Genomic DNA, 521165 nt, shown 5'->3' on the forward strand with positions numbered 1-521165 from the left:
ACAAATTAACAAGACTTTTTAGAAAGTACTTTCAATGTGAATGAACAATAAATAAGTTGCTATGAATAAACTGTGAGTCCTTTTCCTATGTCCAAATCATTAATTGGTTACAGTGTCTTTCCTTTCTTTCTCTTTAGGGATGAAAATTACTTCTTGAGCCTATGAAATTTTTAAAGTTGTAACAATATGATGGTCTTCCTTTTTCCTTCTCATTCTGGAAACCATTGTGGTTGTAACAATGTCCCCAATGCTTGAGATAACTTTCAAGATAGCAAGATAATCTAAAATTACCTTTCATGTTGAAAACTTTGAAACTGCTTAAGAATCCAGTAATATTTAATATATAGTATAAGTGGAACCTAATCAACAAAACAAACAAGTGAGCAAAATAGAACTAGAGACATGGAAATGAAGAACAAATTGACAGTGGCCAGAGGGGAGGGGGGAGGGGATACTTTGGGAAAGAAGGGGAAGGGTCAAGTCAAGGAACATGTATAAAGCACCCATGGACATGGACAACAACGGGTGGGGGGTGAGGAGGATTGAATGGGGGGGTGAGCAGGGCAGGGGAGAGTAATGGGGAAAAAAGAGGACAACTGTAATTGGATAACAATAAACAAATTAAAAAATAAAATATCGTATAAAATAATTGCTACCCCCAAAGAAGTATGAATATCTTCTGAGTTAAAGTATAAAAATCAAAATATAATAAAACTTTAATAAGTTAAATTAAGAACCAGAAAGTCACCTTAGGGTGAGATGATGGCTGCTGTACTACCATGACTTGATTGTAACTAACTGAATGTATGAGCAATGTCTCAATACATGAATTGATCAATAAGTGGAGAGCTTGGCTGCCAATGAAGACAAGCAGAAAGAAACAAAGTTTGCTATTTCAAAAGCGGTCTGTAGCCAAGCTAATCACTTAAGGAGTGTGTGGTATGATAGCAAATATATATTTGATTTTTGTCCTGATTCCTGGAACAGAGCTTCAAATACCCATGGAATTCTTTGAGGGATAGGAGCATCTTTAGTTATTCATAACAAACCCTTTCCAACCATACCTGAGTTTATGCTAATGAAGTGAGTCTTGATGACTCCTAGATAACTTCAGGGTGAAGGCTGGTTGCCAGAAGGACCAAAGCATGACCAAAAGGTTGGGCTGGAACTTTCAGTCCTGCACCTGCTCCCCTCCCTGACCTCTGGGTCAGGCAGAGGAGCTGAGGGTTGAGTTCAATTACCAGTGGCTGATGATTTAATCAGTTGTCCTATATAATGAAACGTTCATTAAAAACCTCTTAAACAGTGAGGTTTAGAAGTTTCTGAGTTAGAGAACACATCAGGTTACTGGGAGGATGGAAAGCTCAGAGGGGACATAGAGGCTCTGTGGCTTGCCCCTTCATGCCCAGGTCTTGCCCTGTGCAACTCTTCTATTTGGCTGTTCTGAGTTGTAGCCTTATATTTAACCAATAAATGTAAGTAAGTGTTTTCCTGAGTTTTGCGAGTAATTCTAACAAACTGTTGAAGCTGTAGAGGGGGTGATAAGAACCTCCAAACCTGTAGCCATGTCAGACAACAGTTCAGGGATTCTTGGGACCCGGAAACTTGAAACTAGCACCTGAAGGGAGGGGAGTTGTGGAATTGGTCTCCTTACAGTGTCTGCATTAACTTTGGGTAGTGTGTACATTAGTCTATCTGGGCTGGCATAACAACATATCATGGACTGGGTGACTTAAACAATATAAATTTATCTTCTAGTCTGAGGAATGAAGGCATGAGAGATTCCCCTTGTCTCTCCCCTTGAAGTAGCAACACACTGAACAGCTATAATTTAACAAATTTATAATTTCCTGCTCAACACAAAAACGCATCTGAGAGATCCACACATTGGAACAGCTGAAGGTGGACAAGTCCAAGCGAGTGGGGTAGGAGGGAAGAGAGAAGATTTGAGATGAGTGCCACAGGCACAGCCCAGAGATCACAGCACGTCTTGGGAGAGAAGAGGATCAACTTGCCACCTGCACTCTCTGCAGCCTGGAATAGCGGAGAGATTAAGTGAGCATTCCTGTCTGAGTGGTCAGTATACTTTGTGGCTGAGCCCAGGGATCAGGTGGAGGCAGAGCACAGGGCTATGGCTGTGACTGGCAGCTGCCATTGCCAAGCAGAAAGCCATGGAGCTTGGCTGCCTTCCCTCACCCTCCCAGAGCTATCAAGAGACCCCCCAAAGAAGCTGTAGCAGTGAGTGTGGGGCTACAGAACACATTGCAGCCCTGAGAACTGGAGAGGCAAAAACATTTTTCTCTGAGTGTCAGACACACGCTGCAGCTAATCCCAGTAACAGGGTTGAAGATACAGAGGCAAGGTGGCTGAGGTCTAGCAGTTGCCATACAGGGAAGAGAACAAAGCCACAAACACACCACCCAGCCTCTCCCAGCTCCCCCTCACCCCACCCATTGCAGCTGAGCCCAGCCAGGGCATGTGGCACACCTCTGGCAGTGAAGGCAGCATCTGGTTGCAAAGGACAGAAATGGGGTTTCACCTGTAGGAATGTCATTACCCACCACATTCCCCCATGGGGGTGGTGCCCTGAAACAGAAGCGACCTTGTCACAGAGGGGATGCCACCTCCTCAGGGAATACACTGCATTTTCCACTCACTTGAAGAGATCCAAGCCAGAGCAGTGCAAGAGAAACTAGAAAACTGCACTTCAGCACCACCTACTGGAAAATAAAAGAAAGACTTCTTATCAACCTACTAAACAAAGTACGCCTCCTAAATAAAAAGCAGATTTCATTCCCACGGATGCCTAGGCAGAGAAGTAATTCATCAGATAACAACGACTAACCAAGGTAACAAGGCAGCTGAGGAAAAAGATGAAAAATCTCCAGAAAAATATATATGTGATTTAAATGACAGAGAATTCATTTGCATGAGTATAATGGTAACCACATCCCCTAAAAAAACCTGAGACATTTAAAAAAAAAAGAGGAAACGGGAAGAAATCATAGAATACCAGACAGATATACAAGAGAGAAACAAAAAACAACGGAGACATAGGGATACCAGAAAACAAAAATAAAAGAACCATAGAAAATCCTCATAAATCAATAATCACCTTAAATGTAAATTAACCAAACTTACCAATAAAATAGCACAGAGGAGCAGATTGGTTCAAAAATAAAGCCCAACCATACACTACTTTTAGGAAACACATCTCAGTTGCAAAGACAAATATAGACTCAAAGTGGAAGGGTGGAAAGTGATTTTTCCAAGCAAATGGCATCCAGAGAAAAGCAAGTGTAGCCATATTTATATCTGACAAAATAGATTTCAAGATAAAAACAGCAATGAGAGACAGAGATGGTCATTTTGTAATGATAAAGGGGACAATGTATCAAGAAGAGAACACTTCTTAATATATATGCACCCAATCAGGGAGCACCAAAACACTCTTTTTTTTTTTTTTTTTTAATCATACTCATCTCCAATGACATTTCAAAATTTCTCTATTTTCCTCCAATCTATAATTCCACTGAAACATCCCCTCCCCAAACAAAGACTAAAGCTTCCACTTAACAAAAAAAGTTGAAGTCATCATTTAGAATATTCTTCAACTTCCAACCTATCACCCTACCTGTGTTTAAAAACACCCACTTTCTTTCTTTCTCTTTGTTTTAGGGATGCCCCTCCTTCTCTCTAAAGTTGATCCCTGCAGCAGTGGACTGCTTCTCAGGGACTCAAACTTACCAATTTTTTTTTAATCTATTATAATCATCTACGTATATCAACTCTTATGTTTAAACTCCTGTAACTACATCACATGAATAATAAACAAAAACCTTTCCTATCATGCGTCTTTATTTAAACCCTGATCTTTTACTTTTCTGTTTCATAGAAAACTTCTAGAATGCCTTGTCCCTAGCTCCATTCCTTTGTGTTCCATGTTCTAGACTCTCAAGTCTCTAATCTGACTGTGGTTTCCATGTTCCACATGGAAAAGCCTCCCAGACCTTTATATTTCTCCAAAGATCTCCCCCCCACCCCGCCGGTTTTTATTTTATATGAATGAGAATCATCTGCATGTGAACTAGATTCTTCCTGAAACACCTCTGTCTACCACTTTACAAGGCACCCCAGTCTCCTCATCCTCCTTTCTAGGCACACCCTCCTCTTCATAGCCACAAAATGCTGGAATTTCTCACAGCTTGTGTTTAGGCCCTCTACTCTTTTCATTTTGTACTTTCTTTCTAGATAATCACATCCACCCTCAGCTACATTTCAACCTAAATATTGCGTATATAATTATGGCTCAGTTCTCTCTTCTGAGCTCCAGTCGGCATATTCACCACTACCAACAATTCAACCTGGGTATCTCAAAGGCACCTAAAACTGAACATGCCCCAGACTGGCTCACAACTTCAAACTCCAGTCCTGCTCTCCCTCTAGGATTTCGTATTCCAATTTATGATACTTCCATCTTTGCTGATGTGCAATCATAAGCCTAAGGTCCATGTTTGTGGCTTTTTCCTCTTTAACTCATATCCAATCTATTAACAGTTCCTATTGATATTTTCCCCTTAATGACTCTCAAATCCTTTCTCTTCTATCCTCTTTAGTTGATAGTTGTTGTAAAATTTATCATCTCTTGATTGGGCTGTGTTTTTGTTCAGACTCTTGTCCACCTCCAATTCATTCTACATACCACAACCAGAGTCACTCTTTATTCAAAACTTAAAACTTAAATGTTTTGCTGCCTGGGTGGCTTCCAAGGATGGGTCACCATTCACCACTTAGCCAGAAATACGAGAAGGCCTGGGACTAACCCTTTAGGGTCGCAGACTGTGGAATATCAAGGGGCAAATCTGACCTTTCCTGGGCCAGCACAGGGCACCCAGGAAGGGGACAAGAGCCCAAACTTTGTGCCTGTTTGTCAGCTTAGTTGTGTTTGGAGAAGTATTCCTTGCTGTCATCCATGCTGGGTTTGATTGTGGCCACGCTGTCACTGCCTGGCTTAGCCAGCAGGACAGACTTCCCCATGCTCATCTGCGCACTGAAAGGCCTGAACCAGCCGAAGAGCTCCAACCACCGAGCGCCCCACAGGCAAATTGTTGACAGTGATCTGGAGAAGGATTCCCTTGCCATCGATGATAAAAAAAGCCCCAGTATGCAATCCCCTCATCATCCTTCAGCAGGCCTTAATCATGGGAAAAGCTTCTGGTTACATCCGCAGGGGGACGTTCAGAGGGGCCCCACCTCCCACCTTCCGGGAGGTGTTAATCCAAGCCCGGTGGGTGAACTGAGAGTCTACAGAGACCCCTAGCATCTTGCTGCTCAGCTTGCGGAAGTCCTCGGCGTGCTCCCTGAAAGTAATGATCTTTGTGGAACACACAAAAGTGAAGTCCAAAGGGTGGAAAAAGAGTACCACACATAGTCCTCTGTAGTCCAAAAGCTTTTTCTCCTTCAAGGCGCCATTCGCTACACGGGTGGCCTGGAAGTCCGGGGCAGGGCTGGGGGTGAGAGGCTTTCCGATGTGTTTCCGGAGGCCATGACTGAAAGCTGTGTAGGGAGGGGTGGGACACCCAGACCAGCAGACTAGCTGACCGGTGTTCTCAGAGACCTAAATGTAAGTCTTAGCAATCCTCTAAGTTCCTACATGGTCTTGCCTCTCTCCCCAGTCTCACTGTATCCTCTCACACCTTCTCCTCGACACTGTTTCACTTTGTAATTATATATTCGTTTGTGTATTTTTAAATTAGTATTTGAGAAAATGAACTATGTTTGAGAAAATGGACTGTATTTATTTTTGTATCCCAAGACCTATCACAGTTTGGCACATAGTAGACATTTAATAAACACTTTCTAGAAATAATAGTATAATCATATAAAAGGGAGCTGTAATTTTTTCTTCCTTAATCCTCACCCAAGGACTTCTTTATTGATTCTAGAGAGAAGAGAAAAGAGAGAGAGAGAGAGTGAGAGAGAAAGAGACATTGATGCGAGAGAGAAACATCAATCCATTGCCTCAATGTATGTGCCCCAGGAAATGAATCAAACACACAACCTTTTGGTGTATGGGAAAATGTTCCAATCAGCTGAGCTACCTGGCCAGGGTGGGGCTATAATTTTTTAAAGGAATTTTACCATTGTTTTTTCATGTAGGCTAGAGAAGGTAGTTTGGGAATTTGGGAGCTGAAAAGGGCAAGAGGGGAGATCGATAATTAGATTAAGATAGAAGATTCAACACCACGGTGGTGGAGAAATTGCCACTTAGGGATGATCTATAATGGGCCATGGTAGTAATCTTTGGGAGCAGTTGCCAGTTGACCTTTTTCTTTTTTTTGTCCTTTTGAAATTTCTGTATGATACAGATTTCCAGCAAATTAGTTAAACAGTCAAGTGTTCCTTATTTTCTCGCAAATAAAGATAAGAAAATATATATGTGTGGGGACTAATTAGAGCAACAAGAGTAAAACAACATATTAAGAGAGTAGTTAGATGGCAAGATGTGATTAGGGAGGAGATCCTAGTAGGAGTAGTCTGGAGTGAGAGATAATAAATGACAACTTGGAGAATAAATTCTCAGAAATATTTGAGAAATGACTGAATGTTTTATAGTCATACCATATATGAGTCCTAAAATAGTTTATTTGAATATTAAAAGAAAGGTATGATCCAAGGAGATTTTAAAAAAAACAGGATAATCAGCTTACACAAAGAGAAAGAATAGCCCAAGATTCAAACATTGATGGAATTGTTTGCTTAGGCAGTAGATTCAAGAATGTCATTTCACTGGCCAAATAATCACACTATGAAGATAAATGCATCAAACTACTTTAGTCTGATGCCATTAAATATTCAAATCACTTACTGATTTTCCCTTGATCTGAGTCCATGCTCACCCAGCAAACTTCTGATTTTATCTGGCTTCTCACATAAGACTAGCCAAGAGACATCACCCATCAGTATTTATGACAGTTCATTTCTCACGGTGAATTAATAAATAAATGTTCTGATTTTATCCATCGACCTCATGCATGTGTTTATTTTAAAAATGAAACCACTTTCCATTTGCTGTTGGAGTCAGTTTTGAAAGTTAACAGGTTAAGCGCTAGCCTCTGGAATGTGAAATCCTACCAAAGAAGGTCATCCTTTGGGGTCCTGTCTGAGTGGGTTCCTTTTCCAAATGATTTTCCTCTTTTTTACTTGAGCATTTTCTCTGCTAATCCACCTTACATATAAGGATATGGGTTAAAAACAGTCATTATAAAAATAAGTATAACCCGGGTCCCTTATTTTGAGAATTTATAGCCTATTTAGGAAAAAGAAACATCTTTACATATACCTTCATGTATTCAAAATATTCATTGATTGAATAGTTCTATATGTTAATGATATAGAAAATAAGTACCAGAATAAAAGTATTTTAAAAACAAAGTAAAATAACTGCATTTAAATTTTAAAAAATTGTCAACCTCAGCTGGAGAAATTAAGGAAAAACTACATGGAGGAGATTAATATTGAGTTGGAGTTGAAGGATGAGAGAGATTTCAACAAGAAGAGATTTTAGGACAGCAGAAAGAACAAGAGTAGAGGAGAACAGGGTGTGTTCAAATGCTGCAAGAAAAACAATACCACTTGATATGAGTTGACTTGTCCCCCTTCCTTTCTCCCCCAGTTCATATTTCAAAGTCCTAACTTCGGTATCTTAATATGTGAACTTATTCAGAAAGAGTGTTGTTGAAAATATACATACTTAAGATGAGATTAGTAGGGTGAGTTCTAATCCAGTATAACTGGTGTTCTTATAAAAAAAGGAGACATTTGGACACAGAGACACACACAGGAGAATGCCACATGAACATGAAGACAGCCCTCCACAAACCACAGCCAGAGGACTGGAACAGACCTCATCTTTACAGCTATTAGAAAAAACTAGCAGACACCTGAATCTGGGACATCTGGCCTCCAGAACTGTGAGACAACAAAATTCTGTTGTTTAAGCCCCCTCAGATTGTGGTACTTTGCCCTGGCAGCCTTAGCAAACTATCATGCCATTGTTGTAATAGGAGTTCCAGACATGAAAGTCCTAGGAAATAAGAGTAGATAAGTACTTGAAAGGTTTTTATTATTTTTTTTTAGAGACAAAAACATCAAGCAAATAATTCAGTGTTTTATATTTTAAAAGGGTGGAAAGAGACAGGAAAATAATTATTTGCCAATCCCCAACTAGTTAACAAGTATCATGAAACAACTTTATCTCATTTATTTCTCACAGGAAACGCTGGGGGATGTGCTATTAATATAGCTATAAACTAGACACGAGTTATCAGAATTAATCTACCCAGGCACTCGGTAAATGTGTTGAGTGAATGAATAAGTAATGGAACTGTCTTGTTTGCACTCAACCACTCAGAAGTCTTAGCACAGTGTTTTCTGCTTGGTAGGTTTTTTATAATATTTCTTGAGTAGGTTACCAAATGTCCTGACTCTCTCCAGAGTTCCTATTAGATGTAAAACATAATACATTTTCTCGCTATTTTAAGAGTTAGTATCTCAGAGAGGAAGAGCCATTTTCTCCTATCTAGCAGTAAGGTCATATACATTTTCATGTTAAAATATTGTCTTGTTTCATATGACCTTGCTATTAAGGAGAAAATAACTCCATATGTGCACTGCCTACGTACCTTATTCTCTACTTAAAGAAAATTACTTCTTTGGTTTCTAATTCATATTCTTCACTAGGACATGGAGAATAGGCCAGCATGGCTAGTCTAGGGAAATTCTTGTCTTTGGTACCTTCTCCCTATTTCTATGTATTCTGTAATGCTTTCCTCCTCCAAGCATTTGTGACCAGATTGAGTAAAAATTAGAAGGGTCTAGAAACACTCTTTTTCCCATAAAATCATCTTTTCTAAGACTCCTTTATTGTTCTTAAGCCTCATCAACTAGAGAGAGTGATAATGTAGAAGTGCCCAGATCATTATATTGAAGCAGATTCTGCTGTAATGAGACAAGAAGAGAAAGTCCTCATGCCCAGAAAAGAAAAACTACTGATTTTGCTATCCCTTTTCAAGAAGCATTATAAAATGTTGTGGCCCAGTCCACATGGCTCACCCATGTAATGTGCATTTCTGAATATTGTTGGGGTAAGAGGTATTTAAGACTAATTAATATGTAAATTCCCTTAAATAAAAAAAAAAGATTTGAACTCAAGCTGAGTTCCTTCTCAAACTGAGACCTATCTGTACCTGTGGAAGACTGGGAGGGAGACCACCACATGAGAAACTGAGAGCCTCATGGAAAAAAAAGAAACAAAATCACCTCAAGGGTGTAGAAAGTTGATGTTCTTCAAGCTAATGATTATAGAGAGTGAAGGATGATGTTAACCCAGGCATGCTGCCTATTGCTCAGGTTGACTCCAATTGTGGTCACTAAATGTTCTGAGTCCTAGGGAAAGAATACTGCCATACCATAATGAAAGAAGAGCTTTTATATAATCACCCTGGTACTGGCATAAGCAATGACTGTGGCAGCCCCAGTGAGGCTGAGAGCAGACTGAGAGCCTGTGGGCAGGAGGTAGAGCCACAGAGGAAACAGTGGGAGTCGCAGGGAGGTGTCTCTAAAGCCAGAGTGTAGGTCTTGACCAAGCAGTGCTTCCCTGTTACTCTGCAGGGGCTGTGGCACTTGAGCTGGTCATTGATGAGCATAAGTGCCTCACTGGGTTTCTGCCCCAGGGGCAGTGAGCTGGAGCTCTCAAGAATGAAGGAAAACAATACACTTTGCTGGTAGGCATGTGCTCTTTCTTTTAGCTTCCAGGGGACTTGGCTTCCTGGGGTCCCTGAGACCAGTTTGAGGGTGCTTGAAGATGGGAGTGCCTCTGAAGAGTGCGCAGTTGATAGATTAGACAAGCACATGTTTGACCTTGCCTGGCACTCTCTGCACTCCTGTCACACTGAACGTCTATTCAATCCTGAAATATGGCAGGGTTGTTCTCTCTGAAGCGCCTCAAACGTCTGCCCTCCTCTGAAAACCCTTTCTCCACGTGGCTAGACTTCCCCTCTTTCAAGTCTCAACTCAAGTGTCAGCCTTTCAGAGCAGCCCTTCCTGGGTTCTCCATCAGTCAAGATGCACCATTAATGAAACCAGTCCTGGCATGTGAAGCCTATCTGGCTTAGTAGTTTTCACATCACATAAATATGGCATTTAAAAATGAATGTCTACTATATAAGTACTATTGTTATTTATTATTGTATTTTATCATGTGTTTCCCTCAGTGAACTTAAGTTCTGAGAAGACAAGCACCCTATCTTGATTTTTCCTTTTCCATCTTTAGTGTCTAAAGAACTTGTTAATTGTATGAGTCTTAACCATACAATAAGTATACAGGAAAAGCTTGGGATACAAATGCAAGGGAATAACCTAATTTTAACCACATCTTATAAAGTGAGCATCTATAGTAAACTTGGGACTCAAGATGAATAGAATTTTTTAAGATCAAGGCATCATTATTGGGGCTCAGAGAGTGGCCTGGATTCAGGTGAGGAGCCTGAAGCACAGAGGCTTATTTGTCTCCATCCTTCTCACGGGTGATAGTGGCGCTCGGATGGCCCACCTTCCTCTTTTGCAAGGGTGCAAGAGCAGCCAGGCATGCAACCTTGGCCAGGCAGTATCTTTAATCTCACTCGAGTGGCACTAAGTAAGTACCTCCTCAAAGCATGTATGAGCCTCCCTTGCTAACATTTCTTTGTTCAGCAGTTGCCATGGCACCGACCCGCCTGGTTGACGTCTAAATATAGTGATAAAAGATTTCATCTGCTCTCAAACAACTAAAAGACAAATTGGAGGAGAAAGAAAAATAAATGTTCCTGTACCATTATTTTTTTGAGGGGGAGGATACATTTTAATCTATTATTTTTCAGATATAAGTAAGAAATTTATAGCTTTATTTATATTTAAGAAGTTATTTGTTGCATTTTCATAGTGATGTTGTATTAAAGTTTGATTTTTTAAAGCTTATAAGCTTTTTAGGAGGTAGGGTGGTGATTAACAAATAACTATGTTTTAGAATGACTATTTTAGTAATTCTCAGGTAGGTATTACATACATGAAAATAACCCAGAAGAAACATCCTGTAATAGTGGAAAACAATTAGGCTGAGGGGAGAAAATATATTATGAGACAAAAGGTGGGTATAATTTTTCTATCAAAAACCATCAGCCAACGAGAAATGAGACACTGCAGTGCTTCGTGACCATATACCATAGGACACTTCAGTTTAAAACCAGTGAAGATGACAATCAATTACAATGGTCATATTTATTAAAAGGCTAATATAAGAATTTGTTCTTTCCTCTTTCCAGAATACTGAGCAACAACTTGAACTTTGAGAGAACTCACAAAATGGGAAGCACTCAGACAGAAAAAGGAGTGGATTAAATCTTCTGAGCCCTCACCTTTGCTCAATCTGTGGACCACTGCACAGGTATGATGTGGTATAAGATGTACACAATTCCCAGAATCTTATTAACTATCTTCCTTTGACTATCTCACTCAAGGTGTGGCACCCTCGTGGGAAATTTTCATTGTTAACTTGAGCCATTACCTTTGCCATTTCCTCATTTAAACCACATCACCCCACCAGTTTTATTATATCTGCTCAGGCGTAGTTCCACCCAAAACCTTTTCCAAAAACTCCACTTTAGATCACTCATTTTCTTTAACTGCCATGTTTATAGTTTTGTCTCTCCCCAACCATACCAGTGTCCTTGATCAGTGGTTATTTCTTCATTTAAGAAGCACACATCTTAAATTGTTCATCACCCTGATCAAGTGGAAAAAAAGTATTGAAAAAAACATACATGTAAATATGATTTTAAATTGAGGCAGGTGAGAAAAAAGAACCAAATATGAAAAAGAAAACATTCACTGAAGCTTAGTGATAGAGGAGGAAATTGACTGAAGGTGATGTAGCACAATTTGTCAGGAGAGCATTCATGGAAGTTCTCAGAAATTACTATTGAAAGACTAAGATGTTATTCTGAAGACAAGGGAATCTCATGAAAGAATTTAAGCAAGAGAGTGACATAATCTGTTATATGTTCCATCACATTTCTATGAGGCAACCAGCCCAACTTTAAATATACAGTAAAGTTTATTATTCAGTCCATGTGAAGAACAGAGAGTAATAAGAATTGAACTGAGTTAGCACAGAAATACCTTTAGATAGACATGCTCAGTAGTTACCCTCTACTATTAATAAGGGAACAAACTCTAGAAAAGGCTATACAATTGCTGTGTTACATTCTTTATTCCCTCTGTTGGAAATTTTATCAACTTAAATAATTTGGTCATTTTACATGGATGGCTAGAGTTGCCAAATTTAGAGCTCAGTCACTGTTCCTAAACAAATTTTATTTTGAAGAGAAATTTTACTCAAGAAGTAATTTTTAACATGTATTTGTCTTTAAGGAGTTGAAGCAACTATGTCTCTTTCAGTTGAGGAAAAAACAACATATAAAAAGTGTATTATCTTCTTCATATGCTCTTCAAGAGTTAGCTTAGCTAAAACGATGTGATATAGTTCATCAATACCTTGAAGTTTCTCTCTAGACCTATTCAAAAACACAGATCAGCTGTGATGACTAATTTCCTTCCTTTAACCAACAAATACGTATGAAGCACCTATGTGATGTATAAGGACCTATTGTAAATGTTCTTGGAGTAAAATGCTGGGAACGGACATTATTATAGAAATGCATTAGTCTGTTATCTCTTTGCCTTATTTACCTGGACTCTTTGTGGATCTGGAATTTGATTGCCATTGTTACTGTCTTTGACTATAAAACTGAATGTTAAATTTAATTTCCATTGACCCTACAGCTGGTGTTTGGCTCACAGGGGAAGAGTCTATCATTTTCGAAATGAGTTTTTAGGTCATGGCAAATGTATTTCAATATTGATGTTTTCCATTCTCCTTTGTATCTTGCCAATCTTTAGGGTGCAACAGACCTACTATTTGTGTTCTCAGTAGCTGGGTTGTTATATAACTAACTTAATATTTTGACAGCACTTTATTTCAATGGTTAAATATAGATGCTCTTCACTAGCATCTTGAGGTAAAATCAAGTCTTACAAAAAAAAGAGTATTTTATAAGAATGACAATGAAACTTTATTTTTTTCTTTTTTAAATTATATTTTGTTAATTACTCTATTATAGCTGTCCCAGCTTCCCTCCTTTGCCCCTCTCCACCCAGCACACCCCATTCCCTCAGGCAATGAAGACCTCATTCAGCTTCAGAAGGTGAAGGAAATGTAAATTGATGCAGCTTAAGCACTCAAAATCGCTCCTGGTGGATAGTAATTATCTGCTTTATTTTTCAAATAGGGAAAACAAGGCAGCAGACTTAAAGGGTTCTGTGTTAAGTGTTCAGGATTGTGTCTGTCTCCTATACTGAACACAAATGCGACCAAAAACAGTGATAATGACAACCAACTCAGCTAAGTGCTGGGCAATGCTGGACACTGTCCTAAGTGTGTTACAGGGTGCACTTTAACAGAAGCCCTAGGAGATTGGTGCTATTTTCATCTGTTTTATAAATGAAAAAGAAATGTAACACAGAGTGGTTTAGTGTGGCAGAGCTAGGAGTGGGACTAAAGTAACCTCTGTGAAGTCTGCGTTCCTAAGCACTGCTACTGCCTCAAACCAAGAGGTGGAATTACAATGACTAGTCCTTAACTGAGCAGGGAAGAAAAGGAAAGAGGATGAGAAAGCCATCAGGAGACAGCATATAAATCAGAGGGTGCCATGGCTGGTGTGGCTCAGTGGGTTGAGTACCAGCCTGCAAACCCAAAGGTCACAGGTTGGATACCTGGTCAGGGTACATGCCTAGGTTGCAGCCCAGGTTCCAAGTTGGGGGCATGTGAGAAGCAACTGATCGGTTTCTCTCTTTCTCCCTCCCTTTCCCTCTCTAAAAATAAAATCTAAAAAAAAGACAGAGGGCAAGAGGAAGAATGATACTTTTAGCCAGGAAAAATAAAGGAGCACACAGAGAGCGAGTTGAAAGAGGCAAGGCCTAGAAACAGCACTGTCCATCTGAGGCTAGATGCACAGTTGACTTTACCAAATTACAGCCATCAAATAACATAAAGTATGTACTGAAAAAATTACTAATCACAAAAAAATGATCTGGTTCCTTGAAGAAATAAGTTGCCTAAGATACTACATTTAAATATCCATACAAAAAAATAGACTAGAATTCAGAAGAAAGGATTTCAGGAGATCTGAACAAGGACCACCCACTTTCCTCTTGCTGAGGCTCTTTCTCCCTGTGTCTGTTGAGGACCCTGGCATGTACCAGATGTGTCTGCCAATGGCCCATCCTGGGGTGGCCTGTAATGAGGGAAGGAAAGGTTTCTTTCCATGAGGAAGGAAGCAGTAGTTATTATAAGGTAGAAATGCTGTTGATTGATACATACCTAAACTGAGTTTCATGTAACCCTTTGACCTGGTTTACTTCCATTTTAAGTGAGACTAAGCTACAGCAAACCAGGGCCTTTATGTCATCATCACTTTTGCCATATGATCTGATGACACAGAAAGTTCTTTGTCCACAGCTTTGGGGTTAAATCTTACTGAAGATTAAAGCACCCACATTAGCTGTAAGATTAAAATGGGAATTATTTATGTTGTAAAGAAGTCATTGTCCCTGTTTCCAACTGCATACCTGGAGTTGATGCCTCCACAAGCATCCCTAGCCATGTGTCTAGGCGTGCAACTACTGTAGGTGATAAGTGTGGAACGGTAATAGGTTTGCACGAGGGAAACATATATGGTTAAAGAAGGTAAAGAAATAATAGTCTTTTTGAGTAGAGCAAGGGTGGTCAATAAAATCTGAGAAGGAAAATCTGGGTCATTTACAATAAAAAGCAAACTTTTTTTCTTCACAATGGTAACCTTTCCATGGGTCTTACTAAAGCAGCTTTCTAGTATTTACTTTGCACTTCTATAAAAAGAGTACACCTAAGAGTGTTTGAGCTGAGAGTCCCCACTTTGCTGTAAAAGTCTTGGGTTCTCTTTCTCTCCACACCACTCATTACCTGGCTGGCCCTATGTAAGTTATTTAAAATCTGTCCGCCTCAGTTACCTTATAGATAAGAAAGAAGTAATCGTAATGTCTCTCACAGTGTCTTTGTCAGGAAGATGACAGAAAATGCACGCAAAATGCTGACAAACCCTAGCACATAGTTCAGATGTTCACAATGATCTTGTAATTATTTACACCATCTGAGATTTCTGGCTCAACCCAGAGTACTTTAAAGAGAATTGTAAGTTTAGCATCACCAACTGCATTTAAGATCTTTTAAAAAAACGCTTAATTTTATTAAGATAAATTTTTTTTGTTGAAACATAATCCTACTTCCTGAAAAACCCTGAGCTCTTTTTTACGCTTGTCATAAATGTCAGCCGTTTGTTCTGATCTTTCTTAGCTTTTCAGTCACTGCGAAACTTTCAAAGAGTAAAATGACTCCATTAGACAATAAATTAGGGTATACATGCATCCAAACTATAGTCTTAAAACACTAGGAATTTGAGAATTACATATGAAATATTAAAAATTGAAGCCCACTTATAAAAAGATGAGAAATCTGAGATCCACAAAAGATAGACAATTGCCCATGATCCCATCACCCTGTTGACTGTGACCTATCCCAAGGTTTGGCTCCCGTAGCTCACTTCTTGAACAGACCTACATCATTCATGTTCAGGAGACAAGTGTTCACTAAATGTCCCATTTTGAGTGTTCTAAAATTAGAAACAAATCAATGAAGAGCATTGTTCAAGATTTTCAGACAGATAAAACAATTTCTTAAGGCTCACTTTCCTTATTTTAATGAAAATATATTTAGCAAGTTAAAACCTGCCTTCCAGTTCACTACATCTCAGCCAGTGGCAGATCCAGTGTAGCCCTGAGAATGACATAGTGCCTGCTGACCTTACTTAGAGAGTGTATCTATAAATGATCAGCAAGTAAGACAACTTAAATGATTGCTGTCTTTACTAGAGTAATTTTTGGATATTGTGATGTCAATTGTACAATTTTAGAATTGAAAAGAAAAGCAGACACCATTTCTCCAGTTCATTCCTTTTACAGATTAGGAAACAGAGCTTTAGAAAGGCCTAATGCTCTACAATAAAGACTTTGCATTTTATGTTTAAGTAAAAGTACTGAAAGTAGTAATGGTAATAGTACATTCCTAAACAAGAGCTCAGTCGGTGAGTCTATTAAAGTAATTTAAAATGTCATCATCTTCAAACATTGGCATTTTGGTATTTTGTCTCAAAAGTATGCTAAATGTGATTGGGAGAAATAATTGGCCTTAAGAACGGCAGCCTTGGGTACTGTGCCTCCTTCTCCTTCTGTGAAGAGTTTAAGAAAAGGGAATCCTCGACTCCTTGCCTTGCCCTGTGCTGAAGTTTCATTTGAGTAGACCAGGTGGAAAACAGTTTCCATCATAAGTAGTTATACTGGTCACGTACTACCCTAAGTAGCAAGTGGTTACATGCTACTCAAATATGGTTTTATTTTAATATTAAAGCCAGAACCAATTGAAAAAAAATTTCTCAGATTGACAAGGCACCTAAGGATTTTCTCCCCCACTGAGATTTTAGGAATAAAACCCCACTCCATGGAGAAGTCATTCTATGGTCCAAAGGGAATAGAACATCTTGCTCTGGGCTCAATCTGACTTCGCAACATCACTTTTTTTTTTTTTTTGTAATAACCCTTTCCATGGCTCACTTTTTACTCTAAATAACAGCCCTCATAACCAATGGGGAAAATAATTTTTTAAGAGTCTTTGGAGCACTGGGAAACACGATAGGAGAATTTGCTGAATTGATAATCGTGGCTCTTTTTTTCCACATTAATTCTACAAGCCTAACAAAAATTTCAGGGAAGAATGCATCATAACTGGAGCAGCAGGACATGCTAAGTGAGCAATCGCAGAGAGGAGTAGTAAAGCTAGTACATCTGGCTTAAAAATGTTTTTCCTATAAGAAGGAGCTCCTACCCTTTGTGACAGCATGAATGGATCTGGAGAGCATTATGCCAAGTGAAATAAACCAGGCGGTAAAAGATGGATACTATGTGATCTCACCTACAAGTGGAACCTAACCAACAAAACAGATAAGCATGCAAAATATAACCAGCAACATTGAAAGAAAGAACAAACTGACAGCAACCAGAGGGGAAGGCGGGGGGGAATAATGTGGGAAAGAAGGAGGGGAGTCCTCAAGAAACATGTATAAAAGACACATGTACAAAGCCAAAGGGGGTTGGGATCAAGGGGGGGAGGTGGGGATGGACGGGGAGGAGGGAAGTGGTGGGGGGGACATGGAGACAACTGTACTTGAACTACAATAAAAAAATATTTCTCCTATAAATATAAATGTATAGAATACACATCTTTTTAAAAAAATATTTTATACACACTGATGCACATATCAAAGACTATGGAATCTCTCCTGTATGTTATTTTATTTTACTTTATTCTATTCTATTTTTGGTTTTAAGCAGTGGTTATCCACTCTTTCTCATTTACTGTCCACATGTACATATAATATTCTTCTGGTTAAGAGGGCAGAAAATACATTATCTCTTAACTCAAAGCATTTGATTTTGCTTTTGCCCTTAATTAATTGACTAGCATATATGTCAACTTTAGTATAATCACCATCATCTGGCTGCTCACATACCTTGAAAGCCATTTCACCGATGTGCCCAGTCTGCTGGTCAAAGAAACAATTGGGTTCCTTTGTAAGAAAACAACCAGAATGACAGGCCTCAATGACAGACCTCATTTGATCTAATCAAAAGAAAACCTAAATCCATTCAGACTTTCTTCAAAGAATGACAACCTAATGAAACCTAGATCAGATTTTTTAAAAGGATATCTGAATAACCCTGGCTGGGTGGCTGGGTTGGAGTGCCATCCTGCACACCAAAAGGTTGTGGGTTTGATTGTAGGTCAGGGCCTATGCTTTGGTTGCAGGTTCAGTCTCTTGTGGTTGGAGCATGTATGGGAGGCAACCGATCAATGTTTCTCTCTGCTTCTACCTTCCTCTCTCTCTAAAATCAATTAACATATCCTTGGGTGAGGATTAAAAATAAAAGTATGTAAATAATGCTGCAATGAACTTAGGGTGCTTATGTTCTTTCAAATTAGTTTTTTGAGTTTCTTCAGATAAATTCCCAGCAGTGGGATCACTGGGTCAAAAGGCAGATCCACTTTTAAGTTTTTGAGGTATCTCCATATTGTTTTCCACAGTGGCTGCATCAGTCTGCATCTCCACCAGTAGCGCAGGTGGGTTCCCCTTTCTCCACATCCTGGCCAGCACTTGTTGTTTGTTGATTTACTGATGATAGCCTTTCTGACAGGTGTGAGATGGTATATCATTGTGGTTTTAATTTGCATTTTGCTGAGACTTAATGATGTTAAGCATCACGGTAAGTGAAATAAGCCAGTCAGAGAAGGACAAGTACCATATGCTTTCACTCATATGTGGAATCTAATGAACAAACTGAACTAAAAAGCAAAATAGAGACTGACTCATAGATAGAGAGCAGGATGACAGCTAAGGGTAGGGGGAGGTTAGGGGGTGGAGGGATTGAGCAAAAAGGTAAAAGGACACATGGACACGGACAACAGTGTGGTAATTGCTGGGGGAGAGGTTTATAAGGGGACTACATGGTAATGAAAAAATACAATTGAAATTATTTTTGAAAAGAAAAGAAAAAATAAAATAACAAAAAAATTAAAGGATGTCTGAATTTAAAACGAAGGCATAATCAAGTAAGTAAGTAAGTCATTCACACGGAAATGCCACTTTCCTGTAGACTGCCTGTCGCCCTTGTATGGATGATACTCTCCTCCCTTTCCTGTCTTATCCTGGCCTCCAATCCTCCAAGCCTTCCCCTTCCTTATGTTTTTAGCTGGTTTAGATTTTGTTAATGCTTTTTTGTTTGTTTTAGTTTAGTTTAACAGACATTTATTTCTTTACTTCACCATCTTCTACACACAAAGTAGATGGTTTAAGATTTTTGAGTGGAAATAAATTTAGATTGTAAGAGGTTTTATGAGTCTGATACATGTTTTCTGGAAATCATTTGACTGAGCCTTTTAAGACCACTGATGGCTCCAGACAGACGAAAGGCTTAGTAATGCTTTTTAAACCTAACTCAATTATCATTTATTTTTGATAGCTTTCCCTGTTCACACCCAAATTTACCTCTCAGCCCTATTAATTCTTCTTAGTGCTGTAATTCCCAGCTGCCTTTGCATACCTCTGTCAGAGCTCTTCCTCAGGATATCACAATTATGTTTTAGTATGGCTTACTAACTCACTAGAGTTGTAAGTCTCAGTGCGTGGTTCATAAATGAGTGCATCGTAATCAATTATCCTCAGGTGTGATAGGATCTGAGCTAGGTCATAGTCTAGATATAATAAAACATATCTTATTTATATGTGATCTACCAGTATTCATTTTCAAATAAGTTTCCAGGAAGATATTTATTTGCATTAAACTTTGAGAATAATGTGGAAACAACGCACTCCATGAAGGCAAAAAATATTTATTTATATTCCCAGGATCTTAGTATAGTGACTGGCATACACACACACACACACACACACACACACACACACTCACATATGTATATGTATATGTATATATACACACACATGCACACACAGAGGTCTGGCACAAATAATGCCCCTTTTTATTATGAAATCTTTTATTACAAAATTATAAGCATGCAATTCTGTAACATAACAATATCACACTTAAGCATACAGCCTTGAGGATGATGCTGCCATTTCAGTAAACTTGGGGATCAGAGCACTAAACCAAAGAGAATTATTCTTGAGCTTTAAAATCTAACAAGATTTGCCTTGCTAGATTTTGGAATTTCTTGGGGCCTATCACTCTTTTCTTTCTTCCAATATCTCTCTATGAATTTCCCACCATGGCATTTTGGAAATACATAATTTGTATGGTTTCACAGATTCACAGCAGGAGAGGAACTTTGTCTCAGGATGAATCATACCATGAATCTCACCAATATCTGATTTATAAAACATTTAGGTTAGACTTTGGATTTTAGACTTTAGAGTTGATGTTGAAATGAATTAGGACTTTGGAGGTCATTGGAATAGAATGAATGTATTTTGCATGGGAGAAGGTCATAAATTATAAGGTGTAGGGTGAAATGTTTTAAACTGAGTGTTTATGTCTCCTTAACATTCATACATTTAAGCTCTAATCACCAGTGTGGTTGCATTTGGAGATGGGACCTCTAGGAAGTAATTAAGGTTAAATGATGTCATAAGGGTGGGGCCTTGATCCAATTGGTTAGTGTCCTTGCAAGAGGAGATATCAGAGAACTTGCTCTCTCTCTTTGCCTGCTCAGTGAGTGAGAAAGGCCCAGGTGAGCAGACAGGTAGAAGGTGATCATCTATAAGCCAGAAAGAGAGGTCTCACCAGGACTCAATTCAGCTATTACCTCAACTTCGGACTTTTAGCATTTAGAACTGTGAGAAAATAAATTTCTGCTATTTAATCTACCCAGTCTGTGGTATTTTATTACAATAACCTGAACAGACTAATGCACCAAATAAAAAAGACACTCAAATTACAAAAATCAAGACTAAAAAAGAAATGATTCCATAGAAACTAAAATAATTATAAGGAATTACTAAGAAAAACTGCATGTCAACAAATCTGATAACTTTGATGAAATAGACAAATTTCTAGAGAAACAAAAAGTATCAAGAAAAAGTGGAAAATCTGGACAGATCTATAATAGAGATTGAATTAGCAATTAAAAAAAGCTACTTATAGGTCCAGATGGCTTCACTAATGAGTTCTACCAAACATTTAAAGAAACACTAATGCTTATATTTCATAAACTCTTCCGAGACATTAGAAGAAAAGGCAACACTTCACAGCCCATTCTATAAGCCAGTGCTACCCTGATACCAAAACCAAAAAAAGATACCTTAAGAAAATAAAACAACACAATAATTTTCCTTAAAGAGATAAATACAAAATTGTCAACAATATACTAGCAAATCAATTCAAGCAATATATCAATAGAACAATACACCATGACCAAGGAGAATTTACCACAAGAATGCAAATGTTTAATGTTTGAAAATCAATTAATATAATACACCATTTTGATAGAATAAAGGACAAAAATGACATGATCAACTCAATATATGTAGAAAAGGCATTTGACAAAATTCAACACCTTTCCTTGATTAAAAAAAGAATTCAACAAACTAGGAATAAAAATAAACATTCTCAACCTGGTAAAGGACATCTATGAAAAACTATAGCAAGCATCATACCTAATAACGAGACAGAAAGCTTTCCCCTAACATAAAGAAGAAAACAAGGATGTCTGTTCTCACAAGTTCTGCTAAATAACTGTGGTGACTACTTATCCAAGACTATTTGGCAAGAGAAAAAAAATGGCATTCAGATTGGAAAAGAAGAAGTAAAATATATCTATTTGCATAAGATATAACTTTATATATAAAATTATAAGGAATCCAATTTAAAGAACTACTAGAGGAATAATGTCAGGAAAAATGTTAGAATAGGTAGCTAAAGGGCCCATCTCTCCACACACATATAAAATCATGAAACAAAGGCTGTCTGAATCAACTTTGTCATAACTTTGGAAAATAGTCAAAGGTTTACAGTAACCAAGTAAATAATGAATCAAGAAAAAGATAATTTTGGCCCTGGATGAGTAGCTCAGTTTGTTGGAGTGTTGTCCTGATGCACCAATGTCACGGGTTCAATTCCTTGTAAGGGCATATACAAAAATCAACCAATAAATGCCTAAATAAGTGGAACAACAGGTTGATGTCTCTCTCTTTTTCCCTCCCTTCTTCTCCCTTTCTAAAATCAATAGATTATAAAAAGTAAAAAGATAATTTAAATGCAGTGAGAAAGATTTGTAGTATTTTTACTTGACCTTGGCACACCCCTTCCTTGGTGAGCACACAATGTATAAAACTAAAATATGCCACAATAACATCATGAGAGGGTAGAGCTATATAGAAGCAAAGTTTTTATGACATTCAAGCTAAATTAGTATCCATTCAAGCTATATTATTATAAATTAGGATGTTAATTGTAATTCCCAAAGTAACTAACTACTAAGCAATAACTAAAAAATAAAGTGAAGAGATTAAATCGCTAATTAAAATCTCCTAACAACAATGAAAAAAAGTCCGAGGCCAGATGGCTTCACTGATAAATTTTATCAACCATTTAAAGAATAATTAACACAAATCCTTCAAAGATTCTTCAAAAAGAAAAAGTGGAAAAGGAGGGAACAGCTCCTAACTCATTCTACAAGATCAGTATTACCATGATACCAAAGTCAGATAAAGACACTGCAAGAAAACTGCAAGTCAACATGCCTTATGAGTATAGGTGCAAAAATCCTCAGGAAAATACTATGAACTGAATTCAACATGATAGTAAAATGGTGATATGCCATCACCAAGAGGGATTTACCCAAATTTAAGGGTGGTTCAATATAAGAAAATCTATGTAATATACATTATTAATAAAATGAAGAAAAAAATGATTATTAAAACTGATACAGGTTACTTTGGATATATTCCTGAAAGTGAGGTCACTGGGTCAAATGGCAGATCTATTTTTAATTTTTTGAGGTATCTCCATACTGCTTTCCACAATGGCTGCATTAGTCTACATTCCCACCAACAGTGCAATAGGGTTCCCCTTTCTCCAAATCCTTGCCAACATTTTGTTTGTTGATTTGTTGATGATAATCATTCCAACAGGTGTGAGATGGTACCTCATCGTGGTTTTAATTTGCATTTCTCTGATGACTGGTGACATTGAGCATCTTTTCATATGTCTATTGGGCACCTGAATGTCCCCTTTAAAGAAGTGTCTATCCAGGTCCTTTGCCCATTTTTTAATTGGATTGTTTGTTTTCTTGGTGTTGAGTTTCATAAGTACTTTGTAAATTTTGGATATTAATTCCATACCAGATGTATTGGTGAGTGTGTTCTCCCATTCTGTCAGGTTGTCTTTGTATTTTATTGATGATTTCCTTTGCTGTGCAAAAATATTTTAATTTCATGTAGTCCTATTTGTTTATTTTTTCTTTTGTTTCCTTTGCATGGGGAGATATATCTGGTAAAAAGTTTCTATGAGCAATGTCTGATATTTAGGTGACTATGTTTTCTTCTAGGATTTTTATGGTTTTGGGTCTAACATTTAAGTCTTTGATCCATTTTGAATTTATTCTTGTGTGTGGTATAACAAAGTGGTCTAGTTTCATTTTTCTACATGTATCTGTCCAATTTTCCCAGCACCATTTATTGAATAAACTATCTTTAGCCCATTGTGTGTGCTGATTTCTTTTTTGAATATTAATTGATTATAAAGGTATGTGTTTATTTCTAGGCTCTCTATTCTCTTCCACTGCATTTCTATATACTAATAAAGAATAGTCTGAAAAAGAAATTAAGAAAATGGTTGCATTAAAATAGCATTAAAGAATAAAATACTTAAAAGTAAACTTAACAAAGAAGGTAAAAAATTTGTACACTTAAAACTACAATACTTTCCTAAAAAAACTGAAAGTTCTAAACAAATGGAAAGACATCCTATGTCCATGAACCAGAACACTTAATATTATTAAGACAGCAAATAACAATACTGTCTTTAATCTCTATCAAAATTCCAGTGAATTTTTTTTTTTGTAGAAATAGGAAAGCTGATCTTCAAATCTATATGGAATTATAAGGGGCCCAAATAACCAACACAGTCTTGGCAAGGTAGACAACACATTTTCTGTTTTAAAACTACAAAGATTCAATAATCAAAACAATATATAGTTCTGGGATAAGGATTGACAGAGAATCAAAATAAAATTGAAAGTCTAGAAATAAACCCATGTATGACTAGCTAATTGATTGGATTTACATGAAATATCTAGAAGAGGCAAATCCATAGGGACAGAAAGCTGACTGGAAGTTACCAGTTGTTGTGGGTAGATGGGAATAAAGAGTGATTGCTTTTAAGACTCAGGGCTCTATTTGCCATGAACTAAAATATTTTGGAACTAGACAGAGGGGGTGGTTACACAACAATGTGAATGTACTAAAAGCTATTGAACTGTACATTTTAAACTGATTAATCTTATGTACATTTCATCTTAATTTAAAAAAAAACTGTTAGAACTAATAAATAAATAGCAAGGTTGCAGGACCCAAGGTCAAAATAAAAACATCAGTTTTATTTTAAATGTTATTTCAATATGTTTTTAATGAACAATCCAAAAAATGAAACTAAAAAAAATCTAATTATAATAGTATCAACATTTATAAAATACTTAGGAGTAAATTTTCCAAAAGAAGTGCAAAATTTATACTTTGAAAAGTATCAAATGTTGAAAAAAATGAAAAGAGATTTAAGTAAATGGAAGAACAACCAGTTATGAATTAGAAGGCCTAATATTGTTAAGGTGGCAACACTTCCCAGAATGTCCTAAAAACGTAACACAATCAATATCAAAATCCCAGCTGGATTCTTTGCAGAAGTTGCCAAGTAACCTTAAAATTCCTATAGAAATTTAAGGGACTCTGAATAGCCAAATTAATCTTGAAGAAGAACAGTTAGAGAACTCAGACTTTCCAAATTCCAAACTTACTATAAGGTTACAGTAGTTGAAGCAGAGCAGTACTGGAATAAGAAAAAAACACAAATATCAACAAAATAGAATGAAGAGTCTGAAAATAAACCTTTACATTTGTAGTCAGTTGATAGTCAACAAGGCAAGACAATTCAATGAAAAAAGTCTTTTCAATAAATTATATCAGGTCAATGTATATCAATCAACATGTAAAACAATTAAGTTGGACTTCTACCTCATACCATATATAAAATTAGCATGAAATGGATCAAAGACCTAAATATAAAACTACAAAAGCTCTTAGAGGCAAACAAAAGATATACAGCTCCATGACTTTGAATCAGGCAATTGTTTTCTAAATATGTCATCAAAAGCACAAGATACAAAAGCAAAAATTAATAAATTAGATACAATTTAAAATAAAAACTTTTGTTCTGTAAGTGAAACCATCCAGAAAGTAAAATGATGACCAACAGAACAGGAAAGAATATTTATACATCATATATATATGTGTGTGTGTGTGTGTGTGTGTGTGTATATATAAAGGGACTTATATCTAGAATATATAAAGACCTCTTACAAGTCAATTAAAAAAAAAGAATAACCCAAATAAAGAATGGATAAAGAGGTTGAATACACATTTCTCCAAAGAAGATACATAGTCAATATGCACATGAAAAAAATATTCAATATCATTAACCATCAACATAACTCAAAACTACAATGGCGTACCACCTTACAGTGACTAGGATGGGTAAATAAAAAAGGCAGATAATCACAAGTGTTGGAGAGGATGTGGAGAAATTAGAACTCTTGTACACTTACAAAGAATGTAAAACAGTGCAATTACTGTGGAAAACAGTCTGGTCATTTCTTAGAAGGTTAGATACAAAGTGACCCCTTGACCTGGGAGGTCTACATCTAGGTATATACCTAAAAGAATTGAAAACATAGGTCTCACGCAACAAATTTTACATGAATAATTCACTGCAGCATTATTCATCAAAACCCAGAGGTGGAAACAACCCAGATGTCAATCAACTGATGAATAAAACGAAGTATGTCCATACAATGGAAATGAAGTATTTATACAGTACTACCACTACAGTTGGAGTTGCTACAATATGGATGAACCTTGAAAATATGCTAAGTAATAAAAGCCAGTCACAAAGGTTTATCATGTAGTTGTCATTGTGATGATAGTTGAGTAGCTTCTTTAAGCAGCTCCAGTGTCCCAGATTCTGAGTTGTACATACTGGAATGCAGACAGAGTAATAAACCACTTAACATGCAGTTAAATAAGTCTATAACATTAATCAAATATGTGATTGCAAAATATTTCAAAGAGCCCATAGATTATGTTTTGGTTTGTAGAATGAAAAAAATAAAAAAAGCTATGCATTCTTATGTTGGAGACTAAAGATGAATTTTGGCTTTGCCCATAATATTGAAATGCTTGTGAAATTCAGGCAAAAACTACCTCAACTTCAGGCGACTGAAACATTTGTCCTTCTAAATGCACCAAAGATTTTTTACTGAAAAGAATCAAATTGTTGAAAACATTTTTTTCTTGTATTCTGTACCAAAAACTGAGACTTTCCTAAAAAATGAAAAACAATTTTATCAGTCTGTATCATTAGATAATGAGTCCTTCTTTTATGTGCCAAATTTGGACCCTTTCAGAAGGTAGTCTTTTCCCCCTAGCTGGTCCTATAATTCCTGGATTTGAGATAATAGAAATTGGTAGTAGCATATTTATACCTGTTGGTTCATGTAATCCTACAACATTCTTATAAAATCAACATTATATTATAACTCTAATTTACAGATGTGGAAATTGATGATCTGGGAGATTAAGCATCTTGCGCAAAACTAATGAGTGCAGATCTCAAACCCAGCCCATAGATTGCAAAGACTTTGCTCTCTAAATAGTAGCTATATGACCCGGAGTTGTGGAGCCCATGGCCAGAGTCTCAGTTGTACTTTCAGCATCACTTCATCACCCTCGGATAGTTACTACCCATACTCTGTGAGACCAAGACCCTATAGACCAGAGGGTGAAAAATTCTCTAAATATCTAGCATTCAAGTTATAAATCAAGGGCTGGATTAAAAATAATAAAACACTGTTTTATTTCATTTTTCTTCTGAAAAAGGACAGGGCTGAAACAGACAATAGAATTGCTAAATGGCTAAGATATAAATTGCCTTTTTGAGTGTCCAAGTGGTAAGACTGGAAGCATTGGACTGCCTCTGGCAAGAATCCTGTGGCTTTATTATTATTCTGTGCTTGTTCCTTTGCTCTTCATAACATCGGGAGTTCCCAGACGTGCATATTCTATTTTGGAGGCAATGAAATGTGATGGCCGAAGCAATGCTGAACATATCCTCCATTCTAGAATGCCAATGGAGCAACACAAACCATTAGGATATGGTCCCCAAAGAGGTTGCAAGTCAATATTGGGTCAGGTCACAACAGGCTTCTGGGCATTCAGGGTTTAACAATTTCCTCTTTGTGGACACACTGATACAACCCTCAGTGTTCTTGTTTCATTTCCACTGTGACCCTGTTGCAGTGTGTGATACACAGTAGACTGGGAGACAGGAAATCCCATGCAAGTCCCCTGCACAGCTTCCCAGCCATGTTGAGCAAATGCCCGCACCTTTGCAGGGCCCATCTAGATTATTTTCCTGTGGTTTTTTTTGTAATGTCAGAGGAAGAGCAAATCAGCAAGTACATATTTAAGAAATAAAACTGCTAAAAATTGTGATTTTATTTTAAATTACAATATTAATAATGCTGCTTTGAAGACAGAAGACCCTTGTGTAAATTAGTTGAGGAGAAAAATACCTGAAAAAAAAAAAAAAACTTTTGTGAGTGTGAAGAAACAAACACATACTTTAATACATATGCATAAATCTCTATTATTTTATGCCCAGTATTATTAAGCTGATATTGAATATCCTTGACATTGCATTACATTGAAGCCTGTATGTTGAAATTCTGAGCTTATTATGTTGCAAAGGGCTTTCTGGATAATTAGCTAATAGCTCCTATGGGGCAGGCACAGAACCCAAACAGTGTGATTATCCGTAAGCTGTGCAGCGAGATTCTCCCTCTGTGTTTGTCATGAGAAGCTCCAGCATACTTAATAGCTCAAGGGACCAGCAATGCCAGACTGACACTCCAGTTGTGTGAACCCTCGGGGTTGAATTATTATTATTACTCCAGCTCTCTTTTAGCGTGATTTGGAATCATCACTGGCTTTCAATGAGGGTCTTGCGCCAGCAGTTAATCAAGAAGTTCTATCCCCGAGTCTGTGGCTGCCATTGAGACCCAGCAGCCAGGGAGTGCATTCTTTAAAATTACTTTCTAATTTACCAACGGGCCCGCCACGAGCATCTTTCACAGGAGGATGAAGGTTAAATTGGCAGGTGGGCCTGCAGATTAATGTTTGCTGTTTGTTTCACCATCCTACCAGTTTTAACACTTAACAAATGATAAAGAGGCTTTCTTTCTATTCTTACAAAGCAAAACAAGAAGATATTCTTCAGTGCAGGCTTGTAAACCTCCCAAGGAGATTTTTTTCCTTGCTCTTTTTCTTTGTTGCAAGAACAAATGGATCAGGATCAATCCGCTTACAACTGAGGTTCTTGCACAGAGATTTTGTTGTGATTACAGAGGATTATCTTCAGCAGTTCCGACACTTAAACTATTCATTTCATTTTTGTCATGTCAACCAAACTGGCAGATACTTTTGTCAAAAAGCATTTCCAAAAACTCAGCTTATTACCTTTTGGGGATTCTATGTCCAGCACATATAACAACCAATTTCAAACTATGGTAATAATCTCTTACATGCTCACAAAAGTGAAAATGGGTTGAAATGGGAAGACTCTGAGGTTTGATTTCCATAGGCAACCACCTTCTGCCCTCTTCCCGCTGAATCAATTTTGCAGTTTACAGGTCAACTAAAAAGACAAAATCACAAGAGGTATGTTTTCCGATACATACAAAATCTTTTAACACTGAGGCTTAGCAGCTAAATTTTTTTTTTTTTAAATAAGAACCTTGTGTGGTAGCACATGTCATTAACATATTGGAAGAAGAACTAGCCAAATCATGCTGAGCTTTATCATTGAAAAGGATCTGTCAAATTTCTGCCTGTATAGAACCTGATGCTGGGCCCATGTTTAGCTTCCATCATCAAAGAATAGATGGAAAAGGCAAAACACAAACACAAGAGAATGAAAATGATTTCATTTTTTACTTGATGGTAGTCTCAGCTTTATCTATGTGCAATATCTGAGATGTACAGACCCACTTTGTTCATGGCTGGCTCCTTTATTCCCACTTACTTGCATTGCTGTCTCATAGACTTGCGCTCTCTTAAGAGAGGCTTTAGGGACCAGCACGAGAGCACAAAGACTCTGATCAGAGCCAGCTACAAAGGTCAGCTCCAGGCTCAAGCTTTGGTAGGAATATCATTATTTTCCACAGTGACTTCCCCACTTTCTGCTTTTTTTAAAAGCACAAACACAAAAAGATAGTTATACTCATGACCTATGATATATCCTGCATTTGCTCCAGGAATTATAAAGATAAACATAACCTCTACAATCAAGTAGTTTTAATCATTCTTCAGAAAGTACCTAAAAAGAAAATAATGGTACTGAGTTGCTGCTTCTGTTTCTAATATTGGTATAGAATGATCTAGAACAATGCCTTTTAACCAAAATGGTATGTGTGTCACAAAGGCAGTCTTTCATTTTCTAGTAGCTTCATTAAAAAGGTAAAAACAAAGTGAAATTAATTCTAAAATATTTTTTGCAACACTATTCTAAAATAACATTCATCTTGCAATCAATATAAAAATTAATGATTTTACTTTTTTGTACTAGGTGTTTGAAATTTGTGGTGTATTTTATACTTAGAGCATATCTCAGCCTGGACTAGCCACATTTCAAGTGTTTGTCACTAGGGCCTATTATATTATATAGTGCATGCCTAGGTTGCAAACTGTAAATTTTGGACGTCTGTTGATATAGGTGATGAATATCATCACATGTTTTTTATGCATTATTCACCCCGATGTTACTATTCTTATTTTTGACTAAATTTGTTAAAGATTTTGCTTCCTCGTGGTTTATTTTTTAGGTTGCAATGTTATCAAGTGGTGTTTTCTTCACAAGAGGTGATGTACTCTAATTGAAATAGACCTTATTAAGTAAAGGCTGTGACTTTTCTTAAGGATACCTGAAGATACTGTTTGCTTGAAAACATAAATCAAAAGCTTGATTGAGAATTAAGTCTGAAACAAAAATATACAGTTCATCACAAAGCTCTAATGCAAGTCCTGCAGAATATAGTCCTAGATCCCTACTGTGAATTTCTCTGCCTTTCATCCACTGAACTCCGCCCTCTGTTAGAGCTTCCTTGCTCTCTCGTCCCCTAAACCCACCCCATGAACTAGTTCTACTGAATTATTTACAGTTCACCTAACATAATCATATACAAGTCTAAAAAGCAGGTACTTTTACCACTCTCTCACAGGCAAAGAATTCAATGGGATTCAATGACTTGCCCAGGCTAACACATGCACTAAGTAGAAAAGCTGGGAAATGTATCTTTGACACCTGTATTGAGCACAGCCCTCTCCATAGGAGGCAAGTAGACTTAGGCTCTGCAGTCCCTTGGAGAAGGGTGTCTTTTGCTGCTCAAATGATACAGCCCAAGTAGCCAGACCAAGCTTCATGATTGTTCATTTGTAACTTGCCGTTCTACATGAGACAAACTAAATATTTTATTGCAAGATTTTGACTTGTATTTTGCAGTAGAATACTATATACATTCGCCAAATACAAAAAGACAAAAAATTATGGTTTTATTTCAATTTCAAATCATACGAAGTATTTAATTTCTGTTATTTCAAAGGCAGATTGGTGTAAGAACTTGACAAGGTAATTTGAGGGAACATTACAATTGATGCCTTTGAAACTACTGTTGTGGCTTTGGGTTTTTCTCCTATTGTGTCTAAAAACAGTGTTTTCTGTGGATGAATAAAAGTTGTTTTTGCTTAGGACATTGTTGGTATTAAAGGAATGAGTTTGTTGGTTAACAAATATTTTAAAGAGAAAGCCCACTACTGCTGCCACTATGCTCACTTTGTATCCAGGACTGTTGACCAAAGGAGAGCTAGAGAGAGAGTCTGGGTGCACTCTCACCTTAGGTGTGAAGATTTTCACATTCTAAGGAAATTCCTAAAGTCGCCTCTGTATACCTCTCCTTCAGACCACCTTGTCAACAACTATCCAGTCTTGTTTCTCTTAAGTTTATGTCCAGCCTTCCAGAGCATTAATCATTGCTCACAAATCTGTGTAGATGTGTCCTTGAAGCTATCTTGCATTTCACACAAAGTTTTTGATCAGAGGCTGTAACCACTGAGAAGCTCTCCCGTCATGACTGCCTTCGGGCCACCCCAGGGCAAGACAGAAGTGCGGCAGCCTTGTGCGTCTACCTGATGCAGATACACAAATAAACCAGGTCTGCACTTTTTCTTCCTCAGTTAATTGTTCTTAGAGAATTCCTATAGGGCTATAGAACTGAAATGAAAGGCAGATGGCAAATCATTTGGAACAAGTATCTTGGCAGTCTGAGTTACTTGCCAGTACTAGTTACTTATGCCATTTTATAAAGAAATGGTTGGAATATGTGTACTTATATGGACAGGTAGATTGTATAACACCCAGTGTATGACAGTCAGCCCCTTGATATACCACAGCTATGCATGCATTCAGTACCATGGGCAGTAGCTGTCTATGAGATACTTTTCAAAAGAAGAATAGTTTCCAATAGAAAAGAGAATTTACTCTGAGGTCCAAGAGACACACACTATGATTCTCTTGGGACTTGCAACAGACCTTCCAAAATCATTTGGCCTGTTGGGGCATAAAGTCCATGAGGCAAAGCCTGCAGAACTTGTTGTTGAGCCTTTTGTAAATTCTGACCCGAGGATATGTTTTTATTGATTTTACAGAGAGAGAAAAGGAAAGAGAGAAAGAGAGAAAAACTTCAATGTGAAAGAGAAACATCAATCAGGTGCCTCCCTTATGCTCTCCAACCAGGGAGTGAACCCACAACTTAGCTATGTCTCCTGACTGGAGATCAAACCTGCAACCTTTTGGTGCATGGGAGGACACTCCAACCCACTGAGCCACCTGTCCAGGGCTTGTTGCTGAGACTTTTTTGAATTTTCTTATTGCTTAGTTTGTTGCTGGTCTCTACTTAAGTTATCTGTCTTATTGGTTACTGCATGCCCAAATATAGAACAAGTCAAATAAATCAAAACAGCATGCTCATATATAGAACATATTGCCTCCAAACTGCAAACAGGGCTACCAAGCATTATAGTTTTTTTTTTTTTTTAATATATGGTGGTCAATGCAAGATGCAGTAATGCATCTCTCACTCTACTTTGTTTTAAAAAATTTTTTTTTAAATATTGTGTTTATTTTTAGACAGAGGGGAAGGGAAGGAGAAAGAGAGGGAGAAAAACATCAATGTGTGGTTGCCTCTCATGTGCCCCCTACTGTGGACTTGGCCTGCAATCCTGGCACGTGCCCTGACTGGGAACTAGTGACCCTTGGTTCGCATGCCAGCACTCAATCCACTGAGCCATACCAGCCAGGATTCATCTCTCACTTTAGACAAGATATCACGGCATACCAAATAGTCCTGGAGCCCCAGAATCTTCCCTATGTGGCAAGACCCTGAATCATTTAACCCTTGACATCTATGAAACTAACTAAGGTGTTTGGGATGTGCCCAACTTCCTTTATACTGGGTCCAGTTATTTTAATTTCATCAACTAATGGACCTCTGTGATGTTCTGTTGGTTATCAATACAACTCAGTCTCTTCTAGACCAACTTTGTCTACTATATACACAATGTAAAAAGTACTTGCAAGCCACATTTGCCACTTTAAATTTTCTAGTACCATTTTAAAGAGTAAAAATAAATAAGGGAAATTAATAATATATTTTATTTAGCTTAATGCATTGAAAATATTAACATTTAAATATGTAATCCATATATTAGTAACCCATTTTAGGTTTTTATACTAAGACTTAAAAACTTAGTGTATACTTTATTCTCACAACACATCTCTATTTGTGCCAGCTGTTTTACTGGTGGTCAATAGCCGTATGTGGCTAAAGGCTATCAAACTCACCAGTGCAACTTTAGGCTGTATTATAACAAAGGGCAGAGGAGTTGATGAGACCTTACTTTTATCTTTCTTATGTGATGTTTCTGATTATCTATGCTAATGTCAGTAGGGAAAACACTGTTTGATAATAAATAGCTGTCAAGGTCTTTGCCTATTTCTGCAATAAGGATTTAATATCTTTAACTACAGATGTGATTGCATCATCACCTGATAAGTTTTGTAGTAACATACAATAAAATCTGTCCACACAATCCATATGACTTTGCATTGTTTAAAAAAAAAACAACCAAATAGCGATATAATAGGAATAACTACTCTTGCACCTCCAAATTTTTTGATGGTTGCAAAAATTATGTAGTTTCCTTAGGAATATGGTATTGTCTTTGGTTTACTACCTTGTCAATTATTCTGTTACTAAGTGTGTCTGTTCCCACTATGCACTTGGAGATTGGGGAAGTAATCACAGGATGGGTCCTTCCATACTCTTACTGGGCTCTCTCTGAGATAAACCCATGCCAACATCCCATCTATCATTCAACTTCTATAGACCCCCTTTTTGGCCAGTGTACTACAGGGGGATTTCTAGTCTCTAAATATTAGCAACAATTTAAATCCAGTAATAATAATACGTAGAAAATCTAGGTACATACTTTCTTTTTCCTAAGGTGATCACTCTGATAAATGGCCAAGTTCCCTCTAAAGAAGGCTTGAATGAAGAATAACCATATGCAGAGTCCTATCTCAATTGGACCTTCCATTAAAAGGCTTCCTATCTAAGAAGAGATCTGAGGACTAAGTAAATTCTCTTAAATCCCCACAGCCAATTCTACAAGAGGGGAGCCACATTGGATTAGGTTATTTCCCAGTGTATTTTCTAAGTATTCTTTACCTTTAATTTGTTTTTCTTATTGTTTTTCTCTTTCCCCCTTTTTTTTTTTAAAAAAGTGTATTTTGGTTCATTTTATTCAGAGTAGAAGAATTTTGAACAGGAAAGCTCTTCCTGAACCAGTAATAGCAGGGTTTCCATGAGGAAAGAGCCAGAGATTTCAAGGCTTTTAATTTTAGGGTTCTCAAGAATTCTACCTGGTACACAGTAAAGGTCCTTATGACACAGACCTGTGATAGTGGATGAGGTATCGAGGCCACCAAGAGCGGCAGTGGCATAGCTGCTCCCCATGTGGAGCCTTTCTCTCCTGTGCCTCAACAACAGGCTGATTTTCCTGCAAATACGGTGTTTCTATCTCATTTCTTTCTTTTCTTTTTTTAAATGCTCACCTGAGGACATGCTTATTGATTTTAGAGACAGAGGAAGGGAGGGAGAGAGAGAAGGAGAGAAACATTGATGCAAGAGAGAAACATCCATCGATTACATCTCTTATCAAATCCACAACCTAGGCATATGCCCTGACCAGGAATTGAACCCTGGTCAATTTCCAGGTTTACAGGATGGCACACCAACAAACTCAACCGTACTGGCTAGGGCTCTACCTCATTTTTTCTTCAGTCCTCTTTACCAAAATGAGTCCCAAAATGTTTCCAAGTTTCTATTGCTCAAATAATGAATAGTTTTTTTGTTTTTGTTTTTTTTCCCTTAGAATATGACACTCACTTTGGAAAACTGAATGGAGAACTGTGTTCAGAGAATTTTGTCTGAAATTTTCAGCCTTGGGCATCTTCTCTCTCAGTCTCTGTTGGCCTCCTTTTATATTTATAGTCTTCTTTCCTCAAATATTGCAGTTTGAGTTCACAAATATTTTCCATTTTAGTGGAGTATGAAGGTTTTACTTTGTTGTTATTAGTGATTTATAAAGTTAAAAAGAGGTAGTAGCATCTGTATGTGTTCATTTTAGTATTGGAACTCTAGACTAGGAAATCCTGATTGCTCTGACTGGAAGGAGAATATACAGTGCAGACACTGAAATTTCAGAATATGGAGAGTGAGAACCCAATGGGGCCAATTTCTGGAGAAGGCAGAAAGGAAAAGGGTCTAGGACAGGTTTAGGGCAACCTTCCCACAGAGCTTGCCAGAGTTTGTACAACATATTGGAACAAATGTACAAAGCTGCTCACACTTAAAGAGCTCCAGCCTACGGGCTCTGGCCCCATGCTGCTTTGTAACTGAGCAGATCAATATCTCAATTCCCTGTGACCATTTTCAGCACAACAATTTGCACTAGTGAGGAGGCACTAGAATAGCAGAAGATTAGATTTGATGAGAATGGTGATGTAGGCACTTCTTATTTGGGACATAAGATTAACAAAATAATAAAATATATGGATTTTAAGGCAGAGAGGAGATATGAGATGCTAAATGACAATTACAGGATTGGTTGAACCTGATTCATCAAATCCCACAAATATTGTGAAAAGCCTGATTATAATTGTTATGTGGTAATTATAAAATGACACAGAGAAATAACCTATTACTTTTAGATTTATTCTGTCATGGGCATGTCAACATAATTTTCAATTTTGAAAGAAATTTATATTATTTCTTTATCATGCCATTTTTCCAATTTTCCAACTAAAACTGGATATTTTAGTTGTTGTATTTTTAGCTAATTCATTCAGATAATCACTCTGTCCAGCTCCTTGCACATGTGTAGGTGGACACATGGGTGAATGTGTGGGTGACAAAAGAGACCAGGGAGAAGGAAGAAGCTGGAGGTCAGCACTTTATTGATTACCATTACCCCATTTGGAGAGTGCCAAAGACCAGAGGAAAAATGATAGATGTGTTGTCTAGTCCAATTTCTCTTTACTCACCCTGATCTGCTATCCAGTATGATGGTGAGAGTCACAGAGCACATAGAAAGAGGAAACATGGAATGGGAAGAGGAAAATTTTTTTTAACCATAATTGATTCCTGTGTGTATAACTTCAGCTTTTCCAAGTGAGCTTCAAGGAGAGAGCTAATAAGTAGAATAGTTTAACTTCATTTTTTTACCAAAGCTATTTTCCTTAGAAAAATCTAGCTTATGTGAATTCTATTCACAGTTTTTCATACAACAATTTAAATGGGAGACTATAATTAGCCTCAGATTATGGTATAATAATTCCTACTCATTAGACACCAGTGGACATAATCAGTTATTGTTTTGAGTGAATTCTCATCGTATGTTGCATTATACTATTATTATTAAAGCAATACTTTATACATCATGCCTACCTTCATTCTTTTCAGTTTGAGCATTTAGTTTGCAAATTAAACAGTAACCAATGTAATGTTTTTACCTTGAGAGTTAATCTAAATATTTTATTAAACATATTTAGTGAGCCAAAGAAGGGAAAAAAAAGAAAAGGTGATGTAACTGGCAACTTCAGTTAAAAGCAGTCTGAAGCATGGAGCCTGGTGGGAACCATAGCGAGGCAGGCAACAAGGCTCAAGCATTGGCAACGTGCACCGTATTTGGGGGAGTGAGGGCGGTGAGCTGGCTCCAGGGCCGTGAAGCCTCTGGAAGGAGCCTCAAGCGATCTTTTCAGAAGTCCAGAAGAAAATGTCCCTTCAAACCAACACAACCAGATGGCACCGAATATTTTTGGACCAACTGAAGAACCTCAGAACATTCCTAAGGGAACCAACTGCCTGGGGTGGGGCAGAGGGGATGGCAAAAGGAAGTGGTATCTTTGAGGAATCAACGCCTGTGCACACTCAACAGCAGCTGAACCCACCTGGTGGGAAGACGACTGACACTTTTGGATCGCCAGTAACAGCTACTTTACCCTTGCCATACCCAGACAAACCCAAAGACTGCGTGCTCTTGTGCGAAGAAGGCCCAGAATTGGACCTTCAAGCTGCAATGAGCACCTTGCCCAGAGAAGGGCCTGGTGAGAAAGGTGGCCCGAGAGAAGCAGACCATGCTCGGGAGCCCCAGCCCACACCCAGAGTTGACAGCCATGAGCCCATATTGGGCTCACGGCCTCTGCTTGGATTTCACAACAAAGTCCTGAATCCACTTGGAGGCAAATCCAGCATCTCCTTTGACTAGAGAAGCTATTGCTTTCCTTGTAGCAAGATAAGACACTTGAAAGGTAGGATTTCAATTACAGTTTCCTTTAGCCCAAAGGAACCGAGGTGGGGCGAGGGTCTGTTGTGTATCAAAAGTCACAGCTCAGGTTCTGTGGCCACCAGGAGAGCTGCAGAGGACCTCGCCTTGCAGACTGTGGAAAAACATACCTTTTGTGGGCGTAGGGGGTGGGGAGATGTGACTCCTTGGTGAACACTCATTTGTAATTTTGGATGTGAGAGGAACTCTCAGATGGGTGGGGTGGGAGCTGATGCAAGGCTACGGGAGCCTGATGAAGTTGTATCCCTGTCTTTGTTGTATCGCCAATCTGCCAGCCGATTGGGTATCTAGAAATCACTTAACATAGTAGCAAAGTTTAAAGCTTTAGAAAGAAATCCAAAAACAATGCTGGACATAAGCCAAAATATTAGTCTCTGCTCTTGGGACCACTGCTGCTCAGCCCCAAGGCCTCCTTTGCACTCAGGCACAGTGTATTCTGCAGGCTTTTCCTGAAACTTCTTGATTGCTTTTCCTTGGCCACTGTCAACAAAAGCCAAACAATTGCTCTAAGTCTTATGCTTTATGGAGAGATTTGTACCCTGATCCTATGTGGTGATCTGACAGAAATCTCTGCCTTTCACCCAGGAGGGACTGGTCTTGATCTATTTTTTTTAATTAATTAATTTATTTTTTCAAATACATTTGTCTCTGCCTTCCCCCCACCAATTTCCCTTGCCCCCTCCCCTGCTCCCTCCCTCAATCCTTCCCCTTTGGTTTTGCCCATGAGTCCTTGCTATATGTTCCTTGACTTGATCTATTGACAGACTGGTTTTGCTTGTGAATTGTTTCTTTTTTTGCCTCTTATCCCTAAGTTTTGCCTTTGCTCTTTACCAATGTTGTGGGCAGTTCCTTTATCTGCAAAGCCCACAGACTTCTGCAAGACTAAAACTATCCAGATATGTCCAGGTAATTGGGTCACTTAAATCCTTCACGTGTCTTACTTTATTCCTGTTGCCATTGGGTAGAAGAGATGTTGAGAACCTTAGTTTCTTAGGTTTGAATTGTTTAATAATACTTAAAGAACTATTCTTAAACAGCAGCTTTACATAAGTGACTATTGATTGGTCTATTTCTGACCCTTTCCAGAAAAAAGTTTCTCAGGTACATCAAAGAAGAAGAAAAGTTAGCTTAGGTCACCCTTTATGAATCTCTGCAGAACCTCAGGACTGTATTCCTTTTCCAGAAGAGACTTGGAGACCTTAGTCTAGGAGATTAACTGGTTTGCTCAACTGGCCAGTAGAGTTGCTTTACTCTGTCAGACAGAAGTTTCTCTCATTCAGCCTCTTAAGGGGTATAGTTTCCATTCACCCATGCTGGACCAATAGTTAACAGAAGAGAGGGTTTGTGTGGCCTTTATTATAAGTGCCTACAGAGCAAATTCCAGGTAATAGAAATGTCTTCATCATTATTAAAATTGAAGAAAGAAACAGCTGTGTTTAATTAAAATCACAGTGGCTGAGACACTTGGTGCCTGCGGGAGCTGCCTGCCAAACCCCACTTCTTAACACCCAGCACATTGAGGGGACCTGCATGTGGCTTTGCCAACCAAAGAGTTTCCCTCCTTTCAGTTGTACTGCTGACTTTGGAACCAAGATATACTCATTCCATGTGACTTTATCAAATACTTTGTGTCTTCTCCATGCTTCAAATGGTCATTTTGAAGAAAGTTGTTTGGAATTCAGGGCATTTTTTTCCCTGTTAAAAAATGCCCGAGTGTTGGTTAGCTTTTAAGCCCAAATACACTAACTTGTTTAACTTACAATGACATGTTCTAATGGTGAAAATGAGCTGCCATTTAAACTACATTTTATTTTTTCATATACAAGAAAATGATTCATGAATTCCAAATTGGGTTGCTAGGAAGAACCCTGACATTGTACTACCGGCCCTTGTGGCTCCCCCAGCACTGTCCGGTGAATGAGAACTCTCTAGTTCTGTCCACTGGCAGGGATTTCTGGGGTGGAGACGGGAAACCGAAGAGGGGAAGAGAGGCCTGGGGGGATGAGGAAAGCATGAGGTGTACCAAGAGCCGCTGGCCCAGCCTTACTTTTCTCATGTTTCCACATTTTCCTCCCTGGGGCTAGAGAAGCACATTTCGAGTGCCTGGGAGAAGAAAAAGAGGAGTTTCTCCTCCTGTGATCCCAATGCGGGGTGGTTGTCTGTATTTGGAAAACACTCTATACATTAGGGCTGTCAGTATCTGGAAGACTGATTAACTATTAGCATCCCGTTCTCAGCTTCTAAGCTTCACTAAGGAATTACTAGTCTGTATTTTTATTAAGCATTAAATCTTTATGGACATTTGGTGCCAAATTTTTCTAGAGCTGTAGCAAAAACAGCAAACATGTATTTACATCACAATGTAATGTTGATAAGAACAGTGTTATTTTCACAAGACAGAATTGGGTATAACAGTTGAATTAAACTTAATAACAAAAAAATTGTATGATTTAATCATTCTTAAATTTTTCTAAAACTGAATTACTATGACAGGAATGAGAAATACATTTGAAAATAAGTGTTTTCACACCCATTTTAATAGATCTATTAATGCTCATAGATTCTAGTTTAAATCTAATTCCATTATTTTAATTTCTTATTAAAACAAATAATGTTCTATTTATTCTTTAATTTTTCTCAGTATTCAGGAATTCATTTCTATAGTATAATTATTGATAATATAAGATGTTTATATTGGAATAGTCTTAATATAACTTAGAGGAAACATTTTAAAGTAAACATTGGAACTCTCATTCCTAGTAATCTAAGAAAGTAGGCTGAAGATAAAAATAATATCTTAAACACAGTAAAAATATGAAAGTCTGCAATTTCTGAAATTAACCATTAAACCAGAATGAATTACTCATTGTTTTAATTGAACATTATTTTGAGAGTTAGGAGGGGTGGGCTGTAATTTCTGAAAGAGGTAGCTATTAGGAAAGCCCAAAGGATATAGTTTACCCTATTTCTTACCGGTCATAAAAGTTATAATTAAACTTATTTTTACTATTAAATTATAGATACCAAACTGATGTTAACCAATATTATATTTTTGTGGTAATTCCTATCAGTAATAATTTGCATACTATTTTAACCAATATTAAGTGAGTCAATATATATTCCTCTTATATATTGTGACAAAATGGCTTCCAACTTTTTTTAATGACTGACAAAATTTTGCATGTTTTATAGCAGAAATAGGAAATAGTCATTTGGTCAGACAATGAAAAGTCTCTTGTGTCCCTATATTTACAGGAACAAACATTTACCTACCAGATGCCATGAGAAGGGCTTAATATAACCATCATATTTTACAATCTCCATGACACTATGATAGGTACTGTACTATCATTTCCATTTCTATTGCTGAAAAAATTGAGACTTAGAAAAGTTTCAGATCTTGTCCAAGGTCAGAGAACAAGGATTCAAATCAAGTTTTTTTCTATTACAAAATCATACTTTTCATCAATCCTTGTTTTAATAATTGACATGGCAGCCATAAAAATGTGCCACTCGTATCTGCAGAGAGCTGTGTATTTGTCTGCTGGCCCTGCTACTTCCCCTCTGAAATCCATCCCTTGTTCAGTAGGATCTTTTCCAAGTGGCAATACTGGGGCTCAAGGGCTTTCTATCAGCCTGACTGAAGATTTCTGAGAACTGTGCAGCTGTTCAAGATGATCCCTACTTAATCCCCTTTTTTTCTTCTCTACTTCCATAGGTGCTATGCTTGTTGCATGGTCCGAGAAGCAATCTCACTTTTTCCTGCTCCTTTCAGTAAATTTCTTGTATGAACAATCCTGTTTTGTACGTATTTTCTGAAAGACACAAACTAACAGAAGATATATTAAGAGTGGTCCAACAAAATAGTAAATAAGATGAGGATTTGAAATAAGGTAATTAACTTCCTCAAAGTTTCTGTATATAGTCTAAGTCAGCCAGGTGTTCAGCATGGAACACATGGAAACTCATGTCTACCTTGGCACTATAGCATCCAGAATCCATCTCTGATAAACATGTATTCCTGTCCAAGGGTACAGATGTGTGGGGAGCACCTTGCTTAGGTCAATGATGGGACTTTACCTTGTCTTGAAAACAGATGATGACCTAAATATCATACTGAATAGGATTATGTAGGGACAGGATGCTGGGGGTCCTTATTTCCCTCCAGAACAGTGGTATTTCGAGCTTGAGACAATCAATTCCCTGAGATAATCTCATGTGGCCCTAACCTGCCTGTGCACTTCTAAGTGAAAAACACATCCTCATGCTTTATGCTTGGTTTAGTGATTCATATCCCCTAATAGTAGGGCATATTTGGGATCATTTTTAAGCTATTTTTCTCTCTCTGGGTCTTCCAGTGAGACATTCTGTCATGGGTTACACCATTGTATTAATGATCTGAGGTGAGTGGATTTCTTTGATCATAGATATATGCCAAATAGAACATTGATTAAGTAATGAGTCCTGCCCCAAAACAATATGTTTTACTCACTTACAGAACCTAATTATGAATATGGAGTTTATTTCTCTGTCAGTGCTATGGGATATGTTCTTTTGGAAATAGAAATATTTTTGTTATACCTAAAATTGATCTGATTATAAAATGAGGATGTTTTTTCTTTACCTCGCACTTTGCAAAACATCTGCCTCATAGTCCATACACATTGTGCCATTCATACTGAGTATGATATATACTCATACTGAGTATATATATACTGAGAGGCCAGGGTATATGCCAGGATTGGATTTTGGAGACTACTTGGTGAAGAAGGCTGAAATTAAATAAGCAAGAATTTATTGAGGCAAAAACACATTTTTGGAAATGAGACTTAATATCTTAGCAAGGACCAAGGGAATGGGAGACTCACTGCTGTAGTGGTCCTAGAAGACTGGAGAAGATGACAGCCAACGCTAAGCAAAAAGAAAGGCCTGAAGTGCCTTGTTAAATGGTGGAGGAAAAAATGAAAAACCTTACAGAGGTGGGTAAGCTGGAATGAATATTTTATGTGCAATCAGAAGACCTACCAGGGGATTATGTTCCATAAGAGGGTCCAAAGGATACATCATTCACCAAAGCCATGAGGAATGTGTTAATGGGAGGGGCACCAGAGTCTCTAAGGAGCTCAGTGGTGGCTTCTCTGCACTAGGGCTGATGATAAGAGAGGTAGACCCAGACTGGGCTCATTATATCATTATATTCTCCAAAGTTGTAAAGGCCTAATGGTAGCACTTGACTACTAGAAACCAGGAGACCACAATTACTATGACTAGTATGGTCAGAGGGGGATCCAGTGGGGTTTGGCCCATAAGGAGTTATAGATCTTCTTCATAGAGAATGACAACCCTGGAGGTAAAATAGGAGAGCTGTTAAGGATGCTACTTGGCACCTATAGCCAAAAAAACAAGGCTGAAGACAGTTGTTCCCAGTAAAAAGTTACAATCCCCTCTTTATTTTAAGACCCGAACATATTTTCAGGTTTGGAATCATTGACTAAAGAAATGTCCAGGTTCCTAGGAAGAAGGACCCTACAGGACCACAAAATTATATACTCTAATGATTCTCCCAGTCTTTCCCAAGAAGACTTATGGCCATTTATTTGGGTGATATATACAGAGGAAAAGTGAATATCCAAATATTTTGAGGAGTACAACTTGACTAAGGGTATTAATTAATGTTACAACTAGAGATTCAATGTGTCATGATCCTCTTTAAAGTGGGGACTTAGGAGGGAAGTTAGGAAATAAAGTCCTGATGGCAGTTTTCAATAAAGTCCAGCCCACAGAGTCGCAATTGTCTTTTCCCCAGATCCCAAACATATGATGAAAATCGATGTAATTAGCAGTTGGAACTTGAAATATCCTCACATTGGTTCCTTGGCCTTGGAGAAAGACCAGGTAGAATCCTGAAACTGACCACTTGAACTTTTAGCCAAGATAGAAAAGTTAATATGGTGTCCTACAGGGAATGACAGGGATTAGTGCCTTCCTTCAGGACATAAAGCGCACAGGAGTGGTGGTATAGTGGGTTGAATGCTTTACCACCCCTCCCAAAATGTGTTGATCCAAATCCTTGGACTCTGTAAATGTAACCTTATTTGGAAAAAGGTCTTCGTAGATATAATTAAGTTAAATATCTTGAGATGAGATCATCTTAGATTATCTAGGTGGAACCTATGGCAAACGTCCTTATACGAGGCAGAAGTGGTAAAAACCCAAAGAAGAGAAAGCAATGTGAAGACAACAGAGAGATGTGGCCACACATCTTACAAGGAAGCCAGCAACCACCAAAAGCCAGAAGAGACAAGAACAAGTTGAATTCTCCACGAGCCTCTTTGGAGGGAGTACAGCCTGCCATCACCTTGATTTTGACCTCTGGCATTCAGATACATGAGAAAACACATTTTTATTGTTTTAAGCCACTAAGATTATGGTAATTTGTTATAGTGGCCTCAGGAAACTAATTTTTCAGTCTGGTCCCTGAAGAAATCTGAGGGATTTAAGAGGGTGAATGTTGACTACCACAAGTTCAACCAGATGGTAGTCCCGATCACAGTTGCTGTACTGGACCTGGAGTGCTTACTGGATCAGACTAACAAGGCCTCAGGTGTATGGTGCCTGCCACTGCTTTGGCATATACATTTGTTTTTCCAGTCCAACTAGAAAAGAAGGTCAGAAATTGTTCACCTTCACATGGATTCAGCAAAAATATTCATTTACAGATTACCTCTGGGTTTTACTAACTTTTCTGCCCTCTGTTATGATATACTCTAATATGCTAATGGCCTTGATAAGACTGTGTACTCTAGACGGGAGGCGATAAACCCCATAAAGATTCAGGGACCTGCCAACTCTTTCAGCATCCAGAGCTTGTGCCATAGTGTAACATCTTACCCTACGTAAAAGACAAACTGCTGCGTCCTGCATCTCCCACCACAGAAAAGGAAGCCAATGTCTGCTTGGCCTCTGAGAGTTCTGGATAGCACACTCCCTACCTGAGAATACTTTCCCAGCCCATAAACAGGTGACACAGAATGCTGCTAGCTTTGACTGGCACTCAGAGTGAGAAAGGGCTCTGCTCTAAGTCCAGGCTGCTCTCAAAGCAGACTATGAATTGGTCCATGTTGGTGGTAGAAGAAGATGCAACACAAAGTTAATGGCCAGCTCCAATGTGAGAATCCTCATGTCGGCCCCTGGGGACTTGGGGCAAGTCCAGGCCATCTTAAGCAGAGAATAATACAGTGTTTGAGAAATGAGTATATATAAATATCCTAGTAGAGATGGAACACTTGACCATGAAACATCAAATGACCATAGTACAAAACTGACCAATATTAGACTTCTGAGAGAGCCAGCATGTCTGAAAGCTATGTATGCTCAACAGGGTTCCATTGTAATGCAGATTTTGTATATTTGGAGTTGAGTCTGAGTAGGTAGGACAAAAGGGCATGAGTAAGCCACTTGAGCAGGTAGCCCCTGTCACCCATGTTACCGATTATGGATTCATCACTGCCTTCTCCCAGCTCCTACCAATGGCCATACAGGGGGTGAGGGACCCCAGATGGTCCTCAACTAGTATAATAAACACGTAAACCTGGTGGCCCTGGTGGCAGGGATGGCGGCTGGTATAGACCCAATTGCAAGGACAACCATGTACCTAGGCTGATCTAGCCACTGCTGCCTCTGAACATCCAACTGTCAGGAGAGAGCAATGCTGAGCCCTTGATAAAGACATAATAGTCACAGAGAACAACTTGCTACTTGGGCAAGTCACTTACATTATGCTTTTTCTGTTCTAGAAGCATAATAATTCAAACTTACTTAGAGACAGACCAATTCAGGGTATGAGTTTGCTTTCCTGCCTGCTTATCCTCAGCCAACACCGTATCTGAGACTGATTTGAGATCTGCCCCGGAAGCACAGAGGCCCACACAATTTACCATTCATCCAAGGGATCCCTTCACAGCAAAAGAGGTGAGCATGGGCATGTGACCAAAGGACCACTGTTCATATCACAATGCTACATGAGCAGGAAGCAGTGTACCTCACAGAGCACTGGGACAGGTGTCAAAAAGATAGTTAAGTGCCAGCTCAAAGGCGACACTTTAAAGTCTAGAGAGCCATTCTTTAGAGTGTGATATGCATTAATTCAGAAATATCTATATATTTGTTTCCCAGTAGAAAGAATATGTCAATTTTCACTTCTTTTAAGAACTCACTGGGGATTTTGTGCTTTCCATTCCCATAATTCTGTGCTAGAGATTCTGGTCCCCAGAGGAGACACTCTCTGTCCAGGTACACAGTGAGGATCTTGCTGAGTGCTCTTCGCTATGACAAGGCATAGTGGGGTAGTAAGGCAGTTTTATCTGCTAAGGTGTGGAAAAATACCAAGAGGTAACTAACTTGAAGATTCCATATTGGCCTGGTTGAATCTTTCTCAGAACTCTGCAGCAATTTGTCTCTTTCTATTCTCCCTCCTTCCTGCACTATAGTCTACAGACTTTCCTCTAGCCTGCTCCCTTAAAAATTCTCCTGTACTTCTGATCCAGTCTTGGGATCTGCTTTTTAAGAGAATCCAAACTAAAGCACTAGAAATAAAATGTTATCTGTTTTAATGTTTTTTCTCCCAGTTGTTTCCTTCTATACGCTAATGTTATACTTAATGACCATATGAAAAGTATATATCAAATGTAATTATTCATAAGTGATCATTTGGGTAGGATTGAGCTATAGATGTTCTTTTGGTTTGTCAGAGAACAAAAAGATAGTAGATTTCCAACAGATTTTGGGGGAAGGACACTCAGGGGATTGTCAATACACTCTATGTTGGTCAGGGCTTGTTTCTGTTTTTATTTTTTAAATATAGATTTCAGTTGCTTTAAATTAATTAATTGAAATGACTATTTGTTTAAAGCTGAACATTGGGAACAATATCAACTTTCATCAATAATATTTTAACCTATGATTTTCCAAAAATTATCTTTAAGATACAGAAGATCCTTAAATAACATCATTTCCTTCAATGTCTTTTTGTCATAATGTTGAAGAGACAAATAAATGATTCTCAGTGGGGCCACTGTCTGTGTGGAGTTTGCCCAATCTCCCCACATCTGTGTGGGTTTTCTCCAGGGACTCTCGTTCCCTCCACATCTCACAAATGTGCATGTGGGTGAATGGGATTGTTGACATTGTCCCAGTGTGAGTGTGGGTGTATGTGATGTGCCCTACAATGGAAAGGCATCCCGTCCAGTGTGGGTCCCACCTGGCGTCCTGAGCTTCCAGGACAGGCTTCTGCCTCCTGGATCTTGAACTGGGATAAGTGGGTTGGAAAAGAATCATCTTACTTGTTTTTATTCATCTTTTTAAAATGTATGTATAACTCACATCTATTTCAATGTTTAATATAAGAAATGTTTTGGGTCTTCATTTTGATGTTTGGAGGTCTTTTGTGACCAGTTATATGCTGTAGGAACTTCACTCTAATTTATTTCAATTAGCCTAGGGTCAAATTGGTTTCATTATGTGTCTTTTTGCTACAAGTCCTAGTTCCCAAGAACCTATCAACAATAGGAAGTGATGTGTCTTATCCCTAACTGCTGCAGAAGATCTGTAAATAATTTCTGAAAAACTCCTTGTACTCTGATATCAATTAGTATCTCTAACTTCTTTCCCCCTGAAAAGTAGAAACTGAATAGAAAAGTGAGATAGGTGTTCCCAAAGGAAGAGTCCTCAGTCTAAAAGAAAAAAAAAATGTTGACAGCAGTTCTATTAGATCAGGAGGAAAGTAATTCAGAGCTGGGAGGGTAAATTTTACAGTAATTTTTAAATGGTAACCAAAATTTTTTCCTTATACTCTCTTCCTATTATTAACATGTATTTTCATATGAAGTTCTATTTAACTCTCATTTTTTCCTACATGTGCTTTTTAAAGAATTTTGGGTTTTATTTTTATATCAGAGGCACTTTATGTAGTTAGTAATTTTCAAGATCTGACATTTCAGTAAAGCAACGTGTACTTTGTAGGTTTACTACAACATCAGTCCAAATATTAATAGTGTTTAGGAACCATCAAAAAAGGAATAAAAAAATTACCTATTTTTTAAATCTTCATTTAAAATGTTAACAAAAATATGTTAAGGACTTATTTTTAAAAAATAAAAATAAAAAAATCACTCTTATGAACATATTAAAATATGGTTTCAAGTAAATTGTTTGCATTTCCTTTGTTTAAAAAAATTACACACTGAGTAGGCTGGAATATGAGAATTTACATTCACAATAACTGCCTTCTGGGGTATGTACCAGCCTTTCCTGTTCCAAAATGCACTTTTATGCTGCAAAACTTGAGTTTTGTTTTACAGGAGTGATCGTTCTGCTCAAATCGGTGGGGAATATGTCTTTGTCCCAGACGCTGACTGCAGCCCTGTATGGGCACCATGAAAGCACCTGTGTCGCAAAAGAACTCAGTGGGACAAACTGAATGAGAAACAATCTCAAGGTTACTACTAATGTAAATACTAAGAAAGAAGCCTTATTAACAGGTATGTGTTATTTGCTGGGTCCAGAATTAGTACTGGAAAGTATTTTGTTAAGGTTACTTTTCCTTGGCATAGGACAATTCAATCTTTTTTGTTTCCCCCAAAACTTCTACACAAAATGTTTATTGAGAGGATTTATGGACTGTTACTCTATCAAAGGTTCTTTTTATGACTTTACATAGTGTAATTTTTCTGAATCTTCCCAGAACACAAATGGGAATATTAATATTCTAATTCATGCTTCTGTTTAAAGCATAAAACAACCCTTCAGTTTGGTGAGTTATAGTTTACTTAACTGCTGTAGAACTTTATGAATGAAAAGAGAAAACTTCACCATTTAGAATGTCTACTCTTTTTCCCAAATAAGAAGCATTTAGAATGGATGATCAGGGAGACAATCACTGTCACCTCCAATAATTTGGTCTGAGAAAGGGGTTCAACCTTTCCAATCACAGTGCATTAGCATTTTCATGCAGAACAGTAATAATCATTTAGCATGTTTTCAAGAGGACAACATGTAAATAACTCATGTTCCTTAAGCAGCCTGTCAGAGATATTTTAAAAGGATTTTATATAAACTCAATGTAGAATTAACTGTCAGGAAGCTCCTCCTTATCCAATTTCACCAGCGTCATGGCTCTGAGGCACATTGGCCAGCCAGCTCTGAGTAGTATAATTGATCAGTATTTTCACAAATGGACATACCAAAACCAGATTCTCCATGGGCCTTGAAGATTCCTTTATGTCTACAATGTACAAACAAATATGTACACATATTTTACATCTGAAGTGCTGCAAAATTATGTGGTCAAAATGTTCTCTGTTTTTTCTTAAAATTTCTTTTTAGGGAATTAATTTAAAAATAATCATTAAATAGTAGACATTTATGGTGAAAAAATTTATTTTTTAAAAGTATGTTTAATAAAAATGCTATTGGTCTAAAATAGTAAACAGAGTAATTAAATTTAAACCCCTAATCTCCAAAATAGAAATACGACAAAGTACTCTTGAAAGGTCCTACATAGCCTTCTGCAAGCCTGGCTTGCTTAACCAGTGACTTAGATGACGTAAGCAAGAACTGGGGAGAGACTTGGTTGGCCAGACAGCCGGCCACAGTTGCCCATGTGCTGTCATCACACTGACGACAATAAAGGCTGTCTCTTTCTTCACATTCATGTCTTTGAGCCAAAGCTAAAAGAAAAAAAAATGGAGGGGGTCTAGGCAAACTTGTTTTTAATTAACTAAAAATTAAATCAAATGAAATGAAAATTGGATGACTCATTTACTATTGTTTTTAGTGATTACAAATAATTCTTTTTCTATCAACACTAGATGTGCATCTAGAATTTTTTTAGGTAGTCTGGCTTCATGTAGCATTCACTACTTGCTTCTGGGAAGCTTCCTTTAGCCATCAGTACAAAAATAAGAAGTCACTTTTGACTCACAGGCTGTTTGCTGAAGGTCAAGATATGGGGCACCATAGAAATACTATTTTAGTTATATTTTGTTCACTTTCATATATATTTTATAGAGATCAATATTTTATATTGTACAAAAGCAATGTTTATCCCTTCTCTTTCTGTTTCCACTGGTTGGATACAGATGATGCAAAACCTTCGGGGTTGGTGGAGGCATGTGGCATGGGAAGCCTGGGCTCCTTAAATCACAGAATGGAGAAGGCCACCTGCTAACCCAGACTTCTGTGCTGGGAGAATACATGAGAAATAAAGCTCTACATTGTTAATGCTATAACATTTTTGATCTTTTTGAAACTGCAACTAGAATTATTCTAATATACTTAGTTCAACACTTTCAATAGTTATTTTTATATGATTTTGAAGTGCTGGTTTTCCTGTGGATTTATTTTGATACTTGGATTTCATGGCCAGCATCACTGAGAAAGATACTCCACAAAATTATACATAAATCCAAAAACAGGAAGTGCATCATTATTTGTACTTACTGGATTTCAATACTGATTTTTCAATGCCATTAATCTGCTGCAAAGGGTTTTTGCTGTTCTTGCTGTTGAAATTCAGCTAGTATTTATGTCAATCAGTTGTTCTTGAAAAGTAACAGGGAAGGTGTTAAAATGTCTATTTTAGCAAACAGAATGAATATTTATTGAAACTATTCATCTGGAGTTTTTGTAGTGGTTAGAAAACTCTGTTTTCATTTTTTAACTCTATATTCAAAAATATTTTTTATAGGTAGCACAGACAGTCACAATGGTTCAACTTAACAACTTTTTGAATTTACAGTGATGCAAAAGTGATATGCATTTAGTAGAAACAATACTTCACATTTTGAATTTTGATCTTTTCACAGGCTAGTGATATGTAGTACATACTCTTGTGATCATGGGGCCAGTAGTGAGAGGCAGCTACCAGTCAGGCACAAGGGTGAACGATGGACACTCCACGGTGTACTGTGTTGCCAGCATTTCTTGGATGTTGTGCTCTGAACACATTTAAGGTAGGCTAAGATAAACTCTGATCTTCTGTAGGTTAGGGGTATCAAATGCATTTTCAACTTACAATATTTTCAACTCATGATGGGTTTAATGTAAACTCATTGTCAGTTGAGAAGAATCTGTATATTGTTTTTAGTAACTAATATAATAATAGGGATATATTTCTAGATATCCATTTTAAAATTTTCATTTCTATGGCATGAATTTCTTTTGAAAAGTAGTGACATTTTATACATTTTTAAAAGTCACTATACTCTTCAGAGAGTGATTAAATGCATTAATTTTTAAAAAAATATTTGTGTTTGGTAGCATAACTTCTAATAGTATCAATAACTTAGAAAATATCTACAAATTTTGAATACCATGTTTTTATAAAATAAAAAAATAATGCTTTTAAACTGAATAAGTCTTTTAAGTGCTTTGTCATGAAATGTGATTTATGTTAAAAATATTTAATGATCACTCCCTGTTTCATTAAAAAATGTTATAAACAGTCTACAATGTTTTAAAGATCATATTTTATAATTTAACTATATATATATAGATATAGATGTCATACTGTAGAACTTTGTGCATTCCTGGTTTCAGCTTCTTTGCTACAAGGAATAATTCTGTGAACAAATATTATGAGAGTTTCTAGCTTTGTACCTAATCCTGATGTCTTTTTTTTAAATTCTAGTCAAAGCAACTGCTTCATTAGGATTACACTTATACATCTTTTCCACAAAATATAATTTTTATTACAAAGATGATTCACTTTGCATATCTTCTTGGGTACCTCTTTCCTTTAGTTCCCCCCCAAAATGGTTTTTCTTGCATTTCTTAATTGCTTCATAGGCTATTGAATATCACAACTATAAGACATTAGAAACCTTTGTATACGTCCATCTAACTGTATAGTTAGCATTTGTTCAAAACTGCATAATTTATTTTAATATGTGCTTTTTCCATTTGAAGCAATATTTTGATGTGTATTCCAGTAATATGAGTATTTGCTCACAAAGGAATGCATATTAGTGTGTCTTCATGTTCTTGTTCATTTGTTGCTTTAGTTACTTTTGGTTACTATAAGAGGTAAAACAAATGATTCTCTAACACTATGTGGTTTTTTTGTCTTCTGCTATTAGTAAAAAAAACCAAACAAAAAACAAAAACAAAAAAAAACCATTAAGCCTTTAGCATATAGTTTGCTGAAGTTTTATAGAATATGGATTTTATGTTAAATAGTTTAAACTTGGTAAAAATATGTAGACATTTGTATTTTTAATAAACTATTTGTTATTTTTTAAATACCTTGCATGTTTTCGTACTATGGCTGCCTGCTACTTTTTGCTACTATCTGAAGGTCCAATATATACTTTAAGAAAAGTTTTATTGTTAAAGGTAGTGAGTGCACATCTCTAGTCTGAACGGTTTTCTTGATAACTTAGTGGGTTTTTTGTTTTTGTTTTGTTTTGTTTTGCATGACTTCTTATCAAATTTCCATTAGTTTTTAACTATAACATGGTCAGGAAACATCAGGTATAGGAGGACTGTTAATGCCACAAGCTCTCACTGCGCCTGACATTCTTATCTTTAGTCTTTGGTTTCTTGGCAGGATTCTTTTCTAGGGTCCTGTCCATTTTGAGAAACTTGATTTAGTTGAGAGAGCATAATAAAATGCCTAATTTCTCCTGAGAAATAAATAAATACATCATAATCATTATTATTAGTAGTAGCATGATAGTAATATTCCTAACTTTCTAATAAAAATAATAGATGGGTTGCCCTGTCTGGATGGCTCAGTTGGCTGGAGCATCCTCCCAGCACGAGAATGTTGTACATTTAATCCCTGGTCGGGGAACATACTTAGGTTGTAGTTTGATCTCTGGTTGGAGCATATACAGGAGGCAACCGATCAGTGTTTCTCACATCGATATTTCTCTCTCTCTCTCTCCCCTTTTCTCTCTCTCTAAAATTAATAAACAATACCAAAAACATATCTTTGGGTAAGGATTTAAAAATTGGTAATTATGGGGAGAAACAGAAAACAGTATGAATAATTTAGGATTAGAAGGAATACAGGAGAAGACAGAAATGCCAGTGCAAATTCTGATTCTAATACCCTGAGCCAGGCCCTTCCAGGTACTAGTCACAGAATTGCCCCATCCGTAGAGTCATCAGAATCCATTCAGACTCTACCCCTGTTCAATTTTTACCACTACTCTTAGAATGCCATGTAGCCCCACCTACCCTCCTTAAACTTACAATAATCTTGTAAAATGTATAAACAGATCCATTTTAGCAATGAGGAAAGTTAAGTCTCCAAAACACTAAGTTAGTGCCTATAGAAGTGGTAGAAATGGTACACAATTTGGAGTTTTACAATTTTAAAATTCATCATCCTTTCATCCTTATCTTTCTGGAACAAACATGAGCCAGTCAGGCTGAGAAATAGTAGCTGTGGCATGAATCATAATTTCTCCTGACACAGAAGCCCTGTTTTCCTAAATTCCAAAATAGTCTATGATAGTTATCCTGCAAGAAGCATACCAGGGTGCAGCTGCAAATCCAGTCTCCTGAAGAGCTCAGAAAGGCTTCTAATTAAAGAAGGCAAGAGAGGGACTAGGGCACTCATGTGGGTTAAGTGAGTGGTCAGCTGGCACAGACCCCAAGTTGGAATCACAAAGCTTCCTTGCCAGGCAGGAATCTGCTACAGTATCCTGCCCCTCAACGTTTATTCCCTTGCCATCTCAGGGCCATCGTGGCTCTGTACCTTCCTTGGTTTTCAGCAGTCTTACCAGTCAGGTTGTGTTTGCAAGTTCTCTGCTTTCTTTCTGGTGTTCAGGCTGAGTCCTCAGTTTATAGGTCAGCTTCAGTCGTTACCTCCATAAGACTTTTAAAGCTCATGTCTTTTCTACAGGTTTTAGTTTCTATTAAATTCAGCCTTTCCTCTAAATTATATGTTTTGAAGTAGTAAAATCTATTGACATATTGATATCTTATATTGACCTGATTTGTTAGCAGTTTTGCAAATCTATATATGTCTAATTAGTATATATAATTAGTGGAGTTATAGATTAGTTTTAATTAGCAGAGTTATTCTGAGATTTTTACCTCACAGGAGATGAGAGACAGAAGGACAGATCATCTCTATGGTGATTTATTTGTCCGATTTCTTATATGCACATGTGACTAATCTCTCAGTGTACCACTCATGGTGGGACTCCTACTCTGTCATACTATTGACCAGCAGTGGTCATTTGTTCTTTTAATTCCGAGAAAAATCCCTTCTTTTTCTAGAACTATTTATCTTACTCAAAATTTCCAATGTCTTGCCATCTCTTCTTACAGAGAAAGCAAATTGCATAGGAATACTTTATAAACAGATATACATTTGATAGAAAAAAATTGAATACTCAAATGGATCAATACTCATACAGTTATTTATTAAAATAAATATCCTCTATGATACTTCCTTTAATTTTATTAAAAGTAGCTCTTATATTCTTTATTTTTAGATTTTTTTCTCTTTGATTATGAATCCACAGCTTTTAATAGACACACACTTAACTTATAATTAATAATAATTTTTCTTATTGATGCTCAAATATTTATATCTTCACTACTAGTAGCAGCTTTAAAATGACTCTGTCTTTTCAATAGTACCCGAGACATTTTCTTCAAGTATATTTGTTTACTGGCAACAGTAAAAGATTCTTGGACTTTCTGGATTCTTTTATATTCCTCAAAATGCAATCAGCTACTCTCAAAAGAGTCTGCATTCCTTTATCTGAAAAATAATTCTAGTGAAAGTTGTATAATGATGGTTTCCCAACCAAGTTTATATGACATTCCCAAATTAACTCTGACATTACTAAATCATCCTTTAAAAGATTGTTCCAATATAGAAGTTATAATTTGTTATGTTTAGATTTTTAACTTCTAACTTACAAAATCATGAGTTTCATTTACATGGAGATTTAATACATTGAGTAGAGAAATTAAGTTCATTTCATTGTCCATAAGAAATGCTATAAAAGAGGGAAATGCACAGTGTTACTCAAAGACTGTGATCTATTAGTTATATGATACATGTATTCATTCGAGTATAAAAAATTAATATGCGATTCTGAACAGTACGTTGTGTAGCTTCATTCCTTTCTTCAAACATAGGCCAGGTGATAAAAAAGAAACTTTAATTATTGCACTATGCCTTCAATATGCAACTATAAAATAACAAAAACAAATTGAATAGAAAGGCATTATAAATAAGAATCTTTCTATAATAGAATTCAAAGCATATTTGGTTGTTGACATTTTTCTAAAATAGAATGTATCTGAGCAGTTTTGCTTCCTGTCAACACTGTTGCATGTAACATCACAAAGCCTAGTTTTTGGAAAATGATGTGAAACAGCTAGACTGAGTTATCAAGAAGTCTGCCAAGATCCTCTGGCATTTGGGATTTGGCAGAATATTGCAAAATAATTTTTTTAGACAATTCTGGTTTTTGCTACATACCCAAATGTCTGAGAAGTAATTCCAAATGTTCCTCCGACCACAAGTTTTCCTTCACATCTCTTGGTTTTGCTACTTTTTCATCTGCTTGGAATAAAACAGCAAGTCACACCAGCTTGGGAAGAGATCTAATGGCACACTTTTTTATTGTTTCAGCTAAACCTTTCAAATTCCCTTTAAAAAGCTAATGTGATTAAAATTAAAAGTTTTAAAGGTAAACATACCAAATGTGGGTCATTATTTTAAAGACCTAATTTTTTATAGCAGTTTTAGGTTCATAGCAAAAAGAGTGGAAGGTGCAGAGATTTCCCAAATACTCCCTACCTCCACACATTTACAGCCCTTCCCGCTATCAACATCTCCCACCAGGTGGTACATTTGTTACAATTGATGAACCTTCTTTGACCTATCACTCAAAGTTCATAGTTTACATTAGTGTTAACTCTTGGTGTTCTGCATTCTGTGGATTTAGACAAATGTATAATGGCATGTATTCAGCAATGTAGTATATTACAGAGTAATTTCATTGCTTTAAAAATCCTCTGTGCTCTGTTTATCCTTTCTTCTTCCTTAATGCCTGGCAATCGCTGATCTTTTCACTGTCTTCATAGTTTTACCTTACTTGAAATGTCATATAATTGGTATCATATAGTATGGAGCCTTTCATATTAATAATATGAGTTATCAATTAATAATAAGGCTTTCACTTGGTAACATACATTTAAGTTTCCTTTGTCTTTTTATGGTTTGATATTTCTCTTTTTTTAGTGCTAAATAATATTCTGTTGTCTCGATGTAAGAGTTTATTTATTAATTCACCTATTGAAGGACATCTTGGTTGCTTCCAAATTTTGATAATCACAAATAAAGCTGCTATTAATATCCATGTGCATATTTTTGTATGGATGTAAATTTTCAACTCCTTTGGTTAAATATTAGAGGTGCGATCGCTGGATTGCGTGGTAAGAGTAAGTTTAGTCTTTTTATTTTTAAATGTTTTTTTCCCCTCCAATTGTATTTATTTTATTTTTAGAGAGGGGAAGAGAGGGAGAAAGGGAGAGAAACATCAATGTGTGGTTGCATTTCGCATACCTCCTGCTGAGGACCTGGCCTGCAACCCAGGCATATACCCTACACTGGGAATCAAACTGACGACCCTTTGGTTCTCAGACTGGTGCTCAATTCACCGAGCCACACCAGCTAAGGCAAAGTATGTTTAATTTTATAGACACTGCCAACTGCCTTCCAAAGTGGCTGTTCCATTTCGCTTTCCCACCAGCAATGAATGGGAGCTCTGCATCACCTCCAGCATCTGGTTTTGTCAGTGTTTTGGAATTTGTTCATTCAATTAGGTGTGTAGTGCTATCTCTGCTGCTTTAATTTGCACTTCCCTGACTACATATGACTTGGGGCATCTTTTCATGCGCTTATTTGCTATCCATGTCTCCTGTACTGAGGTGTCTATTAAAGTCTTTGGCCCATTTTTTAATCTGGTGAACATCACAAGCATTCCTCAGTTGTTTTCTCATCCCATTTAGGTGGGACAGGATGGCTAGAGCTGGCTGGAGCTGGTCATTTCCCTCCTGTCAGATCAGTTTGACTCCAAAAAACCCCCAACAGGTAAGCTCTGTTTTAACAGTTCCTCTGAGGGTTGACTTTGTTAAAAACAGTGTGCTCCAGCATATCTCAAAATGGTTCCTTTCCTTTTCCCTAAGTGAAGCATGAAGGGATTTCCTTCCCCACCAATATCAACTATGAGAACTTGATGGAACTTCTAGGGGTAAAACTGACAAAAGTGTGGGACCCCTAATGACTGGGTCCCCTTGGAGTTTTTAATTCCCAAACTTGTTCTCTCTGAGCCTCTGGCAATTCAATTACAGTTTAGCTCTTCCTACCCTGGCATTGGGTTCAGTTCATGTGAAGATTTCAGCTCCTCACTTTTTGCTCTAATACATTGCATTTCTCTGTTTTTGCTTCCTTGGTCTCTAATTTTGGGGGTAGACCTTTGGCTGGTGACCTCACTTCTCTTACAGATCTAAGAAGTATTATTTAATTTGCAGTGTGTTCAATAACTTTTTATTTGTTCTTAGGACACAGTGGTGACATCCAAGCTCCTTACATGTGGAACTAGAAACTGGAATTCCCTAGGTCATTTCTGAAGTATTAAATATTCTATGCAGCAGATTTTCCTCTCATGCCAACACAGTCACACCACTAAGGGACCCATTACTTGGTAGAAGGATGTGTGGACCCCTCTTTCTGTTTCCTCTTCTGTTACCAAAGCAGAACAACTATTTCCTCCTAATCTTTGAAATAATCATTATTCACATGTGTGAATAATGTTATGGTAGGCAAAGCAGAGAAACTTATTTTGTGGGAAAGGTTTTTCTCCTCTATATTATATCATATGATACTTCCTGGGTTCAAAACACTTTGCAACTGGGACAAAGTTTAAGTGTCAAAATAAGTGTTAAAGACATTTTGTATTAGGAGAGTTTAGAGAAGGGTAAAATGGGCAAGGGACACAGGGAAGGGTTTTGGAAGGAGTGCGGCTTGCAAATGCCCTGAGAGATGAATACATTCTGGAGACAGAAGAATGGGTACTAAGAGATGGAGACTAGAGCTGACAATGAGCATGGCCTACTATGGCGGTGAGGAGACGTTGGCTGTGTCGGAGTGTAGAGATGTGCGGGGAAGGAAGCATGGGTGGGGTCACAGACATGGGGCAGATTGTGGAGGGCTACCAAGGACAAATAAGAGAGTTAATGACACTAAGTACTTTCTATGTGTCAGGCCCTGTGCAGACCATGCTAGATTTCAATTCCTCCCACGCCTCACTGTGAGGGAGGCATGATAGATAAGAAAACTGAAGCATCATATGGTTCACTTATTTTTACTCTTTTTTGCTTCATTCCCTGAAACAATTCTAAAAAAAATATTATTTCACACATGAAAAATTGTGTTTCATTTGCGTATCAATACGTTTTTTTCATTAGGAGCTAGAAAATATTAAATCTTTTATAAGATAAAGTCTTTACAATAAAAATAATTACTTTATAAAATTTGATGAAATAGATTTAAACTAACTTGTGTGAATATTGAACACATTGATTTAGAAAGGAATCACATAAAAAATCTTATGGATAAGCTTTATGTAATATACCTTGAAAGCTTTATGTAGTCCCGTACAGTTAGGTAAGTTTGAGCTATAATTGGAAATTTGTTTTTGTAATTTTTTTCTTGCTAAATTCAAGAAATATTGAGATCTAAGTAATAAGGCTAATGTTACTTGCTGTGGAATTACAACTTCAGGGAAATCTTTGAGTTGCTGATTTAGTTATAAGTAAATATATGAGAGAAGGTAGAGGCTTGTCCTTTATTCATAACAAACAGTCTCATCAGGAACCAATTATCTGGTTGAAATGCAAGGAGAGTGTGTTCACTTCTGGGAAACATAATGCTTTGTCACAAAATACACCTTTAAGATTCTAATCAAAATAACAAGTCAAATAAGTTACAAAAAGAATAGAAACAAATGAAAAACAAACTAACCCTTCAACAAGTACAGGCAGTTTAATTTGGTGAAACTATCAGAAATTTTGGTCTCTATAACCTGCAATTGTGATATTTCAATTTGCTGCTATGACATCCTGTGCACATAACAAGGGTGTGTACCTCATTATTGCTAATTGGAAGGTATCAAGGGTCCAGACTGAAGTGTATGCCTAGATGCATGTTGGCTTATTTTCATTTGACACTTAACAGTAATTCCTTTGTCAATGAGAAGGATGTTATATGGCTGCAGTTTAGTTATCATCACCTTCTAGTTACTTAGATCTTTTTTATTTGAACTATCTTTTGATAGCTGAAGATGCATCCAATGATATACTCTATTGATTGCTAATTCTAAGTTTATTTAGTGTTTCTGGATGTGTCAAAGACTGCTAGTTGCCTAATATAATTCTTTTTAAGTTCCTGCTTTTGCTTATGGCAGCAATGTACCCAGCTAAATATTTTACATTCACTGGCCTGCTCTGCAATATGGGGATTGTCATAGTTCTGAATAGAGACGAAGCCATGAGGGGAGGGAGGGTGTGGCTTTCAGGTAAGCTTTTTAACAGGAGCAGATTAGCTGGCATAAACTGGATTTTTCCTTTTCTTTTCCTTTTGCCTTATGCCTGTTTGAAACAGGAGATGGCCCAGCACCAGTATCTTTCTTCGGATCATGAAACTGTGGTGCTCACCCTAAAGGTGGTGGAGCTAAAACTAGACAAAGGTTGACACCTCTTTCCAATAACACCATGGAGCCACCACAGATGCCTTGGATCACCCAACTCAAGTCTTACTCAACTCAAGTCAAGTGAAAAATAATCTCTTTTAGTTAAGTCAAAATCAATTCTGAACAGCAACAGAAAATGTAGCAAATAGGAAAACTAAAAACTAAAACCGTTACTTAAAAGCTTTTCCATTTTTTAAATATAAGACGGTATTATATCATAAATATATGCATCATAACAAATTTGAAAGAAGCCAGACAAAAGAAACACAAGTTATAAAAGTGAAAACATGTAGGAAGCCAGATTTTATGTAGCTCTACTTAAAATTCTATGACATTTACCATTAAGTCAGGTGGCAGTCAGTGTCTATCACTGTCCCCATTTGATGGAAATCCTAATAGGGAAAGTGATTCTTTAATTTAGATAGTAAACAACTGAGTCTTTGATTTTCAAAATATGCATGGTCAGAAAAAAGGAAAGATCTCTTCGTTTGATAGAAAATAACATTATCTGCCAAAATCCTGAAGGTGAATGCCAAGAATCAGATGAGTCAAAAATTTGCTGGTAAAAATAAATGCATACATTCAAAATTAATCACATTTCTGAAAAATGCTTGTGATGTATTTTTACTGTTTGTGATCCCTAGGAGAAAGACTATGTTACTGAAGCCAAATGTTACACAGTGCACCTGAAACATAAAGCTGGATTCTAAAGGGAGGGAAGCATACTCATCTCACTGTTTCAGCCTGGATTCACAGTGGTACAAGTTGCTCACCTGGGATATCACCCTCTCTAGGTAACCACTGTATACAAACAGACTTTACTGTTGACTGGTTAACTGGCAAGAAATCACATTCTCAGGAGACAGAAATGGACCTCAATTCTCTGATGTGGATAAACAGCTTAAAATGTGCACTTGGATTATAGTAGAAGCCTGACTTGCCAAGCTCTACCCACATACCACTTTCCTCTTCTATGTTCTTGGACCAGTGCATTAATACAATAATGTCTCAAAATTCTTTTAACTATGAAATCTATCTTTTGTCTAAATGCCTTTGCATTAACATCCAATATGCAAACCAGAATAAAGCAGAGGAACCCTGACCTGAACATACAGAGTTACAAAAGAGGGGAAACAACTTCCTGTGTCATATCCACAAAAAAGTCCTAGGTAGTACTTATTTGGCCTTTATATGTGAGGTGCTGCAAAAGTCATTCTCTGGGAAAAGAGATTCTCCTTCCCCTGTATTCCCCCGCTTTGGATGCATATTTATTTGCACTATGAAGGAGTAGGTGAAGGTTCATTCATACAACCAACTTTTAGACTGCCAGAATCAAGACATTATAGGAGCATAGAGTAGTTTTTTACTAATGGTTTGTTCCAATTACTGTTGGATTTTTTTAAGATTGTCATTTAATTATATTTTGACTTTAAGATTCTAATTAATTAGCTAATTCAAATATCATGTCTATCCATTTTAGAATTAAACATTTAAAAAAATAACTTGGAATATCAACTCAATGTTTCAGTTTTCTATTTTTTCAAACATTATTTAATTCACTGTTGGATTTTGTTTATAGGTAAATTGGATTTTACTAAATACTATTGTATTAAGTAGGCCCCAAAAGTATTTTTATTCATATTTTATAATAGTCAAGCAAAGTATGCATCTTGAAACCATGCAAAATGAATGTCTTGAAGCCGTGGTATACATTGAGGTGATAAACCAGTCTACATCTGGACTCAAATCTTACCAATCTGCGCCACTTATAAATCAAAATAAAAATAAGTACATGGAAATAATGTTGTCTTCTGTATCTTGAAATTTAAAATGCAGGCAGACTCAAGTACAAGACTCTGGACAGTATAACAAGTACTTTGAAAATTGCAGCCATTTTCTCTATTTCTCTCCCTGATTTGTTACTCAAAATGAACTCAATAAATGCCTATTGTTCTTTCTTCATTGAACACTGCTCCTCTCTGATATGAAAGCCCACTGAGAATTCCCATGTTTGAAATATCTATCATCAACTAAGAGTGTAACACAAACCTCCTAAATTACATGGTTTCTGAAATCTATGTACTCTTGGGACTGTATTCTCCCACAATCTTTTTTTTTTTTGAGAAACAAAGGAGTATTGTAATAAACTTAAATTATACTACATAAAACCCTACCAGTAAACTTAGTATTTTTGATTTCTCAAAGTGGAGGAGCGGGGCAGGGGGGACTTCTTTTTAAATTTATAAGTAGAAGAATTAAATGCAGATTAAATTTTAGCAATTAATGTAGTTATATTTTAATATGTTGTTTTCGTTTCATTACTTTAGAGAGAAAATTAAATTCTGCTTTGAAAATCATCTCATATGCTATTACTTAAGAACAATATGGAATTAATCTAAAATAATAAAGGAAGTTAAAGTAGTAACTCCTCATTAAATGTCTCTAATATATTTAACATATCACAAAGTGGTATGGTTAGCCTAGAGGTAATTATTTTAGATGCCAAATACTGTACTTTTTCCAACCTCTTCGGATTTAACATAACCTGCTAAAGCCTGCCAAATGCACTTACTCCATTCTAATTAAAGAGCAAGTGCCTTGAGATCGCTGGGGAAAGACGAAACATCAGAGGGCACCAAATGACTTAATGTCTTTCATTCCTCTTTATGGCCGCTTCTGAGTATTTTTGTGTGCATTTAACTTGTGTTGATTTCCTTAACTTCTTAAAAACACAACATCAACACAGTTCAAATAATCTTATTGTATTTGAATCCTTTAAGAATCTTTTATAGATGAAAAAACTAAAGTGCAATGATTCTGGGTTGCCCAAGGGTAGAGCTGTTTGGGGCAAGCTAGAATCGGAACTCGGGCACCCTGAGTCTCGGTCAGGTACTCTAAACTCCACTAGTTGAGAGCTAACTAGGAATTTTAAGTACTGCCACTGTCAATGAAATGCAGTGTTTTCAGTAGCGTCCCTGCTCTGTTTAAAGTTCCACTAAGAATATCACTGCTTGTTAGCTGTTGGTACTTACATAACTAAGTAAGATGACATGTGATTGCTGTACAGGAAGACAGGCAGTATATCTTAAAGGAGAACTAGAAGCCCCATCAATTATTACAGCCTCTAAATACTTGTCATTCCACCAACATGAGCTCATAGGACCACACAGAATGATTTAGAATTGATTTTAAGTCTCAAAGCTGAGAACAAGCATGCAGAGGTTATGGAGGGAAACCAAAACTTGAATAACTGCTTAATTTTATCATGCACAGCATATGTGAGAATCAAAGAAAAGTAACATTTTCTTGGAGGTATTTTTCTTCAGAAGCAACAGATGTAAAACAAACAATCATACAAACACATACACACCAAAAATCCCAGGGGATTATTTGTTAGTAATCCAGCAGTTTATAGAGGATGAAGAGAAAATGGGTGAAGATTCACTAATCTTAGGGTAAGAGCTACTGAATTACTACCAATATCCTATAAACAAGCTGATATTTTTACATTTTTTCCATTCCTGCAGGAAATAGAATCCTAATTTGTCTCAATTCAATTTCTTAGTTGTATTAACTTAGAGGTCAATATACAAGGGCAAATCTACTGGTTAAGTTCCATCTTCAAAAGAAAAAAAAGATTTTACATTCACATGTTACTAATATTAATAATGGTATTAGTTCATGGGTTTTTATATTTACCAGGCTAATTGAACTGTTTTGGATTAAATAAGAGGACAAAATTTTAAGCACTACTTTCTTTATACCAAACCTGTCTCCCATTCTAGTAATTTCAGTTTTCAGTGGATCCATCCACAACCCCTTGACGTTCTCTAGTGCAGTGCTCTTCATTACCCTCCACTTATTGCTGGCTTTATGGACTAACTCTGGGCTTAGTCATGGTCAGAGTTCTCAATCCTTTGAAATCTTCAATGGTAAGAGTTCTTCTCCCTTTACAGACCAAACGCAGCCAGTTGCTTATTTCATCCTACTACATCTGTTTCCTCACACCACTAATCTTCTTAACACTTTTTTTTCCTTCAGTTAACTATTAACCAGTTCTGATGGTCTCACTTTATCCCTAACTAATTTCATAATGACAGGTAGGTGAATACTTCTTTTCCATGACTTCATTTTCCTTTCTCATTTTTCTTTTTGCTCCACCTGTTTTACCAATTCCCTATTAAAATTAAAACAAAACTTCTCCATGCCTGCTTTTGGCTTTTCTTATTTTGTGAATTATTGGTTTATACTCTTTAACTATTTATCTGTCAGGGGTTTGTCTCTCTTATTTGCATGCTAATATCTTGTTATATGAATTGTATAAGTTTAGTTTTCATATTAATATTTTATTTGCAGAAATTGCAATTATGTTCTCTCAGGGCTTATATTTTAATTCACATATGATGTATTTTAATTTACAGAAATTTTAAATTTTTATATGGTTGAATTTTTAAACATTTGTGTCTTGATCAAATATTGTTCCTTCTGGTAAAATAAAAGTATTTACTTATATTTTCTTCTAATATTTCTAAAATTTTATTTTTCACATTTTAGCATTTTGAATCACATGACAATGTACCTAATTCATGGTACTACATCTCCTTCCAGGATGTCTTGGGTTAATTAAGACCACAAAGTTATTTTTAATTAACCCTGTCCAAACAAAGGTTTAAAACAAAACAAGTTTTAAATTGGATAGGTGCAAAATCTATGAGAGAATGGTGGCTGACTAGATTTAGTCTGATTGGGGAAGTTAGTAAATTGAGGAGGGGGAGAAACTAAGAAAAAAACAAGATGCCTTATGTTATTTTGATTCACAGGTGATAGGAAAAATGTCTTTAAAATATTTATTTTTAAATGTCTTCTTACAATTCTCTTCATAAGCTTTTCATATTGAATAATATAATAAAAGGACTCAACTCCAAATATTATGACATTTTATGCATTCACTATTTAAAACACTTCTAAAATGCCAAAAGAGCATAATGGTAATGAGAAAAAGTCAATTTTGCATAGTCTTGACAAATTAGAATAAAAAGATAATCCCTATTGGGAGAGGAAGTTAAAGCTAGAATAATACACCTAATGAAGACATATAGTACGTGGAAGGATATAGATCCATTAGTGAAAATAATGTCCTAATTTTCTATGAATTTGTAAGGTGAAAAAAAACCCATAAAAGAGAAAACAAATTTCTAGTGTAACTAGAAAACTTCATATTCCTAGCTTTTGTACAAGAGTAGATGTAAATGTTAAATATGCTATTAGTTAAATTTATGAACATAATATTTAAAAACACCAATCCATACATTTTTAGAGCTATTGTCAACAATTAGAGGTACTTAAATAGATCTTCTGAGTAGAGGATTACAGTTACCCCCTTCATAAATATGATACATAGCTCTAGAATTTAGTTAAATAAATTTGTCCCTTAGGTTATTTAGTTTTTTTTTCCCCTGGTATTTGTCAGTTTCAATATCTTGTGTGACTCACAATCTGACATACAGAAAAAGCAATAGCAGTCAGCATGGCAAGTGTAGTCAATTGTGTTCAGGACTTCAGGTCCTTATATAACAAATTTTCTAGAGCTGTAAGCTTTGCTGAAGGGATTCATCTATCTGTGAACTCTAGAAATACCACCATGAGTGCCAGTGGGGGAGAACTTGATGTCTCATTCTTGGTTGCCTTAAGAAGGATCTTGTTCAATATATGAGATTTCCCTTTTGGGATAAATATAACTTAAAATTTATATGTGCTTGAAAAACTTTTTTTTTCCAGAACTAACAGGCAAAGCACTAGGAGTTGATAGAAATGAAGTCATTTGGATTTGAAAGGAGGAAAATGACTGGCAAATCAGAAATGGTCTTTTTCCAATGCATTCATCATGATGTAGGTCAGAGAGATTGGTAAGGGAGCTAAGGAAATGAGCCTCTGTGTCAAGTAATGGGGTCATTATGAGCACATCTAAAACAATAATCTTAGCAATTATGAAGCATACCTTTCCACCAACCTCATCTTATTGTTATTATCAGAGGCGACCCAAACTTGCTTCTATCTGAAACTTTCAAATGACTCTGAAGACCAAAGCTGGGGCTACAGTTGAAAGAAGGACCCCTGTCCTCACAAAGTGCAGAACTCAGAGGATGTGATATGTCAAAAGAGAGATGGATTATGATCTGCCTGGGAAAATCGAACAAAGAATGTGATCCTCCTCACTGATTCATGCACCAATTTTATGCACTGATTCTTGGGTGTCCAAACTTTTGATATCTCTGGGCTACACTGGAAGAAGAAGGGTTGTCTTGGGCCACATATTAAATACACAAACACTAACAAAAACTGATGAACCAAAAAAAGGTTTTAAGTAAATTTATGATTTCATGTTGGGCCTCATTCTAGCCATCCTGGGCTATGTGCGGCCCAAGGGCTGTGGATGGGACACCCCTGGTATAGCATGCCAGTACAGCCACACAGTCACAGTAACAATGCCATGTGGTTAGGTGAAAAGGTACAGATGCATGTAGGTAGATTTGGGAAGCCACTTGAGGCTTATCCAGTCCCAGGTGGAAGAATAGTCAGTGACAGCTTTGTAAATAGGAGATGCTTGACGCTTAGTACAAAAATTGTGGCATCAGGTGGGGAAGGAAAGACAGAAATGAGTTTATACAGAAAGCACATTTGAAGCAGAGCCATGAAGAGAAGAAATAGACTTTGAGAGTAGTGATGAAAAGATTAGGAGGTGGGGGGCTTAGGTGATTAAAGGCACATAAATGAGAAAATGTAAATCAATTGAATGAATACTAAATGAGAAGTTCAATGTGTTGAGGCAGAGGATGAAAGTGTGTGGCAGGTGTGTGTGCCCTCATGGTGAGATGACAGAGTAGTGAGAAGCTTGAAAGTCACATGAAGAGGTTGGTCTTGTTTTCTACCTAAGGGTGACCCCATGACCAGGAATGCTATTGAGAATGGGATCTTACAACAAAGTGAAGGATGATAGGAAAGGGAACAAGTTGAGTACAGCATTACTAGGTGGGAGCTAGTAAAATATTCAGGCAGTTTGGGTGAGTGGCAGGGCTAGTCTGTTCCAAGGTGGCAGTAAGGGGGTGGGATACTTGAAAGATTTTGTAGATGCAGAATAACTGCAGATTGTATATGACAAAAGGGAGATGTAAAAAGAGGCTGGAGTTTCTAGCTAGTTTGTTTGACACACTGAAGTAGAGAAGAGTGGTGTTCTATAGGTAAAGATTATGAGTCTGGTTGTACATGTAAAACATTCTCCATCTAAGATGCCAAAGGGTAGTCAGACCTGAAGATGAGAGCTTTCTGTGCACAGATGGACTGAAGTCATGGGAATGAATGAGTTTGCCATGGAAAAACCTCTCCTCAGTCTTTTCCTTTCCTAAATCTTTCTCTGCAGCTTCTCTTTATCCTAGATATATATCTCTCCTTATCCAATCATTTTCTGAATTCTACCAATACTAACTGGTCAATTATTGAACTATTTTAACATTTTTCCTTACTGCTGTGCTGTCTAATTCTAGACATATGTGGATATTGAACACTTGAAATGTGTTAGTCTGAATTAAGATGTAGTGTAATACAAAAGCTTGTACTTTTGAACATTTCAATACTATTTAATGATCACATGTTGAAATAATTTGTATGCATTTAATTAAATAAAATACATTATTAAATTAATTTACTTATTTTATTTTATGTACTATACAATGTTAATTTACATATGTGGTTTGTGTTATTGCTGTTCTAGAGTATTAATTTAACACTATGTTATGATATAACTTGAAACTAAGATACAAACTCTTAAGATAACTTATGAACTAGAACATTTATAACCCCTGCTTTTTTGAGCAGTCTGACTCCTACCTTCTTCCTATAATCTATGTCACTCCAACCAGCTCCAGAGTAGGGTTATCAACTGTCTGGGTCTATTCTTTATAGTAAGTGCTTGAAACAAAGTCAGGCAGTGGCTTGTTATCATACTAGTTACCAAAAGATAAAAGAGCCCATATCTGGGAATTTTTTCATGGTACACATGCTTCTACCATCACCAGTTTCAAGCTACCAATAGTTTATCAACTGGATTTCAGAGTTCCTGGGTATTTACCAATGGTCTACAGTAAGCCAGTTTGAGCAGGCTCTCACTTTTCAAGATCTCTCAAATGCCAAGGCATTTTTTTGAGCTAAAGATTCAGTCTGACTCTCAACCACTGTAGCCTAATAGAACTCTCTGCAACAATAGATTGGTTCTGTATATGAGCTTGGTGGCTACTGAGCACTTGAACTGTGGCCAGAGTGATGAAGCAATGAATTTTTAATATAATTTTATTTTTATTAATTTAAATGTAAACTGGCCACATGTGACTAGTGGCAGCTATAGTGAACACATCAAGTATGGAAATATACAAAGCAGACAGAAAGCTCTTTTTTTTTTTTTTATGTGAACAATATCCCATTTGTAAGAAGAAAAAAAGAGAAAGACAGAGTCATAGAACAGAGAGTGAGAGCATGCACTAATGTTCAAATCTCAACACCTACAAGTCCCAAAATAATGTCATCATGATGGCAGAATAGTTTTCTACCATCTTCCTTCAAAAGAACACCAATTTTGACAATCACTCACAGAAAAGAGTAGCTTTGCAGGGGTCAGGGATCCAGCCAGTTTCTGTAACATCACTGAAGCCAAAAAAAAAAAAAAAAAAAAAAAAAAGATTAGATGCAAAAGAGAGAAAGGGGAACAGAGTCACTTTGCCCGCATCACTCCTTCCCCCTCAGTAGGACAGCTCATTGTCAAGAGAGACCCCCTTAGCCTTCAGTTTTGCCCATGGGGGAAAGTGAGAGCATGTGAGTGAGCACCCAGTTTCCCCAGCTGTGCAGGATGTTGTTAAAGAGGACCACTTCTTTCTTACCACATCCAGAATACTGAGGTTGTCTATACAACTGAAGGGTGTGGAGAGGCGGAGAGCACAGCATCCAGGGCTCAGAGTTCATCAAACACACTCCATTTCCACTAATTGCTTTACTGACTGCAACAGGAAGCTCACCAAAGAGCCACTCCAGATGGCTCACCTGCAAAACTCCCCAAGTGGACCATGGCATCCCATACTCCATGCAGCTCCCCCACCCCCATCCCCACACACTCTTACCAAACTCCCTGAACACATTCCTGCAGGTGTTGAGTGCAAGGCTCTGCAGATGGCTAGTGAGTGTGGGTAGAAAGCTTACCTGACTATGTAGGACTGGGGGAAAGCACTCAAAGTTAAGCACCCAGTGTTCTCCGGAGTGGGGAAACAAGAGGCTGTCAGCACACATCCTGGCTTGACAGAATCCAGAGAAGGCACACAATCTTAGGAATCATCCCCCACCCCATCACCAAGAGGGAACAAGAAATTCAGGGAAAGCCTCAGAATCCCAAGCAGGGCTGACAGGTGAAGGGATTTGTCTCCTGAGACCAGAGGAAAGTGACTACTTCTTTGAATGGGAAGACAGCAATGCTAGGCTTTAAGGGACATTAAAAAAATAAAGGTAACATGACACAGCCAAAAGGACATGGTAATTTTTAGTAACTGATGCCAAAAAAATGGAGATCTATGATTTGCTTCATGAAAAATTTAAAACAATCGACTTAAGGAAGTTCAGAGGGTTACAAGAAAACACAGAGAGACAATTTGATAAAATAAAGAAAAAACAATATTTGAACAAAATGAAAAATTTAAAGGAGAAAGAAATAGAAAAGAAACAAATTCTGGAGTTAAATAATTTAATGCATATATAAAAATGCAGTAGAAAGCATCAATAACACACTTGATCAAAGAGAAGATTCTATAATCTTACTTTTTTCAATAATTTTTAAAATTAAATGTATTAGGGTAGCATTGGTTAATAAGACTACATAGGTTTCAAGTGTACAATTCTATGATACATCATCTGTACATAGCATTGTGGGCCCACTACCCAAAGCCAAATCTTCCTCCATCATCATATATTTGACCCCCTTTACTCTTTACTACTTACTTCTCACCCTCCTTCCCTCTGGTAGTCACCATATTGTTTTCTGTGTCTTTTAGTTTTTGTTTGTTAGTTTTTCTTCTTTGTTTATTTGTTACTTTCAGTTTTATGTACCAGGTGAATGATATTATATTGTTCTTAACTTTTTCTGTATGGCATTTCATTTAGCATGACATTCTCAAGATCCATGTATGTTGTCACAAATGGCAGTATCTTGTGTTTTCTTATGACTGAGAAGTATTCTATTGTATGTATGTACCACATCATCAAAAACTCAGATATGTGAAGATTAAACAACATGCTACTAAAAAATAACTTGGTCAAAGAAGAAATAAAAAGTGAATAAATCAAAAGATATATAGAGACAAATGAGAATGACAATACAACATATCAAAACTTTGGATGCATCAAAATCAATAATAATGGGACAGTTATATTATTACAGGCCTACATCAATAAGCAAGGAAAATTCCAAGTAAACAACCTAAGGTTACATCTTAAAGAACGAGAAAGAGAACAAAAGCAGTCCAAAGTCAGCAGAAGTAGGGGAATAATAAAAATTAAAGCAGAATTGAATGAAATAGCGATGGAAAAAACTATACAAAATATTAATGCAACAAAGAGCTGGTTATTTGAAAAGATTAACAAAATTGGCAAACCACTGGGTGGTCTCACTAAGAAAAAAAGAGAAAAGACTCAAAAAAATCAGAAATGAAAGAGAAGTTACCACAGTTACCACAGAAATATGAAGCATCATACTAGAATATTATGAAAGATTGTATGCCACAAATTCAATAACTTAAGAAGAAATGAATGAGTTCTTAAAACTCTATAATTTCAAAGATGGGTCATTGAAATTATTCTGTTACAGAACAAAAACAAAATAATAAAAAAGAGTGAAGAAAACCTACATAGATTATGAAATACCAAAAAAAAAAAAAAATATGAATTTTGGAGTCCCGGGAGAATGGAAGGAAAAAGGAACAAAAGTCTTATTTAAAGGAATAATGGATGAGAAATCCCAAAATCTGGAGAGAAATATGGACTATTAAGTTCATGAAGCTTGTAGATTTCCAGATTCAGCTCAAACAGAACTTTTCCAAGACACATTTTAACTTGTTTTTCTAGGCCAGCAATACTGTGATACAAAAACCAGAAAAAGATACTATGAGAAAAGAAAATTGCAGACCAATACTCTTGATGAACATAGATGCAAAAATTATAAAAAAATACTAGCAAAACAAATTCAATAACACATTAAAAGAAAGGATCATCCATTATGATCAAGTGGGATTTATGACAGGGATGTAAGGATGGTTCAACATATGCAAGTCAATAAATACGATATGTCACATTAACAAAATAAAGGATAAAAATCATATAATCATGCCAATGGATTCAGAGAAATCACTTGACAAAATCTAGTATTCTTTTATGATATAGACTCCCAACAAATTAGTACAGAAAGAATGTAACTCAACATAATAAGGGTCATATCTGAAAAGACTACAACTAACATTATATTCAAAGGTGAAAAGCTGGATATGTTCCCTCTAAGATCAAGAATAAGAAAAAGATGCAGAAAAAGCATTCTTCTAGTCAACATAGTATTGGAATTCCTACCCAGAGTAATTAGACAAGAGAAAGAATTAAAAGCCATCTAAATCAGAAAGAAGGAAGTAAAATTATCTTTGTTTACAGATGACATATTATATGTAGAAAATCCTAAAGACTCTACCAAAATATGTTAAAACTAATAAATGAATTTAGTAAAGTTGCAGGATACAAAATCAGTATAAAAAATCAGTTAGGTTTTTATGTACGTATTTGAAAAATAATATAAGAAACTAATCATAGTCTATTTTATAATAGTATCAAATTACTTAAGAATTCCTACCCTTTGTGACAGCATGGGTGGAACTGGAGAGCATTATGCTAAGTGAAATAAGCCAGGTGGTGAAAGACAGATACCATATGATCTCACTTGTAAGTGGGACATAATCAACAAAACAAACAAGTGAGAAAATTAGAACTAGAGATATGGAAATAAAGAACTAAATGACAGTGACCAAAGAGGAGGGAAAAAGGAGATATAGGGGGAATGAACGGGAAAGGTCAAGTCAAGGAAAATGTATAAAGGACCCATGGCCAAAGACAATGAGGGGAGTGGATTGAATGTGAGAGTTGGGGGGTGGGTAAGGCAGGGAAAAGTAATGGGGGGGATATGGGGACAACTGTAATTGAAAAACAATTAAAAATTGCTATTAAAAAATGAATAAATTTAGCCAAGGAAATGAAAGATGTGTATGCTGAAAATTATAAAACATTATAAAAGAAGTTGAAGAAGACAAAAATAAATAAAAATATATCTTACATACATGGATTAAAAGAATTCATATTTTTAAAAATGTCTATACTACAGATTTAGTGCAATTCCTTCCAAAATTCTAAGGTCATTTTTTCTCAAAGGTATAAAAACAACTCTAAAATGTTTATGGGATCAGATAAAGCTTACATAGCTAAAGCAATCTTGATAAAGAACAAAGCTATATTATAAAGATATAGTTACCAAACAGTGTAGTACTGATTTAAAAAGAGACACACAGACCAGTGGAACAAGATAGAGAGCCTAGAAATAAACTGACATAAGTCATCTGATTTTTGAAACAAGGGCCAAGAACGCTCAATGAAAAAATATCTCTACAATAAATGGTGTTTGGAAAACAGCTATCCACAAGCAAAATAATAAAATTGAACCCCTATTCTACAGCACTCACAAAAATTAACTCTAAATGGATTAAAGACTTAATAAGTAAGACCTGAAACTATAAAACTCCTAGAAAAAAAAATGTTAAGAAATGCCCTGCCCAGTTTTAGGGACTGTAACGTCGCCGACAGGCAAGAGGACCCCAAGGCAGGAGCTAATCAAGGAGGCCTTGGAAAAACAAGCCACTAAGGAGACAAAACCTGTCCCCCTGGCAGGGACACAACCCCTGATCCCCTCATATTCCCCTGTTTGGCCCAGTGATGGTCAGTGATCCATGACAGGTAAGTTCTCTCACGAGGAGGGACAACCTAAGCCAGACGTCAGCCAGTATGGACAGAGGGACAAGGACTTGGGGGGACACAGAGAAAGGACAAAAAGGCCTGCACCCTTCAGCTCAGCTTGGACATTGCTGGAGTCTTCATTCTATCTGAAAGTAGTCTCCTTATCTCTTGGTGGCTCTGCCCCACCTGCCTGGCTCAGGCTTGAAGCAATACTACAGGCAGGTACAGCCCTAAACTGGATCTGGTGATTCCCTGGGATGATCAGGCCTAGAAGTGAATTCCTCTAAGCATGCTTTGTTCTTCCCTCAAAGCGAGGATAATGGGCTCATACTGGGAAGGAGGTTTACTATTATTCATAGACCCTGACCTGAGGCAGATCTCTTGTGTTCCTCCAATCGTTATCCGTGATCTCTGTTTTCTGTAAACATAGCCTTTTGACATTGATTGATGAGCTTTGCTGTATAACCCTGTGCATAGGGTTCTCAATAAAAGCCTTTGGGCTTCAGGGTCTTCCCCACTAGAGGGACGTGCCATGTCCCCTCCCCTGGTAAACAGAGAAGTGTTTGTGAGGACTCGTGTTTATTCCCCCACTCTGTGACACTCCCGGGAGGGGCCCTGCGGGATTCAGAGCCCCGCTCCTTCCTCAGCTGGCTCTGGACAGTAACCCTCAGATCTATGAGCCCCGCGCTCCACTGCAGTGCTTCCTGCAACGCATCGCTCCCTGCAACACATCTCTCCCTGCAACACATCACTCCCTGCAACACATCTCTCCCTGAAGCAAAAAAACATGCAAATAACCTCCCTGACATTGGTCTTGGCGATAATTTTTTAGTATGAGACTAAAAGTATAAGCAACAAGACAAAAATAGGCAAATGAGACTACATCAAAGTAAAAAGCTTCTGCATAGCAAAAGAAACCATCAACAAAATGAAAAAAGCAGTGTATGGAATGGAAGGAAATATTTGTAAACCATATATCTGATATGAGGTTAATATCCAAAGTACAGGGTCTGGCACAAATAATGCCCCTTTTTATTATAAAATCTTTTATTACAAAATCACAAGCATGTAATTCTGTAACATAACAATATCATACTCAAGCATGCCATATGACATTTTAGGTAGAATGTTCAAATTAAAACTATAAATTGTTATACCCATATTCCACCCACACTCAATCAGGCATTACTTCTGCTGGACTCTGTATATAAAAAACTCATACAACTCAATAATAAAAAATGAAACAAAACAAAACAAATACTGTGATTAAAATACAGGCAAAAGACCTGAATAGGCATTTTTCCAAAGAAGACAAACATGAGCAACAGGTACATGAAAAACACTCAACATCACTATTCGCCAGAGAAATGCAAATCAAAACCAAATTGAGATAAAAACTCACATATGTTAGACTGGTTATTACCAAAAATATAAAGATAAATGTGGACAAATATGTGGAGAAAAGGGAAATTTTGTACCATTAGTGTAAATATATGTTGGAACAACCATTATGAAAAATAGAACAGTATGGAGGTTCCTCAAAAAATTAAAAATGGAAACTATCATTTGATCCAGCAATCCCACTTTTGGGTGCATATCTGATGGAAATAAAATCAGCATCTCAATGAGTGGTATGCTCTTCCCTGTTAATTTCAGTATTATGCGCAGTAGTGATGACATGGAAACAACCTAGGTTTCCTTCAGTGGGTGAGTGAATAAAGAAAATGTGAAAATATATAATTCAACCATGAGAAAGAAAGAAATTAACATGCATAAACCTGGATGACATTATATTAATTAATCCAAATAAAAGAAAAAAAAACACCTAAAGGAAGAAGAAGGAGAAGGAGAGCAGAAGGAGAAGAAGAGGAGGAAGAGGAAGGAGAAGAACTACTACCACAAAGAAACAGAGAGTAGAATGGTGGTTACCAGAGGCTGGGTGTGGGAGAAATGGGGAAGTGCTGGTCAAACGATACAAGCCTTAGTAATAAGTTGAATAAACTTTAGGGACCTAGTGTATAGTACAGTGACCATAGTTAATAATACTGTATTGTATACTTGAAATTTGCTAAGAGAATAGATTGTAAGTGTTCTTATTACAAAAAAGAAGTATGTGAGGTGATGGATGTGTTAATTAACCTGATATTGGTAATTATTTCGCAATGTGTACATATATCAAATTATCATGTTGTACACTTTAAATATAAACAAATTTATTTCTCAATTATACTTCACCAACATTAGGGGGAAAATAACCTATACAAGTCCAGTTCTTAACTTGGGTAAACAGGGTTAGGGTATGGAGTGTGCTGCTTCCTAAAGCATACTGTTCTCTCCTCCTGGGAGAAAGAAGAAAACATAAATTTCTCTCAGTATTTCAAGAATTGCTGTAATTTTTTTTTCATTTATCTCCAGTGAACTTTTTCTGAATTCTAATTAATATAGCTTAAATTCATTAATATAATCCCTGTAACCTCTATTCCCACATCACACACACCTCAAGTTTTAAAGCAAATTTTAAGCTTCTTAAGAGCTAGTAAGGCTTCTATAGGGAGGACTATCCCTGTCTTGGCTGTTAAACAGATGTGCATTCCATGGTCACTTACAGAGTTCTCTGAACACCAGGAGAGAACTGTTATTACATAATAATCATCTTGGTTCTTCAGAAAGTGTTAAACTAGTGATATAGGCCCAATGACAAGAACTATGTGGAACTTCCTGCTCTATATTCAGGATAAGAATCTTTACCCAACAACAGGAAATGAGGTTCAGAAGCAATACAAAAAAATCTCATGCTTAATTAAAAGACCTATTTGACAATAACTGGAGGCATATTATGTTTGTCTTAATGACATAAGATTTATCAATCTTATTTTCATTATTCCAGATTCTGAATGTACTCACTACCTGGTCAATGTATTCAAAAGTCATTGATCAATGAAACCAGAATTTAGACAGCTGACTGTGATCAATTCTGATTCTTGAAGAGTATTTCACTGAACTCAAGAAACCTGAGACTTAATGATTGACCCTATTAAAAACAATATAGTAATTTCTTAATGGTTTCATTAATTCTCAATTGATAAAAATATATATTAATTGATCAGCAGAACTTTGAATTAAATTAACAATACTGAATGTGTATAAACTTAATGAAGATTTAAAAAACAATTGCTATATTATAATTATATTATGAACAACATTATTTACAAAAACAAATGAACTCCTCAGATTTAAACATGAGAACTTCTGGTTATTGTTGCTTTAGAATTGTCAGGTAGCACAGGAGCACAAAGTCAGAACAGACACTACCAATTTAAACTCTATTTCAAAAGAAAAGCCCAGTAGTTTCAAGAAAAAGTGTGCACAAGAATTGCATTTGTATAAAAAAATGCAGATTCTAGGATACATGGCCAGGTAATCTATATTTTAACACGTACCCCAAGTAATTCTTATTCAGTCTACTTGATGAAAACCTTGGAAAGTCAAAGAATTGTATAAACTACTGTAAGTATCACTGATAGCTTTCTGCTTACCCACAAAATTGGCAAAGAGTACACTTATACATTCAACTACTTAAATTCTAAACTTGAGTACTGTTCCATAAAGACTACTTAATAGACTTCACAGTTCAGGCAATGCTGGACACAATACTTAGTAACATAAAATAAATTCCAGTTCTCAATGTCTAGAACACACAGGAATTTTTTCACCTGAAGAAAAAAATCAATGATCTGTGAAGAACTCTAATTGCTGGTCAATACAGGAAGTGCACAACAAGTTATATATCCAATGATTACAGACATACCTCAGAGGTGTTGTGGGTTTAGTTCCAGACTACTACAATAATGTATCTTACCAAAGCAATCACACAGATTTTTTTTGGTTTTCCAGGGCTTATAAAAGTTATGTTTACACTATTCTTTTTAAGTGTGCAATAGCATTGTGTCTAAAAAAAAAATCAATGTATATGCCTTAATTTAAAATATTTTATTGCTAAAAACACTTTAAAAAAGGCTCATCATCTGAGCCTTCAGCAAGTCATAATCTTTTTATCAATGGAGCGTCTTACCTTAATGTTCTTGGCTGCTAATTGATAAGGGTGGTGGTGGTTGAAGGTTGAGGAAGCTGTGGTAATTTCTTAAAATAGGACAATAGTTTGCCACACCGATTGACTTTTCCTTTTATGAACAATTTCTCTGTAGCATGCAATACTGTTTAATAGCATTTTACACACAGTTGAAACTTCTTTCAAAATCAGAGTCAACCCTCTCAAATCCTGATGTTGCTTTATCAACTAAGTTTATATGATATTCTAAATCCTTTGCTGTCGTTTCAACAATCTTTAAGCTATATTCACCAGGAGTAGATTTGATCTCAAGAAACCACGTTTTTGCTCATTCATAAGAAGTGCCTCCTCATCCGTTAAAGTTTTGTTATGAGACTGTAGCAATTTAGTGACATGTTCAGGTTCTATTTCTAATTCTAGTTCTCTTGTTATTCCACCATCTCTGTGGTTACTTCCTTCACTGAAGTCTTGAATTCCTCAAAGTCATCCATGAGGGTAGGAATCAACTTCTTTTAAAATCTTGTTAATGTTGATATTTTGACCTTTACCTATAAATCACAAATGTTCTTAATGGCATCTAGAATGGTGAATCCTTTCCAAAAGATTTTCGCTTGACTATATCCAGATCCATCAGAGGAATCACATCTATGTCAACCATAGCCTTCTGAAATGTATTTCTTAAACAATAAGTCAATTGCTCTTTGACCCATGGGTTGCAGAATGGAGGTTGAGGTAGCAGGCAGGAGAAAAACATTACTCTTGCACCTCTCCATCACAGGTCTTGGGTGACTTCATACATTGTCAATGTGTAGTATTTTTTTTGAAAGAAATGTTTTTTTTTTTCTAATCAGTAGGTTTCCACAATGGGCTTACAATATGCAGTAAACCATGTTGTAAACATGTGCTGTCATCCAGGCTTTGTTTTTTCATTTGTAGAGCATAGGCAGGATAGACTTGGCAAAATTGTTAAGAGTCCTAGGATATTCAGTATTGCCAATAAGCATTGGCTTCAACTTAAGTCACCAACTACATTAGCCCTTAACAAGAGTTAACACATCCTTTGAAGCTTTGAAGCCAGGCATGGAATTCCCTCTATCTATGAAACTCTTAGATGGCATCTTTTTCCAACATAAGGATGTTTAATCTACTTTAAAAATCTCTTGTTTCACCTTAGCTGGTGTGGCTTGGTTGGAGAGTCCTCCCCAGACTGAGAGGTCAGTTTCAATTCCTGGTCAGGGCCCACACCCAGGTTGCAGGTTTGATCTTTGGTCAGCGTGTGTGTGAGAAAGCACCCAATCACTGTTTCTCACATCAATGTTTCTCTCGCTCTCTCTCTCTCTAAAAGCAATAGGAAAAACTGTCCTCAGGTGAGGATATAAAAGTTAAAAACCTGTTAAAGGTAACCATTTCATTAGCTGTCTTAGCTAGATTTTCTGGATATCTTGCTGCAGCTTTACATCAGCACTTGTTGCTTCACCTTGCAATTTATGTTATAGAGATGGCTTCTTTCCTTACGCCTCATGAACCAATCTCTGCCAGCTTTAGACTTTTCCTTTGTAATGTTGTCACCTTTCTCAGTTTTCATAGAATTAGAGTAAGTTAGGGTTTTGCTTTGGACTAGGCTTTATCTTAGGGAATGTTGTGGCTGATTTGATATTCTATCCAGACCACTAAAACTTCCTCCTTATCAGCTATAATAAGGCTGTTTCATTTTCTTATCGTTCATATGTTCACTGGAGTAGCACTTTTAATTTCCCATAAGAATCTTCCCTTTGCATTCACAACTTGACTAACTTTTCAAAACTTTATCAAGTTTTGATAATTGTGAATAAAACTTCTGTAAACATCTATGTGAGAGCTTATTTGTGGACATAAGTTTTCAGTTCATGTGGGTAACTACAGAAGACTGCAACTGTTGGAGCACATAGAAAGAATGTTTGATTTTGTGAGAAACCACCAAACTGCCTTCCAAATTGGCTGAACCATCTGAATTCCCACTATCAGTGAATGAGAATTCCTATTGTTCTAAATCTTCACCAATGTTTGTCATTGTTAGAGTTTTAGATTTTGGCTATTCTAATTTATCTATAATGGCATCTCATTTTTTGTTTTAATTTTAAATTCCCTAATGACGTATGATGCTAACCATTTTTTCATATTCTTACTTGCTATTTGCATGTTTTCTTTTATGAAGTGTCTGTTAAAGTCTTTAGTCTATTTTTTAATCAGGTTGTTTGTTTTCTTGTAAAATTTTAAGGGTTCTTTGAATAGTTGGATAATAGTTTTTTTTTTTTATCAGATATGTCTTTTGTAAATATTTTATCCCAGCATATAGCTTTTTCTTTTCATTATCTTCACATTGTCTTGCACAGAGCAGAAATTTTAAAAATAATTTTAACTGAAGTCTAATTTATCAATTATTTCTTTCATGGATCTCAACTTTCTTATTGTTCTTAACATGTCCTTGCCCTATCCACAGTAGTCTACATTTTCTTCTCACTTATCTTCTAGGAATTTTACAGTTTTGCATTTTATATTTAAGACTACGTTTTACTGTGAGTTAGTTTTTATGAAGGGTATAAATTGTGTGTCTAGATTCATTTCTTTTTTTTTTGTATGTGGATGTCTAGTTGTTCCAGCACCATTTGTTATGGAGACTTGGCTCCATTGTATTGCCTTAACTCTATTATCAAAGATTATTTGATTGTATGTGGGTTTATATTCTGTTCCATTTATTTATCTATTTTTCTACTGACACCACATTGTCTTGATTACTGTAGCTTTATAGTAAGTCTTGAAGTTGCATAATGTCTGTTCTACAACATTGTTCTTCTCCTTCAATACTATGCAGGCTATTCTGAGTCTGTCTCTCCATATAAGCTTTAGAATCAGATTGTCAGTATCTTCAAAGTAACTTGCTGGGATTATCATTAGAATTACATTGAATCTGTACAAAGAAAGAAAGAACTGACATCTTGAAAATATTGAATCTTCCTATTTATGAGCATAGAATATCTCTCCATTGATTTAATTCTTCTTTTGCAGTTTTTTATATAGATCTTATACATATTTTGTTGGAGGTATATCTATAGTATTTCATTTGGGGAGGTGCTAGTCTCAATGGTAATGTATTTTTAATTTCAAATTCCATTTGTTCATTTCTGGTATGTAAAAAGGTGTTTAACTTTTTTATATTAACCTTGTAGAAGGATGGTAATACAAATATATTTTACAAGGATTTGTAGAAAATGGGAGATGATGTCCCTTCTGTTTATTTAACAACACATATATGATCCTTACTATTGTGCTATGAACTCTTTTAAGTATTTTGCAAATTTTAAGTCATTGAATTCATCTTCATAAGCATCATTATTATCCCAAATTTTTGGATAAATAAACTGAGTCATTGAGCAGTCAAGCACTTGTTCTGGCTCTTAGAGAAGAGCCAGGATTCACACTTTTGTGGTGTTGCTCCAGAATCCATTCTTTTAACCACTATTTTACACTGACTCTGTGAAAAAAGAATCAGCATAGGTAAGTCCTGTTTATTGTCTCATATCTTAGGGAAAAGTGTAATTAGAAGAACTGGAAATTTGGTGGGAAGAGATCTTAATATCAGAAGATGTTTTTTGTTAATTTCCAATCAATGAAAGATAAAAATGCTTAAACAGAAAATTCTCTACTGATAATTAAGAAGCTATAATTTTGGTCTCAGCCCAAACTTTTACAGACTCTTGAAATTATGTAAAAATTAAACTTTGACCTCTTGTCCCCATTGGAAACTGCCATATTTCAAAGCGATTATGAAAACACCACATAATCAGATATCAAGAAGAGGGAAAAATAATAAAATGTAATGCTCCGTTGATGTGTTTTTAAAGCTTAGTTGATACTGTTTCTGTTTTTACCATTATTTTTACTTGATAAAATGTTTTGTTTCTTTCTCTCTACAGAGAATTCTTTGACCAGTTCCCTTTCTCTCTAAGAGAGAGCCTGCAACTGCAGTTGAAGTTCACCTCATGTTTTCCATATTCTTTGTCTATATAAAAAACTTCAAGAGTTAGTGAAGCCTCACAACTGAATCAAATTTTGTATGTGTCACCCATATGCAGGATGCAATCTACAATAGAGTATGTAATAGATACTTAATTGTTTTAAAAATGTCAATTATTGGAATTACGTTGCCATACTCTGTGACAGAAATTTCATAAATAGTTATAACTAGGACTCATTTGATCCTTGCAATCACCTTGCAAACAAGGAATTATTAAGCTCATCTTCCAGATGATGAAATTGAAACTTAACAATAAAAAGGAGAATTAATATTTATATTCTGATCAGCCTGACACTGCTAGCCTACTAACAGTCAAATGTATGTCCATTTCAGCCTTTATGAAGTTACAGTTCACATCGATAGTTGATTATATATGATTAGAATTATTTTAACATAATTATGTTAGTGATTGGCTAGTCTTCAAAAACATGTGTTAGACTAGCAAGACGAGAACAGAGCAGATCTAGAGATTACTATGTTTTTCTGTGAGCAGAATGCTCTGAAGACATGCAATTTGCAATTGGGTATAGTATTAAATATTTGTGGTTAAGACTGATTAGCTGACAAGTACTATTAACTGCTATTAGAAAACTGCTATTAGTTGTCAAACTAGAAAACTTAGTTTGGTTAATGTTGTGAAGTTGATTATAACTAAATATTATTTTAAGCCCTTTGAATGAAATTAAATTCTACTAAAAACTTTTCATAGATTTGGGACACTATAAAATGTGACTCATCAAAAAATGTCACCTGTCCCAGGACACAAAAAATAAAAAAATTAAAAAAAGGAGGATAAAGTGGAAGAGAAGATTGGGTATCCATTTTCCATGGAGTCAAACACCAGGAGCTTGACCTGAGGCCTTTGCCTGCATAATGCTGACAAAACATGTCTCTTTAGTCTTTTTTTTTTTGTACTTGTGCCATTAACCATTATTGATTTATGTGACACTTTAAAAGAAGTTAAGGAGACTGGTAGTTTCCTTTTGTGGGGCTATTATTGTTGTTCTTGTTGATGTTGCTTATAGACAGATTGTAGAAACTTGTTGAAAAGATATATTTAACTATTTTATCCAATTAAGGACTTCTTTTTTAAGTTAAAAGCTCTGAGAAAGCCAATTTATTAGACATTAAGTGGTTCATAAGATTTAAGATTCTTATGAATGCAGCAAGCCATCTGGACATTTTGAATCTCATGCTGCAGGAAAGAAACCAAGGCAAAACTGAATTATTACTAAAGGCAGACCAGATCACAGACTGACAGCTGTCAGAGGTGAGGGAGGACGGGGGGATGGATGAAAGATAGTGAAGGGATTAGCCAAAGAATATATATGCATACTCTATAGACACAAAGTGTGGTGATGGACAGAGGAAAGGTGGGCAGAGGCTGGGTGAAGGTGAACAAAAGGCAGGGGATGGGGGCATCTGTAATAGTGTCAATAATAAAAATAAAGTAAAAAATAATGACAGTCCAAGTCCTCAGACATAAAGTAGACACATGTGTTGAGCAGAAAGCCACCATAAACTGCTTTTGTTTCTCCTTTGCAGGAATGCTCTGATATAACCATGGACTGAAAAACTGCAGAGCTGGTTAACAGAAATGACTCCACAACTTCCAGGAAGATTCACAGATTTTTGTACGTGGTTCAATTGCTGTTTCTTTCTTGAATATAGGACTCCAAGTGTCTCTGAACTATCATTATTCACCCTACCTGTGGCTCCATGTCAACATGTCTACCTGGAAGAGAAAAGGTCTCCAGGATAGTAGCAAAGGGTTCATTAATTCCAGATGTCTCCTAAATAATCTGGCAATGAGGAAAATGTCTGGACAATTTTTAGTAGCAATTAGCTCCAAGGTAAAATATTCTCTCTTTAATAAATCTTTGGTGGTATACATTTGTGGTCATAAACGAAATATACTCTAAAACCATTCCTAACCCTTGCTGTTTCAAGACCAGAAATTCTAATTGTGTCACTGATGTTTCAATGACTACTTGTAGGATTTTACTGCTTGCTTTTGTTTAAAATGTTATCAAACCCTTTAGAGTCCACTGTTTTAATTTTGCCAGTAATCAGTATATTGAATAATTGACAGACTACTATTGATTATAGGTTTATGAAAAAATTAAGCATTTATATGTATTATATACAGTTTAATCTTTCCTTTTTAGCTCATTATTTAAAAAAAATAAATAAATAAAAGCTTGAGCATCTCCAGGATACAGGGAGCTTCATCTTACTCTATCTTGCCCATGGTGACTCCATTGTGCTTATAATGTAATAGTGGTCATAAGTCTTTAGAAAATATGTTCTCAGAATTCTCATCCTCAATAAACCAGTTTAATTTAGGCTACCCAGTATGCATCCCTGCACTTTGATGTTACAAAAGTGCTCATGATCAAGAGTACACCTGAAAGTAAAACAAATGTTAACCATCTGCACTCAAAGGGGAACAATTTTTGAAACCTCTGATTGTCAGCCAGTCGTGTCATTAGCTAACCTCAGAGAGAGATGCACCTGTTCTCATGACCAGATCAAGAATTCAAATTTGAACTACATTATGGCTACTGTAATTGTCATTATTTTTTCATATATAAGAACAATTTTACATGCATTTTCTCAGAGAGGCAAACAGTGTTATTCACATTTTATAGAGGGAAACATCAGACTTGGAGAGAGAATATGATTTACCACGGTCACTTGTCAACAAGTTATAGAGCTGACATCAGAATATCATTCTTCGTACCACCATCATGGCTAGTTTTAGGAAGAAAGAAAAACTTCCTAAAAAGAATAAGGTAGGTGTTGCTCACTGCTTCACTCTGCCATGCCACACTGCCTTGTGATGGAGAGGGCTGGACCAGCACACACTGAGAGGGTTTCTGGAGCTTACGCAGTGTAGGGTGAATTCTAACTATAGACCTGAACGCTTTTCTCTGATTAGAGATTATATGTTTTGTTAATAAGAGTTCCATCACTCTAAAACCTCAAAAGTGTTTTAGAAATTTAAGGAGAAAACATAAAAAATAACAAAGTAGATTTATAAGACTGCAAATAGGAAAATTGACTTTGCAAACATGTTCATGAATATATAATGCAGAGTAATGCAGACTGGGAAGATTTTCAGAGTGGATGTCCTACATTCTCTCCCATGAATCTGATTTTTACTTAAAGGCAAACATGGCCTCAGGGGAAACACACATTCGTCCTACTTAATTAGCATGGCTTTGACAGAACCATTAAAGTCCATGTTTTCCACAGCATTAAACTCAGCTCTTAACTTGTGTCTCACTGTTAACACTTTTCAGAATCTTTCAGGAAAAAAATGCATTTGAAATATCTTGGTTTAAGAAGTTAATGAATCTTTTAAATCAACTTGCCCATGGTAGAGAATATCTTGTACCCCAACAATCATCTCCTGGTTTCTGGTTCTTATTTATAAAGGGGATTTTGAAGAGCCTGTCTTTATAGATATATTTACCCCTCTTTCACAAAAGGACCTAGTCACATGCATTACATACAAACATTGAAAATTACCTTGAAACCATTTAAAAGAATATTTTGTTGCAGTGAATGGCTTTGATTGCTGTCAAAATGACTTAAAAAACTTGGCTTCTGCAAATCATGGTTTTAACTTAGTAATTTTCCCTGTATACATGCACAAAAGAGATACATTTGCCACCAAACTTCCCTCCTACTCACTAATTTTAAGATCTTCTTAGATAAACTGATTTTTAATGCTTTATTATTTTAAATTTCTTAAAGTTTGATCTCTAGCTAGCTAGTTGTTAATTGTTTCATTATTTTTCTATATTTTTTCCTTACCACTCAGAATACATTAAAATTTAATTTCATAATGGAGTTTTCAAAAATTTTATTCAATGTATCCTTCTAGTATCTACTGTCTTAGGGTTATATTTATTTTATCACGCTAGCACTTATTCTCCATACGAGTTAAAACTGTTTTATTCATAGTGGCTTCATTATCATCCCTCAAGAAAAAAAAAAACATGATATGAGGGGTAGTCTGAGTTTTCTTCAATAATGAATGTTCTAATTCCCATAACATCTTCATTGATAAAGACAGCAAAAAAGACTAGCACCAATGTAGCATATATAGTCAATTCTTTATAACTAGGATGTTTTTCATGAAACAACTTCTTAATGTTGCACTCTGTTGTTCTGACTACAGTGTAGTATTTAAAAATTAATAAAACATTGTAAGTCATTAAGGGAGCAAAACTTCAAGTGAAAAAGAAAAGATCACTTCAAGATACTAATGTTTTGGCAAGATCATGTATAAGTGAGGATGAAATATATCTCTTCTTCTTATAGATCTTGACAAGTGAGAAGTGTGGGATTATATTTCTAAGTGGCCCATGAGTTACTGATCAAATGTGAAGTACAAACAATACCATGAAGCCAAAAGTAAATTAAATGATCACAATGTGCTGAACTATGTCCCCCTGAAAGGGGGTTCAAGGGTGCAGAACGAAGTAAACATTTGTGGCAAGAGAGATGTGAGGATGGGGAAATCTAACCATGTTTTCTGTCCATTCTATTTCATAGAATTCTTGAGGCTCCATACTTCTTATATGACAAAGAGACCATGAAATAACCAAAGTCATTTATGAGAGTTTCAGCACCAAGGGAAGACCTCATCCTACTCCCATTCCTCTCGGGTCTGAATGGGCATGACAGTGGGCCATAACTGAGAAAGCATGTTTCACAGTGCCAGCTGAACAAGAGAAGCTTCTATCCGAGACATCATCCTGGGCCAAGGCCACCTTCATGGAGTGGTTCTCCACTGGGTACTGTGTATATTCACCTCAGAAGAGGAAATCCTTTTCAGGCCACAGAAGAAGAGATCAAAGTTGTGTATGCAGTGAAGGTTCTGTCATTTAGACTTGGTCTTTTGTCTCAGCAAGGACATGTGTTCAGCAGTGGCAGGCACAGAATGGCAGAGGCTTCAGGATGAATGAGGATCCTACCACTGTTTGCTACTTTATGCATTTATCCAAGAGAAGATTTAGCCTCATTTTTCCCCTAAAATACAATATTAGACTCAGTTTAAAGATATCCGTCATTTATTTATTTATTTATTTTTACAATAAGCAGAAAAAGAAAATTTGCTTTATTTTTTTAAAATTTATTTATTTATTTTTTCAAATACAGAGATATCCATCATTTAAAGATAAAGATATTCTGGTTGCAAAAGGGACAACTGTCTGGTCTGATTAGTCTTTACTGCTGGTCACCTCTTATTCAGTCCTTTATCACATGTTTATGGTATCCTACTGTGTTCCACACACTAGTGTGGGCCCTGAGGATTCTTTGGAAAACAGAACAATATCACTGTTCTTCTGGAGTCTATGTCACAGTGTCCGAGAGAGCCAATAAATAAATAAACCAGTGAATATTTCCTATCTTAAAGGATGTTATATTTTACAAAGACTATATGGAAAGGTAATGGGAAAAGAAGTGAACTTGAGAGGACAATGGAGGAACAGGGCAAGTGAAAGTAGCTAGAAAAACCCTTTGTGTGCCTTTGATATAGAGCTGATATCTAGTAAGTGAGGAGATAGCAACCATGGAAGATCCTCAGATATAGTTTCAACTGGATGATGCAAAAATCCTGAAGCAGAGCCAAATGAATGTTACAGTGTTGACCATCTGCCCTATAAAAGAGCCATCAAATGTGTTATCAAGTTAAAACACACGTGCACACACACATTCCTGTTAAGTTTTAATGTGAAAATCCACAGAGGACACAGAAACTGCCTCAGTCCAAAATACACCAAATCCCTTTTTGCCAATGGTCTATTTCTACTGGATTTCCACAATTTAATATATGAAGAACAGCTCTTAGTGACTCTCGAGGAATTCTCTGGTAAATCTAGGTATAACACCTTGTCTTAGGCTGACTGGAAAGATGGGGAAGTTATGGCTTCTTGCTCGTAAACCATGAACAATTGGTGTTCTCTTACAATCTTAAGCTTCTACAGAGTCTTCAACTATTTAATTCATATAATCCATCTCTGCTTGGCAGGTATAAATGTTGTTGAATGTCAGCATCACAGGTTTCCAGGCATGATGGCTTATCATCCTTTTAGTTTAAAAGGGCTTACAAACTTGAAAAAATTTTGAAGGTGAGACATATCACATCAAAAATTTAAATGAACTCCAAGTTAACTTTCCAAGTTAAAAATGTAATTTAAAATTTTTTTAAGTATTTAATTAGAAAGATTTTGAATTTCTAATTGTGGAGAATCATTCAAAACTCAGCTTTTTGAAAAGCATGCATAAATACAGCACCTACAATGAGCTAGCTCTTGCATACTAAACAGAAAAGGGCAGCTTTTATAAGACCTTAGAATTTAATGGTGGTAATGTTTGTGAACATGAACCTGTATCACTGGTAAACCATTCTGGATAAAATTATCCCTACACTCAATAGTTTTGGTTGCTTTTTTAAAAGAAGTAGCATAGACTAAGCATGAAAAGGTGAAAGTTTGAATAAAATCTATTTTTACTTAAAGTCAGAGAAAAGGAAAGTGACACAAATAAAGAAAAATGCTCTAAGGAAACTGTGTAATATAGATTTTTCCCCCTTTTCTCATATGAGTATATTTCAATTCTCAAGGGCAGGCACATAAACATAAAAGCTCTGATGCCGTCATATCTTGCACACGGTTAAGTACTTGGTAAATATTTACAGAGTTAGTGGAAGGGAGGAAATAAGAAAGACACTCCATAAAAAGTACATGAATTTGAAACTAAGTATTGAGATCATTGAGATTCAGTAACACACTTTACTCCAGTAGGTTTCCACTAAATTGAGAAGAGAGGTATCAGATGAGTATTAACGTATGAACTTCATGCTTGATGAGGCTGAATGTAGAATATGCCTTAGCTTTGTTGCCAGATACAAACCTGGGTCTCACCCATGGGCCAGTGTTCCTAAGTACAGATCTTCCTCAGCTAATTCATGGATAATCAGACACTGTCTCTCATGGCTGACCTAGGAGAGTAGGAATTTACAGAGGTAAGGCTAGAGTTGTTTCTAAAGGGCAGACTCTAGCCAGATCCCTATTTTTCACCCACATGGAAGGTAGCAAAAGAATTTAGCCAATGTGTGGTCCAGAAAGGGAAGAAAGACCTGCCTAACAGGGAGCAGGGAATGTCATTCTCTTACCATATTATCCACCAGTTGGGTGTATTCGCTGAACGCACGTGGGAAAGACTAAGTAAAAAATGAAGATTCCAAAAGTGGCCTCCTGGCACATTAAGACCAGGGATGTGGTTGCTCATGGTACCAACTACATTAAGGAACACTTTTCCTCTTACCTTGATAAAAAAAAAAAAAAAAAAAAGATAAGGGTGGAAGGAGGAAGGCTATTTCTCATTTTAAACTCACAAGAATCTCTGGGAGAAATGAGTGTCATGTTCTTGATTAACTTTGGGATAATGAGGGAAGCTATTTTAAATGACTTAACCTAATGAACAAATGGAAATATTTGAACAGACACACTACCAAAGAAGATATATAAATGAGGGAAAAAAGCACCTGAAAAGGAGTTTAGTATAATTAATCATTAGAGAAATGCAAATGAAACCCTGAATAGGCAGTACTATATGCACTAGAATGGCTAAAATTTAAAAACTGACAGTAAGTACCAAGTGTTAGTGAGAAGGTGTATTCTGAACTTTTATCCCTTAATTTTAATTGTCCTATTTTTAATATAGATTTGTTTATTAATTCACACTTTAGTTTCTTATTTATCATTCTCTATGCATACTTTTTATATTCATTCAAAATTCTCTAGTCCTTCTGTAAATATGCAACAGCTTATTGTCAGAGTCTGTGTGGTTTGATGAATCTATCCCAGGTTGTCACGAAATGCAGGTTCTTGTCATTAGAATTCATTTGTAGTGTAAAGTATAGAAACCTCATTTGTGTGAAAGGGCAACCTTTGAAGAGAAATGACTGCAGGAATGTGATTAAAGGTATTTCCCCATTTCATTCTTGGCATTCAATTAATTTAATGTCATTCTAATTAAATCAATTTAACAAAACTTGGAAACTTTGTATAATTTGGAATGTTTAAGAAGAGAAGGGTGTAATTTGGTTGCTGGTCTCCCATATGGATGACTTACAGAAAATATTCGTTTATTCTCACAAGCCTTACACTGTTCACTGAGATTCCTGCCCAGTGGAAAAATGCTAACAAATGGGCCAGAATCAATATCATGAATGGATGATTTTCATTGTGTTGTTTCCAGATAAATAAAGCAGTGAGTGGTTACACATTTTGGGAAACCTGGGGGCAAAACAGGTTAGATGAAGCTCAGAAAATTAAGAAGGAATTAGAAACAATGTGTGTGTTTACACTTGACATTAGATTGTTTCCAGCTGTTTTAAAGGGAAAGAATGATGAATTGGCAGGAGATGTTTCGTTGCAGCCTGGCTCAGTGACACGCCTGGTCTCAGACACTGGAGCAAGTTCATGGCAGGACCAGCATGAGGTCCACTCAGAGACTTTTTTGGCTCTTTCCTGTATCACAGTGTTTCCTTACTACTTTTTAAATTACTCTTCTTAAGAGCATTTTAAATCAAAATAACATACTTGTTTTTAAGTTGTTTTAGAAACTTCAAAACAGAGATCAGTAAGTTTTTCTCTGCAAAAGACCAAAAAGCAAAATCATGTAGACTTTGCCAGTCAGATGTGGTCTCTGTTACATAATTTTCAATTGTTTTTCTTTGGTTTGTTTTACCACACATTAAAAATCTAAAAACAATTCTTAACTTTTAGGCCACACAAAACAGACTATGGGCCATACTTTAAACTATGCCAAGCCCTGCTTTAATCATTATTATTTTAATAACAGTGTAACTTAGAGCATCTCATTGAATGCATTTGCAGAGATCTTGTACATTTTGGGGACAGTGACACCCTAGTGGTTTGGAGTTGTGGTTCTTTTGTGTCATCAGTATAGTCATGGGACTTTCTGTCTGGACAAGGGAAGCACATTTTTAGAGCCCCTGAAACCAGTGGTAACAGTAAAGTGAAGTGAGGAAAAGCAACATGATGCAAATAGAATAGCACTGGATTGCTGCTTCTAACTTTATTTAGCCCCATATACTCGCAGTATTTGTTTGGAATTTATTTCCTGATGAATGAACTTCTATCTGTAATGTTAGAGAGCCTGGATCAAGAGAGGGGACTGAGCACATTTCCCAGCTGCTCCAAATCCCCCTAAATAAATGAAGTACACGAATCTACTCAATTATTGCCATCTTGAGGAACAGAAGTTGCTGAAGTGAGGCTCACTGTGATCTTGTATAAGACACAAGCCTATGGAATAATGAAACAGTAAATGCTGAAGAAAACTAAAGAAAAATTAATATTTTCAGGTAATTGTACTTCAACAATTGTCCAAGTCACTGTAATAGAGAAAAATTATCCAATGAGAAAAAAGGACTCCAGGCAAGCATATAAGTATATAGTTATGTTAGTTATTATTTATTGAGTCCTTATTATATGACAGTCTACACCAGCAATTTTCACTTTTTGCATCTCATGGCACACAGAAACTAATTACTAAAATTCTGCAGAACACCAAAACGTATACTTTTTGCTGAACTCACCACAAATAGCTATAATTTTGATTTATTCATACCAGACAGCAATTGTATTGGCTGTTGTCATTTTTTTATTTGACAGTCTAAGGGAAAAGAGGTCAATGCCCCTGAACAAATAGTTAGGTATAGTATGTTTTAAAAATTGTTGTGGTACATCAGTGTGCCACAGCACATCCATTGAAAATTGCTATTGTACACAACCATTGTGATTATTATCTCCACTCTCCAGATGAGGAAATTGAGGAAGAAAGACAACTGGCCTGTGTCATCCAAAAGATAAGTGGTCAGGTTGGCATTCAAGCCCTAACCATTGCTATTTACCCACAAATGCCATGTGGCTGAACATGGAGCAGGGTTTTGAGTCTTAGACAGATACATCTTTAATTTAAAATGTCAACAAAATGAACAAAATGAACTAACAAGCAAAAGAGAGACAGATTCACATAGAGAACAGGATGACAACTATGGGGGGAAAGGGTGTGGAGGGATCAAGCAAAAGGCAAAAGGACTCATGGACATGGACAATAGCGCGGTGATTGAGGGGGACAAATTAAGGGAACTAAATGGTAATGGAAAAAATACAATAAAAAATAAAATAAAATGTCAACAATGTGGTTAGTAACTTGGCCTTAATTTAATTTATTCAAATAATTTATTAGGAAAAAGATATATACTAGATGGTTTTTTACCCATAAAACTCAAGATAACTTTCTCAATTAATAGTAGCTATAAAATATCTTAAGAGTAGCTTTTAAAATAACAAACCTAAATCAATCAGATTTGTTAAAATAAATGAAATATAAGCAACAGAAGTAGGCATATAGGCATTTTAACCCTTTAGTACTTAAGAGCATGAAATAATCAAATTGCAAAATCAGGCTAAAATATTAAAGAAATTTAAAATCCTGAGAGAACCACCACCTTAAACAGTGCAGTGATCTTAGAGGATATTAACAAAGATGACTTTAAAAAATATACCATTTCTATCTGTGGCAACACTTAATATTGTTACACTGAGAGTTTTAGGTAGTTCAGGTGTTTTTTTAGAAATGTCAATTAAGTCAATATGTCAAATGTCAATATGCTAACATGCACTGGTGATAAAAATCATATTCCTTAAAACATCTTACACTAATCATGACATCACAGTAGAGTGCAATTTGAAATAGCTAAAATTACTTTTCTTAAACATTTGATAGAGATTATTCTTTTTAATTCTAGGTGACGATGTTGTCAGAGGAAAAGGAGTTCTTTCATGGTGTCGTGAGAGAAATATTCCTGGAGACCTACATATGGGAAGAGTTGTGGTAAGATTTATCAAAGCTGAAGTAAGCACAAAGGGCTGTCCTGGATTTAGCTCCATGCCACTATGGAAAACGTTCAATCTTGTCTTCATCAGGCCCAGAAATGGGCCAGTGTCCAGACCTTTTGTGCTAATGGCTCAATCCATGTCTGGCCTCATCTACCGAGCCTAGTCTGTGTTCCTGGCTGTGCTCCAATTGGCTGTGCCCAGGCCCATGCTTGGGGTCTGTGTGGCTGCTGGACCACAGACAGCTGCTAGGGCCACATGGTTACTGTGGAGAGAGAATGCACTAGCAATGGGGCTAGCATATGTTACTGGGCAAGAGCGAGAGCCTCTTTGTTAAGCCTGTGTAATATTACCTTGGACTTGGGAAGGAGGAGGCACCGTTTAACTAATCAATTAACCTGCTAAATTTTTGTGGGCTGGCACTGCAGCCTCCCTCTAACCAATTAATTTCCTAGATCTTCCAGGGTTCTGTGTCCCTTATCCAATCAGATCCTTTGCCCAGGTTAGACTGACAGAGCCCTGTGGTCACCATTGGGGCTTCTACCATGCTTCACCCAGAAGAGAAATTTCTCCTTTATTGTCCTATCCTTCCACCTAGCAATCTGCTGTGAATGGACTAGTGGTTCCCTGGAGAGTCTAGTGAAGCAGACAGGGTTCATTGTCTGGTTGAGCTCCCCAGTTTATTAGACTTCTTAATGCCTGATTTCCTTTGTTTCCTTCCTATATTATATCTAGCTACCTATGCTAACAACAGTCTTTTATTTGTGTCAGGTTAATGGAAAATGTATCTATGTTTCTACAATCACCTTATTTTATAAAATATGATTTATTCAAAGATTTACAGGAAAAATAAAAAGCGAGTATTTTATTTTATTTTTTTTCGAGTATTGTCTTTTTTATATTCTTTTTTTTTTTAATACATTTGTCTCTGCTTCCCCCACCCACCACTTTCCCTTGCCCCCACCCTCCTTCCCTCCCTCAGCTCTTCCCCTTTAGTTTTATCCATGAGTCCTTGCTATATGTTCCTTGACTTTCCCCTTCCCTTCCCTTTCCCTGCCTCCCCCTCCTTCCCTCTTGTCTCTGTTGATTTCTTTTCCTTTCAGTGTTGCTGGTCATATTTTCCTTGCATCTTTGTATTGTTGGTTAGGTTCCACTTATAGGTGAGATCATATGGTATTTGTCTTTTGCCCCCTGACTTATTTTGCTTAGCATAATACTCTCCAGTTCCATCCATGCTGTCACGAAGTTTAGTAGTTCTTCTTTTCTTTCTGCTGCATAGTATTCCATTGTGTATATGTACCATCATTTTTTGATCCAATCATCTACTGATGGGTATTTAGGTTGCTTCCAACACTTGGCTACTGTAAATTGTGCTGCTATGAACATTGGGGTACATAGGTTCTTTTGTATTGGCGTTTTGGTGTTCTTAGGGTATAGTCCCAGCAGGGGAAACACTGGATCAAAAGGCAGTTCCATTTTCAGCTTTTTGAGGAAATTCCACACTGCTTTCCACTGTGGCTGCACCAGTCTGCATTCCCACCAACAGTGGACTAGGGTTCCCTTTTCTCCACAGCCTCGCCAGCACCTGTTGTTTGTTGATCTGTTTATGATGGCCATTCTGACCTGTGTGAGGTGGTACCTCATTGTGGTTTTGATCTGCATTTCTCTGATGGCTAGTGATGCTGAGCATCCTTTCAAATGCCACTGGGCCCTCTGTATCTCCTCCTTGGAAAAGCATCTGCCCAAGTCCTTTGCCCATTTTTTGACTGGATCGTTTGCTTCTTGGAGTGGAGTCGAGTGAGTTCTTTATATATCTTGGAGATCAAACCTCTATCTGATGTAGCACTAGTCAATATATTTTCCCATAGGGTTGGCTCCCTTTTCATTTTGCTCATGTTTTCTTTTGCCGTGCAGAAGCTTCTTATTTTGATGGGATTCCACTTGTTTATTCTTTCCTTTATGTCCCTTGCTTTAGGAGACATATCAGTGAAAAAATTGCTGCGTCGGATATCTGAGAGTTTCCTGCCAATGTTCTCCTCTAGGACTTTTATGGTGTTGCAACTTACATTTAAGTCTTTTATCCATCTTGAGTTTATTTTTGTGTAAGGTGTCAGCTGATGATCCAATTTCAATTTTTTGCATGTAGCCGTCCAGCTCGCCCAACACCATTTGTTGAAGAGGCTATTATTGCTCCATTTTATGCTTCTGCCCCCTTTGTCAAATATTAGATGCCCATATAGACCTGGGCTTATTTCTGGGCTTTCTATTCTGTTCCACTAGTCTATGGGTCTGTTCTTGTGCCAGTACCAGATTGTTTTGAGTATGGTGGCTTTGTAGTAGAGTTTGATGTCCGGTATTGTGATCCCTCCTATTTGTGTTTCTTTCTCAAAATTGCTGCGGCTATTCGGGGTCATTTATGGTTCCATATAAATTTTTGAAATGTCTGTTCTATTTCTGTGAAATACGTCATTGGTATCGTAATAGGGATTGTGTTGAACCTATAAATTGCTTTGGGTAGTATGGACATTTTGATGATATTAATTCCTCCAATCCATGAGCACGGTATATGCTTCCATTTATTTGTGTCTTCCTTAATTTCTTTTTTCAATATTGTATAGTTTTCAGCATACAGGTCTTTTACATCTTTCGTTAAATTTATGCCTAGGTACTTTATTTTTCTTCTTGCTATATCGAATGGTATTTTTTCTCTGATTTCTTCTTCTTCTATTGCATTGCTGGTGTACAAAAGTGCCTTTGATTTCTGAATGTTGACTTTGTATCCTGCTGTTTTGCCAAATTCACTTCTTAGGTTGAGGAGTTTTTTGGCAGAGTCTACAGGGCTCTCTATGTACACTATCATGTCATCTGCAAACAATGATAGCTTTACTTCCTCCTTTCCTATTTGGATGCCTTTTATCTCTTTCTTTTGTCTGACCGCTGTGGCTAGGGCTTCCAATACAATGTTGAAAAGAAGCGGTGAGAGCGGACATCCTTGTCGTGTTCCCGATCTTAGGGGGAAAGCTTTCAGTTTTTGCCCGTTGAGTATGATATTGGGAAAAGCCAGTATTTTAAATGCTAAAGATATTTTCAGGAACATTGGACCTGTTGGATGGTTCACATAAAACACTATTAAGACTGAAAGTCAGATTTAAAAAGACAGGTGTAATTTGAAATTATAGAGTTTAAAGATGAAAGAGGGAATTACACATACAGAGTAGAGTAATGTACTCAGAAAGGAAGAGAAAGGAATGAGAAAGGAAGGACACACCCTCAGAAGAGTTGAGGTCAGTTTGGTTTCAAGATAAAATGTGTAAGAAGTTAATTTGAGGTCACTCAAGAGGGAGACAGAGCAAGATTGTGGAGTGCCTCAAATAAAAGATTAAGCTATTGGGTCTGGGTCCTATGGGAAACAGTGTACCTCTGCGCAGTGGACTGGTCAGGAGCTGAAGCAGTTGAAGCAAACAGCCTGATTTGAATCTCTGGTCTCAGACAGCCATGAGAGTTCTTATTGTCACGGTGCTTCAGTGTCCTCATCTTTACTACAGGCACCAGTATATGCTTCTAGCCAGTAAATTTGATAATTTATGCAAATGTTTTAGAAAAGGACCTGGCGTATAGTAACATAATTATCAATAACTTCTTGAGTCTATGTTTTTTTAAAGATTTTATTCATTTATTTTTTAGAGAGAGGGGAAGGGAGGGAGAAAGAGAGGGAGAGAAACATCAATGTGTGGTTGCCTCTCGTGCATCTCCCACCAGGGGCCCAGCCTGCAACCCAGGCACGTGCCCTGACTGGGAATCGAACTGGTGACCCTTTGGTTCACAGGCCAGCACTCAATCCACTGGGCCACACCAGCCAAGGCCTGCCTGAGTCTATTTTAACTCATAAAGAACATGTAACCATTTTCACACTCTGTTATTTGAGTCTATGGTTAGCAAAAGGCCCTGGCAGCACACATCAGAGCCCAGGGTGATGAAGCATGTGATTGAGGAGCCTGGCCCCTTCTAGGGAGGCCTCCTCATCCCCAGGTCATTTGTGATAACAGGTCCAGGCCCAGGCCAGGTCCGTTCAATCAAAGCCTCTGCATACCAGAATGTGGCCTCTGTCGACACAAGAACATCCAAATCTATCAGAAAAATTTTGTAAGAATTTACTTGAGCCAAATTTTGAGGACATTCCCAGAAGCAAGATCTCAGCAGACCAAGAAAATGCTCCTGAGAATAGCAGTTTTGCAGTTCATTTTGTAATTTAGAGTCAAAGGGGAAAACTTAAGGAAGGTACATGAAGTCCGTTGGTGGTAGATTAAGGAGGCAGGAGAAAGCAAAGTGGGAAAATCTCTAGGACTGGATAAAAAGCAAAAAGGAGAAACAATACTTCTGCCACATTGGTGGGTATGGGGTGGTTAACACTTAATGTTTACAGCATGCAGAGATGGTCACAGGCAACAAGATAACAATTGGGAGTTTCATGGTTATGCTCTGGTGGTCTTGTGCTCTGGTGCCAGAAGTTGTACCTCTGAGCATGTCTGGAAAAGAAACACGCTAACATTTCAAAGGTATTTTATCCTAGATGCATAAGAGCAATGGGCAGTGCTCACTTAAAGTGACGAATGATCTTTGCTATGGAAGTTATACGCCCAGGACCTGCCCATGCCCTTCCCAGTAAGGAATTTGTGATGAGTAACCACCATCCTGTGTGGTTACTTTTGGCTATTTCCCCTCTGAGCTCGTCAGGTCTATTATGTGACCCCTGTTTAATTCACGCAGACCGTCATATCATGTGTACCATGGTGCCAGGGTGTGCCCCAGTGCCGTGCTACATCTGAGCTCCCTGACACAAGACCAGGCCTCACTCGTGGGTCTGGATCTAGCTCGGGAGCAAGCTCTTGAGACATATTTGCGGTGTTTATTGAATAAATGAATAATAAGTGAATACATGAAGCTACCCCAAAGGAGTGTCCTTGGCTGACACCTTCCCTCAGGGACAACTGTCTGAGCTTTAGGATGTTGTAAGGTCACCATGTCTATCCTGGGAAGACTTAAGACATTTCCAGGGACCTGCGAGAGTCAGAGAGGCTGCAGCAGAGCTGACACCCAGGGGTGCTGTGTTTCTTTATTGATGGGAAGCCTTTGGCAGGTTCAGATGATCCGAAAGTAGAAGCGATGGGGTAAACCCCCACTTGGGACAGTCTCTGTTTGGCTACATTTTATTCTACTCTGTGCGCGTGGAGCTGTGTCAGGAATATCAAGAAAGGAGTTCTAACTAACATTCAGCTAAGAACAACTCTGGAAGAAGCTGGTGACACTGTCTGACACAGGATGAAGCTTTCTGTCTCTTTGTATTGCCAGGCTTTAAAGACTTTATGGAAAAAGCTATTTTAGGCATTCTGGTTAAAATGATAGAGTGACTCCTTTCATTAAATTAACTGTGAAATGCTGCATATGCTTAAGCTTTTGCAAGGCACTCTTTCTCAAACTTTGTAACATTGTTCTTCACATTTGCCCTCGGTCCAAGAAATTTAACAAGGTGTTTAAGGCAATAGGTAACACAGTCTGACTGGCGTCGCCCCCTTAACCTGCCCCTACTTCCACGTGGAGCGCCGATGTTATAACAGTGGTAAATTAGAAAACCCTCAGGCTGCACAAATTTTAAACCTCAAGAAACAAAACTGTAAATGTGGGCGTTCTGTCAAAGGCAACACTTGTATAAAAGGATAAATGATGTAATATGTAGCTGTGGAATTCCTCATTCAATGGTGGCCAAATAGGTGCCAGCCCGAGGACCAGCACCTGCGAGATGGCTTAAGAATCACCCTGGGTGCTTCTGCACACAAACAAGTGAACCAGCAGAATAGCCGTGGCCTCCGCGCCTGACAGGCTGGTGCGTGAAATCTGCCGTGGGCCCAGGGTCTGCATTTTAAACACCTCTCCCAGCCTGTTCTGATGTTTGGGAGTAATATCTTGATCAGAATCACACAGGGAAGACCACTCTTACCTTGGCATTCTAATAGACTCTTTTACTTTTTTAATTTTATTTTTCAATTATTGTTTACATTCCCTATTATTTTGTATTAGTTCGAGGTGTATAGACACTTTTAAAAATGTATTCAGAAGGAGAAAAAAAGAGTTTCAAAAAGAATTCAAAATTTCCTGACTGTCTGCATTTAGAAACTACAAAGAGAAACTAGAAGATAAACTTTATGGATTAAAACAAGAGAAAAAAATACCATGAAATTAGAAACTAAGAGTCCTAAATGTCAACATGTGGCTTTGGGGAATAGAAAAATAATTTCTTAGCTTTGTCTTTTCTTTACATTGGAATGGAAATAAAAGCTTGGGGAATAAAGCACCGAAAAAGTGCCTTAAATATAACTAAAATCTAAACCATGAATTCCAGTGTTAAATTGGGAGACTGAATAAACAAGCAGACAACAGACAGATTCTGTATGATGATAGAATTCTGACCCACAACCTCTGCAGCAACCAGCCCCGGAGCCAAACCACAGCTTCAATAGAAATGGCCCCTAATGACCAAGACTTGATCAATAACTGCCAGCTTCTCTAATTTTGTCCCTTCTTGCAAATTAAAATCAACTAGAAAAAGCCAAATGCATACCCTAACCAGTCCATAGAATGCTGGCTTCTAGCTGGCCCGCCTACCTTTCCTCAGGCCAACAGCCTCCAGTCAGGGCACAGCTGGAGCTTCCCTTTTTCCTACCATAGAGCTTTGCCCTCCTCTGCTGACCTTGAGTTTCTGCCAAAGGCAAGTAATGGTAGATGACTCCCCTGCTACAGCAAGCTCTGAATAAATAACCTTTGTTTTTCTCGTTTGGATGGCCTTTATGTCCACATAATCCTCAAACAAATACTATAAAATAACAAGCAAAAAAAATTACTCCCATTGTTTAAGGGCTTCCATTCTAAAACAATGTCTATGCCAGCATGCACATTAAAGGCTGAAGTTAAAGGGGCGGAGGGTGAGAGGCTGGGGTGGAAGGGGATGTCAGCGGCTGGAGATTTGTGTGAGAGGAGCTCCAGTGCAGAAAAGATCTCAAGGAGCATTTATAATTCTTCAGTAACGTCACTAAATTCTGTCCCCAACAACAAAAAAAAATTGTGTTAAGCAATCTGCTGAAATTTTAAATGTATGTGAAACATTCAAATTATTGTGGCATGCTTAAATTTGACGTCTCTTCTAAAACCACCAATTTATTGTTAAATTTTAAGAGGATGAAGAGGGTAAAAGGGGTCGAATATTTGATGAGGGAAAGACTAGACTTTGGGTGGTGAGCACATCATAGAGTACAGATCTCATATTATAAAGTTGTATACTTATTATTTGAATGTTATTAACTAATTTACCCCAATAAATTTAAAAATAAAAATAAAGAAGCCAGTATTCATCAATTCTGACAGGAAGATTACCAATCAAATAAATGACATTCATGAAACTTATGCCAATGAGGAAGTAGGTGGTAAAATAACCTAAGAGAGCCAGAAGGTTTACAAAAATGGATACTTCATGAGTTCACTTCTAGCTTTTTCTTGATCTGGTAATAGGTGTAATATTACTAATATGTACATAATTTCAAGGAGTTATATTGCACTTTCATAGATTCTGTGAGCCAAATGCCTATGGAATGATGTTACATTAAACTTCACCAAGCAATGCTAAGTTTCTGAGCATTTTGAGGAAATCCTTGAGTGACCTCAGTGCACTGTGACCCATGTCTTCTGGGATTGCCACTTCGCAGTCCATTTTTAACCTTCTAAGTCTTTCTGAGGAGCCTGTCCCTTTCCATAGCCATTGACAGGGACATTTAGATAAGTAAGAGACTTCTCAAATCTCTGTTCTAAGAATATCTTACTGGTTTAAATTAGAATCACAAAAACTGTTGAACAAAAGAAAACAAGATGAATTTCCTAAAATTGTCCATTTTCAGCTTTCCTATTAATACCCGTTATTACTATATATATTTAATTTCTAATAGGAAAAGATTTATTTTTGTGTGCCTGTATTCATCAGGTACCATACTTGTGGGTACAAAGATGAATAAAATGAAAATTCCTACTCTCAAGAAACTTTTTGAAAGGTGGGATAAATAGACTGTTATAACACAAAACTTCCGAGCTATTAATTCCTGATTCCTTTTGTTGGCCCCTTCTCCCTTTTTGCCTTTTAAGTAAGGTAGGTTCATCTCTGCCCACAATTTTGGTAGGGAGAAAGATTGAGGTTCCCCAACAACCTATCCCTTATGCATGTTAGTTGTTAAGAGTCTCTCCATTTATTTTAAATCATTAATTAAACTACCCATTTTTTTAAAATAGGTGATAAACAATCAAATTTTATTTAAAATAAACCAACTTATTTCTACCTCATCCTCCATCCTCCCCACTCACATCTCTGACCTGCCACAGAAAGTAGATTAGATGTCACCAAGAGCTGGAAGGAAGGAGGACTGGGGAGACGTTATTTCATGTTTGTTTGGGAAGATGTTGGAAAAGTTCTAAAAATGGATAGTGATGTCAGCTGCACAACACTGTGAATATATTTAATGCTTCTGAATTCTTCACCTAAAAATGATTAACATAGTAACTTTTATCACAAAAATATGATGGTATAAAGAGTAATTATAAAATCAACATTCATGTAAGCATATTGAAAAGGCCATAAAAAACACTGCCTGTTCCTTGGAAGCTCCTTCTGAACTGAGCCTCTGCTCTCAGAGTTCACTCTTGTCCTAACTTTTTTGGTAATCATCTCCAGACTTATTTTTTTTTTAATTCTCACCTGAAGATATGTTTACTGATTTTAGACAGAGAGAGAGAAACACCAATGTGAGAGAGAAACATCGATCAGTTGCCTCTTGTACTCGCCCCACTGGAGCACAGAGTCCACAACCTAGATATTTGCCCTGACCTGGAATCGAATCTGCAAACTTTTGGTGTATGAAATGACACTCCAACCATTAAGCCACCCTACCAGGGCATCATTTCCAGACTTTCAAAAAAACAGTTCAACATATAATGTTTTGTTTGTTTTGAAAATTACATAATTGGCATTACATTTTTATATTTGTGCTTCTTTGCATATTATATTTATGAAATTCATCCATGCTATTGATGTATCTGTAGTTCATTCAGTTTTATTGCTATAGTTTGGCCTAACATATGCCTGATATTTATGTTTTATGTATACCTGAAAAGAGTGTGGTGTTGGCATTTGCTGGATGCAGTGTATACTTAACTATTAGATCCTTTGTTAATCGTCTTGTTGAAATCTTCTAGAGCCTTAATTTTTTTCAACTTAATTCTTTTAATTACCAAAAGACGTATATTTTAAAATCTCCTGTTATTATATAGCTGCCTAATTTTACCTGTGCTTATGTTTATTTTTGCTTCATTTAATTTGAGACTATATTATTAGTGACATATTATTTTAAAATTATAGTATCTTCCTGGTGGATTAATCTTTTTAATGTTACTCACACTTGTTTGGATATTTTATTCTGTTTTTTGTTTCTTCAGAGTTACATTAAAAACTTAAACTCATGTAACTTGAGTACCTTTACTGTCCTTCTAGCTAACACAAGAGCTTTATAATACAGTGCCCCACTTTCCTTCCCAACTCAGAGACTTACATGTTATCTGTTGCTTCCTATTTTTATTCAATCTCATTTTATTTTTAACCCAATATTATTCTATATGACAGTCAGTGTTATTTTAGATTTGCCTACATATTTGCTACTTTCTGTCGTCATTCTTTTGTGCATCTCAGTTCTTCCATCTGCTATCATTTTCCTTCTGTCTGAAGTTCCTGCTGTAGACTTTGCTTTAGTGAGAACTAGTGGAGGACTCTCAGAATTTGTGTGTGTGTGTGTTTTGTATTTGAAATGTTTTCATTTGGCCTTATTCTTAAAATAAAATTTCCCTGGCTGCAGAATTCTGGATCATCATTACAATTTTTTCAGCATTCTAAAGATATCGACTTTATTCTCTGGTTTGCTTTGTAGCCCCTGAGACACCATCTGCAAGATTAAATTTTGTTCTTTTTTGAAGGTACTAGCTTTTTTCTCAGACTGCTTCTTAAATATTCTGTATGTTTTTGGTATTAGACAGTTTTTACTCTATTGGTTCAAAGATGTAGATTTTTTTTAAAGTATCCTGTTTAAGATTTATTGGTCTCCTGGAAATCGAGTTATCTGGAAAATTCTCAACCACAATCTTTTCAAATATTGCTTCTCTACCATTCTTTGGGTTCTCTCTAGAAATTTGTTTAAGCATATTAGAACTTGCAATTAGTTCTCAAACTCTCTTAACCTGTCATTCATATATATTATCTATTTCTTTTTCTCTGAAACATCCTAGAAAATTCCTTCTGACCTGTACTCCAGTTAGCAAATTCTCTTTTTAATTGAGCCTGATTTATTAAACCCACACACCTAGATTTAAGTTTTGTATTTTAAAATTTCTACAAGTTCTATTTGGTTGTTTTTAATTTAATATGCTAGATTAATTTTTAATTTTTCACTGGAGAAGACATTTTCAAATCTGTAGCTTATTTCTAAATATAGTATTATAGATGTTTATGTAATCTATGTTGACATTTCCAGTATCCAAAGGCTCTGTAGCTCTATGTCTACTACATATTATTTTTGCTGAGACTTATTAGTGACTTTACTTTTATTTAGGGCTTAGTTTTGATTTTATCATGCACTGTTCATTGTCCTTGGCAAACTGTGAGGATGCTTTGAGGCTTAACAAAAAGACATTACCTATTCAGCCTTCTTCTGCATAGCTTCTGCCTGATCTCAGCCCTCACCTTTATCTGCTATGCTCCATATAGGTGCCTGCTTCAGCTAAGATAAATAACAAGTATAGCATTTGTACTTTCTAGTGGGTTATGCACCCTTTGGAAGTCAATTGCTGTTAGCACTTTCTAAGATCAGCCCCTGCTTGACCCTTCTGTTGCAAGTGCTTTTAGCAGACCATAGGTATATGGAGTCTTCAGACTTTCATTGCCTCATGCTTTCCCTGAAATTGGAGGTTATACATTTCATTCTCTTTGTGAATTTGCATAAGAACAGAGGGGACAGATTCTTTTCTCTACTGTCATCATGCATATTGGGAACAAAGTCCTGTCTTTTATGAAAGCCAAAATGTACAAAAGAGCTTATGTTGGTTGTGCTAATGTAGGAGGAGAGAGGAAGAAGGTTTTTGAGAAGCCACGAGGTAAAGAGACGAGGTTTTTCTTTACCAGAAAACAGTCCTTGGGCTCCAGAGGAGTGGTATCCCTATAAGAGTTGAAACTTTCATGTAAAAAGAGACATCTAGGAGGTGTAAACTTCCCAGGACCAGGCTGAACAGCAACCTAGAAAGAAGGGACACAACACACTTTGCTTTTCCACTTTGCTAAAAATTCCAGCAGTTCATGAGTGGCTTGGAAGCAGAGAGAAGGCATATTTCAGCAGGGGCAATGATAGCCTGGAGAAGAGCAGCATTCTCTTCCCTTTCCAAAGAGAGGATAAGCCTGAAGGATTCTGTTCCTCCTTGGGAAGGAGAACATGCCACTGCTATTGTTGAGAGGGAATTTTCCACCAGTGTGTGCGCTGAAAACTTGGAGGCAGACATTAAGAAAATAAAAAGAGTAATATTTGTCTACTTCTGAATTTGTAGACTAAGACACATGCCCACTATAGAAATGATTATTACAATTAGAGAGGAAGGACAGATGATAGGGAAACAAAGAAGATGAGGTGACCTAACTGGGACTGATGCTAAGAACTTCAAGCTCGGTCTTGCAAAATGAACAGGAGTTTTCTAGGCAAGGAGGGAAGGACCTTCCAAGCAAACAAATATGGATAAGAACTAGAGAATGACGTCTTTGCAATGTTTTAATCAATTGATATGGCTAAGTCTGCAAATATTAATGTTCACCTTATAATCATGTTTTTGTATATTTATAAACTTAGTTTAATTGGAACTCTCCAGTTGCTGTCACAGAAGCATAGAAACAGCCCAAGGAAGCTGTGGTAGAGAATCAAGATTATTTCTGATCCTGAGGGTTTTCGCTTAGTATACTCCCTTCCACTACCCAAAAGAATTAAAACAAACTTTTATTTAAAAAAAATCAGCATGAAGGAGGGTCTATTTTGCAGTGTTTCTTTGCCTTTAAAAGTAACTTAAAATGTAATTATTCTAAAGTACTATCAATTCTGATAGCTGTAGGATAAACATAACTCTAGTGGGCTTTCTGGAGTGCTTTTCTGCCTATTAAAGAACAATTAATTTAGGTCCTGACCAATATGGCTCATTTGATTAGGTGTCATTGAACAAAGCAAAAGGTTGTTGGTTCAATTCCCAGTCAGGGCATATGAGAGGATTGCAGGTTTGGTCCCCAGTCTAGACACATATGGGAGGCAACCAAAGTTTCTCACATCAATGTTTCCCTTTCTTTCTCCCTCCCCTCCCCTCTCACTCAAAAATAAATAAATAAAATAAAAAAAAACAAAACCAAAACAACTTTGCTCTCCAAGATACTGTATTACCTACAGCTACAAAAGAGCTGCATCAGGCTTTGATGTAACAATTAGCATCATTTAAATATTTACCTAGGTCTGCTTGAGGGGTTTATATGACAGCATATTAGAATATGAAGGTCGTCTCTATCATCACTGCGCTGATACTATAATTTGCTGGATAAATAAAAAATTTATTCCATCAGATAGAAATTTTACTCCCTTTTGACCTTATTCAAGATACACACACAAGAAGACACCAGAATTGTGAGGGCTGTCGTGCTCCATGAAATGACCCACATTCTGTTTTAGCCGTGTTTTTGCGCTTGTCTACCATTCCCCAGAATTTCCAAGGGATATATGTGGCATTAGAAATTTATGTTGTTCTTTCCATCAGAAAAAGGCACTTCTTTTCACCCAAATTTACTTGTCTTTTTGAATTCTGTACTCTGTTAATCATATTTTATTTTTACCTTCTCAGAAAACCCAGAAATATATATGGCTTCTGAGTCTTTTTTCCCTAGTTTTCAGAGTATAGACTTTATATAAAAGGTTTAGACTGAGATAGTCGCATAATCTGACCTTTGTCTAAGAAAATAAGTGTTATGATAACAAAATAAATAAGAATCAACAGAAAATGGATAAAGTCAGTATTGACGCCACCTCTCCTTTCAGGAGAAGGATTATAAATATGCTTCTGGATAGAAACTGGAAACATCCAACTTCGATCTTTGTGGTGGGGGGACAAGAGCAGGACTATGTTCAGAATTGAAATGTAGTGTTATAGTAAAGTTTATAAAAATAGAAACATTGAGTTTAATTATTTGTGAGTACTTATACCATACAAATATGAGCTGAACCATGTATGATTTAATATTCTAACCATGTAAGAGATGTATTATTTTATAAGGCAGGATGATTCATGCATTTAATAGACATGGAACACTTATTATGAGTCAGACAGTGTGCCAAGAACTAAATACCCAAGGAGGAGCCTAAAATGATCTCTACCTCCAAAAGGCTTGCAGTTTAGTAGCAAGTGGTTCTGATTTGTGTTCATTTGTGTTACTGAGTCCCCACTAGGACAGAAGCCCCTCTAAAGGCAGGAAAATAACTGTGCTATTTGCCCCATTATCCCCCACACCAGACTCTGTGTCTGACACAGAGATGATGCTTAAGGAGCTTCTGCTGAATCAGTGGGTATGTTTATTCAGTATCTGCTCTGTGCCAGGCACCATGCAATAAGCGTAATCACAGTCTGGAGGTGGTTCCCCAAGCTTTTCGCACAGCCTTATGTGATTTATCAATTACTCTTAGCCTTGATGTGGTCTGTTGGTCACTTTAGAAAACTTTTTAATTTCAGATTTTTGAAGCTTTATTCTTGACATATTTTCAAACTCAGATATAAACTGTACTACTTCTAAGAACTGAACTAGGTCTTAGTGATGAATTGGGTAAAATGTAAACCATCATAGCAACAGCTTCTATTTATTGAAATATTATTTACTCATCAGTATGTGTCAGGCCCACTGGACATTTGTGCGGTAATTTTAGGTAGATGAAACCTAAAATTTTTTCTTAGATGTTAAACTCATTTTAATGTGTTTCAGGAAGAAAGTAATGACGTAATAAATCAGTGATTTATTGGATATTATGAATATGGCTTGGAATAAGGTTAAAATTCTTCCACACATAAATAACCTGATTTAAAGATAATTAAAGAAAAAAAAACTTACGTATATAATGGTATAGGTGGTACCTGTATATAACAAAAACTACAAAGGTGGTGTGCAAAATTTGACTATTTGGGACCATCTATGTGATTTCATAGGTTACCTAAAACATGTGGAAGAAGGCAGTACATGTGTAAAGAGTCACCCTGTGTGTGCATACAGCATCCAAAGTCAAACTGTTGGGTTAAATGCCTCACAGTGGCTGGATCAAGATTCAAAGACACACATGCATTCTCCCAGGCTGGCAAGTGGGTTTTATCTAATTTTATCCAATTTAAAGGATTGGAAGAGGCCACCTGTGGCACCAAGTTGACAAGCATTTGAGGCTAATTGAAGAAAATGTGTAATGGATAGAAGACATCTGTCTCAATCCATGTTCCCTCTGCTGCTGTCCACTGCCACTTCAGTGCCCAGCTCCCAAAAGACCGAGTTGATGAGTACCAGCATGAAGTGTAGTAGGAATGCAATTGAATCAAATTGATTGTTTTCTATTTATCTTTTCTTTGTGATATTACCACCAATACTAAATGAGACGTATCCTTATCTAAAATGAGACTTCCACTTTAAAATTAAACTTTGTTGTATAAAAGTATTTTACCATAATCAAATATTATGTACCTCTTCACTTACTCTCAACTAAGGATGCCTAAACATGTCAGTACACTTATTAGGTGTCAGAATCTCTTAAAGAAGGAAGAAGAAGGAAGAGAACATGGAGGGAGAGGAGGAGGGAAAAAAAAGGTAGAAAAGGAAGAAGAGAAAGAGGAGGAGAAGGAGGAAAAGAAGAAAAAAGAGGAGGAGGAGGAGGAGAACAAATATGAAGAAACAATATATGCACTCCAGACAGGCTGGTCTTGATCAGTTGTTGTCTGGTGCTTCTCCCAACTTTTGAAGTTCTTCAATGCAATAATGGTGTCTAGCACAGAGTGACCCTCCACAAGGGTTTGCTCCAGTACAAGGGTAGGGCAAACACACTGTCACAATCAGATCAATACTTTTTTGAAGCCAAAATATAGCATCAGTCCCAAGTGGGGCCTTTCACAAGGCCATAGATCTAGTCTCTTCTAATGAACTATGGCTACTTTCTGCAAGCAGTTCCCGTTCGGTCTTGCCGTCGTCTTGGTACTCATCTAGCCATCTGCCAAGGAAAGAGTGAAGACAATATGAGAGATTATTTAAAGAAGAAACATTATTTTAAACAAAAAATAAAATATAGAAAAGATTTAAAGGGCCCTTTAGGGAGGAGCTCAGGAATTTGAAGATCAGTTAAGATTTCAAGCTATATCAAATGATTGTTAAGAATGCAACTTCAGCAAACTTTTTTCCTATGCTCAAGCTACATCGATTCATCCTAAAATGTCAGTGTTTTTAGAAACATCTTATTACAACATTAAAAATATTCTAATGTATCTTGGAATTAGTAAAAATTTATCATTTGGACTTTCTTTAGTGAAAGTCTATTTCTCTCCTTTCACGTGACTGGTAGGTATATTTGGTTGCCAAGAAAAACTCTAGAATAGCAATCTTCCAGAGAACTATTACACAAAGCACATATATAAAAAAAGTAAATGGGGAAAAGGTTAACTTAAATATTTTTATTTTAATAAATTAAAAAATGACTATTCCTGAGATATATTACTGCAATGGTCTTAATATTTGTGGCCCTTTCTCCCCAAATCCATATGTTGAAATCCATTGAAAGGTGCTTAAGTCATGAAAATAGAGCCTTCATGAATAGAATTAGTGCCTTTATTTAAAAAAAGATTCCAGAGAGATCTTTTGTCCCTTCTGCCATGGAGGAGGACATAGTGAGATGTTGTCAGTCTGCAACTCGGACAAGGGCCACCACCAAAAGACAACCAACTACTGTGGCACCTTACTTGTAGACTCCCAGCATCTTGAACAGTGGGAAATATTTCTGTTTATAAGCTACCTAGTCTATGGTATTTTATTATAGCAGCGTGAACGAACCAAGACAACAGCATTTTTTTATTCTATATTTTGGAAATCTGGTATGTACCTTACACCTGCAACACATCTCAATTTGGAATAGGTCTATTCAAGAGTCCAAGAGATATATGGCTAGTAGGACAGCATAGTTCTAGAGTTAGAACCCCCTTGATATGAATCCTGAATATATAAAGCATACCAAGGTAAGGAACTTAAGCTATGTGTGCCTCAGTTTCTTCATATATGAAATAGAAGTATCACAGAACCCATCTTAGAGGTCTGCGGTGAGAATCAAATGAGTTCAGATATGAAGATAAGGCTTCACCATGGAGCCCATTCCATGGTAAGAGTGCAAACAGTGCCAGCTTGGGACATTCCTCTAAAATCTCCTCAGCCATACAGAAGACAGGTGTGTAAATCTTAGAAGATCCCACAACATAATAGAACCCTCTCAGTTGTTTTTTTAAATTCCACAGTAAAGTCATAAACAATTTCTTTTTCAGAGACCTCTTGTCATAAATTAGAAGGGGACTTGATTTTAAATGGCTGATAAGTTATGCTGGGGAAACTAGTAAAACTGTGCCTTCTAAATTCTCCATAATCTCAGTAGAATTTTCTGACAAGTCAGTTTCATAGCAAACTCAGTAATTTGTGCAGATATTTCTTCCTTAGAGGATAATTCACAAAATTATTGTCATAGAATGGAAATAACAAGTTGATAGACACTAAATTAAAATTCCCCAGAATGCCATCGGACCAAGAGACCCTGCTCCATGGCTGTCTCATTTATGGTTTGCGCATGTCATCTAATCTCTTTTGGTGTCAGTTTCCTCACCTCTCAAATGAAGCATGAGACTAAGTGCTATCTATGGTTTCTTCCACCAGCAATGGGAGCAAGAAAATTTTCCTCTTTTATTACTATGTAACCCTAGGCCCTGAGAGATAATGAACAAAGGAGACTCTATTAATATTGTTATAATTCAGTGAATAATCATTATTAGGTGTAGTGTTTAATATGATGTAGTATAATATAGCAAGACATTTAAATATTTTAATTTGTATCATTTTGTCCCTTAAATATCCAAATTCCAAGGTTTGTAATTATTCTAAAATGTTGGCAGGCCCTAGAGAAGTGTTACCTTCATCTTGCTTTTTACTCTCTTGCATTGCCAGTTAAATTAATTTTAGCTCTGAAGAAATATGACTATTATCCTCTGCTCTGGATGCTTCTTGATTTTTTAAATGTGACACATTTATAAAAATACTAATCTTTTATTTACTCCTTATGTTTTCCCATAATTATAATAATCAGAACAATAAAACTTTGTCATATAATATTAAACATAGCTTCATATGATACCAAATATCTAGATGTAATATACAACCAAATGTCATATATGTGCTGGCCAATATAGTCACCACTAACCATCTGTGGTTATTGAGTACTTAAAGTGTAGCTAGTTCAACCCAGGACCTGAATTTTTTATTTGATTTGATGTTAATTAATTTAAATTTGTTAGCCATATGTAGCTAGTGGGTACTATGCTGGATGGTGTTGTGCAGACCTAGGTTTTTAAAAATAAAAGTTGGTCAATATTTTGGAGAGTTCTAAATATTTGAAATATGGCCTAGAAAAAAAAGGGAATTTTGCTACTTCATTTGTGTGTATGACATTGTATCTAAACATTTCTTTAAAATTGCTTCTATTATAATAACATTTATCATCATGGAGCTTCTTGTAATTGTAAGGCATGTTTGCAAGTACTTTATGGACATTGTGTAAAATCCTCAGACAACCCTGCAAAATAGATGTCATTATTTCCATTTTACAAAGGAATAAACTGAGGCTCCTAGAACTAGTCAATGGAGGTTTTGTAATTCAAATCCAGTTCTGAAAAACTTTAATCTTTGCTCTTTTCACTCCCTATTAATAAATAAAAATATTTCCTGCAAAGAAATAAAGATATAAACTCTTCTCAGAGCTTGACTGTTATAAAATGGCAATAAATACCATGACACCCATACATTTTAAATGGTTGTGTATTAACAAAACAAAGAGCTGATCAGAGAAACGTTACTCATTTTGTTCACACTTATTCGCAACTACTTATTAAGTTTCAAAAGAATGGATATTTCCAAGAATCAAAATTATTGTAAGTGAAATCCACTCAGTCTACCAATGTGCTTCTCTATGCATCTGAAAGAGTGTACAACACGTGACCAGACAGTGATGCCAAACACCTGCTAACCCCAGCGCACACAAGCTCTCAGCTTCATTTAATATCACATCCTTTCCCCCTTAACACCACGTGGGAGTTCCTTGAAGACAAGGGCACTTCCCTTTTTATCTCTATATGCAGGACTTGGTATAGCGCCTGACACCTTGGACGCATGTGATGTTTCTGCATGAATAAATGGATGGACAAAGGAATAAATGTAATTCATGAGTTCTTTAGAATCAAGGAACTTGCAGTCACACAGATAGTCACCTTGGCACCTGAGCCCTCACATAGGTCTCTATCATAGCCCGTAAACATTAATGTCTGTTTTTCAGTGAGTGTTCACTGAGTCTGTGCAGGCAGGGACTGACTGCCTTATTGCTGGATCTCCTTGACTACTCCACTTTTTGATGGGGTAGGTGTTCAATTACTACTTGACTGAATGAATGAATCAATGTATTCTATAGATTATTTCATAATTGGGAAAATTAGTTTTATAATTTCTATATATTGTGCATTTTATTTTAATATGTATTTGATATTCAATTTATAACAGCTCTATAAAGGAAGATCATCTGATTTAATTATTCTCATAAAATTTTGAAAACTAAAGATCAGAGGTTTTAAGTGATTCAATCATAAATGGCCAGTGAATTACAGAGCTGCCCTTGAAACTTGATTTTCCTCATTTATGTCTACACTATGTTAGAATAATGCTTATAGTTTACAGTTCATACACATCACTTTGTTTGATTTTAATTCAAATGAACTAAGAAAAATGGATATTATTCCCATTTTACTTACATATGAGGAAATTGAACCTCAAAGAAATTGAGTGGGGTACCCACAATTGAGAAACAGAATCAAGAAACTGTTTTCTAAGTCCTAATTTAGTTTTCTTTCCATTTTAGCACACTATTGCAGGAGCAAAAAATATTAAATATTACAAATAAAGAGAAAGTTATTAGTGCTGATACAGAATAGCTTCCTGAGGAGAGAAGGCCTTCAATTCTGGTTTGAAAGGAGGGAATGATGCAGCAATGAATGGCAGGAGGCATGCTGATGACACAGCTGGAATGAACTGGACAAAAGGGAGCATAATTTTGCATAATGAGGTATTAAGTTATCACACACCTGTTGCATGGAAACAGCACCTTTTGATCACGATCTTCCTCTTCAGATTTAACAACAATACTCTCAAGGAACCACCCATTACCTGTGTAAATTGACAGAGGAGACCCACTTTGACTCTCCAGCATAAAACATCCTAGTACTGTGATTTTTTTCATAGACTTTCCAAATGTTCTTTAAGTACACTTGTCAGGTAATTTGAAAACAAAAATATTTACATCCAAATTATACCAGTAGAAAACTGAAAGCATAAGTGACAACCTAATTACTCATAGTAGTAGAAGCAGAGGAAAAAACAAGATTCACTATTAGGGACACAAGCTATTAAATTCCGGAAAGAAAAGGATTTAAAAGGAAAGAATAAAGAAAAAAGTAAATTCACATGAAAGTGTTTCCATACATTATTTATAGAAAACTGATATATTTAAACAATAATATAAAGTCACAATCAATCATTATTCTCAATGGTGAAAATTTAGAAGTTACCACTGGTCAATGTAATTAAATAAAGAAATAAAAGAAAGGAAAGAAGAGAATGAAAAGTAATGTACTGAAAAAGAGAAAACAGAACTATCATTAGTCACATATAATGTGACTTTTTAAATTAAAAACCAAAAGAAATTTCAGAAAATAGTAGACTTAAAAGAGGTGAACAAATTTTAGATATGTACTGTAATAAATATATAAAAATCAATTACATTTCTGTTGACCAGAAAAGAACAGTTAGGAAACATAATTCAATGAATATTACAGTATTGCATTGCTATAAAAACTTAAGAATGTATTGTTCAATCTAAAAATAGATGTAGTGTAATTCATAGAAAAAATATTTAAATTTAAGGAATGGTAGTAAAGAAGATAAACAGAAAGCTAGCTCATATTTGCAAGTATGAACTTCCAGAGATATCAGTTTCTCTCAAACTAATCTAAAGCTTCACTATAATTACATCAAATTAACCACAGAGTTTTGTCAGAAAATTGATGAGCAGATGATAAAATGTAACGTGGATGAGTAAAGCCCAAAAATATCAGAGGGACTCCTGATTAGAGTAAGGTAGGTGAATCATCCTGACAGTTATCCAAATGTATTATAAATGCATACTAATGGCAACAGTACAGAATTGGCACGGCACAGATAAATTGACTGAAGTAACACAAAAAAGGATTCAGAATTGACCTGTGTAGTTACACAAATGTGGCACAGGCTGTCCCCTGCTTTGTACAGTAGTACAGAACCACATAAAGGACTGCATGCTGAAACCTGCCAAACAATCTTAATAACCAATGGGGAAAACTATGATTGTTCTTTGTGAAACATTTTTGCCGAAACATCAAAAATTTTCTTAGTGCTAGTTAAAAATGTATAAGAAAATAACAATATTAGTACTAATATTTAGTACACTAATTTAAGACAGAACCATTGAGAATTAAAAGGTATGTTTCTTTGTAAATAAAAGTCTATCAAGACTATTTTGAATGGTGCTTGCCTTCTTTGTCTTGCCTTCTTTATAACTTAAAGAACAAGTATCTTTTCTATGCTAAATTGTGAAACCACTTTCTTAATTTCAATCAGCTTTCAACATTTTTATCCTCTGTGCTTTTAATGTCATACAATACCTCTGAGAGTGTATTTTATGTAAAGTTTTTACCAACATCACTTCCTCTGTGACATGTTCATCCTTTCTGTCACAACCACTTATCTCATTTATGGCCACAAGTTCCCTTCACAAAGTTTCTCTGCTGCTTATCTGAAGTCTCTCAAATGTGGCAGTGTCAACATTCCCACTGTCACATTTTTCGTCTGTCATTCCACTTTCGTTTGATTTGAACTTCACTTCCAGAATTGTCACTTTTTATTTCTTTGTCATGCTTTCATCTTTAAGTATGCATTTGTTGTAAAATGTCACATGAGTTTATCACCAGGAGACAAGGAGTCCATACAATGACATGCTTTGCTGTCTGTGCATGAACTTGTGCATGGGCAGTAACACATACCAACAGACTTTGAAAGAAGCAAAGTGATTTGCTGCTGCTCAGAATGCGCATCTGTTATTTATGTAGAGATTTGTGGACTGAAGAACTAATAGAGAAGTTTTTACTCTATGCAACAACAGTTAATAGATCATGTTACCTGACATGTGAACCATGTTGTCAGGGGATTCATGTTATTTAACTAAATAATTGTAATGGAAATTGTGCCTACAAAAATCATGCAAAACTAGGACTATCTGGATCTGATAAAGACGATGTTGTGGAGCACTCAGGAAAAGATGGAGAAGGTGATAAATTGTAGTACAACTGATAACCCACATAGAAAAAAATGAAAGCAGATTCCATTTTCATATCATATACAAATATTAACTACAGATGCAGTAAATACCTAAATCTTAAAGTTAAGACTAAATATTTGTATATATGTGCATATGTATAAACATATATGAACATTTATAGAACACCCTAGGAGTACAGTAAACTTGATACAAAATATGCTGATCATGAGAAAAAAATACCAAATTCTTAAATTTAACTACATTAAAGTTAAGAATTTAAGTTCATTAAAATATATCACAAACTGGACAAAATATTGCAGTAGTAACTGCTTGTTGTTCTCCCCTTTTTCAATCACTGCAATGCTAAAGCCCACATTCCCAGGTATCATTGCAACTGTACATAACTATATGATTAATTTCTTAGCAATGAAACACGATGAGAAGTAGTGTGTGCAGTTTCTACCTCACTTGCTTTAAAATGATCTTTGTCTCAAGAGTGGGAAAACGGCGCTGGCTGGTGTGCCTCAGCGGATTGAGTGCCAGCCTGTGAACCTCAGTAGATTGACTGCGAATCACGAGTTTGGTTCCTAGTCAGGGTACATGCCTGGGTTGCGGGCCAGGTCCTTGGTTGGTGGCATGCGAGAAGCAACTGATCGATGTATCTCTCACACATTGCTGTTTCTTTCCCTCTCTTTCTCCCATCCTTCCCATCTCTCTAAAAGTAAATTAAAAAAATCTTAAAAAAAGAAAGAGTGCAAAAATTGGGGACATCTATAATAGTGTCAAGAATTAAACAATGACCTTTGCTTTCACACTAAATATTATAGACAAGAACATGTACTTCCACAAAAAAGGAACTTCAATAGACAATTTAAAAAAATACAAGAATGCTCACTCTTCTTAGAAATCAGGAAAATGCAAATTAAGACCACAATGGGATACCATTTTATACCCATTTAGAGAAGGCAAAAATCAAGCATACCAGGTATTTGTGAGAATATGGTACAATATGAATTCTTATATACTATAGATGAGAATAAAACAGTACAGTCACTTCTGAAATAAAGTACTTTATCTTATAAAGCTGAATATAATTATATTCATTGATCCAGCAATTTAATTTTTTTCATTTACTGTGATGCGAGTTTTTGAAGGCTCAGTATCTTTGACATTTGGCTTAACAATTCTTTAACATGAAGACTGTCCTGTGCATTACAGAATGCTTAGCAGCAACCCAGGCCCTCTACCCACTAGCTATTAGCAGCTCCCCAAACCTAATGTGATACCAAAAAAAAAAAAATTCTTCAGGCATTTGCCAGATGTCCCTGTGGAGGCAAAAATCACTTCCACTTGGGAACCAACACCCTAGAGGAATTTGTGATCCTATACACTGGGAGGCACGCACAGGAATGTTCATTTCAGTCTGCAACTCTTGAACTGAAAAGAATGTAACTATTTATTAAGAAAATATAGAATATTAATTATGTGACATTATGTAAAAGAATATTCCATAGACATGGAAATAAATTGCCTATAGCATCACACAAGAAACTGAATGAATCATAGAAGCATGATCTTGAGTGGAAAAACAAATCAAGTCACAAAAGACTTCATATAGCACATTTCAATTTTTACAAAACAAAAAGGGCTATCAAAAATATTCTCAAGGATACATGCATAATTAGTAAAGCCTTTTTCTTTTTTAAAGCAAGGATAAAAAAGTCAAAAAATGATGAACCCCAAATTCAAGATGGCTGCTTAGGGGAGAGCATAGGGGCAGCAAATAACAGGTAGAGGCACAGCTATTGGTAACGTTCTAGGCTCAAAGTGGGTGGTAGGTTACCAGACTTAATATAAACAAATTTTGAAAAAGAGAGCCTAGTTGTTCTGAATACTAGGCTAATTTTTTTTCTGTTAATGAAAAATATGCAGAATGTAGCAAGGATAGCTTAGTTAAGGAATTTAAAAACTATGCAGTAATAGTTACTTTCCACTTTCCATAGAGAAGCCCATCAATATTCCCAAATATTCTGCCAAAACTTGGCCCTCACCACTAGCATGCCTATTATATTTTCATTATGTTTCCTGTTCTTCAGGACTAGGCTACGTCCCCTTGCCATGTGGTTCGATATCACTCTGTGTCACTTTTCCACTATGTGTCATACTTTATTATACTTACTTATTTCCTATGTGTCTGCCCCCACTAGGTTCTGCCTTGTTGACATTTGAGTGCCCAGACTCTGGCAAAGGTCCTCAACAAAGAACTCTTATATCAGAGAGCGGTGCTTTTCAACAAGGACCTGAGGACCACATGAATCAGAATCCACTCAGGTACTGAGGAGGGGGTGAAATGATACATTTCTGATGACTCAATACCTACTGAATTCGAATTTCTGAGTGTGGGCCCAGGAGTTTATGTTGTTTGTTTTCAGATATTCATATTTGAGGCATTACAAAATTTGCTGTAAGTTTAGGGTTGTGTTAAAGTTTTCTATTTATTTGAGGTTCAATACCCACAGATACAGCTTTGTTCAAGTAATAAAAGAATGTATTTTCTCTCTTTAAAAATGGGAAGCAAAACAAAAGGCTTGCAAGTTTAGGTGAAGGCTTTCCTTTCCTGCACAAATTTTATTAATTAGTGTTTCACCGAACAAAAATAATGAATAAGCCAGTATTTAGAAGTTTATTGCTTTTAGCTCCTTAAACTTTTAAAATCACATTTTTTCCTTTTTTCTTGTCATTTTTAATTTTTATATAAATCAACCTTATCCTTTATTTGTTTTTTATTTTTTATCATATCATCTTGTTTTATTTATTTTTTAAAATTAATTAATTTATTTTTTCAAATACATTTGTCTCTGTCTATCCCCCACCACTTTCCCTTGCCCCCTCCCTCAACTCTTCCCCTTTGGTTTTGTCCATGAGTCCTTGCTATATGTTCCTTGACTTTCCCCTTCCCTTCCTTTTCACCGCCCACCCTCCCTCCTTCCCTCTTGTCTCTGTTGGTTTCTTTTCCTTTCAGTGTTGCTGGTCTTATTTTCCGTGCATCTTTGCATTGTTGGTTAGGTTCCACTTATACGTAAGGTCATACAGTATTTGTCTTTCACACCCTGGCTTATTTTGCTTAGCATAATGCTCTTGAGTTCCATCCATGCTGTCGTGAAGTTTAGTAGTTCTTCTTTTCTTTTGCTGCATACTATTACATTGTGTAAATGTACCATAATTTTTTGATCCAATCATTTACTGATGGGCATTTAGGTTGCTTCCAACACTTGGCTATTGTAAATTGTGCTGCTATGAACATTGGGGTACATAGGTTCTTTTGTATTGTTTTGTATTGGCAGGGGAATCACTGGATCCAAAGGCAGTTCCATTTTCAGCTTTTTGAGGAAATTCCACACTGCTTTCCACTGTGGCTGCACCAGTCTGCATTCCCACCAACAGTGGACTAGGGTTCCCTTTTCTCCACAGCCTCGCTAGCACCTGTTGTTTGTTGATCTGTTTATGATGGCCCTTCTGACTGGTGTGAGGTGGTATCTCATTGTGGTTTTGATCTGCATTTCTCTGATGGCTAGTGATGCTGAGCATCCTTTCAAATGCCTCTGGGCCCTCTGTATCTCCTCCTTGGAAAAGCGTCTGCCCAGGTCCTTTGCCCATTTTTTGATTGGATCATTTGTCTTCTTGGAGTGGATTTGAGTGAGTTCTTTATATATCTTGGAGATCAAACCTCTATCTGATGTATCACTAGTGAATATATTAGTGAAAAACTGCCATGAGCATTTGAAAACAGTTTGTATTTTTCTTTTTGGGGATGTAAGGTTCTATATATGTCAGTTAAGTCTATTTGATTCCATGCATCATTCAGCTTCCCAATATCCTTATTGATGTTTTGTTTGGAAGCTCTGTCCTTTTTTGACAGTGGGGTGTTAAAATCCCCTACTATCAGTGTGTTGCTGTCTATATCTTTTTTGAAGTCCTCCAACAATTTCCTTATATACTTGGGGACTCCTATATTGGGAGCATGTAAGTTTATAATGTTTATGTCTTCTTGATAGATTCTTCCTTTAAGTATTATAAAGTGCCCCTCTGGGTCTCTCTTTATGGCCTTTGCTTTGAAATCTACTTTGTCTGATACAAGCATGGCAACCCCGGCCTTTTTCTCTTGCCCATTTGCTTGGAATATTTTTTTCCATCCATTTACTTTAAATCTGTGTAGGTCTTTTGCTCTGAGGTGGGTCTCTTGTAGGCAGCATGTGTGGGTCATGTTTTCTTATCCATTCAGCTACCCTGGGTCTTTTGATTGGAGCATTTAGTCCCTTTACATTGAGAGTTATTACTGATAGAAATTATTCATTTTTTCTCTTTGTACCTGTGTTTTTCTCTTTCTCACTCTTTTCCTTCATCTTCTTAAACCAGTCCCCTTAGCATATCTTGGAGTGCTGGTTTGGTAGAGATGTATTCTTTTAGCCTTCTTTTGTCTGGGAAACTCCTTATTTCCCCTTCTTTTTTAATTGAGAGCCTTGCTGGGTAGAGCAGCCTTGGTTGTAGGCCCTTGCTTTTCATGAGTTGGAATATTTGTTGCCATTCCCTTCTGGCTTGTAGTGTTTCTGTTGAGAAGTCAGCTCCTAGACGTATCGGGGCCCCCTTGTATGTTACTTTCTCCTTCTCCCTTGCTGCCTTGAGGATTCTCTCTTTGTCTTTGACATTTGCCATTTTAATGATGATGTGTCTTGGAGTGGACCTCCTTGGGTCCCTCTTGAGTGGGGTCCTCTGTGCCTCCTGGACTCATCAGACCCTTTCTCTCCTCCAATTAGGGAAATTTTCCATCATTACTTTTTCGAAGAGGTTCTCTATCCCTTGCTCCTCTTCTTCTCCTTCTGGTATCCCTATTATACGGATATTATTGTGTTTCAGGTTGTCCTGCATTTCCCTAAATGTCTCTTCATTCTTTTTGAGTCTTTTTTCCATTTCTTGTTCTTTCTGGAAGCTTCTTTCTACCTTATCCTCCATCTCATTGATTCGATCCTCGGCTTCATCCAGCCTGCTTTGGATTCCTTCTACTGTGTTCTTATATTCAGAAATGGTATTCTTCATATCCTCTTGTGTCTTCTTGATTGTGTCTATGTCTTTCCAGGTTGATATAGTTTGCTGTAAGATCCTGATAGCTTCTCTGCAGTTTCTCAGTTATCTTTGTGTTGGCTGAGCTCATTGAGCTTCCTTAGAACCATTGTTTTGAATTCAGTATCTGATAGTTCCCTTGCCTCTATTTCATTGAGCTCTCTCTGTGGGGAGTCCTCTTTTCCACTCGTTTGGGGAAAACTTCTTTTTCTTCCCATTTTTGTGAGAGTCTGTTAAGTTATTTATTTATGTATTTATTTATTTTTGGTACTGCTTCTATTCGGCCGTCTAGATATCCTGACTTTGTGGATTAAACTTCTATGGTAGTAGGCGGGTCTTTATATTTATTTATTTATTTATTTCCTTTACTTTTCTTCTGGGCCTGCCTCTGATGATGTCAGTTGTTGACCCTATATGACCTTGTGTCGCTTGTTTGCGCCTTCCAGGAGTCTACTGTCTGTGTCTGACTCCTGCTTGGAGCAGCTCTGTGACCCCTTCCGCCAGGGATCCACTATGTCTGTGGATCGCTCTGTACTCTCACGCCGGCTCCTTGATTGCGCTCCTCTGCCCGGCAGGATCCCTTGCCTGCCTGGGCTCACGCGTGCTTGCCCCAACCCAGGGGGCTTTCGCAACCTCGCGTTTGGTCTGGGTCCCCAGGCTAGCGGGCACCCCAGCACTGGTCAGTCTAGGGTCTTCTATTGTGTGCTTTCCCCGCTTTTGGCTCTTTGGATATGTTGCCTGCCTTCACCAATGGAGACTATGGAAATGGGAGAAAGTCAGCTCCAGGACTCTCCCGTTAATCCTGTCTCCATTCTCTCCTCTAGGGACTCTGGGCAGCTCTGTGACCCCTTCGGCCGGGGATCCACTATTTCTGCGGACTGCTCTGCACTCGCGGACCCCTGCGGGTCGATTTATACCTGCCCTCGCCCATCTGCACACTCCCTCGCAGGCCCGATCAGTGTCAACCTGTGGGAGGCCTTGCCAGCCGGTGCAAGCACTCACCAGCCCGCGTGGGTCACACACACACTCGCCAACCCTGGCTGGCCACTCCGTTCAAGTTTGCACGCCTGCACTGGGTGGTTTTGGGCTCTCTATTGTGTGCTTTTTGGCTTTTGGCTCTTTGAGGGTGAGGCCTCTTCCCACACAATGGAGACTAGGGAAAGGAGAAGGAGTCGTGACTCCCCGTTTCCTCCCCCGGTTCTTTCCCCAACACCTCTGTCTCCAGTCCCTCCCCAGGGGTCTCTGGGTAGTTCTGTGACCCCTTCGGCCAAGGATCCACTACCTGTGCGGACAGCATTGCAATCGTGGGCAGTCTGGTTCGTGGCATCCTGCTTCTCCCTCTTTGGGGGCGCCCTGCCTGCCCAGAATGGAGACTACAGAATGGGGAGGAAGTCGGGACTCCCCGGTTCCTCCTCCCGTTCTTTGCCCAACGCCTCCGTATCCAGTCTCTCCTCAAGGCTCTCCCAGCCAGTCTGCACTCAGCCCCCCAGCTCACACGCACACAAGCTGTGTGCGGAGCGCACAAAAGGCAGGTTAATTGATTCCCTTATGCCTGAGCGAGATGGTAGCTGCAGAGTGGGAGGTGCATTATCACCGGGGCTCCACGGGCCACCCTCTCAGTTCTCTTCACAAAGTTTTCCTCACCAGCCTTTTCCCAGGCACCAGCCCACCCCGCTGCCGCCTCTACCCAGAGATCAAGGAGGGCGGCTGCCACTGCAATTTTTGCACTGGCCCTTTAAATGTCTCTTTGCATCCCCAGCCACCTGTCTCTGGCAGAGAGCGCCCCTAAGCTTTTTGGGGTTGCCTTTTGTCTGTATTTTCCTAGTTTTAGCTGCTGTAGTTTAGGGGTCCCTGTTTATGGCTCAGACCCCGTTCTTCTCGGGGGGAGCTAACTGGCCATTTCAATATCCGTCTGGTGCTAGTGCCCGTGGGCACACAGCTCACCCTCTTGGGCCTCCACCACACTTCTCACCCGTTGGGATGAGTGAGAGTTGAATTCACTGTCTGTCCGCGGCTCCAAGGCTCCTCTCCCACTATTGTTCCATTATTTTCCAGGTGATTACTCCACTATTTAGTCGCAATTCCAGTTTGGTCTTGGGAGGAGGTCAGCGTGACTCCCAATCACTCCTCCGCCATCTTTTCCTTCCAACCTTACCCTTTAAATGTCCATCCTGCTACTTCAAATAAACCCCTAACTTGTTCACCTTTGACCTGAAGTGTAAGATCTCCTAACACTGGTTCCTTGTCTCACAACCAAGAGGAGTATCAAAATGATTTTAAAAAACTAGAGGCCAATTAAGCCAGCGATTTCTATTAGCTGCTCTGTTCTGATCCGTACCAAAGTCTGCAGTCTGGATTCTCATCGCTATTCTGCAAATCCACATACTGTTTCTAGGGGAGACTTGGGATAAAAACTAAATCTCAACATTATTTTCCATCTTTCATGAAAAGAATGCAAAAGTACCACTCATACCACTCTACAGTGACACCTAATATAGAAGACAGTATATTACATCTTTCTTTCCTCTGTTCAGTGTCTTATTTCTGCCTCTTTCTAATAAGTTCATCTATGTGGTCCTCAACTTATTTTAACATGTGTCTATTTTCTTTCTATACATTTCTATCTTCTCTTTTCATCTTCCTTTCTCTTTGGTTTGTATCTAAAATACACATGATTCTTTCTTGCAAAGGCCACTTTTAAACTCTCCACATTTCTTTTAAAGAGCTTTACTGAAAATAATTTCACTGATTTAAGTCCATTCATCCAATAAGTGGTAATTAATTAAATTCTATTTTACTAGGCATTGGGAGAATAAAGTTGAATAATATGTAATGCCAGACTTCAAAAAATTCAAAATCCAGCAGAAAGGAATAAAAAGGTATATAAATAAATGTAATAAATATTTTATTTTAGGTGCTATGATATAAATTAAAATATTTAGTTGCATTTTAGCAGCTAAAAAAACAAACTTATATTTGAATTTTTTAAAATATATTTTATTGATTATGCTATCACAGCTGTCTCATTTTTTTCTCCCCTTTATTTCTCTCCACTTTGTGCCTGCCCCTCCCACCAGCATTCTCCACCCCCATAGTTCATCCATGGGTTGTACATGTAAGTTCTTCAGCTTCTCCATTTCCTACACTATTTTTAACCTTTCCCTGTCTATTTTGTACCTACTATTTATGCTTCTTATTCCCTATACCTTTTCCCCCATTCTCTCCTATCGCCCTCTCCTCTGATCTCCTTTTTTTTTTTTTTTTTGTGGTCAAAGGAAAATGATAAAGGAGATATTAATGAATTAGAATTGACTGGATTTATTTAACAGGTGTGGGAGGGATAGAAGATAAGAAGAGAAAGGAAGAATCCAGGATGATTTCCAAGTTACTGGTTTTATAAAGAATGTGGGGTAGGGAACCTAGGAGAAACACATAGATAGGGAAACATGATAGATGCAATTTTGAATACACACACACATATATACTAAAGCTTTTGTATTTCTAGGAAATTTTCTTCATAATAACGTAGCAGTGATCTTTTAAAGTCATACACTAAACCTAATGTGACAAAACTTCATTTAACTGTAATTTCTTAAAAGGAAATTATTTTCTCATCCCAATTTTACATGACCTGCACATTAATCTTCTGTTTCACCTGCGAGTTATGCTACTTTTAATAAATTTTCAGAACAAACCTCTTACTAAGTAAACAAACCTTACCCGGACCTGTGCCATCATGACTAATCAGAATTTTCTTTAATTTTCCAAGAGACACTGCCTCAATGGAAAAAATATCAACCTGTACAATAAAAAAAGCAAACAAACTGAGTGACTTACTAGGACATTCTATTTCTCTAGGGAAAAAAAGCATTGCTATTAGTGCATTATTAGTAATTCTAGTAATATATTACTACATTACTATATTATTTATCTTACTACTGTATCATTATTACTACGACTATAAAAAGTCACCATTTACTATTTCATGCACCAAATCCTACACTATGCTTTATGGAAAATATGCAAACATACAACATAATTCTTGCACTCCTCAATCATACAGTCTAGTAAAAAATACATTTAAATTTAGTTATAGCACTTACTTTAAGTCTACTCCTACTAATTTTTTACTTATTTTCCTACTTTATAGTTGAAGAGTCCAAGACATACAGAAGTAAATTACTTGCCCAAGGTCAACATCTAATGAATGACCAAGTCCGCACTGAGCCCATCTGACTCCAGAAGGTGTGCTTTCCACCACTGTTGTTCACCTCTCATTAGCTTTTCTTTCTAAATAATGCATTTGAATATGTATATGTACATATACATACAAAATTTTTAAACAAACTCAATATAAAGTGCACAAATTACAAATGCACAATATACTCAATGCACACACCACACCAATAAAACATTAACAGGTTCCCAAGACTCCTCCTTCACACACCCCAGTCATTATTTCCCTCCGTGGTAATCACTATCCTGAATTTTGACACTTTTAATTATTTCTTCCAGGTCTAGGACCACTGACAGAATAACACAGTGTGCTCTCTTTCTGCCAGGCTTATTTCACTCAATGTTTGTGAAATTCACCCATATTGCTTTGTTTAAAAGCACTTTGTTGATTTTCATTACAGAATATTATTCCAAATTACTTATCTACTGCTTGTGGATAATAGTAGTTTCTGGGTTTTGACTGTTACAGATGATACTGCTTAGATATTCTTCCAAGTGTCTTTTTGTGTATATTTGTGTACATTTCTGTTAAGGGATTGCTTGGTTATAAAGATTTAGTAAATAGTCTCAACTTTTCTAAATGCTTAACACAATATAATGCTCTCTGAATGATCAGTGATGAGAGTTCAAGGGGTACCACAGACTAATCAGTACATGGCATTGTGATTCTTTTTAAGCTTAAGCCATTTGATTGTGCACAGTGACACTTCATCATAGTTTTTATTGTATTTTCATGATACAGTTGGATATATTTTTCATGTTTATTGGCTATTTAGATATCCTTTTTAAAAAAAGTATATATTCAAATATAATGCTCATATTTTAAACTGGGTTATCTGCCTTTTCCTTGTTGATTTGGGAGCATTGTGTGTATCACCTGGAAACAAGTCCTGTGCCAGTATATATTTTACAATACTTTCTCTCCCTTTGTGACTTGTTTTTTTAAGACTTCATTACTCTCTTAATGATGTCTTAAAGAATGTGACTTTTCAATATTTATACTGTGTAATTTATATATTTTTTTCCTTTTTGCTTAGTGTTTTCTTTGTTTTCTCTTTAAAATCTTAGTCTATATGTGTACACACATTATTCACAATAGCCAAAATGCGGAAGCAACCCAAATTGCATTAATCCATTGATTGATGCAATTAATAGATGAATGCAATTAATCCACTGATGTATGAATGAATAAACAAAATGTAATATATGCATATAATGAATATTATTCAGCCTTTAAAAAAGGATATTCTGACACACGCTGCAATACAGGTGAAACTTGAAGACCTTGTGCTAAGAGAAATAGCCATTCACAGAAAGACTAATACTGTATAATTCCATTTAGATGAGGAACCTAAGAGAGACTGAAAATAAAATGGTGGTTGCTAGGGGCAAGGATGGGATAAAAGGGGGAAAAGGAAATACTGTTTAATGGGCATAGAGTTTCAGTTCCACAGGATAAGAAGTTTTCTGAAAATGGTTGGTGGTGATGGTTGCACAACAGTGTGAATGTATTCAATGTCACTGAACTGTACACTTAAAATCATTAAGGCAGTAAATTTCATGTCATATGTATTTTGCTACAACTTTTAAAAATCGTAGTCTACCCCTAAGGTCATGATAAGTTCCTTGTTATTTTCTAGATATTTAGACCTAAATTTGCATGGAGTTGATTTTTGGGTTTAGTATAAATAAGGCCCAGAATTTCTTTTTTTCTATAATAATATTCAATTTACTCTCAGGATTTATTGAAAGGACCATCCTTTCTTTGATGCTGCATATCAGGATATGGAAATCTTTCCTGACTCTCTTCTGTTTTTTTGTTCTATTTGTCTTGCCTTCTATCAATTAATGGTATATTGATTACTTCAATAAGAAATAAATCCTTATATCTGATATAAACCTTACAATTTTGTTTTTCTCAAAACTGATGATCTTCAAGATTCTTTTGAGTATAATTGACTCTGAATTTCCGCATAACTTTTATAATTAGATTGATAGTTTCCATAAAAGTATGTCTGGCATTTTGATTGGCATTTCAATAAAACTGCAGATAATTAGGAGAAAAGTAAGAACTTTATAATATTGAGTATTTGAATCCAAGAACAGAGTATATCTTATTAATTTATGTCTTTTTCAATTTTTTACATAATATTTTGGAATATTCTATATAGAAGTCTTGCCTTGTCCACCCAAGTGCTTGTTATGTAATGGGCCCATGGATGGAAGAAGCATGATTGTAAGGGTGGAGGCATGCATGGCCCTAGGACATGGGCTCCCTTCTCTGAAGGCTGCTTTAGTTATCCCTCCTATGTTGACAGTCTATTAGCTGAGGTCCAAGGGATCCAGTCCCTGCTGCAAACACCAGTAACCTCTAGAATGCACATCTGTACCATATTGACTCCATCTCTTTCCATCTCTCCTTTCCTACATTTCTTCTTTGTCCTAGGACCACCATCCTTGCAGGATCTGCCCTAGGCTCTGCTTTGGAATAATTCACATGAAGGTCCCACATTTCAAGTGGGAGTTAATAAGGCCTGTCTTTACTGCTGGGCCCATATCGAATCCCAGCCTGATGAAACCTCTTGAGTCCCTCTGCCCAGCATCTCAGGTTCTTCACTGTCATTTTCTGACTGGCTTCTTGCTTCTAAGCTTCCACTTGCAAATGGAAGACAGTTATGTTGAATATCAGGTTCTCCTTTACCACTTTTTTCTCTCCAGAATCTTGGACCTTCAAGCCCTAACTACCTTGACAGCTAGCTCTCCATTGCCTTTAAGCCAAATTTAAAAGATGCTTATCAAACATTTCTAGTCCTCAGCAGGATGGTCATTTTTTTACAAGTTAGACTGACCTAGCTGGAAGTGGAATCTTGATTGTTTTTAGTTTTTTCAATTATTTTTAATAGAAGAAGAAACTTAGACTTACTATGGTTGCATGGTTTGATTGAGTTCCACCTCAACTCAACCCCAGAACAATAGGATGCACCCCAAGAAGTGACCACACCTTTCTGTATTTCCTATTTGAAGCCAAATGACCATCTCAGGAATTTTTTGTTTGTGTTGCTTTTTAGCTAAAGAAATTAAATGAAGGATGGTGGGTAACAATTTATAAGGATCTTTCTATTACCTGTCCACGCTGAAACTTAACTTTGTTATTTTTGGATTGATGGAGCCTTCGATTCCCTGAATCTCCTCTGGAGCCGATGAGTTGATAAATACATTGGATTCTGTCTCAGCACCTGGTGTCCTGCCAGTGTATATGTAGATCTCATAAACCACCACTGAAATGCCAGAAATTTGATATTATTTTTCTCATTTTTTATTTTCTCTTTGAATTTATTAGACACTCTGGAAAAGAATTAGAATGTTCTTTAATCTGGTTGACATGAGTGTCTCTGTGGTACTTGGCACCACTCTTTCTCCTGTGTGTACCCCTATTCAAACACACTCTCAGCCATTTTATGTTTACCTCATTCATACAGACTACCAGCTATTCCCAGAACTACTGTTTCAAAATAATTATTGTTAGTAATTATACACTTCCATTAACCACTACACTTTCACAGTTATTATGAGTTGTATTAAAAAAAAAAAAAAACCTTCTCCTCTTAATTAGAGGAAAGTGGCAACTTTCCCCCCCTGAAGTTTGGTTGTTCTAATCACAGCTGGTCACTCATGCCACTCCTTCATGGAGATTAATATTTTAATAATGGAAATTTTTAATAGCCTTCTTGAGTGAAAAGAAATACCAAGATCTTAGAAAGATGCAAATTTAAATACAATTTTTAAGAAATAGCTCAGTGAGATATGAGCAAATTATAACCCGCTATATTTGACCTTCAAATAAGGTAATTTCTGAGACTCTGGTAAAAGTCACTAATTAGAAAAGAGACTGTTCTTGCTGATGCTACTAATATGAATAATATCACGGATACAATGAGTACTTGTTATTCCAAGTTCTAGAATTCTTTATAAATCATACTCTGTGCAATTGAACAGTTACATTTATAGAAATCTACATTAACATTTTCCAAAGAACTCAGACATAAAAATCCAACAAGTAAGAAAACAAGGTAAGTGAGAAACATTGTCTGTTTCCATCATGCCTGACCTTTAAAAAGACAAATGTGGTATATTGGGAAATGGTGTAAGCAGAGAAGATAAATCAGTTTCTTTGTGCAGTCTTACATATTATAAAATACCCCAGAGTGACACCCAGTGGAGTTTAAGAAGAAAATTAGAACACTTCTCATGAATTTAAGACAACCAAAGAAATCTTTTAAAATACCTGTGAAGATGATCTGGTCTTATAACCTGTGCAACTGCCTAAACTGAATTAAGCCAAAACTTACACTGGAATTCTTCATGAAAACAAATATGTGGACAAGCATGATTGGATGTCTTTATAGGGAAACCATGGTTTTGTTTCCTGAGAATTTTTTTCCATTTCAGATGAGTGAACTTGCTTACAACTTTGAAAAAATAAGGGCATTTAGAATATTAAAACATATATAAAGTTAAAAATAAATTAATAGTTCAAGGTTTCAAAAGTACACATCAAAAATTATTTAGAACAGACATCATATATTCATAACACAAAATACAGCGCTCGGCCCTCACTCAACCGTTGTGATCAAATCACGCCCTTTCCCTGCTACCTGCCCGCACCTCAAAAACTTCTCAACACTGTCTTCCCAGAAGCTGATTGCCATAACTTAAGCTTAACACATATAAGCCAAAAAAGTAATTGCCTTCTAAAATACAAAGAAAAATAAATGTACCAGAAATTTAGAACAAAGAGGCTGTCATAGTTGAGCACTAAATTTTATTCTCAAACCACATCAAAAAGAGTCACATAGATTGAATTGGAAGTTAAAGAAAACATGACCCCAACCAGAGAAACAAACATTTTGCTGGAATCCTTAGCACTGAGTTTACTTTAATTCTATTAGATAACATAATTCACCAAACATTTGCTATAGTTCTGCAACAAAAGCATGTAGATTCTTTTTTTAAAGTTAAATTCATAACAATATATTCTAACTCCAAACATTTCATGATCCTTAATGCAATATGTAATTCTTCCCCCTCTAACTTAATGAGAAGGGAGAATTTGAAGAATGCTTGGTTGACATGTTGTTTGGATGCATTCTAAAACATTATGTGCTCTAAATGAGACTTATCAAGTGAAGATTGCAGGAAATCCTTTGTTCAGTCCAACTCCTTGGGCATGAAAGTCAGGGCTCAATGTTAATTTAAAGCAGGACCATATGTCCTAGGCAACAGCCATGCATTCTGTTGTTAAACTGCAGAAGGCTAACAAATTATCTTTACTTTACGAGAGGCACAGCTCACACACAAGGAAGTGACCTACTTCCCAACAGTAAGGAACTGTTGAAGGAACCCAACAATAAGTATAATCTGTGAGTTAAAAAATAACTTATGGTTAGTTTGATTACTTGAAAAATACAAGGCTAGGTTTTGAGAAATCAATGTTGTTCAGAATGGTAGAGATTATTTTACTTGAACATATTCAAAGACAAGTATTATGAAGCAACACTTCAGAATACAAACAATCATTCTTACAGAAGCAATTAAAAAATTTTTATTGTTCAATTACATTTTTCCCTTTTTCTCCCATTACTCTCTCCTGCCCTATCGACCCCTTATCTGCCACATTCAATCCTCCCCTCTTTGTCTTTGTCCATTGGTCCTTTGTACATGTTCCCCTTCTTTCCCCATTACACCCTTTTCCACTCCCCTCTGGTTACTGTCAGTTTGTTCTTTATTTCCATGTTTCTGGTTCTATTTTGCTCATTTGTTTGTTTTGTTGGTGAGGTCCCACTTATAAGTGAGATCATACGGTATTTGTCTTTCACTGCCTGGCTTATTTCACTTAGCATAATCCTCTCCAGTTCTATCCATGTTTTTGGAAAGGGTAGGAACTCCTTCTTGCTTTCTGCTCTGTAGTACTCCACTGCATAAATGTACCAGTTATTGATCCACCCATTTACTGATGCAGCTTTTAAGTTAATTATTAATATATCTGTGCTTTGATTTAACTAAAATTATCTGAAAATGTTAACTTGGTTTAAGTTATCCATACATATTGTGCATTTTTGCCAAATTTTTAAAATTTTTTTACCATAGTTGATGCTAAATTTTTCTTTTTGAGATTAGTAGCTTCAGCAGCTTATTAAAGTTTTGCTCACTCTGACAAAGTCCACCATAAGTTCAGAATAAAATGCTGGTCTTCCTATTTGCCACAATTATCACCGAGTTCATTTGATAGCTAAACTATATAGTTTCACCATTTGGAAGACATTTTCTTCCACTTGTGTTCTCCGTGTCATCATCTTCAACACTCTCATTCTTACATTTACCTATATTTATTGTCATTTCAACAATTTCCCTCTCTCTCAAGCAATACACAGCACATGCCTTGTCAAAGCTTAGAATTTTTTGGGCCCATAAACCTGTGACCTACATAATAAGATTCAACATCATCTCATTAGTGACACAAAAATCTACCAAACTTTCACCTGCAGGTTTTTTGATGTAGGAGGTGGAGGGGGTAGGGCGGAGGAGAGTAATGGTGGGGGGGAGGGAGAGGAATGGGTATACCTGTAATTGAACAACAATAAAAAAATTAATCCTTAAATAAAAGCAAACATCATTTTAGGCTAGAGTCTGTGTCAAGTATTGGTTAATGATGAATTATCAGCATCAACCCCAATCATTAAACATTAACACCTCCATAAAATGGATTCTTTAGTCATAAGGATATATTAAAAAGGTCACATGGCTCAGGAAGAGGTCAAAATAAATTCCTCCAATATGGTTTTTCACTAAAAGTTTTGGAGAGGGAAACTGACATCATGGAAGGACATGTGTTTCCTTTAGCAGAGGTTCAAAGGGAGGGGGCAACTCCTAAAGATGAAGTAGAATGAGACCCATCAGGGATGAACAAAGACCACAGAAGATGCTCTTACACCAGGCTCCTCTCCACTTCTAAGGGTGATCCACATGGAGTAGGAACAAGGAATCCACATGGAGTAGGAAATGGAGCAGAATGAGAAATCTTTGACCAGTTTTTGACCAATGGAAACTTAGCTTCATGTTGGAAGTGACTGAATTTATTTTGAGTTCAATGATCAAAATTTCTATCATCAGTAAAAAATTGGTTTGGATTATTTTTAATTCAAATTTGTAGAAATACAATTTTTATGTAGCAAAATCCACTCTTCTAAGGTGTATAGTTTGATAGTTTTGACAAACATTTACAAGTGTTGTAACTACCACCACAATTAAATTAGAGAATACTTCCATCACTCCAAAAAATTTTGTCAGGAGGGATATGATTTTAATCAGTTATAGAGAATGAAAAAAAGTTATATTTTTGCAGCCCTCAAAATTATGATTGTGAAGATTCAGATTGATCATATGATTATACAAACTACAGTTTAGTAATAACCTGGCTGATACTTAGAAAGATTCTCAAACTTAATACCTGCCTGATTTTTTAATAAACATGTAAAGGTAGTGAATCCAATTCACTGTTTATAAAATGTGTTCAGTACAGTTCTGTAACTTTATTTTTAACTATATTTTATTGATTATACTATTATTACAGTTGTCTTGATTTTTCCCCTTTTTCCCCCCTCCACACAGCAACCCCTCTCTCTCAGGCAATCCATATCTTTGTTCATGTCCATGGGTCATATGTATAAGTTCTTTGGCTACTCCATTTCCTATACTGTACTTTACATCCCCCTGGATGTTCTGTAACTACCTATTTTTACTTCTTAATCCCCTGACCTCTTTACTCATTCTCCCACACATCCCCCCCATCTGGCAACCATAGAAACACTCTCCATATCCATGATTCCATCTCTGTTCTTCTTGTTTACTTAGTTTGTATTTTAGATTCAATTGATAGATATGCATTTTGCCATTTTATTGTTCATAGTTTTGATCTTCTTCTTTTTCTTAAATAAATCTCTTTAACATTTCATATAATAGTGGTTTGGTGATGATGAACTCCTTTAGTTTTTTCTTGTATGGGAAGCTCTTTATCTGCCCTACAATTCCAAATGATAGCTTTGATTGGTAGGGCAATCTTGGCTGTAGGTCCCTGCTTCTCATCACTGCATATTTCTTGCCAGTCCGTTCTAGTCTGCAAAGTTTCTTTTGAGAAATCAGCTGACAGTCTTGTGGGAATCACTCCTGTAGGTAACTAACTTCTTTTCTCTTGCTGCTTTTAAGATTCTCTCTTTATCTTCAACCTTTGGCACTGTAATTATCATGAGTCTTGGAGTGGGCCTCTGCATCCATCTTACTTGGGACTCTCTGTGCTTCCTGGACTTGCATGTTTATTTCTTTAACCAAATTAGGGAAGTTTTCTTTCATTATTTTTTCAAATAGTTTTCCAATTTCTTGCTCTTTCTCTTTTCCTTCTGGCACTGCTAAGATGCAAATGTTGCAGAGGGACAACTATCCTAATTTTGCTTATACTATCCTAACTTTTCTTTTTTTGGATTCTTTTTTATTCTTGTCGTTCTGATTGGTTGTTTTTTGCTTCCTTATGTTCCAAATCAATGATTTGATTCTCAGCTTCCTCCACTCTACTATTATTTCCCTGTAAATTGTTCTTTATTTTAATTACTGTATCCTTTGCTTCTGACTGGATCTTTTTTATGCTGCTCAGGTTCTTACTAAGTTCCTTAAGTATCCTTATAAGCAGTGTTTTGAATTCTGCATCTGATAAATGGCTTATCTCCATTTCCTTTAGCTCTTTTTCTAGAGTTTTGATCTCTTCTTTCTTTTGGGCCATGTTTCTTTGTCTCCTCATTTTGGCAGCTCCCCTGTGTTTGTTTGTATGTATTAGGTAGAGCTGCTTTGAATCCACGTGGCCTAATATAGCAGATGTCCTGTATGGTCCAGTGGCACAGCCACCCCTGTAACCCAAGCTGGGTACTTTAGGTGAGCCCTTTGTGTGGACTGAGTATACCCTCCTCTTGTAGTTGAGCCTTGGTTGCTGCTGGAAGATCAGTGGGAGGGATTTACCCAGGCCAGCCAGCTGCAATAATTTGCTGTTACTAGCGACTGCCACACTACAGCCTCCATGGAGGATCAGCTTGCAGGAGCATGGTGGTGGTGCTCTGACCTGGTCAGTAGCTGCCCACTGGGTGTGCTGGCCCTGGGGTTTCTTGTCTGATGCAGGCCAAAGTCAGCCCCCTACCTGTTTTGCCCAGGGCCACCCCGACTGATCTATAAAGCTATCTGAGATAGTTGCTACTTGTGCTGGGCTTGGAGATTTCCACGTGAAACCAAGCTGTGAATCTAGGCTGGCTGCTGCTAGTGCCAGGCCTGGGGCTTACTGAGGCCAGCTGTTGCTTGTTTTAGAGGGTTTAGGAAGTTGTGCAGCATGAGCCAAGACCAGCCATTCATGAGATAAAACAGCTTGGGTGGGCCAGTAAGCTAGGCAGGCTGGAGTCTCTGAGGATCTCCAAGGCAAACCAAACAGTGTTAGCCAGGTTTATGGAGTCTCAGATATAGCACCAGCTTTCCAGGCTGTGGCTGTGTGGGGTAAGTGTTTAGAAAAAGGACAACGGCCTCTGCTCATCTTGATGCCAGACAATTCAGTTTCTCCCAGTTGCCACTGGTGCCTTTCAAGCTGCTACCCCAGAGCTGGAAATCAGAGGGAGAGAGCCTGAGTAGGTGAGTCTGTGTGTGAGTTCTTTAAGAGGAACTGCTTGGGGCTCTAGCATTTTCTTCCACTGACTCAATCCCTGCTGGTTTTTGCAGCCAGAGGTTGTAGGGACTTATCTTCATGGCACTGGAACCCTGGGCTGCAGGAACTGGTGTGAAGATGGGACTCCTCGCTCCTGAGATATCCCTTCCAAATTTTTATTTACTACATGTGGGTGTGGGACCAGTCTGTTCTATGTCGGTGCCCCTCCTACCTGCCTGGCTGGATGTGGTTTCTTTAATTATGTAGTTGCCAGACTTCCATTGATTTGTTGATTCAACTTGATTTCTGATAGTTCTGAGTGATGGTTGTTTTATATTTTTAGTTGTATTTTGATGTGGTTTTGTGAAGAGTTGAAGCCATGTCTGCATATGCTGCCGTCTTGACCAGAAGTTCAGTTCTGTAATTTTAATCTGAATTCCACTTAAAAGATCACCTCCTAATAGCCTACCATGCCAGGAGTTTCTGATTCCCTTGGTAGCCCATTTCTTGATTACACTGAGGTATCAGATACATGATGATGACAGCAGCCTTTTCACAAAGCTAGCTGTAATGGAGTGTTTTAAACATTTAGACACCAGGCAACAGAGTTGAGTCTGTCACCATAAGGAGAAGGGATCATCACCAACCCAGCCTAAGAAGTTAAAACTAAACTTAAAAAGTACTGATGGCCAAATAAAGTCAGCACAGAAGTGAACATGGAAAGGAACAGGAGTCTAATCCCAGTATGCCTATTGTCAGTATTGGAATGTCATAATAAATTAGCTGAACCAGAACATTTTCCTCCTAGATTTAGAGAGTTATTGCCAGAGAAATGTCCTAAAGGGAAGCAATCTTCACAATTTAGGATGACTTTGAATAAATCATGAAAGAATATTTAGTAATTGTTATTAGTGTCACCTGAATTGTCAATAATATGTCAAAGGCAGTGAAGCCTTTGTTAGCAGGATTGTCTGTCATCCAAGACACTGTCCACCCTCATGCTGAGCAAGAATTTCAGGGTTGCACATATCTGTGTATTGAGTGTCTTGGTCTCCCTGTCCTAAGCCTCATGAGCCATGGGGGGCTCATGTCTTTTTCAGTTTTGAGCCCCTAGCTCCTGTAACATGTTAAGTTTATGGAATAATACTGAATAAAGGAATGTCTAATACTCCATCCATCTATAAAAAGTGTTGTGTACTGCTCTCTGCTGGTAGCCCAAAGAACTGCTCAAGCATGAATAATCTAAAGTACTCTGGCTACTTTTTACCCAGACTGTGCTTTAAACCAACCTTGCCTTCCCAGGCTCTTTTTGCTCTCATTCCCTAGTTTATCTCAGGCTCCAGATGACCTCTGGCCCTTTGGCTTTGTCTTCTAGCCTTGGATCTATATATTCTAGTAGGAATGAACAACAGAATTTGGCTTTCTAGGCTAACTCTCTCTAAAGACCACCATTCAAACTTGTCCTAGGAGTGACTGAAGAAGGCAAGGGGTGGGCAGGGAACTACCATTGTTAAGTCCTTTGCGTCAGACATGTGCTAGAAGCTTCTCTTAAGTGAGTATATTTAAAATGCTTGTTTCTCTACTTTATAGAGTGTACCCCAGTGGTGTTATTCTATTTCAGTTCAAACCATCAAAGAATTCTCAATCTGCTGCCAAAAGAAGTTGTCTATTTTTCAAATAAACAATAGAGTCACATAAAATAATATCCTTCCAGCTTTATTACTAATGTTGCAGACTTTCATTCTCCTATGGTAATTGTTGACATTTTTATTAGAAAGTGACCTATGGGACTTACCCTAGAAAGATATGCCCATGTGCAAATGTTTGCAGGTGGATACACACACGCACTCTCAGCCCTGAGTTGGAGGCAAACACATTAATACTCTAATGAAACTCATGGGACCTTAAATCTTAAGTTGGGCCCTAACTGAGCCTTCCAAATTTAGCACCCCCAATTCAGAGATGGTGGTACCAAAGCACCTCTGGGCCAGCCAGAATCCCAGTTCTCTCCAGCTGGCAAATGACCATGGGGCCCTGACCTCTCAGTGCCCTTACTTCCATCTTGGGAGATGAACTCTCAAGATGTTTCAATTCCTACTAACCTGGGTGACATAAACAAATAATCACTGTGTCTAAGGGCTGGAAGATCATGAACTTTGCACTCTTGTCCCCATCCTTGTCAAAGGGCACAATAATAGTTTTTGTGAATGTAAGATTTCTTTTTCCTGATCAGAAAACGATGTAATTGTTTACGTTTGGAGAACTTCCCTAGTACCATGTTTTTGTCATGATGTTCAAATGTTCCTGGGTAATGCTCAATGACTGCCCTGCTGAGTTCTTATGCGGCACACCCCATGAGAGCCAGCTCCTCTCTGCACGTGGGCACCTGCCATGCTGCTCCACCTCAGGAGCATAAGCATCAACGCCAAAACCTGGGGAACTCTACAGGCAGCACAACTGAACTTCCCCAAAACAAACCCCTAAGCTGAATCTTTAATTTGATTTAATTAATGGACTGTTTTAGTGCTTTCCCTTAAGTCATCAAGAAATTAAGCTTTCTCAGCACTCATCGTGGTGTGATTCGGTTGATACAAACTGCCCAAAGAAATCAGATCTCAGAAACAGATGGTGAATGAAATTCAGTGTTAAACATGTGCTGACACTTTAGTCTGAAGTGAAGACTTGTGGTCTAAGACTGTATATACATTTGTGATTTGGGGCTGAATCTGCATGTGCCTCTTAGTTGAAAATATTTATCTTATCTTTGAGCTGTAGAAAGAAGTGCCAGGATGGGGATGGAACTCGAATTTCTTGCTATTTTCTAGCCAGGAAGGCCTAGTGAGGAGCTCCCTTGGGTCAGAGGCCTGACCAAAGTAAGAGTGGCCGTGCAGAAGCTGCAAGGCTTAGGACAGCAGATGGAATGGAAGAGTGGAGGCCCAGGGGCTAAAGAGACAGCTTGCCTGGTGCCATCAGTGAGAATTGAGGCTGGAGTTGAGGGCAGGGTGAGTAGGCCTCATGGGAGGTTATAAAGATTCTGGCTTTTGCTCTTAGTAAGTTGGAAAACCTTTGGAGGGTTAAGTAAAGGAGTGACATGACCTGACTGGTATTTTCAGAAGGTCCTTCTGGCCATAGGGTTGAGAATAGCCTGTCCTAATAATGCCAAGATGTTCTTTGTATTGGCCCTCCCATCATGATACCAGCTAAGTGCTATGAAGAAAGCAGGAGAGGAAGACAAGTCAAAGGGAGAATGCAAGGGAATTAATTAAGTGTCTGATAAGTGTCTGCTATGTGACAAGTACTTTATTCACACCCTTTCACACACTCCTGATGGAAACGTCCTGGGGGACCATATTTCTGGTTTGCCTAGAATAGTCCCCATTGATACCTGTTGTTCTCACACACTTATTAACAAAGCCTTTCTTTTCTCTCAAAAATGTCCTGGTTTGAATAGTGAATTATACGGTGATGTTCCTAATAATAAGTATTATATACTCCATTTCATAGGCAAACTAACTGAGCCTGAGAAAACGTGTGCAACTTACCCTAATTCACAAAGCCAAGGATTGAGATCAAGATTTGAAACCAGACTCTGCTTCTTTGAGCTTCAGCTGTTTCATCAATGAAAACATCCATCTCCTTCTGAAGCCCACATTTTCTGTCTGAACATGGTTATTGTGGTAAAGTCTAAAGCATTAAAAAAAGCCTGCTTGTTTTTTTAAACTGAACTCATTTATTATCATGCACAACTTGCTGTAAGTTGTCAGGAAGTGTTTCAAAACATATTTTCTCACTACTTAAAGTCTGATAAATACAAATATTTTAAAGAAGACGCATTTCTATTATGATGATACTTTTTTTACTGTCAAAGAGACTTATTTTTTGACTTCAAAGTAAATCACAAAGCACACCTGTGCACTTGCCAAAACCTAGCATCAAGCACTTCATCCACAGATGTGACCCAAGACTTCACCTTGTATTATCATCTGTGTCTCCTGATGAGAAAGCCTGGAGCTACAACTTGTAAAATAAGCTTAGTTGGCATTCTTTTCTGCTCTCAGCCATTCCCACTGGCCATTAACCGTATATTCTTAAGCACAACCAACCAAGGGAGAGCAGCAGCTCCTGGTGCCTGTCTCCATGAATACGGCAGGCAATGAGCAATTTGGAACTGGTGCGGATGAGCTCAGCTTGGCAGTGTTAGTGTCCAGGAGGAGATCACTCTGATCCCATTAGCAATCTAGCTCAGCCCCCAAAGAGTGATGATTTATAGATGAGTAGTCTCAAAAACCCTCTTCTTTTGAAAACATTCCAGCTACCGTTTGAAAAGACGAGGCGAAGTCACAAAACTAATTAGCTCAGAGTGTAAGTGCCAACTATATAGGAAAACCACATTTTTTTTTTTTTGCTACCAAATTAAAAAATCAACAAAACCCTCAAGTGTGTCACTAGAACTCTATCCAGCCTTGGAAAGACTAAGCAATAATTGTTTGATTTAAAAAAAAAAAGTTCCCCTACATCATCCATCACTCTGTGTTCTTCCCTGAGCTGCTCCAGAATGTTTTGACAGATGGAGAGACAATCCCAAAATATTGAAGGTCAACCTCTCCTTACTCCTCCTTTCAAACCCAGACCAAAGAAGTGTCAATTCAATCATTTGATTCTGCTCTGTCTTCCCTTGATGTCACAGAAACAGTGAATGAAGTTGTCAGTGGCACCAAGAATGACTTTTCAAAAGCAATACTAAACAGGACCAGGCTGCCCCTTGCTCACCAGTAGGTGTTAATTCCTGAACATTGATGTGTCATTATTTTTTAATTTTTTTTTTATTTTAATGATTTTCCCCTAAATGAGCAAATATTCAGTCTGGGAAAAGGACAGCTAGATTGTTTTGTCAGAACTAGAATAAAATGAGAAGACTGGATCAGATGAGCTCTAGGTATCATGTATTACATTATATTACTTTGTAGGAGAAATTGCTGTTAAGAAATGGTTGGTGTGCTTCAGCTAAGAAATTACCCCCTTAAAAGGGAGATGCTAATGGATAAAGTTTCATTAGCTAGTTTAGGAAAAGAATGAACAGAAAGATGCAAAGGAGACATGCTGAGCTTTTATTGCTGCTCATGTTAAATGAACCCCCAAAATCAATAGTTCTTTTAAAGGACCATGAATTTCTTCTGTATCTTGAATTTTTTTTAAATGTATACAACTGCTTTCCACATTTTTTTGCATATGACAAATTGTGCATATGTCAAATAGGAAGCAATGGGAAGAAATACAAAATAGCTGTGCAATTGAATTTAAGTTCATTTTAAAATAATGCAACTTTTAAAAACACTATAAACTGAGAAATAACAAATATATCTGGCCAGTAAGATTTCTTCTGTTTCTTATTGGCACCATGGATTTAAAAATTCTTCTGTACACCATTTTTATTTATTTATTTATTTATTTATTTTTCTTTAATTTATTTACTTTTAAAATACATTTGTCTCTGCCTCCCCCCCACCTCTTTCCCTTGCCCCCTCCCACCTTCCCTCCCTCAGCTCTTCCCCTTTGGTTTTGTCCATGAGTCCTTGCTATATGTCCCTTGACTTTCCCCTTCCCTTCCCTTTCCCTGCCCCCTCCTTCCCTCTTGTCTCTGTTGATTTCTTTTCCTTTCAGTGTTGCTGGTCATATTTTCCTTGCTTCTTTGCATTGTTGGTTAGGTTCCGCTTATAGGTGAGATCATATGGTATTTGTCTTTCGCCCCCTGGCTTATTTCCCTTAGCATGATGCTCTCCAGTTCCATCCATGCTGTCGCAAAGTTTAGTACTTCTTTTTTTCTTTCTGCTGCTTAGTATTCCATTGTGTATATGTACCATAATTTTTTGATCCAATCATCTACTAATGGGCATTTAGGTTGCTTCCAAGACTTGGCTATTGTAAATTGTGCTGCTATGAACATTGGGGTGCATAGGTTCTTTTGAATTGGCGTTTTGGTGTTCTCAGAGTATAGTCCCAGCAGTGGAATCGCTGGATCAAAAGGCAGTTCCATTTTCAGCTTTCTGAGGAAATTCCACACTGCTTTCCATAGTGGCTGCACCAGTCTGCATTCCCACCAACAGTGGACTAGGGTTCCCTTTTCTCCACAGCCTCGCCAGCACCTGTTGTTTGTTGATCTGTTGATGATGGCCATTCTGACCTGTGTGAGGTGATACCTCATGGTGGTTTTGATCTGCATTTCTCTGATGGCTAGTGATGCTGAGCATCCTTTCAAATGCCTTTGGGCCCTCTGTATCTCCTCCTTAGAAAAGCATCTGCCCAGGTCCTTTGCCCATTTTTTGATTGGATCGTTTGTCTTCTTGGAATAGAGTCAAGTGAGTTCTTTATATATCTTGGAGATAAAACCTCTATCTGATGTAACATTAGCAAATATATTTTCCCATACAGTTGGCTCCCTTTTCATTTTGCTGATGTTTTCTTTAGCCATGCAGAAGCTTCTTATTTTGATGAGGTCCCACTTGTTTATTCTTTCCTTTATGTCCCTTGCTTTAGGAGATATATCCGTGAAAAAATTGCTGCGTCGGATATCTGAAAGTTTCCTGCCAATGTTCTCCTCGAGGACTTTGATGGTGTTGCGACTTATATTTAAGTCTTTTATCCATCTTGAGTTTATTTTTGTGTATGGTGTCAGCTGATGATCCAATTTCAATTTTTTGCATGTAGCCGTCCAGCTCGCCCAACACCATTTGTTGAAGAGGCTGTTATTGCTCCATTTTATGCTTCTGCCCCCTTTGTCGAATATTAGATGTCCATAGAGACCTGGGCTTATTTCTGGGCTTTCTATTCTGTTCCACTGGTCTATGGGTCTGTTCTTGTGCCAGTACCAGATTGTTTTGAGTATGGTGGCTTTGTAGTAGAGTTTGATGTCCGGTATTGTGATCCCTCCTACTTTGTGTTTCTTTCTCAAAATTGCTGCGGCTATTCGGGGTCGTTTATGGTTCCATATAAATTTTTGAAATGTCTGTTCTATTTCTGTGAAATACGTCATTGGTATCTTAATAGGGATTGCATTGAATCTATAAATTGCTTTGGGTAGTATGGACATTTTGAGGATATTAATTCTTCCAATCCATGAGCACGGTATATGCTTCCATTTATTTGTGTCTTCCTTAATTTCTTTTTTCAATGTTGTATAGTTTTCTGCATACAGGTCTTTTGTGTCATTGGTTAAATTTATCCCTAGGTACTTTATCTTTTTTCATGCTATATCGAATGGTATATTTTTTCTGATTTCTTCTTCTTCTATTGCATTGCTGGTGTACAAAAACGCCTTTGATTTCTGAATGTTGACTTTGTATCCTGCTGTTTTGCCAATTTCACTTATTAGGTTGAGGAGTTTTTTGGTAGAGTCTACAGGGTTCTCTATGTACACTATCATGTCATCTGCAAACAATGATAGTTTTACTTCCTCCTTTCCTATTTGGATGCCTTTTATCTCTTTTTCTTGTCTGACCGCTGTGGCTAGGGCTTCCAATACGATGTTGAAAAGAAGTGGTGAGAGCGGACATCCTTGTCGTGTTCCCGATCTTAGTGGGAAAGCTTTCAGTTTTTGCCCATTGAGTATGATATTAGCTGTAGGTTTTTCATATATGGCCTTTATTACGTTGAGGAATGCCCCATTTATTCCCATTTTGCTGAGTGTTTTGATCATAAATGGGTGCTGTACCTTGTCAAATGCTTTTTCTGCATCTAGTGAGATGATCATGTGGTTTTTGTCTTTTCTTTTGTTTATGTGGTGTATCATGTTTATTGATTTGCGTATATTGAACCATCCCTGCATCCCTGGGATGAATCCCATTTGATCGTGATGGATAATCTTTTGAATGTATTGCTGGATGCGGTTTGCCAATATTTTGTTGAGGATTTTAGCATCTATGTTCATCAGCGAAATTGGCCTGTAGTTTTCTTTCTTTGTAGGGTCTTTATCTGGTTTTGGGATTAGGGTGATGCTGGCCTCATAGAAGGAGTCTGGGAGTCTTCCCTCCCCTTGGATTTTTTGGAATAGTCTGAGAAGGACAGGGGTTAGCTCTTCCTTAAATGTTTTGTAAAATTCTCCTGTGAAACCGTCCAGCCCTGGGCTTTTGTGTGCTGGGAGTTTCTTGATTACTGCTTCAATTTCCCCAGCTGTTATCAGTCTGTTCAAGCTTTCTGTTTCTTCCTCCTTCAGTGTTGGAAGATTATACTTTTCTAAAAATGTGTCCATTTCATCAAGATTTTCAAATTTCTTGGCATATAATTGTCCATAGTAGTTTCTGATGATCATTTGTATTTCTATGGTATCAGTTGTTATTTCTCCTCTTTCGTTTCTGATATGATTAATTTGGGTCCTCTCCCTTTTTGTCTTGATGAGTCTGCTTAATGGCTTGTCAATTTTATTAATCTTTTCAAAGAACCAGCTTCTGGATTGGTTGATCCTCTGAATTGTTCTTTTTGTCTCTCTGTCATTCAGTTCTGCTCTAATCTTGACTATTTCCTTCCTTTCACTTGCTCTGGGATTTATTTGTTGTTTCTCCAGTTCTTGAAGTTGTAGTGTTAGGTCTTTTATTTGAAATGTTTCTATCTTTTTAAGGTAAGCCTGTATTGCTATGAACTTCCCTCTCAGGACCGCCTTTGCTGTGTCCCATAGGTTTTGGACAGTTGTCTGTTCATTTTCATTTGTTTCCAGAAATTTTTTGATTTCTTCTCTTATCTCATTATTGATCGATTCATTGTTTAATAGTGTACTGTTCAGTCTCCATGAGTTTGCAAGTTTTCGAAGTTTCTCTTTGAGGTTGATTTCCAGGTTCAAACCCTTGTGGTCTGAGAAAAAGTTTGGTATTATTTCAATTTTCCTTAATTTGCTGAGGCTTGCTTTGTGTCCTATCATGTGGTCTATCTTTGAAAAACTGCCATGAGCATTTGAAAAGAATGTGTATTTTTCTTCTTTGGGATGTAAGGTTCTATATATGTCAGTTAAGTCTCTTTGATTCAGTGTTTCATTCAGCGCCACGATATGTTTATTAATGTCTTGTTTGGAAGATCTGTCCATTTTTGACAGTGGGGTGTTGAAATCCCCTACTATCAGTGTGTTGCTGTCTATATCTTTTTTGAAGTCATCCAACAATTTCCTTATAAACTTCGGGGCTCCTATATTGGGAGCATATAAGTTTACAATGTTGATGTCTTCTTGATAGATTCTTCCTTTAAGTATGATAAAGTGCCTCTCTGGGTCTCTCTTTATGGCCTTTGCTTTGAAATCTACTTTGTCTGATACAAGTATGGCAACGCCAGCCTTTTTCTCATGTCCATTTGCTTGGAATATTATTTTCCATCCCTTTACTTTAAGTCTGTGTAGGTCTTTTGCTCTGAGGTGGGTCTCTTGCAGGCAGCATATGTGTGGGTCATGTTTTCTTATCCATTCAGATACCCTGTGTCTTTTGATTGGGGCATTGAGTCCATTCACATTGAGAGATATTACTGATAGAAACTTACTCATCTTTTCTCTTTGTACTTGTGTTCCTCTCTGTCTCATTCTTTTCCTTCATCTGCTTAAACCAGTCCCCTTAGCATATCTTGGAGTGCTGGTTTGGTAGAGATGTATTCTTTTAGCTTTCTTTTGTCAGGGAAACTGCGTATTTCTCCTTCTATTTTAATGGAGAGCCTTGCTGGGTAGAGCAGCCTTGGCTGTAGGCCCTTGCTTTTCATGGCTTGGAATATTTGTTGCCATTCCCGTCTGGCTTGTAGTGTTTCTGTTGAGAAGTCAGCTCCTAGGCATATCGGGGCCCCCTTGTATGTTACTTTCTCCTTCTCCCTTGCTGCCTTGAGGATTCTCTCTTTGTCTTTGACATTTGCCATTTTAATGATGATGTGTCTTGGAGTGGACCTCCTTGGGTCCCTCTTGAGTGGGGTCCTCTGTGCCTCCTGGACTCATCAGACCCTTTCTCTCCTCTAATTAGGGAAATTGTCCATCATTACTTTTTCGAGGAGGTTCTCTATTCCTTGCTCCTCTTCTTCTCCTTCTGGTACCCCTATTACACGGATATTATTGCGTTTCAGGTTGTCCTGCATTTCCCTAAATGCTTCTTCATTCTTTTTGAGCCGTTTTTCCATTTCTTGTTCTTTCTGGGAGCTTTTTTCTACCTTGTCCTCCATCTCACTGATTCGATCCTCGGCTTCATCCAGCCTGCTTTGGATTCCTTCTACTGTGTTCTTCAATTCAGAAATGGTATTCTTCATATCCTCTTGTGTCTTCTTGATTGTGTCTATGTCCCTTTCCAGGATGATATAGTTTTGCTGTAAGATCCTGATAGCTTCTCTGCAGTTTCTCATAGTTATCTTTGAGTTGGCTGAGCTCATTGAGCTTCCTTAGAACCATTGTTTTGAATTCAGTATCTGATAGTTCCCTTGCCTCCATTTCATTTAGCTCTCTCTGTGGGGAGTCCCCTTTTCCACTCATTTGGGGGGAACTTCTTTTTCTTCCCATTTTTGTGAGAGTCTGTTAAGTATTTTTGTCCTTTACTTTTCTTTCTGGGCTTGCCTCTGATGATGTCAGTTGTTGACCCTATAGGATCCTGGGTTGTTTGTTTGAGTCTTTCAGGAGTCTAATGCCTGTGTCTGACTCCTGCTTGGAGCAGCTCTGTGACCCCTTTGGTCAGAGCTGAGCTATTTTTTGGGATGTCTCTGCGCTCTCCCGCGGGCTCCTTGAGCGCATTCCCAGCGCAGCAGGGTCCCCCGCCTGCCTGGGCTCGCATGTGCTTGCCCCAGATCAGGGGGCTTATTCGCAACCTCCCGTACTCATCTGGCCTCCCTGGCACGTGAGCTTCACGGCACTGGTCAGTTTAGGGTCTTCTATTGTGTGTTTTCCCTGCTTTTGGCTCTTTGGGTGCGTTGCTTGCCCTCGCCAAATGGGGACTACGGAAATGGGAGGAAATCAGCTCTAGGACTCTCCGGTTAATCCTGTTTCTGGTCTCTCCTCCAGGGACTCTGGGCAGCTCTACTTATTTTGTGGGCCACTCCGCAATCGCGGTGGGTAGGTCAATTTACTCCTGCCCTTGCCCCTCTGTGCAATCCCTCGCAGGCCGTATGGGTGCCAGTCTGTGTGAGGCCTTGCTGGCAGGTGCAAGCGTTCGCCAGCCCGCGTGGGTCACACACACGCTTGCCAACCCTCGCCGGTCACTCGGCGCAAGTGTTATAGTGCTCTGGGTGTTTTGGGGGTGTCTATGTTTGCTTTTCAGCTTTTGGCTCTTTGGGGGTGTGGCCTCTTCCCGCACAATGGAGACTACAGCAAGGAGAGGGAGTCGGGACTCCCGGGTTCCTCCTCCCGTTCTTTTCCCAATGTCTCTGTTTCTAGTCTCCCCTCAGGGGCCTCTGGGCAGTTCTGTGACCCCTTCGGTCAGGGATCCAACCCCTGTGCGGACTGCGTTTCAATTGCAGGCAGTCTGGTTCATGCGCACCCCGCTTCTGCCTCTTTGGGGTCGCGCCTTTCCAGTCCACAATGGAGACTACCGAACGGGGAGGGAGTCGGGACTCCCCGGTTCCTCCTCCCGTTCTTTCCCCAACGCCTCTGTCTCCAGTCTCTCCTCAAGGCTCTCCCAGCCAGTCTGCACTCAGCCTCGTAGCTCACAGGCGTACAAGCTGTGTGCGGAGCACACAAAGGGCAGGTTTATTGATTCCCTTATGCCTGAGCGAGATGGTAGCTGCAGAGTGGGAAGTGCGTTGTCACCCGGGCTCCACCGGCTGCCGAGTCAGTTCTCTTCACAAAGTTTTCCTCACCAGTCTTTTCCCAGGCACCAGCCCACCCTGCTGCCGCCTCTACCCAGAGATCAAGGAGGGCGGCTGCCACTGCAACTTTTGCGTTTGCCCTTTAAATGTCTTTTTGCATCCCCAGCCACCTGTCTCTGGCAGAGAGCACCCCTAAGCTTTTTGGGGTTGCGTTTTGTCTGTATTTTCTCGGCTTTAGCTGCTGTAGTTTAGGGGTTCCTGTTTATGATTCAGACCCCGTTCTTCTCGGGGGGACGCTAACTGGCCGTTTCAATGTCCCTCTGGTGCCAGTGCCCGTGCGCACCCAGCCCACCCTCTCGAGCCTCCACCGCAATTCTCACCCGTTGGGATGTGTGAGAGCAGAATCCACTGTCCGCGGCACCAAGGCTCCTCTCCCACTATTGCTCCACTGCTTTCCAGGTGATTACTCCATTATTTAGTTGCAATTCCAGTTTGGTTTTGGGAGGAGGTCAGCGTGACTCCCTTTCACTCCTCCGCCATCTTTCCAATCTCAAAAATTCTGTACACCATTTTTTAGAAAGAATGGATATTCTTGACAGATGTTAGCAAGTTGGTGAATAGTATAGGTAGATCTTAGAATTCTAAATTTCTTTTTAACAGCTGGATATTAGCTTTATTTTTCCCATATATATGCTCTGTAATTTCTAAAATGCCTATATCAGTTAAGAATGGTTCATGTAACAGAGCATGTAATTTAAAAAATTTTATTCGATTTATTTAATTAACAACAACAGAACAGTTCCCCCAACCCCCTCCACTTGCAACCACCAATCTGTTCTCTGTATCTCTGAGCTTGTTGTTGTTTTTGTTTTTTTTAAGATTTAACATGTAAGAGAGATCATATGGGATTTGTCTTTCTCTGTCTGGTTTATTTCATAGTATAATGCCCTAAACATCCATGCATGTTATGCAGATGGCAAGATTTCACTCTTTTACAGTTGAATAATATTCTATTGTGTGTATGTACCACAATTTCTTTATCCATTCACTTATTAATGGACACTTAGAATGTTTCTATATCTTGGCTATTGTAAATAATGCTGCAATGAACATGGTAGTGCATATATCTTTTTGAATTAGTGTTCTCTTTTTCTTTAGATAAACACCCAGAAGTGGAACTGCTGGATCACAAGGTAATTTTACTTTTACTTTTTAAAAAAAATTCCATACTGTTTTTCATACTGATTTTACCAGTTACATGTCTACCAATAGTGATTCCCTTCTATCCATATCCTCAGTTTTGGGTGGAGGGGTTCAAAACACCAGTGAACTGTGAAGTCTTCAGAAGAAAGCTGAAGAGAAGAAATTGATGAACGGGCAGGAAGAGGGAAGATGATAGACTGAAAGTGATAACTGAAGCCATGAATAGTAAACAATATCTGGGGAACAGGGGCCTTGTCTGAATCATCTTTATGTCCTCTGGTTCTCATTACACCAGGCAGCTAGTACCCGTTCCTATACATGTACTTACCTGTATTTATGTGGAGTGGTTGATCATTCCATGAACAGGTATTAAAGGTGATGAGATGGTGAATTGCCTAATGGAATACTGGGACTCTGAGCAAGGAAGAGGACAGGGCTGAAGATGGAGTGATTCCTCTTTGCAGAGTTAACAACAGAAGTTAGGGAGAAGCTCAAAAAAGCAGTGATGAATCAAGCATTTAAGCCCACATGTTCAAGGAAGAGGACCAAGTAGAGGTAGTGATAGAAAAACAAATAAACCAACAAAAATGTGGAGGAAACAGTGAAGAAGTAGGTTGGTATTATGTGATGGAGGTCAGAATTATAGAGATATTTAATAACAATGATGGTAATAGCTAGTGTTTATTGCATGATGACTAGATATCAGGAACAAGCTACTGTAACTGTATTACCCTAAAGACTAAGTGCATCATCCTCTGTACTCAAAACAATTCTGTGACATAGGCATTACTTTCACCTTCATATTATAGATGAATTATCTTTGGCTAAGGCAGGCTAAATAGTTGCTCAGGGTAACACAATTAAATATATCACCAAGCCAGGACTAAACCAGTATGTCTAGTTCCAGAACCTGTAGAGATTTCTGCCTCTTCAAATGAGAAGTAAACAGCATAAAATACAGTAGAGAATCCTAGGACACAGAGAAAATGCACACATATGCACACACACACACATTTAATTTGGGACAAAATGGCTGTCAGTATTCACTGAGATAATATTTTCAACACAGTGGTGAAAGCAAAAAACAAGGTAATTATCAGAGATACATGGAATGTGTAGAGGAAAAATTAAGGTAGAGTGTGAGTTCACTTTTAGACAAAACAAAACAAAAAAATTAGTAAGTGAATTTAGATGTTCCTAAATTCATGATTGCTAACATTTGTGAACATAGTATAGCCAAAGAGAAAGCCACATTTAAATGCCAGCAAACCATTTACTGAAAGATGACTTGATCACACACACACATATATCCTAGTATATACATTTTTACCTCTGAACAACCATATAAGATTATTTCTAAAACCTAATGTTCTAAATGAGGAGTAGGAAAACTGGCCTGTAAGCCAAATCTGCCAGCACAGGTTTTTGTATGGTCCAGGAGCTAAGAATGTTTTTTATTTTTTTTCTCTTTTTAAAATTCTCAACCAAGGACATTTTTTTTAAATTTTTTTCAGAGAAAGAGAGAGGAAGGGAAAGAGAGAGAAACATTGATGCAAAAGAAAAACACCGACCAGTTGTCTTCTCACACATACCCCTATTGGGTATTGAATCTGCAGCAGGGTCATGTGCCCTGATCAGGAATTGAACCTACAACCCTTAGGTCCATAGGATAACACTCCAACTAACTGAGCCACACTGGCCAGTGCACTTTTTGTTTTTCTTAATGGTTAAAAAAATTAAAAGCAAAATATTATTCTTTGATAAATGAAAATGCATATGAAATTCCAATTTCAGTGTCCACAAAGAAAGTTTTTTGGAATGCAACCACACTACTAGTTCACCTATTTTCTTTAGCAGCTGTCTCACAACTGGGGAAGTTGAGAACGTTTCAAGAGACTTTATGGCTAACAAAGAATAGATATTTAGCATCTGGCTCTTTACTCAAAAATGTTTCTATTTTTTGTTTTAAATCATCAAAATTATTTTCATTTTTAATATAAATCACAAAAGAAGTGAAATTAAATACCTGGCAAAGATGCTTTATTAGTTCTCAGAATGGGTATTTCTTTCCATCTATCACCATTGTTTTCATCCTCAGCTATCCAGGAATCAACAGTTAGACAAAACAGCTCACATGTGTCTATGTTTTCAAGTCTAATTTCTTCAAGATACCACCTAGGGTCATTTCCACTGTTGTCATGTCCAATATGTATTTTAGAGATTTCACCAATACCTTTGAGATTAATCTGCAACACAAAAGAGAAAAGGGAAATAAAATTTACTACATCTCTGAGTTGATTTGTTGAATTAAAATTCATGTTCTATTTTTGAACTAAATATCTACTTTTCCATCTGACATATTCCTTATTAATTTCCCTTAAAACTAGTTACTTGTCACACCATGAAAAGCTGTTACTTAGGGCAAAGCAGAAATCTATCAACCATGGACAAACTAATAGGTTAAATCCACCTAATATTCACTATATCTTTTTTTTTAAGTAACTCACTTATACTATTAAAAATAAATATTTTGTTGTAATTATTGATATACACTGTTTATTCAGTGTTTAGACCTAAAGAAGATAATTTAATCTTCTGGACCAATGTCTATAATAGATTGGATTTGCCTATTAAAGTGGTATTCTGAGGAAAAGAAACCATATACATGTGTACTTCTAAATTTGAATTAGGGCTAACCAAATAACCCATAAACAGAGTGAATTTATATTGGGAGGACTGTGACTTTTATTCCAGTTTTACTGAGGAATAATTGACATATGATCACTGTATAAGTTTAAGGCACATGGCATGATGGTTTGATTTACAATAGTCCAGCTAACATCCATCTCCACATATAGGTGGAATAAAAGAAAAAAAGAGAAATATTTTCCTGTTGTGACAAGAATGCAGAGGATTTATTTGCTATAGTCATCATGTCGTACATTACTTCCTTAGTACTTATTTATATTATAATGGGAAGTTTGTACCTTATGTCTATCACCTACCAATTTTCTCTCCACTCACCCTCCACTTCTGGCAACTACAAATATGGCCTGTTGTCTATGAGTACAGCTTTCATTTTCAAGTTGTTGTTGTTGTTGTTTTTATATTCCACACATAGGAAAGATCATACAGTAATTGTCTTTCTTTTGCTTTCTTTGTTCATTCAACATAATGCCTTCAGGTTCTATTCATGTTATCACAAATGGTAAGATTTTCTCATTTTTCATGCCTGAATAATATTCTGTTATACCACAATTTCTTTATCCGTTCTTCCATTTATGGCCAGTTAGGTTACTTCCGTGTCTTGGCTATTACTAATAATGCTGCTATGAACATGGAAGTGTAGATATCTTTTTAAGTTAGTATTTTCATTTCTTTTATATATATTGCCAGAAGTAGAATTGCTAAATCACATGGTTCATTTAGTCCCATATAGCCAATTTTGTTCATCTTGAGTATTTGCCAGTATTTCCATGAATCTATTTATTCCTTAGAGTTCTATAAATCTTCATTTACTTCAAAGATATGACCTGCTTAGATACCTATAACTTAGAGTCAGAATCCTTTTCATAAACCTATCCAAAGATACATTTGCAAATGTATTAGAGTGAAACAGTGACTGTTTATAAATGACCAAATTTAAAATGACATGGTTTAGATTTGATTATGGTGTAATTGATAAACAATTTTAGTTTTCTGTAAGATATAACATTCCAAGATAATAATTTCTTTGTATATAATAATTACTATGAAATGACATAAAACAGTACAAAGCCCTTATTTTTAGACTCAACATACAATTGCAATATATATAAAGACCAAACACTATCAAAGCTTTAAAATGCTGTACAGGACTTAGCAGAAGTGTGCATTGAGCATTGGAAACAATTCACAAATTCTGAAGGGTGCATTACAAACACCTGGAGTACCACTTCTCAATGTCCCCATAAGGAACCAGTGCTCTTGGCTTGTCAAGTTAACTGACAGGACACCTGCCATCTCTGATGTTACCACTGAGAGTTTCCTGTTTAAACTTGATTCTGAATCTTTGCAAGTTTCTCCATGGGGCACGTTGAAATTTTTAGGAAATCTATTTTGATAAAGATATATACATACATACAAACAGAATAGTTGTTATTATTCTGTTTGGTATTCTTCCCATGTAATTTTGAGCATATAAATAGGCCTGATTAGTTCAAAAACTGCTCTTTTATAAGGAGAGAGAATAAATACGTGAGATATTCCAGGGCCCAAAAGAATAACTCAAAGTCATTTCTCACTTTTTAAAATTTATATTTTGGGAAGATTGTCAAATATACTTAGCCAAAATATCATAACATAAACTTCTTGTAAAGAAAACAAATTGGAGGGTAATAACCCTGAAATACATTAGTCAAACTTAAAACTGGATTTAATATCAAATATTTTGTCCAGAACATAGGGTCCTCCTTAATATATATAAATATTTAATATCTTTAGGCCAATAAAATATTACACTTTAGTTATTCCATGCAGAGGCGGAAAATGTATCACATATACTACACAAACACATATCACATAAAGACCATACACATGAAGACTGAACATCTAAAGACCACACACAAAATTTTTGCAGAGAAAGAACAAGATTATTGGTTTTATAGGACTAAATTATCTAAAGATAACTGTTATTCTTATGACTTTGTTCAAAATATTGCTAATTTTAAATCTTTTTCTTTTCCAGATATAAGAACACTTGATTTTTTTTTCTTTAGAACAATTTGTAAATTATACCCTCAAAAGCAATACTGAAACATTTACATTTTTCTCCCTACCGAATCCCTCCAGGATTCAGCAACTGTTAGTGTGAGAGGGTTATTTTCATGGCAATATTTTTGTTTGCATAAACTCACTATGAATCTGTTCTCTTTATATTAGCACCAGTTTCCAAATGTGGTTTTATTAACCAAGCTTTTGTCTGGAATATCAAAAGAGTCATACCAGGACTCTAGAAATATCACCAGAAAGCCTTAAAAATTAAGGTTAACTTTCTGAGCAAATAAGAGTTCCTTGGAGAAATGGTCTTGTACCTTGCTTGGTCCCATGGTTCACGGCAGTCTTTCCAGGTAAGGAAAAAAGGTTGCTTTCCTGAAAGATGGCAAGGAAGAGCCTGAAGACATTTCAGGCACCTCAAGAACTTGAGGAATCCTTCCTAGAAAATACAATCTTCCAAATATAAATCGGGAAGAATCAGAGAATCAGAATAGACAGATTATACCTAATGAAATTGAAGCAATAATAAAAAAACTCCCAACAAATAAAAGCCCAGACCACATGGCTTCACAGGTGAATTTTTCCAAATGTTCCAAGAAGAACTAACACCTCTCCTTCTCAAACTGTTTCACAAAATTCCAGAGGAGGGAAGGCTCCCAAACTCATTTTACAAGGCCAGCATTATCCTAATTCCAGAACCAGACACTACAAAGAAAGAAAATTATAGGCCAGTATCTCTGATGAACATAGATGCTAAAATCCTCAACAAAATATTAGCAAACCATGTATAGCAATGCATCGAAAATCATACACCATGATCACATGAGTTTTATTCTGGAATGTAAGGATGGTATAATATTCACAAATCAATAAATGTGATTCATCACATAAACAAAATGAAGGAAAAAACTACATGATCATATCAACAGATGCAGAAAAAAGATTTGATAAGATCCAGCACCCATTTATGATAAAAACTCAGCGAAGTGGGAATAAAGTAAACGTACCTAAATGCAATAAAGGCCATATATGACATACCCACTGCCGGCATCATACTCAATGGGCAAAATCTACAAGCGTTCCCCTTAAGACCAGGAATGAAGGGATGTCTGCTTTCACCTCTCTTATTCAACAGAGTACTGAGAGTCCTAACCACAGAAATCAGACAAGAGGAGATATAAGTCATCCAAATTGGAAAGGAAGTAGTAGAATTGCCTTTATTTGAAGATGACATGGAGAGAGAGCCCGAAAGTTTCCACCAGGAAACTACTAGAACTGTTAAGTGAATTCAGTGAAGTATTAGGATAAAAATTAATATTCAGAAATCAGTTGCATTTTTATATGGCAATAACAAACTAACAGAAAGGGTAATACAGAAAACAACCCTATCCACCATTGCTTCAAAAAGAATAGAAGTCCTAGGAATAAACCTAACCAAGTATGTAAAAGAGTTGTACATGGAAAATTACAAGAAATTGAAGAAAGAAGTTGAAGAAGATACAAATAATGGAAGCATGCACTGTGTTCATGGATACGAAAAATTAACATCATTAAAATGTCCATACACCCAAAGCAATCTATAGATCCAATGCAATTCCTATCAAGATTCTAACGATGTATTTCACAGAACTAGAACAAGTATTTCAAAAATTTATATGGAACCCCAAAAGGCCCCACATAGCAACAGTGATCCTGAGAAGGATAAACAAAGTTGGAGGAATCACACTACCTAATATCAAACAATACTACAAGGTCATAGTAATCAAAACAGCCTGGTAATGGCATAAAAACAGACACAAAGATCAATGGAACAGAACAAACCCCAGAAACAAACCAACATCTTTGTAGTCAATTAATATCTGACAGAGGGATCAAACATACACAATAGGTTAAAGATAGTGTATTCAATAAGTGACATTGGGAAAATTGGGCAGATACATGCAGAAAAATGAAACTAGACCACCTTCTTATACCTCATGCAAAAATAAATTGAGAATGAGTCAAAGACAAATGTGAGACCTGAAACTACAATAATCCTAGAAGAAAACATAGGCAGAAAAATATTGGATATATTTCATAGAAATTTTTTATTGGATCTATCTCCCCAGACAAGAGAAACTAAAGAAAAAATAAACAAATGGGACTTCATCGAACTAAAGATTTTTTGCACAGCAAAGAAAATGATCAACAAAATAAAAAGACAATCACAGAATGGGAGAAAATATTTGCTGATACATTTGATAAGGGGTTAATATCTAAAATATATAAAGTACTTACAAAACTCAACACCAAAAAAAAAAATAATAATAAAAATGACCCAATTAAAAAATGGGCAAAGGACCTGAATAGACACTTCTCAAAAGAGGACATACAGATGGCCAATAGACATATGAAAAGATGTTCAACATCGTTAATCATCAGAGAAATTAAAATTAAAACCACAATGAGATACCATCTCACCTATCAGAATGGCTATCATCAATTAATCAACACACAAGTGCTGGCAAAGATGTGGAGAAAGGGAACTCCTTTGCCCTGTTGGAAATGCAGACTGGTGCATCCACTGTGGAAAGCAATATGGGGATACCTCAAAAAATTAAAAATGTATCTGTCTTTTGACCCAATGATCCCACTTCTGGGAATATATTCGAAGGAACCCAAAACACTAATTTGAAAGAACATAAGCACCTTTATGTTCATTGCAGTGTTGTTTACGATTGCCAAGATATGGAAGAAGCCCAAGTGTCCATCAATAGATGAATGGATAAAACAATTATGGGATATTTACACAATGGAATACTTTTTGGCCATAAAAAAAAGAAAATGTTACCCTTTGCGACAGTATGGATAGACCTGGAGAACATTGTGCTAAGTGAAATAAGCCAGTTAGAGAATACAAATACCTATGTGGAATCTAATGAACAAACTGAACAAAGCAAATGGGGACAGACTCATAGATGGAGAGCAGGATGACAGCTCTTTGGGGCTGGGACAGCTAGTGGGGAAGTTAGATTTCACTCATATGTGGAATCTAATCAGCAAACTGAACTAACAAGGAAATGGAGACAGACTCATAGATGGAGAGCAGAATGACAGCAAGTGGGGACTGGGAGCAAGTGAGCAGAAAGGGAAGAGGGCTCGTGGACATGAACAACAGTGTGGTTATTGCTGGGGGGAGGGAATATAAGGAGACTAAAGGGTAAGGGGAAAAAATACAATAAAGGTTAAATTAAAAAAATAAAAACAACTTATTGAAATTGGTGAATTTTTGTGTAGCCACTTTATTTTTTTCTGTTCACTTTTTTAATTGTTTTATATTTTTATCTTTTATGTAGCCACTTTAATATTAAAGATGGAAGAAAATATGCAATATTTTTGGCATATTAGGCTATATATTTCAAGAAAGGTAAAAACTCAAATGAAATTTAAAAAAAAAGATTTGTGCAGTGTATGGAGAAGGTGCTGTGTCGGTTCAAAAGTGGTTTGTAAAGTTTGAGATTTCTTGCTGGATAATGCTCCATGGTTGGGTAGACCAACTGAAGTTGATAGCAATTAAATCATGAATTGACATGAATTGAGAACAATAAACATTATACCATGAAGAGATAGCTGACATACTCAAAATGTCCAAATCAATAATGTTATTGGTGAAAATCAAAAAGGTGTCTTTTATTTTATGAAAAAACCATGTGGACTTTTTAGCTAACACAATATTAGCAGTTCCTGTTATACCCATCAGAGAGAGTTGTGTACTAATTAGGAAATGCCTGAATGTATCTTATTTAAATTATGACTAGTCTAAAAATAGAGTACAGCACTCACAGAAGGAAATTAAAACTAGTATTTGGCCATCATAAGTGAACCTGAAATTAAAAATGTATAAGCCCTATCTCTAACTCTGCTGGTAAAAATAGATATTTGTAAACAATACTAAATGGAGTCAAGGTACATAAACTAAATCATTACTACTACACCATTCATGCATGGATTTGCCAATTAAAGTCAAAACCAAAATGACTCTACCATCGTCTAGTTAGTGCTAGAGATTGCTCCCAATGACTTCTAATGTGCTAGTCAAACTAATCTGGAACCTTTAGTTCTGGTTTAATATAGTCAACCTGGGCCACCTCAGCTTCAATCAAATGCAACATGCTAAAAAATTATTCTTGCATATAACTGTTTTTAAGGTCTTTTTTTTTTTTGCATTTAGCTCCTACATTTGAAAACACAAAACACAAACAAACAAAACCGTGATTCCACATTGTAAGATGATGGTTTTTCATCATACAGATGGACTATAAAAATAAAAATAACTTATCAAACTTATAGATGGATTACAGCATTTCTCAATTATTCTTTAGAAAGAGACTAATACTTAAAGTAGCACATAATCACAGTGTAAATGAAATTACTTTCAACATGAAGATCAAAGGAACATATGGATTGACAAGTATAGCATTAGAAAAAGAAAGGCAAAAGAAGTGTGGAAATATAGTCTATTGCCATTGCTCTAATGTCACATGTGAAAAATTGTAAAAATATCTGTAAACTCATGTTACTCAACCAGAACATGAAGATTTTAAAGATGCTGAGAATGACTCATTTGAATACTTAAAATTACTAACAAAATGATTAAGTCTACAACTGAATTTAAGAAAGTGAATAAAGCAGTTTGTATATCCACATATTTAGATGATTCTACCTTTTATATATATCACTCCAAGAATAATTTAAATATGTACTAAGTAAATTGAACCACTTAAACTTTTAACAAATTTTTAATACATATAAACACTGCTCTAAGCAAGCACATCAACTAGGGAAAAACAGCCCTTACAATTCAGTATGTGAGGGCAGATATGGGAACCACCAATTCAACACATTCAAAGCGAGAAATAAGTAAAGCAGAGATACAAGAAAAGTATGAGATGATTTAGTACAAGTAGAGCAGGTAGTGAAGACATTAGACTTTGAGGAATAAGCAGCATATCCATGAGGTAGAAGATAAGAATGGCATGAGCAAAACCAAGAAGAGGAAATGTGTTTCTTGAATCTGAGTTCATTGTTTCTGAAAATTTAAAATTCTAAATTTTACTTTCTCTGAACAGAATCTAGTATACTTTCAGGTATGAAGAAGTACTTAACAATACAGATGCTGCTGGCAAGAAATGGATGTGGAACAACTGCTTGAAAGAGGGATGTCTAGCATAACACATAAGAGTGCGGGTTTTACAGCAAAGGGGTCCGCTGCAAACCCAGGCACTGGGATATTGAGCAAGTAATATCTATACTGTAAACTTCAGTTGCTTTATTTACAAAATAGGGTAGTTAGGAATCATTTTACTAGGAGGTTTTAATGATAAGTGACACATTAATTAGTAAAAATTGGACAAATAAGTACACACAGGTATATCTCAGAGATATTGTGGGTTTGGTTCTAAACCACTGCAACAAAGTGAGTATCACAATAAAATAAGTCATAATCTTTTTGCTGGTGGAGAGTTTTACCTTCAACTTGTAAAAAACACAGTATCTGTGAGGCAGAATAAAGCAAAACACAATAAAACAAGGTGTACCTACATCGTGTCCTTAATAAATAGTGGCGATATTAGTAATTATATTATTACTAAAAGGGGATCCAAAGGGAGTAGGTGATGAATACAATGCGGAGAAGGAAACAAAATACCATTTACTTTAATCCTACAGATATTTTTTTCTATGCTTTTGACCTTTCAGCACTGATCTGGGTGTTCAGATGGGAGGAGGAGATAAACCAAGAGAGATCAGACAGTCCATGACTGTTTCAGGAGAGAGAGCAGGGTAGAGAGGCATAGAGAGGCTTCTAAAGAAGAGCCAGAAGAACTTATGCTGTATTTTGTGTTCAGATCACCATGATGCTTTTCTTGGAGCTCACTAGATTGAAATAGTTGGGAAAATCAGGTAGTTATTTGAGGATTATTCAAGAAAGAATTTGAAAATTATCACAAGGAAGGACACTTTAATTTGTTAATGAAAATGGAAACATTTATGCAAAACTTAGCAGAAAAGATTCTCAAAGTTTAAAAATAAGCAAGTAATATACATTCAGTTTTCAAATTCCACAATAAAATGCATATCCTATTCTTTCAAAGATGGAGAACTTTTTACACTAAAAGTTATATAGCATATTAGAGAATGTTCAGATACAGAACTGCAAAGGAATAACCCATATTTTCAAGGAAAACAACATGGCTATTGGATCTGTGAATATTCATTCAAAATGTTTATGGAAAAAATATGCTCTCGTCTGGTACCTACTTTTTGATGTAGCTGTTATTCCAGACATTTTTGCAATTATTACCCAGTTAGGTTGTTCTAATTTGGAGAGCCTAAATCACCTCATGTAAATCTTCAGTATTTTCTCATAAATGTTATGAGAAAACATAACATCTTACCAATGTTATCTTTTAACTTAAATTCTATATTAGAAGCAAATTTCATGTTGTGCAAAGTCTGTATTCTCAGTTTGGAAGTGTTTTCACAGTTTGGAAAGACACACTGAAACACAAATTATCATTGTGATCACTGATATCCCATCTGGGGCATTTCATCTTAACTCAACAGCTCATTTCATACAGGATAGATTATTTTATATACTTCTTGCCCTTCAAAAAAGAGTATTGTAACTTAAAAGCACAGGAAGGAATCTGGAAGTATAGACTGGAAACTTGACTCTAGTATGTTAAAAATACTGAAAACTATCAAGGTAAATTTTAAGGGGAGGTAAGTGACACCACCAAAAAAGCAAACAAACACAAGTATAGACAATTTATTATATAGTGCAATACAAAAATCAAAATAAGGTATTTTTTTCCTACACATGTTCTAGGTAAAAATTATTGATGTTAATCAGCCCCAGTGTACAGGAAGTAAGACACTACCACAATTTTTCATAGGCTACCATTAATGAGCACTTTTCCAGGGAACCTGCCCTCTGGCCTATTCGATATACCAACCATGTCATTCCTCTTGAAAGAACTGGAAAAGAATCTTTCTTGGATTAATGCATAAATGATATTTAGATTTTTTTTAAAGGTGGTACTTCTATGTCCTAGAATGTTCAGACTTCCTTCTGAAACTAGATACACATTCCTGAATTGAAGAATGCCTTCAGTTGGTACCAGTCACAAGTTAAGTTCAGAAGCCCTTTTAGCACCAGTCTTTAAAGGCTTAAAGAACCTAGTGATCTCAGCTTCTACTAGGTCTTCCCCCTGCTCAAAAAAAATGTGTTTTCTCATCCCCCAGTCCCAGTCCCTGACTGTGATCTTAACTTTCAGAGTGAGAGCCTCACACACCTGATTACTCAGAGTTACGTCTCTAAAGATTTGATAGCTACTAGCTCTAAATGAATTCTGGGTACATTACACACCATAGTATCACTTTCTTGAGAAAACTTAATAAACTTCAGTCTTTGATCTTTCTTGATTGCTGATTTAGTTAACTATTTTCTTTGCTGGACTCTTAACCCTTTGAGGACTTGGGCTCTGTCTTCTTTTCTGTATACTTAGTATTTACACAGCATTTGTCATGTAATAGATGGATATAACATTTGTTGAATAAATAATTTAATTGTTGAGTTCTTCTTTTTTATTTTAATGTTTCCTTCATACTCTTTTCCTTCTATCAAAATCTTGATGGGTAATAATTCTGATGGCAATTTGAAAATTGTGATAATTTGTAACAGCACATTCCCGGTAGATATCTGAGCCTTTGTAACTAGAAAAATTTTTGTCATACTTTGACCCATTTTTGCTTTTAAAAATAATTCAGTAATAATTTGTAAACCTATCAATGGTGTCCAAATGAATTTAAAATGGGCTTTTACCTTATTATGTCATCTATATTTTTGATGGTGAATTAATTTTTTAGAGAAACAAATCCTGGTATTTTTATAAAAGAGTTGTGTGGTTAATGTTAAAATTAATGACCCATAGCATATATTTTTGACTTATTCCAACATAGCAGAAATATTTTTTCTGGATTTTCTCAGAAATCTTGATACATGTTTAAAAAAATATAAGCAGATTGTGATCAATTCTGAATTTAAGCTATATTTTCATTAATGGCAGCCTATATTAATCTAATTATACAGCAATAACAATAATAAATCTGGATGGAATATAAAGAACTGTGTGACAACACTAGAAAATAAGCAAAGCAGGCAGATAAAGAGGAAATTTGACCTTGAAATAATAAGTCAAAAAAGATATTATCCTTGAAGATGGGAAAAATCTTTATTTCATGGCTTTTGCCCTTGGGGACATTCCCAATACTACAAGGCACAGAAAGGGTAGAACTGAAGCAGAAAGCAACTGTATAATCTATCGAAAAGGAGCAATGGAGCTGAAAATCGGGAGGGGGAATCCTAGAATGGAGGAAACAAAAATAAGCGAGCACTAAATTGTGCTTACAAATGCCAGCCAGATCCTAGACCAACCACTGCACTATGTAGATGCATAGTAAGACTTCAAGGCACTTGGAGACATAACAACAGCCAGAAAGCTTTTGGAACAGTGGCGATTTCAGCTGCTGCTTATCACAGGTAAGAGACTATAGTCTGAGTCCCACCGAGTTATTAAGAGCATGGTAAATACCTGGCACTCTCTACTGAATCTCTAGAAGTGTCAGGCATTAGAAATGAAGATTACATCTCTTTCCCCTCAAAGATAAAGATACAACTACTGGTAAATATACCTGCCATAACTCAGCATAAAAACAAACCTCCACAACTTCAAGGTGATCCATCAATAATTTAACAAAACACAACATTCTTAACAAGTATATAACAGAATCCAGAGTATTTAAACTATTATTCACAAGGTCTAGTATACAATAAAATATCACTAGACATTATGAAAAAAACTAGGTGTGACCCATAGGCAACAGAAAAATCGGTTAATAAAAGTTGACTAACAAACAATTAAAATGTTGAAATTAGTAGACAAGGACTTTACAAGGGCTACAATAAATGTGGCAAAGAATCTACAGAAAAATATGGGTGAAATGGATCGAGATGGGAATTGTCAGGAGCAACCTGGAAACTGGAAAAAAAATGGAAATCCCAGATCTAAAACGTATAATAACTGAAATAAAAATTCATTGAATGGGATTAATAATAGATTCAATACAGAATAATAAAGAATCAGTATACTGGAAGATAGATTAATAGAAATTATCCATACTGAAGTACACATTCGAAAAAAATGAATAAAAATATCTAACAGAGCCTCAGTGTCCTGTGACACATTATCAAGTAAATTAATAGATATGTAATTAAGGTCCTAGAAGAAAAAGAGAGAATGGAAGCATAAATATTTAAAGAAATATTTATCAAATTTTTCTAAGCTTGATAAAAAGATGATAACCCTTAAATTCAGAAATCATGGTGTACCCCAAGCAAAATCTGTATAAAACATTAATACATTGACAAATCATAGTCCTACTGATAAAAAAGAAAGAAAAATTCTTAGAAGCCTCCAAAGAAAAAAGAGATTATATATGCAAATGAAAATAGAAGTGGTGGCTAACTTCTCTTCAGAAATAACACAAACCGGAATATAATGGAACAAACGTTTATAAAGTGCTAAGTAAAATAAAAAGCAGTGAACCTAGATTTTTTTTATTTAGCAAAAAAATTCTTTAAAAGTAAAGGCAAATGCATATTTTTATTCAAACAAAAGCCAAGAAAATTCATAACCAGCCACTTGTACTACAAGAAATGCAAAGAAGTGTTCTTCAGGCTTCAGAGTAATAGTATCAGATTTACAATAAGATAGGAAGAGCATGAAAATAGTAAATGTGTGGGGATATATAAAATATACTTTTATCTTATTAAATGTTGTACAAAGAAATTGACTGTTTAGAGTAAATATAACAATGTTTGATGGGGCTAAAATATATGTAGAAATAAAATATATGACAATTATCAAAAAAGAGATGGTGTGGAATAAGTGGAACAGTACTTTTTAAAGTTTATTATCTTAATACAATATGTTAAGAATGCATTTTGTAATGCATACATAAACCAGTAAAAAAATACAAAGAGACAGTAGGCACAGGTAAAAAGTCAAAAAAAGAGCTAGAATTTAATAGTAAAAAAATTGCTTAATCCCAAAGAAGGTAGAGAAGGAACAAGTATGCTAGTAAATTAGGTATCTGACAAGACTGTAGTATCTAGAATACACAAAGAACTGTTAAAACGATAGGGTTCAGCCACTGTAGAAAATGATCTGGCAGTTTCTCATGAATTACAAAGGCCATTTAGAGGACTTATCTCTTAGGAAAGATTTTGTCTGCATAATTCTCTCCTCTAAGCATCTGGCTAATTTACCATTTTGGAGGCACAGGAGCCTCCTCTTTACTTGGCTGTTGTGCATGGCCATGGGGCAGAGGCTGTTGTTCCTTCCTCACTTTCGAGTCATACTTACTTCTTTCTGGACTACTTGAATTACAATACTCTGTACTTTTTCCTTCCTTCCCACACAGATGGAAATAAATACATTTTTGTACTTTTAAACAGATACGTAATTAAAATAACAAACAAAATACATATTCATGGTATACATATAAAATAAATTTGCAGTTTTTAAGTTTAATACATTTACATCTATAGAAGATATAGACAACTTGCAAAATATGGAAGATATAGAATTTACTCATCATTTAAATTAAATTGTTAATGATTCATTTTTCTAATTTCTTTCTTTTATATTCCAGGCAATAAAAACTATGCTGTGCTGAAGGACATAATTATCTAAAATCATGGTGGATACATTGAAAACTAACATTCCAACAATCAAATATGCTACCCTCTGGGTAAATTTTGTCACAATTTGCAGATTGTTAACGTTCTTTATAGAAGTTAATTTATTAAAATTTCAAATGTCATAGAGCTTTACAGGAATCCCACTTATTAAAATCAATATATAATTAAACATACTATTATATATACCCTTTTTTGTATTACAACTACATTTTCTATATTTTCTATTCACTTTTCTCTTTTGAATATAATTACTAATTCATGGCTTTTCACAGTTTGCACCTGTTTCAATTAACGATTATGATTATTATCACTATTCTGAAGATGGTACTTCCAGCTTAGCCGGTGAAAGCCCCTTTATATTCGTTCTTCAGTCTGTCAGCACCGTCCTTGACGTTTTTGAAGCTATCATTGATTCCAGATAACAGAAGGATACTTCAGAACAATTCTGTTTTCTTTTATTTTTTTCTTGCTGGAAGACATGGAATCAATATATCCTGGTTCTTTTTAGCAGTATGAATTATTTGAGACAAAATATGGGCACCAGGAGACAAGTGAGAGTTGTGGGTGGGCGGAAATGTAGCAGCTATCAGGACGGTTAGTAGTGGCAGATAAGAAAATCCATTTCCAGTTTCCCCCTTCATCTTGGTGTTTCTTCTCAGAATATGCTCTCCTCATGGATCTTCTTGTGGATTCCTGAAGACCATGACTTCTTCTTTCCCTGCTCAGACATCAATCTCGTAACCGTGTTCTGGGCCCTGCAGTTATGCTTGTCACCTTTCCCCGATGCTCCCACACACCTGCCCTGCCCTTCTCTGTCACGCGTGGTGCAATAAGAATTGATCACTCCTGAAATCTCTCTGCCCCATCTCCAGCTCTTCACTTCTAGACTGCACCTCTCATATTGCACTCTCTCAGGCCCACTTCCTCCTACGTTTGGCCCTATGGATCCTGGGATTTGCAGTATCTGCTTCATTCTGAGACAATGGCAAATGGCTCCTCTCAGATGTCCTGCATTGCAGTTCCATTGTTACTCTTTAGTTTCCATGTTGAAATTTCTCACTGTTACTGAATCTTAATATATTGTGAGATGGACATTATTCTGAACAAAAAGTCTCAGGCTAAATAAATTTCATGGATTTTTATAAAAAAGCATTTCTTGGAGTTGATAGAAGTGAGAAGATAGGCAATCTCCTGTTAGAACAGGACATTATTAGCATAAGGCATATTTCAGCTACAGTTCGCATTTTTGCAAATACGCTGTTTATTGAATCCGTCTCACAGTTGAGGATACTGAACTAAAGTACTGGTCCAAGTTTGCATAGGAAGCATGCAAATTAAGAATGCAGACCTCCAGCGAATGTTTAGTTCAAAACTCAATCAAGCCCATCCCAGTGGCTCAGTTGGTTAGAACAGGCGTCCCCAACCCCTGGGCTGGAAATGAACTGGTCCGAGACCTGAGCTCCATGTGCTGTCCCCTCCACCCCAGTTAGAGTGTTGGCCAGATAAGCCAAGGTGGTTCGAGTTCCGGTCAGTGCACATACCAGAAGCAACCAATGAATGCATAAATAAGTGGAACAACAAATGGATGTCTGTCTCTCTCTAAAAAAACAATAAAAATAAAACATTTCAAAAACTTTCAATGGAAGTCTTTCCTAATCATGGCAGCTTAAAATGACCTAACATGAGAAAAGGACATAAACAATTGTTGTTAGCATACTGCATTTTTACAATGTTAAAAATGACTGAGAGTTTTATTGTATGTATTTTTCTTCTAGAAAAACTCTGTGAGCATGTTGGTCAAGCTTTATGATAGAAAATACAGCTCTATAAGGAATGGTCACATTTCCCAATTTTGAAATGGCTTTTCTGAAAGTAAAATGAAATAAGCCATATATTAATTATGACTTTCTCTGTAAGTGGAATTTTGTAATACTTTAACTCAAGTCTAATAAATTAAAATAAAGAGTGCATATTATTTTTAGAAAAAAATTATTTTATGTCTGCATGAACATCAATAGAATTAACAGATGAAATAATGAGGTATTCTAGAGTCATGTAACAAAAAAAATTCTATATATATACATGAGGAAATTATTTAGAAAATTAACTGTGACATAATTCCCTTTGTATTAAACATAGTTTTATTTCGCACATACACACAAAGACATTTCACTTTCTCAAAGACAACCTTTTCTGTGTAGTTTTCGTTTAGTGCTTCCTTTAGTCTCATTTCCCACCACTCTCTGCTATGCAAAACTTTCTCAAGGTTAACTCATTCCTTATCAGCTCCCAATATCTTTGGGCCTTCCCCATCAATATCTTCCCCCATACCAATTTCCTGGCCTGCAGTGTGTGCCCAGGTCTCTTCTACACCTTTCCATGCCTTAGGAAAAGTCCCAGCCTAATCCCGTGTCTTTCAAAAGCATCCTCAAGGCACCTTCTCTAACCTGCATTGATCTCCCTTGTCTTTAAATTCCCCGAAACTCTTAATCATTTATTCATTCATTTATTCAAGTCATGAAATAACTTTTATTGAAAAGCTATCATACCAGACACTTCTCCAGGCACTGGGGAGGGACAGCAATGAATAAAATAGACAGGGTACTTTCTCTTATGAAGCATACCCTCTAATGGGGTAAAAGAGACAATAAACATAAATGAGAAAAAAGGTAATGATGCACTAAGTCCTCTACAGAGACTGAATGGGGGCCATTCTAGAGAGGATATCCCAGGAAGGCATCAGGCTGAGATCTTAATACACAAAAGATATTCAGCTGGTTGCTATTAGGAGAGAAGGCATTGCAAGCAGAAGAAAGAGCTACCGTAATTTTTCAAAAGCCTGAAAGTGGAAATGAGTTTGGATTGTTCCAGTTTAGAGCATAAAGTGATTCCCTGACCTATTGTGGCCAGGAGTAACACAGAATGGGCGAAGGACAAAGAAGTAGACAGGTACCATTTATTAGAGGTGAGATTGTAAGCATCAGATAACATGATCTGGTTTACATTTTTAAAAGATTTCTCTGAATGCTCTGCAAAAGAAGGATTCCAAGAACGTAAAGGTGAAAGCAAAGGGACTGTTTAAGAGACTAGTATGTTAATCTGGATGATAAAACACAGTGACCCGGACCAAAGTGCTGGAAATGGAAATGGAGGGAAAAAGAAGGATTCTGATATATTTGGAGGTATGTTCTGTGACACATATTTTATCGGACTACATCCTCAACTTCTTGGGCTGGAATTTCACTTTATTTGCCTTTATATTTCCAGGTTAAAGATTATTTTCTTTGAAGTCCAACCAGAGCTCAGGGGTTCTACTCTTTTTTTCTTGATTTTATTCATGTTATCCATTTGAAAACTCCTGGTATTTGCTTTTGTGTTCTTAATTTTGCCCCTTTTAAACATTTTAGAATACAGCTTTCAAAATTTTAGTTCATCAAAAAAATAAATAAATAAACTTTGTGTAGTCACAGTACCTTTTTTAAATGCTTTCCCCTTTTAATGATTTTCCCCTTTCATTGAGATTGTTTATAATTGAAGAGTCAGGTTTAATTTTTAGGAATCTACCTTTCACCCCAGCTAGTGTGGTTCAGTGGATTCAGCGCTGACCTGCAAAACAAAGTGTTGCCAGTTTGATTCCCAGTTGGGCACATACTGGGTCGCGGGCCAGGTCCCCTATAGGGGGCATGTGGGAGGCCACCACACATGGATGTTTCTCTCCCTTCCTTTCTCCCTTCCTTCCCTCTCTCTAAAAATAAATGAAATCCTTAAAAAAAAGAAAAAGAATCTACCTTCCCTTGTAAGCCAAATCCCTCTAGGTTTCAGAGTCACACCTGTGAAATACAGAGTTAAGATTCAGAAGTCATTCATGAAGCTAGTAGACAAGACATCTGTAACATGCAGACAGTATCATGGTCAAATTGGGATCTGTAAGTATGCTATTGGTTCATATTTATGTTGTGTTAACATTTCTGAAGTAATAATGCTACTGAAAACAAAGACAAAATGTTCATGCCCAGACATAGATTAATTTCCATTATAATAATTAGCTACAAATAAGCCAAATATGAGATATCATTCTGAAAAATATTAACATTAGCAAGCACAATTTCAAGGCAGTCATCTAATTTTAAAATTTAAAATAAAGGGTGGGGCAAAAGTAGGTTTACAGTTGTTCACATGGACAATAATATAATTAATAAATAATAATACAAGAATAAATTTCATGTTTGTGTACTCACAATTATAGACCCACTTTTACTCCACTTTGAATTAGAATTAGTAATTGTCATTTTTATCTCTCTCTCACACACACACACACACACACACACATACACACATGCACAGACACAAATACTTGTAAGAATGCTTAAAGAATTAAAGGGCTCAAATGCAGCTTGTAATGCTATCTCTTCCATTTGTTTGCCATTAAGGGGTCTACAAATGAACCATCCCAGACCATAAATAAAATTTCAGACTTCCTTTGTAATCTACTCCAAATGTTAGGAATATTGTTATCAAACTACATTGTCTGGAATATGATAAATCAATATTGAATATACTCCTAGACTAGAATATTAAAAGTGAACACTTTCCTTGAGTTGGTACAAATATTAAGTAATGGTTAATAGGCTATTTATTCATTTCATATATTAAAATTATAAGAAAAGAGGTTCTAATTATACTTAATGGCTCTTGCAAATATGAGTGATATACAAAAAGCTATACATATTTAATGTACACAGTTTGATGAGCGGACACATGCATAAACCCAATCATAGTACAAAAGTGAACACGCATATCATCTCAAAGAATTTCTCTTGGCCTTTTGGAGAGTTTTAAGTTTGATTTTGACTTGAGAACTAGACAAGCTTTTCTAAGATTAGAGCCGTTTTGAAAATAGTTCTTTAAACCACCTGACTTATAAAAAGAAGGATTCAGTTACAAGGGCTAGAAATCTGTGGTGGGTGGAGTCAGAGAAGCTGTGTGTCTCTGTCAGATTACCCAAACCACAAAAGAAATGCCAGACCATGTGCTTAGGTTCTTTTTTCAGGCAGAATTTCCACTCTTTTCAGTGGGTCTTTGGGCACTATCATTTTGTGATCAACAGCAAACCTCTCCAAAGAGAGGGAAAAAAATAGCTGAAGAAATTTGAGCAGCATCAAATGTCAGTTTAACAAAGTTAAAATTCTACAACAGAAAGAGTGTTAAGTAACAAGTACACCTGGGAGCTTTGAAAACACAATAATCAGGGTCCTTGCTTCATAGGGCAAATTTGGAAACTAAATTCTACGCCTAGTGCCTCCCACCGACATACCAGGTCCCATTACAGGGCCAATTCACTACAGAATTTACTGGTCAACTTTGAGGAAATACATCAGTTTTTGTATGTTCTCATGATCATCCAGCAAGCACCATCTACCCCATGCTACATGGTACGCACTCCAAAATACTTCCAAAGGGACTATGTAGTTATTTTGAACTATTTTGAGTTTTGTTTGTTTAGTTGTTGTTGTTGTTTTTTTAAGGAATCAAAAATTTTATTTTATTTTTTGATTGGCTTTTATTCTTTTTTTTTTACATTTATTTTCTTTATTTTTTCAAATACATTTGTCTCTGCCTTCCCCCCACCACCTTTTCCTGCCGCCTCCCCACCTCCCTCCCTCAATCCTTCCCCTTCGGTTTTGTCCATGAGACCTTGCTACACGTTCCCCAACCCTCCCATTCCCTTCCTCTTCCCCCATCACCCCCTCCCTCCATCCCTCTTGTCTCTGTTTGTTTCTTTTCCTTTCAGTGTTGCTGGTCTTGTTTTCCTTGCATCTTTGTATTGTTGGTTAGTTGTTTTTTTTAACTTTTGAGTTATTTTGAGTGTGTTTTCATTTTAAGTGGCTGTGACTTTAAGGCTTTTTTCATTTTAGTATTCTGTGGGCTTCTTGGAGCCTTTCATAAGTCTGATCACTTTTCAGAATTACAATAAAAAGAAATTGGGTTTTTTTCCTTAAAACTAACCCAGTCTTACAATCAAAACCAGGTCAAGATTCAAGATCTTGAATCTTGTGTAATAATAGTGACGAGATCACAGACTAGTGTTTATCTAGTGTAATAATAGTGACGAGATCACAGACTAGTGTTGTTGAGGGAAAGAAAATCTCTGTCAAACACTTTACATAGGGATTTTGACTCAAAACGACTGGATTTCACAGAGCAGGTCCTTTCCACCCCACAGCACATTGAAACAGTTGGACAATTCTATCCTGAGAGGTGAACCTGGCCCACAGAGGAAAACAAAACAAAACAAGACAGAAACAGCAAATGTTGCTGGTATGTTAATGTGTAAGTGAAATAGTTGCTTGTTTCTTCCTTTCCACCCCTTCACTTTCCACATAATCACCCTTTGTGTAGATGCAGCCTGTGCCTATTAAATGCAGGTGTGTGAGTGTTGGGTATATAAGAATGTATGTGTGGCTGTGCCTATGAGGACAAGCTCTCTCATATTCTACAATGTTTTCCGGGGAATTAAGTAATATTTTGTTTGCAAGAGCAAATCATTAAATGATATTAAAGCTGAATAAATTCCTGCACCCATTACATCTTCTGAGTGGGAAAGTTTTTCCCATTTTGCTCTAAGTATAAGTGGGCTGATAGCATCCATTCAGCTTCTCCTGTGCTCTCCAGACAGTGGCCTGGTATTACCCTGGCACTGGACTCCTATTTGCATTCAGGGCAAAGGTTAATCATTTCTAAATGCTAGCACTGCATTATGGCACACTTAAACAGTAAAGCATAGGCATGGTGACAAAAAATAGACTAGATGAGTGAAGTTGATGCCACTGTGTCTTGGGCCAGAGACTGAGCTTGTCAAGGAGCTGAAAACAGACAAGTATACAGAGGAAAAGGCAAAGTGAAGTGCTGAGTAGATGCATTTCTGGGTTGTCCAGGAAGGCTGTTGATGAAATTCAGTTCCTTAAAACAGCATGACAAACCTGATGTCTGGAGTTCTTCTCTTAGCATGCTAGGTTATATTAATTAACTAAGCCTCTGAATCCAACTAAAGGAGAGTGAAAAATATTCCATGGGAACCATACAGATACTGATTTCATTGCCTACTGTTACTAGACTTAGAAAACTGCTAAAGATAATTCAAGTGTAATTAGAGTTCAACGCCAAGGTCTTCTGTTTCATATTTGAACTATGACTCATTTTCCTGGCCTGCAAGCTATAAAATTTGGACCGGGCTTCCCTGTAACACCTCCTCGCCATTACCCACAATAAGATTCTCACAGAAAATGAGAGCTAAAACTAAATTTTTACTTGTGGCACAGAAATGTTGATCCCAATAAAATCTGTTGAGCAGATGGATTAGCAAGAATGAGTTACCACAAGCGTTTAAGAAACTGAAATAAGTATAGCTTGAATCTTTGGAGAGTTATTGTGAATATCATTTCTACATCCTTTACTTCCTAATTTAACAGATAAATAATGATAGGTAGATGATAGATTAGTTAGATAGAAAGACATAGATAGATAGATAGATAGATAGATAGATTGGTAGATAGATGTAAAAAAGAGATGGAGAGAGAAAGAGAGGGAGGGATAGTGAGAGTACCTAGGCACAGGTAAAAAACAATTGACTCATACTTGAGATGTGAAATTAACATGTATTTATGAGACAAAGGAAAATGAATAGAAATGAAGGCTTAAAATAAAATTAGATAAACTCACAGATGTTTCCAAAGTTGATTACTGAGAATCCGTACATGAAGATGAGATATTTGAACATTAATCTATGTGTTGTCATATGATTGGAGCCAATATCATTGGCAGAAAATATGTGCATTTTATAACAAAACAGAAATCTGGCAAATATACACATTTCTCTTGGTATTGATGAATCTGTAAATTTCTCTCTTGTTCTTGACATAACATGATTGTGTCCACTCTATAATTTATAGATTAGTTTCAAAGAAGAGAATACAAACTGTTCTTGAAACTCACTCCACAAGTATTGTTTACTTTAATAAAATGTTTTTACTCAGTTATAACTGAGCTTCCTCCTCAAGACTCTAATATAGTTTTCAGTGAAGGACAACCAGAAGCTGAGCCTTACTGAATACCGTAAAGAGAGGAGATATGTTGTAAGTTTTCCATTGGAATTTATCTATGCAATCTTGAGTTCAATCACAGATGTCAAGATCAAGTTGTAAACTTGAAGTAATTAAAATTCTTCGGAAACTTTAGGGAGCATTCCCCATCCCCAACCTTTTGAATCCCTGAATCCTACCATTAAAAAAAATGGCTGGGGATATCTAAACTTGGAAATACATGTTTAGAACTCACTATCACTCTCAAGTTTACACACTTCACAGATATTTGAGGGCCTGTGTTTGGCCAGTGTTGAGTACCTAGGTCACAGTAATGTGTATGACAAATATGACCCCCCCTCCCTCAGGGAGCATGTACCTCAGACCTGGACTAGGATCTTCAAAGTTGAGTTACAGATGCTATGAATATGCTGCAAAAGGGGGCTGTGGAGAAATGGAAAATGTTTATATAACCAGTCTGAGATGTTAGGGAATGTCAAATTTTAGTATTAAAATTACACAGAGTGTTGATGATAATATGCTGAAGGTGGATTCGGGGACAATCGTTTACAAGGAAAAAGCCTGGCCAAAGAGCCACAAAATGAAGACACTGCAGAAGTACAGATGAGACAGGACAAAGTCTGGCTTAGGTTGGAAGAGGAAACAAATGCAGGCATGCTGAATATCTGCACTTCACGTAAAAGCAAAGTGCACGGAACCTATGCTGTGTACCTGTCAGAGTCAGGAAGGGTCTCCCATCTCCAAGGTTGGCTTTCTTTACAATAAGCAAGGAGGAGGGCCCTTCAGGGGATTAAAACCTACAGATTCAGCAAGGGTTTATTTGACCTACTCTATTCTTCATTCTCTATACAAAACTACATTTTATAGCACTGAGATTCCCACTGTCATGTTCCCTATCCCTGCCGCAATTCACATGTTGAATGCCTAACCTTCCAATGTGATGCTCTTAGAATGTGGGGCCTTACAGAGGTCATAAGATCCTGAGGGTGGAGACATCGTGAGTGGGATGAGTGCCTTTATAAAAGGGACCTCGGAGAGTTCTTTTGTTCTCTTTCTGCCATCTGAGGACAAAATGAGAAGTTGGCAGTTTGCAGCCTGGAAGAGGGCCCTCATCAGAGCCTGACCACGCTGGCAAGCTTACCTCAGACCTCCAGCCTCCAGACTGTAAGAAGTAAATTTCTGTTATTCATAAGCCGCTGAGTCTACGGCACTTTGTTATAGCAGCTTGAACTGACTAAAATAACCATAGCAGGTTGGCCCTCTGCATGTGTTTTTCACTCTATTTTTCATGAATTTGCACAGATTTGAACCTTGTACCATTTTTGGTGGCAGAAACAAAGATCTGCCCTGCTAACAGGTTTTGTTTCAGAGCCAGAGGGATGGAACGGTGCCACCTTTCTCACCCTTTTCTGATTAGCATTGGTGATAGGCAATTGTGAAACTTCAGTCAGGTTGGACAGGTCTTTCTCTTTTCTCCAGTAGCAATATTAAACAGGGAGCCAGTACAGTGTTTGAACAGGAATTTGCCACAGGAACATTGAAAGGATTACATGTTTCAGTTGTTGAAATGGTGTGAAATTTATCTTTCTGAGAAAGGAATACATGGATCTTGGGGGAACTTACTTAGGAACAATAGTTAACCATTGATTTATTTCCAACTGTTTTCCAATAGAAAGAAAAATAATAAAATATATGGTGAGTTTTAAGAGATATCATGTCTATTAAGTGGATTTGAAAGCGCCTGGAAACAACACTTTGTCAATCAAATTCAATAATAATAATTAATAATAGTAATAGCAAAAATCAATAAATAGCAAAACTTTGAAAAATCTATTTAACAAGCAATTAGCTATTATAAATAAGGAAATAATTGCACAAGGAATAGGTCTAAATACTACAAATAATACCAATATTCAGAAAATGCCATTTCTAAAATCTTTATAAAAAGATGAAAACAATCACTTTAGTTCCTGCCCCTTTTACTGATTGCCTTTTGAGAAGCGGGGCACGTCATCATCATACAAATCATTTAAAAATATTGCTTAGTATCATTTTTATCCCAAGATAATTCTAAGTTCATGTTGGTGCCAAATGCAAATTACGTTTATTTCTTTCCGAAAACCATGGCAGTGATTTTAACAGCATACACTAAACATATGATCAGATGTGTGCATTATTTTGAAAGGTTACTCATGTATGTGCTGCAAACATGTATGTAACACTGTTTAGAATGGTGCTACTGTTCACCAGTTGAAGCTTTCACCAATCGATTGCACTTTTGGATGAGCTTTTACATTGAACTCTCAGCAGTACTGACTGATGAAAATGCTACCATTTGCCAACTGGAATACTGTCAAATGTTTTTCAGCTTTCTTTTTTACACTGCATTTCAGAAGAAAATGCTCTCACTACCACATTGCATCACAAATGGCTTTCTTATTCCCACCTTAAGTAATATAGCTGAATTGCTCTAAATTTTCAGCATCCACCCAACAACTGCAAATGTCATGCATGCAGTTCTCAATATCAAGGTATCTTGCACAATTGGCTCTAGGAGACAGTGCTATTTTTTCCCCAGCAAAGCCACCAAGCAAAATAGATTTTTATTTTTTGTACAGTACAATGGCTGTGAAACAATCATCTTTATGTACAGCATGTCTTTCTGGAATAAGGTTAAAATACATACAGAGAATATATTTGAATTTAATTAAGGTTTTTATGAACAACACAGTCCCTTACTACTTGTACCCTGCATAAACCTGTCTTTTTCATAATTCAGTGTCAACAGTTGACTCCATCTCTTCCATTGAACCCTTATCACTGACACTATCTCATCAGGCTATTTAGATGTCCTAAGAGAATTGAAGCTCCTTTGGAAGCATATACATAATGCCCACTGATCCTGATCCAAGTTTTGCATTACAGAATGAAGAAAAAGAATGGATGAGTAAGAATATGAGTTGCTTATTTATGACAGCCTATGATGTTAACAAGCTGTGTACATGTCTAAACTTCAGAAAGATCTCTAAGTTAATAAAAGCAAATTCAACCTTGTATAGACCCATGTTCCTTTCTACATAAAGGCAATGAAGGAAGCGAATGCCCAGGAAGATGTAGGTAAGCTCTTATGTAATGAAGATTAAAGTGCCAAGTAGAATCATTTGGATTAATTTAAAACAATTCAAATATTTGGTGGAATTAGAGCTTTTAGCTTAATGAATAGCTTGTCTTCTTCATTAGCATTATAAAAGTATATTTATTAATTATTCATGCTATAGGACACATAATATTGGAAGATGGAAAGAATTTGCAAACTTTAGTGGACTCTGTTAAGTTGACCTTGGTTGAACTCCATGTGGCCATCAAGGACTATTCTAATTACACACAGAATTTTCAGGTAGAAACAAAGAACAAGTAGGTAAGCAAGTCTGTCAAGTATGTCAAGTCTATGCATCAGACCCACCCAAATTCTAGAGGGTCATTATGCCCGTGCAGGAGTAATATTTTTAAGAAAGAAATGGTAAAGAATGAGTCCAAGGAAAAATTTAAAAAAGAAAGGAAAGTTTTGCTTACTTCTTCTTGATTGATTAAGAATCCTAGTGACAGAAATATGATCTATAATTGCCAACTAAGTGTCTTAGTCCATGGTGTGACCAAGCAGTCTCAAAATATCAGAATTATGACCTTCCCATAAGTTATGAACTTTGGTATTAAAACAAAACCATTCAAAGCTTTGGCTGTTGGCAAATCTGTGGAGGATGTGAGGGAATGTAAATATGTCTACCTTCATACTCTTGCCAGCTGAGGGATGGTGGACGAGGAGCTGGAACAATGGCATCTCCTATCCATACTAGGTTTCCTAAGAGACCCTCTCAGCAAGCTCTAGGGAATCAGGTTGGTTAGTAGAATGCAGTAAACTTCCATGCAGTGAACCCCAGTTTACTGAGGACAGGGGCTTCTTGAAAGGTCATTAAGTGAACATTTCATTAGTCCTGATTTTGGGAGGGGACATAGCTTTATTGTACCTCAGTGAACTCCACAGATCTATAAACTCCTCTTCATTTGGTTGTTAAAGGAGAAGATTCTGGGCTATAATGATTAATTTTATGTGTCAACTTGGTGGGCCATAGTACCCAGATACTTAAACAAACATTATTCTGGATGTATATATGAAGATATTTTGGGGGGGTGAGATTAAAATTTAAATCAGTGGACTTTGAGTAAAGCAGATAGTCCTTTATGATATGGATTGGGCTCACCCAATCAGCTGGCGGCCAGAGTAGAACAAAAGCTGACATCACCAGAGTAAGAAGGAATTCAGCTGCCAGACTGCTTTGAACTTGAACTGCAACATTGGCTTCTTCCTAGATTTCTGGCTTGCTTGCTCATTTGGCAGATTTGGGACTTGCCCCTCTACAATTGCATGAGACAATTTCTTTCAATCTCTATTTTTCTTTCTCTCTCTCTCTCTCTCTTTTTCTCACACTCCTTCTATGGAGAACCCTCATACAAGAGCACTACCACTAGGCACTTCTCTAAGTTAAGGGATAAGCTCAAATCCAAATAAATGAATAGACAAGTATAACAAATATACAGCCAATACATCACACATCTATACTCATGCAGTAAAATGAGTGAATGTATTTAATGGGATGATGTCTTAGCTTATGGCACATTTTAGCAAGGTAAGTCTCCAGTTATGTACTGCCATGATTACTTCTAACTAAAAGAAGAAAATATTTTTCCCAGTTCAAAAGAGTCTGCTCTTTAAAAGAAAGATAATACCCTCATGCCCTGTTCTTTGAGATGTGTTGGAGTATCTCAATCTCTAACCCAATGGGCATGATGATATAATGAATGACTAACAGAGTTTGACATATTGACCTTCCAAATTGTGTGCCCATTGTTCTTTTCAAGCTACCTGTTCTTTTGCAGCCTACATCACAGCAAGCAGAGGATTTAATTCGATGACACATGTAGAATACTTCAAACAAATCAGGTCCTTTATAGGTAGTCGATAAATATCATTTAACACTCAATTATGCAAATAAGAATGAGTCAACTCTGCCACCAGAAATCTACTTGTTCTGTTCATTTTTCTCTCAGAAACCAAATTCACTGGCAAATTAGACTTCAAAGGCAACAGTAACAAACTGATGCACCCAGTTTATTTAGGTCACCACATAGCCAGCATTTGATAACCTGAGGGACAGTTCTGTCTCAGGGTGAGAATTCTCCATCTCCTGTCGAGGTACTAAATGTTCTTTTTCATCCATTACTAGCAACAATTTTTTAAACAAATAATAGTTTTAGCAAAAATACAAGGGAGGAAATGGAGGGGAAATATGAGTTATTTCTTAAATTTCTAATGATAGATAATACCCTAATCTTATTTGCAAAGTTATCGCCAAATAAATGGAAGCTGGTTATATAAGTTATGCGCCCTTAAAGCACATATGTTCACATATAGCAAGGTGTTTCTGAAACAAATGTGGGAGTGAAAACATGAGAACTGTATTTGAAATTTTAATTCAGTGCCATAACAGCTTGCCAAAAAATAGCTACACTTCTTTGCTAGGATGTAGCCAGGGAAACCATGTAGAGAGGTAAGTTTCTGTATTTTTTAATTACCTGTACCTACAACAGATATTTTTGATTTTACATTGAGAAGATGTCCATCTTAAAGCTCTCTAATTGACACAAGGTTAAGAAGAAACAAAACAAAGACAGTACATTTATTACCTTCTTCCATTTTCATATCAGACTCAAACATTCTGCACAAGAGCAGTATGGTCTCCACTCAGAGATATGAGTGTTTGCCTTTTAGCACCTAATATATAGTGGAGGTGATGGAAAACAACACTTGATGAAGTATCCAGAGATGCATCATTCACAAAGTTTCAGATGCCTTATGTAAGGCTGGGATTCTTTAACAACTTGGAAATCATTTATTTGCAGCCTGTGGCACCTACAGACAGGAGCATGCAGCAGGTGTCCTTGCCAGTGATGTTATAGCTAATGTACTGACAGAACACTGAGGGTCCAATTAGGTTGCTTGTACTTTCCAATTGTATAAATTCAGTCACTGTTTTGAAGAAACTTTAATTAATGTGGCGCAGTTTCATCGTATAATATACAATAGGTAAAGCCATTAAGCATGAGAAGATTCAAGTGATGAGCGTGAAATGTCCTATTAGGTTTTTCCTTTTTGTGTTATTAAGACTTGTTTTTTCAGAGAAGTTCACAGTTCACAATAAAATTGAGATTTCCCATAAATCCTCTGTCCTCACACATGCAGAGCCTCCCCTATTATCAATATTTGCCACCATAATAGTACATTTGTTACAAGTTTGTTATAACCAATGGGCTTACATTGACTCATCATACTCCACAGTTTACAAGTTCACTCTTGGTATTGTATATTTTACAGGTTTGGACAAATGTATAAACGTGTTCATCATTATGATCTCATTCAGAGTATTTTCACTGCCCTAAAACTCTTTGTGCTTTGCCTATTCATCTATCTCACCCCTCAAGCCCTGGGAACCACTGATAGTTTTACTGTCTGATAGTTTTGCCTTTTCCAGAATGTCAGCTTGTTAGAATCATACAGAATGTAGCCTTTTCAGATTGGCTTCTTTCACTTATTAATATGCACTTAAGCTTCCTCAATGTTTTACATGACTTTCATATTTTTTTGTGCATGCCATTTTCTGGATGTACCAGTTTGTTTATCCATTCACATATTGGAGGGCATCTAGGTTGCTTCTAAATTTTGATAATTATGAATAAAGTTAACATCATGTGTGGATTTCTGTGTGTACATAGGTTTCCATCTCCTTTGGCTAAATGCCAAAGAGTATGATTGCTAGAGTGTATGGTAAAAGTATGTTTAGTTTTGCAAGAAACTACTAAACTATCTTCCAAAGAGCTGTATCATTTTTCATTCCCACCAGCAATGAATGAGAGTTCCTGTTACTCTATATCTTCATAAGCATGTACTCTTGGCATTGCTCCAAATTTGGGCATTCTAATAGGTGTATAATTGTATGTCATTGTTGTTTTAATTTGAATTCTCATAATGACATATTTTGTGGAGCATTTTTTTATGTGCATAGTTGCCTTATTTGGTGAAGTCTCTGTTAAGGTATTTGGCCCATTTTAAAATAAGTTCTTTGATTTCATTCATCAGAGTTTTATAGTTTTCCTCACATAGGTCTTACACATATTAGATTTATGTCTAATTATTTCATTTTTGAATGGTATTGTTTTCTATTATCAAATTTTAGGAGTTCTTTGTATATTTTGGACAGCAGTCCTTTATCAGCTATGTCTTTTGCAAATATTTTCTTCCAGTCTGTGGCTTTTCTTCTCAGTCTCTTGGCATTGTCTTTTACAGAGCAGAAGTTCTGAATTTTAATGAATCAGTTTATCTATTATTTCTTTCATGTAATATCATGACTTTGGTGCTGTATTTTAAAGGTCATTACCAAACCCAAAGTCACCTAGGTATTCTCCTTTGTTATCTTCTAGGAGTTTTATAGTTTTGTGTTTTACATTTAGGGCTATGATCTTTCTAAGTTAATTTTTGTGAAAGGGGTAAAATATGTGGTTAGATTCATTTTTTGCATGTGGATGTCCAGGTGTCTCAGCACCATCTATTGAAAAAAACTATCTCCATTGTATTGCCTTGGCTCCTTTGTCAAGGATCAATTGACTATATGTATATTTCTGGTTTTTCTATCCTGTTCCATTGATTGTTCTGTCACCAGTATCACACTGTCTTTCTTACTGTAACTTTACATTAAGTCTTAAAAGCAAATAGTGTCACTCCTCTAGATTTGTCCTTTTCCAAAGTTGTGTTGGTTGTTCTTGGTCTTTTGACTCTGTGAACTAATTTTAGAATCACTTTGTTGATGCCTATAAAATAACTTGCTAGAATTCTTATTGGAATTTCACTGACTCTATAGTTTAGATTGAAAAAAAAACTGACAAAACATTGTCTTTTTACCCATGAACATTGAATAGCTCTCCATTTATTTATAAAATTGTGTTTATTCTTTTTTTAGAATCATGTTTATTCTTTTTTTAAAATCATGTTTATTCTATTACAGTTGTCTCAATTTTTCCCCCTTTACCCTCCTCCACCCATCTCACCCCCACCCCCGACTCCCACAGTGAATTCCCACCCTGTTGTCCATGTCCATGGGTCATTCACACATGTCCTTTGTCTAATCCCTTCCCCTTCTTTCCGCGATTGTCCTCTTTCCCTATCCCCCCTGGTAACTTTCAGTCTGCTCCATGTTTCCATGCCTGTGGTTTATTTTGTTCAATAGATTCCACTTATAGCTGAGATCATATGGTACTTGTCTTTCACCAACTCGCTTATTTCACTTAGCATAATATTCTCCAGTTCCATCCACGTTGTTCCATCCAGTTGTTTGTTTGTTTGTTTCTTTCTTTCTTAAATGCAGGTTGATTTTATTTATTTTTAAATGTCAAAGTTATTTATAAAATATTAAAAAATGTAAAACCATTATAAAGTCTCAGCAATTAAACCAACATGACACCAGCACAGAAATAATCAAGTAGATCAATGAAATATAATGAGCATTCTAGAGACAAATGTATGTATCTAACAATGTAATATATGATTAAATTGACATTTCAAATCAATGGGTAAAATAAGCTTATTCAACAAGTGCATGGACCACTATTACTTGAAATAAAACAAATATAGAGCCCTATTTCACATATTATACAAGAAATATTCAGGTGAGTTAAAAATGAATATGTAGAATCTAAGGAGTTTTAGAAGAAAATACAAACTAGTATTTTTCTTACCCTGAAGTAAAGTATTCAAACCTAGAAGGTATAAAGTAAAATATTGACAATATGACTATATTAAACATTTAAGACTATATAGTAATATACATATTAAAAAAGTTAAAGGACAAGTAATAGAATAGGAAAGTATTTGCAACACATCTAAAAAAGGGTTAATAATTATTTATAACTTTACTTTCATTCACAGTTTTATAGTTTTCCTCATATATATCTTGTACATATTTTGTTAGTTTCATACTTAATTATTTCATTTTTGAGTGGTACAAGATAAATGGTATTATTTTTCTATTTCAAATTTCACTCATTTATTGCTGATATGTACAAAAGCAATTAACTTTTGTGTATTAACTTTGTATTCTACAATGTTGCTTTAATCACTTATTAGCCAGGGGTGCCTTGTTGATTGTTTTGGATTTTTTACATAGACACTTGTGTTATCTGTGAACGGAGGGAGAGTTTAATTTTTTCATTCCCAAACTATATGCATTTTATTTCATTTTCTTGTCTATTTGCATTAGCTAGGATTTATAGTGTGATGCTGAAAAGCAGTGGTGAGAGGAGACTTGTACTTGATATTAGTAAAAAAGTTCAAGAGTTTTACCATCCAGTATAATGTTGTCCATAGGTTTTGTGCAGATATTCTTTATCAAGTTGAGGTAATTTCCCTCTGTTCCTAGTTTACTGAAGGTATTTATCATGAATTTGTGTTGGATTCTATTGAATTATTTTTTCTGTATCTACTGATATATTCATGTGGTTTTTCTTTTCCACTCTATTGATGTGATGGGTTATATTGATTACTTTCTGAGTACCTGGATAAACTCCATTTGGTATATAAATCTTTTTATACATTGCTGGATTCACTTTGCCAATATTTTTTTCAGGATTTTTATATTTATATTCATTAGAGATATTGGTCTGTAGTTTTTCTTTTCTTGTGATAGCTTTGTCTGGTGTGGGTGCTATGGTAATGTTAACTTCATAGAATGAGTCCTTCTGCTTCTATATTCTGAAAGAAATTGTAGAGAATTTGGTATCATTTCTTCCTTTAATATTTGATAAAACTCAACAGTGAACCCAACTGGGCTAATTTTGTTGGTTATTCATTATGCTTTCAATTTTGATGGTTATTCATTATGATTACATTTCTATAATATATAAAAGAGGTTATCAATTTCTTTTTGTATGAGTGTTGGCAAACTGAGTCTTTCATAAAGTTGGTTTATTTTATCTTGATCCATCATTTGTTTTATTTAACTTTTGTACCTCTAGGTTAGTGGAAAAGCCAAGAACACCATTTTTATTTACTCTGATGCTAGAGCCCAATATTCAAACTTAGTGAGAAATGTCAAAGACAATAATCCTGCTGTAAAATGGATATGTCACCTAAAGGACAGCTTAGAACTAGAAATAACCACTGAGTCATAATAAATTAATGAAAATACATAAATTCATTCATAAGAATACATGAATGAATTTATTGAAACAACATTCAGAATATGTTAAAAAGGTCAGGACAAAAAAATCAAAGATGCTTATAAAAACTCTGTATCCAGAATGACTTAAATTATTCTCAGTATCAAATATTTTGTCAGTTTTCTCTCAAATTCTAGACATTGTCAGTTTACCTTGTTGAATTTGTTCCATTGTCAATGCTCTTAAGATGTTGATGAAGATCGGAGAAATGTGAGCAACTTTTCGGACCTTAGAATCATATGCTCCGAGGTAAAACGAACATCTCTATACGAAAACTCCACAAGTGTTTTTACTGGCACCCAAATTTTGTTAACAATTCTATGAGCATTTGAAAAGAGGAGATATTCTTTATTATTAAGGTGTAGTGTTTGATATATAAACAAAAGATCAACCTTATTCATTATGCTTTATTTTTTTTTTATATAGACAATTAACTTGGGTGAATTTGACCTGTTTTGAAATAAGTGATATATTAAGGTCTCTTATTATTAGTGGGTTTCTATTCAAATCTTTGTATCTCCTTGTAGTTTTTGTTTAATATGGGTTTTTATGTATTATTTTAGGCATTATTATTCATTATCTTCCTTGTGTAATATATTTTTAACACTGCAAATGGTCCTCTTTTTTAATCACGTTCAATGATTTTGGCTTTAATGCTTTTAGTTGTCAGTATTGCAGCCCTTGTTTTCTTACTATTCTCTTTTGCCTGGTAAATCTTTTCCCACATTCTTTTATGTTAGTATTTTTGAGCCAGTGAGTTTTAAGTGGTTCTCCATGATACCAGCATTTATGTGCTTCATCCCACATTAGACATATAACAGTATCAGATTTAGTATCAAAAAATATCACCCACTAAATGATTGCTGTATATCTTACCAGAGTTGTACAGCCAAATTACTAGGTTCTAAAGTAACTTGAAATAATTCTTTGTTGTGTCATTACATCATCTAGATACACAGCTTAATTTGTTTCATTTTCCTTCCACTTTCAGGGGTTACTTCAAAAATACATTAAATATTTATGTTTCCAACTCAAACCTGCAAAATTAAGTTTGTTCAAAGAAGCCTAGTTTCTGTTCCTGACCCCTGTGACCTAGCCCCTTCTCCTACAACTGTAATCACTTATCAGCAAATAGTGTATCTTTCAAGTGTTTATTTTTTAATTTAAGAATATATAAGTGTATACATATATGGATATATTTATATAATGTCCTTTTTCTTAAATAAATGGTAGCATACATGTTTTTACTACTTTTTTACTATACAATACATCCTAGAAATGATGTCATAATAGTATATGAAAATAAACCCTCCTCCTTTACACAGTAATTATATTAATGAACTTATTCAACAGCACTTTTTCCTGAATAGCATTTTGAAATGATATTTTGTATTTCCACTATTTTTCACACATTTTCTGGACTCTTAGTTACCTTAGGTGAGTTCTATGACTAAAAAATAAAAGAAAGTTTTTAGTAATATTTGTTAAAAATAATATTTTGTAGTCTTGGTTGCCTAGCAAGTTTAAGAAGATATAGTGAATACACAGCAAAAGGATAAATGCTGCTGGGTTTGGGGTTGATAATTTTATATTTAGGAAGCACAAATAATAACAGAGAAAACAATGAGCTATGGATCCAAAGAGAGGCCAACTTCTTTTCTCCCTTGAGCCTAGTAAGCTACCTTGCTTCCACAGAATGACATCTCCTATACACCTTGATCCCAGTTGAAAGATCCACTAGTCAACAGCTCAGCAATAAAGATTTTGCTTTAGCCAGTCCCAAGAGAAAATTGTAAATCCTTTCTCTGAGTACCTTAAAGCATTTTTTACCTATGCTGCTAAATGGATAGTAACTCATAAAATTTCTAGAGTCCTACCTGTTTCATGTGTATGTCGTTTTTCCTCAATATGATTGTTTTAGACTTTATAGTTCTATACCTATCAGGGAGCTTAAGATAGTGTTGAAAATATAGTGTGCTCTTTATAAACACTTGCTGAATTACATTAAAATGAATAACATCCTTTGGACACCCTGTCTTTAGGAAGAAGAAACAATTTGGTCTTCCTAAAATTCTTTATGACAAACTGGATGAAACATTTTGTTTAGATTTTATCCTATTCTACTTAACAGCTTTGATAGGTGTTTTCTGGTGTCTGTACTCTAAGTTGATATTTTGATATTTGAAGATACTTCTTATTAAAAAAGCCTGTATTCTTAAATGTGTAGTGCATAATATTGAAGGTAATAGTTAAAGAGTCTATTTTAAACTTAAAAAGCAAATATTTTTACTTATAGGTTGTTTTCTTTGAAATAAGGGTATACTAAAAATGCCCCAGTTGTTGTTTATTATTTTCAGAGAAGAAAACATAAACATTATTCCAAGATTAGTTAACCTTTATTAAAGTTCTTTCTTGATTATGACTTTCATTTTTTTGTTACAATCTAGGTCATTTATTCCCTTCTTAGAGAAAATGGAGTATTGTGGATTTATATTTATAAATAATATATTATTTGAACAGCTGGTTACTGATTCTTTATATATTTTTAACTTTATATATTATTTTTAGCTCTTTAGTGATGATGGTTCTTAAACAATTAACAAAAAGGAGATAAATAAATCTGCCTACATATATATATGTTATATGTTATATATAAACTATATACAGTTTATTATTATATATAAAATATATAGTGTATATATAGTTTATACATAGTTTATATACATAAACTATGAGTATTTCATTGTGTGTGTGAATATGCGTGTTATGTGTGAGCTTAGAATTATAGCGTTGGAAAGAATGTTACTGTCACCTTTACAACAACACAAAAACAAAACAGTACAAGCTATAAATGCATGATTTTTCTTGAAAACCAGGTTCTAAGGTAAAAAAAACAAAACAAAACCCCCAAAAACCCCCAAAACCTAGAGAAAGCCAAGTTTATGCAGGGAGCAACAGGACTCAAATATTTGCTTATCTGGGGCAGATGCTAACAGATCTCATGTAAATCAGTAAAATAATTCATCTAGAAATTGACAAACTCTAAAGTCTAAGTGTGAACTATCATAAGAGTTTGCAACTTCTTGAAGAATTCTTATCCAGGAACCCCACCAGGCATATTTACAGGGTAGATTAGAAAGAGCACTGAGAAATATTTCTTTCTGGTGTTAGCTGAGAGGAAAAACAGCAGTCGCTGCTAAAACTTGGCCCAGACCTATTTTCCCTACCTACCTTTTGAAACAGAATATTTAATCTGCAGTGAGAAAAGCAACAAAAATAGTCACCTGAGGGCTGGGACAGAGAAACATCAAGGGAAAAAAACTCTGACCCTGAGAGAGAAGCAGAAGTATGTGCTAAGTCTACTCTATCTTGAGAGGAGCAGGAACACTTGTAAAGGACACAGACCCCCAGATCCAGGTTCTCAGTGGTGGCCAAGTTTCTCAGAGAACCATCCCTGCCCTCACCCTCTCATTGTCACACTGACAACTGTTCAGTAGAGCTAATGGTGGAATTCAGCTGGGAGAGCTGCAACAGACAGACAGGTAGGCCAAATCCAAAGAAGGAAACTCAAGTCATTTGGGAAGCAAACGTTGAGAAAAACTCCAGCTAATTAGGCTGTGTCCTAAACACAAACACTATTAAAGCAATATGAATACTACATTAAGGATAACCACAGAAACAACAGGCATTAATCCCAGCCTAACTAATGATTACATTTGTACAAATTCCTTCACTAAATACTAAGCAGGAGAAGGTATGCTTATTTTCAAGCATAAATAATACTGACCTCAATATCTACTCTTTTATACAACATATGCAGCTTCCAACAAAAATTACGAAGCATGGAATAGGACAAAAAAAATCTGAAAAGACAGAGAAATAATCAATGCCAGACTCAGATATGACATGGACATCAAAACTATCAGACAAGAAATATAATATTACTATAAGCCACACCCAGTTGGCAGCCTCAGTCAACATCATTACACAGAGATACATCTGCAACAGTCAATGCTGGACCTCACAGCCAGTCACTCCAAAAGCCTGTCCTGTGCACCAGCTCACATGCAACAGTTGCAGCCAGGCCTCACAGCCAGACATGCCAGAGACTAGGCTCGCCTGCCAGTGTGTCCCTTTCAGTTGTGGCTCAACCACAACAGGAGGCCACTATAGTCCACCCAGCGGATATCTCTGGAGCACTTGGTTCTGGTGACAATGGGGGATTCTACCGCCGTGCTCCATACAACACTTTCTAAATAAGGCCACATTTTAAAGACCAGGAGATATAGCTGATCTACTTAATACATAAAAACAGTCAAAATGAGGAAACCAAAGAATATGTACAAACAAAAGAACAAGATAAAACCCCAGGAAATAAACTAAACAAAATAGAGGTAAGATACTAGATAAAGAATTCAAAGCAGTAGGCATAAAGATGTTCATAAAACTCTGCAGAGAAGTGGATAAACTCAGTGAGACCTTCAACAAAGAGATAAGAATTATAAAAAATAACCTATCAAAACTGAAGAATATGACAACTGAAATGAAAGTTAGACTGGGGGGAATCAACAGCACATCATATGACACAGAAAAATAGATCAGCAATCAGGAAGACAGGATACTGACAATTATCCAATTGAAAAATAAAACAGAAAAAGAAATTTAAAAAAATGAGGATAACATAAGAGATCTCTGGGACAACATCCAGCATACTAACATTCATTTAGTAGGGATCCCAGAAGAAGAAGAGAGAGGGAAAAAAAGGTAAATAAAACCTATTTGAGGAAATAATGGCTAAAGACTTTCCTAACCTGGTAAAGGAAACAGATATCCAAGTCCAGAAATCAGAGTCCCAAACAAAATTAACCAAAAAGAACCACACTAAGACACATCATAGTTAAAATGTTAAAAGTAAAAAAAAAGAAAAAGAAAAAGAAAAAAAAAGATAATCCTAAAAGCAGCAAGAGAACAATAACTAGTTCCATTCAAGGGAATGTCCACTATCATCTAACTTTTTAACAGAAACTTTTCAGGCTGGAAGGTAGTAGTAAAATATATTCCACATGATGAAATAGAGAAACAAACAGCCAAGAATACTCTTATCTAAGCAAGATTATCATTCAGAATTGAAGAAGAGATCAAGAGTTTCACACATAAACAAAAGCTAAAGTTCATCACTATTAAACCAGTTATAAGAATTGTTAAAGGGAATTCTTTAAGTGGACAAGGAAAGGCCAAAACTAAAAATAAGAGAATATATGAAAGAAAAAAATCTCACTAGCAAAGGTAAACATAAGTAAAGGTAGTAGACCCACCACTTATAAAATTTGTGTGAAAACAATTAGAATGGCAATCAGTAAATACCTATCAATAATCACTTTGTTAAATATAAATGGACTAAGTGCTCCATTCAAAAGAAATAGGGTGATTGGGTGGATAAAAAACAAGATTCTTATATATGTTGCCTATGTGAGACTCACTTCAGATCAAAATACACACAGAGACTGAAAGTAAAGGAACTGAAAAAGATTTTCATGAAAATTGAACAACTAAAAAAAGCTGGGATAGTAATAATTACACATGACAAAATGGACTTTAAAACAAAGGCTTCAACAGGAGACAAAAAAAAAAAAAAGACCCAGCATTTCCAGTCTGACAGCTTATCCAAAGGGAAAAAAACACTAATTTGAAAAGATATATGCACCTTAATGTTTATTGAAGCATTATTTACAATAACCATAACCATGATATGGAAACAACCTAGGTGTTCCTCAATAAATGAATGAGTAAAGAAGAAATATATATAATGAAATATGATTCAATGATTAAAAATAAAATTTGGCATTTGCAATAATATTAATGAAACTTGAGGGTATTTTTCTTTTTTTTTTCTGATGCTACAAGTGAAATTTTTATAAATTATGAAAGAAAGAGGGTATTTTTCTAAGTGAAATAAGTTAGAGGAAAACAAATATTATATCATTTAACTTATAGGTGGAATCTATAAAACTAAATAAATGAATAAATAAATAATAACAGACTCATACATGTGGAGAACAAACTGATAGCTGACAGTGTCTTGGGTGTTAGGGCAATGGACAAGGAGGTGAAGGGAATTAAGAGGTAAAAACTTACATGTAGTTATAAAATAAATGTCACAGAGGTGTAAAGTGCAGTATAGGGAATGTAGTCAATAATATCACAATAACTTTGGTGGCAGATGCATAATGCACTTCCTGTAGTGATTTCTTCATAAGGTATTTAAATGTCAATTACTATGTTACACACCTAAAACTAATAATATAACATTATATGTCAACTATTACTTTAATTAGAAAGAGTTTTACATTCCAGAATGAAAAAAAAATTACTATACTACAAAATTGTACAATAAAAACCCCAAGGTTTACAGAAAAAAAATTAGGTTGGAGAACAACACTAAAAATTTCATCAGTGACATTTAAAAATAAGAAAAGATGTAACCTAATAAAAATGGTAGTAAGTTCTACAAATGTTAATGGTTAAGAAATACTACAACGAAGGTCACATTTTACTTGAAAAGACAGGACATTTACTTGTGGAAGGGTTGTGGAAAGAATTACATCTTGTGAGTTATTGTCAAGTGGAAGAAGAGTTGCTGAAAAGCGGAAAGTTTAGCACTATATATGGATGAGCGTTACTTATAACACATGCAATAAGCTGAGAGAGCTGGTAGATGTTTGAAGTGTGTGAGTATGGTTTCTACAGTCTTATGTAACCTGATTCAGATAAGTGGAGGTTTCTATTTAAGGAGGCCAAAAGTTCATTTCGTTTTTTCCATACAATGGCTCTAGTAGTGTTTAGTTGTCTTTATCTTTATTTGAAACAATTTTGTTAGATTGTATTGTGACAGATGTCGTATCAGCATGCATTTTTTTTTAAAGTTTTCAAAATTGGTGAATTTTTATGTAGCCATTTTAATATTGATGATAAAATAAACATTTTCAGCATATTATGCTTTATTATTTCAAGAAAACTAAAAAGACAGGCTATTGAAATGCAGAAAAAGATTTGTGCAGTGTATGGAGAAGGTGCTGTGGCTGATCAAATGTGTCAAGTGTGGTTTGCGAAGTTTCTTGGAATATAGACATTTTGGCCAAATAATTCTTTACTGTGGGGCTGCCTTATGCATTGGAAGATGTTTAGCAGCACCCCTGGCCTCTATCCACTAGAAGCCAATAGAGGGAAATAGCTGACATACTCAAAATATACAAATCAATAAAGTTATTGGTGAAAATGAAAAATGTGTCACTTATTTTTCAGAAAAATAAAAATCTAAAGGGGCTTTCTGGCCAACCAAATACATTCACCTAGAGTCTCTCATGTATAAAATATACATAATGAGCAAATGTAAAACTTGCAGTTAACGCTCAAATTGTCCCTTAAGATATCAATCATGTAGGAACAAATTCACATTTTAAAACAAATGTTATAGCCCAAACTGATTATTCTTTCTTTCTTTCTTTTTTTAGATTTTATTTATTTATTATTGAGAGAGGGGAAGGGAGAGAGAAAGAGAGGGAGAGAAACATCAGTGGGTGGTTTCCTGTCACGCACTCCCAACTGGGGACCTGGCTTGCAACCCAGGCATGTACCTTGACAGAGAATTAACCAGTGACCCTTTGGTTTGCAGGCCAGCACTCAATCCATTAAGCCACACCAGTCAGGGCTGATTATACTTTATTTATATCTTAATATTTGTTCTTAATCTACTTGTAATTCTAATTTCTTGGCTCAAAGACATGAAGAAGTGCCCTTTTCTAAAAAAAAAAAAAAACAAAACTATTTTATCCATTGGATTCTTGGTAGTAATTAAATCAATGGATCTCTTTGTCTTATAATGATCTGACTTTATAACAATCTTATATACAATGTTTCTTCATGCTATCTTCTTTTCTCCATTCAAAATGGGCATTTTTTCTGTTCCTGAAGACTCCTACTCTTATCATATTGTGTCTGCTATCTAACCACTTGTTTCTCTTGGCTTATTCAACTAATGAACTCAAGTGGAAAGTGGCTCCATATGTAAAGCCACTGCTTACCTGCACACCATGGTAGGCTCTTTAATTCTCTATAATCTCAGATAATGAGCTTCCTTGCTGGTCCTTTAGCATTATCTAATTTAGGTTTATATTTCCCTTTTATTTATTGAACTTTGTGGTAGAGACCTCCTAATTTTTCTTTTTGTTGTTCTCTTTTATCTCCTTACACTGACAATTGTAATCGTTATATAATAGAATATGTAATAGTTATGTAACAGAATATGGGCAGACAGAATGGTTTCCTTCAGGTGAAAGTATATATTTTATCTCCCTACGTGTTTGAGCTCTACACAGAACATATACAAAAAAAAAAAAAAAAAAAAAAAAACAAAACTGAGCTAAATTCAAAGGATGGAAGAGTAGAAATTAGTGGAAGAAATATCAGTAATTTAAAATATGTAGATGACACCATCTTATTGGGAGAAAGTAGCATTGATTTAAAATGACTTCTGATGAAAGTGAAAAAAGAAGTGCCAAAAAAGGACTGCATTTAAACATCAAGAAAACAAAAGTTATTACTACAAAAAAAAACATACAATTTTAACAAAGGCAATGAAGACACTGAAATTATGTAAAAATTTTGTTTATCTTGGTTCAGTCATCAACTGAAGTTGGTGGAAACATCAGCCAAAGAAAAAAATCAGTCAAGAGAAGGCTAAGACTTGGAAGGGCAGCAATGAAAAAATAAGGAAAGAACATTAAAAGCAAAGATACATTATCAGTGACCAAGGCTAATATCACCTACACCCTCATATTCCCAGTTACTAAGTGTGGATGTAAAAGTTGGGCAGTAAAGAAGGCTGATAAGGAAAAAAAAATTCATTTGAAAAATGGTGTTTGAGGAGTAGTTATATGGATATCCTGCATTGCCAGAAAGACGGTGAGTCCTGAAACATTGCTGGAGGAAAAAATGACAACACTGAACTTGACCTACTTTAAGCAGGACATCATGAGAAAGCAGGGTTTTTTGTAAAAGACAATAGTGTTGGAAAAAAATAGAATGCATCAGGAAAAGAAAAAGAGCAAATGTGAGATGGATTGACTCCACAAAACAAGCCATAGACATGAGTCTACAGGAGGTGACCAGGGCTGTTGAGGACAGGGCATTGTGAGCATCACTCATCATATGATCCCCAGGCATCCAAGCCAACTCAATGACATGTAACACAATCTCTCTCAGTAAGATCAGTAAAAGAGTTCTCTTGAAACGCAATAACATTCTCCTTCTTGGCAAATCCCATCCATCTTTTTTCCATTTTTATTCTATGTCAGTAAAGGATCTGACTATTGATCACTTTTATTTCCCTAGGGATGTCTTAGCAAAGTACCAAAACTGGGTAGCTTAACACAAGGAAAATGAATTCTGTCAGCATTGTGGAGGCTAAACATCTGAAATCAAGGTGGTGGCAAGGCCATACTCACTCTGAGATTAGATAGATTGATAGATAGAGAGATAGATAGATGATAGATAGAGAGAGATGATAGATAGATAGATAGATAGAGAGATGATAGGATTTCCTTCACCAGGTTAGGGAAGTTTTCAGTCATTATTTCTTCAAATAGGTTCTTGATCCATTGCTCTCTCTCTCTCTTCTCCTTCTGGTACCCCCTGGGATGCAGTTGTTGTTGCAATCATGTGGTCCCAAAGGTTCCTTACAATATCCTCATTTTTTAAATTCTATTTTCTTTTTGCTACTCTGATTGGGTGTTTTTTCTACCTTGTCTTCCAAATTGCTGATTTGATCCTCTGCTTCACCCAACCTACGATTCATTTTTTACAATGTATTCTTCATTTCAGATATTGTATTCTTCATTTCTGATTGGTCCTTTTTTATGGTTTCTATGTCCTTTTCCACGCTGTTGAGCATCCTTATAACCATTACTTTGAATTCTATAGCTAATAAATTTCTTGCCTCCATTTCACTTAGGTCTTTTCCTAGATATATTTTTTATTCCTTCATTTGGGACCTGTTTCTTTGCCTCTCCATTTTGACTGCCTTTTTATGTTCATTTCTATGTATTAGTAGATCTACTATGACTCCCAATCTTTGTGGGATGGTCTTAGATAGTAAGTGTCTTGTGGGGTCCACTGGTGCAGTCTCCTTGATCATGGGCTGGGTACTCCAAGAATATCCCTTTTGTGGGTTATGTGGGCCCTCCTGTTATAATTAAGTCCTGATTGCTATTAGCCTATTCAAAAGTGTGGTTGAACCTCAGGCTGGCTGTCTGTGAGGCTCAACTCTAACCACAGTTTGTTAGCTGTTATGCCAGTGCTGACCACACAAAGCAGAATTTGCTTCAGAAGGGAGTGGTGACTGTCAAGATATTCCTTGTATATGCTGCTTGTGAAGTTTGTTGGATGCTGCTCTGATGTTGTCTGAGGCTGGACACTGGGCGATGTTCTGTGTTTCTTGGGAGGGACCCTAGTTCAGTCTAATGTCAGATGCTGCCTGTGGTTGGCCTGGGCAACTTGTTTGGAGCTACAAGTGATCAACAGTTTGTAGATGCCTCTGTTGGGCTTCAGTGTGTGCAGAAAGAATAAAACTGTGCACCAAGGCTCTCTTTGGCCAGCACAAGGCCTGGGGTAGGTCAGCAAATGTCCCAAAGTACTGCAACAAGATCTTCCCCTACCTGCCTCAACCATCTGGCCACCTGATAAGTTTCAGTAACTTAAAGAACCTCTGGCAGTACCCCTCAGCAAGGTTTAAGCTACACATGGTGAAGTAAGGAGTTCAGAGGGTGGGGCTATCGCTTCCCCCCAGGCTGATACCACAAAGGTAGTGCCCCACCCAAGGAAAATGGTGTCTGCAGTGGGGGAGAATGACTAAGCACAAGGGCGCTGGAGCTTGTCCCTTGAGCTCCTTCCCCAGAACCATAAACCCCAAAGTCATGTGACCCTGATCTGCCCTTCCTGCCCAGGAGCCCAGGGTGAGTGGCTATGAACAAAATTTTGTGTATGAACAAAATTTTAAGAGGATGCCAGTATCTCTAGCTGATTCCTGCCTCTTCCTGGTGGACAGAAACCCTTCTTCTTTTCACAGACAGATATATGTGAGTATCTCTTCCAGCTCTAATGCCTTGGCTGGGGAGCATAGCTTGGGGTTTAGACCTTATGCTTCTAAGTGGGTATCTCCCACAACTGAGACATCTCTCTGGAACCTCAGCCACTGCCCATAGGAATGGAGCCAGTTTTTTTGTGTGTTCTCTCACTTCCTGTCAGTCTTGATGTTGCTTCCTCTGTAAATCCTTGGTTCTAAGACTTCTCTTCAGATGGTTATTCAGGATAATTACTCTATAATTTAGTTGTAATTCCAATGTAGTTCAGGGAGGAAGTGAGGGTAGCTTCCACCTACTCCACTGCATCTTGGATCTCCTCAAAAGTCTTGGCTTCTTAATGAGTGGGTATACCAAACACTTTTGGTAATCCTCCAATAAATAAAAAAAATCATTGCTATCTAAGACCAATGTCATTTTGTTTTAAAATTTAGCCATTCTGAGAAAATTTAGTTCTGGAAAACAGTTATCTGCTCACTGTAATTTATTCTGTATTGTGGTATTGGTTTTGGTAGTGTATTTTATATTTAAGCAGGGAAATTTTACTGGCTTTTCTTGATAAGAATTCATACATGAAAATTTTATGGTTCAAACATGAATGTTATTAGAAAATAATCCAACTTTGGTGACTGAATAAAAGGTTAACTTAAATTGTCCCTGGGATCTGCCATACACAGGAAAGTGAACTGTGTCAGCAGGACACTGCTTAAGAGCTGCTAAATGGAGTCAATGTGAAACATTACCAAACTCCAAATTTTAAGTCCACCAAAAAAATAAAAGAAAAGGAAGGGAAAGAAAAGGAAGGTACAAGGGAGGAGAAAAAAGAGAGACAAAGAAAGAGGATGGAGAGAAGGAGGCAGAGGAAAAAGAAAAGAAAAAAACATGAAGAAAAAAGTCATACAGAATTATGCTAAAATCAAAATGACATGCTGGTATCAATTTAACTAATGGCTAATAATTTGTAGATCTATATGGACATCTAACATTTAAACACTGAAAAGGCCCAACATAAATGTTCTTTCTTTTGTATTCACTCTTTTACTCTAGCCCAGTCAACCCAGTGTTGGTTCTCTCTGTTTCTGTCTCCTACTCCAGCCCCCAGACAGATTTCTACATAAAACCCCCATGCCAGCAATAGCTACCTCCCAATCATCTGTCAAGCTGCCTTCCTGTGTTCATTCATCTGAAAAATTATATTAAATTGCACCCCATCAAGAAGTCTACCACTTTTATGGCAAGATTATAAGAGCCTCAAAAAGACAAGAATATTTTATATTTTATATAAAGTATTTTAATTTGTAACTCAATATGTAAAATAACATTTAATGTATTTTGTACTGGTTTTACAAAGGAAATTAAAGCTTAGAAATGCAAAGTCGTTTGCTTATATTTCCTTAGCTAGTAAAGGGTGAGAGTTAAAACTCAAACATATGTCTTCTAATTCCTGCTAATATAAATTACACTTAAAAAGCCAAAAAATGTATTATGTATTTTTAATTTTATTCTAGGATCATAGGGATATTCAAATAATTGTGGAAGTGCCCTATGAGTTCATAATAAATATTAAACTTATTTATCTGCAAAATTAATTGACTTCATACAACAGTAAACCAGAAACAGAAAACTACTTTCTAAGAGTGAATAACTGACCACTAACTTTTCCCAAGCAACAGAGGACACTATTCAGTTATTACAAAAATGTAATAAAAAGCTCAGCTAGATCTCTGGGAAAGTGTTTAAGTAAATAATAACCATACAAGATACATGGGATGCCATTATTATGCCCTTTAGGTAAGAATGATCATAAGAATAATTCAACAATGAATGCCTCAGGTGAAAGCAACAAATATTAAACAAATTCTAGCAAAGTCATTCCCATTAAACTTTCATGCCTTCAATAGATATTCATGAGTGTCTAGTGTATGCTAGTCAATGGACAAGATTCAAGATTTAGCAAATGAATGAGCCCTAACCCCTGCAGTCTAGGAAATCCCCTCTGACTACTCTCTTAAAACTTTGTGCTACAATGAGCTATTTGTTCTGATTTTTGTTTTGGTTATTTTTCTGAGGATGCTTTATTTCTTTCAGCCTAGTTATCAGTGAAATTTCAGGTCCTCTTATATGGCTGACTCTATAGTATATGGAGGGTAGTTACCAAAATTACTCTAGGGTCTTTCATCATTTTGCAACCCCTTTTCTGAAACCAGAATCCTCCTCTATGTTCTATACCATCCTATACTCAGTACCCCTTCAAGACCTGTGATTGGGTCTGGGGATCACTAGACGTTTCCCTCCATTGCCACATATAACATGAACCAGTTATACAAAAGGAAATTTTTCACTATTTTTACAGTAATGAGATAGTCAATATTTCAACTCCACTTAGCTGGTGGCTCTTAATTTCCATGAGATTTGGTCACATGACATATGTTAGTCTCAAAGTCACATTTGCTTTGGGACATTTTATATCTTCAGGAGATTATAGAAATCACAGCCATAAATAGGCAATTTTTATAGAGAAATAGAAATTTCAATAATATAGAATAAAATATAATAAAGATAAAAATAGGTAGAAAAAGATTTCTAGAATGCCATATTGAGGTCTTCCATAAACATATCCTCCATAGAATAATGGCAAAATTATTGAAATAAAATTGTCAAATTTGGGGAAATTAATCAAAGGCTTCCAACAATCCAAGGCACATCTATTCTAAAAAAACTATGAAGCTTGGTAAGAATAGAAGGGTCTGTGTATTGTAATTTGATCTACTTCTATTTCTCCCTACCCAGCTCCACAATATCCTTAAAAAGAGCAACACCAAAAATATAATAGCAGGAAGACAGTTTACATACATACACAACATAATCTAACTATTGAAAGACAAAAGCAAGGAGAGCATCCTAAAAGCAGCAAAAGAAAAAAAATCATCATATACAAGGGATTTTCAATAAAATTAACAGCTGACTTCTCATCAGATATCATGAAAGCCAGAAGGCAGTAGGATGACATCTTCAAAGAGCTGGAAGAAAAAACTACCAATCAAGAATTTTATATCCAAATTAAAGACAGTCCCATACAAAGAAAATAACAGAGAATTCATCACTGGCAGAAATTCAATATAACAAATACTAAAGGGAATCCTTCAGGTTGAATTAAAATGACACCAGAGGTAATTAAAATCCACATCATCAAGAAAATAAAGAGTGGATTTGCAAGGAGAGGAAAGGTTACCCTGGGGGCAAGGTCCTTGTTTCCCCAGTTTTGTCCACTGCAAGGCACCTGGGGCTTTCTGCCCTGGTGATCTTCTGTTCCTGGCCCATTGTCCTTGCTCTGCTCATTTCTAACTGCCTGGACTCTGGAAGCAGACTGCAAACAGAGGTTTGAATCATAGCTCCACAATCTACTAGCTATGGGAACTTGGATGCTACTGTCATAGTGTGAAATTTCTCCAAACTGAAATTAACAAAAGAATGATATAAGAGCTAGATCTCCAAGATGGCAGCCTAGGTAAACATGGCTTGCAACCTCACTCAACCACATCAAAATTACAACTAAACTTTACAACAATCATCACTCAGAACCAGCAGAAATCCAGTTGAATGAAGGTTCTGCAGCCATGTAATTAAAGAAGAAACCACAATTATCCAGCCTGGTAGGAGGTGCAGAGATGTGAAGATGCAGAACAGGCTGGTCCCACACCAATGTTTGGCAGATAAAAATGAGGAGGAATATTGCAGGAGCAAGGGGTCCCAGCCCCACACTAGTCTTTCCAGCTCAGGGTCCAAGTGCCAGGAAGATAAGTTCCTGTACCTTCTGATTGTAAAAACCAGTGGAGATTGAGTCATTGGAAGAAATGGCTGGATTCCCAGGCAGTTCCTCTTAAAGGGTCTGCACATTACTCAGACTTACTCACATTGACCTCTAGCACTGGGGCAACAGCTTGAATGCCACCAGTGGCATACTAGAAAGAAATGAGGTATCTGGAATCAGGGCTGGAGGACAGCTTTCTCCAGACAAAAATGCTGACAGAGGTCATTGTTTCTCTTCTGAGCCCTACCCCAACAAAGTTACAGAGTACAACTGGTACCATATCTGAGACTCCATCAATCTGGCTCACACTGTTTGCCCTTCCCCAGTGATTCCCTGAGATTCTGCCCCACTCAATTTATGGGCCCATCCAAGAATTTAATAGTGGTTTCTCAATACAAATGTCTTAGTATATGCTTCTGATCTTCCTAAATCATCTCAAACAAGCAGCAGCTGGCCTCAGTGAGCCTCCATACCATGCTAAGAGGCCCCAGTCTTGGCACTAACAGCAGCTGGCCTTGGTTCACAGCCTGGCTTCAATAGGGCACATCTAAGGCCAGCAAAAGCAACAGCCAGGTGCTGATTGCTTTATACCTTATGTCAAGTAGCCCCATATAAGGGGGCACCAGAGCCCTGGAGAAGTAAGCCTTGCTCCTTGAAGTTGGCCTCTGCATAGCCAATCCACCATGGAGGGTGAAGTTTGGTGGTCAATGGTTATAGCAGTCCTTGGAGCTGACCGGCCTAAGTAAATTCCTCCCATTGACCTGCCGACAGAAATCAAGGCCCAAAACAAGAGGAGAGAGTACTCACCACACACAGAGGGTGCACCTCAAGTACCCAGCGTGGACGATAGGAAAGGCTGTGCCACTGGACCCCACAAGACAACTACTGCATTAGGCCATGTTACCAAGACAGAGAGTCATAGCAGGCCTACCTAATACACAGACACAGAATACACAGGCCCAGAAAGAAAAGTAAAGGACAGAGAGGCTGCCAACAAGGAGACAAAGCATGGCCCAAATGAAAGAACATAACAAAACTCCAGAAAAAGAACTAAACAAAGTAAAGATAAGTGATCTTTCAGATGCAGAGTTCAAAACACTGCTTATAAGGATACTCAAGGAAATTACTGAGTACATCAACGGCACAAAAAAGTCCAATCAGAAATGAAGGATTCACAAATTAAAATAAAAAATAATTTACAAGAAATCCGTAGTAGAGTGGATGAAGCCAAGAATCAAATAAAATATTTGGAATATAAGGAAGTAAAAAACCACTGATCAGAACAACAAAAAGAAAAAAGAATAAAAACAAACAAACAAAAAAAACCAAGGAGCTTCTGGGACAACTTCAAACATTCCAACATTCACATCATAAGGGTGCCAAAGGAGAAGACAAAGAATAAGAAAATGGAAATCTATTTGAAAAAATAATGAAAGAAAACTTCCCAGATGGGAGAGGAACCTTGGTGCCGTGGACAGTGGATTCGACTCTCACACATCCCAACGGGTGAGAAGTGCGATGGAGGCTTGAGAGGGTGAGCTGGGTGCCCACGGGCACTGGCACCAGAGGGACATTGAAACGGACAATTAGCTTCCGCTGAAAAGAACGGGGTCCGAATCAAAAACAGGGACGCCTAAACTGCAGCAGCTAAAACCAAGAAAATACAGACAAAAGGCAACCCCGAAAAGCTTAGGGGCGCTCTCTGCCAGAGACAGGTGGCTGGGGATGCAAAGAGACATTTAAGGGGCAAACGCAAAAATTGCAGTGGCAGCCACCCTCCTAGATCTCTGGGTAGAGGTGGCAGCAGGGTGGGCTGGTGCCTGGGAAAAGACTGGTGAGGAAAACTTTGTGAAGAGAACTGACACGGCGGCCTGTGGAGCCCTGGTGATGGCGCGCATCCCACTCTGCAGCTACCATCTCGTTCAGGCATAAGGAAATCAATTAACCTGCCTTTTGTGCGCTCCGCACACAGCTTGTGCAGGTGAGCTGGGGGAATGAGTGCAGACTGGCTGGTAGAGCCTTGAGGAGAGACTGGAGACGGAGGTGTTGGGGAAAGAACAGGAGGAGGAACCGGGGAGTCCCAACTCCCTCCCTGTTCTGTGGTCTCCATTGTGAGCTGGAAAGGCGTGACCCCAAAGAGGCAGAAGAGGGGCCCGCAGGAACAAGACTACCTGCGATTGAAACGCAGGCTGCACAGGTGGTGGATCCTTGGCCGAAGGGGTCACAGAACTGCCCAGAGACCGCTGAGGAGAGACTAGAAACGGAGGCATTGGGGAAAGAATGGGAGGAGGAACCGGGGAGTCCCAACTCCTTCTCCTTGCCCTAGTCTCCATTGCGGGGGAAGAGGCCACACCCACAAAGAGCCAAAAGCCGAAAAGCACAATAGACACCCCAAAAACATCCAGTGCAGTCACGCACACTTGCGCCAAGTGACCGGTGAGGGTTGACAACCCTGTGTGTGACCCGAGCGGGGTGGCGAACGCTTGCACCAGCCGGCAAGGCCCCCCACAGACGGGAACCCATAAGGCCTGCGAGGGAGTGCACAGAGCGACAAGGGCAGGCGTAAATTGACCCGCCCACCCGGGATTGCGGAGGGACCCACAAAATTAGTAGAGCTGCCCAGAGTCCCTGGAGGAGAGACCAGAGACAGGATTAACCAGAGAGTCCTGGAGCTGATTCCTCCCATTTCCGTAGTCCCCATGTGGCGAGGGCAAGCAATGCACCCAAAGAGCCAAAAGCAGGGAAAATACACAATAGAAGACCCTAAATTGACCAGTGCTGTGGAGCTCGCTGGCCAGGGGGGCCAGATGAGTACACGAGGTCGCGAATAAGCCCCCTGGTCTCGGCAAGCACAGGTGAGCCCAGGCCGGCTGGGGATCCTGCCACGCTGGGAGAGCGCTCAAGGAGCCCGCGTGAGAGTTCAGAGAGATCCCAAAAAATAGCCCAGCCCTGACTGAAGGGGTCACAGAGCTGCTCCAAGCAGGAGTCAGACACAGAAAATTGACTCCTGGAAGGCTCAAACAACCCAAGGTCCTATAGGGTCAACAACTGACATCATCAGAGGCAGGCCCAGAAAAAAGTACAGGACAAAAATACTTAACAGACTCTCACAAAAATGGGAAGAAAAAGAAGTTCCCTCCAAATGAGTGGAAAAGGGGACTCCCCACAGAGAGAGCTAAATGAAATAGAGGCAAGGGAACTATCAGACATTGAATTCAAAACAATGGTTCTAAGGAAGCTCAATGAGCTCAGTCAGCTCAAAGAGAACTATGAGAAACTGCAGAGACACTATCAGGATCTTACAGCAAACTATATCAGCCTGGAAAAGAACATAGAAACTATCAAGAAGACACAAGAGGATATGAAGAAGACCATTTCTGAATTGAAGAACACAGTAGAAGGAATCCAAAGCAGGCTGGATGAAGCCGAGGATCGAATCAGTGAGATGGAGGATAAGGTAGAAAGAAGCTCCCAGAAAGAACAAGAAATGGAAAAAAGACTCAAAAAGAATGAAGAGACACTTAGGGAAATGCAGGACAACCTGAAATGCAATAATATCTGTATAATAGAGATACCAAAAGGAGAAGAAGAGGAGCAAGGGATAGAAAACCTCCTCGAAAAAGCAATGATGGAAAATTTCCCTAATTGGAGGAGAGAAAGGCTCTCCTGGATCCAGGAGGCACAGAGGACCCCACTCAAGAGGGACTCAAAGAGGTCCACTCCAAGACACATCATCATTAAAATGGCAACTATTAAATACAAAGAGAGAATCCTCAAGGCAGCAAGGGAGAAGGAGAAAGTAAAATACAAGGGGGCCCCGATACGCCTAGGAGCTGACTTCTCAACAGAAACACTACAAGCCAGAAGGGAATGGCAACAAATATTCCAAGCCATGAAAAGCAAGGGCCTACAGTCAAGGCCGCTCTACCCAGCTAGGCTCTCCATTAAAATAGAAGGGGAAATATTTCCCAGACAAGAGAAGACTAAAAGAATACATCTCTACCAACCCAGCACTCCAAGATATGCTAAGGGGACTGGTTTAAGCAAATGAAGGAAAAGAATGAGAGACAGACGAACACAGGTACAAAAAGAAAAGATGAGTAAGTTTCTATCAGTAATATCTCTCAACGAGAATGGACTAAATGCCCAAATCAAAAGACCCAGGGTAGCTGAATAGATAAGAAAAAATGACCCACACATATGCTGTCTACAAGAGACCCACCTCAGAGCAAGAGACATACACAGATTGAAAGTAAAGGGATAGAAAAAAATATTCCAAGCAAATGGGCATGTGAAAAAGGCCGGGTTGCCATACTTGTATCAGACAAAGTAGATTTCAAAACAAAGGCCATAAAGAGAGACCCAGAGGGGCACTTTATCATACTTAAAGGAAGAATCTATCAAGAACACATCAACATTGTAAACTTATATGCAACCAATATAGGAGCCCTAAAGTTTATAAGGAAATTGTTGGATGACTTCAAAAAAGATATAGACAGCAACACACGGATAGTAGGGGATTTTAACACCCCACTGTCAAAAATGGACAGATCTTCCCAACAAAATATTAATAAACATTCGTGGCGCTGAATGACACACTGAATCAAATAGACTTAACTGACATATATAGAACCTTACATCCCAAAGAAAAAAATACACATTCTTTTCAAATGCTCATATCAGTTTTTCAAAGATAGACCACATGATAGGACACAAAGCAAACCGCCGCAAATTCAGGAAAATTGAAATCATACCAAACTTTTTCAACCACAAGGGCTTGAAACTGGAAATCAATCTCAAAGAGAAACTTCGAAAACTTGCAAACTCATGGAGACTGAACAGTAGACTATTAAACAATGAATGGGTCAATAATGAGGTAAGAGAAGAAATCAAAAAATTTCTGGAAACAAACGAAAATGAACAGACAACAGTCCAAAACCTATGAGACACAGCAAAGGCAGTCCTGAGAGAGAAGTTCATAGCAATACAGGCTTACCTAAAAAAGATAGAAACATTTCAAATGAAAGACCTAACACTACAACTTCAAGAAGTGGAGAAACAACAACAAATAAATCCCAGAGCAAGTAGAAGGAAGGAAATAGTCAAGATTAGAGCAGAACTGAATGACATAGAGACAAAAAGAACAATTCAGAGGATCAACCAATCCAGAAGCTGGTTCTTTGAAAGGATTCATAAAGTGGACAAACCTTTAAGCAGACTCATCAAGAAAAAAAGGGAGAGGATCCGAATTAATAATATCAGAAATGAAAGAGGAGAAATAATAACTGATACCACAGAAATACAAAGGATCGTCAGAAACTACTATGAACAATTACATGCCAAGAAATTTGAAAATCTTGATGAAATGGACAAATTTTTAGAAACGTATAACCTTCCAACACTGAAGGAGGAAGAAACAGAAAGCTTGAACAGACTGATAACAGCTGGGGAAATTGAAGCAGTAACCAAGAAACTCCCGTCACACAAAAGCCCAGGGCCGGACGGTTTAACAGGAGAATTTTACAAAACATTTAAGGAAGAGCTAACCCCTGTCCTTCTCAGACTATTCCAAAAAATCCAAGGGGAGGGAAGACTCCCAGACTCCTTCTATGAGGCCAGCATCACCCTAATCCCAAAACCAGATAAAGACCCTACAAAGAAAGAAAACTACAGGCCAATTTCGCTGATGAACATAGACGCTAAAATCCTCAACAAAATATTGGTAAACCGCATCCAGTAATACGTTAAAACGATTATCCACCACAATCAAGTGGGATTCATCCCAGGCATGCAGGGTTGGTTCAATATACACATATCAGTAAACATGTTACATCACATAAATAAAAGAAAAGACAAAAACCACATAATCATCTCAATAGATGCAGAAAAAGCATTCGATAAGGTACAGTACCCATTTATGATCAAAACACTCACCAAAATGGGAATAAATGGGGCATTCCTCAATGTAATAAAGGCCATACATGAAAAACCTACAGCCAATATGATACTCAACGGGCAAAAACTGAAAGTTTTCCCACTAAGATCAGGAAGACGACAAGGATGTCCGCTCTCACCGCTTCTTTCCAACTTCGTATTGGAAGTTCTAGCCACAACAGTCAGACAAGAGAAAGAGATAAAAGGCATCCAAATAGGAAAGGAGGAAGTAAAGCTATCATTGTTTGCAGATGACATGATAGTGTACATAGAAACCCTGTAGACTCTACCAAAAAACTCCTCAACCTAATAAGTGAATTTGGCAAAACAGCAGGATACAAAGTCAACATTCAGAAATCAAAGGCATTTTTGTACACCAGCAATGCAATAGAAGAAGAAGAAATCAGAAAAAAATACCATTTGATATAGCAAGAAGAAAAATAATGTACCTAGGCATAAATTTAAGCAAAGGGACAAAAGACGTGTACGCAGAAAACTATACAACATTGATGAAAGAAATTAAGGAAGACACAAATAAATGGAAGCATATACCGTGCTCATGGATTGGAAGAATTAATATCATCAAAATGTCCATACTACCCAAAGCAATTTGTAGATTCAACGCAATCCCTATTAAGATACCAATGACATATTTCACAGAAATAGAACAGACATTTCAAAAACTTATATGGAATCATAAATGACCCCGAACAGCCTCAGCAATTTTGAGAAAGAAAAACAAAGTAGGAGGGATCACAATACCGGACATCAAACTCTACTACAAATTCACTATACTCAAAACAATCTGGTACTGGCACAAGAACAGACCCATAGACCAGTGGAACAGAATAGAAAGCCCAGAAATAAGCCCAGTTCTCTATGGGCACCTAATATTTGACAAAGGGGGCAGAAGCATAAAATGGAGCAATAATAGCCTCTTCAACAAATGGTGTTGGGAGAGCTGGACAGCTACATGCAAAAAATTGAAATTGGATCATCAGCTGACACAATACACAACAATAAACTCAAGATGGATAAAAGACTTAAATGTAAGTCGCAACACCATCAAAGTACTAGAGGAGAACTTTGGCAGGAAACTCTCAGATATCCCACGCTGCAATTTTTTCACTGATATGTCTCCTAAAGCAAGGGACATAAAGGAAAGAATAAACAAGTGGGACCCCATTCAAATAATAAGTTTCTGCACAGCAAAAGAAAACATCAGCAAAATGAAAAGGGAGCCAACCCTATGGGAAAATATATTCCCTAATGATACATCAGATAGAGGTTTAATCTCCAAGATATATAAAGAACTCACTCAACTCCACTCCAAGAAGACAAATGATCCAATCAAAAAATGGGCAATGGATCTGGGAAGACGCTTTTCCAAGGAGGAGATACAGAGGGCCCAGAGACATTTGAAAGAATGCTCAGCATCACTAACCATCAGAGAAATGCAGATCAAAACCACCATGAGGTACCACCTCACACCAGTCAGAATGGCCATCATCAACAGATCAACAAACAACAGGTGCTGGCAAGGCTGTGGAGAAAAGGGAACCCTAGACCACTGTTGGTGGGAATGCAGACTGGTGCAGCCACAGTGGAAAGCAGTGTGGAATTTCCTCAAAAGGTGAAAATGGAACTGTCTTTTGATCCAGTGATTCTCCTGCTGTGTCTATACCCTAAGAACACCAAAACGCCAATACAAAAGAACCTATGTACCCCAATGTTCATAGCAGCACAATTTACAGTAGCCAAGTGTTGGAAGCTACCTAAATGCCCATCAGTAGATGACTAGATCAAAAAGTAATGGTACATATACACAATGGAATACTTCACAGCAGAAAGAAAAAAAGAACTACTACACTTCGCGACAGCATGGATTGAACTGGAGAACATTATGCTTAGCAAAATAAGCCAGGGGGCGAAAGACAAATACCATATGATCTCACCTATAAGCGGAACCTAACCAACAATACAAAGATGCAAGGAAAATAAGACCAGCAACACTGAAAGGAAAAGAAATCAACAGAGACAAGAGGGAAGGAGGGAGGGTGGGCGGGGAAAAGGAAAGGAAGGGGAAAGTCAAGGAACATACAGCAAGGACTCATGGACAAAACCAAAGGGGAAGAGCTGAGGGAGAGTAGGAGGGAAGGGGCAAGGGAAAGTGGTGGCGGAGAGGCAGAGACAAATGTATTTTAGAAAATATATTAAAATAAAATTAAAGAAAAATATACTTCCATAATTGGTAAAGGAAATAGACATACAAGTTCAGGAAATACAGACTCACAAATAAGACAGACACAAAGAGGACTGCATCAAGTCAGATCATAATTAAAATGATAAAGGTTAAAGGTAAAGACAGAATCTTAAAAGCAACAAGAAAAATGCAGTTAGTTATCTGCAAGGGAGTTCTTGTAAGGTTTCAGCTGAATTTCTCAAAAAATACTCTGCAGGTTAGAAGGGACTTGCATGGAATATTCAGAGTGATGAAAAGCAAGGACCTACGAGTGAGATTACTGTGTCCAGCATAGCTCTCATTTAGAATTATAGGACAGATAAAATGCTTCCCAAACAAGAAAAAGCTAAAGGAGTTCATCATCACCAAACCACTATTATATGAAATGTAAAAGGAAGTTATTTAAGAAAAATAAAATAAAAACTGTGAACAAATAAAGTTGCAATAAATATGTTCTATCAAAAATTGAATCTAAAAAACAAACTAAGCAAACAAGCTGAACAGAAACAGAATCATTAATACAAAAAGAATGACTTGATGGCAGCCACATGGGAAGGGTGTTTGGGAGAATGGGTAAAAAGGTGAAGGAATTAGAAGCACAAATTCATCATAACAGAATAGTCATGTGGATATGAAGTACAGTTTAGGAAAGGGAAAAGCCAAAGAATTTTTGTACATGGCTCATGGATGTGAACAAAGGTATGGGCATTGCTTGAGGGAGGGGGGATTCTGGGTGGAAGGAGCAAAGGGGGAAAAATTGGAACAACTGTAATAGCATAATCAATAAAATATAATTTAAAATGAAAATTAAAAAACAACACAAAATGGGAGAAAACATTTATGTCATATGTGTAATAAGAGATTCATATCTAAAATATATTTAAAAACTCAAACTCATTAGTGAAAAGATTAAATAATCCAATTAAAATGAACAAAGGATTTGAATGAACATTTTTCCAATGAAAATATACAAATACCCAACTAGCACATGAAGAAATGCTCAACATAAATAGTCATTAAGGAAATGAATATCAAATCACAATGAGACATTACTTCATACCCATTACTAGGATGGCTAGAATCAAAAGACAGAAAATAATAAATTTCTATGAAACATAGAGAAATAGGAACCCTCATATATTACTGGTGAGAATGTAAAAATGGTTCAGGTACCATAGAAAACAGTTGATAATTTCTCAAAATGTTAAACATAGAGTCAACAAGTGATGCAGTAATTCTATTTCTAGGTATCTACCCAAGAGAAATGATAATATACATATAAATCTACACAAAAACTTGTATATGGATGTTCATGGCAGCATTATTCATAATAATCATACTCATAGCTGAAAAGTAGAAACAATCCAAATGTCTATTAACTGACCACTAGATAAATACAATCTGATATAACTGTACAATGGCTAATTATTTAGCTATAAATAATGAAATACTTATACATGCTACAAAATAGATTAACCTTAAAATATTATCCTAAGTAGAAGGGAAAAGAGCCATACACAAGAGTCGCCAGGTTGTATGATTCCATTTATACTATTAAGAACAGGCAAATCTATATAGCGAGAAAGGAGATTCCTGATTTTCTAAAGTTGGAGAATAGAGGATTGAAAATTTACTGCTAATGCTTATGGGCATTCTTCTGGGATAATTATGGTCAACATTGTGGTAATTGTGGGGTGGGGAGGGGAGTATAAGGGAACTAAATGGTAAATGAAAAAATACAATTAAAAATGAATTTTAAAAAACTATAAAAATTTCTAAAATCAGAGTGTGGTGATGTTGTACAACTCTAAATATACTAAACACTACTAATTATATTTTAATGGATGAATGTTATGGTATGTCAATTATATTTTAATAAATATTTTAAAATTAAAATGTAATATGTATAGATAACCTCCACCGATCCACAGTCACATACTGTGACTTGCAAAAAGGTATTGAGAAATTTTAATTTACAAATATTAAACACTCTCTTGGCCAGGCGGTTCAGTTGGTTGAAGCATCATTCCATGCACCAAAAGGCTGTGGGTTTGATTCCCTGTAAGGGCACAAACCTAGGTTGCAGGTTTGATCCTTGGTCAGGGCACATGCAGCAGGCAACTGATCAATGACTCTCTCTCATATCAATGTTTCTCTCTCTCTCCCTTTCTCCTTTTCTCTAAAATCAGTAAACATATCTTTGGCTGAGGATTTTTTTAAAAAGAGATGTTAAACAATTAAACACTATGTATGACAGAAATAGATATCATGATTTGGGGTGTGTATTAATGATTTAATAACAATTAAAATTTACCAATTGTTTACTATGTTCCGCCAGGTAGTGTGCTATAAATTAGAGACTTTTAAAAAGGACTTTGGCTGAATGGATAAAAAGTAATCTCATTTTTCAGAATTTGTTATAAGGAAATAAGATAGTTTTGGTTAGAACAAAAAGAAACTAAGGTCAAGAGTATGTTCATTATAGGAATGTTTATAATAGTAAGACACTAGAAGCCTTTTAAATGTTTACTTATAGCAAATGAAATGGTAAATTTCATATATACAATAATTAATAAAATGTATAATTAGGAAGACTAGGTAGCTGTTTTTGTAAATAAGAAACTACAAAAGTACTTATGTACTATGATATCTATAGGAAACCATTGAGCATTTCAAGCACTGCACTAAATACTTTATATGGATTAGTTCATTAATCATCATGATAACCCTCTGAGGTAAGGATTATCGAGGCTTATAGCAATTAAGTAATTGTCAAAGTCACCAAGCTAGTAAGTGCTAAAGTCAGCACTCAAATCTTGACCACCTGACTCCTCAGACCATGTCTTAACCACGAGTCTCACCACCTTTCATCATAGCATCATACTCCAGGGACATGAATAAGGACAAAAAAATAGAGTCAAAAATGGAAATATTTGACCTGATAGTGGATTAGAAGTAAATTTTCCACACTAATTTTTAGATATTTTAATGTTCATACACTTTGTTGTCTTTAGGCAAATGAAAATGGAGAAGAATTAAAAACTTCTATTTCTGTTATTATTCTTGTTTCCCAACTCCCTTAGGATAAATCAGTTTTATGTTTATCAAGATATTGTAATGCAAGTGCAAAACAAACAGAAAAATACTTCATTTTAGGTAATGTATATCATAAGATATCTTAGCAAAAAGGTTTTAGTATATCAACTTTACCTTGAATATATCTGCACTGTTGGGGTTAAACAGCTGGTGTTTCCCAGAACCTAAAATAATTGGACCTGAACATCTTGCTTCTCCATAGACATAAAGGGATACTGTTGCTGAGGTGCCTGCATTTTCAAGATCTCCAGTGACAACAGTAACCTTCCAATCTCCTTCTGCAAAAGAAAGAATATATATATATATATATATATATATATATATATATATATATATATATATATAAATTGTGGAGAAAAACCATATTAATATAAGGAAATGAGAAATTTTACCTAATCTACTTAGTTGTGAAGTGAATAACTTATGAAATCAAAAGTAAGGAGTGACATCAGATAAATGGTGGTGTGAGTGATCCCTTTGGTCTTTCCCCTTGAATTTTCAACAATTTGAACAGCTGTAACTCAACAAAGATTCCCTGATCAATGCACAGGCACACTTGAGAGATCTACATGCTGAAGCATCTAAAGGTGGGCAAGTGGGAACAAACAGGGGATGAGAATAGAAAGAAGGGCTAAGACAGACCATGGACACAACCTGTTGCTGGGAGTTCACTGTGGGACTCAGCTTGGAGAGGGGAGCAATCCAGTTGTGGCTGGCACTCCCTTCAGCCAGGGGGAACACAGAGATTACTGCAGGAGTGAGCAGCATGAGCTGTAGCTGAGATCGGAGATCTAGGCAAGGACACAGCACTGGTGTGCTGCTGTGGCTGTCAGGCAGTATTCCAGGAAGGAAAACAAAGACACAGAGCCCCGCAACCCCATAGATTACTAGAGCTTGCCTTTCTTTGCCCTTGGTGTTGGGTTTCAGAGCACACTACCTACAAACCCAAGAACTAGTACTACAGAATCACAATTTTCCTTGAGCAAAGGGTGTATTCTGTTACTGGTCCTGGGTTTGAGCACAACGGAGTCCCCACAAAGGTCTGAGGTCATCATAACCAGGAGGGCAAAACAAAGAAGACTGCCAGGTTCCCCCAGCCAACCCCACCCCCATGCATCACTGCTACACTAATGGCAGCCAAAGACACTGCTGGGGTCAGCACTGAGATTTCACAGTGCTAAAAACTTGTGATTTAACAACACCTACTGGAAAATAATAGAAAGACCTCTTTGTATTAATCTGCCTGATAAGTGCCATACATACAGAGATTCCTAGACAGAGAAGGAACTCATCAAATCCCATGAATAATCAAGCAATGGAGGAAGCTCAAGAAAAAAAAAATCTCCAGAAAGCAAATTTAAACACATGATAATATGTAACATATATGACAATCTTGATAAATGTTCAAGATTACAGTTCTGAAAATACTCAGTGAGATGCAAGAAAATACAGACAGGTAACTTAATGCACTCAGAAAACAAAACAATGAACAAAATGAGTACTTTATCAAAGAAACTGAAACTTTAAAAAAAGCCAAACAAAAATTCTGAAGATGAAGAACTCAATAAAGAAAAAGTCAAGAATGAACTAGCAAGCATTGGAAATAGAGTGCACCCACTAGAGGAAATAATGATATCGAAGATAGAAATCTGGAAATGATGCAGAGGGAAGAAGAGACATGAGCATAAAAATTACTCTGTGAGAACTACCTGAATCAGAAAGAACAATATAAGAGTAATACACATACCAGAAGAAGAGAGTGAAAAGGGAATAGAGAGTTTATTCAAACAAACTGTTGATGAGAACTTCCCAAACCTATGGAAAGAACTAGATCCTTAAATCCAAGAAGCAAACAGAACACCTAGTTACCTCAATCCAAAGAGCCCTTCAACAAGGCATATTGTTTTGAAATTGTCAAAAATTAATGACAAAGAAAGACTTCTCAAGTCAGCCAATGAAAATAAGAAAGTAATGTATAAAGGAAAACCAACTAGGTTATCATCAAACTTCTCAGAAGAAATTCTACAAGCCAGAAAAGAGTGGAACCAAGTATTCAAACTTCCAGAAGTAAACTACTGAGAGAAATTACCAGCCAAGAACAATATATTCAGCCAAGTTATCCTTTAAATATAAATGAGACATAAAGACTTTTCCAGACATATAGAAACAGAGGAAATTTATCACTAGAAGTTCTTCATCACAGGAAATACTCAAGGGCATTATTCTACGTAAAACAAAGAGAAAAGGGTCACAAAATCATTAGTGAAATCACCACCAAACTTACAACATAAACAGGAATAATTTATGACAACAAAACCATGAAAGGGGGGGTAAAGTTCTGAATTTGCAAAGGAAGATGGAGACTAGATGCATTCAAAAGAAAAAGAATTACTGCATATGTGAAAATTCCTTTTTCATAAACCTAATGGTAACCACACACACACACACACACACACACAAATTGCGATACACAGCTTCAAAAAAAGGAAATAGAGGAAAGAATTATGGAATACCACCAAAAAACAACAGTGAGAAACATAAAGGAAAAGAACCAGTAGAGGAACAGAGCTGCCAGAAAACAAAAGATAAAAGGGCTATAGGATATCCTCATTCATTAAGTATTACCCTAAATAGAAATGGACTGAATTCACCAGTAAAAAGGCATAGAGTAGCAGATTAGATCAAAAAACAAAACACAACTGGGAAATTTTGATCAAGATAGAAGTGTAAGTAAACACAGCTTGCTTCCTCTCACAACCACAGCAAAAATTACAGCTAGAATACAAGACAAATATTACCCAGAATCATCAGAAAATTAACCTGTAAAGAAGTCTGACAAGGGATTAAAGAAGCCAAATTCATCCAGACAGAAAGGAGGGACAGAGGCACAGGGACAAGTCCGGAGACAGATGTGGAGAGGCATGAAATCATGGAATGGGCATTCCTACACTCATGTGTGGTGGATAAAAACTGGGAGGGTTATCTCGGGAGCAAGGGATCCCCACCCCACACCAGACCATCCAGCCCAGGGCTCCAGCACCAGAAAGATAAGTCCCCATAACTTCTGTTTGTAAAAAACAGTGGGAGTTGGGGCAGTGGAAGAAACTGTGGGATTCTCAGGAGTCTCCTCTTAAAGGGCCTGCAGTGGATTTAGGACTTGTGCAGTCTCACTCCATCTTGGTTGGATTCAACACCAGGGCAACAGCTCGAAGGGGTGGCATACAGGGAGAAATTGAAGTGACTGGCATCAGAGTGAGTTCCAGGGGACAACTTCCTCCCAGACAAAACTCCAGAGGCCAGGCAGCAGCATTGTCTCCTCTCTGGGCTCCACCCCACACAGAGCCAGTGCGGCAACACCCATTGCCCCGCCCTCGTGATTATCTAGGGCTCCACCCCACCCAACTTACCAGTGTACTTTTCTATAATAGGCTATTCTATTAAGACAGAGTCAAAGCACCTCTACCTAATACACAGGAACAAACAGCAAGGCTGCCAAAATGAGGAGACAAAGAAATATGGCCCAAATAAAAGAACAGAACAAAATTCCAGGAAAAGAACTAAACAAACTGGAGATAAGCAATCTATCAGATGCAGAGTTTAAAGCACTGGATACTAGGATGCTCAAGTAACTCACTGGGTACTTCAACATAAAACATAAACATAAAAACAGCATAAAAAAGATCCAGGCAGAAATGAAGTTTACACTAAGTGAAATAAAGAAAAATTTTCAAGGAACCAATAGAGGAGGGGATGAAGCCAAGAATCAAATCGATGATTTGGAATATAAAGAAGAAAAAAACATTTAATTAGAAGAGCAAGAAGAAAAAAAAGAATTAAAAAAAAACCCCAAAACCAGAGGATAGGCTAAGGAGCCTCTGGGGCATTTTCAAGCGTACCAACATCCAAATCATAAGGGTGCCAGAAGGAGATGAAAAAGAACAAGAAACTAAAAACTATTTACAAAAATAATGAAGGAAAACTTCCTTACTTTGGTGAAAAAAATATACATGCAAATCCAGGAAGCACAGAGAGTCCCAAACAATGAACCCAAAGAGGACCACACATCATAATTAAAATGCCAAAGGTTAAAAGGTAAAAGGAGAATCTTAAAAGCAGCAAGAGAAAAGCAGGTAGTTTCCTACAAAGGAGTTCCCGTAAGACTGTCAGCTGAATTCTCAAAAGAAACTTTGCAGCATAAAAGGGACTGGCAAGAAGTATTCAAAGTGTGTAAAAGCAAGGACTTACAACCTAGATTACTCTATCCAGGAAAGCTACCATTAGGATGGAAGGGCAGATAAAGTGCTTCCCAGACAAGGTGAAACTAAAAGAGTTCATCATCACCAAGTTGCTATCATATGAAATATTAAAGGAACTTATCTAAAAAAAAGAAGAAGTTCAAACCTATGAGCATTAAAATGGCAATAAATTCACAACTATCAACAACTGAATAAAAAAAAAACTAAGCAAACAAGGTGAACAGAAACAGAATCATAGATATGGAGATCATTCGAAGGGTTATCATTTGTGTGGATGAAGGACAGAATGGGGGAAAAGGCACAGATATTAAGAAGTACAAATTGGTAAGTACCAATTAGACAGAGGGATGTTAAGAACTGTATAGGAAATGGAGTAGCCAAAGAACTTATATGCATAACATGTGGACATGAATTAAGTTGGGGGAATGCTGGAGGGAATGGGTGGTACCAGGTGGCGGAGGACAAAGAAGGAAAATTGGAACAACTGTAATTGCATAATCAATAAAATATATTTTAAAAACCACAACCATGTGCTGCCTTCAGGAGACCCATCTAAGCTGCAAAGACAAAGTTAGACTCAAAGTGAAGGTGTGGAAAATGATTGAATAAACATACACCGAAAACATGCACAGAAAAGCAGGTGTAGCCATACTTACATCTGACAAAATATATTTCAAAATAACAAAGATAACAAGGGACAAAGATGGACATTTTATAATGACATTTTATAACTGGGTACACTCTATTACGGAGACATAACACAATATATATGTACCCAATCAGTAAGTACAGAAATATATATGCACCTAATCAGTAAACAACAGAACTAAAAGGAGAAACAGAGAAATACAATCATAGTAGGGGAACTTAAAACTCTACTGACAGCTCTAAACAGATCATCCAAACAGAAAATCAATAAAAAAAATTAGACTTAAATGACACATTGGACTGAATGAACATAATTGACATTTACAGAGCCCTTTAATCCAGCTCTTCAAGTTATACATTCTTCTCCAGTGCAAATGGATCATTCTCAAGAATAAACCATGAGATGGCTTACAAAACCAGCTGCAGAAAATTCAAGAAAATGGAAACTTTACCAAGCATATTCTCTGACCACAGTGATTTGAAATTAGAAATAAATTGCAAAAAGGAAGTAAAAGATCCCATAAATGTGTGGGTACTAAACAACATACTCCAAAAATAAAGACTGGTTCAAAGGAGAAATAAAAAGTGAGAGCAAAAGATATATAGAGAAAAGTGGAAATGGCCATATGACATATCAAAAGTTCTCTGATGCAACATAAACATCAATAAGAGGAAAGTTTATACCATTGCATGCCTATCTCCAGAAACAAGAGAAATCCCAAGTAAACAACCTAACATCACATCTGAAAGAACTAGAAGAAAAAAACAAAATCAACCCAAAACTAGCATAAGAAAGGAAATAATAAAATTAGAGAAGAAATGAAATTGAGAACAAAGAGGCTATACAAAAAAATGAATGCACCAAAGAGCTGGTTCTTTAAAAAGAGTAATAAAATTGACAAACTCCTGGCTAGACTCACTAAAGGAAAAAAAAAAAAAGACTCATATAAACCAAACTAGAAATGAAAGAGAAGTTACCACTGACATTACAGATATACAAAGAATCATACTAGAATACTAAGAAAGACCATATGCCACCAAATTCAATAACCTAGAAGAAATGGATAAGTTCCTAGAAATATGTAACCTTCCTAGACTGAATCATGAAGAATTGGAAAATATAATTAGAAAGATTAATAGTGATGATATTGAAACAACCATCAAAAACCTTCCCCCGAAAAATAGTCAGGACCAGATAGCTTCACTAGTAAATTCGACCAAACATTCAAAGATTTCATGCCTATCCTCAAACTCTCCCAAAATATTGAAGAAGAGGCAATATTTCCTAATACATTTTATGAGGTGAATATAATTGATAACAAAACCTGGCAAGGATATCAGAAAAAAAGTAAACTACAGGCAATATCTCTGAGGAATACAGATGCAAAAATCCTAAACAAAATACTAGCAAATTGAATACAACCATATATTAAAAAAATAATACACCACGATCAAGTGTGGTTCATTCCAGGGGCACAAGGGCAATTTAACATACATAAATGAATCAAAGTAATAGGCCACATTAACAAAACAGAGGCTAAAAATCATATGGTCTTATCAATAGATGCATAAGAGCATTTGATAGGATGCAACATTCATTTATGATTAAAACACTCAATAAAATTGGTATAAAAGGAATGTATTTCAACAAAATGAATGTGACAAAAGATAAACCCTCAGCCAATATACTCAGTAGCAAAAATCTGAAAGCTTTTCCTATAAAATCAGGAGCAAGAAAAAGATGACCATTCTCACCATTCTTATTCAACATAGTCCTAGATGCCCTAGCCAGAGCATTCGACAAGAGCAAGATATAAAAATCATCTGAACTGGAAAAAAAGAACTAAAAATGTCATTTTTTATGGATAACATGATTCTGTATATAGAAAATCCTAAAGACTCCACCAAAATGCTGCTAGAAACAATACACAAACACAGTAAAGTTGCAGGATATACAATCAATGTACAAAATCCACTCATTTCCTATATACTAGTGAAATTTCAGAAAAATAAATGAAAAAAATCCTTTTGCATTTACAACAAAAAGAATAAAAAACCTAGGAATAAACTTAACAAAAAGTGAGGACCAATTTACTGAAAACTACAAAGTAGTATTAAAAGAGGTTGAAAATGACAAAATGAAGTTAAAAGACATTTCTGTTCATGGATTGGAAGAATCAACACAACTAAAATGCCATATTACCCAAGGTAATATACAGATTTAATGCAATCCCCATCAAAATCCCAATGTCATTTTTTAAAGAAAGAGAACAAAAATAATCAATTTGAATGACAGAAAAAAAATCCCAAGTGGCCAGAGCAATTCTGAGAAAAAAGAACAAAGACAAAGGTATCACATTACCTGACTTCAAATTAAACTACAGAGCTATGATAATATAAAAAGCACGTTATTTGATGAAAAATAGATCCACAGATGAAAGGAACAGAATTGAGAGCATAGAAATCAACCCACAGGAAGATGGGCAAATAATTTAGACAACGAAGCCAAAAACAGAAAACGGAGAAAAGAAAACCTCCCCACTAAATGGTGCTGGGAAAATTGGGAAGCCACGTGCAAAAGAATTAAACTAGATTACATTTTGTTCCCATGTGGAAAAGTTAATTCAAAATAGATCAAAGACCAAAATATAAGATCTGAAACAACAAAATACATAGAAGTAAACATAGGTACTAAACTTATGGACCTTGATCATAGAGAACATTTTATGAATTCTACCCCAAATGCAAGGGAAGTAAAGGCAAAAGCAAGTGAATGGACTATGTCAAATTAAAAATCTTCTGCATAGCAAAAGAAACTGACAAAAAAACCAAAAAGGGAACCAACCACATGGGAGATATTTGCAAATGATAGCTCCAACAAGGGGTTAATATCCAAATATATAAAACTCAACACAAACCAAACAATCAAATTTAAAAAAATGGGCAGAGGACCTGAACAGACACCTCTCCCTAAAAGACTTACAGATGGCCAACAGATATACGAAAAGATGTTCATTTTTACAAGCTATTGGGAAAATGCAAATCAAAACTACAACGAGATGCCACCTCACACCTGTTAGAATGCCTTTTTCAATAAGAGAAGTAATAAAAAGTATTGGAGAGGTTGTGGAGGAAAGAGATCCCTCATTCGCTACTGGTGGAAACAGTCTGGTAAAACCAATAAGGAAAATAGTCTGTTGATTTCTCAAAAAATTAAGAACAGAGTTAACATATGACCCAGCAATCCCTCTCCTAGGTATCTACCCATGAAACTCAAAAACATTTATTCACAATGATATATGCACTCCTGTGCTCATTGCAGCATTATTCACTGTGGCCAAGACATGGAAACAACCAAAGTGTTCTTTCATAGAGGATTGGACAAAGATGATACGGTACATATATACAATGAAATACTTCTCAGCCATAAGAAAAGATGAAATACTGCCATTTGTGACAACATGGATGGACCTCAAGAATATTATGCTCAGTCAGTCAGAAAAAGCTAAGAACAGTATGATTTCACTCATACATGGGGTATAAAACTGAAACTCATAGACACAGGCAAGAGTATGGTGGTTACTAAAGAGAAGGGGGTGAGAGGGTGGTGGAGGATAAAGGGGGCCAAATATTTGGTCATAGAAAATGATTTGACTTTTGTTGGTGGGCACACAATGCAAAATACAGATCATGTATCACAGAAATGTACAATTGAAACTTATATTATCCTATTAACCAATGCTGCCCCAATAAATGTAATTTAAAAAGAAGTATTAATATAATTGTTAGTCATGGACTCCTTTTGAAGCCAGCATGTGGGAAATTTTTAGAAATAAAGCATTTTAATTACAAAGCTAATAAACAGTGGGCTTTTCAGGACAACAAATATTTTGGACAAAATGCTGAGTTGGAAACATTTAGTAGTAAGTGTTTGGCTGGAAACTTTAGGTGGGAAAATGGAGACAACTGTACTTGAACAACAACAAAAAATAAAAATAAATAAAATATAAAAAACATATTTTATTGTGTATATACCAACATAAAATCCCAATTATATGTTGATTGAACATTTTAACTGATGTAATTAAATACAACATTTTATATTTTTCTTTTAAAAAAAGTTTATTTAGACATACTGTCAAATCTTGGGGTGGAAATGATGGACATATTGAAAATCTGACACATCAAGGGGTTATCTATACTAGGAAATGCCCTGTCAAGCTTGGGTTAATAACATAGTCCTAGCAGAATCATGGTGAGGATGTAAAAGACCTGAAAGTGAAGCATAAAAAGTTTAAAATGTTTTCAAGAAAGATTGTTGGAGTCTCCTAAGGATTGGAATGAACCAATAAATAAGGAGTAAGATGTTAAATGTTGGGTTTAGGAGTAGGAGGTTAGAGAAAAGACGCATCAGAACTAGAGAAAGACAATGTGTGTTATAAGCAGAGTGGATCACTGAGCTTCCTGCCATGGTGAGGCTGGGAGCACGGACAGGGAGGTTGAGGCAAGCAGAGCATGACAGAAAACATCTTTTAAAGAGGTCTACAGCTTGTCCTATGATTAGTTCAGTTGGAAAAATAAGTCAAGATAGGATATTTCTTATCATTTTGTGCACTTTGGAAAACTATACTATCAACTCCAGCAGTAAAAGCTTCTCAAACTGAGCTGAGCCCATACGAAGTACGAGTATAATAGGGGATAAAGTCCTGTTAGAATTCTATGTAAGGCATGCAACTGCACTCATCACAGGTTAATCCTGGATTGCAGGGGCAACATATAGGTGTCTTTATTATTTTCACGTGCTCCATAGATGCGTACTGCCTTGAGAGTATTTTTTTACATTTACAAATGTAAGACCTACCACCATTCTGGACACCTGAGTTCTCAGTGACTCCTTCACTACAATGCTTGTTTTTAATACATAATGCTATTCTCCCCTCCCCAATATATTCTCAGTGATTATTTTAATTCTCTAATTGGTTTAATAAAACTTGCATCAAGTACATTTAGCATAATGTTACACTTAATAATGAAATATTACTCAGCAATAGAATAGGATATAATCTTGCCATTTGTGACAACCTGGATAGACCTAGAGGGTATATGCTAAGTGAAATAAGTCAGAGAAAGACAAATACCATGTGATTTCACTTACATGTGGAATCTAAAAGAACAAACAAAAGAAAAACAAACTCATAGAAACAATGACCAATCTGGTGATTGCCAGGGGGAAGGGAATGGAGAATGATGAAAAAGTGAAGGAAAATATAGTCAATAATATTTTTATAGATAATTACTAGACTTAGTGTGGTGATCATATTGTAAGATATATAAATGCTAAATCATTGGATTGTACACCTGAAACTAGTATAATATTGTATATCAACTATACTAAAATAAAAAATAAAAATTAAACGTATGTTCTTTCATTTGCCATTTTATTGTAGTTAAGTACAACCAGTCTACATATAATTGAACTAGGAAATTCTGAGTTTCATGATATAATATGAGGCCACCAATCACAATTCAATTAATATTTGTTGGTCAGCTGATTTGCAGATATTTTCTATCTTTATTATTTACAAGCATTGTGATAGACATTCAAGAGTGTCTCTAAAGAATCATGTGAATCAAGTAATTAAATCAGACTCAACAGTTTATAGATCTTACCTAATACCAAGTTTACTGTTGAATCACTAGCATGCCACGGACCAAGTGTTCTTCCATTGAAGAAATCATAAACCAGGGTTTGGTAAATGATGGCCCATTGGCCAAATCCAGGCTGTTTCCTGTTTTTGTAATCAAAGTTTCACTGGATCATAGCCACATTCATTTGTTCATGTTCTGTGCATGGGTGCTCCTATGCTACAACGGCAGAGCTGAGTAGTTGCCACAGAGGCCATATGATCTGCAAAGGCTAAGATGCATGTTATCTGGCCCTTCATCATAACAGTTTGTTGACAACTAATATATCTCAAAAACATCCTCTCCAGCTTGCATTAGAACATGTGCTGGTTGGGATTTAATATGAAAGATTTAATAAATGCATGCAGAGATATTAAATCCTCTGATTTCCCAGCTTAGATAACCATTTCCATTCATGTTGCCACCAATCCATAAATACCAAGTGTGTTCACAATAGGAAACCTAGACAAACCAGGCAAGTCCTGCTATGTCAGATTGCATTATTTAAAGAAGTCCTCATTGATCTCTCCTAATGCACTTAATCTTTTGCACTGTGACCATTTTATTGTTCTATTAAGAGGTGGAGTCTGTTTTCCTTGCCTTTGAGTCTGAGTTGCCCTTGTCCAATACAATACAGCACAAGTGACATTCTGTGACTTCAGAGTCTAGACTATGCTGAGTCTGCTAGAACACTCCCTCCTGGACCTCTGGAGTCATGCTGTGAAAACCCAAAGCACATGGGGAGTCCTCAGGTAGGTGGGTAACCCCCTGAGCTCCCAGTCTCATCAACTGGTAGATGGGCGAGCCATTGAGGAGGTCCAGCCAGCCACATCACTAAATGTCTCCAATTGCAATACTAGCTAACTAAAATTATGAGAGTTTCTAGGCAAAAATCACCTAGCTGAGCCATGTCAACCCATTGAAGGGTGAAAAACAATAATAAATTATTGTTTCGAGCCACTCAATTTGGAAGTGGTTTCTTGTGCAGCAACAGAAAACTGGAACAGCTGCTGAAAGCGTTTCACAGATAACAGTTCTCTATTACCTTTTTACTTAAAAAATACCTTTAGTGTTTTTACCCTGGGGGGGGGGGTCTGATTAGTGGCGTGATGCCAGAGATTTGACGGAGGCATGTCTTTCATTTCCCAAGCTGGCTGTTAACCTTTTTCTTTCCAAAGTTTTCCTTATTAATTGGAGGTTGATTTTTAGGAAGGCACAAGTGATTTATTTTGGTGAACAAAGTCCCTATAGTGAACTTGACTACCCCTGTCCTTAGATCTTAACATTTGATCTTTACCTTACTCCGTGCCCAATTCTGTCACAGAGGGAGCATGCATTTGACTTTGTAGCTCAGATAATTGACCCTGCAGTTGAATATAGAGACATCTGTGTCTAGACACATTTTCAGTTACTTGACAACTGCCCACTGAATACAGTACTCAAAGAAATGTGGTGAGGAGGCATGTAAATTAAGCCCTTACCATGTAATTGTTTGTTCAGACAGGAGAAAAAACCCCTCCAAGCTGCCTACCTTAAGTCATTACAATGCCCAGTAAACACACGGGACAGGTGTGCTTTGCCTGATGACACACCAGACAGCAAGTGTGTTCACTTATCTTAACAGAGCAGGGCACAGTAAGATGCAGTGAGAGTGACAAAACCCACTGCTACCTCCCAGTGCACTGATTCCAGTCAGGGGTAGGCTGACACAGCTTAAGGAGACCAACACCGCTAAGCATGAAATGTTTATTCGACTCTCACTGGGTGGAAGGTGACAGCACTGCGGCAGGGGGATGGAGGTGAGCACTGCGGCAGGAGGTAACTGAGGGGAGCAACAGCCCTAACTTTAACCAGATCCATCCCCTTTCCCAAATCTCTGTGCCGGTCCTCCAGACTCCAGGGGCTGAATCCAACAATTCCTCCTACCCATATTCCCTTTGCTCTTGGTGAGAGTCAGAACAAATAAATTGTTCTCCATCTTTACATCCACAGTGATATTTGAACATTACTCACAGATTGGCGCGCCTGTCAAATGATGCATTCAACTCTATTCATGATACCGATGCCCACTGCCCACAGCACCCCACCAAGCAGCCTCTGGCCCTCTGAAACCCACTCTCACACAGCCACTTTCCCTTGAACTATTCTTCAGCCATCCTAAAGGACTCCTTCCCACCTCTAGGACTTTGTTTAAAATCCCTCTTCAGAAATGTCACTCCTCTACCTCTTTTCTCCTCCTCTCAGCTCGGAGTCCAGGTTCAGCTCACAAGTTAACTCCTCTGAAAAGCATTTTCAGACATTCTTTCCAATAACTAGAATGAACCCTTCTTTCCATGCCTCTGTTGGACTCTGAACACTTCAACTTTTAAATATGAGAATAAGTGCCATCTCTCTGTGCCCTCTTATCCCTATCTACCTACACAAATTGTAAGCCACTTAAAGAGCAAGTTTTGGTCTTAAATGTGTCTATGTTCCCATTGCTTAGTATGATATTTTACACACAGTGGCCTTTCAAAAAAAAATGGATGAGTGAATGATTTATAAAAACTTTGTGATCCGCTAAAGAGTATTTTGAAAAGTAAGACTGCACATGTGAGGAAGGATAAGCAAGGTCAGTTTTCATACAAATGACAAGGACATTGTTATTTGCCTCATAATTGAGCTTGTTATTAGCACAAAAATAATAGAAATGGTATTGACTTTTTATCGCCAAAATTTTGAAGGGTATAAATATATTTCAATGAGATGTGGCAAAGATACTGTAAACAGACAAATTATTACTTTATTCTAATATTTTATAATTTTATGTCCAAACAACTTTATGTCTATAAGCTTAGTAGTCTTATAAAAATGTGTGCCATAAATCATCACAGCAGGTGGCAATCCAAAGCCATTTACATTAGATTAGGAGGGCATGACGATGTTATAAAATAGTTTATGTTCTTAATTATGTTTAGCTGAAACTAATAATTCAATTTCAATTTCTTTCCAATAGTAGACACCATTTGGGTAGCAAGGCCAGTAAGCATGTATGGAAAATGGAATCAAGAGGAGAGAGAAAATAGTTTAATAATATTTACCACCATAATCCACCAAGTTGCTAATCATGACACAAAGAGTTGTCATTGCCTGTAAATAAATGACTAAGTGCTCCAGGAATTGTAGAGTTTCTCAAAGTCAGAAACCCTTGAGAGCATGGAAGGAGCTGAATCATTTAAAGTCACTCAATTTTATATGACATTTAAGAGCTGAATTCAAACAAACAAGTGCTGGTGAGGATATGGAGAAAAGGGAACCCCAGTGTACTGTTGATAGGAATGCAGACTGGTGCAGCCACTGTGGAAAGCAGTGTGGAATTTCCTCAAAAAAATACTAAAAATGGAAATGCCTTTTGATCCAGTGATCCCACTGCTAGTATTATACCCCAAGAATCTTGAAACACCAATTCAAAAGAACCTATGCACCCCAATGTTCATAGCAGCACAATTTACAATAGCCAAGTGTTGGAAACAGCTTAAGCACCCAACAGTAATGAGTGGATCAAAAAACTGTGGTACATTTACATAATGGATTACTATGCAGCAGAAAGAAGGAGCTCCTATCCTTCATGGTTGGAACTGGATGGAACTGGAGAGCATTGTAAGTGAAATATGCCAGGAAGCAAAAGACAAATACCATATGATCTCACCTATAAGTGGAACCTAATCAACAAAACAAACAAGCAAGCAAAATGTAACCAGAGGCATGGAAACAAGGAACATACTGACAGCGACCAGAGGGAAGGCAGGAGGGGAATAATGGGAGAAAGAGAAGGGACAAGTCAAGGCACATGTATAAAGGACGAATGGACAAAGCCAAAGTGCGGAAGGATTGAGGGAGGGAGGTGGGGGTGGGTGGGGCAGGGGAAGGTAATAGCAGGAAAATGGAGACAAATGTATTTGAACATTAAAAAAAAAGTCAAGGAACATGTACAGAAGACACATGGACAAAGACAAGAGGGTGGGGATTTACTGTGGGAGCAGGGTAGGGATACAGGAGAACAACAGGGAGAAAACTGAGAAACGATGAAAAAAGAGCTGAATCCCAACACATTATTTCATTTACTCATTGGTCGAAGAGACAATATTCTGATACTTCTGAGCCAGTTTCCTGGGATAGTATTTTTAAAGTCTTCTCACTAGATTCTGAATAAATTGCAATAAAAAATCCTAAACTTTTTAGTATGATGTTTCATTCACAGGCAAATTAAAAAAAAATTCCCCATTGTCTACTACTACTACTACTACTACTACTACTACTAGTACTACTACTACTACTAAAGCGGCCATTAGCCAAAACTGAGTGGTGAGTAGTCAGTGATCATGAAGGGAGTGGTGATGTTAGTGTCCAGGCAAGAGGATGGGAGGCTGCGGCCCACACAAGGGTGAAAGCTGGACCTGAGGCTTTTGAAATGAGCTAAAAGAGGCTACACCCTTAGTGAGAGTTTGAGTCTACACAACTGTTAGCAAAGGAAGTGTAGCAGAAACCTAATTTGTTTTGAGAAAAGTTCTGGGTGAAAAAGATTAATAAGAACAATGACAATAGCAATAATAATCTTCCAACAGTTAAAAACATTCTTCCAATTGTGTAGGAAATATGATTGAAGGCTAACGACCTAAAAATATAGCTTAATAAGAAAAATCAGACAACAAAATACATTTAAAGTCATAGAAAATGTATACACAAATATTCTTAATGCCTGAGGGCAGTTAAGTTCCTTTAAAGTAAGAACAGACTCTGGAGTCAAATGATTGGGATTCAAAATCTTAATCTGCTACTTTCCACCTGTATGATTATAAGTGAATTTTAAAAACTTCTGTTTCCTTTAGTTTCACCATCTGTGAAATGGAACAATGAAATAATCTACTTCATGGGTTATTGTGAGGATTGAATAAATGAACATATCTAAAACATTAGACCCTACCTAGCAAATACTGTATGTGTTCACTGGTAACATTACCATTACTGCTCAATTCCACCTTATACCAGAGACCTAAATAGCTTCATAGGACAAGAAAAGGTATGCAATTATTCACATATAGCAACTTTAACAAATACATATATACATACATACACACGTACATAGGGAAACATAATTGTATTTATTGTTAATCACTTCAAAATAAAATTCAGTTAACTCAGTTAATTCCTTCTGTTCTCTTACTATTAAACTAAAATAGCATCTTGATCTATTATACTTTCTTACTATTGTAGCTACATAGAATGGCATAATTATACAAACATGCTTCCTATACTTTCAAAATCTAAGATCCATGTTTGCTCTTCAACACTCCTAGCCACAATGTAACACTACCTCAACAGAGTAGATTACATAATTTCTCAAGTTTCTTTCCACATCATAAATTGGTGTATTCATATAACTATGAGACTACTAATATATTCCTAGAAATGTATACCCATAAATATTAAAGATCACATTCTTCAGAATTTAGAAATGAAATGAGTACCATTCACAGACAAATAATGATAGTCTCATGAACTAAGGTCTACAATTAACTCACATTTGTACTATAAAAATTAAAGACATTTTAACAAGGCCATAAAAAATAAAATAAATAACAACAAAAAAGTATTGTCACAGAAATAACAAAAAAAAAAGTATGATAGTTTTTTCTAATCAAAATTAGACTGATAAAGTGATCTAACAAACTCCTAGGTAAACACCTCTGCCATATGTATAATGCAATTTCATTATATTGAGTATCACTGATGTTAATTGCATGGCTATTACTGTTTTAAAAAGACTCAGCTTTTTCATCCTTAATTAGAATCTTCAGTTTAAAACTATTAACCTATATTATTCATATATACCCCATCAAGTTCTGGAAATAATGGATAATTTTTGTACTTAGAATCTCACTTTAAGCTTTATTGCTTAAGGGTTTGTTGTAAGACCAGACCTTTTGAGGCCTCTTAAAATTATTAAGAGATTGTAAAACATTGGTAAAATTATGTCCATATTAACTGTTTGACACACATTGAGCCTTTCCTTGATAAATAACTGAAAAATAAAAAATAAAATATAAACCAAAATACTATTTCTATTATCAATAAATAAAAATGCCAGTTATCAAAGTGGACATGATGTTTGAATCTCTGTGGCCATCCTAATCAATAAAGGACTTTCTGAATATAATAATGTTAGTATTAACCCTGCCTACTTTCAAATTACTGCATACAGTACAAACATTTTTTGAAAAGATAGAGGTTTGTTAAATTGATATGCATATTAGTTATGTGTATTTATCCATGTCATTCAGATCAACTTTAAAAATGTAAATATATTAATAACACCATTACAGGTTGATTTGAAGAGGGTCCAGTAGGCAAGCTAATCTCAAAAGGCTTAAAAAGCAACTGAGAAATCAATACACAAATTTAGTAAAAAAAAAGAATAAATCATTTGAAAAATAATTATTTCTCTTATATTTAAATTATTGAAGAGAAAAAGCATTTGGAGCTAAAGTTATTAATGTTAGTTTCTTTACAAATCAATCTATAATTTAATGTCTGTGCCCATATTTATTTTAAATATTTTTCTATCAATAGTTTAAACTTAAATAAGAATATATTCAAAATTGTGCAGGTCAGGTAATCTTGAAACAGAAATAGATTTCAAATAATTAAAAGATGAAAAGTGGCAACAACATTTACCATTTGCTTTGTCTTGTATTTTAGGTTGATGATTCATTTGCATTTCTGCAAAAATAAAAGTGAATTGCAATTATTAATAGATCTGTTTGATGATATAAGTTGAAGGAAAAAAAAGTATAAGTTTAACACTTAAACAGAGGAAATCCTTAGGTTGACTTTTTAACTCACAGTAGAGCATATAACATAGCAAAACCACATATTTACATATGCTTTTATTTTCACCATGAGAAACAACTACGAATCTGATGCAAAGGGTGAACTATCGAAAGCGACATCCTGGGGACAACTGAAGATTGTTCCATGATGTTCAGTTTATCAAAATCATCTTGTACTTTCTTGAACTGAAGGTTTCATTAATCCTCACCTTGAAGATAAAGTTCAATTTCTGAATGTATTATGCCCTGAGACATAAAGGGAAGCCATCTGAAGAAAATAAAAAAGAGAGAAAGAAGAAAGGAAGAGAAAATTAATTTTTGTTTTTCTTGATTTTTACAATAAGCTTGATTTTGCATTGATTTTGTACATTAAAAGGTAATGATAAAAATAGTTTTAAGTAAAACATGATCCAATCTATGTGATCTAATAATTGTGGTAAGAATGTTATCACTACTGTGGCTTGGAGAATAAAATACATAAATTGTTGAACCTCCTAACCATCGCCCTCTCCAGGTTTACCAGTCCTCAGTCATGAACACTGTAAATGCAGCTGTGGGTCCAGTGGAGCACCCTCCCCATACTAAGTTGTAATAAAAGCAGGCGCAGGTCTAAGACTTTGAACCTGATACCTGGGCAAGGCTAGAAAGTGTGGCCTGCACATTGGTTTGAAGAAAATTTGGCACAGAAAAATAAGTACCACAATTTTAACAGACCTTCAATCTTTAATTCATACTGTATGTTTAACACATCTTGTGTCTTGCTTTCTTGTAGCTTTCTTTAAGATCTTTCTTCAGTGTTTCCAAAAAGAATATTACCTTAACATTTGGTGAAAATATCACCACTTTGGGAAATGTACTTAGATTAAGTAATAGCTAATTCTGGCAGCTTCCCTCAAAACAAGCCAAATTTGTGTGTTAGAACTCCTGATTGCAGAAAAAGCCAACACTGAACTCAGGAAACCAACTTTACCACTTGCTGGCTTTGAGATATTACCTTCTTGCTGAAATTAACCACCTCACAGAGCTGTTGTGAAGCTGAAATGAATAGTCATGTAAAAATATTTTATGTACTACTAAGTGGTACATAAATGTTTACCACAACAACCAGAATTGTAATTCAAATTATTCTGCTTTCAAACATACTTCCATTCCTTCCATCCTTCCATCTATTCAGTATCCATTTAGAAAGTGCCTTTTGTGTGCCAGATACTTTGATAAGTGCTGGAGATGCAAGAACAAGAGAGACAAGGAACCTGTGCTGAAGAATCTTTCAGTGTAAAATAAGAAAACAGATATGAAAAAGTATAAATTCACAAAGTGTTTTAGGTGATGTAAAAAATAATTGCAGACATTATAGGAGAAAAGGAGACTGACCAAATCTGAATGGCAAGAATGAGGAAGGGATAAAGAACAAATAAATTTCGATACAGATATGATACTTGAGCTTCAGGTTGAACAGTAAGTAGATGATTAACAGGCAAATAAAAATCCAGGAAGGATACCATAGTGAGAGAAAACAGCATTGGCAATGAAAAAGAGATGAGGTTCCATGTGGCTGAAGAACAGGAGGCTGCTGGGAAAGGGTTGGGAGGTGGGGAAGTGGGTAATGTGGTACTTACTGAAGGGGATATCACCTGGCCTGAGAAGGTCAATGTATTCAGAGGCTGAGTGGTGGGACTCTGTCTACCACATTGGCTCTGGAGTCACCAAATGATGCTACAGGTCAAGTACAAAGGTGAAATGTGAGCTCATACAGTTCTGAGCTGTGAACACTCCTATTTTTCAAAAGCTTGGAGAGATCCACTTTCCTTCTGACCAATTCAGCTCAGTGTTCTTTCTCTTCTCCCTCCAGAATCTCAAAAAACATGTAGTTTATTTTATGCATTTATTTAGCTCCAAATTATGCAAACTTGCTATTTTTTGTTTATGAGTTCCATCTTCACAGCTAGATTGGTATCTCCATTATTTCCTTCATATGCTAGAACAAAGGAAGTCAGCTTTATGTTTAAGAATATAAGCTCTGGATTTGATATGCAATCAGACTTCCTGGCCCCAAAACTGACTAGTGTTCTATGTACCTGACATCTCTAAGCTTTGGTTTCCTCATCAATAATAGTACCTGTATAATATGGAGATGGGATTAAATATATTTTAATTCATCCTGGTGTCTGACAAATGAGAAATGGTCAATAATTCCCAGTTACTACTGTATTATCTCACTGCCAAACAGAGCAACTTGTACATAGTTGATGTGTTGGGAACTGTCCTGCTTGGTTTCAGGGACTGCAGCCTTGTCGACAGGCGAGAGGGCCCCCAGGCTGGAGCTGAGCAAGGAGGCCTTGGGAAAATAGGCCACTGAGAGGACAAAACCTGTCTCCCTGGTAGGGGCACAGCCCCTGCCTCCCTCACATCATCCCGCTTGCCCCTAGAGGATGGCTGGTTCTTCTATGACGGGTAATGCCCATCAATGGCAGGGGCAACCTAAGACAGGCACAGATGTGTGGGCATCAGGGAAGGACTTGGGGGACACAGAGAAGGGGAAAAAGAAATGTCATGCCTCGGCTTGGATATGGCCAGAGTCCTCATTCTATCTGAAAGCAGTCTCATCTCTTGGCAGCTCTGACCCTCCAGCCTGACTCAGGCTTGAAACAATACCAGAGTCAGCCCTAAACTGGATTGGGCAGTTCCTGGGGACAATTCGGCCTGGAAAAAGAATGCATTATATCTTATGAAACTTACTTTGCTAAGGATGCCCTTGAATTAAGGAGTACTGATGTTTGGGGTTGAGTATAGAATGTGATCAGTTTCCCAGGTTTCAGGGCTAAATGGGCACCACCCTGAGCTGAAGTAAATCTCCTGTGTTCCTTCAATTGTTACCTATGATCTCTGTTTTCTGTAAACATAGCCTTTTGACACTGATGAGCTTTGCCGTATACCCCTGTGCATATGGTTCTCAATAAAAGCCACTTCAAGAGAAGGGCTGGGGCATTCTCCACTAGGGGGAATCACCACTCCTTTCCCTGGCAGACAGGGATATGTCTGGAATGACTTATTTTATTTCCCCCATCCATGATGACCCGGAGTGTACTCTGTAGGACAGAGTCCACCCTCCACCTCAGCAGTGTTGTAGCAAATATATTTTGAGGGATTGTCATCCTCCACCCTCTTCCTTTTTAGCTGTGACATAAAGAGGGTGGCTTTGGAAAGTAAGATTTGTACCAGAGGACCTGCCTCTCATCCCAGTCAGGAGCAGAACTGGACACCTGACACAGGTTTAGTCAATCAGATGTTCTCCTTTAATATTTTGACCTGAGAGATACAGAAATGGTGATCAGATGGCACTGAACATGGAGACTTCCCAGGACCTATATTGTTAAGGCCAGTTGGTACTTGGGCACTAAAGGCTAGCAGCAAGCCAAAAACACTAAAGAAATGGGAGAGAAGAACCTCCCAAAGGATGGTGGTCTACAGGGAGGAGAATGAACATTTCTAATGAAGAGGATCATTGAAAATCCAAAGAGAATGACTGGCTGTCTGATGACTTACTAGTTTATAACATCTAGCTTTTTTTTTTTTTAATTTATGTGCCATAATACACATTTATTTTTAAGTATATTTTACTGATTATGCTATTACAATTGTCCTAATTTTTTTCTCCCTTTTATCCCCCCTCTACTCTGCCTCCCCCTCTTAGTTTATGTCCATGGATTGTACATATAAGTTGTTTGGCTTCTCTATTTCCTATACTATCTATAACATTTCCTATCTATTTTGTACCCACCAATTATGCTTCTTATTCACTGTACCTTTTTCCCCATTCTCCCCCCACCCCCTCCACTCTGATAGCCCTCCTTATGATCTTCATTTCTTTTTTTTTTCATTTTTCCTTTTTTTCATTTATTTTTTCAAATACATTTGTCTCTGCCTACCCCGCACCACTTTCCCTTGCCCCCCTCCCTCCTTCCCTCCCTCAGCTCTTCCCCTTTGGTTTTGTCCATGAGTGCTTCCTATATGTTCCTTGACTTTCCCCTTCCCTTCCTTTTCCCTGCCCCACCCCTTCCCCCTTGTCTCTGTTGATTTCTTTTCCTTTCAGTGTTGCTGGTTTTATTTTCCTTGCATCTTTGTATTGTTGGTTAGGTTCTGCTTATAGGTGAGATCATATGGTATTTGTCTTTCTCCCCCTGGCTTCCTTCGCTTAGCATCATGCTCTCCAGTTCCATCCATGCTGTCACAAAGTTTGGTAGCTCTTTTTTTCTTTCTGCTGCGAAGTATTCCATTGTGTATATGTACCATCACTTTTTGATCCAATCATCTACTGATGGGCATTTAGTTGCTTCCAACACTTGGCTATTGTAAATTGTGCTGCTATGAACATTGGGGTGCATAGGTTCTTTTGTATTGGCATTTTGGTATTCTTAGGGTATAGTCCCAGCAGGGGAATCCCTGTATCAAAAGGCAGTTCCATTTTCAGCTTTTTGAGGAAATTCCACACTGCTTTCCACTGTGGCTGCACAGTCTGCATTCCCACCAACAGTGGTCTAGGGTTCCGTTTTCTCTACAGCCTCGCCAGCACCTGTTGTTTGTTGATCTGTTGATGATGGCCATTCTGACCGGTGTGAGGTGGAACCTCATGGTGGTTTTGATCTGCATTTCTCTGATGGCTAGTGATGCGGAGCATCCTTTCAAATGTCTCTGGGCCCTCTGTATCTCCTCCTTGGAAAAGCGTCTGCGCAGGTCCTTTGCCCATTTTTTGATTGCATCGTTTGTCTTCTTGGAGTGGATTTGAGTGAGTTCTTTATATATCTTGGAGATCAAACCTCTATCTGATGTATCATTAGGGAATATATTTTCCCATATGGTTGGCTCCCTTTTCATTTTGCTGATGTTTTCTTTTGCTGTGCAGAAGCTTCTTATTTTGATGAGGTCCCACTTGTTTATTCTTTCCTTTATGTCCCTTGCTTTAGGAGACATATCAGTGAAAAAATTGCAGCGTGGGATATCTGAGAGTTTCCTGCCAATTTTTTAAAACTGGGTTCCACAACAGTCACCTTCCAAGTTGCTCTTTCTGACATTAACTTTAGTGAATGTCTCATCCTTACAACTAAACCAAGGTTTACTGACCAACTGATTGCAATAAAATAAAATAAAATAAAATAAAATAAAATAAAATAAAATAAAAATCTCTAGTCTTGTCCTTCGCTTAGCCCATTTAGGAAAAGTCTCTTCTATGATTTCCCTTTTTTCAGAAGATGCTGTACAAAAAAAATGTTATGACCCACAGAGACCTATGAGTACTGGATACCTGTTAAAAATAATTCCCTCTAGGACACTCTAGGTTCAGATTTCTTAAACGCTTGAAGCCATCAAGACAAATTAACTCTTAATTGTCTTGTCTTCAGTGGCCATAATTTCTAAGGAATTTATAATAAGTAGTTTTAAATTGCCATCAGATCTTTACTCATGAACCATTTCTGATTAATAGAACTAATAAAATTTGATTAGCTGCTCTAGATGAAAGATTTTTGCAGTATACACATATTTTCTTCCGTATATATGCCTTTATCTACATGCCTAGGTATGTGTCTGCACCCATCTTTTAACTTCTATTCCAGATGTGCTGCAAAAGAAATGGAGAGAGCTGGCCAAGCCTAGTTATTCAGGATTGTGAACCATGTTTCTGCACTAGGACACAAAAATTCCTGCAAAGCCACTACGCAGATGAGAGTGTTGGAGCAGAATGGCTTGAGAGGAGCATGGTGATATAAAATAAATGGAAGAAAAAGCAGGCAGAAGGAGCTTGCTTGCCCAAGAACACCATATATTTTATGCAGTCACCAGCAAAAGCATGTTTAAATGGTCCCCGATCATACTGAGGTCTTGGCTAAGAAGAAACACAAATACAGAAACAAAACATTTTTTTTCTAAATTTTTAAGATTAAAGTAGACAACCATGGAATGTGTTTGGGTGATTTTGCTCTAAAACATGTGGGTTGTTTTGGTGGAAAGGGCATTAAAAGTTGCTATAGATTAGATTTTGCCTGAGATATATTTTAGATAATGACAACCACTCACTCACATTGATTATGGCAAAAGAAATACTAAATGCATGTAAGAAGGTTCTGTGTCTCCATCCCCATCCCAAAAAGCAAGCAAGATCATCCTTGCACCTCATTCTGTCAGCTTCCCACCATCATTACTTGTCATTTTTGTACCAAGGAATGGCTCAAACTGACAAAGAGGAGCACAGAAATCTGCAGCAGCACAAACACATGCTCAGAATAGCAAGAAATGATTAATAGTGGCCTCTTTCAGGAAAAAAAATAAGTAAAATTAAATGATTGCTCACTGTCTTGTGATAATCTTTATAATTCTCTTCTCTCTGTAAAAATAGTATTTTGCATTTCTGCATTTTATAAAAATTTGAACATCATTTCTTATCTATGTTATTCATAATTTCTATTTCCCAGAAAAATAAAATGAAACTGTTTGTACATAGCCTGAATTATTTTGAAAATAAACAAATACATAAACATTTTTATTGTTTTTCAGTTTATATAAACAGCTTTTAATAACATATCTGAGGATGTTACAGACGGAGCTCATGGAAAGATGAGGTGACCTCTAAGGTTTCTTCCACCTTTGGATTCCATTGTGTTTCATATTAGCCTCCCCTCTCTTCCACCCTCTCTCCGTCCCTCCCTTCCTTCCTTCTCTTAAATCCTGGCCAAGTCCGTACTTGGTACAAGAAACCACGTTGGGGGAATACAAAAGTACGAGACCCTACCCTTAAGAAGCTTATCATCCTGTTCACAAGACAAGTCAGTTCACAAATGATGACAGTGGATGATGTTATGTGGTAAATACTGCATAAGGGCCTAAGTACAGCACTGGAGATTTTAAAGAGAGTAAAGGTAAGTTCACTTCTTGTTGAGCAAGCAGAGAAAATTTTATGACATGGATAGTTTTTTATCCAGAGCCTTGAAGGATACAGGTTTCGTTAAGCAGAAAAAAAGAATAAAATGAGCTAAGTAAGACATGTGAGTTAGGAGAGTATTAATGTCCCTGAAGAATATCTAATGAAGGCAGCAAAATGTACTTTATTGGAGAAAATTGGAAAAGAAGTTTATTAGAAAATGATAGGGAGGCAGAAGAGGTAAAATTCACTTTAAGTTGACCCTATAAACTAACACTTTCACACATAGCTGGTCCAGGTGTAACAGTTCCTTTGTCAACTGTAGTTATACAAAGAAAGGATGCTGTTTAAATACGGTCACCTCTTGTTTTTTTCCTGACCCTCTACAACAAATAATATATTCGGTCCTGCTTTTTATATAATTTAGCTTATGATTAATTCACAAATTCACCAATTTAGCACACACTCTTAGAGCACCTATTATGTTCTGCAACTGATTTGTTCTGTGTACATGGAAGTCTTTGATTACAACCTTCATGTGTGATTTTCTTGGAATTAACCACCAGAGCTCGTACAATGCAGTTAGAAAAGGAAAATGCTTGTGAACAATAATGATGGGATGGTGAAGAGGTGATTATCAGCCTTGCTTCTGTGTAAGAATCTCTTGCATCATTTCGACTGGTGTGGCTCAGTTGATTGGGCGTTGTTCCACAAACCAAAAGTAACCAGTTTGATTCCCGCTCAGGGCATGTGCCTTGGTTGCAGGTTCCATCCCCAGCTGAGAATCGTACAGAAGGCCACCAATCCATGTTTCTCTATCACATTGATGTTCCTCTCCCTCTCATTCTCCCTCTTTTCCCTTCTCCCTGACATTGAAACTAGAAGTAAAATTTATTTAAAAAAGTAAAAGAATCTTTTGCATCAGAATGCAGTCTTGTTGGTGCTTGAAGTACCAGAGATAGAGCTGTGGCCAATTTCTTTAACATTTAACACCCACTAACATCAGAGATACTGTAATTTTATTCAATTAATCAAATACATTTTTGTGGCAACAGATGAAAGAAAGAAGAAAGGAAGAAAGGAAAGAAAGAAGGAAGGAAAGAAGGAAAGAAAGAAATGAAGGAAGGAAGGAAGGAAGGAAAGAAAGAAAGAAGGAAAGAGAAAGAAAGAAAGAAAGAAAGAAAGAAAGAAAGAAAGAAAGAAAGAAAGAAAGAAAGAAAGAAAGAAAGAAAGAAAGAAAAGCACTCCTCTCTATCAGTGCAGGCAGAGAAGCCCTGCTGTGGTTGAACGACCAGTCACTTCAGGTTTTCAAGACTGAGTTATCCTGAGACATATAAACCATGTTTTGCTTAAACATATGTACCAGTGGGATATTAGACTTTTTTACCACTCTTCTGCTAATTCTTAGAATCACTCTTTCATATAGCAGTTACACTTAAAAATGCACGTTAAGTGATAGTTCTGTTTATATATGTCTTAAGGAGATTCAGACATGTAGATTTCATAGTCAAGTTCCAAATACCTTATTTACTATGATTCCCTTAGGGCTTATGGTGTCTTGATTAATACAAGCCCTTTGATTTAGTTGATATACATGTGATTTTACCCTACTCCATTCCAGGAAACATGGTAGGGACCGAAAGTAAAAATATAAAACACCAGCCTGACCTTGAGGACAGTCTTCTGGGAGTTGGGAGAGGTAGCACAGATGTAAACATGGAAATGTACCTGAATACAGTAAGTGCTGAGTTAACACCATGTACCATGTATACCTTTGGTAAAGGTATACATGGAAGTGGCAGTTGGCTCAAACTCAGGCTTCAGGAAAGACTCCCTGGCAGAGGTGACACTTTTGTTAATTTCCTTGTAAATATACCAGTCAGAGCTACTAGACTCCAAGCACCAGGGGAGTATCAGGAATTCAGTGAACTCAAAGGGAAAAGCACGAGCTAAGAACTGCACAGAAGGCTGACCAGGAGCAGAGGAGACTTGTGCTGCCAGACTGCTGGTTGACTGTGGCTCCAGCGTGTGCTCAAGCTGGCTTTAGCTGCAATACTTTCCACAGGGTGCAACCTCACGGGCGTGAAGAAGGCCTTCTTACCTTCCTCTTTTCAAATGCCTGCCTCATATGCCTGCAGGGCTAGCAATTATTTAAACGGAGAAACAGGCCCTTTTTTGAACCACAAGTAAGATAATGTTCAGGATTATAAAAGGGTGAAGAGTGGACCTAGAATGGAGGAGCATTCTACTTACAAAAAATATCCAGGACTTTTTGATAGTCTATTCTATCCCTAGAATAGACCTTTTAAAATCTTCTTTTCTTCCATTTTTACACAAAGGAGATGATCTCAACCTTTCTAAAAAAAAAAAAAAAAAACAAGACAAAACTAAAGGATCCTGAATAAAAATGAGGCTGGAACACTTTAAAAGCATTCACTGCAGTATCAACTCTAAGGAACACTGTGCAGCACCTTGTCCTTATTCCTTAGGGCGACATGCCTCAGGGTTACTCTATGCATCTGACCACGATTGGATTTTGAGAGGACAAAGCTGGTCATGCTATTCTGCTTGACAAATTAGTTTTTCAAAATATTATTTGTTAGTATTTCACTTTTCAATTCCTGCATCCATAAATTTCTTTCTACTTAGAATTTCCCTAAGTAGGCCTTTATTTCCAATAACCTGCTCCCACTAGCTCAGATCAAAGTCATTGCTCAACCCAGTCAAGACTAAAGGAAGGTGGCACTGAGAGGTTCCTTGTCCTCAGGCAAGGGAACTTGACCGTTACCTCTGGGAATCTTACCCCTCCTAGGTCAAGTGGGTTATCAAACATATTCATAGATGAGAGTTTGTATTAAAAATAGATACTAAATTCTTTTAAAGGATTTCATTATTAAAGGTCTACACATGTACATGTACACAATAGTGCAAGTTTGGTGACATATAGAAAAGTCTAGAGATCTCTAATTTATATTAATAAGCCTGGCAGTGAGGAGCACACTGTGGAATCCACTCAAATAGTGGATTAAACAGTGTCTCCCCAGAATTCATGTCCATTCAGAACCTCAGAAGATGACCTTATTTGGAATCAGGCTCTTTGCAGATATAATTAAGGTGAGGTCATGTTGGAGTGAGATAAGCTCTCATCTAAGGGCCAGTGTCCTTGTAAGAAGAGGACAGGTGACAGGGTAATACATAATTAAGGAAAAGCAGTCATGTGGCAACAAAGGCAGAGAGTGAAACAATGTAGCCACAAACCAGGGAACACCAAGGATTGCAGGCAACCGCCCAACCACCAGGAGCCCGGATGGATGTGGGGAAGATCATTTCCTAGACTTCAGAGGGAGCAAGGTCCTCTGAAACCTGGATTTCAGACTGCTGGCCTCCTGAACTGTGAGGGTACGTTTCTTTTTTCAAGCCACTGAGACTGTAGTATTTTGTTGGAGCAGCCATAGGAAACTAATACAAATAGTAAAGAATACTTATTTCAATTCATAATGCAGTTTGCCTGATTCAAATAGAAATTGTGCTTGCTCCAAACCTCAAATAGCTGAGTTGTATGGGTAAATGATAGAAATTCAGTGGTGTATGCTCTGTCAGTATTAAATGCATAAAAGGCAGAAAAATAAAATTTTCAGGTATAGAAGTAAAATAAAACCATGAGGATATGGGTGTTCAATTGAAGAGGAGGAAAGAAAAGAGAGGTGCATCCTCCAGAGCAGCATCTGTGAGACACAAAAGTGCTCTCTTTCTATAGCTCTGCTTTGTATTTCAGCTGAGCATTTCCTCCCTTTAACTTAGAAAAGAAAGAAGCAAACATTTGGTGGTCTTTCTCTCTGCCTTAATTCAGCTGTGTTCTAAATTCTTGTCCCATGAGGAAGCATCAGGAGCACAACTGAGATTTTCTTTCCTTTTCCCCTCTGTGATGTATAAATTCGAGCACTGCTGCTGCCTGCACCCCAGAACTCATTACCCACAGTGAGTGTGCCCAGCACCCACCTTGGCCGGCTCCCGCACCAGGTCTGAGAGGAGACTAGACAGTCCAGAAAGAGGTCTGCCCAGCTTGTGCATGGAGCCGCGGGTCTCCTTTGCTTTAGAGCAGCCTTCTAGACTGGCACCTGCCTTCCAGTCAGTTGTCCTTGACCTTTCACATGCAGACAGAGGGCTCTGATAGCACAGAAGCAATTATGAAAGGCTTCAGAGTAGTCTTTTTCAGTTGTAGAAAGAAACCCGCTGGGCCTGAGTTTTATTTCTGGTGCCACTACCCTTAATGTTTCTTTGAGAATTAAGGGAGCAGGATCTGCCTTATCTCTGCATCTACAGAGAGGAAGAAAGGATTTTTGCAACTTAGTTTCTTCATCTGGTATTGTGTGAATGAGCACTGGCTACTGTTTCTTCAGGACTTATTACCATGCACGGTATATATCTATTAAATTACTTTTGGTTGCTTAAATATTTTGTAATTAAAATTTTTCAGCTACAATCCATTGAAACTAAAATTAAGCTATCACTTAGGTCCCTTCCGTCCAGACAAGGCCATATTGGCATAGTACAGACATGAACTGAGATGATGCAGAAGGTGATGTGTGGAGGCAGCAGGGCAATGGTGGTGAAGGCAGTGCCCAGGATGCAGTATACACGTGTAGGTATGCGCAATAGGATAAATACATCTAAATTATTGCCAGGAGATTCCACATTTAAAAGAAACCAACTGAATTTATGTGACAAAGTATATCAAAACCTAAGAACCTAAGAAGAAAATCCTAGATGAGTCACTCCATAGTTTTTCCAATGTGGGGAATAAAATACAGGTACCCCTCAGGTCCTGAGTGGCCACTGTGCTGTTACGTGGGAGCTGGCTAGGCAGTGAGGCTCAATCTCTCCAGCACTACCTGTTACTTAACAGATGGGGTGCTTGTTATGCTAAGTTCTGAGTTTGCACTGGGAGAAGAGAGAAATTGTTTCTAGTTGGGCCAATTAGCTCAGAACAGCAGAATTTGAATGGAAACTTGAAGGATGGACAGGGTTATTACAGGGAGAATAGAGTAAGGAAAAGCATTCTTGAGTGGAAAATATCACATTGCAAGGGACAGAAGCAAAAACAAACAAAACTTGTTCAGGTAATCATAGGTGGTCTAATTCCACTAAGATCTTGCAAAAGGACAATTATAAAAACAAACTGAAGGTGCAAAATGGAGTCAGATTGAATAAAGATGTTAATGGGAGGATCATGAAGTTTTGTTTTTTGGGTGTATTGTTTTATAGGCAATGGACACTAATGAAGATTTTTGAATGGGGATGAGTGGGGTTAAAATATTATTTTAGAAATGATATTTTCCCTTGAAAAATTTTAGGGAAACACCATAAGATAAAATAGTAAAAATAAAATTAAAATAGAGCAAAAAACAAAAAAAGAGAGTGATAAGCTGAAGTCAGAAAGATGCTAGGAAGTATCAGACTGATGATTAGCTTGGAAGTGGTGAGTAGTGCACACCAGAAAAGTAAGACTTAAGATAATCAGAAGGTGATTGCAACAGTCTAGGCGTAATGAAACAAGTACATTGGTTAGGGCAGAGGAGGTGATAATGGAAAAGAACAGATGAATTAAACAGGCACCCTGAAAAAGGAATTGACTGAATGTAATGGCTAAAAAGGCAAAAAGGAGGGAGAGCCTACTGTTGTCCTCATTGCTTCTTTTCAGTTACAGTCATCTTCAATCATCTTTGGTGTTTGTAGATTTTAGTGGCATATATTTAGTATTTTTGATTGAATTGACTCATGGTTTGCTCTACTTTTTCTAAATAATTTAAGCTGCAATTGTTTTGGCATCTCCGAATTTGTACCCTTGAATTTTCCAATGTTTATGCCTTTTTTTTTTTTGGCTTCATTTCCTGATGATTATTTATTTGCAAACAAACAAACAAAAGAACAAAAAAAGGCTGTAGGGACAGTCCTCAACACTAAAGATTCAAAATGTCAGAAAAAGAGCCCAAGTTTTCTCACTCCACGTCCACAATAGATTGGGTTTTCACATGGAAACCTGTTCTTACTCAATCGCATTCATGAATCTGAGACCCATCCTCTTCCCCGTGACTGGGAGACCAAGTGGCAATGAACATTAGTGCCTAGCTAGCACACTGGGAGTTTTCTTGACAGACTCAGCAAGAATCTAGAGAGCAAGGTGTTAGCCTAAAGTCAGAAGTGCCAGGTCAGAAATGGAGGGAATTGCTTCCTGGACTTTTCATTATGGGGCTCAAGGGAAAGCCCAAATGACCTAAATCTTGATCATTGTCTTTTTGTCTTTCTTAGGTTCTATCCTGAGAGTTCTGTCTAAAATTTTCCTTGCTTAATTCCCTTATGAAATTGTTATATCACCACAATTTTAGTAATGTAAAGAAATCAACATTTAAACAATTATTCTCATGATACATGCAATAATTTCCAGTATTAATCTTTTGATCCTTTTGTGATATATAGCATATTATAATACTAAGAAATTACAAGATAATTTTTTCTTGCAATACTTAGTAATAGATTATTTGCTGAAACAATCAATGAGTGATACAGCTGTGTAATACTGGATAAATGACAAATCCACACACCTAAAACACGCAGACACACTCACATGCACACAGCATTATCCACACGACAACACACTCTGTTGAAGTACCATGGAGATCAGCACTACCTTTCACAGGTAAAAATGGACTCAGATGTAGTGCCAGGTTCTCTGACGATGACCTTTTCACAATACCAGTACTGTGACTTGTCACTGGCCTCACAGCGCAACAGCACCTTCTGCAGTTTTCCAAGTGACACTGCTTCTACTTGAAATGTATCAGTCTGGTGCAGGAGACAGAGAAAAACGCACAGAAATAACTTGAGTCCAGCACATGACAAATGCAGGTAATAACAGCCCAAGGACTGCCAGAAGCAGCATAATACCATAAAAGAGATAATGTTACTACAGTTTGCATCAAAAGAAGTAATAAGGAAAGAAAAATAAGCAAATTACTTTTTACCTATTAAAAATATATTTCTGGCTGTGTTTTTTTCTCTCTTGCAGTTTTATCCTCTCCATTTTTAGCATTACTCAGTGTAACAAATAAGTAAACACTAAGACAAAGGTTTCCCATCCGTGGCTTTTCTCTTGCTTGAATTCCTGCCCCTGTGACGTGATTTATTCGATCGTCACATTGACAACCATGTGGCCTAATACACAGTACGTTTCATATCCATGAAGGCTGATATACTCTGAGGCAGGGAGAAACAAATTCTCCCTCTCTCCCTTCTGTCCCTTTTTTCCTTCCATTCTTCAAAATTCTCTCCTATACCTTTCTCCAAAAATAATACAAAGCACATTCTTGGGTTTGTTGTGAAAAAGTATCCTGGAATCTTCATCACTAACGTTTATAGAGTCACTTTCTCATGTCAAAAATTCACTGATATTTTCAGAGATGGAGGGCCTAAAGTAAATGCTATACTTGTTAGAATAAAAAGAACTCCTCCACATATTACTTCCTCATAGATTGTTGTTGGGAGTAACCACCCTAAAATGACCTGAGAAAATAGTCATGAATTTAATTAAGTTTGAGACATTCCCAGAAATGCCAGTTCACTATTAGCCACTCTTACCCTACTTTGTGGTAAAAATGCAAATTCAGGATTGCTTATTTTGCCTACATTGTTACCAGGTTAAATTTCAATTTGGGTAGTTTAAGATATACTACCTGGTGTTAACTGTTGGTTCCATGTTTTTTTATGGAAATCTTTTCTTGTTTAGGTCAAACCAAAACCATTACTAGTTCTATGATATTTCTGTAAATCAGATTATTGTGCATGTGCTCTGACTTTAAAGGGACGTTTCATTGCATGCATCACCAGTTGTAGCAGATACAATTAACTGCCCACTCCTTGTCATCTAGGTCCACTTCTGGTTTCACCTCCTGCCTTGCTAGATAGCTTAGGCATGCTGCCAGCTTCCCTTTTCAGTCTCCTACTGCTTGTGTGTCTGAGCACTTCCTGTGGTGGAACAATTTTGAGGGGTGTTCTGCAGGGTTTCTCTGAAGGTCCCTAGCAAGGAAAAGTTTCAGTAATGACCCACTCATTAATGTCACTATTTTGGCTTTTCACCTTTTCCTGCCTCAATTTCCCCACTCTTCACTTCAAAGGCACTCACTGGGATCACCTCCCAGATAAATTACCAGTACCCTAGTCTTTGTCTTATGGTCTGCCTTCGAGCAAAACCAAACTACAGTACCTCAAGGTCCAGAAAGATTTCCTGATTCAGCTTTATGCTTTTCTTGTTTCTTAAGTAATTTTAGTTTTGAAGAGAGAATTAAACTAGGCCTATTATGTATGTTGCTGCCTTTTGATTACACAGTTGGACACTTTGTAGAAAAAATGACAACCACCACCGCAATCAGAAGTGAGTTGTGGCTGGTGTGAGATCATTCTGGTGATAAACATAGATTGTTGCCACAGTTTATCAACTGCAAAATTATCACAGTCATTCAGCATGGCCACTGCATTCAGCATTTCCATTACATTCTATGCATTGAGGAAAACAACAGAAAAACGTGAGATCTGTAAAGACGAGGGGAGAGTAGCTGAAACTTTTATATCTCTGATTCTAAACCTTAAAATCATGTCAATAAACCTATATTTTTACTCTTACAAACTGATTACAATTTAAATTTTAATCTATAATATACCCTCTCCACTCTGTGGTAAATGCTGTGTACAATGGAACTGAAGGAGATTAATTGAGAAGATGATTTGTCAAATCTGCTCATGTAATTTCTCACAATGCCACATACCGGCAACCAACTAGCAGGTGCTCAGGAGAGATGGAGGCTTCACCATTGATCACAAAGTGGTAGGTTAAAGAGGGGATTGATGAAAAGCTAGGAACATTCTTCAGTAGATAACTTCACTGATCACTTGGTAATAGTAATAATAATACCATGATATCTAAAATTGTGTTTCTGCTCAAAATTAATAATTCATTTGTAAGAGCAAAAATTAGGAACAATTTTGTTTTTTCCTTCACCCTTATCAGTTCTAGCTCTCATATTCATTCTGATGAAAGCTTCTGTATAATGTGCTGTAACAAAAACTTAGGTGAGCTTTAAAATCTCTGATGTTTCAAAATACTTCACAAACTACAACTACAAAAAAAAGTTTGAGAAACAGCAATTGAAAACTGGTTTGGGAGCCTTTATTTTTAAAAATATATTCTTGGGTTACATAATTGCTACACTTAATTTCAAGCCCTTAAATAGCCCTTTCTTTCTGTATTCAACAAAATACATTAAAAATTAACTGGATTGATTATATATCTTACTGTAACTCCTCAGACATCTAATATAGAAAGATTTTCTCTCTCTCTCTCTCTCTCTCACATACACACACACACACACACACACAGTGAAAAAAATAGTAAAGGGCCAGGATGTATGAGAGTGATACAGTTGGCTCCATGCAAAATATTTTTTTAAAAGTCTATTGTGTTATCATATGAAATATACTATAAAAGCCTTTCTAAGACTGCACCTTTTATATCAATGTTTCATACCTTTCAGTCTCAACAGAGCATATTCATACATAGTTTTCCCTGATATCATCTTAACTCATTTTTTTTCTTTTTCTCACACCAACACTAATTTTTAGTGTCTTTTTCTTTGTTCTACTATTGAAAACCAGTATAGTGTGTTCCATTTTTATTTCAAGAACAACTTTTAAAACAAAGCCCATTAGGAAGTCAGATCAGGATATCTTTGTTAAAGGTGTCCTAAAATGAAAACTTAAAGGGTTTCAAGCACCTTGCAATTTCAATCATATATGGCCATGTTTAGAGACATTGCTAAGAACCTGGAAAGCTGTTTGTGCAGACTCACCTGCCCTCTTTGAAATTTTACTGGCATGTTGGATCTGTTCAGCAGTCTAAGACCAGAGTCGCCCCTTTCCCCATAGAGACACAGGGAAACTTCAGACTCCGTGTCTGCGTGTTCCAACTGCCCAGTCTGGACATCAATGTGGTATCTCACTACTGGCAAAGCAAAGGGGAGAGAAACAAGAGGAAATTCATTACATGGGAATTCATACCAAGAGAACTCAGGTCCATGAGGTCAGGCTACAGTAAAAAATACTGCATGAGAATTCCTTTAACTTGGACTTTCTGTTATCTATTGAGAGATTTTTGATCTTTCAATTATTAATTTTAACTTTAAATGGGCATGTTTTACACCATTAACAAATGCCCAGAGGGCTTATAGCTTTTTATCAGGAAAAGAAATAGAAGATTTTTATTTAAAAGATGTTTTTTATATATGACATAGGAAAATATTTCATGCTTAGTATTTTAGCAGCAAGGGTGATAATGTTATTGTACATGATGCTTAAAGTTTAAAATTATGTATGTTTTTTTGGAATGTTTTGTAATTTTTATTTTTGAAGGAAATGAGGATATTCTTATTTCTGTAACTACACATAATGAAGGATTTGGGCAGCCAATGTGAGCACTATGAGTAAGAAACCCAGGGAGAGATACCAGTAATCTCAAGACCAATATGATGGCTATTGCTCAAAGGAGATTCAAACCACTCATTTGGCATACTTATTACTTCTCTCTCTCTGCTTTTATTTTTTTTTCCCAAGCATTTCTTTCTTTATTTATTTTTAAATACATTTGTCAATAAAATTATGTATGTTCTGATGAGAAAATATATCATAAGAGAGGTAACGACATGATGTGTCCATTGGCCCCAGGCAAAGCCTGATGATGCACAAACATGACATTTTTCTTTGTCAGAGCCTCAGCACCTGTGATTTAAGCTGGACAATAAGAACATTTTTGTGATTTAAACCACAGATTCACTAGTGACTCAAGCTGTGATGTTAATAAAGTAATTTCTAAATGGGTAAAACAGCTGTCTTAGAAATAGCCTAAATAGTTCAGAGGTAAATTTAAGCAACTATAAACCAATTTGTATACGTAATATATGCTACCGAAGATTAGTAACACACATGGAAAAACAGCTTGTCCTCCTTTTGTGACTGGAAGCTCACAAACAACGTCCCACTCAGCTTGGATTCGAGATAACCATGCATTTGCTGCAAAATCTAGGATCTTCTTGCTCTTCATATGCTGCATAGTCACCTGAGATTAGAGGAGACAATATCCAAATTGTGTGATTTCCAATTTCTTATATAACTTAAAATTCAAAATATAGCCCAGGGATTGCTGAAATGTACTTTCACACTCTCGTGGTAGGTTGTTATTATTATTATCAGTAGTACTAGTAGTGGCTGTTGCTTATTAAGCAATTATTATTTTCCAGATATTATGCTAAGTGATTTATTTTATCTCTATTAACCATCACCAAATAGAATTTTTAAATTCTTAATCATTTTATAGATAAGAAAATCGAGGGTTGAAGATTTGAAATGGACTACCTGATTCAAAGCTCTCAATTTTACCTGTGGCTATTGCTAAACAAGCAACTGATAGGAGAAGCATGAAAAGAGATTTTGCATTGCCATTAATCGCTAAAGCAGGTGTACAGCAGCATTCCACAACCTAGTCCCATTCTTGTTCCCCTCAGAGTTCTCACATGCACTTGTATCTCTGCCTTGACCAACTTTCATCTGACTCCTGACCACATTGAATCAGCACATCCTTCATTACCTAACTTAGACACAATCTCTTCTAAGAAGACTTTTTGTGAGAACCTGATCTGGGCCTTATTTTGTGATCCATGGCAAGCCACTCCTTTATGACTGTGACTTAACACCTCTTATTTGACTGACTTGATGGAAGTGAGATGTCCTGATTATCTTGGTACTTCCACAGGCTTTCACAAAGAAGTCCTTAGGTTGTTTGTTCCATTAATGATTAAATAAATAAGTGAAATGGCTATTTGTCAACACAGGTAATTAAAGTAAGTTAATATCTATCTCTAATGCCTGATTGTGTCCTCACTTGCTCCAAGCAAAAGGCCATGAAAAGAACATTGTATATGGAGTCAAAAAAACTGGGACCAAAATCTAGAATTTTTATTTTACAACTATTTGACATGAGAAATTTACATAACCACTTTGAGTATACATTTTTTCATCATTAAAATAAGCATACGGACTACCTCAGATGGTTGTACAGTTTAGATGAAAAATGTGCAAAACTTTACATGAACTGCATAAATTCATATTTACCTTTAGCAAATTTATATATATATATATATATATATAAATACATTCATAAATATAACAGACTAATATAATATATTCTACTAGGTTTGGAAATATCCATCTCTCTGGACTATATCATGCTTTATTTTTATAGAAATTAGATGGAAAATTAAAGAATACTAAGAGCTAGAGACTAGGCATACACATTGATATGCTTTTAAATTTAAATCAGACACAATACTAAAGTAAAATTATTTTCAGCCCTCAGCCTGAACTTTGGAAACTTCAATGACCTCAGTGGTCCTGAGACTCTAAACCTGACTTGCTTATGTGGTGACTGAAGAAACAGAAATGGTAGATGAAGAAGAGAAAAGTCACTTATGTACCACAGCTTGTTAAACTTTCAGTAGACAAAGAGGGTATTGAATCTTTTTATTCCTCTCCCTGAAATCCATTTTGACATGTATTACTTTGCTTCATTTGGGACAAAAACAGACAAGTTACTCCCTAAGCTATATAGAGGGGCACACTCTCAAAAGGGCAAGCAAACAGAATCCCTAGACAAAAGGATCCAACCAAGGGTGCTGGGAAATTTTCAGCTCCCCCAAGAACTTGCATTCAGATGACTGCAAGATGTGACACACAGACCTTTGGTCTCCTTGCAATGACAATTTCTACAGTGAATGTTTACCACACTACACTGGGCACAATTGGGAATTTAACAGAAAAGAAACTGTGTCAAGGATAACATTATAGATTATCTGTAATTTATAGACCCAAAATATTTTAAATACACAAGACTATTACAACAACATATCAATAAACACATTAATACAGATTAAGTTCTGTGGGGATTTGGTATAATGCAAAGATTAGGATACAATAAGAATAATTTCAGATGGAATTATTTCAGATGGAATATGATTCAGATGGAAAGTAGTAGGTGATTCAGATAAACAAGGGTTCCAAACAGGTGACAAGAAGTCTTCTAGGTTCTGGACTCAAAGCCTTCCCTGGGAAGCACACGGTTTTTACAAGGTCATTCTATGTAAAACTCCAAAATGTTCTTCCTCTGCACTAAACTCCCTCCCTATGTAAACTGGCAAGAAGCCTCTGGTTTATGAGGTACCGCCCTTCCTTTATCCGTAGAAGTACCCTCTGATGAGAGAGTCTTAATCATTTTGCTGAAACAGCAAAATCCTATGAACTCCACTAAAAAACCTTTGGCTCTAAATGAGTTCCATTTACCTTCAAAGTCAAGATGCCTCAAAAAAAAAATATATATCTCAAAGTTAATTTGTTTGTTTGTTTAAGAAATTAAGAGTTACAGCAGTGGTTCTTGCCCTGGCCTGGTGGCTCAGTTGGTTGGAGGATTACCCCATTCACCAAAAGTTTGCAGGTTTGATCCTTGGTCAGGGCACATACCTAAGTTGAGGGTTTGATCCCCTGTCTGAGTACATATGGAAGCAAGCAACCAATCATTGTTTCTCTCTCATCAACTTTTTTTCCTCTCTCCCCCCCTTCCTCTCTCAAAAACAAAACAAAAACATATCCTTGGGTGAGGGGGGGAAAAGAAGTTAAAAAAATAGCTGTGGCTCACAACTGAATGAGATTTTTGCCTTCCTCCTCCAAAACATATATCAGTTTCTGGTTACATTTTGGTAGTCACAATTGGAGAAGAATAGAAGGGTGCTATTGGTATCTAGTAGGTGGAGAAGAGCGATGTTGCCAAACATTCTACCACGCACAGTACATACCTCCAATAACAAAGAATTATCCAGATCCAAATGTCAACAGTGCTAAGGTTGAAAAATCCTGGGATACCAAGTAGATAACTCAAAAATTAAATAGAGTGATGTAGCTAGAGATACATTTATTGATTTAGTTGTGTTTATTTGTTATTATTTTTACAAAATATCCAACTACTGAAGTAAAATAGGGGGTCAAAATTCCTGGAGGATGACAACGCATATAGCAGCTAAAGGCAGGAACAAATGAAGGACAAATGGAATAAACCTGGATTTGGATCAAAAGAACTTGATTTATGTCCTGGTCCTGTCACTTACTAGGTGTATGACCTTGGGTAAAAATATTACACAATGGCCTGTCATCTCTAGGTCCTTGTTTGCACAATTGGCATCATACATGTCTCACCAGGTTGGAGATTGAATGTTTTAGAGCAAGAGTACTTTATATAATAAAATGAGATTGAAAACACATAGAAAAGACAAATAGGAGATTATTTCCCAAAGCAGAGCTATCTCAAGTGTGGGTTGCAATATACCCAGGGATACTGTAAGAGAGATACATTTTGGAATATCTGACTTTCTTAGTTGGCAGTAAGAGGGTGGTGAGTGTGCCCAAGAGTCAGACCACATTATTTCAAATCCATGTGATAGTTACGTAGTATTAAGAATTGCTTATCATCAATTCAAAAACCAACTTCCATATCCTCAACTGGGGTAACTTGATCTACTTCGTTGCGGTATAAGCATTAAAAGTGATGATATAGACTCTGACTGCTCAATTAATGTTTGGTGGTGATGGCAGTAATAATAGTAGTATCAACATTAACCATAGAAATGATACCAGAATTCTTAACTGTTATTTGGGATTGTGTACGGTTCCTTACTCTAGAGATGGCACAAGAAAAACTTTAACCAAATATTCAGTTCTTTATTATCAGAAAGATAAATTCTATTCTAAATCCCCAATTCTTTGGTAGAATGACTTGGACCATTTAGGATGACAGAGAAAGGCCTCTGCCTCTCCCCCAAAAGCCAATCTGAAGGAGCTTCTCCTGCCACCTCTCTTCTGGACCCCACCTTGAATTCTCTACTTTGGTCAAGAGATTCATAAACAAAAGGCAAAACCCCTAACTTCAAAAGAAAGAGATCTTCAAAGTGTTTGAGAATGCAAAGCCAAGCCACCCTTTAACCCCTCTCTTTTTCTTATCCCATCCCCCTCCATAAAGCTCCCAATACTTCTAGTTTCTTACATTCCTAGTTGTATAATCCTTGCACACTTTTTTCTAAGGTGATTCCCTTTCTGATCATTTGTAACATCAGGCAGGAATACGTAAGAAAAAAGATGTCCATTTCTCTAAACTTCAAGAACTAGCACTGTCTTAACTCCTCTCCATGGGTTTTTCTCTTCTGCTAATATCCTCCCTACTTAGCACTTCAGAGATAGCCCTGTAGTCTTTCCCTACATGCACTTAGTGCCCATCTCTAATGCCGACCAGCACACCCAATGGAGTAAGGATCAGGTCCAGGAAGTTCGGAGAGAAGGCCATCACTGTGGCTGGGACACACTGACCAGGTCATGAGGGCAGAGTGAGCAGCTGCTCTCCTCCTTGGCCCACGCTCCGCATCTTTCTTTACTGCCTGTTAGGATTGAGACTAAATGTAATTAATAACCAGTAATAATTGCAACCATCTACTTTTATATTCTACTTTGTTTTAGGAAACACTCCTCACATATATTAATTCTAAATTTAATATGAACTTTTCTTAGAGGGAAATGATAGAAAACCAAATCAACAAACACTTTCTGAGAACTAAATTTGTGGCTAGCTGTCTTCTGGACACTGGATATAAAAATAAAAAAAGTACTGGAATGAGAAAAGTTGAGAAAATGCTTTGGAAGTCTTACTCTGAAATGTCATAAAGTTTTGTTCTAGAAAACAAAAAAAATGTGTAATACTTTTATTGTAATTATATATTCAATTTATTCAAGGCTTCTTAAAAACAATAAAGGCAAATAGTCACCAACACATTGGTTGGGCACTCATTTCAAGGATGTCCAACCTATCGGCCATGGGCCACGGGTCACATGCAGCCCAAGATGTCTATGAATGAGGCCCAACACAAAATCATAAATTTACTTAAAACCATTTTTTTCCTCATCAGTTTTCATTAATGTTTGTGTATTTAATGTGTGGCCCAAGACAACTCTACTTCTCCCAGTGTGGCCCAGAGATGCCAAAGGTTGGACACTCCTGGCAGAGTATTTTACTAGATTGGTACTTGGATCAGGTCATGAGTACTTTCTTTTTGGAGTTGGAAAGGTAAAAATAAAATAAATTTTAAATATGTCCTCAGAGAACACTCTAAGATACAAATAAGATACAAAGTCAAAGCTTGACTCTAAGTCTCCTTATTTTTAGCACTGTTCCTTTGGATAACATCCTATGACCAGGCAAGGATGATCAATTATGGTGTTTACAATTGACTGAAGGACTATCAAATGCAAGATTTTATCTTTGGTTCAAATAAGCTGGCACAACTTTTAGCATATTTCTATAAATTGCTGGAGTCTTTTGAGATTAAACATCTGACTGGAGATTTTGTGAGACGAAAAAGCTGGTTCTTCCTGCTGTTCATTGAACTAGAAAATTCTCAAAAACAAACTATTTTTCTTACCGCATTTCAAAACTTGCTTTTTTTCCCCATGGTTCTTTCTAGAACCCTGGAGGTAAGAAATAACTGAAAATAAAAAGGAACTGGAAACATTTACAACATGATTTGGAACTTCAAAAATAAACAAAGTAATTTCTTAGTTTAGCTAATCTCAAGACTGCCTAGAGCTCCTATCAAGTAAGTTAGTATATCAAGGAGAAGTAGTAGTTTAAAAATAATAAACGTACCAAATCTATTTCTCACTTCCATTCAAAGGCTCAAAAGAACCGAGAAGTTTGTAGAGAGTTCCTATTCTATTTGAGTCAATTTATTCAAGTTATGTGTAGCCCAGACACTTGGAGAGAGTCCTTGGCCAAGAGTCAGGAGGAGGCATTTTGGCCTTAATGGGCCAACTCCATGTGAATTATCAAAGCCTCCAAAACTCTCCAGGCTGTGTTTCTTCATCTGTCACTCATACACACCAAGGCTCGGCTATAGTGACACCTCCCATTCCCTAAACACAAAACAAATCTGTATGACTTCCCTTCATTTTGCACTTATATTTTACAAAGTAGTTCACATATATTATAAATCTTTTTTAAATAAAAAAATACATTTTACTAATTATTTCATTCTACAAATATTTATCTACTATCTACTAGGTACTATTCTAGGAGTTGGGACTACAATACTAAATAACACAAAGTCTCTGTTCTCATCTTGCTTAGCTTCTAGTGGATAGACAGTAAACAAAAAGAAATATCAGACAAGGGATATGTTATAAAGAAAATAAACCAGGCTGATGTGATCAAGAGCAACTGGGAGCTTACTTTAGATGGGGCAAAGGCTACTCTGAGGCAGGGGACTGGGTGGCTGGGGCACAAGGGGAAGAAGCAGAGTGGTTTGAAAAGAGGTCAGAGAGGTGGGCAGGGGACAGAGTAAACAAGGAGAAGATATAATATGAGTGATGTTTTTAAAAGATAAGTCTGGCTGCTCTTTAGGGACTGGATAGTAACAGAAAAAATAAAAGAAGCTGAAAAATTATTTTAGGAGACTTTTTCAATAAAAAGGAGAGAAAATATGGCTACATGGTCTAAAGTGATAATAATAAACTGAGGAAAAACAGACTAACTCAAGATATGTTTCAATGATAGGGTCAGCAGGAAATTTCTGAGGGACTGGATTTTGGAGGCTAAGGAAATAAAAACAACCCAGAAAAACTTACAGGAAAAATTAAAAACCTACTCAGACAATTAAGACTGAGGGAGAACCTGACTGGGTTGGGGCTACAAGAGTTTTGATTAAGTTTATTTAATTTTTTCACTTTCTATTCACAGCTTGTGATATAGGGCAAGTATTGCTGAGCTCTATTTCACAAAAGGGAAACTGAAAAGAAAAATGATGAGATAGCTTTTTAGAAATTAAACATCTTTCACTTTTGATTCCAAACCTAAAAGTTACCTCAATTTGAAATAGTCAAAGTAAATTCTAGAGAAGAAAATAATAGAAACCCAAGATTAAAAAATAATTTTTACATGATTATATTTGCCAAAATAAATTCCTATCTTTCCTTTTCTCAATATTCAGTATTTATTACTATATGACTATGTTCAGTTAGAGTCATCTTATTTTGGGTCCAAGTTATTGGCTACCTGGAATCAATTCAGTGACTTAGATTAATAACTTATGTCAGTATTTTGGAAGCTAGTTAGCGCAATTGGTGAATGTGTATTAATGTGGCTGAGATAGTGAGTCAGAGCTCCAAAAAGATACCTAAAGTATGATCAAGAAAAAAAATACTTTCAAACTCTGACTAATATTAGACCAGCAGTCCCAAATGGCCAGAGCATCATGAAATAGGGCAGTTATTCCCTGCTGAAAAACTAAATGTTAAGAAAAAAACAACGTTTTCATCTATTTTAACTTGGGACACCAGCAATCATTTCAACAACTACTTGTTAGAAACTCTGGCTTCCCCCAAACAATAACATCCCCTAAGTCTCACTGTTCATCACAAGAGACTATTTGGCTATAAACAATACATCATTACTGATGGGGGCAAAAATCCTCATGGTGTACATGCTAATAAGGTTAGCCTTCCTTTCAGATTGTCTTAGTTCACAAAAGGCAGTCTTTGATCATTATAGAACCAACCATTCTCCCTTTGAAAATGGTATTTCCTTTTCACTTCCAGATTAGGGCATCATCTAGTGCACTTCTAGACCAGCGATTTCCAACCAGTGAGTGGCAGCACACTGGTGTGCTACCAGAGGCACACAGGTGTTCTGCAAGAATTTTTAAATTATGCAATACTTGACTACTTAGGGGCACTGACCTTTTTTTCCTTAGAATGTCAAACAAACAAAAAACACAAATACAACAGTAAACTTCTGGTGGGAATAAATTGAAATTATATCCATTTTTGTGTCAAATGGGCAAAGAATATATTTTTGGTGTGCTGCAGAATTTTAGAAATTAGATTATATGTGCCATGAGGTAAACAAGATTGAAAATCGCTGTTCTAGACTAAAACAACCCAAAACCCTGACTTTTGCTTTAGCCCTGACATAGAGCTGCCAAATGTAACATAACAGAGTCAGTATAGCTGAGGAAAAATGCACTGATAGCTTCAAAGGCAAACCTTATGTTGAGATAGATATGTAAAAAGAAAAAGGGTGAGTTTCCAAAATTATTTTTTCATTGAAACATACACTCATTTTTCTCTTAAAACAAATAAGTAAATACAATTCTTTAAGAATAGCACTTTTTCATATAAAATATTCAGCATTTACTTTAATTTCCTAAATAAATAGAATCAATTTTAGGACTGGTCTCAATAGAAACTTGTTTGTTTGCTGAGCTCCCTCTGCTGATTTACAGCAGCAAGTATTAGTTGTTTCACAAGAATGCATTACCATTAAAACTCACTTTTGGTTTCTTAGAAACTTAAAATTTCTCAATTATTTTAAGAAATTTCAACCAAGTAGTTAAATACATGTCCTAAAAAATAGCTGGCTGCAACAAACATAGAATGGTATTTACAAATGTCTGAATTAACACATTGAGGTTATAACACGTCAGTAAGGTTACACAATCTTTCTGTCCAGAACCTAAGAGAATGGAAAAAATCAATTTACCTCCTTCAATAAATCTTTTGAAAGACAGATGTTGTGAAACAGGCATTTTCACTAAGATATGACAATTAAAACTCTAAGGAGAACTAAACAGCAATCTGGTTTATATTCAGTTTAATTATGGAATGAACTTTTTGAAGACAAGAACTACATTTTAGTTATGATAGCATGCTTAAACTTCTGCCAGAAACTCTTCCACATAGTGGGTGCTCTAGGAGTACTCGACTAAATACTCTGACTATAACAATTGTGTATGCCTCCATGCATCTGGGTTATTTATATTTTAATGCCAAAATCCATGAAGGAGAGAACTGTTGCTCTCTTCCTCCTACCCAGACACACTGAAATATAAAAGGAAAATTATCTTGGTTCTGACCTGTTTCAAAATGTAGAATTACTTTGACTAGGACCATACTAGTTCTTGAGAGAGAAGAGGAAAAGTCCAATAAGAAAAGGGATATACTAATTAAGAGGAATATGTAGAAGATGCAAAGATTATTGAATTGTTCTACTGGGCAATGCATATAGATGAATAGAACTTTATTTTGCATAGGGATAAACTTTCAGTGCAATTGCAAAGCATTGGGAAAAGAAAAAAATAACTGAAGTTTAATTATCAGACAAAACATCACGGTAGATGTACACAGAATTATTTATGTACACATGAAAAGACGTGATCATAAGAGATTTGTCAGTGTATTATCAATTGACTTTACCTAAACAAGGTCATGCTAGTTGTATCTGACAAACTGGTTGAGAAGCTTAGTTGTTTAGAGCATTGTCCTGGTATGCCAAGGTTGCAGGTTTGATGCCTACTCAGGGTACATACAAGAATCAACCAATGAACGCATAAATAAGTAGAACAACAAATCTTTCTCTCTCTCTCATCAATAAATAAAAAATAAAAACCATTCAAAAACAAGGAATCTACTTCAGCTTTGCAAGTAGACATTTTCCCTCTCGTTAGGGAACAAATCATTTCATATATATAATTATACAATATTTCACAATAATCTATGTGAAGCACTGAAAACAGAAATATGCAATCTTCAAATAACTTTCCACTCACCATCTCTCTTTACTCTGCTCTTACTTACACCTCTCCACTTTTTAAAGTCGTTGTCCAAAAAGCCTTCTCAGTTGCTTTAGGGCATACATGTATCTTTCTTATGAGAAACCTACTGTGATTAGGGTCTGAACATGTAGCTCGGCCTTTATTTGCTCTCTAATCACTACATTTGCTATTTTTTAAATATTTTTTAAATCATCACCTAAGGACATGTTTATTATTTGAGAAATATAGAGAAACATTAATCGGTTGCTTCCCACATGCACCACAACCAGGGATCAAACCTGTAACCCAAGCATCAAACCTGCAACCCAGGCATGTGCCCTGACTGGGAGTTGAACTCCAACCTTTTGGTGTAGGATGATGCTCCAACCAACTGAGCCATCTGGCCAAGGCTACGTTTGCTACTTTATTTTGTCTCTTCACCCAAATTGAAAGCAGAAATCATGGTTGATTCTAATATTGTATCCTTGCAAAGGCTAAGGCCAGACCAATGACAAGTTCATGTCCTCTTGCTCTATCATCATAATCCAATAATTCACCTAGCTTTTCTAGGTTAAAATGTTTCCTTAGAGTCACATGTTGATCACCTCTCCAGGAACTCTCCCTTGCCCTGGAGAGTTCAACAGAATGGATTAGTACATAGACTAGTCATTTTCTAAATCATACAAACCCTTATATATGTTAACTATTATTGGATTCATACAAATATCAGTCATATTTCCAGATGTGGAAATGTTTTATGAATTGGTCAAAGATGGCCTCTGTATATTGTCCCCAAGCTGATTATTTCTTATCTGAAGACTAAAACCCATTAGCTTAAAAGCCCACTGGCAGAAAATTCAAATTTTAAAACTTTAAAAATAGCTCATATGACAGATATATGAAAAATGCTTAATCCACTAGATATAGGAGAAATGGCAAATAAAAACCATAATGCGATAGTGCCTAACACTTGTCATAATGTCTATTATCAATAAGGTAAGAAATAGCAACTGCTGAAGAAGATATGGAGAAAAGGGACTGCTTGTGGAATGTAAATTGGTAGAATTCCTATGGAAAGCAGGCTGAAGATTCCTTTAAAAATTAAGAATAGAGCTGCCACATGCTCCAGTAATCCCCTCCCTGGGCATCTACTTGAAAAACTTGAAAACATTTCTTCATAAAGATATATGTACCTCTATGTTCATTGAAACATTATACATTGCAGCCAAGACATAGAAACAACCTAAGTGTTCCCTGATGGATGATTAGAAAAAGAAGATGTGGTTACATGTATACAATGGAATACTACTCATTCATAAATAAGGATGCAATACTTCTGTTTGCAACAACATGGATAGGTCTTGAGAGTATTAAACTCAGCAAAATAAGACATGGAAAATGACAAGAACCATACAATTTCTCTCACTCACATGTGATATAAAACAGAAAGCAACAGAACCTCCTCTCAAGATGGGAGTAGGTAAATGCTATTCTTGCCTCTTCCTTCCAAGGCCACATCAAAAGTACAAGCAAATTATGGAATAGCCACCCTTGACAACCACCTGAAGACTAGGTGAACAGGACTCCTATCTAAGGATTTAAAGAAACCATGTCAAGGCTAGTAGAAGGAACAGAGATGTCAGATGGGCTGGTCTCATTCCCATCTGTGACAGTTAAGAATTAGCAAGAATATCTCATCTGCAGAAGAATTTTCTGAAGAGTGAGGGTCCCAGACTCACACTGGACTCCCCAGCAGAGAGCACTATGCTGGGAAGAGAATTCCTTACCGTACTTGGCTATTAAATTCAGCAAGGATTTCATGCAGGTGAGATGGAGGGCTTCTGTAGACCCAGGCAACATTTTAGGGCCCAAGAATAGACCGACTTAGTCACAAACACTAGCCTTAAGCTCCGAGAAGGGACAGCAGCTCGAAAAGTGCTAGGGACATATGGGGAGGAAATGAATTGTCTGGTTTCAGGGCAAGTATTAGAGGGCATCTCTTTCCAGAAATAAAGTGCCAACAGAAGCCACTGTCTCATTATTGAGCCCTCTCCCAACCCAGACTGCAGGTGCAGGTAGTTGCCATGTCTAAATATCCATTAACAAGGCTAACCACTCTTATCCCACCTTGTTGATTCTCTGAGACCAGTCCCAGCTAATTCACAAACCTAGCCTTAACCTGTCTTTGAGGCTAATCCACACAAGCATGCACTGTGAACTTTCCTAAAATTTCTCAAAGGTCTACAAACTGCAAACAAACAGTGGCTTGTCTCAGCATTCCTCTTGCTAAGTGGCTCCAAGCCCAGCACTAATGCAACTACCCTCAATTCATAGCGTAACCACTCCAAGGCATAGCTGAACTGGGCCTGCACCAGACCCTCTGCCTATAGTCCCCAGAACCAACACATCTGGTGGCTGGCTTCAGAACACAAAAGAACACCATATAATTAGCATCACAAATGACACACACAAAGAGTAAACTTGGCAGGCACCAGAGCCTCATTAAAACAAATCCCACTCTGTGTGGTCAGCCCCCTCACAACAGTGTTCCATAGTAGTCATAGCCAGTTCTCATAGCCTATAAACCTGAGGGTCAATCTCACCCACTTATGTACCATCAGCAACCAGGGCTCTACAACTCAAACAAGAAACACCCCTGGAGTACCCAGGTCAGGTTAATAGGGAGACTGTTCTACTTGACCCAAATGTATAACTACTACATAAGACCACTCTACCAAGCCCAGGACACATAGCAGCTCTACCTAATACAGAAGCACAAACACAGGGAGGCTGCCAAAATGAGGAGGCAAAGAAACATGTCCCAAATGAAAGAATAGAAAAAAAAAGTCCAAGAAAAGAAATAAACAAAATGGAGACAAGCAATTTCCTAGATGCAGAGTTCAAAACACTGGTTATAAGGATGTTCAATAAACTTAGGGGATGAGTAGATGAACTTAGTAAGAACTTCAACAAAGAGGTAAAAAACATAAAAACAGAACTAGGAAACATAAAAAAAACATAAAAATAGAAATGAAGAATACATTAACTGAAATAAAGAATACATTACCAAGACTCAACGGTGGAGTTGATGCATAAAGTTAGAGCAGAGGATCAAATCAGAGATTTGGAAGATTAGAAAGCAAAAAAATACCTAGTCAGAACAGCAAAAAGAAAAAAAATCCAAAAAATGAGGATATTATAAGGAGCCTCTGGTACAACTTCAAGCATATAACCCTATACATCATGGGAATGCCAGAAGAAGCAGAGAGAGCAAGGAATTGAAAACCTATGTGAAAAAAATAATGATGGAAAACTTTTCTGACCTGGTGGAGGTAGTAGACATAGAAGTCTGGGAAGCACAGAGTCCCAAATAAGATGGACCCAAAAAGGCCCACACCAGTACACATCATATTCAAAATGCCAAAGGTGAAAGACAAAGAGAGAACTTTAAAAGCAGCAAGAGAATAGCAATTAGTTACCTGCAAGGGATTCCTGTAAGACTGTTAGCTGATTTCTTAAGAGAAACTCGGTAGGCCAGAAGGGATTGGCAAGAAATATTCAAAGTGATGAAAAGCAAGGACCTACAACCAAGATTACTCTAGCTGGCAAAGCTATCATTTAGAATTGAAGGACAAAGATTCTCAGACACACACATACACACACACACACACACACAGCCAAAGGAGTTCATCACCAATAACCAGTACAGTATTACATAAAATGTTAAAGGGTCTTCTTCAAGAAGAGAGGGGAAAAAAGATAAATATATGAATAATAAATTGGTAATAAATACAAATCTATCAACACTTAAATCTAAAAATGAAAATAAATGAACAAGCGGAACAGAAACAGATTCACAAATACAGAGAACATTTTGATGGTTGCCAGATGGGAGGGGTTTTGGGTGTGGTTGAAAAAGGTAAAGGAAATAAAAAGTAGAAATTTGTTGTTACAGAATAGTGACAGGGATGTAAAGTACAGCAAAGGGAATATAGTCAATAATATTATAATAACTGTGTATAGTGTCAGATGGGTACTAGATTTATTGAGGTGATCACTTAGTATGTTATATAATGATTAATCACTGTATTGTACATTTGAAATTAATATAATATTGCATGTTAACTATAATTGAAAAACTATGGTACATTTATGCAATGGAATACTACACACCAAAAAGAACGAAAGAGTTACTACCCTTCACAACAGTATGGATGGAACTTGAGAGTATTATGCTAAGTGAAATAAGCTAGGATATGATCTCACCTATAAGTGGAACTTAATCAACAAAACAAGCAAGCAAGCAAAACATAACCAGCAACATTGAAATAAAAAACTGACAGTAACCTGAAGGGAGGAGGAAGGGGGAAAACAGGGGAAGAGAAGGAGAAAGGTCATCCAGGAACATGTATAAAGGACCATGGACAAAGCCAAAGTGAGGAAGGACTGAGGGTGGGAGGTAGGGGTAGTTGGGGCAGGGGAAAGTGGTGGTGGGAAAATGGAGACAATTGTACTTGAACAACAATAAAAAAATTAAAAAAAGAAAAAGAAAATTTAAACAATTTTGTTCATATTAATTACAAAAATTAGGAAAATATGTTTCTTTCTCATTGTTTAAGAATCATGCTTGTTTTTCTCATAATAACTCTGAAGCCCAAAATATAAAACATTACCTTCTGCAAGCTCCACTCAGGCTGTTTTTTGGTTCCATCATGTCCTATTCTTATTTTATATATCTCTCCAATGTCTCTTATTTTAACCTGAATTAAATGCAAAGAAGAAAGAATTAGCAGAATGTTTTAAATTAAGCACATTAAATGTTTTCTTCCTACAAATGCTTTTTTCCCCCCTTAATACAGGAACAAAAATAAAAGTTCTCAGAGAGCTTTTTTTTTTTTTGAGTTGAAAAGTTCTCAGGGATGCTTTCAGAGTCTAGAAGTTAATCCATTGCAAGAAGCTATCAGTAGATTCCACAGATACGAAATATAAGACCAAAATATCATGAGACATGACTAAAAATATACAGGAGTCAGATGAAAGAATAGGATAAAAAACAGACATATGCTCAGTTCTCTGACTACCACACATTTCTCACTGGAAACCATGTCTTTTGAGCTGAGTTCAATGGCATAAAGATGAGTTTTAATTTTAAGAAGAAAATAAGAAATTATCATCAAAGCTAAATTCAGTGAGTTCTACAAGTTTAAGGAAAAGTACCAATGAGTCTAGAACTTCCTTTTACTCTAAAAATCTCATTTGACTCACAGGCTAAGGCAGAGAAGTTCTAAGTTCGAGGAAGAGAAACAAATTTGCCCACACAGTATATATACTTGGCTACTTTTTGATATGACCCAAGAGTATTTGTTAACCTAGGTAGCATTGTGAAAAACTGATTTTGGAATCACTTTGAGCTCAGTTAATATCCTGGCTGTTGTAATCTGAGCAGAATACGGTATTTCATATCTCTGGTCCTCTATTTCCTTATTTAGTGAATGGATAAAATATCTACTGCCTACAATTTCCTGTTCAACTAAATAGCTGTTTGTTTAACACAATAATGTAGGCACTATGCAAGGCCACTGGTATACAAAGATGAAAATTAAGGCACAGTTCTAATTTAGAGATATAATTTAGTGAGGGAGAAAGATTTATAAGATGACATTTTTCTGTATAGTAAGGTATGTCTAGGACACTGAACTGTGAGGATTAAAAACGGTAAAATGCCACCTTATTATTTAATAGCTTAAATAAAAGTGAAGCCATCAGAAGTCCTCTTTCATAACTCTTTCCATACACAGAAATTCTCTTACATGCTCACCGCCGCCACGTTTTCTCCCACAGACTGTAAAGCGAGATCAGACCTGTGGCTATTACAACACCAGGACAGGAAGGAATATGCTAGCATTGACTAGAAGGCAGCAACAGAGAGCTCTGAATCTCCCAGAGCCAACTTCTCCCCACTTTCTTATACCCAGAGCTGGTATCAGTGACAGAACTCTAACGAGCCTTTCCAGCAGACATAGTAAGAAGTTGTCCCATCGTCTGGGCCTCATTTCTCTCTGAAATATAAGCTAACTTTTATATAAACTATTTTTATTCCAATTATCTATTAACACTTAAGTGTAAACTTTCTTCTTTTACACATTCTACATTAAAAAAATAAAAGAATGACTGAACAGCCAGGCTACCAAATATATGTGACTTCATGCTTGCCTGTCTTCCGATGTGTCTGCCTGTTACTCTGAAAAATGGAACTACCATGCAACGAGCTCAGCTATGTGCCAGCCAGGGAGCAAGAACCCGACATATGTTTTCTCTTCCAATCTTCACAGTAGCCCTGTGAAGTGCAAGGCTCTTTAAAGAGTCTACTTTCAGGAATGAAGAAACTCACAAAGGTTAAGTAATTTGTTTAAGGATACACAGATGGATACGTAGCTGGGAAGTTCCAAAGTAAAATTTCCAAAGTAAAATTCAAAACCAAACTTGTTTGATTATAAATATCCCACTATCCTAAAAAATGGCTGTGTGCTCACTTCAGGACTGGAAGAAAGGAAAAAATAATGAAAGACTAATTCAGAAGTGGCAAATGATGATGGTGAAAAAGAACAAGGGAGTCAATGGCCACAGAAGAGAGAGTAGATAGGAATGAGCTGGCTAGTCCTAATTTAGGGTTTTCAGACATCGAGGGGCCCCAGTTGCACTAGGCCTTAAACCCTGGACTGGTACTGCTCAAACATCAGTATATATACAAATTACATGGGGATCTTGTTAAAATGTAGATCTAATGGGGGGGGTCTAAGAGTCTGTATGTCTAACAAGCTTCCATGTGATGCCCACGCTGTTGACCTGCAGTCCACAAGGCACTAGAATCCTAGGGGCTTTTATACTCATCCTTGACCTCTACCATTAAGGTAGCAGCTAAGAGCTGGGTACATCCCTGTTCTCACTCCACCATAAATGGGAGAAGCTAGAAGAAAACATGTGCTGATTCCATTGACCAGGAGAGTCTTCAGTAATGGTAATGTTCATACAGCACTTCCGATGTGCCAGGGACAGTGAATACCACATACATTCCCAGACATTCCTTTAACTTCACAACAAGTCTTTTTAGTAAGTATTTTATATCCCCTTTTCACTAAAAAGAAAATTAAAGATTAGTAAAGGTAAGCAAACTGTTCAAGGTCACAGAACTAATGAGTGGTCAGTCAATCTGGCTTTGAACCTGGTCTCCACAACTTAAAACCTCTGTTCTTAACCATTTACTACATTTCCTACATGTCAATAGGATTTTTAAAGGTATAAATAATTTTTCTTTTTGTCATAAGACCACTCTAAAATTTAGAAAAAAGAACAATATCACTGCCTCTATTCTATACAAAAAAATAATGCTGGCCTCTGAAAAACGAGTGATATATTCAAGGTCACACAGTGAATATACTGGAAAGTTAAGACACCAATCCAGCTCACCTGATTTGCAGTCTAGTGCCATTACTGGGACTCTCAACCTTGACTGCACTTTAGACACACCTGGGGAGCTTCTCAAAACCTCAGTGCTCAGGATGCACCATAGACAAAATAAACCAGAATCTCTGGAGGTAGAACCAAGCAACAGTAGTTTTTAAAGCTCCCTAGATGATTCCAATGTGCAATCAAGACTGAAAATCTATACTGTCCTTTCCAAGATTGGACTCTGAGTTAATTATTCCAGAGAAACATTGACAGGATTTACTACCATACAAATACATATACCATAAGATATGGTATGAATAACCATAAAACTCTGTGGGGTGGCCTAGTATTCTAACCATAACATATGTACAGTGAATTCTAAACAATCATCTTGAAATAATCTTTGGAAATGCATGTGTTCATTGAGCAAAAATCCTCAAAGTCCTCCTTCATGCCTGCATGACAGATTTTTTCACTAAAAATTAAGTGATCTCAGGATTAGAATGCCAGTCTGAAGATGTGGAAACCATGTGGGTGTAAGAGGTTGGTTGGTCCTGCAGCCTCAAATAGCCTTGGCTTCTGGGTGACTTGAGTTGGCCTCAATCATCCTATCCAGTCTTATGATCAGAAGGAATATTCTCCAGGGAGCGCAACTGATGTTTACCAGCTCTCACCCTGTGGGGGTGGGGTGAATTAGTGAAGTGGAATGTAATTGTCCTAATTAAAATCTGTCCAAAGCCCTGAGGATCTAGAAGGCAACCAGCGATCCTCAAAACAACACAGCCCACTGTTTTCTGATGCTGAATAAAGGAAATAATCAAGTGGGCATGGACAGGGTTTCAAAATACAGCCTTTGAAGATGCCAGGAAAATGATTTCACATCATACAGCTCAGCTGTGAAACATCTAAAAGTATATGCAAGGATACACACACAAAAGTATTTCTGTTATCAGAAAAATCTCTAAATCTGGTTATAATTTGAGTTGAAGTTGATGGTGTATGAGGGCAGTTTTAAACCAATGGACTAAAAATATGTCTTTAAAAAAAAGCAATTTTCTTCTACTGTATTCTTTCTTTATATAAGATGAGAAAAGATGTTTTCTTTAATGATTACAATAAACATTAGGATAACTTCTGGTAATTCTAATAGACTAGAGATTTATTTTTACACAGGACACACATACACACTCACAGCCTGTGTATTATAGAAATATTTTTGAAATGTTCAAAACAGTATATTACTGTTAATATTGTTTACCTGAAACTCATCCTCCTGTCTTGGAAGGAAGAGCTGCTCTGGGCTGTTCTTGTTAAGACTTATTGGTCCCATGACTCCTTCATCTCCATACACCCAGAGTGTAACATTGGCTCGAGTCCCTGTGTCTCCCGTCAGCACTAACACCTTCCATTCATCTTCTGACAGAAGAGTCTCGTTGCCCTGGGAAGGTCTGATTTCTTCTATGGGGGAAAAAAAGCATTAGTGGCAGATAAGCTGCAATGTCAGGCTGACAGAATCCTTTGTCACACAGAGTCCAAGGACATTAAAACAGATCAGGGAGGAGTGGGCCAGGCAGGGAAGCACTGAACTGCTACAACTCCAGAGACTTGATTTGTGTTCATAGCAAGGTTCTGGTCAAGTGAAGCTGAGCTACTGAGGAAAATTCAATTAGGTCAATAAATATCTGAAATGCCTGGCAATCTCTCACTTATCCTCAACTTCAACATGGATGCATGCTGGAATTTGCAGTCTGTGTCCATAGATTTGTAATAAAGCTGCCTGCCTGGCTTACAGGTTTTTAGACAGAACTAGTGCAATACAAACCAAGAAATAAAAGTGGAATTAAAACACATTTTCAAATGAGATGTAATAGTAGCTATTTGAGGAGAGAGAAAAGTTTTCTAAAATAGCTCTGGGGGAAAAACACCCTACTGGAAAAAGTAATGAAAGGATTTGGAACCACAGAAAGAATTTTCACAAATGCAAATTGTTTCTGAAGTGCTTAGAGCAGGTGACCTGTAGAGGTAGGAACCACAGAGCAGCAGTATGTCACAAGGTAGCCTCCATCAGATAGGAGGTACTGAACAGCCACTCCTTATTTGTAATGGACGTTTATAAAGTGAAGTTCCCAATTTACTGTTTTTTCTGCACTCCATTTTACCTGTAGTCTCATTTAGGAGATGAAATGCCGAGAGCATGTCCTAAGCTACTCTGCACTGGTTGTCTAAATTGCCCCAACAACTGCATGTTAATTCTTAACTGGTATTTCCAGGTAGAAATATATTACAGACTTAGGTGATGAGATAAATTTCCTTATATCAAATGGTTAAAGGGGAGCCAAGACCCTTTCTTACATTTAATTCTGTATATTGAAACAATAGGAAAACTCAGGGAGAACCTAGGATCTTAGTACAGCATCAGCAATGAGGACAACAAATCCAGCAAGTAGATACTTATTTTCTGTGATAATAAACACATTTTAGAATTAAAATAAAATACTATGCCAAAAAGACTACGCATTCTAAGAACTTACCTTTATTTTTTAAAGTTGCTTCCTCTCCTCTACTGTCCTATATAATTTCTATCACTATAATTGTAAGCATTTTTCTTCAATTGTAATAAAAATCACCATTTATTAAGTTTCTGCTATATGCTAGGATCTGTGTTGAATGCTTCACATTCATCTCTCACCCATGAAGTAAGTCAAATTATGTTGTCGATATTAAAATGAGAAAAAGAGATAGAGGCTAAATAATACGCCCAAATTATATATTAAGTAAATGATGAAATGTCTACCTCCGAAGCCTTGGAACTTAAGCTAGATGGGTGTTATGTGTTCACTGAAACATGGTTTAGCAGGGCACAAGATTTTATTCAGTGCTAAGCACTGTCCTAAGAACTTAACATTCATTGCCATGTCAACCTTACTCAGTCCTCACATGAGTCCTATGAGGTACTGTCCACTATAAAACAGGTGGACAAACCAGGACTCAGAAGTTAGTAACATGCTGACAGTTACACAGGCAGTACCAAAGAACTAAACTTCAAACCCAGGCGGAGTGAGTTTAAATCACATGACATTCTGGGTGTTATATCAGAGGTAGCTGACCTGGAAAAGTTCACAAATATTTTTCCAACTAAATTTTATGAGACAATTTAATTTTAAAGACTCAAATATTTCATGTGAACACCTGAGTACCCTGACTGCCATTTCTAGTCAAGTACAATCAGGAACCTGGCAAATACACTTGGAATTTCTTCAGAGCTCAGACAACAGTGTTATCTCCTCTGTTGATGAAAACTCCATAGCACATCCGCGAGTCTGTCCCAGCGCGTACTTGGTGATCAGTAGGATATTCTTTAGGATGCTAATTGCCACTTGATGTCTTATAAATATCTTATTATCTAAAAGGGCCATTTTTACTCAATTTAAGGAAACTATAATTTCCTATTATTTTCTGGGTACTCTGTTAGGTTCATTGTTCTGTAAATATTAATGGCAGAGGTTAAAAGTTTGAAAGATAAGCAATGACAGTCTCACTGTGAACACACACATTATTTAGTAGGAAAGACAGACATAGATATTTGGATTTCAAACATGCAAGCACATACATAGGAAACAAAAGAAATATGATGAAGCTCAGATGTAGCAGAGAGTAGGGAGTGAGTAACTGTGGAGGGTGGACAGGAAAGGCTCATAGAGGGAATCACAGTGCTGGATGTAGAAGAATGAATCAGATTTTTTCAGAAGGTGGAAGGGAAGGGTATTTCAGAGAGAGGGAATAACGTGGCTAGCACATACAAAGGCTTTAAGTAGCGGGCATTATGGAAGAACTACCCAAAGTGATATGGAATTGAATATGACAGAGATCATGAAAGGCATTGGGCATGTGGAAGAGAGTTAGCACACTTTTGTAAAGGCAACTGGGAACAAGTCAAAATTCTATATTATGGTGTGATACATGACCTGAGTATTAGAAAGATCAGTCTGACACAGGGGCAGCTGTATAGAGCAGGGAGAGGCTGAGGCAGGAAGGCAGGTGAATAATGTACAATGAACAAACAAACTCTGGAATGGCATCAAGACACCATGGTTACTTGGTTTTACTTGGGGGGGTTCAAATATGGATACATGCATGCATGTGTGTACATGTGTGTATTTAGCTTGTTTGATTTAATCAGCAAACATGTCGATGGCCTCTAAAACCATGTCTTTCTGCTCCAACATTTTCACAAACATAACACATTTGCGCAAGCATAACACATCATCAGGGTGCCCTCATGTTACAAAATTCATGGCTTAATATTGTATAATCTATAATGTAAAACAATGTATTAAAGTTAGTGCTGTTATCAATTAAATATGAATTCCATCTCATGCCCTGATCTTTTGGAAATAAACCAAAGTCCATTAGTCTCAGATCATAAATTTATCCATTTGAGAACCATAAAAGCAGTTGCTTTTGTTGACTAGAGGTTTAAAATATTCTAAGCTGGGAGAATATCTGATGTGAATTCTGAATTAATCATCTGAATCCTTCAGGGGCTCTGAAATAAAATATATAGTGCCTAAAATTTATTCAGATGACTCAAAAATGTTCTTCACGAGGGTGACAGAACACATTAATTAAACACCACTCAAGTTGACTCAGTCAAAATAAAATAAAATAAAGCTGAGCTACCTTTGTGCTGCTGATCTCCTGAAGCTCTGAAGAAAAAATAAAAATTACACACAGAAATAAACAACAAATTAGTTTATTCTATAGTTCATGAGTTGATCAAAGGTGAAGTCAACTAAAGGTATAAATTACCATTAGAGAGTCTGAGCATAAACATACAAGTTATATAAACTCTTGTGCAATTTTCAAGACAGTATTTAAGAAAGCTAATTTATACTAAAATGTTAAGCAAAAATTGAAAACAAATGTTATAATTTTTATGACTATTTATGACATATTTGATAGTACAGTGTCATAAAAATTATTATTATTTAACCCTAATTATTTTAAATATAAAATCATCTGGAAAAAGTAAGAAGTTAAAGTATTTTCTCTATAGGTATCAAATAAAATAAAAGTATCTATTTCTAAAATATTAACATGAATAGTCTCATTTTATTCATGAATTTGTCAGTTTCCTGATGTGTGGTGCAGTAGGCATTCATATAGAACACAGGAAGCACAAAGATAGTAGGAATAGCTAACAAATAGAAAATAAGTTTAAATAATCAAGGCTGTCCCAAGTGCTAGAATGTTGGGCTGATCCCGACAAGATAAAAACCTAAGTGCTATCAAGGTAAAGATCTAAATTTGGTTCAAAAAATCAATTACATATTTTCTGAGAAAAATATTGTGAATACAATATCCTAATGATCTTAGTATATACCAAGAGTGCAATAAAGATGCTTAAAGCATGTATTCCAAGAAAAACTATATTAACAGATATATAGGATCCACATTAAAGAAATACCATTATTCTAATTGTTCAGTTTAAATGAGAAGACAAGATTTTACTTAGAAAACCCCACTTTAAAAGAAATTTTCATGGCTTTCAGTCAGGATGGCAGCGTAGATATACATGGTACTAGCACCCTCTCACAACCACATCAGAGTTATAACTAAACTACAGAACAATCATCATTCAGAACTGCCTGAAATCTGGCTGAATGGAAGGCCTACAACTATGGATATAAAAAAGTCACATGGACACTAGTAGGAGGGGCAGAGGCCCAGAATGGGCTGGTGGTCCCTTACCCACATGTGGTGGATAAAATCAGGAGGGATGTATCAGCTGGGGAGCAGGGGTTCCAGTTGCAGTCAGGTCCCAAGTGCTGGGAAAAGAAGTGCCCATAACTTCTGGCTGTAAAAATCAGTGGGGATTGTGGCTGATGCTAGAGAGGGCTTCTGGAGTACCAGGCTGTTCCTCTAAAAGGGACCACACATGGACTTACTCAAACTCACTCCCTCTGAGCTCCAGCACTGGGGCAGTAGCTTGAAAGGAACCAGGGACATAAGGAGAGGACCTAAAGTGTCTCACACCAGGGTGAGAACTGGAGGAGCAGCTTTCCCCAAGAAAAAAGTGCTGGCAGAGGCCATTGTTTCTTTTCTGAGTCCTACGCCCCACAAAGTCAGCAGGCAGGTGCCATATAGGAGTCTCCATCAACCTGGCTCACACTGCTTCACTGGCAGCTGGTAATTACCTGAGACTGTGCCCCACCAAACTTGTAGGCCCACTCAATTCCAGCAGCTTTTCCACATGAATGGCCTATCTTGACTGATTCTCCAGACTTTCTAAAATCTCTCATACAAGGAGCATCTGACCTCAGCATGCCCTGAAACTCTCGTTAAGTGGCCCCAGGCCCAGCACCAGAGGCAGCTGACTTTAGTTCACAGTTTTACCTCACCCAGGCACCTCCAAGCCCAGCACAAGTAGCATCCATCTGCAGATTGCTTTGTAGCTCATGACAGGTGGCCCTGAGAAGAACAAAGGTTTTGGCTGACCTTGGCCTGCACCTCCCAGGACAGCTTCAGACCAGGTCCCAACTAACTCTTCAAGTGATGTGCTCAAGAAGCAGACTCAGTGGGCATCAAAGTCCTGCTGATGTAAACCCTGCTCTGTGGAGTGAGGCTCTGCACAGCTGATCCTCCATCATGGTTATAGCAAGGACTTGCAGCTGATCAGGTTGCAGGCAAATTCCTCCCATTGACATGCCAATAGCAATCAAGGTTCAACTACAACAGGAGGGTGTACAGAGCCCATACAGGAATAGGAGGAGGTGGTGGTCAGGTGCACCAGGATTGCCAAGCTAGGGTGAACAGGAAGGCTGCAACTAGATCCTACATGACAACTACTACATAAGACCACTCTGCCAAGCCCAGGACACACAGCAGCTCTACCTAATACACAGACACAAACACAGGGTGGCTGCCAAAATGAGAAGGCAAAGAAACATGTCCCAAATGAAAGAACAGAAAAAAAGTCCAGAAAAAGAAATAAACAAAATGGAGACAAGCAATCTACTAGATGCAAAGGTCAAAACACTGGTTATAAGGATGCTCAATAAACTTAGGGAGGCATAGATGAACTTAGCAAGAACTTCAATAAAAAGATAGAAAACATAAAAACATAACTAGAAAACATAAAAACAAACCAGTCAGAAAAGAATACATTAACTGGAATGAATAATATATTACCAAGACTCAACAGTGGAATTGATACATCAAGCCAGAGCAGAGAATCAAATCAGAGATTCAGAAGATAAGGGAGCAAAAAACACCCAGTCAAAACAGCAAAAAGAAAAAAATCAAAAAAAATGAGGAAAGTATAATGAGCATCTGGGACAACTTCAAGCATATAAACCTATGCTTCATGGGAATGCCAGAAGGAAAAGAGAGAGCAAGGAATTGAAAACCTATTTGGAAAAAATGATAGAAAACTTCCCTAATCTGCTGAAGGAAATAGATATACAAGTTCAGGAAGGGCAGAGAGACCCAAACAAGGTGAACACTAAGAAGCCCACAGCAAGACACATCATAGTTTAGTTTAGTTTAAAGACAAAAAAATAGTCTTTTATTTAATTGATTTTAGAGAAAGAAGAGAGGGAGAGAGAGAAGAACAATCAATATGAGAGAGAAGCATCGATTTGGTTGCCTCTTGTACTCTCCCAGGTGGAGAATTGAACCCACAACCTAAGTACGCACTCTGACTGGGAATCGAATCAGCAACTTCTCAGTGTATGGAACCACACTTCAACCAATTGGGCCACCTGGCTGGGGCAACAAAGAGTGAATCTCAAAAGCAGTAAGAGAAGAGCAGTTAGTTACCTGCAAAGGAGCTCCCATAAGACTGTCAGCTGATTTCTCTACAGAAATTTGGCAGGCCAGAAGAGATTGGCAAGAAGTATTCAAAGAGATTAAAAGCAAAGATCTACAACCAAGATTACTTTACCCAGCAAAGCTATCATTTAGAATTAAGGACATATAAAGAGCTTCCCAGAAAGGAAAAGGCTAATGGAGTTCATCATTACCAAACCAATATTACAAAATATGTTAAAAGGTCTTCTTCAAGAAGAAGAAAAAAAAGAGGTAAAATATGAATAATGAAATGGCAATAAATACATATCTTTCAACAATTAAATCTTAAAAACAAAATAAATGAACAAGCAGAAAAGAAACAGACCCATACATACAGAAAACATTTTAATGGATGCCAGGTGGGAGGGATGGTTCCAGGGATGGGTGAAAATAGTGAAGTGATTAAGATGTACAAATTTGTAATTACAGAATAGTCAAAGGAATATAAAGTACAGCATAGGGAATATAGTCAATAATATTGTAATAACTATGTATGCTGTCAGACGGATATGAGGTTTATTGGGATGATGACATAGTAAGTTGTTTAATGTCTAATCACTGGGATGTACACCTGAAACTATTATAGTATTGTATGTAAATTGTAATGGAAATCATTTAAATTCAAAAATTTAAAAATAAATACATAAAAATAAAAGAAATATTCATAAAGTAATTTAAAAATATACATTGGTGGAAACTATAAAATAAATTTGAAATCAGAGAATATGTTAAAAAGAAACACTAATCAACTTTTTAGCATATTTATATAAAGGAAGAATATTCTAAGAAGAAAAGAGAGTATACTAAGAAAAATTAACAAGGTTTAGTTTATAAAAGAGGATATTAACTTTTTAGGGGTCAAAAGAATTTAAAAGGAGTAGGTATTCTGTTCAGCTTTGAAAGGTATGTTCAAGTGATTAAGATTATATGAAATGGAATGGCTTATTACTGCATTTTCAGGTGAACTTCTACATTGCTTTTGCCAGATCAAGTTCTCTTCAAATCTTTATTCTATGATAAAGGAAAACTTATACTACTTTCACGTTTTAATGTACTACAATAGCATGACCCCAAAAAACCTATACTTTACTCTAGATTCTGAGTGCTATTGTTTTTAATATTAAAAAGAAACAAACATTAATTTCAGAACAAGAAGAACAATTACTATAATCCATTACCTGGAAATTTCATTTATAAGAGTTATTCTAAATAAATAATACAAAATTATAGATGAGTGTCCATTGCAAGTTATACATGAACAATTTTTGAAAAAAATAATGTCCAATAGTATTTAATGTTATGAAAAATGCTTATAATGTTTACTTTTATTAACTAAAAGTAGATTATAAAATTTTATACCCAATGTAACCTATATATGTGTGTATTTATACATATGTATGTAAATATGTATGAATATTTAAAATACTTTTTGGAGGGCAATAAGAAAAGATAATTTTAAGTTTTTACTTTATGTTTCATGTGTTGTTTTTTTTTTTTCCAAAATAAACTAAATCCACTGTGACCCAGTCTTTAAGGAAGATTTCAACATGATAACAGATTTCATATTATTTTGCTCAGGTATCTTTGGTTCTTAAAGAATTGGCATCTAAAACGTTTAAAGAGAGAATATTCTGTGACTGAGATTCTGGCACACATTAGGCCTTCCCAGCAACACCAGTGAGACACCATGGACAAAGGACTGCTATTACTGCTGCACTGCTCTGCTCACATTCCCACGCACAGAGCAGACTTGCCTCGATTCAGAGCTGAGGCTTCAACTACTTTCACCTTCCTGAGCCTGTTTTCTCATTAGTGAAAATAAGAGGTTTTAGTGAAGACTTATAAGAAAAAACTCAGTTCAGATCATCAAATTTTGTCTTCTTGGTTCCAATGTTTTTAGATGCAATATTTCCAAACTTAAAATTATATCCCAAACATTTTAATAATTCTTAAAATCTGATTCTCAAAAGCATTTATGAATAAAATGATATATTGCCTTGGATTTGCTTTAATCCAATGGGCATGGAATGGGGCATAGTGCGAAGAACAGAATGGGAACAAGATTAGGCATACAGTCACACTTTGGTACCCATAAGCTTCAGAACCCATCAAATCCTATACTCGTCACATTTTGATGAGAAAAAGTATTTCAGCACTCAGCACTTGCTCGGGACTCATTGCACTTGTAAGAACTTGTAAGAGTCACATTGCCCCACAGAAGAAAATGCTTCATTGTTCAGTGCTTGTGGGTTTTGGTACTCATCATGAGTTCCTGAACAAATTAACAAGTACTGAGGTACCACAGTATATTGAAAATTTTTGAAGCTGAGTAACATATACATGAGGATTGATTAGTTGATTCTCCCTACTTTTATATATATTTTAAACTTTCCATAACTAAAATTTTTCCTTACCAAAAATAAGATTCCTTTCTCAAACTCTCCCTAACAAAACTAGCATCAACATTCAACTTGGTCCTAAAGGAAAACCTTGCAAAGTTAATGACCTCTACTCACTACTACAAAAGCACTATTTATTGTATATATTGTATTATAAGTTCTAGATGTTTGTTTCCCTTTGATGTAAATGAAAAGTTTCATCTCTTTTTCCTAATATATGAGGATAATAGGTTTATTATCTCTAATTCCCCAAGCTACATACATCTTGCCCTATCCCAAAAGTAGACTGACAAACACATCTCATTCTTCAGGAATGAACATTTGGTTTTGATGTATTTACAGTATAAAAATAAGTTTTCTAAAGTACTTTTCAACTAATTTATTTTAATATGAATGGCTAATGTAACCCAAATCTACCTAGCATGACAGATAAATCACAAAACAAAGAGGGAGGTATTTCTCAAAGAAATAGTTTTTCATTACTGCAGATATTTGACAGAAGTAGAGAGAAGACAGCTAAAGAGAGTTATGATCTAATTGTTCAGTCTTCCTAGTAATATTAATATATGAAGACATTTTTTCCCACCTGAAGGATGCTTATAAAAACCATTTCTACTGAAATCACAGAAGGCAAAATTTAAGCAAATCATCATCATTTTGCAGGTGATATTTGCATTAGAAAAGCTTTACCATCTAGATTTTCAGGAATTAATGTCCAAAGACAGAGTATACACTATACCAATGCTTCAGATAGCTTAATTAATAAATTAAACAGCTTAATTAATCAAGTTCAGTCTTTCTTTTCAGTTTTTGGTCCACTCTCCATTTCTACTGTATTACTATTAGCTACAATTAAAAAATTATGTCTTTTTACAATAAATTAATGACAAATTTTATTTTGCGCCTAGCATGCCCAGAATGATTCCTTCATCTAATTTACCTGTCTTTAACCTTATGTTTTTGTGAGAACTAAATAGACATTTTTCCAAACAAGATCTACAGATGGCCAACAAGTTATTAAAAAGGTGCTTGACACCACTAACCATCAGGGAAATGCAATTCAAAATCAATGAGATCACATCTCACCTGTTGGAATGGTCATCATCAACAAGATAATAGATAACAAGGATTGGTGAGGATGTGGAGAAAAGAGAACCCTGGTGCTCTGCTGGTAGTAACGTAATTGGGTTCAGCCACTATAGAAAACACTGTGAAGGTTTTACAAAAAATTAAAGATAGAACTACCATATGATCCAGCAATTCCACTTCTGGGTATATAGAGAAATATTACTGAGCCATGAGAAAGAAGGAAATTCTGCAATATGCAACACCTCAAGTTTCATGGATGAAAGTTAAGGATATTATGCTAAGCAATATACAAAGAAAAATACTGTATGATATCACTTATATGTAGTAGAATCAAAGAGAAAGCCAAACTTGTAAAAACAGAGAATAAAATGTTGTTACCAAGGGCAGGGGTTGGGAGTGGGAGAGAAACTACTGGACATAAGACCTGGAGATCTAAGGTATAGTATAGTGATTGTAGATAACAATCTTACATAAACAAAAAACTTACTAAAAGACTATATCTTAATTATTCCTATGATAAAAAAGAAATGGTAATTATGTGGCATGATAGAAGGGCTAGCTAACCCTATAATGGCAGTCATAGTGCAATATAGAAATGTATCAAATCAACACACTGCGAATCTTAAATTTAAAAAAGAATCATTAACAATGGTAACACTTTTAAAAATGTTTTTGTTAGAACAAATTTTCATAAGATATATAGATTTTCTCTTAAACATTTTGTTACTCATAAAAAAGTATCTACTCCCAGAGATTTCAGCTAGTATGCTATTTTCAGCCAAGTCAAATTTTACTAGAGGCAGCCATCCCAGACTGAGGTGCCATTATTTCCTGACACATGATTAAATTCTCTTTCTGTAAAAAATTTTAACTAAGCACATGATTCTCATGCAGTGTGATTTGTTCCACTGCTCTGTGGATTCATGACATGGCATGGGAATATAAAACTGGCCCGAGACCATACAGCAAAAACCAAAGGCTAATTTTTCTTTTCTGTGGTTGATACAATAGTGTATTATAGGGTTTTCAGCAGAAGACATCTATTTTCTGTTACTATCTGAAAAAAAAGAGAGTACACTTAATACTGATTTTCAAAAAGCACTTTCTAAAGGTAACATTATAATTTATCTATTTCTCAAGATAGATTTTTAAAAATGGTTCAGAGACTTTGGTCACTATGTCAGTTTACCCAAAAATGACTAGATTCTGATGTACAGAATTTGTCAGATATCATTCATTCTACCTCCTGGTCAGATAGAAGTTTAAGAGGAAGAAAAATGATCAAACAGACTAAGAATACAAACTAAAAATTCAAACCTCTGAGGCCTAGAGTACCTTATTGATGCCTCAGTTTCTATACCAAAGAAATGGAGATTATTTTTGTTGTCGTTCAGACTTTGGTGAGAATTTCCTGTTATTTATCAAATATATTCATAAGACACTTTACAGATGATAGACCAATATGATGTCATAATTTAATGTTACCTTATTTTCAAATCATTGGTCAAGAGTAACATTGAATTCAAAGTAAAGAAATAAACATTTTTAAATATATGGGTTTTGCAATGTAAAAACCAAAGCAGAAAAAAAGCAGGATAGCAGCTTAAAAGCACATTCATGTGGTATAATGTAACCTATATTATAAAAATAATTTGGTGTTATTCTTGAGGTTGTCCACAAAGAATCAGTGCAAACAAACCAAAAGAAGGAAAAAAAAAAAAAAACTGTTGCTTACTTGCAGTTGAAGAAAGCAAGGAAGCTCTGGCCTCAGATTCTGGTGGTACTTCTTGTTGGTTTTTTGACTCCTGGATCTTTTCCTCCTTTTGGGTAGGTGTTGCAGACATATCCATTGGGTTTTCTCTGCCAACTGAAATTATGATTTTAAAAGATGCCATACTCTCAAAATCACTTGTTTCTTCTCTGAAAACTCACCATATGCTCAGCTATGCAAGTTTAAGTTTTGCTATTGTTTCCATTTCAATGCCTAGTCAAATCCTTTTACTCTACATTACGTAGTTACCAGAAAAGAATTTTTTATCCTTAGCAGCAGGCTGTGCATGAATGATATTCCTGTAAAATTTATTCACTACTTTGTAAATCAAAGCAATAATTTAACATCACAGTATGAATCCAATGACTTATTCAAGATACTTTTCATATAGATTCTAAACAGGAACTCCTTTGATGATCTGGTGCTTCGCTTTCATCAAAAGGGAAACTGACTAAAACATCATTTAAATGATACTTTGTATGAATTTACTAAAATATGAGAATCAAAGATAGGTACAGTTATACCTGTACCTATAAATGAAAAAAAAATTAACTATATTTCTGCCTTTTATTTAGAAGCAAGTTGTCTTGGTATCTTGTTCAGGAATAGATATCTCCAACCTAGCTGAATAATGACTCCAATTTTATAATACAAGCTCATGAGTGCTATTTGTATTTAGGATTTCAAAGTTTAAGTTGTTTGTGTTTGATTCTTAGGGATCAGTCATAATACAGCCATTTTTAAATGGTAGTAATTCATACTAGGATTGTCAGATTTTAGAGGCCTCATCAGCAACAAAAAATTATACAGATGTCTGATTCTACATGATAATAAATAATAGCAGGTACTTCTTGATACCACAATTGCAGTAAATAATTTAAGATGCCTGATATAATATAAATTAGCATGAGAAGGAATGACAACCTCATGGGTATAGCTAACAGGGATTAGCAAAACTTAACCCCATGGAGTGATAGCACAGACCATTACAACACTGGTGTCTGAAGAACTGCCCAGGCCCTATTGTCATATATATCCTTCAAGGATTATAGAATACAGTTTCTGACAATAATAAGCTTTAAAACACAAACTCTGTAAAAATATGTTTTTCCGTATGTTTTATTTGCAATGCAGTGCTTAGACACCGGAGACTGATGTTAGTAAAGAAATTTTAAAATATTAAAAGGAAGATCAGATAACTAGAAATATGTACGCTGAGGGTAAATAACCCTTGGAGAGAGAAAAAAATGTATAATTTAGGGAACATTTTATTGTGATCCAATTAAGAGATCCATAATAAAGGATCTACATTATTCACTAATTATGTAGACACCCAGGATTTACAAGGACAAAACAAACTCTCTTCCAGTCACTGCCAAAAGCATAAAGATAAGTCAATGAACAAGACATGCTTTTGACATTAATGGGGTTTAGAGCCCAGAGGGAGAACATTTAAATAACGGTACATATTGATGAGTGCTCTAACAGACACACGGACAGAGTACCTCAGGAGTACAGAGGAGAAAACAACTAATGTACCAGTCTAGAAATCAGAAACAAGCACTTAAAGGGTTGCACAATAGGGTAGGCCTAAGCAGAAATGGAAATAAGAATCTCTCATCTCTCTACACTCTCAGCAACAGCTTCTCAAGATTCTACCTCATTCTTAAAACAATGTCAATTTTTTTAATATATATAAACACAGTAGTTGATTTAAGAGTAAAAATTCAGGGCCAAGAGCTGTTTTCTGGAAAGGTTACCTAGGGTGTTCCTTTCCTGTCCAGCAGGCTGCCCAGCTGCCTTTGGGCCTGGATGGGCACAGACGGAGGTCCAAAATCCAAGTGCAAATGGCTCTCCAGTGGTTTCATAACCTGCTCTGAATTGGAATAATTCTTACCATTGCACCCTCTTTGACTCACTTTCATAATTAAAGAAACAAATGTGAAATTTATTGGCCACAACATAAAATAAAATGTGGGATAAAAATGAAACAACCAGAATTTTCTAGCTTATAATACTATCAAAAAGTGTGTATGACACATATACCTGAAATTGAATGATTATTTTATTTATTTCAGACAGTGTTTCATTATAACCAAAAATTTAGTAATATAAAGATCCACCAGACAGAAAGGTTATAACTCTAAAAAGCAAATTAGCATACATTTTTGTCTTAGTGAACACCAGCTATTTAGAAAGTAAAACAGCCAAAATTTACACAATGACAATGTGTCATATTATGATAGCATGTATATTTTAAATCCATAAATTTTATTATATTATCTAAAATATATTTTTATCATATTTTTTCTAAATAAGATCATAATATACATATTCAGGATCCAATGAATCGGGTATGTGACAACATTTTATTTATATTTGAAACTTAAATAATCTTAGCAGACTAGGTGAAACATAAATTTTCCAAAGATATTTTAATAAAAACTTCTATAAGGCCTGAACCTGAAAGAAATTCCTCCAGTTGTAATGAAGATGTAAGAGCTGAACAGTATGTTCAGTCCTGCAGTTTTTCAAGCTGCTAATATCCTAAGCTTCATAGTTTGTATACAGAAGATGGCTGGTACCATAAAACTGGGCTGGAATTAGGGCAAGAGAATTATTATACATAATTATTGTGCATAATAATTTAAGTTTCTGTTATGATACTTATTAAATGTGGATATGTTCACTGTTACATAAATGTTCTAAATAAAGTAACAGCACATTGAAGTTAATGGAGAGTCACAAGTTATCTTGATCCAGGGTTCATTAAATACCTACACAGTATGATCAAATGAAATGGAGTTACAAAGGTGGGCTTATTTTCTGGAACAAAGGAAAGAATAAGCCTCCAAATCATTCATATAACCAGATAATCCATTGACAACCTTCTCCTTGGACTCTGTATAATAACTAAGCATGTAAACAAATGAAGTCAGACCTCTTCATACTTTCTCCTATACATCAATATAAGGTTCATAGTATGTACTGTAAATGTAAACTCATGAACAATAGAATGAAGAGGTTTTGCTGCACAAGCTAGCTGGCACAGACAAATGGTAGTGACATAAAATGACTTTTATTATAACTTTTCAATATGCAATTAAATAACCAAACCAAATCCTAATCAAATTGTAGATAAAGAAACCTAGTCACAGAGAAGTTAAGTGCTTCATCTAAAATGATTAGAAGAAAGGATGAGAGGTATTGCTTGCCTTACAGGAACCTATCAACCCTATTTAAATTGTAAAAGATACACCATGATGAATTAGAGCAGAAACCAATGAAATCGAATATATAAAACCAATAGAAAAAAATCAATAAAACCAAAATCTGCTTCTTTGAAAACATCAATAAAATCAATAAGACTTTAGTCAAGCTAAATAAGAAAAAAACAATAAGAGAGAAATCACTAACATCAGAAACAAAAGTAAGGACACCATTACATATCCAAGGGACATTAAAAGGACAGAGCAGGGTCCTCCATGTGCTCATAAGCCTTGCCAGACCTAGCAGTGCATAGAAAGTGTTTCTAAGGAGGCTTGGGGAAAACAGGTACCAGCTGCACAGGAAGATCTCCGCTGGAGTCTCTTAAAATGCAAACTTACTCTTCCCCTACTACCACTACCCAATCCCTTATCCAAGTCCCTTGATTGCTAAAGATGCCTGACCTTTTCAACTCTGTCTTCCAGAATACTTTAAAAGTTTGCTGTCTAAAAAAGAAAAACCTGTGGAGTTCTACAAACAGCTCAAAACTTTCAACAGTTGTAAGGGGAAGTTTTTCTTTTTCCTTTTTTCTTTTTCTTTTATTTTTTTGTATAAGGCAAGCTCATTCTATCACACATAGATAATCTAGCTAGCAAAGATCTAAAAGTAATAAAATAATTAGGGGTACTATTTTTTAGTACAGAAACTTTTAAACAAACATTCTGCAACTCTTCACAAAGTGTTTCTTAACACTTTCCAAGTCATTGATCCCTTTGAAAAACTAAAGGTCACAAGCATCTTCCCACTTCAAATACACACTTACGCATACCTGCACACAATTTACTCAAAATATACTTAAAATTTTAAAAGGTTTACAGATTCAGACTAAAAGTACTTACTGTAATGCAATGTTATTCTCATCAGTTATGTTAATTATTTAATTAGGGACATACTACTACATATGAAAATAAAACCCAGATGTTCCTGACGTGAACTCTCATTCACTTTATGTTATACCATTAATTCATTCATTCAGCAGCCTACTCTCAGCAGGCACTTTGTTGCTTCCAGGGGGACAAATGTTACTCTTTGGTACTCTGTGGTAGGAGATGTCCCAAAACATGCTCTGTGATAACTTCTAACTTAGTAAACAGAGAGGGCTTCAGGGGAGATTTAATTTCACGCTAGTCATCAGGAGGCCAGTGCTATCAGACTGAACTTCAAAGGGGATTGGATTATATTTTATCAACTGAACACTATATATATTCTCCAAACTTATTGAAATTCATTTTTTATGGCTTGTTCGTCACTGTTATAAGGAATAAGTAGACCCAAATATCTGTTAAACATCTGCTCAGTATCTGGTTCAAGTGTTTCACAAACCTTACAATCAAAAGTTTTGTAAGGGAATTGGTAGCTCAAAGACAAGGTCCATTTTACCAAGATATTTTTATGTGTTTGAATGAGAAAAAAGGTAGTGTTTCCTCTTGTGTGTTTTCTCTGCTTTCACACAGAACACTGTACAAATGATGCTTCTATTCACCAAATGTAGTTGAGGTTTCCCCACCCCAAAACATTCTGTGATACCAGCTGAGTGTCCTACATTCTAACTTAATTCTAATATCATCTACCTAAAGATAGCATCAATTTATAGATTAAGGGCTTAGTCCCACAAGACTGTCTCTATTTCACCTGTCAATCTCAAATCCAGTTTGTCAACTGTGCTTCCAACAAACAGGCTATAAATCCAAAGTTCCTCCATGCCCTTCCATGGGTTCCAATAATTTGCTACAGAAGCTCACAGAACTTGGGGAACACATTTACAAATTTATTAAATGATGTGATAAAGGATAAAGGGTGAACTCTGGAAGAGCCCCGACCACAGGAGCTTCTGTGGAGCTGGGGTGCATCGTCCTCCTGGTACATGGGTATGATCACCAGCCTGGAGGCTTCCCAAATCTCCAACTGTTATTTCATGGAGGTTCACTCACATAAGCACAATTAACACCTTTTCCAGCCCCTCTCTCCTCTCTGAAGTTGGTGAGTAGGGTTGAAAATTCCAAGCTTCTAATCTTAGCTTGATCTTTCTGGTGACCACCTCCCATTCGGGAGCCCACCCAGAGTTGCCTTAATGCAAAAGAAGTTCCTCCTGCTCTTATCGCTTAAGATATCAGAGGGGTTTTAGGAGCCTTGTGTCCAGGACAGGATCAGGAGCTCTGTGCCAGGAACCAGGGAGCAAAGACCAATATATATATTTTCTTTTATCTCACACTGTTTTTCTCTACATTTTTTGTCAACATCTTTGTTTTCCTGATCTGGCATAAAATTCAGCATTATCTAGAAAATTAAGGAAAAGCATGGGTAAAACTAAGGGCAAATATCTGTGCAAAACAGAGTTTCCAGTGGTACACACTAATACAAGTAACAGCAGCTTTTGTACAGCAGCAATTCTGAGTATATCCTTTGTTCAAGTGTGCAGAGTCTAATGATTAATTAGAATCAAAATAAACCCTTTAGAGGAATTGGAACAATTGATTCTATAGTCCTAGGTGGGGGAAATACAGACTTGTTGTAGAAGCTCAAGGGCTCATAGTGCACATGCAGATTTTTTTAACTTGGTGATTTGTACATAGTGAAAATAAGAAAGTATTACTAGAAATTGTGTTCTGAAGAAATGTTCATGCTTCCTCAGAATTCCAAGGACTCACAATGTTCCAATAAAATTTCCATAGCAATGTCTCAGGCATTCTTGCTCTTATTATTAGAATAGAAAGTTGTCTTCCAATATTTAGAAATGACATATTTAGGCTAACGTCTCTTGGAAGAGTCTCTTTCTATACAAATGTAGACATTTATGATACTGATGATGAGATTCCCTAGATTAATAAGAACTTTTAGGCCAATCTGGATGTCTACAATAACAGGTAGAGGACTACTTTGTGGAATCTTCAAATATTCTGAGAATATTAACAGGTAACACGTAAAACACATTACCCCAAGGCAGACTAAACCTTGAAAATGTTAGCCAAGACCACAAAAGGTCAGCTACTTCTACTGTTCCAAGAATTCTTACTTGAAGTCTATGTCAACAGGTGTTTCTGTGTATAATATTTATACCACTTCTTATAAAATGGGCTTTATGCCTTTCATTGTATTCATTGCATCTTTCTTTTGAATACACGAGAAAATCTTACCCTAAGTCTCTATCCATGTTCTTGAATTCTCACTTAATGACAAAATATATAATGAGGCATACATAATGCATTGGGCTAAAAATATCACATCACTATAAAATGGTGCTGTGGTCATTTTTGTAGATTGAAAATAGCAAGGAGGTATGGTATGGGGCTAGAAATTTTAAGTTTCCTTTTCCTTTGAAAGTTTAGAATCCTTTGGAATACAATGATTCCCCTAATCTGGAGTTTTGCTTTCCATGCATTCAATTTCCCATGCCCAAAATTGTGATTGAAAAATTTCAGAAATAAACAATTCATATGTTTTAAAATTTTGGGCCATTTTTCGAAACATGATGAAATTTTGGACCACCCTGCTCTGTCCCACAGGGGCCATGACTCATTCCTTTGTCCAGGGTTTGCATGTTGTATGTGCTACCCACCCATTAGTCACTTAGGGAATTGACTGTCCAACATTACACTGTTTGTGATCAGGTAATCCTTATTTTACTTAATAATGCCACATTCACATATGTTTTATTACACTACAGTGTTATAACTGTCCTATTTTATGTTATTGTTGTTAATCTTTTAGTGTGCCTAATTCATAAATTAAACTTTATCATAAATATGTATGGATAGGACAAAACATAGTATAGATAGGGTTTGGGACTAACTGCAGGTTTACGCATTCCCTGGGCAGGGAGGTCTTGGAACATGTCCCTCAAGGATAAGGAGGGACTAGTGAGGAGAAGCCATCTTTACAGTGCTGAGGTCTATAGCTGTACGATATGCTTGAAAAATCCTCCTACTTTCTGTTTTCAAGTGAAAAGAGTTAGCTGCAATGAATGTCTACTATTCACTAGAACTTACATAAATGTTAATTTAATTAACACAAAATTCTATGATTATCCTCATGGCTTAATACAAATAGAAAGAGATTATAAATCAAAAGAATTTGCATCTAATCATAAGGATAGCTAGTGAGATCTAAGCATGATTCCGATAGTCCCAAGTCAGGACAAGAAGCAGCTCTGTACAGCCAGGACAGAAAGAAACGTCTAAGCAATTCCTCAACAGGATTGACAACTAGTGTTAAAGCCACACTATGAGAATTGATGAAAATAATTTGTTTTTTAAAGTAAAAATCAGAAAATTGTTTTTATATATAAAAGACTGTAGCCCATTTTTTTGTTTAAAATTATACTTTTAGTATATTTAGAGAAGAAGGTAGATAAATATATACAACACACACTTTCATAAAAACATGAACAAATATATATCAAAATATAGTTTTTATTTATGGATAAATTCTCAAAAATTTACATAATTATATGTATTTTATAATAAAAATTATAAAGGGGTAAATTTATATAAACAGTTTATAGGTGTCTATCAACCAGTTTCATCAATATAAAATCAGTCCTCACCTTATTTGATCTAAGCTTTTAAAGTTAATTCACAATAACTGGAGATATTTGATTCTTTTTTCAAAAATATCATCAAATAATGAGTCAATCTCAAAAGACAATACAAATAGTATATCTATTTTTCAAAGTCATATGAAATGAAGTTACTTGTGCTTTTCAGTGATTGGCACAAAACAACAGCTTGTAAATGTTAGCTATTACTACTGAAACAAGAACTTTCACATGCACTTAACTCACTTAAGTACCCAGTGGTTCAACTGGGTATATAGGGAAGATGTTACTATTATCCTGGTTACACAGACACAGAAACCAAAGCTCTTTGATGTTAACACAGCTTGTATGTAAAGAAGAAAACTCAAATCAGTCATGTTTTGGTAGAGGAACTAAATAGTACAGCCTGTAAAAAAGAATGACTTTGTTTCTATTCATTCTATTGGTACAATAGCCTCTGTTGACACACATGGCCTTGTATTATCACTTGTATATTGCCACAAATGATTTTTTCTTATATTCGTCTTTTTTTCAAATTATTAATACCTATCTTTTTTCTCATCTTTTCTTCACTACCCCTTCCTTTGTATTAGTTTTCCTTTCTTCCTGTGTTCTTCCTGCATTGTTGTTGCCCATTAGCTATTTCTCACTGCTTTCCTTCTACTTTACCCTGTATCTTTCTGCTTCCTCTCAAGTCATGTTTCCTTCCAGAGCTCCAGAGACAGATGGCATACCGATTGTGTTGAGTGGGAGTGCCACTCTCTGCCAGCCTGTGGCAGAACAGAGGGTAGAGGGAGTGGTGGTGTGGATGGCAATAAGTTAAGGTGTACTTCCCAACAATTTGCACAACTTTAAATATGGCAACTAAAGGCTGAAAAGGAATTGATGCAGATACAGAAAGATAGGACCAGATATACCATCATGTTGAAACGAACCTCTTTTTATTCTTATTTTAAAATATCTTGATGGGGAGATTAAGATGGTGGAGGAGTGAATGGGAGTCATGCGGACCTCCTCCCAAGACCAAACTGGAATTGCGACTAAATAATGGAGTAATCACCTGGAAAACATGGAACAATAGTGGGAGAGGAGCCTTGGAGCCGCGGACAGACAGTGGATTCGACTCTCACACATCCCAGTGGGTGAGAAGTGGGGTGGAGGCTTGAGAGGGTGGGCTGGGAGCCCAGGGGCAGTAGCACCAGAGGGACATTGAAACGGTCAGTTAGCTTCCCCCGAGAAGAACGGGGTCTGAATCATAAACAGGGACCCCTAAACTACAGCAGATAAAACCAAGAAAATACAGACAAAACGCAACCCCAAAAAGCTTAGGGGCGTTCTCTGCCAGAGACAGGTGGCTGGAGATGCAAAGAGACATTTAAAGGGCCAACGCAAAAATTGCAGTGGCAGCCACCCTCCTTGATCTCTGGGTAGAGGTGGCAGAAGGGTGGGCTGGTGCCTGGGAAAAGACTGGTGAGGAAAACTGTGAAGAGAACTGACACGGTGGCCAGTGGAGCCCGGGAGATAACGCACCTCTCACCCTGCAGCTTCCGTCTCTCTCAGGCATAAGGGAATCAATTAACCTGCCTTTTGTGCGCTCTGCACACAGCTTGTGCATGTGAGCTGGGGGACTGAGTGCAGACTACTGGGAGAGCCTTGAGGAGAGACTGGAGACGGAGACATTGGGGAAAGAACGGGAGGAGGAACTGGGGAGCCTCTACTCCCTGCCCATTCCGTAGTCTCCATTGTGGGCTGGAAAGGCGTGACCCCAAAGAGACAGAAGAGGGGTGCACACAAACCAGAGTGCCTGCGATTGAAACGCAGTCTGCACAGGGGGTGGATCCTTGGCCAAAGGGGTCACAGAACTGCTCGGAGACCTATGAGGAGAGACTGGAAATGTACGCGTTGGGGAAAGAACGGGAGGAGGAACTGGGGAGTCCCAACTCCTTCTCCTTGCTGTAGTCTCCATTGTGTGGGAAGAGGCCACACCCCCAAAGAGCCAAAAGCGGAAAAGCACACATAGACACCCCAAAAACACCCAGTGCAGGTGCGTACACTTGTGCCAAGTGACTGGCGAGTGTTGGCGAGCGTGTGTGTGACCCGCACAGGCTGGCGAATGCTTGCAATGGCCAGCAACGCCTCCCACAGATTGGAGCCAATATGGCCTGCAAGGGAGGGCACAGAGCGGCAAGGGGAGGCATAAACTGACCCACCCTGGCCGCAGTTGCGGAGCAGCTCACAAAATTAGTAGATCTATGGCTGAAGGGGTCACAGAGCTGCCCATAGTCCCTGGAGGAGAGACCAGAGACAGGACTAACTGGAGAGTCCTGGAGCTGACTTCCTCCCATTTCCATAGTCTCCATTTGGCGAGGGCAAGCAACGCACCCAAAAAGCCAAAAGCAGGGAAAACACACAATAGAAGACCCTAAACTGACCAGTGCCGGGGAGCTCGCCGGCCAGGGGAGCCAGATGAGTACACGAAGTGGAGAATAAGCCCCCTGGTCTGGGGCAAGCACTCACGAGCCTAGGCAGGCAGGGGATCCTGCGGCGCTGGAGAGCGCGCTCAAGGAACTGGTGTGAGAGTGCAGAGCGATCCCAAAAAATAGCCCAGCCCTGACCGAAGGGGTCACAGAGCTGCCCTAAGCAAGAGTAAGACAGACAGTTGACTCCTGGAAGGCTCAAACAAACAACCCAAGGCGATATAGGGTCAACAACTGACATCATCAGAGGCAGGCCCAGAAAGAAAAGAAAAGGGAAAACTAAATGAATAAATAAATAAATAAATAAATAAAGAGACCGACCTACTACCATAGAAGTTTAATCCACAAAGTCAGGAAATCTAGAGAGCCCAATTGAAGCATAAGTGAAAATAAATAAAAAAATAAATAAGTATATTACTTAACAGGCTCTCACAAAAAAGGGAAGAAAAAGAAGTTCCCCCCAAATGAGTGGAAAAGGGGACTCCCCACAGAGAGAGCTAAATGAAATAGAGGCAAGGGAACTATCAGATATGGAATTCAAAACAATGGTTCTAAGGAAGCTCAATGAGCTCAGCCAGCTCAAAGAGAACTATGAGAAACTGCAGAGAAACTATCAGGATCTTACAACAAACTATATCAACCTGGAAAAGGACATAGAAACTATCAAGAAGACACAAGAGGATATGAAGAATACCATTTCTGGATTGAAGAACACAGTAGAAGGAATCCAAAGCAGGCTGGATGAAGCTGAGGATCGAATCTGTGAGATGGAGGACAGGGTAGAAAGAAGCTTCCAGAAAGAACAAGAAATGGAAAAAAGACTCAAAAAGAATGAAGAGGCATTTAGGGAAATGCAGGACAACCTGAAACGCAATAATATCCATAAAATAGGGATACCAGAAGGAGAAGAAGAGGAGCAAGGGAGAGAGAACCACCTTGAAAAAGTAATCATGGAAAATTTCCCTAATTTGAGGAGAGAAAGGCTCTCATGGATCCAGAAGGCACAGAGGACCCCACTCAAGAGGGACTCAAAGAGGTCCACTCTAAGACACATCATCATTAAAATGGCAACTATCAAAGACAAAGAGAGAATCCGAAGGCAGCAAGGGAGAAGGAGAAAGTAACATACAAGGGGGCCCCAATACCCCTAGGAGCTGACTTCTCAACAAAAACACGACAAGCCAGAAGGGAATGGCAACAAATATTCCAAGTCATGAAAAGCAAGGGCCTACAGCCAAGGCTGCTCTACCCAGCAAGGCTCTCCATTAAAATAGAAGGGGATATAGGGAGTTTCCCAGACAAAAGAAGACTAAAAGAATACATCTCTACCAAACCGGCACTCCAAGATATGCTAAGGGGACTGGTTTAAGCAGATGAAGGAAAAGAATGAGAGACAGAGGAACACAGGTACAAAGAGAAAAGATGAGTAAGTTTCTATCAGTATTACCTCTAAACATGAATGGACTAAATGCCCCAATCAAAAGACCCAGGGTAGCTGAATGGATAAGAAAACATGACCCACACATATTCTGCCTACAAGAGACCCACCTCAGAGCAAAAGACCTACACAGATTGAAAGGAAAGGTATGGAAAAAATATTCTAAGCAAATGGGCAAGAGAAAAAGGCCAGGGTTGCCATACTTGTATCAGACAAAGTAGATTTCAAAACAAAGGCCATAAAGAGAGACCCAGAGGGGCACTTTATAATACTTAAAGGAATACTCTATCAAGAATACATCAACATTGTAAATTTATATGCTCCAAATAGAGGAGCCCCCAAGTATATAAGGAAATTATTGGATGACTTCAAAAAAGATAAAGACAGCAACGCACTGATAGTAGGGAATTTCAACACCCCACTGTAAAAAGTGGACAGATCTTCCAAACAAAACATCAATAAGGCTATTGTGGAGCTGAATGATGCACTGAATCAAATAGACTTAACTGATATATATAGAACCTTAATCCCAAAGAAGAAAAATACACATTCTTTTCAAATGTTCATGGCAGTTTTTCAAAGATAGACCACATGATAGGACACAAAGCAAATCTCAAAAAATTCAAGAAAACTGAAATAATACCAAACTTTTTCTCGGACCACAAGGGCTTGAAACTGGAAATCAACCTCAAAGAGAAACTTTGAAAACTTGCAAACTCATGGAGACTGAACAGGAGACTATTAAACAATGAATGGGTCAATAATGAGATAAGAGAAGAAATCAAAAAATTTCTGGAAAGAAATGAAAATGAACAGACGACAGTCCAAAACCTATGGAACACAGCAAAAGCAGTCCTGAGAGGGAAGTTCATAGCAATACAGGCTTACCTCAAAAAAGATAGAAACATTTCAAATCAAAGACCTGACACTACAACTTCAAGAACTGGAGAAACAACAACAAATAAACCCCAGAGCAAGGAGAAGGAAGGAGTTGTCAAGATTAGAGCAGAACTGAATGACATAGAGATGAAAAGAACAATTGAAAGGATCAACCAATCCAGAAGCTGGTTCTCTGAAAAGATAAATAAAATTGACAAGCTTTTAAGCAGACTCATCAAGAATAGAAGGGAGAGGACCCAAATTAATAACATCAGAAATGAAACAGGAAAAATAACAACTGATACCACAGAAATACAAATGATCGTCAGAAACTACTATGGACAATTATATGCCAAGAAATTTGAAAATCTTGATGAAATGGACAAATTTTTAGAAACGTATAATCTTCCAACACTGAAGGAGGAAGAAACAGAAAGCTTGAACAGACTGATAACAGCTGGGGAAATTGAAGCAGTAATCAAGAAACTCCCGGCACACAAAAGCCCAGGGCCAGAAGGTTTCTCAGGAGAATTTTACAAAACATTTAAGGAAGAGCTAACCCCTGTCCTTCTGAAACTATTCCAAAAAATCCAAGAGGAGGGAACACTCCCAGACTCTTTCAATGAGGCCAGCATCACCCTGATCCCAAAACCAGATGAAAACCCTACAAAGTAAGAAAACTACAGGCCAATTTTGCTGATGAACATAGATGCTAAAATCCTCAACAAAATATTGGCAAACCGCATCCAGCAATACATTCAAAAGATTATCCACCACGATCAAATGGGATTCATCCCAGGGATGCAGGGATGGTTCAATATACGCAAATCAGTAAAGGTGATACATCACATAAATAAAAGGAAAGACAAAAACCACATGATCATCTCGATAGATGCAGAAAAAGCATTCGACAAGGTACAGCACCCATTTATGATCAAAACACTCACCAAAATGGGAATAAATGGGGCATTCCTCAACGTAATAAAGGCCATATATGAAAAACCTACAGCCAATATGATACTCAACGGGCAAAAACTGAAAGTTTTCCCACTAAGATCGGGAAGACGACAAGGATGTCCGCTCTCACCGCTTCTTTTCAACATCGTATTGGAAGTTCTAGCCACAACAGTCAGACAAGAGAAAGAGATAAAAGGCATCCAAATAGGAAAGGAGGAAGTAAAGCTATCATTGTTTGCAGATGACATGATAGTGTACATAGAAACCCTGTAGACTCTACCAAAAAACTCCTCAACCTAATAAGTGAATTTGGCAAAACAGCACGAGACAAAGTCAACATTCAGAAATCAAAGGCATTTTTGTACACCAGCAATGCAATAGAAGAGTAAGAAATCAGAAAAAAATACCATTTGATATAGCAAGAAGAAAAATAAAGTACCTAGGCATAAATTTAAGCAAAGGGACAAAAGACGTGTACGCAGAAAACTATACAACATTGATGAAAGAAATTAAGGAAGACACAAATAAATGGAAGCATATACCGTGCTCATGGATTGGAAGAATTAATATCATCAAAATGTCCATACTGCCCAAAGCAATTTATAGATTCAATGCAATCCCTATTAAGATACCAATGACATATTTCACAGAAATAGAACAGACATTTCAAAAATTTATATGGAACCATAAATAACCTCGAATAGCTGCAGCAATTTTCAGAAAAAAAAAAAACAAGGTAGGAGGGATCACAATATCGGACATCAAACTCTACTACAAAGCCACTACACTCAAAACAATATGGTACTGGCACAAGAACAGACCCATAGACCAGTGGAACAGAATAGAAAGCTCAGACATAAGCCCAGGTCTCTCTGGGCATCTAATATTTGACAAAGGGGGCAGAAGCATAAAATGGAGCAATAATAGCCTCTTCAACAAATGGTGTTGGGAGAGCTGGATGGCTACATGCAAACAATTGAAATTGGATCATCAGCTGACACCATACACAAAAATAAACTCAAGATGGATAAAAGACTTAAATGTAAGTCGCAACACCATCAAAGTCCTCGAGGAGAATATTGGCAGGAAACTCTCAGATATCCCCCACAGCAATTTTTTCACTGATATGTCTCCTAAAGCAAGGGACATAAAGGAAAGAATAAACAAGTGGGACCTCATCCAAATAAGAAGCTTCTGCACAGCAAAAGAAAACATCAGCAAAATGAAAAGGGAGCCAACCATACAGGAAAATATATTCCCTAATGATACATCAGATAGAGGTTTGATCTCCAAGATATATAAAGAACTCACTCAAATCCACTCCAAGAAGACAAACGATGCAATCAAAAAATGGGCAAAGGACCTGCGCAGACGCTTTTCCAAGGAGGAGATACAGAGGGCCCAGAGGCATTTGAAAGGATGCTCAGCATCACTAGCCATCAGAGAAATGCAGATCAAAACCACCATGAGGTTCCACCTCACACCGGTCAGAATGGCCATCATCAACAGATCAACAAACAACAGGTGTTGGCGAGGCTGTGGAGAAAAGGGAACCCTAGTTTACTGTTGGTGGGAATGCAGACTGGTGCAGGCACTGTGGAAAGCAGTGTGGAATTTCCTCAAAAAGCTGAAAATGGAACTGCCTTTTGATCCAGTGATTCCCCTGCTGGGACTGTACCCTAAGAACACCAAAACGCCAATACAAAAGAACCTATGCACCCCAATGTTCATAGCAGCACAATTTACAATAGCCAAGTGTTGGAAGCAACCTAAATGCCCATCAGTTGAAGACTGGATCAAAAAATGATGGTACATATACACAATGGAATACTATGCAGCAGAGAGAAAAAAAGAACTACTAAACTTCACGACAGCATGGATGGAACTGGAGAGCATGATGCTAAGCGAAATAAGCCAGGGGGCGAAAGACAAATACCATATGATCTCATCTATAAGTGGAACCTAACCAACAATACAAAGGTACAAGGGAAATAAGACCAGCAACACTGAAAGGAAAAGAAATCAACAGAGACAAGAAGGAAGGAGGCCGGGGGCAGGGAAAAGGAAGCGAAGGGGAAAGTGAAGGAACATATAGCAAGGACTCAGGGAGAAAACCAAAGGGGAACAGCTGAGGGAGGAAAGTAGGGAGGGGACACGGGAAAGTGGTGAGGGGTAGGCAGCGACAAATGTATTTGAAAAAATTAATTAAAAAAATAAAATAAAATATCTTCTGTACAATACTTTATATAAATAAATATGCAATATTTAAACAGGAGTGGATAAAAGTAGGTTTAAAGTCATAATACAAATAAATAATGACAACAATTAGTAAATAATAATATAAGAATGAACTCTGTGTTTCACATACTCACAACTGTAAACCTACTTTTGCACACTCCTATATACAGAATACCCTATATATACCCTAAATATAAAACACCCTAAATATTTTTTATAAATATATACATATAAAGAATAGGTAGACTTTGATAAGAAAGAGAAATTAAATAAGAGTCAGACTGACTAAGAAAATCTTCCAGATTTTGATTAAGCCAAAATCTGTGGGATTCTATCAGGAAAAAATTAAACTGCAAACTCTATTTTGAAATAATTTAAAGGCACAACAGAGTTACCTCATTAACCATGGTGTTGAAGCAAACATGTTCTAAGTTTAAACTGTTTAAATAAAGACTTCAGATTCTTACTTCACTTTACTAGAGGCCCTGAACTTAGATCCGAAAACTAGTTTTCTGTTGTGTCCTTAAACTTTTTATCCAAATCCTAGCTCTAATTCAAATACCTTTTGTGTTGATCTTTTTCTATCTCCTTTTTTACTGTTATTATTAAAAATTAATAGCAATGAAGCTGAGCATGTTTTAAACAGCTCCATCCCTTCTCAGTGTATATGCAACTATCCTTAAATATAAAATACAAGCATGCACTCACATAGACACACACGCAAATGCACACACCCAATTTAAAAAAACTATAAAGGAGCTTGATGTAGCAAAAACTTCATACATATCATTAAATATCAGAATCTGAGGTAACTGGTCTTCATTATGTTTTTTTTACAGCTTCTTGAAAAACAACTTTAAAAAGCCTAATAGCAGACATTTCCTGAGAAAAACTATGATGAAATTATCACTGTACATAAATCATCACAAAGCAAAACAACAAAGAATTTCAAAGTAAACGTACATTTGATGACTTGTGGATAGAAGAAAACATTCCCATTCTTGGTATAAATAACTGGTTTTGCCTGTCCATCTGACTGAAGTCCAACAAACAACCCTGGGCTCTTTGTAGATTCCAGGCTTATAGATGCATTTTCCAAGTTCTTCTTAATTTTAAAATGACAGTCAGTATCTCCTGTACCCTAGAATCAATACAATATGATTTCATAAATACAAGCAAACACTGAAGGACAAAATTTAAAACCAATTACCTAACAATAATATAATTTTGCTTCATTTTCAAAACCTCATGACAAATCTAGAAACATTTGCGTAAATTGCCTGATATGCTTCACCCCATGCCATAAGAAACAGAGACCATGTGATTGGCTGAAGCAAGGGTGTATACCTTGGACAAAAGGGCTCTGAATCACAGAGAAACTCCAGCTCAAGAGAGTGGAGTGTAGGCTGTCTTTTGGTTCACTGTTGCTCATCTTTATAGGTGAATAGAGAACAGTAAAACATGAAAGTTTCCTTTTGGAAAATAATATAATGATGGAAAGAGGCAAATTATTACCGTAAGTTTATTTACATTTAAACATAAATCAATTTTCTGTGCTAGTCCCTATCTTCTGGATCGAATTGCCACCAGTAAATCAAGTTCACGTAAATTACTCACTGACAGTATAGCAAAAATTCAAGAATTAGAAACCTAGAAGTAATCTATACAACCTATAATCAAAATCACCTCTCTCTTTTAATGTCAACTATAATCCAATATTAGATATTTCACTTTTTTCACATTTTATGGCCTTATATCTAGTTTAAGATTTATGAGTTCTAGAAAATAAATTTTGTGAGAATGAATTAAAATTTCCAGTAGCAACTCATATTATTTGTAAAAGATAATTATGTTCTGATGTCTGTTCTCAAATGTGAGCTTCTTATAGGTAAGAACAAAGTGTCTGTTGTCTGTCTCTCTTTCATAATATAAGTATGAATTAAGCAACTTCTATCTTCTGTCCCTGTTATGGATAAAACTCCAGCTTTTAATTGTTCATAGGCAAGTAAAGGACAGAACCACAAATACAAATAATAATAATAGCATTTATGACCAATAGGATAGAGATGGTCTCCTTGGATTTAAGGAGGAAAAAAAGGCACTAAAATCAGGAGAATCATAAAGAACTTCTTGGAGAAGGTGAAGCTAAGTTGAGTGTTAAATAACTAAGCTTAAGAGAAGAAAGTGAGAGTTTGGGGTGGAAAGTAGGGAATTTCAAGCAGAGAGACAGTATGAACAAAAGTTGGAGGCAACAGGCAGCATAGTGTGTATATGGATGAACAAGTTTCTTGATGTTGCTGAACAACAGAGAGGAAGGTGAGTACAGAAAGATCAAATCAGTTTGTATGCAACATACAGAGTCTGGGCCTTATCTTAGGGTCTAAAATTTAGACCATGGGAGACAGTGAAGAGTTTGAATCAGAGACAGAGAGTGATATGAACAGATCTGAAATTGTCTTCAGGAAATTTCTCAAGTGTCCAGCTAATACCTCTGTGAAGGAAAAACCTCATTATGTAGCCAGTCAGGTATGCACCCCGTTTCAGTGTTCTAATGATGATCAACAGAATATCAATTCTTTTCTGTTCTTCAAGTACATAGCTAGCCTTGGAGTTTCCTTTTATTATTATTTTTTAAAAGACTTTATTTTTTAGAACAGTTTTAGATTACAGAAAAATTGAGGAGGTAGTATAGAGTTCCCAAATACCCACACCTCCTTTCTCATATCATTAACATATGATACATTTATTATAGTTAAAGAACGAATGTTGACACATTATTATTAATTAGTAATATATTATTGAGATCTCCTTAATTTTAAGCTAATATGTACTTTCTGTCCAAGATTCTAATCATATGATCTTACATGTATTGATCATTTCTCTTTAGGTTATTCTTGGTTGTGGCAGTTTCTGCCTTTCCTTGTTTTTGATGACGTTGGTAGTTTTGAAGAGTGCTCATCAAGTATTTTGTAGTATGCCCCATTATTGGAATATGCCTAATGTCTTGCTCGTAATTATACTGAGGTCATGAAATATTGGGTAGAAGATTTCAAAGATAAAATGTCATCTTCATCCCATCATATCAAGGGTGTATACTGCCAACATGAGATCTCTGTTGATGGTAACCTTTATCATATGGCTAGGATAGTGTTTGTAGGATTTCCCTACTGCAAAGCCACTATTATTGCCCCCTTTCCACACTGTGCTCTTCAGTGGGAAGTCACTATGTACAGCCCCTACTTAAGGAACAAGAGTTTTGCTTCCAGAAGATAGAGCATTTTACATAATTTGTCTGGAATTCTTCTATACAGATTTATCTCTTATCCTCTATTTATGTATTTATTCAATTGTTTATGTATGTCATTATGGACTCATGAATATTTATTTAATGCCCTGGCTTATAATCTCATGCTACTTTATTTTGTTGCTCAAATTTTTCCAACTTCAGCACCTGTGTCCCTTTGACATGCCCCAATAAGTGATGTGTGTGTTTTTGGAGCACTTCCTTACTTTCTGGTACTACAAAATGCTCCAGGTTCATCTTGCGTATTTCCTACACCAGTCCTAGAATCAGCCATTTTTCTAAGGAGCCCTGGCTCTTTCCACTGGAGAATGACATTAGAAACCAACAAATGAGCACTAGATCTGCTTGTTGCTACTGAGATGTTGTTATTTCTAGGCAATCTCATCTAATGGAACAAACAATAAATGTGTAAAATACTAACTCATATGTATACACACATATATAAATATTTGTATATGTAACCATCCACATTGTAGTAAGATAAACGAGGTCATGATGTCTCCAACTCTAATGGATTAATTACCACACAGATTATTCTAGGTTTTACCCACTGCATATCTGTAAACTCTCACTCCAACAATGAGAAATTTAGCTCCCACTATCTGCTGCCTATTTACATAATTGTTCCATTCCAATAAACATTCATAGTAGTATCATAATTTTTAACCCATACTCCCATGAGAAACAACTTTATCAACTAGAGTACAGTTTTATGTGCAGTTCCTTTTTGCTTTTAGTTTTACTGACCCCATTCATTTCCAAAGATACTTAGGTCAGGACCTTTCCCTCGATCCCCTTCATAGAGTTTGTTTCATACATTATTAACATAGTTAAATTATCTTGTCATAGTCTGTATTTCTTCCTGGAATTCCAAACTTCTTAAATTGTTCTTTTTAGTTTTAGGGGTTTTATTTTTTTATTGAGCTATAACTGACATAAAACATTATGTGAATTTCAGATGTATAACACAATGATTTGATATTTGTATATAATGCAAAATGATCACCACAATAAGTCAGTCTGCTTAATATCTATCATCATTCACTGTTACAGAATTTTTCCTGTGATAAGAACTTTGAATATCTTCTATCTTAGCAACTTCAAATATAATTTTTAAATGTGTATATATAATAAGGTTCACTCATTATAATGATGTCCCATTCTATCTGTTTTGACAAATTTTTGTCTTATATCCACCATTATAGTATCATACAGAATAGTTTTACTAACCTGAAGATCACCTAATGCTCATCTCAAATCCCCAGCAACCTAGGGATTCTTTTACTGTCTATATTTTTACATTCTCAAGAAGGTTGCTAATTGGAATCATATATATAACATTTTCATACTGGTATTTTACACTTAGCAATATGCATTTAAATTCTCTCAATATCTTTTCATGGCTTGATATTACTTTTTTTGCTGAATAATATCTGTTGCACAGTTGTCCCATGATTTATCCATTCGCCTATTGAGGATATCTTGGTTGCTTATTAATAATTGCCAGTCTTTGGCAATTTTGGATAAAGCTTCTATACATTCATGTGCAGTTTCAATTTTGTGAAAGGTGAGAGAGGTCTGTGTCTAGATTCCATATTTTTGCATATAGAAGTCCAATTGTTCCAGCACTGTATGTTGAAAAGTCTATCCTTTCTTCATTGATTTGCCTTTGTTCCTTCATCAAAAAATAAGTTGACTGTATTTATATATGTCTATTTCTTAGCTCTCTGTTCTGTTCCATTGACTTATCTATCCTTTCACCAATAAAACACTGTATTGATTACTGTAGCTTTACAGTAAATCTTGAAGTTGGGCAGTGTCAGTCTTCTAGCTTTGTTCTTCTTCAGTACTGTGCTCGCTATTCTGGATATTTTTCCTGTCCATATAAACTTCATGTCAATATCCATAAAATAGCTTGCTGAAATTTTGATTAAGGTTGCTTTGAATTTATAGATCAAGTTGAAAAAACTGCCAACAACATTTTCTTCCTATCCATGAACACGGAATGTCCATTTACTTAGATTTTCTTAATTTCATTCATCAGAGTTTTATTGTCTTCCACAAAAGAATCTGTATATATTTATACCTAAGAATTTCTCTTTTTTGTATTAATATAATGTTGTATTTTAATTTCAAATTCCAATTGTTGATTGGCAGTATATAAGAAAGTAATTGACTTTTGTATATTAACCTACATACTACAGGTTTACTATAATCAGTTATTAGTTCTAGGGGTTTTTATTGATTCTTTGGGATTTGTTACTTAAATCATTCTGGCATTTGTAAGCAGAAACGGCTTTATTTCTTCCTTCCCAACCTGTATACAGTTTGTTTCCTTTTCTTGTCAAATTATATTAGTTAGGATTTCTAATACAATTTTCAGTAGTACTGGTGACAGTGGATATCCTTGACTTGTTCCTGATCTTAGGGGGAAAAGCATCCAGTTTCTCACTGTTAATTATGATATTAGTTTTAAGTTTTTTGAAGACATCTTTTATTAAATTGAAAAAGTTCTCCTCTATCCCTAGTTTACTGAGAGATTTTCTTTTCACCAACAATATTCAATCAGTTATTAAGATCCACTTACTATTCCACAACAATATTTATCAAGCTTGACTCAAACTCTTCAGTTTCACTGTTACTTCCCAAATTGCAGGCCCATTATCACCTCATATCTCAATCATTACAACCACTAGCTAAAATAAGGGTAATATTTTTGGCATATTAAACCAATATATTTCCATTGTTGTTGTTAGGAGTCTCTCCCCCATACTGGATCAATAATGCTCACTGTGTCATGGGAAAAATAGAATGAAGCTTAGAACAAATAAATCTTTGTTCAACTTTGAGTTACCAAATAGAACAGTTTTAGTAAATCTGTACCAAATAAGAAATCAGAATAAAGGTGTTTTTAATTTGCAAAGCTCAGCCTTTTTCATAGATAAAATAGTCACCAAAAGAAATTCCAAAATTAGATTTTTGTACCTAGAACCAAGCCTTGAGGACTAGACACCATAGAATTTACATGATAAAGCCACTGAAAAGGTAAATACTATTTATGACATAGAGAATATTTTTACCTTACAGAAAGAAGAAAATCCCATCTACCGCTGAGAGGAGGCAGTGAAAGGATGTCTTTATTCAAACCCCACTTGGGGCTGATTCTTGGTATTGCAAAGAAATAAAGAGCAGTGAAATATTCATATATTTTAGGGTAGAATATCATGAACTGAGGGGCTATCCCAGGAAATTTATAAATTTCCCTTATAGCTTCCCAGTGTTCAGCATAATATCGTAGTCTCATGGGGCCATCCAGGAGAATTAGAAATGTCTAAGAGAGAAGTCATAGCAGTAGACACTGATATAGCTTTTAGCTTCTACACAGCCCACATGAAAAAATCAGAGGGTACAGAAGTTATATGCTCAAATGGCAGGCCCAAGTACTGAGAAAACTTGTGACCTGGAAAAGGGCTAGGCTTGCTCTAAGTTGGCCAAAGAGTTGGGAACCTTGACATCTCAAGCCCTATGATACTGCTCAAAATGTTCAGACTAAAATATCAGTCATATTTGCAATTATACAATATTGACATGTCCAGGAAGAAACCAAATAAGCCACGATAGAGCAGAGACAAGTGTGGGCCTAAGGAAGAGCCATGTCCAGTGGTCCTTCTCCATGACCTTTTTAAGGCTTTTGTACCTAGGTATCATCCAAGGATGAAAGAAAAGAGAAAGAAAAAAAATAAAAGAAACTCTTACATTACTGATCTGTAAGAAACTGACCTTTGAACTGGATGGACACCAAGACATATATAAGCATTATTTTGGCTAAAAAAATCAATCAGCTGAACTAAATATACTGAAATATGCTAGAATTTCTTGACAAAGTATACTCTTTTGAGTCAAATTGTGCTTTGTTATCAGTAATCTCATAGTTATTCTTGAAAACTTGTAGTTCTCCATAAACTAGTCCACTTCTACATAGAGGTCAGATTTAAGAACTCTGATATCATTACCAGTCCACCATCTCCCCAGAGTTAGAACAGATATCTCATTAAAAATGCGTGACATTTTACATTAAAGATCTCAGGCAATTGTCCATGACACACAACTGAAAAGCCTTACCCCAACACATCTCTTTCCTTATCAGCATTGTACTTGATAGTTAACCTCTTATGGCACTTTCATACTTTAGTGTAATTATTATATACATTTTCTCCCATTCTAGATTGCAAGCTCACTGAGGGCAGGGGGCATGTCTTACTATATCTAGTGCAGAGTCAGCAATGGGCAGTTTCTGCCTTTTAGTAGACACTCAATATATGTTTGCACTAAAGGAAGCTCTCTTTTTGCTAATTTTTAACCTCATAATTTGTTCAGGTAATGTCTTTCCCTCTTTATTTTGATAATTGAAAATAGAAGTATTCCTCTAAAATTCACCATTCCAGTGGTGGAGTTCAGGACAAAATGTCTCAAAAAATGACACCTTGTTATCTTGAATATTTCAAGCTGAGGGAAATTATAAACCAGTAGATACAGGAAGGATTTTCTGACCTTTTCTTGAAGCAGATCATAAGATCTTCACATGAGAGGTGCCCTCCCTATACCAAGATGCAAGGAGCAACCTTATCTCTGAAGACAGAGGGACACTGAGAAGAATATGAATGAACAGGCTTTTCTGTTTTCCCCAGTTTACTACACTTAATTCAGACCCTTTTCTGTCCTCACATTTTTCTGTAACTCTCTACTTTTAATCCAAATCCACATAAAAACACTAGAGTTTAAATACTTCTTCAGGTCTTCATTTGCTTAAGAAGATTCCTCTGTCACACAATAGTTAGATTACATAAATTTATATGCTTTTCTCTTGTAAATGTGTCATTTGATACTTTTCTTCCCCTATACAGGAAATTTCTCGTGACTCACCTGCTCTATTTAAATCAATCTGCCTCTCCTGAGCCCTCAGAGAAGCAGTTAAACTGTAACTTGAATTGGATTACTAATATGCTATTGTTCTCTAGATCACTGATATGTGCATATTTGTTTTGTCAGACAGACCATAAGAACCTAAGAAATCATATCATTTTTAACCCTCAATTAAGTACTATTAGTGAAAGGAATGAAAACATAATTGAATATAACTACATTTCAAAACAATAAGCCTTTAGTGTTTCTTTTATTCTCTGTTTCCTTCTTTTATTTAAAAATCTCTGCTTTATCACTAACTCAAAAACAAACTGATTAATGAGATGGAGATGGGAAGTTAAAAACAGAGGCCACTGTAATCAAAACAGCCTGGTAATAGCATAAGAACAGACATATAGATCAATGGAACAGAATAGAGAGCCCAGAAATAAATCCATGTCTCTATGGTCAATTAATATTTGACGAAGGGGACATGAGCATACAATAGAGTAAAAATAGCCTCTTCAGTAAATGGTGTTGGGAGAAATGGACTGGTACCTGCAAAAAATGAAACTAGACCATCAACTTACACTATACACCAGAATAAACTCAAAATGGATAAAAGACTTAAATGTAAGTTGTGACATCATAAAAGTTCTAGAGGAAAATATAGGCAGCAAAATTTTAGATATCCCATATAGCAATATTTTTGCTGATATATCTCTGAGAAAAAGGAAATAAATGAAAAAATAAACAAATGGGACTACAACAAATTAAAAAGCTTCTTCACGGCCAAAGAGACCAATATCAAAATGAAAATAAAATTGACCATATGGGAGAACATATTTGCCAATGAAACTTTGGACAAGGGTTTGATCTCCTAAATATATAAAGAACTCATACAACTCAACACCAGGAAGACAAACAACCTAATTTAAAAATGAGCAAAGGACCTGAATAGACACTTCTCCAAAGAGGTCATAGAGATAGCCCATAGGCATATGAAAAGATGCTCAACATCACTAGCCATCAGAGAGATGCAAATTAAAACTGCAATGAGATATCACCTCATACCAGTCAGAATGGCCACCATTAATGAATCTAAAAACGCAAGTGCTGGCATGGATGTGGAGAAAAGGGAGCCCTAGTGCACTGTTGGTGGGAATGCAGGCTGGTGCAGCCACTGTGGAAAACAGTATGGAATTTACTCAAAAAAGTAAAAAATGAAACTGCTTTTTGACCCAGTGATTCCACTACTGAGAATATACCCTAAGAATCCTGAGTCACCAATTCAAAAGAACGTATGCACCCCTAAGTTCACAGCAGCACTGTTTACAATTGCCAAGTGCTGAAAACAGCCCATGTGCCCATCAGTAAATGAGCTGATCAAAAAACTGTAGTATATTTATACAACATAATGCTATGCAGCAGAAAGAAAGAAGGAACTCCTCCCTTTCACAACAGCATGGATAAGACTGGAGAATATTATGCTAAGAGAAATAAGCCAGTCGGTGAAAGACAACTATCATATGATTTCTCCTATAAGAGGAATCTAATGAGCAAAATAAACTAATGAACAAAGTTGAACCATAGGCATGGAAACATGGAGCAGACTGACAGTGACCAGAGGAGAGGGAGAAGGGGGTAATGGTGGAAAGAAGAGGGAGGCACTAGTTAAAAAGCATGTATGAATGACCCGTGGACATGGACAACAATATGGGAATTAACTATGGGAGTCAGCGGGGGGCTGGTGGGATGGGAGGAGGAGGGCAAAGGGGCAAAAATTTGGACAGCTGTAATAAAATAACAAGAAAAAGTTTAAAAGAATGTATTGAACTAAAAGATGAGGTAGAGTTTATCTTTAAAAAAAAGTATTTCAAGAACTGGACTGTTTGAAAAAAATGAAGGTTGTGTAGAGCATGTTGATGGTAATAAACACTTTTTTCTCTTCCAAAAAAAAAAAAAAAAGAGGTGGATTCTGTGCAAAGGGTCATGTTGTACTTTGTGTGTTCTTCTACACATTAATAACAAATACCAACTGGCAAAGCTATGTTGGAATATGTGATACAAGGTCACATCACTGCAAGCTAAAATAACACATATGCCCATTTCCCTCCACCTGGCTCCTTTGCAGAAGGATAACCTACTAGTTATGATCACCAAGTGACATTTTAACTTCTCATTCTTTCAACATTTGTTGATAACCTACCAAATGTCAGGCCTTGTTGACGAGTTTAGGATATTTTAACAAATAAAGCAAACAAGAATCTCTCCTCTGTGGTAAGTACATTCTACTAATAAATATTCTATATATTGGAGCATCACCAGTGCTATTCATCAGCCTTTTCCAGAATGGATCCCTCGACAACTTATTGCTGTATTGTTGGCTCCTAAGGGGGAGAAAATCTCTGTTGCTATCCTGAAGCTCCTGTGTATATTCTTCAAATCATGCTGTGAGACTCAAAGCTAATGCATAAACTATGGACTACAATAACAGTGAAATGTGAGATCATTTGCTAGAGAATTCAAACAAAATAACTTACCTCATAACTTTATTAAAATGAGTCTCTAACATTTTTTATTAAGTAAAACATGATTTAGACTCCCAGTTCCAAGTTCTGCATTAAGAAGCTCAGAAGTCACCACTCCACCTTAACAAGTAAAAAGCTAAACAAACTGAAAAATCAACAGCTATTTTTGGATCTGTAAGAAAAGTGAGAACACGGGGCAAACTGTGGCCCCAGAGACTGGAGAGAGATCAACAAATACAGGGAGTCACAGCTTACTGGAGCAGAGACTCACCAGCAGAAACCAATGAGGGAACCAGTACCTGGTACAAAATCTGAACTGTAATTGATGAATTTCTGGAAATGCAGTGCATACAAATCTAGGAGTTAAAACTCCAGGGGGACCAGTCATAAAGGAGACCCACACTTTTTGGAGTTTTACCTCCAGGGGCACAACCCAGTTTCCACAGTAAATATAAAAGAAGAATCCCCTCATGAGGAAAAGAAACTAGTTTGAAATACACCTCAATGGTCTGTTCTTAACAGGGAATACCCATAGGAAAAACTAGTCAACCAAAGCCTAACTGGCCTGGAGGAAGGGAAATACCCCCAGCTGACTCTAGCCAACCCAGAACTGAAAGCCCTTCTGAAGCTCACAGTCCAAGGCATAGGCTCACTAAAAATTTCATTCATTATTATTTATTTAAAAGTCTTTTGTTGGCAGTGATGATATATCTTGGTTCTTAAGTTCATCTAAGAGAGAATTCAGAGCCAAGAACTCTAGTGCAAGAGAAAGTTTATTCAGCAAGCAAAGAAAAAGTCCACAGGAAAAAAAGAATTGAGTGGGTGGCTCAAAGAGCTGCCTTGGCCTTTTAGAAATAAAGTCACAGAGGCAGAAGAAGTGAGCCACCTGGGCTGCATGGACTCAGGAAACAATAGCTGCAGAGGCAGGAGAAGGTCCCTGAGGACTTAGGAGGAAATAAAGCAAAGATACACACCTGAGAATAGAAGAGGGGAAGGTACAGGCATGCTCCAGACAGAGTGGGCCCTGGGTCCTTTGACTTAAGAGTTTTTATCGTTTTCTAAAGGCAGAGATTTTAGGAAAGGGTCTCAGTAAAATATTCATCATCTTTCCAGGTGTATCCTTTCAGGGCTGTGGTCTCTGCTGATCTGTCTGCCCTAGGGTCAGGGGTAATTTGTCACTGCATCTGGTCCTGTCAGTCATGGCATCACTTCATCTGGTTTTGCTGTTTTACTGGGCCTGGAGCTGACACACCACTGAGGCCTAGATGTTATCTCTAGTTTGACCAAATTGCTGTCCCCAGTCAACAGCCCTCTATCTGTTTTTCCATTCCAATCCACTTGCCAAAGAATTTCCTGAACTTACTATCCTGCCTCACTTTCACTAAATTTTATACTTTTAACCCACTGCTCTAACATTGTGTATACCTAGCCCATCTGTATGCTTCACATATGACTTAAAGATATGAATTATCTTTAAGTTATTTGCATGTGTAAAAATATATTTTGAGTAAAGAGGCAAAATTAGATAAATCTGTGATGAGAATATTTCCTCATTTCCACAAACTAAACTTGCCCATAAACAAAAATCCTGCTAGTGTGAGTTTTGTCTGTGTATGCCTGTGTCTTTGGTATAATGATCACTCTTAACTTGTTTTTCCTACAACTCCTACATCTTTTCTTCTTTTGCATTCATGTTTAGTGACAAGTTCTGCCCATGTTATTTTGAGGCTTGTTTTTCTTCTTTAAATTAACAACCCTACAATTGTTCCTAGCGAAGTGCATGCTGTTTGTTGCTCACTTGAATTCTACTACATCAAAATCTATTAAAGTGATTTACTCCTACAGCATAACAATTTAGTGGTAACAGAAATAGAAACATTTGTTATAAGATCAGCATCATTTGAGTTGAATATAAGTGCGTTTGCCTGTAAGAAATGTTTTCAAATATACAATGGCAGACACCCTGGAAACAATGCTTTTATTCAGTTTAATTTATACAATAAAATGTTTGTTGAGCAGTTAGCTGGACTAAGGCACTGTTATGTATTTAAGGAATGGTAATGACTTGGTCATACCTTACCATTCAACTTTGAATGCATCTTAAATCCTTTTGGAGATTGTAAGCAAGCCTTATTATAGCTTCTAACCATGTGCAAATGAGTGCAATTAAGATGATTGTTCTGTTGTGTTTTCAAGAGTAAAGTCCCTTTTGCCTAGTGATTTCCTTTTAGATACAGTGAAAGTGAAAAGTAAAATGTCTGATTGTTATGTGTCAATAAAATTTCTTAAGACCAAAAAAGCATATGCATTTTAACCAAAAAGGCCCACTACCCAAATTTCAGATGGAGAATTTTAGTCAGACAGCCATATCACTAAACAAGTTATAATACAAAGAATGTAATTACAATGACGGTGGCCCAGCAGGAAGAAGCTGAGCTCACTCACTTGTGCCCCCAGAACAGATTATTAACTGATCTTTCAATACATGATCTGAACAATCAATGGAATCTCAGCTGATATGAATTTTTGAAGCCAAGGAGTACAGAGGATGCTTTGCACTGTCTGGTAAGAGATTTTATAATTTGAGGGGGAAGGCCCTATATGCAGTGCCCGCAGCAGAGGAGAGATAAATCAGAAAATGAAGCTTAGTGGCTCTCTCCCCTCAAGTGGGGCCTTGGTTCCACACAAGGAAACCACCAACACCAATTGGGAGAGACTTGGAAAGATACACAAAACCTGGGGGACTTAGGATACACACACACAGCGAGCAGCTCATCCACAGCTGCAGCGTCAACCAGGAGAGTTCCAGAGAGACACTCTAAAACTGTCGGAGGCACTGGAACAATGTGGCCATCCCTGACCCAAAGAGACTTTGCACTATTTGGGGAGATGGCGCAAGGAAAAAACTGGCCTGGGGCTCAGTGCTACAGTGAGAGGGCCACAAAGAGACTCTTTTAAAAGAGGAGCTGAGGGGAGACTTGAGACTCTGCAGGGATCCTGTGCTCAAGAGAGCACGAATGTCCTGGTTCTTCCAACAAAGAAATAAGACTGAAAGTGCGGTTCTGTCCCACTAAGTCCAGCTGCAAGGAAGGGCAGAAAGTGTCACACTAAAGGGACTATGGGACCTAATCCAGCACAGATGGTGAGCAAGGGACTGTATAGAGTGGAGAGTTCAGGCCTGAGTCTACTTCCAGTGTGGCAGGCTGGGGACTGGACAGCTAGAAATGCCTGAGATTCCTTGCAGCCAGGCAGGTCCTCTCACAGGCCCATGTGCCTAACCCCCAACTGTGGGATTTACAGATCAGTAAGGCCAGGCTCAGGATTCCCCTGCTTACTGCACATCTGCACGAGAAAGAAGGACAAGCTCTGAAAGGGCCCTTTCTGAACTTCTATCAGACCCTATGAGCTACACTGTTTCCTCAGGCCAAGATCTGCTGAAACCAGCAGAGCAGAAAGATTAAAGACAGGCACCACAAGGGATGTTCAGGCCCCTGCCCAGCCTCAGGTCTTAGACAGAGCTTCCCTTCTTGTACAGGTTGGCTCCTGACAGGAAATGGCCAGCTAACTCACCAGAAACCATATATTATCAGAAATAATCTGGAACAGACCAAGACATGTGGCAAGGGGGTGGGAAAACACTTTCACCATTTTTCCTGAAGACTGAACAACGCCCACCAGGGGTGATCCAGAGATACCACCCTCCTGATGGCATCAGAAGCCCCCTCTGGAGGCAGGTGAATGTGGTACCAACCACGCTCTCAGAGGTTACATGAACCGCTCCCGGGCCTTGTGCTGATGGAAAGCCTGCTGGGCAGAAGAGTGGGGACCTGCCAAGCCTGAAGGAGACAGACACAGACTGTGGATCACTTGAAGCCTTGAACCGGCTGCCTAGGGTTAGGCTAGGACACTATCTGACATTACCAGGGGCAGATCCAGAAGACAGTCGCAAACATCAGACTCTAAGATGAATTCCACCACAGTCTTCTTCATTTTTCAGTTATTTTTTCTCTTGCATAGCTTTTTAATGTTTTTTTCTTTTTCTATAAGCTTGCTCCTATTATTTCACTATTTTTTATTTTAGTTTATTTCAAATCTCATATTTTACTCCTCCCTTCTCTTACTCTATTTCACCTTTTTCCTTCCCCTTCATTTTTGTTTCAAATTTTATTTTTTTCTCTATGACTTGTGTCTATTCTGCAATCTTATTATTTCTTCTCCTGTCCTCCTGCCTCTCAAAACCATTTTTCTTGTCATTAGTCATTTCACATTTGCTTCCTTATTCTTATAATATCCTTATTCTTTCTTTACTTTTATTAATCTTTGCTCATTGGTTGTTGATATGGCAGTGGTTGTTGTATTTCTTCAATTTTATTCCTATATGTTCATTATTTTTGTATTTCAAATCTTGAATTTTACTGTTCCTCTCTCCTACTCCATTTTGCCTTCCTCCTGCCCATTCTTTTTTCATTTAAAATTTTACTTTTTCACTCTCTTATCTTGGTTTTCATTTCTCATTCTTATTATTTCTTTTCCCTCTGTCCTCTCAAAATCAATTTTCTTTCTTTTAGATATTTCATAAGCTTTTTCTTCTTTGTTTTTTCTTTTTATTTCCTTTCACCTGCATTAATCTTTGTCCATTTGTCATTGATGTTGCTGGGTGGATTTTTTTTCAATTTTGTTCCAATTTTTTCAATATTTAATTTTATTCCTTTTTTTTTTACCATTTTTAAAATTGTTCAATTACAGTTGTCTACAATTTCCCTCCATTACTATCCCTCACCCTACTCATCCCCACCTCCCACATTCAATCCTCTCCCTCCTTGTCTTGTCCATGGGTCCTTTATACATGTTCCTTCACAACGCTTCTCCTTCTTTTCCCTATTATCCCCTTCTGGATACTGTACATTTGTTTTTTTTTTTTCATGTCTCTAGTTATATTTTGCTCACTTGTTTCTTTTGTTGATTAGGTTCCATTTATAAGTGAGAACTGCCTTTTGACCAAACAATTCCACTACTAGAATAAAAAAATTATTTTCTTAAACTTTGTATTATACTCTTTTCTTCCTTGATTTTGCCCTCTTCCTTCTCTTTTTATTTATGATGTAAATGTTCATTTCTTTCTTTCTTCACCTTCTTTCTATTCCCTACTGTTATTATTCCTCCTCCCTCTACCCTCTCAATATCATTTTTCTTTCCATTAGTCATCTCATATTTGTTTTTCCTTTCTTATAATAGTCTTAATCTCTTTCCACCTTTATTAATATTTGCTCATTTGCTCATGTGGCCAGAACTGCCTCCCAAACCCACATCTCCCATTGTACCCACCCCATCCCTAGCATGCCTGGCCCTTCACCGGTAAGAATTGCAGCTCCTGTCTGTGCACGCAGCTAGCTCCTAGGAAAGACTGTGAACTCTCCATTTGACACATTAGAGAATGAATCTCCCTCATCTTTGTCTCTCTGTGGGGTCAAGCCCTTGGTGGAAGCCTTACCAAAATCTAGGGAATTGTATACAGCTCAAGGTCTTCGCAACAGCGGTCCGGTGCGAGCCCAGGATGACTGTGGGAGTTGCATGGCTGCTGTTTCCTGGAGCTAAATGTGTGTGCCAGGCTGTGTGCTGGGTATCCAACCCTGAGCTGTCTCACTGAATCAGCACATTCAATGTTACTGTTACCCAAGTGCACAAATGAAGATATGGAGGCTCAGAGAGGTGTAGGTGAAGGTTATTTTTTGCGGGTGTGGGTTTTGCTTCCTGGGTTGTATTGTTTTGTTCTGGCAGCATCTGTACAACTGCATACAAGACATGGTGGGCAGTGTGACTCTCAGTCAGCCATCTGGAGAGAAGAACCAATCAAAGAATGACCCAACAACAACAAAAACCCAATTACAACAAGAGAGCCCACATAGGTGGCATAAAGGGCATCCCAAGAATATGCAGGTTAAGAGATCAAAGAGACTGAACCACTGAGTCCTACAGGTCTCCTACCACAGAAGATAACTCCACAAAGACAGGAAGTCAAAGCAGATGAATCTTATGCAGAAACAAACAAGAAGAGTCACCTAAAATGGAGAGACAAAGGAAAAAAAACCCAAAGGAAAGGAAAGGAAAGGAAAGGGTGCTAAATGAAATGGAAGCAAGAAATCTATCAGACATAGAGTTCAAAATAATGGTTATAAGGATGCTCAAGGAACTCAGTAAGAACTACAAGGAACTCTAGGGAAGCTACAAAGAACTTACTGGTAACTACATCAGCATGAAAAAAGACATAGGAACCATGAATATAAGCCAGTAGGAAAAGAAAAATACAATGTCTGAAATATACTAGAAGGAATTAAAAGCAGGGTAGATGAAGCAGAGGATTAAATCAGTGAGTTGAAGAACAAGGTAGAAAAAAAACACCCAGACAGAGCAACAAATGAAAAAAGTCTAAAAAAAAAACAAAGATAGTTTAAGAGATCTGCAGGACAACATGAAACATAATAATATTCACATCATAGGGATACCATAAGGAGGAGAGGAGCAAGGGATAGAAAACCTGCTTAAAAAAGAATGATAGAAAATTCCCCTACCTTGATGAGTGAAAAAGTCCCACAAATTCAGGACACACAGAGGGTCCCAGTCAAGATGAACTTAAAAAGTCCCACTCCAAGGCACATCATAATTAAAATGGCAAAATTTAAAGACAAAGAGAGAATCTTAAAGGCAGCAAGAGAGAAGCAGCAAGTACCATACAAGAGAGCTCCAATAAGACTGTTAGCTGATTTCTCAATAGAAACACAAGTCAGAAGGGAATGGGATGGAATATTACAAGTAATGAAAAGCAAAGGCCTACAACCACGACTACTCTATCCAGCAAAGCTCTCGGTTAAAATAGAAGCAAAATAAAGAGTTTCCCAGACCAAAAAAGGCTAAAGGAGTACAACTCCACCAAACCAGCATTGCAAGATATGCTAAAGGGGCTGCTTTAGAAGGTTAAGGAAGGAAGTAGGGTCAGAGAGAGGAGAACACAGCTATTAAGGGAAAAATTGGCAATGAAAAAGTATGTATCAATATTAATATTACATGTAAATTGATGAAATGCTCCAATAAAAAGACACAGGGTGGCTGAATGGAAAAGAAAACATGACCTGCATATATGCTGCCTACTAGAGACCCACCTCAAAACCAAAGATCTACACAGTCTGACATAAACAAAAAGCTGGGGTAACAATACTTATATCAGACAAAATAGACTTTAAAACAAAGGTCATAATAAGAGACAAACAAGGTAACTATGTGATACTTAAGGGAGTAGTCCAACAAGAGGATAAAACCTTTGTAAACATACATGGACCCAACATAGGAGCACCTAAATAAATAAGGAAAATATTGGAGGACTTCAAGAAGGATATAGACAGCAACACAGTCATTTAGTGGATTTTTACACTCTACTGTCAACAATGGATAGATCTTTCAAACAAAGAATGAACAAGCATATTGTGGCATTGAATGACACTCTAGAATCAAATGGATTTAAATGATAGATACAGAAACTTTCATCCTAAAGAAGCAAAATATACATCATTTTCAAACACATATCAAACATTTTCAAAGCTACACCACAGAGTAAGAAACAAAACAAGCTTCAACAGTGAACAAAACTAAATAGCATCAAGCACCTCCTTAGATCCCAATGTGTTGAAACTAGAAACCAACCTCAAGAAAAAAATTAAAAACATTCAAATACATGGAGATTGAATAACATGCTATTAAATTTTGGGTTCAGAATGACATCAAGGAAGAAATCAAAAAGTATGTGAAAATGAACACACAACAACCCAAAAACTATGGGACATAGCAAAGGTACTACTGAGGGAAGTTCACAGCAATACAGGCCTTCCTAAAAAAGATAGAAACATTTCAAAAAACAACCCAACACTACATCTACAAGAACTGGAGGAGCAAAAACAAACAAAGCCCAGAGGGAGTAGAAGGAAGGAAATAATCAAGATCAGAGCAGAATTATATGACATAGAGACAAAATAACAATTCAAAGGATCAATAAATCCAGAAACTGGTTCTTTGAAAAGATAAACAAAATCAACAAACCTTTAAACACACTCACCTAGAAAAAAGAGAGAGGAGCCAGATAAATCAGAAACAAAAGAGGAGAAGTAACAACAAAACCACAGAAAGACAAAGGATTGTAAGAAATTTCTATGAACAACTATACCCAAAAAATTGGACAGCTTGGATGAATGGGCAAATTTCTTGAAATATACAATCTTCCAAAGTTGAATCAAGAAGAAGCAGAAAGCCTGAATAGACCAATAACTAATGAAATTGAGGTAGTAATAAAAAAATTTCCAGCACACAAAAGCCTTGGACTGGGAGGTTTCACAGGTGAATTTTACCAAACATTTTTTAAAAAACTAACTCCACTCCTTCTCAAACTATTCCAAAAAATTCAAGAAGAAGGAAGAGTCCCAAACTCTTCTTAGGAGGCCAGTATTATCCTAATTCCAAAACAAGGTAAAAAACAACAAAGATAGAAAAATATAGGCCAATATCTCTGATGAACATAGATGCTAAAATACTCAACAAAATATTGGCAAATCAGGCCAGCAATACCTTGAAAAGATTATACACCATGATCATCAAGTGGGATTCATCCCAGGGATGCATGGATCGTACAATATTTGCAAACCAATAAACATAATACACAACATAAACAAAATGAAGGACACAAATCACATGATCATATCAATAGATGCTGAACAAGTATTTTATAAAATCCAGCACCTATTTATAATAAAAACACTCAGCAAAGTGGGAATAGAGGGAGTATACCTCAACATAATAAAGGCCATCTAGAAGAAATCTATGGCCAATGTCATACTCAAAGGGCAAAAACTAAAAGTTTTCCCCTTAAGCTGAGGAGCAAGACAAGGGTGTCTGCTTTTACCACTCTTATTCAACATAGCACTGGAAGGTATTGCCACAGTGATCAATAAAAAAAAGATATAAATGCAACCAAATTGGAAAGGAGGAAGTAAAACTGTCATTATTTGCAGACAACATGATAGTGTACATAGCAAACCCTATAGTTTCCTCTAAAAATCTAGTAGACCTAATAAGTGAATTTGGCAAAATATTACGATACAAAGTAAACATTCAGAAACTAAGGGCATTTTGTACACCAATAATGAAATGTCAGAAAGAGAAACTAGGAAAAAAAAATCCCATTTACTATAGGAACAAGAAAAATAAAGTACCTAGGAATAAACCTAACCAAGGAGGTAAAAGGCCTATATTCAGAAAACTATAGAATACTGAGGAAAGAAATTAAGGAAGATACAAATAAATGGAAGCATATACTGTATTCATGGATTGGAAGAATTAACATCATAAAAATGTCCATACTATCCAAAGCAATTTATAGATTTAACACAAACCCTATTAAAATATCAATTACATATTTCACAGATACAGAACAAATATTTCAAAAATTTATATGGAACAATAAGCAACCTGAGTATTTGCAGCAATTTTGAGAAAGAAGAACAAAGTAGGAAGGATCACAATACCTGACATCAAACTATATTACAAGGCCACTGTAATCAAAACAATCTGGTGCTAGCAAAAGAACAGACATATAGATCAATGGAACAAATTAAAGGGTCCAGAAATAAACCTATGTATCTATGGTCAATTAATATTCAATGAAGGGGGAGATGCATACAATGGAGTCAAAATAGCTTTGCAATAAATGGTGTTGGGAGAAATGGACTGGTACATGCAAAAAAAAATGAAACTAGACCACCAACTTACACTAAGCACCAGAATAAACTCAAAATGGATAAAAGGCTTAAATATGTCATGACACCATAAAAGTCCTAGAGGAAAACATAGGCAGGAAAATTTCAGATATCCCACATGGCAATATTTTTGCTGACATATCTCCCTGGACAAGGGATATAAAGAAAAAATAAACAAATGGGACTACATCAAATTAAAAAGCTTCTGCACCATTAAAGAGACCAACATCAAAAGGAAAAGGGAGCTGACCATATGGGGGACATATTTGCCAATGGTACATCAGACAAAGGTTTGATCTCCAAAATATAGAAAGATATCATGTGACTCAACACCAGGAAGGCACAAAATCCAAATAAAAAATGGGCAAAGGACCTGAATAGACACTTCTCTAATAAGGACATACAGATGGCCCACAGAGTATGAAAAGATGTTCAACATCACTAGCCATCAGAGGGATGCAAATAAAAATCATAATGAGCTATCACCTCATACCAGTCAGAATGGCCATCATTAATGAATTCACAAACAGTAAATGCAGGCATGGATGCGGAGAAAAGGGAACCCTAGTGCACTGTTGGTGGGAATGCAGACTGGTGCAGCTACTGTGAAAAACTATATGGAATTTCCTCAAAAGACTAAAAATGGAACTGCCTTTTGACCCAGTGATTCCACTGCTTGAACTATAGCCTAAGAATCCTGAAACACCAATTCAAAAGAACTTATGCACCCCTACGTTCTTAGCAGCACGAATTACAATAGCCAGGCGCTAGAAACAGCCTAAGTCCCTACCAATAAATGAGTGGATCAAAAAATTGTGGTAGCTTTACACAATGGAATACTATGCAGCAGAAAGAAAGAACTCCTCCCTTTTGCAACAGCATGAATGGAACTGGAGAAATATTATGCTAAGTGAAAGAAGCCAGTTGATGAAAGACAAATACCATATTTCACCTACAAGAGGAACCTAATGAACAAAAATGGAACCAGTGGCATGGAAACATGGAACAGACTGACAGCAACCAGGAGGGTAGGTGGGGAGGGGGATAATGGTGGGAAGAAGGTGAAGGGACTAGTCAAAGAACATATATTAGTGACCCATGGACATGGACAACAGTGTGGGAACTGACTGTGGGATTGGGGGTTGGGCTTGGCAGAGGAGGGTGAAGGGGGAAAAATTGGGACCACTGTAACAGAATAACAAGAAAAACACTTTTTAAAATAGAAATAAAATGAGCACCTTCACAGAAAAATGTTAAATTAAGGAGAGGAGAGCCTGGTGGATACATTATTTTGCAAGTGAAAGGACCAAAAAATGTGGAAGAAAGCAGAGCTGAATATGGTTTGTACTTCACTAAAATGAAGAGTTAGTGTTATCATAAGTGTAGTAAGAATTTGATAAAGGTTGCCTTTAAAGAAAGCATATTTCTTAACTGATTGCTGTGTTTTGTCAACAGAGCTCTTATTTTATGGTACTTGTATTACAATTATAAAAACTTGAACACCTGCAACCTGAAGGGTCTCTGGTTAGATTCCCAGTGTAGGGCACATGCCTGGATTGCAGGCCGGGTCCCCAGCAGAGGGCGCACAAAATGCAACCACACCTTGATGTTTCTCTCCCTCTTTCTCCCTCTCTTCTCTTCCCTAAAACTAGATAAATAAAATCTTTTGACAAAAAAAAACTTAAGTAAATTTGTTATACATTATGAGAGGTGGGGCTATGTCTTGTCTATTTAGGTCCATCTTGAGAGTAGCCTGAAAAGGAGGCACACTGCATGGAGCCTTGAAGGGCAGACTATGACCCAGGAACACCAAGGTTAACTTGACACTGCATGTTTAATATTACATACACATATGTGCATTTAAATATATGTTTAATATACATATGTATAAGTGGATATTAATGTGTGTGTCTATAAAAAAGGATGTAATTACAAATACAAGAAAGCTAGCCTAGCTTTTGCCTCACAACAGTCAAAAATAGAAGTCCATCTCCTCTCTTTGCTTTTCTTGCTGATATTGTCCTTTTCCCAGAATAGTAGCACTTTTTCCTATGATTTACAGAGTATGTAGGAGCCTCTGGATTCATGGAAAAGCCCTTTAAAATTTCAAAGTTTTTAGCAATAATGTTCCAGTGTAATACATTTCTAAGAACAGGCTTAGAATTTTTAACAAACACCAGGAAGCAAGAGACCACTTCAAAATGTTTGAGTCCCCAGTTTTAGGAGTCACATGGACAAAAGTAACTGACCTGTATATCATTAGCCAGGAAGACCTTACTTTAAAGATTTTCACTGATGTTAAAAAAAATAGTAACAAGATTACAGCTCTCAAAGATTACACACACCACTCCTTATACGGTGAAGTTGATATTAGACTGGTCTCCATTGGTAGGGCCAATACATTTTTTACTTAGTGAAATATTTACATTTCAGATGGTAAATAGCTGCAATCTGAGCCCCCAAGTTCCTCTCTGGTACTCTGGCTGCCCCAGATGGGAGAGACTATAGTGGTCACAGCCCATTGCTGAGGTTGTTGGCTGGGGACTGAATCCCAGCAGAACAAACTGTATTCTGATAACATTGCCAGCCCATACCTCACCCCACCTTAGGTCCTCAAGCCTCCTTCACTCCTCGCTCTTTCCCAAAGCTGCACTCATGAAGTTGCAGTGCACTGAACTAACTGGTTGTTAAATGTAGGATTTTGACATATGTGAACCTGTTACTTCTGGTTTATCCTTTCAGACAATCTTCACCCCTTACCAGTCTGTTTTCCAATCAGAGCCTGCTTCTTTTAACCAAAGAAGAGATTTAGGCTGCGATAAAGAACAAAAAGCATTTATATGAACAAAAATTATTGTAATCTGGAAGTCACAGATTCAGTTAGTAACATAAATTTTGCCCTGAAGAGAGCAAAATAAAAAGACAGGAGTTAATAGAGGTGCAATCTGCAAATGTGGCTCCCCTTTAGGTCCTCTATGCAAATGAAGGATTCTGGCTAGGTTAACTGGGATTGGTTAGTTCCAACATGCAAACAGGGGAAGCGACAACTACAAGGACAAAATAAAACCATTGTTTTTATGGAGCAGTTGTTCCAAGATGTTTATGGCTCAGTCTTGAGCTATGTTTAGCAGCAGGTTAGCAACTTCAAAGCAGCTCTGAGAACTGAGTCACAAGATCTGCAAAGGCCCCACCTTTTCAATGGCTTTCTGACTCTGTTTTAAGTGAGTTTCTTAGCAATGTTTATTCCATTTTATTTTCTCCATTATCACTTCATGCATGTGTATTGCCTTACAAGGCCTTAGCGGAATAGCCTCAGACCCTGGATAAATTACATGCAATGGAGATGTGGCGTGTTCATTTCGAAAAGGCCTAGAGAATCTCTGCATTGTGCTCTGAACTGAATTAAATTCCTTATTTAAATATTCTAAATATCAAACTTCATGTAATCAAACAGTGTATGCTCTTTCACCTTTATCAGATCTCACTGGATTCTCCATCAAAAAGTAAACAGAACAGATGTCTTTGCCTTTTTCAAGTTATTAAATATTTTCAAGGAGTGAAACTTGGGTTTGAAATTCCAATACCTGATTGCCTGCCTCAGTTCCAAAGTGCACAGGAAGTCCTGAGCCTAACTTTTCATCCTGAGGTGTCCACCAGGAAAGGGAAAGGAAAGGGGGTTCCTGGTGTTGATGTGAAGCCCAGCACAGGCTGAGAGGACATGATTTCAGAAGCGACGATTCACTTGATGAACTGTCAAGAAGACTGGTTCTAGAATTGCTGAAGAATAAAACTTTGTGATTCCATTTTGAATCATCTTGGCCCTGTGTATCCTGACCCTGGTCTCTTCAGTGTGGTCAACCCAGATTCTCCATTCTGTTACCATAAATCCTCCACAACAGGGATCAGGACATAGACTGACTTGGACTAATAGTTCTGAACACTGCCAGGCAGGGCCGGGGGTGGGGAGTTGGGGTAACTTACTTAACCAGGATCACATTTAGTTTCTTCATCTGAAGAATGAGCATAATGACAGTTTCCCTCTGGCAGCACAACACTTTATGTATTAATGTCTAAGTTTCAAACTATCTTTCTGTGCTCACCAAGATCTTTCAGTTGAGTGCCAAAGACTTTCCTTTTTCTCAACCTAATCAGATGGAGCTGAGTTACCTATAGTACCAACAGGAAGAAGAAGAAAAAAAATAAGTGTTTAGTGTAGGGCACAAAGATTCAAGATTCTGCTGTATGCTTGCAGAGAAAATATAGTCACTTGGAGGGACAAGATAAACATCACATTGAGAAAGAAATGGAAGAGTTAAACAGGGAGCCCACAGTCTTGAGGGAGAAATGGAAGAACCATGTAAATCATCATTCAACTTGAGTATGAGGCAGCTAAATAGAAGGTGAGTTAAGCACTGAGCTGTCCCTTTGGTTGCCATCTAGAGAAGATACAAATTTCCAATTTTCCAGTGTTTGCCCATTCTCACTTTGGGTTAACACTTATCTGTGCCCCTACAAACTCTCCCTCACAACTTCAAAACACACATACCCCAAAACATGTCTTAAGTAATAAACTATCTATCTTATGGTCCTGAACATTCCTAAAAGTCCCAAAGGAAAAGGTTTGTATACTTTGTGGATGTTGGTGATATGAAGGAAAAGCTACTTCCTAATGTTTCTTCTCTAGGGTGGCTGAGCATCATGAAATCATACTCATAGTGAGTCTGGCCATAACAATTTTACCTGTTTTCAGTCTCAATTAGTCCACTTACCAGTTTAAAGACTGTAAGTCTGACACTGTTTCTTAAACATGCCTTCCTCTTCTGTGAAATTGGATAAAACCTACTTTACGACGCTCTAGTGACTCAATCAAGTATGCTAATTAAATGTGTGTGTGCATATGCTTTTCTCATCTGCACCATGAACATTAGTGCAGATTCACCAGCCTGCACAAAGGCAAGGACACAGAGAATTATGACAATCTAAGCATTCTCTCTTCATACCCTCAGAAGTTCATGTAAATTCTCCCAAATAGCCAGAACCACACTGGGAAGGTGAAAGGGGAGTGGAACACCTCTGAGTTTCTCCAAAAGGTACGGTTTAAACTAAATTGTTCCAAACAAGAACAGATGAACAGAACATTAATAGGTAAGCTAAATGTATAGACTTATATGCTGTTCAACCATAGTAAAATTGTGAACATATAAAAGATATTATGTTAGTTGCCTCCCCCATCCTCTCGTAAACTTCAAGATGTTGGCAAAGAACCCCTAATGTTTAGAATTTAAAATTACTTCCTTATTCAAAGTACAGGGTTTCCATTGGTGGAAATCCAGGGACCTAAAGAAGCAGTAAGGAAATATTGTTGAGCTGAGACTTTCTAGTGCCTTGGTTCTCAAAGCACTATGTGCAGACCAACTCATCAACAGCTGGTTGATTATGAAAAATGCAGGCACACAGGTGTCCCTGCAGTCTGAGTTAGAATCTGCTTTCTAACACAAATCCAGGTGATTTGTATACACATTATGTTTTAAAAACAGTGTCTAAAGGGTCGTGACTCCCCTCCAATCATACCAAGCATTCAGCTGCCCTCCCCGCTTATTAAAACCACCAAAGGAAATCACCGCATATTAACATCCAGTTTCCAGAATGTTCACAGATGAAAGCTAAAAAGGAAAATACCCCAAAAGTCCTATTCTCATATCTATTATTGGCAAATGTCTTAAAAACATGCGCTGAGAAAAATAAGAGCAGATGCTTACTGTTCCATCACACTGGCCATCCTTAATCCTCAGATACATCTGTGCATTTTTCACACTTTCAAACATGCAAATCCCAGCACTGATTTTATGCACTTTCCAGTAGGATTTTTCAGACTGGCTTCCCACTCCAGTGCAGCTCCCATCGGGCTGGAGACACAGGGCCTGGCAAAGGCTCGTAGCAAGCATAACCACAGCACCGTTGAGGAACACACCCTTCAGAGCAACAAACAGAACAGAAAAGCAATAAAGAGCAAGCTCATGTTTTGCTAGAGGAATATGGAAATAGAGTCCATTATCTTACAGAGGTAGCAGTGATCAGGATCTTTCCAGAACTTTGGTTTAAAATGAGCAAAAGAAAAAAAAAAGTTTTCACTGTGATGCAAAATGAGACATAACTAAAGGAGGTTATCTGGTAGACTCTTAATTTATATCAATCATTATTTATTGAGAATGTAAAGGTCAGCATCAGATGCAACAGAGATTAAAAAAGACACAAAACAAAAACATTTCTCTTAAGAAATTTACAATCACTATTAAAATTAGTTTTAATACTAGTACAAAGCAGAATACTCTGGGTACCTGAATTATAAAATGCACTGTATGGATAGTTAAATATATGCATGTAGAAATAAATAAATGAAAGAAAGGAAATATCAAATACAACTAAGGTATATTTAAGTAAATCTTATGCAATCAACAGCTTAAAAGGAAATATCAAAAGTTCTTGAAAGTTAATTAGAACTATACTAACAATGTAGAGTAATGAATAAAATTCACAGATACACACGTCACAAAAGACAAAACCCAAATGGTGAATAAAAATAAGAAAAGGTAATCCTACTACTAATTAAAAATAAATAAAAGTGAAATTAGATGTTTACTCCTCCAGAAAATTGTCAGGCGTTTGGTTTTTAAGGACCATATTCGACACTGGCCTTTGCACTGACCTTCAGAGAGTTAATCTCTAAACCCTTAATGTAATGCCTGATAGGGGTGTTTTAGTTTGTTTGAGGGCCTTGGGCCAGCCATATACTAAAGAATGTGATTTGAGTTAAGGACTTTGATTCACAAGGCTTCTGTTGACCTTGTGAGAGACTGAAGATTGAGACCAACGATATGTACTCCCTTCATCAGCGGTCCCCAACCTTTCTGGCACCAGGGACTGGTTTCATGGAAGACAATTTTTCCATGGACCAGGAGAGGGTTGGGAACAGGAGGTGGAGCTCAGATGGTAATGTGTGTGAAGTTTTGCTGGCTCTCCCACGCTCATCTCCTGCTGTGTGTTCTGGTTCCTAACAGACTGTGGATAGGTATTGGTCCATGGCTGGGGGCCTGGGTACCTCTGCCATACTTGGTGAAACCTTAGTAAAGACTCTGAGCACCAAGGTTCAGGTGATTTTGCTTCCCTGATTGGCAATACTCCATGTATACTGTCACATATTAATGCTGAAAAAACAACACTGCCTTGGATCCATGGGAAAAGAACAACACTTGGTACTTTTCCTAGACTTTGCCCTTATGTATGCATTCCCTGAGCTGATTTTAACTTATATCCTTCCTGTAATAATCCTTAACCATGGGTAAAACAGAGTTCAGTGAGTTCTGAGTTGCTCAAGTAGTCTCAAGGACCCATAAACTCTAAAGTTTGTGTCAGCAGTGAGAATGGTATGTGAACTGTTCCCTCTAACTTCACAGTTTACTTAAATTTCCCAGGATTAAAATTTAGTAAAATTCCAGAAGAAAACTTGGAAGTATGTTTCTAGAGTCTTAAAGATTTCATATTCTGGTCCTGAGGTTCAATTTTAAATTATCTAAGCTAAGAAAATAATAAAATATGTGGCCAAAGATTGTCAAAGTATGTGTTGTTGTAAAATATGTATAGATAGTAAAATGAAGAGACTAAGATTAAATAAATGTACAATGATAAACAAATATATACAGAGAAAATACATTGTTTTATTTTCAGAATAACTTTATTGATTTGGATATTTTGAGTATGTCAGCTTTCTCCCATGGGGTATAACATTGATTGTTCTCAATTAATGTCTCAGTTTGATCGCTATCAACTTCAACTGGTCTACCCGACCATGGAGCATTGTCCACAGCAAGAAATCTCCAGCATGAAACTTCACAAAGCACTTTTGACATGTTCAACCAGTCATGGCACCTTTTCCATACTCTGCACAAATTGTGTGTGTGTGTGTGTGTGTATGTTTTGGTTGTATTTTTACCTTTCTTGAAATAATAAAGCATAATATGCCAAAAATGTCACTTATTTTCTTCCATCTTCACTATTAAAATGGTTACACAAAAATCCACCAAGTTTGACAAGATCTTTTTTCAACGCATGCTGATATGACAGCTGTCACTACACAATCTAACAAAATTGTTTCAAGTGAAGTTAAAGACAACTGAGCACTATTAGAGCTATCTGATGGAAAAAAACAAACCAAATTTTTGGCCAACCCAATATGTATGTATATATTCCTTATGAATAAATACCATGCAGCCATTAAAAATCATGTTTTTTTAAAAATAATGTGATGTGATAAAGTATCTATTTTGTAAATATAAAAAGTTTTGAAATTGACTTTGATTTGATTCATGAAACTTCATTGACTAGCTATGCTATACTACTTAAGATTCTTAATTTCTCTAAAAATTCTTTTAAAATATAAATATACATATAAAATATTAAAAAATATAAATAACAGTATCTGTCAGTTTCTTTTTGATGATTAAATTTAGTCTATGCAGTGAAGCTCTCAGTAATGTGCCTAGCACAAAATAAGCAGTTTCTTAAATGACAGACATTTTATTAATGTAATAATAATAATATTTCTACAATAAGTTCACAAACACATGCTATAATAAAAGAAGTGTAAGTATTATAAAATTACACATATACCACACTCAAAGAGTACAAATATTCTAATTGTTAGAAAAATTAAAAATATACAGTTGAGTCCCAATGTAACATTCTCTTTTTCTTAAGAATTCCCACATCCATAGTTTCAACCTCCAACTTCAATTGGATGTAGGATGTTACTCCCATCATTTTCATTGCTGCTACTATTATGATCCTCATTGCCATTCAGAATAAGTAAATAAGAAGGCAATAGGCATCAATGCCACCTAGTGGGAAGATTTCTGATTATTATGATTCAATTTAACAATTTAGTTCAACAGAGCAAAAGAGAGTAGGTATTTAGCAACATAAGCTTTAATGATTCCCTCCATTTTACCTTGACAAAAATGACAAATTCTTTTGAAAGGTCTGGGTAGCCTTTTGATGATCCATCAGCTATTTTTCCATGACAGTCAAAACTAACTGTGTGCCCAGGAGCCAATGCTGACTCAAGAAGTGCACAGCGGTTGGGCTGATAAAGCACCCGTAGCTCAGTGGAGGCTCCACCACCAGCCTAAAAGAAAAAGGGGGGAACCCTTTGAATTAACAGTAGAAAATAAATTTAAAATGTTTTGACATTATATGTATGTAGAGGTCTATTCCACTCTATAGAACTCTTGAACTATCCATATAATCTTATGTTTGTGTAATTCAATTGTTGGATTTCCCAGCATAATTTCCAGCATCTTTTCCCATGAACTTTCTTCTCCTTATTTTTCAGAACCCATGGTAGAGTGCTGGGTAACAATAAAAATAACTCCAGTGGCAGGATAATTTAATAAGATGTTCATATGTATTTTATCATTGTTTATGTTTCATGCCTTTACTTGTGCCTTCTTACCTCAAGATTATTTGGGATCAAAAGCTCAAAATAATAGACATGTATTACTAGGATTTGCTTTCAAAAAACTAAACAAATTGAGGAAGTTATGCTATAGGGAAGCAGTCCTGCTTTGGGGTACTGTTTGAGGTCTTTCCCCATCTTCTCTCAGTAACCCAGAGAGGCATTTCTGCCTGAAAACGATGAACTCTTGGGTGCCCCTTAAATGACTGACTTATGACTCTAAGACTATGAACCCAAGCAAAGTTCCCTGGTGTTAAGTATGATAAGTAAGCAACAGAGAGATTTACCTTTAAGAAACCATCTTATGTTTGACTAGTATTCTACCAGTGACCAGTGTGCATTGAAGCTAAGAGGGCTGTAACCAGATATTCTGAAACTCCATACCAGGTGAAATCTTGTGTGTAACAAGGCAAATCTCATAACAACTAAAATGGAATCTTTCACCAACTTAGTGAAATAGGGTCTTGGAGATAGTGTTAATTTGATTTTAGAAAAATAAAGCAGTGGGACATTTATTAAACTCAATTTATTTAAGTAGATTCCATATCCACTACTTTCTTATTTATCACACACTATGACCAGGACCTGTACTGAGCAGAATGTGCTCTAAAGTAGTACATTGTATAGGGTACTTGCTAAATCTGGAGCAGAGAAAAGGCTTCATGGAGGAAGTTTGACTGAGTAATCACTTAGCTTAAATTTCAGTCATACAAATTACATGTTTTTTAAATTATTATTTTCCTTTAAATAACATGCTGTGAGTTAAAAATCATCATGTAATATTGCATTATACAATGAAGCTGTAGCATGAGAGGTGGAGTCAGATTGCTTGTGTTCAAATGTGTTTGCTTTCACATTTACTAGTTATGTGACTTTGGGCAGCTCATTTAGTCCTCCTATACCTCAGGTTCCTCTTCTGTTGAATGAGATAATAATGGATTCTCTCATAGGGTAGATATAAAGACTAAATGTTATAACACATATTAAGCACAATGTATGACAGCTACCCTATGCTGTCTCGCTTGCAAAATACATGGTGTGTATGGATTTTGAAAAGCCAGCTTTCTATATTAAAAGCTACATTTCAAGCATAAACTAATACAAAGCATAATTAGGTGAAATTATGGTTTATTTCCCTAATAATAGGATCCCTAAAGGGGTCTTTTAAAGTCAGTATCTCTTGGGAGGCTCATTAAAATTTTGAATGTTATCTGAGAAGTGGTCTACTTTACTTTTTCTTTGGTCTAGATCCTAATTGAGAATTTTTAGGACCATTTATGCATTAGAATCTCAAAAATTAGTAAGACAAAACAGAAGAAAGTGAAAGTAAAAGCCAAAGAAAAATACAATTTGATAATCTTATCAATGCACTTATGCAAAAACATATTATATATGGATATAATGATATATGGCCAACAGAAAAATTATGACCTACCATTCCAGTGACAAAGCTATTGTCAAGAGAAAGAGAAAGATGACTTATTTCATGACTTTGGAATATGCATATATTTCCTTTGTTGAAAATAACATCAAAAAGACCTGGAAAACATTTCAAGTATTAGCAATTAATTCATAATTTTAATGATTTTTTATTATTCAATTACATATTGAAATCTTCTAATAATATGTTTTATAATATTTCTCAATTAAACCTTTTAACTAGAGGAAAGGTAGAATGCCAGTAGCCTTTGATTATATGTTGCTTGGCAATTTGGTAGAATATCCATGGAGAATCTTCAATGCCTTCCCATGATAATCAGTAAGTCTAGAGACAACCCCCCAAAAAATAACACCTGATTTTTCCTGGAAGATAAATAATCTTAGTGTAAAAACCCATTTCCATTCTATAAATTTCAGACATTTGGGGTAAAATAAAATAATGCATTACAAAAGTAAATAGATATGATTTGGCCATTAATGACTGGTTTGTATGATTATGATGATGAAGATCCTGTCATCATATATTTGTGTTTTTAGTTTTCAATGTACTTTTACATACCTTTTTATCTTAAAATGTAAGCATTTCTAGGGTATAAATTTTTGTATACTGTGTGTACAGTTACATAACAGCAATTATAGAGGTACCTAGAACATAGTGGGTGCTCAAGAAATATCCTTTAGGTAAGTTAGTTAACATACCCCCTTAGCCTATAAATACAAATACTGCGCAAACACAGAGTTATCTCCACTTGGAAAATGAGGCAACTGAGACACAAAGAGTTAAGGGACTTTCCCAAGATCCCTACCTCATCACAGAATTGAAATAGAACCCAGGCCTTCAGATATTAGTCCAATGTTCTTTGCATTACCAGTAATCCTTCCTTTACCACTTACTGCCAACAAATTTTCAGGAATCCACTTTTGTAACAACAATGAATGAAGATCATTTTTGCTCTTATAAATAGGTGATTTTCAATGATGAGTCAAGCCAGATATAATATAATATGTATTGCATGTTTAACTATATAAAGCACAAAAACAGGCATGATTATTCCAGGATATTAGGAATCACAGTAATGGTTACCTTTGGGGGAGAGTGACTAGAAAATGGCATGAGAGTGTTTTTGGAGTGCTGGTTATGTTCCAGTTCTTGATCAGGGTTCTAGTTACATGAGAATGTTGTTTGTAAAAATTCATAATAAAATATGTGTATTTTTTCTGTACATGGATAATATTGAAAAGCTTCAGAGTATGTCATCCCAAAAATATACCTCTATGGCATAAAAATTATTTTGAGCTGAAGGCAACTGAGGAAAAACAGGCACTGTATAAACTCTTAGCTCTGCCTAAAAGAGTAACATAAATTTATTCTGTGAAGGTATCTCCCAAACCCACTTCTCCAGCAGGAAAAAGAGAGAGTCTTATCACTGGAGACAGATGGTACTGAGAAAGAGATGACACTGACAACTCTTACTATTTAGTGCTTACCTTGCATTAGTTTCCCACATACATCCTTCCCACAGTTTGCTGTCCTAGTGGACTAGAAGCTCAAAGTCTTTTCCTTTGTCTTGTCCTTTCTTTACAAAAGTATTGTTCTTTTAAAAATGCTTTATAAGTCCCAAGTTTTAACCACCCCTTTGAGTTCATCACTAAGTTCTCTCCCATACAGTGATTTTATTTATTTATTTATTTAATATAATTTTTTTCTTCAAAGATTTTATTTATTTACTTCAGAGAGGGGAAGGGAGGGAGAAATAGAGGGAGAGTAACATTAATGTGTGATTGCCTCTCATGTATCCCCTAGGGGACCTGACATGCAACCCAGGCATGTGCCCTAGGCTGGAAATCAAAATGGAGACCCTTTGGTTCACAGACCAGCACTCAATCCACTCAGTCACACCATCCGGGGACCATACTATTATTTTAAAATAGATGATTCCTTGAGCCATGATTTACTTTATTTCCTAATTAGTTGCAGAGGTTTTTCTGTGTATGTGGTATGTATATGCACATATATATATATATATATATACACACACACACACATAATATAAGATAACAATTTATCTAATGTAAAATGTCTAATGTACATTGTATAATATCTATAAAATGATTTCATGGTAACAAAGTTAGATTTTCTAAAATAAACCAATCTTTCCTTTTTCACCATTGTCAACATAGTCCATTTTGTATTAACTCAAAACTTCGAGCCTAGTCAACATATACCAAATGAAACAGAATTATGGTAGTTGTTGAGTGATTAATGTTCCCCAAATCCAAATTTTAACTTTGAATTTATATATATATATATATATATATATATATATATATGCTTTAATTATTCACCTTATACTTGTATATTCATCATACCTTTTCATTCAAACTAATGAGTCCAGAGTCATACCTACTCTTTCTGCCCATGTACTCCACAGGGCAATGATCCTCAGCCTTACTCATTGCAGGACCAAGATCCAGGAAAGTAGAGATCACTTCTATAGTCCAAAGCCAACTGAAATTATTCAGATTAGTCAATCCTAAACTGTTTACCCTACCCTGTCTTACATTTCCTGTGGAAACCACAATAAAGCCCATGGACTAAGTGGTCCTTGCCTCCCATCTTCTGTCTCCTGACCACCTTGGTGTTATTCTCTGTGGTCCTGTGTGACATGCTATGCCCCCTATCTCTAGAACCTATGAGTAAAATGGATTTTGTTTTTCTGAGCCTTTCCTGTATCTCCTCTTGTAGTCTCACCTGATTGGTCATCTCAGAAGAATACAAAACACCATTCTATTGATCTATACCTTTTTCTTTATACCAGTATTGTCCTGTTTTGATTCCTGTAGCTTTGTAGTAATTTTTCTAAATGTGAGGCTTCCAATTTTGTTCTTTTTCAATGTTATTTGAGGTCTCTTGCAATTTCATATAAAATTTAGAATTGGACTTTCCATTTCTACAGAAAGGGCTATGATATTTTGATAAGGATTGCTTTGAACTGCAGATCACTTTGGGGAGTACTGTCATTTTAATAATATTAAGTATTCTAACCCATGAACACAGGACTTATTCCCACCTATTTAGGTCTTCTTTAATTTCTTTAAAAAAGGATTTATAGTTTTCAGGGTAGAAAATCTGCACTGAATATTCAGGTCTACCCAGTGTGACACAAGAAAGAAGATGAGAATTCAGATTAGAGGTAGGAGAGATACTACATTTTCCATTCCTGGCAATAACCATAACTTAGTGTGAAGGTAAGGTGGAAGCCATCATAGTACCAGAGTGAGAAAATACCAAGAGCAGCTACGTTACAGAACAGTGTGACTGGTGTATTAGATCTATTGTTGTATAAAATACTATTCCAAAATTTTTTCAGCCTAAAACAAATACTTATTACTTTATAATTTCTGTAGGTCAGGAATTTTGGAGCAATGTATCTGGGTCTCTTGTGAGGCTGCAATCAAGGTGCTGGTTGGGGCTGTTGTCATCTGAAGACTTGACTGGGGCTGGAGGATTGTCTTGCAAAATGTCTTACTCACAAAGTTATTTGCAAGAGACTCTGTTCTTTATCAACTTGGCTCTCCTTAGAGATGCTTGAATGTACTCATGACATGGCAGTTGGCTTTCCCTAGGGTGAGTGATCCAAGAGAGAGCACAGGAGAAATCTGTAATACCTTATATGACCTAGTCCTGAAAGTCATATACAATCGCTTCTACCATATTCTAATTGTTAGAGAAAAGTCACGTAATCCATCCCATACTCAAGGGGAGAGGAATAGGCCCCACCTATTGAAGAGAGCAATACCAAGTAATTTGTGGATGTATTTTAGTCAACCTATCAGATACAGAGGTCAAAACACTGGTAATCAGGATGCTCACAGAAATGGTTGAGTATGGTTGCAAAATAGAGGGAAAAGTGAAGGTTATGCAAAGTGAAATAAAGAAAAATACACAGGCAACCAACAGTGAAGGGAAAGAAACCAGGACTCAAACCAATGAATGGAAGCAGAAGGAATAAATAAACATTCAACCAGAAGAGAATGAAGAAACAAGAATTCAAAAAAATGAGGAGAGGCTTAGGAACCTCCAGGACAACTTTAAATGTTCCAACATCCAAATAATAGGGGTGCCAGAAGGAGGAGAAGAGCAAGAATTTGAAAACTTATTTGAAAAAATAATGGAGAACTTCCCCATGCTGGCCAAGGAAATAGACTTCCAGGAAGTCCAGGAAGCTCAGAGAGTCCCAAAGAAATTGGACCCAAGGACGCACACAGCAAGGCATATCATAATTACATTACCCAAGATTAAAGACAAGGAGAGAATCTTAAAAGCAGCAAGAGAAAAGGAGACAGTTACCTATAAAGGAGTTCCCATAAGACACTCAGCTGATTCCTCAAAAGAAACCTTGCAGGCAAGAAGGGGCTGGAAAGATGTATTCAAAGTCATGAGAGGCAAGGACCTACATCTAAGATTTCTCTATCCAGCAAAGCTATCATTTAGAATGGAAGGGCAGATACAGTGCTTCTCAGATAAGGTCATGTTAAAGGAGTTCATCATTACCGAGCCCTTTTTATATGAAATGTTATAAAGGGACTTACTTAAGAAAAAGATGAAGATCAAAAACTATAAACAGTGAAATGACAGCAAACTCACAACTATCAACAACTGAATCTAAAAACAAAAACAAAAACTAAGCAAACAACTAGAACAGGAGCAGAATCATAGAAGTGGAGATCAGAGGGGAGGGGGTAGAATGGGGGAAAAGGTACAGGAAGTAAGAAGCATAAATAGTAGGTACAAAATAGACAGCAGGAGGATAAGAACAGTACAGGAAATGGGGAAGCCAAAGAATTCATGACCCATGGACATGAACTGAGGGCAGGGGAATGCTGGTGGGAGGTGGGGTGCAGGGCAGAGAGGAATAAAAGGGGAAAAATGGGACGACTGTAATAGCATAATCAATAAAATAGACTTTAAAAAATAAATAAAACTTCCACACTGAAATACATAGTCACCTCTTCCTTACAGCCTATTCTGACATAGTACCAAATAAACACTCCAAAACCAAAACAAAACAAAACAAAAAACCCACTAACAAAACCTGGTGCAACTATTTACATAGATCCTTAGAGATAACACAAAGAATAATAATGACATTAGAAACTTTCAGTAATATGATATTTTATACCTTTTCAAAATGCATGTTTAACCTTTTAGGAATGTATAATCTGAATTTATATTTTAAATTTTTCCTGAAAAAATTTAATAAGAAAATAAGTGCATCTAGATTTTATATTAACTCTTTTGAAATTATGGGTGATGGGAAGTTTATGAATCTGGTCCTGACATAAGGTTGCCATCTAGGGTTTAGAGTTAAAAATTGAATTGCTTTGGTTGTCTGCTACCTCCTTTATTTGTAGGATGCCTCACTGAAGACCAGAAGACTTGTTTTTTATTGTCATTGTCAATGTTGATACAGTATTGATTTTAATACCTATGAGCTTATGATCATAAAATGAAGTTCCCTGTGGTATTTCAAAGATCTTCTCATGCTGTATGTCTGCTTTTAGGTTTAGTATTACCAAGAAATGGTTCAGTAGCTCTCAAATTGAGTAGGGAAATAGCTAAATTCACAACCAGGTTCATAAATAAATAGAAGGATTGGTGCATGATGATAAAAATGACATTGTTTGATAGAGTAAAAATTATAAGTTAATATATCTCAGAGGCATGTTTTCTTGAAAAATGTCTATAGGTCAGCATTGATCATAACCACACTTTCCAGAGAGAGAAAACCTGATTCATGGGGGTGAATTTAGAAGACACAAAATTTAACATCAGGAAATAATGTTGCAAGTAATTACACAGATTACGTGCATAAAAACCTCCTGTTGCAAAAACATCAGTTATGTCAAGAAAAATTACTCATACTATCCTACACCTGTTTTTTAAAGACTATTTATTCTACTATATATATTAAGATGCTAGAAAGACTTAAGAGTAAAAAATGAGTCTCTTTTCATCATCTACCAATTAGTTTGGTCTACACAGGGACTCATATGTTTGGCAGATGGTGCTGGTTACAGGATGAGAATGATTCCCCCCTCTCACCTCCCTCTCCTTCTCCTTCTGTATGTCACTCTCCCTATCCCTCTCTCTCGACATCCCAGGGGAGTACAGGTAAAGACCTTTCTTTCCCTTCCCTGGAGAAAACTGCTTACATTCCAAAATAAAGATATGTTCTCCCTGTCCCTGTCTCATTCTCTTTTTCTTTTTCTGGAAAGAAGGAAGGGCAATCCTATGTAAGATCAGACTTTCCTTATTTCTCTCCTTTAATGCACTCACCCACACATGTAGGTAAGGGCCTGGTATCATCAGGCCCTTACTTCATGATACCGTGAGATTTGGATGTGGAGAACCAATGCATATGAGAATAAATGGTCTTGGTCTTGCACTCTGCTCTCATATTTTCTGCAAGTAGGGTAAAACTTCGATCCTTCAGTTTCTGATTTAACAATAGGAGATATTTTTGTTACCACATTTGGAAATACAATCTTCTATACTGAATAAGAGAAAAGAACACCAGCATTGGCAGCAGTAACTGCAAGGAACAGGATGTCAAGGGCCATTTTGACTGACCTAAGTAGATAAGTGATCCCAAGTAGAAAACAACAGGTAAGAAAAATGTCTGAGAAACAGATTAATTTTGGAAAGAGAAGCTACTAGAAAGTATTCTTAGACTCCCACGTATTTTCATGGAGAAGAAAGTTGAATTATTCCCTGGGATCTCTAATATGAAGTGAAAGGGATTACTTTTTGAGGAAATGCTATATAGATTAGCATCTCCATCCAGCACACCCTGGAAGTTATGTGAACATCACTGTTTAAAACAAAAAAGAGTAGTCCCCCATCCCTTAATCCATGTGGATATGTCCCCAGTGGATGCCTAAAACTGGATAGTATTAAACCCTATATATTACTAGTTTTTTTCTCTATAGATACATATCTATGAAAAACTAATTTATAATTAGGCAGAGTAAGAGATTAATAACAACTAATAAAGTTTATAACAATATACTTTAATAAAAGTTATGTGAATGGCTTTGAGGCCATTACTAAGTAAGATAAGGGTTACTTCAACACAAGTACTGCAATATTACAACAATCAGATAACCCAGGTGGCTTGGGCAGGTGGTGGGTGCAGCATGGAGGTGCTGGACAAAAGCATGGCTCACGTCCTGAGCAGGGCACGCTGGGCTGTGGGAGATTCCATCACGCTACTCAGAATGGAACACAATTTAAAACACGAATTGTTTATTTTTGGAATTTTTGGACTACAAGTAACTGAAACTGCAGAGAGCAAAACCATGTATAAGGGGGACTACTATACAGAAAAGTTATATTCATAGATGCAGCAGGCAAATCTTGTTTCAACACTAAAGGTATAAATTTCAAGATGATTTGGAGGTTTGGGTTTATATTCAAAGGCCTAACATTATCAGTTTACTTCTCCTTTCATTCTTTTCCTCATGGCTTCATGGCATGCTAATTTTAAACATTAAATCTAGTTTTTCTTTGCCTACTTTTCCTCTGTGTCTTTATTATGACACTAGCTACAAATAACCAATTTTGAAATTTTTATATGTATTTGTCTTTCGCATTACATTTTGAACCTCTGGAATTCAGGATAATGTCTTAGTTGCTTCTGTGGCCATCAAATTTATAAATGGTGCTTTGAACAAAATAGGCACTCAGTATGTAGTAGAACCAACTTAATTCCTTACATGGCCACACCATGTAAGAGCTACTGTGTGGCTTTTTATGAAGAGTCAATGTTAATTGCTTACATTTTAGTCTTCAATTAAGTAATAACAAAAAAGTTTTTTATAGTATAATGTTCTGCATAATGATATTGTCTGCCCAGATTTAAAGCCTGTTGTCTATTGATCATTTGTATTAAGGCAGATAATGAATTACTTAAATGGGTCAGTACTGGTGTAAAGCCATCCGAAAAAGAAGAAGCAAAACTGCAAATTAAACTGGGTCTAGAAATCTGCCCCTGTACCCAGCTCCCAAAACTGCCATAGCACCACACGCTTTGCTCAGTGATTTTACCATATTTGTCTGCTTTCTCTCCAACTGCATCAACTGTGCCATCTGGGTGCAGACGGACAAATCCTCCAGTAAGCCTGTTGTAGAACTGAAGAGTATTTCCCTTCTTGAACTTCCAGCTCTCTGCAGCCCACTAAATAGGAAAACAAAACAAAAAAACACCAATATGAAAAGAGAAAGAGAAGGAAATTACTAAGAAACACCCCTTACTATACATCATATACTGTTTTGCTTTAACACATCAAATACCTATTTGAGCACTGTTTGTACCAAATAATTTAAGACTCAAAGTAAAACTTACTGTTTCTTGTCTATTACAGTCTAGCTTCTGCCCTGAGGATATAAAGGAAAGAGAGGATTGTTAATTTCAGGAGTGTCATACTTTCCTCAATCCTCATAAAACAAAGTTCTTCATGAAATGTGAGGACATGACACTTACTTGCAGAGATAATACTGTTATCCCTGGCATATAGTTCTCTGGCAATTTTACCATCATCTTCCCCTTGATCCAGCCATCTGTGGAAAGAAAAGTGCACTGAGTATATCCTGGCTTTATATTTATACTAACCACAGGCAATTACCCAGCCAAGCCAGAAATAATGGATAATGGAAATTGAAAAAAACCATAGGTATCTAGTTGGTAAAAGCAGAGTAGAAAATGGAAAAAGAAATGCTTGAAATGACTATGAGAGTGCAGGAAAGGTAGGAGAAGCTACTAACAGGCAAGGATGAAATGTTTTTCCCTAATCCATGGGTACATTATTCAATCAGTCTGCCTAGGTCATACATTTTACATCCACTGGACCAACTATTTTATCTTGTTCTTTGGTCATCAATTAGAGTTCAAACTGTACCAAATTATTGTACAAATGGGTATTGTTGGTTCTATGAGAAGAGAAGCAGGAGAATGTTGAAAGGAAGAGCAAATCTGTCACCACTATTGGGAAAATAACCCCAAAATCAAGGTCTGATGACAGTGGATTAGCAATGTCATTTTTCTGTAAAAAGCCACATGCAACATTTATTTTGTATATTTATTTTTGAACTTAATTTGGGACCTAGTCCAATAAGAATAAGTTGTCTTAACAGAGATTTCATTCTCCTTACTAATATGAAAAAAGAAATTATATTTTACAAATCTATTTTAATTTCCCAAGAAATATTTGAATTTGTATCATCAGAAATAATGGATATCTTTCTAAATAGAATAAACAGTATCTAAAATTAATGTTCAAAAAAGTTACCAACAAAGAACTAATAACCAAGAATAATTGAATAAGCTATCCATTCCTCCAGAACCTGGAACTAACTAATGTGAAATGAATTTGTGCAATGTAAAAGCACACCTACAAACCTGTGACAGAAGAAGGCGTATTCCTTGTCAGCTGTGGGATCCTTGATTACAACATCTTCAAGAAACCAGCCTTTTCCTAAACAAAAATTAAAGAAAGAAAAATGAGGTATGAATACGTACATATCTGATTTATCTCCAAAATACTTTCTATTTCTAAAACAGACACCTAGAAAATCACAAAGATCATATATATGTTTTGTTAAGCTAGAAAAATGAACAATCATTTAGAAGTTCTGTCCAAGAATACAGATTGAGCTGGTACACATGAAGCCAATAAGTACTGAATGTTTAACTTCACATTAATTTTCAAACTGGAATTGATTAAAATACCATTTAATTTTATTTTTACATAAAATAGAATATTTTAACTGGCTATAGTGGTTTTAGCGATACAAAGAGCCAGCTCAAAATATCACCTCCTCTAATTAAAAGTCCTTGACTTGATGAGTTAATACATACCAACTATTGAATAAAACAGTTTTTTCACTGCTCGTTGTTTTGTTTTGTTTTGTTTTGTTTGAGAGGGAAGGGAAGGGAGAGAGAGGGAGAATCATATGCTCATATGCACCCACACTGAGGATTGAACCCTCAACCTAAGCATGTGCCCTGACCAGCAATCAAACCTGCAACTTTTCAGTTACAGGAAGCACTCCAGCTAACTGAACCACATGGGCCAGGGGGAATACAACTCTTTAACAAAGCATGTAAGGGCCTTCAATGCCTGCTTTATGCTTATATTTAAACTTCATCCCTCATCACAGTTTGGGCAATGCCAAACTGTTCATATTCCCTAGATGAGTGGTTCTCCAACTTTAGCATGCATCAGAATCATCAAGAGGGATTATAAAAACAGAGACCACTGGGGCCCATAGTGAATTTCTAACTCAGGAGGCTGGTATAGGCAACCTAAGGCGACCAACTGCTAGCCTAGGTTGTCCCAGAAAGAGGGGTTTCCCAGGATGCAGGCTCTCCAGGGCTAAAAACAGTACAACCCCAAGCAAACCAAAAGAACTGCTCCTCATAGAAAAGACCCCAAGAACTGAATTTTTAACAAGACCCTAGACAGCGCTGATGATCCAGGAATCACACTCTGAAAACCACTGCCAGAGATTATTAATATTCATGAACTATGCCTTCACACATGCTATTCCCTCTGTCTAAAATGTCACCCCTCAAAAAACTTGATTTCATTACATTTGTGTTATCAAAAAATATGAATTACTTATCTCTTTTAAGGAAATATAAAATGTTATCAGAATTCTGAAAAGAGTTTTATGAGCTATGGAGGCATCTATAAAAACTCCTGGAGGTGATGAGGTATAGATTTTTTTTAATTTCTTATTTTAATAGGTTAAATTAGTAATTTTTATAATATATTTATATAAAAATATACTATCTACTTTTTTAAAAACACATTGTCCCATAAAAATAAAAAACCCAGGACTGGATTTAGAACTAGAAAAGATAAGGTTCTAACAAAAGCCAGGCTGTCCCTGGAAGGATTAGGCAAGAATAGAAGTCAAAGAGTTATATAAAGACCTTTTTAAATGTAATACTTTCTTACACAATGCATATAATAAATATATCATTCAACATATTATTTACCCCTTAATATAACATTTATTTTTTATTGGACTGGGTTTTAAAAAGTGAACAAAAAAGGTACTGAAACTATGTACAATTCCAGCACCTGCTAAAAAAAAAAAGAAAAGGAATTAGCCTGGTCTATACAGTTTTAGTCTTTTTCTATACCTAGAGATAGCATGTTCACATGTAATCAAACCAGGGTCCTAATATGTAAAGCGTTGGTGTTCTGCTGTGCCAGAGACAAGACTGCATGCTCACTATACCATTTCCTCTTTCTGCTTATACAAGCAGATTACATTTCCTAGAGTCCCCTGAAATTAGGTAGAGGACGGTATGATCACTTCCTCTTAATGGAATGTGAACAAAAATACTATGTCACTTGCAGGCCTACCCCTTAAAAATATCCCCCACAATCCTCTAGCCAATTCACTTTCTGTGGTGACTGTGGAAGCAAGGGCCAGACAAATATTTGATAGGGCCTGACTTCTGATTCACCGCTGAAAGAATAGCTGGCTGAAAGACTACCCAACTCACATCAGACTGGTGTGCAAAAATAAATAAATATGCTACGTAGAGACCTCAGATGTTGGGGTAGTTTATTACAGGAGCTAGTGAGTATTAAGTACCCGAAATGCTTTGTTCACTTGACATTATATATCAGCATTTACCTGTTTTTCATAATTTTTAAAGTTGTATAGCATTTCAGAGTATGGATTTACTGTATATAATATACTTCCTATTGTAAGACAGAGACTTTTCTTATTATGCATAATATAGTCATAATTTTCAGTATGGATTTTATATATATTTCTAAATATTTTTGGATAGTTTTCTAGAAATGGAATAATTGAGTCAAATTATTATTTTTAGATAATACTTAGTAACACTAATCGCTGATATTATATTGTCCACAATTCATTCTCCCCCACTGCACCCCACTGACTTTGATCTTGTCCAATTGATTGGATTTAACCAGTGGAATGCAGGCAGAAACGGCCATATATCAGGTTCCAGTTAAGGTCCTTGACCATTGGAAGAGCATGTCTCAGGTAGCATTGCTCAACCTCAATTCAGATATGAAGACATGTGGTGCATACATGACCCCACATCAGAGCCAGGAACCCAGCAAAGTCCAACCAAGAACAGACAAAAGACAATGTAAACATTAAATAAATATTGTTGCAATTAACTGAGATTTAGGAGCTGTTTTCTATATATGAGGTCTGGTCGGAAAAAGTCCAGCCATTGTTAAGAGTCTATCCAGAAAGTATCCAACCATGTAACATGAAAAATGGAGACATTTATTGAAGAAGTTACAACATGCAAAAAACATTGTACACAGAACAATGACATCTCAGTCCCCTTCAAAGAAGAGACTTTGGGACCTCACACAGTTCTATCACTATGAGCTGCCCCGTCATATTTTCCTAAATCTGGAAGATGATGGTCTGAAATCTCTTTCATTTCGAAGGTGATTTTAGTTTGAGGAAAAGCCAGAAGTCACAGGGTGCAAAATCTGCGTCACAGAGGTATCTAGCCACCTGAGTGATTTTATGTGTCACAAAGAAACCGCACAGGACATGACGCATGAGCAGACGCACTGTCATGATGAACTTGCCAATCACCAGTTGCCCATAGCTTCAACCTTCTGAATCATCTGAATAGTTTCAACAGAGGAATGTTCATGCATAATGCAAAATTTGATGCAGATTCATTGGTCTACACACTCAGTCATTTTGAATGCAACAACCACGCAGCACACATGCTCACTTAAACGGCATCTAACACCCCCACCGACTAGTCCAGTGAAGTCATCATCGTTCACGTATGCACATTCCAGTCCTCTCTCCTTGGCTCCCAGGTTATCTCATTGTTGCTCATTTAATGTTTTTAAATTTTACACTGATCTACATTATCTGGCCAAAATTCAGTAATATGGAAAATCAATAAAAAAAAAAAAGATTGTCAACATTCCATCTCCCACTCAAACATATACACTCTCGTACTCTAGAAACTACAAAACACAAAGTAGTTTTTATTTAAACTACTTTAAAAGTAGTTATTTATATATAAATATTTATATATAAATCAGGATGAAAGTGATATATATTTGTTTCCCTATCCCATTTGTGTACACACATATAAACATATATTTCTACACATAAATAAATATTTCTACATAGCAACATATATACACAAATAAGATGATCGAAAATGAGAGAGAAAAATGAGAAAGGTAGAACAAACAGGATAAATTCAAGAGATCTAAATTTGAATAATCTTTTTCCATAAATACATACAGGGAAAAATGAAAGGGATGATTGGAAAATTCCCTACTACTGAACAAATGAGTTTCCAAATTAAGGGGTCTAACTAAGATCCCAGAAGAACAAAAGACCCACACCAAGGCACACTATAGTGAACATCCAGAATAATGGAGATATAAAAATTATAAATGTCTCAGAAACATTTAAAAATTAAATAAAGTGACTTGGAATTATGTACACAAAATTTCAAGAAGCTGCTGATTTCTATATTCCACTAAAATAATAACAGAAACTAAAGGGAAAACACAGGAAGAAGGAAACCAGTGGCAGAACACTGGGAAAGTCACTTTGGCCTTTCTACAGTGTTCAAGCCCCTGGTCCCCTTCGTGAGAGTGAAGAAAAATCCCTGGGAAAGAGCCTCAGGGCAGACCTAGAGCACAAGAAGTCTACATGCTAGGAAAGAGAATTCTAGGATGGTAACCTCTGAAAAAGAGATAAAATCAAATACTTAATGTGTATGACCATGATGAGAAAAGGTTTAAACTTATGGAAAAAACCTTGAAAAGTTAAGAATGATAAGAAAATAGAAAACTAATGAAAACGAATAAACCCCAAAGCTTGGTATTAACTTTAGGAGAAAAAAAAGACTGCTAAAGAGGAAATGTAATCACAGTATACTACATAGCTCTTCTGTGAATAATGCTTGTATATCCTATAATAAAGCAAACACTGACTATTGATCTAATACGAAGTGGGACATTGTCTCCATTAAGAGGACAGAAGGAGAGGAAGGATGCGGGAGCAAATCTTATCTTTTATGTAGGTAGTAGATAAGTCAGTAGTAGATAACAGCTTAACTGAAATATCAAGAAATGAAAATAGATCATGTCAATTGGAAATAAAGAGATAAACAGCAAAGGAAACTACTTAAAAAGTGAAAAAGTAGTTGTCTTTTGTAGAGTGTGAATTAGAGATGGGGATAGAGGGACTGGATATTTCTTCTACTATAATCTTCAGTGACTCTAGGCAAAATACATGTAGTACTTTGTATGATGCCACAAAAGCAATATTTAGACAGAATAGATATGTTTAAGTGTACATATTAGTTAAAAATGAAAATCAATGAGCTAAAAATGCAACAGAAGTATTTAGTAGAAGAACACAGTTAAGCCAAAGAAGATAAAAGAAGATAAGTAATGAATAATGGTGAAATGAGAGAAAATCAAAGAAATAAAACATGTATAGTTAAAACAAAGAGAAGATGCTAGATATAATTTCAATCTTCTTAAAATTATTGAGATTTCTTTTATGTCCGAACATGTGTTCTATCTTAGAAAACATTCCATTTGAGCTAGGTGTGTATATTCTGCTGTTTTGGGGTGAAATGTTCTGAAGATATCAATTAAATCTATTGATCTAGTGTGCCATTTAAGGGCACTGTCTCCTTGTTGATTTTATGCCTGGAAGAGCTATCCATTGAGGTCAATGTGGTGTTAAAATCCCCGACTAGCCCTGTATTTCTAGATGTCCTTCCCGATTTTAAACTGCCACACATGGGTGTGGGGCCAGCATATTCAGCATCTCTACCCTTCCTACCAGTCTCACCATGGCTTCGTCTGTATATCGTTCCTTAGAGGATTTATGTTCAGTTAGTCTTCAGACAGTTCTCAATGACTAGTTTAGTTGCAATTTTTATGTTGTTGTGGGAGGATGCAAGTACCATATTTACCAACTCTTTCATCTTGACCAGAAGCCTTGAGTTAATTTTTGTGTTTTGGGTAACAGAGTGGTCCAGTTTCATTCTGTTGCATATGACTGTCCAGTTTTCCCAATACCATTTTTTGAAGAGACTGTCCCTTCCTTATTGTATGTTCTTTGAATCTCTGTTGCAAATTAATTGACTGTATGTGCATGGGTTTTCTTCTGGGCTCTGTATTCTTTTCCATTATTCTTTATGTTTGTTTTTGTCAGTGCCACACTGTTTTGATTATTATTGCTTTGTAATGTAGTTGAGGTCAGAAAGGATGGTACCTACAGTGTTTTTCTTTTCAATATTGATATTGTTTTGGCTTTGTGGAATCTTTCATGTTTCCACACAAATCTTAGAACTATTTGTCCTATTCCTGTGAAATATGCCATTGGTATTTTGATATGGATTTCAGAGAATGTCTACATTGCTTTGAGTGATATGAACATTTTAACAATATTAATTGTTAAAATGGAATTTTTAACATGGAATATGTTTCCATTTCTTTGTGTCTTCAATTTCTTTTATCCATATTTTACACTTTTCAGTGGACAGGTCTTTTATTTCCTTGGTTAAATTTATTCATAGGTATTTTATTATTTTTGATAAAGTTATAGATTAAATTATTTTCTTTTAATAATGGACAGGTCTTTTATTTCCTTGGTTAAATTTATTCATAGGTATTTTATTATTTTTGATAAAGTTATAGATTAAATTATTTTCTTAATTTGTCTTTCTGCAAGTTTATTATTAGGGTATAATAATACAAGTTTTTGTACACTGATTTTATATCCTGTAACTTCATGGAATTTATTAGTTTTATCAGTTTTTTTTTTCATGGAGTTTTAAGGATTTTCTCTATAACATTGTCATCTGTAGCTAGTAACAGTTTTACCCCTTCCTTTCTAATTTTGAGCCTTTTATTCATTTATTTTTTTCTTGCCTAAATGCTCTTGCTAGGACTTCCAATACTATGTTGAATAACATGACAAGAGTCAGCATTTTGGAGCAATCTTTCTAGTAATTTAATAAATTATTAACTGGCAGATCTCCCCATTTACTGAAAATACTTTCTATATTAAGCATTACTTCTCACAAATTAATTAACATATAAATTTTTAAATAATTTATTCAGCAACCTCCTGAAAAACATTAAATACCTATACTGAACAGAGATCCTTAAGTTAGAAAGGTAAACTTACCATTACACACCAAAAGTAAACTAAAATAATTTTCAAATGCTCTGTGGTAAGTTAAGTCTCACATATAAAGAAGCGTAGCAGTTTGTAAACATGCAGTACACATACATGCAGCCTAGTATATAATCTTAACAGAAGGGAAGAAATTATATTCATATGATATAGGGTACTTCAACAAATATGCCTTTGTTTTTTGTGCATTACTCGTCCAATGTTTCCTTTTGTCTTTAAACTTCTCTCTGCTACAAAATGCTAACACATGTTTGAAAATGTTATAATTTTTAATCAAATAGCATCCTTTTATCCTAGAGATTTTCTCTCTGAGATGTTATCAAAAGGAGTGGAAAATAAGAGAAATTTTAAAGCTCTTTTACTACTAGTCTATTGTAACCACTGAGATTCTTACCCTTGATAATTAAAAGAAACAGTAATTTACCCAGTTACACAATGTGCTTCCAAACTTCTCTGAAATCTAAGCCAACAACAGTATCTTTAGTAACTTTTGATGTTCTTCACATCTTAAAACAAATTATGACTCTCTGAGGAGACTCTGATTAAGGATTTCCGAGAGAAAACTACATAATAGCATGAGTGAAGAAATTTAAGATTATTTCAGACAGTATTCTTAGCATCTTGTTATTTCTTTAATTATAAAATGGACAGAAGTAAAACATTACAGCATTTTTAAGTTAAAAAACCAATGAAACAAACAGCTAAGGCTTAAGCTTCTTTGGTCCATGGTCCATGGAAGAAGAGGCTTGATGGACACTGAAGCCCAGTTCTATTTTTCTACAGAATTGGCACTGTACCAAGAAGCTGAATAATCCAGGATGGTAGTAGGAAAGTGGACATATGGAGGAGAAGTTTTTCCAGACCTAAAACAAAGATAGTACTTTACATATAGTAGAGACTCAGTCAAGGTAGGTTGAATGAATCCCAGGTAAGTAGCAGGAAGTAAAGGAATGAATGCTGGCTATTTCTGCCCCTTTCCTATTCTAACCAGTAATAAACATAACCTGAAATTTAATTCTGCTTGCCCTGGACATTTCTACTGCCTCCAACTTCCAAAAATGCTCTTAGATAAGTATCTGTTGATTTTAAAAATAAAGAGATGAAGAAGAGGTAAAAGAAGCCTGAGTAACAGAGAATTTTTTTTTTTACTGCTACATACTATTCCATTGTATAAATGTACCACAGCTTTTTTATCCACTCATTTACTGATGGGCACTTGGGCTGAATCTTGGTTATTGTAAATAACACTGCTTTGAACATACGGGTACATATATTCTTTTGAACTCGTGTTTTGGGATTCTTAGGATATATTCCAAGAAGTGAGACTGCTGGGTCAAAAGGCGAAGGGGGAGAGGGGAGAGGAACAATGATAGAAAGAAGGGGAAGGGCCGTGAAAGAACATGTCTAAAGGACCCATGGACAAAGCCAAAGCGGGGCAGGACTGAGGGCGGGGTGGGAGGAAGTGGTGGTGAGAAAATGGAGAAAACTGTATGTGAGCAACAATATATAAATAAATAAAAATATATAAGGCAAAGAGGGGAACAAGTAGGGAAAACATAAGAGTGTAAACAATAAAAAATAAGGAAAAAAGGAATTTTTGTTTCCTTCTTTAAAAATCTGTAAGAAAATGTCAAAAATGAAACTAGTTGAGTTTTACAAAATATATTTAATTGATATTGAAACATGTAATTTTAAAAAATTCTAATGACTATTGACAATTTATTGTCAAATATACACTGCTTTTCCAATCATAAACAGTCTCCTGTAACCCTAACAATAACTACATGAGGTATTACTCACACTATACAGTATGAACTGACACTCAGAGGTTATGATGCGATTTGCTCAAAATGAAAAACTCAACAAATGACAGGTCCTAGATTCAAATCTATGTAGCCAGCTTAGATTCCCTATACTATGTCACAGCAATGATATGTTACTGACGCTTCATTTAGTGGGTAAACTGGGAAAACCAGAATTGGAAGGGGGAAAAAAAAAAAAACAAGACTTGAACTCTCACCCAGAATCATGAACAAAATGCTCTCCCATACTTTTCAGAATTTAAATTCATCTTGCTAGCTCTTTTGGTAGATTCAGGAGCAGGCATTCCATCTTGGTCATCTTTATGTTTACTACAGAAAATACTTGATACAGCACTTTCTATGTACTAGATCCACCAGAAGAATTTAGAAAAATGAATTAATTAGTTTGTGAGTGTTAGTTTGGGTGCATTAACATGTCTCTTCCTATGTGGTGCTAAAGTGTTATCTAACACTCCTCCTGCCTGAGAGTCAGTGGATTCCCTGCAGAATATAATGCTTCCTATCTTAGTATTTACCATGGATTAGACAACAGACTCTAAAACTAGCTGTCAACTGCAAAACAAAGATGCAAAAGATTTAAGCCTGATTGAAACATAAATGAATTTTGTCCAAAAATAAGACAACCTCAAAGTTATGTTTGATTATCTTAGGACATTGGTTATTTTTTAAATTTAATTTATCACTTGTCATTCTTTTGTTTTCACTGATTTTAAGTATATATTTTTCAGTGCCCTTTTACCTCTTTTGAATAAGCTTTGTTACGCCGCTAAGTCCCTCATTACTTATTTAAATATATGTTCATTATATATTGGTATAAGAACTTTGTGTCCAACATTTTGAAAATTACGCATTGCTACTGTTTAGAAAAAGAGTTCATCATTTTGTTTGATGTTTTTTCTTTTTTAAAAATTATTTGTGTGGTACATGCACATTAATACTCTTTTATTAAAGAATTTTGTTTCTCTTATGGCCACTTCATACATTAGCAAAAATAAATTTATTGGGAAGATGTGAGTCACCTCACCAAACTGATGGGAAAACTTGGGAAGAAGCATAAACAAAATGGCAGCAGAAAATAGAGCTGTGGCCTGCTGCCAGGACAGTCCCCTTAACGTGCCACTTTTGGCACCACTGTTAGTACTTCATGGGCTCGCACTGCCGCTGCACCCACCAGTAGCGCACTGGGATGCTTCCAGGCCTCAGCAAATAAGCCCCAAATCCTCAAAACATGAGTGCATCACTTTGTCCAGAATTTCAGGCAGAACATATACTTGGAAAAGCCTATGTCATTTTAAAGAAAAATAGATGTACTTCAAATTTAAAGAATGTTTGGGGAAACTTTTAATTTCAGATAGTCAATACCTAAACACCAGTCTATTAAAAGTCTTCCACTACAATTTTCTAGATTTTTACAGGCTTTCACATAAGTATAATGCAGTCTGACCTTGAATATGTACCTAAGGAAGAACGTTACCTGGGCCCAGCCCATCATGTCCTATGACAACCTTGTACAAATCCCCAAGGTGCACAGCTTCTAAGGAGAAGGTGTCGGTCTGTAACAAATCAAACAAGTAAGAGTTAAAGTATGAATCTCATTTCTGAAAAAGAGTATAATTAAGATAAAGTAAAAATTGTGAAAAGAATTAGGTTCATTCAGTAAATATGCAAATCTGTCTAAAGTAAGGAAGTAAAGGTAAAACAATACTAATTTATAGAATACTATCAATAACAAGTTTTCTAATATACCCAATTCCTCTTCATGGCCAATTTTTCATTATAGAGCATAAATGTGGGGACTTTTGCAAATATATTTTCAAAAAATAACAAAATAAGTATACTAATTATAAAACATACTAAAAATTTCCATTCATGTGAACACAACCCATACTTTTCTGCCTTTGGATGGAATTTTTAAGCAATGTTTATGTGTCATTCACAAGCATCATGGTACTAAAGTAATTTTACAACATGAATGCAGGATTATTGAAAATTTATAACACTTTTCTGAAGTCCCGATGTGCTGCTACAATCAAAGCTATTCATGTTTGAGCTCTAATGGCCCATGTATTCAGAACGTGTTTACAAGTGAAGAGCACAGAGTTCTCTTGATAAAACTTAAGATTATAATATATGTTAAAATGCAAAAAAATACATGATGTAGCATATCAGATGAAAAATAATCCAGAAACAAAACATAACTTTTGCACCTGTATGTCTTATACATTTTGAAATATTTTCACATACATTTTATGTTATCCTTAAAAGTCACTCAGAAAAATATCCATTCTATAGATTAGAGCTCACAATTCCTCTAATATGTAATAATACTACTTTTCTTTATAACCACTCTGCCTCTCTATCAGTGGAATACAAATAATATAAATAACAATAAATCTATTAACATTCATTTACAAAACAAAAATACTGTTTGTGCCTGATACAGGTTAATAAGTAACACTGTCATCCCTTTATCCATGAAACAGATCTGCTAGAAAAGGAGGAATTTCTATGTAATAAAAGAAAATACAATGTCACTTATAAGGGGAACCTAGTCAACAAAATAAACTAATGAGCAAAACAGAACCAGAGACATGAACACCAAGAACAGGCTGACAGCTGCCAGAAGAAATGGGGTGAAGGGAAGAGCGGAAAGAAAGGGAAGGGAGTCGTCAAAGAACATGTATGAAAGACTCATGGACATGGACAAGAGGGTGGGCATAGACTTTGGGAGCAGGGAATGGGGCAGGATAGAGGATGGCAAAGGAGGAAAAATGGGGGCAACTGTAATAGAATAAACAAGAATAAAATTAAATTTTAAAAAAGAAAATACTGGCAGAGAAAGCTATTAGTTATACTATGATCATTGATGTAGAGAATGCTAGGAAAAGAAAGATAACATAATGAAAATATTTTGACATACTCACTTAAATTCTATTTGCATCATCAAGAAAAGCTGAGATAACTAAAATATAATGGGCTCTCTATGCTTTACTTAGTTAAAAATTAAATATTACTTGAGTATTAATATTAGTAATAATAAAAATAATGTATTCAGTTTCTACATTTGACAATGATGTTGTTATATATAATAATTCTCATTTAATGATGTAAAATTACATTTAAAGTTAGACAATGGGGCCCTGGCTGGTGTGGCTCAGTGGACTGAGTGTCGGTCTGTGAACCAAAGGGTCATTGGTTCGATTCCGAGTTAGGGCACATGCCTGGGTTGCAGGCCAGGTCCCCAGTTGGGGAGGGGGACATGAGAAGCATCAATGTGTGTTTGCTTGTGTGAGAAGCAACCACACATTGATGCTTCTCTCCCTCTCTCCCTCCCTTTCTCTCTCTCTAAAAATAAATAAATAAAATGTTTTTAAAAAGGGAAATGACTTCAGCAACATGTCGGACTAAGCAGAGCCAAGCCTTCACTCTCCCATGAAGACACCATTTAACAACAATATATGGATGAGAATACTTCTGTAAAAACTGTAGCTACCAGGAGGAAAGCTGCAGCATCCATTCCAATGCATAATGAGAAAGGAACTCCATTAAAAGTGGTAGAAAAATCTGTGACATTTTGAGTGTCCATGATCCTCCTACAACTTGGCATGTGGAGCAAATCTCCATACCACAGATCTTATCTTAGGATAGAAGCGGGAGAATAGACCACGCATACAATATTCTGGCTTATTTGGGGGCTGCCCAGGGAACTGATTTCTCCCTCATTTAAGTGGGAATACTAATAGTAACAGCAGCATAGTTTGGAAGGTAAAACAGAGGAGAGTACCGTGGCACGTTAGAGCTACAGAGATCTTCAGTACAGCAGGCAGACATGGCAGGGCTAAAGTATGCAACAGATTATGAGTATTGGAGAAGAAATGACAACAAGTAGCTAAGGGAAACTGAGGCAGTTAAAAGCATACATACAAGTGCAGAAGAGACATATAGCCAGAAAAATTTTGAGAGGTCCTAGAAACTAACCACACGTATAGATGAACATCTTCTCCAGCACAGCCCAAATCTCAACAACATATCACAAGATGTAAAGGAACAAAATAAAGTTCCAGAAACCAACCCGAAAGAAAGCCAGATCTCTATGATTCCTGAAAAAACTAAAACAAATACTTTAAATATGTTCAATAAACTGAACGATAACACAGAAAATTAGCTAAACTAATTCAGGAAACAGATACATTAATAAAACGAGGATGTCAACAACAAAATAAAAAAATAGAAACAATAAGAAGACACCAAACAGAAAATCTGCAGTTGATATAGTAACTGAATTGACAAATTCATTTGATTATTTCAATAGCAGACTTGATCAGGCAGAATAAATAAAGCAAACTTGAAAATAGGTCATTTGAAATCATCAAAATGGGAGGAAAAAGAAAAAAAATAAAGTAGAGAGTCTAAGGCCCTTAGGCAAATGGAACAGTATATGCATATTGGAGTCACAGGAAAAAAATAGATAAAGGGACAAAAAGATTATTAAAGAAATAATGAATGAGAATTCCCAAATGCGGTGAGAGATGTAGACACTCAATTTCATGAAGCTTGTAAATTTCCAGATTCAACTCAAAGAGAATTTCTCCATGATACATTATAACTTATTTTTCACTGCCAGCATGACCCTAATACTAAAGCCAGAAAAGGATACAGAGACAAACCAAAACACATTACAATCAAATTATCAAAAGTTAAAGGCAGAGACAACCTTGAAAGCAACAAGAGAAAAGTGACTCATTGTGTACTGTATGAATGAGCTTCTATAAGTTTATGAGTGGATTCCTGAGAAAAATCACACATACTAGAAGGTAATGGGATAGTACTTGGTCTGACAGAAGTAATGCCTGCATGAGTGTGGTTGGTAGTGTAATGATAGGGGTGTAATAACTTATAGTTTTAATTTGAACACTTCATCTAAAGTGTCATATGATGTGCCTGAGTGTGATATTGTTATGTTACAGAATTACATCCTTATGATTTTGTAATAAAAGATTTTGAAGTAAAAAGGAAGATTATTTGTGCTGGACCCTGCATATTAAAATTGCTGAAAGAAAAACTTGTCAACCAAGAATCCTATTTCAGATGTAACTGTTCTTAAAAAATGGAGGAAAAAAAAGACTTTTTAAGATAAAACAAAAACTGAAAGAATACATTCACACTAATTTGCCCTAGCAGAAATGTAAAAGGGAGCCCTTCAATCTGAAAAAAAGGATAGTAGCTAGCAACACAAAGTTGTATTAAAATAAAATGTCCCAATGGACAAATATAGTAACTTGTATTAGTATAATTTTGGTGCATAAGTCCATTTTTAATTCTTATATAAAATAAAAAGCATTAAAAACTATTTTAATAGGTATACAATGTACAGAAGATATACTTTGTGACATCAATAACATAAAGTAGGAAGGTGGAGCTATTAAGGAGTAGAGTTTTCATGCTGGAGTTTGATTGAAATTGTCAGTTGAAATGGAACACACATTAACAGAACTCAAGGGAAAAGCTGATAGTAATGTTACTCTAGACAGTCAGAGCGCTGGGGAAGCCTGCCCTATTGGCCAAGATGGCGCAGGGGGAGGTTCTCACACTGAGGGCATGCAAAGATAGAAAGATGAATGGACAGGGTCCAAGCACACCAAAAGCTTACAAACAAATAGGGTAGAAAAGAAGCCTCCCCTCCCCAACTTTATCAGAACCAAGGGCTTGAGCAGGGAGGGGGAATGGTCTTTGAGATGGAAGTCCGCCATTCTTCCATGTCTCAGCCCCTGAATAAACTTTCTTTTTGCACCAGCACTTGCCTCACAAATTTGGCTTTCATTGTAGCCAACAGCCAAACCTGCATTTTGGTTACAGTAACATAATAATAGTAGGATATGTCAATGCCCCACTTTCAATATGGATACAAGAATGAGACATAAGATCAACAAGAAAACGGAGGACTTGAACAACACTATCAAACAATAGAACCTAACAGACATACAAAACTCTCCTCTCAAATTTACAGTAAATATACGTTCTCTCAAGTGGACATGGATGTTTTCCAGATTGATCACAGGTTATGTCACAAAACAAATCAACTACAAATTTAAAGATATTAAAAGAAGGCAAGTATATTTTATAACAAGGGAATAAACTAGAAATCAATAGCCAAAGAAAAACTGAAAAATCCAAAAACACATGGAAATTAAACAACACACTACTAGACAAGCACTGGCTTGAAAAGCAACCACAAGAGAAATTAGAAAATATCTAAAAAACAGATGAAAACACAACACACCAAAACTTACGAGATGCAGCCAAAGCACTGCTAAGAGGGAAGCTTATAAGTGTTTACATTTAAAAAAAAAAAAGAAAAGAAAAAAGAAATGTCTCAAATAAAAAAAACTAAATTCACAAATAAAGGAACTGAAAAAGAGCAAACTAAACCAAAAGTTGGCAGAAAAAATAATAAAGATTAAGCAGAGATTAACAAGACAGAGACTAGATAATAATAAAAATTAAGGAAACTAAGAGTTGTTTTTTTGAAAAGATCAACAAAATGGACAAACCCTTTGCTAAATAAACTAAGAATAAAGAAGAGAAAACTCAAATAGCTAAAATCAGAAATGAAATATGAAGCATTACAATTGAGGTACAGAAATAAAAAAAAACATTATAAGGGAATTCTATAAACAATTGTACACCAACAAATTGGACAACTGAAAAGAAATAGATACATTCCTAGAAACACACAACCTACCAAGAATGAAACATGAAGAACTAGAAAGTCTGAAGAGACATATTAGTAGTAAGGAAACTGGGGCAGTGATAAAAAAAAAAAACCTCCAACAAATAAATGTCTACTACCAGAAAACTTGTTGGAGAATTACACCAAACATTTAAAAAAAATGCTCCTCAATGCTCCTCAAACTCTTCCAAAATATAGAAGGAGGAACATGCCCAAGCTCATGCAATGAAGCCAGCATTACTCTGACACCAAAGACAGACATCATCACAGAATTATAGACAGAATTAGCCTTGATAAACATTGATGCAAAATCTTCAACTAACACAAGCAAATCAAATTAGACAATACAGTAAAAGGATTGTAGCCCTGGCCAGGTGGCTCAGTTGGTTTGAACATCATTCCAAACACAAAGAGGTTGTGGATACAGTCCTCAGTCAGCACATATAACTATGTTGCATGTTCAATTCCTGCTTGTGGTACATATGACAGGCAACTGATTCATGTTTCTTTCTCACACCTCTCTCTCTCCACCCCCCTTCCTTTTTCTCTAAAATCAATAAACATATTCTCAAGTGAGGTTTTAAAAAAGGATTATACACTATGAGCAAGTGCCATTAATTCCTGGAATGAAAGGATGGTTCAACATATGAAGAGTTGATATAATAAACTATTATAAAGAATGAAGTACAAAATCCAAATGAATTTGTTAATTGATATAGAAAAAAATGTTTCACAAGTTTTAGCATCCTTTCATGAAAAACATACCCAAAAATCTAGGATAAGAAATAAATCATTTCAATATAATAAATGCCATCTATAAAAAGTCTAGAACTGACATTTTACTCAATGGTGAAAGGCTGAAAACTTTTGATAATCAAGAACAAGACAAAAATGTTTACCTTCCCCCTTTCTATTCAATATAGTACTACAAGGTCTAGCCAGGAGAATTAGGCAAGGAAAAAAAAATAACAGTCTTTCAAAGTGGAAAGGAAGAAGTAAAATTATCTCTTTAAGACAACATGATATTCTCTGTAGAAAACCGTAAAGATTTCACACACACAAAAAAAACCCTATTAAAACTAATGCATAAATTCAGCAAAAATACAGGATACAAAATCAACCTATAAAAAAACAGGTGTTCTCCCTTCAATTGTCAACTATCATCAATATGAGTTTAGCCTTCCAAGTTGATGTTTTTGCTAAAAGAACATCTCAGTTAACTAAACAGAATCCTGCTGGAAAGTGCAGCAGATGGAAAGGGCACATCTGTTGTTGTCTGGAAAGCCAAAACTAAAACTAAAGAGGGTTGCTTTATTTACTTAAAAAAAAATTATACATTAACAATGACCAATGTCAAAAGGAAATCAAGAAAATAATTCTATTTATAATAGCATCAAAAAGAATAAAAAACTTAGGAATAATCCTAGCTAAGGGACCTGAAAGACCTGTACATTTATAAGTCAAAACATTGCTGGAAGAAATGAAAGCAGACAAAAATACATAGTAAGACATCTTGTGTTCATGGATAGGTAGACATAATATTGCTAAGATATCAATACTACCAAAGAAATCTACAGATTCAACACAATTCCTATCAAAATCACAATCACATTTTTGTATATATGGAAAAATTCCATCCTAGAATCCATACGGAATCTCAAGGAATGATGAACAGTCAAAACAATCTTTAAAAAAAAGTGGATGGTCCATCCTTCCTGATTTCAAAGCATACTTCAAAGCTACAGTGATCAATATGGCGTGGTACTGATAGAAAGACAGAGAAACAGAAAAATATCAATAGACTAGAATAGGGAACCCAGAAATAAACCTTCATCTATATGGTCAAATGATCTTTCACAAGGCTCCAAGTCCAGTTAATGGGAAAAGGGCAGTCTCTTCAATATAATTTTGGGAAAACTAGATACCCACACACAAAAGAATGAAGTTGGATCTTAATAGCATATAGAAATATTAATTCATAATGGCTTAAAGATCTAAATGTAATAAACCAAACTAAAAACTCCTAGAAGAAAACATGAGAAAAGCTTGAGAACATTAGATTAGTCATAGCCTTCTTGGATATGACACCGAAAGCATAGACAAAATAAGTAAATGGGATTATATCAAACTTAAAAATCTTCTGTCTATCAAAGGATACAATTTAAAAAATAAAAAGACAACTTACAGAACTTCAGAAATTTGCAAATCACATATATAAGAGGTAAATATTCAAAATATATAAAAAGCACCTATAACTCAACAACAAATAAACAAATAACTTGATTTAAAAAGGGCAAAAGACTTGAATAAATGTTTCTTCTGAGATAATATACAAATGGCCAACATCATATGAAAATATGTCAACATTATTTAACAGAGAAATGCAAGTCAAAACCACAATGAGATATCACCATACACCCATTGCTATAGCTACTGTAAAAAATAAATAAATAAAAAACAGAAAATAAAAAGTATTGGTCAGACTGGGTATAAACTAAAACCTTGGTGTATTGTTGGTGGAATTGTCAAACGGTGTGATCACTATGGAAAACAATAAGCTGGTTCATCAAAAAATTAAAAGTCAAACTTCCATATGATCCAGCATTTTCACTTCTAAGTATATAACCAAAATAATTGAATGGTGGGTACGAAAGAGATATTTGCACACACACTGCATTATTCACAACAGTCTAAAGTTTGAAACAGCCAAAATATTCATCAATGTATTAATGGATAAAGAAAATGTGACATATACATACAAAAGAATATTATTCAACCTTACAAAGAAAGGAAATAATGTCAGAGTCCACAACATGGATGAACCCTGAGGACACTATGCTAAGTGAAATAAGCCAGTCACAAAAACACAGTGACTGTATGATTTCAATTATGTGAGCCCTCTAAAATAGTCAAATTCATAGTATCAATGTGAGAAATGTCCAAACATGTAACAATATGAGTTTATTTGAGCCAAACTGATGACAATTGCTAGGAAGCAAAATCTCAAAGGGTTGAGAAATGCTCTGGAGAATGGCAGCTTTGCCCCTTATGTTACACATTGCAATCAAAAGAGGAGGCAAAAGGTGGTTACATGAAATCCACTGGTGATGGATTAGGGAGGTGGGAGAAAGCAAAGCAGGGAGGCGGGAGAACCTCTGGGATTGGATAAAAAGTAAAATGATAGACACTTTTACACAGGTGGGCACAGGATAGTTAATAGTCAACAATTTACATGATAATAGAAACAGTGAGGGGATTTGTGGTCTCCCCCTGATATGGTGCCTGTGTTTTGAGGGGTCTGGGAAAAGGAAATTTCACATTCCAAAGGTATGTTATCGTAGATGCCAAAGGACAACAGACAGGCTCAGTTAAGGTAAAGATTGACCTTTGTTGTGGAAAAATACCAGCTTAGGGTATGACTACCTGCCATGACCTGTTTTTAGTTAGAAAGTTTTAAGTTTGAGACCATAACATGTAGTTACTTTAGGTCTGAGTATGTAAGGCCACCAAGCATTCCCCCTTCCCTCTACCCACCCTGAGCTTGTCAGACTTATAATGTGGCCCCCTTCTGACCATAATAGACACAGAAAGCAGAAGGGTGGTTACCAAGAGCTGGGAGAGGGGAAATGAGTTGTCTGAACTGTGCATTTAAAAATACTTAAGATGGTAAATTTTATTTGATGTATTTTTGCCACAATTTTTTTTAAAAAATCAGACAAAGGACTTTTTCATCACTTACTTGTCCTCTTAAAAAATTGATGGAGTTCTTTGATCGAAATAGTTGTCTGGATCCTGTATCTCCCTTTTCCCCATAGACAGAAATGTAGACATTTGCGGCTGTCCCAGCATTCCAAAGCTCACCTGTTGCCACATTCACTTCATATACTGTCACTGACAAAAGAAAAACAAGCTTTATAAGCCAAGTATTATTCACAGGATAGAATACAATTATAATATATATGTATATATATATACACACACAAATATAAGATCAAGAGTTCCAGTTTCAGGTAAGATAGAATAATACACTCCACTCAGTCTCTCCCACTGAATACAGCTATAAAATCTTGACAGAGTGCATCAAGTAGCTATATGAAGCCTCTGAAAATTAAAGAGTAGCAGGAGGACTGGTGAAGGACAGAAATTAAAGTACCAACACTTGGCAGTGACTTTACCATTTTTTGTTTTTCACTCCCTGTAATTTCCCAGCTGGGATTCAACATTCCAGAAACCTGAAAGTAGGCAGTGGAGCTCAGAAGAAGCCTTCTTGCTCTGACTCAAGAAGCAGAAAGGGGGACACTTAACACACATAGAATGAACAAATATTCTAACAAATTCTCTCACATTTCTCCATTATCTCACAACCCAGTGTCTGGGCAGAGAAGCACACAGGAGCCAACCCTCTAACAGAAAAGAACTATTGCTTCTATTCAGAGGAGCTGGGTTTCAAAAGGTTGAACCAATATCCATTGCTTTCATTCCTCCTTCTGTCCTACTAATGTTTAGTCCTGGACACAAGAAGACTGCAGGAGTATACAGCAAAAGAAAAAAAACTAAAAACTCCAGTTAACTAGCCAATGGGCCAAATAAAGGGCCCAGTAAACCTGAAACTACCACAGAGGTTACAAAGAGGGAAGAAAACCAAACTCATAAAATTGTTTATGACTCCTGGGTTCACCCCTAACCTGACGATGCATGAATATGGTCTTATTCAGCATACCAAAGACTTTCAGATCTAAACCAACAGATAAACCTCCACCCAGGCTCCAGATTCACCACTGAATAGGACATATGTGGACTATATCTAAATAGTACCATAAAGCTTTTATAATTGAATTGACATTGGAACCACAGCCCACAGGTGATAGGTTAGAATATGTGACCTGAAACTAGCCAGTGGTTGACCACTTGTGAAAAAGAGAAACATTCTCCATAGGATTTAAATAATATCTAGTGTATCAAGTCATAATATCCAAGATATAATTCAAAATTACTCAGTATATAAAGGAAAATCTCAACTTGCATGGGAAAAGGCAATGAAGAGACACCAAATTTGAAATGACAACAGTATTGAAATTATCTGAAAAAGACTTTAGAGCAACTATAATACAAATGTTACTGTAAACAATCATGAACACTCTTGAAACAAAAGGAGGATAAGTGTCAGCAAGAAAAAATAAATAAATAAATAGAAATCTTAAAGAAGAAACAAATGGAAATTTTAGACTCAATTTCTTGGCAAATTTTAAAACTCAATGAATAGGGTCAAGAGGAGAATAGAGAGGATAGAAGAAAGCATCATTGAACTTTAAAACAAAGAGAAATTATCCAATCTAAGACAAAGAAAATATTTCTTTAAAAAATGAATAGAGAGGGGATCCAAGATGGTGGATAAGTGAGTGGAAGTTACACTAACCTACTCCCAGGACCAATTTAGAATTACAACTAAATTGTGGGGCAACCACCCAGAACAAACAACTGAACAATAGCGAGAGAGAAGCCTTATAATGTCAGACAGACAGAAAAATCAGCTTCAGAATAAACTGACTGGTAAGGAGTATGATGGAGACACGAGAAGACTGGCTGGGTGGCCAAAGGTAGCAGCTGACCTACGAGAGGGTTATTTAAGCAGCTGATTGGGTCCCCATGGGAAGTGTGAGATCTAAACCCTAAGCTGGGATCCCCAGCCCAGAGCACCTAAATCCAAAAAGTACACAGATAATATCCAGTGGCAAAAAATGTGGGTTGCTCTCTGCCAGATATGGACAGCAAGAGATGCAAAGAGCTGTTCAAAAAGCCAACACAAAAATTTTCATTTGCAGCCACTTTTCCCTGGGTTCCAGCAAGGGGCGGGGGCAGAGACGCTTGAAGAGAGACTGGGCAGAGAAGCTTTGGGGAGAGAACTGAGATAGTAGCCGCTGGGATTCTGGTGCTGAATCATCCCCCATACAGTGGCAGCCAACTTGCTCAGGCAGATTACTCACCATGGAGTGGCAGCAACCTGAGGGAAAACAATAACCCTGACCCCAGAAGGGATTCTCCTCTGCCCTGTGTTGCTTAAGCCTGACTGCTGGGTGCAGAATGATTGGAATAACCACAAAGGAGTCAGCCACAGACAGTATATCCCTGGAAATCTCAAACAAATTGCCTAAACTCAGATGGGGTCAACATCTGATATCATCAGAGGAGGATCAAGAAAGAGAAAAACAGTGGTAAATACTAGATGCTAGATACAGAGATGAGATCCACCATGGTCTTCTCCATGATTTTCAATATTTTCTTTCATGCATAATTGTTTAATATTCATTTCTTATCCATCAAGTTTCTGCATATTATTGTCACTAGATTTTATATTATAGTTGATTTCAATTCACATATTTTGCCCCTCTCTTCTCTTACCTCATTTTATCTTCTTCTTTCGTCTTTTTATTTTGTTTTAAATTTTGTTTTCTCTCTTGCTACAACTTGTTTCCATTCCACACTTTTACTATTTCTCCCTGATCCAGCCTCTCAAAACCAATTTTCTTGTCAATGGTCATCTCATATTCTTTTTCCCCGCTCTTAAAATACCTGCATTCTCTCTCCACCTTTAGCAATCTTTGCTTATTGGCTGTAGATAACATAGTCATTATTGCACTTTTTTTCAATTTTATCTCTAAATCATTGCTAGTGTTGCATTTCAAATCTCAAATTTTACCATTCCCTTCTCCTACTCTTTTTTTGTCTCAAATTTTAATTTTCCCCTATCTTAGCCTGTTTTTCCTCCTTTCTTTCTTTTTCTTTTCATCTCAAATTTTAATTTTTCCCTGTCTTAGCCTGGTTTTCATTCCTTACTTAGTATTCCCTCACCCTCTGTCATCTTAAAATTACTTCCCTTTCCTCTAGACATCTCTTAAGCTTTTCTTTCCTTCTTTTTTCCCTCTTATTCTCATCTCACCTATATTAATTTTAGCTTAGTTGTTGTTCATAGGTCTGTGGTGGATCTTTCTCTACAATTTGGTTCCTATTTTAAAAAATTATTTACTTTTTTTCATTTTTCTTCCTCCATTTCATTTATTTTATTCTAATTTCTGTTTAAACCTATTACTATACACTTCCTTTCTCTTACTCCACTCCCTTTTTTTAATCTATGATGTATATTTTATTTTCTCTCTTCGCATTGCTCCAATTCCCAACTCTTATCAGTGCTCTCCTCTCTACTCTCTCAAGATCATTTTTGTTTTGGTAAGTTTTCTTATATTCATTCTCCTTTCCTATAATAGTCTTAACCTTTTAAAACTCTTGTTAATACTGGTCCATTTCCCATGATAGTGGAATTACATGTGGGAGTTATTTCTGTGGGTGTGAGTTTGTTTCCTGAGCTTTATGATTTTGTTCTGTCAACACCTGCACAAGAGCATACAAGACATGATGTGTGGAGTGATCTTCAGTCAACCACCTGGAGGGAAGGACCCACCAAAGAATGACACAACAACAATCAATACCCAATTATAACCAGACAGCCAACATAAATGGCATAAAGGGCATCCCAAGAGCATCAAGTTCAGGAGATCAAGGAGACTACACTACTTAATCTCACAGGTCTCCTGCCATAAAAGTTCATACCACAAAGACAGGGAGTCAAAACAGATCAATTGAAGAAGCAGAAACAAACAAGAAGAGTCTCCCAAAGAAGAGGAAGACAAAGAAACAATGCCCAACTGAAAGAAAAGGAGGAATTCTTAGAAAGAGTGCAAAATGAAATAGAGGAAAGTAAACTATTAGATATTGGGTTGAAAACAATGGTTCTAAGGAAGCTCACTGAGCTCCATTAGAATTACCAAAAAATATAGAGAAGCTATAGGAACTTACTATCAGCATTAAAAAGAACATGAAAACTATCAACAAGAGCCAGAAGGAAATGGAGAATATAATTTCTGAATTGAAGAACACAGTAGAAAGAATCAAAATCAGAGTACATGACGCAGAGGATGGAATCAGTGAGCTGAAGTACAAGGTAGAAAAAAGCTCCCAGAAAGAGCAAGAAAATGAAGAAAGACTCAAAAAGAATGAAGAGGCATTGGAGGAAATGCAGGGCAACTTGAAACGTAATAATATACATATAATAGAGATACCAGAAGGAAGAGAAGATGAGCAAGGGATAGAGAACCTTTTGGAAAAAGTAATGATGGAAAACTTTCTTAATTTGAGGAGAGAAAAAGTCACACAAATCCAGGAAGCACAGAGGGTCCCAATCAAGATGACACCAAAGGGGTCCACTCCAAGACATATTATAATTAAAAAAGAAAATTCAAAGACAAAGAGAGAATCTTAAAGGCAGCAAGGGAGAAACAGGAAGTAACATACAAGGGAGCACCAATAAGCCTAGCAGCTGACTTCTTAACAGAAGGCAATGGCAAGAAATATTTCAAGTAATGAAAATCAAAGTCCTGCCATCAAGACTACTCTATCCAGCAAGGCTCTCAATTAAAATAGAAGGAGAAATAAGGAGTTTCCCAGACAAAATAAGGCTAAAAGAATACACCTCCACCAAACTAGCATTGCAAGATATGCTAAAGAGACTGCTTTAGGAAGATGAAGCAAGAGAGTGAGAGAGGAACACAGGTACAAAAGGAAAAAATGAATAAGTACCTATCAATAGTAACTTTAAATGTAAATGGATTAAATGCTCCAATCAAAAGACATAAGGTAGCTGATTGGATAAGAAAACATGACCTACGCATGTGCTGCCTACAAGAGACCCACCTCAGAACAAAAGACCTAGATAGACTGAAAGCGAAGGGTTGGAAAAAAATATACTCTAAGCAAATGGACAAGAAAAAAAAAAGCCAGGGTAGCAATACTTATATCAGACAAAATAGACTTCAAAACAAAGACCTTAAAAAGAGACACAAGAAGGACACTCAAGGGAAATCTCCACCAAGAAGACACAAGCATTATAAACCTAATGCACCCAATATAGAAGCACCCAAACAGATAAGGAAAATTTGGAGGACTCCAAGAAAGATACTGACAACAACACACTTGTAATAGAGGATTTAAACACCCTACTGTCAACAATGGATAGATCTTCAAAACAAAATATCAAAAAGGGTATCGTGGAGCTGAATGACCCACAAGATCAAATGGACTTAACTGATTTTATATGCTTTCATTCCAAAGAAGCAAAATACACATTCTTTTCAAAGGCACATGAAATACTTTCAAAGATAGACATATGACAGGATATAAAACAAAATTCCAAAAATTCCAGAAAGTTGAAATCATATTAAGATTCTTTTCAGACCACAAGGGCTTGAAACTAGAAATCAAACCCAAGTAAAAAACATTCAAACTCATGGAGACTGAATAGCATGCTATTAAATAATGAACGTGATAATAATGAGATCAAGGAAGAAATCAAAAAGTTTCTGGAAGCAAATGAAAAGGAACATATAACAGTCCAAAATCTATGGGACACAGCTAAGGCAGTCTTGATAGGTAAGTTCACAGGAATACAGGCCTACCTTAAAAAGATAAAAACATTTCAAATAAACAAACTAACTCTACATCTACAAGAACTGGAGGAACAACAACAAACAAAGCCCAGAGCAAGTAGAAGGAAAGAAATAACCAAGATCAGGGCATAATTAAATGACATAGAGACTAAAAGAAAAATTCAAAGGATTGATAAATCCAGGTGCTGGTTCTTTGAAAGGATAAAATCGACAAGACTTTAAGCAGACTCATCAAGAAAAAAAGAGAGGACCCAAATATATAAAATAAGAAATGAAAGAGGAGAGATTACAAATGATACAACAGAAATACCAAAGACTGTAAGAAATTACTATGAAGAACTATATGTCAAGAAATTTGAAAACCTGGCTGAAAAGGAAAAATTTCTAGCAACATATAAACTTCCAAAACTGAATGAAAAAGAAGCAGAAATCCTCAAAGGACTAACAGCTAGTGAAATTGAGACAGTAACAAAAAACTCCCAGCACACCAAAGCCCTGGTCCAGATTATTTCATGGGAGAATTTTGCAAAACATTTAAAGAGCTAACCCCTATCCTTCTCAAATTATTCCAAAAAATTCAAGAAGAGGGAAGATTCTTCAACTCTTTTTATTAGGCCAAATCTTCCTACCCCAAAACCAGATTAAGACACAACAAAGAAAGAAAACTACAGGTCAATATCACTAATGAACATAGACACTAAGGTCCTCAACAAATTATCGACAAACCACATCCAGCAATACATTAAAAAGATCATACACGATGATCATCAAATGGGATTCATCCCAGGGATGCAAGGATGGTAAAATATTTTCAAATCAATAAATGTAATATATCACATAAACAAACATCAAATGACCATATCAATAGTTGCTGAAAAAGCATTTGGTAAGGTACAGCATCCATTTATGATACAGACACTCAGCAAAGTGGGAGGAGAGGGAACATACCTCAACAGAATAAAGGCCACATATAGGAAACCTACAGTCCATATTATACACAACAGGCAAAAATTTAAAGCTTTCTCTCTAAGATCAGGAACAAGACAAAGGTGTCTTCTTTTACCACTTCTATTTAACATAGTATTAGAAGTGCTAGCCTCAATGGTCATACAAGAAAAAGAAATAAAAGGCATCCAAACTGGAAAGGAGGAAGTAAAACTGTCATTGTTTGCAGATGACATGATAGGGTACATAGAAAACCCTACAGGCTCTACCAAAAAACTACTTGACCTTATAAGTGAGTTTGGCAAAGTACTAGGATACAAAATCAATGTTTACAAATCAAAGGCATTTTTGTACATGGAAAACAAAATATTAAAACCAAAAATCATGGAAAAAATACCATTTTCTATAGCAAGAAGAAAAATAAAGTACCTAGGAATAACCCTAACCAAAGAGGTAAAGACCTGTACTCATAAAATTAAATAACACTGAAGAAAGAAATTAAGGAAGACACAAATAAATAGAAGCATATACCGTGTTCATAGATTGGAAGAATTAACATCATCAAAATGTCCATACTACCCAAAGCAACTTATAGATTCAATGCAATCCCTATTAAAAATACCAATGACATATTTCACAGAAATATAATAAACCTTTCAATAATTTATATGGAACCATAAACAACCCTGAATAGATGCAGCAATTTTGAGAAAAAAGAACAAAGTAGAAGGGATCATAATACCTGACTTCAAACTGTATTACAAGGCCACTGTAATCAAAACAGTTAGGTACTGGCATAAGAGCAGACACACAAATCAATGTAATAGAACAGAGAGCCCAGAAGTAAACCCATTTTTCTGTGGTCCATTAATAGCTGACAAAGTGGGCAGGAGAATAAAATGACATAAACATAGCTTCTTCAGCAAATGTTGTTGGGAGATCTGGACAGCTAGATGTAAAAAAATGACACTCAACCATCAACTTACACCATGCACAAAAATAAACTCATGATGGATAAAAGACATGACACCATAAAAGTCTTAGAGGAGAACACAGGCAGGGAAATTTCAGATATTCCATGCAGCAATATTTTCTCAGATATGTCCCCCAGAGCCAGGGACATAAAGGAAAAAATTAAACAAATGGGATTTCATCAAGCTAAAAAGTTTCTGTACAGCTAAAGAAAACATCAGCAAAATGAAAAGGGATCCAGCCATATGGGAAAACATATTTGCCAATGATACATCAGACAAGGGTTTGATCTCCAGTATATATAAAGAACTCACATGACTCCACTCCAGGAAGACAAACAATCTAATTAAAAAATGGGCAAAGGACATGAACAGACACTTCTCAAAGGAGGACATAAACAGGGCTCAGAGACATATGAAAGGTTCCTCAGCATCACTAGCCCTCAGAGAGATGCAAATTAAAACCACAATGTGATACCACTTCACACTGGTCAGAATAGCCATCATAAAGAATTCAATAAACAACAAGGACCGGCAAGGCTGTGGAGAAAAAAGAACCCCACTACATTGTTGATGGGAATTCAGACTGGTGAAGCCACTGTGGAAAAAAGTATGGAATTTCCTCAAACAACTAAAACTGGAAATGTCTTTTGACCTAGCAATTCCACTGCTGTAATTATACCCTAATAACCCTGAAACACCAATTTGAAAGAACCTATGCACCCCAGTGTTCATAGCAGTACAAGTTACAATAGCCAAATACTGGAACAGCCTAAGTGCCCATCAGTAATTGAGTAGGTCAAAAAACTGTGGGACGTTTGCACAATGGAATACTTCACAAAAGAAAGAAAGAACTCCTACCTTTTGCGACAGCATGGATGGAACTGAACAATAATATCCTAAGTGAAATAAGCCAGGTGGTGAAAGACAAATACCATATGATCTCACCTATAAATGGAACCTAATCAACAAAGCAAACAAGTGAGCCAAACAGAACCAGAGACATGAAAATAAAGAACAAACTTACAGTAAACAGAGGGGACTGGATAGGGGGATATTGGAGAAAGAAAGGGAAGGGTCAAGTCAAGGAACATGTATAAAGGACCTATGGACAAAGACAACAGGTGGGAAGATTGAAAGTGGAATGTGGGGGGTGGGTAAAGCAAGGGAGAGCAATGGGGGGAATATAGGGACAACTGTAATAGAACAATTTTTAAAAAAAGGAATAAATATTTTTAAAAAACATTTAAAAATGAATAGAGCATCAGGGTCTCTGGGAAGTAATAAAAAATTAATATTCATGTCATAGAGTATCTGAAGAAGTATACATCTCAAAAGAAACATTTGAAGAAAAAAATGACTAAGAACTTCCCAAATTTGGTAAAAAAACATATCCACAGATTCAAGAAGCTCTGTAAACCCTAAGCACAATGAATCCAAGTCATCTATGTCCAGAAACATCATATTCAAACTGCTAAAAACAAAGTACAAAAGAAAAATTGGAAGCAGCCAGAGAAAACAGTACATTATTATAAACAATAATGGCTTTTATGACTGTAGATTTCTCCTCAGAAACCAGAGGCCCAAAGGAAGTGGCACAGCATTATTAAAAGACTGAAAGCAAAGAACTGTCAACAAAGAATTCTATATCCAACAAAAATGTCCTTCAGGAATGAAGTTGGCATAACGACATTCTCAGATGAATGAAAACTAAGAGAATTCTTTGCCAGAACACTTGCTCTCAAAGAATTCTTAAAGGAAATTCTTCAAAGAGAAGGCAAATAATGATAAAAGAAAACTTGAAACATCAAGAATGAGGGAGGAGCAACAAAATGTGCTTAGAAACAAATGGCATAAACATGAAACTGAAATCATGAGGTTAGCTATTTTATTGGGTATGGATATGTTAAAGAAGAAGGAAATGATAGCAGCAAACTACCCTTACATCCCCGAGTTTAGTCAAAACTGTATTTTAACATTCTACAGCCACGTGTGTACAAAAAAAGGAAAGATTCTTTAAACTCCAATACAAATTCTCCATGGAGCCAATTTTTAAAAATGGTGTTAACATCACATATCTCTATTTCCCTCAACTTTCCAGGGAAATGTCAGCAAGGCCACCTTTTTAAATCCTTGCCTCCTTTTTAATCAAAAAAGCAAATTCAAAGGTCAAGCATGTGAATTCAACAAAGAGTACTTATGTCCTGGGATGATTCCACATTAGACTGGTACTGAGCACTGGGGCCAAATAAGCCAACATAAGAAGTTAAACTTACAGAATGGGAATTTCTCACATTTCACTAGACTCTAAGGGGTAAGAGATAAACGAACCCAGGCCAGATATGTAGATATAAAAGGGACTTGAACTAGCCATGAAAAAAAAGCTTATCAACTTCTATATGGAAGCCACTTATCCCCCCGCAAAAAAACACAATACTGAGTACTTACCCACCACCCTCTCACCTGCTTTTATCCCATTTCTATCATTGCCACATATTTTCAGAGGCCCGACCTTATCAACACTTCTATTCTCAAGAGCAGAGAGTGAGAACATCATCTATTTCATAATAGTCATGAATTCCCTAAACACTGTTTTGTTTTGTTTTTTAAAAATTATTAAGGAAGGCTATAAGGCAAAGTTGTGGAAGAGAAGAAAGCCCAGCTGTGGAACTTTGAGCAGAGTATTGAGAATATCTGTGCCTCACTTTCTTCATCTGTGAATGGAAGTAATAACAGTACCCACATTCAGAAAGTTGTGGTGTTGATTAAACAAGATAAATTTAAAGCACTTCCTTCAGTATCCGTTTCAAGAGAAGTCAATAAAACAGGAACAAAAGTAATAATCAAATTAACCCATCTCTGGGGCCATCAAATGTGCCCAACTGCCTCTGTACAGAAAAAAAGAAATTGACCTACACTTGTAGTGAGATAACTTCCCAATTCTCATGAAACTGCTCCACCCACCTTCTGCTCTCATCACTGTCATACTCTTCAAGGGCTGAGTAAAGTTCTGCCTCCTCCAAGAAGCCAGTCTCCACTGTCCACTTAGTCCTCCAAAATAACCCCAGCCATCAAGTCTACCCGACATGCTTTGGCACCTAAGGCGTACATCCCATACTGTTCTAGAAGGGGTTCCTGGTACATTCTCAGCAATCAGATACAACATGTAATACTTCAGGGCAGGAATGGATCTCCTGGCCCCTGAGTCTCCTCAATTTGCTCTTCCATGTCCAATCAAGGGCAGGGCAGAATAACAGGAAGAGATTGGATGAAAAGTGTATGGCTCCCTGCAATATTGGGCAGACAATGTTTCCTTTCCAACCCATAAAAAGGCCCATGGAATATAGACAGAACTTGAGAAAATAAGCATGTTCAATCAAAGAAGCTACATAATCTTTAAGGGGAAATGCCATCACTGTTGAAACAACTTCCAAAGTTCAAAAAAATTTTAAGATAATATGATTACAGCAGATGTTTTATGTGACAAAAGGCTGGAAGAACAAAGGAGAAGTCTCAAAAATAACTCTAACAATAATCTACATTCATCAGTTACAATGAGTTTACTGCATGGTTTGCCATTTGTATATAATTATCTAGCATAGATGCTAGAAAAATCATGACATAAAATCTTGTTTTGATCACTTGGTTCTTTTCCCCTAGGCTGTCACAATAAGGCATAAAAATAAAAGTATCAGATTGAATTAATCAGAATATAGGCCTACAGTACCATTATGAGTAATTTTTAAATAAAATAGCTTGATTTAAATTTATAATTAAAAACAATCTTTCATATTTGAGAGGTTATAAAGACTTTCATACACATTAGTTTGTTTCTTAAAACAATCTTATAATACAGACAGAATAGTTTTATATATAAGGAATATGAAGCACAGAGGAGTAAATGGCCAGAGGTCACACAGTTAATTAGCAATATTTGGACTAGTTAATTAACTATTTAACTAATTAACTATTAACTTTTGGAAAAATGTTTCTAGTGGTTATAAGGTACTTTATGTATATTGTGGTTTTAATTGTCTTTTAATAGGGCAATGTGCATCCTATTATTATACCCAAATCAAACATTGGTAAGACAGGAAATCTCTAAAATGGAATGTATACATCCAAGAAGATGAGCAAATTAATTCACTAAGGTGGGAATATTAAACCTTTTAACACATTTCTTTTTTATATGTGTTTCATACCAACCAAGATCATCATGTAGGCAATCTGATTCCAAAGCTCTTCATACTCTTAAATATGACCCTCTACTAGATATATTCATTTGATTTTCACATCAGTGGTAATCTGATGTACTCCATTCTCTCAGCTCACACAGAAATAGGGATTATAAGTAGTAAGCATAAAAGAAATTTTATTTAGCTTCTAGTATTGTTAACTTGGCAATCAACCACTGAAGATTAATAATATTATCTAATATGCTTTTACACACAATTTAATTTTCTAATTTTTAAAAAAACCAAATAGCCAGTTTTGCTACAGTTGGAAGAGAATAGCTGAAGGGGGATCAGAATAACAATCCTCTATTACTTTCAATTTTTTGAATCAGAAGACCACTTTTAAATTTTTCTATATAAGAATTTAGAATACAAATACATAAGTGAATTATGATATAATCCACACACACACACACACACATAAAGAAATACTATTGAGCCATTTAAAAAAATTCTGCCATTGTGATAACATAGATAGGCCCTGAGGACATTACGCTAAGTGATAATTCATACAGAGAAAACAAATACTGTATGATCTCCCTTATACATAGGATCTTTAAAAAAAAAGAAAAGAAAATCATATTCATAGAAAAGGAGATCAGACTGTGGTTACTATCAGGGTGGGAGGATTGGATAAAAGTGGTCAAAAAGTACCAGCTTCTTGTTATAAGATAAATACGTACTGAGGATAAAATGTACAACATGAAGACTCTAATATTGTTGTATGAGATGTTTATAGTGGTTAAGAGAATAAATCCTTAAAGTTCTCATCAGAAGGAAATAAGCTTTTTTCTTTTTATTTTTTTTTTTTTGTATCTATAGAAGATGATGGATGTTAACTAAAATTGTAGTATCATTTTGCTCTAAGTCAAGGCATTATGCCATACATCTTAAATTTTATACAGTGCTTTATGTCAGTTACATCTCAATAAAACTGAAGGACAAAAAGTGAATTGGATTCTTTCTAATTAATTGACATATTCACCCAGGGGTCAATCTTGCAAACTGAAATGCAAAACAGTTGTTTCAATAAAATAGCTTTCACAGGACATCAGCAAGATACTGTCCTATTTTCTTAGACACTAATTTAACAGAGCAAAATCCAATTGCTTTAGTAAAAACTCTAAACCAAGAGAAACCAAGAGGTTTCTGTACCCAGGTAAGTACAAAGCCAAAAAAGCCAGATCAAGGCCTCTAAAAAAATTCATGACATTTTATATGTCTATAACCCTCCTCCCCAGCTTAGCACAATACAAGTGGGAGACAATGCCCAACATCTGGCTTTTCCTTGGGAAGTAGAGAGAAAAGAGAAAAATAGGTCCAATATTCTGGCTTTTCAAGAGTCTATCTAAACAACTGGTTTCTGTCTTTCCTGAATCAAAACACTAACAGGAATGGGCACAGGGTGTGGGCTGCTGACAACAAAGGCAAGTACCACACCTTTGTCCAGCACCAGAGGGACAGCAAAACTGCTGATATACACCTGCGGAAGCTCCTCAGTAAAAACACATAAATCCTTTCAAGTAGGAGATTACGTGCATAATTACAGAAGAAGCAAAGCTAGAAAAGAATTAGAGGGTCTCCAGAATTTCTAGTAGGGCTATTTAGTGAAGGTCTTCCTGTATATGAAGCCAATCCACTATCCAACACAGGTGGTTGTTTTTCCAAATACCCAGATTGCAACAATAATAAAAGCAGAGACATAGCAAATAGAAATATGTCCCAATCAAAAGAACAAATTAAATCTTAAGAAACCAACATAAAGCAATGGAGATCTATGAATACCTGACTATTAGTTCAAATAACAATCTTAAAGATGAACAATGAGCTAAAAGAGCACAGACAACTAAATGACATCAAGGACACTATGCATAAACAAGTGACAATATCAAAAAAGATAAAGAAACTGTGAAGAACCAAAAGATAATTTGGAGCTGAAGTATACAATAACTGAATTGAGAAATCAACTAGGCAGAAATTCATTCATTAAGAGTAAACTTGATCAGCAGAAGAATCAGTGTAGTTAAAGATAGGTGACTTGAAATGATCAAATCAGAGGAGCAAAAATATATAATGTAGCCTTAAAAAAGAAGAAAATTCTGTTAGATATATGTATGAACTTCAAATGCATTATACTAAGTGAAACGAGCCAATTATAAAAGGACAAATATTTTATGATTCTACTCAAATTACTCTGAAGTAGACAAATCATAGAAACAAAGTAGAAAGTTGTTTGCCAAGTGTTGGGGAAATGAAGGAGAGGGAATTAGTGCTTAATGGGTACAGAGTTTCAGCTTTGGTTCCAGTTCTGCGTGTAAGGAGCTTAAAAAGTCCCACTGCATCCCAACATGTATAAAGCTAAACAGAATTATAAATCAACATTTCTTCTTATATTTGTAAAAGAAGTAAGGACTCAGGGAAAACTATGGCCACCAAGAGTGGAGGGACAGACAGGTAAGCATAGGGAGTCAAAACTTACATAGTAGCAGAGACTTATGAGCAGAAATTGCCACAAGAAGCATTAACGAAGTAGGAAAATCTAATTAACAACTGATGGAGGCTCATTGCAGACGAGCCTGAGTCTTAGAAACTCCACCCAGTGATAGGGACCCCCATACTTTTGTGAGTTTTGCTTCCAGGAGCTTACCTAGACTCTAGCAGTAAATATCAGGGAAAAATTTCCTCCTGTTTCTGGCAGGAAGAGGGGAAAGGGGGAGCATTCTGAAATACTCCAGAATATTCTATTCTTAACAAGACCTATCCTCAGGAGAAATAAGTTAACCAGATCCTAACCTGCTACAGTATTATTGGATTATGAATGACCAGGGGAAGGGAAATTCCCAGCACTAGCTAGCTCTAACTTTTGACTTGTGAGAAGGTAAATATCCAACTCCAGCCCACTCTAGCCTTCGACATGGGAAAAAGGAAATACCCAGGTCAAGCCCACTCAAGCTATCCTTTCCCACCTAAGAAGGGAGAAAAAAACTGAAAACTTGTGAAGTTCTCAATCCAGAGGCATAAGCTCAATAAAAGATGTAAACCTAACTATAGTAAGACAGGTATACAGAAATGAGGAAATTCCAAAGGCATCTGCAGCAAGTACAAAATATGCTAAATAAGCTAAGCCAGACATCCTAGGCCAGACAGCCCCAGTTCCCGAGATAGTTACTTCACTCTCCACAAGTAGCTGGGCTTGATTTGAGGCAGAAGACTTGGACACAGAAGATAAGATAAAAATGAGGAAGTCCTGGAAGGCTGACATCGAAGTACCTGACATTGACACCTAGCAATGTCCCAAATTCTGAAAAGAGTCTAGTAATAGCATAGTAATACTTAAAACCACAGCTGGGCCAGTGCACTTTGTTTCTAAACAACTTATAGTACACCTTAGCATTGTTATAATCTGACTGTAATAAATTAGGGTTGCAGTTTCCACCCTCTGAGTGGGCAATGAGGGAAAACTATGGGTAACTGCATGCACTGTTGCTGGAAAACCCCCTGTCGGGTTTCAGGGACTGTAGCCTCAACAATAGGCAAGAGGGCTCCAAGGCTGGAAATAATCAAGGAGGCCTTGGGAAAACAGGCCAATGAGGAGAAGGAACCTGTCCCCTGGGCAGGGGCTGTGCCCCCGCTCCCTTCACATCACCCTGCTTGGCCCTGTGATGGTCAGTTGTTTATGACGGGTAAGTTCTCTCATGAGGAGAGATGACCTAAGACAGACATGGGCCGGTATGAGCAGCAGAAGAAGGACTTGGGGGACACAGAAAAAGGGCAAAAGATCCTCACCCCTCGGCTTTGTCATGGCCAGAGTCCTCATTCTATCTGAAAGAAGTCTCCCTATCTCTAGGTGGCTCTGCCCCACCTACCTGGCTCAGGCTTGAAACAATAATAAAGGTCGGCACAGCCCCTAAACTGGATTTGGTGGTTCTACAATCAAGCCTTGAAATAAGTTCCTCTAAGCATGCTTTGTTCTTCCCTCAAAAGCTATGAAAACCAGTTCACACTGGGAAGATTTTCATTATTCATAGACCCTGGCCCAAGGCAGATCTCGTGTGTTCCTCCAATTGTTATCTATGATCTCTATTTGTTTTCTGTAAACAGTCTTTTGACATTGATTGATGAGCTTTGCATCCCTACCCCTGTGCATATGGTTCTCAGTAAAATCCTTTGGACATGAAGGTTTGATACATTCTCCACTAGAGGGAAGTTGCCATGTCCCCTCTCCTGGCAAACAGAGAAGTGTTTTTGATGCTTTGTGTTTGTTCCCCCAATCTGGGACAACCTGGGGATGGGCCCTGCGGGATTCAGAGCCCTGCTCCCACCTCAGCTGGCTCCAGACAGTAATCCTCAGATCCAGGAGCGTCCCACATGGCACTCCTCATGACATACCATAGTAGGAAAATTACATAACTCCTAAGGCCAGTGCAGTAGTAAAAATAGCCTTTACAACAAATGGTGCTGGGAGGTATGGACAGCTACAAGCAAAAAAAAATGAAACTTGACCACCAATTTACACCATGCACAAAAATAAACTGAAGATAGATAAAAAGAAATAAATATAAGTTATGACACTATAAAGGTCTTAGAGAAGAACAGGTGCAGGAAAATCTCAGATATTCCATGTAGCAATATTTTTCCCAGTATGTCCTCTAAAGCAAGGGATATAAAGGAAAGAATAAACAAATGGGACTTCATCAGAATAAAAAGCTCCTGTGAAATGTGTCATTGGTATTTTAATAGGGATTGCATTGAATATATAAATTGCTTTGGGTAGTATGGGTATTTTGATGATGTTAATTCTTCCAATCTATGAACACAGTACATGTTTCCATTTATTTGTGTCTTCCTTCATTTCTTTCCTCAGTCTTATGTAGTTTATTGAGTAGAGGTCTTTTACCTCCTTGGTTAGGCTTATTCCTAGGTACTTTATTTTTCATGTTTTCTGTAGCAAATGGGATTCTTTTCCTGATTTCTGGCTTTGATTATTTCATTGTTAGTGTACAAAAAGGCCTTTCATTTCTGAATATTGACTCTGTATCCTGCTACTTTGCCGAACTTATTATGTCAAGTAGGTTTTTTGTGGAGTTTTCTGTGTACACTATCATGCCATCTGCAAATAATGACAGTTTTACTTCCTCCTTTCCAATTTGGATGCCTTTTATTTATTTTTCTTGTCTGATTGCTATGGCTAGGACTTCTAATACTGTTGAGTATGTTGAAAAGAAGTGGTAAAAGTGGACACCTTTGTCTTGTTCCTGATCTTAGTGGAAAAGATTTTAGCTTTTGCCTGTTGAGTATTATGATGGATGTAGGTTTCTTGTATATAGCCTTTATTCTGTTGAGGTATGTTCCCTCTCGTCTGACTTTGCTGAGTGCTTTTATCATAAATGTGTGCTGGACCTTATCAAATGCTTATTCAGCATCTATTGATATGATCATGTGATTTTTGTCTTTCTTCTTGTTTATATGATGTATTATGTTTATTGATTTGCAAACAGTATACCATTGACTGGTACAGCCACTGTGGAAAACAGTATGAAATTTCCTAAAAAAAAAAAAAAGGAACTGCCTTTTGACCTCACAATTCCACTGCTGGGATTATATCCTAAGAGTCCTGAAACACCAATTCAAAAGAACCTATGCACCCCAATGTTCATAGCAGCACGATTTACAATAGCCAAGTGCTGGAAGCAACTATATGCTCATCAGTAAATGAGTAGATCAAAAAACTATGGTACATTTACACAATGGAATAATATGCAGCAGAAAAAAAGAAAGAAAGAAAGAAAGGAAGAAAGGAAGAAAGGAAGAAAGAAAGAGGGAGGAAAGAAAGAAAGAAAGAAAGAAAGAAAGAAAGAAAGAAAGAAAGAAAGAAAGAAAGAAAGAAAGAAAGAAAGAAAGAAAGAAAGAAAGAAAGAAAGAAAGAAAGAAAGAAAGAAAGAAAGAAAGAAAGAAAGAAAGAAAGAAAGAAAGAAAGAGCTCCTACCCTTCACAGTAGCATGGATGGAACTGGAGAATATTATAATATGTGAAATAAGCGAGCAGTGAAAAACAGATACTATATAATCTCACCTTTAAGTGGAACCTAATCATCAAAACAAACAAGCAAGCAAACTATAACCAGACACATAGAAATAAAGAACAAACTGACAGTGACTGGGGGGGGGAGGGTGGGAGGGAGGTAACAGGGGAAAGAAGAGGAAAGGTCATTAAGGAACATGTATGAAGGACCCATGGACAAAGCCAAAGTTGGATAGGATTGAGGATGGAAGGTGGGGGTGGGTGGGATGGGAGAAAATGATGGTGAGACAATGGAGACAATTGTACTTGAACAACAATTAAAAAATAAAAAAATAAAAACAATTACAAATAGAGAAGTAAAAAGTCTTATGAAATTCTAACCCCGCAGACAACAAGGGCCTTTCTCAATTCAGGGAATCAGGTCCACTCCCATATTCTGTACTGTCCTTTAAAAAGCTTGCTTGCTTTGCTCTACATTGTTTGCGTGATTCATCCAATTCTTTTTTCATTATCACCAGGAACCTGGTTACCTGTGCACACCTGTGAGAGTTCAACTATAATCCCCCGCACCCTTTTTCTACCACAAAGTCCTGTTGAGCACAGTTCCTTTTACAGAATATCTAGTTATCAAGAAAATGTTACAATGAATACTAACTAAATTACAAAAAAAACAAAGTTTGAAGAAGCGGAACAAGCATCAGAATGACACATGGCAGGGCTGTTGGAATTATCAGAATGGAAGTTTAAAACAACTATGATTAATATATTAAAGTTTCTAATCTATTACATAGGCAACATGCAGGAATAAATGGGCAATGTAAGCAGAGATGGAAATCCTAAGAAAGAATCAAATGAAATGCTTAGATAAAGGTAGCAGGGAACTACATTAATCATATCATTTTCAAACTACAGCAATTTTAAAAGATAAGGAAAAAAATTCTGAAGGAATACAGAGCAGAAAAAGAACACCTTGCTCATAGAGAAAAAAGAGTAACATCTGATTTCTCAGGAACTATGAAAGCAAGAAGAGAGTAGAGTGAAATATTTGAAGGGGTTAAAAAAACACACACACAAACCTAGAATTCTGAACCCTGTGAAAGTATCTGTCAAAACTGAAGGATAAATAAAGACTTTCTCAGACGGACAAAAATTGAGGAAAATTTTTTGAGTATACCTGCCGTGCAGGAAACATTAAAAGTTCTTTAAAGGGAAAGAAAATATCTTAGGTCAGAAACTCAGATCTACATAAAGAAAGGAAAAACACTGAAAAGGCAAGTGAAGATAAAACAAAAACTTTTTTTTCATTCCTTGACTGATGTGGCCCAGTGGGTTGGGTATCATCCTGCAAACTGAAATGTTGCCAGTTTGCTTCCCAGTAAGGGCACATGCCTGGGCTGCAGGCCAGGTCCCCAGCTGGGGGAGTGCAAGAGACAACAGGGAACCTGTCAAACATCTCCTAGGGAACAAGAATAGACTGATGAGGAAGAATGTAGAGAAGAATGCTTAGGAATGGTGAGAACTGCCAATACAAGCCTTCACTTTTCTGCAAATGGAACTATTCATATTATTTCAAAAATATTTTAACTTCAGAAACTTAACAAAGAGTTTATTATACCTTATTTAAAAAACACAAAGGAGTCTCTGGCTGGGTTACTCAGTTGGTTAGAGCTTTACCCGATATGCCAAGGCTGCAGGTTAGATCCCTGGTCAGGCAGTCAGGGCACATACAAGAGGCAACTAACAAATGTATAAATAAGTGGAACAACAAATCAATATCTGTCTGTCTCTCTCTCAAAATCAATATAAAAATGTTTTAAATTCACAAAGGAATCATCATGCTCTGCAAATGTTTTAGAAACCTATGTTCCCTAAAAAAGTTACACAAGTTATTATGTACCTAAGCATAATATTAGACATATGACATTGTATAGCTTTTGCTAATCTTCACATAATATTTATTATCATTTATTTCTTTAGAAAACTGATATCGCATTTTAGTAGAAAATATTTCTAGATTGTAGAAAATATCTATTTTTATCAATTGCCTGTTTAATAATTCTCTTTTACCTTTTTCCTATTCCCTTCTAAAACTGAGGCCAGCAGACACAATAGCAAATAGCTCCTGTGGACAGTAATCCTTAATTCCTGTTGAAGTGAGCAGAGATAATCTAACCCTGATCATAGCCTGTTTCTCAGCCACATTTACACAAGGCTTGACCACACCTCGGCTTTAGGGCAAATGCTTAGAAAGTCATTGAGCAGTTCTCTTTTCATTTCCTAATCAAATAGATACAATTTCAAAAGTAAGGCAAGCCTGATGGGAAAAGCATACATTCACTTGCATTTCTTAACCTTGGAGTAAATTCACTGGACATTCATTTTTCTCATGATGTTCTAAGAATTAATTTTCTTGTTTTGATTAAAACCTTTCAGCTGACCTTTCTACAGAGTTAACTGTTGACAAGGACATATTCCTGAGTACCAGTACATGAAACAACTAAGAAATAAATATAGATGCAGCAGTAATACCAGAAGAGGTAAGAAATGAGCAATTTCTTATTCATTCATTCTTTTCTTCCTTCCTTCCTTCCTTCCTTCCTTCAACATGTATTCATCAAGTTCTCTGTCCTTAAACATTTAGGCAAGTAAGTTTTATTTGTGCTACCCAGAGTTGGATTTTCCTTACCAGGAAGAATGGGTTGTCCTTTGTTTAACACAGGAAGTTCTCGACAGATTTCCCCATCTTCTTCATCTCGTGCCAACCAACGTTGCACAGGTATATAAAACGTTTTTCCGGAATTCATGTTCCACAATTGTATCTACAGTAGCAACAATAACACTTGTAAAAAATGTAAGAATACTTTTTTTATTTTAAAGTTATTTTGTAAAATGTTAGCATGATCTCAGATTTCATGCACTACAGAATTAAACTGATAGTTCTTTCTCTGGATTCTTAGCATTGAATGAAACTCAAGCAACAATTATTTATTTGATTACCTATTATAGCATACTATATTTAATTCATTTATCCTGCAGTTAACAAAGGTGTGAATAAATTGAGAGGACCAGATGAATGTCCAAAATTATCAAATCATAAAAATTATGTTTCCTAATTCTAAAATCTAGTATTTCCTAAGTCAGATAATATTATTACTTTAGAAGTTTCAGTGAGTTATATGTTAAATTTATCTCTAAATACCCTAAATCAGAGATTTTCAACTTAACATGTTTAAGAAATCATGGTATTATAAAGGTAGACTTTCAATCCCTAAATTTACTAATTCTGTGATAAGGCCCAGAAATTTGCATTCATAAATTCACATCAGGGGTGATTATGGTATAATCACACTTTTAGAAAGGCTGCCAAAGAACCACACAGAATTAGTTTGCAAGGCTACTATCATGGCCACCAGTATTTGATTTGATTATTTTAATTGAAGCTCAAAGATGATCATTTGAGAAATACAAAATGAATCACCATTCAAAACTTTACATTTTATAACCATCCTTAACTAAATGTGAAAGAATCAAAATTAAGTCATTACAACAATGGAAATATTTTCTTTTTAGAGACTAAAGGGAAAATATTTTATTTAGCTGTTTTTCTAGTTCTACCACTTTCAGAAATAATCATCATTATCCTTGTGTTTTAAAAAGAGAAAAGAATATTGCAAACAGACATCAACTGGTAATTATACTGCAAGGTAATTTCTTGATATTTAATAATCATTTGAACCTACATGAGAATGTGTGTGCATTTCATACACATAATTCCTAAAATATGGTTATAAAAACAGTTTTGAATATTTTACAATCACAATTATATTATTATAAAAATTGCTGGGAACCAAAGGAAACTTGATAATAATACATATTTATACAGATACATGCATAGCTAATTGAATAACATGCACACACAAATATTCTATACAACTTACTATGTAATTTAGTTTATTTTTGTTCAACCAAAATCCCTGAACTACTACTAGGGGTCCATGAGGTAACAATTGAGATATTCTTGCTATTCCAAATATTTTAAAGGCCTTATGGAGAGTGTAAATTTAACCATGTTATGATTCATAGACTAATAAAATTTCTTTGCCTTCGGATATTATAACATCAATTCTGTATGGAAACATGAGTATCCTTAGGCTCACTAGAAACTCTGATAGACTTCTAATTCTAGGTCTTTGATAAAAATGGGACAGCGGATAAACAATTAATTTTAAGAACAGAGCTTGAAGAGCTTATGTTCTGGAGTCGAAAAGACCTGGTTCCAATCTTCCCCTGCACTCACTAGCAGTGCTACCACGTGGGGTAACTTAATGCTTCTAACACATCGACTACATTTTCTCACATTTTTTCCTTTCTTTTATTATTGTTGTTCAAGTACAGTTGTCTCCATTTTCCTCCTACCACTCTCCTTTGCCCCACCCACCCCTACCTCCCACCTTCAATCCTACCCCTGTTTGGCTTTGTCCATGGGCCCTTTATACATGTGCTGTGAAAATATTATATCATTATGGCTCTAATAGACTGTCTTTTCATTCAAATCCCTTCAAGTCAGAGGCACAAGCTGGCATACTTAGAACTTTAAATTTCAAACTTCTAAACTGTATTATAAGAATTGAAGAGATAATTCCCAGCTAATTATCTAGTATTTTAATTTGACTAAATGAGTAAATTATATACAAGCTTTTATATACTCAGGATAAAACTGAGAATCAAGAATCTCCCTCTTTTTCACTGGTACTCAAAGACAATGAGGTAAATCTCAGGCAAACACTACCTTGCAATGGAAAGAACTTGCTATAGAAAGACAGACAATAGGAATTTTCAGCCTCATTATTTTGTCTTTCCTTGGCAATATTATATAAACTTTTAAGATAACCACTGTATCAGCACTTGAGCATCAAAAATGAATATAATATTGTTTATTAGTTACCAATAAAATAAGATGACAGGAGGATTAATGATAATTTTCATAAATTAGCTTAATTAACTAGTAGAGAAAAGTTTAAAAATAGTATTACATATAATCACTTAATAATTTCAATATTATACTTTAAAATCTCTATATAGTATAAAAGAGATAATTATTTTATATTGAAGCCAAGTAGTAATTTTGAATTTTGAAATCAAATTTCTATAACCTATATTTTCATAAAGTGACTTTTATTTTTTAATTCTACCTCAGGATCTTTCCTGAATTAATGCAAAGAAGACAGCATTAATAAAAGCTATATATTTCTGCTAATGGAATAAAAAATATGTTTATCTTACATCATTTTTTAATTTATTTTCTCACATTATAAAGCCATTGAACAAGTTTCCCAAGAACATCAGGAGTTTGACTAGATGTTCTTTGCATTTTAAGAAGTTGTTTAGTTAAAGATCATTTGCTTCGAAGTGACAAAAGATGGAAATACACCATATACAAAAATGAACGACAAGTTGTATGATTTCCAGTTCTGAAGATTTGCATTTATTGGTAATCATGCTCATAAGTAAAAATTTTAATTCTAAACAATGTAGAAAATATAAGCATTTTTTTCTCTCCTGAAATTATACAGGGGGCTTTATCTTGGTTAGCATGAACAGACAAAATCTGAGAGCTGAAATTCAAGATCTAGTGATTATTATTTCATCAGCGCTAATGTTCTATTTTTACAACTCTTCTGAAGCAGATAACATCCACCTAGTCATCTTTTTATTCCTAATATAGCCATGCCAAGAAGCAGTGTGAGCGAATCCAGAGTACCAGGTATTTTCTTTTCTTCGCAAATAGGTGAAAAAAAACTGGTTAGGGTGCTTCTTTTAATTAATTAGGAGTTAATTTATTAATAAGGGCATATGATACTACTCCTTTAAGAATTACACTGAATAAAAAGGTCTAGGTTAGACTCCATAAACTCAGAGTAAACATGAAATGTTCCCTTGAGGTCTAATTCTGGAATAGCATTTGCAAAGTATTTGAAAAGTACACGAGTGCTAATATGTCTTTACCTGTTTACAGTGCCAGGAAGGGGAGATTCCAGAGTTGGTATGACCAATACGAATCTTAAAGAGTGTTCCAATGTCTCCAAGTGTGATCTATAAAGCAACCAAGAGGACACCTTTCAATGTAACTTCATAAGGCCATTTAAAAACAGCTAATTTTAGGGTATTATATATTGAAAAAGATGCCAATCCATCAGGAAGATATAAGAATTATGTATGCACCTCATGACAGAGAATCAAAATATATGAAGCAAAAACTAACAGAAGTGAATGCAGAAATAGTCTACAATAATAGTCCACTTTGAATATTGGATAGAACAACTAGACAGAAGATCAATAAGGAAAAAGAAGACTTCAACAACATCAACTAAGTCTAACAGAAATGTATAGAACATTTCACTTAACAAGAGCAGAATACAGTTTTCTCAAGAGCACATACAACATTCTCCAGGATAGACTATATGTTATGTCACAAAAACAAGTTTTGAAAATTTTTTTTAAAAAGGCTGAAAGCTTCAATACAGTCTATCTTTTCTAACTATGATGTAGTAAAACTAAAAATCAGTGCAAGAAGGAAAACTGGAAAAGCCACACATAATGTGTAAATTAAGCAACCAATGAGTCAAAACAAATTGCAAGGGACATTTTTAAATACCTTGAGATGAATTTTTTAAATAATACACAAAAACAAGAATTCAATAAAAGCAGAACTCAGAAGGAAATTTCAGACATAGTTCCATAAAACTTGAATGTACTTTGTGAAGCCTGAGAACAAAGACACCTACTAAGAAGGGCTTCTGGCGGCTAACTGGGCTCAAGTTTTAGAAAACAGAGCCTTGCTGTTGCTTCTCCACAGAGTCCTATAATGGAAGCTGCACTTCTGAAAGAAAGTTTGCACTGAACTGTCTGCCTGCACTGTATGTCTGCCATCTGAGCCAGTCCTTATAAAGGAGTTCCTGGGATCCTATTTTAACCAATAGGACTGAAGTTTTCCCCATCCCATTGGAGCTGCGCAGCTCCAATCAACAAGAGTGGCTCTATTCTGACCAATCAGGACTGCCAGAGTGCCTTTTGGACCAATCAAACTGCAAGGATTTGGAGTTCTCATTTGCATTAGGACGATCCTATCAGAAACCATGGGTGAGGACCTCTGTCCATATAAGCCTACTCCCATTTGGCTCTGGGAGCACACTTTCCTTTTCCACCAAAAACTGTGGACTGTCTCCCTGGCTGACTGAAGGCTGGAAGGTGTCTCACCAAAGCAGAGCAGAGAAAATCAGTGCAGGCCAGAGCAGACTGGCAGGGAACAGAGCAGATCAAAGCACAGCAGAGCACATCAGCACAGCGCAAAGCAGGCCAGCAAGGAACAGAGAAGAGGCACAAAGAGGCATCTAGATGAGGAATGCCTGGCTCCAGGGCTGCCTCACAGCTCACAACCATGCTATACTTATAGCTGTGCTGTATAACAATTGAGCTGTTCCACAAATGTGCTGTTTTCACAGCCATGCTCTATCAAAATTGAGCATTTTTGCACTAAATGAAGTTTCCTTTGTCACAAAAGCCTAAATGGGGAATTCCTGTTGGTGTTGATTAGGCATCAAACAATCATCAATTCACAACTTAAAGGAAGAAATCACTTCAGAGGGTGCCCATCAACTAGATTGGCAAGTTTTCTGTGATAGACGTCTTTGGAAATTCTGATCTAATAAATCCAGAGACTCTAAGCAAAAAAAGGCGGCAGGAATGGAGAGAGGAAGAAGGAGAAGGGAGCAGAAAAGAAGTTGGGGAATATCAAGTAAATAACTAACTTTACAAATTATGAAACTATAAAAAGAAGAGCAAACTAAATGCAAAGCTAGCAGAGGGAAATAATAAATATTAGGATGGAGACAGAGCAGAAAATCAAAGCCAACAGAAGAAATGAAGCCAAAAATCAGTTCTTTGAAGAGCATAACAAAATAGACAAACATTTAGCTAGCCTAAGGAAAAAAGAAAGAAAACCCAAGTTACCACCAGAAGTAAAAACATTACTATTGGTATTTCAAACTCTTAAAAAAAAACCAAAACAGAACTGGTAGAGAACACTTCTTAACTCATTCTACAAGGTCAGTAATACCCTGATAACAAGAAAACTACAAACAAGTACCCCTTAGAGTTATAGAGTCAAAAATCTTCAAAAAAAAAACACTGGCAAAATAAACCTAGAAGTGTACTAAAAGGATTATACACCATGACCAACTGGGATTTATCCCAGGAATAGAGAGTGGTTCGACATACAAATATCAATCTAACATGCCACATAAATGCAATGAAGAGGGGGGAAAAAACCCATTGTAATCTCAATTGATGCAAAAAAAAAAAAAGAAGAAGACAACAGCATTTGACTAAATCCAACACACTTTCATGATAAAGACATTCAATAAACTTGCAATAGAAGGAGGAGACTTCCTAAACATAATAAAAGGCATTTGTGAAAAACCCACAGGCAATATCATACTCAGAACTGAAAGACTGACAGGAACAAGATAGGGAAGTAAGTTTTCATGACTTATACTCAATATTGCACTTGAAGTTCCAGTGATAGCAGTTAGCCAAGAAGAAAATTAAAAAACACACAACTTGGAGAGAAAGAAATAAAACTATATTCACAGATAATATGATCTGACTAATAGAAATCCTAAAGGTTCTACAAAAAAAAAAACCCCAAACAATTAGAGCTAACAAATGAATCCAACAGTTATAGGATACTAGACCAGCATGCAAAAATCAATTGCATTTTTATACATCAGTAATAAACAATATAAAAAAGAAATTAAGACAACAATTCTATACACAATAACATCAAAAAGAATAAAATTCATAGGAATAAACTTAATCAAGGAGGTATAATACAATAAAAACTTCAAAGCATTGCTGAAAGAAATTAAAGACAAATAAATCTGAAGACATCATGCTCATGAATTGGAAGACAATACTAATAAGATGTCAGTACTACCCAAAGTAATATATAGATTCGGTGTAATTCTATCAAAACCCCAGTGGCCTATGTTGCAGAAGTGTAAAAGTTGACCCTAAAATTTATATATATTTGCAAGGGTCCACAAATAGAGCAATATTGAAAAATAAGAACAAGGTTGGAGGACTCACACTTTCTGATTTTAAAACTTAGTAGCCCTAGCCAGGTAGCTCAGTTGGTTAGAGCATCATCCCAATAGCCAAGGTTTCAGGTTCAATCCCCAGTCAGGGTACATACAAGAAGCAACCAATAAATGAATAAATAAATAGAACAACAAATCAATATCTGTCTGCCTGTCTGCCTGTCTCCCCTTTCCTCTCTCTAAAATCAATTTTTTAATTTATTTTTTAATTAAATATTTTAATTAATGATATTGATATCTTTTTACGTGCTTGTTTCCCATTTGTATATCTTCCTTGACAAATGATTTATTCAAATCCTTGGCCTGTTTTTTAATTGGATTGCTTTTCTTTTTTTGTTGAGTTGTAAAACTTGACCCTAAAATTTATATATATTTGCAAGGGTCCACAAATAGAGCAATATTGATAGTGAATATTTCTATGGTAGTGAAAATTGTGTGGTATAAACATAAAGACAGACATTTATATCAATGAGACAACATTGAAAGTCAGAAACAAACTCTATACACCTATGGTCAGTTGATTTTTGAAAGGGGTGTAAGACTAATGGGAAAAGAATAGTCTCTTCAAAAACAATGCTAGGATAAGTGGGTGTGCACAAGCAAAAATGAGGAGATAGACTTTTATCTCACACAATATACAAAATTTAATCCAAAATGGATCAAAGAACTAATATAGAAGAAAATATAAGTTCTCATGACCTTGGGATTGGTAATGGTTGCTTAGATACGACACTAAAAACACAAGCAAACAAAGGAAAAATAGGTAAAGTGGATTTTATCAAAATTTAAAATTCTTGTGCATCAAAGGATAGTATCAAGAGTGAAAAGACAACCCACAGCATTCAAGAAAATATTTGTAAATCATATATCTAATAAGGGTATCATATTCAGAATATATACAGACTTCTTACAACTCAACAAAAAAAGAAAAGCAATCCAATTAAAAAACAGGCCAAGGATTCGAATAAATCATTTGTCAAGGAAGACATACAAATGGGAAACAAGCACATAAAAAGATACTCAATATCATTAATTATTAGTGAAATGTAAATAAAAGTGACAATGAGATAGCACTACCCATGAAAATTGGCTAGAATTTTTTTAAATTGACAATAACTGCTGGTAAGGATGTTGGAAAAAACAGAACCTTCAAACACTACTGGTAGAAATGCAAAATGGTACAGGGACTCTGGAAAAAAGTTTGGAAGTTCCTCTAAAATTAAACATAGAATCACCATATGACCCAGAAACTCTACTCCTAGGGATACACTCAAAAGAAATGAAAACAGGTGTTCGAAAAAAGCAATACTTATACAAAAATATTCATAGCAGCACTATTCACAATATCCAAATTGTATAATGTGGAGGTCCCTTTTTGGGTATCAGATATGGGGACCCCCGGCCCATGAAGTCCCCAATTTGTTGCAAATGGAAGAATCATTCCAGACACTGGTTGCCTGTTAAAGAAAGGGGATGGTGATTTCCTGTCATGGGGAATGCCCCAAACTCCCGTGCTCAATGGCTTTTATTGAAAGGATTATCAGTAGGGGATAGGTAGCAGGAATGTACAAGTAATCTTATTACATCACTATGTTAATGTTTACAGAGGATAGGTGATGTTTTGAAGAAGACAAATGGCAGGAAACACACCAAATTGCTCGGTTCCAAGATGAGTATAAACATAATGGCGCCAAATAGTTTAGGATCAGGGTCCATGAATAATGTAAATTTACGTCCCAGTGTGAGCCAGTTATCACAGCTTGAGAGAAAAATAAAGCATGCTTCAAGGATTGTTATTTACTTCCAGGCCTGATTTCCCCCGGGGGCCACCCAATCCAGTTTAGGGCTATACCTGCCTCTAGTATTGTTTCCAGCCTGAGCCAGACAGGTGGATCAGAGCAGCCAAGAGATAAAGAGACTTCTTTCAGACAGAATGAAGACTCTGGCCATGACAAAGCCGTAGGGTGAGAGTCTTTTGCCCTTTTTCCGTGTCCCCCAAGTCCTTCCCTGATGGCCCCTATGTGACTGTGCCTGTCTTAGGTTGCCCCTGACACTGAGGAGTCTTACCCGTCATTGACTGACTAGCCATCCTCCGGGGCCAAGCAGGGTGATGTGAGGGAGGCGGGGGCTGTGCCCCTGACAGGGGGACAGATTTTGTCTCCTCAGTGGCCTATTTTTCCAAGGCCTCCTTGCTCAGCTCTAGCCTTGGGGCCCTCTTGCCTGTCATTGAAGCTACAGTTCCTGAAACCAGGCGGGACAGTTCCCAACAGTATAAACAACCCAAATGTCCATCAAAGGATGGATGGATAAACAAAATGTGGTATTTCCATGCAATGAAATAGTATTGAATCTTAAAAAGGAATGAACTACTGATACGTGTTATAAATGGATGAACCTTGAAAACATTATGCTAAATGAAAGAAGCCAAACACAAAAGGCTTCATATTAGATGATTCCACTTGTAAGAGATATCCAGCATTGGCAAATCCTTAAAGACAGAAAGAAAATTAGAAGTCGCTAAGAATTGGGGAAAAGACAATGGGAAATGACCTCATAATGAGGTTTAGGGGCGACTAACATGCTCTGGAAATAGTAGTGATAGTTAAACAATACTGTAATTCACTGCTGGTAGGATTGTAAACTAGAATAACCATTACAGAAAACAGTATGGTGGTTCCTCAAAAAACTAAAAATAGTGTTACCATATAACCCAGAAATCCCTCTTCTGTGTATCTACTTGAAAAATTCAAAAACATTTACTCACAAAGATTTATGCACCCCTATGTTCATTGCAGCATTGTTCACCATGGCAAAGACATGGAGACAACCAAAGTGTCCTTCAATAGAAGACTGGATAAAGAAGATATGATACATATATACTATGCAATACTACTCAGCCATAATAAATAATGAAATACTGTCATTTGCAACAACATGGATGGACTTTGAGAATATTATGCTAAGGTTATAAGTCAGTCAGAAAAAGGTAAGAGCTGTATGATTTCATTCATATATGGGTTATAAAGCTGAAACTCATAAGTATAGTCAATGGTACAGTGGGTGATGAGGGCCTCATATATGGTGACAAAAGATGATCTGACTTTTGGTGGTGGGCACACAATGCAACATAAAAATCACGTATCATAGAAATATGCACTTGAAAATAATATAACCCTATTAACCAATGTCATTGCAATAAATTTAATTTGAGAACATGCAAAACACTTAAAATAGTAAATTTTGTCTTGTGAATTTTAACACAATTACAAAGAAAATATCTATACAAAGAAACTGTAAGGAAAAAGGAAAGGAGAGGGGAAACAAAAATTTGAGAACTATAAGAAAACAATTCATCAGAACAAGTAAAAACTGTGATCAAAATCAGCAACAAATTATTAAACTTCATGAAGCCATCACCTATTCAAACTAGATATTAATGTAGCAATTCCATGACTCAAACAAGAGTAAGCAAGACAGCAGAAAAAGCTGAAATGCAGGTAGCAGTGCTCAGAGAAAAAGCAGCACACAAATATGAATATGATTTCCTATGGAGAAAAAATAAGAATGAAGGATTAAATGTGCTTCTTTCTTACTATAGAATTCAGAATGATTTAACCCTATCTACCATGTAAAGTAATAATTTTATTTAAAAGTAAATTTGAAACAATAATATAGCAAAACAACAACAAAAACAGCTCAAAGACACTTTTGATATAGTCTCTTCTAAAACTATTTCTTACATATGCCAAATAAAACTTCATTTTTGACTTTTCCTTGTAGTGATCATCAACATAGAGTTTCATTATATATTGACTCACAGAAAATATGGAAAACCCTGTTCAAAATAAACTATTAGTCTGTGTCCAAATGATTGAGCCTCTCCTGTGACATACGCAGGCTGAGCACACAGGCTGTAGTAAATCAAACGTCAAGGTTCACGTGGATGTAGGTATCCTATAAGGATTTAAGATACTAAAGGACACCCTTTTCTAATTGTGATTTTAATCTCTGTCTCTACACAGTTCAAACAATCACTCTATGCATTCAACAGACATTATTAAGTATATAAAAAATGCAAGGTGCTTAACTCATTTTGTCTTGCCTTTCATGATAATTTTTCTGACATTAGTTTAACAATATAATATTGATCTCCCCTGCTACCTGTTTGCTACTTGTTTCTTTTCTACCTGCTTCTCTTTGTCCCTTGTTTCTCCCTAGCTCTTGATCTCAAAGTGTCTGGCTAAGACCTAATAACTTGACAACTTTTTTGTGCTCCTTTGACAGTTTTGTTTTTTCCTTTTTGATTTTGATTTTGAGCCATATCTGTTAGAGTCTCAGCCAGAAAGGCATAAGCCCTTGCTCTTGACAGCCACAAGCATAAAAACAATGAATGTTAGCTATCTAGTATTTTTCTCTAGCTACAGTCTATTATATTGTACTTTTATTTGTGTTTAATCTACTTGAGCTGATTGAGCAAAACTGCCATGAATTATTTTTGATTGATCATCTACAGGACACTTACAGTTGTAATGGAAAGTGCTAAATTCAATAGATTTCATTCACCCCAAAGTACTAACTGTATCATTTATAAGGTTTTATTTTATTTTATACTTACAGTAAATATGTCTTCATTGCCACTCTGAAATCGAGTTCCATCTGTTCCATAAAGGTATGTGGGAGCTGAATTTCCATGCTGTCCATATAATGTCATATAAACCTGTGAGCTAGTCCCTGCATTTGGCAAGTTACTGGTGATTACAGAAACTTTCCAGTTACCACCTATAGGAGCATAAATAACATATAGCATAATGAACAAAATACACTCATTAACAAAATAGAAACAGAAGCATGGATACATGGAATATACTGACAGGTGTCAGAAGGGATAGGGGAGGAGAAAGGGGGACTGGATCAAAGAAGGCGAGGGATTAGCCAAGCAATAAATAAAGGGAAGGAAAAGGGAATGTAAAAACACTTTGCTTGGGGCAGTGGGTGCATGATGCAGTGTGAAGATGATGTCTTACTGAGTTGTACACTTGAAACCTGTATGGTTTTGCAAAGAAAAGTAATCCCAATAAATTCAATTAGTAATAATAATATAAATAAATACATAAACCTAGTAAAGTAGGAGTTAAAATATGGATGACTCAGAACAGCAGGTCATCATACAGCTAGGAGAGGTCAGGATAGACATAATTTACTCTTCTCTATCTCCTATGGGAAAGTCTACAACACAAATTTAGACTATTTTTAAAATACTCAATAAAATCACTATTTCATACACTATAACTATGAAAATATTTCCTAAAAGACCTTTAATAATAAGGTTATAAAGAAACCATTATCTTGTCATTGTTAGTTGGTCATCCTGAATTTCAAGAAAGTCACTAATATAAATTCTCTTAAGTTCTCAGCATTTTTTAAAAATATCACCAAAACTTTTAGCTCTGACAAGTTATATGTGCATTCAGAATTATGCATTTAAAGATCCTGTGAGTTTATATACTTATTTTCCAAAATTAAAATAAAATACCTGATCATTTATATAAACATAAACATTGGAATCAGATATGTTAGAAGACATTTGAAGAATCATCTGGTATGATTTATTCACTTATTGTTTTAAGTATCCTAAATTAATAGATGAAGCAACTGAGTTCAAAAAATGTTACATAAATTTTGTATCATCCAGCAACAAATAAAAATAGTGATAGACAATATATAGTTTCCAGTAAATATAATTGAGATTAACTAGATATTATAGCACATTGGCATGTGGTATGAAATTACTTCCAAGGTTTCATTAGAGTAATTACAAATAGCTGATCCATAAGAAAATAGAGCAATGAGAAATTAGGGAACATATACAGATTATAGAAGTAAGAATATGAGCCAATAAAATTCAGGACTACAGATTAAATAACATTCTTCTCTTTAGACTGTAATTTCCTCTCTGTCATGTTTGAACCAAAGTGTATTTGCCATCTTGATCATTCAAAAAGTAATTCTAGAATTTAATTTTGTTTATATGGTACAATAAGCATTTTAAAGTTAATATGTGTCTTTCAAATAGACTTTAAAACAGAAAATTCTACTTTTTTTCTCAACACATGGTAAAAAAATCATATTAGATTACAAAATCATCTTGGTAAACAATCAGTAAGTAAAAACATCCTTTTAACAAATTGAAGGAGGGTGATAGGCTATCTTTAACAATGACAGAAGCAGTTAAGTTGCAATTACAAACTGGGAAAACTCAGCTCTTTTTTTATAGAATAACTGGTATGCTAGCACTGGTTTGAATAAAATGAAATAAAGCCTCTGGCTGTTCTAGAAATGCAGTAAAAGAGTTCAGGGAATAATCAATATTTGCTAAATGTGCAAGGATGACCAAATCAACAGGGAAACAAATTGCATTTTCCAACAACTAAGATGGAAAAGGATGAAAAGTATAGGAATAGAAATAAAAGTAAAAATTATAAAATATGATGTCTGTTTACCATAGGATTTTGTACCTCACTAAATCATTAAAACCTTAACCTTGGGAGTGAGTATTGTGAAAACTGGAGTAGAATGTAAAGATCATAAACCAAGATTCATCTCTTAGTTTAAAGCTCACACTTTGATCATTTGATAGCCAATAAGCATTGTCATTTCTAGGTGCCCAATATCATAGAGAGTAGATTAAAAACATAAAATGATGTCTTTGTCCTTCATTTTCTTGTAATCTATGTGAGGCCAACATACCATAAATGTGTAAAAAAAAAAAAAAAGAAAGAAAGGAAGAAAGAAAAATAATAATCACAACATCCTTAATGCAAGATTTTGGTGAAGTGAAGCCAGGTAACAGAAAAACTAAAAATATAAATAAGAGAAAATCAATTAAAAAAAGAACTTGCAAAACAATCACTAGAAATTAAACAAATAAGGTATATATCCTTGTGCCATGTCATTTAAGTAGAAGCCAAGAGAAAAGTGAAACACAAGATTTCAGGAGTTTGTAGGGCACATAACCCAGTTTGCTCAGCAACATAAAGGGAAAAAGAAGATGAGTTGATAAAATTCTGAAAACTTTTTTAATATTAATTCCCTACTAAGCTCCAATTTGAAAGAGAGCAAGTAGAAAAAATGAGCAGAGTAAATGAACTAGAGAAAAATAGGATGTAGGAAGTGGACAAATAGTTTGATGAAAGACTCAAATTACCATAACAGATACAAAATAAACTAAAAGATTTGCATAGTCCTATACTTTCTAAAAAATAATAAATTTATAGTTAAAATTTTTCACCAAGAATTCCAGGCCCAGATGAATTTTCTACCAAACCTTTAAAAAACAAATACCATCCTAAACAAACCCTTTGGAATAATCCCAGCTCATCATGAGAGATTAGCATTAATTACTGATACCAAAACCAGACAAATATATAATAAGAAAACTACAGAGCAATAGCCTTCATGAATGTAAATGAAAATATTCTCAACAAAATACTAGGAAATCAAGTCAACTACAACCTCAAGTTTGTCCCAGGGATGCAAAATGAAAACCTTTTTAATATTTGGAAATCAATCAATATGATTCATCATATTTAACATAATAGGAGAAATGTATCTGGTCACCTTGATAGATGCCAGAAAAAACATCTCACAAAATTAAATATCCATTCATAATAGGAACTCATTATTGAAAGTGATGGAAATGAGAAAGATGTTATTGGAAACTGGATTAAAGGCAATTCTTGTTATGCAGTGGCAGAAAACTAGGCTGAATTGTTCTCTATAATTCACTGGTAGAAACAGAACTTATAAACTTGAATATTTAGCTGTGGAGATTTCCAATCAAAGTGCAGAACGTGTGGCCTCGTTTCTCCTCGCTGCTTATGGTAAAATTCAGAGAAAGAGATAAAGTGAGGAAGAGATTGTTAAGCAGAAAATAACTGGCACTTAATGATTTGGAAAAATTGCAACCTATCCAGATCAATTCTGGAAACAAAGCCAAGGACATGGCAGGAAAACTATTTGCTAAAGAGATAGGCAACCATTATGGATCCAATCAATCATCTCAGCAGAAGCCAGGAGTAGAGACAGTTATCCTATCCAGGAAGTCCGTACAGAACTCTTGTCTAGTGACATGGACCCCCATGACATCCACAGAAGACCAACAAGGTCTTTGAGAATTTATTCAAGTAGATAGAAGGACTAATATGGGATGAAATGAGGGAAGAATGACTTCGAGGGTCAAAGATGGTGGAGACACTGCCCTAGGGGGCTGAGAGTACAAGGTCACCACCCTCGGGGCAACAAGAGACAAGAGAATGGTGCTGCTGACCTAGCAGGGAGCAGAGAACAAAGCAGTAACACCTACAAGATTATTCTTAGGCCTTGAAATCTAATGGAATTTGGCCTTGCTGGGATTCAGGCCTAGTAGGACATCTGACTCCTTTCTTCCTTCTAATTTCTCATGTTTGGAATGGGAATAGTTATTCTATGCCTGCTCCACCATTGTATTTTGAAAGCAGATAACTTGTTCTCTATTTTCACAAGCCTGTGGATGGAAAAGAATTTTGGCCCAGGATAAGTTAGACCCAGTTAGACCCAGTGTCTCACCCAAACCTGTTTTAGATGATATCAAAGATGAAATTTCAACCTTTTTGATATATTGGTATTTAGATATTTCATACTTAAAGTTGATGCCGGAATGGTTAAGATTTGGGGGAATGTTAACTGTGGTAAATGCATTTCCCACATGGGAAGGCATGAATTTTCCAGGGCCAGAGGAGAACTCCTGTGGGTTACTATGTCCCCAAAAAGATATGTTTAAGTCCTTATTTCTGACACCTGTGAATGTGAGTGTATTTAGAAATAGGGTATTGCAGATATAATTAAGAAGAAGTTGCACTTAAGTAAGGTTGGCTTAGTCAATTATGACTGGAGTCTTTATAAGAACGGAAAAGAGAGACAGAGACAGACCGATAGAAGTAAGACTGAGAATATATCCAGCTCCAAGTCAAAGAATGCCAAGGAAGGGTCAAGGAGGTTCTTCCCCTAGAGCCTTTATGAAGAGTGTGACATTGTCAGTTATAGACTTCTAGCCTCCAGAGCTGTCAGAGAATAAATTCTTGTTTTTTTCAAGCAACTTTGCCTATGGTCATTTCTTACAGCAGGCCTAGACAACTAATATAAAAAGTGACTGTATATGCAAGTTGTACTATGTACATGGATACAGCTCAGCAGTTAAAAAACATAAACTTCTGATATATAAAAAATGGATAAATGTCAAGATTTATGGTGATCAAAACCCTAACAACAAAGAGTATGTATGTACTATATGATTCCAAATAAATTCTAGGAGAGACAAATTTACTTGTAGTAACAAAAAGCAAATGAGTTCTTTTCTAGGGCCATACATAGAATTGTCAGTAAAGAGCAGAAAGAAACTATTTCGGACAATAGAATTATTGCATATCTTGATGAAAGTGGTAATTGTTCAAGTGAACTCAACTGCCAAAACTCATCACACTGTAAACTTAAAATGCGTGCATTTGATTTATGTAGTTTTTACCTTGCAATTGATTGTTTTAAACATTAAATAAATGAAAACCTGTAAAAGCCATAACTAAAATGGTAAAGTTGAAAAAAGAGTCACATAAATGAAAAAAGGGCTGATTTGTTTCATTTGTAAACAGCTTATATAATCAATAAAACAAAATTAAACATGGATTTCACAATAGAAAAATGGACAAGACTATGAATAAGCAGTTCCTTCTTAAAAAATGCAAGTAGCAAAGAAATTAAAAATATGGACCTCTCTTTATAACTAAAAGAAGGCAAATCAAAGTAAGACATTGTTTTTCACCTATCAGATTGGCAAAATCTTTAGAATATCTAGTGCTGTGAGAGTAAGTCTTCCCAAACACTGTCTGACATCAGTGTAGTTTCCTGCATCCTTTTTGAGAGGCAATTTGGCAGTATCTGTGAAAATTTCCAGTACACATACCCTCTGACTTAAGTCTTATTGCTATAATTTACTGTACAAATATACTCACAAAGATGCCAAATTATGTGTACTAAGGACATTCTTCAAGAGATTCTTTGAAATAATAAATATATTTTAATACAGAATGAGCTATAGAAATTAAGAAACAGCCACAATGAAATGCTGCAGGATGCAACAATTTTAAATAAAGTACTAAAGCAAAATATGACACAATTTGGATACTATAATCTCAATTTTGTAAATAAAAAGTATATCCAGGGATACATGTAAATGTGCTAATATATACATTTAAAATTTATGGGGGAAAAACTGAAGATATCTTTGAGAATAAAAATTGGAGCTGACAAAAGGTTAACTTTTCATTTATATTTAACTATCATATGATTTTTACCATGTGCCACATTACTTTTACCTTTTAAAATAGGCATATATATAAAGGAAAAAGAGGTATAATTTTAAATGATGAATTGCATATAAAGAGCTCTTTAGAAATATCAGGATATAGGAAAATTGAATCTGAATTTTTCTAAAACAAAATAATGTTTTTACCTTGTGGTTATAAGAATACTCTCTAGAATTATCCTTTTATATTCCCAGAGTTCCTTACACTCACTTACCAATTGTTCTTCCCAATAAGCTATAAGCAACTCATAGGCCAAAAAACTTCTGGTTACCTACAAGCAATCCAACAAGGAAAAACTGAACCACTTCTGGAAGCCAATATGCCAAGACTTTAAATGCCAAAATAAATGTATATCACCGGCTACAGAATGTCGTGACTTTTCCATTAATTTTAATAGTATTATTGTGAGGAGTAGGGAGTAGTAGAAAGAGATCTTTGTGGTCTATACAGACCATCTTGTGATATGCACTTTGAAATTTGGTTTTAGATAAAGTAACGTCTTGATCTCAGTTTCTTCATTCAGAAAATGGAAATTATATACTTATATGTTTTATATGAGAGTTACATCAGATAATATTTGTTAATTAAGCATGTATGCAACATAGGGTGTGGTCCAAAAGAGTCATTTAACAAAGGGAAGTTATTATCATTGCAATTGTTATAGAATTACCTTTTTTTTTTCTATCATTTTGACCATGCATTCTCAACAGGTGCATTATCACCTGCAAGGAAGAAAATTGGATCTTGGAGGACAAAAAGCTTAAGTACTACAATGGTTTGTGGCTCTTCTAAATTCAACTCTTCCTAAGAAAATAATGTTCTTTAGTATTTCATTTCTCTCATTAGAAGGCAGTAATGAAAAAAAAAACAGTTGAGAAAAAAAGAATTAGGATAACTCAAGAATTACATATACATTACACATATACAGTTATCTTTCATAAATTTTAAAGAATAAAATATTTACATAAATGAAAGTTAATTTCATGAAGTACAAAATTATAGAAATAGTGCCTGTTCCTGTCTACACACCTGCATGATTGCAATTTACAAACACAGCAATAAAAAGGAACATGAAAGAAAGGGGATCAGCCTCCAGGACTTAGTTATACAGCCACTGGATGACAGCAGCATCAATAAGGAAATTTATACTGGTGGGTGTTAGCAGAATGTAAATAAAAAATACTTGAGATTAGGTAGATATACTTTGCCTCCTCGTGCAACAAAAGAAGGACAAAAACAAATTTAAAAACAAAAAGCATCCAAAACTGCCATAAAACTGAACTGTATGGAAGTCCAACAACCAAGAAGTTAAAGAAGAAACATTCATCCAGACTGGTAGGAGGAGTGCAGATGTGCAGCCGGGGCAGAGAGGATGCACAGCAAGATGGCAGCTGGCAAACCAGGCGGTCTCACATAAACCATTGGAAATCTTATTCCAAGGAAAGCTATAAGCAGAGAGTGTTTAATCTCAGCTACTATTGTTTTAACAAGATTGTGTGAAATCAAAAGTAACCATAAGGTAAGTCACTTCTGAGTAGTAGGAGATATAAAACTAATGGAAGAAAACTGTTTCTCTAATAATGCCAGAAAAGCCTTCTGTTTTGCTTTCTGCCTCCTAAAGTAGCAAAATGACAAATTGAGAGACCAAAATAGTGACAGCCTGCTTTACAAATGGGCAGGGTCACTGTATATGGTTCTCTCTGGCACTCTTCTGCACACTGCCTCTCAGCACTAAACTGACTTGACTCCTGCATCTCGTAGTATCTATTTTCACCATGAAGGAAAGGCTGAAGGCTACTTCACTGGCCATGTATTCAGCAGTAAGAGAAAATTCCAAGCTAGGCACTCAGGGCTTTGGTGTCCAGCAGCTAGGTAAACAGAGTTTGAAGAAAAGGTGAAGAAAAGGTAAAGAAAAGACCATACGCTCACCAAAGCAATTTTGAAAGGTAACAAAGCTGGAAAAAATTACACTATCTGGAAGCTACAGTAATCAAGACACTGGGTTTTGGTATTCAAATAGACAAACAGATTAATGAAATAAAATAGAGCGTGTAGAAATACTCCCACACATATATGGTTGATGGATTTTCAACAAAAGACTATCTTTTTCAATTAAAAATATTTAAATGGGAAAAGAACAGTCTTTTGAACAGAGTGATGGAATAATTGGCTATCCATATGAAAGCAAATGAACCTCAGCCTTTACCTCCTACTGTACTTATAAAATAACTTTAGATGAGTCAAATAGACCCAATGTAAGAACTAAAAACATAAAATTCTTAAAATAAAACATAGGAAAAAATTTTGTCATTGAGTTAGGAAAAAAATCTCTATTGAAAAAATCTCTGTTGAAAAGGATCTGAAAGATGTAAATCAGAAAGCCTCTAATTCCCCAGCTACAGACCAGCACCAGTACCAGTACCAAGCCTGTTAGGAACTAGGCAGCACAGTAGGAGGTGAGCAGCAGGTGAGCAGGCAAAGCTTCATCTGTATTTACAGCTACTCCCCATTACTCACGTTACCAGCTGAGTTCCACCTCCTGTCAGATCAATGGCAGTATTAGATTCTCAAAGGAGCAAAAACCCTACTGTGGAACTGTGCATGGGAGGGATTTAGGTTGCATGCTCCTTATGAAAATCTAATGCCTGAAGATCTGAGGTGAAGCTGAGGCAATAATGCTAGCACTGGGGAATGGCTGCAAACACAGATTATCATTAGCAGAGAGGTTTGATTGCACAGAGACCATAATAAATCAATTGCTTGCAGACTCATATCAAAACCCTATCCGTGAGTTGCAAGTGACAATTAAACTGCACCTGGTGGCAGGCAATAAAACCATCTCCCCGTTCTCCCATCTGTGGAAAAATTTTCTTCCATGAAACTGGTCTCTGGTGCCAAAAAGAGTGGGGACTGCTGATGTAAATCATAAAAAGAAAATAAATTGAACTTTATAAAAATTAAAATCTTTTGTTTAGTGGAAATCTCGCCATTAAGAAAATGAAAAGGCAAACTACAGATGAGGAGAAAAAAAATATGTGTAATGCATAATCTGATTACATTGTGCCCAGAATATAAAGAACTCTTACCACCGTGGGTCTATAAATACCCAATAGAAAATAAGATCTGAAAAAACACTATACCGCAGAAAAACAAAACAAAACATATTGACAGCAAACTTCAACAGTCATTAGGAAAATGGAAATTAAAACAACAAAGATATCACTGAACACACACTAGAATGGCTAAAATTAAGACTTATAATACCAAGTGCAAGCAAGAATACAAAACAGCTGGGACTCTCAGACATTGCTGGCAAGAATGTAAAATGGTGTAGACAGTTGTGAAAACAGTTAACAATTTCTGATATAGATAAGCATACAATTACCATATGACCTAGCAATTTCACTCCCAGGTATTTACGTGAGAGAAATAAAAGCGTATGTCTTGTAAAAAGACTTCTACATGACTGTCTATTGAATATATAGTATTTAATGTCACTTATTTCTCAGTAACCATTATCGTCCTAATATAATGAATTCCTATAAGGCACAAGTCATGTTTCTCAATGAATCTAACATCCTATTTTAACTTAGTTATATTGATTCACCTGAGCTTTAAGCAGTTTATTTAGACAGTAGTGTGTAGACTACATCCAGTCATCAGTATTAGTCTCACAAGAGTGACGACATTATGATGGTGGTGTAGAACAGCTGTCCCCAACATTTTTGGCACCAGGGACCTGTTTGCTGAAAGGCAGGGAAGGGGAGAAGGGGAGGCACAGTTGGCAGCAACAGGAGCTGGAGCTCAGGTGAGTTTCTGAGCTTCACTCACCTGCTGTGGGGGCGGGGGAGGAGACAAGAGGCAGAACTCAGGTGAGCTTCAATCACAGCCGGCTGGGTTCCTAACAGGCCACAGACTGGTACTAGCCTGTGACCAGGGGTTTGGGAACCCCAGGTGTAGGAGACTCCAGTCTTCATCCCCCCAATAAAGATAAACAATTATATAATTAGATATGAGCAAAAACAGCTCTGGGAAAGCTCAGAAGTACACTTAAGAAACCTCAGCAAGAAAGTGGAACTAAATAACTGAGAGTAATCACACAAAAAGGGAAAGAACGGCTTCATTTGCCCTGCATTATTTCATTACTCAGACCAGCCCAGCTCAGCACCAAGAGGGAACTCCCAGCTAGAAAGCGTTGCCATCACAGGGATTAGGAAAGTTGGACGAGCAAACAGCTTCCCCAGCCTTTTGAATACTGCATAAAAGACCCATTTCAGTTTCATCACACCCAGAGACTGGCAAAGTTGAGTCATACGGAGATGGCTAGGGACAAGGAAAGAGAGCAGAAATTCCTGGTATAAACCACACAGCAGGAACAACCATGGTTCCAAGTGATGTGGCTGCAGAGTACACCAGCAGCTTACACCACTGAAGAAACCAATAGCACAGTTGCCACAGGCCTTCTACAAATTTCACCAGTTCTTACCCTACAGATGGTCATATTCAAAGATACCAACCACCAGATTCCCATGCCTTCTGGGGACTGAAATCAACACCAGAAGCTCTTGACAAGGTTTCCAAGGCTGTGCAAGTACAAGATGCCAGCCTAGATCCCCGAAGCTAATGCTCACCACTGTGTTCCTTCAGGGCCAGTACCCCGAACCGTGTACTTGCACTCTAACCTGCCTAACATATCACCAGCATCTACTGCCATGTATGCACCCATGCTGCGATCCTATAGCCATGGAAATGCATGCTAACAGCCAAGGTGCCCACAGATGCTTATAGGTTCAAATTCAGCCCTATCTCCATTCACTGACTTGCACCACTAGTCTCACCTGTAAGCTAACCAACCAACTGTGCACCTTAATGTTACCAACCCAACCCTCATCACTGGTGTCCACTGCCACACACATGCCTGTGAGAAGACCCTATAGCCACCATGGTGCACGCCAACAGACAGAATACCACTGCTGTTTGTGGGACTGATTCCAGTCTCATCTCTTGTCATTGGCCTGAACCACTTGTTGTAAGCTACTCCAGCTGTACACCTGCATGCTCCGAGCCTGACTCCTCACATTGGTCTGTACTGCCATGTACCCATGGTCAGGCCCAGCAGCTATGTTAATGCATGCCAACTGCCAGGACCCCCACCCTAAGCATCCTGTGCACCGGAAGTTGACCCTTACTCTTGCTTATTGTCCTAGACCTCATCACTGTGTGTGTGCTTGCAACCAGTCCTTGCCACTACATAGGCACAACTGGCCACCATAGCCAAGTGTGTACACACCACCAGCTCTGACCACCACAGCTGCACTGTCTTTAGGCAGTAAATCTAGAGTCACTACTGGATACCTCAGCAGCCCTTAAAACCTCTGCAAACCCCTTAAAATGCTAGCAAAGGACCACATAGTTGATGTTGTGGACCCCAGCAGCCTGAGCCAATGAGTCATTATAGCATACCAGACTCAGAATGGCAACACACCCCAAAAATTGGCATCCTGTACCTCTAGACCTGAAGTCACAGCATGTTCCATCATGCCTCTACCCATAGGTAAACATCTTTCCTTAACAAGTCAGTTCATAAAGTCTGGAAGAGGGGACTGCTTCTTCAAAAACAGATACCTATGCAAGACTACAGGAATCATAAAGAACAGGAAAACATTACTTCACCAAGGTAACAGTAAACTTCCAGTAACTGACCCTAAAGTAATAAAGATATAAGAATTGCCTGAGAGAGAATTCAAAATAATCGTTCTAAAGATGCTCAGAGAACTACAAAAGAACACAGATAAACAAACTAACAAAATCAAGAAAACAATACAAGAACAAAATGAGAAGTTAAACAAAATGTTAGAAAGCAAAATAATAAATCAAACAGAAATTTTGTAGCTAAAAAATGAAAAGACTGAATGGAAGATTTTTAACAGCAGACTTGGTGGAGCAGGAAAAAGAATCATTGATCTTTAGCATGAAGAGAAGACATTTTAAAAAAGGAATGCAGAAAACCTATGGGACTTATGGAATAGCATTAAGAAATATATGCATCACTGGAGTTCCAGAACGAAAAGGGAGGGAGAAAGGGTTAGAAAGCTTATTTTAAAAACAATGACTGAAAATTTCCAAAACCTAGGGAGAGATTTGAACAATCCAAGTTCATGAAACTAATTAGTCACCCCAAAATTTCAATCCCAAACAATCTTCTCCAAAACATATCATGATAAAATAGCCTAAAATCAAAACAAGGAGAAATTTTAAAAGTGATGAGAAAAAAAAATTTCTTCTTTACAAAGGAACTGTCATAAGGCTATCACAATAGAAACCTTAAAGGCCAGGAGACAATGGGTTCATATATTAAAAGTGGCTGAAGAAAAAAAAAAAACTACCAATTAAGAATACTTTACCCAGCAAAGTCGTTCCTCAGTAGTGAAAGCAAGATAAAGACTTTCCCAAACAAACAAAAGCTGAGAGACTTTATCACAACTAAACATGCCTTCCAAGAAATTCAAGTTCTTAAAGCTGAAATTTAAGTACACTAAGTAGTAACATGAAACATACAACACACTGGTAAGGTAAGTATATAGTTAGATGCAGAATACTCTAATGCCATAATATGATGGTATATTGATCATTTAATTCTATTATAATGGCTAAAGAACAAGAATATTAAAAATAGTTACAACAATTTGTTAATGAACACACAAAAAAGTAAACTGTGATATCAAAAGCATAAAATGTGGGAGAGTAAAAGGAAATAGTATTGTATGTAGTCAAAGTGGTAATTAGCTTAAAATAGACTATTATACCTGTAAGATGTTCCAAATAAGCTTCAGATAAAGCAAAAGGAAAACCTACAGTAAATACACACAAAATAAAAAGAGAGGAATCAAAGCATACCACTACAGAAAATCATCAAGTCACAACGGAAGACAGCAAAATAGCAAGAAAGAATCTACAAAACAGTCAGAAGACAAGAAGATGTCATCAGTAAACCCCAAGCTGTCAGTAATTACAGTAAATGTAAATGGATTAAATTCTCCAATTAAAAGTTAGAGTGTCTCAATAGATAAAGTAAAGAAAACCCAACAATAAAATTCCTATAAGAGACTCAATGCAGCTTGAAGGGCACACACAGGCTCAAAGTAAAGGGATTAAAAAATACATTCATGCAAATGAAAACCAAAAGAGGGTAGATTCAACTATGCTTATACAAAACAAAATAAACTTTCAGTCAAAAACATTCTCAAGGGACAAAGCATGTCATTATGTAATGATAAAGGAAAGGGTAACTTCACCAAGAAGTTATAATAATCATGAAAATATATATAACCAACCTAAAGAACCTAATTATAACAAGCAAATATTAACAGATCTGAAGGAAGAAATAAACAACAGTACAATAATACTCTGGAGCTTCAATATCCTACTTTCAACAAAAGATAGATCATCTAGATAGAAAGTAAGTAAGAAAACATTGACTTTAGATCACATAAACCTAACAACCCTATACATAACATTCTATCCAAAAGAAGCAGAATACATATTCCTTTCAAGTTCACACGGAACATCCTCCAGAATATTCCTATGTTGGGTCACTAAACAAGTCTCAGTAACTTTTAAAAGACTAAAATCATACCAAGATTTTGTATCTCTTCCAATCACATGAAATAAAACTACAAATCTATAACAGAAGTAAATTGGAAAATTTACAAATACATGAAAATTAAACATTTATTATAAACCAGTGGATCACAGATAGAATGAAACATTATATTGAAACAAATAATAAAACCATAAAACTACAATATACCAAAGCTTATGGGATGGAGCAAAAGCAATTCTAAGAGGAAAGTTTATAAAAAATAAAAATGTAATATATCAAAAGAATAACCTTACTTTACACCTCAGGGAAAGAAAAAGAAGAAACAATGAAGTCCAAATATAGCAACAGGAATGAGATAAGAAATAGTAGAATAAAAATAAATGAAATAGACACTAAAAAGACAATAGAAAATATCAACAAAACCAATAGTTTTTTTTCCCTTTTACTTTTTTTTTTAAATGTTATTTTAATTTATTTTTTCAAATACATTTGTCTCTGCTTCCCCACCACCACTTTCCCTTGCCCCTTCCCTCCTTCCCTCCCTCAGCTCTTCCCTTTTGGTTCTTCTGTCCATGAGTCCTTGCTATATGTTCCTTGACTTTCCCCTTCCCTTCCTTTTCCCCGCCCCCCACCTCCTTCCCTCTTGTCTCTGTGAATTTCTTTTCCTTTCAGTGTTGATGGTCTTATTTTCTTTGCATCTTTGTATTGTTGGTTAGGTTCCACTTATAGGTGAGATCATATGGTATTTGTCTTTCACCCCCGGTTTATTTTGCTTAGTATAATGCTCTCCAGTTCCATCCATGCTGTCGCGAAGTTCAGTAGTTCTTTTTTTCTTTCTGCTGCGTACTATTACATTGTGTATATGTACCATCACTTTTTGATCCAATCATCTACTGATGGGCTTTTAGGTTGTTTCCAACACTTGGCTATTGTAAATTGTGCTGCTATGAACATTGGGGTGCATAGGTTCTTTTGTATTGGCATTTTGGTGTTCTTAGGGTATAGTTCCAGCAGGGGAATCACTGGATCAAAAGGCAGTTCCATTTTCAGCTTTTCTAGGAAATTCCACACTGCTTTCCACAGTGGCTGCACCAGTCTGCATTCCCACCAACAGTGTACCAGGGTTCCCTTTTCTCCACAGCTTCGCCAGCCCCTGTTGTTTGTTGATCTGTTTATGATGCCGATTCTGACCGGTGTGAGGTGGTACCTCATGGTGGTTTTGATCTGCATTTCTCTGATGGCTAGTGATGCTGAGCATTCTTTCAAATATCTCTGGGCCCTCTGTATCTCCTCCTTGGAAAAGCGTCTGTCCAGGTCCTTTGCCCATTTTTTGATTGCATTGTTTGTCTTCTTGGAGTGGATTTGAGTGAGTTCTTTATATATCTTGGAGAGCAAACCTCTATCTGATGTATCGTTAGGGAATATATTTTCCCATAGGGTTGGCTCCCTTTTCATTTTACTGATGTTTTCTTGAGCCCTGAAGAAGTTTCTTATTTGGAAGAGGTCCCACTTGTTTATTCTTTCCTTTATATCCCTTGCTTTAGGAGACATATTAGTGAAAAAATTGGTGCATGGGATATCTCAGATTTTCCTGCCAATGTTCTCCTCTAGGACTTTTATGGTGTTGCAACTTACATTTAAGTCTTTTATCCATCTTGAGTTTATTTTTGTGTATGGTGTCAGCTGATGATCCAATTTCAATTTTTTGCATGTAGCCATCCAGCTCTCCTAACACCATTTGTTGAAGAGGCTATTATTGCTCCATTTTATGCTTCTGCCCCCTTTGTCAAATATTAGGTGCCCATAGAGACCTGGGCTTATTTCTGGGCTTTCTATTCTGTTCCACTGGTCTATGGGTCTGTTCTTGTGCCAGTACCAGATTGTTTTGAGTATAGTGGCTTTGTAATAGAGTTTGATGTCCGATATTGTGATCCCTCCTACTTTGTGTTTCATTCTCAAAATTGCTGAGGCTATTCGGGGTCGTTTATGGTTACATATAAATTTTTGAAATGTCTGTTCTATTTCTGTGAAATACGTCATTGGTATCTCAATAGGGATTGCGTTGAATCTGTATATTGCTTCGGGTAGTATGGACATTTTGATGATATTAATTCTTCCAATCCATGAGCACGGTATATGCTTCCATTTATTTGTGTCTTCCTTAATTTCTTTTCTCAATGTTGTATAGTTTTCTGCATACAGGTCTTGTACGTCTTTGGTTAAATTTGTGCCTAGGCACTTTATTTTTCTTCTTCCTATATCGAATGGTATTTTTTTTTTCTGATTTCTTCTTCTTCTATTGCATTGCTGGTGTACAAAAATGCTTTTGATTTCTGAATATTGACTTTGTATCCTGCTGTTTTGCCAAATTCACTTATTGGGTTGAGGAGTTTTTTGGTAGAGTCTACAGGGTTCTCTATGTACACTATCATGTCATCTGCAAACAATGATAGTTTTACTTCCTCCTTTCCTATTTGGATGCCTTTTATCTCTTTCTCTTGTCTGACCGCTGTGGCTAGGACTTCCAATATGATGTTGAAAAGAAGCTGTGAGAGCAGACATCCTTGTTGTGTTGCCGATCTTAGTGGGAAAGCTTTCAGTTTTTGCCCGTTGAGTATGATAGTGGCTGTAGGTGTTTTATATATGGCCTTTATTACATTGAGGAATGCCCCATTTATTCCCATTTTGCTGAGTGTTTTGATGATAAATGGGTGCTGTACCTTATCAAATGCTTTTTCTGCATCTATCCAGATGATCATGTGGTTTTTGTCTTTTCTTTTATTTATGTGATGTATCACATTTACTGATTTGTGTATATTGAACCATCCCTGCATGCCTGGGATGAATCCCACTTGATTGTGGTGGATAATCGTTTGAATGTATTGCTGGAAACGGTTTGCCAATATTTTGTTGAGGATTTTAGCATCTATGTTCATGAGCAAAATTGGCCTGAAGTTTTCTTTCTTTGTAGGGTCTTTATCTGGTTTTGGGATCAGGGTGATGCAGGCCTCATAGAAAGAGTCTGGGAATCTTCCCTCCTCTTGGATTTATTGGAATAGTCTGAGAAGGACAGGGGTTAGCTCTTCCTTAAATGATTTGTAAAATTCTCCTGTGAAACCATCCAGCCCTGGGCTTTCGTGTGTTAGGAGTTTCTTGATTACTGCTTCAATTTCCCCAGCTGTTATCGGTCTGTTCAAGCTTTCTGTTTCTTCCTCCTTCAGTGTTGGAAGATTATACTTTTCTAAAAATGTGTCCATTTCATCAAGATTTTCAAATTTTTTGGCATATAACTGTCCATAGTAGTTTCTGACGATCATTTGAATTTCTGTGGTATCACTTGTTATTTCTCCTCTTTCGTTTCTGATATTATTAATTTGGGTCCTCTCCCTTCTATTCTTGATGAGTCTGCTTAAAGGCTTGTCAATTTTATTTATCTTTTCAAAGAACCAGCTTCTGGATTGGTTGATCCTCTGAATTGTTCTTTTCGTCTCTATGTCATTCATTTCTGCTCTGATCTTGACTATTTCCTTCCTTCTCCTTGCTCTGGGATTTATTTGTTGTTGTTTCTCCAGTTCTTGAAGTTGTAGTGTTAGGTATTTTATTTGAAAAGTTTCTATCTTTTTGAGGTAAGCCTGTATTGCTATGAACTTCCCTCTCAGGACCGCCTTTGCTGTGTCCCATAGGTTTTGGACTATTGTCTGTTCATTTTCATTGGTTTCCAGAAATTTTTTGATTTCTTCTCTTATTTCATTATTGGCCCATTCATTGTTTAATAGTCTCCTGTTCAGTCTCCATGAATTTGCAAGTTTTTGAAGTTTCTCTTTGAGGTTGCTTTCGAGTTTCAAGGCCTTGTGGTCTGAGAAAAAGTTTGGTATGATTTCAATTTTCCTGAATTTGCTGAGGTTTGCTTTGTGTCCTATCATGTGGTCTATCTTTGGAAAACTGCCATAAGTATTTGAAAAGAATGTGTATTTTTCTTCTTTGGGATGTAAGGTTCTATATATGTCAGTTAAGACTCCTTGATTCAGTGTGTCATTCAGCGCCACAATATGTTTATTAAGGTTTTGTTTGGAAGATCTGTCCATTTTTGACAGTGGGGTGTTGAAATCCCCTACTATCAGTGTGTTGCTGTCTATATCTTTTTTGAAGTCATCCAACAATTTCCTTATAAACTTGGGGACTCCTCTATGGTTGCATACAAGTTTACAATGTTGATGTGTTCTTGATAGATTCTTCCTTTAAGTATTATAAAGTGCCCCTCTGGGTCTCTTTTTATGGCCTTTGTTTTGAAATCTACTTTGTCTGATACAAGTATGGCAACCCTGGCCTTTTTCTCTTGCCTATTTGCTTGGAATATATTTTTCCATCCCTTTACTTTCAGTCTGTGTAGGTCTCTTGCTCTGAGGTGGGTCTCTTGTAGGCAGCATATGTGTGGGTTATGTTTTCTTATCCATTCAGCTACCCTGTGTCTTTTGATTGGGGCATTTAGTCCATTCACATTGAGAGATATTATTGATAGAAAGTTACTCATCTTTTCTCTTTGTACCTGTGTTTCTCTCTCTCTCATTCTTTTCCTTCATCTGCTTAAACCAGTCCCCTTAGCATATCTTGGAGTGCCGGTTTGGTAGAGATGTATTCTTTTAGTCTTCTCTTGTCTGGGAAACTCCATATTTCCCCTTCTCTTTTAATGGAGAGCCTAGCTGGGTAGAGCAGCCTTGGCTGTAGGCCCTTGCTTTTCATGACTTGGAATATTTGTTGCCATTCCCTTCTGGCTTGTAGTGTTTTTGTTGAGAAGTCAGCTCCTAGGTGTATTGGGGCCCCCTTGTATGTTACTTTCTCCTTCTCCCTTGCTGCCTTGAGGATTCTCTCTTTGTCTTTGACATTTGCCTTTTTAATGATGATGTGTCTTGGAGTGGACCTCCTTGAGTCCCTGTTGAGTGGGGTCCTCTGTGCCTCCTGGATCCATGAGAGCCTTTCTCTCCTCAAATTAGGGAAATTTTCCATGATTACTTTTTCGAAGAGGTTCTCTCTCCCTTGCTCCTCTTCTTCTCCTTCTGGTATCCCTATTATACGGGTATTATTGCGTTTTAGGTTGTCCTGCATTTCCCTAAATGCCTCTTCATTCTTTTGGAGTCTTTTTTCTATTTCTTGTTCTTTCTGGGAGCTTTCTTCTACCTTATCCTCCATCTCACTGATTCGATCCTCGGCTTCATCCTGCCTGCTTTGGATTCCTTCTACTGTGTTCTTCAATTCAGAAATGGTATTCTTCATATCTTCTTGTGTCTTCTTGATAGTTTCTCTGTCCTTGTCCAGGCTGATATAGTTTGCTGTAAGATCCTGATAGTGTCTCTGAGTTTCTCATAGTTCTCTTTGAGCTGGCTGAGCTCATTGAGCTTCCTTAGAACCATTGTTTTGAATTCAGTATCTGATAGTTCCCTTGCCTCTATTTCATTTAGCTTTCTCTGTGGGGAGTCCCCTTTTCCACTCATTTGGGGGGAACTTCTTTTTCTTCCCATTTTTGTGAGAGTCTGTTAAGTACTTTTGTCCTTTACTTTTCTTTCTGGGCCTGCCTCTGATGATGTCAGTTCCTGACCCTATAGGACCTTGGGTTGTTTGTTTGAGCCTTCCAGGAGTCTACTGTCTGACTCCTGCTTGGGGCAGCTCTGTGGCCCTTTCGGTCAGGGCTGGGCTATTTTTTGGGATCTTCTGTGCTCTCAAGCTGACTCCTTGAGCACGCTCCTGACGCAGCAGGATCCCCCACCTGCCTGGGCTCGCATGTGCTTGCCCCAGACCAGGGTTCTTATTTGTGACCTAGCATACTCATCTGGCCCCGCTGGCCGGTGAGCTCCCTGGCTCTGGTCAGTTTAGGGACTTCTATTGTGTGTTTTCCCCGCTTTTGGCTCTTTGGGTGCGTTGCTTGCCCTCGCCAAATGGGGACTACAGAAATGGGAGGAAGTCAGCTCCAGGACTCTCCCGTTTATCCTGTCTCCAGTCTCTCCTCCAGGGATTCTGGGCAGCTCTACTAATTTCGTGGGACGCTCCACAATCCTGGGCGGGCGGGTCAATTTATGCCTGCCCTTGCCGCTCTGTGCACTCCCTCGCAAGCTGTATGGGTGCCAATCTGTGGGAGGCCTTGCCGGCAGGTGCAAGCGTTCACCAGCCTGCGTGGGTCACACACACGCTGTCCAACCCTTGCCGGTCATTCAGCGCAAGTGTGCGCGCCTGCACTGGGTGTTTTGGGGGTGTTTATGTGTGCTTTTTGGCTTTTGGCTCTTTGGGGGTGTGGCCTCTTCCCACGCAATGTAGACTATGGCAAGGAGAAGGAGTCAGGGCTCCCCGGTTCCTCCTCCCGTTCTTTCCCCAATGGCTCCATTTCCAGATTCTCCTCAGGGGCCTCTGGGCAGTTCTGTGACCCCTTCGGCCAAGGATCCACCCCCTGTGCGGACTGCGTTTCTATCGCAGGTGGTCTGGTTCATGCGCGCCCCGCTTCTGCCTCTTTGGGGTCGCGCCTTTCCAGCCCACAATGGGGACTACAGAACGGGGAGGGAGTTGGGACTCCCGGGTTCCTCCTCCCGTTCTTTCCCCAAGGCCTCTGTCTCCAGTCTCTCCTCAAGGCTCTCCCAGCCTGTCTGCACTCAGCCCCGCAGCTCACACGCGTACAAGCTGTGTGCAGAGCACACAAAAGGCAGGTTAATTGATTCCCTTATGGCTGAGCGAGATGGTAGCTGCAGAGTGGGAGGTGTATTATCACGGGGCTCCACTGGCCGCCATGTCAGTTTTCTTCACAAAGTTTTCCTCACCAGTCTTTTCCCAGGCACCAGCCCACCCTGCTGCCGCCTCTACCCAGTGATCAAGGAGGGTGGCTGCCACTGCAACTTTTGTGTTGGCCCTTTAAATGTCTCTTTGCATCCCCAGCCACCTGTCTCTGGCAGAGAGTGCCCCTAAGCTTTTCGGGGTTGCGTTTTGTCTGTATTTTCTTGGCTTTAGCTGCTGTAGTTTAGGAGTTCCTGTTTATGATTCAGACCCCGTTCTTCTCGGGGGAAGCTAACTGGCCATTTCAATGTCCCTCTGGTGCCAGTGCCCGTGGGCACCCAGCCCACCCTCTCGAGCCTCCACCGCACTTCTCACCCGTTGGGATGTGTGAGAGTAGAATCCACTGTCCGAGGCACCAAGGCTGCTCTCCCACTATCGCTCCACTGCTTTCCAGGTGATTACTCCACTATTTAGTTGCAATTCCAGTTTGGCCTTGGGAGGAGGTCAGCGTGACTCCCATTCACTCCTCCGCCATCTTCTCTCCACCAATGTTTTAATTCCATGTATTTATTTATTTATATTTAGAAACAAAATCAATTACTGTATTCCAGGATATTATTTTGCATACAAATATCATTAGTGCTTTCTAGAATTACACTTATAACACATAAACATAAATAATTAAAAACATTTATACCAATACAGAATTAGTACTACCCATGTAATAATGCACATCCTTATTCTTCCCTCAAAAATTTGGGTTCAAAATTGCCCATTATACATTGCAAAATATTAATATCCTGTATGGAAAACGTATTCTACTTTGGATTAAAATAATTTTGATTTACTAGACTACCATTGGCAGTTACAAAATCCCACGTAGCCTCAATAAACAGAGAATATAAAGTCTTTTTATATTTTCAAGGTAGATTTGTATACAGCACATCCACAAAACTCAAGGCTATTTGTCAGGATGAAATACAGGAGATTTTGCAGGTTCAGGTGCAGACTAACCCAATAAAATGAATTATAATGAAGAGAGTCACAAAAATTGTTTGGTTTCCCAGCGCATGTAACAGTTATGTTTATGCTACACTGTAGTCTATGAAGTATGTAATAATATTGTCTTTAAAAGAGAAAACAATATACTTACCTTAATTAGAAAATACCTTATTGCTAAAAAAGACTAACCCGTCATCTGAGCCTGTCAGAAAAATGGCACTGTTAGACAAACGTTCAATTAGTATAAAATGTATCCTTGAAGCATAATAAAATGAGGTATGCCTGTACAGACAAGGAAGTGAAAGTACTTCTTTCTTGGCTCCCATGAGTCTCAGTATCCTCCAACTATATTAAAGATACTATTACGCATCTGAGGGGCTTATTGTGAGGACTAGGACAGTATATATACATATATATGTGTGGCACCTCGCATAATTTTAGTACAGGAAAGACTCAAAATATTAGTCACCTTTACCTTTATAAAGGGTCACAGGAATAAATGTTTAACTTATATTTCTTTTTATATCTTAGCACCCATGAGAGCTAAATAATTCTTGACTAGGTAAGTACCAACTTTTTAAAAAGCATATCAAAGACATTAGCACTAATGGCTTATTTAATTCTTTTTTCTTACTGTACTGATTTGAGAGAGAGAGAGAAAAGCAGATTTGTTGTTCCACTTGTTATGCAAAGAGCCTAGGGAAGTCCAAGAAAACCTCAGCATATTGGTTGTCAATTCCAAAGAAATTAAGCCTAAGAACTGGCTGTGAAAGACCGGCTGTGAAGTTTATGCTGCACTAGTGGCTGCAGGCCAGCTGGTGAAATTTTCTGCCAAGTCCCATCTGGGTTGCAGACAAGCCATACTGGGGGTGGCCGAATGTTAAAATTACTGCCATGGGTGGGAAAGGGAGGCTGGCCGGTCAAGTTTCCACAACCCAAACTTTCCCAGTACAAGGTTATACAGAATACAGAAAACAAAGCAAACAAGGCATGGGGTGGGGGACGGGATGGTCGGACATGCTTGCACTAGCTGTCAGATCAAAACACAAGTTGTATCCCTGCAGTTGTTTCCAGTCCAGGCTCATATCTACAAGCAGTTTCTCCCTTGACTGAGGCACTGGCCAGACTCCCAAGGTCTTACAGTCTGCTTACAGATAGCCTCCACTATATTCCCACAGGGATGGATGGGGAGCTGGAGCTTGGGAAGAGGCCCATGTTCCATATACCATATACAATTTATGCATTTGTTGATTGATTCTTGCATTTGTGCTGACTGGGGATTGAACCCGCAAACTTGGAATATTGAGACAATGATCCAAAAAATTGTGCAACCCAGCCAAGGCCCACTAATGCCTTTTTTAAAAAAGTAGCTAAAATATATTCAGCACTGCATGGCAAGCTCTGTGCTAAGAGCTTTGTAATCATTCGCTCAAGTGAAACTCCTACAAGAATCTTATAAAGGTAGGTTCTCATAAAAACTTTGAAAGTGGTGGCCCTACTTTATAGATGAATAAACTAAAAAAAGTGAGTAATACAAACATGAAGTAGGGTTGAACCTCAATTTAAACCTTAAAAATGGAGCATTTTGTGTCACTGAAATGTTAAGAAGGTAAAATACCTCAACGTTTCCTGTAAAAATAAATCCTACCCACTGAGCCAATGACTCATTAACTTCATTTCAACTTAAATTAGGATTCATGGTTGCTCTGACTGTTCCCAAATTCAGCTTTCCTTGGGATCAATTCTGATGATTCTTAATAGCTGGCATTTTTCTTTGTATTCCCTCTACTTTTGAACTCTAACTCCTTGCTATTAACAACTTATTTCTGTGGAAGAATAGGGGCTGCATACTAAACCAGACAAGCTCAGGGGAGGCATGTGTGGCAGCTTTACAATCTCAAGAGACCTAATGTAACCACATAGGATGGTCTCAAATTAAAACTTTCTAACTAAAAGCAGTTCGTGGCAAGCAGTCATGCCCTAGGCCGGTATTTTTCCCTAACAAATGTCAATCTTTACCTTAACTGAGTCCCTCTGTTTTCTTTTTGAATCTATGATAACATACTTTTGTAATGTCAAATTTCCTTTCTCCATATCCCTCAAAGCACAGGCACTGAACCAGGGGGAGACCACAGATCCCTTCACCGTTATTGTTATCACTTTAATCATTGACTGTTAACTATCTGTACTCACCTGTGTAAAAGTACCTATCATATTACTTTTTATCCAATCCCAGAGTCCCCCACCTCAGCCCACTTTGCTTCTTCTGCCTCCCTGTTCTATAACCAGTGGATGTCTTGTAACCCCCCTTACATATGCCCCTCCTTTTGATTGTAATGTATAAAACAAGGTGCTAAAATTCCATTCTCCGGAGTATTTCTCAGTCCGTTGAGATTTTGCTTCCTGGCAATTGTCATCAGTTTGGCTCAAATAAACTCACAAAAATTCTCTTCAAGTTTAATTTCCTTTCATTCTTAATACACTATACATTCTGGGTTTAAGATTTAAGGATGTCTACACAATTAGGTCCTCAGCCTTCTCTGAAGCAGACGCTAGCAGCCCAGAGACTGTCCCAACACTTGAGACACTCCCTTCAGTCATGCCAGCCTCCATCTGAGGGCGCGTGTGCTTCTGAAGGCAGCACATAGCACAGCTGACATCTGGTGGGCATGCACAATAATTGCACCACTTCACTTTAGGATCCAAGACCCTGAAATTGAGTTTATTCTCCTGAACACAACAAATAGACGAGACTCCCTTTCTCAGCCTTCAGGCACTTCATCTCTAAAGCAAAGCCAGATCTAACATTCTTAAATTTCCTCTAATGTTTTATTTAGCTTTCTAAATTTCAGTATTACAAGATTTTTAATGTGATCATTGTAAAAATAAAAAACTTTTGAATGCTTAAAAGAAAAAAAAATCTCTTCCACAGACATTTTAAAGGTGATTAAAATATTGTTCATAAAAAAAACAAGAAACTAAATCTATAAGCATCTTTGCATATTCTTCTATACATTGGGATCCAAAGTTAATAAAACATAAAGAAAAAGCATTCAAAATGACTTCTTGTCCATTCAACACACATTTACTAACCACTTACCATGTCCCAAGAAACATGTTAGATCTCAGACATAACCTTAAGATATGGTTGGAATTCAATACATATGAACATTGTTTGTTTTAAACAAAAAGTACATTATAGTCATTACTCCCAATTTCTTTTTCCCAACTGGACCACCTAGGGCTTTGGTTGATGTAGTATTACTAAAAATTGCATGCCATCATGTCAAATTTTCTAAAAGCTCCTCATTGTTATGAGTGACTTCCTCAATCTTCTTGCTACATCTACATATAATATTCTTTTATATAAAAAACAAAAGTAATTTCCTTGTCTCTCTGCCCTAGGAAGAATGCTACATAATTTTTTAACCATTTTATCCCTTCTTCATGTAAAGAATAAAGACATAGTAAAAATAGCACTGACTTTTAAGAAAGAATAATTGGGTTCTAACCCTGACATGATGATGTCTACTGTCCATCCTAAGAAAATTACTCTGGCTCTCTGCTCTACGTTGTCCCATCTGCAAAAAGGTGGTAACAAAACCAACCGTGTATTTATAAGGAAATATTATATATAATAAATCTGTAAGACTGCCATAGTAGACACAAAATTGATGTTAACTCTTCTCCCCTTTCTATTATTTCTCCACAATTTTAGCCCTTTTATTTCACCAAAAGTACTCATTGCTCATTACAGAAGCTTACATAACATTACCACTTTCATATTTCAATTAGAAGAATTTTTCGCTTAATGTAGAAAAATCATACTCTATGAAGAGGTGGTCTTCATCTGGTGAAATAGAAACTCATAATTTTTTAAGTTTATTTATTTATTTTCAGAAACAGAATAGGAACATCGATGTGAGAGAGAAACAGCAATCCATTGCCTATCGATCTGTTGCCTCTTGTATGAATCCCAACTGGGACAGAACCCGCAACCCACGCATGCCCCTTGATCAAGAACTGAACCAGCGACCTTTCGCTTTGTGGGGCACTCAACCAAGCCACAATGGTCAGGGCATAACTCATAATTTTTTATGGATTTATGATTTATGCTAAACTAAAACCAAAGGTATTCTTTATAAAATTAAGTACCTTTTAGTTCCTCAATACCAAATTTGTTATTTTAGCACCTCCATTAAAAGGTTCCCTGGTTAAGTCCCAGGCAAAATACCACAGTATTCAAAAAGACTATTTATGGTGTAAGTCTAATTGAATTTATTCTCCTGGGTAGCATGTTTTTATTTATGTATAATTAATGTTGTATTAATGTAGGTTAACATATAAGGAAATTTGTCAAGTTGCTCTTCACAGTAGCACTTTTTCAATTCTGAAAAATTTAAAGTTACCTCTTTTCCAAGTTAAATAATTCCAGCTCCTTTCATTTTTCTTCACAGAGTATGCCTTAAATTTTTGCATTTTTATGAACTATTTGGATTTCTTGTCATTTTACTAATATTAAAAAGATTTTAACTTCCAGGCAAAGTACTGGAAAGGCAGTTTAGTAGTACAGCATCTTTTTTCTAATTGTGAAGAAAAATGGCAAATCTTGTCCCACAGAAATGCTGTTCTGAGGAAAACTAAATTCAACACATTTGGCACAAAAAACTTAAGAGACTATTGTGGAGATTAAACCTTTATCAAATCACTAAAGTTAATAATTGAAGTGCTGTGAGGGTATGTCTAATCCATTTAATCACCAACACATACAATATACATTTTGCAATGAGTTGACAAAATTAAAAAAAATATATATAATTCCTGTATTTAGGGCATTTATGGTGTCCTATGAGAAAAAATACAGACACAGGAAATTATACATTATCAGAAAAAATGCACAGAAACTTCCAAAATAATGGAATAGAAAACTGAGTCTGTAAATTTTGGGAAAATGAAGAACAGAGGAATGATGAAAGTCACACTGGATTATCAAAGGGCAAGATTTCTAGGTAACTCATTTTGAAAAAAGTAGGAAATTCTCAGAGGTTATATAGTTCATATCCATCCTATGTGTTTCGTCTGATTATAAAGAAAAAAATGCATGATGAAGAAAAGTTGTGGTGATATTGAAATTATAATATCTTCCTTTTCATCACTGCTTTCAAAATCAGTTAAATTTAATTGGTTTTCCTCTTCCCAAATGAAAAGAATCTCATCCTCAGATACATAAAATATTTTTACTACATTTCTGTTGCTGACACTTAAGGGTGCCTCAACTTGGCAAACCAGGCAGCCTTGACCAAGCATTTCAAATGAGAAGTAATAGTTGACATTTTCTCTCATTACTTGGTTCAGATTGGTCCTTGAGCTCTGGAAGATGTTGTTTAATAAGTTGTTATTCTTATCAACTACTTCAAACATTTCATTTGTCTGATTTCTGGGGTCTTGAGTATTTGAGTTCACATCACCTAACAATGATGTTTGCAAGAAATTTGCACAAAACTTTGTCTTTAAATATAATTGAAGTTTCTTTACATTATTTTCTTTCTCTAAGTCCAAGAAGTTAGTTCTTTTTGATTTTTTTCTTTTACCCATCAAGTCAAGTATGCTATTAAAATAAAGTTGATCACATACATCACCAATGGCATTATCAATAAATGTCTTTCGACTACTTTCTTTATTCTCATCTATGAACATATTTTTGTTTGACTCTAGTAAATAGGGGTGTATTTGCATCCATAAATAGATATCCAAAGAATTTTCAATATCAGAATCTTTGCGATATGCAAATCCTCGGTCTTCCTCATTTATAGGTTGCATAATAACTGTTAGTATTGGGCAGTGTTGACCACAAATAGCATAGAGTTTATCCAAAGAGTCTCCTTCCTGAAGTGCACCATGATTATTATTATTTCCAGGCAATGGCTGGTTTTTAATAGTATCATCAGAGACAGGATGGACTTTGTTGGCAGCAGCTGTAAAAACATGAGTGACAGATGTGCATACCCTTTCTGACCTATGATTATTCCTATCCTCTGTATGATGATTTGGTATTCTCTCCTTGGAACAAGTTTTATTTTGAACATCTAACAAATCCTCATGAAAAGGCTCAGAGTCTCTACAATGAGGCATGTTAAAATAATTGCATTTCAGTTCAAGGGGTTGAGTCAGTTCCTCCAATTCTGAAGAGGATAGTTCAGCCATATTTGGACCTGAGGCTAAATTCCCAAAATGTGAATATGGTACCTCATTACTATTATTATCAAGTAAAGTATCCACTGATGTAGTATCTGCATTGCCACATTTGCCAGGGTGTTCAGGAGATGATACTCTTAGCATATGATTTTCTTTCAAGAGCCACTTGCCCTTGTCAATCAGTACTCCTTCATCTATGTCCCTGAGGATTCTGTTATGATCATTTTGTTTTGTCCTGTGTTCTATAATGTCTCTCCCATGATAATTAACCTTCATGTCATTAAAGTCACATTTATCTTGTCTTTCCTCCTGAAATTTCTGCAACTTAGATGAACCACTGGATACATGTTTAGAAGAGCCAAATGACTGACCTTCAGAATCATAAAGACCTACTTTTGTAGCACACTGAAATTCCATAGAATTGTAAGGGTAAACCTGAGATCTGTTTGAAGAACAAGGGTGAAAAGGTGGTTTAGCAATCTCTACTTTACCATAAAGTTTTTCTATTGTTCTCTTAATAAATCCTTTATTGTATTCTTTCTCTTGAGCAGTCTTCGCACCACTGTCATTAGGGCCATCACTGGACATTTTATATGGCTGATCATTCTCACTGCCATGTCTATAGTCTGAATAATCAGAAGTCACTGGCCTTTTGAAACAGTTTTTAGAATCAAGAGAGGACTCTGAACAACTTCCAGTTTCTATGTTTTTCACCTTCATTTTTACTCTCATTTTAGTCTCTCCTACTTTGAGCTCCTTTTTGGTATTTTGCTTAGAATCACCGCAAAACAATAAAGATGGTGGTGTTGCCAGCCTCTGACCAACTGTCTCACAAATTACACCATTCTTTCTTTCTTTTTCTGTAATGTTCCTGCTAGAGACTTCTATCAATTCCAAATTTTTGCCAGCCTCTAATTCTTTTTGGATCAATTCTTCAGTGGCTTTCTCTCCTACATTTAGCTTTGTATTAAAGATATCACTGTCTTGCTTTGCTAATTCCTCAAAAGATTCCAATTCTGAAATGTGTCTTTCATTTGATGTTGTGCTGTTGGTTATTGAGCCTGGTTCTTCAGAACTCTTTGATTCTTGATCAAAGGATGTATATGCATTTTTATCCTGAAATTTCTTTAATGAACAATTTTTAAGTTCATCTAGAGCACTATGTTTCTTATCAAATTCTGATTCAGATGCATTTAGGAAAAAGCCACAGTGGCTTAAATTGCTATTCTGGTGTGACATCAATATATCACAGCCATGTTTATATCCAGGATCTGCCAAAATATTTAGGTCTTTCTGAATATCATCAACTACTTCTAACCCTTCAGTCCATTCCAAATTATCAGTATATGTGATTTTGTTGGAATTTGAAAAGTCATTGGTATTGCAAACCTTGATGGGAATGGAAGCTGCATCCATTGGGCAAGCTGTGTCATTAGTACAGTTTTCCTCATGAGGACAAGCCTTATGGGAATACACAGCATCAGTAAGTGAACAGACCTCTCCTATGAAACAAGCCTGATCCATAGAGGTCTGATCTATGGTACAGCCATCACTGTGGGGAAAAATATTATTGAGGTTACAAGTTTCTTTTGGAGGATAAATCTTACTCACAGTGCACATCTCACATAGAGAGCAAATCACCTCTGAAACACAGTCTTCAGAAGCACAGTCCTCACTGGCACTTAAAGAAAAGATTTTCTGTGTTTTTTCATTTTCAATGCACTTAGTAACTCTCTGAATGTTGGGTGTAGAACAATTTGTAGAAAGACCTGTTGGAACAATGTCTTGTCCTTTTTCAGTGAGTGTGAGGGGATTTGTAGTTGACTCCATTAAACTGGCAACAGCAACCTGCAAGTCATCAGCTTTCTCTGTAATGGCAATGTGCTTTAGAACCTCCAACAGTGCAAGTACTTCTGAAGTTCTGTTGGTAGTCTTGTGATCATCACCTTGACAAAAGCTATTCATCCTTCCCTTAAGGTTTAGCACCAGGAGCCAAGCTAGAAGGACACTAGTGGATGAATCATATACTTGGGAATGAAAAGGGACATCTACAAGTGAGCCTGGCACTTGAACAACACCATTCTGAGTCTTGTCAATACTGGGAACTAAAACTTGCATTTGGTGATGCAACAGGACTAGTAAGAGGTCTTCTGGAGTGGCCCCTTCAATTGGATCTACTTGGATGGCAGCCTCTACACTTTGCCCTTTTGTAGATAGGTTTATTTCTTGGTAAACAAAGCTTGGTAAACAAGGTCCTGACTTTTCAACAGATACTTGACTTTTAGTGTCATGATCATCAATAGCTAACTGTGACAAAGTACAACATTCATGCAGGGGAAGCAAGCAAGCATCACTCAGAGATTCAACCGGGCTCTCATGGAAATCTTTGGTAAGTTCTTCACTGTTATCTTTGTCGAAAGATTTACCTGCCTCTTTACCTAGACTATCTCCTGTCAAACTGGCATTTTTAGTTATGTGCTTATTACTTTCCATGACAAAATTACTTCCTTTTTCAGAATTTACATGGTTATTATTTCCTGGAAAACTATTGTTACAATTTACCACACTCCTTGTCTTTTTGCATATTGGTGTTGATTTTTTAGGTTGCAAAGCTGAATGTGGATTTATATCCTGCAACCATCTCTGTATATAATTTTCATCTGAATAATAGGTAACATCCTCAGGAAAAACATCTTCTTTTTTCAAAGAAGGTAAGGGATTTGACCTTGTTGTAGTACTAAAACTAGTTCCTGATTTTAACTTATCCTCTATATGTTTTTTCTGGCTTTTTAAAGTTATGTGTGCATTACTAAATTTTGAAACTGAACTCTTCTTTTCCATTCTTCTCAAATACCAAGATGCTAGTTTTGCTTGAGCATGAGGTCTACAGAAAGCACTGGGGTTTTGATCAAGAAAGTTAAACACATGAAATAAATTTTGATTTTGATTTTGATTTTGAAAAGTATTTTTGCAATATCTGAATTCATTAGAGGGACATGTTTTATCTCCTTGATCAATTTCTTTTTTTACAGGGCCTCCTAAGTTTACTTTGTTTAATGGTCTGGATCTTCTTTTCGTTAAAAGTCCTTGAATATTAGAATTCGGAACAGTATTTAATTTATTTCTTTGGAAATTTTTGAAATTCTCAGGACTGAGGTTACTTTTTGAACAAAAATAATTTGTTTCAATTACCATATTACTTGCATGGAGATCTTCCTCACAAAGTAACATTCCTTTAACTGGACTGTGTGAACCTTGCAACATGATTTTCTGTGCGATTCTACTCTTTGCATTTATTCTCTTACTCTTACAAGGGATTTGTTTAGTTGTAATTTCTCTATCCTGATGCCTATAATTTATCACTTGCTGCTGAGATTTCCTCTTCTTTTTTCTAGCAACAGATGATGGAATCTGCTTTTTGATTTCTGGAAGTTTTGTCAAACTGCACTGAACATATTCATTAATTAATCCATCAATTCTTCTGATGACAGTAGATGATCCTGCTGAAGCTGGGGTCTCAGAAATATTTTTGTCAGTTACAGAGTTACTTGAAGAATGAGTTGCATCTGCTGAAATGGGATGGAACCTATCATTGGTGTTACAAGTTCTTAAGTTCTTGATACTAGTTTTGTTGTCTGGTGTTACACTATCAACTACACCTTTTTCCACATTTACGTTTTCTGGTATAGTGTGTGGCAAGCCATTATTATGGGACATCTCTAACACCTTCTGACTTATAATTTCTTCAACACCAGCACTTATTGCACTTGACTTAAGTTGTCTGCTTTCCTTTTTGCTTTCTAAAGATGACTCCATCTGCTCATTGTTATCTATCTGAACAAGTCCTGGTTTGTTAGATACTGATGACATTTTACTGCAAGAATGTGTAAATGTGTGATACTCAGATTTGTTTTCCCCATCTCTCATTTGTTCACCATAGGTAAACTGTCCAATCATTTTCTCCTGAACTTCAGTTTCAGATAGTAAGGTCACACTCCCTATCATGGATTTCTTTTGTCTCCCTCTCCTTGGTCCAGATGTGGGGAGCCTATAAAAGTGATGCTCTACTTGACCCTGAGTTCTCTTGATGGCACTTGTGTCCATAGCAACATTCTCCCTACTAGAAGAAGCTTCAGCCTCTTGATCAGTCATTTGAGTGTTCTTCTCCTCTGCCAAACTGTCCTCTTGATTACTGTATTTCTGCAGAGGTGAGACATCTGCAGAAAATGAACATGCTTCAATCTTTATAGCAGATGAAAGATCTGTTCTTCCTGGAAAACTGCTTATGTCACTCTTTTCATCATTATTAGAAAGACCAGCTTTACTGACACTGGTTGTCCATTTTATGGTTTCCTCTTCTTTTATCTTGAATCTAACTTTCATCTCAACTGTCACAGTGCCATCTTGATTAAAAATAATTGATTTCTCAATATCATCTTCAGAAGGATAGATCAATAAATTCTGAGAATCCTTTTTTTCTAAGGCTAAGTCATTTTCAAGAGCAAAGGAATGGTCTGAGTAGTGATCATTATTACGCATTTTGTCAGAAGAAGTAGAATAAATCTGGGACCTTGGATTTGAAGGCACATGTTTGCTCACTTTCAAGATTTTATGAGTAAAAGATACTCCACATCAAAATATAATGTGGATGACAGAGAAGTTATGTATACATATATCCAACAGAAGAGGCAGCAAAGAAAGAAGAAAAAAATCAAATAATTAGTATGAAAAATACCATTATTTTCTAAATTTCATAGTATGATGACATTTATGTTTCTCACCTCTATGTATTCATTAGTTTTTTGAGTTCACTATAATATCTGGTACATTTCTACAAATTTTTCTTCAAAAAAGAACTTACAATTCTAATTAAATGAGGAGATTTACAGAATTTTAATTCTCAGTGGAATAAGGCCATTTTAATAAAAAAAGTATAGAGCAGAAATTGCTAATGAATCTATCAAAAATAGATTTGTGTGGTGTTTATTTTTGTTGTTGTTTTCTTTATCAGTATTGAAATTGGAGTCTAACCACATACTGCTCACTTATTCAAACAAAGCAAGTAATAATTTACAGTGGGGTTTATTTTCCTATTTGCACACATCCAAGAGAAGCATCTATAGCATTATGAAAGCTAAAGCAATTTTATAATTTATTTAAAGATTACAATGAAGTAATTATTAAGTTAGCTTTCACTTTGTATAATCAGTGCATATGATTTAAGATAGGGCACAGAAGAGAGCTAAACATAAAGCCCAGATATCTCATTATCTTTATAATGTGTATCTCTAAAGATAATCTTGGCACTCATGCTTCTTATATCCAATCTAATTCCTATTAGTGATTTGTATAGATTTTCATATACTTGCCATCAATACTTTTACCTTTTCAAAATATAGACCTAAAAATATTTTCTCTTATCCCTCTGTACTTTTGCCAAAATTGTAAATGAAAATGTTTCACTCATAACTCTCTGAGGTAAAAATTAAGGAAACCCTCAGATTCTTGAAACCATCAACAATCATACTCAACAATGCATATCAAACACAAAATACTAAAATAAGCTTAGTAAAATGACCAAGGTGAAATAGTACTACTATATGCATAACAAATATTCAGCAGCTAATGCATACAAAACAGAAACATTAATAATTACCTATTTAGTATATCCATAAAATAACTAAATGACAAATGAAGTGACATATGAAGTGACTTACCCTTTCTGCTTTCTGACCTAGTATATCCTTTGGGGTACACACAGCGAGAGATCCCTGGTAATCTACCAGGAAGCAAGTACTTCTGGATGTCATAATACCCTGGTTTAAACGGCTCTTTTCCTGCGGCCACCACAGCTCCAGGGCTCAGCATCACAGCTTGGAGACTGGGAACCTAGAGGAAACCAAAGGGTTATGGTCCTTACATAAGCAGCATAAAGTTTTTGTTCTTTCCATAAGATAATTTTACAACCGATTGAATCAATTCAACAAACTCCTGGGCTTCAAAGAGATAATCACCAAGTATTTGTTAGGCACCTATGAGTATACAAACTAACAAAATACCCAAGTGTGGGAGATAGGGATTATACCAACACCTTTATTGAGCCTACTTAATAGCTGGAAAGAGACAGACTAGTCTTCCGTCAAACTGAAGAAATCTTTAAAAGGTCTGCAGTACTGCCTCTGCCATCCCCACCTAAGCATCCAGCTGTAGCCAAGGGTCGATGAACCAGATGACAAAGGACCTAGTGGACACACCAGGGCCAGGAAGGTGAGCTCTTGTGGACACACTGGCACCTGCAGGGGAAACTCTCCTCTGCCCCCGTAAGAGGGATCCCAAGAAACCACTTTCTCTATCTAACAGATTATGACTTTCAGCTACCCCTTTTCAAGAAATACTGTCTTGCCTTAAAGAGATCAGAATTTACACCAACACATTATATAACTCAGTGCTCAGGGAAGGCAGAAAAGAGGAGGGAGCAAGGGAGAGAAAACTGACTGGAGAACAAAGGGAGCACCCGCCCAGGTGAGTCAGCGACCTCCTGTGAGGGTGAAAACACATAAGCACACCCAGGCTGCTGCTCGCGAAGCTTCCTTCCCTGGGACTGAGGTCGCACAGGACATGTGATGAGATACCAGGCGCTTCCAGAGCGCTCACCTTCCTTCCGTCCGTGGAGTAGAGCTTGGTCACAGAGCACTGCATGACCTCCCTTAGGTGCTGCAGAAAGGCATCAAAGCTCTGGGTGACCTTCCTGTTCAGAAGAACTATGCGCCGGGTTTTCGGGCAGCCATTCCTGAAAACCACAAGCTTCCGCGGAGAGTGCAGCAGGCCTGAGGTGGCAGCCTCAGGGGAGTGATGCGCATGCGCACTGATGGCTCGGCTGCTCTGCCAGGGCCTTGGGCGCTGTCGGGCCTTGTCCAGATCCACCGGCTGCACCTTCCTGCTATGGGAGCACAGGTAGGATTCACCGTCCTCCAGCTGCTCCAGGGATGTGATGCTGTGCCTTCCGCGAGGGGTGCTGATGTTCCTCACCCCAAAAGGTAGAGGCACCTTTCTTGACAAGCTATCCAGCAAAGCATCAAAAGTCTTAAAGGAACGAGGGTTGACCACAACCCTCACCCCTCCAAATTGCGGATCTCCGCTCTTGTAGAAGCTGATCCTTTTGGCCACAACAGGATGAATGACGCTTATATGGCGAGAGGAAGGAAATTGACCTTCAGAAGAAGTTGGATGAATCATGGAAAAACCGGTGGAAGGCGTTTCACTCATTTTGGCCAAGGCCTAGAAAAGGAAGAAAATTATTCATCTCCAGAATAATGGCACCATAAAGAGTACATGATAATGATAATGCAAGCTAATTATAGATGTAGATATCCAGATCATTCCTAGGATTTCATTCATTCACTTATTCATTCATTATACCTGCCTGTTTTGAAATATTATTGTAAGGGAATTACAAAAAAAAATTAATGAAACAGCTAAGTAACAGTATTTCTAATTTAAAGATACCCCCAAACACTAATAAGCAACAAGGTAAAAAAATAGTGACATATAAACACTCATCCAATGGAAAACTATGCTACCTTTAAACGTGGCTCTCTAGATTTGTATTTATTGCCATAAAAAAATGATCATGACCTATTACTAAGTGAAAAAGCAGTTTGTAAAATACATATGCTATGCCCTTGCCAATGTATTCTATCGGCCCTCTGTATCCATGGAATTCACATCTGTAGTCCAACCAACTACAGATGGAAAATATTCAGGAAAAAAATTTTACCTTTTGCTAACATGTGCTATGTAGTTAGGCCTACGATGGTTTCATCTGTACTGAATATGTACAGACTTTTTCCCTGTCATTATCCCTAAACAATGCAGTTTACCAATTATTTATATAGCATTTACATTGTGTCAGGTATAATCATCTCAACATAACTTAAAGTATATGGGAGGATGCATACAGGTTATATACAAATACTGTGACATTTTATATAAGGGGTTTGAGCATCCATAGATGTTCATATTAGTGGTGTTTCTGGAACCAATCCCCCCATGGCTACTGGGGTCTGACTTGTGCATACAGAGGTGGGCAAAAGTAGGATAATAATAAATATTACAATAATTAATAATTAAATAATACAAGGATAAACTGTGCTTCCCATACTTACAACTGTAAATCTACTTTTGCCCACACCCCTGTATGTATCATACTAGTGGAAAAAGATGAAAAGTATGTACAGCTCAATATTAATGGCAATTATTTATGAATGGCAGAGCTAGGGATATTTATGTTTTTTTAATACATAGCTAAATATTATGAATCTTTTAAATTAACAGGTATTATTGAACAATTAAGGAAACAAAAGAGATACAAATCAGAAACCATCCAATGAGAAAATTAGTTCTGCTTGTCCCGACAGTCAAGGAAAAAGAGGGGAAATAAAAAAAAGTGTATAAACTTCAAATTTTCTATTGGATGGAACCAAATGAGTTCATCTGGAGGAAAATGTTTTTCTGACATTAAATTCTAGAAGAAATGTATCACATAGATCCTTAAATAATGTCCATATTAAGATTGTGTAAGATCTTTCCATTACAGATTATAGAAAATGCAGGTAAATTACCTAACACACCACTAATCCTACTTGGAGAAACTGCACTAAACAACCATGTTTTGAAGGACTGACAGCACTGTTATGTGCTGCTAAAAGTGGTGCAGTCTGAATATTGCTCCCACTAGTGGTTCAAAAATGAGAATTTCAGGAGGGAATTTCAAAGCTATTTTCAGCCAGTTGCTGAGATTTTTCTCTTCCACTTCCCAGTGAACCAAAAGTCTGACTGATAAGTGAGCTTTCTGTGGAAGGGTTTATTTATTTCTGGGCTTGTTTCACTTGCAACGTATTATGGTTATTTTCTATTATTTTAAATCAATGTAATTATTAGTATCTTTTGACATAGTAAGAATGCTCAGCAGCCTTGAAGACAAACTGAACACCATAAATAAATGTAATCAGTTTTATAGAGATGAAAATGACATATTTGTCATTATAAATTAGCTATAATGAGTCTGGCTCAAATCACCTACCTAACTGTTTCCAAGCTGTTATCTGAGCTTCTTCATATATCTCTAGTATAATTTGTAAATCTTACTTATAGGTAATTTAGGAAAATGAATTCAAAGATCAGCCTAGAAATTAGATGTCTCCTCTTCTCCCTCCCCAAGGGATTTAAAGTAATTATAGTGCTTAAGACAATAAAGTCAGCTGTAGTGAGCGTGTGCATGAGGAGCTGGGGAATCCAGCTTTGCAACGGAGTCAGCAAAACTGGAACCTCTTCTCATCCTCTTGATAAACAGTGTTCTGACCTTGAGCAGCACACTATTTAATCTTTGTGACCTCTCCAACTGCAAGAGGGATGAATTCCTTTAGTATTTAAATAAAAGACTTCAGAACTCCTTGCCTCCAATTACTTTTTAAGTTTGTTTACTTATATATTTGTTTAGAAATATTTTTCATGAATAGTGCTTGTGATACGTTTTATACCTGATTTTGGAAAATCGTATTTCTCTTTGTGTAAATGCATAGCGAGGCTTTTAATTTCAATAGTTTTCTGCCTGGATCACACTATTTGGAGAGCTGTTGACCTGATGCGCATGTTGGGAAGACAGTTATGTGAGCTGATAGGCTAAGGGTTTTGGTTTGCTTGCTTGTTTGTTTGTTTGTTTGTTCGTTTGTTCATGGGGATGGCTAAAATAGAGAAAGGAGATTTTGTGCTGAGACCAGGAAGGAGTACAGGGAAGATAAGGATGATTGGGGAGAAGGGGCAGCCCTCATTGTCCCCATCCCACTGCTGCTCACTGCAGCCCAATGCTGAGCACTGGTTTCGAACCTCATGTATGAAGGGAAGAAGCTGAAGTTACCATTCCTTGGGAAGATGCCAGATGCTTAGCAGTGAAGGAGCATTTGCAGAGAAACTACCTGCAACAGGGTAGTTGCCAGCACCTTGATGAGGCGGCAGTAGCAAAAACAATAAAAATCCAAGTTTATATGGTCCTCATTGCATGTAAGAGGATCTCTCAGAACTCTTCGAGTCACTGGAAGAAGTTTTAGATAATATTGAGATTTTTGCATACATGCAGATGAGGTTTAAGAGACTATGGTAAGGGGGGCATTGTGTGTATAGTATAGACATGATGAAGATTCAATATTATCATTGAATAAAAAGATCTGCCCTGGCTAACATGGTTCAGGGGATTGAGTACCAGCCTGTGAACCAAAGGGTTGCCAATTCGACTCCCAGTAAGGGCACATGCCTAGGTTGCAGGTCAGGTTTCCAGTTGGGGGTGTGTGGGAGGCAACCACACATTGATGTTTCTTTCCCTCTCTTTCTCCCTCCCTTCCCCTCTCTCTAAAAATAAATAAATAAAGTCTTTTTTAAAAAAAAGATCTATGTGCATACAGTGCACAATACCATCAATGCGGAAGGGAGTGCAAGCCAGTTTCCTTCCAGAGAAAGTGTTTCAGGTTTTGCCTTGATTGTAGGTATCTTTTACAGGGACCATGGGAAGGAAACTCACAGAGTAATACAATAACACAATTGAGGAAGAGTCAGAGTACCATGTGAATATCAAGGAGAGATGTGTAGCCCAGCCTAAGGGATTGGGGCTCAAGGCAGGAAGAAATGGCAGTATACAAAGGGAAGCCTATGTGAAGCTATGGTGCCAGAGGCAAAGAGTGGTGGTGTTGCCCTCCAGGAAGGAGGCAGGAGTGAGTGGAGAATCTGCCGGTGCACAGGAGCAAGGCCAAAGACATAGTTAGTAAGTCTAGACAGTATTTTTCCCTCTCATGAAACAGAGCTACCATCGTTCCACAATGTTTTATTACCCTAACTTAGTTTGTGCACCTTTCTCAATCAGCCTTAAAAACTAATCAGAATTTGGATGGCAATTTAAAAATGTTTCTTTACATATGTTTTAAATAATAAGGTTATTCTATCCCCTCTGACTTTAGGATATGGTAGTATTATATTTAGGGGCTATCTAGGGAAAAATAAAATCTCGGGAGCCTAAACCAGTCTAATTCTCACAGCAAGTTAGGCTAAAAGAGAAGTGGTGGTGGAAAGAGGTAACAAGGAAACTGTAGAATCTGAAAGCTTGTCATTTTCCTCACCACTGACTTACCTAGAAGTAGCAAAAGACCTAGTTAACAAACTCTCTTGGCTACAGCGCAAATTATATTGAAATCTGCTTCTAATGATTTGACAGCTTGCTACCAACATCATCTCCTCTTCTCTGCATTTCCTTCAGTGCTTAAAGTCAGACCATGGAACACACGAATACTTGTATTTCTTCTTAAGATTAAGCAGGGTTTTTTTTAAAAAAAAAAAAAAAAAAAAAAACCTTTGGTTCCCTACATTTAACCATGGTTATGCTTATCTGTGCTGCTCTGAGTTGAACACAGTAGTTGCCTCTACCAAGAGAGATTTATCTTCTTTCCACTACTCATTTGACACAACAAATTACAAACTTACAGTATAGTCGAACATCATTTCACTAATTGTATTTTAAATGTAATTTTCTACCATGAAATAAGAATTGGGAAATTCAGAAAGAAGAATGACAGAAAACAAAATAGGAAAAATGGTATATTCATAGTGTTAGTTCTGTGGCAGTTCAGAGATTTAATGTTACAATAAAAATTAGTTCATCTTACAGATTATTATAACTATGAGGTGAGACTGCAGGGTGGAGGTTCAGAAAAGAAATACCAATTATCGTCTGCAATAGTCACAGCATTATTGAATTACAAGCAACTTCCTTCTTTAATGTATTGCACAGATTTCTCTAATCAATAAATAGTGCCCTTATAATCAGAAAAAAAACTTTACTTATATTTGAATACACCAGAATTTCTTCATCTTCTGACACTGATGTTTCCTTCTACTATAATATAAAAATATTGTGAAGGTTTGTGACATATATTAGTAAGAGATAATAATTAGAACTATTTCTTCTTTTTCTAATGATTAAAGATAGAATGCAAATATGTATTCTAGACATAAAATGGAAAATAAAGTATAACTAACTGAACATTGATTATTTAAAAAACAAATATTTTAAATAATTTTGTACTTACCAGACCTGAAACTTCCTTATTAAAAAAATGATTTAAGTTATTTGGATAATTCACGTGAAGGTTACTGGATATGTAACTTGCTCATTTTGTGCAAAGAAACTAATGTCTCTGGAATTATCATTAGTGTGTCCACTCAGGGATTAAGTGCAGCCAATTAATTTAATTCAAGGTGATGCTAATCACCAGACAGGATTCATCTTAAAGGAGACCACAGCCAGAAATAAATCAGTTCCTATAGCATGCATGCTCCACAGTTCTGAAATCTGCCTAATTGGAGTTTCCCTTATATTATCTGGCTTAACTCGTGTTTTCCAGAGGAGAAAACATTTTGCAAATTCATAAACATTTCCAAAACAGCCTTAAGTCCTCACTTACTTACGTTAAGGAGGAAAAATAGTTATGCTGCCACGGATGAAATAGTTTGACATTTCTTCATTCTATGATAAGTAATTCTGAGTCAATATTTGCTCATAGTAGTCATTACAAAAGAAAAGGACCTCTGCCTTTTTTGTTTTTTGATTTAAGCACTCCCTATTATCTCATCAGTGGAGTTCTAATGAAAATGGCTGTAAGTGTAAACAATTTGGCTGCTCAGCATAACACCAGACACATGGAGAGGCGCCACACAAGGAAATGAAGTAATTTAATGTTTCAGCATGCACAGCACCTTTCCACTGCTTTGTTTAATCATCATGAGATTTGAACATTGTCAGGACTTTCCACACATGAAGTCCCCAGATGACACCTACTGTCTATAATGGCTACCTGTAATCTAATCTGATTTGAAGATACCTCACCTAATCAGATTTCTTACTAGGCTTCCTGCCTCAGCTCTGAACCACAAAAACAAGGCGAGGGGCCCTTCAGAAAAGAAGGATCAGGTTTGAATGTGTGTTCCCAAATGTCTTCAAACAGATGACACACACACACAAAAAAATGATTATGAAATTGCACACTTTGCCTCACAAATACTGACTTTTCAACAAGTCACCTATTGAAAAGTAAAAAACAAACAAACAAAAAAACAGTAAGGAAGGAAGGAAAGGAGGGAAGGTAGGAAGGAATGAGGAGAGAGAGAGAGACAGAAGGAAGGGAAAAAGACAGAAGGAAGGAGTAAGAGAGTGGTAGATAAGAGAAACAGTAGTGTTTAACTTCGACACAACCCTCCATTTATAATCATCACTATGTACACAAAGACATGGCTATTGAGTCAACAAAGAAATTTATGTTTACAGGTAGCAGTAGGCATGAATACCGTCATAATCAGCTTCAAAATGAAGCACAAATGTTAAAAGTTTTGGAGGCCAGTCTGGCTAGAGTGGCAAGGTACCACATGATGTAGGGCTTTATACCACTTGTTAAAGACTTTGATTTTCAGTGAGATGAAAAGCCAAAGGAGGTTTTTGAGAAGATAAGTAGTGAACTGACTTACTTTGAAAGTAAGATGTGTTGGATATTGTGTTATAAAAGTTAAAAATGAGTAGACAAAAGAAAATGGTATAGTGGAAAGTGCTGGGAATCTGGACACTTGGACAATAATTGCCCTGGTGGAAACTGTGTAAAGTGACTATTTTTGGAACTCTGGAGTCTATTGGAATGCTTTCAGCTTCCACAAAAAGGCTTGGCTGTTAAATTATAGTTAATGTTTAGCCATTAGAATGATGGTGTCTACCCATCTCTCATCCCCCAGCTCTGTGGCAGGTAGCCTTGGGGACAATGGCCTGAATTCCTGGGACAGCTTGTGGGAGCCAAGGTGGGCAGTAACAACCTTGCTCTTTAAATACTGGGGTTCTGAGATATGATTGCTGATTACTTCTTCTGATCATGAAGGTGCATATAGAGGAGGACAGCCATTGTTGCAACTTCCACAAGCTGAAGTGGATAGTGGGATTTAAAGGGACAACAACTATTTTTTTCTTTTCTTATCTTTTCTTTTTTCCTTTTTGGGAGCATCCATTTAAAGACTAGAATATTCCAAAACAACTGTGCATGTCAGATAATTTAGAAAGTCACTTTGCATGCCTGAAGAAAGACACATGCCCAGCAAAACCTAAAAAGATCTTAAGTTTTCACCCAGTTTGATCTTTGGCAGAGACAATGTAAAACAATTTAAAAGAAAACCCACAAACCCTAGAGAAGGTAGATAATTTGATACCCAGATGTTATAAAATAAGACTCAAAGGTCCAATTTTCAAAAAAAATCACAAGGCACACAAAGAAACAAGAAAGTATTTCTCACTCAAAAGAACAAAATACATCAACAGAAGCTATATCTGCAGAAGCCAGATATTGGACAAAGGCTTTAAAACAACTATATTAAAGATGTTCAAAGAGCTAAAGGAACACATTAATAAGCACAGTAAATCAATGTATGAAAAAATGAGAATATCAATAAAAAGATAGAAAATATTTAGAACTAAAAAGAAATTCTGGAGTTGAAAAACAAAATAACTGACATGAAAAATTCACTAGAGTGGTTCATAAACAGATTTGAGCAGGCAAAAAAAAAAGAGTCAGTAGAACTTAAAGACAGAGCAATTGAAAATATTGGGTCTGAGGAACAGAAAAAAAATGAAGAAAACTGAACGGAACCTAAGGGATATGTGGGATATCAAGCTACAGATATATGCATTGTTGAGACACGGGAGGGGAGAGAGAGAGAGTGCGTGAGTGAGAGAGAAAGGGAAAATTATTTGAAGAAATAATGGCTGAACACTTCCTTAGATGAGACACGTGAATCTACAAATTCAAGATGCTCAACAAGCTTCATGTAAGGTAAACTGAGGGAGACCCACACCAAGACATATTGTAATCAGAGTGTCAGAAGGAAAAGAGAATCTTGAAAGCAATAACTGAGAGGCAATTTTTCACATACAAGTATTCTTAATAAGATTGCCATCTGATTTCTCATCAGAAACCTTGGAGGCCAGAAGGCAGGGTGATAAGTCAAAGTGCTGAAAGCAAAAAGAAATCTCAATCAAGACTTCTATATCAAGCAAACTGCCCTTAAGAAAATGATGATGAAATTAGGACATTACCAGTTAAACAAAAATTCAGGTAATTCATTACCACTAGACCTGCTCTGTAAGAAATTTTAAAAGGAGTCCTTAGCATGGAAATGAAAGAATATGAGACACTACCCAATTAAATGAAGTAATCAGTATGAAGAAATAAAGATCTCTGGTGAAGATAATACCTTCAGGTAAAGGTAAATGGGCAATTTATAAAAACTAGTATTATAATTTTTGTTTGCAACCCCAGTTTTTATTTTTTACGTGACTTAAAAATTCATAAAAAGTATTAATGTCACTGCACACAATGTATAAAGCCTTAATCTGTGATATTAATAACAGGAAAAGGGGAAAACGGAACTGTATAAGAACAGAAAGATTTGGTATGCTATTGAAATTAAGTTGATATAAATTCAAATTAGATTGCTAAAAAGAAATACAAGGGGACAGCAACAGGGGGAAAATGGGACAACTGTAACTGAACAACAATAAAAAAAAGAAATACAGATAGAGAGATTAGGAAAGTATTGTTATAACCTCAACAAGAGTTGAGGGTGACTCAGGCCAAGATGGCTGCTGTGGAGGTGGTGGGAACAGTCATATTATAGATATTTCCACTGTAGCCCTGGCAGCATTTGCTAACAGATTACATATGGATTGGATGTAGCTGAAGGTATAAATTTGCGAGTCATTGGCACGCTGATCATATTTAAAGCTTGAGTGAGTCTGGATGGGAATTTCTAAGAAGTGCAGGTAAACAGAGAAAAGAAAGGTCCAAAGTAAGGGCCTACAGCGTTCCAAAGTATAACAAGCACAGAGATAAGGAGGAACCTGCAAAGGAGTATGTGGGGAAAAGTTGTTTCAACAGAGTGGTGACCTGGACCAAAAGAAGCAAGTGTTTCAAAAAGGAGGTAGTGAAGAGCTGTGTCAGGTAAGAAGCATGCACTTTAGCAGTGTTGTTTATCAGTAACCTTGACAAAAGCCATTCTAGTGAGACAATAAGGTTAAAAACCTCACTGGGGTAAGAGAAAAAGAAAACTGGGAAGAAAGGGATTAGAGTGAAAATGAGAGGTAATTTTTTGGCAGTTTTGCTGTGTTTGGTTTTTCTATTTAATATTAGATATAGTAAAATATATGTATATATGCTGATAAGAATAATTCAGTCAAAAGGGGAAATTTGATGCTTCAATCAAGAGATGAAAACATTGCTGGATCAGTGTCCCAGGGACATGGGATCTAATGCACAGTGGAGGTACAAATCCTAGAAGGGGTTACGTAGAAGGTCATCCATAGTAACAGAGAAGGGTGTAGATAGGAAGGTGGAGTTAACCTTCCATTCTGAGTACTTTTCTGTTCTCAGCAACCTCAGATTAAAAGCCATCCACTAGGGGAGCAAGTAAGGAGGAGGAAGTACTGTGAATCTGAGAAAAGAGGATAAGGTATGGAATAGGTACCCAGCGAAGTGGAAGAGTGACTGGACAACGAGGTATTGTGGGCTTGCAGGATGCACTGAAGACCTGTTGCAGGTTTGGGGTCAGAGATATAAATTGACACCAAGCCTATATTGTAAATATATAGACTGAACATTGCCTGCAATTTAGGCTGACTCACACTGCACTACACTGGTCTGCTATGATCTGATATGATGCGACCATTCATTGGTCTGTAACCTTGATTTTCCCTGACATATACCCATCATAGCTTACTGCCTGAACCAGAACTGCTGAACCTGGGTGTTCCCAGCCCCATATGCAGAGCTTCCCCATGCCTCAGCATGCCTGTCTGCATTCTATTGTCCTGTGAAGCCAAACAAAAGAGCCTGATCTCCACCCTGTGCTAGAACCTGCAAATATGGTGATGGACAAGGCTGACCCAGCTTCTGTCCTCATGGTGCATAGGGCCTAACAGGGAGACAAACTCAGCCCAAATATACTTTACTAATCAGAATGGTATGGTACAAAATGATACTTGGAAGGAAGTGATAAGTAGAAAAGATTTTATTTTCCACAGATTGTTGTAGTTGTGGTATTTTTTATTAGGATACTAACTATTTTTAAGACTGTTCTAATTTTCACTACCTTCTGCCTATTTTTTTTAAGCATTTTAATAGGATTTGCTTATTTTGGACATTTGATATAAATGGAATCCTGGTCAGTATATATTCAATACCATCTTGTGCTATACTTTCAAATTATTTAATCTTTAATTATCCAGGCACAAATAATTGTCTAGAATGAAAACAGAAAGCACAAAGGATTCCTACATGTTTGTGTACATTTAACATCCTACCATGATCATCTATGGCTTTATTAAGATATAATTTACATGCCATAAAATTAACCAGATTAAAGTGATGATTCAATGAAATACTTATAGAATTTTACAACTATCACCATAATATAATTTTAAAACATTTAGAACGCTCTAATTTAAAACACCCCAGAAGCTTCATACCCTTTCCACCACCCTCACATGAGCCCAAACAATCAGGAATCTGTTTTCTATCTCTATGGATTTGCCTGTTCTGGACATTTCATATAAATGGAATCATGCAATATGTGGTCTTTTGTTACTACCTTCTTTCACTTAGCATCATTTTTGAGCTTCATCCATGTTGTACCACGTATCAGTACTTCATTCCCTCTTATTGCCAAATATGAATCCATTTTATGGACTTTTAACTTTTATTTTGTTTTGTTTATTTATTCACCAGTTGAAGGACATTTGTTTTGTTTCCAGTTTTTTGTTCTTATGAGTAATACTTTTATGGACATTCATATATAAGTCTTTGGCAGTATCATTTCTTTTTAAAAGAAAAAAATTACACATCTACATGTTGAAAATACTTTTCATTTTCTTTCTTTCTACCTTGCTTACTTATGGTAGAATTTCAAAACTTAATTTTTTTATTGTAAAGATGATGTATTTTTAATAATCCCCATTACTTACCTGTTTTGTCATTATTCAAGTTACTTAAAGGTGTGAAAATCAATAGCAAAACAAAATGGTCAGATTAGTTGATAAGAATTTATGTTCCAGATCAGGATGGAGTAGACCACTTCATATTCCCCTTGCTAAGTAGGACTAAAACCTTGAGCATAATTAGTAAAACAAATACTCTAAAGATACAGAGATGGAAACAGAAGGGATCTGGATTTCAGAACCTAGGAATGATACAGTAATACATTTCCTAGGTTGTCTTTTTGCCTAATATGTCCCAAACTGAGTACTGGAGATGCTAGCAACACAGAAACACCAGTGGGATAGATAAAAAAATGCCTCACAGAAGCCAGCTGTTTCTAGTTAAAGGACTAAGAAAGTGGCAATTTAGCAAGGTATAAACAATAGCTGCTTACCCGAGACAAACACATAGAAAAAACTCCAGCTCCAACCCACCCCATCTGCCTTTGAAAGTCTTAACTTCTACTCTTTCTCAGCTGTAATATAGCATCTCTCTCTTCCCCATGCTGGGATACTGTCAGTGAAAACTGTATAGGGGATCAGTACTTTGAATTGGTTAGTTGAAACCAATTCAACTAACAGTAATGAAGTCACTACTCCCTCCCTACTAGTAACAGAGTAGACCCAAAAGAAAGCTAGATATTTCACCACTATTCTGCAGTAATAAGGCCATCCTATCCTCTGGGTCAGTGAGACCAAAATTACACCAGCAGTTTCACCTCCACCCAGAAATAACGAGATTCCCCTTCCCCAGTGTGTCAAATGAGGCATTGTGGGGAACCAGGACTTCCTTCCACACCTGCCAGTAAAGAGATACTTCCTTTCCCTTACAAGCATAGATTCAAAGAAGATCTGCTAAAATGCAAGTGTGAAACAGGATCCAGAGGCTCAGAACATAATACCCAAAGTACCCAAGATTCAATTTAAAAAAAATTTATCCATCATAACAAGAACCAGGAAAATCTTTTTCCTGACTGAAAAAAGACAAAAAAAAAGCTAACACTACCATGACACAGAGGTTGGAATTATCTGACAATGAATTTAAACAGCCATCTAAAAATACTTCAATAAGCTATTGCAAACACACTTGAAACAAATGAAAATAGAAAGCCTCAGCAAAGAAATAGAAGATATAAAGAAGAACCAAATGGAAATCTTTGAACTGAAAATATATAACAGAATTTTAGGAAGCCAGTAGATGGTCTCAATAGCATATTAATGAAGACAGAAGAAAGAATCAGTGAACTTTAGATAGAAGAATAGAAATTACCCAATCTAATTAACAGACAAAAAAAAAATAGATTAAAAAAATAAAATAAATGGAGCCTCAGGGATCTCTGTATCAAAAGAGCTGACTTTTGGGTCATCAGAGTTCAGAAAGAAAGGAGAAAGTAGGTGGTGCTTAAAAAGTATTCCCAGAAATTATGGCTGAAAATTTCCCAAATTTTGCAAAAGAGAAACTACAGATTCAAGGTAATTGAATCACAAAGAAAATAAACACCAAGAAATTCACACCGATGCATCATATTCAAACTTCAGAAAATAAACACAAAGACAATAGTTTGAAAACAGGGAGAAACGACACATTACTAATGTTAAAAACAAAATTTCATGAAGTAAATTTGAAAATCTAATTGGCTTTATTAAATGGTTTCTGAATCAGACATTATCCCATCTAGCACTAGAAGGGCAATCTGAGGAGATGTACAACATTAAAGATTTTTAAAGGAAGGGAAATTGGGCAAGGAAGTTATTTAGTGCAAAAAATAAATAAATAAATAATTTAGCCCAGGGCATCTTTTGTGGGGGACGGGAAAGACAAAAACTCTTTCATGCAGATTGCCTCTCCTTCCTCTCTAGGGTAGAGAGAGCCCATGGGACAGATTACCTCATTAGTGCTGACCAGAAAATTCCAGAATGACTGATTAAGATTACCAAAAATCTAAACACTTCCCCACCCCCAGAAAGGAAGAGGTTGAAACTACAATTAAATTTGTTGTTAAATCTAGGTTTTGTATCACGGGCTTTAGCACTAGGGATCCTATTTTTGGGCCTGTGATTTTCTCTTTAACACCTCTAAGAGGAAACCAATTCAAATGACAGAAGATTTCTCATGAGAAACCACAGAGTCCAAAAATAGTTGCAACCATTTTTCAAGAGCTAAAATAAGAGATCTGTCAACTAGAAAATATCCTTACAGAATAAAGAACTAACCAAGACATGCTCAAATGAAAGAAAATGTGTCACCAATAGACTTACTATAGAAGAATTGATAAAAGAAATTATTTTTTAAAAAGAATATTAGGATATCAGAAAAAGAGCAACAGAAAGACCAAAAATATCAATCAATACAATAGACTTTTCTCCTCTTGAATTTTCTAAATTATGTTTGACAGTTGAAACAAAATGTATAGTATTGTCTTACATGGTTCTCAATGTGTGTAGAGGAAATATTAAAACATTATAAATGGGGGAGTTTAAAGTTTTCTCACTTATACTGGTAAATAACTGTATTAGTAAAGTGACAATTGTATACCTATAAGGAATGCTTAGAGCAAACACTAACATACACAAAGAGATACCAATCCGAAACAATGAAGATAAATCAAAATAGAATGCTGAAAACTGCTCAAATATCCCACAGGAACACATGAGAGTGAAATCAGAGAAGTAAAAAAAAAAACCAAAATACCAGTCCCCAGCCAGGTGACTCAGTTTGTTGGAGTGCCATCCTATGCACCAAAAGTTTCTGGGTTCAATTCCTGGTCAGGGCACATGCTGGGCTGGTTGGTTCCATCCTCATCAGGGCACGTGTACAGGAAGCAGCCAATCAATGTTTCCCTCTCTCTCCTCCCCCTGCAGTCATTTGTCTCATTCCACCCAGAACCCAAAGTAGCCACTAATCTACTTTCTGTCTTTATAAATTTGCCTATTCTAGACATTTCAAATAAATGGAATCATAAAATATTGAGTCTTTTGTATCTGGCTTTGTTTATTTAGCTTCATGTTTTTGAGTTTCAACTATGTTTTGGCATATATCAGTACATCATTCTTTTATATTGCTGCATGGTATTCTGGCACATGAATAAACCATATTTTGTTTGCTCATTCACCAACTGGATAGACATTTGAATTTTATGACTAATCCTGTTAGACAAGCAATTATGATGGTTTGTAATGTGCTCCATAACCATAGCAGGCATAACCCTTCATTTGGAAATAATTAGTAATGAGAAATACATGGTAACTAAAAGGTGAGAGAGCCATAATTCCCTGTGCTATAGCAGACTCATGTTCCCGTTTCTAAAACTATTAGAGTAGAACTAAACTGATACTAAGTTCCATGAATTAACGTCTATGTATATACTCATCTAGCTGTGCTATAACAACAATGACAACAACAACAAAAATGTATTGATTACTTACTTTGCACCATGTACCGTGCTTAATTCTTTAAACAAATTATTTCATTTAATCCTCACAACAATTCTATGAGGTGTGTACCCTTATTATTGCTATTTTCCATGTGGGAATAGTGGGGTTGAGGAAGGAATAGTAATTTACCAAAGAACACACACTCATTAAAGAATGAAGCCTCTTAACTATGTAATGTTAAAGCATGTGTGTATGTTGAGACCATATTTTGGAGATTCAAAAAGACCAGGCTAAGAGGTTTGATTCTGTTCTATAGCATATGAAAATGCAATAAAGATTTTTGAGCAGGGAATTGACATCATCAGAACTGAACATTCCCCTGACATTTCTATGTCAGATAATTTGGAGGGAGGAGACTGGTGACAGAAACCAGTGAGCTGGCTCTAAAAATAGTTAAATGAGTTAAATGAAGAGTTCCTGAGGTTCTGATTCAGAGTAATGAGAATAGGAATAGATAGGAAGGAAATTATTCCCTAAAAAATGTAGACATAGACCCAAAATAACATAACAATAAGTTGATTGTGGAAAATAAGGAGAGAGGTAATTTATTTAATCATTTAAATGAGTAATCTATTGCAACTAAAGAATCCAGCACAGAGAATATAGTTCAGCAAAAGTTGCATGAAGCAGGCAGAACAAAGATGATAGCAACATTAAGAAATGGTTTTTAAAATTTTTTCAATTACATTTAATATTGACATTTAATATTGTATTAGTTTCAGGTATACAGTATAATGGTTGGACATCATTATAACTTACAAAGTGATCACCTGGGTAAGAGTTGGCTTTTCTTTTTCTTTGAGTACTTGCTATGTCCTTTTTTGAATGTGCATTTCAAGTTTTTCAAGCCAGGAGAAATTGTAGTGTTATTAACAAAAGTAGACTACATAAGACAAGAATATAAATTCTATCTGGGAAAAGTCCAACCATCCCCAATATAATGAGCATGGTTTACACAGCATCAATGTTACCTGGCAGCCAAGGAGAGTGGACGAGAATGCATATGTATGAACAGTGACAACTTCACTGTACCAGTCAATGAGAGCAGTAGATGCAATTGAGTGAGCATATGTACTGTGTGGCTGTCACATTCAAAATGACTGAGTAGAGCAATGAATCTGCTTCAAATTTTGCATTAGCCTTGAATGTTCATCTGCAGAAATTATTTGAATAAATCAGAACGTCACAGCTATGGGCAACTAATGATTGGTAGCTTCATAATGATAACACGTCCACTTATGCATCACATCTCATGCAGTTTTTTTGTGAAACATCAGGTCACCCAGGTGATTCAGCACCCACTATAGACCAGACTTGGAGTCCGAGACTTCTGGCTTTTCCCAAAACTAAAATCACCTTTGAAAAAGAAGAGATTTCAGACTACCGGTAAGATTCAGGAAAATATAACAGAGCAGCTAATGGTGATTGAGAGAACTGTGTGAGATCCCAAGGTGCCTATTTTGAAGGGGACTGAGGCATCGTTGTCCTATGTACAATGTTTTTTGTATCTTGTATCTTCTTCAATAAATACTGCCATTTTTCATAGTATGTGGCTGGATACTTTCTGGACATACTTCATCGTATATTTAGTTAGGAATTGTGTAAGTCCATTCCATTTTTAACATCCTTACTTTGAGGTCACATAGAGACAACCAGGTGGTGATATCCTAAAAGCAGTTATTAATATGATACTTAAGATTGGGACAGAGATCAGAATGAGAGAAATTTTAGAGGCATTCAAGTAAAATATGTAATTTGTGTCTGGGGTTACTGTGATAAAGAATTGTAAAAGAGGTGAATATTACTCATGTAATAAAATGAGGAAACTCTAGAAATTATATATTTATAGGTGTAATAGGAACAGAGCCTATAATGGACAAGATAGTCTAGATTATAATGAAATAACAAAAAGGCCCCAAAATCACAATGGAATTTCCCATTTCCATCAGTAGCTTATCAGATGAAACTGATATAAATGTACTCTAAATTAAAATTAAAAATGATTCTGATTAAAACATCTTATTGTCTATTATAGTCTTATGGAGAAATAATATTATAGAAATAGAATTCTATATGTCCCAGGAATTTCTTAAGCTATACCAGGGAAGAAGGGTATTAAGGGGAGAAAAAAAATTGGACAACTGTAAACCAATAAAACAGACTTTAAAAAATAAAATAAAATTTATTATTTCTGTTGTAAGACTAATACTTATTTTTAATTCAGCACAAATTATTGAGTTATAAACATTGGTCAGAATTTCATAAGTATTTACTAAATGAAAGAATAAAAAATTAGTCTCTCTAAAAATATTGCCTTTCCGGGATAAATTGCCTCTTCCATAAAATCTTTAAGAGTGTTTAGAACACTGTAAAGGAGTATATTTTACTTTACCATAAAAAAAAAGTCACTATTAGTAAAAATAAATAAAGCTATCCTCAAAATATATATGACCAAGCTAAGTTTAAGAGACAAGTCAGTCCACAAAATTACTCTGAAATATCTTCGCAGAGCAATAAAGTAAAATTTTTGCTTTGAGTAGTCAAGTAAGTAGACCCTAGGTTTACACTCTCAACTGATAAACAGCCTTTGGGGTTTCAAATCCATCACTGGAAGCAGCCAGTAGAACAAGTGACTTGGGGGTAAATCTCACCTGGTGTGTTCTTCACTCACTGCTAAGGGCAAATATTTAGACACTCAAAGATTCCAATTTGCTATGAGAAATGACACTGGGAAGTGTTGTTCCATCCACACGATTAGACTGAGCTGTTAGTTTAAAATGTTTGGAGGATCTTTAATGCTTAGAGGAAATAGACATTCTTAAATAAAAGTGCACTATGCAGAAAGATTTATTTATTTTAAGATAGACGTGGTTATTTTTAAGTGAGAAAAACTCTTTGAAGTTCTTTTAGACTGACATTTTTACCTTAAAAAAGAAGACATTTGGATATTCTATCCAAATAGCTATTTTATGATGCTAACTTTTACAACCAAAGGCTAAAATCAAGAACTTTTCTTTGATGTTAAAGAATATTTTTTAAAATCTCATATATTCTTCTTTTAATTCATCCTAAAAATGAAAATTTCTAAACTTTAGTTTAAATTTTTAGTACATGTATCTTTAAGGAACAACTTCCATAGTAATTACAGTGTTTCTAGTGGCTGTTTATGTGTCTTAGAATTAATTCTGTGTTTCTCAACTTTTTTTCATCCTAGTATCCTTAATAAAAGAGAATGAATACATAATCATAGGCTGAAGTTTTAATCAATTTGAAATTTGTCTTAATTTTGCCTGAAAAAAGCATGCCAGTTTTATCTATCTATGCTGCTTTATTATAAAAATTATTTAAATTACTTTTAATCAAATAAGTGGAGATTTATCATAATCATTTCCCATGGCTTTTCAAAATCTTCCTTTAAGCATATCGGCAAAGAAAATCTTTTTTTGTTTTTATTTTATTTTTTGCTTTATTTTTATTATTTACACTGTTACATATGTCCCCATTTCCCTTCTCTTTGTCCACCTCCCCTTACCCTCACCCCCCTTCCCCTTGGCCATCACCACACTGTTGGCTGTGTCTCTGAGTTATGCACATATGCTTTTTGGCTTCTCCCGTCTTGTCCCCCACCCACCTTCTCTCTGACACCTGTTGATCTTTTTAATGTTTCTATGCCTGTGTTTCTATTTTGTTTGTCAGTTTATTTTGCTTATTAGATTCCACATAAAAGCAAGATAATATGGTATTTGTCTTTCCCCAACTGGCTTATTTCGTTCAGCATAATAATCTCCAGGTCCATCCATGCTGTCACAAAAGGTAAGAGTTTCTTCATTTTTACAGCTGCATAGTATTCCATTGTTTAAATGTACCACAGCTTTTTTATCCACTCCTCTATAGATGGGCACTTCAGCTGTTTCCAGATCTTGGCTATTATAAATAATGCTGCTATCAATGTAGTGTTTCATATATTTTTTTAAATTTGTTTTTCAAGAATCTTAGTATGTATTCCCAAAAGCGGGATCCCTGGATCAAAAGGCAGATCAATTTTTAATTTTTTGAGGAAATCGCATACTGTTTTCCACAATGGCTGCTCCAATTCTTTTTAAGTAGGACACTTGTAAAGGTAAAGAAAACAAAGCAAGTAGATGACGCTGCCAGTCCCTGCAGGATGCAACGTGATCCACTGCCAACATTGAGGTCCTACAACATATGGACTTGGCCTCCCCAGTCTCAGACCAATGAGAGCCAAGGCTGACTGTTCATGATCCCATCCTCTCTAGAGGTCTAAGAATGGCTGAGTTTCTGCTCAGCTGGACAGTGAGCCCCTGTAAAACTGCATGTCCCCAAACTTCAGCCTTCCCCTTGTGATCCAGTCATTGCTTCAACCTGCTGTTCTTCATCCCAGTTCACACTCTACTTCCCTGGGGCTATGAACACAAAACTGCTATGTGCACCCTGCTGATTACACGGAGCTAGCCTATTTCTGCTTTAACGTAGTCAGAACCCCCAACTGATGTGAGTTTTATCGATGAAACTGCAGACTAAGCTCAAATTCATAGTCAATGACTGCTCCATCCTTTCAACACAACAACCTGTCCTATGCTGAGGTCTTCCTTATATCTGGTCTGTCTTACTCTCTTCACGTTGCAGCCTCTGCCTTTGTCCCAGTGAGCCCTGCAGCCTGTCACTTGGCATATACTGGATGTGGCAGCATACACAGATGGCCAAGAGATTAGCTGAATTTGTGAGTGATTAACAATCAAGTTGCTGATGTGAGGGAGGTAACAGACAGCTAATGCAAGGAATTGAATCCCAGGCTAAGAAACTGAGATTTACCAGAATGGAACTAATACAGATTTTGGAAAAAGAAAAAGGAATACAAACATGGTATTTAAGATGATAAGGGTTTAAGGTACACAGGGGATGGAAAATACTGAGGAAACAAGTGTTGCATGAAAACAAATCTTTAAAAAATGGCCTGCAGTGAAATAGTGTTTCTGTAATGAAAGCAAAAGACACTTGCCAAGCACTCTTCCAGGTACCAGAGATGGGAAGAAACGAAGCACAGGCTCTGCCCTCCAGGAACCATCCATTTTTGGGGGGAAAGTATTAATGCAATAGGCACTGCTCTCAAGCTTACTTTCTTTATGCCTCCCTCAAAGAGGTTAGAAATCCAGATGCTCACCTCCCAATCTCTTGTCAGTGGTCTAGGTGATCCTGTTTAGGACACGACAATGTAAGAAAGATCTGAAGGAGCACTTCTAGGAACTTTTGCTTCTTGATACAAGTAACAGACATATTTGGTGTGCCACCCCATTTTCCCTCTTCGTGCCTAGAATACGGAAGTAATACATGAAACTACCAAGAGTCAACATGTGTGAAGATAAAATGTTAATGCACTAAGAGTGGCCAAGTAGAAAGATAGAAGGAGAGTCCTGATCACTGTGTGAGCAGCTGGACTAGTCCGGCAACCACCTAACTCCTCTAGAGGAAAAGTAACCCCATTCCTGTTACTAACTGCTGGGATAGAACTCTCTGTGGCAAGCAACCATATTTGACCCTGGGAGGGTTACATAGAAAAGGACTCTATTAAGAGAACATTGAGTGGCTCACAGAATCTTTGGAAGGTCCAAAGAATAAAGCTCAAACTTAAGATTTCAGGAACAACATACAAAATCTTACACAGAACTGGCCTGATGAGGCAAGCTACAGAGCCCAAGGTGGAGAAGCTTGCACCCTTGCCACTTTTCTACCAGGAACATGATCACACATCAGGTAAGACCAAATTAGCATAGTCACCTTTGCTGTTACTCTAACCAGAAAATTAATTTCATGGGGAGCCACTATTCCACCTTGCTCACTTCCAACCTGCACAAGTACCTGTTCCCTTAATGGGGAAAAAAAAAGAAAGAAAGAAAGAAAGAAAAGGAAAGAAACTATGTAGCTTGTTCAGCTTCTATAAGAAAGCCTTTGCCCTGCAAAGATTCAGAAGGTGAGTAATCTCTTAAACTCAAAAAGGGATTCAGATGCTAAAATGAATTGCAAATACACACTGTTATGGTGGGTAATTTGCAAAATGATTGCAGTTCACTACAAACCCCTTTTCAATGTAATCTGTGGCTCCTTCCATCAGGAAGTGATGTCCGTTTCTCCCCCACCCCTCAATTTTGTATGCTTTGATCAGTATAATGAGGCAGAAGGAACACTATGCCAGCAACAAAACTAAACCTAAAAGGATGGGTATTCTCTGCTCTCCTAAGGATCCTCAATGGTCCACCAGGTGAATAAGCCTGGGCTGACCTGCAGGATGATAAGAGAAGCTTACTCCAGGTACTTCAGTCACCAGAGCTAACAACTAGCCAACTTTCAGAAACAGAGCCACCTGCCTGATCACAGAGACAGAAGTAAAACCAGTCTAACCCAGAAAATCATTCATCTGAGCCCAGTCCACTTGGCTCGTCCAAATAAGTGTGAGCTCAATAAACGGTTGTTTCACTAAGTTTGGGGTGATTATTTATGCTGTAAAAACTAATTGATAAAATTACAGACAAGATAAATAAAGAAAATAAGTGAATAAGATAATTTCAGACTTGAAAAAAGTGATTTAAAAAAAATAAAGCGGTGTAATTTAGTAGAAAGTGCTGAGGACCACTCAATTTCTCAGGCAAATTCTCTCTAGGATATTTAAGGTGAGACTTAAATTTGTAGCATAAAAAACCGTTTAAACACATAGAAGAAATGTATTCTAAACAAAAGAAACAGGATTAGCAAGGCCCCAAGACAGGAATGTAGCCAGTGTGGCTTAAAAATATGAACAAAGCTGCCCTGGTGTGTGGCTCAGTTGGTTGGAGCATCATCCCATTCACCAACGGGTTGCAAATTCAGTCGCAGTCCTGGCCTGTGCAGGAAGCAACTGATTGATGTTTCTCTCTCTCTCTCTCTCCCTTTCTCTCTCTCTAAAATCAATGAGCATATCCTTGGGTGAGAATTACAAAGTAGAGGGTGACAAAAGATAACATCAGAGAAACAGGAAGAGAACAGACTGTTTAGGGCTCTCTAAACCACAGTAAGGATTTGGGATTTTATTCTGGTGAAGTAATCTGATTTACATTTCAGAGAGGTCACCCACCTGTCGTGAGATGAATGGATATTGGAACAGCAGGAGGAGAGGCTGAGCCCTGTTTGGTAGTTAACTATAGTAGTAATAGGAAATCTCTGCTCAATTTTACTGTGAACATAAAACTGCTTTTAAAAAAATTTTTTTTTTTAATTGGGGAAAATGGATTTTTAAGAGATTAGCAGGAGAAAGAGAGAGACAGAGAGATGCAGGGAGGGAGGAAGTCAACAGTATCTGCTGAAAGCTCTGTGTGCCAGGCCCAGCCCCTGGAGTCACTGGACATCTACAGGAAGCAGCACAGGAGAGTGAAAAGAGTGGGGACTTTCCTTCCCCACAAAAGAATGGGGACATGAAGACCTGGAAGTAAGTCTAAAGGCCACCGCTAGGTAACTGAGTGTACCACGGTGAGTTACTTATCTATTCAAGTCTCCACATCTGCAAAAGAGAGACAAAAATACCTGTCTCATAGGCTGCAATAACAGTTCCGTGAGTAGCATGTGCAAAGTGCCTAGCTAAGTACTTTTGAAATGGTCAACATTCTAGAAGTGTTTGTTTAATTTCCTTTCGTTTTACTTTCCTGATAGAAGACCCAGTATCTGAATAAAAGCTGAAAATCAAGGGATTCTGAAATCAAGGTAGACCTACATCTGGATATGTAGTCAAGTAGTGACGGTTTTTCATCTTGTAAATCTTACTTAATAACATTTTCCCTGAATATTCTCACTTAGCTACACCAGCACCTTCAGGCTACTGACTCTAGCTTCTCACCTAACCTGACAATTATAAAGCTTCAGGCTAAACTGAAATGTCAGTTTAGTGTCCAAAGCCTTTTCTGTTACCAACACCTGTGATCCAGTTTCTTCTTTTGGGTCCTGCTTCCTACTGGGCTGAGATCCAAACACGATAGCTATTTTCCTAAATTCCAGCCCAACTGCTTGCTATAATCTTCAAAGCACGTTTCCGGTACCAGTCCAGATTCTGAGCTTAATCCTTAACCTCAGGGTCATGATTAAATTTCTCTGGGTCCCTCTTAATCCCCTACTGGTCTCTCCTATGGCCTCTCCAATCCCACTTTTGCTGTTTCACACCCAACTCCCTTCTATATGTTCAAAGCAAATTGCACTCTTCCATAACATTCCATCCTGAAAGCGTTATGCACCATTGAAGCATTGTTTCTGTAAGACTGCCTCTTCAATCTTTATAGCACAAAGGACTCTGCATTTGGACTGGCTTTCTATCCCAGGGGATAACTTAAATTGAAAAATGTTCCAAAACTTGAAGCTCTATTCACAGCATAAAGTCACAAGTTGATCTCCCAATGAATATTGAATCCCTTATCAAAGATGGATTAACTCTATTGCAAATGTAATTCAAAAATAGCAACAGACATAAGGTGACATGATTGGACAGCTTTGCTTTATAGAAGAAATTTGCAAGACAGGATTTAAAACGGATTAATCAGTACATGAAATGGCATTTTTGTTGTAATTTTAAGCTTTGTAGGTAGAATCTATAAATATACCTAAAAGTTCCAATAAGGCTAAAAAATATATTAGAAAATCCAAAGATAGAGGGCCAGAGAGAAAGAGAGAGAGAGAGAGAGAGAGAGAGAGTCTCCTTTCCATACACTCACAAATTAGAAATGGAAAAAGTCCTTAGGCCACCCTGTACATTTCCCTGCCTACATAGCTCATTCTTAAGTGTTTGTCCAGTCTAATTTTAGATGACCTGAGAGTCTTGACTTTAGACACTTCATTTGTAAAACCATTCTGCTGTCTAATGAACCTTCATAAGTTGTCATCCTTCCAACTCTTCAGCTTAAATTTTCAATCTTCCAATAGATTCCAAAGGTTTCCTTGGCCTTCTCTGGCTGCAACGTCCAGATACAGTACTAGAGGGAGAGTTTTCTATTTTTTGTCAGATCTGTCTATAAAATACCTAAGAGAAGTGAGATCTCATCGAAACCAAGAGAGGCATTCTCCCAACTTCACTGGGCTGATACAGGAGAACTCAAGTCCTGGTTTGTTTTCATATTACAAAGTATACAGAGGCTTTATAATGTCTAGTTATATTTTTCTTTCCAAAGTCCAAATAGTTCATTGAAAGACAATAAATGCTACCAGTTATGAAACAGTTAATACCTGTCAAGCCTTATACCTGATGTTTTATATACATTGACTCTGACCTTACAGCCACCCTGCACAGTAGTCAGTCACTTCATTCTGCATATGAAGAAACTGAGAATTGTGTGTTGGAGCCAATATTGCAGTAAAGTCTGTCTGGCTGAAACCATTGCTTTTCCTGCTGCACTGTGCCATTTCTGCAGCACCTTTGTCAGAGAGTGTGAGCACCTGGCTCCAGACTCTCTATGTCCAAGCAGACGGTGTCTCCTGACCCAGGTGGAATGTGAGGAGGTGGACGGAGCAGAGCAGCACACTTCTCAGAAGATGAACTGCCTCTACGTGTTCTGCAGGCAAGCTCAGAGAGAAGCATAGGGGAATTGCAGGTCTGTGTATGCAGGATTTTGAGGAAGAGTCCGATGAACAGAGTTAATTTGCAGGAATGAGAAACCTAGAGTCTGAGGTTAGGGAATACCAGGGAGTAGGGGAGTGAACAGGACAAAAGAGCAGCAGCTCCTAACATTTGTCAACTACATTTAGATCGTTGACCATTCCACTGTGATTTTAGGGACCCTGGATCCATCCAAAGCTTTGAATGAGGGTCTGGATGTACTTATGGGACCAGGGGTTTTAAGGAACCTGACTAGGAACTTCTTTTAGACCCAGACCCTGTGAGGAATATCAGAACTCATTCCTGCAGCCAATTCAGCCATCGCAAATGCCCTCATACTAAAAAAAAGGCAACAAAATGCCACCATACACGAAAGCTTCCCTTAGCCAAAGTGACAAGTGAGGAGCAGACCTGCTCAGGAAGGTGAGTCATTAATACCTCCTTGCCTTTCAGCCTTCAGAATTGATCCTACATTTCAGCTTCTTGAATATTTATGGGTAAAACATCATCAGTTTGCTTAGTTTTTTTCTGTCTCATTTGGAGGAAAATGTTGAGAATCATCAAAGGAGCCTGTCTGCAGCTACTGATTTGCAGCTGTGTGTCTACCGAGATAACACAAAGTGGAAGTCTGGACACTTCAGACCCCTGATTTCAGCTTCCTAGACAAAAGCTCTGTTGATTAGATTGGCAGGGTTTTTTTAAACTTTATTTATTTATTTTTAGAGAGAGGGGAAGGGAAGGAGAAAGAGAGGGAGAGAAACATCAATGTGTGGTTGCCTCTCATGCATTCCCCACTGGGGACATGGCCCACAACCCAGGCATGTGCCCTGACTGAGAATCGATCCAGTGGTCCTTTGGTTCACAGGCCAGTGCTCAATCACACCAGCCAAGGCTTTTTCTTTTCTGTTTCAAAGATTTTATTTATTTATTTTTAGATTGGCAGTTCTTAAAGCAACACACTGGTGCAGCTTTATCAAACTTGAGTTGGAACTCATATTGACTATATATCCAACTGTACATATAGAGCACTGGAACAAAGAATTGTAAGGGTAATTAAGAATCTGCTTATTTGGGGAAATGATTTTATTTCCATCACTTTTCAAAGGACAATAAATCTATTTCTAAGAAGGGCATGAGGCAGACATGAGTTGGAATCCCAGCCCTTTGGCTTATACAATATGTATAACTTCTCTTAAGGCGCTTAGCTCTCCTGGGACTGTTTGCTCAGCTGAAAAATGACTACACTAATTCCCAGATGACACAGAGCTTGTGAAAATTAAATCAAGTAACTTGCTTTGCAGTGTTTTGTGCTTAACAAATGCTGGCGTCCTTCCTTTTGATTAACTACCCAAAAGAATACAACAGCTCATTTTGTGAAACCATAATATAAAATATTTTTATTTGGAAGGTACCACATCATCCTAGGATCTTTCTTAGAAATACTGAAGTATTTGATTCTCAGAGCAAAAATCAGAAGTAAAAGAAAGGAAATAGGGAATTGCTTTTGTAAAATTTCAACTAATTTTTGTTAACTAATATTCTCAAAAAATGAATTGATTCCTCTGAGCCATTTCTTACTCTGTATTTAGACAATATTTCTAATATTTCTATCTTCTCTTTTCTGAATATGTCTACTGAGATTCTCCTCAATAATTTAGCCAAGTCTGAAGTTCTTAAGGAACCATGTGAAAAGCCAGTGGAGCAGGCTGGTTAAGGTCTGATGTGGCAATGGACACACCTGGGTTTGGTGCCATGTGAACACTTTCTGGCTGTATGATCTGAGTAATTATGCACCCTAAGTCTCTATTTGCTCATCTACACAATGGAGAGGTTACCATAGCATTTATCTGATAATATTATTTTGAGGAGTAAATAAAATAAAGTAGGATAACATAGTATTAAATCATATTAGCCATATTATTAATCATAAGCAATTTAAACATATGATTCATAACATACTGTGTAAGAAAGGAATGTGAATTTAAACAATATTTTCAAAATTACACTAGCAAAATTCACTTATTTATATAAGGAAAACCATGTAAACTATAAACTCTGAATATGGGTTCATTATTTCTAGTATTTATCATTTTCTTCCTTCCATGGAAGTCATATATAAGTAATTTGCATTTATTTCTCTTTTTTTTAATCCTCACCTGAGGACATTTTTTAGAAACAGAAGGAGGAGAAGAAAGAGAGAGAGGGAAACATCGATTGGTTGCCTCTCGCAGGCTCTCCAACTGGGGATCAAACCTGAAATCCAGGTATGTGCCCTGACCAGGAATAGAACTCATGGCACTTTGGTGTACGGGATGGCACTCCAACCAGCTGAGCCACACCAGCCAGGATGACACTTCTTACCAAAGGTGAGCAGACAAGCTTTTGTCTTAGATACCTTTCTCTTATAGATCTTATCATTTCATATTTAAAATTGTAGAATAGTAGATGGAGAAACTAGAAATAACAGCATTACAGAGAAATTTAAAACATACTTGATCAATCAATGCCCATCAAATTTAACCTTTGGCTATAGATAACACCATCCACACCTAGGATTGCCTCACCACCACATCCCTGTTGGCTAGTGCTGCAGGGAGTCTTATCTAGGAAACAGAGCCCGTGAATTTCCAGACTGAAAATGGAAAGAGATTAGCTCTTGCCCTGAAATATATCACTTCCCAGTGTTTTCACTTCCAGGCTTCTAACATTTTTCCTGCAGTTTTGAATAGGAATAACTGTTACGTATCTGTAACAAAAATGATCAACTGTACTCTGATCCCAAATGAAAATGGGAACCTGTAGGTATTCCAGGATCTCTTCATTGTGATTGATGTGACATCATTTTTTTTAATAAAGCTGGCAGTGACTCTTCTGATATCTAACATACCTTTGAAGAATGTTTTAAAGCATGAGAGGAAACCCAGTGAAAATTAGGTTACCATTAAGTAATGCAGAAGTAGAAACACACCCTCCATAGCTGCTAATGAAGTTGTTAAGCAAGTAGCTGTTGTAAGGCTGATGACCAGCGTCATTAATCAACAGTAAGAGTGATATATTCATTCATTCTTTTCCTCCTTAGAACATGTAAATAGCACATAGGCTGGAAACTTTCTAAAGCAGCTAAGAGTGATTTAAAAAGTGGTGCACATACTCTCAGATGAGGAAGAACTCCTCCCTCCCCAGCTAATCATGGTGCTATGGAAATGAGAATTTTCTATGCATCCAGTTATCAAGTGCACTGCTTTTCAGATCCCTCATTGGCCTTTTTCCATTTCAATAACTCTGTTATATTAAGGAATAAATTCAAGGCCTTTAAATTTCAAGTCATCATAAGACCACCATGTAGTGTAATAGTCTTTGAATGAAGGATTTGCTTTTGCAGAATCTCTGAGTCAATGTTATGCATCCACTACTCCAATTGATCTAAAAGTGGAGGACTTCTTGGCTTAGGACAAAACCAGTAGTTAGCTCCAGATATAAGCAAGTTCTTCCTTACGTTGAGTGGGACTGGTCCTCAAGATGTCTACTCTTTTGTATGCTTTCTATACTGGACAGCAAAAGGAGTTTCAAAGTGAATTGTGGAAATGTCTCCAAAGGTAGCCTTTGATGGGGAACCCCTTGATGGGATTAGCCATTATCTCAAACTCGGGGCAAGAAGGTAATCATTAAACATGAAGAAGGCCTGAAAATAAGCAATAAGGCCCCCAACTGGAGTCCTGGCAAATTTCTAACTTCTGGATGAGCCAGCTAAGATTCCAAAACCATGAGAAATAATAAACTGTTGTTGTTGTTTTAAGTCAGCTTTTTAATTAGCTTTGGTTGGTTTCTTGTGCAGCAATTGAAAACAAACAAGGGCATACACTCAAAGTTTCAAATAAATCTTCATAGATGAACCCAAGCCCATTCCTAGGCTTCTCGAAGAGTATTGAAATCAGCTCCCAGGCCCCAACCATACAAATTTAAGGCTGCGTTTCCCAATATTTGTTCCCAAAACTACTCTACGGAAGGGGTTCTACTTTTATGTCCCTCTCTTTTCATTTCCTGTTGGAATGCCATCTCCCACCCAAATTTCTTCTTACCAAAACCTTAGTCATCCTTCAGCCCCATCGCATGTGCTCCTTCCTCTAATAGGTCTTTCCTTATCCTCTCACCCAGTGATACAGCCCACCACCCTCAGTAGTCATTTAGATCTGAGTTCAGAACAGCTTTTGCATACCAGGAACTCTCCCTCCTTAGGCTCCCAATAGCGTTATTTATAGTTTGTTGATGGTGCTTTTATTCTCCCTTTTATCATAATGATGGTGTGCACTTTCAGGATCCTCTAAAAAGCACTCTGAGGAACATTTCCTCTATCTCAGCATGCCCCTTAGTGCCTATTTCCAATCCTTCTCCTAACTCCACCAGTACAGACCTGGTTTAGATTAATGATGCCCCAGGAATCAATGTCAGAAAAGGCCTTTGTATTCACCAGAATCTCTCACCTGGAAAGCTGTGTGACAGCAGCATTTGCACAAATGAGGCCCCTACTAACAAAACACCAGACTTTTGGAAAAAGCTCATAGTTTGAATAAAATGGTCCTGCTCCATGATGGTATCCCAAGTATATGATTTCCTAATTGGATGAATTTGAGCATGTTATTTAACCCCTATATATTATCCTCTTTTCATCTAAAAGTTAACATTGTTCCAATCTCATAAGGTTATTTTGCTTTAAAAGATGCCATGTATGCCCAACACCTAATCTAGTGACTGATACAAAACACAGACTATAAAATATTGGGATAAATTAATTTAATGACTGACTCTGTTGTGACGTTGCTGTAAATCCACTCATTATAATGTTGTAGAGTGAAGGGTTTTTTTTTTGAAAAAAGCAAAGTTCTGAAATACATATTATGTAAATGTAAATCTAAGTATTAAGTTGGAGGGAAAGGCTATAACATTGAGAGCTGTCCCATTAACTTCACATCAAATTTATATTCCTCTCGAACATTAGATTCCAAATTAAACTAAATAATAAAACTAAAGTTTATTATCAATTCCTTTCTCCTGAGGTTGTCTTTGGTCTCAATATTAAATGAGACAAAACACTGACAATTTTACCTCTCTTTTCATAATAATGATGGTTGCATCCTTAAAACCAAATACCACACAACTGACACAGCACAGTTAGCAGACATTTCAATGTTTTGTTTTTTTTCTGTTTGCTTTGGAAAGACTGAATGGAAAGGATAGTCTACACCTCAGTCAAACCACTCTGCATTGTTTTTCTTGGAAATAAAGAAGGTGATGACTGATTATCCAAACATGGTTAAGACATCTGGTTTATTTCGTATCCTCCCACAATCAAGGGTCACAGTATTATGAAAAAATAAGGAAAAAGATTTGAGATACATTGAGTATTGTAAGAGGCAGTACAATAGAAGGAGAGGGCATCTAAAAGTCTCTATTTATAGTAAAGATGCTATTATTAGTAGGAGTTTTGGTGCCAAAATTATAAAGGGTATTACAAGTAACAAGTAACTAAAACTCTTATTTGGTTCTTAAGTATGTTATCAGACACTCACGGAAATAGCTATTTGGAAAATTAGTTATTTTCAGCATGAAAATGACACATTCAACCCATTTGAATTCTGATACCGCAAACCCAGCAGAGTGTGACCACTGTGGTGAGCCAGGGGAATACGGCCCTGTTAGCCGAGAGTGCTGCATGCTGGACCGTTGCTTGCAAGGAGTAGACACTGACCACATAAAAGCTGATGAAGGCAGTGATCAAGAATCCTTCTTCTGTGCTGAGGCTAAAACCACCTCATACTTACTGATGAGAAGGAATAGGAAAAGTGCTTCAGTAATTGATTCCTTTTTATATTTGCACAGCCCAATTCCTTAGAGGATTTTTCTGTTTCAACACTGAAAGAACCACATAATCCCAAAAAGGTTCCAGCCATATAACCTCTAAGGAGGATCCTTAGAGGTTACCTAATTCAGTGCCAGAACTTTACAGATAGCGCAGTGATGTCCAGACGATTAAGTGACTTGCCTAGAGCCACACAGCTAATATGTGGCAAAATGTGAATTATTTCTAATTTCAAATATTGGATGACTTTAATTAAATGGTTGACAAAGTCACTTTCTCTGAACAATTGTTTATTGATTTATGAAAATAAATGAACTCCTGTGACTATGCTTCTTGGAGGATATGCAGCCAAGTGGGTCTAATGTCAGTCAGTGGAAAACATCATGTGGAGATGATTTTCCAAATTTAGCAAACAAGCTTCATTACCTAAGCAAACCAACATCTTAATTTGTAACCCAGATTTCCCTCTGTCTTACGGTTCTTGCTTACAAAAGATAACAAAGAAGACTAGACCTGTGAAAATAACGCAACCCTTATTTTCTAAAAATGTTGGGTAATTAGCATCATCTTTCTGTAGAAAGGACAATGTGATATAAACTTAGTCATTGTTATGGGCTAAATTGCGTCCAGCCCCCTCAAAATGCTGAAATCCTAACCTCCAGTATTTGTGAATGTGACCTTACTTAGAAGTGAGATCTTGGCAAATGAGCAAGTTAAAAATGAAGTCCTTTCAGTCAGCCCTAACCCAACATGACTGGTGTCCTTGTAAAAAAGGGAAAATTTGGACACTGTCAAATTCCTCAGTGAGAAAGTCATAGGAAGATGAAAAGCAAAGATGAGGTAATGCTTCTTTAAGCTGAGGAGTGAAAGATTGTGAGCAAACACCAGAAGCTAGAGGACAGGCAGGATCCCTCCCTCACAGCTCTCAGAAGGAACCAGCCCTACTGACACCTTGATCTGGGACTTCTAGTCTCCAGAACTGTGAGACAATACATTTCTATTGTCTAAACCACCCAGTTTGTGGCACTCTGCTTGGCAGACCCAGCTAACTAGTACTGTTACCTTACCTTAAAAAGGATGGGATGAACTAATTGATGTCACCAGCCTAACACCAGTGGTTCCATGGGGATATGGACTGTTCAGAGGCACCAAGTCCCGGGAACCTTTCTATGGCAATGAGAGGAAAGGGGCTGCATCTCTTAGACAACAAACAAATATTTATAAAACAATTATTATGTATCCAGCATCAGGCTGGACATGGGACACAGCCATAAACAGGAAGACAATCCCTGTGACCCAGAATTTAAGTCTCCCCGGGAAGATGAGCTCTAACAAGTAATTACAAGTGTGATGTGTGCTGCGAAATTAAGAGACTGCCCTGGGACAATTAGACTAGCAAAAGAGGCTTACAGAGAGATAAGCATGAGGGTGAGGAATTAGCATTTAACAGAGAAAGGTAGGTGGAAGGAGGCGGTGTGCATGTTCTGGGCAGGGCCACCACAGAGCTCTCGAAGCCTGACCTTTCTGTAAGGGAAGGAACAGCCTCAACAGGCAGAAAGGGGAGGTTGGAGGACTGGCAGACAGAGCAGCAAACATCCTTTAGGATACAGAGACAGCTCCCAGGTCACAACCGGTCAAGGCCACAGGAGGCGAGGAGGTCACATTTCAGCAGTGGCAATAACACATGTTTAAAAGGAATCTTTCCTTCAAGACTCACTTCATGAGTCACTTCCAAACTTCAGTTATATAGAGATTTCTGTGGGGCATTCTTTCTGTTTTCTATTTAAAATCATGTCTAACAAGCCGGAAACAGAGTTTGTGAGTAGCTTTTATTATTTAATCTGGATTGCAAAGCTAGTTTACAACATATTTTGGCCATTGGGTTTCTGTGAGAATGTATGTTCTGTGTGTTTGCTTATTTGTTTGAAAATAGTTAAGAAGAGTTTGACAAATACTCCAAACTATACAAAACAAAAGGTACACAGAACACTGAATACTTAGTAAATTGGTTTCTGAAAAATGATGGCAACATTTTGTGAGGATTAATATTGTGATATGTACTGGCTTTCATCATCTCTCCTTCAAGACAACCCAGCAATAAAGGTATTTGGGTCACTGAATGTTCCACATGACTACTAAGACTTTGATTCTGCTCTTGGCATTATTAATAATTACAATTAATATTTACTGAGTACTTAGTATGTGCCAGGCACTAAGCAAGGCTCTTTACCTTGATTTTTTTCTTAATCCTCATAACAGTCCAGAAAGTAGGAATGTTTATTCCTACTTTAAAGATGAGGGAACTGAGACTTAGTACTGTTCAATAACTTATCCTCAGTCACGCAGACACAAAATGGTGGAGCTACTGATAATGTCCATGATTTCCAAATTAATGAGGAAACAGGAGTCTTCCCTAGGTTTCACCCCATGTATTGACTATACAAAGGAAACTGGAGAGGTCCTCAGCTTGTTCTCATTCATGATAAGAGAGCACTTGACTTTCATCTTTAGGAACTTGAAAGTATTTTTCTCACACTATTCATCTTCACTCTCAACTCCCTAAACTATAAAAGAGCACAAGAGTTTTAATGTCCTTGCCCACGGTAAGTCAAGGTGAGCTCAACATTTGTTCATGACTAGTGTTCTCTCTCCTAGGTTCATGTGAATCACTCTGAGGTAAAGAAGCTTCCTACCCGAGAGAGAAGAGAAATCAACAAAACATCACATGTATACCAGTTTTGGCCAATTGATACAATTTCAATTCACCAAGTAGCTTTTGGGCCATATACAAGGGTTTGATAGCTTTATTTTAAAATCCATTCTTTCCTTCTTTTTATGGAAGTATTCTGTCTTTTTTTGTTTTCTTTCCAAGCCAAGCACATTTCCCAGTCTCTGTTGCAGCCACCTGTGACCATGCTACCATTTTAGCCACTGAGTTGGAAGCAGTATTGTTGGATGGTTCTTTCTAAAAACCTCCTGAATAGGGAAGGGCTCCTTTCTTTCCTTTCTTCCACTTTTCTGTCCTAAAATGTGGTTCAATGGCTGAGGCTCCTGCAACCATCTTGAACCACAAGGGGACCTTGAGAATGGTACCCATTCACAGCAGAGTGAAAAGATCAAAGGATCCTAGGTCTCAGTATTATAGATGCATCGTAACAGCCCTGGACTATACGCTCACCTTTTTTTAATACAAAAGAAATATAGTTAAGCCTATGTTTTCATGGTTCAGTTATATTCAGCCAAAATTATCTAAGAGTGGCACCTACATTCAGCTAGAAAGAAATCTCTTCACCTCTCCCACCCCAAATACACACATACAGGCAAGAAAATAAATAGTGTAGGCATTCGTCTGATATAATGAAACCATCACAGGGGGATCATACAAACTACAAATATTTCTTTTAAAGATTTTACAGAAATGCTGTAGAGGACAACAAAATTTTATGAAACATTCTCAAATCCATGATTTTATAATTGATTTTTTTCCCCACACAGGGTGGTATTTTTTCCTGAATCTATAAAATGAGGTCTAGCTTACCATTGCTTATATCACATTCAAAGACCATTACACTAAAAATAATTATCTCAAAACCAGTAGGAACATTTTTCCTTTTCCGTCCCACCTATTAAAAAGTTAAGTTATGAAAGAATGCATGTCTATATTTTTATTTTACCTTCCCTCAGGAAGCCTCTTGATAATAAGTGAAATGTCTGTGACCTGGATAAGCTTTGAATTATGCTATAAAAATAAAATCTTTTGTAGTTTCCTGAAAGGTATTTCAATCTGAGCATGTAAAAAAAATTGCTGAGATATTGATGTTCATATTAAACTGGCCATTTTACCAGAATGCAATGGAAGTATGGGCACCCCTCTGCAAGTCCAAACGCCTTAACTGATGAATAACAATAGTGCATTCTGTGACTAAAGGAAAGTTTGACAAAATATATCAAATAAGGCATTTAGCTGTAAAAAGACAAAATAATTGCGTATTTTAAAGAGACTTTTCCTTAAAGATTTGTCTTTGGAGAAGCAAAGCCAGATTGTCTTTTGAGCTACAAGAATTTAGTATTCAAATCAACTGTAAGAAAATGAAGGAAAACCCAGAGCTAAGATGTGTCTAGAGCTATGGCCACCATATGCAGGTAAATCGGTCATTCCCTGCCTCACACTAGGGTTGGACCAGGGTGAGCCTCTGAGCGGTTTACATCCACCATGTACCTCAGCTGACACTCCACATGGTGACTGAGAACCTGAGAACCTTCTCATTCTGTTAGTTAATTTGGTACACTTTACCTGACCTTGTAAGTTTGTCTTGTCCCTATAGCTTATAGTAATTGCTGGTTTGAGCCCTTTGCAAATAGTTTATCAGCATTAAATTTCTTATATAATCCCTTTATTTCTTTGGAACAGTGGGACTGGGGAGGCCCAGGATCTGGGGAGACAGAAGTGGCTGTGAACTCAGCCATGGTTCTTTATACCACATCCCCGCAGCCCTTGTGGGCCCACCTGAGGCTACAAAAATCACAACTCAGACAAAGAAAAGGAACTGTGCTCAAACAGCTGTGAAGAAGAAAGGCTGACCTAAAGCAGCCACAGGTGGAGATTCTCAAGTTGAATTGCTTTGGTCTGACAAGCACCTGCTCTGTCCAGTCCTCCTCCCAAGAGGAGAAGGTGGGGCTTTGACTTGGGAAAGGCATCATTCATCTCCCGGAACACAGCAAAAAAAAAAAAAAGAAAAAAAGTGACCTATCCTTTGAGTGATTTGGAATGAGGAACTCAGAGGACTTGCTTATTAAATTTTAGCATCCTGATCTACCTCTAGGAAAGCTTGGGGGAAGCTCAGTGCCTCCTCCACTGAATCTGATGGCATTCAAGTCTCCTCATTTCCCTCTTTTATGGGGAGAAAAACATCAATTAAATTTATGTTAAGAGGAGTCAAAGGTTATTATCAGGAGAAGGGAAGATGTGTGTATTGGGTTGAACTGTATCTTTGTCCCAAAAACCATATGTTAAAGCCTAACTCATAGTTCCTCAAAATGTGACCATATTGAAATAAAAAAGTTGTTGCAGATTTATATATATACACACACACACATACATAAATAAAAATAATTAGGATGAGGTCAACTGCTGTAAGGTGGACCCCTGATCCAATATGACCATTGTCCTTATAAAAAGGGGAAATTTGGATGCAGACACATACATTCACATAGGAAGAATGTCATATAAGATGATGCCAAGGAACACCAAGTATTGCTAAAAAACACCAGGCATGGAACATGTACTCCCTCACAACCCTCAGAAGGAAGCAACTCCGTTAACACCGTGATCTTAGGCTTCTGGCTTCTAGAACTATGAGTCATTAAATTTCTGTTGCTTAAACCACGCAGTCTGTGGTGCCTTGTTACAGCAGCCCTAGGACAATAGTACAGAAGGTCTCCCCCTAACAAAACACAAGGCCCTGAACATCCCTGAGCAATCAGGCCTGTCAAGAGCTCAGGGCCCTCCATGCTCAGCTCCTCACCCCCAGAAAATAATGACCAAGGGCAGCGTTTCAGACCCTTAATGACTTGTCTTCTGTTGATGGACTTTGCGAATTCTCTCTTATCATGTGCATATAATAAAGAATGAGGTATCCCTCATGTCTGGGTAGAATCCGATGAGGTAAGTTCTCACTTAACATCATCAATAGGTTATGCAACTGAAAGAAAAATGTCATATAACAAAACCAATTTCAACCTTAGGCTAATTGATATAAACAAAGTTAGGTTCCTCTGGCATGTCACCAATGTCATAATGAAAAGAAGATGCACAAAATGATGTTATTTGAGGACCTGCTGGACAAGGGCTTTGGGCCTGCTAAGGCTTTAGCTGCTTTTAGGTCAGCTCCATGAATGGGCCCCTCTACTTTGTATACTGCAGTCTGCCCTAGTACCTTGCATACTGAATGGATCACAGTAAGCACTCTTCTGTTCAACACACATCCAAGAGCTCATTCCCCATAGAAATCCTCTGCCACCTGCAAATCCCATCTAGCTAATGCACTCATGTCTGTTAACATCTTCCTCCCAAGAAGCTGGAGACTTCCCCACGTCCCCTTCCTGCTCATTCTGCAGATGATTGCTGTCACATTAGAAGAATCAACAACCTTGTGAGCTCTGCTGACTTCTCACAGAGCTCTTCCCACCCTGAAGGAGGCCGGACTGGAAGGTGCTCAGCAGTTCCCATCACAGGTAATTGGTCAGCAGTGCTGGGCTTCAGGTCAGATCAAATCTTCCAAAATGGATGCTGTTGTTTTCCCATAAAGGGAAAGTCTGGAGAAGTTACACATTTATTCCTGAGATGCTGCTATTACTCAAGCATTTTGGGAGTATTCTTTTGGCACTTCCTTCAGAATCTTTGTCACATTGTAGACATTTTCAGGGGGGTGAATTGACAGCTTTAGAATGTATAAATAGTATGATTTTTTAAAACAATCAAAAGCTGTATGAACCTATTAGATCAAATACCCTCTTCTTTTGTTGTTCATTTTCTTTTTCTTCCCTTCCACTAAAACTGCTTTTACAGAAAAAGTGTTAAATTATTATACTATAATTATAGATTTTTCCATGCCTTCTGTTTATTTTCACTTTATACTGTACATTCCCAGACTATGTTACTGGGTTTATGTAACTCAATGTTTACTATAAATTTTTGAAAGGTTAAATTATCACATTGTCCACCTTAAACTTACACAATGTTATATGTCAATTATATATTAATAAAAGTTGGGAAAATTTTTTAAAAACTTATGCTGTTGGTAATGAGGGATAATCAGAATTCTGAAGTTCAAAGTAGAAGTGGCTGAAATCTTCCTTTGATGCTGAAACACAGGCTTAAAGTGAACACACCAAGTTTAGCTAAGTCTCTGAGCCTAGTTTCACATTCTGTGACCCGGGGCTAGAACAATGACCAGGCAAGATGTCATGAAGGTGACATGAGATGGCAGTGACAATTAACATTTACAGAACACTCCTTTTTTCTGAGGTCAATGTTCCTACTCTCCCTGTTTTACCAAGAAGGAAATGGTGGCTTAGGGATCTTAGGTAACTCACGCATGTTTGTACTATGAAGTGGTGGATCCATGTTTCAAATTCAAGCCAGACCCTGGCCCTAGAGGCCATGCCCCTCCCTGTGTCATAAAATGTGCCAGGTACCAGGAGCACTATAAATAGTGGCATTCATTTGAGTGTCATCATCAGACCTTGTAATGACTAAATGGGAGAAATCTTTCCATAAATATAGCCTACAGTAACAAAACAGTCCTCCAGAGGTTGAGAACCACTGCTTTGATTCTCTCAAACAATACCTCTTCCTTGCACTGACCATCCCTGACATTCCCAGCATCACAAATAACAGGACAGGGATGAGGCTGCAAGTCCCACCAACAGGAGACCTGGACTGAAATTTTATAGGGAGTCATCATTTCTGTAAGGAAAGCCATAGACCACCAAGTCTATCACATCAACCTAACTTGAAATAGTTCTTCCTGGGATAAGTTTACTCACAGTTCTACTGGAATAACTGATATTACTGCTTATAGATTAGTTCCTTCTTGCTATTTCCATTTGTTAGACAAATGTATGGGCCTTGGGGCCAAGGTGAGAAGATTTAGGCATCAAAAATCATCATCATCATCATCATCATCATAATAGTTAATGCTCATGAGATATTTAAAATATACTGGACTCTTCAAAATCAAAGAATCCTAAAAGAAATATATTTTATCTCCATCACATACATGGAAATGGAGACCCAGGGAGGGAAAGGACACTCCCCTGCATTGCCATTCTCTTTGAGAGGAGCATGTCTCAGGAATCCAGCTATCCATTATGACTGAGAGGACAAGTGGCCCTGGACTTCCTCCCTGGCAGCCTAGTTCCAATCTCAGATCTTCTTAGGAAGCCACATAACAGCCAGAGACAAGCTAGAGCACTAACCCTTCTGTTATGGGCCTTACAGAAAAACTAATTACATTTTCCTCTTTCCTTCTTTCTTTAGATTCAATTTCCTCCCTATCAGAGTGGTAAGACTTAGAAGCAGGTCATAGAGTGACAGCTTGTAGACTTAAGGGAAAGAGACCACAATTATTACTGGGACACATTGAATGTTGTAGGACTTGGGCTTCTCAGGGGCCTCAATAAAAGGTCCTTTCATATGGCCCATTTGGTTGACCAGCAACGCATCATACATTCAGGTCAGTCTGTAGAATTAGGAGGTGTTTGGCTGGCCTCCTCTCTTTGTCAGAACTTCCTTAGGGACATTCAAAGACTTTTGGAAAACTGCTTTCCTATTTAGTTTTGAAGAAGATGTCACCTTAAAAAGTATCAATGAAAACACTGTTCTGATCAATTAATATTGAAATCTTAGAAGATAATTATAAATTTACAGTAATACTTCTCAAAGCCTAATATTACTAAGAATATTTCTTTTAACTTATTTCAGAGACTTGTTTATAGATCATTAAAAAATGTAATCATTTCAATACACTCTTGAGGAATGCCTTCTCTGGAATATCAGGTAACTTTAGATGTGAATCATGCATTCTTTTTAAAAAAGCAATTATCAATTGGCTTTAATTTTCTTAAGATATTATGTTATATCCTTATTCACCAGTTTCACAGATGAATATATCTAAAACAATAAATTTGAAATTCTGAGCTTTGAATCATTTGAGTCATAGACACATCACTGAGTTTTTAGGAAGATTTGTTTTGAATTACTTAATATTAATTATTAGCATCTCATATTTCTCTAGACAAGTTAGGGGACCATGAAGTCACTTGATGTGAATCTCATATATTTTCTGTAGCTACAGTAGTTTGTTTTGATAAGTGATACTTATATTAATGTCCCTGAAATGCTATAAAAATTTGAAATATCTTCTCAAAAATTATTTTTATGTACTTGAGTAGATTTCTGTTATTTGAGTATAGTTATTATATTATGATAGTTTGATATTAGTTCTTATATTATCAAGATATATATTCAGTTGGAATATCACATTCATCAAGCAGATATAGAAAGTAGAATGTTCTAGCAATGATATTTGCTATTGATTTTTTTTTTGTTACTAAAAAATTTTTGTAACTAAGTAATTGAACCTGAAATAAAATAATCCAATGATCAGAATTTACATGGCACAATTTATTTTTGTAAAAGCTGAACAACTATGTTTTCTATGTGACTTGATCAGCTAAGTTATGCCTGCCAAATTTCTCTAGCATTTCCTTACACTGAAGGAACCCTACACCTATGGTAACACTCAGGTCTTCATCGTGTCAACAGGTTTCCAAGGGTGCTGCCTGGCTTTTGTGTTATGTTGCTATTAAATAACTGTAAGGTACTAAATAAAGTAAATACAAACAGAAACTAAATACCTGTTGCTATAGTGCTGATGACAAGTAATTTAAACAATCAGTTTGAATTTACTCGGAATCTATGCTAAAAATTTTAATTGTAGAAGTTCTGGTTGGCCAACAGAAAGAAAGTGATTTCATAGTATATTTTTGTGATAGTATTATGCCAATAATTTCAAATTCTCAAATGAAATAAGGACATTGTAGAGTTGTTAAGAAACTGCAGTAGCAGAAGCTTTCACTCAATTTGGTTTTCAGTCTGTGGGGCCATATGGACAGACCTTTTTGTGAGGAGCCACATCTCCTGGGGTAACATGGTTCATTCAGTGATGCCGTCCACCAATCAGGTGTCATCTCTCTTGCATCCAAATACTGTATCAATGCTTCCTGAGGCTGCCAATGGCCCTGCTATCAATGCTGAGGGGACTACGAGAGCAGCCACATGCCTATATCTCCACTGGAAGCCTATATTTCCTATAGAACTGGAAGCTCCACTTGTAGTTCCACATACACCCATTGAATGCTACCCACATAGGGAGGTCAGCACATGTGCAAGAAACCATGTAGGTCTCCCTGACTGGACAATGTCAGCATGTCAAATCCCAAACAAATAATATCTGTTGGTTTATATGTCAAGTGCTCACAAAATGCTAAGCACTGTATATGATAGCCTTACACAGCCCTACCTTTATCATTCCCAATGTACAGATTTTGGAAACAGAAAGGGAGAGATGAAAGAACTCTCACTGGTGAAGGACTTGGAGCAGGCTTTCTGAGCCACCAAGCAATTCTGCCTCCAGTCAGAAACCTTAGAGACCAGAAGCATTCTGCTCACTTGGGGAGTGTGCACAGTGAACACAGCACTGAGTGAGTTAGGACAGAGTCTCCTCACCTGTACTCTTCTGGCACCTACTCTAAGACATCTGGCCTGTCTTATGTCTGAAAGGAGCCAGGATTCAGTGGATCCCTAATGCTCCATCCAGCTCCACAGCAGTCAGAATATCTAGTGACTTAACAGAAATGAAAAAAAAACTTTACACTTAAACTGGTAAGAAAAAAAATCCAAGATAACAACTAACATTCACGTAGCACTAGTATATCCAGCGTGGGGAGCTCTGAAGAACACACTCAGAAGGAACTGGGTTCTAGCTCAGACCCACACTACACCCTCTTGACTCTACATCCTGTCGGAGGTGTTGTTTGTTTGTTTGTTTTTTTTAATCCTCACCCAAGGATATGTTCATTGGTTTTTAAAGAGGGAAAGAAAGAACATCAATGTAAACACCAATCAGTTCCCTCCCATATGTGCTGAACAGGGATCAAACCCACAACCTAGGTATGTGACCTGACTGGGAGTCAAACCTGCACCTTTTGGTGTATAGGCTGGTGTTCCAACCAACAGAGCCCACCAGGCCCAGGCACATCCTGTGTTCTTGCTATGATGCCTTGAATCTTATCCTCTGAATTTATCCGTTCTGCAGACTAGGAAATGTGTTTGCAGCTTGAATGTTACTAACCGAATGTCAAAAATTGCAATCAAAAGAACATGAAAAATTGTCATCCAAGTTAGAAACCACAGAGCCATATTAAACTCCTCCTTATTCCATTTGGGAACTGAGTCGCTAAACATAGCTCCAGGTCATCTCATGCTCTGAATATTTTTTCATACTTTTTGATCTGGCCCTTCTTAGTCTTAATAGTTGTCTCATATCGGACTGTCTCAGTAGCCTCCCAAATGATGTTCAGGCCTCCCTCTGGTCCTGCCCCACTGTGAGCCACTCTCCTTTTGGCCTCCATAGTTAAGAAATGTCTGTTATTATTTCTAAAATCTAAGATTGATCATACTAACCCTCTGCCTAACACCCTCCAGTGGTCCCCCAGGGCTTTAAGGATCAAGTCCCAGGTCTGATTATGGCCCACAAGCTACAGAACTTGAAGATAATTTTCTAAACAACCTCTCAAACCTAGAATATCTTAGAAACATCTGCAGAAATGCCTGTGCAAGAAAAACAAGTTCACTTACCTTCCCCATAGTAACCAAGATAAAAATTATTTAGTTCAGGCTTTTTCTGCTTTCTTTACCATTTTTGGCATGCTTTCTACACCATTAAGCAATCTTCCACATTTAAATAAAAGTTAAATATTCTCTCATTTAAAAACCTAATTATAAAACTTAAAATTTTAATCACCACTGCCTACAAAAAAGGCAAGGAGAAATAAAAGCATATAATTTACCTGTAATTTCTAAAATGTATACAGAAATTCCTCAAATTCTTCCAGAAAGGCTTAATCAAGAGAGCTAAAGTTTGGAATATCAGAGCAAAAGATCTGGCATCGCTGGGAGCATGTTGCTCAGATGCAGACGCTGGTTTCTGTTTGCGCTGGTCAAAAGGAAAAGTGATGTTTGTGTTGTCACTTTTATTACCTGTAGTAACAACAAACACTTCACATAACTCCCAAACCACCCACTGGCAGAGAACACAGCTAGTCTGATGTTCATGACTGTTATTATGTAATGGTGAGTGGATTCCTTTTATTGTGATAAGGAACTTTACATACTACAGCACATATAACTGTGTTTCCTTATCTCTCCAGTTCCCTTATAATATCCAATAACCTATTCTAAGTATAATTAAATTTTATTAGTGGACAAAAAACATCCCATCTTCTTTTACTCTAATTAATAGATCCTTTGTAGCACATAAATATGTGACACACGAACAGATGAGCTTTTTACTTTATTTTGAATATTTATCTTGAAAAATATACTTTAGTTTTGTTAGACGCCATGAGGTGGAGTTCAAGTCCCTGTAACAAGTAAATTGGTTAAACTCAACAAATATTTCTTTAGAGTCTGTTAAATTTAAACACAGGCCTGCCATGAGTTCACAAGCCAAATATCTTTCATACTAGATACCTATCGTCATGCACATATTTTCTCTACTTTTCACTTATCCTCTCAACAATCATATATGAGGTCTCTTGGGAACAAAGTCCAGCCATTTTTAATATAATGAGAATGGTTTGCATGACATTGATGTGACCTGACATCCAAAGAGAGTGGACTGGAATGTGTGTGGGTGAACAATGACAACTTCATTGTATTAGTCAGTGGAGGTGGTAGGCTCTGCTGAATGAACATGTGTATTGTGTGGCTGTCACATTCAAAATGACTGAGCAAGTATAGCAATGAATCTGCATTGAATTTTGCATTAAGCTTGAACATTCCTCCATGGAAATTATTTGGATGATTCAGAAGGTTTTCGGGGAGGACGCAATGAGAGCAGCGCAAGTAAGTGTGGAACAAACACTTCAAAGATGGTCGAGAATCTGTTGAAAGTGATCCGTGTTCTGGAAGGCCTGCAACAAGCAGAACACCTGAGAATGTTGAATGTGTATGGGCTGCAATCAACAAAAAGTGGCAAATGACAGTGTGAGAACTAGAAGCTGATCTGGAGATTGCAAAAACTATTGTGTCCAAGATTTTGATGCAAGATCTTGGCATGAAAAGTGTTGTGGCAAAATTCATTCTGTGGCTTAAGCTACCGGAGGAGAAGTAACATTGTGCTCCAGTTGCTAATAACTTGATTCAAACTGCTACCAATGAACCAGATTTCCTCAAGAAGGGCATAACCGGAGACGAAGGCTCAGTCTTCCCAATGGAAGTTGCCTCGTTCTCAATGGCTGAAACAGGTGTGGCAAAGTTGCAGCAAAAACAAGGTCATGTTAACTGTGTGTTTTGATTGGGAAGGTGTTGTTCATCATGAGTATGCTCTCTAGGCCAAACAATTAATAAGGAACAGTATCTGCATGTTCTTTGTCAGTTGAGAGATGCAATATGATGAAAATGGCCGCAGCTATGTGCAGCTGGGGATTGGCAACTTCATCAGACAACATGTCTGCCTATTCATGCATAGTGCCTAGTGCAGAGTTTTTTGGCAAAACATCCAATCTCCCAGGTGACTCAGCCCCGCTAAAGCCCAGATTAGGCACTCTGTGACTTCTGACTTTTCCCAAAACTAAAATTGCCTTTGAAAGGGAAGGTATTTCAGAACATTGATGAGATTCAGGAAAATACAACAGGGCAGTTAGAGTGATTCTAACAAAGGATTTTGCAGATTGTTTTGAACAGTGGAAGAGAGTATAGGAGAGCTGTGTGAGGTCCCAAGGTGCCACTTGAAGGGGATCAAGGCATCATTGTCCTACGTACAATGTTTCTGGTATCTCGTATCTTCTTCAATAGATGTCTCTGTTTTTCATAGTACATGGCTGGATACTTTCAGGCCAGGCTGAGATAGGCTCTGAGCACTGCCAGCAGCCCAGGGAGGTGGGGGTCCCAGAGGGTGATAAATGTATGAAATCATTTTTCATCATCATACCTTCATGTTAGTCACCAGAACTCCAAGTTGAACGTTTTATATTGGTTTTTTATTTAACAGCTTTATTGAGGTATAATTGATATATAAGGAACTACACCTATTTAATGTGTACAATTTGATGAATTTGGACATATGCAAGCATTCATGATACCATCACCACAATCAAGGGAACAAACATATCCATTACCTCCCAGAATTTCTTCGTATTCTTTTGTTTTTGTTGTTTTGGGGGAAGAGGGACTTGTTTGTGGCAAGAACATGTAAGATGAGATCTACCCTTGAAACAAATTTTGAAGTGAAAAATACCACATTGTTACCATACACACTATGTTGTTCAACAGATCTTTAAAACTTATTCATCTAGCATAACAGCAATTTATACCCATTGAGCAACAACTCTCCTTTTTCCCCTCCCTCCTTCAGCCCTTGGTAACTAGTATTATATTCTTTGCTTCTCTGATTTTGACTATTTTTAGATACCATGTAAAAATAGAATCAAACATTATTTGTCCTTCAATGATCCACTTCCTTCCCTTAGCATTACATCCTCTAGGTTTATCCGTGTTGTAACAAGTGGCAAAATTTCCTTCTTTTTTTAAAGCTGAATTGTATGTATGTATGTATGTATGAATTGTATGCATTGTTCCATTGTATGTATGTGGCTCATCTTTTGTATCCAGTCATCTGTTAATGAACATCTGGGATATTTTTATATCTTGGCTATTTAACAATGCTGCAGTAAACATAGGAGTACAGATATCTCTTCAAGATCCTGATTTCAATTATTTTCGGTATATACCCAGAAGTGGGATTGCTAGATCATATGGTAGTTTTATTTTTAATTTTTTAAAGAATCTCCACATTGTTTTCCATGGCTGCTGCACTATTTTACATTCATGCTAAAAGTGTACAAAGGCTTCAATTTCCCCACAACCTCACCAACAGTTAGCTTTTTAAAAAAATAATAGCCATCCTAACAGGTGTGAGGTAATGTCTCATTGTATTGTAGTTTGATTTGCATTTCTCCATACTTAATGATGTTGAACATCTTTTCTTATACTTATTGACCATTTGTTTATTTTCTTTGGAGAAATATCTATTTAAATCTTTTGCCCATTTTAAAATCAGGTTTTGTTTTGTTTTGTTTTGCTTTGAGTTATAGTCTCAAATTGGTTTTAATGCTTACAGAAAAGGCACAATCTGGTTTTTTCTTTGGGGCTGAAAATATCTTTCTTTTCTTTTTTTTTATTTTTTAATTGGAACACACAAGAAGCAAAGATTTTTTGAATATGACCTTAGAATGTGAAATCCAGAAAGCAGGAAATTCTATCTGGAAGAACCTGTGCTTTTTAAAATACTTAACTGGCTCTTAGCAATTTAAACAGCAGAGGGTAGGATGGTACAGGGGAAAAATCAGAGGACCATCAGCCAAAAACCTAGGCCTGGTCCCATTCCTGCTGAAAGTCTTTTCACCTCTGCTGGGTGTCAATTTGCCTGCGAAGTCAGGAACTGGGTTGAATAGACTTTCGTATACCTAGAATATTTTTTCTTTCATTCAATAATATTACTATATACCTCTTACCTGCCAGACATGTGGTAGGTGCTGGAAAAGAATAGTAAACAGGGCTAAACAAAATCCCTGGCAATTTGGAGGTTATATTCTTGTAGGGGTGATAGACAATTCATAACTTCACAAGTAACATTGCTTTAGACAATGCCAAGTGCTACAAATAAACAACCACTGGCCTTCTTTTTGTCCTCTTCTTCACTAGTCCTGGCCCCTTCCAGGACTTTGCACACACTGGATCAATTTTTCCCTAAATATCACAAGGGCGCCCCCTCCTCATTTAGGTCTCAGCTCTGATGTCACTAAAAGGCCTTCTGCAGCCAGTCTGGTTAACATTTTGTTCATCCTCCCCTAGCCACTGTATAGCATGTCACCCCATTTCCTTTCACTTGGAGCACTTAGGTCTGTCTGAAACAATATGCTTCTATCTCAATACATCATTTAGAAGAATTTAGAAGAATTAACAGTTTTTCTGTTAATATACTGGTAGGCAAGTGATTTCATTTCTACCTTGTCCAAACTGTCCCATGAGCTATAGAATGAAGAAAATATTTCTGAGCTATCTTTCAGAGAATAATATTTTAGTAACTATTAGGAACTGAACATATTTGTATTTATGTATTTACTTATTCATCTATTTACCTATTTTACCTCTTGTTAAAAAGAATAACATATATGGACCAGAAATTTGTCTCTCAGTACAGGAATTTAGAAAATGCTCTTAATTTTTCTAAATCTCAGATTTTAACAGAGCTAATAATCTCTTGCCTACAGGATTTTTTTTTCTGATTCTTAAACAATATGATTGAAAGCTGGCAACAAAGCATCAATATATAAGGAGATTATGCCTACTAGATTGCCATTGAATTAGAGATAGTAGTTTAGTGAATATTTGAAAAAGTTTCCAGCAAAATACTTCACTGTGCTCTTACATAAGGCATCACTTCTGACTTGAAAAAGTCAGCATCACCAGACAATTAAGTCAGATTCTCAATCGTGTGTCACAACGACAAGTAATAAAATGTGAAATATATATGAAAACATTCCAGTCTACACTTCATCCCCATCAAGCAAAGAAACCACACAGATACAAAGCTGTGCCACTCCCTCCAGCCTCCTCAAGTGCAGACACACCACGGCGCCAGCACTGAAGGCACCGGCAGGCGGCAGGCAGCGGCATGGACGGGCTGGTCAGCTGAAAAATGAAGTGAGACTGAGGTCAGAGCTAAAGTCAACTTGGTCTCAGGTACTTGGACATTGGCCCAGAGAAATGGAACATTTTCCTAAGATCAAATGCCCCTTTTAGTAATAGAGCCTGATCTTTGCCTTTTGACTATTTAATCTTCTTGGAGACAGCTGCTATATCTGCATGATCAGGTTTAAGTTCAAGGTCTAAGCAAGCAACAGAGCAAAAGAAATTATTCATTTTATTTCTTCAATCAATAAACATGTATTGAGGGCCTATTTGACTGGATACAAATATTGTGAAGATTACAAATTTGGTGAGCCCCCCAAACAGATCTATAGATGTTTGAAAAGACTCCATCAGCCTGTCTCTCTACCTAATTACTGTATTATGCCACCTGGCCTCAGTCTTTGCCAAGGGAAGGGTCCTGATGTCATCAAAGGATGCAAAATTATACTATCTAGGGAAGAACAGTCAGTAGAAATAAAGCGATGCTCAGACTGTTTTGTACTGAACCTCAGATTTAAAAACCTTTCCCAAAACATGCGATATCTAAGGTGCGTTTATTTTTCTGATAGAAAATGTCCCCTCTGTTTCTCTGAACAGGTTTTAGGAACTTATAATAATAGTAGAGTAAAAGTGAAGTGAATAAAGATTTATCTTTAGAATGATCAGTCTTCCTTCCTTCAGCAAATCCCCAGACCTCACCTGCCTGCGGGTATAATTAAGTTGCATTTTCCTGAGCTTTGCTAGCTTATGAAACCTCATTCGAGTTGCTGCAGAAACTTAAGCCTTAGCTAGCTTCTGACAGCCCTTCTCTGCAGTCCCCTCCAGCTTACTGAGGAAGGTTCAGAGTAAGGCCACAAAGCCCTGAATCCACCCATCCTGCTTTCTCCTGGAAATTCACCACGTCTGCACACTGGAGAAAGACTCCTGGTGCTCTTTAGGTGGAGCTTCTTAAAGGGCTTTGGGTTCCCTGCAGGAGCCAGCTGAAGCCCAGGCTTCCCTATGGTTTTGGAAAATGGGAAGAGAATGTCTCTTTTCCTGATGTTGGGTCACTTGGGCACTCAAAGCAACACTGTCCTAGGAAACAGATCCTCCAGCTTCTACTTTACTGCCAATTTATCAAGCCAGGCAAAGACAATACCTCCCTAGGAAATGTTTATGGTGCCTCCATGGTCAGGCCAGCCCAGGTCTGCAACCTGGGCAAATCTGCTAGCCTCTCTGTACGTTAGCTTCTTTTATTATAAAGAAGGTATTCTTAATTATTATTGGCCCTAGCCAGGTAGCTCAGTTGATTAGAGGGTAGTCCAGATACACCACAGTTGTGGCTTCCATCTCTGGTCAGGTCAACCAGTGAATGCATAAATAAATGGAACAATAAATTGATGTCTCACTCTCTTTCCTACCCTCTCTCTCTAAAATCATTTGAAATTTTAAAAATATAATAATTATTATTTAACTGGGCTGTTGAAAATCAAATTAGAGAATTATATATGCTGCTAAGAATTTCACTCCCTGTGTATGGTGCACCTGATACATGTTAACTGCTGCTTTTTTCCATCATCATGGGTACCCGTTCATCTCTCCCCACGCTGTCCTTGAGGCACACATGCACAGAATTTCCTCTGATTCAGCAGCCCTTCCTTTCAGATCACTTCAAACAACTAGATGTCTAGAATAACTGGGGTGCTATTGGACTCTTCTTACCTGAGAAATCAGAAAATGTAGGCAATCGTTTTCAGAATTAACCTGATTATTTTAAGGCTACTGAAAGAACCACCAAAAATAAATGTGTTAAATGCATTCTAAAAGTTAAACTCAATCTGAGATGTCGACAGATAATGAATGAATTAATGTGTTATCCAGGACTACAGCGAAATTTCAACATCCTTAAGACCAACTTCACTCTCAATTAGGATCAAATTTTTCTCTAAGTATCTCGATGTAACACTGGATAGTAAACAGTTGAGCGGCAAGATCAATATATTTTAACCACTCCAGCTTCATTTCAAACTTTCATGAACATGGCTGTGACTCTAAGCCACACAGTATTACCAGAAACATCCATCCTTTCTCCCCACAATTTATACGCCTTCAGTTTTGCCCCTTTGTTTCAGTGGTCCTGTTTTGCTCCCGGTTTTCCCAATCATGTAACCTTTGAGTGATTCATGACACCTCTCTTCCCCTTCATTCCTTAATTTAATAAACACCCAACAAATCTGCTGCTCTTATTGCAATATAATGCCCCCCCGCCAAGAAGCAATAGCACAGAGCTCTATTGTAACCACCTTTCAGGGAGAATTCCAGCTACTGGCATTGGAGGCCCTAGTGGAAACCTGGCCAGGGACTGTGTCAGCCTTTTCACTCCCTCCTGACCTGCCAACGGGAGAACCACCTCTCAGCTGGAGTCCAGAAGGGAGGGACACAACTGGGCAAGTGCTTCCTACCCATCCAGTGTACCAAGAACAAGGGGCTTTCCCGCAAAGCCTGGCCAGTCTCCAGGCAAAGGAATGTTTGTATCTTAGAACATTTCTTTGTTCCAAGACAAAAGAATTTTCTTGAGCTGGAGATTTTCACCCCCCTTCAAAATCCCTTTGAAGCTATGCAAAAATCTTGCCAATATCAAGCTTGAGAGCTTCTCTTCTTACCCTGAGAGGGGTGGGTTCCTGCTGACCTTTTACATGAGGGAAATGGAGGAACAATCATTTTACAAGATTCTCCCTTTAGACACAAAAATCTAAAAGCCTAATAGAAATAAGCTTTATGTAAGATAATGCATCATAAAAGACACTCAGTCCTGAAGGATAATGCTAACACCTTAGAGACTTCTTATCATGCAATACTTATTTTTTAAAAATGGTTTAGAAACTCTTTTCTGTCAAAAACAGATTAAACATTCCTGGCTCCTTAAGTAATTTCAGATCTTTCCCCACCTTGATTGTCCTTCTCTGAATGTGTTTCAGGTTCTTGATTTCTCTTAATATGGCACCCAGGGAGGAATGCAGTATTCTTGAGGGAGTGTGGGCTGAAAGGTCAGCTTTTATGCCCATATGTCAATGTTTCCAAATACTGACCTTTGTTAGAATCTTACTTTTTTTTTCACATGAACTGCTCTAAATCCAGGTCTTCTGTTTAGCACTAATGAAATTGGGTTTGAAGGCTTTTGTCTGTGTGAGTGTGTGTGTGTGTGGTGTGTGAGTGTGTGTGTGTGTGTGTGTTAAGAGAACCAGCAAACATGAGAACTAAAGAGTCCATAGAAATTGCTGGTATGGTGTCTTCAAGTTGTGAGTTACGGCTCATTTATAGACCATAAAATCAACTTAATAGGTCACTACCAGCTTTTCCTTAAAAATAAAATAAAGTTGAGTAGAAAATATCAGAGTGCATTGCATTTATGAAGGGCAAGAATTACTTCTTGGAATTTTTGTTTCAGTTTATATATGTGTGTGTTTGCATGTCTACTAGGTTATGATCATCACATCATTGAGTTTTGGTCAAAAAATAAAAAGCCACTGGTCTAGCCCAACCATAAACTAGCAGTGTGCTATAATGGATAAGCATTTGCTTGAAATTTAGAGTTAGAAAATTCCTGGGATTTTTTTGTTTATTTTTAATTTTTTGTTTTTTGTTTCTAAAGATTTTATTTATTTATTTTTAAAGAAGGAAGGGAGGGAGAAAAGAGGGGACAAACATCGGTGTGTGGGTGCTTCTTGTGTGGCCCCTACTGGGTACATGACCCGCAACCCAGGGATGTGCCCTAGACTTGGATTTGAACTGGTGACCCTTTGGTTCGTTCGTAGGCTGGCACTCAATCTACTGAGCCACACCAGACAGAGCAAATTTCTACTTTTAAGTCTGGTCTCTGACACTTAGGAACTGCATGAACACAAGATCCCATTAAGCTTGACTGAAACTTAGCTCATTTTCTCATCTGCAAAACGGGGTGACAACAGCATTTCCCTCAAAGAGGTGTTAATGAGAAACACACTAATACTTCCAGGTTCTAAGCTCATACCATGTGCCAGGAATCATGACATGAACTTTACCTGCATTATCCACCACAACAACCCTTTAAGTTAGATATTATTGTTGCCACCCATCAGACAATGAAACTGAGGTGGTTTGGTCCATGCATCTTTACTTATATATTCCACTACACTGGCCCTAAGCACACTGTGACTCTATATAAATTTGATTCTACATTTAGAGTACTTAGCGCAACTGGTATTAAGTACTGACACCAAGGAGCTTTTAAAATTCAATGCCACTTAAAGGATGGGACCTCTAAAAGATGAAGTGTTCATGCTGGTCTGTAGGTTGATACCCTGCTTCCTTCACCAGGAAAGTTTTGCTTGTTTGGCTCTACAAAACAATGTGCTTTGTGATGAAGTTCACTGACACCCTGGCAGGAGCACAGGTAATGACAAGCAACTGGTGGTCTGTGGACCACACTCGGAGCAGCAAAGGGCTAGGTGATAGTGCCATAATCATCACAGCCATCCCAATCATGTTAGTATTATCTGGGAAACATTCAGATCTCCTCTTTCACTGTCCAAAGGTTTTTTTACTACTCTATTAAAAGCAAACTTGTACATTTATCCCTGTTCCCTTTCATCTCCTAGATTTCAGCTCATTGTAAGTTTTTAGAATCTTTACAGTGCCATCCAAATGCACCAATTATCCTCCCTGGCTTTGTGTCACCCACATACTTATTAAACATGTCTTTCGTGTCTTCAGGGAAAATGCAGATACAAAGCTAATCTAGAGTCAAGATTGCTGTCCTTTCAGTATAACAATGACAAGAAAAATGGTCTAGATGCCCTTAAGGCCCGTTTGCCCCTGCACGATTCTGTTCCACTCTCCCAAACACAAACCCAGGCCTGCACTTTCCAAAGGGTGAAGGCAATGAAGTGAAAACACTGAGATAAACTGTTTCAAAGGCTCCACCTTGTGGTACAAAAGTATTATTACACCTTGATGACAAAAGAAAACACTTGAAGCATTTACTGAGAAGTAGGTCATAACAAAGTGAGACAGCTGAGTATTTGCATCACTTTCTTCATCTACACAGCAAATCGTTTTTTTTTCATAATGTCTCCAATTAAATTAAGACTGGCCCTTCCTTTATGTTTAGCATTGTGAATTAACTAAATGATCACATATATTTGATTAATGGCAAAGAAAAAAATTCTTAATGGCACAAAGAGAATATTTTTAAAATACTTTAAAATAGTATTCTCTCTCTCCTCTGGTTACTGCCAGTTTGTTCTTTATTTCAATTTCTCTGGTTATACTTTGCTTGTCGGTTTTGTTGATTAGGTTCCACTCATAGGTGAGATCATATGGTATTTGTCTTTCACCCCCTGGCTGATTTTACTTAGCTTAATGTTCTCCAGATCCATCCATGCTGTTATGAAGGGCAGTAGCTCTTTCTTTCTTTCTTTCTGCTGCATAGTATTCCATTGTGTAAATGTACCATAGCTTTTTGATCCACTCATTTACTAACAGGGAAAAAAAGAGAAGGGTCATCAAGGAATATGTATAAAGGACACATGGACAAAGCCAAAAGGGGTAAGATCAAGGGTGGGAGGTGAGGATGGGTGGGGCGGAGGAAGTGGGGAGAAAATGGAAAAAACTGTACTTGAACAACAATAAAACATTTTAAAAAAATACATTCTTCCATCCATAAATAAAAATTCTCTTTTCTTCTGCTCATGATCTGGAAATTAGGGGATACTAGATTTAGTGGTGGACATCTATAAAGAGAGAGGGAATGCTACATTAGGCTGGCCAGGTAGCTTCCTCATAATCTTAAAGGACTGTAGCTAGCAAAACGCCCAGCCACTATGGCCGGCTTTGTCTGAAGTTGAGCCCTACCTCCTCCAAATGTCAGGTGCTGCTGCTTTCCCAGCTACTCAGATTTGTATTTCCTACAAGGATACAAGAGAGCTAAGACTAAGATGACCTTTCAAAAACATGGACACAAGTTTTCAATGTAAGTTTAAATAATATTGATTTAATAATCTGGTTTGGACCCAGGGATGCAAGGATGGTACAATATTTGCAAATCAATAAATATAATACATCACATAAGCAAAAGGAAAGACAAAAATCATGTGATCATATCAATGGATGCAGAAAAAGTGTTTGATAAGGCACAGCACCCATTAGTGATAAAAAACACTCAGCAAAATGGGAATAAAAGGGACAATCCTCAACATAATAAAGGCCATATATGAAAAACCTATTGCCAACATCATACTCAATGGGAAAAAACTAAGAGCTTTCCCACTAAGATAGGGAACAAGAAAAGGATGTCAATTTTCACCATTTCTATTCAACATAGTATTGGAAGTTCAAGTCACAGCAGTGAGACTGAAAAAAGAAATCAAGGCATCCAATTTGGAAAGGAGAAAGTAAAACTGTCATTGTTTACAGATGACATGATAGTGTACATAGAAAACCCTATAGACTCCTCCAAAAAACAACTCTACCTAATAAGTGAATTTGGTAAAACACCAGGGTACAAAGTCAATATTCAGAAGTCAAAGACATTTTTTTAACTAACAATGAATTATCAGAAACTGAAATTAGGAAAAGAATCTCATTTGCTATAGTAATAAGAAAAATGAAGTACCTAGGGATAAACTTAACCAAGGAAGTAAAAGACCTGTACTCAGTAAACTACACAACAGTGAAGAAAGAAATTAAGGAATACACAAATAAATGGAAGCATGTATCATATTCATGGATTGGAAGAATTAACATCATCAAAATATCCATACTACCAAAAGCAATTTATAGATTCAGTGCAATGTCTAGTAAAATACCAATGACATATTTCATAGATTTAGAACAAACATTTTGAAAATTTATATGGAACCATAAATGACCCCAAATAGCTTCAGCAATTTTGGTATTCACCAAATAGCTGTCCAGATCTCCCAACCCCATTAATAGCCTTGATCTAATGGGAGTACATTTAAACACATACCTACCAAAGAGAAAATATTTCTCTGCTTCAAGCATACATGAGAAACATATTAAGAAATTTAAACACATATTATGTCACATATAAAAAGAAATTTAATAAATGTTTTTAAAATTATATACTAATTTTAAAGTATAAAGGATTACTGATCAAAATTCAGTAATATGGAAAATCAAAGATTGCCAATATTCTATCCCCTGCAAACATACACACTCATGTACTTGAGAAACTACAAAATATACTTCTAAATAACTCATGGATCCAAAAAAATTATTTTAAAATATTATTTATGTTTAAATCAGGAAGAAAGGAATATACATATTTCTTTCACTATCTTATTTGTGTACACACGTATAAATATATATTTGTACACATAAGTAAGTATACACACACACACAAATAAGATAATAAAGGATAAGAAATATAGGGAAAAAAGATAAATTGAGGAGTTTTAATATCTAATTAAATGTTTTCCCATAAACACATAAAGGAGAAAATGAAAGCGATAATTAGAAAATTCCCTACTACAGAACAGCATGGGTTTCCAAATTGAATGGTATAACTAAGTTCCTAGAACAATAAAGGAGAAAAATCCACACCAAGTGACACTATGGTGAATATCCAGAATAATAGAGACATAAAAGTTATAAATGTGTCAGAAACTGTTAAGTATTAAGTAAAGTGATCAGGAATCCTGTGCACCCATTCTCAAGAAGCTGCTGAAGAATATGGTCCACCAAATAAGAGCAGAACAGAAGGGAAAATATAGGAAGCGGGAAACCAGTGGCTGAACTCTGCAGAAGTTACTTTGGCCTTTCTGTAGTGTTCAAGCCACTGGTCCCCTGCATGATAATGAAGAAAATCCCTCGAAAGAGCCCCAGAGCAAGCCTAGAACACAAAATGTCAACATTGTAGAAAAGAGGAAAGAGAATTCTAGGAGGGTAATCTCTCAGAGAGAGAAAATCAAATACCTGAGGCATATGATCACAATGAAAACAGGTTTGAACTTCTGAAAAAAATCTTGAGAGGGTAAGAATGATAAGAAATGGAAATTTATCAAAAGTAAACAAAAAAATAGAAACCCAAAGCCTGTTATTAACTTCAGGAGGAAAAATATTGCAAATAGGAAATGTTTTCACAGTATACAACATAACTCTTCTGTGAATAATGCCTATAGATCCATGTATTAATGCAAACACTGACTATTGATAATGCAAATGGTGACATTTCAGTCTACAAAGAGGATGTGAGAAGAGGTAGGATTCAGGAGCAAGTCTTATCTTTCATGTAGGTAGTAAATAAGTCAGTAGTAGATAACAGTTTAACTAAAATATCAAGAAATGAAAATGAATGGTATCAATTAGATTATGGAAACTATTTAAAAAGTGAAAAACTGTCTTTGTGGATTGCAAAATAGAAATGGGGACAGTGGGAAGTGAATGTTTGTTTTATTATAATCCCCAGTGACTCTTTAGGTGAAATACAAGTAGTACTTTGTGATGACACAAAAATCAGGATTTAGAGGAAATATATATGCGCTAGTGCATATATTAGGAAAAAAATGGAAATTAATGAGCTAAGCATACAACTCAAGGTTTTAGTAGACAAACACAGTTAACTCAAAGAAAGAAAAAGGAAATAATGAAAAGGGATAAAATAAGAAAAAATTAAGGAAATGAAAAATGGATAGATAAAAGCAAAAACTAAATCTTTGAAATAAACAAATAAAACAAATTTTACTCTTTCCATTAAAAAAATAAATCATATGTACTAGCTGGTGTGGCTCAGTGGCTTGAGGCCGACTTGTGAACAAAAGGGTTGCTGGTTCGATTCTCAGTGTAGGGTACATGCCTGGGTTGCAGGCCAGGTCCCCAGGAGGGGTATGTGAGATGCAACCACGCATTGATGTTTATCTCCCTCTCTCTCTCTCTCCCTTCCATTCTCTAAAAAAATATAAATAAAATTGTAATGAGGCACAGCCAGGGCCCCCCCAAAGGGTATTTGTAACGGGGTCCAGAGATTGGGGTGTCCAAGAAAAATATATTCTCCCCACCCCAGGGCAGGCGGCCATGGGGGATGGGAGCCTTGAGCAGGGCCATTGAGAGTCATTTTGCATGTCAATAATAGGATAGCTTCATTCCTTATATGCAAAAAGAATTATTTTGCATATCACAAAAGCTAATCAGGAAGGATAAAAAAGACTTAATACAGAATGTAACTGGGAGGGGAGCTGGGGAGACAGGGGCCTACAGAAGAGACAAAGAGACACAGACTCTGGGGAACAGTGTGAGGACAACGCAGGAGAGAAAGAGGGGAGAAAGGACTCTTGCTAGTGGGCCAGGAGAAGGTGCCACATGGTTATGGATTAAGAGCAGAAGATCGCCATGGCCCAGTGGATGGTGCTGAGACCCAGGAGAGGCCTGACTAACCGAGCCCCAGACTTCTGCTCTTTTCCTTCTGAAGGACGGCACCCCTGACTGGCCTGACTGGCCTAACTGGGCAAATGGGGAAAGGCAGGATGGTGTGTGTGCTGGTGATTGTTTTGAAGGGATTTTGAGGTTTAAGGGTGATATTTAGCCATTAATCAAACTGTAAAACTTTTGAATAAATAGTTCCTTTCCTTTTCACCAAACTCTGCCATTCAAAGCCATAATTCCAAGGGTGGTGGGCAAAGGACCCACAACCAAGGGACCCCGGGGAAGGGGAGTGTTTTTTCGGTAATAGCATCTGGGTATCCTCCCCCGCGGGTCCTTTTGTTCAGTTACAAAAATCTTTAAAAAATTAAGTCATAAAAGATACAGTAAAACTTTTAAAATATTATAAAGGAATATTCTGAACAATTTTATGTCAATAAATTTGACAACTTAGAATGAAAACATAAATTATGAAAATTAACTCAAAAAGAAATAGAAAATATGAGTAGACACAAAACATAATGTTACCAAACAAAAGGACCCGCGGGGGAGGATGCCCAGATGCTATTACCAAAAAAAACACTCCCCTTCCCCGGGGTCCCTTGGTTGTGGGTCCTTTGCCCGCCACCCTTGGAATTATGGCTTTGAATATAGAATAACAAGTCCCCATTTCCTCCACTATAATGGTATTATAAGTACTTAGTTACTCTTGAAAACAATTTTATGAAGATATTATTATTAAGCCTATTACATCACTCTAATTCTGAGATATAAGTCGTTAAGGGATTTGCTTGTGACATAAACCCAGGCAGTCTGTAGCACTGGGCTCTGATGGGGTGTGACATGTGGGGCAATGTCCCGCTCATCCCAGGTCCAGGCAGCAACTGCCGCGGTGGGATAGAGCACCTTGCTGGGAGCGCAGAGCTCCAGGATCTGAGGGTGACCGTCCAGGGCCAGCTGAGATGGGAGCAGGGCTCTGAATCCCTGTCCCTGGGGGTGTCACAAATGAGGGGAATTAACACGTGTCCTCGCCAACACTTCTCTGTTTACCAGGAGAGGGGATGTGGCACATCCTTCTAGTGGGGAGGCCCCAGTCTCTCTTTTTCAAAGGCTTTTATTGAAAAGGAGGGGCTAGGTAACAGGAATGCACAGGTTATCTCATTACATCAGGATGTTAATGTTCACAGAGAATGGGTGATGTCCTGAAGAAAACAAAGGGCAGGAAAACACTGGTTTAAGTGGGTCCAAGAGGAGACTAGTAAACAAGAGAGACGACTAAACTTGAGAGCCAGCGAGTGTAGTAAACATGAGTGCCTAAGGGTATAGGGTTAGGGTCTGTGAATAATGTAAATTTCCTTCTCTGCATGAGCTGGCTAGAGCTCTTGAGGGAAGAAAAAAGCACACTTTAAAGAATTTACTTTGAGGCTTGATTTCCCTGGGAACCGCCTGATCTGGTTTAGGACTCTCTCTGGTATTGCTTCTACCCTGAGCCAGGCTGAGGGAGGGAGCCACCAAGAGACAAGGAGACTTCTTTCAGATAGAATGAGGACTCCAGCCATGTCCAAGCCGAGCTGAGGGCCCGCACGAGCCTTTTTGCCCGTTCTCCATGTCTCCCAATTTCTTGTCTGCTGCCAATACCCGATTGATATCTGTCTTAGGTTGTCATCTCCAGCTCGAGATAACTTACCCGTCATGGATTGCCGATCATCACATGGCAAAGCAGGAAGGCAGGAGCTTCGCCCCTGCCAGGGGGGACAGGTTATGCCTCCTCAGGAGCTTGTTTCTCCAAGGCCTCCTTATTATTTCCAGCCTTGGGGCCCTCCATCCTGTCAGTGGGGTTACAGTTCCTGAAACCAGACAGGGCATTTCCCAACATCTCCCCCTTTTTTGTTTGTTAGAGCGGACGTTGAGGCGAGTTTGACAAAACCCAGCTACTTGTTTTTCCCTCTATCTCTGTGGAACAGCTCACAAATGCATTGCAAAGCACAGAAGACAATAATCATTAAACATCCTGCAGCACCCATGATCCATACACGGAGGTTCAAACCCTCAAACCAAGTCTTAGGATTGAGCCATTGCAAATTATCATTTAGAGTTTGGACAATTTCCTGCTTAGAGAGTCTCTTAATGTCCTGAAGTTGCTGACACAGCTCAAGCTGGAGCTGGTCGATCTGGCCTTTCAAATTGGATGAGAAAGCTCTAAGGGCGGTATAGCACTTCTGCCCAAGAGTGTTGACTAGAATACCATTGCAGTGGAGTGATGCACAGCTGGGATCACAGGTGAGGTGCTAGTTGGTAGCAATGGTATCCTGGCGTTCTCCCAGCCATATCACAGCTGATTCTATAGCTGAAAGCCTGGTAAGGATCTCCCGATCAATTCGAATCTGTTGAATCATTTCCTGAGTAGTGTTAGTGAGAAGAATATCAACAGCATGAACAGTTTGGACAGATTCAGCAAGGGCAATGCCGGCTGCTGCAGGAGAGGCCGCAACAGCAACAATAGATGCAATGCAAGCAACAAGCATGCCTAGAAAGTGTTTTACCCTGACCTGGGCAAGGGCCCAATTCAGGGCTGCTAGACCTCCTGGGTCCTGCCACTCAGGTGACATCCATAGGCAGCCAGATTTCTGTTTTGCCTTCATATGACAAAAATGGAAGTAAGCCTAAGGGAGACCACATTAGCATGAGTGAGGCAACTGGCATATATAGATCCTGGGCTAACTTGTAAAGTATATGTCCAGGACTCCTTGTTAAAGGACAACTGAGGCTTTTCTGGAATAGCTAGAAACAAGTAAGGATGGGAAGTACGGACTGTAACCCAGGAGTCATTAGTTTTTCTGAGAACATAATATCCCTTTCCAGTGCTGTACCTCTGATATTCTAATTGGCTCGAAGCTCTTTCTATAAATGGGAGCCCCATTTTCCAGGTGTTAGTATGCCAAAGACTAGTATGATTCTTAAAAAGAATTCTAATGACAGGTGCTCCTGTTCCTTCTCCATACCAGTCTATGTCAGAATACACTGGCCGGTTCAGCAGGGGCTACTGCCCACCCAACATAGCCAAAAACTCTCCATTTGGCACCCCAATTTTTAGCTACTAGTGGGGTTCTGGGGATGTCAATGAAGGAAGGAGTTTGATCCCTACAAGGGGACCAGACAATGGGGTCTTCAGGCCTGGATTTAAATTCACACATAGGTATATCTGGGAGATATACATCTTCTCCATCATATTCTCTGTCAAAATCTATTGCTCTAATTAAGGAGATACTAGTTTGGAATTCTCTGCTTTTTAAGGCATAGGCATACCATTTAAAGGTTATGGGCAGGCACAGCATGTCAGACAAGGTGGAAAAACACGCTGGCAAATGATCAGAAACATATACAGTATTATTTGAGACGATCATCCAATGTCTGTTCCTTTGCAGAGGTCCATCGGGGGGAGCCAAACATCTCCCGTTCACTTGGTGTCATTATTGGACAATGGAGTTTCCAATCTAAAATGTGACTCCAATGAATAAACTGATCATCAGCTGCAACCTGTGAGCCTCCCAAGTGTAGCAGAATAATGCAAATGGTTACTCTCCTCCCAAGGTTGGCAGAAGACAGAGGAAGATATGCTAAAAAATGATTTTCAGGGGGTGGAAGTTATTATTGATGTCTCCAGCTTCTGGTGGCAGGCCTGCATCCTTTGCCGTCGTTCCGTTATGATCACGTGGGATAGCCGATTAGATGTGGTGCGTCCATCCGGTTCATTCAGACTGGTTGCACACAGTGGTCCTGTTGGGACTTAAACACAAACATACCCTCTTCCCTCAGGTTAGTAATTCTGTTGGTCCTTCACAGTTTCCATTCCTAGGGGATCCCTATAAAATACCAAAGGATGAGGCCCTTCATTGAGCTTACTCTGGTGGAAATGTTTCTCTATTGGAATATTAAGCGAATTGTCACAATTATAAAACTGTAGGTATAATGGCTGTCATTATCAAATTTTTGGTAAGTTTTTAGTAAATTTGTAGTGGAGGACTCCTGACTCCCCCTTTTTTGTTAAGGAGAGACTTAAAGGTATGATGAGTGTGCTCCACAATTGCTTGACTGGTAAGATTATAAGAGATTACTGTTTTATGTTGAATTTCCATCTGCTTAAAAATTCTTGAGATGACTTTGCCATGCAACCAAGGCTAATATTGGTCTTGTAAGTAGGCTGAGATTGCAGGCCTCAGGCCTCAGTCGCAGCTGAAAAACCTCCTGAGTTTAAAAGTGCCACTTTTTTTCCTTCAGTCCTGTAGAAGCAGGCATGCTGCTATTCGGATTAGCAAATTAATTACCCTATTGTTCTCATGACCTAGTTGGTTCCAGGTCTGAAAGTTTTACAGTGCTTCCAAGACTTCTACACTTATTTTTCATTCATTCATTTTCTACTTTTAATGTCCTTCCTTCCCATGCTACACATGGAAATGTTATATATATGTAACATTTTTTTTCTTTTTATTTCTTTACAATCCTCCATTACAATCTTTCATTAACGGCCACAGCAACTTAAGTGGCTGCCAGTGCCTTCATTCTGGCAAGCTTTAACAAGCTGACTTGATGTTAAAGGGTTGTTAGCTTGATAGAATTGAGAACAGCTTTATAATTATTATTTGTGTTCTTGTAGGCTAACTGTAATAAAAGAGTTTCGGTTGCTTTATTTATTTACTCATTTAGATTCACAAAACCTAAATAATTAAATTATACTGATTTATTATAAAGTTTATTACTTATTTAGGTTTGCAAAAATCCAAATAATTAAATTGTATTTATTTATTATTTATTATAATTGTATCATTATATTGTTACCTGTATATTCATTATTTTTATATTTATAGTCAATACTTCACACATATCATGTATAAGACATATGCACATATAAACATATACATATACATAAATATATTCACATATATACTTATTAATTATTATTTATTATCAACATTATCATTTTATTATTTAACTTTTACCTAAGATACATATTATGAAATGAAGAGTGGGAAACTTAAAAATGCAACTTAAATCTGAGTAAAGAAATGGTATAGTTAGGAGAAAAAAACTTGAAATCCAGTAATTTTCATTCAGGGCTAGAAGCAGTAGATTTCTGGCCAGTCCCCACCTGCGGTTGCTTTAATATGCAAAGGAGCCAATGTAGTTCTTATCACAGTCCAAGTAAGAAGATTCTGAGGGTCAAAATTCCTGAAGCAAATTTAATTTCTTTTTTACCTTTTTCTAGTCCTCAACATCTAGAGATTCCTTGTCAGAGAACCACGGACAGCATTCCTTTACAGTCTGCTGACAACCCGCAGCTTTAAGAAGCTCTTGGAGCAGTCTGAGGTAGACCTGCTGCTCCTTAGACAGTTTCAAGCCCATTTTCGCAGCTGGGAAGTGTTTTGTTCCCGTTTACCGGCTCCGCCTTCTCTCAACTCCACTCCATTTTTTATAAAAAACCTCTTCGTACTAAATGCTAGGGACTGACAAAATGCGCTGCTTGTGCGAAAAGGTTTCCAAGGGTATCACTCCTTGGTTACCATCAATTTAATTTATTGTGAGTGGATTTCCCTATGAGGCCACTGCACGTTTTACGAAATAATCACAGACACTCCCTTGAAAGCCTCCACTCACGTGCAGACACCCACGCAAGCGCCCAAACCCCGAGGAAGTGCCTCTTGTTCTTCAGAGCTATTTGGCTTAGAGACGGAAAGCTCTCCTTCACGCATGCTACTTAACTACTTAATGGCTGGAGACTTCCTATTTGAAAAGTGGAGGGAGAGGAGAGAAAGAGTCTGGAAAACCTGCGTTTTTCGCTCCAATCTAGATTCTTGCTTTCTCGTCTTGAGAACTAAAACCTAGGTGGGAAAGTGCTGCAGGGTTGGGACTGCGAATGCTTTGACAGTGTCCCTCTCATTGGGTGGACTTTGACTTCCAGCTGCTGGGAGACCTACTGTCCTGTACCGACCTACGTCTATCTTATCCTTCCAAGGGAATCTTAATAGCGGCGATCGCCCTATCGGCGTTTACGTGCTCAACCCGTGCCCGAAAAGCGGCTGAGACTTACGGGAGAGAAAGCAATAAAACAAGAAGAGGAAAGAAATTTTGGTGCTGAAAAAAAACAATTATTTTTATTAAACGGTGAATAATTATCTGCATTAAAAAAATCCAGGAGAATATATAAACAAGCTACTAGAACAGGTGGGTTCTTCAGCAGGATTTCTGGATAAAAGATAATGATTTACTATATAGCTGCAAAAATCTATTAAGAATGTCATCTCTTAAAAATCTCAATAAATTACAACCAAATTACAAGGTACCTAGAAATAAATCGAGCAAAAGATGTGTAAGATCAGTATTGACAAAATTATATTATTTTTCGAAAGCTACTATAGATGTATTAAGTAGTGAAATATAATATTCATGGGCAGAAAACTCAATATCCTAACAAAGGTAATTACCCCAAAACAGACCTGTAAATCTAATGTTATGATACTAACCATATTTTTTAATGAAGTTGACAAGTCTTATAACGTATTTGAAGAAGTAAGATGCAAATTTGCCCACGTCTCTATTCTACTCCACCCATTCCTCAGACCCATTGTCATGTAAACTTGATCTTACCAGGTCAGTCCCCGCACACTGCAGGCCTTGTGTCACGCGTTCTAAGGGAGGTACTTGGTCTACCAGTCTGAAGGGCAATTGAGGGTTTAGGAAGGAGACTGTAATAGCTGCTGAACTTCAGTGACATGTCCACTGGTGAATGGGTCTGGGTGCCACTCTCACTAGAGGAACAGCGCCAACAACACTGTCACCAGAATTCAGAGCTCTCCAGGGAGCTGTCTCTAGGTAGCCTGAATCTCCCTGCGCTTGGCCTTACTGTTGTAACTATTCGTTCCAAGAATACGCAGAGAAAAAAAAATCTTTCGCTGCTCAACAGTGAGGCTTCCGCTATGTACTGTTTCCATGATGGCAATCCTTTAGTAGCTAAATATTGGCCTGGGGTTTCTGTGTGTGTGCTTATGTGTGCAAATGATTCTGACCTTATTTTAGCAATTTAAATTCCAGTTAAATCCCTTCTTTCAGAACTTGGTCTGCCTGCTGTGTGGTTGCCTGGGCAATTTACTTGAACTTAACCAAGATCTGCACTCTGTGGAAAGGACAGGCGGGTTTTTGGTGAAGAGTGAAGAATACCAGGTGCCTCGGGATGGAGAGACAGCCTATAGGAGTGACATGACCTCCATTCTCGGAACTAAGAGATCTGTATGCTCATCCTCCCTCTCTCATCACATATTATTAAATCTAAGCAGGTTCTTTAAATCCTCTGAATTTAAGTCAGATTTTTATCAATGTAACAGGACTTGATTGAATAGCTTACTTCAAAAACTCCTTCCAGATAAAAAATAATTACTCAAAGGTAAAATGACAGAAGAGTGATTACCTTCATCATTAGATGTATATGTACAAAATTCATTATATTTGAAGACATTTGGAAAATCACGTAATAGATAAGAAAATCCCATAAGTCCCAGAACAGACGTTGTAAACTAGGGTATAAAATAGACACCCTACAAAAATCCCCCTTAGTAAATATTGCTTCACAGGAATCACTACTCTGCTCATTTATTCATTCGTAAAGTGTTTTTGAGTTCATACTCTGTGGGAGAAGTTTGCAAGGTGCTATGGGTGTATAGACAGACTTGTGCACTTACTACATGATTTGCAAATACTGATTAAAAATAATAAAATTTTAGGGCTTTGCAGGAGAGCCTTGGTCTGTGGTGGGAAAAAAGTGTGGGTGGCAGGGTGGGACAGGGTGCCACATCAAACAGAGGCCCATGGGGCCCCCTTTGGAGCTAAGGCTGGCTGGTGCAGCACCAGAGCAGAAAGCGATGCAGCTGAGAAAACCCCCTAAGTCCAGGGGGAGTTGCTAGACTAAGAGCAGGCAGGAGAGGCCCCAGCCTCAGGCAGAGCCCTGGGAAGCCCTGTTCTGGACTTTGCCCTCACTGTACCTTTCTTATTCAACATGGATGCCAAGGAGGCCTACCCGTACCTGATGCCAGGTGTTGAACCTTTTGACAAGACCTTTTTTGGGGAGCTCACAGTGACTAGTAGTGACCTAGTTATTTGACTAACTGCTGAAGACTGAACTCCTGCAAAGTTCTTCCAACTCCTTGCTAAACCAGCTTTCCACAGTGGTGCAGACAATACAGTCCATTGTTTTTCGCTACATGTCAGCTTGAAAGGAGGCTGAGGCCGCAAGAATGTCCCATCCTTGGCAGTGCACCCTCACCAAAGGTCATGATTTTTGCAGTAGTTGTCACCATATTTGGGGGGGTAATTATTTGCCTGTAACAACACTTAGGCACTCTCTGCCTTGCTGTTTTGACTGGTGTTTAAATATTGCCTACAGTAGATAATAAAACTGAGCTAATGTTTAAAAAATAATAAGGAAATATTAAATATTGGAATGTACTTTCTTCATAAGAAAAATGTTATAGAAGTTTGTTGGGTTCTCAAGCTAACCCAACAAAGCTAATTAAGCTGTCACTGTATGTGGAAAAGAGTAAAGACTCATTAAACCACATGCCAGAATGGACTATGGGATTAAGAGCTCTGACAAATAAAATTGCCCTTCACAACAGTGTTTTGAATTCCTGAGGGTACCCGAAGTTTATCTCTGCTGACACATTCTCATTTGGTTCCTGGTGAAACATAAATAAGCAAACATAAACAAAATTATTTTTATTAACAGGTGATATAAATTATCTGCATAAAATATCCAAGAGAATGTATAGACAAACTGCTAGAACAAATGGGTTCCCTAGCAAGATTTATGGATAAAAGATAATGATTTACTGTAGAAATCTGCAAAATTTATTAAGAACATCATCTTTTAAAAATCTCGAAGTACTACCACAACTACAAGGTACCTCAGAATAAATCTAATAAAGAATGTGTCTGACCTGCATTAAAAAAAATTATGTTATTTTGTAAAGGCTTTTTTAGAAGTATTGAGAAGAAAAATATTACATTCATGAACAAGAAAACTCAATATCTTAGCAAAGATAATTTCCCCAAAATAGACCTGTAAATCTAATATATCGTAATTATGATACTAATCATCTTTTTAAAGAAATTGACAAGTCTTATAACTCATTAGAAGTGAGATGGAAGTTTGCACATGTCTGTATCCCAAAGGATCAGTCCCTCATGTCTATTGCCAGATAGAGCTGGTTTCTCTAGTCTGACCTTTCACATTGCAGGCCATGTTTCTTGTGTTTCAGGTAGGTACTCAGGCCACAGGTCTGAAGGGCAGCTGAGGGATTGGGAAGGAGACTGTGATAGCTGCTTAACTTCAATGACATACCCAGTGGTGAATGGGTCTGGGTGCTGCTACTGTTGGAGGTACAGTGCCACAAAACTGTCAGCACAATTCAGAGTTCTACAGAGAACTAAGTAGTCTGATGGACCTTGTGCGTGGCCCTACTGATGTAACTACTCCCAAGAATAACCAGAGAAATAAATCTTTCATTGCTCAAAAATAAGGCTTCCATTAATGGAATGTGTCCATGCTGGAAAATCTTTAGCAGCTAAATATTTGCCTGAAGACTGTGTGTGTGCATTTTCATGTGTGCAAATAATTTTGACATTATTTTAGCAGTTTATTTTTTAGTTTTTATTTATTTTTAGAGAGGGGGAGGGCGGGAGAAAGAGAGAGAGAGAAATATCAATGTGTGGTTGCCTCCCATATGTCCCCAACTGGGAACCTGGCCAGCAATGCATGCATGTACCCTGACTGGGAATCAAACCAGTGACCCTTTGGTTCATAGGCCAGCACTCAATCCACTGAGCAATAGTAGTCAGGGTGATTTTTGCAATATAAATGCAGGTTAGTGACAGATACTTATTCATTGTCATTTTCCCCTTTGTACCTTTGTTCCTCTCTCTCTCACTCTTTTCCTTCCTCTTCTTAAATCAGTCCCTATAGCATATATTGCAATGCTGGTTTGGTGGAGGTGTATTATTTTAGCCTTCTTTTGTCTGGGAAACTTATTCCACCATCCATTTTAAATGAAAGCCCTTGCTGGGTACAGTAGTCATGGTTGCAGGCATTTGTTTTTCATTATTTGGAATATTTCTTGCCATTCCCTTCTAGCTTGTAGTATTTCTGTTGAGAAGTCAGCTGCTAGCCTTATCAGAGCTCCCTTGTATGCTACTTTCTGTTCTTCTCTTGCTGACTTTAACATTCTCTCTTTGTCTTTGAATTTTGTTATTTTAATTATGATGTATGTTGGAGTGGTCCTCTTTGGGTTCATCTTGATTGGGACCCTCTGTTCTTCCTGGACATGTGTGTTTCTTTTCTCTCATCAAATTAGGGATGTTTTCTATCATTATTTTTTCAAAGAGGTTTTCTATCCCTTGCTCCTCTTCTTATTCTGTTATCACTATTGTATGGATATTATTGTGTTTCATGTTTTCCTTCAGTTCCCTTAATCCCTCTTCTATTCTTAGTTCCCTGAACAGCTCTGAATTCTGGTGATAGAGTTGTCAGCACTGTTTCTCCAGCAGGAGCAGCACCCAGATCCATTCACCACTGGGCACCACTGGGCACTAAAATTCAGCATCTGTTACAGCCTCCATTCCCAATACATCAACTGCCATTTGGATCTGTGGGCAGAGTTCCTGCACAAAAGGACAAGAAACATGGCCAGCAGGGAGTTGGGTCTGACCTGCTGAGACCAAGTCTACATGACAACGGGCATGAAGAATTGATCCTGTGGAATATAGAAATGGGCAAAGCTGCATCTTACTTCTCCAAATAGGACTTACCAACTTTTTTAATAAATATGTATCATGGTTAGGGTAGCATTAGATTTATGGACATATTTTGGGGAAATGACATTTGAAGGATATTTCTTCCTGTCCATAAACATAACACTTTTCTTCTAAATATTTCTATTTAAGACTTCAAAAAGTAATATAACTTTTGGCAAAATAGATATAAAACTTTTTTTTTATTTATTTCTAAGTACCTTGTATTTTGGTTGTACTTTGAATGGGATTTTTGAGAGATGAATTTCCTAATAGATTTTTGCAAATATATAAAGTAAATCATTATCTTTTTCTCTGACAATCTTGCTGAAAAACCCATTTGTTCCAGAAGTTTGTGCATATGTTCTCCTGGATTTTTTTATGCAGATAATTTATATCACCTGTTAATAAATATGATTTTGTTTCTTCTCAGCACCAAAATTCTATCCTTTTCTTGTTATTGTGTTGGTTAGTATTTTTACCTAGTTGCAGCTAGGCACCTGCACTGTTTTAGCTCTCTGTCTTCAAATAACCAATTGGAATCAGGTTTCTCCTCCTGAATGCAGTTATCATCTGCATTACAGCATTCTGGGGAATGACCTGGGTTTATGTCATGGGCAACTTACTTAACTATCTATACCTTCGAAACCTGACTGACAGTATAGGATTCATAATAATAGCTTCTTGACAAAACTGTTTTCAAGACTAAGTTAGCAGTTATAATACCATTAAAATGGAGGAAATGTTGACTAATTTACCTATTCTATAGGTAAAGTTTCAGTATTGCTATCTGTGTAATTTCTAGAGATCTGTTGTACAACATAGTGCTTATATTAAATGACATAGTGTTGTGCACTTCAAAATTTGTTATGAGGGCAGATGTCCTGGTAAATATTCTTACCATTCATGCACATATTTTAAAAAGGCAAAGAAATATAAGAATCCTGAGAGGTGTTGGATATATCTGTACTTTGTAATGATGGTTATCATGGTTGTTTTTATATGTCCAAACTCATCAAATTTCATACATTAAATATTTGAAATCCTTTGTATATCAATTATATCTCAATAAAGCTTTAGAAAACAAGAACAAATAACCTGCATAGTGTGCTAGACAAGTATAAAGAGCTCAATATATTTTGTCAATTAGTTCTATTACTACTATAACTCCTACTTAGAAATAAAGATTGGCTGATGAACTCTCTTCCTCACAGCATTCCCCATATTTCTGGAATCAAGATTTACAACTTCAGCCAAAAAATGAGCTGTTTAGTGTGCATTCTCTTTATTTTCTTGAGTGAGCTATTATAAAAATAAAACCTTTAAGATCTGGTAAAACTCACTTTTGAAATAGTTTATGCTTGTAGATTTTCTGATATTAAGACTGATTCAATGTCTGTTATGTTTTATGTCAACTCATACTTTTAATTTTTTTGAGTTAATTGTCATAATTTATGTTTTTCACTCCATTTAAGTTAGGTTTATTGGCATGAAGTTGTTTAGAGTATTTTTATGATATCTTGAAGTTTAACGGTATCTTTCATGATTTATTTTTAATGGAAACAGTAAAATCTGTTTTATTTGTTTATTTCAGAAATGTAGCTTTTACTTTTAACTATCCATTATTTATTTCTTTAATTTTCTCTCATTTCACTCTTATTCATTATTTATTTTCTTTTACTTCCTCTGGGTCAACTGTGTTCTTCTACTAAATCCTTTTCTTTTATGCTTGGCTTATTAATTTTCATTTTTTACTTATATATAGTTAAGCATATATATTCTTTCTAAATATTGATCTTATGGCATCACACAGAGTACTGCACGTATTTAGCCTCGAGTCACAGAAGATTATAATAAAAGAAGCATCCACTTCCCACTGTCCCCATCTCTAATTCACAGTCTGCTAAGACAACTAGTTTTTCACTTTTTAATTAGTTTCCTCTGTTGTTTATCTCTATTTCTGTTTGACATGATATATATTCATTTCTTGATATTTCAGTTAAAATGTTTTCTGTTACTGACTTATCTCCTACCTAAATGAAATATAAGATTTGTTTCTGAATCCTTCCCGTCCCCCATCCTCTTAATAGAGTCAATGCCACCACTTTGCATTAGGTCAATAGTCAGTGTTTTCATTATCATATGGATATATAAGCATTATTCACAGAAGAACTATGTATACTGCAAATCACATTTCTAGTTTTGCAATCTTTTTTCCTCCTGAAGTTAATAACAGGCTTTTGGGATTATTGTTTGTTTGTTTATTTGTTTCATTAGTTTTCTCTTTTCTTATCATTCTTAACTTCTCAAGATTTTTTCCATAAGTTTAAACCTCTCCTCACCACAATCATACACATCAGATATTTTACTGATTTGATCTCTTCTTCAGAGATTACTCTCCTAGAATTCTCCTTCTTCTCTTTTCAATGTAGACATCTTGTGCTCTGGGCCTGCTCTGCACCTCTTTTTCCAGAGATTTCTCTTCTCTATTATGCAAGGAACCTGTAGATTATATGTCATGGATGTACCATAATTTGTTTTTGCAGCCACCTGTTGAAGAATATCTGGATTGTTTCCTGGTGTGGGATATAATGAGTAAAGCTGTCACGAATATATACTATGAGATTTTTAGGTGAACGTAGTCTGTGATTCATTTGAGTGATTTGTTAGGAGTGAGATTTGTGGATAAAATATGTTTAATGTTACAAAAAGTTGTTAAACAGTTTTCCAGTTGGCTCTATCATTTGTAGATGGCACTGGTAGTTTTAGAATTTTAGCCATTTTAGGCATGTAGTGGTACTTATTTGTGATTTTTATTTACTTTCTTAATGATTATTGATGTTGGCCATCTTTTCTTATGGTTATTTTCCATCAGTATATATTTTTTAGAGAATTATTTTTATGTATTTTGTCTATTTTAATGGGGTAGTTTTTTCTTTTTTTAATTTTTATTTTTCTTAACTTTATTGAGGTAATATTGATTAATCAAATTATATAGATTTCAAGTGTACAATTTTTTTTCAAATGTACAATTCTATTGTGCATTGTCTGTATATTGTATTGTGTGTTTACCACATGAATTCAAGTGTTTTTCCATCACCATGTATTTGACTCCCTTTACCCTTTACTACCGACCCTATTCCCTTCCCTCTGGTAGCCACCATACTGGGAAACTGTTGTTGTGCCTATGAGTTTTTGGTTTTTGTTTGTCTTGTTTGTTCATGATCTTGATCTTGACTTTTTCTGCCTGATTCATTTATTTAGCATGATCCATTCATGTTGTTGCAAATGACAGTATTTCATCTTTTCTTATGGCTGAGTAGTATTTCATTGTATATATGTACCACATCTTATTTATCCAATCATCTATTGAAAGACACTTCCATTGCTTCCATGTTTTTTTAATCTCTATTTTATTTTTTAATATATATTTTATTGATTAAGTGATTACAATTGTCCCATTTCTTTTTCTCCTTTATTCCCCTCCACCCTGCATCATACCTCCCCCTAGCATTCTCCCTGGCCTTAATGTCCATGGGCCGTACATTTAGTTCTTTGGCTTTTTCATTTTCTATACTATTCTTGGCCTCCCTCTGCCTGTTTTGTACCTACTATTTATGCTGCTTATCTCCTGTACCTTTTCTCCCATTCTACCCCCTCCTCTCTGATCTCCATTTCTATGATTCTGTTCCTTTTCTAGTAGTTTGCTTAGTTTGTTTTTGTTTTTGGGTTCAGTTGTTGATGGTTGTGAGTTTGTTGTCCTTTTACTGTTCATAGTTTTTGATCTTCTTTTTCTTACATAGGTCCCTTTAACATTTCATATAATAAAGCCTTGGTGATGATGAACTTTAATTTGACCTTATCTGGGAAGCACTTTATCTGACCTTCCAGTCTAAATGATAGCTTTACTGGACAGAGAAATCTTGGAGGTAGGTCCTTGTCTTTCATGATTTTCATTACTTCTTGCCTGCAAGGTTTATTTTGAGAAATTAGCTGATAGTCTTATGGGAACTCCATTGTAGGCAACTGTCTCCTTTTCTCTTGCTGCTTTCAAGATTCTGTCCTTATCTTTAGTTTTGGGTAATGTAATTATGATGTGCCTTCCTGTGTGTTTCCTTGGGTACAACTTGTTTGGGACTCTCTGAGCTTTCTGGATCCCCTGGAAGTCTTTTTCCTTGACAGATTGGGGAAGTTCTCTTTCATGATAATTTCAAATAAGTTTTCAATCTCTTGCTCTTCCTCTTCTCCTTCTGGCACACCTATGATTCATATGTTGGAATGTTTAAAGTTGCCCCAGAGATTCTTAACCTCTCATTGTTTTGAATTCTTGTTTCTTCATCTGTTCTGGTTGAGTGTTTATCTCTTCCTTCTGCTCCCAATTGTTGATTTAAGTCCCAGTTTCCTTCCCTTTACTGTTGGTTTCCTTTATATTTTTCTTTATTTCACCTTGAGTAGCCTTCACTTTTCTCTCCTTTTTGTGACCATACTCAACCAATTCAGTAAGCACCAAGATTACCAGTGTTTGGAACTGTGCATCTGATAGGCTAGCTATCTGTTCATTGCTTAGTTCTATTTTTGGAGCTTTGATCTGTTCTTTCATTTGGGCCTTATTCTTTGTCTCAGCATGCCTGTGACACTGAGAGGGGCAAAGCCTTAGATATTCCCCAGGGTGGGGCAACTCAGGTTGCTGAGTTGTAATACTGAGAGTTGGGGAGGGGTCTGAGAGGGAACAATGCTCAGCTCTTGGCTAACTTTTAGTCACTTCCCCTGTTACCCACAGGCAAATTGGGCCCTTCTTGTGCTGATTCCCAGGTGGGTGGGTTTGTGCACATTCTAAGACCCTGTGGGCCTCTCCAACGGACTCTCCTGTGAGACTTGGAGTTTCTCCTGCTGCTGCAACTCCCCCACAGGATTTTACCTCCAGGGGTTTTGAGGTTTTATTTTCCCTCACTGGAACCCTGGATTCCAGGGTCTATCTCGCTCTCCAGCTGTTCCTCATGGTCTGTATGCAAGCAAATGTGGGACTTCCCAGTCCACCCATTGCCTCCTTTTCTTGCATCCTCTCTGGCCTGGCTGCCTGTCTGCTCCCCTCCTACAGGTCTGGATGAATATTTCTTCTTTAGCTCCTTGGTTGTTGGACTTCTATACAGTTCAATTTTCTGGCAGTTCTTGTTATTTTTCATGTTTTAATTTGTTGTTGTCTTTCTTTTGGTTGTGAGAGGAAGCAAAGTGTCAGTTTTTTTCTTATGGTTGAGTTTAAGAGTTCTTTATATATTCAACAACAATACAAATCCTTTATCAGATATAAGATGTATAAATAATTTTCCCCAAGTCTGCAGCTTATCTTTTCACTTTCTTTACAATTTCTTTAGAGAGCTAAAGTTTTAAATTTTTTAAATGTTCAATTTATCAATTTTTCTTTCATGCCCTATGCTTTGAGTATCACAACCAAAAATTTATCACCACACCCATGGCCACACAGATTGTTCTCCTTGGTTTCTTCAGGAATTTTTAAGGTTTAGACTATGAATTAGGTCAATGATTTATTTTACTTTTGGTGTTAGGTATGCAGTTTCTGTCATGGTTTATATATTTCATTTTTCTTGCACTTGAATACCTGAATTTTTCCATCAACATTTTTTGAAAGATAAAAAATTCTCTATTAAATTGCTTTTGTACCTTTGCCAAAACTCAGCTGACTATATTTGCATGACTTTCTTCCTGGGCTCTCTTTTCTCTTCCATTATTATATGTTCATGTGCTTTTAGCAATATTATGCTGTATAGATGTCAATCCATGTATTGCGAATGGCAAGGTTTTCTTTTTTTGTGGCTGAGTAATATATACATAGGTGTGGGGGGGGTGGTGTGTGCGCACGCACATGTGCGCGCACAGACACGCACGCACACCCCCCCCCACACACACCCTTCTTTATCCATATATTCATCAATGAACATTTAGGTTGTTTCCATATTTGGCTACTAAATAATGCTGCAATGGACATGGAGGTGTATTTATCTTTTCAAAATTGTGGTTTTGATTTCTTCATATAAATACCCTCAAATGGAATAGTTGGATCACAAGGCAGTTCTATCTTTAACCTTTTGAGGAACCTCCATTCTGTTTACCACAGGGGCTGCACCAATTTATATTCTACATCAATTTTTGAATGTTGAACCAACCTTGCATTCCTGGGGTGAATCCCACTAGATCAGGAAGTATAATCTTTCTTTTAATGTATTGCTGGATCCAAATTTTGAATGTTTTGTTGAAGGAATTTACATCTATATTCACAAAGAATATTGGTTTGAAAATTCCTTTTCTTTTAATGTCCTTGTCTAGTTTTTATATCAGGTTAATTCTGGCCTCATGAAATGACTTGGACAGTGTTTGCTACTGCTGTATTCTGGTGGAGGTTCTGTAGATTGAATTATTATTTTTTTCCTGAACACTGTAGATATCATCAAGGACACAATCTGTTCCTGAGTTTTCTGTATAGAGAAGCCTTAAATAGAACACCCAATTTCTTTAAAAATATAGTATTCCTTAGGTTCTCTCTTCATTCTTCAGTGAATTTCAGTAATTTATGACTTTCAGGGAATTGACTTACTTCACCTAAGTTGCTGAATTAATGGGTATATTGTTTATTTTGTTCTCCTATCCTCCTTTTAATATCACTGTGGTTAAGAGTAAAATTGCCATTTTCCATCCCTGATATTATTATGACCTTTATTTTTTCCATGGTTAGACTCACTGGAAGAGTACCAATTTATTAAATTTTTTAAAAAATCTGGTTTTGATTTTATTGGTTTTCTCTGTTATTTTCTGTTTTTAACTATACTAATTTCCTTTCTCATCATTATTATTTAATTCCTTCTGCTTGCTTTGGTTTTAATTTGTATTTTTTAATTTCATAAGGTAAACAGGTTAGATCAGTTTTCTTTCTTCATTTAATACTATAAATTTCCTCCAATATCTGCTTTACCTGTAGCTCAGAAATTTTGATATATTGTGGTTTAACCTTCATTCAGTTCAAAATACTTTTGAATTTAGTTGAAAATTTATCTTACACCCATCGGTAATTTAATTTTAAAATATATGTTTTCCCCTTATTTTTTTCTGTTATAGATTTTTAATTTAATTCTGTTATAATGTGAAAACACAATTTCTATGATTTCTGTGCTTTTAACTTTTTAGCCATTTATTTTATGGCCCAGTATATGATCTATGTGTTCAATAGTGCTGTTGTGAAGAATGTGTGTTCTGCTGTTACTGCCTTAATAGTTTCCTACATGTCAAATAAGTCAGTTGGTTGATTATTCAGGTGTTTATACTTCTGTTGATTTTCTGTCTATTTGTTTTAGTATTTTCTGAAAGGCTAAGTCTTGATTTCTCCAACTATTTTTGTAAAATCATCTATTTCTTCTTTCTAACCTATCATGTTTTCCCTCTTTGATGCTCTGTTTTTATGTTATATTCGTTTAGTATTGTTATGTGTTTGGAAATTTTTCTTGAAAATTTTATGTTTTTATCATTAGTTAATTTTTCACTTATTACTGATAATATTCCGTGTCTGAACTCTACTTTGTCTGAAATCACTATAGTTACACCAGCTGGTTTTTGGTTAATATTTACATGATATATGTTTCAAAGTGGGTGTAAGCAACTGTGCAGAGTATCACCATTTTTTAAACCTTTTAAATAATTTTTAATCATTTTTATTTTCATTTAAAGTTGGCATACATTATTATATCAGTCTCAGGTGTACTCCTCAGTGAGTAGACATTATATAACTTTGTAAGTGATTGTCCTGATAAACCTCACACCAATCTGAAACCATACATATTTGTCAGTATATTTGAGACTATAATTCCCATGCTGTACTATACATCCCCATGACTATGCTGTAACAATCATTTGTACTTCTTAATCCCTTCACATTTTTGCTTATCCTCCAAACCTCCTCTTCATCTGACAACCTTCAAAACATTCTCTGTGTCTATGATTCTGCTTCTCTTCTGCATATTCATTTGTTTTGTTTTTTAGATTCAAATGTTGATAGAAACATATTTGTTGTCATTTTGTTGCTCATAATTTTGATTTTATTCTTCTTAAAGAAGACGTGTTAACATTTCAAATAATATTGGTTTGGCTTTAGCTTTTTCTTGGTGGTAAGTTTTTATCTGGCCTTTGACTGAAAGTGATTGCTTTGTTGGGTAAGCTAATCTTGATTTTAGGTCCTTGAATTTCATCTTTTTGAAAATATCTTGTCAAATTTTTCTGGCCTCCAAAGTTTCTTTTGAGAAATCAGCTGACAGTCTTATGGAACCTCCCTTCTAAGTAACTAATTGCTTTTTTCTTGTGTTTTTAGGATACTCTCCTTGTGTTTAGCCTTTGGCATTTTAATTATGATGTGTCTTGGCATGGGCCTTTCTGGATTCATCTTGTTTTAATTTTGAGCTTCCTGGACTTGTATTTCTATTTCCTTCACCATGTTAGGAGAGTTTTCTGCTATTACTTTGTGAAAAAAATTTTCAATTCTATTCTCTGTCTTTGCCTTTTGGCACCTGATGATGCATAATGTAGTTATGCTTGAAGTTGTCTTCAAGATTTCTCACATGAGTGTCATTTTCTGTATTCTTTTTTTCTTCATGCTGTTCTGATAGGGTGATTTTTGCTTCATTATATTCCAAAATCACTGATTTGATTCTCAGCTTCATTCACTTTTATGTTGATTCTGTATTACTTAATCTTATTTCAATTTGTGTATCCTTAATTTGTAACCTGATCTTTTCATGCTGTTGTGGTCCTCACAAAATTCACTGAGAATCTTGAATTTTGGTAACAAGTTTTTTGAACTCTTCATGTAGCAGATTGCTTGTCTCCCTTTTTATTTATTTATTTGTTTGTTTGTTTATTTTATTTATTTAGTGGAGTTTTGTTTGCTCATTCATTTGGGACATGTTTCTTCATCACCTCACTTTGGAGATCTCCTTGTGATTCTTTCTCTGTATTCAATAGAGCTGTTATCTCTCCCAACCTTGGTAGTATGGCCTAATATAGTACTTGTCTTACAGGGTCTGATAGCACAGCCTCACCAATCACCCTAGCTGGGTACTTGAGGTGCACCCGCCATGTAATCTGTGTTCATCTTCCACCCATTTTTGAACCTCGATTGCTGTTGTCATGTCAATGGGAGGGATTTACCCAGGTCAGTCAGGTGAAAGGAGAAGCTGTGACCACTGACCACAGACCTTTGACTACCATAGAGAATCAGCTGCTCAGAGGCCCACTTCACTGAGCAGGACTTACTTCAGCAGGGGTCAGGTGCCCACTAAGTCTGCCCCTAGTGTGTGTCATTTGTGGAGATGGTTAAGCCATGTTCAAATGTGTTCTAAAGCAGTCCACCAAGATGAGCCAGGTCTGAGGCCACCTGCAACATGGAGACCAATGTCATCCACCACCTGTCTTCTGCCCATGGCCCCCTGGCATGAGCTATAAATTGGCCTGCAGATGGCTGCTACTCATGCTGAGCTTGGGGCCATTTAATTAGAGGCATGAAACTTGCTGAGCTAGATGCAGTTTCTTTGAGAGAATTTAGAAAAATATGAAGCATGAGTCAAGGCAAGACTTCCTATGCAAAAGCCCCAGGAAACAGCTTCAGTGGGCCCAAAAGTTAGGTGTGATGAGGTCTCAGGGAATCACCAGAGTGGGGAATATTGTGTGCACCAGGTTGATGGTGTCTCAGGTATCACACGTGCCTGTAGGCTCTGTGGATGAAGGCTCGTCACCAAAACAATGGTCTTTTCCACCACTTCTGTCTAGGACAAAATTGCCTTTTTGCCCTCACCCTAATGCCGGTAAATGTAGTTTATTTCCCTATGTCTATGGTGGCCTTTCAAACTGCTGTACCTGCACTGAAATTCAGAGAAATTGAGTCCAGTAAGTCCTTGTACAGGCACTTTAAGGGGAAATGCCTCAGAGTCCAGTACCCTCTGTCTTGCTCAGATTCAATCCATGCTGGTTTCTGCAGCCAAAAGTTATACAGATATTTATTCCTGTCACTGGAACCCTTGGCTTGGGGGCCAGATGTCAGGCTGTGACCCCACACTAGTTATATTCCTCCCATTTTTTACCTGCCAGACTTCATTGGGGGACCAGCCATACTGTGTCAGTGCCCCTCCTACCAGTCTGTATGGTTTCTTATATAATTCTGTAGTTGTAGGCCTTTCATTCAGCTCAGTATCTGACAGTTCTGAATGATGGTTGTTCTGAGTTTAGGTGTAATTTTGATGTGGTTGCGCATGGTGGTGAATACTGTGTTTACCTACGTCTCCATTTTAAAAGTAATTCCAGAGTATCACCATTTTTTTTTGCTAGTTCTCTGAGTCCCAATTTCCACAATATGATGTAAAGACCATATAACATCTGCATACTCTTTGGGTAGCATCAGAGATAAGGAACAGCAAGCTTAGGAATCTCCATCATTATTAACGGGCATTAAGAATGTCTGATATTTTCATGATGGTCAACATCAATTCATTATTTCAGTCTGTAGACAAGTCTGCAGTTTGGTCAAAAATCAGTCACTGTCTTTAATGGATGGTTTCCTGAGGCCCATGGAGTCACACCAGGGAAGATCCGCTGCACTGGGAGCCCAATCTCCAACACAAGGAATACCCATGAGATATCCTTTCAGATGGTTGTCTGTGACTGCAACATATGGCAGTTTTAGGTAATTATTTTTAATAAAATATTGTGGTGAATTACATGTAACATAAAACTCTCTTAATCTTTCTAAGCCTACAGTTCACTGGTATGAATTGTATTCACATTGTCGTGCAGTCATCCACACCAACAATCTCCAGAACTCTTTTCATTTTGCAAAACTGAAACACTGGCTCCCAATACCCCTTCTCTCATCCTCTGGCAACATACATTCTACTTCCCATCTCTGTGAATATTTGACACCAGGAATGCCACGTGATGGGGATCACTTATGTTTATCCTTAAATGACAGGTTCACTTCTTTTAGCTTGGTGTCTGTCCCTAAGTTTCATGCATTTAGTCATAGCATGTGGGCAAATTTCTTTCATTTTTGAGCTGAAAAATACTGTGTCAGCAGGAAGTTTTTCACTGGGGAGCTTAGAGATGGCAGCTCTCATTCCACTGCCCCCTGCTCGCTATTTCCTTGGAGGTTACAGTTTTATCCCACAAGGCAGAAGATTTGAAATATTCAGTAATCACCAGGGTCTTGGAACCAAGAATAGACCTTCAGCTGTGCCTGGGAGATGATGTCCTCATCCTGGCCCCACAGACAGCCATGTGGGTCCCACTCAGCAGTGAAATTACTATTTTAAATATTAGGCACATGTATAGTTCTGAACAAATAAAGGTTGAATTTCTACAGTAAATAGAGTCATTCACATATCTCAGCCCAGGGCCTTCCATGCAGAAAGAGAAGCTAGTGAAGTACACCAAGTCTCTTCCTGGCTTCTGCCTGTCTCGTGGAGCCTCCAGGACAGAGTCTATTGCCCTTCTTGGCTGCCAGGCCCTGGGCTGGGCTAGATTCTGTGTCAGCTCAGTGCTCCTGCCTTTCCCCCAAGAAGGCCTGGCAGACCCTGACAACCACCTCCACTCTCACCTGGGAAAAAAAGTCCCCAAGATCCTGAGAAGTTATGGTTTCAAAGCATGAATAGACACCCAGTGATCTATGATCAGACCCACTCTTCACATGGGTGATGTCAGCCCAGAGGAGGAGGGAACATTTGCAAAGCGTGCCAAGATATCATATAATCCCCCATACATTCTATGTAATGGTGTGCTTCCTACTTTTGGTGAGCTGCTAGTTTGCACCTACAGGAGCATATAGACACTGATTTATAACATGTAGAAACAGACCTTGTGACATGCCAGGTGTTCCCACCATTTACAAACTCCTTCTTCAGCACTCTCCATGACCTTGGAGAGACTATGTTTTCTATTATTGTCAAGTGTTAGATGGGAAAACTGAGGAGAATAGCACTGCTCTCAATCCTTGTACCTGTAAAATATAAATACAAATTAACACCACCGTATATCAGTGGACCAGGCACCTGGATACAGTTTGGCCAAGTGTCTCTGTCTAAATCTCTCTATGAAGCAGGAGACATGTTTCCACTGAGGCTCAGCTGGTGACAGACTTCTTCCAAAGGTAACCCACCTGGTTTTTGTCAGGATTCAGTTTGGACTGAGAGCCCCAGTTGCTTGCGGTTGGTCTGGGCACTCCCTTACTCTTGTCCAAAGGGAACTCAACATCAGACATCGCAAAACATGGGCAATTGCTCTCCCATTTCCAGTGATTTGACTGCCAGCCAAAGAGACTGGAACAGAGAGACAGAGACAACATACAGAGAGAAAATGAAATAGAGGTTAAGAGAATAGAAGAGTTCATGAATGAAAGTACAATGGAAATTACAAGACCTGACATCTCATTACCTTAGCTGCATGGTAAAGTGTTCAGAAACCAGTTACTAACACTCAGTAATACACACAGATGTTCCTGCCCAGAGTCCAGAATCACTAGAAACCACAGTGAATGTTCCACACACATGAAACAGCCCAAAACTTGGTCTGACTCTAAGTTTAACAAAAGACCACTGGAAGGTTTTAGGCATGTGGATGACGATAACTCAATTTCTGTGATTCCATCCCTTTAAGGTGCTCACCTGAAAATGAGAGCAAGATGGACACTGATTTCCCCTTAGCCACAAGCTGGTCATTAGTCCTCTTTTGATTGGTGTTCCATGCTATATCGCATTCATTCTTGTAACACTTCTACCTCTATTTTTCTGTATCAGATTCATGAGATGTCAGCCAATGGGTGTTAGAGACATCACCTCATTCACACCTAAAGATACCCATAGGAAATCATGTCTCGCATCAACCTCATTGTGCATATTGGGAGAGTGGGGAGTCCCTGAGAGGCAGAAAAACTCCCCAAGAAGACAAAATTGGTAAGAAAAAGGAGTTCTGGATTGAGCTTTCTTCTCCAAGCTGAGGACCTGGTACATCTCCAGGTAGCTGTGGAGAGGACTGTACATCAGCGTACAGAATGGAGATGACATGGACAACGAAGTGACCACTCAAGAGCCCAGAAGGGGCTTTGGATGGCAATGATTGGAAGAAGGGGCTCAAGTCATGGAATCTTGAAGGAGTGACCTCACTTCCTTGGTGACCGACCCCCGAGAGAAATTAGAACTCTGGTAACTAGGCACTCACATTCTAGAGACAACTGCCTCTCCAGCTCATTCGACTGGGCACAGTCGGGAGAACAGGATGTCTCTTTGCTGTTTCCCGCTTTTCCGAGGCTCTAGGCTAAAGAAAGCCCAGAGTAAGAAAAGTTTCTCTTGCTGCAGAAAGTGGCTCAAGAGCCGTCACCAAAGCCTACCACCTTCTGGCAGGATACAAACTCAGGTACCGGTGGGCAACCCAGGTCACTCCAGTGCAGAGCAGGCCCCCACTGCGATACCACTTAGACTGCATCACACCACTTACCCCCTCTTCCTACATACATGTGTGTACTGGGGGTGGTGAGGGAATGATGTGATGAAGAGTTGGCATCCTGGGGAGAAGATGGTTGTTAGGGGAGAGAAACCTGAAGTGACTGTCATGTACACACTCCAGGCCACGGCAGGCAGGGTGGGGAGGTGACTGCTGAGCACCAAGCTCCTCTGCTCACTGAGTCCTCAAGATGTCTTTTAAATCCTTGCCTGGCTGGGGATGTTTTCAGGGGCCTCTCTGTGCCTGCCTGATGTGTGGAGCAGGATTTGTGGTGGGCATCTCCCCGAGTGTCAATTCGCAGAAGGGTCCCTGACAAGACTTGGCCCGAAACGGGGCTCTGTGTTCACAGGACTCCAAGGAAGACACCCTGGAGGAGTTGGACGATGGGTTCACTTACACTGTCGACCCCTGGGAGAGACAAGAGCACCAGGCCAGGAACACTGGCCAGTGCTGGTCTGAGGTGAGAGCTGGCCCACACTCTGGACCCCAAGATGACCGTGGTGGGAACCTAACCCAGGCTGAAACCTGTGTTCGAGGTTTTCACATGCCCACTCCCAAATTAATCTCTACCTCCAACCCTACTAAGCAGATTCCTGGGAGTGTAGAAATCTAGTCTTCACATAAAAGATAGTATGGTGGGGAAAATAAATTTGTGGTGTGCTTCTTTTGCTCATTTTGATTGTTTAACTCCCTGTAACACGTATCCTGTGAAGCAGTTAGCTCTTCTGGCCTTGAACATCATCAAGTCTATACATCATCACACTGTTAGGGTGGTTTCTTTGGGGAAAAAGAGAAACATGGAGAGGGATTAACATATTTCATACATTTATCTAAACTTGGTAAATCACACAGCATGACAAATCATTTTAGGCCAGCCAAATCAAGAGCTTTATTCATCTCCATATTATCCTATAAAGAAGGAAATTTTCCTCAGTGATTTAGCTTTTTACTGCTGTTAAACCTTGACATGATTCAATTCTGCTGCCATTTCTGCAGGGCAACCGGGAACATCCTCACTGTGTCCTGATAGACTCTGTACTGGTTTGCTAGGTCTGCCATTACACAGGGCCACAGGTTGCGGGGAAGATTCCTGATGCCTCCTGGCTCACCACCCAGCTCTCTCTTTGCAGAATTCCAATGAAGACATCGTTGAGGTAGTGGTCCAAGAGTGCCACTACACCATCTACCGGGTCAGGGTGCAGGTGCACCACGACAATGACACCTTCCCGTGCTGGTCTCAGGTGAGAGCTCATCTGGGCAATTGTCCAACCCCGGAACTCCAACACGTGTCCAACACGACCTGAGAGGTCCAAGTCTCTAGGCTGAAATATGAGGATGACTTGCTCAGGGCCCTCCCAGTGCTTTTGAAAAATGTCCCATGCACAGAGGAATCTGGACCTCTGCTTCTCACACCAGCTACATTGGATGGGTAAAAGACACTCCTCATATATTTGCAGGAATATTGGAGTGAAAAGATATGTTACACTTCACAGGAGACCATATGTACATTTGCATTTTGCTGTTTTTGTTGTTTATCCTATCTGCCCCAGGTTCCTGGTGGAGTCACCAACTCACCTGGCAGACCTCCAAATCATACATGCCATCACCCTGGTTTAGGGAGATTGTAAAAAAAATAAGGAGAAAGTACAATATTAGATTATTTCTCTGCAACTTTTCACATCACAGAATAGGGGAAACCAATGTAATTGGGCCAGATTTGGAGATGTGACCTCATTCATCACCATAATACCTGGTACAGGAAGTAGTTTACACTGTGTTCAGCCATTTAGTGCTTTTGGACTTTGAAGTTATTCAGTTCAGATGCTACATCAGCAGGACAGCCAGGAACACCCTCACGTTGTCCCAATAGATTGCATCAGTTTGCGAGGGCTGCCATAGGTTGGCTGGAGGGATCCTGATGCCTACTATCCTGGTATACGGTTTGTCTTTCAGAGTTTCAATGAGGCCATCACTGAGGAACTGGTCGATGGGTTCAACTACTCTACCTTCCTTGACAAGGGGAAGGTACTTCAGACTATGGACACCAGCCAGTGTTGGACTGAGGTGAGAGCAGGCCCTGAAGGGTTTCTAAACCCATGATCCCAGTTAAATTCTCATGTCCAGGGCCAGACTGAATCTGGAGATTCCCCCAGGGACCTCCAGTGGCTTTCCCTAGAGTGTCCCAGAGTCCCATGTGCAAAGGAATCTGACCCTCCACTTCTCCCCCCAGCTACAAGTGATGGTACAAAGAAATTAATGGCACTTGGGAATATTAGGAAACAAATGTTGTTTTACTTCACAGTAGACCACAAGCATATTTGTATTTTTCTTGTTCTTTTTTGTTTGTTTTTCTTTTTTAAATACTGCCTCCCCCCTAATCCCTCATAGCAGTCAGATTGACCATCCTTGCAGAGCTTCTCCAACAATGAAAGTTGTTCTCTAGAGCTATGTATCCTCTCTGTGTGGGTAGACATTCTGTAATTCCCTTAGGTTGCTATGTCAGCAGTGCTGATGGGGTCACTGAAGTGTGTCTGAGTGGACTGTTTAAGTTTGATGGTGCCATAGGATCCCACTGCGTGGTTGAAGGAGCAGACACTTAATTTTTTACAAGTCTAGAGAGTAGGAGTTAGAAGTGAGAGTGTGAGTGGGATGGATCCTTTTGAGGGGCACTCCCTGGCTTGCAGATGGCCATCTTGTAACTGTGTGTCACACAGAATCCCCTCTTTGTTTCCACCTGTCCTCCCTTCCTCTTCTATGGACATTGGGCATATTGGGTTAAGATCCACATCACTGAATTCCCTTAACTTTAAATACTTGCTTTAAGTATGTACTCAAACATAGGTACATTCTGAAGTTCTAGCAGTTCCAAAGTCATGCAATTTGGGTGACACACGTACGACCCAAATGTTTACCTCTACTGTCCTCAGCTAGAAGGACATGCACATGTAAAATTTTAACAACTACACGTAAAATTTTAACAGCTGCAGCCAGATTCCATAATGAAAATCTGTAGCATTACGTAGCCAACCAACATTAGTTTTTGGGATGATGGCTGCCGCCTTGCACACAGCTTGGCCCAAGGGTTTCTCATATGATAAAATTTAGAGCAATGGTGGTGGAGGGAGGACAATAGGGAAAACTGTAAATGAACAACAATAAAAAGAAAGAGGAAAATTTAGCAATCTGATTTCATTGTGTCCAAGGCAATCCCAGTGTTCTTTGATCTTCATTTTGCTGCAGGGAACCTTGACTCACCTGTCAGCTTGCTCCTGCCTACCGGGATTTGCACTTTCCTGAGTCATGTGTGCAGACTCCTGCCTGGTGACACGCTTTGCCCAGTCAGGAATCACCAAGTGTTTGCCCCGGTGCAGTTTCTGCTTCTCAAAATGCTTTTTAATGGGAAATAAAGGGAAATAGGTGTTGTTCTGAAAGTCTATGGTTGTAATAGGCTGTGTCTATCCATTTTGCATGCACTTCCAAAATGGCGAGGGACACTGTTCCCCAAATGATTTCCATCCAAATCAGGAATAAAGTATCTGATAGCTGAGGAAAGGCCATTCAGCCTTAGCTTTGGACAGTTTTCAGTTCTTAACTGCATGACCTTGAGCAGCCATATGACCTCCCCAAACTTTGTGATTTCATCTCTATAATGAGGTTGCTTTTTGTTGTCTTGTGGGGACAGTGCGCTTCATACCATTAATATGTAAAGTCTGTTACTCTTCATCCAAAAAACATGCCTACAAAGTAAAAATATATCAACACCCTCCAACCTCCAAACCAAGATGATATTTTTAAAATCTATTCATAAAATATTATCCAGCATGGGCACCATTGTGTCTTATTTTGCACACACCCCTGAGGTGCTGGGAGTTCTTGGTGAGCCCCAAACCTCAGTCCTCCTGGTGGTTCAGGTGAAGGCACTGACGGGACATCTATCCTGGTCTCACCCAGGGCGCAGCTGAGTTCATGCCTAACCTGCGTGAGGCCTGCAGACTACGGGCGCTCCAGGAATGCACACTGAAGAAGGTGGCAGCACTGATGGCACCATATTTCCTGGATGGAAACATCCCCCAGGTCTCCAGCTTCCAGTCCATCCACCCAGCCTTCTCCAGAGCCCAGCAGATCCTGGACGATCTGATTACTAGGTGAGCACGTGCCTCCTTTGCAGCACAGAGGGGACTCTGCCCACTCCTAGCTGTATGTCATAACAATGTCACCATTTCTCTCTGAGCCTCAGTTTGTTCCATTGAAAAGTGGGGTGACAGAGGATAAGCTTCATAATGTTCTTGCTGGGACTACTGTGGGGACAATCTCAGGCACATCTTACCTGGCACCTGGCTCTGCAGACAGGGATGCTGGATGTGCTCTGGCTGTTCAGGGCAGTTATTTATTTCTGCCCCCCATGGAAATTCACCCGCCTCACCCATCATGGCCTGTGGCATTTCTGAGCTTAGAAAAGCACTTGGCAAAAAAAAAAATCTCTGATGAAGCTTGGGAAAAGACTTTGCTGATCTTTGTCCTTGTCTTTGGTGACTGTCTGGGAATATCAGGGTCCGCCCAGTCACTCAGATACCTGGGATGGTTGTGGCTGGAGTTCATTTATTTGACAATACGTATTAAGCACTTACCAGAAATGGCACTACTAGAGTCACTTAGTATAACTCATTGAATGAAGCCAACATAACCCAAGGGCATCAGTCCTACTCAGTGAATCAGACAGTCACCATAGACATCATTCGCAGGTCCTGTCCTCCATACATCTGCTGTGATGTGATCAAGGTCTTCTCAACCTGTGCAGATGTACGTCTTTATAATGACAATACCGACATACCACAGGTTCAAATAAAAAGGTGAGTGCTGTTTGGGGCCAGAAAAAGACATCCTGTGTTGAAAATGCAGAAACTGTGAGTTGGGAGGGTTGGGCACAAATGTGATCTTATAGATCTGATTCCCAAGTGAGTTCTGAGCTCTGGTGGTTTCTATTTTAAGGGGACAGTATAATGAGAACTGTGGTTGGGGCCCTTGGCCTCACTAAACCAGAGAGGAGGCTGGACTGAACTTTTCCCTAGAGTCCTACCCCACCACGGACCAGTTCCACTTAGCCTGCCCTTCTCCAGAGTCAGCTCTCCTCACCACCATCACCAGACTCCATACAGTCGGTATGGCCAACAGGCTGCTCAACAATCTATCACTATCCTCCGTGCAGATGAGCAGGTGCAGGAAGGGGTGGGCTGGGCAGCGTACAGGACCTTGCTTTTTGTTATCTTGCAGGTACAGTAACCCAAGACACTTTTCTTTCATTTGAAAGAAAAGACTCACACAGTCTCCCTGTTAAACTCGCTTCATCGCCATGCCGTTACTCCCAGGACAGCCACACAAGGGTCAGGGGTGGCATGCGCTGTCCCCTGGTTGGGCATGGGCATGCACGCAGGCCCTGTCCCAAACAAGGTTGCCGTGGGAGGGCAGTGTCGAAGGAGAATTCCAGGACTCTGACTCTGCTGCCAACTGTTTCTCCCCAGAGCCATTGCCTCTATGGTGGGAACCTGGCCAGACCAGGTGCAGGGGCTCCGACAGCCTCTACATTTCCCCATGTTCCAGCTTCAGCAGGCCTTGGTGCAGGTCACCTTCCCTCCTTCACAGCAGCTGGGCCAGGCCCACCTTGTTTTCATCAATCCAGATCATCCAGAGACCAAGGATGCAACACCAGAAGGTGAGGGGATGGCAGCCTGGGAAGATGATCTGGGGAGGGGAGGGTCATGGGCAGGAGCTCTCTTATAGGAAGCAGCACCTTTCCTGTCTCTGAAAAGACAAGGGAAAACCAGGTATGTGTGTGAATCTGTTTCTTTCTCCTGTTCCAGATCCACCTTCAGAGCTCGAGAGCACTGCAGAGCCACAGGAAGGACCCACTCAAGGCCTAGCACCTGGCCCAGCTGGCAGCCCCTTCTTCGCCAGCCCTGGTCTTAAGCAGCACCGGAAGCCAGGATGGAGGCGTCTGTTTGAGCCTTTTCTCTTGCTGTCTTAGAAGTTCTAAGCAATTATCCTAAATAAGTAGGAGAAATAAACCCCAAAAATAGATTTAGAATACCAAAAAAGGATAAATTTGAACAATAATAGGTTGTTTTATGAAATATTTTTTACATATAAATGAAATACTGTACAGGAAATAGAAATAAAGTTGTTAATTAAAAATATGTTGGTAATATGTACTCATGTATATACATATATATGGGACAGCATAGTAAATGTATATGGTGGGTATGGAAAAGCGCTCAATATACATTATTAAGATAACTCCTAAAACAGAATTATTTTACTATTTTTTTACCATTTTTATTCTTTTTGATTGTTCTTCAAATACAGTTGTCTCTATTTTCCCCTTGCCCCACCCCCTCCCTCCTCGCCAACCTCTACCACCCACCCTCAGTCCTACCTCCCTTTGGCTTTGTCACCGGGTTCTTTGTTCATGATCCTTGAGGACCTTTACCCTTCTTCCTCCTGTTGTCCTCCTCGCCTTTCCCCTCTGGTTACTATCTGTCTTTTCTTCATTTCAATGTCTCTGGTTATATTTTGCTGACTTGTTTGCTTTGTTGATTAGGTTTCACATACAGGTGTGATTACATGGCATTGGTCTTTGACCAACTGGCTTGTCTCACTTAGCATAATGCTCTCTGGTTCCACCTATGTTGTCCTGAAAGGTAGGAGCTCCTCCTTTCTTTCTGCTGCATAGTAATCCATTGTAAAATATATCATAGTTTTTAGATCCACTTACTTACTGATGGGCATTTACGTTGCCTTTAGCACTTGGCTATTATAAGTTGTAGTGCTATGAACTTTGGGGTGCATAGGTTCTTTTGAATCCCAGGGTTCTTAGGGTATAATCACAGCAATAGAAATGCCAGGTAAAGGCAGTTCCATTTTTAGTTTTTTGAGGAAATTCCACACTGTTTCCCAGAGTGGTTGCACCAGTCTGCATTCTCACCAACAGCAGATGATGGTTTCCTTTCCCCCACAACCTCCCAGGCACTTGTTTGTTGATTTGTTTATGATGGCCATTCTGACCAGTGTTACTTGGTATCTCATTGTGGTTTTAATTAGCATCTCTCTGATGGCTAGTGATGCTTCGCATCCTTTCACATGCTTATGGGCCTTCTGCATGCCCTCCCTTAAAAGTGCCTGTTCAGGTCTTTTGCCCATTTTTTAAATACACATTTGTCATTCTAGACTGTAATCATGGGAGTTCTTTATATGTTTTGGAGATCAAACTGTTGTTTGAGGTATCATTGGCAAACATATTTTCCCACTGAGTTGTTTCCCTTTTTTATTTTCCTGATGTTTTCTTTAACCGTGCAAAAGCTTCTTATTTTGATGAAGTCCTGTTTGTTTATTCTGTCCTCTATGTCCTTTGCTGAGGGAATGTATGGGTGAAAATGTTGTTCTGTGGAATATCTGAGATTTCCCTATCTATATTCTCCTCTAGGACTCTCATGGTGTCATAACTTATATTTAAGTCTTTATCTATCTTTAGTTTCTTTTTGTATGGTGTAAGTTGGTGGCCAAGTTTCATTTTTTTCTTATGTAACAGTCCAGGTCTCCCAACACCATTTGTTGAGAAGGCTATTTTTACTTCATTTTAATCTGCTGCCCTGTTTGTCAAATATTAATTGACCATATAGACCAGGGATTTTTTCTGGGTTCTCTCTTCTGTTCCACTAATCAATGTGTCTGTTCTTATGCCACTAGTAGACTCTTTGATCACAGTAGCCTTGCAATATATTTTGTAATAGGTATTGCGATCCCTCCTACTTTCTTTGTCTTTTCAAAATTGCTGCAGCTATTCAGGGTCATTTATGGTTCCATATAAATTACCAAAATGTTTGTTCTAAATCTTGAAAATATGTTATTGGTATTTTAATAGGCATTGCACTGAATCTATAAATTGCTTTTGGTAGTATGGACATTTTGATGATGTTAATTCTTCCAATCCAAGAGCAAGGCATATGCTTCCATTTTTTTGTGTCTTCCTTAATTTCTTCTATCAGTGTTGTGTTGTTTTCTAAGTGCAGTTTTCTTACTTGCTTGGATAGGTTTATTCCTACGTACCTTATTTTTCTTGCTGCTACAGCAAATGGGATTTATTTTCTGAACTCTGTTTCAGGTATTTCATTGTTGGTATACAAAAATGCCTTTGATTTCTGAATATTAACTCTGTATCTTTCTATTTTGCTAAATTCACTTATTAGGTCCCATCTTTATTTTTGCTGGAGTCAATAGAGTGTTCTATGTACACTATCACATCATCTGCAAAAATTGACAATTCTGCTAGCTCCTTTCCAATTTGGATGCTTTTTATTTCTTTTTCTTTTCTAATTGCTGTGGCTAGGACTTCCAATACTATGTTGAATAGAAGTGCTAAAAGCAGACATCCTGTCTTGTTCCTCACCTTAGTGGGAAAGCTTTTAGTTTTTGCCATTGGGGTATGATGTTGGCTGTAGGTTTCTTATACACGGCCTTTATAAATTGAGGTATGCTCTCTCTACTCTCACTCTGCTATGTTTTTATCATAAATGGATGCTATACCTTATCAAATGCTTTTTCCACATCTATTGATATGATCATGTGATTTTTTAAAAATTTTGTTTATGTGATGTATAACATTTATTGATTTGCAAATATTTTACCATCTTTGCATCCTTGGGATGAATCCCACTTGATCATGGTGTATGAATTTTCTAATGGTATTGCTGTATTTGGTTTCTCAATATTTTGTTGAGTATTTTAGTGTCTGTGTTCATCAGCAATGTTGACCTGTAGTTTTCTTTCTTGTTGCATCTTTATCTGGGTTTCGGATTAGGACAATGCTGGCTTCATAAAAAAAAGTTGGGGAGTCTTCCCTCTTCTTCAATAATTTGGAATTGTTTGAGAAACATGGGGTTTAGCTCTTCCTTAAATATTCTGTAAAATTTTTCTGTGAAACCATCCAGGCCAGTGCTTTTGTGTGCTGGAAGTTTCTTTGATTACTGTTTAAATTTCACTATCTTGTTATCCATCTGTTTATGCTTTCTGCTTATTCTTGATAAATTTTAGACAATTATTTTTACTAGAAATTTGTCCCTTTCACTCAGGTGTTCAAATTTCTTGGTGTAGATGTTTGTAGTAATTTCTCACACTCCTTTGTATTTCTGTGGTAGCAGTTGTAATCACTGCTCTTTCATTTTCAATTTTATTTATTTGGGTCCTCTCTCTTTTTTTCTTGATGTGTCTTGTTAAAAGTTTGTTGATTTTGTTTCTCCTTTCCGTAGAACCAGCTCTTTGATTTCTGAATCTTTTTAATTGTTCTCTTAGTCTCTATGTCATTTAATTCTCTGATCTTCATTATTTCCTTTCTCCTACTCACTCTGGGCTTCATTTGTTGTTGTTTTTCCAGTTCTTGTAGATGTAGGTTTAGGTTGTTTATTAGAAATATTTCTATATTTTTGAGGTAGGCCTGTGTCACTATGAAATTCCCTCTCAGGACTGCCTTCATTGTGTCTCATACATTTTTGGACTGTTGTGTGTCTCATTTAATTTCTTTCCAGAAACTTTTTGAATTCTTCCTTGATCTCATAATTAACCCATTTATTGTTTAATACCATACATTTCAATCTCAGTAAATTTGAATGTTTCTGAGTTTGTTTCCTTGAGGTTGGTTTCTAGTTTCAGGTCCTGGTGGTTCGAGTAAATGCTTGATATGATTTCAATTTTCTTGAATTTGTTGAGGCTTGTTTCGTGTCCTATCACTTCGTCAATCTTTGAAATGTTCCATGTGCATTTGAAAACAATGTGTATTTTGTTTCCTTAGGATGAAAGTATTGTATTTATCAGTTAAGTCCATTTGATCTAGGGCATTAATCAATGCCATGATATTCATGTTGATAATTTGTTTGTAAAATCTATCCATTGTTGACAGTTGGGTGTTATAATCCTCTCATGAAAGTAGGTTGCTGTCTATATTTTTCTTGGAGTACTGCAAGATTTTCCTTCTATGTTTAGATGCTACTTTTTTGGGTGTATATATATTTATAGTGTTTTTGTCTTCTTGATGGGTCCTTCCCTTGAGTATTATGAAGTGTCCTTCTGTGTCTCTTTTTATGGCCTTTGTTTTGAAGTCTATTTTGTCTTGTATAAGTATTGCTACCCCGGGTATTTTTCCCTGTCCATTTGATTGGAATATTTTTTTCCAAGCCTTCACTTTCAGTGTGTGTCGGTTTTTGTTCTGAGGTCATACTCTGGTATGTTGTATATGTGCAGATCATGTTTTCTTATCCATTCTGCTACCCTATGTCTTCTGATTGGTGTATTTAATCCATTAACATTTCAGTTTATTATCTATAGGTACTTATTCATTTTCCCCCCTTTGTACATGTGTTCATCTCTCTCTCATTCTTTTTTTTGTTTGTTATTTTAAAGCAGTCCCTTTGCATATCTTCAACGGCTGGTATGGTGGGGGTGTATTCTTTTAGCTTTCTTTTGTCTGGGATACTCCTTATTTTACCTTCTATTTTAATTGAGAGCCTTGTTTGGTTGAGTGGTATTGGTTGCAGGCCTTTGCCTTTCATTATTTGGAATATATCATGCTATCCCCTTCTGGCTTGCAGTGTTTCTGATGAAAACTCATCTGCTAGCCTTATCAGAGCTCCTTTGTATGTTACTTCCTATTTCTCCCTTGCTGCCTTTAAGATTCTCTCTTTGTCTTTAATATATGGCATTTTAATTCTGATGTGTCTTGCAGTAGGCCTCTTTGAGTTCATCTTGATTGAGACCCTCTGTGCTTCCTCAATTTGCATGGCTTTTCCCCTCTCCAGATTAAGGAACTTATGTGTCATTATTTTCTCAAACAGGTTTTCTAACCCTTGCTCCTTTTTTTCTCCTTCTGGTATTCCTATGATTCAAATGTTGTTGGGTTTCATGGGGTCCTGTGGTTGCCTTAATTTATCTTCACATTTTTAAAGTTTTTTTCGCACACAGCTCCTCTACCTGGGTATTTCTTTCTACCTTGTCTTTTATCTCACTAATTTGGTCCTCTGCTTCATCCAGCCTGCTTGTTATTCATTCTAGTGAATTTTTTATTTCAAATATTTTATTCTTTATTTCTTCCTGGCTCTTGTTTATAAATTCTATGTCCTTTCTCATACTGTTGTAGTTCCCCCTCAGTTCCCTGTAGTTGTCTGTGAGTTCCTTGAGCATCCTTATAACCTTTCTTTTGAATTTTACATCTGGGAGTTTTCTTACCTCCATTTTATTTAGTTCTTTTACTTGGGAATCTTCCATTGCTTTTGATTGTGGGTTCTTTCTTTGTTTCCCCATTTTAGTTGGTTCTTTTTGTCTTTTCTGCGATTCCAGATATTCTGCTTTGTCAGTTGTCTTTGTATAGTAAACTTCTGTAGAAAGGCTTATGTGGGACTCAGTAGTGCGTTCTGTTTGATATCCTCTTCTGGATGCTCTAGGGTTGCCCTTTCTTCCATTTGTTTGGGCTCTGATGTTGTACTTGGGCTTTACCTGGTGGTCGGTTTTCTCCTCTTGTGGGTTTACTGGTACTCACAACACCCACTTTGTCTAGTATGCTATTATACAGGTGTTAGTTACCAACTGCTAATTAAATGCAAAGAATTACTGGGTTACAGCTACTTCCCTCAGTGTTTGTTTTGATTTGCTATTGCAGCAACATTAACCACTAGAGCAGCCATACTGATACTTAAAATAATTAGGTATAAAAAGAACATTTCTCTGGTAGTAACTGACATAATTCTAAAAAACTCCCTCTGCTAAACACTTCCTCATTTTTATTGCTTGTTGAGCCAAATTTTAACGTACCTGTCAAATTCATTTTAGGAACAGGTGATGGTTGTATTACCAAGTCGTCTGGGCCTTGCGTGGGTTTGACTCAGGTTATCCTGTAGTGTGTATTGGTTCTTGACTTTATTTAGAAAAGATTTCCCAATGTCCAGGTGACTTTGAAAGTATGTTTATTAAAGACCAGGACGGTGAAACAAAGAAAGGATTTAGGCCACAGGAAGGAAGAGGAGAGAGCATATGCTCTACTTTGGTTACCTAGAAACTTTACAGAAAAGAAGTGAACCAAGGAGGGGCTGCCTTTATTTAGCTCACTGGGAAGTCAGAGGCAGGATGAGAGAGGTAAGCTCAGGAGGAGCTGCCACTGCCAGCTGCTCCCCTGGTTGTGAGTCTCATGGGGACCCTTACAGTTTAGGAGGAAGTAAAAAGTTCATGCCTGAGAAGAAGCATGGGAGAGTTCTAGAGGGAGCCCACAGAAAGCCTTTGTCTAGGGGGTTTTATCAGTCTCTGCAGGTGAGAATCTTAATGGAGGGTTTCAGTCATATATTTATTAGCTCTCCTGGTACATTTTTAATATGCTGATGCATCAAAATGAAAGTATAGGAAAGTTTGGGACTATTCTTGGCCTGCCTTAAAATTTTAATTTTATCCTGGGTCTGTCTAGATTTAATCAGATTTTGTTATTTGTTCCCCTGACATCATTCATCCTTGGGTTTAGGTGGCACAAATGGCATTAATTGGGTCTGTATTCCTGCTCTCCCTAATCAGGGTTTGAAGCTATATTTCTATGTTTAAGGCAGAAATGTATAGAGCATTTACTCTCAAGTGTCCTTGGTTAGGGAAGAGGTGGTCTTGTGAATAACTAGCTGGCTGTAAATTGTTCAAATTGTCACTTTCTTTAATATTCTTGTCTTGGTTTCCCCATTCCACTCTCCCAGGAATTTTCATAGTTTCTTACTATCCTGCCTTAATTCAATTGGAAAAGAATTGTACATAAACAAGGTAAACATTACTAATCCTATGGGAAGTTCCACAGTTCCCTGACAGGTTGAAAAACCTGTAATTAAAATTAAGTCCAACATGCCAAAAACTTAAGCAAAAACAAAAAATTTGAATTCAGTCTGTAGGTGAATATTTAAAAAAAAATGCTGTTTAAATAAAGTCTCATCACTTAAACCCATACAAACCTGTGGCTGAAGCATCAAAGACAGTCAATTTCTTGTTTATACTCCTGCTCTGAGGGAAGGCACATTTCCTATTTTGATTAATATTAGCTTTGAGTCCTGGCTGGTGTGGCTCAGTGGATTGAGTGCTGGCCTGGGAATCAATAGGTTGCTAGTTCAATTCCTAGTCAAGGCACATGTCTGAGCTGTGGGCCGAGTCTTCAGGAGGGGGCACATGAGAGGCAACCACTCATTGATGTTTCTCTCCCTCTCTTTCTCCTCCCATTCCCTTCTCTCTAAAAATAAATATAGAAGATCTTTAAAAAACATATTAGTTTTGAATGAAAACCAGTTAGTCTATACACCAAGACAATATTCCCCAGGTACACAAAAAGAAAAACCTAAACCTCCACTCTAAATGACTTTGAAATTTTAGTTAATTTTATTTAATGAAATCTTCATTTTAAAAAGTTATACATGGTTAATGGTGACCATACTGGACAGAGTAGTTCAAGATACTAGCAAATAGGTTTGAAATATTTTTCCCTGGATTTCAGGATACCTCTCTCCACAGGTTCCATGGAGAAGAAATTCCAAGGCCATCATTGTTCACAGTGTCAACAGGAAGATCAAAATCAGACGCTTTCCACCTGCCATTCCCTGACCTCCTCCTTGTGGACAAAGGCAGCCTCTTTCAGTAGCGGTTTAATACTAAGCTGTTCCTGTTCCCTTGCACTTGGGACAGTTCTGGCCAAAGGGTCACAAAAAAGTATCTCATAATTAACTTCTGAGGTAATATTTTCTTCCCTGATAGAAAGAACAATAGTTAAGAGAACATTTGTTTGTTTTTTTTTTATGCTGGGAGCTATTGCCACCATCAGGTTGCTGGCAATTATCTTGTGACCATGATGGAAGAGTGAAGAAGAAGAAGCAGCTGAATTCTTTGAGCAGCTGCTTCTACATCATTGAGCAGCTGAATTCTACTCTGCATCCACCTACATGTGAATTTGTTATTTTGTGAGAAAAACAAATGCCTATTTTTTAAGCCACATTTCATTAGTATTCCCTTGCTTATGATCCTCAACTTCCACACTGAATGAGATCCTTAAACTTCTGATGATGGGCAAGGTGGTATCATTTCATGGTATTTCAAGAAATCTGTAAATGTGGGAGCAGGGAAGAGGATGAGGGGAATGGGAGTTGGCTGAAAAAGTTTCAACATTCTTCCAGTCTAATACAGAGGGGAACTTTGGGACACAAGATATGATGCTGCTCTAAGGTGGGGTGATACATTCTTTTCAAATGCTCATGGCAGTTTTTCAAAGATAGACCACATGATAAGTAACAAAGCAAACCTCAGCAAATTCAGGAAAGTTGAAATAATACCAAACTTTTTCTCAGACCACAAGGGATTGAAACTGGAAATCAACCTCAAAGGGAAACTTCAAAAACTCGCAAACTCATGGAAACTGAACAGTAGATTATTAAACAATGAATGGGTCAATAATGAGATAAGAGAAGAAATAAAAAAAATTCCTGGAAACAAATGAAAAAGAACAGACAATAGTCCAAAACCTATGGGACACAGCAAAGGCGGTCCTGAGAGGGAAGTTCATAGCAATACAGGCTTACCTAAAAAAGATAGAAACATTTCAAATAAAAGACTTAACACTGCAACTTCAAGAACTGGAGAAACAACAACAAACAAATCCCAGAGCAAGTAAAAGGAATGAAATAGTCAAAATTAGAGCAGAACTGAATGACACAGAGACAAAAAGAACAATTCAGAGGATCAACCAATCCAGAAGCTGGTTCGTTGAAAAGATAAATAAAATTGACAAGCCTTTAAGCAGACTCATCAAGAAAGAAAGGGAGAGGACCCAAGTTAATAATATCAGAAACGAAAAAGGAGAAATAACAAGTGATACCACAGAAATACAAAGGATCGTCAGAAACTACTATGGACAATTATATACCAAGAAATTTGAAAATCTTGATGAAATGGACAAATTTTTAGGAAAGTATAATTTTCCAGCACTGAAGGAGGAAGAAACAGAAAGCTTGAACAGATCGATAACAGCTGGGGAAAATGAAGCAGTAATCAAGAAACTCCCGGCACACAAAAGCCCAGGGCCGGATGGTTTCACAGGAGAATTTTACAAAACATTTAAGGAAGAGCTAACCCCTGTCCTTCTCAGACTAGTCCAAAAAATCCAAGAGGAGAGAAGACTCCCAGACTCTTTCTATGAGGCCAGCATCACCCTGATCCCAAAACCAGATAAAGACCCTACAAAGAAAGAAAACTTCAGGCCAATTTCGCTGAAGAACACAGATGCTAAAATCCTCAACAAAATATTGGCAAACCGCATCCAGCTATACATTAAAAAGGTTATCCACCACGATCAAGTGGGATTCATCCCAGGCATGCAGAGATGGTTCAATATACACAAATCAGTAAACATGATACATCACATAAATAAAAGACAAAACCACATGATCATCTGGATAGATGCAGAAAAAGCATTCGATAAGGTACAGCACCCATTTATGATAAAAACACTCAGCAAAATGGGAATAAATGGGGCATTCCTCAACATAATAAAGGCCATATATGAAAAACCTACAGCCAATATCATACTCAACGGGCAAAAACTGAAAGCTTTCCCACTAAGATCGGGAACACGACAAGGATGTCCGCTCTCACTGCTTCTTTTCAACATTGTATTGGAAGTCCTAGCCACAGCGGTCAGACAAGAGAAAGAGATAAAAGGCATCTAAATAGGAAAGGAGGAAGTAAAGCTATCATTGTTTGCAGATGACTTGATAGTGTACATAGAGAACCCTGTAGACTCTACCTAAAAACTCCTCAACCTAATAAGTGAATATGGCAAAACAGCAGGATACAAAGTCAACATTCAGAAATCAAAGGCATTTTTGTACACCAGCAATGAAATAGAAGAAGAAATCAGAAAAAAAAAATACCATTCGATATAGCAAGAAGAAAAATAAAGTACCTAGGCATAAATATAACCAAAGACGTAAAAGACCTGTAGGCAGAAAACTATACAACATTGGAAAAGGAAATTAAGGAAGACACAAATAAATGGAAGCATATACCGTGCTCATGGATTGGAAGAATTAATATCATCAAAATGTCCATACTACCCAAAGCAATTTATAGATTCAACGCAATCCCTATTAAGATACCAATGACATATTTCACAGAAAAAGAACAGACATTTCAAAAATTTTTATGGAACTCTAAATGACCCCGAACAGCTGCAGCAATTTTGAGAAAGAAAAACAAAGTAGGAGGGATCACAATACCGGACATCAAACTCTACTACAAAGCCACTATACTAAAATCAATCTGGTACTGGCATAAGAACAGACCCATAGGCCAGTGGAACAGAATAGAAAGCCCAGAAAGAAGCCCAGGTCTATATGGGCATCTAATATTTGACAAAGGGGGCAGAAGCATAAAACAGAGCAATAATGGCTTCTTCAACAAATGGTGTTGGGAGAGCTGGACAGCTACATGCAAAAAATTGAAATTGGATCATCAGCTGACACCATACACAAAAATAAACTCAAGATGGAAAATATGACCAGCAACACTGAAAGGAAAAGAAATCAACAGAGACAAGAGGGAAGGGGGGAGCAGGGAAAGAGAAGGGAAGGGGAAAGTCAAGGAACATATAGCAAGGACTCATGGACAAAACCAAAGGGGAAGAGCTGAGGGAGGGAAGGTGGCAGGGGGCAAGGGAAAGAGGTGGGGGGAAGGCAGAGACAAATGTATTTAAAAAGTAAATAAATTAATTAAAAAAAGAAAAAAAAAGATGGATAAAAGACTTAAATATAAGTCACAACACCATAAAAGTCCTAGAGGAGAACATTGGCAGGAAACTCTCAGATATCCCACGCAGCAATTTTTTCACGGATATGTCTCCTAAAGCAAGGGACATAAAGGAAAGAATAAACAAGTGGGACCTCATCAAAATAAGAAGCTTTTGCACGGCTAAAGAAAACATCAGCAAAATGAAAAGGGAGCCAACCCTATGGGAAAATATATTTGCTAATGATACATCAGATAGAGGTTTGATCTCCAAGATATATAAAGAACTCACTCGACTCCACTCCAAGAAGCAAATGATCCAATCAAAAAAATGGGCAAAGGACCTGGGAGAACGCTTTTCCAAGGAGGAGATACAAAGGGCCCAGAGGCATTTGAAAGGATGCTCAGCATCACCAGCCATCAGAGAAATGCCGATCAAAACCACCGTGAGGTACCACCTCACACCGGTCAGAACGGCCATCATAAACAGATCAACAAACAACACATGCTGGCGAGGCTGTGGAGAAAAGGGAACCGTAGTCCACTGTTGGTGGGAATGCAGACTGGTGCAGCCACTGTGGAAAGCAGTGTGGAATTTCCTCAAAAAGCTGAAAATGGAACTGCCTTTTGATCCAGGGATTCCCCTGCTGGGACTACACCCTAAGAACACCAAAACACCAATACAAAAGAACCTATGCACTCCAATGTTCAGAGCAGCATAATTTATAATAGCCAAGTGTTGGAAGCAACCTAAATGCCCATCAGTAGATGATTGGATCAAAAAGTGATGGTACATATACACACTGGAATACTACGCAGCAGAAAGAAAAAAACAACTACTAAAATTTGCGACAGCGTGGATGGAACTGGAGAGCATCATGCTAAGCGAAATAAGCCAGGGGGCGAAAGACAAATACCATATGATCTCACCTATAAGCGGAACCTAACCAACAATGCAAAGATGCAAGGAAAGTATGACCAGCAACACTGAAAAGAAAAGAAATCAACAGAGACAAGAGGGAAGGGGGGCGGGCAGGGAAAGGGAAGGGAAGGGGAAAGTCAAGGAACATATAGCAAGGACTCATGGACAAAACCAAAGGGGAAGAGCTGAGGGAGGGAAGGAAGGAGGGGGCAAGAGAAAGTGGTGGGCGGGAGGCAGAGACAAATGTATTTAAAAAAGTAAATAAATTTTAAAAAATCATTATCTAAAAAAATAAAATAAAAAAATAAAACTAATGAGAAGTACAATATAAGTAAATAAATAGGAAAATATTTGGGACATATAAATTACAAAAAAATTGCTGATTTTTTTTTATTCTTAAATATCATTGGTTACAAAATTTACTGTAAATTAAGTATTAAAAAACACTTTGATAATAAAAAAATAAAAAAAATTATGGTACATTTACACAATGGAATACTATGCAACAGAAAGAAAAAAAGAACTACTAAACTTCGTGACTGCATGGATGGAACTGGAGAGCATTATGCTAAACGAAATAAGCCAGGGGGCAAAAGACAAATACCATATGATCTCATCTATAAGTGGAACCTAACCAACAGTACAAAGATGCAAGAAAAATAAGACCAGCAACACTGAAAGGAAAAGAAATCAACAGAGACAAGAGGGAAGGAGGGAAGGGGGGCAGGGAAAAGGAAGGGAAGGGGAAAGTCAAGGAACATATAGCAAGGACTCATGGAAAAAACCAAAGGGGAAGAGCTGAGGGAGGGATGGTGGGAGGGGACAAGGGAAAGTGGTGGGGGGGAGGCAGAGACAAATGTATTTGAAAAAATAAGTTAAAAAAAAAGGTGGGGTGATAGAATATAATGTGAATGAGGATCTCAAAGTGTGACCAGATAAAGAGGGGAAAGGAGAAGCAAGACTGGAAGAAAAACCATAATTCAGATCATGGAGGGCCTGAAGGGACATACTAAGGGTTTTGGACTTGTTTCTAAATGCCTTAAGAAAGCATTGTAAGTTTTAAGTAAAAGGCAAGATCATATTTATATTTTCTAAAGATCATTCAGGCTTCAAGTAAGGTAGAGAATGGTTTGAAATGGGGCAAAACTAGAGGTTGAGAGATTAGAGAGAACACATCCCATTTGGAGGCCATGATGCCAGCATGGCTTAGCACTCCAAATACTAACTTTGATCACTTCAAATTAGAATCATGTGGTTAGGATGCCAATGTTGAATATATGGCAACATGGGCTCTTCATGGAACTTGCCAGGTTTATTTCAGCAGTTAAAAGAAAGCAAAATATGCCATAATTTTTCCCAGACCACTCCCCACCCAAAAAACCCAGACTTTAGAAACAAAAAGAACTTGTCGAATAATCAAGATCTACTAAAGTGGTAAGGAAAATGACGTGGAGGCAGCTTAGAGAAAGAAAAAATAGATCAGGTTTACAGAATAGGTCCCAGAAACAAACTCACCCATATCTAGAAACTTGATATATAATGTAAGGAGAAGAAAGTATAAATCAATAAGGAGAGTGGGCACAATTGGTAAGACATGGCAGAAGGATGAAATCGGATTTGAATCTCAAAGCATTTATGAAAATCAGTGCCCTGTGGATCAAGGATTAAGTGTGTAAAGCCAATATATTACTGTTTTGGAAAAGGCTATAGCATAATGTTCTCAAAATAATGTAAGAGGTATTTAAACAAAACCAAGGAAACTGATAGATTTTATCAATTCAAAATGAGAACTTCTCTCATTGAAAGGACATTGTAAAGATATGACAGCAAGTTCTTTCTGGCACACAGAGCTAGAGAAGTTTTAATGTGTAGCATTGCTCTGGGCACATATTTCTTTATTTCTCTTATATCCTTAAGTGTTTTTAATATTTTATACTTATGCTTTAAAAAAAGAGCCACTAATACTAACAGAATATATATCTCATATCTGTCTTTGGTACATAATACACGTTTTTGTAATCAACATATTTTCCTTGTCCCTTTGTGTTTTCTGCAATTTTCATCAGCCTAATCTCTGTGACACATTTAAATTTTTGCCTTCTAAATTCTTCTTTTTATGTTAAAATCAGTTTTTTTTACTGTTTATGCTACTGCAGTTTTCCCAATTTTTCCCACCTTTTCCCCTTCATCACAGCCAGCTCCCCACTTCCATAGTCGTTCCCCACATTACTGTTTATATTTATGGGTTCTTTATATATGTTCTTTGACTAACCTTCACCTACTTTTAAACAACCCCCACTTGCCTCCTTCCCTCTTCCAGCTGTCAATCCATTTCATGATTCTATACCTCTGGTCTTCTTTTGCTCATTGGTTTATTTTTTTCGTTAGATAACTCTTTTAAGTGAGATCATCTGGTATTTGTCTTTCACCTCCTGGATTATTTCCCTTAGCATAATAGTCTCCAGCTCCATACATGCTGTTGCAAAAGGTAGGAATTTTTTTCTCTTTTCTTCATAATAGTCCATTGTGTAATGTACCACAATTTTTTAATCCACTCATCTATTGAAGGGCTCTTAGGTTATTACCAAATCTTCCTGTTTGTAAATAGCACAGCTATGAACATAGGGGTACATACACTCTTTTGAATTGATGTTTCCGACTTCTTAGGATGTATTCCTAAAAGTAGAATCACTGGGTCAAAAGGCAGTTCCATTTTTAGTTTTTTGAGGAAATTCTATGTTTTCCGCAGTGGCTGCACCAGCAGCCTACATTCCTACCAACAGTGCACTAGGGTTCCCTTTTCTCCAAATCCTCACCAGTACTTCTTGTCTGTTGATTTACTAATTAATGAGGGACATTTTGGTAGGTGTCAAGTGATGTCTGACTGTGGTTTTCACTTGCAACTCTCTGATGGTTAATGATGAGCATTTTATCATATGTCTATGGGCCATTGGTATGTCCCTCCCACAATGAAAATGTCCTAATATTTCCTTCCAAAACAAAAAAACCCCACACAAGAAAGCTCTCCCATGCATTTCACCAGGAACCAAATGAGAAGAGGGGAATGTGTTGGCAGAGATAAACTCTGGTATGCTCAGGAAATTAAAACACTCTTGTGAAGGGCAATTTGATTTGTTAGAATTCTCAATCCCATAGTCCATTCTGGCAGTGGCTTAATGAGTCTTTATTCATGTCCACAAGATGTGAGAGCCTAAGTAGCCTCTTTGGGTTAGCGCAGGAACCCAGCCAACTTTTATAACATTTTTGTGATTTTGGAGAAAATACATTTCAATTTTTAAATTAAATTAAATTTTTTTTTAAACATGAGCTCAGTTTTATCATCTACAGCAGGCAATATTTAAGCACCAGTCAAACCACAAGAGCAGAGAATGACCAGGGGCTGGTGCAGGCAAACAAGTAGGCCTCCAAATATGGTGGCAACCTCTGCAAAACTCAAGATCTTAGGAAAGAATTTACTGCCAAGGACAGCACATTCTTATGGCCCCAACTGTCTTTTTTCAAACTAAGGCTTAGCAAAAATAAGGTCACATGTGCTGCACTGATATGGAAAGCTGATTGAACAGAGATGGAAGAAATTTGCAGGAGACCAGTCTTCAGCAGTTAATCAAATAACCAAGTCACCATCAGTCACTGTGAGCTCCAAAGCAAGGTTCCATGGGAGCTGTCAGCACCTGGCGTCGGGTACAGACGGGCGACGTAGGCATCCACATAGGAAAAGAAAGGCACTGTGAGGATGAACTCCAGCAAATGGCTTCCCCAGGGCTTTGCCCAAGGCTGGGGCCTCTCCAGTGTGCACTGAGTCTAGAATTGCTGCCTGGACTGGGAAGGAGGCGGCTCCCCCAGCTGCTTGCTCTCCCCTCAGGTGCTGCCCCACCAGCCTCCAGGTTTTGGGGTGGCTCCATGGGCCACAGTTTGATGTGGCACATCCTACTTTCCTGCTACCTACAGATAACTCCACCACCCTTTTTGGACCACTGCTGACAGACCAGGGCTCTGCCCCAAAGCCCCAATATATTCTTTTTTTTTCTAACCAGCATTTACAAACCATGTAGCAAGTACACAAGCCTTCCTATACATTCAGAGCACCATCTCACCTTTTCCCAGAGTTTGAGCTCAAAAATATTTTATGAATGAATAAATGACCAGAACAGTGATTTCTGTAATGCATTATTTGCTAAAGAGGATTTTGTAGGATGTTGAACTGTTACCTTCATTATAACCTCACTTCTGGGACTTGCTGGATTCCTAGCCTGTTTCATGATTTTTCAAATGCTTACCTATTTAATGAATTTTGTATGTATGCATCTGATGATGAAGGCAGTAATTCTTCTGTCATATCACCTTTGATAACTACTTTATAACAGGAAGGTATTTTTGAAGTAAGCTAGTCAGTCAAGTCCTGTTACATTGATAAAATTCTGACGGAAGAAATTCAGAGGGTTTAAAGGCCTGCTTAGACTTACTAACATATGACAGGAGAGTGATGATAAGCGTGCATCTCAGAATTGCCAGAGTGGAGATCATGTCACTCCTTCAGGCTGTCTCTCCATCCGGAAGTATCTGTTTTTCCTCACACCCAACCAAAAGTTCATGTGTCACTTCCATGGAGTGCAGACCATGGTTTGGTTGCAGTAAATTACAGAGGTATCCACACAGCAGGAAGACCAAGTTCTGAAAGAAGGGATTTCACCTGCATTTAAATTGCTAAAATAAGGTCAGAACTATTTGCACACATGAAAATGCATACACATACACTCCAGGCCAATATTTAGCTGTTAAAGTTTTGCTAACAAAGAAATTTCCATTAATGAAAGCCTCATTTTTGAGCAACAAAAGATATTTTCCTCTGCATATTCTTGGAACTAATAATTACAACAGCAGGGCCAAGCAAAGGGAACATCAGGCTCCTTAGAAAGTTGCCTGGAGAGCTCTGAAAACAGGTGACAATTGTTGACAGTTTTCCTCCAGAGAGACCAGGACCCAGGTCCATTCACCACTGGGTATGTCATGGAAGTTCAACAGCTGTCTCAGTCTCCCTCTCAATCCTTCAGCTTCCCTTTGAGCCTGTGGGCAGAGTCCTTGCCCAAAAAGACAAAAACATGGTCTGCAGGGACAGGGTCAGACCTGTTGAGACCAAGTCTACATGACAATGGGCCTGAGAAACTGGTCCCCTGGAATAGGGACATGGGCAAAATTGCATCTTGCTGATTCTATTAAGTTACAAGACTTCTCAACTTCTTTTAAAAATATAGTTAGTATCATGATTAGAATAACATTAGATTTACAAGTGTTTATTTTGGGGAAACTACCTTTGTTAGGGTATTGAGCTTTCTGCCCCTGAATATTATATTTTACTTCTTATTACATCTATAATAGCTTTCAAAAAATAATGTAATTTTTGTCAATACCAATCTGACACATCTTTTCTTAAATTTATTTCTATGTGTCTTGTACTATGGTTGTACTTTGAATGAGATTTTTAAGAGGTGACAATCCTTATAGATTTTGTAGATAAATAACATAATTTATTATCTTTTATCCAGCTATCTAGCTGAAGAACCAATTTGTTACAGTAGTTTGTCTGTATATTCTCTTAGGTTTTTTATGCAGATAATTTATATCACCTGTTAATAAAATAATTGTTTCTTTTTCAGCACCAACTTTTCTTTCGTTTTCTTGTTTTATTGTGTTGGTTAATATTTTTACCTTGTTGCAGTTATGCACCTGCATTGTTTCAGCTCTGTGTCTTTAAATGACCGACAGAACCATGTTACTCTTTCATGCACGGCCTGCATTGGCCTCATTTATTACAGAACAATGGAGGACTGCCTGGGTTTATATCAAGGGGCAAATTACTTAACTACCTGTGCCTTAGAATTCTGACTGATGAGTAGGCTTAATAATAATATGCATTTCTTGATAACCTTTGAAAACTCTTTTCAAGGCTAACTAGGCTAATACTTAAATACCATTATAGTGGAGAAAACAGGGACTAGTTTTCCTATATGTATAGTTTCAGTTATTCTGTGTAATTTCTAGAGATCTGTTGTACAACATAGTGCTTATAGTTAACAGTGTCATGTCATTCACTTCAAAATTTGTTAATACAGCAGATCTCATGACAAATGTTCTTTTCACTTATGAACAAGTTTTTTTTTTTTTTTTAAAGCTAGGAAACATAAGAATACCGAGAGGTGTTGAATATGTCTGCTACCTTAACCATGATGATGGCATCATGGGTGTTTTTATATGTTCAAAGTCATCAAATTTTGTACATTACATACACAAAGTTCGTTGCATAACAGTTACATCTCAATAAAGCTGTCAGAATATAGAAACAAAAAACTTGTATAATGGTGCCCGACATGTAGAAAGATATGAATAAATCTTATCAGTTGGTACTACAATGACTCCTAGGAAATAAAAATGAAGTTGGCTGATGAAATTCCTTTCTCATACTATTCCTTTTGTTTTTGGCATCAAGATTTACAACTTCAAAAATGACTGTAGTTTTCATTCCCTTTTTACTTTTATTTTTAATTTAGAGTAGGTTATCTTTTAAAAACACTAAAGTTTTGGTAAAACATCTTAAAAAGTCTTCAGGACTGAATATTTTCTGATATTGATGACTGATTCAATTTATGTTATGTTTCACGTCTACTCATATTTTCAATTTTTTTTCCAATCTTTTTTGAGTTAATTTTCATAATTCATGTTTTTCACTTCATTTAAGTTGTCAGATTTATAGGCTAAAGTTGTTCAAAGTTTTCTTTTATGATATCTTGAAGTTTTACCATACCTTTTATCAAATATTTTTAAATATAAAGAGTGAATGTGTTTGTTTTTTTAATTGCAAAGATTTAGCTCTTACGCTTATTTATTCATCTTTTATTTATTTAATTTTCTCTCATATCCATCTTTTTTGTTACTTATTTCCTTTTATTTTCTTTGAATTTATTGTGTTCTACCAAATTCTTCAGTTGTATGCTTAGCTCATTCAATTCCAATTTTTCTTAATATACATGCTTAAGCATACCACATCAAGGGTACTGCACATATTTTGCCTGAAGAGTCACTGAGGATTATAATGAAAGTAACATCCAGTTCTCACAATTCCCATCTCTAAATCACACTCCACAAAGACAATGAGTTTTTCACCTTTTAAATAGTTTCCTTTGGTGTTTATCTCTTTCTTTGTGTTTAAGATGATACATTTTCACTTCTTGATATTCAGTTAAACTGTTATCTACCACTGACTTATCTAGTATCTCCATGAAAGATAAGATTTGCTCCTGCATCCTTCCTCTCCTTCTGTCCTATTAAGTATCAATGTAGCCATTGTTGCAATAAATCAATAGTCAGTATTTGCTTTATTATAGGGCATATAAACATTATTCACAGAAGAACTATGGAGTATACTGTCATTACATTTCTTCTTTTGCAAACTTTTTTTCTCTTGAAGTTAAGAATAGGCTTTTGGGGGTTTTGTTTTTTGGTTTGTTTTCATTAGTTTTCTCTTTTCTTATCATTCTTAATTTCCCAAGTTTTTTTCCATAAGTTTAAACTTCTCCCTATGGTCATACACATCAAGCATTTGATTGATTTTATCCCTTTCTCAGACATATTCCTTATGATTCATGTTATCTCCTTTGAACATAGGCTTTTTGAACTCCAGGCTTTTTCTAGGTTCAGAGATTTCTCTTCACTGTCATGCAGGGGATGCATGGTATGAACCCTGGAGAAAGGCCAAAGTGACCTCCAGTGTTCAGCCACCTGTTTCCTGCTTCCTGTATTTCCCTTTTGTTTCTGCCATTATTTTGGTGGATCATATTCTTCAGCAGCTTCTTGAGCATGGGTGCACATGATTCCCTATCATTTCATTTAATTCTTAAAAGTTTCTGAGACATTTATAGATTTTATACCACTATCATTTGGGATGTTCATTGTAATGTGCTTTGGTGTGGATCTTTTTCTTTTATTGTTCTGGGAACTTAGATCATTCATTTTGGAAACCCGTGTTGTTCAGAAGAAGGGAATTTTCTAATCATCCCTTTCATTTTCTCATTTTTGTGTTCGTGGAAAAACTATTAATCAGATGTTAGAACTCCTGTAGTTATCTTGTTTTTTCTTTACTTCTCATCCTTTCTCATTTTCTATCATCCTTTTTGTGTATGTGTATATAGATATATTTATGTGTACAAATATATATTTATATATGAGTGTGTACACAAATGCTATGATAAAAGAAATATATATAAATTTCATTCTTATTTAAATATAAAAATTTAATATTTTTTATAATTTCTCCTTTGATCAATTAATTATTTAGAAGTCATTTTGTAGTTTCTGAAGTATGTAAGTGTGTATGTTTTGGCATTGGAATATTGGCAATTTTTTGTTATTGATTTTTCATATTATTGAAACTTGATCAGATAAATTTGATCAATACGTAATTTAAAAACATTTATTAAATTTCCTTTTGACATAATATGTGTTTAAGTTTCCTAACATCTCATGTATGCTTGAAACACAGAAATATTTCCTCTTTGGTGGGTACAGTGTTTAAATGTACTCCCATTAGATCAAGGCTATTAATGGAAAAACACTTTACTAATATTTTGTCATCTGATCTATCATTTTGGGGGGAGAGTTCTGTTTAATATTCTTTTGCACTGGTCTTTTTTAGTCAACCACTCCTTCCACTCTTAGCTCTGGATGTGTCATCAGTCTGTACACTCTGCCTTTCTCAGAACAGACTCTGACAATATGAAGTCTTCTGGGTCTGGCTTCTCGCATGTAGAAAAATTCACTTAAATCTCATGTGGTTGCATGAAACAATAGTTTTTTCCTTTTAATTACTAAGTGGATTCTGTCGGGGGGATGAAACAATGTGTTCACCTAGCCACCTGTTGAAGTACATTTGCATTGTTTCTGGCTTGAGGGACATTGTAAGTAAAGCTGTCACAAACATTCATATGGAGGCTTCACATGTGAACATTGTCTTCGACTCACTTGAGTGAATACTTAGGAGGGAGATTTCCGGGCAAATATATGTTTACTCTTATAAGTTGTCAAACTGTTTTCCCAACTGGCTGTATCATTTGCATTCCCACCAGCAATGAATGGGCATTCCTTTGCCAGTCTTGGCATGGGTGGTTTTCAAATTGTCACCATTCTAGGTATGTGGTGCTACTTCTTTGTGGTTTTAATTTACTTTCTTAATGACTATTGATGTTGATCATCTTTCCATATGCTTATTTTCCATCAGTAAATTTTCCTGGGGGAACTCTCTCTTTATGTATTTTGTTGAGGTGGAGGCGTGGGGTTTGTTTGTTCCTTACTGTTGAGCTTTAAGAATTCTTCATCTATTCTAAAAGAATACAAGTCCTATATCAGATATGGGATGTATAAAGATTTTTCTCCAAGCATCTGGCTTGTCTTTCATTTATTTCTCTGTGTCTTTCACTTACTTCTCAGTGTCTTTCACAGAGCAAAAGTTTTAAATGTCTCAAGTGTTCAATTTATCAGTTTTTCTTTTATGGCTCATTCCTTTAGAATCACATCCAAATATTAATTACCACACCCAAGACCACATAGATTTTTGTGCTCTGCTCCTTCAGGAAGTTTTAATGTTTAGATTTAAAATTAGGTCAAAGATTTATTTTAATTTTGCATAAGGTATGCAGTTTGAGTCATGGTTTATATTTTGTTGCTTTCTTTGTCCCTGGATACTCAATTTTTCCAGCAACATTTGTGGAAAAGATTAAACTTTCTCCATTGAATTGCCTTTGCTGCCTTGCCAAACTTCAACTGACTATATTTACATGGGTGTAATTCTGGGTTCTTTATTCTGTTTAACTATTTTCCCACGTTGTTGCAAAAGGCAAGATTTTCTTCTTCTCCTTCTTCTCCTTCTTCTTCTTCTTCTTTTTCTTCTTCTTCTCCTTCTTCTTCTTCTCCTTCTTCTTTCTTCTTTCTTCTTCTTCTTCTTCTTCTTCTTCTTCTTCTTCTTCTTCTTCTTCTTCTTCTTCTTCTTCTTCTTCTTTCTTCTTCTTGGCTGGGTAGTATATTATTGTGTATATACAACTCATCTTCTTTATCCCTTCATCCATTGATGAATATTTAGGTGTTTCCATATGTTGGCTACTAAATAATACTGCATGGACATAGAAGTATATGTATCTTTACAAATTAGCGTTTTTGATTTCTTTATATAAATGGACCAAGTAGAAGAGGTGGATCACATGGTAGTCCTAGCTTTACTTTTTTGAGGAACCTCCATTCTGTTTACCCCAGTGGCTGCACCAATTTATATTCTATAACGATTTTTGAATGTTGAACCAGCCTTGGATTCCTGGGATGAATCCCACTGGATCAGGATATATAATTATTTTTTTGTATATTGCTGGTTTCAATCCTAATGTTTTGTTGAAAAAATGTACATAAATAT

General features: G+C 37.0%; 1 protein-coding gene, 1 non-coding gene and 2 pseudogenes across 2 annotated transcripts; 2 read left to right on the plus strand and 2 right to left on the minus strand.

The window, feature by feature from the left end:
- Positions 1 to 4935: 4935 nt before the first annotated feature.
- LOC129076557 (peroxiredoxin-2-like) lies at positions 4936 to 34156 on the minus strand (annotated as a pseudogene).
- A 2253-nt stretch (positions 34157 to 36409) lies between these two features.
- On the plus strand, positions 36410 to 36968 carry LOC129076558 (jupiter microtubule associated homolog 2-like; annotated as a pseudogene).
- Positions 36969 to 41105: 4137 nt separating this feature from the next.
- Positions 41106 to 41186, plus strand: LOC129076563 (small nucleolar RNA SNORD115). The gene has a single exon (XR_008529749.1). It is a non-coding gene; the product is annotated as a small nucleolar RNA SNORD115 (small nucleolar RNA).
- A 65080-nt stretch (positions 41187 to 106266) lies between these two features.
- RP1 (RP1 axonemal microtubule associated) lies at positions 106267 to 454344 on the minus strand. The gene is given in 31 exon segments (XM_054580711.1): positions 106267 to 106366; positions 110532 to 110613; positions 121637 to 121715; positions 125277 to 125356; positions 125359 to 125430; positions 146854 to 147073; positions 205141 to 205304; positions 222330 to 222374; positions 222694 to 222752; positions 236086 to 236240; positions 239297 to 239448; positions 240426 to 240558; positions 254848 to 254934; positions 258882 to 259081; positions 270698 to 270829; positions 287487 to 287664; positions 312817 to 313029; positions 316062 to 316238; positions 318004 to 318107; positions 326119 to 326248; positions 326417 to 326448; positions 326555 to 326631; positions 327470 to 327545; positions 337579 to 337657; positions 346574 to 346725; positions 367190 to 367322; positions 370510 to 370596; positions 378277 to 378440; positions 411329 to 411500; positions 412266 to 412889; positions 454266 to 454344. Coding segments are annotated over 30 exon segments (4146 nt in total). The 5' UTR covers positions 412878 to 412889; positions 454266 to 454344.
- Positions 454345 to 521165: the final 66821 nt, after the last annotated feature.

This window comes from Pteronotus mesoamericanus, unplaced genomic scaffold (genome assembly GCF_021234165.1).
Source record: "Pteronotus mesoamericanus isolate MK-2021 breed Mesoamerican mustached bat unplaced genomic scaffold, CSHL_Meso_final contig_601, whole genome shotgun sequence".
Taxonomy (NCBI): domain Eukaryota; kingdom Metazoa; phylum Chordata; class Mammalia; order Chiroptera; family Mormoopidae; genus Pteronotus; species Pteronotus mesoamericanus.